Genomic DNA, 576,716 nt, shown 5'->3' on the forward strand with positions numbered 1-576,716 from the left:
CGAGTCCGTTCCACTGCGGTGAAGAAGTCTGTGACCAAATAAACTACTTGTGCAAACATGAACCATTGAGCACTCTCAGTTATTGATCTCCACTCTTTAGCCCGAAGACTTAGCGGGAGTCAAATAAGACGGCGAAGCAGTTCTCTCCTGGCACAGTCAATTCCAACTCAGATATTCAATGTATTGTGGAAAGCTATGAACATGACACATGGTAGAGACAATATGAATGGACAACATAGTGGCAAATTAGGAGTCAAGGTTAGGCTGCTGTAAATGAGAACTCAAACAAAAATACTTGTAATTGTGAGATGTAGCCTTTTATTAGAGTGAGAAAAGGGCTTTGCAAACTGGGCAGTAGCTCTGTGCTGCCTGTGTTCTGTGTTCAGCAGAGTGTTAACAATCAACCCTGTCACTGGTCCATGCCTACCCAGCCACCAGAACACCCCCAACATTGTTATCTCACAGTCATTTCATGGCTCATGACAATATGACAACAGCTAAATATGTGGGTACGGACTTCAAATGTGATGTTGCCAAATTGTTTATAGTGTCGCACATTAGATAAGAGGGTAACAGCATGATGGAACCTGGATGTTTGGTTTCATCCAGAACTCTCCTGTAACCTCTGAGGTGAGACAGACACTTGCGGTACATCTACATTTTTCACACTTCCCCCAAAACTTGCACACTCCCTGTCGTGGATTTATAAACATTGGATTGGTGTAAGCATTGGCTGGAGGGAGTTTCGCCCATTGTTAAATCCATGACGGCAGTGTGCAACACGCTTGGGAAGAAGGAGGTCAAGGGCTCCTTCCTGGCCCGTACAGAAAGAGGATGATTCTCTATCCAAATGAGATCTAAGAGGTTACAACTGTGTTAGTTGCATCAATTATTAATGAATATGAGTGCATGTTGTTTGTGTATTGACCTCGCTTGATGTGAGAGAGAGAGAGAGCACAAATACCATGTATACATTCCATATTCATAATGATGATCTGAATGTCATAAACAAATGACACCATTTTTATATATCATATTACATTATGAACGCACTACTGCAACTATCAGTGGAAGAGATGACACGAGCAAGCACAAACTGGCACGCCTAAGGGAGCGCGGTGTACTTAGTGTGTGTGAAGGTGGCCGAGATTCTGCCTGCAGGGATGAAAAACCAACAGGTTGAACACACACACACACACACACACACACACACACACACACACACACTACAAAAAAACCCGCGAGGAATACAAAATCTGTGAGAAACCTTTTTTTCATCCCTCCTACAACAGAAATAGGGGATGTCTATTCTGTTGCACAACTGAGCTGAATGCATTAAACCGAAATGTGCCTTCCACAAATAACCCAAACCCCTCTGAATCAGAGAAGTGGGGGGTCTGCCTTAATCATCATCATAGCAGTTGGCGGTTAACTCCCTTGCTTAAGGGCAGCACATCAGGTTTCTCCACCTTGCCAGCTCAGGGAAGGCTACCTGCTGCAAGGGTACCATGGGAAAAAAATACTACCCACAGCCCGCAGCTAGCTTCATGCTTCCATTTGGCCTGATTCAGACTTAGGAAGTGTATGCCTTTCCTATGCGTTTTGAATTAAGCACTTTTCAGTTTTTGGTATTCAGACCGAACTTACACCGGTGAGCAACGAGCTCTTTGGGAGTTGTTCCCTTACGTGTACTGAAAAGGGTGAGTTCCAGACCCACCAGGTAAGGCCCCTCCCTTGCATGCTGCCTGCCTGAAGTGGGACAACTTGAGATCCCTGTTTTTCTACAATCAGAAGACTACAATGGCCAAAAGGCTGTTGACAATCAAAGTAACCATTACTGCAGTTGTTTAACATAGCAGTGACCCTTTCACCTGTAGTCTCAAAATTATTCAACATTTTGTTTCATGTAATAAGGTTTATTTTCTACTTCAAATGGAGCACATGTAACAGAGAAGAAGACTGGTCTCAGCACCAGTGTAACAAACGTGATTGTACTTAGTAACACTCTTGTGTTGTGTTTTTAAAGAAAGGACTGTACAGCCAGCGATCCCAGCAGATTGGTGATTATTCTGACGATAGACACATGGAAGCACATTAGATATGCAGGATGTATGTTTATGGCTGTAGATTTGGGATTCTTTGCTTGCGTGTCAATATCAGACTGGGTACAATGACAAAAATATACTGAACTAAAATATAAACGCAACATACAACAATTTCAGAGATTATACAGAGTTACAGTTCATATAAGGGAATCAGTCAATCAAAATATAGTCATTAGGCCCTGCTCTATGGATTTCAAATGACTGGGCAGGGATGCAAAACAGAAAGGAAAACGCCACACATTGCTGTTCATGCTCCCAGGTGATTTTAATGATACAATGTTTTCGACCCTTAGGTCTTCATCAGGCATTAAGGCCAAGAGGAGACAGTGTTCAGCCTGTGGATCTAGAAAGATCCCCTTTGAAGAAGTTTCCTCTCACTGTCCCCTCCCCTGCGTGACATCTTGACCATTTCTATTCCAATGTATCTCAGAGAACTAATAGGATGTCCAGCTTGTACAAAATGAACAGCAACCAGATTGCTTGTCTCACCTGTCCGTATGTTGCTGCGGTGCTCACTGATCAGGGTCTTAAGGCTTTTCCCTATGTAAGACAGACCATGAGACCATATATGAGTTGCACTTGTACGTGAAGCTGCATTGAGCACATTGGCCACCGGAACCTAATTACCCGACGGAACCTTGTCCAAGAAGGTTTTTCTCTGGTGGGTAATCAGATTTAACCACAAAGTCTCTCACATTTGGTGACCATAACGTGGGGGATATTTAAAATGGGTTTCAATTGTGGGACAGTATCAATAACGAACCAGTGCTTCCTGGTAATGTCCTGATAATGTCCTCAAATTTGATTTGTCACATACACGTGTTTAGCAGATTTTATTGCGGGTGTAGAGAAATGCTTGTGTTTCTAGCTTTAACAGTGCAGTAATATTTAACAGTCATATCTAACAATTTCACAACAATACACTCACATCAAAAGTAAAGGAATGGAATTAAGAAATGCCTTCCCCAATGGTGAGTATTGGGTGAAGCATGATGGGACATGTTCTGCCTTTTCTTTAACTTTTGGTTGAAGGCTTTCCAACTGTGTCAGTCCTTCAAAACAATCATAGGCCCACCCACTGGGGAGCCAGTCCCAGCTAATCACAATGAGTTTTTCCCCACCAAAGGGCATTATGGTTACACCTGGCCTGCAGTTGTGAGGCCGGTTGGGCATACTACCAAATTCTCTAAAATGGCTTTGGAGGCGACTTATGGTAGAGAAGTGATAATTAAATTATCTGGCAAAAGCTATAGTGGTCATTCCTACAGTCAGCATGCCAAAGTGGCCTTTTATTGTACCCAGCACAAGGTGCACCTGTGTAACAATCATGCTGTTTAATAAGCTTCTTGTTATGTCAGGTGGATAGATTATCTTGGCAAAGGATAAATGCTCACTAACAGGGATGTAAACATATTTCTGTCCAACATTTGAGAGAAATAAACATTTTGTGCATATGGGACATTTCTGGTATTTTTTATTTTAGCTCATGAAACATGGGACCAACACTTTACATGTTGCGTTAACATTTTGTTCAGTGTAGTACAATATACAGTAAATGTAAGTAACTGATGATTGACACAAGGAATCACATTAGATGTGCATTACAAGAGTATGTTGATGGTTGTAGATTCGTGATTTGTCTGTTAGAATAGAAATAACTGTAAATTAGCAGGGAGTTAATGCAACCATTACAATAACAGCATGCTGGCTAACTCACTCATCCCAGGAAGCCCCAAATATCTAACAGGTACAATACTGTATATACATCAGGATATGTACAGTATTCAATCATATGAGATGTCATTCAAATAAGTTGACTCACCCACATAAGTATACCTGGATCAGTGGAGGCTGGTGGGAGGAGCTATAGGAGGATGGGCTCATTGTAATGGCTGGAATGGAATCAATGGAACGGTATCAAACACACCACAGATATGGAAACCACATGTTTGACTCATTCAGATTTCCATTCCAGCCATTACAATGAGCCCATCCTCTTCCAGCTCCCCCCACCAGCCTCCACTGACCAGATGCACATGTATCATGCTTAGGCTAATGGCTAGGCTAATGTGGTCCTTTGTAGCTCAGTTGGTAGAGCACGGAGTGTGTAATGTCAGGGTATTGGGTTTGCTTCCAGGGACTACCCATACGTAAAATGTATGCATGACTGTTAGTCGCTTTGGATAAAATCATCCGCTAAATGGCATTCATTATTATTATTCTACAGATGGCGACAATTAGCATAACTCTCCGTTTTGGCCCCTTTGCCACCAAACATTCCCTTGTTCATAGAGCAGGTTTGCTGCATGAGCTCGGCGGTGGAGACCAACTGCAGCCAGAGAGGAAGAGGTAAAGAAATCGGCCCAACTCGGTGGAAAAATCTGGCGCCAGGCTCCAGGTTTGAACTGCCATGCTTATTCTGCGATCCATTATGATTCCATGATGATTCCATGAAGTGAGCTACATGTCCCAAATTATGAAATAACTTGTAGTGCGTTAAATATGATGCATTATTGCTAGGAACCCACAGGATCAACCACACCAACATGACAGAGGAAAAGGAAAACCAATGATGTTATGGAATGATGCCAAATGTAGGCTAAATATTGAGAGAAAACAAAAACAAAATAAGCCCATTCATGTGACAGTTTATAACGTGTGTGTGTGTGTGTGTGTATTACGGATGGCTAATATCTAACATTATACAAATTGTAAAAAAGAAAATATTACAAAAAATGAAGAAAAGTCCAGGCTGAAATTAAAACATTCTAGAGCACATAGAGGATACATTTGGCCCGAATGGCACTGCACGAATTTGGCTTGTCATCTCACTTGGCTTGTCATCTCATTTGGCTTGCGTCAAAGAGTCATCCCTGCAAGTTATTTAAAAGGCCATACAATTTCAATTCTGCGTAACCGCACAGCATTTCATATACTTCACTGTAGGAAGCGGCACACCAGTCATGTTGATTTGATTCAGTTTGCTGTCATATGACTGGTTTCACATTTGTCTCCTGCGAGAATGGTCTTATTTCTATCGGGCAAAAAATACATGTGATGTTTTTCCACTTGCAACCGACAGTTTGGTCGACCTTATTCATCGTTTCCTCGCACGTAAACCTGGCGAAACTATGAGAGAATTAAGTCAAGGTCAGAACATGGCGTATCTGTAGACACACACCCGCTACACCTCCAACTCTTTGATCTCCACCCCAAACGCGTACTTTGCTGGCACTGAATTTCCCCCATGCATAAATTCAAGGTCAGAATATGTAGAGAGGAAAGTGCATTAAAAGGGAAGGAAGTTATTTTTATGGACGCGTAGGGGAGAGTAGGGTAAATTAAGCAAAGCCTTAGTTGAGCCACCGCTTGTTTTTAGGAAACCATATACAAAATTAATAATTTGATCAAATATTTAGGAAGATTCCATTTCATGGAGTCTGTGAAGGAAGAAACAACATGGAAAAAGTCGTAAGCAAGTTAGGTTTTCACCAAGACAAATTTTATTTGTTGTGTTAGAGGTTTCATGATGCTTCGATCTAAACCAAAGTAGATAATTTAAAGATTGTTCTATGCATCAGTTGAGGTCTCTATAAGCTTCAATTTGAGGTCCTGAACCTAGCATGAAAGTGCATCCTTGTAGCAGTGTTGGCTAATATAGTAAAACTATTTGCCATGGGGCAAGTTGAGCAAATGTAATGTTCTCTTCCCAGGCATAATGCAAGGCATTGTCGCAGGGATATGTGGTAACACCAGGGCCCGATCTATGTTAAAAGTGCTTTAAAAAAGTGCAAAGTGTTTGTTAGGTGTTAAGCCTGTGTTAAAATAAGTTTAAAATGATTAAGACAAAAATGTGATTGTGTTGAATTGTGTTTGGGGTATAAAGATAGACATGGTTTTTAAAAGGTAGTGGTAACATTTCATTCAGTACAGAAATTAATAGTTGGCTCAACTTACCCTGTCCCGAATCTCAACGTACCCTGTCCCGAGGCTCAACCTATCCCCATACCCAGGGTAAGTTGCGCCAAGAGACTGTAATGTTTACATTCATTCTAATTATTTCCAGGGATACAAAACATCCTGAACTATATGTCGATATCTTTGTTAGAAATCATTTTATATTTCCCTTGACTGAGTGATACTGAATGTAAACATGGCTCAACTTACCCCACTCTGCACTAACTCATGTCTGAATTCCCCCTTCATGAATAATTGACCAAATCCATTCCCTTCACTCAAGTAGAAGCAGCTTTAGCTTATTAAAGGCAATGGTGAAGTGTGCTACAGGAGCAGTACTTACTGTAACTGATGTAGCACATTTACCTGTGTCTGTGCTCTGTCTGTGCCTTAGAGAGAGAGAGAGAGAGATGGAGAGAGAGAAAGCAAGGGATGGAGTGAGAGAAAGTAAGGGATGGAGAGAGAGAAAGCAAGGGATGGAGTGAGAGAAAGTAAGGGATGGAGTGAGAGAAAGCAAGGGATGGAGTGAGCGGCGGAGAGGATGCCCCTGAACTGCGGAATGTCCACCTTGCTTGGATGAGTTGAACAATAAGGAAGGAGAGTGATGATAGCCATGACATTGCATTGTGCTCTGTAGGTTAACTGCCTTCATAAAAATAAATGGATGAATACATTGATGGATGGATGGCCAGACAGACGGATGGACAAAACAATGAACCAAGGAATGAATGAAACCCTAAGTGAATAACTAGGCATCAAAACAATTATTGTCGTTCAGTTCTACATTTATAGATTGCCTGTCCCACTCCTCAAAGGAAAAGTTTCAAGTTTCAGGTTTTTATTGTCACGTGCATTAGTACAGTGAAATGCCTTTCTTGCTGGCTCTTTCCCAAAAATGCAGTAGTTTATATCAGTACTACTATACGTCAAGTAGAATAAAAACACACAAGAAATAGAAATAAGAAGAACAGGAGAAAGTAAGTGGCCTATACACAAGGTCAGTTCCAGGGTCAGTGCCAGTACCATATTTACAATGTGCAGGGATAGTGGCGTGGTAGGGTTAGATATGTATAGGGGTAGGGTGACTAGGCATCAGCATACACACTGAGTGTACAAAACATTATGAACACCTGCACATTCCATTACATAAACTGAACAGGTGGATCCAGGTGAAATCTATGATCCCTTACGGATGTCACTTGTGAAATCCACTTCAATCAATGTAGATGAAGGGGAGGAGACAGGTTAAAGAAGGATTTTTTAAGCCTTGAGACAATTGAGATATGAATCGTGTATGTGGGCCATTCAGAGGGTGAAAGGGCAAGACAAAATAGTTAAGTGCCTTTGAACAGGGTATGGTAGTATGTGCCAGGTGCACCGCTTTGTGTCAAGAACTCCAACGCTGGTGGGTTTTTCCACAATCAACAGTTTCCCGTGTGTATCAAGAATGGTCCACCACCCAAAGGACATTCAGCCAACTTGACACAACTGTGGGAAGCATTGGAGTCATGGGCCAGCATCCCTGTGGAATTCTATCAACACCTTGTAGAGTCCATACTCCGACAAATTGAGGCTGTTCTGAGGGCAAAAGAGGAAGTGCAACTCAAAATTAGGAAGGTGTTCTAAATGTTTTTTCTGTGTTCACGTCTAACCACATTGCATTTTGAAGTATAGGAAATACCACCCATTTTCAAGTCCATTCTCTCATTTTCCATGCCTCTGACATGTGGTAATGGTATAAAGTGGTGTAGTAGCCTACACTTTTCTTGGCATTTACTTTCACCCCGGCCTATATATCATGGTGACAAGGCATATGAACTAACAGGTTATAGGGTAAACAACACAATTATCACAACAAATAGGTTGTAATATGGCTTTTTTCCCCCGGCTTGGCTTCCCCAGTGATTTTGCCCACACACCGCTACTGTTGTACACTCAGTGTATGATAAACAGAGTAGTAGCAGTGTACATGATGATTTTACGTGAGTGAGTGTGCGTGTGTGTAGAGTAAGTATGAATGTGTGTGCATGTTATGTATGTGTGAGCAAATTAAGTGCTTGTGTGTGTGCATACATGGACCTGTGTGTCAAGATTTTGATTGTATGATTTCATTTGCCCTTTTTTATTTAACAATTATTATTATTATTAAGTCATACAATCAAAATCTTGACACACAGGTCCATGTATGCACACACACACACACAGACACACACACTTCATTTGCTCACACACACATTCCATACACATACATTCATACTGACTCTGCACACACGCACACTAAGTAGTATTACTGTGCTTGTAGCTCTTCAGGCTATTAGTCCTCAATAAAAGCCTTGGGAAACTACTGTAGCTACTGTAGCCATAAAGAATATGTATAAATAAGGATATTTCAACTATTGCTAATTGGGCCAGATCTGTAAGCCTCCCTCAAGGGACCACCTAGAGTACTACTTCAGCTACACTGTAACGGCATAGAAGTGATCATTGTGCATTAATGAACGGTTAAGAAGATACCCATTAGTTATGAACAGAGCATCATACTCAAAATTATCTTCTGCAACAAAGTATCAAAGAACAGACTGAGATGAGTGAAAGTTTTATTGTTGGTTGGTTTTCCAATGTGTGTGTGTGTGAGAGAATATATTCTTCACATTCCCCCATCTCAAAGACATTTAGTCACAAAGGAAGCCCAGAGAATAGCATAGGCCTTCATTGTAAATGATAGTAACAACATTGTCTACCTAATAGGCTGGTTCTAACTAACAAACACACACAAGGCCTTGCGCCAACAGGGTCTCTTGTGAAGCTCGGCAGAGAGGCTCTCTTATGGCCATACTGATTAGAAGAGCTTGAGTCCCAAGCCAAGTGATTACACTCACAAATAATAATTGATTAAAAGGAGACCTTGTTGCCGCTCTGACAGAATCATGCTATCCTACTAGTTCACTAAATGAATTCCTCTACTATCAGAGGAGCTGGGAGATAATTATGTCATTAAAAATGAATTGAAAAGATCATCGGTACTAGACGGCTCTCTCAGATATCTCAGATATTGTATTTATCTGAGAGAGATGGTAGATGTGGGAATTAGATAATGATGTACTATTCAGATTAAAAAGAATTGATGCGTATACAAACAGATGAAATACTTTCCAGAATGTCCCATTCATCATACGAAGGTGAGATCATTAGAATATGTTCTATTGTATAATTCTATTGTATAATTCATTCTCTGGATGAAGGTGGGGGGAAACGGAACTAATATTTTTTACTACATTTGTTAAGCCGTATAGGAAAATAGATGGCCAAGTTTCGGAATGTCCACCATCCACGCTTGTCGCTCCAGATGTCCTCTTCTTGTGGCTTTAAAATCTCGCCCACTCGGCCAAGCTTCAAAAAGCAGGTGAAAGGTGTCTGGCGCCACCTTCAGTCCAGTCAACATATCGCAGCCTCTCTAATTATTATTAAGTGCTCAATCTCATAGTGTCCTGTCAGGGAGAGCCCATCTGTATTGGCTATTTCAAATGTCAAGAGTTGTATATTTTTTTATGTGGTGATGGTTTGTAGTAGAGCAATCTTGTGAGTAGCATCAAAATGTATCTCATGTTCAAACATGCATGACTGCTACCTGTTTACCTGTGAAGTTAAACACATGCACCACCTGACAAGAGACTGCTCTCTAGTTGTAAGAAATTACAGCTCAAGAGAAACAACTTGATCCTATCATAGATCCTATCATAGATCCTATCAAAATGGCCAACTTGATCTCAGCGCATTTCTTATCATTCTATATGTAGAGCCGAGACACTCTAATGAGCATGATATGTTACAATTTGTATGCTATGGATGTCCATCATCCATTTCGGATGATATGTTATGAATTATAATTTTTATGTTATGTTAAGAATTGTTCTAAATATACCACATGTTACTAATTTACAAAACATATTCAGTACCAGTCAAAAGTTTGGACACACCTACACATTCAAGTATTTAAAAAATAAAAAAATATATTTTCTACATATTTTCTAATAGTGAAGACATCACAACTATGAAATAACACATATGGAATCATGTAGTAATCAAAAAAGTGTTAAACAAATCCAAATATTTTTTATATTTGAGATTCTTCAAAGTAGCCACTCTTTGACTTGATGACAGCTTTGTACACTCTTGGCATTCTCTCAACCAGCTTCACGGGGAATGATTTTCCAACAGTTTTGAAGGAGTTCCCACATGTGCTGAGCACTTGTCGGCTGCTTTCTTTCACTCTGCTGTCCAACTCATCCCATACCATGTGAATTGGTTTGAGGTCTGGTGATTGTGGAGGCCAGGTCATCTGATGCAGAACTCCGTCACTCTCCTTCTTGGTCAAATAGCCCTTACACAGCCTGGAGGTGTGTTTTGGGTCATTGTCCTGTTGAAAACAAATGATAGTCCCACTAAGCGCAAACCAGATGGGATGGCATATCGCTGCAGAATGCTGTGGTAGCCATGTTGGTTAAGTGTGTCTTGAATTCTAAATAAATCACAGACAGTGTCACCAGCAAAGCACCCCCACACCATCACACCTCCTAATCCTCCATCCTTCATGGTGGGAACCACACATTCGGAGATCATCCGTTTACCTACTCTGCGTCTCACAAATACACGGCAGTTGGAACAGAAAATCTCAAATTTGGACTCATCAGACTAAAGGACACATTTCCACTGGTCTAATGTCCATTTCTTGTGTTTCTTTGCCCAAGCAAGTCTTTTCTTCTTATTGGTGTCCTTTAGTAGTGGTTTATTTGCATAAATTCAACCCTGAAGGCCTGATTCACGCAGTCTTGCCTGAACAGTTTATGTTGAGATGTGTCTGTTACTTAAACTCTGTGAAGCATTTATTTGGCCTGCAATATCTGAGGCTGGTATTCTAATGAATTTATCCTCTGCAGCATAGGTAATTCTGGGTCTTCCTTCCTGTGGCAGTCCGTATGAGAGGCAGTTTCATCATAGCTCTTGATGGTTTTTGCGACTGCACTTGAAGAAACTTTAAACGTTCTTGAAATGTTCCGCATTGACTGACCTTCCTGTCTTCAAGAAAAGCTGTTCTTGCCATAATATGGACTTGGTATTTTACCAAATAGGGCTATCTTCTGTATACCACCCCTACCTTGTCACAACACAACTGATTGGCTCAAACGCATTAAGAAGGAAAGAAAATCCACAAATGTACTTTTAACAAGGTACACCTGTTAATTGAAATGCATTCCAGGTGACTGCCTCGTGAACCTGGTTGAGAGAATGCCAAGAGTGTGCAAAGCTGTCATCAAGGCAAAGAAAAATCTCAAATATAATATATATTTTGATTTGTTTAACACTTTTTTGGTTAGTACATGATTCTATATGTGTTATTTCATAGTTTTTATGTCTTCACTATTATACTACAATGTAGAAAATTGTAAAAATAAAGAAAAACCCTTGAATGAGTAGGTGTGTCCAAACTTTGGACTGGTACTGTATGTTACGAATTCCAATTTGGTGTGGCTAACGTTAACTACGTGGCTAACACTAACTTAGCTTGCTGGCTAACGTTAGCTAAGCTAGGGGTTAGGAGTCATGGTTAAGGTTAGGAGTTAGGTTAAAGGGTCAAGGTTAGGGTTAGCTAAAATGGTTAAGGTTAGGGTTAGTGGAAGGGTTAGCTAACATGCTAAGTAGCTACAAAGTAGCTAAAACGTAGTAAGTAGTTGAAAAGTTGCTTATTAGCTCAAATGCTAAAGTTGTCTCTGATAAGTTTCGGACATGCAACTTTTATGAATGTCCCAGATTTACATTTAGTGTGTTATGCCTAGTCTATGAAACCAGGCTGAAATGGCTCTTACTCCACCTGTCCTGATAACCATGTGCTCTTTTCACCCTTTGCTCCTTCATCTAAACTACTACATAGCCTAATAACAATACCATAAGGAAACTATACTTGCTTGGATTTTCAATTAGCATATAGGATGTCATAAAAACTGTAAAACCTCAATCCATTTTTGTGCATCATATAAAATCTCACAGACTCAAAATAAAGGGCAACATCCCTCTACAGGAAAAGGTTGGTTTAATTGCAGAATAAATTGATAGTACAGTACAGCAATAAAAACACTGCCACATCGCTCCTATTTTACATGACTTTTACATTTCTCCGATATGTAACATACATTGGTGTTCAGCTTATGATACAAATGGCAATACATACATCAGTATAATAATACACAACATAACATACACACAGGCTCACAGAGCAACTTAGCCCCATCACTTTCAGAGAACAGATGGCTGTGTTAGTACACACACAATAAGACACAGCATTCAACTGCCATTTTGAAATTACCTCCTGGGCCCATATTCATATAGCATTTAAGAGTAGGAGTGCTGATCTAGGATAAAATCATCCTTGTCCATTAGTGCTGAGTGATTAACTGACATTTCAGTTATTTTTCCGTATTTTAACAACTGAACTGACAGACATTGGTTCAAATATTTGAAGCCCATGTTCAGTTTTCTGTAAGCTCAATGCACACATTATGCAGTTTCTCTAAAGAACAATCAGATCAAGCCCGAACTCTGTGATGTTGTAGTAGTTTCCAACAGGCCAATATTCTACATTGTTAAGCTCAGAAAACATGAACTACAATGACCATAATCTATTGAGCGCCTACTGGTCCGGTTTGTTTCTTTTACGCCAACTACGTAAAAGAGACAGATTAATGTGCGATCGAGAGAGAGCTCTCGCTTTATGAGGTATTTTTTCTTGAAAATACATAATTTAAGTGTTTGATAGTTTGGTATTTAGCAGTCATAAAAGTATGCCTTATTTACTTTGAAGAACTACTAAAATAGTGATTTAGTCAGGCAGCAGCTCTGTGGAGATGGGATGATGACTTGGAATTAAATAATAAAGTAATAAAATAAAACATGTTTATATACACAGCAACTGAAATATTTTATTAAAGTAAAATAATTGTGAATAAACAACGGTTAATATAAGCAGTAATGGGCAGTCACTACCATCATGGGACTTTCATGAATTGTTTTTATTCTGAGTTGTTACAGCATTCAACCCAAATAATGCATTTAATGTTAAAAATAATATATATACAGTACCAGTCGAAAGTTTGGACACAACTACGCATTCAAGGGTTATTCTTTATTTTTATTTTTTTCTACATTGTAGAAATATAATCACCTAGATGTCCCACCCTAGTCACACCCCGACCTAACCAACATAGAGAATAAAAAGCTTTCTATGGTCAAGGCGTGACAGACATCACAACTATGAAATAACACATATGGAATGATGTAGTAACCAAAAAAGTGTTAAACAAATCAATATACTGTATATTTCAGATTCTTCAAAGTAGCCACCCTTTGCCTTGATGACAACTTTGCACACTCTTGGCATTCTCTCAACCAGTTTCATGAGGAATGATTTTCCAACAGTTTTGAAAGAGTTCTCACATATGCTGAGCACTTGTTGGCTTCTTTTTCACACCCTGCGGTCTAACTCATCCCAAACTATCTCAATTGGGTTGAAGTTGAGTGATTGTGGAGGACAGGTCATCTGATGCAGCACTCCATCACGCTCCTTCTTGGTCAAATAGCCCTTACACAGCCTGGAGGTGTGATGGGTCATTGTCCTGTTGAAAAACAAATGATAGTCCCACTAAGCGCAAACCAGATGGGACAGCGTACGTTGCAGAATGCTGTAGTAGCCATGCTGGTTAAGTGTGTCTAGAATTCTAAATAACTCATAGAGTGTCACCAGCAAAGCACCCACACACCATCAGAATGCCTCCATGCTTCACGGTGAGAACCACACATGCAGAGATAATCCGTTCACCTATTCTGCGTCTAATAAAGACACGGTGGTAGGAACCAAAAATCTCAAATTTGGACTCAAATGACTGATTTCTAACAGTCTAATGTCCATTGCTCGTGTTTCTTGGCCCAAGCAAGTCTCTTCTTCTTATTGGTGTTGTTTAGTAGTGGTTTCTTTGCAACAATTCAACCATGAAGGCCTGATTCTTTGAACAGTTTATGTTGAGATGTGTCTGTTACTTGAACTCTGTGAAGCATTTATTTGGGCTGCAATCTGAGGTGCAGTTAACTCTCATGAACTTATCCTCGACAGCAGAGGTAACTCTGGGTCTTCCTTTCCAGTGGCGGTCCTCAGGAGAGCCAGTTTCATCATGGCGCTTTCTGTTTTTTGCAACTGCATTTGAAGAAACTTTTAAAGTTCTTGAAATTTTCTGGATTGACTGACCTTCATGCTCTTTGCTTATTTGAGTTGTTCTGGACATAATATGGACTTGGTCTTTTACCAAATAGGGCTATCTTCTGTATACCACCTCTGCCTTGTCACAACACAACTGATTGGCTCAAACACATTAAGAAGGAAAGAAATTCCACAACTGTACTTTTAACAAGGGGCATCTGTTCATTGAAATGCATTCCAGGTGACTACTCTACCTCATGAAGCTGGTTGAGAGAATGCCAAGAGTGTGCAAAGCTGTCATCAAGGCAAAGGTTGGCTACTTTGAAGAATATAAAATTTAAAATCTTTATTGATTTGTTTAACACCTTTTTGGTTACTACATGATTCCATATGTGTTATTTCCTAGTGTTGATGTCTGTCACGCCCTGACCATAGAGAGCTTTTTATTCTCTATGTTGGTTAGGTCGGGGTGTGACTAGGGTGGGACATCTAGGTGATTATATTTCTATATTGGCCTGGTATGGTTCCCAATCAGAGGCAGCTGTTTATCGTTGTCAATAACTGGGGATCATATTTAGGGAGCCTTTTTCCATTTGTGCTTTGTGGGATCTTGACTATGTATAGTTGCCTGCATTTCGGTTTGCATTTATTGTTTTCTTTGAGTTTCACTTCAAAATAAAGAGGATGGAACTATACCACGCTGCATCTTGGTCTATTTATAACAAACGATGTGACAATGTCATTAAAAAGCTGTCATCAAGGGCCTCCCGGGTGGGGCAGTGGTTAAGGGGCACTGTACTGCAGCGCCAGCTGTGCCACCAGAGACTCTGGGTTCGCGCCCAGGCTCTGTCGTAACAGACCAGGAGGTCCGTGGGGCGACGCGCAATTGGCCTAGCATCAGCCGGGTAAGGGAGGGGTTGGTAGGGATATCCTTGTCTCATCGCGCACCAGCAACTCCTGTGGCGGACCGGGCGCAGTGCACGCTAACCAAGGTTGCCAGGTGCACGGTGTTTCCTCCGACACATTGGTGCGGCTGGCTTCCGGGTTGGATGTGCGCTGTGTTAAGAAGCAGTGCGGCTTGGTTGGGTTGTGTTTAGGAGGATGCATGACTTTCAACCTTTGTCTCTCCCGAGCCCCGTACGGGAGTTGTAGCTACTAAACATGGATACCATGAAATTGGGGAGAAAAAAAAAAGAAAAAAAAGCTGTCATCAAGGCAATTGTTATTTCATAGTTTTTATGTCTTCACTATTATACTACAATGTAAAAATAAAGAAAAACCCTTGAATGAGTAGGTGTGTCCAAACTTTTGACTCGTACTGTATATATAATCGAACCGAAACCAAACAGACCTCAAAAAGCACTAATCACTCAGCACCATTGTCCATATACTTGTATTATAGATTCATTATACACGAATCAGCACGGCTACTCTGAGACACTTTGTGAATACAGGCCCTGATCACTGAGTTTAAAGGAAAGGTGCCTGGGCTGATTCATTAGGAGACAGAGGGAATAGACAACCACAGCCACTAAGCCCACAGACAACATGGGAAATAGGAATACGACATAAAAATACATTTGTACGCAATTCATGACATGAAATTTGTCCATTGGCCACCCATGGCCATTCATTGAATCTTTACACATTGACACTCGTTTTCCCTTTCATTTCATGCAGTCTTTACCTGTCGAAGATGAGTGTTCATTCATTTCACTACTAGAGCTTGCAGTGGCACCACAGTTCTGTGGTCAGTCCCAGTAGATACTACCGCAGAATCCTGGATGCTGCTGCAGTATCCTGCAGTATCCTGGGGGCTGATCTGTCGTTGGAGACCGCCTTGCGGAGCCTCACACCTCTCCGTATGGACACCAGCATGTCCACGCCCTCCTGGGGCCTGTGTGGTGGTTGTTGTGGGTGTTGGGTTACAGAGTTGGTACCCATTGGGTCTGCTGGCAGAGGGTCCAGAGAGGAGAAGGGGAACTGACCCTCGCCCAGGGCGTGGGCGCTGGCCGCAAGCTCTCCGATCTTCTCCACCAGGCTGTGGCGGTTGGCTGCCAGCTGGGGGTCCTCCTCTAGGCTGAGGCCTGTCATGCCAGGGGGCTGCTGGGCATAGACACTTTGATCCAGCCCCCTCCGGAGCTCCAGGCGGTGGTGTCAGGTAGGCTCAGCCGCTTGGGGGAGGCTTTCATGTACTCTAAGGCACTGGATGGAGTCTCGTCCCCATACAGGTACTCTTCGCTGCCCATGCTCTGGATAAGGCTGGGAGAGTAGCTGGGGGAGTAACAGGGGGAGTAGACAGGAGAGTCTGGCACAGTGGGGGTCTTGACTGGAACGATGGGGGGGCGGATGGCGATGGGGCCTGAGGTGGACGGTGTGCGTCTCACCCCCGTTTTGGAGGAGGGGGTCCGGCGGATGGTGGCTGTTCCAGAGGTGATGGCTCCGTGCCTCCCATCATGCCCTCCATCACCCCCATAAATCACTCCATGCATACCACCAGGAGGGCTCACTCCGGCGGGTAACCCGGCGGTGCTGGCCGGCCTCTTGGTCTGGATCATGCGGCGGTAGTTCTGGGCGATGTTGCTGTGGCGGGGGATGGTGGAGGACTTGTCAAAGTCAGCCTCCCTGCTGGTATCAGCGTCCCCGTTCAGAGAGTAGCACTCATAGTCAGACCCTGAGAACAGCAGAGAGAATGAGACAGCCGGATCCTATTGGATTTTCTATACAATTTCAGGTACTACTGTTAGAAGGGATACGTGTTGTTATCTGGTGTTGATCAGAGTATGTTACCCTGTGAGGGGATGGTGTCCTCTGAGCAGCAGGGTGTGTTGGTCTGGGTGCTGTAGCCACTGGAGTACTGCAGAGATTCCCTGCTATTCTTCTGCTGCTCTATACTGAGACCACGGGTCAGCACCATGGCTAGTGTACTGGCTGCTGGGGACATGGCCTCACTGCCGTGCTGTGCGCGCACACACACACACACACACACACACACACACACACACACACACACACGCACGCACACACACACACACGCACATACACACACGCAGAGAGAGAGAGCGAAAAAACAGAATGAGAAAGAAAGAAAAAGAGAGAGAGATGAGACTCACATTACCATACAACAGTAGTAGTGGCAAACATTAAAATCTACTGTAGTACTGTTACTGCATCCAATGTGTGCTCATCATTACCTTGGCTGCTATAGTAGCTTGGGCCATCCTGGACCTATGAGTGTCTGGGTGCATCCCAGAGAACACTTTAGGACTGGAAGGAACCTCCTGCTCCCTCATCCTGTCCAATGACTCTCTCCTTTGCTGCAGAGTGGTAGCCAATGAGGGCTCATAGGTACTGGTTGTAGACCAATCCTGTGGCAGTATTATTGAGGCAATGAGGAAATAAACTAAACAATGTACCCTTGCATTGGACATGTCTATCATTCAGCAGTTCAGAAGTATTTTCCATTGTGGTACAATGGAAGCAGTATGAGGGTCCATGAAGAGGTTAAATTCTAACAGCATGGTACCAAATCTGCTTGTGCTGTCTACACAAATAGATCTCAGCCCTAAGCATGAGTCCTTTATTACAATGAGTTTAGCAAAGTCCGCTCAGCTTAGCAAATCTTTGGCATGAGAGATTTGAAAGAGGAATTCGACAACAGAATGGATCCTGAAGATATTATGCATCATGAGTTATGCAAATGAGTTGTTAAAGCCAAGGAAAAAGCAGTTAAGCAAATTAAAACGATTAAAACGGAAAAGCAGCAAATTAAAACAAACCTTCCAGCTAGGAACCTTTGAGATGGGTGAGGGGGTTTTGGATCCAGGAGAGCGGTTAAATGTGGGGGACCCAGGAAGTATGACAGAGAGAGGCCTGATGGAGCCAGTGTGTGAGAGAGCGGGGCGGAAGGTACCGAAGGATGAGCCCGAGCCAAACTGCGGAATGGACAGACATGTCTGAGTCATCGTGTTCATCACATACTGTACTATGGCAAGATCCCTCTGGGCCTCTTAAGCCATAGATATGTCACACAGCTTCTTTCTTTCTTTCTTTCTTTCTTTCTGTCTGTCTGTCTGTCTGTCTGTCTGTCTGTCTGTCTGTCTGTCTGTCTGTCTGTCTGTCTGTGTACTAACCGCTGTGGGAGAGTTGGATTCACTGACAGATTGGCAGGTTTCTGATGCCTCAGAGGAGGCTGAGCTGGTGGACTTCTGTAGATGGAATCAGAGAGATGGGGAGAGAAGAGTAGTGGGAGAGATGGAGAAAGGGTGAAATAGATTAAAAGAGTGACAAGAAGTGAGTGAGGTTGAGAAAAGAGGAGGAGAGTGAGTGAGAGGGAGGGAAAATAAGGGGAAAGAACATGACTCAAGGAACTATTTACTCTTCTACAACAAACCATCACACAATATTGCTCTTTTGCTATGAAAGATTGCATCAGATTCCCTCCCTGATTCCCATTCTATTTACAGAGACATTTTAACAGCCATCTGCCACAATAATTCATAGTATATCAAGGAGGAAAACTCTAGCATCATCTAACAGGCTTGATGGTATAAGTAAAAACACATACCAGCCAGAAAGAGGATAAAAAGAGGATTCTCACGTTACCAAACCTGGGTTCAAATACTATTTAGGATATTTCAATTACTTTTAAAGACATATGGAAGTTACATATTTTTTACTTGGAAAGACAAGTAGTTGAATATTGTAATGCATTTGGAAATGCACATGAAAGTATTTGAAAATACACTGATTAAAATACACTCCCAGCCTGTCACATCCTGACCATAGTTTGCTTTGTATGTTTCTATGTTTTGTTTGGTCAGGGTGTGATCTGAGTGGGCATTCTATGTTGGATGTCTAGTTTGTCTATTTCTATGTCTGGCCTGATATGGTTCTCAATCAGAGGCAGGTGTTAGTCATTGTCTTTGATTGGGAACCATATTTAGGTAGCCTGTTTGGTGTTGGGTTTTGTGGGTGATTGTTCCTGTCTCTGTGTTTGCGGGTTTTTTCACATTTCTTGTTTTGTTAGTTTATTCATGTATAGTGTCTTTATAAATTAAACACGAATAACCACCACGCTGCGTTTTGGTCTGCCTCTCCTTCAAGTAAAGAAAACCGTTACACATGCATTTGAAAATAGTATTTTAAATGCATGCCCAATTTTTCAGTTTTTGATTTGTTAAAAAAAGTTTAAAATATCCAATAAATGTCGTTCCACTTCATGATTGTGTCCCACTTGTTGTTGATTCTTCACAAAAAAATACAGTTTTATATCTTTATGTTTGAAGCCTGAAATGTGGCAAAAGGTCGCAAAGTTCAAGGGGGCCGAATACTTTCGCAAGGCACTGTATCCACATAATTTTCCATCCTCATGATGCCATCTATTTTGTGAAATGCACCAGTCCCTCCTGCAGCAAAGCACCCCCACAACATGATGCTGTCAACCCTGTGCTTCACGGTTGGGATGGTGTTCTTCGGCTTGCAAGCCTCCCCCTTTTTCCTCCAAACACAACGATGGTCATTATGGCCAAACAGTTATATTTTTGTTTCATCAGACCAGAGGACATTTCTCCAAAAAGTATGATCTTTGTCCCCATGTGCAGTTGCAAACCGTAGTCTGGCTTTTTTATGGCAGTTTTGGAGCAATGACCTTACTACTTGCTGAGCGGCCTTTCAGGTTATGTCGTTTTACTGTGGATATAGATACTTTTGTGCCCGTTTCCTCCAGCATCTTCACAATGTCCTTTGCTGTTGTTCTGGGATTGATTTGAACTTTTCGCACCATAGTGCATTCATCTCTAGGAGACAGAATGCGTCTTCTTCCTGAGCGGAATGACGGCTGCATGGTCCAATGGTGTTTATACTTGCGTACTATTGTTTGTACAGATGAACGTGGTATCTTCAGAAGTTTGGAAATTGCTCCCAAGGATGAACTAGACTTGTGGAGGTCTACAATTTGGCTGATTTCTTTTGATTTCCCAATGATGTCAAGCAAAGAGGCACTGAATTTGACGGTAGGCCTTGAAATGCATCCACAGGTACACCTCCAATTGACTCAAATGGTGTCAATTAGCCTATCAGAAGCTTCTAAAGCCATGATATCATTTTCTGGAATTTTCCAAGCTGTTTAAAGGCACAGTCAACTTAGTGTATGTAAACTTCTGACCCACTGGAATTGTGATACAGTGAATTATAAGTGAAATAATCTGTCTGTAAACAATTGTTGGAAAAATTACTTGTGTCATGCACAAAGTAGATGTCCTAACCGACTTTCTTAAAAAACTATAGCTTGTTAACAAGAAATTTGTGGAGTGGTTGAAAAACAAGTTTTAATGACTCCAACCTAAGTATGTAAACTTCCGACTTCAACTGTAAGTATTTAGGAAATTATTTGAAAATAAATACTAATAAATAAAAGTATTAGACTTGGGACATATTATTTGAATACTGAAATAAACAGAACATAAGTATTTAAATAACAAATAATCAAATACACATGTATTTCAACTCAGGTCTGTGCATTATCATACTCCAAAGGTTTGATAATCAAGAACGTGACAAGAGAACCTGGAGTGGAGCCTAGAGACTGACTGACTCCGAAGAGTGTCTACCTGGCTGGTGATGTCAGAGGGCATGGGCGAGGGGGGCTTGGAGTGGGTGTTGGCATCCTGAGAGATGAACCCTGAATCGTGGGAGGAGACACTACTGAGACGATGGGCACCGACAGTTGGCATGTGGAGGATACTGCACATACTGCTCTTCCTGGAGGCAGCACTGCTGGGAGAGGAGGGAGGGGTCTGGTAGGACCAACTGTAGTCTGAACCCTTCAGGTCCCCGATCACCTAGCGAGAGAGAGGAGAGAGTTTACGCAAGCAATACCTACACTAAGTGCATTCACTGTTTGACATGTTGTGCTACTGGTTAAGCATGTTTGCTTGCAAGACTGATTTCTTGCATAAGGAAAGTCTTGTTCTTTTGTGTATATGTTGGAGATTACCTGCTCACTAGCCGGGGGCAGTTTGTGTGGGTCTTCAGTGAGCACAGTGAGGTCATCAACAATGGCCTGCAGGTGAGTGATCTCTCCCAGCATGGCTATCTCTCCATTCTGAAGAGGAGCAACAACAAGACCTTTCGCTCAGCAACACACAAAGACATAACATGTGCATTATTTAAGACTAACTGAAATAACTGAAAGACTAAATGAAATAACTGTGACAAAAAAACTACTTTAACATGAAAGTTAAGACCACCAAACAACTCCACTGTGGACAGAATGCAGTTGCACCTAGACTCTGATCTAAGTATGGTCTGTAAATCTTTTCCATATTATGGTTCAGATTTGGGTAGGATAATCAAGTTCTACATCTGTGCCTAAAGTACAGTCCTACATTGGGTCAGATACCCACAGTTCCCTGTGGTTGACCTGCAAAAAAAATCCGCTGGAGGGTGGAATGAAAACATTCTTTCAACCAGCGGTCGGCTGGCGGTTCAGAACAATTATATTGTGGGTTGGAAACATTTGAATTACATTAAGATAAAAAAAATGTACAAGCCCAGGAGCTTGTTGTGTTGAAATGTGTTGCGAATTCCATTATGTGAGCAGTGAGGCAGATATAGTCTAGGACTAGGCGACCATCCATGCAGCAAGAGACTGGAGCAGGGAACTGTCCATTATGTCTGTGGTGCTGAAACATTCATAATTTGTCCATGTGCAGATCTTGTGTTCCCGTCTGCCACACGACAATAAGTTGGGAAGTTTATTTTCCCTGACTCCTAGCTCACGCGAAAATGGCTAACGTAACAGGAGAAATAAAAAGAAAGGTTGAGATGGTGGAATACACCATCGTGGTAACAGGTACTGCGCGAGTGAAATCCCCAGTTTGGAGTCATTGTGGACAAGGAGGACAACAACCCGATAAAAGTGCAAGCAGCAGGTATTTGTTTATGATAATTCAGTTCATTATTACGCACTGTAAATTCATTCATTTAGACCATATGCAGGCCATATAAAGTTTAAACCTGTGTGGTCGGTAAAAGTTTGAGAAGCCAATTGCCTACTAAATAAATGTATTTTTGCAGCCTGTAGCCTATTCAATTCTGTGAATTGTTTATTTAAGTCTCAATTAAACTATTTGATTATCTAAACTTCAACCAAGATCTCAGCGATCACTGCCTCATTGCCTGCATCCGTAATGGGTCAGCGGTCAAACGACCTCCACTCATCACTGTCAAACGCTCCCTGAAACACTTCAGCGAGCAGGCCTTTCTAATCGACCTGGCCGGGGTATCCTGGAAGGATATTGATCTCATCCCGTCAGTAGAGGATACCTGGGTATTTTTTATAAATGCCTTCCTAGCCATCTTAAATAAGCATGCCCCATTCAAGAAATTTAGAACCAGGAACAGATATAGCCCTTGGTTCTCCTCAGACCTGACTGCCCTTAACCAACACAAAAACATCCTATGGCGTTCTGCATTAGCATCGAACAGCCCCCGTGATATGCAGCTGTTCAGGGAAGCTAGAAACCATTATACACAGGCAGTTAGAAAAGCCAAGGCTAGCTTTTTCAAGCAGAAATTTGCTTCCTGCAACACTAACTCAGAAAAGTTCTGGGACACTGTAAAGTCCATGGAGAATAAGAACACCTCCTCCCAGCTGCCCACTGCACTGAAGATAGGAAACACTGTCACCACTGATAAATCCACCATAATTGAGAATTTCAAAAAACATTTTTCTACTGCTGGCCATGCTTTCCACCTGGCTATTCCTACTCCGGTCAACAGCACTGCACCCCCTACAGCAACTCGCCCAAGCCTTCCCCATTTCTCCTTCTCCCAAATCCAGTCAGCTGATTTTCTGAAAGAGCTGCAAAATCTGGACCCCTACAAATCAGCCGGGCTAGACAATCTGGACCCTTTCTTTCTAAAATGATCTGCCAAAATTGTTGCCACCCCCACTAGCCTGTTCAACCTCTCTTTCGTGTCGTCTGAGATTCCCAAAGATTGGAAAGCAGCTGCGGTCATCCCCATCTTCAAAGGGGGGGACACTCTTGACCCAAACCGCTACAGACCTATATCTATCCTACCCTGCCTTTCTAAGGTCTTTGAAAGCCAAGTCAACAAACAAATTACAGACCATTTCGAATCTCACCATACCTTCTCTGCTATGCAATCTGGTTTCAGAGCTGGTTATGGGTGCAGCTCAGCCACGCTCAAGGTCCTAAACTATATATTAACCGGCATCGATAAGAAACATTACTGTGCAGCCGTATTCATTGATCTGGCCAAGGCTTTCGACTCTGTCAATCACCACATCCTCATCGGCAGACTCGAAAGCCTTGGTTTCTCAAATGATTGCCTCACCTGGTTCACCAACTATTTCTCTGATAGAGTTCAGTGTGTCACATCGGAGGGTCTGCTGTCCGGCCTATGGCAGTCTCTATGGGGGTGCCACAGGATTCAATTCTTGGACCGACTCTCTTCTCTGTATACATCAATGATATCGCTCTTGCTACTGGTGAGTGTCTGATCCACCTCTACGCAGATGACACCATTCTGTATACTTCTGGCCCTTCTTTGGACACTGTGTTAACACCCTCCAGGCAAGCTTCAATGCCATACAACTCTCCTTCCGTGGCCTCCAATTGCTCTTAAATACAAGTAAAACTAAATGCATGCTCTTCAACCGATCGCTGCCTACACCTGCCCGCCTGTCCAACATCACTACTCTGGACGGCTCTGACTTAGAATACATGGACAACTACAAATACCTAGGTGTCTGGTTAGACTGTAAACTCTCCTTCCAGACCCACATCAAACATCTCCAATCCAAAGTTAAATCTAGAATTGGCTTCCTATTTCGCATCCTTCACTCATGCTGCCAAACATACCCTTGTAAAACTGACCATCCTACCAATGCTCGACTTCGGCGATGTCATTTACAAAATAGTCTCCAATACCCTACTCAACAAATTGGATGCAGTCTATCACAGTGCAATCCGTTTTGTCACCAAAGCCCCATATACTACCCACCATTGCGACCTGTACTCTCGTTGGCTGGCCCTCGCTTCATACTCGTTGCCATACCCACTGGCTCCATGTCATCTACAAGACCCTGCCAGGTAAAGTCCCCCCTTATCTCAGCTCGCTGGTCACCATAGCATCTCCCACCTGTAGCACACGCTCCAGCAGGTATATCTCTCTAGTCACCCCAAAACCAATTCTTTCTTTGGCCGCCTCTCCTTCCAGTTCTCTGCTGCCAATGACTGGAACGAACTACAAAAATCTCTGAAACTGGAAACACTTATCTCCCTCACTAGCTTTAAGCACCAACTGTCAGAGCAGCTCACAGATTACTGCACCTATAATTTAGCCCAAACAACTACCTCTTTCCCTACTGTATTTATTTATTTTATTTATTTATTTGCTCCTTTGCACCCCATTATTTTGATTTCTACTTTGCACATTCTTCCACTGCAAATCTACCATTCCAGTGTTTTACTTGTAATATTGTATTTACTTTGCCACCATGGCCTTTTTTTGCCTTTACCTCCCTTATCTCACCTCATTTGCTCACATCGTATATAGACTTGTTTATACTGTATTATTGACTGCATGTTTGTTTTACTCCATGTGTAACTCTGTGTCGTTGTATGTGTCGAACTGCTTTGCTTTATCTTGGCCAGGTCGCAATTGTAAATGAGAACTTGTTCTCAACTTGCCCACCTGGTTAAACAAAGGTGAAATAAATAAAATAAAAAATATTGATTGTAAAAGTATTGTTTTGTTATATCAGTATAGGTTTTATTAGAAGAATGCTAATTATAGGGCTCTTTCTCAAAGCAATTTGAGATGTCAATGTGCCGCACAGCATTGTGAAAATAAGATTGGCCTATCCTTGAATATTATTCATTCATGGCATGGTTTCCTTTTATCCAAATGTAGACATGCAGACAAATTAATTAATTTAGGGATGGGGAATAGCCTACTGCTCTGGAGTCATAAAAAATATTAAGAAATTGATGTTAATTGGCGGGCAATTAATCGGCTCTCGGAACAATTCTATGGGGGTGGCTCAGGTTGCAGAGAATTATTATTTGGAATTTTTGGAGATAATATTGATTTGGGAATTGAATTCTTGGAATTTACCTAACATTGGAATTCAATTATCTCTGAATTCAAAGACTGACCTGGAATTTAAATTTAATTAAATGTAATTAACCAGGAGAGATAATAGAATTATAATGTAATTTGTGGAATTTACTTCAACCCTCAACTCTAGCCTAAAGCCAAGGCAACTTCTCCCGGGAGCCCACCCCGCCCTGGGATCTCAGCAATCCTCCTCTCTCACCACCATACGCTGATCTACAATCAGGCAGGTTTTTCCCACATACTGGTTAAGGTTAAGATTTAGGGAGTGTAATCTTATCCTAGATCTATGCCCCAGCACCCACCCCAGCCAACTCTATCATCATCCTCCCCTCTCACAACCACAGACTGATCTCAAGTGAGTGAAGTTTTCCCTATAATAGCTAAGGATTTGGATTTGGATAGGCTGATCCTAGATCTGTGCTCACCACCACAGGCTTCAGCAGGTTGATGAAGAAGCAGTAGCGCCCCCTCTCCTCTAGGAGGGCCCGGCGCACCGCCTGCTTCTCGGTCTCTCCCATCAGAAGGTAGAGGTCACTGACGTCCTGCATGGCACTGTCCAGCTGGGGACGCAGGTTACCCCGGCCTGGGGAGGAGGGGGGTAAAGAGAGAAGAGTACATAGAGGAGGGAAGATAAAAGAGGAAGACGAGAGAAAGGGTAAGGGGCAGGGGATAGCAGAGGGAGGGGTCAATAGTGAAAGAACAGGGTACCCGGGGATGAGGGGCATTGGATAAGATGGTTAGAGGATGAGGATGAAATGAGAGAGGAAGAGGAGAAGAAAAGAGTGGTGATTAGAACCCTCTGCCAGGTTTGGGCCTGCCGGTGTACCGTAGGACAGACCACCATTGACAAACAACACTGCACTGAAATGATACGCGTCAATGAGAATGGGACGAAACTACAGCACATATCTTAAATGAGACTAGCACCAACAACTCCACAGGTACCCTAGTGGGTTAGAGCGTTGGGCCAGTCAGGAAAAGGATGCTGGTTTGAATACCCGAGCAGACAAGGTGAAAAATCTGTTGGTGTCCTTGAGCAAGGCACAACCCTAATTTGCTCCATGGGTGCTATACTACTATGGCTGACGCTGTAAAATAACACATTTCACTGTACATATCTGGTGTATGTGACCAAAAAAGAAAGAAGATTATATGGATGGAGATCCTGAAATGAACATGGTTTACTAGCACAGGTAAATACAACACTGCTGTTCACAAATGCTCTCCATCCAACCTCACTGAGCTCGAGCTGTTTTGCAAGGAGGAATGGGAAAAATTTCAGTCTCTCGATGTGCAAAACTGATAGAGACATACCCCAAGTGACTTACAGCTGTAATAGCAGCAAAAGGTGGCGCTACAAAGTATTAACTTAAGGGGGCTGAATAATTTTGCACGCCCAATTTTTCAGTTTTTGATTTGATAAAAAAGTTTGAAATATCCAATAAATGTCGTTCCACTTCATGATTGTGTCCCACTTGTTGTTGATTCTTCACAAAAAAATACAGTTTTATATCTTTATGTTTGAAGCCTGAAATGTGGCAAAAGGTCGCAAAGTTCAAGGGGGCCGAATACTTTCGCAAGGCACTGTACTTCATCTACACAAAGAGATAAATCCCCCTTCTAGGTGGAGGCAAGCTAGGAAAATAGATAAGGGGTAATTGGCTCCACTTCCGGTTCTAACCAGTTCTCACAGCCTATATGTCTAAGATAGAGGAGTGCTCTTTAAAACCAGAGGAAATTAGATTTCCGCATTGCTTTTAGTGCCCTATAGATAATGAGATAATAGTAATAATTCACTCCTCTGTCCGGTGTGTAAAGAGGTTACTGAACAACTGTGGGAAATGACCAGTGACTGTGGAAAATGACCAGTGACTGTGGAAAATGACCAGTGACTGTGGAAAATGACCAGTGACTGTGGAAAATGACCAGTGACTGTGGAAAATGACCAGTGACTGTGGAAAATGACCAGTGACTGTGGAAAATGACCAGTGACTGTGGAAAATGACCAGTGACTGTGGAAAATGACCAGTGACTAGTACTGTTCAACTCAAGAGACTGTAACAAAAAAGTTTTGTACCCAAATTATGAAACATGGTGACATGATGACCAAGAGGGGTGTGTAGAGGAGGCAGTGTTGGGGAAGCTAAAATATAGTTTACCAAGCTACTAATTAAGTCAAGCTACACTACAGCTACCCTTAAGAGAAATATAGTTGACTTAACTAAAGTTACTTTGAAAAAGTAGTTCACTACATCCAAAGTACTCAGTGATTAATCATATGTAAATCTGAAACGTCATAGACTACAAATTGCTATAAACAGATCACTCTGGACTGGAGTCAGATGTTAACAGAATGTGTAATTTAGCCTATTAAAAACTCAACTTCAAGTGAGAATTTGGCAGATCTGATGACAAAAAAGAAAGGAATGTCTTGCCTACTTCTCCCATATTTCTATGTAGTGCGCAGTTCCTGTAGTTAGCTACAACGCTGCATGGCAAAACTAAGTAATTATCTACTGAAAACACTAGCTTGATTTGAATTTAGGTGAACTACCACCAAGCTACTGCCAAATGTAGTTCAATTACTAGTTGAACTACATATAGTTCACTACTCCCCATCACAGATGGGGGGTAGTGAACTATATACACACCAGTATCAGACAGACTACAACACTCCAGGTGAGATGGTCAGACACAATGATGTGATGATGCAGGACACACACACACACACACACACACACACACACAGAAACACACACATACCAGATAATAACTATAGCATTATCATGAAATGCCTCATGCAACGTGGAGAAATGTGGGGAAAGCATAACACACATACCTAGAAGCTCTACAGCAGGGAAATAGGCCAGTGAGGAGGTGGAGGAGGAGACAGACAGGTAGCATGGGTGGAAGAGGGGAGGGGGGGAGAAAGCATAACACACATACCTAGAAGCTCTACAGCAGGGAAATAGGCCAGTGAGGAGGTGGAGGAGGAGACAGACAGGTAGCATGGGTGGAAGAGGGGAGGGGGGGGAGAAAGCATAACACACATACCTAGAAGCTCTACAGCAGGGAAATAGGCCAGTGAGGAGGTGGAGGAGGAGACAGACAGGTAGCATGGGTGGAAGAGGGGAGGGGGGAGAAAGCATAACACACATACCTAGAAGCTCTACAGCAGGGAAATAGGCCAGTGAGGAGGTGGAGGAGGAGACAGACAGGTAGCATGGGTGGAAGAGGGGAGGGGGAGAAAGCATAACACACATACCTAGAAGCTCTACAGCAGGGAAATAGGCCAGTGAGGAGGCGGAGGAGGAGACAGACAGGTAGCATGGGTGGAAGAGGGGAGGGGGGGGAGAAAGCATAACACACATACCTAGAAGCTCTACAGCAGGGAAATAGGCCAGTGAGGAGGCGGAGGAGGAGACAGACAGGTAGCATGGGTGGAAGAGGGGAGGGGGAGAAAGCATAACACACATACCTAGAAGCTCTACAGCAGGGAAATAGGCCAGTGAGGAGGTGGAGGAGGAGACAGACAGGTAGCATGGGTGGAAGAGGGGAGGGGGAGAAAGCATAACACACATACATAGAAGCTCTACAGCAGGGAAATAGGCCAGTGAGGAGGTGGAGGAGGAGACAGACAGGTAGCATGGGTGGAAGAGGGGAGGGGGAGAAAGCATAACACACATACCTAGAAGCTCTACAGCAGGGAAATAGGCCAGTGAGGAGGTGGAGGAGGAGACAGACAGGTAGCATGGGTGGAAGAGGGGAGGGGGGGGAGAAAGCATAACACACATACCTAGAAGCTCTACAGCAGGGAAATAGGCCAGTGAGGAGGTGGAGGAGGAGACAGACAGGTAGCATGGGTGGAAGAGGGGAGGGGGGGAGAAAGCATAACACACATACCTAGAAGCTCTACAGCAGGGAAATAGGCCAGTGAGGAGGCGGAGGAGGAGACAGACAGGTAGCATGGGTGGAAGAGGGGAGGGGGGGAGAAAGCATAACACACATACCTAGAAGCTCTACAGCAGGGAAATAGGCCAGTGAGGAGGCGGAGGAGGAGACAGATAGGTAGCATGGGTGGAAGAGGGGAGGGGGAGAGAAAGCATAGACAGAAAGCCCAATATTAGAGTTGGCACAGTCATCGTTAGACACATTGAAATAGATCAAAGTTGTTCACATAAACCTCTTATTTTTTTACATCCAAACTCTCCAAACCTTTTGGATGATAGCCTTCATTTCTGATTTATCCCTCATTGGAAACCCATGACAATGTATTTCTCATTCAGGACACTAGGTAGTGTCATTTCCCAGTTATGTGCTGGTAACTAGCCTACAGCAGTACAACACATTTTCTATCTAGTCTACATCCTGTTTTGGACAGAGTTTTTAACAGTAGCCAATCAGTAACCAGTCGTTTTTAGCAGTAGCCAATCAGATCATGTCAAAGGGTGCGGTTCGATGTTACCTTTCCTGGCCTTCTTCTGGAGCTTCATGGTGTCTGAGGACTTCCTCTTGATCTCCTGGCGAGACCGCTTGTATTCTGATGAGGAGAGAAGGAGCGGTCAACCTGGAGTTAAGCGTCATTTGATTTGATTTGATCAATCAATCAAATTCAATATATATAGCCCTTTTAACATAAACCCTCACCTTTGGCGTGGTCTTTGTCCAGCAGGTTAGCTGTCTTCTTCCATTCCTCTATCCTGTCCTGGAGAGGAGTGACTAGGCCTTCCATAAGAGCACTGGGGAGAAGAGGAAAGAAGAGGGAGGGTAAGGACAGGACTTGTAGCACCATTAGCAATGCACAGAGATGTAGGGAGAGGAATCAGGCAGGGTTGAAGGTGGACCACTTACTTGGTGAAGTGGCGTAGTTTAGTCTCAATGCTGCGGTGTCTCATGCACATCCTGGTCAGAGCTGAACCTATGTCCCTGGTGCCTCCTGGAGAGAGAGTGAGAGATTGGTTCTTGTAGTGTGGGTTTACACAACCACTGGGGGGCGGCATTGCATATCACAACAAGGTGACATCAGTCAGCTCAGCTGGCACAGTTATTTTCTCCAAAAAAATCTTACAGGAAAATGTCAAAAGTAATCAATCCAACACAACTTCTATAGGCTGCAGCCCATTCATCCTGCACATTATCTTGCATCTACTACCCTGGTCTGGACACCAACTACACCAATGAAATGTAATTGCATTCAGTGATTTACCCACCCCACCCCACAGCCCAGAAAATCACAGCGTGTCTGAGTTGCTGTACTACTTCTCCTCTCTAGTCAAGCGTAATTAAAATGGGGTGTTAAGCCTTAAAGCCCAGGCTGGTCCCAAGCTACATGCTCTGCCGGCTACAGGCCGCATCTAGGGCCCATTCTTAGGGGGCCGCAGAAATATCGTCCAGGATGGTTCCTGCTCTAATCCACTGGGCCAACGCAGCCTAATCGGGGGATGGTCGGGAGGGTCTCACACCAACATACACATTCGCAGGCAGACACACACATGTGCATGAGCGCACGCATGCGCTCGCACGTGTGTGTGTTAGTCCGTGTGTGTAGACAGGTGGTGTGATTTACATACCCCCTCTTCCCAACTCTATCCTGAAGGAAAAAGGTGGGTACCCTGTAAGGGGATATCCCTCTATTCTTCCCTGGCCTGCTCTGCCTTTCCTGTTCTCTGGGTTTCCTAAACACCATTCTTGCAGTGGTGTGAGGAAAGACCGGCTTGAACCTGTCTGTCCACGAGTAAGGCTCAATCTACCAAGCCCGGGCCTGCACACAGTTAAGCCCTTTCCACACTATTGTGCCAACCCAAACTGTGCTGGCTTCAGCAACTATGGTGGAAGTGTAGCCACGCCAGTGCAGGATAGCTCAGCTCAGTAGAGTGAAAAAGATATTAGAGGGAGAAGAGAGAGAGAAAGCTGCTGATCTAAATTGATCAAATCAAACATTGTCTGACTGTAGAATACTGAAGATTAGGGTTGTTATGATTGACCGATATGCATCGGTCCCTGGTTCAAATGTTTAAGATATGAGCGCATCGACTCCAAACTCGATTCAAATGTAGCATCCACCGGCCAGGCAATAGATTCAAACGTTACAAGTTTTTTTTTTCTCAAATTACTTTCTTTTTACCTTCTAAAAATACCTCATCTTGTGTGACAATTGCGTCCTCTCCTTCAGTGTCGAACTAAGCATGTAATTGTGTTGACAATCATTGATATACGGGGTGACGGGTAGCCTAGTGGTTATAGCGTTGGACTAGTAACCAAAAGGGTTCTAGATCAATTCCCCAAGCTGACAAGGTAAAAAGTCTGTCGTTCTGGCCCTGAACAAGGAAGGCCGTCATTGTAAATAAGAATTTGTTCTTAACTGACTTGCCTAGTTAAATAAAGGTACATTTTTTAAAATATATATACAAGTTATTTTTCATGCCGAACGGCACGTCTGCGGGTCACCTTCAGCATTCAAATGTTTGTCAAATGGATTGCGCAATATTACATTTTATGTTAAACAATGTCATTTGCTAGGCTATTTTTATCAAATGTGCTGTTGAATAAAAGTAGCCTAAGCTACCACCAGAGACACCACTCTCATCTGTCTATAGGTAGGCTACGTGCTGATCAGGGATTAGGTTTTAATTTGATTGTTCAGGTTCATCATCAGCAATCGTTTTGGTAGTTTTGCTTGAAACAATCAGTATGGTCAGTTATAGATATTCAGGGTAAAGTTGCTAATTTCATAATGAGGACAGCAATCGTTTTTGCTACCCACACTGCATGGTTGAAGCAGAGAAGAAGAGAAGCTCACTCCAACTCTGTCAAAATGTTCAAGCGTTCTAAACCATTTGATTAGGAGACGGGGTTGAAATCCAAATTTTGTAACACTTTTGGGTCAATGTACAGATGTTTTGTGAATGTAGTAGTAGTAAAATAGTGGTGTGAATACAATTATGTACATTGATGTTTTGCTGTGTCATAGCACATTTTTAACATGCATATGGATACATTATTAGCTCTAACACTTTTAATCTGCAAAATTAACAAATTCATCTGTGGGTGATGTTTTTTTTTGTTGATCAAAAGTGGGGAGGAACAAAAAGAAAACAATGCCTCCCCAAACTGACAGTGGGGTGGTAGATGCCCAGCTTCCCTTATGGTTTAGCTCCGGGGCCTACATTCACACAGTCAGCTCAGACAGATCCGGCTCAGAGACCCAGTGCATCGAATAGTATCGCATCGAACCGGATCGCATTGATTCAATCTCTAATCGAAGTGAATCGTTTCAAACTGAAACTTATCGATCCTGTATCATATCGGAGCCAATGTATCTACAGTGGTGCAAAAAGCCACCAATTGTGCAAGTTCTCCCACTTAAAAAGATGAGAGAGGCCTGTAATTTTCATCATAGGTACACTTCAACTATGACAGACAAAATTAGAAAAGAAATCCAGAAAATCACATTGTAGGATTTTTAAAGAATTTAATTGCAAATTATGCTAATTATTAAATTACAGGCTTCTCTCATCTTTTTAAGTGGGAGAACTTGCACAATTGGTGGCTGACTAAATACTTTTTTGCCCCACTGTAGATATGTATCGAATCATCTTGAAAGGAAAATATGCACTTCCCTACTGAAGATGGATGCATACAATGAAGAGTAATCTATTTCATTTATATACCTAGAGAGTAAACTAATTCCCTGGTGAAACTCATCATAAGACAAAGCACCTTTCACAACACATACAGTAGCTCGTATTCCCTTCATTGGCTTCAATGCTCTGTGGATTACGTCAAAAGCATTCCACCTCACATAACTCCATCTCCCAGAGGCATCAGGGGCTTCCCGCCAGATGCTGGATGGATTTGGGGGATGGATGAATCCACTGACAACCATGTGGGGATGGGATGATGTGTGGTGGAAGTTTAGTCATGTTGTCATACAGCTGTATTTCCTTTCCAAGTGACTGAAATGTGTACAGGTAAGAGGTCAGAGGTTACCCAGCTGAATCCCACCCACTATGATAACGCAGGAAGTGATATAGGGAACAGAGACCATGGGAAGATCTCTTGCATCCTCTCTCTCCTCATCTCTTTCTCAAAACCCATTGAATGAGAAAGCCAGAGGTCCCTCCCCTCTGACCTCCTCCAAAGGGTTTTGAGAAGGAGTCGAGGAGAGAGGATCAATGTTCCCTCTCATTTTTTGCATCACAGAGCAAATTTCAGGTCTGACGAGTGCAAACTTGAACGTTGTGAAAATTCTGTGCAACTCCGGGGGCGTTTATTGTGAACATTGAGGCTGTGCCCGCTTTAATTTCAGTGGTCAAGTAGGCTACTGTGGCTATTTGACCATAGTGTAGGCCTATCAGTGTGGTCTAACATCAAAAACAATGGAGAAAATGCATCCCATTACATTTTAACATGGAAATAGCTGTTCTATCGTTAAGCCTACAGTAGCAGCCAATGTGTAGTCTTCAATGTAGGCCTACATTCCAGACTTTTGAAAAAAACATGTAGGGCTTGACATTAACCTGTTGATCCACATGTCCTTCAGACAAGGAGGTGACCAAAAATGTTGTTGTGTTGTTTGATGCAAGAAACCACTTTACAAAATAAAATGCATAATTATTCCCATACCATTATTACAGAGAGTTAGACAAATTATGCTACCCTCTGCCTATCTACCTCTCCACTGTCAGAAATCACTCCCCCATTGCTGCTACAAATGATCTTTAACTGGGTTAATAACTCACTAACTAGCAAAGGATATAAACAAATGTGCACATGTGGCTACATGTAGCTTTCGCTTTGATTTCAAAACAAGCGCATCTACTCATGACCGCTCATGCTGTGAACACAGTCCAGGTCAAAGTGAATGGCACAGCTCCATATATGGCAATGGTCTATTTGCATACAGGCCTACTGCAGCTCTGATTGGTTATGTCGCACAGGTCTGTGTAGAGTACGGGCCTGAGTCTTGCCAGTCAATGCAATAGAATCCTACTCTGATGAGTTCTGCCTACAACAAAATCTCTTGCATAGTTCATTTAGCATACTAAGTCTTTCATAGTTTGTTTTGTTACGGTATGTTACATTGAAAGTGGCTATTATTACATTGATTCGATCCCAATTCCCACAGTAAAGGAAAACGTTGAAAGTGTTAACTAACAGGGGAAACTCTAGAAAGTTGAGTGAAGTTCAATCTCGTGCTTCTCTGCGGGGGCTGATATTTCTTCTGCACGGCAGTCCCAGGGGAGCACGCCCGCGCACAACCACAGCTTAGAGGGAACATTGGAAAGGACACGAGGAGTATGCAATTGAGATTCTCTCCATGTGGAGCCCTTAACCCCCCTTCCGTCTTTCTTTCCCGGGAAAGAAGTCCTCTGTCACCCACAGTGTGTTTGTGATGTGATTTGTAACACAACGGTCCTTTCTCTCTGTATGATATTCATTTTGCGTAAAAATGTCACTGAAACTATGGATTGGAGACTCCTCTCCACTCAGTCTGTTCTCTTCACAACTCCTGATCAATTGAGTAGGTAATTGAAGGCCATTGAAGGCTTGTATAACATATATACATATACAAAATGCACTCACAGAATTACACATGGAAACACTCTTTATCCTCTTATTGCTTCACTCCAACACACATAACAGACTGGGTCTCCTCTCCTCAGATCACCAGGGCCATAGCTTTAACGCTCACACACTCAGATGTCCTGCAGATCACTCTGTGATGGGAGGTGTGTGTACGTGAAGACACTGTAGGTGCTCTGTATGCTAGATCTTACTCACGTAGTTTCAAGTTTTATTCGTCTTATGTACAGGATACAAATGGTTTACACCGTCCAATGAAATCCTTCTCGACAATGCAATACATAGACACTCACACTCACAGACACTTTCCAAGATGTTCAAGCCCCTCTCTCTCTCTCTCTCTCTCTCTCTCTCTGAGTGTTCCTATTTCCCAGTGGTGGTCCGTCAGGGCCAGCAAGGCCTTCTCTGCTGGCCTAAACATCATCAGAATATATATTTTTTTAAATATATTTTCCCACAAATATGTATTAAATTATTCCCCAGAGTAAGAGTTACACTCTTCATTTCATAGCGTTCCTCTTGGTTGCACTGCTTCCAGCCCCAGGTTGAGATTTGGAGGGCTGGTCTTTATGTTAGATATTTTATCCAATCATATTCAGCCATCATGTGTTGCCAGGGGTCTAAAATCTGCCCTCAGGCCTTCAGAATCAACAGTGCAGGCGCTTGTAGCTTAAAGTGAATGGAAATTAAAATTTAGTGTCAACCAATCAGCTTTAGAGTTGGCTATTGTACGCCTGCTGGCTGGCTCCAGTGTTACACAGGAGCCAGCTAGCAGGCGTAGTGCCTGCACGTCTTTTGATTGGATTACCAATATTGAGAGGCAAGTCCTATATGGGCAGGTCTCAGAACTAGGAAACTGAAATTGATCAACGCGTACTACTAAGCTGTTTTTTCAACCCACAATGGCGGAAGAAGAAGATATCGATTTGGTCGAGAATATAATTATAACGCCATTCTCAAGACAAACTTTTCAAGAAAAGTTAGACATTGTCAGGAGAGGTAGACGCCGACGCTACAAAGCCTGTCACAGGCGGGAAAGGGGTTTGTTCGCCACTTTCAATTATGGGCGCTATCAATGACTCACAGGCTCCGAGAAGCACTGCAAACTGTACTGCTGGGAATGCCTATTATTTGCAAGTGATCGATTTGGTGTTTGGAGCCACACTGGCTTTGCAAGCCTGAGTTGTCTAACCAAGGCAGCAACGAGACACCAAAGTACGGCTGGGCACTTACAAACAATGGTGCTTTTGAAAACTTTTGGGGACACCCGAGTGGATCTACAGCTCAATGAACAAGCGCGCAGGGCAACGAAGCTGCACAATGAAAAGGTATTGTACTCTTCCCCTGCAATTCTCTGAATACAAATGTCAATTTCAAGGTGATGCAACGCCTGGTTATACTGCGTTTCTGTCTAAATGTATAGTATCTAGAGCCATGGCATCATAATGATGGTAATAAGAGGTGGATTAATTTGGGTGGGACTGTGTAGGACTTCACTGAAGGCCCAGGCCCCAGAACCACAGCACGCTACTGCTATTTCCACTACAGGAGGCGTCCACAGCTGCAGATCAACTCTAAGGGGGCTGGCTTGGCAGGAAGAGGGAAGAAGAGGAGGATGGAGGGGAGTAATAGGCCTTTTATCTCTATAACAGACCTTCCCAATGTCACATTCAGCCAGCCTCTCTCCACACACACACTACCCCCATATCCTTTCCACCTTGCCCCCATTCCCATCCACACCTGCCAGGTTTCCCCTTACTTCCCCTCCGAAGGATTGGCTGAAAGTGACATCCTGGAGACGTCCTGACCAGCAGGCTTTCTACATCCAAGAGCCCTGGCCTCTGAACCTGACCGGACACGCTCCACAGCCTGGAGTCCCACAGCCCACAGGCTAGCCCACACCACAGGCCTGGCTGGAGCAGATGCTGGGATAGCCTCAAACTCTCCATTCAATATAGCCTGTCTGACTGGGATAGCCTCAAACGCTCCATTCACTATAGCCTGCGGGACTGGGATAGCTTCAAACACTCCATTCACTGTAGCCTGCTGGACTGGGATAGCTTCAAACACTCCATTCACTGTAGCCTGCTGGACTGGGATAGCTTCAAACACTCCATTCACTGTAGCCTGCTGGACTGGGATAGCTTCAAACGCTCCATTCACTGTAGCCTGCTGGACTGGGATAGCCTCAAACGCTCCATTCACTGTAGCCTATCTGACGGGGATAGCCTCAAACGCTCCATTCACTGTAGCCTATCTGACTGGGAAAGCCTCCAACGCTCCATTCGCTCACTGGAATCCAGAGGGATCCATCTAGTACATACGGATGCAGGCATATCCACATTGACAGTAGTTGCCTTGATGCATGTTCTCAACAAGTGTGAAGCTGTGTATTATAAAATAAGAATAATAAAAGATGGGCAGGGCAATGCAGCCATATTATATTCATTCAGGCTGAGGTAAATGTCCCACAATGTTATTGTAGATATATATATGACTACATATGGTACACAGTCACAAGTCAGAGGTGGATGACTGTATGTGCTAGATACTGACACTTCCCAGGTAGCTACATAGATCTATACGACCAAGTCTGCTCATGGTTAAAGTTGTTGTGTACAGTATTTTTGAGCAGACCAGGCCCATTGACTGGTGAGTGGTTCCAGACCTCTGGTCCTGATTATCCCCATTCTCCAGTGATCCTCGGGGAGGAATTTAACAAGCTGGCTTTATAGAGGCCGCACTGGTCCCGCCATCCGCCCGCCAGTAGCTCCAGGACTAGAGCCTGGGGCCTCCCTCCCTGATGCCTTCAACATGGTGTGTGTGGGGGGTGGGGGTGGGGTGGAGTCTGAATGGATTTAGCTTCCCATTGGAACACCTTCAAACTGTTCTACCTGCCAGAGATGCTAAAACTAAGTTGGAAGCTAGTTAGAACAGCTTGAGTGTTTTTGAGAGTGCTGACTGTGCTATGTCCTTCCTGTGTCAAACTTCAATATGTTTATAGAGGCTGGTCCGAGGCAGCTAAAGAACAGAACATCCTCACTTTTATGTTTCCAGGAATGTCACGAAATTGGAATCTTATCCAGCTGGTTAGCTAGAGAAATCTCTTAGTCCTAAGGACAACAGTGAACCAAACTCCAAAGGATTACATCATACACCTCACGTTGGCACCATAACCATGCAGTGACGCTGACGCTGATCAGCCTGATCTTAACACAAGCTCTTCCCTTCACCCTCTCTCACCCCTTTTAAGAGGTTCAGAGAGCAAGCCGGTGGAGGCCAATGATAGATGAACGAAGAGGGGGATGGAGAAGAAGAGAGGATGAAAAAAGGGATAAGACTGAGGTGGGACTGATGAGTGAGGGGATCAGTGGACAACGGAACTGGTTGACCACTGCAGGTGCAGCCGTGGAAGCTAGGTTTTTGTGTGGGTGAGCGAACGTCTGTCTGTCTGTCTGTCTGTCTGTCTGTCTGTCTGTCTGTCTGTCTGTCTGTCTGTCTGTCTGTCTGTGTGAGACTCAGGCCTCCGTATGACCCAGAAGATACAGTATTTCTTCCCTTTCCCTTTTAAGGGGTCTCCAATGGTATCTCCAATGGGTCCTGCTAAACCATCTGGGAAACACTGTCTTAGCTCCATGGAAAACTCCACTTTTCCTCAACCTACCTCGTTGCATGATCCCAACCGTCTTAGCTCCATGGAAAACTCCACTTTTCCTCAACCTACCTCGTTGCATGATCCCAACCGTCTTAGCTCCATGGAAAACTCCACTTTTCCTCAACCTACCTCGTTGCATGATCCCAACCGTCTTAGCTCCATGGAAAACTCCACTTTCTCTCAACCTACCTCGTTGCATGATCCCAACCGTCTTAGCTCCATGGAAAACTCCACTTTCTCTCAACCTACCTCGTTGCATGATCCCAACCGTATCTTTATTCTGTCACTCACTCCCTTCCCACATCGCCTTAGTTTGCATTCCTTCATCTCAGTCCCTCTTCCTCTCTCCTTCTGTTTTCCCCTCCTCGTATCCCTTGCTCCCCTCCACCCGGGTCCTTACAGGATATAGCTGAACACAGTGTTCTCCTCAACTCTAATGTTTGTCTTCTTAGCTTGGTATTTGCCTGCAGAGTGTTCCTTACACAGAGCCAAGAGAGACTTGTTTTTCTCTAATTCTCTCGTATTATTCTCTCCTTCCCTCCATTCCTCAAGATTCAAGGAATTTTGCTCATTTTTACGAGCAGGGTTGAAGGAAGCAAAGTGAAGCCCGTATGTCTGATAGTTTAGTTCATTTTATTTTATGAGCAGAATGGGGTGAAGGATGTTAACCTTTTACTGCAGTGGTCAAAATCATGGTCACACAGAGTGTTTCTTGGTAGTCTTAAACAAGTCTACTTTTAAACAGTAGTATCCACCTCACACAATATGGTTATGGGCTTAAAAAAGAAGACACCTGTACCATGTCAGATAAAGAGTTCAAATGTATTCAGTTTGCATCCCAATATTACACTTTATATACATCACAGAAGACTGAAATATAACAAAACCGTTTGGCAAAGAAACACCGGATTATCGGCGGGTTTTTGGAGAAAAAAAATCTTAATTAATGAATTATTAAACATTCCACCCATGAGGCCAAAGATGGCGCTTTTGGTCATTGGCTGCAGGAAAGGGCTACAGGGTACTTCGGCTGTCCCCATAGGAGACAACCCTTTGAAGAACTGTTTTTGGTTGCAGGTAGAACCCTGTTGGATTTAGTAATTATGAAAAAGAATAACAACATTCCTCCCATGAAGGCATGAGGTAATTTGACTGCAGGAAAGGGCTACGGGAAGCACTTTATGATAAAAGTTCTGTTCATTCTATGAATGAAGTGAAGGACTTAAGTTGACCTCCATCTGAAACACTGTCCTGGTTATTTGCATGCTCATGATTGTTGCATTTTCCCTAATGAAACCCAGTAGCGGGTGGTAACTGCAACAAAAGGCCTACAAGTTTAAGAGATTGCATGTTACCCCAGGAAATAGATCGCAGGTGGTAACTGTAAAATGTCTATACTTTGCCCCAGGAAAACCATTACGGGCAGTAAAGAAACCAGGCGGCTTTATTCACATCACAGAAATTTAGCAAAAAAGTGTCCGCCTATTTGCAACGTACTTCCTTGTTATTGCCCTTTTCGTTTTTCGTGTGTTGCATTTGCATCCAGTAGCGATTAGGAATCACATGATTATGAAGGCATAAATGTATGAAAGTGTTTAAGTAGTTGTGTCCTTGCGATGTACTTATCTATTCATGTTGTGTATTATGTCATGCTTTACGTTCTGCGTGGATGCCAGCAAGAGTATATGCTGCTTTAGCAGTAGCTTATAGGAGTCCTAATAAAACACTAAGTACATCCCGTTCTCCGTAGTAATAATCATTATTGGAAAGGTTCATTTGGGTGTTTAGGGAGTGACCGCAGGCCCTGATCTTAATGCTCCTGAAAAGCACATGGGAACTCAGAGCCACCACAGCCACCACAGCCACCACAGCCACCACAGCCACGACAGCCACCACAGCCACCACAACCACTACAGCCACCACAACCACTACAGCCACCACAGCCACCACAGCCACCACAGCCACCACAGCCATGACAGCCACCACAGCCACCACAGCCACCACAGCCACCACAGCCACCACAGCCACTACAGCCACCACAGCCACCACAGCCATGACAGCCACCACAGCCACCACAACCACTACAGCCACCACAGCCACCACAGCCATGACAGCCACCACAGCCACCACAGCCACCACAGCCACCACAGCCACGACAGCCACCACAGCCACCACAGCCACGACAGCCACCACAGCCACCACAGCCATGACAGCCACCACAGCCACCACAGCCACCACAGCCACCACAGCCACCACAGCCACTACAGCCACCACAGCCATGACAGGCACCACAGCCACCACAGCCACCACAGCCACCACAGCCACCACAGCCATGACAGGCACCACAGCCACCACAGCCACCACCACAGCCACCACAGCCACCACAGCCACCACAGCCACGACAGGCACCACAGCCACCACAGCCACCACAGCCACGACAGCCACCACAGCCACCACAGCCACCACAGCCACCACAGCCATGACAGGCACCACAGCCACCACAGCCACCACAGCCACCACAGCCACCACAGCCATGACAGGCACCACAGCCACCACAGCCACCACAGCCACCACAGCCACGACAGCCACCACAGCCATGACAGGCACCACAGCCACCACAGCCATGACAGCCACCACAGCCACCACAACCACTACAGCCACTACAGCCACCACAGCCACCACAGCCACCACAGCCATGACAGCCACCACAGCCACCACAGCCACCACAGCCACCACAGCCACGACAGCCACCACAGCCACCACAGCCACCACAGCCACCACAGCCATGACAGGCACCACAGCCACCACAGTCACCACAGCCACGACAGCCACCACAGCCATGACAGGCACCACAGCCACCACAGCCACCACAGCCACGACAGCCACCACAGCCACCACAGCCACGACAGCCACCACAGCCACCACAGCCACCACAGCCACCACAGCCATGACAGGCACCACAGCCACCACAGCCACCACAGCCACGACAGCCACCACAGCCACCACAGCCATGACAGGCACCACAGCCACCACAGCCACCACAGCCACCACAGCCACCACAGCCATGACAGCCACCACAGTCACCACAGCCACCACAGCCACCACAGCCATGACAGGCAAGCAGGCGGACAGGCGGACGGACAGACTGCTGTAATGATGGTGGTCATTCAAGACTCACTCCAGAATTACAATGTAATAAAACACAAAACAACCGGTAGGAATAGCATGTCATGGTGAAAAAAGCATCACGCAACAACTACGTATTCAATAACAAATACTCGACACACAATCATGTCCACATCTAAATAATCCTGGCCCATACATATTCTAATCCACACGTACATCATATAGCATCTAGTCTATACACAATTCAGCCCATATACAGCACACCCATAGCCTGGTCCCAGATCTGTTTGTGCTCTCTTGTCAACAATGACCATAGGAGACAAGACAGCACAAACAGATCTGGGATCTGGGTTAGTACACACTCCTATATCTCCCCAAATAAAACTAGGCCTGTATCACCATATTACATGGGCCCACTCTGTTTTTGTGGCATGTTCATATAAATAGCTCTGCTGTTATGATGGTGGAGCTGACAGTCATCTCCAGGGCTGTACTGTGTAGCGTGGGGCAGGGCTGTACTGTGTAGCGTGGGGCAGGGCTGTACTGAGTAGTGTGGGGCAGGGCTGTACTGTGTAGCGTGGGGCAGGGCTGTACTGTGTAGCGTGGGGCAGGGCTGTACTGAGTAGTGTGGGGCAGGGCTGTACTGTGTAGCGTGGGGCAGGGCTGTACTGTGTAGCGTGGGGCAGGGCTGTACTGTGTAGCGTGGGGCAGGGCTGTACTGTGTAGCGTGGGGCAGGTCTGTACTGTGTAGCGTGGGGCAGGGCTGTACTGTGTAGCGAGGGGCAGGGCTGTACTGTGTAGCGAGGGGCAGGGCTGTACTGTGTAGCGTGGGGCAGGGCTGTACTGTGTAGCGTAGGGCAGGGCTGTATCTCGCTGTATCTGCCAGGCTGTCCAGATGGCCGACAGAGATATCCGTGCCATCTGCCAACCCAGAGAAGCACAGCGGCCAGGCAGGATTACTGCCTCACTGGCACACTGATATAGTACAACATCCCCCCCCCCTCCCAGTGTGTGGGTGTGAATGTGTGTGAGAGAGAGGAAGAGAGTGAGGGGGAGAGAGAGAGAGAGAGAGAGAGAGAGAGAGAGAGAGAGAGAGAGAGAGAGAGAGAGAGAGAGAGCTGGAGGGTTGAACATCTTGGAAAGTGTCTGTGAGTGTCTATGTATTGCATTGTCGAGAAGGATTTCATTGGACGGTGTAAACCATGTGTATCCTGTACATACGACGAATAAAACTTGAAACTACGTGAGTAAGATCTAGCATACAGAACACCTACAGTGTCTTCATGTACACACACCTCCCATCACAGAGTGATCTGCAGGACATCTGAGTGTGTGAGCGTTAAAGCTATGGCCCTGGTGATCTGAGGAGAGGAGACCCAGTCTGTTATGTGTGTTGGAGTGAAGCATTAAGAGGATTAACTCTATGCCTCTCTCTCTCTGTCTCTCTCCTGGCTACAGAGAGCTGTGAAAATCCCAACACATCCCCCATTCCATCCAACCTCATCCACTGCCACTTACTGCCACTGCCACCTCCTCCCTCACTTACCTAAATATGGAGAACTTACCCTCTCTTATCCAAATATGGAGAACTTACCCTCTCTTATCCAAATATGGAGAACTTACCCTCTCTTATCCAAATATGGAGAACTTACCCTCTCTTATCCAAATATGGAGAACTTACCCTCTCTTATCCAAATATGGAGAACTTACCCTCTCTTATCCAAATATGGAGAACTTACCCTCTCTTATCCAAATATGGAGAACTTACCCTCTCTTATCCAAATATGGAGAACTTACCCTCTCTTATCCAAATAATATTAACCAACACACACTTCCACATCCTTGTCAGAAGTCCCAACCAGCCATCCAGAGACCTCCACTGAAGACACACACACAGTAGGACTTCAAGCATAAACCGAGTCAAACAGCAAAAAGATTGAGGAAACATTTTACATTTACAAGATATTACATTTGCCTCTTTAAGAGAAAACAACTCTTTAACTCAAATATATATATATACTATATACTTATATAAATATACTGTGCAGTTAAGGACGAACTTATTGAAGACAGATGCTAGGCTGAGTTCGACCATTCCCCATTAATACCCAGTGTCCATTTCCGCAGCAGTACTTCCTATCCTCATGCGTTGCTCTCCTCTCATTCCCTCTCTCAGCTTTTGAGTGGGAGAACAGTGACAGGACAGGTGGATGTTTGGTTGAGTGCAGAAGGAGAGAGAGAAGACAGGATGAGTTAATTGGGTGATGGGGTGAGTGTGAGAGATGGGTGGTGAGTTAGAGGGGTGAGTGTATGCGAAGGGTGGTGAGTTAATGGGGTGATGGCGTGAGGCTTTGAGATGGGTGGTGAGTTAGTGGGGTGATGGGGTGAGTGTGTGAGATGGGTGGTGAGTTAGTGGGGTGATGGGGTGAGTGTGAGAGATGGGTGGTGAGTTAGTGGGATGATGGGGTGAGTGTGAGAGATGGGTGGTGAGATAATGGGGTGATGGGGTGAGTGTGTGAGATGGGTGGTGAGTTAGTGGGATGATGGGGTGAGTGTGAGAGATGGGTGGTGTGTTAGTGGGGTGATGGGGTAAGTGTTGGAGATGGGTGGTGAATTAATGGGGTGATGGAGCGAGTGTGTGAGATGGGTGGTGAGTTAATGGGGTGAGTGTGAGAGATGAGTGGTGAGTTCATGGGGTGAGTATGTGAGATGGGTGGTGAGTTAATGGGGTGATGGGGTGAGTGTGAGAGATGAGTGGTGAGTTGATGGGGTGAGTGTGTGAGATGGGTGGTGAGTTAAGTGGGTAAGTGTGTCGGGGCTAGATTAAAGGGAAATAACGTGATGACATTTCCAGCTGTTCCAGCAGTCCATCCCCTGATGCTGAAAGAGAATCAGGGCACAGAGCAGACCCCTGTAGCGCAATAACCCTTACACGGACACACACACAGACTAATAAACGCACACACAGACACATAAAGACACACACACACACAGACTCATTAACGCACACACACAGACTAATTGACATACACACACTCTTTCTCTTTGTCTCTCTCTACAACACCGTGTTATAACACTATTGCTACTCTAGCTTATCTCCCTGACTTGAACCAGCTATTTAAACACTTGTAGAGATCCCAGCGAACCCTGCTGTACCACAAATCAGGGAGGTGAAATGGCCCAAACCACTTCCCACTACCCAGCCTGCAGTGAGAGTTCAGGGGTCATCGTTCTCCAGCACCAGCCGGTTACCATAAATATTGACATTCCTCCAGCAAAAAGAATGGCTGCGGTTGTAGAGTCCACTGACTGGCACTGAGCACCAAAGTGCTCCCAGAGGACAAACGGAATGGAATTGGTGTCACTGACAAATCGCTAATGATTCAGAGCAGAACATTCAGAATCTCCATCTTCTTTACATAGACACAGGGATCAGTTATTACGGTTTACGGTTTATAACCTGGGATGCTGTGTGTCTTCCACAGACCTGGGTTCAAATACCACTTGAAATCAATTTAAATATTTGATCTGGGCTTGAAGGCGCTTGCCTGGTGCAATGGAGGCAATTCTTCTTTAATCATTTGCTTTAGAACATCTCTCTCCATACTGTGTGCATATGCATCCTTCTGATGCTGCAGCCCTGGATGCAATGATGTCTGTCTTTAATCCTAAAGCTAATGTCACTGGGAGAGTGATGGGGTGGGGGTGTGAGCGGGCGTATGAGTGACAGAGATTTACATCATGTCCTCTCTAAGCATTTCAAATACTTCTGCTCTTCTTTCTCCTGCCTCTCTCTCTGTCTCTCTGTCTCTCTTTCTCTCTCCCCCCTTCCCTCCTTGCTCTCACTCCATCCACAAACTCCTTTGAAGAGTTGCCCTGGCATAGTCATAACATTACTAGTGAGAATAGGTTCAGGTTGCCAGATGTTGCCAGGATCCAGCCCCCTCTGAGAGCTCCCATGCTGTGAGGATGACTGACATATTGGACCTTCTTATGTCTAGGCCATCGGACAGCCTCATCACACCTGGCGGCCCACTGTTACAGCATCTGACCTCACTTTAGGTTACGTGACGCAGCCTCATCCGTGATGCAGTCTCGTTTGGCAATTAGCTGGTGTATCCCTATTCATGGTAACACTTTATTTGGAATGCCCTATCTGTAGATGCTTAGTAAACTATCATTAGACAATGCTGTTGACATGTTACTGAGAAACCACAGACGTTTTGTAGAGCATCGACAAATGGACTCTCCAAATAACATGCTACCCTATTCATCAGTCTACCTTTGTAACGAATGGGCGACTATAGAACAGCTGTTGCAGACTATACAGACTCAGAGGTGGTTATGTGGAGGTATAGATTATTCTCTATAGGACGGTACACATGTAAAGTATACATAGCACACTACTAGATTCTTCAGACTGCTTCGTGTTTGTCAGCATGAGGTCTAAGGTCAGGTGGCTGAGCATCAGCTGTTGTGTGTGTGTATGTGTCTGTGTGTGCGTGCGTGCATGACTGTGCGTGTGGGTTTTTGACCTAAAAACTGCTCTCGATGATCAACTAGGTGGAAATCTGTTTTAATCATTGTCCTACATCGGATCTGTCTGCCGCTCCATACAGTGAGTGACAAAGCAAGATCAAAACACGACCTCATCACCAGCCCTACATACAATAAGCTCAGCTTTACACTTTAGTGGATTGTTTCCATGCAGATCCCTCCTTTCAGATCTTACATTACGATACAGTACTGAATCTGGACATGAGTCCTGTTCAAATACTCTTCAAATGCATCCTTCCTTCAATCAAGTTATCTCATTGACTACCTCTACCAAGGAAGGCTGCATTTTCAGAGTTTTTGAACAGGACCATAGAGCCCGTATACTGCTAATAGCAGACACTGTGCGCTTCCCAGTAGTCTTAAAGATGCGTTATACAGGTTTTGTATAATTTCAGCCAGTATTCTTAAAAGTATTTGTGGATTTGTGTTTCCCGAAGGCAGTAATGTAATTTATTGGCACATAGACCAGATAAATGCAGTGAAATGTGTTGTTTTACAGGGTCAGCCATTGTGGTACAGTGTCCCTGAAGCAAATTAGGGTTAAGTGCCTTGCTCACGGGCACATCGACAGATTTCTCACCTTGTCGGCTCAGGTATTTGAACCAGTGACCTTTTGGTTACCGGCCCAGTCCACAGACAGACATTATTGGAAAATTGTGCCCGATTGTGTAGAACATCGTACATTTCGAAATAGGTTGACAAATTTGATGACAAATTTCCTGCAATTCGGATGATATGTTACGAATTCCAATTCATACGATATGTTTTGAATTTGTAAGTGCGTAAGATCCCATTCAATCTGTTTAAGTGGCTTTTTCCTGAGCCACACTGATGTGAAAAATACTAGATAAGTGAAAGCAATAACAAAATCACTGTAAGATAAGTGTTTCACCTATACAATTTTTTCAGATTGGTTGTGTCAAGGATGAGGAATCTAGAAAGTGATATTAGAAAGTTTCCTTACCTCTTGAGTTGGTCGCCATGTCTGCCACCTTCTGAAAGGCATCTAGAAATGCCACTGTTGCCAGAACTGTGGTCCTACATGTGGACAGGAGGAGGAAACATTCAGCAGTCAGCATTCAACATCTACATTGACTAGAAACCATCAACAGTCCAGAATGTCAACACAGGACAGTTGGAGTTACCAGTCTACTGAAGAGGGATTGGATAGGATATTCAATTATAGTCAGTCATAAACATAGACATAAATACTAAAGAAATAAAGGTCTCACCTGAGTTGGGAGTGCAGTTTAGTAGCCTTGGCACTGAAGTCTTCCCACACTGGATATGAACTCTGGATGAAAAAGGAAGCAAATGTTAGTTAACACCTTTTGCACCATGCGCACGCACGCACACACACACACACACACACACACACACACGCTTTGTTCCAGTTGGCCAGCACTTTGGAGCACTTTCTGTGCTCAGCATTTTGATATGACTCATTTGTATGACTCAGAACAACATAATGCATTATCGTCCTATCAAGCTTGCATATTCTCTCTTACCTAACAAAGCTGAAGACACAGTTAGTTGACTGTGAAAATGAAACATGTGCCCAACATGGATGCATAACTCTGAAAGTTAGCTTCTCCCCCAAGGGTAAGTCTTGAAGTCAACACAGCATGCCTTAAGAACAAACTCCTGCTGATACATGTATTTTAAAAGGCCATTTAACTACGTTGCTACAACGTTCCCAGACTGTGTGACTATCTAATTGCGTCTCTGCTCCTGTGGGGTGCTGCAGGGCGGGCTGGGGTGTATGTGGGAAAGGGGGAAATTGGGGGGGACAGAACAGGTTGCATGCCGGCTCTTTAAAGGCCCAATGCAGTCAAAAATGTGATTTGTCTGTGTTTTATATACATTTCCAAATTATGGGGTTGGAATAATACTGTGAAATTGTGATAATGCCCTTTTAGCGTAAGAGTTGTTTGGTGGGATGGGGTTTTGGCCTGCCTGGCAGGCAGTAAATTAGTTAATAGACCAATAGGAAAGACAGTTCCAAACCTCTCTGCCAATAACAGATAGTTTTCAGTTTTCCCCAGAGAGAGGGGGACACAGCCTGACTGCATATTCACAATCTGCCCTTGCAGAGAAGTTAGAAGACAGCAGAGAAAGGAGAAAATAGGCAAAAAAACACCCCAGATCATTCACTCTCATCCTATTTCTCTCCTCATATCCTCCCAAGAAATAAAGGTTCAACAAAAATAAAAAAGAAGAGATTCCATGTTTTCCAGATCTTTCTATGAGACATTTAACTCCTCACAAAGTGATCTGGTTTCACTATAAAGGCTATCACATTCACTGTTAAAATGTTTTCCCCGTGCTTCACCATTCTCCCTGTCTGTCTTCACTGGGCTGCAACAGGTGGCTAATCAGCTTTCAGCCCTGCACCTCCCGGCGACAACAGAGGAGGCTGAGAAGAGGCTGAGGGGAGGTTGAGCCAGGACAGCTGAGGGAGCAGGGGGAATGCAGGGTTAAGGGAGCCACGCAGTGCAGCGAAGGAAGACACACACACACATATGCGTGAACGCATCAACACGCATACAGAGCTCCTAATATCCAGGCAGACCCTTCCTTCCTCAGTTAATGAATTCATCTGAAGAGAGCAGGGATGGCTGTTATATAACTGCATCAGATGCTGGCTGGTCTGTGTTGCGCTGTTAGATATAGAGGAGTTAGTGATACACGCTGAACTCTCAGCAGGCTGCAACACTGACAGTGTGTGCCTAGCCTAAATAGCTGGGTTAGTCATAGAGACATGGGGCTAATTCTCTCCTTGGCTTGCCAGGACGGAGGCCAAGCACTAGGCACCTGGGTAATATCCGTTGGGTACCAAATGGAAGAAAACTGACTGAAACCGGGAGGGATTACTTGGACTTTTTCAATAAGAAAGGCTAATTTCCATTTTTCCATTGCAGCGCTTGAAAACGTTTTTCATTGCATGCCCTAGCGCAGGGGTATTCAAATCTTACCCTACGAGGTCCGGATTACTGCTGGTTTTCTGTTCTACCTGATAATTAATTGCACCCACCTGGTGTCCAAGGTTTAAATCAGTCCCTGATAAGAAGGAAGGAATGAAAAAATACAGTGGAACTGGCTTCAAGGTCCAGACTTGATTTTGAAGGCCCTAGTGAATAAGACCCAGTTGTGCTGACTGCTGAGTGAAGTTTTATGAATCTTGACCCACCGCTGTGGTTAGACAAAAATCGCATCTTATCCCTTGAGGCACTAAACGTTTTCATACACTATGGTTTAGGACCTTTGAAAGAACTGGGAAACATCCACGGTGGGCATTGTCAGCTTGCTTCATAACTTTTGAGCTTACGAAGCACGAGCGCCACCACCAATCAGCCTACACCACCGTGCACACACCCGTCGTTACTATGACAAATGACCGACTGTCCGAACACACACAAATCTGATTTGGTCACTTGAAACTTACTGATTGGACATTCAGTATTCAAAAAATGATATGAGCATTAAGGCCTGAAGTTTGAACAAGACTTTATAGAAGCAGAGCTCCAAGCCTAGAGAGAGGAAGGACATAATCATTCTATATATCCTCCCACTTTGTATATATACATTTTAGATCTAGTTTATAACTAGGGCCCAGAGTTCTTCCTGGTCAGATCATATGACACTTTCTATATATATATATATATATATATATATATATATATATATATATATATATATATATATATATATATATATATATATATATATATATATATATATATATAGTTATATAGTTTATAACTAGGGCCCAGAGTTTATCAGATTATATGGTCAGGAAACTCCTAGTCCTATTTATGGCGAGTAGGGCAGAGCCGGGACGAATGTAACACGGGGTGAAAGTAACACGCCCGTTTTCTCAGATAACACAGAAGCTAGAATGACGTAGTGAAGTCAGCACATTCCTAATGTGGAGGATGACCCTCCCTGCAACAAAAAAAACCCATCCCAGTCTGACCATGCTTTGCCGAGTAATCAACAAAAAGTGGTTTTGAGCGACGTAAGTATATAAAGAAAACAGACCCGGAAATATTTGTTGGTTGTAGAGTTGTGTTAAGTTGTTAAGGTTCCGAACATATGTCATTTTCTGAACCCATCGAGTGACTAAATGACAGCATAGGTTCCAAGTACCATGCTAGCTAGTCTTGTTGTTAGCCTGGGAGAAGTGACAGGAGAGATGGGTGGGATGAAAGTAACAATGTAAATTGATGACATGGAATAAAATAAAACATTTAAGCACAGGCCATTGTCTCTTCTAGTTCATATTGCTTTTATAGTGTCATCAAAATATCAACAAGTGACTGAATGTTTGAAAATGATATGACATAATTAGAATTACGCCTTAATCAATTGACTTGATGGATCAGCTCACATAAGGTTTTATCGACAGGTTAATAGTTAAATATACACTATATATACAAATGTATGTGGACAGCCCTTACAATGTGTGGATTTGGCTATTTCAGCTACAGCCCTTGCTGACAGGTTTATAAAATCAAGAACACAGCCATGCAATCTCCATATAGGTAAGCATTGGCAGTAGAATGGCCTTACTTAAGAGCTCAGTGACTTTCAACATGGCACAGTCATAGCTTACCATCTTTCCAACAAGTCAGTTCGTCAAATGTATGCCCTGCTGGAGCTGTCCCGGTAAGCTGTAAGTGCTGTTATTGTGAAGTGGAAACGTCTAGGAGGAACAACGGCTGTTTTTCATGTTTTGGGCTAAGCCCCTTATTTCCAGTGAGGAAATGTTAGCGCTACAGTATACAATGACATTCTAGACAATTCTGTGCTTCCAAATTTGTGGCAACGGTTTGGGGAATTCCCTTTCCTGTTTAAGCATGACAATGCCCCCATGCACAAAGCGAGGGGGCATACAGAAATGGTTTGTTGAGATCAGTGTGTAAGAACTTGACTGACCTGAACAGAGCCCTGACCTTAACTCCATTTAACACCTCTGGGATGAATTGGAACGCCGACTGCTAGCCAGGCCTAATTGTCCAATATCAGTGCCCACCTCAAAAATGCTCTTGTTGCGGAATGGAAGCAAGTTCCCACAGTAATGTTCCAACTTCTAGTGGAAATCCTTCCCAGAAGAGTGGAGGCTGTTATAGCAGCAAAGGCAGGACCAACTCCATATTAATGCCCATGATTTGGGAATGAGATGTTCGATAAGCAGGTGTCCACATACTTTTGGTTATCAACCCCGCCATGTGCAATTGGGTCCTTGACTTCCTGATGGGCCATCCCCAAGATGGTGAAGGTAGGAAACAACATCTCTACTTCGCTGGCCCTCAACACTGGGGCCCAACAAGGGTGCGTGCTCAGCCCCCTCCTGTACTCCCTGTTCACCCATGACGGCGTGGCAATGCACACCTACCACTCAATCATCAAGTTTATAGAGGACACAGCAGTAGTGGGCTTGATTACCAACAACAACGAGACGGGCGGTGTCAGGAAAACAACCTCTCACTCAACGTCACAAAACAAAGGAGATGATCGTGGACTTCAGGAAACAGCAGAGGGAGCACCCCCTATCCACATCGAAGGGACAGTAGAGGAGAAGGTGGAAAGTTTTAAGTTCCTCTGTGTACACATCACAGACAAACTGAAATGGCCCACCCACACAGACAGTGTGGTGAAGAAGGCGCAACAGCACCTCTTCAACCTCAGGAGGCTGAAGAAATTTGGCTTGTCACCTAAAACCCTCACAGACTTTTACAGATGCACAATTGCGAGCCTCCTGTCAGGCTGTATCCCAGCCTAGCACGGCAACTGCACAGCCCTCAACCCGCAGGGCTCTCCAGAGGGTGGTGCAGTCTGCACAATGCATCACCGGGGGCAAATCTGCTAACCATGTGTATGTGACCATTAACATCTGCTAACCATGTGTATGTGCCCATTAACATCTGCTAACCATGTTTATGTGACAAATCACATGTTGATTTGATTAGTATATCTTCATGATTCTGGTGGTTAATTACATGGAAATGTGATGAGCATGATGAGTTTGCCCTTTGTGAAGGGCATACAGACATTTATTCTATCACGTATGACAAGAACAGCTGGAGCGCACCTGATTGGAAGGGCTAAGCATGAATAGTCAGTGAAAATTGTGAAAAACACCTCCTACTACATCCCCATTCAGGTAAGATGAGAAAATGATGGTTAATAAAGCTATTATGTCATCCATTTTAGTCTAATATTGTATGGCAAAATATTGTGGTGGCACAACATTGTGATGTTGACACATGGTTAATTTTCATAAATTATAAACCTATATCATAAATTATTCAAATCGACACAAACATGAAATTATGGCCGATAGTACATTTGTTGAATGTAATAAGCATTACAAACCAGAAACATGGAGATAAGACTTTTGTGCACTCGCCCGCTGTTACTCCCGCACTACCAACAGGTAAATAAATAACAGAGCTGTAGTTATGTTCTCTGTCTATTTCATTTGCAACTAGTTTATCTTAGAAATGATATGACAGTTGCTAATGATAGAGGATATATATATGTGTTTTGTCATAAAATATGGAGTCTCTAGCTCTAACAATCTCTGAGTAATTAGGGAAAAAGCTACAAATGTTACCTTCGTCCTGGTTTTCCCCTAGCCTATCCTCGTAGAACAATGTCACCCGACAATTCTTGGCAGCGACCCAACTTGTCTTCCTCCACGGCTGATGACCATGCCTGTTCATACTTTCCATCTTTTGTACAACAGACCAAACCAGGCCACGGCCTCAACCGATATGCACTTGTCCAGCTTGGCTGCCCATTCCCCCAAACCCCCATCGGCTAAATATAAAGAGAGACATCACAATCTTTGGTGGTGGACACTGGCCAGTGGCCATATGGTGTCCGTGAGCCAGACCACAGCCAACAGGGACCAGGGCCTAGTGGCCATAATGGTCAAGTGATTTGACACATGATGTCTTTGTCAAAGAGGTGCCTTCCTTGGATGAGAAGGGGTCGCCAAAATTGATCAATCAACCCCTCTCTCCATCATTGGCCTGACGTTAGACACAGGAAAATGTGTAGGCACACAGGCACACACTAAAAACATGTAATGGGTTATGTGATCAATGTATGCATCATGCTTTATATGTCCACATCCCAGCTGTTGAGGCGATGTAAAGGTTGTTTGTCATGTTTGTGAGATTAGGTTAGTGAGCTGTCATACATCCATCAAGACATCCATAATAACTGTGGTTATAACAGTGACTGATTAGGAGGTGGGTCAATGGGAACCCAGGTTTTTTTTATTCAGACATTATTCTGGTATTATTTAGTTAAAGATAACAATAGTATAACATACATTTTGCATAACAAAGTATAGCCTATATAGCCTACAAATATAAACAGCCTGATTCTATTCAAGGACATACATGTTGGTCGTCAGCAGAATAGCTGCCCCCCTACAAACCTGCCCACTCTAGGCAAATAACACAAAGGAAAAATATGTATCACAATTTATGCTATTGCATAGCCAGTGAGGGGGTAGGGAATAGGAGAGGAAACAAAGGCAGTAAATTGCGTCTGATCATCAATGCAATAGCTCGGTAAAACCTGTCGACATTAATCGAGCTCTGGTACCTTCATGTCGTTGACGATAGCTTGGAATAATCCACCCAACGCTCCGCACTCCTTTTCTACCGACTCCATAATCACAGTAGTCTCTCAACGATGACTGAATACGATCAATTAAATGTCCAGAAGCACAAAATATTCAAACATCAGAACCCCGATATTTTCACTCGCCCTTCGTTTTCCTTTCCCATCCAAGCCAGACGCTGAGGATGCGAAACCCCGGCTCGAGGGCAGACAAAAAGAAATCGGCTACTCAATGGCACCGGACTTTTGACGCTCGGTGGTGACTCTCTCTGCTCGGACGAGAGTGATGGAGAGCAGGCGAAATCCTTGTTCCAATTCCCTCCAGTCTACAAACTGCGAAAATAAGAGCAGGGTGAGTTTGAGTCAACGTCGATCTTCATCTTTGGTTGATTTCACGGGCAAATGTGGAAATCACCAGTCCGGGGACCACGAGAGTCAGTCGTTCAGTCACAGCTCTGGAAACGGGGGCGCGCTCTGTTAGAAAGGAACAGATGTCTTGAAGCGGAGGTTCTGTAGTTCGATCCATAGGAATTGAAGGGGGCCGGTCAGTGTTTTTGTCATATGCAGCGTGGAGGGAGGGACACCCCCGATTCAAACAAAAGTGAGTCCGTATTCTCATTCAAGCATACTCTGAAGAGAAAAACAAAGGATATCCCCAGCTCCAAATGTGCTTTCAGCATGCACGCGCCTGTTCATCATTGACTGTATCAATCCCGAGTTTTTGTTGCAAAGCAACAATGGATTCAACACAACATCTAGACCCCACCTTGCACATATGCTGCTGAATATGTTATTTTAAGCAAACATGTCATTTCAAGTTAAAGGAACCTTAATGTTTGTCTTTAGTACATACACTAGCGGTATTAATTACATTGCATAGCAACAAAATTGACCGTTGTTGTTTGAAATATGAACTGTTCTTTATTCCCCATGTGTGACAACAATAAAAGGTATCTGAAATCCCAACATTTTTTTGTAAATTGTCTACTGTGCAGAAGATTATTTTTTTTCAGTTGCATGTAACTTTTTATTTAGACATTTTTTGGAAGTCCATACCGGCCATTACGGCAGTAAATGATGATAGTTGCTAATTGGTGTGTAATGAAAGTATTTTGACCTGATTAAACTTGAAAAGCTAGTAAATGGCAGGTTGAATGACTGCTTCTTGAGTTTAAAGGAGAATCGCCATATCACCGTCTTCTGTAAAGCCAGATTCTGGTTCAGTGTTTCCCCAACCACGTGGGCAGCCATGATGAGTCTGTCAGAGGCCTGTATGTGGGCCTGCAGCCCAGTCAGTCTGAACCACAGACCTCGCTCAGCCTCTTGGCATCCTCAGCAAAAAAAAAGAAAATATCCCGACACTGAAACCACCTCCCTCCCTCCTCCACCACCAACCCACAAATGCATGTGTGTCTGCACGATTTTCCCTTATTACCTAATTCAGTGAATGATGGCTTTAGTAAGGGGGGAAAACGCCAACTCTTCTGTTTATACTCACTTTCCGTAAGAATGTAAAGGCTGTATGACGGAAATCAATTATCCACTCTCAATGTGTCAAGCTTGAGACTTTGAAGATCTTGAAAGCTTACGTAACTTAAGTGTAGCCCTTTAACTTCTACCCGTATACGAGTTAAACATTGGAGACTGATAAGCGGCTAAATTGGAACGCAGTGGTTGGACAGTACCACGCGATACATGACGTCAGAGCACTGTCTCTGTGCTTCACAGCACTGTATGGGTTTTGACTGACAGCCGTTCTAAACTTGAACACCGTGCGGAAAAAAATTGCCTCCATCCCTCCCGCTAATTGGCCAACTTTTGCAAATGTTTTGTTGTCCGAGTGAGGGAAATTCTGGAAATTACGAGAACTCAATGTATTGTAAAAGACGAGACGTTGATGATTATAATAAATATAATGTTAATGTCATACAAGCAAGCCGAACACCCTTGAGTCCAAATGTGCACTTCACATTTCCATATCATAAAACTCATATAATATACAATGTCAACGTTTATGATCACTATGCTTGATGTACAGTTACAAGATGACATGGCGCGGTACTTTGGGTTGTCCAGAACAGAATGAGCCTATGTTTATTGTATTGTGAAGAAAATTTGGCACAGACCACGCATCTGAATGCACTCATTACTCCATTCTATGCACAGCAAAATAATGTCTGGCTCGGCTATTTACACCTTTCTAACAGCAGTGCGCTTGCGCTGCGGTCGGAGGGTTGGCAGTATTTGAGGTGTCTTTAATAAAAACAAGCGCAAAAGTGACAATTTCATGCAGCGCTAATGGGAAGTTTTAAGACCCACAAAAAGCAATGATACCATTTACAGAAGTCTAGCATTTGTATAGGCGCGCAAATGTTATTCGTAAATACATTTAGGCCTAAGTGTGCATACAGTGCCATGGAACGAGAGAAGCGATTTATGATATCATGTTTCTGACCCCAAACAGATTGTTTTCCATTTATATCAAGCCCTCCATAGGCTACCCTTACCCCTACCTACACTGCCTTCAGAAAGTATTCACACCCATTGACTTTTTCCACATTTTGTTGTGTTACAGCCTGAATTTAACATGGATTAAATTGAGATTGTTTTGTTACTGGCCTACACACAATACCATATAATGTAAAAGTGGAGTTATGCTTTTCAAAATGTTTACAAATTAATACAAAAATGAAAAGCTGAACATTTGTCTTGGAACAATAAGTATTCAACCCATTGTTATGGCATGCCTAAATAAGTTCAGGAGTAAAAATGATCTAACAAGTCACATAATAAGTTGCATGGACTCACTCTGTGTTCAATAATAGTGTTTAACATTATTTTTGAATGACTACCTCCTCTCTGTACCCCACACATACAATGATCTGTAAAGTCCCTCAGTCAAGCAGTGAATTTCAAACAGATTCAACCACAAAGACCAGAGAGGTTTTCCAATGCCTCGTAAAGGGCATTTATTGGTAGATGGGTAAAAATAAAAAAGATGACATTGAATATCCCTTTGAGAATGGGGAAGTTATTAATTACTCTTTGGATGGTGTATCAATACACCCATTCACTACAAAGATACAGGCGTCCTTCCTAACTCAGTTGCACGAGAGGAAGGAAACCAACATGAGGCCAATGGTGACTTTAAAACAGTGAATGTTCCTGAGTTGCCGAGTTACCGTTTTGACTTAAATCTACTTGAAAATCTATGGTAATACCTTAAAATGGTTGTCTAGCAATGATCAACAACCAATTTGACAGAGCTTGAAGAATTTTGAAAATAATCATGTGCAAATGTTGCACAATTCTGGTGTGGAAAGCTCTTCGAGACTTGCCCAGAAAGACTGACAGCTGTAATCACTGCCAAAGGTACTTCTGTATTTGCGATCATTTCTAAAACCATGTTTTCACTTTGTCATTATGGGGTATTGTGTGTAGACAAAGAATAGATTAAATCAATTTTTGAATTCAGGCCGTAACACAACAAAATGTGGAATAAGTCATGGGATATGAATACTTTCTGAAGGGGCTGTATACAGTCTGGTTCAACAGTAATGTGCTGTGTCTTTTTTATTCTGGCCTTGCAAAGTAGCCTATCGAATAAAGGTGTTTAAATGGTCTATTCGCCATAGTGCCTTGAATTGAAAGTATACTGCACATCCTAAAACATACACACACATATGCCTACCTGCATACCTTCATTTCACTTGTTCAAGTATCCATCCCCATCTCCAAAGAGCGCATCTCATCCGGTTACCAAAGCTGCGCTCCTCTAAACGTATTTAAATGATTCAGTTCTATAATATAGTATTAATGGTAGGCCTAGGCTATATTTTGCTTATTGCGAATGTGCATCACACATATAATACAATTTACGGGGGTCTAGTGTTTTTTTTTTAGGAGAAGTGAAATGCGTAAAGATAGGTAGGCTCGGCTCGTTGAAGCCAATTACAACAATGTTGACTGCTAACACTCCAAGCATAGGCTATTGCGCAAACACTTGATGTTGTTTTACTGTTGCTATCGCACGTTACTGTGTCCTACGCTATTTAATAAACTGTATTAGGCTATCAATACCAGGATGAGAATATTCTGTGCCCTCAGCCAAATTGGAGTTGATGACAATGCAAAGACCTTTAATATCCTTCAGAACTTGAGACACATGCATGTAGTCATGGAACGTGTTCATTGGCCAAGACCTCCTCAAACTTGTGTATTCATTAAAACCCAGCCTTTTCACGCCACCACCAGCTATTGCGCTCATTATTCTAGCTGTGAAAATAGCTGAAAGATTTCAGACACATCCCTGGACCTTTGCACTGTGGCCAGTGCGTGGATATACCATTGCATTAGGTGTGGGAGTGAAAGAACAGTTTATCTTTCCAAATAGGCAAAAAAAACGATATAAACCATGTGATGTTCATTTTAAAATGTGATAACTGCATAAAATCATCATAGCATTTAAATCTAAGTCAAGCTGTTGTCTTAGCATTCCATTAACAGAGCATGAACCTGGCTGGCCTGGTACCAGAAACAGTCCTAGCTACTCCTAACAGACTACTCCATCTGGAACATGCAGTTCTGTCAACCTTGACCTGATCACATGAGAGAGCCCCTCTCCACAGCCGATCTAAAAAGAGAAAGATGCCCACCATGATTGACTGTGACCTTTGACCCCCTAGCAAGGCCTTACCCATGATCCCTTGGGCCCCCCTGCCTCTTGGGTTTATCACCCTTTCTGTACCCTCTGCCAAGTCCCAAACAGCCGGATGTTCCCGTTTTCAGGGAAATGGAAAGAGAGCCTGTGACTCGACTTTTGGACGTTAACAATGTTACATTCCATCTTAACTTCTCCTCCACATTTACTGGGTTGATTGAATAGCGCAGAAGAGAACCTCCCCAGACAGTTTTTTGTTTCCTCTCGTCAAGTCCAGTATGTAGGGGATCTAGTTTCAGGCATTTCGTTTACGCCTGCTGCATTAGGTTACCCTTGGTGAGGGATAACATAGTGACGGCTAGGGTCTACTCCGGGGTCAGCTGGCCATATGTCCACTTGACCATAAAATCAATAATGATTTACTATTGTTCCTCCAAATACTAGGCACGGCTGTTACGTAAGTAATCCCTGTATGTCGTCCCAAGTTAAGTAAATATGTTCACTAAATACGTTTTAAAGTATGCAAATCCAGTAACATGCAGGTGCAGGGTTCAAGAAGTAAACTGATGATACTTTTGGCGCTTACTGTAACTCTAACTTTCCCCCCTTACTAGCTCTGACTTTGCTGATAGCTACTTTGAGAACATTTTTACTTACTATGATTGTGATATGTGGTTGTCCCACCTAGCTAGCTTAAGATGAATGCACTAACTTTAAGTCGCTCTGAATTAGAGCGTCTGCTAAATGAATACAATGTAAATGCCTGCACACTGTTGATTGCTCCCAACGTTTCGACACGAATGGCTTCGCCAGGCTGTAAATAAGATGAACCCACAAGGGTTGGGGGGTCTCATCTAGGCAGATGATTGGACTCAGCTAGGCTGAACTATTGGTGTCCATAATGTGCAATTACACAAAAGTTGGATTGTGTGTTAATACCTTGTAATCCAATTTCACACCATCTAATATTTGGCAGTATACAATAAAGCAAAAGGTTCCAATGTGTTTGGTGGATCTGATATTGCATAAGCTGATGAATTGAGGCAGGAGGCATTGCCCTGTGATAGTCTGAATCAAATTGTGTACCATAACGATTGGGCCACACACATACAGGTAACTGCCACAATAAAGGAAATGCCAACATAAAGCTTCCTAATAGGTGTGGGCCACCATGAGCCATAACAGCATCAATGTACCTTGGCATAGATTCTACAAGTGTCTGGAACTCTATTGGAAAGATGTGACACCGTTCTTCCACAACTATTCCATAATTGAGTGTTTTGTTGATGATGGTGGAGGAAAACGCTGTCTCAGGTGCTGCTCCAGAATCTCCCATAAGTGTTCAATTGGGTTGAGTTTTGATGACTGAGACGGCCTTGGCATTTGGTTTACATTGTTTTCATGCTCATCAAACCATTCAGTGACCACTCGTGCCCTGTGGATGGGTGAATTGCCATCCTACTGCGTCTTAGCCTTGGTATCCAAAATAAATGGCATGCCCAGCATTTATATGCATGACCCTAAGCATGATGGGATGTTGATTGCTTAATTAACTCAGGAACCACACCTGTGTGGAAGCACCTGCTTTCAATATACTTTTTATCCCTCATTTACTCAAGTGTTTCCATTATTTTGTCGGTTACCTGTGTATCTCAACATCTTACACTTACATTCTAAACTATAGTAGGAACTGAGTGAATATAATATCATCCAGTAAAACCGCAAAAACCAAAGGAAATGCCCTCCACAATAGCTGAAAAAACGCCATAGTTGCTTGATTGAGTTAGACGAATATTCTGCTCTTGCTGACAGCTGTATTCAATGCTCTCAGTGAGAAACAGATGCAGGATATCCAAAATCCTCACCTCACACCAGGACAAAAAGAAGCAGGCCCAACATTTGACCTTCTCTGTGGCAAGCCAGCTGCAATATGAGACTCGGCGTTGACCTTGACTTTAAATGTGATCTTTGGCTAAAAGTGGAACTTACAAGACCCACTCCATAAACTGAAGGCCTCATGAAAGTGACCTCTCTGTGGGGTGCGTGGGGGTGGGGTTTGAGTGCTCTTCACCAGCACATACTGTACCTCCATCATGGATGCGTCCCAAATGGCACCCTGTTCCATATGTAGGGCACTACTTTTGGTCTATATAGAGAATAGAGTGCCATTTGGGACACATACATCAACAACATCTAGCAGATACTTCTATGTCCATAGAGCTTCTTCCTAAGTAATGGTTCCATGTGAACACAATCAGACACAGTGGCATGCTGCACTATTGAGTGTTTGACAGAAGCCTTCAAACAGAGGGAGACCAGCTAATGAATGAGCTGATGTAAATGAAACAACTCCCTGTAGAGTGGAGGTACCAAAGGCCCTCCCTGGAGCCTTGTCCTGGGGCCGCAGGGCCTTCTCTTTGACCTCCCTCTCTCGGTCTCTCCATACTTCCCTTCCCCCCATCTTTTCCCTCTTCCCCATATTTCCTCCTCTTCCCCTATATTTCCCTGCACTTTCCCTTCTCGCTTGTCTCTACTTCCCCCACCATTCCCTTCTCTCCCACCCCTTCTTACCCCATCTTCCTCCATTGGTACCCCTATAGTACCCCCTCTACGCAACCCTGACACCTCCACTAAGGTCAGGGGAGCTGGAGAAGATCCCCAGAGCCAAACTGGTGGGTTAGGTTGACATGGAACATGTGAGCCTGTGGAATCCCCCCGTTCCGCCTGCCTGGCTAGCCCAGTGATTCGTTCAAAGGAGCCACAGACAAGTGTGCTTCCCCCGGTACATCTCAGAGAGAGAGAGAGAATGAGAGAGAGAGAGAGAGAATGAGAGAGAGAGAGAGAGAGAGAGAGAGAGAGAGAGAGAGAGAGAGAGAGAGAGAATGAGAGAGAGAGAGAATGAGAGAGAGAGAGAGAGAGAGAGAGAGAGCCAGGCCACATTACACCAGGGGAATTTCAGAGTGAGATTTACTTGACAAAGACGCACACAGTTATACACACACGCACGCACAAATGCACAGTGATACTGCAAATTTGAAAATAAACCCTCACGGACAATAAACACAGGCATATTCACTCCCAAACAAATACCCAGAAAACACAAATACAGTCCTGGGAAATGGTTACGCGATATTGGAACATTGTGCATTCCTGGGCTCTGTTGGACAGATAATTCTGAACTGTGCATCACAGCACGCTTAGAAAAAACGTGCTATCTAGAACCTAAAAGGGTTCTTCAGCTGTCCCCATAGGAGAACCATAAAGAACTCTTTTGGTTCCATGTCCAAAAAAATCAAATACATATTTATTTGTCACATGCGCTGAATACAACCTTGAAATGTTTACTTACAAGCCCTTAAACAACAATGCAGTTCAAGAAATAGAATTAAGAAAATATTTACTAAATAAACAAAGTAAAAAAAGTAACACAAGAAAATTACAAAACAATAACGAGGCCATATACAGGGGGTACCGGTACTGAGTCAATGTGCGGGGGAACAGGTTAGTTGAGGTCATATGATTAATTGTTCAACAGTCTTATGGCTTGGGGTTAGAAAGGTGTTAAGGAGTCTTTTGGTCCTAGACTTGGCGTTCCGGTACCACTTGCTGTGCGGTAGCAGAGAGAACAGTCTATGACATGGGCGACTGGAGTCTTTTTGAAAAAAATTTGGGCCTTCCTCTGACACCGCCTAGTATATAAGTCCTGGATGTCAGGAAGCTTGGCCCCAGTGATGTACTGGGCCATCCACACTACCCTCTGTAGCGCCTTACAGTCAGATGTCGAGCAATTGCCATACCAGGCGGTGATGCAACAGGTCAGGATGCTCTCGATGGTGCAGCTGTAGAACGTTTTGAGAATCTGGGAACCCATGCCAAATCTTTTCATTCTCCAGAGGGGGAAAAGGTGTTGTCGTGCCCTCTTCATAAGTGTCTTGGTGTGTTTGGACCATGATATTTCGTTGGTGATGTGGACACCAAGAAACTCTCGACCCGCTCCTCCTCACCCCTGTTGATGTTAATGGGGGCCTGTTCGGCCTTCCTCTTCCTATAGTCCACGATCAGTGCCTTTGTCTTGCTCACAATGAGGGAGAGGTTGTTGTCCTGGCACCACACTGCCAGGCCTCTGACCTCCTCCCTATAGGCTGTCTCATAGTTGTCGGTGATCAGGCCTACCACTGTTGTGTTGTCAGCAAACTTAATGATGGTGTTGGAGTTGTGTGTGGCCACGCAGTCATGTGTGAACAGGGAGTACAGGAGGAGACTAAGCATGCACCTAAGGGGCCCCAGTGTTGAAGATCAGCATGGCAGATGTGTTGTTACCTACCCTTACCACCTGGGGGTGGCCTGTCAGGAAGTCCAGGATCCAGTTGCAGAGGGAGGTGTTTAGTCCCAGGGTCCTTAGCTTAGTGATGAGATTTGAGGGCACTGTGGTGTTGAACGCTGAGCTGTAGTCAATCACCAGCGTTCTCACATAGGTGTTCCTTTTGTCCAGGTGGGAAAGGGCAGTGTGGAGTGCGATTGAGATTGTGTCATCTGTGGATCTGTTGGGGCGGTATGCGAATTGGAGTGGGTCTATAGTTTCCGGCATGATGGTGTTGATGTGAGCCATGACCAGTCTTTCCACTGGCTGTTATTGAAGTGAGCCATGTTAAACCATTTCCTGGAACCCAAAAGGGTTCTACCCCGAACCAAAAAGGGTTCTCCTATGGGGACAGTGAAGAACACTTTTGGAACTTTCTTTTACTAAGAGTGTAGCAACCCCAATATTTCATATTTACAGAGCACCACTACAGTAAATGTCCAGTTTGTGTACATGGCAATGCTGCTTATGACTTTACTCTGTCATTTCAGTATACATCTCCTTACAGACACCAATCACTCTGCCTTTATATTACAGTACTGTACACAACACATGTCATGTATGAGGAAATGCAGGCTGCTGTAAACTAGCCATAGAACACCTTGCTCTGGATCCCAGATTGGCTCAAACATCTGAAACCAAGCACATAGTCACATGGTGTAATTGAAATATACAAATAACAGGCTGTTTGTTGCTCCTGTGAGACATTAAATATACATTAAAAGAGTTACAGTACACACATATACAGATAGAGTCAGGCATACATAGTGTAGGGCAGCCATCCAAACTAATAACACTAATCAGTTCTGGATATTTATTTTACAGATGAGAGAACACGCTATTTTAAGAGCAGTGTCATCAACTTTAAAAGCACTGTTGACATTTTTGGATACTTGGGACCCTATTTAATCAGAGAGGAGGGGTGGTCGGTGGTGGGGTGGGGTGGTTGGTGGGGCAGTTGGAGTGAGTCCAGGGTGCCTGGGATGATCGTGTTGATGTGTGTCATGACTAGCCTTTCAAAGAACTTGATAATCACAGGGTGCTACAGGGCGATAGTCATTTACCTTGGAGTTTTTGGGAAGAGGGACAATAATAGTCACCTTGAAAGATGTTGGGATTACAGACTGGGACAAGGAGAGATGAAAATGTCCGTGAAGACACTTGCCAGCTGGTCTGCGAATGCTCTGAGAACGCGCCCTGGTATTCCGTCTGGCCTGGCAGCTTTGCGAGTATTAACCGTTTAAAAAGTTTTACTCACATCGGCCACGGAGAGCGAGATCACACAGTCATCCGGAACAATGGAAGCTTTCACGCAAGACTCAGTGTCGTATTACTCAAAGCAAGCATAAAAGGCATTTAGTTCATTTTGGAGTTCTGCATCACTGGGCATCTCACGGGTTTCCCTTTGTAATCCATCTGCAAGCCCTGCCACATACGACGAGCGTTGGAGCCGGTGTAATAGGATTCCACCTTCCTCCTGTATTGTCCTTTTGCATGTTTGATGTCTCGGCGGAGGTCATAGCGGGCTTCTTGTATGTGTCGCATGTCCCGTTCCTTGTAAGAAGTAGTTCCAGCCTTGAGCCCTTCCGTAACCACGGGAAGTGCGTCAGCCATTCCAATGCATAAATGGTAGACCTATTAGTCATCATACAATTCACACAATTACACTGCACGAATAAAATCCCATGATTTTATTAGTGCCAGTGAGAGTTTTTTTAGGACATTAAACAAGTAACAAGATCATATGTGGAGTCTGCGATCTAGCTAATGATTAGCCCATTGTGGTAAACGATGCAGAGGAGCAACCCCATGTTCAGCCATGTAGTCACGATGCTGCATCAGACAGGTGATAAGGCTTATTGCTAAAATAGCACACCTGCCTGATTAATATGGACTATGTACCTAAAGATATTGCTTTTCATCAATTTGTTATTGAGCTCATTTCTGGGTAATATTACATCTTAAACGGTTTAATATAGGCTATATGTCATCATTGCGGGGGGGGGGGGGGGGGTTTTATATTTTTTCTCTTCAAACAAACAGTGTAAATATCAGAATTTATGGTTGGCTATAATATAAGATACTTGCCCAGACTGCAAATGAAACATGAAATCACCCACAATTGAATATAACTTGCTTTCCAGTGATCTTGGCCCGGTGTGCCACTGGCAAATTTACCTGAATGTCAAGCCCTGGCCTGGTACCCAGGCTAACTGCCTTCCCTGTTTGGAGACATTCATTTTCATTGTTAGAGCGGCCACTTGAGTATCTGGTCAATAATAATGGATCATTTGTGGGTACACGCAATATTGCAATTGGGGGTGCGCTGCATAATTCATGGGGGACGACATGTTTACTGTTGCCTTGTTTTATTACAGGCAGAGCATTCACTGCATGTTCCCATCATAAAACATTTGTTTGTTTTTTTACATACATCTAAAAAAAAAAAAAAAAGTTATATTGATTACATATTCGGGTAAGTAGCCTAATGGCATGATATTTGCATAGTGGCAGATCTGGGATTTATTTTTTTGAACAACTGGGTTTAATAAAAAATACAACCAGTGTAAGGAAAAATAAACAAATAGATTATTTTGCGCAACATTTTACAAGCTACCAATGATTTTTATGTGTGTGCATTCCTTGGCAGAAAACTGCTTCTGTGCTTACACTTTAGTAAATGGTTTTCAGATGTTGTTTGGCTGTATGCTATTGTTCTTTCATTAAGGCAATAAGAGGGAATTACAAGGTTTAGGAAAGATCAGTAGTGGTTACAGACAAATGTTTAGATTACACAGCTACACACACACACAAGGAAACATCCTAGAATTTCAGTTGAATATGGGCTTTATATACGGAGGCAACAACACATTGGTGTGAAAATGGCTGAAAAACTACACACAAGAGGAGGACCCCCTCCCCCCACACACACACACACAATGGACTGAGAATGATGATTGAACAGAGGATGACACACTTGTAAAAATGGTGGGGGGGGGGTTGTTTTCCCTTGTGTGATGCTTCATCTTACAGTGCGGTTTCCCTGGACTCTACCACTATGGGCTGGAAAGACAGGATCTCTGTGAACGTGTGACCTGTAAACAAACAGAAGGAGAAAGAGAAGACAGATACATAACATAACCTTCTCTATGTAAACACTGTTTTCATTGAAATTCATGGAAGAGAATGAAATTGTGAAAATACGCATATTGAGTTAGCTCATTGTAAAATCCATCAGCAACACATCAAAAGTAAGTCCCTATTCCAGAGAGGCCTGACTCTGTCATACCACCCCAGAACTTGTCTGGATATCTTTAAAAAATGCCTTAAATAGTAGTTTTATGTTGTAATGTTAACCAATGAAAACAAACAGGTCCCTATTGACACCTCCTCACCTCTGTCCTTCATTAGGACACACAGTAGCAAAACGTTTTGCAACAGAAAACGAGCGCTTCGAATGGACAAGTCCGGGTAACCCTCCCTGTTTCAGTACATAATCTTCCATTTGGAGCCTAATGAATACACCCTGGGTTCTGTCCCAGCCTTCCCCTCCTCCTTACGTTTCCACTGCTCCAGAGGCAGGTCAGAGTTGTCTACAGAGTGGTCGTATGGCTGGGCCTCGGTCTCCTCTTCTGGCTCCCTGAACTCTGAGAAGTATGGCAGGGCGAGGGCTGCTGCTGCCGTCACCCTGCTCTCTGGGTCCAGCAGCAGCATGCGCTCTATAACTGTCACCGCTGGAGATGACGGGAAGGGAGATATAGAATCAAGTCAAATTTCATTTAAAGTACATCATCAGTCTCAATACACCTAAGAGGAGGGAATGGACACATCTAAACAGAGGGATACAGACAGGAGACATAGGAACAGTAGTCATGACGACGAGATACTGCAGATCCACTATACATGACATGGTGATGGTCTTACCCTGTGGGTTGACTGTGGAAAAGAGTGCCTGAAGGTCTTTCTTTTGCACTTTGGGAAGGCTTTTGACATAGTTTTTAGCCTGAGAAAGAGAACGTCAACCTATTTAATCAAGGCCTGTGTGCATGTAGACCTATAGTATGTGTTTGGCATGTAAGTACATGACTCACATCCTGAGACTGCAGTTTGGTGATGAACTCCTGAGTGGGTGTCCCTGTGACCTTCATGATCTCAGTCAGCTGATCCAGGTCTGTGCTCCACAGGTCAAGGTTCAAAGGTCAAACTACATACTGAACACATCCTCATCGGGAAATACATTGCGTCTAGTGTGAAAGTGAAACAAATCCACCTGGCCATGATAAGGTTATAATCTAGTTCTAGTCAGTCAAACCGAAAAGTAAGAATGGAAGCAAGTATGATTCCAACATAAACAACATTAACCACAGTAATAGAGTTTCATATGTGTATTGTGCAACAGTGGATAGGAGGGTTCATGGGCAGGTCAGATCAGGATACGGTCATTGCCTTTGAACAGTGGTTTCCCTGACAGCATCTCTGCCATGATGCAGCCCACAGACCAGATGTCCACTGAAAAGAGAGGAAAGGGAGAGAATTATGTTAATTGATAGAAAGGACCTCCATTAACATGGTTGGTGTTTAAATCTGGTAGAACCATGTTAAAGGGCATTCATCACTAGGCAGAAAATACAGGCTTGAGCACTACCTTGTGGACAATCTACCAGTCTCCATAGGCTTTAACGCATTCAGTTGACTCTGTCATCTATGTAGACCACTCAGATGAATTTACAGCCTTGTTAAAAGCTGATCCAGGATCTGTTGTCTGTATTCCAGTATTAGCCTAAACTATCAGCGACTTAACAACACATCTGATCCTGGACCAGTTAAGAGGAGTGTTAGGGTGGTGTGCTGCTGACCAGTCTGGGTGTAGTGCATCCAGCTGAGGATAACCTCAGGGGCTCTGTACCAGCGGGTCACCACGTAGCCTGTCATCTCACTGTCCGCCTGCCGCGCCAACCCAAAGTCCAGGATCTGATACAGACACAACACACTCTTATTATTACTGGATATTACATTAGCATTTTAGTCATTCTGCTGATGCTCTCTGCATTCAACCAATGTAGGTAAAACAACCACATACAGTTGAAGTCAGAAGTATACATACACTTTGGTTGGAGTCATTAAAACTCATTTTTCAACCACTCCACAAATTTCTTGTTAACAAACTAGAGTTTTGGCAAGTCGGTTAGGACATCTACTTTGTGCATGACACAAGTCATTTTTCCAACAATTGTTTACAGACAGATTATTTCACTTATAATTCACTGTATCACAATTCCAGTGGGTCAGAAGTTTACATCCACTATGTTGACTGTGCCTTTAAACTGCTTGGAAAATTCCAGAAAATTATGTCATGGCTTTAGAAGCTTCTGATAGGCTAATTGACACCGTTTGAGTCAATTGGAGGTGTACCTGTGGATGTATTTCAAGTCCTACCTTCAAACTCAGTGCCTCTTTGCTTGACACATGGGAAAATCAAAAGAAATCAGCCAAGACCTCAGAAAAACAAACTGGAAACCTCCACAAGTGTGGTTCATCCTTGGGAGCAATTTCCAAACAACTGAAGGTACCACATTCATCTGTACAAACAATAGTACACAAGTATAAACACCATGGGACCACGCAGCCGTCATACCGCTCAGGAAGGAGACACATTCTGTTTCCTAGAGATGAACATACTTTGGTGCGAAAAGTGCAAATCAATCCCAGAACAACAGCAAAGGACCTTGTGAAGATGCTGGAGGAAACAGGCACAAAAGTATCTATATCCACAGTAAAACAAGTCCTATATCGACATAACCTGAAAGGCCGCTCAGCAAGGAAGAAGCCACTGCTCCAAAACTGCCATAAAAAAGCCAGACTACGGTTTGCAACTGCACTTTGGGACAAAGATCATACTTTTTGGAGAAATGTCCTCTGGTCTGATGATACAAAAAAATAGAACTGTTTGGCCATAATGACCAACGTTATGTTTGGAGGAAAAAGGGGAGGCTTGCAAGCCGAAGAACACCATCCCAACCGTGAAGCACGGGGGTGGCAGCATCATGTTGTGGGGGTGCTTTGCTGCAGGAGGGACTGGTGCACTTCACAAAATAGATGGCATCATGAGGATGGAAAATGATGTGCATATATTGAAGCAACATCTCAAGACATCAGTCAGGAAGTTAAAGCTTGGTCGCAAATGGGTCTTCCAAATGGACAATGACCCCAAGCATACTTCCAAAGTTGTGGCAAAATGGCTTAAGGAAAACAAAGTCAAGGTATTGGAGTGGCCATCACAAAGTCCTGACCTCAATCCTATGGAATATTTGTGGGCAGAACTGAAAAAGCATGTGCGAGCAAGGAGGCCTACAAACTGGACTCAGTTACACCAGCTCGGTCAGGAGGAATGGACCCAAGTTAAACAATTTAAAGCCAATACTACCAAATACTAATTGAGTGTATGTAAACTTCTGACCCACTGGGAATGTGATGAAAGAAATGAAAGCTGAAATAAATTACTTTCTCTACTATTATTCTGATATTTCACATTCTTAAAATCAAGTGGTGATCCTAACTGACCTAAGACAAGGAATTTTTTCCTAGGATTAAATGGAAGGAATTGTGAAAAACTGAGTTTAAATGTATTTGACTTAGGTGTATGTAAACTTCCGACTTCAAATGTATCACAATCACAAGTAAAACATCCTTCAAAATAGCAGTTCATGACTGCACCATACCGTTGTATCTACATCATAACAGCTATAACACTACAAAATACTATGGAAGTCATTATTGCTGCAAAACTGTGCTCAGGCATCAAACCATTACAACAAAGTCAACGGAGAGAAATGTTGTCTGTTGGCCTGTGCAAAGGCTATTAAAGATGCCCTCTTTCAGTCAGTAGTTTTGAAAGTGGTGCTCACGAGCCAAAAGTTGTCCCTGTTTTTTTGTGTGCAATTCGTATGATATGTTACGAATCCAATTCGTATGATATGTTACGACTCCAATTCGTATGATATGTTACGACTCCAATTCGTATGATATGTTACGACTCCAATTCGTATGATATGTTACGACTCCAATTCGTATGATATGTTACGACTCCAATTCGTATGATATGTTACGACTCCAATTCGTATGATATGTTACGAATCCAATTCGTATGATATGTTACGACTCCAATTCGTATGATATGTTACGACTCCAATTTGTATGATATGTTACAACTCCAATTCGTATGATATGTTACGACTCCAATTCGTATGATATGTTACGACTCCAATTCGTATGATATGTTACGACTCCAATTCGTATGATATGTTACGAATCCAATTCGTATGATATGTTACGAATCCAATTCGTATGATATGTTACGAATCCAATTCGTATGATATGTTACGAATCCAATTCGTATGATATGTTACGAATCCAATTCGTATGATATGTTACGAATCCAATTCGTATGATATGTTACGAATCCAATTCATATGATATGTTACGAATCCAATTCATATGATATGTTACGAATCCAATTCATATGATATGTTATAGGATATCAGAGCAGTGGGTGTGTGACTGGGTACCTTGAGCTCACATTCCTGATTAACGGCCAGATTCCCTGGTTTGAGGTCCTGCAGATACAAACATTCAGTGGGTCATTTTGAGGAGCCACACACACAAACACACACAGGAAAAAGGAGATTCACTTACCCTATGAATTATGCCAGCAGAATGGATATACTGTAATAAAAGAATACAACAGGCATTTCCATCAATAACATACAATATCAGGGTGTACACATATTTATATACATGCATGTACTGTATAGAAGTATTTACGAGATTGTGTGTGACTGAGACACACCTTGAGTCCTTTCAGCATCTGATAGACCAGGAACTGTACTTTGTCCTCTGAGAGCTGCTGTAACTTCATCAACTTCCCCAGATCGGTTCCCATGAAAGGCATCACCAGATAGCTGAGCGAGAGCAAGAGAGAGCGCGAGAGAGACAGTGAGAGTCAGAGAGAGACTAAATGTCTATATATCTTCGCAATGACCAACCAACATGGAGAGGAAAGATGGAACTTTGACTTTGCTAAACATCCAGTGGTATGGAATGTGGATATTGTGTCTCCAACTTCCATTTTTGTTTACTTGAAGTTCGTGACCAAATATATATAAAAAAAAAGTGTACTCACAAATCATGGAATCTGTCTAAGGAGAGGTCAGCAGTGAATACATCCACAAGGCCAATCACCTAACCCCAGAGAGAGAACGAGGAAAAATAAACAACTTATATTAGGTTTTGATCAGGTTGTTACATAGTAAGAAACAAACACCCTATAGGCCTAGCTTACAGTATATTGCTAATAAGCCTAGTGTTTTTAGGGCAGGTTTGCATAACTCTGGTCTTCGGGAGCCTCTGGTTTTCATCTTGCCATTTAATCAGAGACTGTTTGTGGAGTGGATTACCCAAGGCAATCACTCAGGCTACTTGCTTGCAATTTCTAAGTGTCACTCAGGGTGCAAAAAAACCTTGAGGACTGCAACCCTTAAGGACTAAAGTAGTGCAATTAAATGGGATAAGGGTTGATCTCGGACTTTTGGCTTGCAAGTCTTACATTTTCATGTTTCATGTGTTTGAGCAGCCTCAGCTCCCGATAGGCCCTCTTAGCAAAGAGCTCAGACTGGAAGGGCCTGTGGAGCTTCTTAATGGCCACCTTGGTGCCTGTCCTGAAGTCCAACGCAGAGCTAGAGATGGACATGGAGATGAGGGTGAGATGGAAGGAGAGAGGAAGAGTGGTACAAGGTCCTCTGGTTCTCAAAAAGTTATTTAAAACATACATTTTAGCTTTGAGTCCTATACAAACGCGGAATCAGGTTATTTCTGTTTCAACTCCATTGGTCCCAGGCCTCTCACAGTGAAAAAGCTGGAATTCTCTACTTTCTGTTTTATCATTTTCTTTTGCGGACAATCAGGGTTACAAGTAGAACACAAAACTATTTGACATAAACATTTATATTCATGGATTTGATTGAAAAATGTCAATAAACAAAAAAAGGTATTGTAGCGTGTATGCTAGCAGTCGGGAAGCAAGTACTGGGAGTGAATTTAATAATAACTGAAACACGAGTAGCGTACCAACATAAAACACAGGAACAGAATCAATAATGCCTGGGGAAAGAACCAAAGGGAATGACAGATATAGGGGAGGAAATCAGGAAGGTAATGGAGTCCAGGTGAGTCTCATGAAGCGCAGGTGCTCGTAACAATGGTGGCAGGTGTGCGTAATGATGAGTAAACTGGTGACAACGAGCGCCAGAGAGGAGGAGCGGGAGTAGACGTGACAGGTCTGCCAAGCAAAAGCCTGAAATAGTTTTCTTAGTGGGAAATTAATATCCAACTAGTCAGAGACAATTGTGTGGAGTTTGGAGTTTGTGACAGAAACGACGGTGAGCTTATTACAGTATTATAGACACTATGTCCTGTGATTTCCTATGATCTTCTATGTAGAATAACTTCTTACCTTCTAACGACTCGTGTGGCTTGTGAGCGTCATAGAGAAAAACAGTGCATGTCCGTAAGAGTTTCAGCTTTTCATAGATGGGTCATAATAGTTTGTAGCTCAAACCATTCGGACTTTGCAGATGTTTTTGTGAGAAGAACCATTTTCGGGATCCGCCCTTGACTCACAAACACTGCTTTAGCTCAGCCCTAACCTCGATTTGGATGAAGATTTCTACCTCAACGAGTCGGCAGCACAGGACATACTGTTAGCCCCGGACCAGGCCCTAATCCCAGACAACCTGAAGAGAAAGATACAGAGATATAGAGGCCGAAGTGCGGGTACCCTGATGAAACTATGGAGGGGAGTAAATAATCCACCACTACCCTCTGTTCTATTGGTCAATGTACACGAGCTCTGTTCGAGACTGTCCTGTCAACGGGATCTGAAGAACTGTAATATCCTATATTTCTCTGAAACTTGGCTGAACAAGGACATCGATAATATTCTAGCTGCTTTTTCTATGCATCGGCAGGACAGAACCGCAGCATCAGGTAAGCTCAAGGGGAGTGGTGTGTGTCTCTTTGTTAGCATCAGCTGGTGTGCAAGCTCTAATATTAAGGAAGTCTTGAGGTTCTGCTCGCCTGAGTTAGAATACCTCATGATAAGCTGTAGACCATACTATTTACGAAGAATTTTCATCCATTATATTTTATTTACCATCACAAACTGATGCTGGCACTAAGACCGCACTCAAGGAACTGTATAGGGCCATAAGCAAACAAGAAAATGCTCATTCAGAGGCAAAGGTCGTAGTGGCCGGTGATTTTAATGCAGGGAAACTAAAAACCGTTTTACTTCATTTCTACCAGCATGTCACCTTTGCAACTAGAGGTGAATAAAACTCTACAACACCTTTAGGCTACACAAAGAGACACATACAAAGGTCTCCCTCGTCCTCCACTGACCATAACTCGATCCTCCTGATTCCTGTTTACAAGCAAACACTCAAACAAGAAGTCAAAGCTGAATACGGAAATGGTCAGATGAAGCAGATGATACGCTACAGCACATTTTCGCTAACACAGACTGGAATATGTTCCGGGACTCATCTGATGGCATTGAGGAGTTTACCACATCAGTCACCAGATTCATTAATAAGTGCATTGACAACATCGTCCACACAGTGACTATACGTACATATGCCAACCAGAAGCCATTGATTACAGGCAACATCCGCACTGAGTTAGAGCTGCCGCTTTCAAGGAGCGAGACACTAACCTGTACGTGTATAAGAAATCCTGCTAGGCCATCCGACGAACCTTCAAACAGGCAAAGCTTCATAACAGGAATAATATCGAATTCTACTACACTGATTGATGCTCGTTGGATGTGGCAGGGCTTGCAAACTATCACAGGTTACAAAGGGAACCCCAGCCATGAGCAGCCCAGTGACACAAGCCTAAGAGACTAGCTAAATGCCTTCTATGCTCGTGTCGAGCCAAGCAACACTGAATTATGTGTGAGAGAACCAGCTGTTCTGGATGACTGTGTGATCACACTCTCTGTAACCAATGTGAGTATGACCTTTAAACAGGTTACCATTCACAAGACCGCAGGGCCAGACAGATTACCAGGATGCATACTCAGAGCATGCGTCGACAAGCTGGCAAGTGTCTTACGTGTTTCAAACAGACCACCATAGTCCCTGTATCCAAGAACGCCATAGTAACTTGTTTAAATGTCTATGGCACTGTAGTACTCGCATCTGTAGCCATGAAATGTTTTGAAAGGCTGGTCATGGCTCACATCAACACCATCATCCCATAAAGCCTGGACCCACTCCAATTCGCATACCGCCCCAACAGATCCAGAGATGAAGCAATCTCTATTGCACTCCACCCTGCCCTTTCCCACTTGGACAAAAGGAACACCTACGTGAGAATGCTGTTCAATGACTACAGCACAGTTTCCATAAACATCACTAAGCTAAGGATCCTGGGACTGAACATCTCCCTCTGCAACTTGATCCTGGACTTCTTGATGGGATGCCCACAGGTGGTGAGGGTAGGCAACAACACATCCACTAGGCTGACCCTTAACAGGGTGGCCTAGTGGTTAGAGCGTTGGACTAGTAACCGGAAGGTTGCAAGTTCAAACCCCCGAGCTGACAAAGGTACAAATCTGTCGTTCTGCACCTGAACAGGCAGTTAACCCACTGTTCCGTCATTGAAAATAAGAATTTGTTCTTAACTGACTTGCCTAGTTAAATAAAGGTAAATTAAATAAATAAAAAACACTGGGGCCCCACACGGGTGTGTGCTTAGTCCACTCCTGTACTTTCTGTTCACCCACGAAAGCGTGGCCGCAGATCACACACAGGTGGTAGGCCCGATTCCGGACAGCCTATAGGAAGGTCAGAGACCTGGCAGTATGGTGCCAGGACAACAACATCTCCCTCAATATCAGCAAGACAAAGGAGCTGATTGTGGACTACAGGAAATGGAAGGCCGAGCACCCCCCCATTTACATCAACAGGACTGTAGTGGAGCGGGTTGCGGGCTTCAAGTTCCTCAGTGTGCACATTCACTCGGGATCTATCATGGTCCAAACACACCAACACAGTCGTAAAGAGGGGACAACAATGCCTCTTCCCCCTCAGGAGGTTGAAAAAAATTTGGCAGGCTCACAGATCCTCAAAAAGTTATACAGCTGTACCATTGAGAGCATCCGACCACGAGGTGCTACAGAGAGTAGTGTGGACAGCCCAGTACATCACTGGGGCCGAGCTCTCTGCCATCCAGGACCTCTGTAGAAGGCGGTGTCAGAGGACTTCCGCCACTTAAGTCAGACTGTTCTCTCAGCTACCGCACGGCAAGCGGTAACATGAACAGCTTCTAACTCCAAGCCATAAGGCTGATAAATAGCTAACCAAATAGCTACCAGGATTATCTGCATTTACCCTTTTTGCACTAACTTTGACTCATTACAGTGAATACGCTGCTGCTACTGTTTACCATCTTTCACTTTAATCATAGTTATCAAATCATTGTATTGGTCACATACACATATTTAGCAGATGTTATTGCAGGTGTGGCGAAATTATTGTGTTCCTAACTCCAACAGTGCAGTAGTATCTAACAACTCACATGTATGGCAGTGTAGCCTAGTGGTTAGAGCATTGGACTAGTAACCGCAAGTTCAAATCCCCAAGCTGACAAGGTACAAAATCTGTCGTTCTGCCCCTGAACAGGCAGTTAACCCACTGTTCCTAGGCCGTCATTGAAAATAAGAATTTGTTCTTAACTGACTTGCCTAGTAAAATAAAGGTAAATTTTTTTTTTTTTACATGTATGCATTTGTACATACCTACTTCAATTACCTCGTAACCCTGCTATACGACTTGGTATTAATACTCCTTGTATATAGGAAAGTTATTGTTACTCACTATGCATCTATTATTACTTTTTATAATTATTATGGGTTTTACTTTTCTATTATTTCTCTATATTCTTTCTCTCTGCTTTGTTGGGAAGGGCATGTAAGTAAGCATTTCCCTGTTAGTCCACATCTGTTGTTTACGCATGTGATGAATAAAATGTGATTTGATTTTTAAATAGACTAACACAATATAACAACCCATTAGTCTATAGTCCTTAGGTCTTTTCTCATTTTGAAATTGACAAAAATTACAAAAGATGTAAAGAATAATAACTCCATCTGGCGGTAGCAGGGCTACAATACACTATTTCTCACTCAAACCTAGAAAGCAATGCTAAATTCGACTTTGCACTCCTAAACAACGCGATTTTTAAAACTTGTGTCCACTTTGTTCATAATAGATTCTGGTTTTGGGAACAGAAAACTGCATTGAGATCAAATGTTTAATCGATGAGAAAATGTGCAGAATGTTGGCCAAAATCCATCGTGTTCCATTCCACTCACTACCATATTTGGTAGTGAGTGGAAACGCCAAACGGATGCTTCATATTTATACATCCAGTGGAATATGTCTCATTGTACTATCTCATTGTTCTATGCTTCTTTGTATTAGAACATGTTACTGTATACATGAAAGACAACGCAATCGATCATGTGACACCATTCATTCCTATGTGAATACTCTTTTGAAGCCAAATTAATGCGCAGTTTGAGCTACTCCAAGAAGTGACGTTGCAGGCTAACTCCAGTTGAAGGACAACCTGGGTACTGCAGGCTGCTATTATCAACTAAATTATCCTACTTATGTGTGCGATTTTTAAAAAGTTATAATTGGCTCAATGACTTACATCTGGTGTATTAGAAGCAATTATTGGTACTATGATTGTCTTCGGGAAAACAATTACTTACATGAAGATTGCCAATTTTCAATTCACTATAATGAGAAATTCTGTTTTCTGCAAACAATACATGCAGGACTGTGGTTAGCCTTGAACTTCCGTGGCTTCAATTATGCGGTGGGTCGACGCAGAAAACAGTGAAGTTCATCGATCTACGTCGAGGGAGGAGCGTGTTTTTTAAATGTTATATATGACAACATTTGTTGGCACCTTTAATTCTTACACATTTTTTTTTAGAGAAATAGTATATTTCAAATTTGGGAACTTCTACACTTGAAACCAATCAGAACTTCCGTACATACCCCTCGTGATGAAGGCAGCCAATGGCCTGCTTCTAAGATGTAAACAGCCTCACATGAAATCGTGATCTGCTGTCAACTCCCAAAGACTGAAAAAATATAAATATCTGTTTTCGAGTACACTTTAAATATGTAGCATGCAATAGGAATGGTCTTGATCATATGAAGAGGTAACGCCGTTGACCGTTTAGCTAATTTATTGAAAGCTAGCATATGTTACTAGCTTTGCCAGCTGTAAACACACAGTTCTAAACATCTTTGCTGTTAACGTCAATGTGCCTGTTCAGGAAGCAAGTTTTTCATTAGTCTAATTTCAAGTAACTAGCTGAAGGCTTAAAGAAACATTCAATCATTTAATTTGCATAGAAACCCAAATAAAAACATGCAGATAAAGATGTGTGTCATATAAGTTACTGTATGCTAGAATGGAGGTTTAAAAACGACATATGCATATTAGCCAATACATGTGGAATAGCATACACATACAGCATACCTTGCAATACAATCTTCTCTAAAAAAACAGGTGTACAATGTGCTCTGCAATAAGATCAGTTTGATTTCTAAACCTGATGAGTTCTCAAATAGCAGCTGCCCAACACCATGGTGGGCATGCATAATATCGAATGCATTGGAGTATAAAGTATGGAGAATGAGAAAGAGACTGTAGGATTATAGAAAAAGCAGTAGGGAAATGAATGTTTGTGTTTCAAATACTAAATGTTCAGTAAATGTGAGTACATTTAGGTGATATAATTGATTGTAACTACTAACATTCTGAAGGTTGACAGTGCCAAAATCTTGCCAATCCATTCATTATTCTATAACTATGACTTAGTGCGAGATGTATTCCATAACGTATGTTTCATGAGGAACAAACAGGGTTGGTTACGTTTCCAATAGACACTGCAGAAATATGTATTTCATGTTTATGTATTCTAATTGGTTGGTTCAAGTCAGATGTCAATAAAGTGTTATGCCATTGGTCATGCTTGCAGATAGGGGGAAATTGCACCTTCTGAAATACTGTATTCTATTTTCATATTTACTATGTACATGTCCTAATGTGCGTATGTATCTACAGTGTTTGGAAAGTATTCAGACCCCTTGACTTTTTCCACATTTTGTTACAACCTTATTCTAAAATTGATTAAAAATATGTATTCCCTTATCAATCTACACACAATACCCCATAATGACAAGGCAAAAACAGACCCTTTACTCAGTACTTTGTTTAAGCACCTTTGGCAGTGATTACAGTGATTACAGCCTCAAGTCTTCTTGGGTGTGAAGCTACAAGCTTGGCACATCTTTATTTGGGGAGTTTCTCTTATTCCTCTCTGCAGATAATCTCAAGCTCTGTCAGGTTGAATGGGGAGTGTTGCTGTACAGCTATTTTCAGGTCTCTCCAGAGATGTTTGATCAGGTTGAAGTCCGGGCCTTGGCTGGGCCACACAAGGACATTCAGAGACGTGTCCCGAAGCCACTCCTGCGTTGTCTTGACTGTGTGCTTTGAAGGTGAACCTTCGCCCCCAGTCTGAGATCCTGAGCACTTTGGAGCAGGTTTTCATCAAGGATCTTTCTGTACTTTGCTCAGATCCTGACTAGTCTCCCAATCCCTGCAGCTGAAAAACATCCCCACAGCATGACGCTACCACCACCATGCTTCACTGGAGGAATGGTGCCAGGTTTCCTCTAGATGTGACACTTGGCATTAAGGCCAAAGACTTCAATCTTGGTTTAATCAGAACAGAGAATCTTGTTTCTCATGGTGTCAGTCTTTAGGTGGCTTTTGTCAAACTCCAAGCAGGCTGTCATGTGCCTTTTACTGAGGAGTGGCTTCAGTCTGGCTACTATACCATAAAGACCTCATTGGTGGAGTGCTTCAGATGGTTGTCCTTCTGGAAGGTTCTCCCATCTCCACAGAGGAACTCTAGAATTCTGTCAAGAGTGACCATCGGGTTCTTGGTCACCTCCCTGACCAAGTCTCTTCTCCCCTGATTGCTCAGTTTGGCCGTGCAGCCAGCACTTGGAAGAGTCTTGGTGGTTCCAAACTTGGTGGTTCCAAAAGAATGATTGAGGCCACTGTGTTCTTGGGGACCTTCAATGCTGCAGACATATTTTGGTACCCTTTCCCAGATCTGTGCCTCGACACAATCCTGTCTCTGAGCTCTATGGACAATTCCTTCAATCTCATGGCTTGGTTTTTGCTCTGACCTGCACTGTCAACTGTGGGACCTTTATATAAACAGGTGTGTGTCTTTCCAAATCATGTCCAATCAATTAAATTTACCATAGGTGGACTCAAATCAAGTTGTAGAAACATTTCAAGGATAATCAATGGAAACAGAATGGACCTGAGCTCAATTTCGAGTCTCATAGCAAAGGGTCTGAATACTTATGTAAATATGGTATTTCTAAAAACCTGTTTTCGCTTTGTTATTATTGGCTATTGTGTATAGATTGCTGAAGGTATATATATATTTTAACACATTTTAGAATAAGGCTGTAACGTAACAAAATGTGGAAAAAGTCAAGGGGTCTGAGTACTTTCCGAATGCACTGTACACACATATATTTTTTATTTTTTACCTTTATTTAACCAGGTAGGCCAGTTGAGAACAAGTTCTCATTTACAACTGCAACCTGGCCAAGATAAAGAAAAGCAGTGCGACAAAAACAACAACACAGAGTTACACATGGGATAAAGAAACGTACAGTCAAAAACACAATAGAAAAATCTATGTACAATGTATGCAAATGTAGTAAGGTTAGGGAGGAAAGGCATTAACTAGGCCATAGTGGCGAAATAATTACAATTTAGCATTAACACTGGAGTGATGGATGTGCAGGAGATGATGTGCAAGTAGAGATACTTGGGTGCAAAAGAGCCAAAATAAATAAATAACAATATGGGGATGAGGTAGTTGGCTGTGCTATTTACAAATGAGCTGTGTACAGGTACAGTGATCGGTAAGCTGCTCTGACAGCTGATGCTTAAAGTTAGTGAGGGAGATATAAGTCTCCAGCTTCAGTGATTTTTGCAATTCGTTCCAGTCATTGGCAGCAGAGAACAGGAAGTAAAGGCGGCCAAAGAGGTGTTGGCTTTCGGGATGCCCAGTGGAATATACCTGCTGGAGCGTGTGCTACGGGTGGGTGTTGCTATGGTGACCAGTGAGCTGAGATAAGGCGGGGATTTACCTAGCAAAGACTTATGATGACCTGGAGCCAGTGGGTTTAGCAACGAATATGTAGCGAGGGCCAGCCAACGAGAGCACACAGGTCGCAGTGGTGGGTAGTATATGGGGCTTTGGTGACAAAACAGACAGCACTGTGATATACTGCATCCAATTAGAGTGTTGGTGGTGTTGGAGGATATTTTGAAAATTACATCGCTGAAGTCAAGGTAGGATAGTCCGTTTTACGGGGGTGTGTTTGGCACCATGAGAGAAGGAGGCTTTGTTGCGAAATAGGAAGCCGATTCTAGATTTCATTTTGGATTGAAGATGCTTAAATGTGAGAATGGAAAGAGAGTTTATAGTCTAACCAGACACCTAGGTATTTGTAGTTGTCCACATATTCTAAGTCAGAACCGTCCAGAGTAGTGATGCTTGGCGGGCGGGCAGGTGCTGGCGGCAATCGGTTGAAGAGCATACATTTAGTTTTACTAGCATTTAAGAGCAGTTGGAGGCCACGGAAGGAGTGTCGTATGGCATTGAAGCTCGTTTGGAGGTTTGTTAACACAGTGTCCAAGGAAGGGCCAGATGTATACAGAATGGTGTCATCTGCGTAGAGGTGGATCAGAGAATCACCAGCAGCAAGAGCGATATCATTGATATATACAGAGAAAAGAGTAGGCCCGAGAATTGAACCCTGTGGCACCCCCATAGAGACTGCCAGAGGTCCGGACAACAGGCCCTCCAATTTTATACACTGAACTCTATCTGAGAAGTAGTTGGTGAACCAGGCGAGGCAGTCATTTGGTGGTAATGAAATTGTTTAGGACCTTGAGCGTGGCTGAGGTGCACCCATGACCAGCTCGGAAACCAGATTGCATAGTGGATAAGGATTCGAAATGGTCGGTGATCTGTTTGTTAACTTAGCTTTCGAAGACTTTAGAAAGGCAGGGCAGGAAGGATATAGGTCTGTAAAAGTTTGGGTCTAGAGTGTCTCCCCCTTTGAAGAGGGGGATGACCGAGGCAGCTTTCCAATCTTTAGGGATCTCAGGCGATACGAAGGAGAGATTGAACAGGCTAGTATTAGGGGTTGCAACAATTTCGGCAGATCATTTTAGAAAGAGAGGGTCCAGATTATCTAGTCCAGCTGATTTGTAGGGGTCCAGATTTTGCCGCTCTTTCAGAACATCAGCTATCTAGATTTGGGTGAAGGATAAGCGAGTTGGGAGGGCTTGGGCAAGTTGCTGCAGGGGGTGCTGAGCTGTTAGCCGGGGTAGGGTCAGCCATGTGGAAAGCATGGACAGCCATAGAAAAATGCTTATTGAAATTCTCGATTATCGTAGACTTATCGGTGGTGACAGTACTTCTTAGCCTCAGTGCAGTGGGCAGCTGGGAGGAGGTGCTCTAATTCTCCATGGACTTTACAGTGACCCAAAACGTTTTGTAATTAGTGCTACAGGATGCAAATTTCTGTTTGAAAAAGCTAGCCTCAGCTTTCCTAAATGACTGTGTATATTGGTTCCTGACTTCCCTGTAAAGTTGCATATCGCGGGGGCTATTCGATGCTAATGCAGTACGCCACGTTTTTGTGCTGGTCAAGGGCAGTCAAGTCTGGAGTGAACCAAGGGCTATATCTGTTCCTGGTTCTACATTTTTTGAATGGGTCATGCTTATTTAAGATGGTGAGGAAAGCACTTTTAAAGAACAACAGCAGAGGTGTATTTAGAGGGCAAGTTGGTCAAGATGATATCCATGAGGGTGTCCATGTTTACTGATTTAGGGTTGTGCCTGTTAGGTTCCTTGATAATTTGTGTGAGATTGAGGGCATCTAGCTTAGATTGTAGGATGGCCGAGGTTCTAAACATATCCCAGTTTAGGTCACCTAACAGTACGAACTCTGAAGATGTAGATGGGCAATCAATTCACATATGGTGTCCAGGGCACAGCTGGGGGCTGAGGGGGGTCTATAACAAGCATCAACAGTGAGAGACTTATTTCTGGGAAGGTGGATTTTTAAAAGTAGAAGCTCGAATTGTTTGGGCACAGACCTGGATAGTATGAGAGAACTCTACAGGCTATCTATGCAGTAGATTGCAACTCCGCCCCCTAGTTCTATCTTGACGGAAAATGTTTTAGTTAGGGATGGAAATTTCAGAATTTTTGGTGGCCTTCCTAAGCCAGGATTCAGACATGGCTAGGACATCAGGGTTGGCAGAGTGTGCTAAAGCAGTGAATAAAACAAATTTAGGGAGGAGGCTTCTGATGTTAACATGAATGAAACCAAGGTTTTTACAGTTACAGAAGTCAACAAATGAGAGCACATGTGGAATAGGTGTGATGCTGGGGGCTACAGGGCCAGGGTTAATCTCTACATCACCAGAGGAACAGAGGAGGAGTAGAATAAGGGTAGGGCTAAAGGCTATAAGAGCTGGTTGTCTAGTGCGTTGGGAACAGAGAGTAAAAGGGGCAGATTTTGGGGCGTGGTAGGATAGATTCAGGGCATAATGTACAGACAAGGTATGGTAGGATGTGAGTACAGTGGGGGTAAACCTAGGCATCGAGTGACGATGAGAGAGCTTGCATATCTGGAGGCGCCAACTAAGCCAGGTGAGGACTCCCCATGTGTGGGGTGTGTGACAAAAGAGCTATCTGCGGCATGTTGAGCTGGACAAGGGGCACTACAGTGAAATAAAACGATAACTAAACAAAACAGCAGAAGACAAGGCATATTGACATTAGAGGCATGTGTGGCCGAGTGATCATAGGGTCCAATGAGCAGAAATAGGTTAGTCCAGGAGCTGTTCGGTAGTCGTTACTATGCTAGGCGAGTGGGAGGCACGGCGTTCAGAAAGCTAGCGGGCCGGCGCTAGCAGTTGGGTCTTCGGTGACAACGCAACGGAAAAGCCTGTTGAGACCACAGACGATTACCTTGGCAGACCAGTCGTGATGGATCGGCGGGGTTCCGTGTCGGCAATAAAGGGTCCAGACCAATTGGCAAAAGAGGTATTGTAGCCCACGAATTAGCAGGCATACCTCTTCGGCTAGCCGGAAATGGGCCTAGCTCGAGGCTAGCTCAAGTCTAACTAGTGCTTGCTTCGGGACAGAGACGTTAAGTCAGTTGTAGCCACTCGATTGCAGCTAGCTAGCTACGATGATCCGGTGTAATGGCCCAGAGCTTGCAGCAAGATTACGGTGATGTGGTGGAGAAAAGCAGTCCAATATTGCGCTGTGCAGACTGGCAGGTATTGACCGAGCTAAAGGTGAAGACCGCTAGCCGTGGCTAACAGTGACTACTAGCTAGTAGCTAGTTAGCACCTGATGGAGGTGCCAGTTATAACATAAAAATAGCAGATCCATACCAAATTGTGTGGGGCGGGTTGCAGGAAAGTATATTTAGATCATAGGTGGAAAGTGAGATTAAAATATATATGAAAAACGATGACACCGACTATTTACATGGGACAAGATTGGACAAGACAAACACGGCTGACTGCTACGCCATCTTGGATCATATACAGTGGGGAGAACAAGTATTTGATACACTGCCGATTTTGCGGGTTTTCCTACTTACAAAGCATGTAGAGGTCTGTCATTTTTATCATAGGTAGTACACTTTAACTGTGAGAGACAGAATCTAAAACAAAAATTCAGAAAATCACATTGTAGGATTTTTAAGTAATTCATTTGCATTTTATTGCATGACATAAGTATTTGATATATCAGAAAAGCAGAACTTAATATTTGGTACAGAAACCTTTGTTTGCAATTACAGAGATCATATGTTTCCTGTAGTTCTTGACCAGGTTTGCACACACTGCAGCAGGGATTTTGGCCCACTCCTCCATACAGACCTTCTCCAGATCCTTCAGGTTTCGGGGCTGTCGCTGGGCAATACGGACTTTCAACTCCCTCCAAAGATTTTCTATTGGGTTCAGGTCTGGAGACTGGCTAGGCCACTCCAGGACCTTGAGATGTTTCTTACGGAGCCACTCCTTAGTTGCCCTGGCTGTGTGTTTCAGGTCGTTGTCATGCTGGAAGACCCAGCCACGACCCATCTTCAATGCTCTTACTGAGGGAAGGAGGTTGTTGGCCAAGATCTCGTGATACATGGCCCCATCCATGCTCCCCTCAATACAGTGCAGTCGTCCTGTCCCCTTAGCAGGAAAGCATCCCCAAAGAATGATGTTTACACCTCCATGCTTCACGGTTGGGATGGTGTTCTTGTGGTTTTACTCATCCTTCTTCTTCCACCAAACACAGCGAGTGGAGTTTAGACCAAAAAGCTCTATTATTGTCTCATCGGACCACATGACCTTCTCCCATTCCTCCTCTGGATCATCCAGATGGCCATTGGCAAACTTCAGACAGGCCTGGACATGCGCTGGCTTGAGCAGGGGGACCTTGCGTGCGCTGCAGGATTTTAATCCATGACGGTGTAGTGTGTTTCTAATGGTTTTCTTTGAGACTGTGGTTCCAGCTCTCTTCAGGTCATTGACCAGGTCCTGCCGTGTAGTTCTGGGCTGATCCCTCACCTTCCTCATGATCATTGATGCCCCACGAGGTGAGATCTTACATGGAGCCCCAGACCGAGGGTGATTGACCGTCATCTTGAACTTCTTCCATTTTCTAATAATTGCGCCAACAGTTGTTGCCTTCTCACCAAGCTGCTTGCCTATTGTCCTGTAGCTCATACCAGCGTTGTACAGGTCTACAATTTTATCCCTGATGTCCTTACACAGCTCCCTGGTCTTGGCCATTGTGGATAAGTTGGAGTCTGTTTGATTGAGTGTGTGGACAGGTGTCTTTTATACAGGTAACGAGTTCAAACAGGCGCAGTTAATAAAGGTAATGAGTGGAGAACAGGAGGGCTTCTTAAAGAAAAACTAACAGGTCTGTGAGAGCCGGAATTCTTACTGGTTGGTAGGTGATCAAATACTTATGTCATGCAATAAAATGCAAATTAATTACTTAAAAGTTATACATTGTGATTTTCTGGATTATTGTTTTAGATTCCGTCTCTCACAGTTGAAGTGTACCTATGATAAAAATTACAGACCTCTACATGCTTTGTAAATTGGAAAACCTGCAAAATCGGTAGTGTATCAAATACTTGTTCTCCCCACTGTATGTGTGTGGTACCTGTGCGCAATCTGGGAAGTGCTTGTGCATGTTATTGCTGTAAGAGTGAGTTAGCATGCTCTAATTGTAATGGTCGCATTAGCTCCCTGCTAATTTATAGTTATTTCCATGCTAACAGGCGAATCATGAATCTACAGCCATCAATATACTGTTGTCCTGCACATCTAATGTGCTTCCTTGTGTCTATCATCAGGTACTTACATTTATTCTATTTTGTACTATTTTTGTCCTTTGACATGCTTAAATAAAGAACACCATAACAAATTGTGTTTCACCATTTATTGAGTATGGAGAAAACTAGCAAAGGTGTATCAGGCAGTAATTTTAAGTATCTAAATATAGTGTAACCTACCAATCAATGTATATCAAGTCCCATGGATGGCACAATCTTACAATGTTACAGTCCAGAAATAAGAGCTTTTACCATCTATGCAAAAAGCCTGGGCCTCTGATGGAGACTGTAGAACTGTCATCAATGCATGCTTCAGTATTCTCCCTTCTCTCTATGAGCATGTGTGTGCCCATACCCCATAAGTGTATCGAAAGGATCCCATCCTGGACACAAACGTAGCTGACCAATGTAGAGAGAGACAAGTGCCTTAAGCAGAATGCAATCCAATCCAACTCTACCATCAATGGCAAAAGCCTGGGCTCCTGACTGGGACACTATATTATCCCCACTGCATGCTAATAGTAAAATAATATGTCTGTCACCTGTCAAACTGATTCTACATTTTATTTAGTATTTTCTGATGCACAAAAACAAGCATGTGTATCTGCAGTTGGTGTTCTTCAACTCTAAAATGCACTAGGCTGTGTAAGATCAAATGTGCAAGAAAAGTGCAACCTCTCAGTTATGGTATCAATAACATGATACAATGAGCTGAAACAAGCCACCTACAATTCCCCACATAGAAGCTTGTCATTTTTGATAGCTATCTTACCTTTCCGAATCATGAAACCAAATTATTTTAAAAAGGTCTCAATTCATACAAGCACATTTTTGTTCACTTTCCATCTCCTCCCCGCCTCTCCTCGATTAACTTTGACCTTTTTCAAAAGTAGGAAAGAGGATGGATATCTTCTTTTCTAATTTGTCTTTGACCAATCAGATCAGATCTGAAAAATATCTGACGTGAGAAGTTCTGACGTCATTGGTCCAAATAACAATTAGTGGATAAAAATAACAGAATTGCCTGTGTAAAAGCAACCTTTGGAACACTGAGTTGATCATGTGTTACAAATTGGCATTCACACAGAACTAGTACTATCTGGGATCCTTGGGAAGTCCATACCCTACACAATACTTATTTTCCACCATAATTTGCAAATAAATTCATAAAAAATCCTACAATGTGATTTTCTGGATTTTTTTCCTTCTCATTTTGTGTGTCATAGTTGAAGTGTACCTATGATGAAAATTACAGGCCTCTCTCATCTTTTTAAGTGGGAGAACTTGCACAATTGTTGTCTGACTAAATACTTTTTTGCCCCACTGTATGTGGCATCTGCAAAGGACGAACCAAACGTAGCTAATCGAAGTTAGCTAGTCAATCAAGCAACTCTAGCCCAGACGTTAGAGATGCTTTGCAGCTTCCGGTTTCATTTCCAAAATAAAAGTATTGAGCTTGTTTTCGAACTGCATTAAATAACAACGTTATACCGGTAGATGGCGTAGTATATGCTTGGACCTTCAGCAAATGACTTGTCTGAGAATGAAAGACACAGAAGAGCCTTGTCTAGAATAACTGCCTGAGCTGCAAAATAGAAAATATTAATGTTGTAGGCTAGGCTTATTGTGTCAAGCTGTTGTGTCTTATTTAATAGCACAATTAATTTTTATAGCCGTGTGTGGCTACTGTGGTGATCATGTAACCTAATGAATCACACTTTTTCTAGTATTTGGGAGCACGAACTGTAGGCCTTATATTAGGCATTTTGACTGTTGTATTGTGAATTCCACTCTGTGTGTAGGCTTGTTATAGCCATTTGCATTGCACAACCCCATCACACAGAGGCTATAACCATATCAATAAATGAGACAAAACAAAATATTGATTAAGTGTTGGCTATAACCTGTCCTGAGCGAAATAACCAAGGGGCCCCAAATGGTCAAAACTATCCATGGCCTATTCTTATTGCCAGATCTATTGTCCCTATCAGCAACTGCATGTGCGTTTTCAAGTATTTTGTTAAAAATATATTAGGAGGCTATAATTAGAGGCCTGTGAGCTAATGTCTCTATTTAAGCGGAGCCCTGTAATAAAAACAGTTATAAAACACAAATAGAGTTCTAAAATGATTCTGCAAGACACCAGTACCCAAAATAATAGCCTGAATGGCAATGCCTCCAAGTTGATGGCCTATTTTGTATTTGGATATGCCTAAATTAAATATTTACTTGAAGTGATAACAAACAAATGGATAAGACTGTTCTATTCTCTTTGATTTAGTTCCTATTGCAACTCAGACAAATGACTGAATGGATGACATACTGAAATGAAGGATGAATTAAATGTTCAAATATGTTGGAATGATGAGTTGCACGCATTACGCATGCCCTGCACTTTACTTGGCTAGTAGGCAAATTGACTCTATGGCTGAATGCCTCCAGAAGGGCATCTTCTTAGGCTGAGGGGTGCTTTTCTGAAGGCGAATGGTGCTGTGGTGCTGCATGGAGATCATAAGTTCTTCAACATTCTTCCAAGATGGCGCAGCAGTTCAGACGTCTTTGTCTTCGTCTTGTCGTGTCCTGTGTATATATTTTTTTATATTTTTAACCTCAGTTTCAACATACACTCCTGCGACCCGCCTCACCCAATGTGGTATGGATCTGCTATTTTCTATACTTTAGAACCGGAACCCCCAACAGAAGCTAGCCAGCTAACTAGCTACTAGTCAGTTAGCCACTGCTAGCGGTCATCAGCTAACCTTAGTCTGTCCTGCCAGCCTGCACAGCACGTTTCAACCCAGAGCATACCGGACGGCTCTTTCTCCACATCTCCAGTTTCCTACCGCAAGCTCTGAACCTTTTCATCTGGATCATCGCAACTAGATAGCTGCTATACGAGTGGCAACCCCCTGGCTAACGTCTCTGTCCCAAAGCAAGCACCAGTGAGCCTGGAACTAGCCTCGTGCTAGGCCCATCTCCCGGGTAGCTGAAGAGGTCCATCAGCCACTCCTTGGGCTACAATACATATTTTGCCAATTGGCCTGGACCCCTTTTACTGCCGACACGGAGCCCCGCCGATTCCACCATGACTGGTCTACCGACGTAATCCACCCGAGGGGTTTCAACAGGCTCCTCCGTCGCAACGTCCCCTGAAGACCCATCCGCTAGCCTGCTAGCTATCTAGAGCATATCGGACTATTAGCTGAAGAGGACCATCACCCAATTTCTTGAGCTACAATACCTAATTGTGCCAATTGGCCTGGACCCTTTTACTGCCTACACGGAGCCCTGCCAACGTAATCGTCTGAGGGGGCTACAACAGACTACTCCCATCGCGACGTCCCCCAAAGGCCCTTCTGCTAGCCCCGGCCTGCTAGCTGGCTGAATCGCCTTGTCTCCAGCTCGCCTAGCCTCCCACTGGTCCCTTTCATCACTCGGCTACGCATGCCTCTCACTAATGTCAATATGTCTTGTCCATTGCTGTTTTGGTTAGAGATTATTGTCTTATTTCACTGTATAGACTCCATACCTGCTCAATATGCCTAAGCTAACCCTTTTGTTTCACCTCCCACACATGCGGTGACCTCACCTGCTCTAAATGATGTCTCCAGAGACAAAACCTCTGTCATCGTCACTCAATGCCTAGGTTTACCTCCACTGTATTCACATCCTACCATACCCTTGTCTGCACATTATGCCCTGAATATATTCATCCGTGCCCAGAAACCTGTTCCTTTTCATCTCTGTTCCCAACGCATTAGACAACCAGCTCTTATAGCCTTTAGCCGTACCCTTACCCTACTCCTCTTCTGTTCCTCTGGTGATGTAGAGGTTAATCCAGGCCCTGCAGCGCCTAGCTCCACTCACATTCCCCAGGCACTCTCATTTGTTGACTTCTGTAACCGTAAAAGCCTTGGTTTCATGCATATTAACATTAGAAGCCTCCTCCCTAAGTATGTTTTACTCACTGCTTTAGCACACTCTGACAACCCGGATGTCCTAGCCGTGTCTGAATCCTGGCATAGGAAGGCCACCAAAAATCCTGTAATTTCCATCCCTAACTATAACATTTTCCGACAAGATAGAACTGCCAAAGGGGGCGGAGATGCAATCTACTGCAGAGACAGCCTGCAGAGTTCTGTCATACTATCCAGGTCTGTGCCCAAACAATTCGAGCTTCTACTTCTAAAAATCCACCTTCCCAGAAACAAGTCTCTCACCGTTGCCGCTTGTTATAGGCCACCTTCTGCCCCCAGTTGTGCCCTGGACACCATATGTGAATTGATTGCCCATCTATATCTTCAGAGTTCGTACTGTTAGGTGACCTAAACTGGGATATGTTTAGAACCTCGGCCATCCTACAATCTAAGCTAGATGCCCTCAATCTCACACAAATTATCAAGGAACCTAACAGGCACAACCCTAAATCAGTAAACATGGACACCCTCATGGATATCATCTTGACCAACTTGCCCTCTAAATACACCTCTGCTGTTGTTCTTTAAAAGTGCTTTCCTCACCATCTTAAATAAGCATGACCCATTCAAAAAATGTAGAACCAGGAACAGATATAGCCCTTGGTTCACTCCAGACTTGACTGCCCTTGACCAGCACAAAAACGTGGCGTACTGCATTAGCATCGAATAGCCCCCGCGATATGCAACTTTACAGGGAAGTCAGGAACCAATATACACAGGCAGTATGGAAAGCAAAGGCTAGCTTTTTCAAACAGAAATTTGCATAATGTAGCACAAATTCCCAAAAGTTCTGGGACACTGTAAAGTCCATGGAGAATTAGAGCACCTCATCCAGCTGCCCACTGCACTGAGGCTAGGAACCACTGTCACCACCGATAAATCTACGATAGTTGAGAATTTCAATAAGCATTTTTCTATGGCTGGCCATGCTTTCCACCTGGCTACCACCTACCCTGGTCAACAGCCCTGCACCCCCCACAGCAACTTGCCCAAACCGCCCCCATTTCTCCTTCACCCAAATCCAGATAGCTGATGTTCTGAAAGAGTTGCAAAATCTGGACCCCTACAAATCAGCTCGGAAAGACAATCTGGACCCTCTCTTTCTAAAATTATCTGCTGAAATTGTTGCACCCTTATTACTAGCCTGTTCAATCTCTCTTTCGTATCGTCTGAGATCCCCAAAGACTGGAAAGCTGCCGCGGTCATCCCGCTCTTTAAAGGGGGAGACACTCTAGACCCAAACTGTTATAGATCTATATCTATCCTACCTTGCCTTTCTAAGGTCTCCGAAAGCCAAGTTAACAAACAGATCACCAACCATTTCGAATCCCATCGTACCTTCTCCGCTATGCAATCTGGTTTCCGAGCTGGTCATGGGTGCACCTCAGCCATGCTCAAGGTCCTAAACGATATCATAACGCCATCGATAAAAGGCAATAATGTGCAGCCGTATTCATCAACCTGGCCAAAGCTTTCGACTCTATCAATCACCACATTCTTATTGGCAGACTCAACAGCCTTGATTTCTCAAATGACTGCCTCACCTGGTTCACCAACTACTTCTCAGACAGAGTTCAGTGTGTCGGAGGGCATGTTGTCCGGAACTCTAGCAGTCTATGGGGGTGCCACAGGGTTCAATTCTTGGGCTGACTCTTTTCTCTGTATACATCAATGATGTTGCTCTTGCTGCTGGTGATTCGCTGATCCACCTCTACGCAGACAACACTATTCTGTATACTTCTAGCCCTTCTTTGGACACTGTGTTAGCTAACCTCCAGACGAGATTCAATGCCATACAACTCTCCTTCCGTGGCCTCCAACTGCTCTTAAATGCAAGTAAAACTAAACGCATGCTCTTCAACAGATCGCTGCCCACAAATGCCCACCTGTCAAGCATCCCTACTCTGGACGGTTCTGACTTAGAATATGTGGACAATTACAAATACCTAGGTGTCTGGTTTGACTATAAACTCTCCTTCCAGACTCACATTAAGCATCTCCAATCCAAAATGAAATCTAGAATCGGCTTCCTATTTCGCAACAAAGAATCCTTCACTCATGCTGCCAAACATACCCTCGTAAAACTGACTATCCTACTGATCCTTGACTTCAGCGATGTCATTTATAAAATAGCCTCCAATACTCTACTCAGCCAATTGGATGCAGTATATCACAGTGCCATCTGTTTTGTCACCAAAGCCCCATATACTACCCACCACTGCGACCTGTATGCTCTTGTTGGCTGGCCCTCACTTCATATTCGTCACCAAACCCACTGGCTTCAGGCCATCTATAAGCCTTTGCTAGGTAAAGCCCCTCAGCTCACTGGCCACCATAGCAGCACCCACCCATACATAGCACGGGCTCCAGCAAGTATATTTCACTGGTCACCCCCAAAGCCTATTCCTCCTTTCTCAACTGGCCTACCTGGGCAGCAGTGTCGCAATGGCGGTAAGAGCCTATATATGGAGACTAAGACCACTGCAACAGTTATTGTAAAGTGTGGAATAAGCTTGTCAGACTTAGCCTACGTTTAACCTCTCGCTTGTTCATTTCAAAGTCCATATGTTCATGACCCGATTCATATAAATCGTGTCAAATTATTTACAATTCATATTAACCCCTCCTACAAAACATGCTTTGGCAAGATGTTGAGAGAATAAATAAATATCAAAATATTTTATTAAAAATGTTTGTTTCACGCATGGCTTTTCTTACGACCCCAACCATACGTATGTTCAACCATTTGGCAGGCATCTCGCGCCATAGTGTTGCTCCGCAATTACATGATTGGTTGATGTAGGTGAGGGCGGGAGTGTACAAACACAAACTCACCATCATGACAACCTTCTTCACAACAGCTCTGTGCTGCTCGAGAGAAGCGCAAGAAGTGTGAATGCCCTGACTTCTGCAGAGGCCATATCACCGTAAATGCAGACGTCGGAATTACCATGCAGCGCATTTTACCCTTACAATTTTAAATATAAACTTCAATGGGGGTAACTCAGGGCGTCCCAAGGATCCCAAATTGCGTAAACCATTCAGCCAGCCAACACAACTCTGAATACGCCCACAGAGTTAATCATTGATAACAACAATGTAACGACCTCATGCTGTGAGCCACACAAAGGTATTGTGTCTAGAGTACAACGGCAATGCGCAAATTATTTAAAGCACATATGTTTCTCTTCGTTTTTGATTATGTACACTTTTGAAGTATGTAATAATAATACACGCTTTATTTGGGATGTATCATACAGATTGTCATTCTACAGACATACATTACACGTGTAGGTCTATTGCAAAGACCAGGGAGGCTAGTCAGAAATCCAAAGGCTGTGAAATTTCAAAATGGGTTGATATGATAGAAATGAAATGTGTCCCTTAAACAAGGAAGTGGCCCTGTTTTGTGTAAAACTCGAGAGAAGCTATAGCTTTTCTCTCGTTTTGTTCTACTGCGAAAAACTAAACATTGAGTAAATCAGGTGCGCTAGATTAGGGTTAGAGTGAAAAACAACAGGACTGTAGCTCTCCAGGAACAGTGTTGGAGAGCCCTGTACCTTGTCAAAGTGCAACAAAGCACGTAACGTTAGCCTGACATCTCTTCCCACCCCAGTTGCCACGACACTTACCAGACTGTACCGTACGCCCCTGTCCCCACCTGTTTTAGATCCCTGTACCGCTCCGGTACCTCCCAGGTGGTTTTGTTCACCTCCTGGCGACAGTAGCCAGGTCTGGTCCGGCTCGACATCTTATTTGACCCGATCTAACAAATCTAGTACGTGTTCCAAGAAGTGATTCCCCAGTTTCGTTTACACACCCATTGTCCTACCTATGTGTTCTTGAATTCATCCTCGTCACCGAATGCGCAGCGCGTCGAACGCGCAGCTTGCGCAGCTATAAGATGTCGCCTGGGGTCAACCGCAGCACAGCCACTCCCGAGTCTCATGAAGTGTAGTGTGACAAGACAGCCACGAACTAAAAAGGGACATGCATATGTAGACCCATGCTGGGTGCACAATACAAGTGCTGATTAGTGTTGTATGAGTTCTATTTCGATAACTCTGCACCGTAGAATAGATTGTCAAGAAAGCACCCTAATCAATTCCTATTATTAGATCACCTGGAAGATGATCCAATGGTATACAACAAGGATCGAATACAAGTATGACTGTGTGTAAGATGAATTGTTACAGGCCTGCTTGTTGTTGCTACTAGTCCCTATGTGGCTTTCTGCCTTGGGCATGTTGAGATGTAGAGTACCAACTGTGTTCAGGGCTTGCTGGGACCTGTACACTAAGGAGGCACAGTACAGTACAGACATTCCTCCCACTGCTCTGAGGTTGGTTTGAGAGAATTGCAATGCTGAGTGTAGGCCAGTTAGTGCCTGAGGAAGAGACAGATACACAATACCCTTGCACAAACATGGCAACAAAATTCTTAACACTGTCAAATAAAATGGCCTCCAGTCTATTTTCAGAATATTTTATGGTAGGTTTGGTAGGCTCTAGTATTTACTATTTAACATGAGCAACATTAATCCTTCAGATGAAAGGTTACTGAAACCAGGCATGAAGAGACAGGCTGGAATGTAATGTCAATGAAGGCTATACTGTTGTGCATGTTTAGGCCTATGCATTGGAGTGCACACAAAAAAAAAGAAAAAAACAGCCAACATATTTTTGTACAAGTTTACCAACTACAGTTCGCATATAGAGGAAGCTCTCAGAAGATAATACATTTCATATGTACATTAATAATCAATCAATAAAGACACCACAGGTTATAATTTAGGATAGTCTAGTCTATTCTATTATAAGCAATATTTTGCTGATCAATATGAACAGAATTATTGCTCATCCATCACCTGACAGAGGTCCCTCTATTCCTCATGGTATGACAGGTTTTGAAGGGGGTAATGACAAAGATATATGGTGGTGGTCACAGTGGTTGAAACGTTAATTTATGAGTTTGATTCATATGTACCTCAGAATTTACCTGGAGCCCAAGAGAAGCCATTTGAGTAGTGCATATTGTTTCCCTATACAAAAATTGCCATAACTAAAATCTTCCAACTTACAAAAAAAAGAATATTGAACAGTCCATTACATTTAAGTTACAAATAGCTCAACTTTGGGCCACAATATTAACGTTTCAAAGAAATTCAAGTTACCAAGGAACACCCTATAAAAGCCATTTCTTCAGCATCATGACATATAAATTCCATATCAATTCATAAAAAAGAATTAATCCCAAGAAATTAAACAAAATCATTGCTCATGATTTCCTTGGCAAATATTTAGTTGACAATGGCAGTTTTGAAGCTTTCTGGAAAATGTATGCAATACATAGAATGTTATCATGACCGACACAATGCAATGTGGTGTAGTAGTATTTGTGCAATGAAGCACAAATACTACAACCAGCCAACTCGGTTGCTCCAGACCCGGCTGGGTGGAGAAAGTTTTTTCCAGATCCTTCAAGAGCCGCTGGACCTATGGCACAGAGAGATGGGAGAAAGATCAAACTATGAGATGGAAATCCAGAGAAGCAAGTTAAGGGAAAGAGAGCATGTTTTTTTCCTTGTGAGAATGCTTCTGTAATGGTGACGACATTGCTTGGATTAACACAAATGAAAGTCAAGAGGGAAGCGGTATTGAAAGTTTGGTCCCTATTACAGAATAATGAAGAAAACATGGATCGGCGCCTGACCTCAGAAGTCTCTGTTCTCGGTGGCCTCTATTGTATTCTGGGCGATGTAGTTCCTGAGGACGTATTGTGGGTTGGTGCCGTTCATCACTTTCACCCTCTCCTCCTGCAGTGCCTGGACGGCCCTTTGGCCCTCAACTTCCTCAGCCAGACGCTTGCTGCACCAGTCACAACACAGAGCTGGATGACTCAGACAAAAATATCTATGACTAAAAACACCTCCAGTGCAAACACATTTACATTTACATTTAAGTCATTTAGCAGACGCTCTTATCCAGAGCGACTTAAACACTAGACCAAACCTGCTCTTTTCCATGCCTTTAATTCCTCATGCTATATTTCTAGAGCAGGTGAGTGCTAGGGATATACACACTGGTGGTGGAGGGGTGAGTAAGTCACCTAGGTGTCAAACACTGAGTATGAGAAAGAGGTAAGTATGTAACTAAGATTACATTACTTATTTCTGACCTGTAGGAGGTGACCCAGTTATCTCTGTGCATGGCCTTGACCTTCAGCAGCTCCTTCTGGCCACACCCAGCTACATGGTCACCGTCCTCCGTTCCGAGACCATCTGGAACAGGGATGGGTTGCTCTGGGCCAAATGCAGTACCATGGTCAACTCACTGAACGGCGAGTGGTGTCTCTTAATGCAAAAAGTCAATAAAATTTGATTGCAAAACATTTTCTTTTAGAAGGGAGAAGCAGAGAGAAAGGAAAAATATTTTTTTTAAAGAGGAAGAGGCAGAGAGTAAAGAGATACAATGCATTTGGAAAGTATTCAGACTGACTTTTTCCACATTTTGTTACTTTAAACTAATTCTAAAATGGATTAAATGAATAAATATCAAATCTAGACACAATACCCCCATAATGACAAAGTGAAACAGGTTTTTGGAATTCTTTGCAAAATTATAAAAAAATACAAAACAGAAATACCGTATTTACATAAGTACTCAAACCCTTTGCTATGAGACTCAAAATTGAGCTTGTGTGTATCCTGTTTCCATTGATCATCCTTGAGGTGTTTCTACAACTTGATTTGAGTCCACCTGTGGTAAATTCAATTGATTGGACATGATTTGGAAAGGCACACACCTGTCTATATAAGGTCCAACAGTTGACAGCGCATGTCAGAGCAAAAACCAAGCCATGAGTGTTTGTGGTACCAAACTTGGCTTAACTCTAACCATTAGGCTACCTGCTGACCATTACCTGGATTTCTACAGAAATTGGTCAAAACATGTGATCTGATCTTCCTCTAAGTCATAACAATAGACATACAATGTGCTTAAACTAATAACACACAAATTGTATTTTTGTCTATTTTGAATACATAATTTAAACATTCCCAGTGTACGTTGGGAAACGTACGCGAACCCCTAAGCTAATGACTTCTCCAAAAGCTAATTGGAGTCAGGGGTCAGCTAACCTGGAGTCCAACCAATGAGACGAGTTTGGAGATGTTGGTTAGAAATGCCCTGCAATATAAAAAAAAAAACACAACGTGAGTTTGCTACTCACATGAAGCATTGCCTGATGTGAACCATGCCTCAAACAAAAGATATCTCCGAAGACCTAAGAATTGTTGACTTGCATAAAGCAGGAAAGGTTTACAAAAGTATCTCTAAAAGCCTTGATGTTCATCAGTCCACAGTAAGACAAATTGTCTATAAATTGAGAAAGTTCAGCATTGTTGCTACTCTCCCTAGCAGTGTCCGTCATGCAAAGATAACTGCAAGAGCACAGCGCAGAATGCTCAATGAGGTTAAGAATAATCCTAGTGTCAGCTAAAGACTTGGAAATCTCTGGAACATGCTAACATCTCTGTTGACGAGTCTACGATACATAAAACACTAAACAAGAATGTTGTTCATGGGAGGACACCACGGAAGAAGCCACTGCTGTCCAAAAAAAAACATTGCTGCACGTCTGAAGGCGGAGATCTTTGTGGGCTATACTCGGCCTTGTCTCAGCCTTGCCAACCCCTCTTTTTACGCTACCACTACTCTATGTTCATCATATATGTATAGTCACTTTTACCATACCCACATGTACATACTACCCCAATAAGCCTGACTAACCGGTGTCTGTATATAGCCTTCCTACTATTATTTTCAAATGTCTTTTTAATGTTGTTTTATTTCTTTACTTACCTACAAACACTTTTTATTCCTCAGCACTATTGGTTAGAGCCTGTAAGTAAGCATTTCACTGTAAGGTCTACACCTGTTGTATTCGGCGCATGTGACAAATAAACTTTGATTTGAGTTGGTGGTTGAAGATATCCCTCTAGTGGTGTGGGGGCTGCGCTATGGCAAAGTGGGTGGGGTTATATCCTGCCTGTTTGGGCCTGTCTGGGGGTATCATCAGATGGGGCCACATTGTCTCCTGACCCCTCCTGTCTCAGCCTCCAGTGTTTATGCTGCAGTAGTTTGTGTGTCGGGGGGCTAGAGTCAGTCTGTTATATCTGGAGTATTTCTCCTGTCTTATCCGGTGTCCTGTGTGAATTTAAGTATTCTCTGAGGACCTGAGCCCTAGGACCATGCCTCAGGACTACCTGGCATGATGACTCCTTGCTGTCCCCAGTCCACCTGGCTGTGCTGCTGCTCCAGTTTCAACTGTTCTGCCTGCGGCTATGGAACCCTGACCTGTTCACCGGACGTGCTACCTGTCCCAGACCTGCTGTTTTCAACTCTCTCGAGACAGCACGAGCAGTAGAGATACTCTCAATGATCAGCTATGAAAAGCCAACTGACATTTACTCCTGAGGTGCTGACCTGTTGCACCCTCGACAACTACTGTGATTATTATTATTATTATTATTTGACCATGCTGGTCATTTATGAACATTTGAACATCTTGGCCATGTTCTGTTATAATCTCCACCCGGCACAGCCAGAAGAGGACTGGCCACCCCTCATAGCCTGGTTCCTCTAGGTTTCTTCCTAGGTTCTGGCCTTTCTAGGGAGCTTTTCCTAGCCACTGTGCGTATACACCTGCATTGCTTGCTGTTTGGGGGTTTAGGCTGAGTTTCTGTACAGCACTTTGAGATATCAGCTGATGTAAGAAGGGCTATATAAATAAATTGTATTTATTTAATTTTACCTTTATTTAACCAGGCAAGTCAGTTAAGAACAAATTCTTATTTTCAATGACGGCCTGGGAACAGTGGGTTAACTGCCTGTTCAGGGGCAGAACGACAGATTTGTACCTTGTCAGCTCGGGGGTTTGAACTCGCAACCTTCCGGTTACTAGTCCAACGCTCTAACCACTAGGCTACCCTGCCGCCCCAAAGAACTCTAGGCCTACATTGGAGCTCTCGATTGAGATGCTGTGGCATGACATCCGAGAGTGGTTCACACCAGACATCCAAAGAATATTGCTGAACTGAAACAGTTTGTAAAGAGGAATGGTCCAAAATTCCTCCCGACTGTTGTGCAGGTCTGATCCGCAACTACAGAAGACATTGAGGTTATTGCTGCCAAAGGAGAGTCAACCAGTTATTAAATCCAAGGGTTCACATACTTTTCCCACCCTGCACTGTGAATGTTTACACGGTGTGTTCAATAAAGACATGGAAACATACAGTGCCTTGCGAAAGTATTCGGCCCCCTTGAACTTTGCAACCTTTTGCCACATTTCAGGCTTCAAACATAAAGATATAAAACTGTATTTTTTTGTGAAGAATCATCAACAAGTGGGACACAATCATGAAGTGGAACGACATTTATTGGATATTTCAAACTTTTTTAACAAATCAAAAACTGAAAAATTGGGCGTGCAAAATTATTCAGCCCCTTTACTTTCAGTGCAGCAAACTCTCTTCAGAAGTTCAGTGAGGATCTCTGAATGATCCAATGTTGACCTAAATGACTAATGATGATAAATACAATCCACCTGTGTGTAATCAAGTCTCCGTATAAATGCACCTGCACTGTGATAGTCTCAGAGGTCCGTTAAAAGCGCAGAGAGCATCATGAAGAACAAGGAACACACCAGGCAGGTCCGAGATACTGTTGTGAAGAAGTTTAAAGCCGGATTTGGATACAAAAAGATTTCCCAAGCTTTAAACATCCCAAGGAGCACTGTGCAAGCGATAATATTGAAATGGAAGGAGTATCAGACCACTGCAAATCTACCAAGACCTGGCCGTCCCTCTAAACTTTCAGCTCATACAAGAAGACTGATCAGAGATGCAGCCAAGAGGCCCATGATCACTCTGGATGAACTGCAGAGATCTACAGCTGAGGTGGGAGACTCTGTCCATAGGACAATAATCAGTCGTATATTGCACAAATCTGGCCTTTATGGAAGAGTGGCAAAAAGAAAGCCATTTCTTAAAGATATCCATAAAAAGTGTTGTTTAAAGTTTGCCACAAGCCACCTGGGAGACACACCAAACATGTGGAAGAAGGTGCTCTAGTCAGATGAAACCAAAATGGAACTCTTTGGCAACAATGCAAAACGTTATGTTTGGCGTAAAAGCAACACAGATCATCACCCTGAACACACCATATCCACTGTCAAACATGGTGGTGGCAGCATCATGGTTTGGGCCTGCTTTTCTTCAGCAGGGACAGGGAAGATGGTTAAAATTGATGGGAAGATAGATGGAGCCAAATACAGGACCATTCTGGAAGAAAACCTGATGGAGTCTGCAAAAGACCTGAGACTGGGACGGAGATTTGTCTTCCAACAAGACAATGATCCAAAACATAAAGCAAAATCTACAATGGAATGGTTCAAAAATAAACATATACAGGTGTTAGAATGGCCAAGTCAAAGTCCAGACCTGAATCCAATCGAGAATCTGTGGAAAGAACTGAAATCTGCTGTTCACAAATGCTCTCCATCCAACCTCAATGAGCTCGAGCTGTTTTGCAAGGAGAAATGGGAAAAAATTTCAGTCTCTCGATGTGCAAAACTGATAGAGACATACCCCAAGCGACTTACAGCTGTAATCACAGCAAAAGATGGCGCTACAAAGTATTAACTTAAGGGGGCTGAATAATTTTGCACGCCCAATTTTTCAGTTTTTGATTTGTTAAAATAGTTTGAAATATCCAATAAATGTCATTCCACTTCATGATTGTGTCCCATTTGTTGTTGATTCTTCACAAAAAAATACAATTTTATATCTTTATGTTTGAAGCCTGAAATGTGGCAAAAGGGCGCAAAGTTTAAGGGGGCCGAATACTTTCGCAAGGCACTGTATAATTGTTTGTGTTATTAGTTTAAGCAGACTGTGTTTGTCTATTGTTGTGACTTAGAAGATCAGATCAAATTTTATGATCAATTTCTGCAGAAACCCAGGTAATTCCAAAGGGTTCACAAACTTTTTCTTGCCACTGTATATACTGTATTCTATCCTATATTTATATATTAATATCTTTACTTTAGATTTGTATTTTGTTATGAAATTGTTAGATATTACTGCACTGTTGGAGCCAGAAACACAAGCATTTTGCTACACCCGCAACAACATCTGCTAAACACCTGTATGTGACAAATTTGATTTGAGTATGTTGTGAGTCTCTCTCCCTACCTGTGTTGTGCATGGTCTGCAGGAGCTCAGTGATCAACATCTCATCCTTTGGCACTTCCTCCCTCAGCAGGCCCAGCTTCCTCTTCATGTTGCCTAGGTAGAAGGTGTTGTAGAGGGGCAGGTACTCATCCAGGACAGCCTCTGCCCGGCCTGGGGGCAGCTCTGGGTCCAAGGCCTCGGCCAGACGAGCCAGGTTCCAGCGGCAGGCTGGGCCTGATAAGTGTAGCAGCCTGAGTTGACTGAGGCATTGCAGATGAAGTCAGGATCAAACCTGCAGACAAATGAGAGGAAGAAATAGACAGCGTAAAGCCAGATCCTTGTTGAAATAATGTGGATCTAAGATGATATTGTAGACAGTATGTCAGGTACTGTAAATTACTGTACCTGTCCATGAAGCTGTAGTCTAGTGTGAGCCCCAGGATGCTCATGTTGTCTGTGCTGAGGACTCCATTGCAGAAGCCCACAACACTGCCACTGGGCCACCAGTACGCAGTATCACCTACCACCAAAACATGGACGCACACAGAGATGGGTCAGACGGGACGAGAAGAGTAGATTTGGGTCTACTGATTTCAGTCATATCATGCGTAGGCGCTGGGTTAGGCAAGAATATTTGGGGATCGTATGCTGTGATTTTGGTCATCTTCATGAGGGATGTGAATGTGCATAACAATGCATAGTTAATCGCTAAACAATAGCACCTTACATGTTATTAATTTGTTAATACCATTTAGCATTAAAGAAGATAATGAATTAATAGCAGTGTGTGTGCGCTAAGGATGTCACACTCTCACTGTATTAAGACTTCCTGTGACAGCAGGGATGAACAGGATAAGAGGATAGATAGCAGTGTCCTTGGCTCCACAACAAAAAGGTAAAGGATAGAGAGAGCTCCAATGTAGGCCTAGAGTCTGCTTTGATACAAAGTAGTTTCACTGTCAAAAAGGATAGCCATATTCCTTCAAAAGTCATATCAGAGCATTATTGTACTCCATATGAATGATTGATGCTTCACTGAATCTAGTGTCCATGATTACCTCTCTGAAGAATGACACATTCCTCTCCACTCTGTCTGTGTGGTTCTGCTGGATCTCTGGGTAGAAGCTCAAGATGACATAATCCATCATCTGACCTCTGGTCTCATCGTGGCCGTAGCTGGGGCCCTGTCAGCTTGTGTTCTCATCAGCTACCTTAAAGATCTCAAAGGACCCGAACATGCACACGCACGCAATGATCAGAGTGACACATTTCCATATTGTTCATGTAATTTTGCCAAAACTGGGAATCTCTCTACCAACACTTTGTTTTTAAACCTAATGCAGTGGCCAAGGGATAGGATGTATTGGTAACCTGATAAAGGTGGGTGCGATGCGGAGGGCAACAGAGCGCCTCTCTTTAGTGGGGTACCTTCTGTAGTACACGTCTCGTACCACATTGCTGTCACCAGTGCTCCTGGTAGTGGGCACCCCCAGAGTGAACACTGCACAGAAACTCTGATGCTGGAGCGCTGCGCCTTATGGCCGTCAGCTTGTCTGGGAATGAGAGAATTAATTATACAAATGTGTATTCATAATTCCATAGTCTGTGCTTCCAGAATGTGCACTGCATATGAAAAAACAAACAATATATAGGCCAAAAGACACAATGCTAGCCAAAAACTGAGAAAACCGATTTCATTAGGTAAATAGTAAACAACAACAAAAAAATCTGCCTAGTCATGCAATACTGTGTAAACTTCCCGACCAGGAGTAGGGAGTCAGACCAGCTCCCTTGACCTGAATCTCCCACCGGACACTGGGGTTCTCCCAGAGCAGCACTGGCCTCTAGTCAGCTGGAGCTTTAACTTCACCCAGATAGCAGGCTGCCCCGTCCCTCAGCTGTCCGGCGAACGAGCCGAATTGGTGACTGCAGTAGCAGGGCGCGGCAGGCTCGGACCCTGGCATTACTTTGGAGCCGCTCAGTTACTCTGGACCAAGCGGGCCGTTCAGAACCTTCGCGGCGTTCATTAGAGACTGCCACGAACCGATGCTTGACCACTGGCTTCGGATTTACTCGGGAGAAACAGGCTCCTTCCAGCCTTCGCGGACCAGGCTCTTCTGATGTATCCAACAGAAGTTTCTCGAGTGCGACATTGTCAAACTCGAGGCGCTCGAGCGATGAACGACTGACCGCCAGACCCATGCCGTCCATCCTGACAGTGGATAAGTATAACAACGAAGACAATACCAGAGCGAAGAAAACTACACTGTGTCAGACGAAGTTTACAAGCAGCCATCAAACTAAAGGCCATATATCTGTTTGTTTAAAGTCACCAGAGACGTCATTCACCATTTCATATCGACACGTCGCTGTCCGAGTCAGTTGTCGCAACACTGCACTACGGATATTTGTCTAAAATATTGTGCTACTCTAGTATTGGTCCTACGGGAAACTAAGACGGAACTACATTGGTCATGGCACCCAAGGATGGCAGCAAAGAAATCTAATACAAAAATAGATGGAATACTTTTTATTTATATACATTTTTATTTAAAAGTTGTATATTTCCATACAGAATGTAGGCTTCAATATTTGGCTTGTTTACAATGATAGAGTGAGGGTAGGAATACAGATTGTCATTCATACACACCGTTTTCTCTTGTCAACATACAAACACAAAACAAACTACACCAATACTGACAGAATGGTGCAGGTGATGTAGGACAGCTGCATGCCCCTATTCCACCTTACACATCAGAAACTACAGTAGGTTGGGAAACATATAGATATCAAGTTATCGTTGTAAATGACCCTACTATTTTCTGACAGTGGTTTCCTTATTGGCTCAGAGTAAACTCAAACTGTAGTCCTAAATACACCCGCTGAGATGATCGATTGAGCTACAGCGGTAGGCAAATTTTCCAATATATTTTCATTACAAATTCTAAATACATTTTATGGGGCAATGACTGAGATATGTAAATGCAACATGGCATTATCTCCCAAAAGTACATCTATCAGATAAACATTTCATTTTGAGGGAAACAGAATCTACAACTATTTATCTGAGGGTGTCACCCAACCTGGTCCTATCCAGCAGACCCAGACATACAGTATGAACAGACTGAGATAGGGAGACAAAACAATAAGAGGACAGTGAGAAATGAACAAGCCACAGCTGCAGCAGAGACAGGCAATCTACAGGTCCAAGGCAGAATAAGGCAATAGCAGAGTAAGGCGTTAACCCCAACCAACCCTTCCCAGCTCCCATCGAAAATAATCCCCAACATTCCCCATTCATTCCTAGGGATTAGGGAACAATCTGGCAATTGGCTGTACTAAAATCATGCATGTCGTAGAAGCATGTAGTCTGAAATGTCAGATGTTCCCGTACAAAGAGAGAGTTCATTGATGGCTTGTCGTACAAAGTGCATATTTTCTGATCATGTCCAGTATCTACCACAATCACGCAGAAAGTGGCAGTTTGTTTTACAACATACATGTTGAAGGTGCCTCATTGCAAGTACAGTAAAATATACAAAATGCCCCCATTTAAAATACATTGTTTGCTTTGATTCAATTTTACTCCACCCTCCTCTGCTTTGATTCAATTTTACTCCACCCTCCTCTGCATATTTAAAGTTTTTTTTTTATTATTTTTTATCCCACATTAGCCCTCTGTTAAATTAAGTGTTATAAGTGTGGTGGTCATGGTATTTTACCCTTCCAACTCCAACCAATACAAAACAGACAACTGATCTTCCAGCATGTAGCATTCTTTGAAAAAACAAATATGCAATTCAAAATACCAGTACATATTTGAGATGGGCATTGCCGTATACAGTACAGGTATTTATAACACATGTCGAAGCATTAGGTTGTACCGTCTATCAATCAGTATGGTTGGTTGTGTGTAACAACAACCAGCACAGATCAGTTTGCCTTGAGAAACAGTATATTGTGTGACCAGGAGAAGTAGTCACTATAACACCAGACATAGCCTAGTCCCTGGGCTGACTTTCCTCATGAGCAATGGAGGAACATAGGTGTCCATGTTGGGATAGCGCAACTACAATAATGTTACTAAAACCTTCAGTTTCTTGGCTGGGGAGAGAACTTTCCCCAAAACCCCCACTGTGGTGGTAAACTACAGTGTAGTCAGTTACATACATTATTTGGTAATATTTGTACTTTTTGACTTTAAAAATGGAGTTAATTTGTTAAATTCCTTACTAACCATGAGTGGGAATCTGTACCCAAAAATATAATAAAGTGCTAGATTTAAACATGGTCATTGTTAAAGCCTAGATGGTCCCATGGAGGTCCTGGATCCAGGATTAAAGAGGCTGTACGAGAATGAAAAGTCATTAGTGGGGCGGTAGCTCTATGCTTCAACTATTGGTGTCCATTACAGCGCATTCAGAAAGAGTTCAGACCCTTTGACCTTTTCCACATTTTGTTACGTTACAGCCTTATTCTAAAATGGATTACATTTTTAAAAAATGTCCTCAATCTACACACAATACCCCATAATGACAAAGCAAAAACAAGTTTAGACATTTTTGCAAATGTATTAAAATTGTAAAACTAAAGTACATTATTTAGTATTCAGACCCTTTGCTATGAGACTCGAAATTCAGCTCAGGTGCATTCTGTTTTCATGAAGCATCCTTGAGCTGTTTCTACAACTTGATTGGAGTGCACCGGTGTTAAATTCAATTGATTGGACATGATTTGGAAAGGCACACACCTGTTGATAAGGTCCCACAGTTAACAATGCATGTCAGAACAAAACCCAAGCCATGAGGTCAAAAGGAATTGTCTAGAGCTTCGAGACAGGATTGTGTCAAGGCACAGATCTGGGGAAGGGTACCAAAACATTTATGCAGCATCGACAGGGTAGCCTAGTGGTTAGTGTTGGACTAGTAACCGAAAGGTTGCAAGTTCAAATCCCCAAGCTGACAAGGTACAAATCTGTTGTTCTGCCCCCGAACAGGCCGTCACTGACTTGCCTAGTTAAATAAAAGGTAAAATAAAAATTGAAGGACCCCAAGAACACAGTGGCCATCATTCTTAAAATGGAAGAAATTAGGAACCACCAAGACTCTTCCTAGAGCTGGCCGCCGGGCCAAACTGAGCAATCGGGGAGGTGACCATGGCCCTTCCTCTACCAAACAGGCCTGTATGGTAGAGTGGCCAGACGGAAGTCAATTATTAGTAAAAAGGCACATGACAGAGACGCTTGGGAGTTTGCCAAAAGGCACCTAAAGTCTCTCAGACCATGAGAAACAAGATGCTCTGGTCTGATTAAACCAAGAATGAAGTATTTGGCCTGAATGCAAGTGTCACATCTGGAAGAAACCTGGCACCATCCCTACGGTGAAGCATGGGGGTGGCAGCATCATGTGGTGGGGATTGTTTTCCAGTGGCAATCGAACATCTCTGGAGAGACCTGAAAATAGCTGAGCAGCAACGCTCCCCAACCAACATGACAGAGCTTGAGAGGATCTGCAGAGAATGGGAGAAACTCCCAAAATACAGGTGTGTCAAGCTTGTAGTGTCATACTCAAGACTCAAGGCTGTAATCACTGCTTCAACAAAGTACTGAGTAAAGGGTCTGAATAATTAAATAAATGTGATAATGTCAAAACTGTTTTTGCTTTGTCATTATGGGGTATTGTGTGTAGATTGAGGGGGAAAACAATTTAATACACTTTAGAATAACGCTGTAACGTAACAGAATGTGTGTGTGTGTGGGGGGGGGGGAATCAAGGGGTCTGAATATTTTCCGAACGTACTGTATGTATGTACAGTTGAAGTCGGAAGTTTACACACTTAGGTTGGAGTTATTAAAACTGTTTTTTCAACTCAACAAATTTCTTGTTAAACAAACTATAGATTTGGCAAGTCGGTTAGGACATCTACTTTGTGCATGACAAGAAATGTTTCCAACAATTGTTTCCAGATTATTTCACTGTCACAATTCCAGTGGGTGAGAAGTTTACATACACTAAGTTGACTGTGCCTTAAAACAGCTAGGAAAATTCGAGGAAATGATGCCATGGCTTTAGAAGCTTCTGATAGGCTGATTGACACCATTTGAGTCAATTGGAGGAGTACCTGTGGATGTATTTCAAGGCCTACCTTCAAACTCAGTGCCTCTTTGCTTGACATGGGAAAATCAAATTAAATCAGCCAAGACCTCAGAAAACAAAATTGTAGACCTCCACAAGTCTGGTTCATTCTTGGGAGCAATTTCCAGACACCTGAAGGTACCACATTCATCTGTACAAACAATAGTACGTATAAACACCATGGGACCAAGCAGCCGTCAGACCGCTCAGGAAGGAGACGCATTCTGTCTCCTAGAGATGAACGTACTTTGGTGCGAAAAGCGCAAATCAATCCCAGAACAACAGCAAAGGACCTTGTGAAGATGCTGGAGGAAACAGGCACAAAAGTATCTATAGCCACAGTAAAACGAGTCCTATATTGACATATCCTGAAAGGCCGCTCAGCATGGAGAAACCACTGCTCCAAAACCGCCATAAAAAAGCCAGACTACGGTTTTCAACTGCACGTGGGGACAAAGATTGTACTTTTTGGAGAAATGTCTCTGGTCTGATGAAACAAAAATATAACTGTTTGGCCATAATGACCATCGTCATGTTTGGAGGAAAAAGGGGGAGGCTTGCAAGCCAACGAACACCATCCCAACCGTGAAGCACGGGGGTGACAGTATCATGTTGTGGGGGTGCTTTGCTGCAGGAGGGACTGGTGCACTTCACAAAATAGATGGCATCATGAGGATGGAAAATGATGTGGGTATATTGAAGCAACATCTCAAGACATCAGTCCGGAAGTTAAAGCTTGGTCGCAAATGGGTCTTCCAAATGGACAATGACTCCAAGCATACTTCCAAAGTTGTGGCAAAATGGCTTAAGGACAACAAAGTCAAGGTATTGGAGTGGCCATCACAAAGCCTTGACCTTAATCCTATAGAAAATGTGTGGTCAAAACTGAAAAAGGATGCGTGAGCAAGGAGGCCTACAAACCTGACTCAGTTGCACCTGCTGTCAGGAGGAATGGGCCAAAAGTCAACCCAATTTATTTTGGGAAGCTTGTGGAAGTCTACCTGAAACATTTGACCCAAGTTAAACAATTTAAAGGCAATGCTACCAAATACTAATTGAGTGTATGTAAACTTCTGACCCACTGGAAATGTGATGAAATAAATAAAAGCAGAAATAAATCTCTCAACTATTATTCTGACACTTCACATTCTTAAAATAAAGTGGTGATCTAACTGACCTAAGACAGGGTACTTTTACTAGGATTAAATGTCAGGAATTGTGAAAAACTTATTTTAAATGTATTTGGCTAACGTGTATGCCAACATCCGACGTGTGTATATATATATATATACACATACACATATACTTAAGCAATAAGGCCTGAGGATGTGTGGTACATGGCCAATACACCACGGCTAAGGGCTGTTAAGTGCAACGAGGCGGCCATATACCACAAACCCGAGGTGCCTTACTGCTATTATAAAACTGGTTATCAATGTAATTAGAGAAGTAAAAACAGATGTTTTTTTAATACCCATGGTATACGATCTGATATACCACAGCTGTCAGCCAATCAGCATTCAGGGCTCGGACCACCCAGTTTATTTTGATATATAATGACTTGGGCCAATAATATCAACTTCAAAGACCATATGCACCAAAATCTCAAATTTCAATGTAACATTAATTGGAATGTGGGGGATAGCAGATGTAATATGAATGGAAAAACATTTGTAAATCTTACAAAAATCCTTCTTTTGCCATTTCTTTTTTTAAATATACAAAAATAAAATAAGGGTACTGTCATGGTTTCTTAGGCAGTACTGTTCTGTGTTCCACAGGGACATGGAGGAGAGGAAGGAAGGAAACGAGGGAGGGCGGCTCAAGCTCTCGGACCCCTTATGTCCATGTCAGTTCATAGGGTAGGTGGTGAATCTTGACCTCTAACCCCTCCTATCAATAAGGCCATTGGTGGTAGATGCATTGTTTTCGTATTAGAGGGGACCGTTCATGTCACAGGTATAGTAGAGGGGTCACGCCGCTGCTGGGGGCAGTGGTCGTAGGTTGTCCAGTAGTGATTGGACAGCGGGTAGGGAAAGAAGAGCCCTCCCCATGCCCCCTCCTGCACGGTAGCAGGCGTATCCCAGTACTCCTATCACCCCAGCCTTCAGCACCGTGCGCAACATCCAGCCAAAACGAGATGGGGGCGCAACACTGACAGTCACACAGAAAAGCAAAAGAAAGAGGGTCAATATTAACTCATAAAAGTTAGAAGATGCAGAAATACAATGATCCTATTGCTCTATAATATAAGTAGTAATAACTTGGTCTAGACTGCTAAGAAAGATACACACACCTCATGATCTCCTGAATGTTGAGATCCTTCTCCCAGTTCCTTTCGATGCCAGGGACATGGCCCATCCCCACCACTCCCACCACCACAGCAGGCACTTCTGTTACAAGAAACAAAGCGAATTTATCCAGCTGAAATGGCATCCATGTTCCCAAAAAACATTGGTCTGTAACAGTCCATCTATTATGCATAGATACATTAGGAGTTGAGGATAAACTTAATTGGCATCTTAGGCAGTATGCAAAACACAGACACAATAACCCAGCTCGTCCATCTTTCAGAGTAAGGGTCCAATCAAACTGCTGACGGAAAACTATGCCAGAAAGTAAGCCTTTTCATTGATTTAAATGCAATCTTGCAGAGACTACTACAACCAATGATATGGTAGTGTTTTTCCCACGAGCAGTGTGAACAGACTAATGGAGAAACTTGTCTGTGGACTTCCTCAGGTGAAAAGTGAAACAGGCAGATGCTGCGATACTCACTCTGGGCATTGGGGGGCGCCTCCACACAGCGTGCGGCCTGGCGGAGCGTGTGTGTGAGGTAGATGTCTCGCTCAGCTACAATGGTCTGGTGGAGAGCGGGGAACTCGCCGATCATCTCTAGCATTGTCTGCTCCAGCAGGTCCTTTTGTTTGCACTTCTCCACGTCCTCCTTACTGACACACAACAACAACAAACATATTGCAATAACAAAAGCATTGCACCAACTGGGTTTAACCAAGTCCCCAAATTAATTCCCAATAGCTTGCCATCATTTGTATTCAGGTAAATAAATTAAGCCCTATATAAATTAAATCTATTATTAAATTGGATATTACTAAATACAGTACCACCCTAATAATATTTCTGCTCTAATCTTTCTACATACTAACCAAAGGAAATACTGAGAGGAAGTGTATAGCGGAGTAAGCTGTGGACTTAACCTAGACTAGAGAGGAGTAACTGTCAGGTTATTGTACCTGATGGGGTCTGACAGGAAGCACAGGCCCCAGGCCAGTCTGGCTTTCTGCCACAGACTGAGAGCAGCGATGGCCCGTTTGAATGTCACCGGGATAGGCCGGTCCCCCAGGTGGAACTTGCAGAGGGGCACTCGGCCCGCCTGGGTGGAGAGAAGAGAGAGGGAGGGTCTTTACATACAACTTTACTAATACTGTACCTAGTGGGTAACAGGTAAGAGGGTGTTAAGTTCAGTATATTATGTGAGATAAGAACATCAGTGTGTATTTGAAAGTATTTGTGACCTTGACCTGACACCTTGTGCGAGAACAAACCTGTGACCCTTATCAAGATGAACTATTTTTAGTGAGTGTGTGAATGTCTCACCTGTTTGAAGGCCTCCCTAAACTCCCCTCCAGGAGCCATGCCCAGCTGCTCTGTGATGTGAGCCGACACTTTGAGTAGCAGGATCTGCATCAGGCCAGACATCACTCCATTCTGTGAGGACATAATAAAGAGGGGGAAGGACAGATAGGAGAAAGCTGTATGTAGTTCTGTCTTTGAGCTGTTCTTGTTTAATGATGTTCTATATTATGTCATTCTGTATTATATTTCATGTTTTGTGTGGACCCCAGGAAGAGTAGCTGCTCCTTTTACAACAGCTAATAGGGGATCCTAATAAAATACCAAATACCAAAGAGACAAAACGGTGAACTGTAAGTTAACATTCTATATACTTCCGGCCCGTCCTTGGACACTGTGCTATCTAACCTCCAAACGAGCTTCAATGCCATACAACACTCCTTCCGTGGCCTCCAACTGCTCTTAAACGCTAGTAAAACCAAATGCATGCTTTTCAACCGATCGCTGCCTGCACCCGCATGCCCGACTAGCATCACCACCCTGGATGGTTCCGACCTTGAATATGTGGACATCTATAAGTACCTAGGTGTCTGGCTAGACTGTAAACTCTCCTTCCAGACTCATATCAAACATCTCCAATCGAAAATCAAATCAAGAGTCGGCTTTCTATTCCGCAACAAAGCCTCCTTCACTCACGCCGCCAAACTTACCCTAGTAAAACTGACTATCCTACCGATCCTCGACTTCGGCGATGTCATCTACAAAATTGCTTCCAACACTCTACTCAGCAAACTGGATGCAGTTTATCACAGTGCCATCCGTTTTGTCACTAAAGCACCTTACACCACCCACCACTGCGACTTGTATGCTCTAGTCGGCTGGCCCTCGCTACATATTCGTCGCCAGACCCACTGGCTCCAGGTCATCTACAAGTCCATGCTAGGTAAAGCTCCGCCTTATCTCAGTTCACTGGTCACGATGGCAACACCCATCCGTAGCACGCGCTCCAGCAGGTGTATCTCACTGATCATCCCTAAAGCCAACACCTCATTCGGCCGCCTTTCGTTCCAGTACTCTGCTGCCTGTGACTGGAACGAATTGCAAAAATCCCTGAAGTTGGAGACTTTTATCTCCCTCACCAACTTCAAACATGTGCTATCCGAGCAGCTAACCGATCGCTGCAGCTGTACATAGTCTATTGGTAAATATCCCACCCTTTTTCACCTACCTCGTCCCCATACTGTTTTTATTTATTTACTTTTCTGCTCTTTTGCACACCAGTATCTCTACCTGTACATGACCATCTGATCATTTATCACTCCAGTGTTAATCTGCAAAATTGTAATTATTCGCCTACCTCCTCATGCCTTTTGCACACAATGTATATAGACTCGCCTTTTTTCTACTGTGTTATTGACTTGTTAATTGTTTACTCCATGTGTAACTCTGTGTTGTCTGTTCACACTGCTATGCTTTATCTTGGCCAGGTCGCAGTTGCAAATGAGAACTTGTTCTCAACTAGCCTACCTGTTAAATAAAGGTGAAATTATTTTATTTTTTTTAAACATCCAATCTATCCTCTCTTCTAGCAGAGCAATTAAAACACAAACAAGCTCAGATCTCAATATATTGTTCTATGCTAACAGTCCAGATAATTAGAACTGAGCATGGAAAGGGGTCCTTTCATTACTCATCCCACTGGTCTTGGAATTCCCTCCAAGCCAACCTAAAAGTCTAGGACCTGGTGTTCATGGATGAGTTCAAAGGACAAATAGATGAACAGGTTGTTGAGACAAGTAGTTGTTTCCATTTGTCACCCGATGTCACTAGTTTGCGTTGCCTCATGTAAGGAAGCATGCTGTGTTACTTCACAATACGCATGCCTGCACGTACGCACACACACCCACTGTTTGTTTGCTGTTGTATTTGTGCTGTTGCCAGTGTCTTCTGTCTGCGTTGTCCATTTTGTCTCACATTGAGGTGTGTTTTTTTAAAAAAAATCCTAGCCCCCCCCATAGGAGGCATTTCACTTCTTGTCAGGCCATAATTGTAAATAAGAATGTGTTCTTAATTGACTTGCCTGGTTAAATACAATATCACTGCCGTTTTGTTATTTCAACAAAACTGATTCTATAGGGCACATACTGTTAACATGTTCAATATTTATTTTATTTAACCAGGTAGGCCAGTTGAGAACAAGTTCTCATTTACAACTGCGACCTCGCCAAATTAAAGCAAAGCACTGCGCACAGAGTTACACATGGGATAAAACAAACGCACAGTCACAATAACACAATAGAAAAATCTATATACAGTGTGTGCAAATGTAGTAAGATTGGGGAGGTAAGGCTATAAATAGGCCATAGTGGCAAAATAATTACAATTTAGCAATTAAACACTGGAGTGAGAGCGCAGAAGATGAATGTGCAAGTATCAATAAATGGGGTGCAAAAGGATCAAACAAATAAATAACAATATGGGGATGAGGTAGTTGGGTGGGCTATTTATGTATGGGCTGCGTACAGGTGCAATGATCGGTAAGCTGCTCTGACAGCTGATGCTTAAAGTTAGTGAGGGAGATAGAGGTCTCCAGCTTCAGTGATGTTTGCAATTCGTTCCAGTCATTGGCAGCAGAAAACTGAAAGAAAATGCGGCCAAAGGAGGAGTTGGCTTTCGGGATGACCAGTGAAATATACCTGCTGGAGCGTGTGCTACGGGTGGGTGCTGCTATGGTGACCAGTGACCTGAGATAAGGCAGGGATTTACCTAGCAAAGACTTATAGATGACCTGGAGCCAGTGGGTTTGGCAACTAATTTGTAGCGAGGGCCAGCCAACGAGAGCATACAGGTCGCTGTGTTGGGTAGTATATGGAGCTTTGGTGACAAAACGGACAGCACAGTGATAGCAAATTGGATGCAGTTTAAGTAGAGTGTTGGAGGCTATTTTGTAAGTGACATCGCCGAAGTCAAGGTTCGGTAGGATAGTCAGTTTTACGAGGGTGTTTGGCAGCATGAGTGAAGGAGGCTTTGTTGCGAAATAGGAACCTGATACTATATTTAAACTATATTTATAGAAACCAAGGCTGTTGCGTCTGCCGATAAGAATGTGGTGATTGACAGAGTCGAAAGCGTTGGCCAGGTCGATGAAGACGGCTGCACAGAATAGACTTTTGTGGATGCGTTTATATCGCTTAGGACCTTGAGCGTGGCTGAGGTGCACCCATGACCCGCTCGGAAACCAGATTGCATAGCGGAGAAGGTGCGGTGGGATTTTAAATGGTCGGTGATCTGTTTGTTAACTTGGCTTTTGAAGACTTTAGAAAGGCAGGGTAGGATAGATATACGTCTGTAACAGTTTGGGTCCACTAGCAAGCGTTAGAAAAATGCTTCTTGAAATTCTCGATTATCGTAGATTTATTGGTGGTGATACATCTTTTTTTTTTACTCATTTCAGGGCCAAAAAAAAGCCAAACTGCCCCCCAATAGTCATACCTGTTTGATGGCCTGCTGGACCTTGTCCAGATTAATGTCTTTTGCCTCCTTCAGCAGTGTCTTTTCATCCATCTTCAGCATAGACACCCTGTACTGGCACAGCTCCACCACCACCACGTCTGGCTGCACTGCACGGATCGTCTGAGGGAGGGGAAGAGATGGGGGAGAAGGCAAACAAAGGGGGAGGAGAGAGTGGGAGGATAAGGAGAGGAGGAAAACAGGGAAAGGTGGGGGAAGGAGAGGATAGGAAGGGGAGAAAGGGGAGCAAGGGCGGTAAGAGAGAAAGCCAAAGGTAGAAGTACAAGACTGACAATAGCATGGATTTTGCCTGAGGGAACAAAACAAAACAGGAGTCTGGGAAACCAGGACATGTAAGGGGGATGTCATAGTAATTTGTTCTTAACTTACTTGACTGGTTGAAAAAAGGTTAAATAGATAGTTCTGATTGGCAGATTTCAAAATACTTTTTATTCAATCATCTCTGAAGGACAATCATTTAGAAAATGTATGAATCCCATGAATTTGAACGAACTTAACAGAGGCCATTCCAGGAGATACCCATCTCCGGTTCCGGGTTGGAGCGAGCGGTCGCATCTACACTTCGGTCCGCAGGTAGTATAACTTTTCATTACATTTTCATTACATTTCATTATAGTACAACGGTTTGATTTGTCTAATCTTAGCAATTTCTTCTTAGCTAGCTACATAGCCGTCTTTGTATCAAAGATAATTGCGTAATTATCGTATTTCGTCGTCCTAATGTAGTCTACACTGCTATCTGCCCAGCAGCTAGCTAACGTCCACCGAATACCAGCACTGTAGAAACTATTACACTCAACTGAACGACTCGATTAGTGTAGTGTTAGCTAGCTACATAGTTGTCTTTGCTGTCTTCGTATCCAAGATAATTGTGTAGTTTAGAGTGTGTAGACTTAGAGTGATTATCTTAATTTACCGAGGTTAGCTAGCCAGCTATTTGTCGTCCTTAACGTAGGAGATACTGCTAGCTAGCTAGCCAACAGCTAGCCAACGTCTACCGAATAGAACTTCAACAACCCGGTCAACATTCCGCTTCGCTCCACAGGTAGTATCACATTTTCATTTCACTTCATTACAGTACAACGGTTTGATTTGTTTGATCGTAGCTAGCTAGCTACATAGCCGTCTCTGTATCTAAGACAATTGTGTAGTCTAGAACGATTTTCTAGGTTAGCTAGCCAGCTATTGTCGTTCTTTTAACGTAACGTAATCAACACTGCTAGCTAGCCAGCTAGCCCCCGAATAGCAGCACTGTAGAAACTATTACACTCGACGGAACGACTTGATTAGTGTAGTGTCAACAACGCAGCCACTGCCAGCTAGCCTACAAAGTCAACAACGCAGCCACTGCCAGCTAGCCTACTCCAGCAGTACTGTATCATTTCAATCATTTTAGTCAATAAGATTCTTGCTACGTAAGCTTAACGTTCTGAACATTCGAGACGTGTAGTCCACTTGTCATTCCAATCTCCTTTGCATTAGCGTAGCCTCTTCTGTAGCCTGTCAACTATGTGTCTATCTATCCCTGTTCTCTCCTCTCTGCACAGACCATACAAACGCTCCACACTGCGTGGCCGCGGCCACCCTAATCTGGTGGTCCCAGCGCGCACGACCCACGTGGAGTTCCAGGTCTCCGGTAGCCTCTGGAACTGCCGATCTGCGGCCAACAAGGCAGAGTTCATCTCAGCCTATGCCTCCCTCCAGTCCCTCGACTTCTTGGCACTGACGGAAACATGGATCACCACAGACAACACTGCTACTCCTACTGCTCTCTCTTCGTCCGCCCACGTGTTCTCGCACACCCCGAGAGCTTCTGGTCAGCGGGGTGGTGGCACCGGGATCCTCATCTCTCCCAAGTGGTCATTCTCTCTTTCTCCCCTTACCCATCTGTTTATCGCCTCCTTTGAATTCCATGCTGTCACAGTTACCAGCCCTTTCAAGCTTAACATCCTTATCATTTATCGCCCTCCAGGTTCCCTCGGAGAGTTCATCAATGAGCTTGATGCCTTGATAAGCTCCTTTCCTGAGGACGGCTCACCTCTCACAGTCCTGGGCGACTTTAACCTCCCCACGTCTACCTTTGACTCATTCCTCTCTGCCTCCTTCTTTCCACTCCTCTCCTCTTTTGACCTCACCCTCTCACCTTCCCCCCCTACTCACAAGGCAGGCAATACGCTCGACCTCATCTTTACTATATGCTGTTCTTCCACTAACCTCATTGCAACTCCCCTCCAAGTCTCCGACCACTACCTTGTATCCTTTTCCCTCTCGCTCTCATCCAACACTTCCCACACTGCCCCTACTCGGATGGTATCGCGCCGTCCCAACCTTCGCTCTCTCTCCCCCGCTACTCTCTCCTCTTCCATCCTATCATCTCTTCCCTCTGCTCAAACCTTCTCCAACCTATCTCCTGATTCTGCCTCCTCAACCCTCCTCTCTTCCCTTTCTGCATCCTTTGACTCTCTATGTCCCCTATCCTCCAGGCCGGCTCGGTCCTCCCCTCCCGCTCCGTGGCTCGACGACTCATTGCGAGCTCACAGAACAGGGCTCCGGGCAGCCGAGAGGAAATGGAGGAAAACTCGCCTCCCTGCGGACCTGGCATCCTTTCACTCCCTCCTCTCTACATTTTCCTCCTCTGTCTCCGCTGCTAAAGCCACTTTCTACCACTCTAAATTCCAAGCATCTGCCTCTAACCCTAGGAAGCTCTTTGCCACCTTCTCCTCCCTCCTGAATCCTCCTCCCCCCCCCTCCTCCCTCTCTGCAGATGACTTCGTCAACCATTTTGAAAAGAAGGTCGACGACATCCGATCCTCGTTTGCTAAGTCAAACGACACCGCTGGTTCTGCTCACACTGCCCTACCCTGTGCTCTGACCTCTTTCTCCCCTCTCTCTCCAGATGAAATCTCGCTTCTTGTGACGGCCGGCCGCCCAACAACCTGCCCGCTTGACCCTATCCCATCCTCTCTTCTCCAGACCATTTCCGGAGACCTTCTCCCTTACCTCACCTCGCTCATCAACTCATCCCTGACCGCTGGCTACGTCCCTTCCGTCTTCAAGAGAGCGAGAGTTGCACCCCTTCTGAAAAAACCTACACTCGATCCCTCCGATGTCAACAACTACAGACCAGTATCCCTTCTTTCTTTTCTCTCCAAAACTCTTGAACGTGCCGTCCTTGGCCAGCTCTCCCGCTATCTCTCTCAGAATGACCTTCTTGATCCAAATCAGTCAGGTTTCAAGACTAGTCATTCAACTGAGACTGCTCTTCTCTGTATCACGGAGGCGCTCCGCACTGCTAAAGCTAACTCTCTCTCCTCTGCTCTCATCCTTCTAGACCTATCGGCTGCCTTCGATACTGTGAACCATCAGATCCTCCTCTCCACCCTCTCCGAGTTGGGCATCTCCGGCGCGGCCCACGCTTGGATTGCGTCCTACCTGACAGGTCGCTCCTACCAGGTGGCGTGGCGAGAATCTGTCTCCTCGCCACGCGCTCTCACCACTGGTGTCCCCCAGGGCTCTGTTCTAGGCCCTCTCCTATTCTCGCTATACACCAAGTCACTTGGCTCTGTCATAACCTCACATGGTCTCTCCTATCATTGCTATGCAGACGACACACAATTAATCTTCTCCTTTCCCCCTTCTGATGACCAGGTGGCGAATCGCATCTCTGCATGTCTGGCAGACATATCAGTGTGGATGACGGATCACCACCTCAAGCTGAACCTCGGCAAGACGGAGCTGCTCTTCCTCCCGGGGAAGGACTGCCCGTTCCATGATCTCGCCATCACGGTTGACAACTCCATTGTGTCCTCCTCCCAGAGCGCTAAGAACCTTGGCGTGATCCTGGACAACACCCTGTCGTTCTCAACTAACATCAAGGCGGTGGCCCGTTCCTGTAGGTTCATGCTCTACAACATCCGCAGAGTACGACCCTGCCTCACACAGGAAGCGGCGCAGGTCCTAATCCAGGCACTTGTCATCTCCCGTCTGGATTACTGCAACTCGCTGTTGGCTGGGCTCCCTGCCTGTGCCATTAAACCCCTACAACTCATCCAGAACGCCGCAGCCCGTCTGGTGTTCAACCTTCCCAAGTTCTCTCACGTCACCCCGCTCCTCCGCTCTCTCCACTGGCTTCCAGTTGAAGCTCGCATCCGCTACAAGACCATGGTGCTTGCCTACGGAGCTGTGAGGGGAACGGCACCGCAGTACCTCCAGGCTCTGATCAGGCCCTACACCCAAACAAGGGCACTGCGTTCATCCACCTCTGGCCTGCTCGCCTCCCTACCACTGAGGAAGTACAGTTCCCGCTCAGCCCAGTCAAACCTGTTCGCTGCTCTGGCCCCCCAATGGTGGAACAAACTCCCTCACGACGCCAGGACAGCGGAGTCAATCACCACCTTCCGGAGACACCTGAAACCCCACCTCTTTAAGGAATACCTAGGATAGGATAAAGTAATCCTTCTCACCCCCCCTTAAATGATTTAGATGCACTATTGTAAAGTGGCTGTTCCACTGGATGTCATAAGGTGAATTCACCAATTTGTAAGTCGCTCTGGATAAGAGCGTCTGCCAAATGACTTAAATGTAAATGTAAACCTATGACAATCATTTAAGGCCGGTTTCCCAGACACAGATTCTGTCGAGTTCAAAAATGTACTTGAATGGAGATAAGGCCAGACAAAATTTATTCACTATTTAACAGATCCCCCCCCAAAAAAGCGAGGCGAGCAATTAAAAAATATATAATTAGGTGGATAAGGAATAACAGTACTTTACCACATTGTCCTAGGCTATATGGACATGAACAATAGGATAAATATTGAATTTGACTGATTTTCAGATTATTAGTGAACATTATTCACATAGGATGTATAATAGAATGCAATATTCTATCATATTCAAAAATGATTTAAAAAAAAAAAATTGTATGAATGTATCAGTTCATTAATCATCTACTTAACTGTATAGCCTAACAAATTCAAGAAAGATTGACAATAAATAATTGTAATCCAATTAAAATGTTGATACATAATGAGTTAATTACCTGAATGCATCTCTATAGCCGAGGCGTTAACAAAATATTCATACAAATATGATTGGGCCTCTCATAGACTAGTAGGCCTTGTAGAAAGAGGGTCAGTCAAGTTAGGTCTATCAAATGAATGTAGCAATGGAAAAAATGTATAAATCCAGCCATAGAGTATAACCTATCATCATCAAAATATTTTTTTTTGTTTGTTTATAACATGCACAATTAGAAGCATAAATTTATATAGATCAAGCTTGACTAAATTCGAGCCCACTAACTTTGCTCACCGTATACTCCTTCGATTGTCTCATCTGGCTGCCACGAAATGCCCCACCTGGTGATCTGCACAAAGTGTGTGCGTGCCACTGGCAATGTACTTTGCTGGACATGCTAGCTGTTGTCAGCAGCGCATCATCACTTCAAACACATTCTGTTGTGGTGTTATCGGTTGGCCTACTACTACTGGTAGTACCGGTAAAATGTATGGTGATTTGCGATTCATGACTTACAGCTGATACTTCGATTTCATCAATCATTTTGACTTCAATTTTGTTGTCCAAAACACTATCAGCTTGCACTGCGTCTTTGCTGATGAATGCCCTGATCTCTGGCCATTCAATTAGTTAAGTTGCATTGTTGTTTCGTCTATTAAATCACTTCTTCATCTGAAAATGATGCAATAACCATGAATTTAACCGACTGTTTGTTTATAATGAGGGACGTCCCACGTTTAACCTGGACACATAAATAGTAGGAATTTATGCTGGCTTTAGCCTTGGCTGCGTGAGAGAGAAATTAAACATCTGCACGTCGCCTGCAGGTGCGAGTGTCAGTGTATTTCACTGTCCAATCAGAGGCTCGCGCATGATCTGAGGCCGTTTGGTCTCTTGGGCATCAACTTGGGAAAGCCTCAAGGGAGAGCGGACAGTGCATTATAAACAAAGAGACGCATAGATTGGCCAAAAAAATAACATAGGATATATTTATTTTTTTATTCAGTGTGGAGAAAAGTGAGGCGGGGCATCCATTAAACAGTAATTCAACTTTGTCCGGCCAAACTGGCTAGGATAATCTGTGTCAAGGAAAACAGCCCTTAATGCTTGCATGTCAGATTTGTTGTGCTCACCGTGGCCACGTCCTTCTTGCTGCTGTCACTGAAGTGGGCGGTGCCTACCAAGTAGAGCAGGCTGCCATCTGGGGCAGTCAGCCGGGTGACTGTTTCAGGGAGTTCTGGGGAAGACTGGCGCCGCTGGGCACGCACCTGCCATAGCAGCTCCACCGCCTCAGAGTCCGCTATAAAGGAACCAGCCAGGGAGAGGTGGAAGGGGAGAGAAATAGAGCAAGTAAGAGCGAAAGACAAAGGCAAGAACGGAAAGAACCTTTAGTTCCTACATCACTGAATTGGATGGCAGGAAAGACCACATACTTCGATATGCCAAAGGAATGTGATTGTCAGATATGGGTAGAGTGAACAGTGCATGTTGTAGCCTACTGAAATAAAGGTTACAAACAAGTTAGAACAAACATAACACCGCTGCGGGAGGACTTCACAGACATTAAGAGAACATGGATAGTAGTGTCAAAGCTTGGAAAGTAAAGGACGGTTTCCCTTTTTCTCACACATGGGCATTGTGAACAATATGAGCTTTTGGTGCCAAGCAGACGGAGAGAAAAGTAAATACATTTTACGTAAATAAGGGTACTCACAGAGTCCAGGGGGATGACTAGACAGTGACTCATCTTCAGACGCATCTTCAGAGGGACCTACCAAGTCATCCTAAAATAAAAGAAGTAAAAAAGCATATGTAGTCATTCTAAAAGTGTACATATCAATGAAAATATTGTGTCAATGTGCTCAAGGGCCAGATTTATTGTGACACTGATTCTTAGACAATTAACATCAAGGCTAGTACAGGAGTGGGACAAAATTCTAAGAATGTTTGTTTTGCTTAATGTATTATGATCAGCATAGAGCTGTGTTCTTCAAATAACACAGCTGTATGGGACATAACAGATGTGTGTGAAGCTGTACTCTGTGTGCCTTTTTAAAATGATCAAAATAACAGCTGTCAAAGCATTATGCAGTGACCCATGTTCAGCAGTCCCCAAACTTACCTCGGAGTTGTTGTCTTGGTCCATGATTCAACCTTTAAGAGCTGGGCAAAAACTAAAGCAATGTCCCACCTTCCTTACTGAAAAGGAAAGCAAAACAGGAGGAAAGAGTAAGATCAAATGTATGAATACATTTAGCCAAATTAATCAAGTAGGTTTGTTGAACAAAATTGCTTTTCTCTGCAATGCTATCAGCTGTGATGCTTACTTTGTGACTAAGCTAAGGCCCCAATTCAAGTTCCTCAATTGCTGACGTTTGCTAACTAGATATATGTGCAGTGTACCAAACCAGAAATAAACTACCCATTCTCACTAGTTAGCTACCATCAGCATATGGCGATAAAGTTAGTTGGAAAATAAAACCGTCTAGTTAACATTACCTGTCACAGTTAGCTAATTCTAGTAGGTAAGACAATTTGTGAGCCAGGTTTTACTGTGACAGGTACGTTATAGTGTATAGACAAATATAATGAGCAAATTGCCTAACGTTAGCTTAGTGGCCCCTTTTTAGAGCCCGGTCATGGCTAAACGCTCTCCTGCTGCTGCATGTAGCTGCGTACTTCAACACGATTACATCACCTTCACACAAAAGTGTTGACATAGCTAGCTATTTTGCTAGCTAACCACATGCTACAAAGTCAAGTTAGCTAGCTAAAGCCGTCAAACCTGCTGGTTAGAGACAAAACATTAACACCATTAGCTGATATTCCCCTCGTTTCCACATATTATATAGCTAGCTAGATAACAAACTAGCTAACATTATTCATTAAGTTAGCAAGTTGGCCAAAGCTAACTTCTTGCCGACTTGAAGCTAGCTTACTACTCGCCGAATAGCAGCTAGCTTACTACTAGCTAACAGCTGACATATCGGTTAACTGGCTAACTGCTGCTAACTACTTGGCAAACAATGTCATATCAATTTGTAATTAACATATAATAACTACAGCTTACAATGTTATACATTAATAAAATAAAACTTACAAGTTAGCTAACCTGTGCTCTCACCTGCGCTTCGACCAATGATGTGTTCGACTCGTTTGTTAACGTTGTCTTCTGGTACTTGTAGTTCAATTGAGATTTGAGTGCGTTGTGGTAATCAGTGGTGAAAAGCACCCTATTGTCATACTTGAGTAAAAGTAAAGATAACTTAATAGAAAATGACTAGTAAAAGTGAAAGTCGCCCAGAAAAATATTGCTTGAGTAAAAGTCTAAAAGTATTTGGTTTTAAATATACTTAAGTATCAAAAGAAAAAGTATACATTATTTCAAATTGCTTATAATTAGCACAATACATGTTTTTTACATATAGCCTGGTGCACACCACAACTCACAGACCTCATTTACAAACAAAGCATTTGTGTTAGTGAGTCCTCCAGATCAGAGGCAGTAGGGATAACACGCAGACGTGCTCAGTCCCCTACTGTAGTCATGGCCAAAAGTTTTGAGAAGGACACAAATATTCATTTTCACAAAGTCTGCTGCCACAGTTTGAATAATGGCAATTTGCATATACTCCAGAATGTTATGAAGAGTGATCAGATGAATTGCAATTAATTGCTCACTGACAATTTTGCCTAAGAACACAGCCATGAATAAAGAATGGTACCAACACATCCTCCGAGAGCAACTTCTCCCAACCATCCAGGAACAGTTTGGTGACGAACAATGCCTTTTCCAGCATACACCTTGCCATAAAGCAAAAGTGATCACTAAGTGGCTCGGGGAACAAAATATGAATATTTTGGGTCCATGGCCAGGAAACTCCCCAGACCTTAATCCCATTGAGAACTTGTGGTCAATCCTCAAGAGGCGGGTGGACAAACAAAAACGCACAAATTCTGACAAACTCCAAGCATTGATTATGCAAGAATGGGCTGCCATCAGCCAGGATGTGGCCCAGAAGTTAATTGACAGCATGCCAGGGCAGATTGCAGAGGTCTTGAAAAAGAAGGGTCAACACTGCAAATATGGACTCTTTGCATCAACTTCATGTAATTGTCAATAAAAGCCTTTGACACTTATGAAATGCATGTGATTATACTTCAGTATTCCATAGTAACATCTGACAAAAATATCTAAAGACATCAAAATTTGTGAAAATTAATATTTGTGTCATTCTCAACACTTTTGGCCACGACTGTACTTCCTGTTCACTCATGACTGCATGGCCAGGCACGACTCCAACACCATCAATAAGTTTGCCAATGACACAACAGTGGTAGGCCTGATCACCGACGACAAGACAGCCTATAGGGAGGTCAGAGACCTGGCCCGTGAGGTGCCAAGACAACAACCTCTCCCTCAACGTGATCAAGACAAAGGAGACGGCTGTGGACCTCAGGAAAAGGAGGACCGATCGCGCCCCCATTCTCATTGACGGGACTGTAGTTGAGTAGTTTGAGATCTTCAAGTTCCTTGGGAGTCCACATAACCAACAAACTATCGTGGTCCAACACACCAAGACAGTCGTGAAGAGGGTACGACAAAGCCTTGTCCCCCTCAGGACACCGAAAAGATTTGGCATGGGTCCTCAGATCCTCAAAAAGTTATACAGCTGCACCATCGAGAGCATCCTGACTGGTTGCATCACTGCCTGGTATGGCAACTGCTCAGCCTCCGACCACAAGGCATTAAAGAGTGTAGTGCGTACGGCCCAGTACATCACTGGGGCCAAGCTTCCTGCCATCCAAGACCTCTATACCAGGCAGTGTCAGAGGAAGGCCCAAAAAATTGTCAAAGACTCCAGCCACCCTAGTCATAGACTGTTCTCTCTGCTACCGCATGGCAAGCGGTACCAGAGCGCCAAGTCAAGGTCCAAAAGGTTTAACAACTTCTACCCCCAAACCATATGAGTCTTGAACACCTAATCAAGTGGCTACCTAGACTACTTGCATTGCCCCCCGCATCTTTTACGCTGCTGCTACTCTTTGTTCTGTTTATTATTTATGCATAGTCACTTTAATAACTCTACCTACATGTACATATTACCTCGACAAACCGCTGCCCCCACATATTGACTCTGTACCAGTACCCTCTGTATATAGCCTTGTTATTGTCACAAACGTCGTCAGGGTGGAACGACCGGACCAAGGTGCAGCATGGTGAACGTACATTTCTTTTTATTTATAAATGTCACCAACAAACCAAAGAATGTGCCGCTTACTTCGGCTAAACAGGCCACTAACAAAGTCAACTACCCACAACAAAGGTTGCAAAAGAGGCTGACTAAGTATGATTCCCAATCAGAGACAGCGATAGACAGCTGTCCCTGATTGAGAACCATACCCGGCCAAAACATAGACATAGAAAACATAGAAATAAAGAAACTAGAATCCCCACCCTAGTCACACCCTGGCCTAACCAAAATAGAGAATAAAAGCCTCTCTATGGCCAGGGCGTGATTTTACTGCTGCTCTTTAATTACTTGTTACTTTCTTTTTTTTGTTTTTACTTATCTATTTTTTACTTAACACTTATTTTTCTTAAAACTGCATTGTTGGTTAAGGGCTAGTAAAGTCTACACCTGTTGTATTCGGCGCATGTGACAAATACAATTTGATTTGACCAGGGATGTTCTCTTGATAAGTAAGTGAATTGGACCATTGTCCTGTCCTGCTAAGCATTGAACATGCAACAAGTACTTTTGGGTGTCAGGGAAAATGTATGGAGTAAAAAGTACATTATTTTCTTTAAGAATGTAGTGGAGTAAAAGTAAAAGTTGTCACAAATATAAATAGTAAAGTAAAGTTTCAGATACCTTAAAAAACTGCTTAAGTAGCACTTTAAAGTATTTTTACTTAAGTACTGTCATGTCTTGTTATGTCTGTTCCTGTCCTTTCTCTTCACTCTGTCTCTCTCTGCTGGTCTTTTTAGGTTACCTTCTCTGTCTCTCATTCTTCAGCTGTTCTACATCTCCCCTAACTAGCTCATTCACTCTTTCCCACCTGTTCTCTCTTCTCCCTCTGATTAGGTCTCTATTTCTCTCTCTGTTCCTGCTACTTTCAGTGTCTGATTCTTGTTTGTGTTTTTGATGCCAGAAGCAAGCTGTCGTCTCGTTTGCTTCCACCTTGTCCTATCCTGTCGGAGTCTGCCTGGCAGGTGCATCCTGCATTATACTAACGTTCTTTTTGTTCCATTGACTACGTTGGAAGAGGATTTATGCCATTCCTGTTTTTCATTAAAGAACTCTGTTTTCTGTTAAAACCGCTTTTGGGTCTTCACTCAAGTACATAACAGAAGAATCAGACCAAGAATGGACCCAGCGGCTCCGGACCCTTTTCACTCCGCCGTCGAGATCCAGGGAGCGATGCTAGGCAGACACGAGGAGGAATTGTCTGCTGCTCGACATGCCGTTGAGACCCTGGCCGTCCAAGTCTCCGACCTCACAAGACAGGTTCACCAACTCCACCTCGATCCACCGCCCACTTCCAGGGTTTCCGAGTCTCCGGAGCCCAGGATCAACAACCCGCCGTGTTACTCTGGGGAGCCCACTGAGTGCCGCTCATTCCTCACTCAGTGTGATGTGGTGTTCTCTCTCCAGCCCAACACTTACTCCAGGAGCGCAGCCCGCTCGCCTACGTCATTTCTCTCCTTACCGGACGGGCGCGTGAGTGGGGCACGGCAATCTGGGAGGCGAGGGCTGAGTGTATTAACCAGTATCAGGACTTTAAGGAGGAGATGATACGGGTTTTTGACCGTTCTGTTTTTGGGGAGGAGGCTTCCAGGGCCCTGTCTTCCCTATGTCAGGGGAATCGATCCATAACGGATTATTCTATTGAGTTTCGCACTCTCGCTGCCTCTAGTGACTGGAACAGCCGGCTTTGCTGTTTTCTGGAGGGTCTCCTCGTCGAGGTTAAGGATGAGATCCTCTCCCGGGAGGTTCCTTCCAGTCTGGACTCCTTAATAGCTCTCGCTATTTAGAGCGACGGTTTGATCTTCGTCGCCGAGCTCGTGGAAAGGAGCTCGCGTTCTCCGTTGCTCCCCTCTCCACATCACTGCCACCTGCCGCATCACTGCCACCCTCCTCCGCCGGCTCGGATGCTGAGCCTATGCAGCTGGGGGTATCCCATCTCGGCCAAGGAGAAGGAACGGAGAATCACCAATCGCCTCTGTCTCTACTGCGGCTCCGCTGGTCATTTTGTCACCTCATGTCCAGTAAAAGCCAGAGCTCATCAGTAAGAGGAACAGCGCAACTACTCGGGCCTCTCCTTCTGGATCACGCACTACCTTTCCGGTCCATCTCCGCTGGCCCGGTTCATCTGCTTCCTGCAGTGCCTTGATAGACTCTGGGGCGGAGGGCTGTTTTATGGACGAGACCTGGGCTCGGGAACATGACATTCCTCTCAGACAGTTAGGGAGCCCACGGCCTTGTTCGCTTTAGATGGTAGTTCTCTCCCCAAGATTCAGCGTGAGACGCTGCCTTTAACCCTCAAAAGCGAAACCATTTCTTTTTTAATTTTTCGTTCACCTTTTACACCTGTTGTTTTGGGTCATCCCTGGCTAGTGCGCCATAACCCTTCTATTAATTGGTCTAGTAATACTATCCTATCCTGGAATGTTTCTTGTCATGTGACCTGTTTAATGTCTGCTATCCCTCCTGTTTCCTCTGTCTCTTCTTCACAGGAGGAATTTGACAGGGGTGCCGGAGGAGTATCACGATCTGCGCACGGTGTTCAGTCGTTCCAAGGCCACTTCTCTCCCTCCACACCGGTCGTATGACTGTAGTATTGATCTCCTTCCGGGAACTACTCCCCCCGGGGTAGATTATACTCTCTGTCGGCTCCCGAACGTAAGGCTCTCGAGGATTATTTGTCTCGACGCCGGTACCATAGTCTCCTCCTCCTCTCCCGCCGGAGCGGGGGTTTTTTGTTCAGAAGAAGGACGGGTCCCTGCGCCCATGCGTGGATTATCGAGGGCTGAATGACATAACAGTTAAGAATCGTTATCCGCTTCCTCTTATGTCTTCAGCCTTCGAGATCCTGCAGGGAGCCAGGTTTTTCACCAAATTGGACCTTCGTAACGCCTACCATCTCGTGCGCATCAGGGAGGGGGGACGAGTGGAAGACGGCGTTTAACACTCCGTTAGGGCACTTTGAATACCGGGTTCTTCCTTTCGGCCTCGTTAACGCTCCAGCTGTCTTTCAGGCACTAGTTAACGACGTCCTGAGAGACATGCTGAACATTTTTGTTTTCGTTTACATGGACGATATCCTGATTTTTTTCACCGTCTCTCTCGATTCATGTTCAGCACGTGCGACGCGTCCTCCAGCGCCTTTTGGAGAACTGTCTTTATGTGAAGGCTGAGAAGTGCACTTTTCATGCCGCCTCTGTCCCTTTTCTCGGTTCCGTTATTTCCGCTGAGGGCATTAAGATGGATCCCGCTAAGGTCCAGGCTGTCATTGATTGGCCCGTTCCTAAGTCACGCGTCGAGCTGCAGCGCTTTCTGGGCTTCGCTAATTTCTATCGTCGTTTCATCCGTAATTTCGGTCAGGTGGCAGCTCCCCTCACAGCCCTTACTTCTGTTAAGACGTGCTTTAAGTGGTCCGTTTCCGCCCAGGGAGCTTTTGATCTTCTTAAGAATCGTTTTACATCCGCACCTATTCTTGTTACACCTGACATCTCTAGTCAGTTTGTTGTTGAGGTTGACGCGTCAGAGGTGGGCGTGGGAGCCATTCTTTCTCAGCGCTCTCTCTCTGACGGCAAGGTCCATCCTTGCGCGTTTTTCTCTCATCGCTTACACGTAACTATGATGTTGGTAATGCGAACTGCTCGCCATCCGCTTAGCCCTAGGCGAATGGCGACAGTGGTTGGAGGGGCTTTCACCGTTCCTTTTGTCGTTTGGACTGACCATAGGAACCTTGAGTACATCCGTTCAGCCAAACGATAATGCGCGTCAGGCTCGTTGGGCTCTGTTTTTCGCTCGTTTCGAGTTTGTTATTTCTTATCGTCCGGGCTCAAAAAACACCAAGCCTGATGCTTTATCTCGTCTCTTCAGTTCTTCTGAGGTCTCCACCGACCCCGAGGGGATTCTTCCTGACGGGCGTGTTGTCGGGTTGACTGTCTGGGGAATTGAGAGGCAGGTAAAGCAAGCACTCGCTCACACTCCGTCGCCAGGCGAGCTTGTCCTAAACGTTGTTCCTACTCGTCCGGCCGTTCTTCAGTGGGCCCACTCTGCCAAGTTACCTTCCATTCGCCAGCGTTTCTGGTGGCCCACTCGGGAACGTGACGCGCGTCGATTTGTCCCGGTCTGCGCGCAGACTAAATCTGGGAACTCTCCTCCTGCCGGCCGTCTCAGACCGCTTCCCATTCCCTCTCGACCGTGGTCTCACATCGCTTTAGATTTTATCACCGGACTGCCTTCATCAGCGGGGAAACAGTTATTCTTACGGTTGTCGATAGATTCTCTAAGGCGGCTCATTTCAAAGCTCCCTTCTGCTAAGGAGACGGCTCAGATCATTATCGAGAATGTTTTCCGAATTCATGGCCTTCCGTCTGACGTCGTTTCCGACAGAAGTTCACGTCTCAATTTTGGAGGGGAGTTTTGCCGTTTGATTGGGGCTTCCGTCAGTCTCTCGTCCGGCTTTCATCCCCAGTCTAACGGTCATAAATCAGACTGTTGGTCGCATTTTACGCAGTCTTTCTTAACCCTGCGTCTTGGTCAGAACAGCTCCCCTAGCCCACATACGTCTGCAGGTCTATCTCCTTTTCAGAGTAGCCTCGGGTACCAGCCTCCGCTGTTCTCAAAGTCCTGCGTCCCCTCCGCTCAGGCTTTTGTCCATGCGAGCGCACCTTAGGTCGGCACTTTGCCGTAATAGGGCGCAGACTGTGAGGGCCGCTAATAGCGTAGGACCAAGAGTCCTAGATATTGTTGCGGTCAGAGAGTATGGCTCTCCACTCTGAACCTTCCCCTTAAGACACAGTTGGTGTTCATTGGTCGTTCATTTCAGGTCATTAATCCTGTCGCAACTTTCCAGCTATTCACCCGGTCTTCCATGTCTCCTGTGTTAAGCCCGTTCTTCGCGCCCCCGCTCGTCCCTCCCCCCATCCTTGTCGAGGCGCACCCATCTACAGTAAATTTTGGACATGCGCCCTCGGGGCCGTGGTCATCAGTACCTAGTGGATTTACGGTCCTAAGTTGTTCCCTCTCGGGACGTGCTGGACCATTCGCTGATCGATGATTTCCTCCGTTGTCACATACCAGTGGGACTGTCATGTCTTGTTATGTCTGTTCCTGTCCTTTTCTTCACTCTGTCTCTCTCTGCTGGTCTTTTTAGGTTACCTTCTCTGTCTCTCATTCTTCAGCTGTTCTACATCTCCCCTAACTAGCTCATTCACTCTTTCCCACCTGTTCTCTCTTCTCCCTCTGATTAGGTCTCTATCTGTTCCTGCTACTTTCAGTGTCTGATTCTTGTTTGTGTTTTTGATGCCAGAAGCAAGCTGACTCGTTTGCTTCCACCTTGTCCTATCCTGTCGGAGTCTGCCTGGCAGGTGCATCCTGCATTATATGTTCTTTTTGTTCCATTGACTACGTTGGAAGAGGATTTATGCCATTTCTGTTTTTCATTAAAGAACTCTGTTTTCTGTTAAAACCGCTTTTGGGTCTTCACTCAAGTACATAACAAATACTTTACACTACTGGTGGTAATATAGATTTGTAGTTCTTATTATTTTGCTGTGCAAACCAATGGCCATATAATTATATTTATATGCATATGCTATTAATTGCAAAAACATTTATACAAGGAACTCTTGTTCAACTTTTATCTTAACAAAAAACTTTTATTACACAGACTACATCATACAGTCACAGACAACTTTTGACTCCGTCACCAGAAACACCACCCAACATTGCCTCAAGAAGTAGTTTTGTATCTTTCACCTGTTTTACTTGGACTAAGATTTTGGGTGGATAAACTGTTCATAGATCTGTGCCCAAGGAGATCTACCCAGACAGAGCCCCCAGGAACAAAACTGTTTCTTTACCCAATCTGAGGTCCCCAACCCATAAAAACGGTGAGGAGCACTGCTCTATCGACATGCTCACACTCATAAACTTGTGCTACATATTTAAAGTGCTTTTGAATGCATTAGTGTGCTAAGTACATCAAGGGGATAGTGTGCTAACCACTGGTCATAAATAATATCTTATTAGGTAGCATACCCAGGCAGGTAGTTTCCCAAACCATGTATTTAGTGCATGTTAGACTGTGAACATAACAACACATGTATCTCATTTGAAAGTGAACTTTGCATTGTCACAAACTGTGTAAGTAAAACATCTATATTATAAGTGTTCTAAGCCTTCTTCTTGTCACATACCAGTGAGATATTCTAAGGTTTCTAATATATTTTACATGCACATCATATGGCCCTTTTATACAGAGACATGTTTTATTGCCCAAGATGACAGATTCACAGCATTAAGGAATCCTCAGTGTGTTCATTCAGAATACATGCTTGTTGTAGATTGTTCTGCCATCACTGTTCAGTTTAGGTTACCAATTGCTCAGATATACGATTGATGGTGGTTGCTACACATCCCCCCCTTGTTAGCTGCATCATACCTGGTGAAAGGTGCTATTATATGCTAATAACAATTCTACTAACTACAGTACTCTACTTCTCATTCGTTAACTTCAGGGGGCATTGTTTTTGGTGAGTAATGAGCAACCACAATAACCAAGTCTTACTGACGCGGCATTGGACATGGGGTGCTGTTGTTGCTCTCAATGTGGTGACAAAGCATTCAGATGCTGTGCATTTTATTGTGTACAATGCTTTCTATATCTACGTATAACTTCCCTTGTTCTTCATAACTTCCACAAGAAGAGCTGGATATGACTGTAATGTCCAGCACTCTCCCTGAATGAGTCCAGGTTTCAGTTGAAAAGCAGTACTGGCCTAAAGACCACTGCACATTGAAAGGTCATGAAAACAGTCACTTCTACTGACGTTGAGAGGTGGCAGGTTTGGAATACCTTTCGTAGATCCATAGCATGGAGATTTTAACTTGAATGTTGGCAATAATGCATATGCTTGCCTATATTAATTAAAGTGAAGGTGTTTCTGAATTTGACATTTTTGTTAACACAAAAATCCATCCTATGACTTCCCTTGTGGATGGATCAGCGAACCTTACCTAATAAGTGCACTAGTGGTGTGAGAGGAACCCATTAAAAGGTGCAATCTGTAACTTTCATTCCCAGTCAAAAGTACTGCCCATGCACTTGTTTGTATGGGAACTTAAACGAATGCAACCATTTTTTATTTTTTTTTGCTTCCGGGCTAAATGTGCAAATGGTAAAACGTAAGTTGCACATTGCACCTTTAAGGAGCCCAGTCTTCTATAAGGTAGGTGCGTTCTCACTTTGCCTCCTCTCTCTGTCTTCTGTATGGTCAAATGACACTGATTAACTAATGGAATATGTATGTGTGAGCACACCACAACAACTGAGATAGGGCTACATACAGTCTATAGATTATTTATAGTATGTAAACATTTTTAAACTTGTGAGCGTAAACATTATTGCCACAAACAATATGATGTGATATTTTGCATATATTGCAGTGCAGATTTTTTTTAAGTATATTGCATTGGCTTTCAGTACACTTCGATAGAGGGACCATAAGCAATACATGTTTTCATAATGTGGCTGTTGGTGAAGCAGTCTTTATGGAATTCTATACTGAACAAAAATAAGCGCAACATGTTAAGTGTTGGTCCCATGTTTCATGAACTGAAATAAAAGATGGCAGAATTTTTCCATATGCACAAAAAGCTTTTTTCACTCAAATTATGTGCACCAATATACCAATATGTTTACATCCCTGTTAGTGAACATGCCTTCTTTGCCAAGATAATCCATCCATCTGACTTGTGTGGCATATCAAGAAGCTGATTAAAAAACATGATCATTACACAGGTGCACTTTGTGCTGGGGACAATAAAAGGCCACTCTAAAATATGCAGTTTTGTCACACAACACAATGCCACAGATGTTTCAAGTTTTGAGGGAGGGTGCAATTGGCATGCTGACTGCAAGAATGTCCACCAGAGCTGTTGCCAGAGAATTTAATGTTAATTTCTCTACCATAAGCCGCCTCCAACGCTGTTTAAAAAATATTGGCAGTACATCAAACCGGCCTCACAACTGCTGACTACGTGTAACCACGCCAGCCAGGGACATCTGGCATATCCAGACAGCTGATAAAACTGAGGAGTGTTTCTGTCTTTAAAAAAACGCTTTTGTGGGGAAAAACTCTTTCTGATTGGCTGGGCTTGGGCCTGACTCCCCAGTGGGTGGGCCTCGCTCCCAAGTAGGTGGGCTTATGGCTTCCCAGGCCAACGCATGGCTGCGCCCCTTCCCAATCATGTGAAATTCATAGATTAGGGCCTAATTTATTGAAATATACTGATTTCCTTATGAACTGTAACTCAGTAAAAAATTGAAATTGTTACATGTTGCATTCATATTTTTGTTCAGTATATACAGTACATCCTGAAACTATTCAGACCCCTTGACTTTTTCCACATTTTGTTACATTACAGTCTTATTCTAAACTGGATGAAACAATTTTTTATAGTCAATCTACACACAATACCCCATAATGAAAAAGCAAAAACAGTTATTTTTATAGATATTTTTTGCAAATTTATGAAAAATAAAACAGAAATACCGTATTTACATAAGTATTCAGACCCTTTGCTATGAGACTCAAAATTGAGCTCAGGTGCATCCTGTTTCCATTGATCATCCTTGAGATGTTTCTACAACTCGAATGGAGTCCACTTGTGGTAAATTCAATTGATTGGACATGATTTGGAAAGGCACACACCTGTTTATATAAGGTCCCACAGTTGACAGCGCATGTCATAGCAAAAACCAAGCCATTAGGGCATAGAAATTGTCCTCAGAGCTCAGAAACAGGATCGGGTCGAGGCACAAATCTGGGGAAGGGTACCGAAACATGTATGCAGCATTGAAGGTCCCCAAGAACACAGTGATCGCCATCATTCTTAAATTGAAGAATTTTGGAACCACCAAGACTCTTCTTAGACCTAGTCGCCCGGCCAAACTGAGCAATTGGGGGAGAAGGGAATTGGTCAGGCAGGTGACCAAGAACCCGGTGGTCACTCTGACAGAGCACCAGAGTTCCTTTGTGGAGATGGGAAAACCTTCCAGAAGGACAACAATCTCTGCAGCCAGACGGAAGCCACTCCTCAGTGAAAGGCAAATGACAGCCTGCTTGGAATTTGCCAAAAGGCACCTAAAGGATTCAGACCAGGAGAAACAGGATTCTCTGGTTTGATGAAACAAGATTGAACTCTTATGCCTGAATGCCAAGCGTCACATCTGGAGGAAACCTGGCACCATCCCTACGGTGAAGCAAGGTGGTGGTGGCAGCATCATGCATGGAAGCAAACCGGTTAAGGGCCCAAAAAAGTGACACTTTCTTTTTGGCACTGAAACATTTTTTTTTTAAATCCCTGGTAGGGGGAAATGCAGGTTTTAACTAATTAAACAACAAATAATATGATCTACATGATCAGTCTCTGTGTGTAAAATAAAAAGTGGTTAATGTGAACCTAACTCACAGATTTTCAAAAAAAGGAACAGAAAGCAGCCTCCCGAGTGGCGAAGTGGTCTAGAGATCCTGGTTCGGGTCCAGGCTCTGTTGCAGCCGGCCATGACCGAATAATCCCCCCTCACCTACACACAAGTGTTACTGTCAAGTTCAACACAACAAAAGCAATATCTTGGGCTACACTGTACATTACTACATTGTACACGTTCTGCCTGTGGACATCTGTTCTACAATGTGTCAGCAGAGCATGATACTCTTTGTTGGCAGAAGTGAGCTCTTTCAGGCAGAGAGTACTTACCACTTTTTATCCACTGTATTGAAAAAATGAGAAAGAAGGAAAGTGTGTGGTGTTCCTTTCACCTCTATAGTGGCATCCAGCTTAAGCCAGGCCCAGCTCCAGCTTCACTTGATCCCTGAATGCCTGAAGCAATGCCTAATTTTCACCTAATTCTCTCATTCTGAAAATTAACTACATACTGTAGAGAGAAAACATTAGTTCACAGATAGTAGTTAGTTCGTTAGCTAGTTAACTACTCACACAGATTACCAGGGTCCAGTGGGCAACTAACATGTTATAACTTGAGGAATGGCAAGAAGTTGTATAACGTTACCAGTTAATACTAGAGCGAATTGGTTAAGTCACTAAAGTTAGCTCATCTGATGTTGTAACATTAGCTACCGTTAACATTAGCTGTCTGACTTTATTAGCCAGCTAATTTTCACACCATAAACTCAATGATTTGATCAGTTAAGTTGGCTAATGTTGCTCACCATTTCTCTGGCAAGCTAACAGAGAATTCGATCCAGCTAATAAGATACTTAACAATGCTAACAATACTTGTTCTACCACACGTTCTCCCTCACCTCAAACTTTCGAAATGCCAGTTGTTTTTCGGTTACAGGTCATGAAGTACGCTTCATCACCTTCTCACCTACCTCTTCGTTATCGGTCAGGGGACGCGCTGCTGTAAAATAGCAGCCGTTCCGCTCTCCGTTGTCTTTCCAGATCGCGCGCTGATGCTGTAACTAGCAAATTGGTTCTCTCTTCAATCGCGTGCTGCAGTATGTTGTTATGTGAACGATTGGCTGAGCATTGGATACAGCCAGTGTTGCTCCAAACGTGCATCACCCCCGCTACAACGTTTCTCATTGGATCTACACAAATCACGAAGGCAAACTATTTTGTATTCAAAACGGCGAATTTAACCGAAATGTGACTGAATCCTTGATCATGCTGTGGGAATGTTTTTCAGCGGTAGGGACTGGGAGACTAGTCAGGATCGAGGGAAAGATGAACAGAGCAAAGTACAGTACGATCCTTGATGAAAACCTGCTCCAGAGTGCTCAGGACCTCAGACTAGGGCGAAGGATCACCTTCCAACAGGACAATGACCCTAAGCACAGAGCCAAGACAACGCGGGATTGGCTTTGGGATAATTCTCTGAATGTCCTTGAGTGGCCCAGCCAGAGCCCAGACTTGAACCAGATCAAACATCTCTGGAGAGACCTGAAAATAGCTGTGCAGCGACACTCCCCATCCGATCTGAAAGAGCTTGAGAGGATCTGCAGAGAAGAATGGGAGAAACTACCCAAATACAGGTGTGCCAAGCTTGCAGTGTCATCCCCGAGAAGACTCGAGGCTGTAACCTCTGCCAAAGGTGCTTCAAGAAAGTACTGAGTAAATGGTCTGAATACTTACACTACCGTTCAAGAGTTTGTGGTCACTTAGAAATGTCCTTGTTTTCCATGAGAACATGCATGAAATTAGTTGCAAAATGAATAGGAAATATAGTCAAGACGTTGACAAGGTTATAAATAATGATTTTTAATTAAAATAATAATTGTGTCCTTCAAACTTTGCTTTCGTCAAAGAATCCTCCATTTTCAGCTATTACAGCCTTGCAGACCTTTGGCATTCTAGTTGTCAATTTGTTGAGGTAATCTGAAGATATTTCACCCCATGCTTCCAGAAGCACCTCCCACAAATTGGATTGGATTGATGGGCACTTCTTACGTACCATACGGTCAAGCTTCTCCCACAACAGCTCAATAGGGTTGCGATCCGGTGACTTTGCTGGCCACTCCATTAGAGACAGAATACCCTAAATAGGTCTTGCAAAGTTTGGAGCTGTGCTTTGGGTCATTGTCCTGTTGTAGGAGGAAATTGGCTCCAATTAAGCGCCGTCCACAGGGTATGGCATGGCGTTGCAAAATGGAGTGATAGCCTTCCTTCTTCAAGATCCCTTTTACCCTGTACAAATCTCCCACTTTACCATCATCAAAGCACCCCCAGACCATCAAATTGCCTCCACCATGCTTGATAGTTGGCGTCAAGCACTCCTCCAGCATCTTTTCATATTTTTTTTGCGTCTCACGAATGTTCTTTGTGATCTGAACACCCCAAACACAGATTTGTCTGTCCATAACACTTTTTTCCAATCTACCTCTGTCCAGTGTCTGTGTTCTTTTGCCCATCTTAATCTTCTATTTTTATGGGCCAGTCTGAGAAATGGCTTTTTCTGCATTGAAGGCCAGCATCCCAGAGTCGCCTCTTCACCGTTGACGTTGAGACTGGTGTTTTGAAGGTACTATTTAATAAAGCTGCCAGGTGAGGACTTGAGGCGTCTGTCTCAAACTAGACACTCTACTGTACTTGTCCTCTTGCTCAGTTGTGCAGCGGGGCCTCCCACTCCTCTTTCTATTCTGATTAGAGACAGTTTGCGTTGATCTGTGATTGGAGTAGTACACAGCGTCGTACGAGATCTTCAGTTTCTTGGCAATTTCTCGCATGGAATAGTTTTAATTTCTTAGAACAAGAACAGACTGACAAGTTTCAGAAGAAAGGCCATTTTGAGCCTGTAATCGAACCCACAAATGCTGATGCTCCAGATATTCAACTAGTCTAAAAGCCAGATTTATTGCTTCTTTAATAAGGATAACAGTTTTCAGCTGTGCTAACATAATTGCAAAAGGGTTTTCTATACGCCTATGTACAGTTGAAGTCAGGAGTTTACATACACTTAGGTTGGTATCATTAAAACTCATTTTTCAATGACACACAAATTTCGTGTTAACAAACTATAGTTTTGGCAAGTCAGTTAGCACATCTCTGTCTGTAAATAATTTCTAACAATTATTTACAGTCAGATTATTTCACTGTATCACAATTCCAGTGGGCCAGACATTTACATACACTAAGTTGACTGTGCCTTTAAACAGCTTGGAAAATTCCAGAAAATTATGTCATGACTTTAGAAGCTTCTGATAGGCTAATTGACATCATTTGAGTCAATTGGAGGTGTACCTGTGGATGTATTTCAAGGCCTACCTTCAAACTCACTACCTCTTTGCTTGAGATCATGGGAAAATCAAAAGAAATCAGCCAAGACCTCAGAAAACAAAATTGTAGACCTCCACAAGTCTGGTTCATTCTTGGGAGAAATTTCCAAATGCCTGAAGGTACCACGTTCATCTGTACAAACAATAGTACGCAAGTATAAACACCATGGGACCACGAAGCCATCATACCACTTGGGAAGGAGACGCGTTCTGTCTCCTAGAGATTAATGTACTTTGGTGCAAAAAGTGCAAATCAATCCCAGAACAACAGCAAAGGATCTTGTGAAGATGCTGGAGGAAACGGGTACAAAAGTATCTATATCCACAGTAAAACAAGTCCTATATCGACATAACCTGAAAGGCCACTCAGCAAGGAAGAAGCCACTGCTCCAAAACTACCATAAAAAAGTCAGACTACGGTTTGCAACTGCACATGGGGACAAAGAACGTACTTTTTGGAGAAATGTCCTCTGGTCTGATGAAGCAAAAATAGAACTGTTTGGCCATAACGACCATCGTTATGTTTGGAGGAAAAAGGGGGAGGCTTGCAAGCCGAAGAACACCATCCCAACAGTGAAACATGGGGGTGGCAGCATCATGTGGTGGGGGTGCTTTACTGCAGGAGGAGCTGGTGCACTTCACAAAATAGATGGCATCATGAGAGAGGAAAAGTATATGAATATGTTGAAGCAACATCAGTCAGAAAGTTAAAGCTTGGTTGCAAATGGGTCTTCCAAATGGACAATGACCCCAAGCATACTTCTAAAGTTGTGGCAAAATGGCTTAAGGACAACAAAGTCAAGGTATTGGAGTGGCCATCACAAAGCCTTGACCTCAATCCTATAGAAAATTTGTGGGCAGAACTGAAAAAGCGTGTGTGAGCAAGGAGGCCTACAAACCTGACTCAGTTACACCAGCTCTGTCAGGAGGAATTGGACAAAATTCATCCAACTTATTGTGGGAAGCTTGTGGAAGGCTACCCGAAACCTTTGACCCAAGTTAAACAATTTAAAGGCATTTCTACCAAATACTAATTGAGTGTATGTAAACTTCTGACCCATTGGGAATGTGATGAAAGAAATAAAAGCTGAAATAAATCATTCTCAACTATTATTCTGACATTTCACATTCTTAAAATAAAGTGGTGATCCTAACTTACCTAAAACAGGGAATGTTTACCGGGATTAAATGTTAGGAATTGTGAAAAACTGAGTTTAAATGTATTTGGCTAAGGTGTATGTAAACTTCCGACTTCAACTGTAGATATTCCATTAAAAATCAGCCGTTTCCAGCTACAATAGTCATTAGCTACAATAGCTACAATAGTCAATAGTCAGGTGTGATTTACAACATTAACAATGTCTACACTGTATTTCTGATCAATGTGATCTTATTTTAATGGACAAAAAAATGTGCTTTTCTTTCAAAAACAATGACATTTCTAAGTGACCACAAACGTTTTTAGCGGTAGTGTACGTAAATGTGATATTTCATGATTATTTTTTTATACATTTGCAAAAATTAAAAAAAAAATGTTTTTGCTTAGTCATTATGTGGTATTGTGTGTTGATTGATGGGGAAAAAACTATTTAATCCATTTTAGAATAAGGCTGTAACGTAACAAAATGTGGAAAAAGTGAAGGGCCCTGATTACTTTCCGAATGGACTATAGATTGTGTGCTTTTCTAAAATGTGTTTAAAAAGCTTCAAACCGTATGTCTTCCCTATTCTCCTTCTTATCTTTTTCATGAAGAGCTGCTTCCTCTCCAAGTCAAGAACATGACCAACAAATGCTCCATTCAACTGTGCAGGATCTGCAAAGGTAATGCTCCTGTGTGCATTTCACCGAAGTCTTCATGTGTGGAGAGAGTAACAGCAGTCAGATGACTATGGGTAGATCAGAACACATTGAACCACTATCCTCTCTTATGCTCCTTCTTGTTAAATCTTCAACACTCCAGCTAAAAATTCTGGTTCAGCACCATCAGCACTCGCAATCAGTGCCTTCACCAGAGGAGTAGTGAGGTATGAGCACAGCATAACTAGGGGTTAGGGGGACAATGTGGTTTTTGGCTATAGGTGGGATGGGATGTGTGTGTCTCCTCCTCAACACTCCCCAGCAGAGATCAGTTCCCCCCCGGGTCTCTCAGACAGTCTGGCCCCCGGGCCTCTAGCCTCCTCTTCCTCCATACTGAGTAGCTGATGCATACTGAGCAGCTGGTGGGAAGGGATCCGAGTGAAGACTGCAGGCTGGGCATCTTCAGGCTCCTCTTGCTCGATCAGGGGTTCTATAAGGTGGCGGTCAGCGAGAAATGGTGGGTTAGGGCTGGGAGTGGCACCGTTCATATAGGTGCTGGTGGGGACGGTCATTGTAGAGAAGACTGTGTTGGTGGATTCTGGAGTGCGATCTTTCTTTTCTAAAGAGAGAGAGAGAGAGAAAACAGAACGGTACACAGGCCCAGAATTTTTCCAGACCACATGACCTAACCCGGAAAAACATTAGACCCTAGTTATAGCCTACTTGTGCACTCTTAGAAAAAAAGGTGTGATCTAGAACTTAAAAGGGTTCTTCAGCTGTCCCCATAGGAGAACACTTTGAGGAACCCCTTTGGTTCCAGGTTAAAAAAAAGTTTCAATCTGGAACCTAAAAGGGTTATCCTATGGGGGACAGCCAAAGAACCTTTTTGAACCATTTCTTCTAAGAGTGTAGCCCAGGGATCATCAACTACATTCAACCGTGGGCCAATTGACCGCAAGAAGCCCAAACAGATATGTTTGACTAACACATAACCAACTCAAACCTTGCTTACATTTGTATACAATCACTGATTTCACAGGTTTCTAAGATTAAAATCACTGATTTCCTGGTGTTTTTACAGTCTTATGTCCAACAATGAAAATTATGCACACCATTATTATTATTATTTATTGAAGTTTTTGCTCAGAAAACTTGAGGGGCCAAGTAAAATCACCCGTGGGTCGCCAGTTGGGCAATCTTGGTGTAGCTTATAAGGATGAATTGGTAATGAAAAACTCTGGGTTCTATATATTGCAAATAAACCTCACCATTCCATTAAGTGAAGTGTTCTGTTAGTGGGCTATTTTTCACCTTTTTTTCCTTGATCTAAAACGTCAACCAGAATCAGAGGACACAGGAGTATATATAGAATATGGTTTGGTTGCCTTGATGACAGATCCCTCCTGAGATTAGGCATGGCAATCTTACCTGTGATAGAAGCGGAGACATGGACAATGGTGTGTGTGCCCTCAATGAACACCGAGTCCAAGGTGTGGTCTGGGGGTAGAGGCTCTGCGCTGACTGTCTCGACTTTGGTGGGCTTACGGATGGTCAGCATGTACGGGTGGACATCCAGGGAAAAGTTGCGACTATGCTTTTTCTCCAGCGTGCTCATATCTGCAGTCGGCATTCAACAGATTCAACAGATATGGTCAGTGGAGATGGAACACAACAGTGGGACTGAATTGTGCACAAATTGCACAACTTTATGAACAGCATGTGACATTCCAGAAGCAAATGTTTTAGTCAAATATACAAAAACGTTACCTTCATTTACCCTAATTTTCTACAGTAATGTCACTGCTCTCAGTACAGTACCTTTAGCAGAGTACTGTGTGCTCTTGCTTAAAGGAGCGACGTAGCTCTCTGCCACTGTTTTCCTCCTCACCAGTTTGGGCTTCTCAGGCTTAACGCTGTTCTCCAAACGCGTCATTGTCAGAGGTTCCTTCACAATGGACATGGACAATTAGTACAATTATCCCAAGTAGGAATAGATTATTAAAGGGATAGTTCACTTTTTGTAGGTTTTCCTTACCTAAGGTTTTCCCCGACTTAGTAAGGGTTACCTCAGGTTTTAACCAAACTTAAAAACAATTTGGATGAAATGACATCACCCTAATAAATTTGCAAAAAAGCTCAAACTTAAAAAGTGAACAATCCCTTTAACAGATATAACATTGTTAGTTCTGATTGAAACCGATTAGGTTCTCTGCCTTTAGAGAGTTCTAATTGAGTACACATCTCTTGCTGAGAGCCTAATTTCTCTATGGGCCTTTCAATCAGAAAAGGCCCATGTCAAGTCTTCACAATAAACGCTGATAAGTATATCGCTGATATTGCTCTTACAACCCACTGTACAGTAAGTGGTACTTTGGTTTTTCAGCACAGTGGGTGAAGACTATTTTACTGCTTATATTAATTTACATTATTATCCTCCGGTATTAACCTGAAGGAAATCCACAGGTATCTTGAGGCCGGGCAAGTTACAAGATTAACAAGTTAATTTGGGTCTAAAATCTGGAATCTTCTCTTTTCTTTTGGTGGTAATTATTCATAAAATAAATAAACTCACTAGGTGTAATTTACCTTTAAACAAACATATAGTGTTTCCAGCCTATTATAAGTGGCCAAAATATGCAGACCTTTGACAGGCAACATTTAGGCCTAGTGTATGGGGTCCTACCTTAAAGGGCTGCGGGAGAGGGTTGGAGCTGGGGATCCACTTCATCTTCTTGCGTGGTCGTTTGATGACCAGTGGCTCCCCTCCCAGCTCCCCTACCCCCAGGAGAGAGGGGTCCATATTGGGATCTAGGGTCTGGATGCCTGAGTCCCTCACTGTGGGCGTGACATCTTGGTTAGACTGGGCCAGCGCGGCCAGCAGCTGCCTCACCACGTTGTCATACATGAGGTCGCTCTCATTGGTGATGAAGTCCAGACGGTTGAGTGACTTAATGTGGTCACGGTTCTCGTTACAGAACATGGCCAGAATGTTGATGTCGCAGAACTGGGACTTCTGCCAGCGCCTCCGCGTCTTGATGCCCACCTTGTGCAGTTTGTCGAACACAAAGTTGGACTTGCGCACCACAAACAGGTGCAGCAGGTTGACCAGGATGACGAGGTTCATGGTGCTCAGCAGGGCGATGTCCACGGCGGCCATGATCCTCTGCAGCTGCACGGCCGGCAGTTTGCAGTTGACGCTGAGCCTCAGCTCTGGGATGCTGCTGGTGTCTGGAGGCTCCCCCAGGGCACAGCTGAACTCATTCTGGCGCTGGCGGTGCCAGTAGGCGCTCAGGTAGGAGATGGGGATGGAGCTGAGGCAGATGATGGCCAGGTGGCGCCCCAGGTACAGCTTGGCCAGGAAGTTGCTCTGGCCTCGTCTCTCCAGGTACTTCTCAAACAGGTTCTGCTCGGGGCTCTTCTCCTTCTCCGCATTCTCAATGATCTCACGTCTCTCTTTCTCAGTGATACCCGGTCCTTTAGACTGGATCTGCTTCTCGATTTTAGGGGCCCGGCCCTCGGCCGCCCGGTGGTAGCAGTTGTCTATCTCGTGAAGCAGAAAGTTGAGCTCGGAGGTAAGTCTTGTGGAGGCCATGAACTCCCAGCCGAGAGCAGGGATGTACATGATGCCAGCAAAGGCCAGCAGAGCATAGGGCAGGAACTTGTGCTCGAACAGCGAAGGTCGAAGTTCAGGCTCCACCCCGGGCACGGCGTCATGCAGCTCTGTCCAACAGTAGCCTCGCGCGTACAGGGCCTGGTCACGGGTGAAGTTGTGAGGCGTGTAGCAGTAGATTGACTCCTCTGAGAGGGAAAAGATTGAGAGAATTAGTTGTCATAATGAGACATTACAACATGACTGATGTTTATGGACGTTTGTCATCTCTACAGTAAGTGAATGAAATGAATATACAATTAGTTCAATTGAATTGCCAAACTTTTTACTGTCAGTCCTTATAAGAATAATGTTAATTCTATAGATGTTTCTTATGTGGGGGGGAAATACCATTGATCGATTTCATCATACAGTACCAGTCAAAAGTTTGGACACATCTACTCATTCAAGGGTTCTTTATTTTTGCTATTTTCTACATTGTAGAAAAATAGGGAAGACATGAAAACTATGAAATAACACATATGGAATCATGTACTAACCAAAAACGTGTTAAACAAATCAAAATATTTGTTATATTTCAGATTCTTCAAAGTAGCCACCCTGTTACTTGATGACAGATTTGCACAATCTTGGCATTCTCTCAACCAGCTTCACCTGGAATGCTTTTCCAACGGTCTTGAAGGAGTTCCCACATATGCTGAGCACTTGTTGCCTGCTTTTCCTTCCCTCTGCGTTCCAACTCATCCCAAACCATCTCAATTGAGCTCAGGTGATTGTGGAGGCCAGGTCATCTGATGCAGCACTCCATCAATCTCCTTCTTGGTCAAATAGCCCTCACACAGCCTGGAGGTGTGTTGAGTCATTGTCCTGTTGAAAAACAAATAATAGTCCCACTAAGCGCATACCAGATGGGATGGCGTATCGCTGCAGAATGCTATGGTAACCATGCTAGTTGTGTGTTTTGAATTCTAAACAATGTCACCAGCAAAGCACCCCACACCATCACACCTCCTCTTCCATGCTTTACGGTGGGAACCACACATGCAGAGATCATCCGTTCACCTACTCTGCGTCTCACAAAGACACGGCAGTTGGAACCAAAAATCTCAAATTTGGACTCATCAGACCAAATGACAGATTTCTACCAGTCTAATGTCCATTGCTCATGTTTCTTGGACCAATCAAGTCTCTTCTTTTATTGGTGTCCTTTAGTAGTGGTTTCTTTGCAGCAATTTGATCATGAAGGCCTGATTCACACAGTCTCCTCTGAACAGTTTATGTTGAGATGTGTCTGTTACTTGAACTCTGTGAAGCATTTATTTGGGCTGCAATCTAAGGTGCAGTTAACTCTAATGAACGTATCCTCTACAGCAGAGGTAACTCTGGGTCTTCCTTTCCAGTGGCGGTCCTCATGACAGCCAGTTTCATCATAGTGCTTGGTGTTTGTGACTGCACTTGAATAACCTTTCAAAGTTCTTGCCATTTTCCCGGATTGACTGACCTTCCTGTCTTAAAGTAAAAATGGACTGTCATTTCTCTTTGCTTATTTGACCTGTTCTTGCAATAATATGGACTTGGTCTTTTACCAAATAAGACTATCTTCTATATATCACCCCTACCTTGTCACAACAAAACTGATTGGCTCAAATGCATTAAGAAGGAAAGAAATTCCACAAATGTACTTTTAGCAAGGCACACCTGTTAATTGAAATGCATTCCAGGTTACTACCTCATGAAGCTGGTTGAGAGAATGCCAAGAGTGTGCAAAGCTGTCATCAAGGCAAAGGAGAATCTCCAATATAAAATATATTTTGATTTGTGTATCACTTGTTTGGTTACTACATGATCCCATATGTGTTATTTCATAGTTTTGATTTCTTCACTATTATTGTACAATGGAGAAAACAGTAAAAATAAACCCTGGAATGAGTAAGTGTGTCCAAACGTTTGACTGGTACTGTATGTCTGAAGAGCTCTCAGGTTTCATTCATCTCTGGAAGACAAGGATTGCCTCGTCCATCTGATACAGACCACAGTACCCTCCAAGCTCCTCATTCAGCTCAGGGCCCTGGGTCTGAATCCGGTCCTGTCTAACTGGGTCCTGAACTTCCTGACGGGCCACCCCCAGGTGGTGAAGGTAGGAAACAACACCTCCACTTCACTGATCCTCAACACAGGGAACCCACAAGGGTGTGTACTCAGCCACCCCCTGTACTCCCTGTTCACCCATGACTGCGTGGCCACACACGTCTCCAACTCAATCATCAAGTTTGCAGACGACTCAACCATAGTAGGCCCGATAAGCAACAATGATGAGACAGTCTACAGAGAGGTGGTGAGGGACCTGGCCAGGAAAATAACCTCTCCCTCAATGTCAAGAATCGTGTACTTCAGGAAAAATCAGAGGAATCACACCCTTATCCACATTGACTGGACTGCAGTGGAGAAGGTGGAAAGCTTCAATTTCCTCACCATACAGATCACTGACGATCTGAAATGGTCCACCCACACAGACAGTGTGGTGAAGAAGACGCAACAGTGCCTCTTCAACCTCAGGAGGCGGAAGAAATTTGGCTTGGCCCCTAAGACCCTCACAAACTTTTACTGATACACAATTGAGAGCATCCTGTTGGGCTGTATCACCACCTGGCATGGCAACTGCACCGTCTGCAACAGCAGGGCTCTCCAGATGTCACAGGAAGGCCAAAAAGATCATCAAGGACATCAACCACCCGAGTCACAGCCTGTTCACCCCGCTATCATCCAGAAGGAGAGGTCAGTATAGGTGCATCAAAGCTGGGACCGAGAGACTGAAAATCAGCTAGTATCTCAAGGCCATCAGACTGTTAAATAGCCATCATTAGCCGGCTACCACCCGGTTACTCAACCCTGCACTTTAGAGGCTGCTGCCCTATATACATAGACATGGAATAACTGGTCACTTTAATAATAGAACACTACTCACTTAAAATAATGTTCACAAACAGCTTTACTCATTTCATATCATATACTGTATTCTATTCTACTGTATTTTAGTCAATGCCACTCCGACATTGCTCATCCTAATAGTTATATATTTCTTAATTCCATTATTTTACTTTTAGATTTGTGTGTAATTTTGTCAATTGTTAGATACTACTGCACTGTTGGAGCTAGGAACACAAGCATTTAGCTACACCCACAATAACATCTGCTAAATATGTGTATGTGACCAATACAATTTGATTTGATAGTGCTGATTCATGGTATAAAACCGAATGCAGAGGAGACTGAGGAGGAGGCATCACTTCAAGCCACACTTGTATTCCATCCACTCTTTCCCTGTTATGCTGAGCACGGTAGCAGCAAGGCCATTCGGCTGCCGGATGCCGGCTGCCAAGGTCTGGGTGGTTCAGGGGCAGATCTGTCCCTGAGGCGCACTTGTGACTTTCATTTAATGAGTGTTGGACCGAGCATGACAACATTGCACACTGAGTGCAGAGCGCTGAGTCAGGTGGCTGGGGGACGAATACTGTGTCTGTTTCGGGCTTGACAACTTTTATGTTATTGTTCTTTATTGTTCTTCCACCTATATTAGGAGAGTTAAATCCACCAGAATGTGCACAATTTGAGGGCACTAACCAAGTACATCAATACAAAAAGTGTGTACAATTTGAGGGCACTAACCAAAGACATCAATACAATAAGTATTGCATTGTACTTAAATGTAATATTGTGCACATTGCACTGCTGTCATCGGTTGCTGCCATGGCACTTCAGATGTGTGTGCGGCCTATCGAATGAGTCCTATGGGTGACCCATGTTTTCGAGTTTTGGGGAGGAGCAGTGCAGAAAATGCAGAAATGGGCTCCGCCCAACACTATGTGAAATGCTCAGTCACAGCTGGTTGGTGCTGCTATGCAGACAGCCTGACTCAGCATTAAGCTACGCCCCCACCTTCCTCTCCTCTCCCTCTCTGTTCACCAGAGTGGCCCAGCCTAATGTCTACACTGATCTTTCTCACATCAAACACCAAATACATTGCATACTAACCCTCAACTCCCCAGGTCTCTCTATGGTGTTCAATCATTCTGATAAAAATAACATAGAGCACCCTTGCATGTTAGACATTCTGAATGCCAATGTTGTTGGGGCTTTGTTTGTGAGAGCAACCTTTGTTGTTGTTTTTTCTATATACCAATGTCATAGCATGAATAACATGTAGCTACTACAGCTGACTACTACAGTATCTGTGCTCTGTTTCAGTGTTAAGTGAGAGGCTGATGTGATGAGTCAACAACAACACATTAGGACAGAACGTTCCCAGCCTGCTGTGTGTGTTTGGGGTTTGCAGCACAGCAGTCACAGCCCCCTCTATGGGCACTCTGCCAGACCTGGGTTCAAATACTACTCTAAATCTTAAATACTATTAGCGTTTGCTCTGGTCTGCCTGCTGTGCCAAATGGGTGGGGTTTGTACTGTTGCAACTATTCTACTGGTTCAATTACCACAGACAAGCTCAATCAAGCACAGTATTTCAAATGACTTCAAATAGTATTTGAACCCAGATCTGCCGTCTGGCCGACCCACTGACCTGCGAAATTCCTTGTGAAGACGAGTGTGACAAGCAGGATGGGGATAATGACGGTGCCGATGGTGACGACGCGGTCAAATGGTAGCTCTAGTTTGAGCTGGACCATGAGGCCGGCCAGCATGCCTCCCTTCTCATCCTGGGAAGAGCCAGGCAGAATCAGCTCCTTCAGCTTCTCCCCCGCCAGCAGAGCCGTGGCCATGTCTAAGTTCTGCTCGAGGATGTTCTGCATCCGGCCTGAGAAGACAACTGGCGCCCCCTCCTCCTAGATACCTCCACCCACACACACTGGGCTACTTCCACACACACAGGACTGGCTGTCTCCGGGCCAGACCTGGTTATGAGGCTATGTAAAGTCAGTAATGGCTGGGTCTTGATGGATAGTCTCTTGGGTGTCTTGGGATCTTCACTGACTGTGAGTGGGACCTCCCACCTCTTGCCCCGTCCTCCTAGCTACCTTTACTCACACAGGACAGTCTGGGGTATGTTCACTGAGAGTGAGTGGGACAAACAACGCTCTCTGACTGTCTCTTCCAACATTGAGGAAGAACATTAGGTTCAGTCAGTGGTTTTCAGTGTGTTCCAGTTGTGCTGTGTACATTCTGTGCTTTTGTCCACACACAGTGTGTCAGGTTGAAGAGAGGACATATGATCTTTCTCTTAGTTCTCAAAGAGTGTGGTTCCTCGCAGATGAGTTTGTAAGTTTGTACCGTGCCCAGAGCAACAGGGATACCTCCTGTCCTTCTTCCTGTGAAAGACAGATTGGCAATTAGTTTGATTTAAACATACAAAATGTTGGCCTTTTTTTTCCAAAAAGAGACTGAAAAGATAAAACACAAGCTTAGTGAACATTAAAAAGAGTTGAAGTAAGTTATCTGGTTAGGATAATCTCTATAATCAGAGAAGCACACAGGTACACCATTTGGCAATTGAACACATCCAGTGTTGATCCATATATATATTTTTTAATTTAACCAGCCAAGTTAGTTAAAGAACAAATTCTTATTGACAAAAACAGCCTACCCTGGACCAATTGTGCTCCTCCCAATGGGACTTCCAATCACAGCCAGATGTGAGACAGCCTGGATTTGAACCAGGGACTACAGTGACACCTCTTGTACTGAAATTCAGTACCTTAGCCTGCTGCGCCACTTGGGAGCCATATTATCTATATGATATAAATAATAGTATTACTATGTGTCACCTTGTGTGGCTATGCGCCTTAACTACCCACTTGGTAGTAGTGGGGGCTCAAGTACAGTGAAATGCCTTTCTCGCAAGCTCTAAACCCAACAATGCAGTCATCAATATCAATGTAGTACTAAACATAACATAAGGTAGAACAAAAAAACAGAAGAAATAAGTAAGCTATATACAGGGTCTGTTTCAAGATCATATTTACAATGTGCAGGGATACTGGAGTGATATACAGTGCCTTGCGAAAGTATTCGGCCCCCTTGAACTTTGCGACCTTTTGCCACATTTCAGGCTTCAAACATAAAGATATAAAACTGTATTTTTTGTGAAGAATCAACAACAAGTGGGACACAATCATGAAGTGGAACGACATTCATTGGATATTTCAAACTTTTGTAACAAATCAAAAACTGAAAAATTGGGCGTGCAAAATTATTCAGCCCCCTTAAGTTAATACTTTGTAGCGCCACCTTTTGCTGTGATTACAGCTGTAAGTCGCTTGGGGTATGTCTCTATCAGTTTTGCACATCGAGAGACTGAAATTTTTTCCCATTCCTCCTTGCAAAACAGCTCGAGCTCAGTGAGGTTGGATGGAGAGCATTTGTGAACAGCAGTTTTCAGTTCTTTCCACAGATTCTCGATTGGATTCAGGTTTGGACTTTGACTTGGCCATTCTAACACCTGGATATGTTTATTTTTGAACCATTCCATTGTAGATTTTGCTTTATGTTTTGGATCATTGTCTTGTTGGAAGACAAATCTCCGTCCCAGTCTCAGGTCTTTTGCAGACTCCATCAGGTTTTCTTCCAGAATGGTCCTGTATTTGGCTCCATCCATCTTCCCATCAATTTTAACCATCTTCCCTGTCCCTGCTGAAGAAAAGCAGGCCTAAACCATGATGCTGCCACAACCCTAACCCTAACCCTAACCCAATATACGATTGTTGTCCTATGGACAGAGTCTCCCACCTCAGCTGTAGATCTCTGCAGTTCCTCCAGAATGATCATGGGCCTCTTGGCTGCATCTCTGATCAGTCTTCTCCTTGTATGAGCTGAAAGTTTAGAGGGACGGCCAGGTCTTGCTAAATTTGCAGTGGTCTGATACTCCTTCCATTTCAATATTATCGCTTGCACAGTGCTCCTTGGGATGTTTAAAGCTTGGGAAATCTTTTTGTATCCAAATCCGGCTTTAAACTTCTTCACAACAGTATCTCGGACCTGCCTGGTGTGTTCCCTGTTCTTCATGATGCGCTCTGCGCTTTTAACGGACCTCTGAGACTATCACAGTGCAGGTGCATTTATACGGAGACTTGATTACACACAGGTGGATTGTATTTATCATCATTAGTCATTTAGGTCAACATTGGATCATTCAGAAATCCTCACTGAACTTCTGGAGAGAGTTTGCTGCACTGAAAGTAAAGGGGCTGAATAATTTTGCACGACCAATTTTTCAGTTTTTGATTTGTTAAAAAAGTTTGAAATATCCAATAAATGTCGTTCCACTTCATGATTGTGTCCCACTTGTTGTTGATTCTTCAAAAAAAAATACAGTTTTATATCTTTATGTTTGAAGCCTGAAATGTGGCAAAAGGTCGCAAAGTTCAAGGGGGCCAAATACTTTCGCAAGGCACTGTAGGTAGATACTGTATGTAGGCACTGTAGGTAGATACTGTAGGTAGATACTGTATGTATAGGGGGTAAGGTGAATAGGAATCAGGTATATGTGATAAACAGAGTAGCAGCAGCGTATATGATGATTGTAAGTGAGTGTGTGTGTGAATGTGTGCACTCAGTATAAATGTGTGTGCATGTTATGTGTGTGTGAGCAAAGGAAGTGTGTGTGTGTGTGTGTACAAGGGTCAACTCAGATAGTCAGAGAAGACATTTTGTTAGCTAGTTAGCAGTCTTATGGCTTGGGAGCCTGTTGGTGTCAGACTTCATACACCGCTACCGCTTGCCATGCAGTGGCAGAGAGAACAGTCTATGGTTTGGGTGGCTAGAGTCTTTAACAATATTCCGGGCCTTCCTTTCACACTGCCTGATATAGAGTTCCTGGATGGCAGGGAGCTTGGCCCCAATGATGTACTTGGCTGTGCGTACCACCCTCTGTAGCCCTATGCGATCAAGGGTGGTGCTGTTGCCACACCAAGCAGTGATGAAGCCAGTCAAGATGCTCTCAATGATGCAGCTGTAAACCTTTTAGAGAATTTGAAAGAAGTAGTCTGTAAGTAGCTCAGTAGTCTGAAGGGCAAAGTCACCATCTATGATGAGAAAGAGGATCTTGGAAAGCCTTACAAAACTTTTCTGCACCGCCGAGTACAAGGGCATATGTTTATTCCCAAACAAAAAAAGTATTATTTTTTTATAGATATATATATATATATGTCAATCAATATTATCAGACTGCGATTTATATCATGTTATTGTTTGTCATATGACATATGCTCATGTTCTGGTCATTCAGAGAGAGCAAACCCCCATGCACATCGAGGGGGCCACAGCGGATAGAGTCAAAAGCTTCAAGTTCCTCGGTGTGCACATCAATGACAACCTGAAATGGTACCTTTTCACACAGACAGCGTGGTGACGAAGGTGCAACAGCGCCTCTTCAACCACAGGAGGCTGAAAAAATTTGGCTTGGCCTCTTAGACCTACAATCTTTTACAGATGCACCACTGAGAACATCCTGTCGGGCTGGATCACCGCCTGGTACGGCGGTCATCAAGGACATCAGCAAGCCGAGCCACGGCCTGTTCACCCTGCTGCCACTCAGAAGGAGGAGACAGTGCAGATGCATCAAAGCTGGGACCGAGTGACTGAGAAACAGCTTCTATCTACGTCCAGTACCCTCCCCTGAACCTTAGTCACTATTCTAGCCGTCTACCAGCAGGTATTCTACCCTGCCCCTTAGAGACTGCTGCCCTATGTACATAGAGAACACTGGTCACTTTAATAATGTTTACATACTTTCTTCCACTTTATATGTATATGTGATATTCTAGTGGCTCATACTCCATAACTTATTTTTATGTGTGTTTTGTTAATTATTTATTGGTATGTATTTTTTAATTGCTAGGTATTACTGCACTGTTGGAGCCAGAAACACAAGCATTTCGCTGCACCTGCAATAACATCTGCAATTCTGTGTACATGACGAATAAACTTTGATTTGAAATTATTCCCCCTGGAGCTGTGAGGCATTATCTTTATTGAACACTATGTTCAACCTGTGGATGTCAAATGTCAGACTCCAGCACACCTGTTAGGGATGCCTCTTAATGCTCTGTGTGTGTGTGTGTGTGTGTGTGTGTGTGTGTGTGTGTGTGTGTGTGTGTGTGTGTGTGTGTGTGTGTGTGTGTGTGTGTGTGTGTGTGTGTGTGTGTGTGTGTGTGTGTGTGTGTGTGTGTGTGTGTGCAGGTGTATGTGCAGGTGTGCGTGTGTGTGTGTGTGCAGGTGTGCGTGTGTGCCCCATTGCCACTGCTGCACTCTGCAAGTGAGGAGGGGGTTGCTCCTGCTGCATGCACACTACAGGAAGGTTACGTGAATGTCCTTCGAGAGGATTGCGATCACATTGTCCCGGCTCACCCCACCCCAAACACCCCTCCCCTCTCTTTCTCTCCATCTTACTTTCTCTACCTCTCTTTCCACCTCTTTCTCTTTCTATCTCTTTCTCATCATTCACACAGAAGCTTGCCCATTCATTCTGCAGATAGAGGGGAAGAGAGAATGTAACGATTATATTGTGCAAGGACAGAGGGACGGGAAACATGTCTACTAACTGGATTGTTTGAATCATGACTTACTCCATAAAATGGCTTCCCGGACCCTCCCTTCCCTGCCCCGAGCTGAGACCAATCATTAATATTATAACAATTTGGTTTTCATAGAATTCTGCTCTATTATGCCCTCCAACAATAGCGTTTCTACTTTTTTACTGTTGAATGCTATGAAGCGTTACATTTTTCAGCATATGCATGATACAATTTATGATGACGAATGGAATGTATCGGAGCGTAACATACTGCAATATGTAGAATAGAATGAAGTTCATTTACTGTAAAAGTATCTGAAATAAATCACTGTGAGATAAACTGTCAACTTGTCAAGCCGCCAGTAATAAAACATTAGTCATGGGTAGCGACAGTGCTGACTTGTAAGGATGAATAGATAACACGCTTTTACTAATTTCGAAGATACAGGTGTAAGGTGAAGATGCCTCTAGACGCGGATCTGGGGTCAGTTTAGCATTTTCCCAACTAATAGTTAGGGTTAGGATTGGGGGACGGGGAGTTGATCTTAGATCTGTACCTACTAGAGGAAACTTCACCCCGGAGCGAAGATGCAGAGCAAAGGTCCATCTTTGTGGGACCCTTGGATCACGGAAGAGAAAGCCCTGAGACAGAGGTGAAAGGGCTGCTTCAATTTGGGCACAAAAAAATAAAACAGTATTTTCTTTAGGCTACTGGTGTAGGCCACATTTATGACCTGATGATTCTTGTAAATGTTTGTCCCACAAGTCCAAATATCTGGTTTACAACCAACAGTTGCCAATTGTAAATCAATGTAGTCTTGTCGGGGAAAATATCACATTTCAAACACTCAGCTTCTGGCAGTGGTGAGCCCTTGGCAAAAGTCCTACAACAGTTTATGCCCCACAGTTGAACATTTTTTTTAAAGGGATGCCCACATTCACTAGCTACTGTAAACCACATGTTTAGTTATGGCTGTCCCTGTTTTATAGACAGTCGCTGCTGGTGTAGACTCACTTTTGCTGAAGCAGTTAACACAATTCACTGTATGTTTTAAAGGAAAGTGAGTGGAACTGTGTGATCTTTCAAGTACTCTAACCGGTCCTCCTCATTTTGAGCATTAGTGAACATCCATTCCGAGTGTGATCCTCAATTTATAGATTGGCCTCCTTCCAAAAAGAACAAGCTACTCTTGTCAAAAAGTTGTCATAAAGTGAGCATGGGGAATGGTGTAATCTTAGGTCAACAATGTCTGCAGTATAACACCAATTCAATCTGTTATAGGCTAGCATTCTTCAAGTGCACAAATAACAGGTTGAGCCAACTTAAAAAGATAGTTATCCCTGCAAACAATAGCGATTAGGCTACCCCTACTACACCAAATGCAACCCCCTTGCTAAACGAAAGGCTCCAATAACATAAGAATGAAGCCATTGTGGTTAGAATTATATGCTACTTACTGGCTATAATATGATATTACAGGGTTTCCTCTACTAGTCTAGTGACATTTCCCAAGAGTCATTCTCAAACATGCCGCACTGTTGGTTTGACTAGTCCTCCACAGGCTATTGGCTACTTTACATCAAAGGAGCAGTACACGAAACACTGCTTGCTATAAATCACGCCGTTTCAGCGTGGAGCGGTGGACAGCTCCTGAAATGCTGAAGAGCTGAGTGTGAGTCTGAGAAGGGTGTAGTGAGGACTCGTACTCGACTTTCAGCTCTGTGAGATTCAATAGGCTACCTGTATTAGCTGCAGTCCACCTGTCCATATTGGTGACAGGCACAGGACATTCAGCGTCCATCTATAAGGAAAATATATCAGCTCGAGAATTTACTGTGGATTCAAATTCGCCCATTTACACAAAGAGATGAAATAATGTACTCACCGGTCCTGTGCATCCTCGGCCTGCTAAGAGTTAATCTGCAGTGCGGGCGAGCCGCTACAGCGTCTATCAGGGCACACCGGTTTGTTCCGCCTTTACCCCTCCTCACCCTCCCCTCCTGGTTTTGTCTCTCCTCTCTTCAGAACCAAAGACGCAATAATGCATTAGGATTCAACTAATTATTGCTTCCACGCCCCTTGCCCAAATTGAAACGACAAAAATACTGATTTAGATGTATATTTGACTGTGTTGTGAAAACCCGGATAACGGGTTGTGATGTTCAGATAGGGAAACAAGCGCGAAACCTTGGATGTACTCTAAACGGGATCCTTGGGACGTTCAAACTCTGACGTCACCACAGTGAAGTTTAAATGTAAAATAGTTCAGTTTAGTCTCATTTACTAGGGTCCCCATTAGCTACTGCACATGCAGCAGCTACTCTTCATGGGTTCCACATAAAACGTAGGCTATAAATATATGACAAAGTAAATTATAGACACGACAACATAAGATATTAAATTAAATTCAAAATATTTAAAACAAATAAGAGTTATATATTGGAAAGACACCAAGAAACAACAAAAATACTATTTACACACAATTCCTATATTCATATTCTTATATACAGTACAGTTAAATTCGATATTTAGAAAGAGGAGAGGCGCTGTGATACAATATGTTTTTATCTGTTTTTCTTAAGATACACTTGCTCTCTGCCCAAGTAACATCTGGTGGCAGAACTTTCCATGATAACATGGCGCTATACAGAATTTAGCGATGCATTGTCTTTTTTGTTTTGTTTTGGGTACAGTGAAGAAACCCATAGTGGCATGTCTGGTGGAGTATGTACAGTATGTCTGTTTGAAGTGCATGCAAATAGATTATACAAGTGGTTAGGAATTTTCAACACATACATGTTTCTTAAAAATAATAGAAGAGAAGTAGTCCATTTCTCCTCAACTCCCAACAATGGAAGACTGTCATGCATGTTGTTGATGTTAGTTCTGTATGTGTAGTTAAGGGCAAGGCTGCTGCTCTGTTTTGAGCCAGCTGCATCATTGCTAGGTCTTTCTTTGCTGTACCTGACCATATTGCTGGACACAGTATCAAGATGGGACAAGATTAGAGCCTGAAATCTAATACAGCTCCAACTATCGTCTTATTATCCATTTAGTTTAGCTATTTAATTTAGCCAACCGTTTAAGATCGGGGTTAAGGTTAGATAAGGGTTATGGTCAAGGTTATGGTAGGGGGTTAGGGTTTAGGGTAGGGACGTCCCAAGGATTCCGGATAGCACCAACCTTAAGGATTTCCTCATTCACCGGTAGGCTACGCTACTGTATGGAGCAGTCGCTGTCTGGCGTTTCAGGATGAGCGGAGCATTCAGTCAGTCAACCAATATTTCCTTGTTATGTAGGCATTATAACCCCCAGACTCATAATTTGAGCAGGTCTGTATGGACAGATCGCATAAGCGCGCCGGTGGGAGAACAGCCAGCAGCTAGACAGGGGACACTGCCATAACTCGCCTCAACCCCCCCAATCATGCCCCCCACCAGCAGCTGTGTTTTTGCTCAGGGGTGTACTGCGTCTGGATGTTATATGAAGGCAGTTTCTGGCAAGACAGGTCAGATCGATAGCAAGCCAGCAAGTGGCTCGCAAACGCGCAGCGAAGCCAAAGCGGGCCACTCCAGACTCCGTTCAGCGACATGTTAGATTACTAGCCGGTTTTCGCCGGTTCGGTGGCGCTCCTCACGACTGCTTCCAAATATAGGGTTTCCTCTCCGCCACTGCAGCGTCGCAATGGTGACCGAAGAAACAAATGTGTTGTCACAAGTGGCAGTGGCTTGAGGCAATGTTCTTCTTTTTTATGGGTTTGGCTTTACATAGAAAAGTTTCATCTATGTTTTGATCGATCTGCTGGTGAGATCTGCATGCACTTTTGATGAATAGGCCAGGCTATCTTTCACGCACCCTGTTTTTGGTGCTGAAACAACAAAGAGGACATCAAGTGGGAATAGGCTATGATTTATACTGAACAAAAATATAAATGCAACATTTCAAGTGTTGGACCCATGTTTCATGAGATGAAATAAAAAATCCCAGAAATGTTCCATACACACAAAAAGCTTATTTCTCTAACATTTTGTGACAAATTTGTTTGCATCCCTGTTAGTGAGTATTTCTCATTTGCCAAGATAATTCATCTACCTGACAGGTGTGGCATATCAAGAAGCTGATTAAACAGCATGATCATTACACAGGTGCACCTTGTGCTGGCGTGTAACCAAGAACACCAAGGTAACCTGCTTAAATGAATACTGACCCTTAGCACCAACCCAAAGCACTTCATGGTCTGTAGCCATTAAGCACTTTGAAAGGCTGGTCATCGCTCACATCAATACCATCATCCCAGAAACCCTAGACCCAGTCCAATTTGCATATCGCCCCAACAGATCCACAGATGATGCAATCTCTATTGCACACCACACTGCCCCCACCCACCTGGACAAAAGGAACACCTACATGATAATGCTGTTCATTGACTACAGCTCAGCATTCAACACGATAGTGCCCTCTAAGCTCATCACTAAGCTAAGGACCCTGAGACTAAACACCTCCCTCTGCAACTGGATCCTGGACTGCCTGACGGGCCGCCCCCAGGTTGTAAGGGTAGGCAACAACACATCTACCACACTTATCCTCAACACGCGGGCCCCTCAGGGGTGCGTGCTTAGTACCCTCCTGTAATCGCTGTTCACTCATGTCTGCGTGGCCAAGCATGACTCCAACACCATCATTAAGTTTGCTGACGATACAACGGTGGTAGGCCTGATCAATAATGAGACAGCCTATATGGAGGAAGTCAGAGACCTGGCTGTGTGGTACCAGGACAACAACCTCTCCCTCAACATGATCAAGACAAAGGAGATCATTGTGGATGTCAGGAAAAGGTGGGTAGAGCACGCCCTTATTCGACTAGGCTGTAGTGGAGCAGGTTGAGAGATTCATGTTCCTTGGTGTCCACATCACCAACAAACTATCATGGTCCAACACACCAAGACAGTAGTGAAGAGGGCATGACAACGACTATTCCCCCTCAGGAGACTGAAAATATTTGGCAAGGGTCCTCAGATCCTCAAAAAGTTCTACAGCTGCACCATTGAGAACTGGTTGCATCAAGCCTGTTATGGCAACTTCTCTGCCTCCGACCGCAAGGCACAACAGAGGGTAGCGCGTACGGCCCAGTACATACTTGGGGCCAAGCTTCCTGCCATCCAGAACCTCTATACCAGGCGGTGTCAGAGGAAGGCCCTAAAAATGGCCAAAGACTCCAGCCACCCTAGTCATAGACTGTTCGCTCTGCTATCACACAACAATTTATATTCCATAAGCTATCTCCAATGTCGTTTTAGAGAATTTGAAAGTCCGTCCAACCGGCTTCACAACCGCAGACCATGTGAAACCACTTGAGCCTAGGACCTCCACGTCTGGCTTCTTTACCTGCGGGATCGTCTAAGACCAGCCACCCGGACAGTTGATGAGTGTTTCTGTCTGTAATAAAGCCCTTTTTAGGGGAAAAAACCCATTCTGGTTGGCTGGGCCTGCTCTCCAGTGGGTGGGCCTGGCTCCCAAGTGGGTGGGCCTATGTCCTCCCAGGCCCACTCATGGCTGCGCCCCTGCCCAGTCATGTGAAATCCATAGATTAGGGCCTAATGAATTTATTTCAATTGACTGGTTTCCTTATATGAACTGTAACTCAGTAAAATCATTGAAATTGTTGCATGTTGCTTTTATATTTTTGCTCATTATAGATTACAACAAATGGTACAGTAATTCACAGCATTTCCAGACATTATCGAAGGAAGGAACTCAAGTGTTTAGCAATTCCCCACCAACAACCAAATTTGTTTTCTCAAAGTCACATATGACACCACTGTTTGCTGAACATTGTATCCCAACTTAGAAAGCTGAGTTGAGTATTTTGTGCCATTCGTATATTGTGACCGGAAAGACAAGTCAATAGCATAGTCTTCTTGGTGCTTCAGCACGTGCCAGACAGAAAAGGGGGATTGATAGATATGATCGTTCATAAAATGGTGAAGTGACATGATGCTGTATAAATTGTTTTATTTGTCGACATGACAGAAATACAATCACCAACTGTATCTAAAGAAGACAATAGTTTTACAGTAAAGAACTGAAGGTCTGTTGTATATGTAAATCTCCATGTAAATATCAATTAGACCTAAAGCTCTATATATAAAGATAACTACATACAGACAAAGACTGAAAGAATACTGTGCCGCAAATACAGTACAAGGAGACATGAGAGTACTCAATTGTCTACAGATTGTACACAGTAAGGAGATTGTTGTAGCATGTTTTAAAATGTAGACCTCAGAGATATGTGAATGCTTATGATGTCACACACTTCCTACTGTGTCCTTCCTCTCCATCCCCTCACTCTTTTGTCCTCCCCCTGTCCTTGCTCCTTTGATTTGATTTGATTTGCTCCTTTCCTTTTTCTTTTCTCTGACAGGGAAACTGACTGACGGTATTCATTATTTATTTTTTCTTCCTCTCCCTTGTCTGTCTTTTCTGTTTTGTCCTCCTTCTCCTCCTCCTCTGTTCACTGTGCCATTTGGACCACAACCGCCTTCCAGGCCTTGTCTTTGTCAAACTCCCGCAGTGTTCCATTGGATGCTTGTTGCTGAGTGAGCAAGATGGAGGGAGGGAAGAGGGAAGAGGGGATGGATAGGAAAGGAGAGGAGATCATTTAGAAAAGGAAATAGAGAGACAGAGCAGAGACAGTTATACAGTACTTTGTCACTGCAGTCTGCACACTGTCAATGCACAACATACTGTTTTTCCATGAATTACCAGCTTAGACATAGGCATCACTCCTCCTCACACATTACTGACATTTTCAGAGAGCTGGTGCATCTCTCACCTCAGTATGTCAAAGTATCAGTGACTCTTTGTCAGTGACTCTTCATCAGTGAATCTTCATCAGTGAGTCATAGAGCACAACATCTCATCTGCTAAAGATATGTGTGTGTGTGTGTGTGTGTGTGTGTCTGTGTGCATGCGTGCGTGTTTGAGAGAGAGACAGCATGAGGGAGAAAGAGAGAGAGAGAGAGACTGTATGCAATACGATAGAAGAGTGTTGGTCCTAGTTCATGTCTATGGGAGTCTGCATGACTGTGTGAACAGTATGTGTGTGTACCTCTGAGTGGAAGGCTGGGAGCTGCAGGCTGTCATCCCACTCTGGACCCCCCAAGCGGAGCTGGCTCTTGTAGGAGGCACAGTGCACCACGGTGGCCAGAGTCAGAACTGCCTGCACCAGCAGCAGCGCCATCAGAATCAGCAGCAGGATCTCATACGATTGCTAGGGACACACACATACATGTTGTATTGGTACATCATCTAAGTTACAACCACAGAATCATTCTTGAGCATGTTGCATGTCCCTTTGTCAAAACTTTGGGATTCACTCACTATCTGAGTTATAACCACCACATGAAATGCTCTGTATGATTTTATATTTCATTGAATTTCTCGATGGTCATTAGTTATATCTTGAGCATGTTTGTCAAAAACGGACAATGACTTTGAGCTGGATGCTTCCCCGAGGCAATCCTTCTGAGCTCATCCTATTTACACAGACTCTACCTACTGTGTCACAGAGCACTAGGCAGCTCACCTTGGCTGTAGGCACCTCATGCAGGAAGATGTCAATGAAACTGAGCACACTGCAGGAGAGGAAGCCTGAGGCTGAGAAGAGCAGTGGGGACGTCACACTGCTGATGGCAATCAGCATCTCCACCTGAGAGGTGGCGGGGGGATAAATAGTCTTCAGTGAGGTAGTGGTTGAGCGTGACACCTGTCCAGAATACATAACCTTTCAAAACTCACCAGACACTTGTTGGGGTATTCTGCCACGACATGGCTGGCAATGGCACTGGGGAAACACTGCAGAGACAGGGACCAAAATAGAGGCACAAGTGATTCGGTCTCTTACCCATTGCTGAGTCACAGACAGATTATTGGGTCATGAATGAAGACTGGGATGTGTCTGCATAACAATTAGCCTCTTTGGTGGGTACAACACTTTTTGGAACCACTGTTATATAGGCCCAATGTAACACAGGCAGCTTAACTCACAGCCACTAAGATCCAGAAGAAGGTGACAGACAGGTATGGACCAGGGAGCAAGACGTCCATGTTGAGAGCGATGATACCGCCAAACACAGCCGAGATTCCTACTATCACCTCAATCACCTTTCAGAAAATAGCAGTGACCATTGGGGTGCTGTATCAATGCTGGTGTACTGTGCTGAACAACAATGTAGCCGGCGTACGTGTGGTGTTTTAATGTACAAACATTAGAGCCACTGTTAAGAGTACATAGTAGAATGTGTAATAATGTATCTCATTCATGAACACAGAAACTCAGTGTCTATGTGCTCACAGAGTAGGCCTTTAGAAGTCGGGTGGGAAAGACGGCCGGTGTCAGAACCACAGGACCGTCATATGTCACGGGCTGAGGGAGAGAAAGGGAGGGAGAAGGAGGCGGTACAAAGTGGGGGAGAGGGAGAATCAGAGAGAGAGAGAATGGGAAGAGAGAGGACATACAGTGTGGAGGGGGAGAGAGAGGACATACAGTGCGGAGGGAGGGGAAGAGAGAGGACATACAGTGCGGACGGAGGGGGAGAGAGAGGACATACAGTGCGGAGGGAGGGGGAGAGAGAGGACATACAGTGCGGAGGGAGGGGGAGAGAGAGGACATACAGTGCGGACGGAGGGGGAGAGATAGGACATACAGTGCGGAGGGAGGGGGAGAGAGAGGACATACAGTGCGGAGGGAGGGGGAGAGAGAGGACATACAGTGCGGAGGGAGGGGGAGAGAGAGGACATACAGTGCGGAGGGAGGGGGAGAGAGAGGACATACAGTGCGGAGGGAGGGGGAGAGAGAGGACATTCAGTGTGGAGGGGGAGAGAGAGGACCCACAGTGTGGAGGGGGAGAGAGAGGACATACAGTGCAGAGGGAGGGGGAGAGAGAGGACATACAGTGTGGAGGGGGAGAGAGAGGACATACAGTGCAGAGGGAGGGGGAGAGAGAGGACATACAGTGCGGAGGAGGAGAGAGAGGACATACAGTGCGGAGGGAGGGGGAGAGAGAGGACATACAGTGTGGAGGGGGAGAGAGAGGACATACAGTGCAGAGGGAGGGGGAGAGAGAGGACATACAGTGCAGAGGGAGGGGGAGAGAGAGGACATACAGTGCGGAGGGAGGGGGAGAGAGAGGACATACAGTGCGGAGGGAGGGGGAGAGAGAGGACATACAGTGCGGAGGGAGGGGGAGAGAGAGGGATGGCATGTTATAATGACATGCAGACAAACAATCCTACACAGCACAGTATAAGAGAAATAAGAGTACAGCCAACGCATGCACATACTGTATATACTGTATACTGTTTCCCAGCTTTAACAATAACACACACACCTTCCTGTGGCTACAGCAGTCCTCTGCAGAGCGTGCAGACAGGATGACTGTACTGGCCATCAGCACCTCCAGCAGAATCAGCAGGATGAGGTTAAAGTTGATCTGAACAGCGGCGGGCCATGGGAGAGAAACAGAGGAGGGAAGAGAGATTGTCAGAGACAGGTAGAGAGATTCATTCAACATCTGTATCCTACAACGTGCATGTGTGTGTGATTGTAATGCAAGTCAGGTGTTAGCATATCATGCAAGCAAACAATTGAAGCCCCAAAAAGGCTTTGTCTTAGGGCAACTACATCCAGTAGTTGTGTAGACTCACATTGACAGCAGAGGGACTCAACACCAGCTTACAGCCAAACCACACCAGGCAAGTGGTCGTCACAGCGAAGGTGGACACAAATACCACCTGGAAATCTGACACCTGTCAATCACAGATGTAATATATATTATTAGCACCTACATCAGGGACATGTTGACAGTATTAAGGGGACATGTCAACAGTATTACGGGGACATGTTAACAGTATTAAGGGGACATGTTAACAGTATTATGGGGACATGTCAACAGTATTACGGGGACATGTTAACAGTATTAAGGGGACATGTTGACAGTATTACGGGGACATGTTAACAGTATTAAGGGGACATGTTAACATGTTGACAGTATTACGGGGGACATGTTAACAGTATTAAGGGGACATGTTAACAGTATTACGGGGACATGTTAACAGTATTAAGGGGACATGTTGACAGTATTAAGGGGACATGTTGACAGTATTAAGGGGACATGTTGACAGTATTAAGGGGACATGTTAACAGTATTAAGGGGACATGTTAACAGTATGTATTAATGGGGACATGTTGACAGTATTAAGGGGACATGTTGACAGTATTAAGGGGACATGTTGACAGTATTAAGGGGACATGTTGACAGTATTAAGGGGACATGTTGACAGTATTAAGGGGACATGTTAACAGTATTAAGGGGACATGTTAACAGTATTACGGGGACATGTTAACAGTATTAAGGGGACATGTTGACAGTATTAAGGGGACATGTTGACAGTATTAAGGGGACATGTTGACAGTATTAAGGTGACATGTTAACAGTATTATGCGGACATGTTGACAGTATTAAGGGGACATGTTGACAGTATTAAGGGGACATGTTGACAGTATTAAGGGGACATGTTGAGAGTATTAAGGGGACATGTTGAGAGTATTAAGGGGACATTTTGACAGTATTATGGGGACATTCTGACAGTATTAAGGGGACATGTTGACAGTATTAAGGGGACATGTTGGCAGTATTACGGGGACATTCTGACACTATTAAGGGGACATTCTGACAGTATTAAGGGGACATTCAGACAGTATTAAGGGGACATTCTTACAGTATTAAGGGGATATTCTGACAGTATTAAGGGAACATTCTGACATTATTACGGGGACATTCTTACAGTATTAAGGGAACATTCTGACATTATTACGGGGACATGTTTGCAGTATTAAGGGGACATTCTGACAGTATTAAGGGGACATTCTGATATTATTACGGGGACATGTTTACAGTATTAAGGGGACATTCTGATATTATTACGGGGACATGTTTACAGTATTAAGGGGACACGTTGACCGTATTATGGGGACATGTTTACAGTATTAAGGGTAAGGGGACACGTTGACATTATTATGGGGACACGTTGACATTATTACGGGGACATGTTTACAGTATTAAGAGGACATTCTGACAGCATTAGCTCAGTGGCCCCTGGATAACACTCATGCAACAAACGCACATTTGCTCATTGAGTAGCGTAAGCCTATTTGTTGTGTACTCACTGCAACATGATGGTTCTTGGCAATGGCAAAGCTAACAACTGCTGCCGGGACACTCTGAAACAAACACACACACAAATACTGATCTCACTCTGTAGCTCTCAAGCCTGGCACGCATGATTACACAAATATAGTACATACTCTCAATATTTGCTTGCCTGCAGTGCTATGCTGTTTCATAGGCACCAGGTGTTAAACGTTTTTGTAACTGAGCAGATTTGTCTTTATTTTAATGAACATGATTAGAAGCACATGTCTCTGCTCTTGTAAGGGTTCTATTTTGAAGGTACTGTACTATCAAGTAACGATACTTATCATAATAATAACAACGATCATGAGGATCAGCCTGTTTTCAGACTCTGGTCAGCTGAGAGCCACTCACCGAGCCTGCAGCACAGCGCAGATAGTCCATAGCAGCAGGGAACACATTGCCCAGGTAGAGAGAGAAGCCTGCTGTGACCAACAGACTGCTCTGTGAACCACACACACGCGCACACACACACACCGCACAATGGTTAGCATGTAAACTGCCAAGAGGAGAGGTCACTTACCAAAAAGTTGTCTCCCCCACCCCTGTTCTCTTTTCTCTCACCCCTGTGAGGAGGTTGTACATTCCCCCTTTGAGGGATGATTTTATGCTCGTGTTTTTCTGTCTTCAAACCCGAATGTGAATGGAATAACCAGATGTATGGGCTCTCTCTAACCAATCAAGGGCATTGAGTAATCAATTACAGCAGCACTGGGTTTTTGGAATACCACATTCGTCCATCCCTTTAACTCTTGACCTCCCGACCTCTCACCCCAATGAGGACGCTGTAGAGCCAGGTCCTGTAGCTGAGGCAGGGGTGCATGGGCTTCTCAGAGTGGGCAAGCTGCAGGTCACTGGCCCTCACGTCCACCGTGTAGCTCTCTGGCCGCTCCCTCTCCGCACACCCCCGCCGGCCCACCGTACCCCCGCCACCCCCCCTCTCCAGCGTGGGCATCTGGGTGTAGCTGAACTCCTCCATGGCAGACAGATCGTCCCGCTGCATCATAGTGAGAGATGAGTGACAGCGCCCCCAGATAGTCCAATGGGACGGTCACACTGGGTCTGAGGAACCTGTGTGTGTCTGGCAGAGCGGACATGAACCTGTTACTGCAGTGGGTTAAATCTTCCTGGGGTCCAAACACATTAAGGCACTTACATTACATATAAAACAAAATATAAAACAGTACATCATATAACATTATTACACCACTACACATCTACAATACAAAAATGGATAATACCACCATACAGCGCTATTTCAATGTAGGTGTGTGTAGAGTACTAGCGTTTGTCTGCATATGCACGTGGCTGTACCTGTGTATGTGTCTCTTCCCAGTCCCCGCTGTTCCATGAGGGGTATTTTTATCTATTTTTTAAATCTGATTCTACTGCTTGCATCAGTTACCCGATGAGGAATAGAGTTCCATGTAGTCATGTCTCTATGTAGTACTGTGCGCCTCCCATAGTCTATTCTGGATTTGGGGATTGTGAAGAGACCTCTGGTGGCATGTCTTGTGAGGTATGCATGGGTGTCTGAGCTGTGTGCTATTAGTTTATACAGACAGCTCGGTACATTCAGCTTGTCAACACTTCTTACAAAAACAAGTAGTGATGAAATCAATCTCTCCTCCACTTTGAGCCATGAGAGATTGACATGCATATCAATAATGTTAGCTCCTGCTGTACATTTAAGGGCCAGCTGTGCTAACCTGTTCTGAGCCAATTGTAATTTTCCTAAGTCACTCTTTGTGGCACCTGACCACACGACTGAACAGTAGTCCAAGTGTGACAAAACTAGGGCCTGTAGGACTCTCCCCATCTTAGCTACCGTTGTATCAACATGTTTTGACCATGCAGTTTATAATCCATTGTTACTCCAAGCAGTTTAGTCATCTCAATTTACTCAATTTCCACGTTATTCATTACAATATTTAGTTTAGGTTTAGGGATGAGTGAATGATTTGTCCCAAATACAATGCTTCTAGTTTTTTAAAATATATTTAAGACTAACTTATTCCTTGCCACCCATTCTAGTACAAACTGCAGCTCTTTGAAACGTCTTGAAGCTAGGGGACACTATTTTTATGTTTGGAAAAATAACGTTCCCAAAGTAAACAGCCTATTTCTCAGGACAAGATGCTAGAATATGCATATAATTGACAGATTAGGATAGAAAACACAAGTTTCCAAAACTGTCAAAATATGGTCTGTGAGTATAACAGAACTGATATTGCAAGCGAAACCCTGAGAAAAATCAAACCAGGAAGTGGCATCTATTTTGAAAACTCCATGTTCCATAGCCTCCCATTGCTCCATTTAAAGGGATATCAACCAGATTCCTTTTCCTATCGCTTCCTCAAGGTGTCAACAGTCTTCAGACATAGTTTCAGGCTTTTATTTTGAAAAATGAGTCAGAATGATAACATCACGTCGTGGTCACATGAGTTTTGCTCGCGCAACAGACTTTGGATAGGTATTGCTTTTCCCTCTCTACTGTGAAAGACATTTGCGGTTGATATATTATCGATTATATATTTTAAAAACAACCTGAGGATTGATTATAAAAACTGTTTGACATGTTTCTGTGGACATTACGGATATTATTTGGAATTTGTCTGTGTTGTCGTGACCGCTCTTTCCTGTGGATTTCTGAACATAACGCGCCAAACAAACTGAGGTATTTTAGATATAAAAATAATCTTTATGGAACAAAAGGAACATTTGTTGTGTAACTGGGAGTCTCGTAAGTGAAAACATCCGAAGATCATCAAAGGTAAATGATTCATTTGATTGCTTTTCTGATTTTTGTGACCAAGCTACCTGATGCTAAGTGTACTTAATGTTTTGTCATGCGATCGATAAACTTACACAAACGCTTGGATTGCTTTCGCTGTAAAGCATAATTTCAAAATCTGAGACGACAGGTGGATTAACAAAAGGCTAAGCTGTGTTTTGCAATATTGCACTTATGATTTCATGAATATAAATATTTTTAGTAATATTATTTGACTGAGACGCTATGCCATTCAGCGGTTGCTGATGACAATTATCCCACTTAAGGGATGGGTAGCGTCAAGAAGTTAAGTGTTGCAGTCATTTAAGTAGATGTAGACACATTGGCTTTACTCAAAGTCAGTGGCATGTCATTAGTAAAGTGCAAAAATTTGTAAGGGGCCTAGACAGCTGCCCTGGGGAATTCATGATTCTACCTGGATTATGTTGGAGATGCTTCCATTAAAGAACACACCCTCTGTGTTCTGTTAGACAGGTAACTCTTTATCCACAATATAGGGGGTGGTGGTGTAAAGCCATAACACATATGTTTTTCCAGCAGCAGACTATGATCGATAATGTCAAAAGTCACACTGAAGTCTAACAAAACAGCCCCCACAATCTTTTCATCATCAATTTCTCTCAACCAATCACCAGTCATTTGAGTAAGTGCTGTGCTTGTTGAATGTCCTTCCCTATAAGCGTGCTAAAAGTTCGTTGCCAATTTGTTTACTGTAAAATAGCATTGTATCTGGTCAAACACAATTTTTTCCAAAGTTTACTAAGGGTTGGTAACAGGTTGATTGGTCGGCTATTTGAGCCAGTAAAGGGGGCTTTACTATTCTTAGGTAGCGGAATGACTTTTACTTCCCTCCAGGCCCGAGGGCACACACTTTCTAGTAGGCTTAGATTGAAGATATGGCAAATAGGAGTGGCAATATCATGCGCTATTATTCTCAGTAATTTTCCATTCAAGTTGTCAGACCCTGGTGGCTTATCATTGTTGATAGAAACATTTACAAGGGTTCCAAAAGGGTTCTTCAGCTGTCCCCATAAGAGAACCCATTTTGGTACCCAAAGAATCCAAAAGGGTTCTAACCACAACCAAAAATGGTTATTCAAAGGGTTCTCCTATGGGGACAGCCAATGACGGACTGGCCATCTGGAGCACCGGGAGTTTTCCCAGTGGGCCGCTTGACAATTGGGGCCCATGCAACACAAAATATAAATTACCCCAGCCCCTGCTTAAATTCAAATAACCTACTAAGTGCTGTGTGTCTGACTGGCCCATGCGACTGACTGGCCTATCTGTCAGCCTCTCTCTGCCGTGCCAATTACTTTTGGTCCAGTCTATTCTATCTTTACCTGGGCACCGCCCCTTTTCCCATCTCTGTTAATTAGGGCACAAATCCCGATAACGGGATCGATTTGACAACAGCCAACAACAGAAATCCCATAATTCAAATTCCTCAAACATACAAGTATTATACACCATTTTAAAGATAAATCTGTTGTTAATCCAACCACAGTGTCTGATTTCAAAAAGGCTTTACAACGAAAGCATACCATGCGATTATGTTAGGTCAGCGCCTAGTCACAAAAAACATCAATTTTCCAGAGGAGAGGAGTCACAAAAAGCAGAATTAGAGATAAAATGAATCACTAACCTTTGATGATCTTCATCAGATGGCACCCATAGGACTTCATGTTACACAATGCATGTATGTTTTGTTCGATGAAGTTCATATTTATATCCAAAAATCTCAGTTTACATTGGCGCGTTGTGTTCAGTAATGTTTTGCCTCCAAAACATCCGGTGATTTTGCAGAGAGCCACATCAATTTACAGAAATACTCATCATAAATGATGATGAAAGATACAAGTGTTTTACATAGAATTAAAGATACACTTCTCCTTAATGCAACCGCTGTGTCAGATTTCAAAAAAGCTTTACAGCAAAAGCACACCATGCGATCAAAAAAGTTCCATTACAGTTCGTAGAAACATGTCAAACGATGTATATAATCAATCTTTAGGATGTTTTTATCTCAAATCTTCAATAATATTCCAACAGGACAATTCCTTTGTCATAATAAAGGAAAGGGACTGGAGCTCGTGCTCACGGCCGCGCGCGTGACTAAACTAAAGTCTTTCAGCCAGACCACTGGTTGAAACAGCTGTTATTCACTCCCCTTTCACAATAGAAGCCTGAAACAACGTTCTAAAGACTGTTGACATCTAGTGGAAGCCCTAGGAAGTGCAATCTGACCGCATTTACATTGGATATTGGATGGGCAATCACTTGAAAAACTACAAACCTTAGATTTCCCCCTTCCTGGTTGGATTTTTCTCAAGTTTTTGCCTGCCATATGAGTTCTGTTATACTGACAGACATTATTTTAACAGTTTTGGAAACTTTAGAGTGTTTTCTATCTAAATCTACTATGCATATTCTAGCTTCTGGGCCTGAGTAACAGGCAGTTTACTTAAGGCACGCTTTTCATCCGGACGTGAAAATACTGCCCCCTTGCATAAGAGGTTAAGTGGTGACATTTGGATAAATAGTGGAGTGGAGCAAAATGGACAAACTAAAAGAGAAAAACGTAAAAGGTGGTGCTGATAAGCAGAGGAAGAAGAGGTTGAAGTCCCTTGCGGCTGATGCAGCCAAATGTTTTAAAATAACAAATTATTAATTTGGCGCCGTTACCAGTCAATCATCTCAGCCTAGTGAGCCTGAAGGCACTGACAGCAGAGAGGAGAGAGAGAGCAGAGAGAGAGCAGCCCATTGAGCCCAGCAATAGTCAAGGTTTTGCAGCTGAAGCGGTAAGACAGAAGGCAATAGGGAGAAGATAAGCAATGTTTGGGTTTAGCTAGCTGGCTATTTAGCTATATCGGGTGCCTTTTGTTGAAACAAGCGCTCGTCAATGTCACTTTTTGTGAACAGACCAATCACAGCCTGGATGGGGCTGGACATTAAAACAAGTTTGACGTACTACAGCAATCTTTCGAAATGTTGAAGTCATTGTTATGCATGAATGGTTATGATTATTGACAAGTTAGTACTTAGAGACTAACCACCAATGTACAGTCGTGTCCAAAAAGTTTTGAGAATGACACAAATATTAATTTCCACAAAGTTTGCTGCTTCAGTGTCTTTAGATATTTTTGTCAGATGTTACTATGGAATACAACATTATAATTACAAGCATTTCATAAGTGTCAAAGGCTTTTATTGACAATTACATGAAGTTTATGCAAAGAGTCAATGTATGCAGTGTTGACCCTTCTGGCCATGGACCCAAAATATCGAAGTTTTGTTCCCCGAGCCACTTAGTTATCACTTTTGCCTTATGGCAAGGTGCTCCATCATGCTGGAAAAGGCATTGTTCATCACCAAACTGTTCCTGGATGGTTGGGAGAATTTGCTCTCGGAGGATGTGTTGGTACCACTCTTTATTCATGGCTGTGTTCTTAGGCAAAATTGTGAGTGAGCCCACTCCCTTGGCTGAGAAGCAACCCCATTCATGAATGGTCTCAGGATGCTTTACAGTTGGCATGACACAGGACTGATGGTAGCGCTCACCTTGTCTTCTCCGGACAAGCTTTTGTCCGGATGCCCCAAACAATCGGAAAGGGGATTCATCAGAGGAAATGACTTTACCCAAGTCCTCAGCAGTCCAAACCCTGTACCTTTTGCAGAATATCAGTCTGTCCCTGATGTTTTTCCTGGAGAGAAGTGGCTTCTTTGCTGCCATTCTTGACACCAGGCCTTCCTCCAAAAGTCTTCGCCTCACTGTGCATGCAGATGCACTCACACCTGCCTGCTGCCATTCTTGAGAAAGCTCTGTACTGGTGGTGCCACGATCCCGCAGCTGAATCAACTTTAGGAGACAGTCCTGGCACTTGCTGGACTTTCTTGGGCGCCATGAAGCCTTCTTCACAACAATTGAAGTTCTTGATGATCTGATAAATTGTTGATTTAGGTGCAATCCTACCTTCAGCAATATCCTTGCCTGTGAAACCCTTTTGTGCAAAGCAAAAATGACGACACGTGTTTCCTTGCAGCTAACTATGGTTGACAGAGGAAGAACAATGATTCCAAACACCACCCTCTTTTTGAAGCTTCCAGTCTGTTCTTCAAACTCAATCAGCATGACAGAATGATATCCAGCCTTGTCCTCGTCAACACTCACACCTATCTTAATGAGAGAATCACTGACATGATGTCAACTGGTCCTTTTGTGGAAGGGCTGAAATGCAGTGGAATTTTTGGGGGGGGATTCAGTTCATTTGCATGGCAAAGAGGGACTTTGCAATTAATTGCAATTCATCTGATCACTCTTCATAACATTCTGGAGTATATGCAAATTGCCATCATACATACTGAGGCAGCAGACTTTGTGAAAATGTATATTTGTGTCATTCTCAAAACTTTTGCCTTGACTGTAGACCATTTTTCTTGCAAAAGGATTTAACGATGGAACAAAACCTAAAAAAATTATAAACGTTGGTTATGTATTTCTTAACAACATAGCTGTGTTCTTCCGTGAATCCTACCAGAGGATGAACATTTGGGAGAAGGAGAGCAAGGACCAAAGACACAGACGTCTTGCTCCAATTGGAGAGACACGCTGGTGGGCTAAAGACAGTGCCTTAAAGAAGGTCTTTGGAACTTTTGGAAATCCAGATGAGGGTCTGTATGTTGATGTCCTTCTCACTCTTTCAACCATACAAGATCAGAAAAATATCAACATCATTGCATGGGTCAAGGCACAAGGATAGATTGAGGGGTTGCTGAAGTATGAAACAATACTTACAGCTCAGATATTCCTCAGAATTATTCAGGTCACCTCACCAGTCTCAAAATATCTTCAAACAAGTGGAATGGACATTCTGTCTGCGCATCGTATGGATGTGTCTACAGAGGAGCAGCTGAAAGGAACATCAAGAGATTTTGAAAAAGTCAAGGCTGCTGCAAACACATTTGTCCAGTGGGCCAACAGAAAGTTGCAGGAACGGGATGAGGAAACAGAGCTAGGAGTTAGAGACCACTTTGCCAACGAAAAGGGCTAGAAAGAAGGAAACCATGCCTGGAGAGATGGCACAAGATGAGACTTGGGCATACAGGATTGGTGTCCATAATCAAATTCTGGATACAATTATAGATAGCATCCATCAGCAATTTCTGAGTAATGGCACTTTGTATGCCGAAATGGCTCTTCTGGACCCTAAAAACTTTAGTCAGCTAACATCCAGTGCCAGTGGCCTTCCACAGACAACCCTTCAATAACTAAGACAATGTTTGATCAAATCTGACAGCAGAGCAACGGTGACCAATTTACATAGTGAGCTCATGAGTCTGGTAGAACAGTGGACGAGGTTAAAACTTCTTGGTGACAGGGGGCAGTATTGAGTAACTTGGATGAATAAGGTGCCCAGAGTAAACTGCCTGCTACTCTGTCCCAGATGCTAATATATGCATATTATTATTAGTATTGGATAGAAAACACTCTGAAGTTTCTAAAACTGTTTGAATGATGTCTGTGAGTATAACAGAACTCATATGGCAGGTGGAAACCTGAGACAAATCCAACCAGGAAGTGCGAAATCTGAGGTTTTGTAGTTTCATTTAAGTGATTGCCTATCCAATATGCTGTGTCTATGGGGCCAGCTTGCACTTCCCAAGGCTTCCAGCAGATGTCAATAGTCTTTAGAAAGTTAGAAAGGCTTCTATTGTGGAAGGGTGTCGAATAAGAGCTGTTTCAACAAGTGGACTAGGCTGTGGCCAATCAGTTGTTTACTGCGCGGTCACCCCGTTCCTTCTTTTTCCTCTGTAATGAATACGCTATTGTCCTGTTGGAATATTATTGAAGATTTATTATAAATAGACCCTAAGGATTGATTGTAAACATCGTTTGACATGTTTCTACAAACTGTAATGGAACTCTTTTGACTTTTCGTCTGGATTTTGCACTCGCGCACTGTGCCTTTGGAATAGTGAACTAAACGCGCGAACAAAACGGGGGTATTTGTTTTTAAATATGAACTTAATCGAACAAAACAAACATTTCTTGTGGAAGTGGGAGTCCTGGGACGACATTCCAACGAAGATCAGCAGGTAAGGTAAGTGAAGATTTTTAATGCTATTTATGACTTTTGTTGACTCCACAATTTGGCGGGTAGCTGTATGGCTTGCTTTTGTGGCTGAACGCTGTTCTCAGATTATTGAATATTGTGCTTTTGAAGTAAAGCTCTTTTGAAATCTGACATAGTGGTTGCATTAAGAACAAGTTTTTCTTTAATTCTATGTAAAACATGTATCTTTCATCAAAGTTTAGGATGAGTATTTCTGTTATTTGATGTGGCTCTCTGCAATTTCTCCAGGTGTTTTGGAGGCACTTCTGAACATGGCATCAATGTAAACTAAGGTTTTTGGATATAAATATGAACTTGATCGAACAAAACATACATGTATTGTGTAACATTGAGTCCTGAGAGTGTCATCTGATGAAGATCGTCAAAGGTTAGTGATTAATTTGATCTATATTTCTGCTTTTTGTGACACCTCTCTTTGGTTGGAAAATGGCTGAATGCTTTCTGTGACTAGTTGCTGACCTAACATAATGATATGTTCTGCTTTCGCCGAAAAGCCTTTTTGAAATCGGACGCCGTGGTTGGATTAATGAGAAGTGTATATTTAAAATGGTCTAAAATACTTGTATGGTTGAGGAATTTTAATTATGCGATTTTTGTTGTTTTGAATTTGGCGCCCTGCAATTTCACTGGCTGTTGGCGAGGTGGGACGCTACCGTCCCGAACGATCCCAGAGAGGTCAAAATAATCGTGATTTGAAGAATACACCACCAGGACTATGGAGGACTATGGACCTGAAGGAAATGAAGATGATGTAGAGATGGTGAACAAGAGCTGTTCATCTTGCAAGGACTGTCCAGTGTGTTGCTACCATATTCTTAGACAGTACAACCTATTGACCGACACATACCACATCCTGGGTCTTGCTTACAAGTTCCTACTTACCCTGTCAGTAACCCAGGTAGCTTGCGAGCGGAGCTTCTCTACTCTGAAATTCATCAACAGTAGGCAAAGGAGCACTCTATCTCAACAGCACCTGGAGGCTTTTATGGTCATGGCTACTGAGTGAGATGTTTTAACGGCCCTAGACCATGACCTGGTTATAGATGGCATTGCTGAGAGAAGTGAGCTGCTGCAGAAATGGCTAAATGGCTAAATGCTCTAGTCGGCTGGCCCTCGCTACATATTCGTCGCAAGACCCACTGGCTCCAGGTCGTCTACAAGGCCATGCTAGGTAAAGCTCCGCCTTATCTCAGTTCACTGGTCACGATGGCAACACCCATCCGTAGCACGCGCTCCAGCAGGTGTATCTCACTGATCATCCCTAAAGCCAACACCTCATTCGGCCGCCTTTCGTTCCAGTACTCTGCTGCCTGTGACTGGAACGAATTGCAAAAATCGCTGAAGTTGGAGACCTTTATCTCCCTCACCAACTTCAAACATCAGCTATCTGAGCAGCTAACCGATCGCTGCAGCTGTACATAATCTATTGGTAAATAGCCCACCCATTTTCACCTACCTCATCCCCACAGTTTTTATTTATTTACTTTTCTGCTCTTTTGCACACCAATAACTCTACCTGTACATGATCATTTATCAATCCAGTGTTAATCTGCAATTATTGTAATTATTCGCCTACCTCCTCATGCCTTTTGCACACATTGTATATAGACTCCCCTTTTTTTCTACTGTGTTATTGACTTGTTAATTGTTTACTCCATGTGTAACTGTGTTGTCTGTTCACACTGCTATGCTTTATCTTGGCCAGGTCGCAGTTGTAAATGAGAACTTGTTCTCAACTAGCCTACCTGGTTAAATAAAGGTGAAATAAAAAATAAATAAAAAAACAAGGTAGGAAATATGTTTATTTTAATTTTATTCTATGACTTGCCTACTCACCCGTCTTTTCACCCACAAATTTCTTCCTGTATTATTAATTTTACTGGTCAGATGGTTCCAGAGATTCTTGCCACCTAGCTGCCAGTGTCATTGTGCCAATATGTGCTCCTTCCAGCCAGCCTCCCCCTAAGAGCAACACATCCCCCTTGTTCTATTTTACATCTATTTTACTAAAGTCGTTATTATAAATATTGTTCAGTAATCTTGTTTTTCATAAAGTGTGGCGTGGGTTGTGTGGATGGTGGTGTATCGCTGGGGGGTTTTGGTGGGCCGGTCTGAGTCAAAAAGTCCAGGGCCATTTTTCATTCCCAGTTCGTCCCTGGGGACAGCCGAAGAACCCTTTAAGGTTCTAGATAGACCCTTTTTTCTAAGAGTGTAGAAACACGGGCTTTAGGCAGTTTTTTGTTGTTGAATAATGTTGATTAATTATGAAAATATGAAAAATATGAATAACATTCCACCCATGGTCATTTGACTGCAGGAAAGGGCTCCAACACTTTGTCAGAAGTACAGAATCAGTATCTGAATCAAATTATAATTTATTGTGTGACATTCAGGCACTTTGAGGAATCAGAATCGGGATCAAACAATAACATCAATATCTTTGGTTCTTTAGGGAGATAAAATGGCTGCACAAATTATCAGTTGATAAATACGGATTTTGCACAAAGTGTCATAAGACAAAATAGTTTTCTTTACCATTAATCTTGATTTCTTGAATCTTCTTTCCAATGAAAAATATAGAAGATCAACAAGATGTATTATGAGTTATATTCATCAAAGTAGTTCAGACTAAACAACATCTGAGAGCATTATGTACCTCTGGGTGAAAATAGTGTGTAGGAAAAATAGGTATAAGTTTAAGTGGATAGAAGATAAAAATGGGATATCAAGGAACAAGATCAATACAAATGGAAGTACACGCAAATAAATGTTCACACATCAATGAATCCTACAGAACTTCAAAAACAACACCCACTCCCCTCTCTCTTACAGGTCTCATCTGACTCAAACACCCCCCTTTTCACCCTCTCCTTCCCCTCCTCATCTCCCGTTCCCTTGTCTTCCTCTCCCACTCACCTGTTTAGTTGTCCGTCTTGTAGTATCTCCCCAACTTATCTACCCACAAGATCTCTCTCAAAGAACACACAGCAATTTTATAATCCCATATAGAAGACACTTGTTTTTGTCGTTCGGAAAGCAGTTTCTTCCCTCTCCCCCTCTCTCTCCCTCCCTCTCCCACTCTCACCCTCCCTCTCTCTCACACTCTTTAGAAGAGACAACAAAATTCTGGAGCTAGCTGTTTTCAAAGAGGGGAACAAAAACCCATGCCTCTCAGGCTGCCAGCGCGTTCAGTGCCAGAGGCATACAGCCTGTGAATGACAAAGAGGGGAGAGGAGAGGCGGAAAGGAGAGGAGGAGGGGAGAGAAACAAGGAGAGAAGGGGCTCGCGCTAGGGGCAGAGATAGATAGGGCAGACCACCTTTCCCTTCTGTCCTTCCACCCATCTACTCACACACCCAGAATATACAAACACATTTTAGCTAATACACAGTCAGGCCCAGATACTTGGTCAAACACACGGACACACACAAATTCCATAAGGTATGGACACACACACACACACACACACACACACACACACACACACACACACACACACACACACACACACACACACACACACACACACACACACACACACACACACACACACACACACACACACACACACACACACACAGCGAGAATAATCTCATTGTTTCAGTTAAATAACTCTGGGTTCTCCCCTCTAGAAGTTCCCCCTGCTCCTTGCCATTGCCTCACCAACAGTTGCTAGCTACACTTCACAGTCCAGTAAATCAAATTGTCCGGCAGTGCTTTAGAAAAGAGGAGACAGAGAGGCATTTGGTTCACGTGATTTCATGCCACATCTGCAACAGCTAATCTGATGGAAAGTTTCCCCATAATACTTTTCCCTGAATTACATCCTTTTGAATATAATTAGTGTGTGTTTAAAGTGTTTGTGTGTGTGTGTGTTTAAAGTGTGTGTGTGAGTGTGTGTGTGTGAGAGAGAGAGAGAGTGAGAGAGAGAGAGAGAGAGAGTGAGTGTTGGTTCCCGCAAGTGTTGATTCCATTCAGACTCTGAACAAAGCAGTATACTCTTGGTTTAAAATTGTTCCTGGACAGCCGTTTCCATGGATACTCTTCAACAACTCCTCCACCCCTCCACCTTCCTCCGTCCCCTCTACACACACAATTCAACAAACGTAAGACACAGAATGGCTGCTCAGTCTCAGTAAAGCATAGGCCTTTAGTTCAACACAGTACCATTCTGTGTCTATGGTCACAGCAGAGCAGAGTTGTCGATCTATCATGTCTGAGTTTTGAAGAAGTTTGAAGCCGTGGAAAGTAGAATAGAATATCATGTAATAGAATCCTTAAATGCCCCATAGGTGAATTTGCATGGCAACATAAGTAGGCCTACATACATCTTGTGGGAGAGGACAAGTTCCTCTTAAAAACCTATCTATCCTGCAAATAGAAAAACACAAAGAGGTAACTAACCTAGAGGGTCCTTATAGTCCTGCCATGTTGTACACATGAGGCGTAATGGTTTTATTTTTGATTCATTATGTTGTTTGGCAGGCCAGATACACTTGGCTGCTGCTACAGACAGACAGACAGACAGACAGACAGACAGACAGACAGACAGACAGACAGGCTGGCTGGCTGGCTGGCTGGCTGGCAGACTGGCAGACAGACTGGCAGCCAGCATGGTGGCCTCAATTTGATAATAAATAACATCCAACTGCACAATGAATCTAAACAATCTGTCACATAGACAGCCAAGGGAGAAAACACTGGAGATGGAAAAGAGTAGAGTTGGGAGTCCATTATGCAGCAGTTCATTGATGCTATAGCACTGTTCCGTAAAGTAGAACCACAGATTATTGACTAGAGAAGAGAAGAGCGGAGTACAATGACACGCCTGTTTTCTCTGCACTGCTTTTACAATGGCACTGATTCTCTCTTCTCCCTTTTAAACTCCATGTCTCTTCTTTGTCCGAGTGTCTCTCTCTTCTCTCTGACTGGCTGCCTCTCTCTCTCTTCTCTCTCTTTCTCGAATGCTGACTACTTATCTCTGACCATTTGTATTCTCTCCCTCTAGACACAGAGTTACTTTGCTAAGAATATCACAATCCTGTTTGTATACTGCCTTATTTACACAGTGCATTGTATGTGTTCCCAGCATTGAGTCCTGTCTATTGGGCTCCAGCAGTGCTCTGCAGACATTCTAGCCCAGGATCCAAACTGATATGCCCCCTTTCGAGGAGTGAGATGATAGTGAAAGGGATCATATCATGTTGGAGACCAGGCAAAAGGCATTCACATCTAATGATCACAGATGGGTTGAACAGTTGCACAAGACAACGTTGTCAGGATTGTATTCTAAGGCTACATCCTGATTTTCCAAACTTCTCCCAAAGTGTGCACTTGCGCACTCACTGTCATGGATTTAAACCCATTGGATTGGCATAAGCATTGGCTGGAGGCAGTTTCCACCACTTTTAAATCCATGACTGGAAGACTGCAAGTGCACACTGAGAGAAGGGTGGAGAATTGGAATGCAACCGAAAACTCACTCATTCTCTGTAGTACAGCTTGCTAAGTGTGTGGTTGTATCACAGAGCCAACTCCCTAGCTGGGATCGAAGACAACCATCCAAACCTTCCGCCATGGGGGATCTAGCTAATGACAGAACACCAGAGGGCAAATCCACAGGTTCCAACAACAACTGGAAAACATTTATTTAGGTTTGAAGTTTTCACAGGAAAAAGGAAAAATAGTTGAGATTGTTGTCGAGCCAAGAATTGTACCAGTTGAGAGAGGATTCATATAATTCTTTATATTAATCTTTATAGAGGAAGTCACACATTTACATGTGGTTTCACAATGTCTGGAAAACACAAAAGACGCTTCTCCGGTTTAAGATTTAAGACCCTGGTAATATTTTGAACCAGGCCCCTAACCATAAAATGTCTCAGAGTACATGTGCTGATCTAGGGCCTGTTTTAGCCTTTTAGATCATAATGAATAAGACGAAACAGACAGGAGGGCTTGATCCTAGATCAGCACTCCCACTCTGAGACACTTTTTGAATACAGATCCAGGCCCTTCGTCGTTCTCCCCTGAAATGAAGACACCAGTACACTTCTACACATTTAGAGATTCATGCTGACAGTATCACTCCTCTACCCCTCCCACTCCCTCCTGCAGTCTCATGCCACTCTTAAACCAAACGGAACACAAACAAAACAGTCATTCTCGTGACATGCAACTTGAAACATACAGAACGATAACACATTGAAAAGAAGAGCGTTTTTTTACAGCAATATTCAATGGTGAGACGCATGAGAAGAAACATCTGTAGGATATATACATTAACTTACAGGAAGAGCCAAAGCTCTGTGTTTTATTCACAATATTTACACAGTTCTAACAGCGGATGAAGGAAGGAAATGTGTTCCTGCGTTCTCCAGCTTTCCCAAACGTAGCTTGAAGAATTTCCCAATACCTCTCTCCTTTGCATGACTCCCTTGAAAGATATGAACACATTACAAACAGTATGTCCATATATCACGTTACATTTAACAGACCTAGGTTCAAATACTATTTGAAATCATTTTACATCCCTTTAAGAACTGGGCGATTGACCTTCCCTGTTGCAATGGAACCAATATATTAGTCGCAAAAGTGCAAACCCCACCCATCTGACACTCGAGGCAGACTAGATTTCAAAACGTATTTGAACCCAGGTCTGCTCTTATGTTTAGTTTGGCTAGGTCCAGTCATAAATAGACTATAAAGCTATGTAGGATTGCAGAACAATGCTAAGAAAAGTACCAACAACGATTCTGTCCAGAATACAAGTGGACAATGGCAGGTTTGACTGCAGTCTGGAGACTAATTTCAGGGAGCGAAGCAATGTTGACTGGAGCTTTACAAATGATCCCAGACACACACACTCTTCTCACTGGGTCTCAGTGATATAGTCCCACTATTGCTTTGATCAATCAGCTTTACTACAGCTCTACAGAAATGTCTGAGGTTCCAGCGCTGTCCACTTTGCCTAACTGCTCGGACCTATAGGCTCAGTAGGCTGCAGGGGAATGGCAATGACGTGAGTCAGCACAGCAAGTGATTCAATAGCATTACTGTCGATTGTGGTTCAGTACAGGTATGTATTGTACTGGGGACAATGGTGACAGATAGACAGTTCCAGTCCCAGTAGCAGCTCAATCAATCAATCAATCAACCAACCAATCAATCAACCAATCAGACGATGGAGCCCTTGGAGGAGGACAGGTGGATGGACTGGATGCGGATGCCCAGGGTCTTCTCCAAGTCCAGCAGTACGTTCGTGGCGGGGCTGCCTGGAGGCGTGTCGTACAGCAGCGTTTTGAAGGGCTCTAGCTCAATCAGCACCACCATGTTCTTCAGGAAGTAGCCCTCGATGTAGGCAGCCAACTCTGGGGAGTCCAGGAACTGATAGAGTGAAAGGTTTGAGAACAGATGAGTGTTGCCTAGTTTGAGATGTATGCCAAACCTATTCATTTTTGCTCACACACACACACATGCCTACAGTGCGTACTGCAGCAGCACAGACAAACACAGACACCGAGCAGGCAGGCAACCACAGGCAAAGATTTTTACACATGATCACACGCACACCTACGGCCTCACACACACACACACACACACACACACACACACACACACACACACACATGGATAGACAGTAGACATGCACATGGCAACCCCCAAACCCAACCATCCACATATACATCCATTCTCAACTCAACTCGATCCTCTCACCTTGGTGTGGCTGTAGATCTCCACACAGGTTTCTGTGTTGATGTTCTTAGAGCAGATGACCTCACAGTGCCTCTGCAGCGCCTCCAGCTGGAAGAACTTGGCCGCTGACAGCAGCTGCACACACCAGAAAAGAGGAGTTATAGCCTGGTAGCATCTATTTGTGGTGCCTTAACTCCTGACCTATGGTCACAACGACACAAATCTGGGTCCAGGCTAGGTAAAGTATTACATGTTGTTGGACATATATCGTATTACTGCTTCTCACGAACTGTGACAAATAGAACATTAATCTTCTCATATCAGGTATCTACATTGATGCATCCATATCAGTCTAGGATTCACTGCATCGTAGAGGTTATGACTCAGCACGGCTGACAATGTCCAGGAGTGAGCTACTGTACCAGTCTTACCTCCATAACCTCTGTGTTTCTGATGTGCAGATGCTCCGTCCCACCGCAGTACAGGTATTGCATCACCAGCTGTAACAGTAGTGAGAACTGACGTTTACACAACGTTCATAAAACCTAGACTCAGTCGACCTGGAAATGGATTTGTCATGGGAAATAATGTGGGTTCTTTTTTTTTTTGTATGAACAGTCCATTTTGAGAACGTATCACAACATTGTATGATCTATGCAGGGCCGTGCACAGACCTTTAAAGGGGTAGGTGCTCCAAAAAAAAAGGGCACACAAACTGTAAATTACACATATTTAACAATGACTTGCGGGCAGTGGGTTCAGCGCAACAATAAAAGGGCACTTTAGAAACTGGAAGGGGAAAGTGGCATGTGGTCTGCACAGATAGAGCCCGATCTGTGCATGTGTCCGGATCGTTTCTGGATCTATGTATCGATATGATCAGATTGTAAGAGGAAAACAGATATCTAAGTAAACAGAACGGTCGTTTTCTCTTTGAACATACCAGGAATATGTTGTATTTGACGTGGCTGATTTCAATACATGTGTTTTCAGCAGCTGGTCTGTTCGCCAGAAGAGACTTAAACCTTGAGGAGAGGAGCGAGAAAGACAGAGATAAATACAAACCAGATAGAGAAAATGAGGAATTAGAAACCTTATCTTGGTTGATATTACCGTCGTAAACCTTGATTCACAATCGTTTCAATCATGGTCTTTACACTTCACCAATGAAAACCGTAATCACTGTTGTGATCAAGTCATACACTGTATTCTATGGTACAGAGTAAAACACAATGACTGAAAAAAACGGTGTATTTACGGTATAGAGAATGTAATGGTTCCCATCCATTTAGATATGATCCAGGTTTTTACAAGGCCCTTCACACATACCACCACATCTCCAGAACACGTCAACAGAGCATTTGTCAAGGACATCCACCATCTTGTGACAAGTCCTCACTCACTGTATGACCTATCGGGTCAATCATCCTTAATGACATGTGACAGGATCTGAAGTGAGAGTATTCTTAGGGTCCCAAAGGCCGGAGAAAATGACATTATGGATCAACGCACTGACAATATAGACACAGTCTCTACACATATTTGCAGTCAGTCATATTGTTCATCATTGTGTAGCCAATGTGCAATCGCTGTGCGTGTGTGTGTGTGTGTGTCAATGGTGTAAGCAGAGTACAGATGGCGCAAGTATCCAGATCTATATGGTGAAACACAAGCACATTTGAAATATAGGGATCAAATGACCTCGGCATTAATGGTTTTGAGTTATGTATGGGTAGTTGGGGACAGGAGTGTTTAGTGACCTGATCAGAAAAGCTCTCACTTTCCCTCAGATAGATTGGGGGGAGTTTATACCTTTTCACTTACACTTATCCAATCATTTCAGATCTAGGGGCAAGGGGAAATGTAGGAATATGCCAGGATGCAGTTTAAGCCTATCCAAGATTAGAAATCATGATTGGAGAATCTCTGTTGAAAGTGTGTTTTAGTCCAGGACTAGGTTAATCTGTGTCCAGAAAACTTGCCCTGTGTGTCTGTGTCTGTCTGTGTGTGTGTGTGAGAGAGAGAGAGAGTGCAGTGCAGCGTTCTGACCTGCCGGAGGCGGTGAAGAGCAGGACTTTGTGGGCGTAGAAGGGCTTGCCCTCCACCAGGAAGGTCACATCTGACATATCCTTGTTGTTCAGGAAGTGAGGGTCTGGAAGGCACACAGATTCATCATGTATTCCAAGTCACTTCTGAATACCCAGTGTATTACTATCTTTAGCCACCAGATGGCACATGTCTATGTTCATGTGAATCTGTGCAGTGTGATACACTATATATACAAAAGTATGTGGACACACCGTCAAATTAGTGGATTTGGCTATTTCAGCCACACCCTTTGCTGACAGGAGTATAATATTGAGCACACCGCCATGCAATCTCCATAGACAAATATTGGCAGTAGAATGGCCTTACTGAAGAGCTCAGTGACTTTCAACGTGGTACCCTTTCCAACAAGTCAGTTCGTCAAATTTCTGCCCTGCTAGATCTGTCCCGTTCAACTGTAAGTGCTGTTATTGTGAAGTGGAAATGTCTAGGAGCAACAAAGGCTCAGCCGCAAAGTGGTAGGACAAGTTCACAGACAGGACCACCGAGTGCTGAAGCGCATAGTGTGTAAAAATGGTCTGTCCTCGGTTACAACGCTCACTACCGAGTTCCAAATTGCCTCTGGAAGCAACCTCAGCACACGAACTGTTCATCGAGAGCTTCATGAAATGTGTTTTCATGGCCGAGCAGCCTAAGATCACCATGCGCAATGCCAAGTGTCGCCTGGAGTAGTGTAAAGCTCACCACCATTGGACTCTGGAGCAGTGGAAACACCTTCTCTGGAGGGATGAATCACGCTTAACCATCTGGCAGTCCGATGGACGAATTCGGGTTTGGCGGATGCCAGGAGAATGCTACCTGCCCGAATGCATAGTGCCAACTGTAAAGTTTGCTGGAGGAGGAATAAGTGGCTGGGGCTATTTTCATGGTTCGGGCTTAGCCCCTTAACTCCAATGAAGGGAAATCTTAAAGCTACAGCATACAATTAATGACATTCTAGACGATTCTGTGCTTCCAATTTTGTGGCAGCATTTTGGGGAAGGCCCTTTCCTGTTTTAGCATGACAATGCCCCCGTGCACAAAGCGAGGTCCATACAGAAATAGTTTGTCGAGATCGGTGAGAGCACAGAGCCCTGACCTCAACACCATTGAACACCTTTGGGATGAATTGGAACGTCAACTACGAGGACAAATCGCACAACATCAGTGCCCAACCTCACTAATGCTCTTGTAGCTGAATGGAAGCAAGTCCCTGCAGCAATGTTCCAACATCTAGTGGAAAGCCTTACCAACAGAGTGGAGGCTGTTATAGCAGTGAAGAGGGGACCAACTCCATATTAATACCCAGGATTTTGGAATGAGATGTTCAATGAGCAGGTGTCCACATACTATTGGTCATGTAGTGTATATGTAGAAGTCTAGCTATTGCTGCAAAGTGTCAACGTCCTAATTATAGTGCTCACCCAGGCGTGAGGTCTGTTTCCTCTTGATCTCTGTGAGTTTGGGGATGGGGTATGGCCCGTAGCACTGGGTGAAGATCACTGACAGCTGCTGGCTGATTACCTCATTCTGGAACATAACAGACAGGAGGGGTTAGACATCAGACTGGTTTTATACACTCCTACCCACAATACATGGGTATTTAAATACAACACTCCATACCCAGTCTCTCCCAACACCCACAATCCATTAGCTGGTCGGAGGTCAGCGCTTATGCGAGAATTTAGTTCTGGCTTCCGAGATTACTCCATACCCATAATTTAAAAGGCATATTCATGTAGAGATATCCACTACCACATTCACTAACAAATCTTCAAATATCCCAAGTCACAAAGGCGACTAACTGATCAAGCACAGTAGCTCACAGTCAACCATTAGTAAAGGCCACTAGCAGACATCAGGTGACCCACACCCTTTATCTGTGGATGGGGTGAGTATCACACTGATGTACTGTAGCTATAATGCTATTGTATGTGCTGTATATCCATGTGACGATGATAAACATAATATGTCGGGCTTGAGTGTGAGACGTCTCCAGGGACAGAATGGGCTTCTCCTGTTGGGGGGTGTGTCTGAGTCACTGCGTTTTGTACTAGAGCCTATGGGAGAGAAGGTAGAGGGGTAGTAGCATGCACACACCCGTCTCGCACACTCGCATGCATACATACACGCACGCACACACACACACACGCATACACAATGGACCGGTGCGCTTTATAGAACAATTCCCCTATGTATTCAACTAATTTGCCTCCCTGCACCACGCTAGCATGACGCCTCCAACATCAATTACCAGCCACTTCACTCCACCAGGAGGTTCATGTGTTTTTTTAAACTTTCCAGGCAGAGGCTGAGCTCTCGTAGTTGTACAAACAAAAGCTATTAAAATGTGTCACATGGATACCTGATGTATACTCTCCTGAGAGACACAGAAGAAATACTGAAACATAACACAGGCAAAATCTCATATCACATCGTGAACAGAAAAACAAATGTACAAATGTTCTCTGTGTCACTCCCTCTCTGTTGTGTGTCAGCCTTCCCTTGTGTGTGTTAAACAAGGAGAACAAGGAGGTGTGAATAGACTGGCACACACTCAGTTTGGCTAGAGGAAGATGAATGTGTTCTACCTTGAAGTCACACATCATTAGCAGGGATATGACAGGACAAACAGTGACGGGGTCCCTGGGGTCTCAAAGAGATGGGGTCACTGCCTCTGCCATAGATCAACCCTGACAGGGACAAGGGTGGCTGCTGGAATGGGACAGGAGAGGGCAATGTGTGTCCATGTGTGTGTGTGTGTGTGTGAGTGAGTGAGTGAGTGAGTGAGTGAGTGAGTGAGTGAGTGAGTGAGTGAGTGAGAGCATAGGTGTGTGTGTGCTTAAGTGTGTCTGTGTGTATGTGTGTATTTGTGTGTGAGTGCCCATGTGCATGTGTGTATTCATCTGCTCTCTCTCTCAGCAATAATGCACACACCCTACTACATGACAGGCCAAAAGTTAGATTGGAAATGAAAGGCATTCTATTGTGAGACTCAAAATAGGAGATTCTAGTTCTAATATATTACAGAGATAATCTGTTGGATCTAATGCTGCAGTGAATCTTGAGGAGAAAAAGAGAGGAGGTGGGTTTTTCAAGAATGGGTACTAAGTTATAACCGGAGGGCATAAATCATAAATCAAGGCACTAATTGAAATGGATTGGGCCTCTGGGTGATTCTGTCAGTCACTGTGAAGCTACGGGCTGTATTACATAATCACAGGAAGACAAATAGGTTGAGTTCCAAATGGAACCCTATTCCGTATTTAGTGCACCACGTTTGACCAGGGCCCATAGAAGGAAATTAGAACAACTATAGGTTATCTCTTCAAGGTCTGGCTGTGAGGCAGAGAGAAGACATGATTATCTTCACTGTCAGGAGAGAAAATGAGACAAAGAGGGGCACATGGAGATGGAGACACGGGACAGAGAGTGATTGTGTGTTGGGATCTGATGACAACCTTCACATTGTGAATTGCCCTTTGAAATTCCTCTAATGTGTGTATTTTTGGTATGATCTTCCTGCAAAACTAATTTCCCTACGCAACAAATTAGGTTGAAAGTTGACAGAAAGTGGAATGTGGATATGGAGAAAAGCAGAAGGCAGACAGTGACATATGCGCCCGACTCAGAGTAAGGGTGCTGATCTAGAATCGGTTTTGCCTTTCAGATCATAATGAATAAGAGGTGGGACCTGATCCTAGATCAGCAATCGCCTGAGACACTTTTTGAATAGAGGCCTTGATATCCAGTCACCTTGCTGGCTCGTAGGATCTGAAACAAGAGTGGCAGGCCGTGGGTGATGAGCTCCTGTGTGTACTCCTCCTCCTCGATACAGCTGAACTCCTTGAGCAGGCCCTGGATCAGTGGTCTCCGGTGCTGCAGGAAACATGTCCGCAGAGACTCCAGCCAGGTGTGCAACGTCCAGGGGACTCCTGAGACACACCAAGAGGCATTATGTATTAAAAAAACGTTCCAAATGGGTTCTTCGGCTATCCCCATAGGAGAACTCTTTTTGGTTCCAGGAAGAACCCTTTTTGGGTTCCAGGTAGAAGCCGTTTGTAGAAAGAGTTCTACAGAACTCATTTGTAGGAAGGATTCTACATGGAAGGCAAAAGGGTTCTACCTGCAACCAAAAACAGTTCTTGAAATGGTTCTATGGGGACAGCCGAAGAACCCTGTAGCCCTTTCCTGCAGTCGATGACCAAAAGCGCCGTCTTTAGCCTCATGGGTGGAATGTTTAATAACTCAATAATAACGTCTTTTAAAATTTAAACTGGACGAATATCCGGTGTTTCTATGTCAAACAGTTTTGTTCTATTTCTGTCTTCTGTGAATTACAGTACCAATCAAAAGTACTCATTCAAGGGTTCTCTTTATTTTTACTATTTTCTGCATTTTAGAATAATAGTGAGGACATCAAAATTAGGAAATAACACATATGGATTCATGTAGTAACCAAAAAAGTGTTAAACAAATACAAATATTTTTTATATTTTCAGATTCTTTAAAGTAGCCACCCTGACATCTTTGCACATTCTTGGCATTCTCTCAAACAGTTTAACCTGGAATGCTGTTCCAAGAGTCTTGAAGGAGTTCCCACATATGCTAAGCACTTGTTGGCTGCTTTTCCTTCACTCTGCAGTCCAACTCATCCCAAACCATCTTGATTGGGTTGAGGTCGGATGATTGTGGAGGCCAGATTGACTCCATCAATCTCCTTCTTGGTGAAATATCCCTTACACAGCCTGGAGATGTGTTGGGTCATTGTCCTGTTGAAAAACAAATGATAGTGGGACTAAGCCCAAACCAGATGGGATGGCGTATCGCTGCAGAATGCTGTGGTAGCCATGCTGGTTAAGTGTGCCTTGAATTCTAAATAAATCACCATAAGTCACCAGCAAAGCACCCCCACACCATCACACCTCCTCTTCCATTCTTTACGGTGGGAACCACACAATGCGGAGATCCTCCATTCACCTACTCTGCTTCTCACAAAGACAGTGGTTGGAACCAAAAATCTCAAATTTGGACTCATCAGACCAAAGGACAGATTTACACCAGTCTAATGTCAATTGCTCATGTTTCTTGGCCCAATCAAGTCTCTTCTTATTATTGGTGTCCTTTACTAGTGGTTTAACTTTGCAGCAATTTGACCATGAAGTCCTGATTCACGCAGTCTCCCCTGAACAGTTGATGTTGAGATGTGTCTGTTACTTGAAATCTGTAAAGCATTTATTTGGGCTGCAATTTCAGAGGCTGGTAACTGTAATGATCTCATCCTCTGCAGCAGAGGTAACTCTGGGTCTTCCTTTCCTGTGGCGGTCCTCATGAGAGGCAGTTTCATCATAGCGCTTGATGGTTTTTGCGACTGAACTTGAAGAAACTTGAAAGGTTCTTGACATTTTCCGAGTTTTGACTGACCTTCATGTCTTAAAGTAATAATGGGCTGTCGTTTCTCTTTGCTTATTTGAGTAGTTCTTGCCATAATATGGACTTGGTCTTTTTCCAAATAGGGCTATCTTCTGTATACCACCCCTACCTTGTCACAACACAACTGATTGGCTCAAACGCATTAAGAAGGAAAGAAATTCCACAAATGAACTTATTTGCACACAAGTTAATTGAAATGCATTCCAGGTGACTACCTCATGAAGCTGGTTGAGAGAATGCCAAGAGTGTGCAAAGCTGTCATCAAGGCAAAGGGTGGGTACTTTGAAGAATCTCAATTATATTTTGATTTGTTTAACACCTTTCTGGTTACTACATGATTCCACATTGTTATTTAATAGTTTTGATGTCTTCACTATTATTCTACAATGTAGAAAATAGTAAAAATTAAGAAAAACCCTTGAATGGGTAGGTGTGTCCAAACTTTTGACTGGTACTGTATCTTGTCAATAAACTACAAGATCTTTGCTTAACATTATAGGCTTTAAGTGGCTGAAGTGTGAGTGATTGAAGTGAGAACACACTAAGAGCTCAGTGCAACTAGGAGACAAAAGGGAAACAAAACACAAGGTTGTTACACAAACAGCCAGGCCTTCATTCCAGTGGGAAAACGACAACAACACAGGCAGAAAATCTATAGCTAACCTCATGTGACTGGGATGCAATGACCCCAGATTATTAGATTTCTTAGATTACAATCTATAGGGTGTGAATGTATATCTAGTATACTGACAAAGGCTGCACGTATCTATACTGTAACTACTGGTGAAGGCCTACAGAATGTATATGTTGTTTAGAAATAATAATGGGTGAAAAGTCAAACATCTGTAGATCGTTTCCTGTTGCAAGGTCACAGACATGCAGTTGACAACTTGACATGTTACTGATCTGGTCTATTGATTGTTTGTTGAGCCTCTATACCAGAGGAGGCTGGTGAGGGGAGGATGGCTCATAATTATGATTTAAATGGAGTGAATGGAAATGAAACCATTTGTTTGATACCATTCGTTCCGTTCCAACCATTAGCCTGTCCTCCGACTTAAAGTGCCACCAGCCACCACTGATCTATCCTATATAGATGGACTATCCCAATAAAGTGTTACCAAGTTTGCACTCACCCAGGCTGCGTATGTCGATGGTGATATCCACGTGTCCGTGTTCAGAGCTGTGGTACATGGCCTCTCTCAGGGCCTTGAGCTTGGCCTTGCCTGTCCGGACCAGGTCCAGCTGGGAGGGGCTCCTCTCCTCCAGGCCCCTCTCCTCCTCTGTCCCCTCAGCCAGGATCTCCTCCAGGGACAGCACGTCCCCTTTTCCCTTCTCTGTCTGGGACAGCAACTTACGGAACACGTTCCTGTACGTGGAGGATAGCAGACAGAAATATTTGTTAGTAGTGACAGTTGTGATAATGTAGTGATAATGCAAGGTATGATGATGTCAACACAAAACGATGCAATGTGAGTGTGTGGGGGAGGGGGGTGTCTGGTGTGTGTGTGTGTGTGTGAGAGCGTGGTTTGAAAGATGTGTTTTCTCTGTAAAGTGTTTTGATCATACTATGGAAGTCTTACCTGTGTCCATGTGCTGCTGCTAGACTGTAGGAGTTCAAGTCTCCCTGAGGGGCTGTAGAGATGCCATTACGGTACATAGTTCCCACCATGGGGTCTGCTCCCCGCTCCAACAGCAGACTGACCAGCTCAAAGTTACCTAGGGGGAATAGAATGTTGCCTGTCAAGTTCCGGGTCAAGTTGAGCTGAAAATGTGTGTATGAGGGTGGTTTGTTGCAGATGTTATGTGAGTGTGTCAATCCATGCATGTGTACATGAGGCCGTAGGTGTGCTCTTGTGTGTGTGAACATTTTCGCTAGTGTGCCTACAGATGTCAAATCTTAATTTGACCACATTTTTGTTGCTGAGAAGTGTGCAGGAAATGCAAACTTGTAGTGTATTCAAGGTTAAAAAGGCTTCAAAATGTTGTAATTTCCACTTAAAAATATCCCAATTGACTTTCCCTAATGAAAAATGTATCAACCCCTACAAGAAATGTCCATTAATTCAAATCCACATAATAATTCACATTTCCTGTTGCTTCAGGATTATTCTCCTACTGTAGCAAAGTAACTCAAATTAAGATCCTACATCTGTATATCTGCAAGGTGTCTCTGTGTGTGTGTGTGTGTGTGCGCATGAGTATGCTAGATCTCCCAGAAAAAGAAAACTTATAACAGTGCTGAATTATTTCCCCAATGCGGGGCCCTGAGATTTCTCTAGGCAGGTGGTCAGCCCAAAATCCAGGACCTATTCATAACATCCCACTGCATATTGTGATTATTATCAGCAGGGCCATCATGATGTAGGCCACATTGGTTGTGCAAGGTCGGCTGCAGGCTGTCAGAGGCATGCTGTTCCAGTAGTGTACCTGCAGCGGAGGCCAGCTGTAGCGGGGTCTCTGTGTAGTTCTCCATGCCATCCTGTAGGGAGCCCTCTACGTTGGCCCGAGCATCCAGTAGCAGCTGTGGAGGGCAGTGGGTGAGGCAGGGTTAAGGCAAGGGGGAGAAACGAGGAGTCAGACTTATCCTCACTCTCTGAAGGGTTGGTATGAGCATCAGTGGCCCATCACCAAGATAGACTCAGACAGCACAACCTGAACCACATACTGGATAGTACAATTTTACAGCCTGGCAGAACAGATGGCTTGGGAAATGGAGTGTGAAATTATGGAACTGAAAAGCCCCCAACCAAATCTGACTGAACATTACAGGTGCTTAGGGAAAGTTCTACCCTAAAGAGCCTGAACACTAAATCTGCATTTATTCAACCACAAATCCTGTTTTTCTTCTTTCCGCCCATGTGATTTCCATGTACTTCCGAAACCCCTCGATGAGGATATGGAAAAAGTCCCGCTACACCTTTTCATTGAACAAGTAGAGCTAATTAGTTTTAGCAGTTCAGTGGAAAGATCGTTGCGATGTTGGTCCATTGTGTTTAATAACCATTAGCAATGTGGACAAACAGATTGTCCTGTTTCCATTAAGTTAATGCAGTGTGTGCTACGTGCACTTCAGCAGGAGGAAGTAGAGAATCACACAATCGTTCAAACTAGTACATTTCATTTCAACCAGTTTCCATTGGGTTTTCAAGCTCAGGTCACTCAGCATTCAATGACATTTAATAGAAATTACATACATAGGATTAGGAGAAAACACATTTTAGCTGTTATTATCACCATTTATGTCATGATAATAATAACCATGACACCAAGATTGGGGTCAGTTCCATTTATATTTAGTCAATTCAGGAAGTAAACCAAACCTCTAAATCCAATTTTTCTCAAAGCTTTTCAATTAAGATTTAAAAAAAAACATTTTATTCCTGAATTGTCTGAATTGAAATGGAATTTACCCCCACCCTGCATGACACTATATGATGCACAATGAGAGGTGAACAGACAGAAAACACAATGAGGTGAGAAAGGATGACATCACTACCTGCACAACAGGGACATGTCCGTGTAACACGGCGAAAGTGAGAGGTGTCCCCTGGCGCGTTTCGGGGTAGACTGAGGGGTGCTTGTGCACTGTGTTTGGCACCTGGGAAGTCATCAGGGAGGTTCAGGGAAGAGAGATATAAAGCCATTAAAATTCTAGTCTATGCAGCAAAGACAAGCAACTAAAGGAGGGTGTCTAAAGGAAGGAGAGCTGGGTCGTATTCATTAGGCACCAAACCGGGGGAGGGGGGTGATTGAAACAGGGAGGGTCCACTTGGACTTACAGACAATAAAAAAAGCTAACTTTTGTTTTCTGCTCGCTTTTAAAACTTTTTCCGTTGCATGCCCTAATGACTACGACCCTGAGGTAATTAGCTAGTTAGCCTGCGGCAAAAGCCGACATCCTGCAGATTTTGTTGCTAAACCAACTCAGTCGATTCTGTCTAATTCTGCTTAACAGTGTAGTACTCAGATACTTTCCACTTTTCAATCTTTTCCAGCCTTGGTCTGTCTGTCTGGAGTCCAAGGCTGACCTAAGTTGACCTAACCTCAGTAACTAGACCACATTTCCTCTCAGGCAGACAGTCAATCAGGGGTTGAGACAACAACTGGGAGCACATGAATGTGAGGCTGTGAGCAGAGACCCGTGAACGAAGCACACACAATTCCCTCAAGCAACTCTCAGAGTCACTGAAGCGGACACTCATTTTGAGCTTTTCTCTAATTGACTTTTCTCAAATTTGCTTTGCTTTAATTTACTTTTCCTGACCTTAATTACTCTGAGGATACACAGAGGCAGAAGTAACACATGTTTATTCTATTTGACCTGGTGTGTGCAGTTCTTCAGAAATACCGGAAGCAACAAACAGTGTCCTGTTGCCTAATCAATCAAAACAGTCACGTGCTCCATTTAACTTTATTTAGATGAATCATTATGACCTCATTGCGATGATAACGAGCGCTCAAAATAACCAATGACATAAACCATCCTCCGCCTACTGGAGTGTTGTGTTGAGTGCTTTGTTCTGGGGTTACCACTATCATGGCCGACATGAATTCTGACGTGATGGCTGGTGGGTTCCACAGTCATGAGGTGACTCAACAAGACTAGGACTAACAGGCATAGGCCACCATTACATGTAACTAGGCTAAACCAAAGATCCCCCAAAGCTTACCTGAGAAATGCCTCAAACATATAGTATTTAATGTTCTCTTTTCAGTCTTTGTACCAAAGGAATAGCTAAAAGGTGAGCTTACAGTTATGTCTGTGCAATTCAACTGTAAACAGTGTGTCATTAAATTGTGTACAGTAAACAGCATGGCGGCCCGTGCCTCATGATTATGACCGTACCCTCTTCTCACTATACATACAGCATGGCAACAGGAGAGGAGTGGGGACAGATGAGGGACAACACAATCTGGGTTTTCTCCCATCTCACAACACATAAATTGGAATGATCACGCCAAACAAGACAATGACCATAGGAGTTTGCAAGACAACACAAACAGATCTGGGAACATACATATCATTCTAGACAACATGGTGTTGTCATCATCACTGACCTCACTGTTGATGTCTGCTCCAGCGTCCAACAGCATCTGGACCATGGCCTCGTCTCCTCTCACACAGGCGTACATCAGAGGGGTCATTCCCTGATGTACATCAGAGGGGTCAGGGGTCGGAAGATACACTGGTCACATTACAGTTAGGGTTTTGTTTGACAGATAGTCCAGATGTTCAGGGTTATGTTAGTTGAATAAAGCAGATATGAAGCAGATGTCAAGGACATCATTTTTGTATGACAGTGGATGGCTGCTTTACACTGTGAGTTTGACCATCTGGGTTCGAATACGCAGAGTTTCTCCTGTGCCCCACAATACTGTGTTAGCTCGTGGAGCTAAAGCCTAGGCATTACCTCGATGAGCTAACACAATTCTTCAGGTCTTAGACAAGGCTACTACTCATCATGCGAGCGTGGTTCACCAAACTACCGCAGATACATGAGCACAAGTCAAAGCCATCAACACATGGCAACAATCCTCAGCTTGACCTGTATCTGACTTCTTGGATTTGCTTACAGCACACTTGGACTCCATGTTTGAAATTTCCCCCTCCAGCCACTTTGATTAACTACAGTAGCGTGTGGCGTTGATCATGGAAAACTCAGAGGAGTAATGTTCTGCAGCTCGCTAAGACACTGGGAACAGTGTGTTTCCAATGGGCTCCTCAGTCAGTCTAAACATCAAAGGCAGGAGGCAGTCTGGAGGGAATGAGTTGCGTTCTTCATCTCAGAACAGCCTCAAACTAAAAACTGAACATGGAATGTTGCTGGTTCACTAGCAACATTGTGTGTGTGTGTGTGCGTGTGTGTGTGTGTGTGTGTGCGTGTGTGTGTGTGTGTGTGTGTGTGTGTGTACACGTTTGACTAAATTTGTGAGTACCAGACATTTTTCCAGTCCTCACTAGTATAAAAAGGCTATTTTAGTCGTAGAAGTTGTGTTTAGGGTTAGAGTTAGAATCCTGGTTAGGGTTGGATTAGTTGTCTCATTTGCAATGGTGCCCTGAGGACAAAAAATCCATCAACACAACAACAAACATTTTAAAAATGATTGACAGATATACTGTCACAGCTGGTAATCGTTGTCTCAAATTGGGGATCATATTTAAGTAGCTGTTTTTCCCACCTGTGTTTGTGGGATATTGTTTATGTGTAGTTGCATGTTAGCACTCCGTTGTCGTCACGTTTCGTTTAGTCTTTATTGTTTTGTTGTGTGGTTCACTTATTTCTAATAAAAGATGTGGAACCCAGATCACGCATGCGTCAAACGATCATGACAGAATATCCCACCACAACAGGACCAAGCAGAGTGCCCAGGAGGAGAGGGTAACATGGACTTGGGAGGAGATTCTGGATGGGAAGGGACCCTGGACTTGGGAGGAATCCTGGCAGGACAGGATCGCCTTCCTTGGTGGGAGAGAAGGGGGACAGCAACAACGCCGGGGTTCGCGGCCACAGAGAAAGCCCAAAAGTCAGCCCAATTGTTTTTGGGGGGAGGCACATGGGGTGGTAGGCGGAACTGGGGAGTGAGCCAGAGCCTGTGTGTGGAGTCGATAGAAAGTAATGAGAAATACCGGAGAGAGGTTATGGAAAGGAGTATGCTGCAGCGCAGGCGCGTTGGAAAGCGCCTTCTCAGCCCGGCACCATCTGTGCCAGCTCTACGCACCAAGTCTCCACAGCCCATAACGTCCTGTGCCAACTCCTCGTACTCACTGTGCGAATTGTGTTAAAGTTCCGGTACAATTAATGCAGACTATACGCACCAGGTCTCCAGTGCGTCTTCACAGCCCAGTACGTTCTGTGCCAGCTCCACGCACCAGGCCTCCAGTGCGCCTCCCCAGTCCGGCACTTCCTGTGCCTGCTCCCCGCACTCGCCCTGAAGTGCATGTCACCAGTCTGGCGCCACCTGTGCCGGCTCCACGCACTAGGCCTCCAGTGCATCTTCCCAGTCAGGTGAGTCCTGTGCCGGCTCCACGCACTCGCCCTGAGGTGTGTGTCACCAGTCCGGTGCCACCTGTGCCGGCCCCATGCATCAGGCCTCCAGTGTGTCTCCCCAGTCCAGAGCTTCCGGCGACGGTTCCTAGTCCAGAGCTTCCGGCGACGGTTCCCAGTTCAGATCTTCAGGCGACGATTCCCAGTCCAGAACCTCCTGAGACGTCCACAGTCCGGAACCTCCTGAGACGGTCCACAGTCCGGAACCTCCTGAGACGGTCCACGGTCCAGAACCTCCTGCGATGGTCCACTATCCGGAACCTTCTTCGACGGTCCATGGTCCGAACCTCCAGCTCCAAGGCAGGAGCCCTCCTCTGCACCGATGCCCAGTCGAGACACGGCGTCCTGTCCCACTCCATGGCAGGAGTCTTCCTCTGCACCGATGTCCAGGCCAGGGCCGGTGTCCAGTCCGCTCCATGGCAGGAGTCTTCCTCGGTATCTAGGTCCAGTCCGCTCCATGGCAGGAGCCTTCCTCTGCACCAATGTCCAGGCCAGGGCCGGTGTCCAATCCTGCTCCATGGCAGGAGTCTTCCTCTGCACCGATGTCCAGGCCAGGGCCGGTGTCCAATCCCGCTCCATGGCAGGAGTCTTCCTCTGCACTGATGTCCAGGCCAGGGCCGGTGTCCAATCCCCCTCCATGGCAGGAGTCTTCCTCGTATCTAGGTCCAGTCCAGGCACAGTGTTCAGCCTGGGTCCATGGCTGGAGCCGCGGAATGAGCGGGTTCTTCGGCCCGCACCAGAGCCGCCCCCGATGCTGGCGGGATGAGCAGGTTCTTCGTCCTGCACCAGAGCCGCCACCAATACTAGACACCCCCCCTCACCCTCACTTTATGTTTCAGGTTTTGCGCCAGAGTCCGCAACTTGGGGGGGGGGGTTACTGTCACGTCCTGACCAGAGAGTCCTTATTTTCTGTGGTGGAGTAGGTCAGGGCTTGACTGGGGGTTAGTCTAGTTTATTATTTCTATGTGGGGTTTTGTTTTTCTATGTTGGTGATTTTGTATGATTCCCAATTAGAGGCAGCTGGTAATAGTTGTCTCTAATTGGGGATCATATTTAAGTAGCTGTATTTCCCACCTGTGTTTGTGGGATATTGTTTATGTGTAGTTGCATGTTAACACTCCATTGTTTTCACGTTTCGTTTAGTCTTTATTGTTTTGTTGTGTGGTTCACTTATTTCTAATAAAAGATGTGGAACACAGATCACACTGCACGTTGGTCCAAGTATGCTTCAAACGATCATGACATATACAGTTGAAGTCGGAAGTTGACATACACCTCAGCCAAATACATTTAAACTTAGTTTTTCACAATATCTGACATTTAATCCAAGTAAAAAAATCCCTGTTTTAGGTCAGTTAGGATCATTACTTTATTTTAGGAATGTCAAATGTCAGAATAATAGTAGAGATAATTATTTATTTAAACTTTTATTTCTTTCATCACATTCTCAGTGGGTCAGAAGTTTACATACACTCAATTAGTATTTGGTAGCATTGCCTTTAAATTGTTTAACTTGGGCCAAACGTTTTGGGTAGCCTTCCACAAGCTTCCCACAATAAGTTTTGGCCCATTCCTCCTGACAGTGCTGGTGTAACTGAGTCAGTTTTGTAGGCTTCCTTGTTCGCACACACTTTTTCAGTTCTGCCCACAGTTCTGTTCTGCCCAGTTGTGTCCTCATTATGCCATCTATTTTGTGAAGTGCACCAGTCCCTCCTGCAGCAAAGCACCACCACAACATGATGCTGCCACCCCCGTACTTCACAGTTGGGATGGTGATCTTCGTCTTGCAAACCTCCCTCTTTTTCCTCCAAACATAACGATGGTTATTATGGCCAAACAGTTTTATTTTTGTTTCATCAGACCAGAGGACATTTCTCCAAAAAGTACAATCTTTGTCCCCATGTGCAGTTGCAAACTGTAGTCTGGCTTTTTTATGGCAGTTTTGGAGCAGTGGATTCTTCCTTGCTGAGCGGATTCTTCCTTTCAGGTTATGTTGATATAGGACTTGTTTTACTGTGGATATAGATACTTTTGTGCCTGTTTCCTCCATCTTCACAAGGACCTTTGCTGTTGTTCTGGGATTGATTTGAACTTTTTGCACCAAACTACATTCATCTCTAGGAGACAGAACGCGTCTCCTTCCTGAGCAGTATGATGGCTGCGTGGTCCCATGGTGTTTATACTTGCATACTATTGTTTGTACAGATGAACGTGGCACCTTCAGGCGTTTGGAAATTGCTCCCCTGGATGATCCAGACTTGTGGAGGTTTACAATTTTTTTTCTGAGGTCTTGGCTGATCTCTTTTGATTTTCCCATGATGTCAAGCAAAGAGGCACTGAGTTTTAAGGTAGGCATTGAAATACATCCACAGGTACACCTCCAATTGACTCAAATGATGTCAATTAGCCTATCAGAAGCTTCTAAAGCCATGACATCATTTTCTGGAATTTTCAAAGCTGTTTAAAGGCACAGTCAACTTAGTGTATATAAACTTCTGACCCCCTGGAATTGTGATACAGTGAATTAGAAGTTAAATAATTTGTCTGTAAACAATTGTTGGAAAAATATATTGTGTCATGCACAAAGTAGATGTCCTAACCGACTTGCCAAAACTATAGTTTGTTAATAAGAAATTTGTGGAGTGGTTGAAAATCGAGTTGTAATGACTTCAACCTAAGTGTATGCAAACTTCCGACTTCAACTGTAAATATATTACATCAGGTTATTACAACAAGTAATAATAGTCAATTGAAACTATTGCATACTTCAATTAAATGTAACAACAGAGTTTAAAACTGCCCTATCGGCACCGGGAATCCCAGAGTAATTTGTTTTGTAAAGTATTCCCTAACTGTGGTGCCTTAAAACTAAAGGCGGATTGACCAACTTTGTGGAGACAAGCGAGATCTCAAGAGTTAATCCAGGGGGTCAGTTAACCAACCATGCAAACATATTTTTATATTTCAACAGTGAAGTGAGATACACTACAAAACCAAAAGTATGTGGGCACCTTCTCATCGAACATCTCATTCCAAAATTATGGGCATTAATATGGATTTGGTCTCCCCTTTGCTGCGAACAGCCTCCACTCTTCCGTGAAGGCTTTCCACTAGATGTTGGAACATTGCTGTGGGGACTTGCTGCCATTCAGCCACAAGAGCATTAGTGAGATTGGCACTGATGTTGGGCGCTTAGGCCTGGCTCGCAGTTGGTGTTCTAATTCATCCCAAAGTTATTTGATGGGGTTGAGGTCAAGGCTCTGTGCAGGCCAGGCAAATGCTTCCTCACCGATCTCGACAAACCATTTCTGTATGGACCTCGCTTTGTGCATGGGGGCATTGTCATGCTGAAACAGGAAAGGGCCTTCCCCAAACTGTTGCCACAAAGTTGCAAGCACAGATTTCTCTAAAATTTAATTCTTTGCTGTAGTGTTAAGATTTCCCTTCACGGGCCCCCCGAGTGGCGCAGTGGTCTAAAGCACTGCATCACAGTGCTAGAGGCGTCACTACAGATCCGGGTGCAATCCAGGGCTGTGTCACAGCAAAGCCATGACCGGGAGACCATTGGGGCGGTACACAATTGTCCTAGCGTCGTCCGGGTTAGGGGAGGGTTTGGCCGGCAGGGATGTTCCTGTCGGGCTGGGCGCAATGCACGCTGACACGGTCACCAGTTGGACGTTGTTTCCTCCGACACATTGGTGCGGCTGGCTTCCGGGTTAAGCGAGCAGTGTGTCAAGAAGAAGTGTGGGTGGCAGGGTTGTATTTCGGAAGATGCATGGCTCTCAACTTTGGCCTCTCCTGAGTCCGTACGAGGGTGGCAGCGATTGGACAAGAAAAAGGGGTTACAAAAAATAAATCAAAATATATAAATTCCCTTCACTGGAACTAAGGTGCCTCACATGAACCATGAAAAACAGTCCAAGAACATTATTCCTCCTCAACCAAACTTTACAGTTGGCACTACGCAGTTGGGCAGGTAGCGTTCTCCTGGCATCCCCCAAACCCAGATTGTGATGGTGAAGCGTGATTCATCACTCCAGAGAACGCGTTTCCACTTCTCCAGAATCCAATGGAACGCGAGCTTTACACCACTCCAGCCAATACTTAGCATTGTGTCTGGTAATCTTAGGCTTGTGTGCGGGTGCTCGGCCATGGAAACACATTTCACAAAGCTCCCGACAAACAGTTATTGTGCTGACATTGCTTCCAGAGGCAGTTTGGAACTCGACCGTGAGTGTTACAACCGAGGACAGACAATTTTTGCTCTCTACGCGCTTCAGCACTCAGCAGTCCCATTCTGTTAGCTTGGGTGGCCTACTTGGGTGGCCACTTCGCGGCTGAGTCGTTGTTGCTCCTAGACGTTTCCACTTCACAATAACAGCACTTATAGTTGACCAGGGCTGCTCAAGCAGGACATACATTTTACAAACTGACTTGTTGGAATGATGGTGCAAAGTTGAAAGTCACTGAGGTCTTCAGTAAAGCCATTCTACTGCCAATGTTTGTCTATGTAGATTGCGTGGCTGTGTGCTCAATTTTATACACCTGTCAGCAACAGCTGTGGCTAAAATAGCCGAATCCACTAATTTGAAGATGTGTCCACATACTTTTCTATAGATAGTTTATGTTGGAAGCTTGTAGAGCAGAGCTTTGTAAACAAGAATCGAGTAATGAAGTGTTCTACGGGACTTTAGTGAGGTCCAGCTCACCTTCTGATACAGGAAGCAGTGATATGTATTAAAACTTACCCTGCTGTTCATGGTGAGGCAAGATCTATTCTTAAAACAGAAGCCCACTTTATATCTTAGCTTTTTAATTCGCTCATGAGCATGTTTTTTAAATGATAAATCTTTATCAATCCAGACACCGATATATTTTTGGGCGGGAACCCACTCGTTGTGAGTGCCATGAATTAGAGAACAATATTTAGTTTTGCCCGCATTAAGTAGGGATTTCTGTAATGCAACAAAATCAGATTCCAGCTCTAACAATGCCTGGTCTACAGTTAGAACAATGGTATACATAAACCTACCGTCTGCATACAGATAAATATTACAGGATTTAATACATAGACCAAAATTATTTATATAAATAGTAAAGAGAACAGGTCTCAATACTGATCCCTGCGGTACACTTTTCGTAATATTGAGGAAATAGAATTGACCCCATCAGAAAGCACACTTTGTGTCCTGTCTGTTAGAATGCTCTTAAACCATTTGCACGATTCCTTGTCCAGGCCCATTTCAAAAAGTTTTTGAATGAGTAGGGAATTGTCAATGGTGTCGAATTCCTTGGAAAGGTCTATAAATAGGGCAGCACAATGTTTTTTTTATAATCTAGCCAATTCAACACGTCATCTAAAACCAGACTAGTGCATATTTAGAATAGAGTGAGAAGGTAAAACATTTCTTAGCTGGGTCAGGGATTCTAGTACCTTGGCTAAGCAAGATAACTTTCAGCAGTAATTATGTAAATCAGAAGGAACTCCGGCCTTTATTCAGGGGGAGGACATGTGCCCCTTTCCAAATCTTAGAGAAAACACCAGCAGCAAAAATACAGGTTAAAGGTTCAACAGTGAGGATTAGGGTTCAATTTAGAGTTAGGGATTAGGGAAAATAGGATTTTGAATGGGAATCAATTTTAGGTCCACAAAAAGTCCTCACAAGTATAGTAAGACGTAGCTGTGTGTGTGTGTGTTGTCCCAATGGACTGATGTGTGTAGGAGAGAGTGGGCAATACTGAGTTTCACACGTTTACCACAGAGCAGAAAAAAAGTGGCAGGTCAAATTGAGTTGAGAACATGGGTGGGTGGTTGTGGGTGTGGGCATCCATCCATGTGTATATGAGGCCGAAGGGTTGCGTGCGTTTGTGTGTGTAAGCATCTTTGCCAGTGCTTGCCTGCCTGCAAGGTGTCTGCTTGGTTTTGCGTTATGTCTGCTCTATGTTCTGTTCCCCAGGCAGTGTGCGTGTATGTGTGTGTGTGTGCCTGTGAATGTGTGTGTGTGTGTGTATGTGTGTGTGTGTGTCTAACTAACCTGTTCACTCATGCTGTTGATGCCGTCAGGCCCCAGCAGATTGACAGCCTGTTTCACCAGGTCGGTCCGGCCACAGTTGAGCATACGGAAGCCCAGGTCCTGGAGGAACTTAGCCTCTGTAGAGGCTGCATCCAGCTTGCGGGAAGCACAGAAACAGTCATCCGTCCTGGTAGGGAAATCACATGAAAGGAAATCAATGAGCTGAATTTAGAGTGTGACAATGATTCTGGACAGAAATTATTTGTGTGTTAAATGACTTGTGTCAATGTGAGGACAAATAACAACTGTATGAGAGGTGTGTGTGTGTTGGAATGCGTGTGTGTGTATGTGCATGTGTGTGTGTGAGCGTGCACATGGGTCCATCCGTGGTAGTGTGTGTGCATGTGTCTGTTTGAGTTCATATTGTTGAGTGTAGGTGTATCGAGCCTGCGTGCCATGTGTGTGTGTTTCCATGCCGTACTTGAGCTGGCGTGGTTCACAGTCCACCCCTGGCAGTAGCAGCCTGGCGGCCTGCCGGATGTCGTCACTGTCCACTGAGAAGCTGCGGCGGTGCTCAGCTTGAGCCACCGACACCCTGATCCACTCCATCAGGGGAGGCAGCACTAGGAAAGGCCTGCAGACACATTAACACACACACACGCACGCACACACACACACACACACACACACACACACACACACACACACACACACACACACACACACACACACACACACACACACACACACACACACACACACACACACACACACACACACACACACACACACACACACACACACACACAGGAGTCATCAATATCAACTATGGGCTGACTGGTACAGGTAAAAGTTGTCCTGGTTTAGATCTAGGATCTGCTTAGCTTACACAAATCTGACATTCTAACCATTGTCATTTAAAAGTGACTTTAGATCAGTGTCTTGGAGCACAGTTATGCTACTCCTTTATTCAGAGACCCTAACAGCTGGTTCCCATTTAACTGTATTTGTTCTTTAGAGGATGGAGAAACATATTAATATGTATGTGCACCTGTCAGTCATAGACATTATTACTATTAATATGAATATGAATATACATGTAATGTTAATATTGAACAATACAGATGTGACTCTAGATCACTGCATATTATCTCACACAAGATAGCTCAATGCCTTGAATATCCAGCACCAGCTTCGCTCCTACATGTACAGTGCCTTCGGGAAAGTATTCAGACACCTTGACTTTTTCCATATATTGGTAGGTTACAGCCTTATTTAAAATTGATTCAATTGTTGTTTTAATCTCCTCATAAATCTACCTACAATACCCTATAATGACAAAGCAACAACAGGATTTTAGAAATTTTAATGATCCAATTTTTAGTAATCAATAATCAATGGAAACAGGAAGCATCTGAGCTCAATTTTGAGTCTCATAGCAAAGGGTCTGAATACGTATGTAAATCAGGTATTTCTGTTTTTTATTTTTAACAAATTAGCAAAACATTCTAAAAACCTATGTTCGTGAAGTCATTATGGGGTATTGTGTGTAGATTGCTGAGGATTTTTATTTACTTAATCCATTTTAGGATAAGGCTGTGGAAAAAGTGAAGGGGTCTGAATACTTTCCGAATGGCACTGTACATCTGTCATATATTTGTCACTTATAATCAGTCTGTCATTCATCAGTAGTATTCTAGCCTGAGGGAGAATCCTGCTATTTAATTATTCAAATTTTCATCACTGCACACATGCAAATATAAATTACTCCCTTCAAAGTCCTGGGAAACATGTGACCTTGAGGCACTATGACACAATCTGTACCAGCGTTTCAAAAGGCACAACACCACATCATGAAGTAGTGTATATTTTATCGGCCAATATATTCCAGTACAAAACCAACAGAAAAGCTCAGACATAGTTCACGGGCTTTAAGACGTGTTTCCGACCATTCTCTTTGAAGATTTCCAATTAAGTGTAGACCTAGGCAAGGTTTTAAAACACGATTGGAATCACGCAGCTTTCCCAATTCTGCTCTACAAATCTGTTCATTAGGAACCTTTCTTTGTGGTGCTCAGAGCTGAAGCAGACTGGGGAAGGAGACCTGGAAGACACATTAGCAGTTAGTTCTCCATTACAGGGCTGTAAAGTGTAGAGCCCCGGAGGAGGCCTGCTCTGCATCAACTGTCAGCTTATTCGCCCATTTCCCCTTCCCCTGACAGAGGTTTCCTCATATCCTCAGGACATTCTGGTCCTGTGAGGTTATATAATGTATAGGAGCATTTCCTCACCAGGTGACCTGGCCAGGAAAAACTCCAAGCCAGTGTAAATATGAACAGTGTAGATAGACAGCTATAGATAGCTGTTTTGCCGTTTTAAGAGTACACCAAAGTCTAAGGTATAAGAGAGATCTCAGAATCGACATCATGGAAATGTTGGGTAACGCATAATACCATTCTAAAACATGGACTCCATACAGCCTATAACTTGTATTGAAATGTAATGACTATGTCAGTGAGAGCAATTTAGTAAAGCCATACGTGTTTCAATAATAATTTCCTGCTGATTCCCCCTACATGTGATTGTTAGGGCTTAATGTACATTAACAAGCTGTCAATTGACTCCATTTAAATATGTTTCCTCTATAGGAAAACATCTGGTTAAGGGACGTGGGAGACTTGAGGCTCACTGTGAAAGCTAAATGCAGGAGGTGTGTGTCGCGTACTTCAGAATGGCTTTGGTTCACGACAGAATGAAACCATGACATTTGTGTCTTCCCCGTCTGATGAATGGATGAATGTGAATCCTGTCTATCTACACCATCAACATAACAGCCCATGTACAGTGCATCCGGAAAGTATTCAGATCCCTTGACTTTTTCCACATATTGTCACGTTACAGCCTTATTCTAAAATGGATTAAATACCCCCCCCCCCTCACCCATCTACACACAATACTTCATAATGACAAAGCAAAAACAGGTTTTTAGAAATGTTTTCTAATTTATTAAAAATAAAAACGGAAATATCACATTTACATAAATATTCAGACCCTTTACTTAGTACTTTGGTTGAAGCACCTTTGGCAGTGATTACTGCCTCGAGTCTTCTTGGGTATGACGCTACAAGCTTGATACACCTGTGTTTGGGAAGTTTCTCCCATTCTTCTCTGCAGATCCTCTCAAGCTCTGTCAGGTTGGATGGGGAGCATTGTTGCACAGCTATTTTCAGGTCTCTCCAAAGATGTTCAATCGGGTTCAAGTCCGGGCTCTGGCTGAGCCACACAAGGACTTTCAGAGTCTTGTCCCGAAGCCACTCCTGCGTTGTCTTGGCTGTGTGCTTAGGGTCGTTGTCCTGTTGGAAGGTGAACCATCGCCCCAGTCTGAGATCCTGAGTGCTCTGGAGCAGGTTTTCATCAAGGATCGCTCTGTACTTTGCTCTGTTCATCTTTGTGTCGATCCTGACTAGTCTCCCAGTCCTTACCGCTGAAAAACAACCCCACAGCATGATGCTGCCACCACCATGCTTCACCGTAGGGATGGTGCCATGTTTCCTACAGACGTGATGCATAGCATTCAGGCCAAAGAGTAATCTTGCTTTCATTAGACCAGAGAATCTTGTTTCTCATGGTCTGAGAGTCTTTAGGTGGCTTTTGGCAAACTCCAAGTCATGTGCCTTTTACTGAGGAGTGGCTTCCGTCTGGCCACTCTACCATAAAGGCCTGATTGGTAGAGTGCTGTAGAGTGCTGTAGAGATGGTTGTCCTTCTGGAAGGTTCTCCAATCTCCACAGAGGAACTCTCAAGCTCTGTCAGAGTGACCATCGGGTTCTTGATCATCACCCTGACAAAGACCCTTCTGCCCCGATTGCTCAGTTTGGCCAGCTCTAGGAAGGGTATTGGTGGTTCCAAACTTCTTCCATTTAGGAATGATGGAGACCACTGTGTCCTTGGGGACCTTCAATGCTGCCGAATTGTTTTTGTACCCTTCTGCCTCGACACAATCCTGTCTGTGAGCTCTACGGACACTTCCTTCGACCTCATGACTTGATTTTTGCTGACATGCAGTGTCAACTGTGGGACCTTATATAGACTGATGTATGCATTTCCAAATAATGTCCAATCAATTGAATTTACCACAGGTGGACTCCAATCAAGTTGTAGAAACATCTCAAGGAGGATCAATGGGAACAGGATGCACCTGAGCTCAATTACGAGTATCATAGCAAAGGGTCTGAATAATACTGTAAATAAGGTATTTATGTTGTTTATGCATTTGCATAATTTGCCATTGTGGGGTATTCTGTGTAGGTTGCTGAAGACATTTTTATTTATTTAATCAATTTTAGAGTAAGGCTGTAACGTAAGAAAATGTGAATACTTTGAATACCCGTATATCAAATGAGGTGTGTGAGTGTGTCCGTCACTGTGTTCCTGCTGGTTTGTGTTTGTTTCTGTGTGTGCATGTTACCTCTCTGTCTGCAGGGTAACCTTGGAGGGTTCTACGTTGGGGTTCTCCCACTCCATCTGGGGACAGTGCATGAAGTAGCAGAGGGTATAGAGCGCCTCAGGCTCCCAGTGTACTGAGCTGCTCTTCTGGTGGATGGGCGTCCCGTTGCTGTGGTTCTTCACATGCAGCGGCTGGAGGTGGTGCATGGCCCGGGAGACCAGGTCACCTGCAGTGCACAATGAAAGGATGGGGGGTACGCACATCCATATTAATATCAGGAGCTGGACAAAAAGAAGGTCATCAAGAAATGGAGGGAATGTCCACCTGCACACACACACACACGCACACACTGTAAGGGGCGATAGCTAGACCCCATGGTGAAGAAACACCCTTAAAACAGACAGACAGACTGACTGACTGACTGACTGACTGACAGACAGACAGACAGACAGACAGACAGACAGACAGACAGACAGACAGACAGACAGACAGACAGACAGACATCAACTATCTTATCTAAAGGAGATTTCGTTGAGTAAAAACATAGCCACGAATGGTTTCTACGAAATATGAATATTTATATACATAATACTCTCCTTGCTATTTACTCATGCTCTGCATAATCCTCCTGTACTTTAAGGGCCTGCAGTGGCACTCAAACTCTCTGCTTAAAAAGATTTCCTCATAAAATTAGAATATTCTCCAGACGCTTAGTATGCAAACACTCTTTGCCAAAAACTGTTTCCCACAAACTTTTTACTGGGCTGAAGGGACACGACATATTGCCTTCTAATGCCACACAGACGTGGAAGCCAGACAATGAGACAGCTGGGCCCAGATACAATCCCACTGAGAATCAGTAAAACTGAACGTGGGTTTCAAAGGCTGCAGTATTTAACTCATTGACACAACAAGTATTAGTCCTCACCCTTTTGCTACTGTATAGGGCAGAAACACACATTTTATATATTACTCTGCATTAGAAACATACTGTAGGCTATATACTACTACATCTCTATCATGGCAGGAGATTCTGAAACACCTGGGCCCTATCACCCCGTACACTTCTGTTACTATATATATATATACAGTTCCAGTCAAAAGTTTGGACACACCTACTCATTCAAGGGTTTTTCTTCATTTTGTATTTCTACATTGTAGAATAATAGTGAAGACATGAAAACTATGAAATAACACATATGGAATCATGTAGTAACCAAAAAAGTGTTAAACAAATCAAAATATACTTTATATTTGAGATTCTTCAAATTAGCCACCTTTTTGCCTTGATGACAGATTTGCACACTCTTGGCATTCTCTCAACCAGCTTCATGAGGTAGTCTCCTGGAATGCATTTAAATTAACAGGTGTGCCTTGTTAAAAGTTAATTTGTGGAATTTCTTTCCTTCTTAACGTGTTTGAGCCAATCAGTTGTGTTGTGACAAGGTAGGGGTGGTATACAGAAGATATCCCTATTTACAGCTAAAATAAGCAAAGAGAAATTATAGTCCATCATTTCATGAAGTTCAGTCAATCCGGAAAATTTTGAGAACTTTGAAAGTTTCTTTGAGTGCAGTCACAAAAACCATCAAGTGGTATGATGAAACTGGCTCTCATGAGGACCGCCACATGAAAGGAACACCCAGAAGTACCTGCTGCATAAGATACATTCATTAGAGTTTACTGCATCTCAGATTGCAGCCCAAATAAATGCTTCACAGAGTTCAAGTAACAGACACATCTCAACATCAACTGTTCAGAGGAGACTGTGAATCAGGCCTTCATGGTCAAGAAACCACTGCTAAAGGACACCAATAAGAAGAAGAGACTTGCTTGGGCCAAGAAACACGAGCAATGGACATTAGACCGGTGGAAATCTGTCCTTTGGTCTGATGAGTCCAAATATTTAATTTTCGTTTCCAACCGTTGTGTCTTTGTGAGACGCAGAGTAGGTGAGTGGATGATCTCTGCATGTGTGGTTCCCTCCATGAAGCATAGAGGATATGTGATGGTGTGTGATTTATTTAGAATTCAAGGAACACTTAACCAGCATGGCTGCCACAGCATTATGCTGCGGTACGCCATCCCATCTGGTTTCCGCTTAGCGGGACTATCATTTGTTTTTTTTCAACAAGACAATTACCCAAAACACACCTCCAGGCTGTGTAAGGGCTATTCGGTCAAGAAGTAGAGTGATGGAGTACTGCATCAGATGACCTGGCCTCCACAATCACCCAACCCAACTGAGATGGTTTGGGATGAGTGGGACTACAGAGTGAAGGAAAAGCAGCCAAGAAGTGCTCAGCATATGTGGGAACTCCTTCAAGACTGTTGGAAAAGCATTCCAGGTGAAGCTGGCTGAGAGAATGCCAAGAGTGTGCAGAACTGTTATCAAGGCAAACGGTGGCTTCTTTGAAGAATCTCAAATATAAAATATATTTTGATATGTTTAACACTTTTTTGGTTACTACATGATTCCATATGTGTTATTTCATAGTTTTGATGTATTCACTGTTATTCTACAATGTAGAAAAAAAGAAGAAAAAAAGAAGAAAAACCCTTGAATGAGTAGGTGTGTCCAAACCTTTGACTGGTACTGTATACAATAGAAAAACACATCTTATGTATATAATATTATTATGCATCAGACAAACATACTGTATATTTTCCTGATATAGAATGACATTGTGCTCGTCTTTGACAACCAAGTAATACTGTAATGGCAAGTTCCATTGGTTTCACATTCACACATAAGGGTCTGTTCCCCAATCACAGCACATTGCATTCATTTAAAGACTAAAGAGTGTTCTTTCAGAAGGATCTATTTCTCACCAAACTCATTCAGTGGAAACAACAAGTAGCAGTTGTACAAATAAAGGGATGCTTCTATGGGGACAGTCATTCAAAGAGACAAACGGCTTGTTTAGCATCATAATTGTGCGGCTTGACTTCTGCCAAGATTCCATTTTGCCGTGACAATAAGAGATGTGGATGCATCACTAAAAGGGGGGAATTGGATGCTTGGAATCAACAGTCTATCTTCCAGCCAGCAGACCTGGAAGATGTCAGTGCTCGACTGATAAGAGAAACAGTGCAGCATTGTATGGAACAGTATGACATTGCACATGCATGCATAAAAGCTTGCACGCACGCACGCACACGCACACACACACACACACACACACACACACACACACACACACACACACACACACACACACACACACACACACACACACACACACACACACACACACACACACACACACACACACACACACACACACACACACTAATTGTACAAATGGGAATACAGTGTAATAGTGCCCTAGTCTTGGTTTTTAGCTAACATTTCACTCCTTGACAAATGACAGGAGTGGCAAGGAGTGGAATGTAATAGCTGAACAGAGATGGCAACCAGGCTAATAGTGCCCTCATGAGTAGTGGAAGGAGCGGGGACTGAGGTGGGCAGCTCAGGGCGATGGGGTAATAGCCATTCTCATCTCTTATTGACGCTGGCATGTGACATTTCCTGGAGTGGGGTGGCGGGCGGGCGAGCAGGCAGGCAGGCAGGCGTGGTGCTGAGGACTGAGATTACTAAACCCAACAACCCAACAGCAATACTGTCTGGCACAGCACAGTGCCATAGGCTTCACAGACAATGAGCTTCTTCTAGAAGTGCAGTAAAACAACCACCCATCTGCTACAGATGGCTGAAAGTGGAGGAGAGATTGACTTCATCACTACTTGTTTTTGTAAGAAGTGTTGACAAGCTGAATGCACCGAGCTGTCTGTTTAAACTACGGACACTCATGCATACCCCACAAAACATGCCCCCAGAGGTCTCTTCACAATCCCCAAGTCCAGAACAGACTATGGGAGGCACACAGTACTACATAGAGCCATACCTACATGGAACTCTATTCCACATAAGATAACTGATACAAGCAGTAGAATCAGATTTTTTTTTTTAAATACCCCTTATGGAACAGCAGGGACTGTGAAGAGACACATACAAAAGTACAGACACACGCATACGCATTCTATATACATGTACATTGTAATATTGTTGTATGGTGGTATTATACATTTTTGTATTGTAGATATGTAGTGGTGTAATAATGTTATATGATATACTGTTTTATCTTTTGTTTTATATGTAATGTAAGTGCCTTAATGTGTTTGGACCCCAGGAAGAGTAGCTACTGCCTTGGCGTTAGCGTTAGCTAATGAGGATCCCTACTAAATACAAATACAGATTCAGATGGAAATAATGAAACTAGGAGAATCTGCTAGCTTTGTCATGTCCTCTAATAAAAGAGCTACCATTTCACCATGAATACTAGACTGTCCTTTGTGTTAGCCTCAAGAGATACCAATTTCACCATGAACACTGGACTGTCCTTTGTGTTAGCCTCAAGAGCTACCATTTCACCATGAACACTGGACTGTCATTTGTGTTAGCCTCAAGAGCTACCATTTCACCATGAACACTGGACTGTCCTTTGTGTTAGCCTCAAGAGCTAGTCTACAATGCCATTAGTCTATTCATGGGATTCAAGCCACTGCTAGTAATCAATATCTCATCCAACCAAGCTCATTCTTTACATCAACAATGAGCACCGAAGTAGGAGACAGACAGGCTAGAGATAGTTCTTGTCTATTCATAATGCTTTTTTTCAAGTGTTCTACAGGGTACCATCCCCTTCATCGACAGGCTGAGGCTCTCTCATCAAAAGATAACTTTTCAGGAGTACAATCGCACTGCTTATATTTACAAGTGGGATTTATGAGTGTTGGCATCTGAGGGGTCAGTTACCAGCTATTCAGTGCCCACATAACAGCCAAGCCCTCATTCAAGCGTGATGTGTAATGACTATTTAATGGAGTAGAGGCTGAGAACGTCTCACTGGAGCCATGACTAAACTATTAATTTACCAGTACTAGCTAGATAAAAATTTGAAATGGCACTGGCTATAGTTTGTCTACAACTTCTCATCAGATCTGGTCTTTGCAGTTGGAGAATGTGTAGTGTAGTCTACAAATTTGCACAGGTGAAATCACAGCTATTTTGGAGGATTTGCTGTCAATCAGCCAAGATCGTGTTTAATTGTGAGTGGCCTGTGTAAGTCCAGGACGCTTCTCTCCAAGGCTCTGACAGAAGAACAGGAACAGAACAGGTTAAACTGTGGGTTTGATTTGCCAGAATCAAGAAAACATTGCAGTACAGTAAATCAGAGCTCATCATCATAAATGGTTTTAGTCATCATGGGCACCACTACATCACAGACGACAGTCCTTCCTTAAATGCTCTTGGGCTGAGGAGTTATACTGTAGGCTTTGAGAAGGGAACAGAGTGACCTAGCGCTGGGCCTGTCTGTGAATCCCTCAGAGACCTAAAATCACCATGCCACAGCGCTATAGATTATAGATGAACACATTTCCATTTCACACAAGCTTACAATTCACACTTGTGTGAAACAATGTCAAATATAAGCAGTTACCAAATGATTGTTATTATTTTATTAGTGCATGCAGTTGAATGCAGATACAGACACACCAACATGTTGTTGCAGGAGAGTTAATAGACGCACACACAGTGCAGTGAGTGCAAGCAGAGAGGGACCCAGGACATAAATTCCTACATGTGATTAACCAACAGATGGTTCTGCCTATTAGAGATTAAAAGAAAAGAGAGGAGTGATTGCTATCTTGACAGTACAGCTGACAAACATAATGATATTATCAAGATGAGAATGTTGCTGCTTATCTGTGCCTGTGTGTACAGTACAGGAAGAATGCCAGAACATTCTCAGTCAGAGCAACCTTCAGTGCTCAAGTGCACAGATGAAAAATCCTACAGTGCAATGACACTCTGCTGCCAAAATGATTTCCTTCAGGGATCTACGCATAGTAGTAAGGTCCACTGCTGACTGTTGAGGTCTTGGCTTTACATTCACATTCAGCACCCTACTGCAAGAAGATGACCAATGTCCTGGTATGAAACTCCCAACATAACACTTGCTCTCTCAATTCAATTTGATTCAAGGGGCTTTATTGGAATGGGAAACATATGTCAACATTGCCAAAGCAAGTGAAATAAATAACAAACAAAAGTGAAATAAATCATAACAAATGAACAGTAAACATTACACTCACAAAAGTTCCAAAATGCTAAACACATTTCAAATACAGTGGTGTAACGATGTGCACATATTTTAAGTACAAAAGGAAAAATAAAGAAATATGGGTTGTATTTACAATGGTGTTTGTTCTTCACTGGTTGCCCTTCTCGCTCTCTCTCTTCTCTCTCCCTCTGTGAAAGGCCATTAGCAGTGTGAACTGTGGACAACCTGCACTTAGGCAGAGCTCTGCTAAATCAATGCTTGGAAGACAGAGAGGACCAACATAATACTGATTTCATCAACTGTGACATCAGGACAAATAAAAATGATAGAAAAAGGCCTGGGATTGATATTGACGTATCTGTATGTCCTGTGATGAATTTTAAAATGCCAAACATGACAATTCCATAAGGTGTTAGCAAGAGAACAGAAACAGACTGGAACCCGGGCTAGGGCAGTACAGTATATTGATTGCAAACGCCACTGCCATGATGGTTCTGGGTGGCAAACATACAATAACATTTGGATTTGATGTCATTCCAATACAATCTAGTCACTGTACTCCATGGTCAATGTTTTTATTTATATGACAGCATGAAATTACAACTACATTAAGACATGATGACATCACACAATCAAACCAAACAATTAGGTAGAATGTTGGAATTAGAATGGTTGATAAGAGCCAGTGTTTATTGAAACCCATTGCCATGGTGATACGAAATGATAAAAACACATTTACTTTTGAATATGATGACATCAAAATTGAATACAGCATGTTTTGAATGTAGAATGCCTGGTTGGAACTCAGTTTTGGTGGCAACTTATAATATTTTGCCAGCCAGTAGTGCCTACAAGCCACTGATGCAGACCTTTGGAACATCTACATTTTAAAAAGTCTAATAAACCCGTGTAATATAGCCTGCACCTTCACAATAAATCCATTATTTATTTTAGACAGGTCTAAAGAAACATGATATGAAGAAAATGTAGTCTATTTCAGAAGAACAGAATAGCATCCTCTGAGTTGTCCTTATGTTAGGTCCTGATCTGACTATGCCGTATGGCTGTGGGCTACACTAGTTCATTTAGCAGACACGATTTGCTTAGAATTCCATGGCGTTATCTTATATTATTTTACAGTATGAAGAATACAATTGAACACAGCTGAATAAAATAGAAAGGATATTTTCTCCAAACAATTTGAGGGAGTGCGCACATGCGGCTATTTTGTGTTGAGTGTTTAACAAAGAAACAGGTCCTTCTATATGCTTAATTTAGAGGTATTTATGCAACTTTAGTTGTGATACAAACTTTGGGCTATATGTTTTGATTTTTAATACATTCTAAGGCTGCATGATGCGACTCCAATGATAATTTGAAAGGCATGAGCTCTACTTTGTTTTTTTTTGAGCAGGCTGCACACAATCAGTCTCTCATTCAACATTTGACAAGCACTTGATAATACCTCATATTTCCCAGCAGCATCCCCTTTGTGTGGCCGTAATTCCCCTTTAAAAAAATCCATGCCTTTTGCGGCCAGTGGCCGTTGTGCCCTTGGGCTGAATATACAAATTATAATTCCCTTCTCCAGGCTGCGTGCTCCGAAGCCAATCTCACACGCATGGCTCTCTCAGATAGCTACATTTTATTAGCCAATTCCCATCCCGTGATCAGGTCTTTCTCACAGGCTACGAGTGAAGACAGACACATTGGAGACGCAACTGCGCGCATTCTTATCCAATTCAGAGGTGCATTTTGAAGATACTGGAAGAACTGTCCACATTTACTTTTCATCAGCCAACAAGATGAGTGACTTAATGAACAGCAAAAGCACTAGTCTATGTGAATCTACTACCCCCCATAGTACAAAAGTTGACCTATTGTATTCTGTGCGAAAAATAAATATTCCAAACATAGTCTGGGACAGGTGTGGGATGCGATAGATCCCAAATGAATACAACCACCAGCATCAACAAAAACATTTTTTAAGCAATGAGGCTGACGCAACAAATCAAAACGTTTAGCTTGAAATGGTGATAAACTATTAGACTATTTCTTCACATTACAAGCGCAGCAATGCACACACGGCAGTAGGCTATAAGTGCCAATGTTCCAAAATGCAATCAATTAGCGGGAAAACACCATTCTCAAAAGTGATTGCAAATGCGATTATGCATGTAATGCTTTTATTATAAAGGTGTATTTTTTGGTGAAAATTATGTTCCCCAAACTTGAAACTCACATAATGCGTAGATTTGCAATCACATTTGCATTGATGTCAGAGTGATTAGAAGGCCAATAGAGTGCTGAGTACCAGGCAGGTTTTGTAGGCTACTAATGACCATCAAAAGCATCAGATCTTGGAGAAGCCTAATTACCGTGACTAAATGATCACATGGAATTTGACTGCCCTAGTCACAACAACCCTAAGACTAGCTGTGCTCTGCTATCCAAATAATCAATTTGAGAGAATCGACCGGTATGTACCATGCAGGGGACAGGGTCACCAGTACCTTCTTTGTGAGGAGGTCTCACCCCCACAGAAGCCCACCTCAACCCCACTGAGCCCACTCTCTCAGGCCTTTGCTACAGTTCATTACTCACACAGTAAGAGCCCCTTTCTACCTAACCAACTATACTACACTATTAAATCTGTCACTGTCTAAAAAACAAATATTTTCATGACTTAATGTTCTTCAGCCTGCTGCCTCTACCTGGCGTGATGCTTCACTGCAGGTGGCGGTCCAGTCACACTCTGAGGTCTCCAGTTGTGAGAAGTACTGGGAGTGCCAGTGCAGACAGCTAGCTGGGATTCAGTACTACTACATCCATCTCTTTTTTGGTGGTGGAAAAAGCAATCACTTGTGGTCATAATTTTGACATTTCTTCCTGAGGTACTTTTCACCTAGTGGTTGTATCTATATATTTCCATATGAAAATAGCTTGTGTGCTGAGTATAGGATATCCTCAGCTGTCTGCTATTGACATTTCCAAGAATAGGAGGCCATTGCTGTTTAATGTACAGATTTACATGATCAATTTCTCTTCAGAGGAGGATTTAGCTAACTTTACCTCATTTTATCAATGATTGACAGATGATTCTCTGTGTTATTGTTGAATCATGTCAGAGACGAAAGCCCGTTTTGTGGGCACTTTGACAGACTGCCATTTAAAATACACTAACGTGGATTTAATACAAAAGAAATAAGACAGTACTAAGAGAGAGGACAATCAATACCTCTTAAATGGACATTAAATACAGTTGGAAAAACACTGTACCTGGGATATGCAAATTGGCTTTGCTGCAGTTTTGCTACATTTAAACTAATCTGAGATGCATCTGATCTGAGATCTATGTTTCTTCTCTCCTCTCCCTTTCCCTCCCCCTCTCTCTCTCTGACAGTCTGATAGCTAGTCTGCTGACATTTCTGCTTTTCTCCATGATTCATTTGGCAGATTGAACTTTGCAAATACGGTATGATTTACAGTCATCCGGTCTATTTACAAGATAAACATCCTGCGCTAATATTATCTTTGGAAACAAGCTTGAGACGCATCGAGAGGCATCCTTAGCCGCCGCGGCTGCATCACTGTATTTGTAGTGTCAACAGAGCTGAATGAGTCCCGGAGTGAACCCATCAATACTCCATGTACAGAGCACTGCTGATGTGGCTTAGCGCTTTTTACGCTGGGGACTGGGACTCCATTCCGATCCAAAAAAGAATTGGATCAGTGTTAATTTTGATGATGTGTTGACGCTGGACACACAGGGTGCTTTGGGTCTCTCATTGTGTCATATGCAATAACAACGTTGGCAAAACGTCAACCGAACATCTGAAAGAGAATGCATTAGAGCCTTTCTGCATGTGTTCTTAGAATGACATGGCTCTATATATCTACACTGACGAGACTAGAGGCTGCCGCACTTCTGGACAGATCGTTTCTCGGTTAAGTCAGATGAAATTCGCTGAGGACAAGCATTCAGCATTCAGAAAGCATTCAGCATTCAGAGACACACCGTTCAGACTGAACGGTGTGTCTCTTCAAATTAAGGGCCCACTCACTCACCCCCCAAAAATGGCAGAATGACTACAGTATTTTGAAATGCCAGGGGAAGAGATACAGTACTGTGTATGAGCCTAAGATCATTATACATGAGCTCACTATTCTCAAGTGGAAAAGGTTTTTATAAAAACATATACAGTGCCTCCAGAAAGTATTCAGTCCCCTTGGTCTTTTCCACATTTTGTTACAGCCTTATTCTAAAATGGATTAAGTAAAAAAACAGAAATACCTTATTTACATAAGTATTCAGACCCTTTGCTATGACACTCGAAATTGAGCTCAGGTGCATCCTGTTTCCATTGATCATCCTTGAGATGTTTCTACAACTTGATTGGAGTCCAGCTGTGATAAATTCAATTGATTGGAAATTATTTGGAAAGGCACACACCTGTCTATATAAGGTCCCACAGTTGACAGTGCATGTCAGAGCAAAAACAAAGCCATGAGGTCGAAGGAATTGTCTGTAGAGCTCAGAGACAGGATTGTGTCGAGGCACAGATCTGGGGAAGGATACCAAAACATTTCTGCAGCATTGAAGGTCCCCAAGAACACAGTGGCTTCCATCATTCTTAAATGGAAGAAGTTTGGAACCACCAAGACTCTTCCTAGAGCTGTCTGCCCAGCCAGACTGAGCAATCGGGGGACAAGGGCCTTGGTCAGGGAGGTGACCAAGAACCCGATGGTCACTCTGACAGAGCTCGAGAGTTCCTCTGTGGAGATTGGAGAACCTTCCAGAAGGACAACCATCTCTGCAGCACTCCACTTTACAGTAGAATGGCCAGAAGGAAGCCACTCCTCAGTAAAAGGCATATGAAGGCCCACTTGGAGTTTGCCAAAATGCACCTAAAGACTCTCAGACCATGAGAAACAAGACTCTCTGGTCTGATGAAACCAAGATTAAACTCTTTGGTCTGAATGCCAAGCATCACGTCTGGAGGAAACCTGGCACCATCCCTACGGTAGGGACTGGGAGGCAAAGGTGAACGGATTGAGGCAAAGGTGAACGGTGCGATCCTTGATGAAAAACCACTCCAGAGCGCTCAGGACCTCAGACTGGGGCAACGGTTCACCTTCCAACAGGACAACGACCCTAAGCACACAGCCAATGCCTTGGGACAAGTCACTGAATATCCTTCAGTTTTATTACCTTTATTTAACTAGGCAAGTCAGTTAAAAACATGGTTATTTTCAATGACAGGCTAGGAACAGTGCCTGTTCAGTGCCTGAACTGCCTGTTCAGGGTACCTTGTCAGCTTGGGGATTTGAACTTGCAACTTTTCAATTACTAGTCCAACGCTCTAACCACTAGGATACCCTAATGCCCCAAGTGACTCAGCCAGAGCCCAAACTTGAACCCGATCAAACATCTCTGGAGAGACCTGAAAATAGCTCTGCAGTAATACTCCCCAACCAACCTGACAGAGCTTGAGAGGATCTGCAGAGAAGAATGGGAGAAACTCCCCAAATACAGGTGTGCTAAGCTTGTAGCGTAATACCCAAGAAGACTTGAGGCTGTCAAAGGTGCTTCAACAAAGTACTAAATAAAGGGTCTGAATACTTATGTAAATGTGATATTTATTTTTATTATTTTTTCCAAACATTTTTAAAAACCTGTTTTTGATTTGTCATTATAGGGTATTGTGTGTAGATTGACAAGGGATTTTTTAATTTTTTAAAATACATTTTAGAATAAGGTTGTAACGTAACAAAGTCTGAATATTTTCCGAAGGCACAAAAAAATATATAGAAAGGTAAAATGTCAAATGTTGGTCCCATGTTTCATGAGCTGAAATAAAAGATCCCAGAAAATGTACAAACGCACAAAAAGCTTATTGTTCTCAAATTTTGTTCACAAGTTTGTTTACATCCCTGTAGTGAGCATTTCTCCTTTTCCAAGATAATCCATCCACCTGACAGGTGTGGCATATCAAGAAACTGACTAAACAGCATGGTCATTACACAGGTGCACCTTGTGCTAGGGACAATAAAAGGCCACTAAAATGTGTAGTTTTGTCACACAACACAATGCCACAGATGTCTCATGTTTTGAGGGAGTGTGCAATTGTTATGCTGACTGCATGAATGTCCACTTGAGCGGTTTTTAGAGATTTGGCAGTGGAACCAGCCCAGAACCTCCACATCCGGCTTCTTCACCTCCGAGGTCGTCTGAGACCAGCCACCCGGACAGCCGATGAAACTGGGTTTGCACAGCTGAAAAATTTCTGCACAAATTGTCAAAAGCCATCTCAGGGAAACTCATCTGCGTGCTTGTCGACCTCACCAGGGTCTTGACCTGACTGCAGTTCAGCATCGTAACCGACTTCAGTGGGCAAATTGTCACCTTCGATGGCCACTGGCACACTGGAGAAGTGTGCTCTTCACGGATGAATCCCAGTTTCAGCTGTACCGGGCAGATGGCAGACAGCTTGTATGGTGTCGTGTGGGCGAGGGGTTTGCTGATGTCAACATTATGAACAGAGTGCACCATGGTGGAGGTGGGGTTATTGTATGAGCAGGCATAAGCTATGGACAACAAACACAACAGCATTTTATCAATGGCAATTTGAATACACATCACCTCATGTTTCAGCACGATAATGCCTGGCCCCATGTCGCAAGAATCTGTACACAATTCCTGGAAGCTGAAAATGTCCCAGTTCGTCATGTTCACCAGACATGTCAACCATTAAGCATGTTTGTGAAGCTCTGAATCGACGTGTACGACAGTGTGTTCCAGTTCCCGCCAATATCCAGCAACTTCGCACAGCCATTGAAAAGGAGTGGGACAATACTCCACAATTAACAGCCTGATCAACTCGAAGGAGATGTGTTTTCTGATCCACGCCTCTACTTTTTTATAAAAGGTATCTGTGACCAGCAGATGCATATCTGTATTCCTAGTCATGTGAAATACATAGATTTTTTCCTAATTAATTAGTTTAAATTGACAGGTCCTGTGTGGCTCAGTTGGTAGAGCATGGTGCTTGCAATGCCAGGGTTGTGGGTTCAACCATTGGAGACCAGTATGAAAATATATGCTCTGGAAGTTGCCCTGGAAAAGAGCATCTGCAAAATAAACATCTTTTCCTTATATGAACTGTAACTCAGTAAAATCTTTGAAAATTTTGCGATCACATGTTTGTTCAGTGTATTCATTTGATTTACATACTCTTTCACCCACTTTATACATATGCTCATACGTATACTTAGTGGTTAGTTTATTTATTAGGTACACCCATCTAGTACTGGGTACGACCCCCCTTTGCCTCCAGAACAGCTTGAATTCTTCAGGCCATGGAAACATTGCTCAATTGGTATCGAGGGTTCTAAAGTGTGCCAGGAAAACATTTCTCACACCATTATACCACCGCCACAAGCCTGTACCGTTGACACCAGGCAGGATGGGGCCATGGACTCATGCTTCTTACGCCAAATCCTGACTCTGCCAACAGGAACCTGGATTCAAGGCAAGGTTTTTTCAGAGTGGTCGTCTGCTGCAATAGCCCATCCGTGACAAGAACCGACGAGATGTGCATTCCGAGATGCCATTCTTCCCACTCCTGTTTGTAGCGCGCCTGTTAACTTGCATGATTCTTGCCATTCTCCTTCGATCTCTCATCAACGAGCTGTTTCTCGTCCACAGGACTACCGCTGACTGGATGTTTTTTGTTTGTTGCAAAAATCTCTAGACACTCTCATGCGTGAAAAGCCCAGGAGGCCAGATGTTTCTGAGATACTGGAACCGGCACCTGGCACCGACGATCATACGATGCTCAAAGTCGCTTAGGTCACTCATTTTGCCCATTTGAACGTTTATTTGAAAGGTAACTGAATGCCTCGATGCCTGTCTGCCTGCTTTATATAGCAAGCCAAGGCCATGTGAATCACTGTCTGTCGGAGCGAACCATTTTCGTGAACGAGGTGGCCAATGAGTTGGGAAAAAGTATTTGCCCTCTTTCTGATTTTCTCTATCTTTGCATATTTTCAGATCTTCAACCAAAACCTAATATTAGATAAAGGGAACCTGAGTTGACAAATTACAAGAAAATTATACTTATTTTATTTATTTAATTAAAAGTTATGCAACATCTAATTCCCCTGTGTGAAAAACTAATTGCCCCCATACACTCAATAACTGGTTGTGCCACCTTTAGCTGCAATGACTGTGACCAAATGCTTCCTGTAGTTGTTGGTCAGTCTATCACATCACTGTGGAAGAAATTAAGCCCACTCTTGCATGCAAAACTGTTTTAACTCAGCAACATTTGTCGATTTTTAAGCATGAAATGCTTGTTTCAAGTCCTGCCACAACATTTCAAATGGGATTAGGTCTGGACTTTCTCTAGGCCATTCCAAAACTTAAAATGTGATGCTTGTTTAGCCATTTTCATGTAGACTTGACTGTGTGTTTTGGATCATTGTCTTGCTGCATGACCCAGCCGCACTTCAGCTTCAGCTCACAGACGGATGGCCTGACATTCTCCTGTAGAATTCACTGATACAGAGCAGAATTCATGGTTCCTTCTATGCCTTAAGTCGTCCAGGTGCCGATTCAGCAAAGCATTGCAAACCATCACACTAGCACCACCATGCTTGACCGTTGGTTTAAGGTTCTTACTGTGGAATGCAGTGTTTGGGTTTTCGCCAGGCATAATGGGACCCATAAACACATATATTCCTAGGTATTACTCCACTGTTGGATCTAGAAACACAAGCATTTCTCTGCAAACTTGTGTAAGCGACCAATAAGCTTGGATTTGATACCTACATCTGATTTTATTTAAAAAAAAGAAAGATTTATTTTGACAGGGAAGACATATTGAGACCTAGGTCTCTTTTCCAAATGTGCCCTGAATAATACAATATAAAATACACATTAAACACAAAATGTAAACACATTAGAATTCAAAAACACTTACAGCAGATTTAAACATGGGGAAAGAAGACAGATGTTTCATAGTGACCCTGAAAACATATGTATATCTCCTTAAATTGTTTGAATAATGCATCGATTTTAAATACTCTGACATTGACTTCGTTATCAGGACTTCTGTTGGTACATCTTGAAAGGCAAATCAAATTTTCATGGATGCTTCATGTGTAATTTCTCTGCTTGGGTAAAGTGAGACCTGAGTGGGCTAACTCTAACATGCTAACTCTAACCCCCCCCACCACCACCACACACACACACACGCACATAAACACAACATATGTAAAAAGTAGTGTAAAAACCCAATCTAAGTCTGAGTGTACTCACTGAGTTCTGAGATGCTGCCTACGCGTGTGGCAAGCAGGCACTGCTCGATGGAGCGCAGCTCCGACTGACTGTAGGCATGGCCCTCCCCACTCTTCCCTGACCGCTGCTGGTCCCGATGCAGAGTCAGGCTCTCTGGTAGGCTTAGCACACCTTTGAGGAGGGAGAGAGAAAGGAAGGGGACAGAGAGCAAGAGAGAGAGAGAGAGAGAGAGAGAGAGAGAGAGAGAGAGAGAGAGAGAGAGAGAGAGAGAGAGAGAGAACAAGAGTAGGATGAAAGGGAAGAAGTGGAAGGAGGAAAGAGACAGGTGGTTAAGAACAGACAAATGCGTAAAAACAGTAGACAGTCTCATGATGGATCAATACTTATTGGATCACAAAATGGAAAATAAGCTAAAACTAGAAAAGTACAATAATCCTATGCAGGAAGAATAATACAGCACAAGTGGGTACTTTTTTATTGAGGAGAAGTGACTTTTCCATCGCAGGAAAGCCTAATGTTCATTAAATATGTCAGTTTGTACTGTACTGCAACAGGTGAACGGTTTGGCCCAAAGCTCATGGTCAGCCATCTTTGTAGAGGGGACATTGAGGAGTGTATTGTGTTTCTGTCTACGCTAGCAGTCACTGTGTGTGAGGAACAACACCTGGCAGTCTCTGTCGATGAGATAGGGTGTAATTGTTTGTTGTTTACAACTCGAGGCATTGGAGCAGGAATGTCACATTTGACTGCCTGTGCTTCATAAGAATATTATTGTGTAGAGATAAAAATAAATTTAAAAAAGGTTCTAAGATGATTTGTTACGATGCGGGATGGTGCCTGCTTTGATTTGACTGTCTACCAGGTAAATTCTACCTGTTGCTGAATTTAGGTTACCTCTGTGTTGTCTGTTCACACTGCTATGCTTTATCTTGGCCAGGTCGCAGTTGTAAATGAGAACTTGTTCTCAACTAGCCTACCTGGTTAAATAAAGGTGAAATAAAAAAATAAAAAAATTCTGTCCAAACATTTGCTATTATGCTTCGTACGTGCTGGATTGGGTGCAATTCATACCCAGTTTAAAGGCGCCAATTAGGACACAGGGGTTTACTTTCTTCCTATTTTGTTACTTTGATAATATGCTGTACATGTAAGAGCTCTGTTTTATTTTAAGTTGATTGATTGTACAGCAGTTGGATTTGGAATTCCATCGCATTTATTACGGCTACTGTGATGTATTTTAGAGAGATAATGTCTCCTCTCTAGTGAAGTGAGTTGGTATGACCCAATCCGGTTACCAACTGATATTTATGCATGTCTGTTTCAGGAAGGGGTAGACTGCTGGTGATAGTTATCTCCCTGTCTCCGTCCGCCATTTTCAATTCAAGATGCTTGTTGTGAGGCATTCTTAAGCGCAGCTCAGTGGTAAATAGATGTAATATAATGTATAGAGTGTTTGCTAAACAGTTTTAAAATCTAGCTTTTCTTGTTTTTGTGGATCCATTCTGGATATTCATGTCGACTTCCATCATGGCCGTGAGACAGCTTACTTTATCACGATTCCACACTTGCTTATTGTGTTCTTTATTAAGATTTGAACCATCAGGTGGCCATGTTAAATTATAGTTCCTCATTTAAAATACGTCTATTTAGCTCTGCAGATATCGGGGTATGTGCTTATTTCTATGTTGTAACTATCCCTCTTCAGTTTGGCTCAGATGGAGTGTTCTACCTAAACTAATATCGTGGAAGCAGTTTCATCATGGCTGCTGCCACAAAGCACATTAGTCATTCTCTCCTGCTCAGGGGATGATGAGGCAGATTGCTTTCCGTCCCATTTCAGACTTCCACATTTTATATTTTTCCACAGCAGCGCAGTGCTGCTACTGCTTCCCCCCTACTCACCACTCACACCTGCAGTGTGTCAAATTTAAAAAATGTCTGTAACCAATGGCTCTATTCTCCCCAGGCAGAGGGGAAAGTAGCTTTGGTTCAAACACTTCCTCATTCTCAATATGCAGCTAATTCAATTGACTTGCTGCCAAGCCCTGCAGTATACAGTACACTAGTCATCAGTCTCCAAGGAATAAACAGTCTTTAAGGGAATTTAGTAATCCTCCTCTGACCCATTGGACATGATTAGACTAATGTGTTAAACATATTACATTATCTGAGGCCTCTGTTTTGAGAGTCCAAACATTTCTTATTTTTTTGTTTTTCTCCTTCAGGGTCGCGATGGTCAGAATATTGAACTGATCAAACTCAGTCACCATGGAGATAGAGGGCCGTGATGCAGGTAGAACAGGTGTTGTGTGATGCAGAGCCACAGTGCACTATTCAGTATCCGTGACCCCTCCCATTGTACACCTCAGTCAGGTACACTACCTTGGACCACGTACAAACACAAGTCCCTCTAACAAAGGACACTAGACCCAGTCATCTGCTATATTAGGATAGGGTCAGATGTCTGATGCAGCACCAACCAAACCTAACTTTACAGTACCAACCAATGCCTTGGTTGGTACTACCCTTTACAGATAGTCTGGTCCCAGATCTGTTTGTGCAAATCATGACAATGACTGTAGGTGTTGGCAATAGAGCACAACCAGATCTGGGACCAGGCTACCTTACAGTAGACCAATGGCAAAGAAACAACCAATTTTCCTTCAACAACCACCTGGGCATATCATGGATGTCTCTGAAACACCTTTTTTAATATCGTTCTAGATGACAATGTGGCCCCTTTAACTGCAGCGTGTGCAAAGCGCCAGGTAATCCAGCTTTAAGCACTTAAAGCAGTGTGGGGCTGTCCTGGCATCTCCCCAGCCCGCGCCCGCGCCCTCGCCTGCCAGCACTTTCACACCATTATATACAGTACCTAGCTAAATGGGGATCTAAGGGAGAGCTGTTAGGTTACCACATGTTCCTCCAACTTTGACGTGCAGTGATTTATCAACACACCAATCATTTGTGTGGGGAGAGTAACAACAGCCGCATTTGTATGGGGGTAAGTGTCTAGTATCGTGCACTAAAACCTAGAAAAGGCAACCCCAAGAGGACTCAGGGGGATGCTATGAGTTCCAAAAACACTAAAGTATAGGGCCTTCTCGAGTGGGGCAGCAGTCTAAGGCACTGCATCGCAGTGTGAGATGTGTTACTACAGACCCAGGTTCAGTCCTGGGCTGTACCACAACCAGCCATGGTCGGGAGGTCCACAGGACAGTGCACAATTGGCCCAGTGTCATCTGTCTTAGGGGTGGGTTTGGCCATGGGGACTTTACTTGGCTCATCGTGCCCTAGCAATTCCTTGTGTTGGGCCAGGTGCTGGCAGGCTGTCACCAGTTGAATGGTCTTTCCTCTGACACCTTGGTTAGGTGGGTCATGCTTGAAATTGGGGAAAACATTTTTATTTAATTTTTTTCATCCAATAAATTACTGGGTGGTTATACATATGGAGTGTGCGACTCTCTTTGTTTTTAGAGAAAAAGGGGGGTAGGCAAGTCATAAGCTTGGCTGTGCTGGCTGGCACCCTCTTCCCAGAGGACCACAACATGCAGGACATGACCTGAACATCCACTTAGCCCATGGGTGTCCAGCCTGTGCCAGACCTGAGACTGGAGGGAAGAAGAGAAGGAGAAAAAAAAAGGCCTAACATACTGATGAGCGAGTTAAGACTCCTTCCTGTTCTCTCTCGGGTCCCTCTGTCTGTCTCTCCATCCCTTGGCCGTCCTTCAGTCAGACCAACACAGTTCTGCTGGAGCTGGACAGGCTTTACTCAGAAGATCATTGAAAAATCAGGATTACCAACGGGCTCTAGAGAGTTGTTTACTGTGAAACTTGGCCAAAGTAAAGACCTGTATCAATGTCCTGAAGCAAAAAACGTGGTTTCCTCAGTTTTTGAGCATGTAATTTTCCAATGTATTAATTGATTTATATGTAGGAGTGTTTGCTTGAAAAACACCTTGCAAATGTGCAAATTAGCTTTTGGCAGTAACTTCCCTGACGTTACTATGACGCAGGGTGCAGAATCATGCAGTGATGGTGCAGCACCAGCTGACAGTGAAGTGTAGGCTGCTCACAGGCTTGGCTGTGGCAAGGTGACTCACTGCATTCTAATGCAAACCAGTGAAGCAACAGCCCGCAGGGAAAAACTGCTCGAGTTCTTACACACACACCAGCCACAACCACAATACAGTACCCACTTTTTCTCTCTCTGTGCGTGACAAAAAGCCATGCCAGCACTCCTCTCCTGATGATGTCCCTGTCACTGTGCTGTGGATTAAACCTGGCAATATTCAGCCACCCATCGGAGAGCAGATAATTAACTTGTATTGTCTGAAGTTGTTGTTTTACAAATGACAGAGGATTCTGTTTTGCAATGACAGAGGTCCCTCTGACATTTGGTGGCAGCAGTGGGATCCAGTAACCGCAGGGTATCACCTATCCAACCATTGAGTGTTATTGGTTTGAAAAACCAGGCATTTGAAAAATACATTTCAGCCTTTGCATCTATTTGCCTTGAGGTAGAACCCTTTTGGGTTCCATGTAGAACCCTCTGTGGAAAGGAACCAAAAAGGTTGTTCTTCAAAGGGTTAAATAACCTTTATTTAACTAGACAAGTCAGTTAAGAACAAATTCTTATTTACAATGACGGCCTACCTGTGATACAGCCTGGAATTAAACCAGGGACTGTAGTGACACCTCTTGCACAGAGATGCAGTGCCTTAGATCGCTGCCCCACTTGGGAGCTACGGTGAAGCTGAAGAACCCTTTTAGGTACTAGATTAGAGGTCGACCGATTAATCGGAATGGCCGATTAATTTGGGCTGATTTCAAGTTTTCCTAACAATCTGAAATTGGTATTTTTGTGTGCCGATTTGCTGATTAAAAAATAAAAATAAATAAATGTATACCTTTATTTAACTAGTTAAGAACACATTCTTCATTTCAATGACGGCCTAGGAACGGTGGGTTAACTGCCTCGTTCAGGGGTAGAACGACAGGTTTTCACCTTGTCAGCTCGGGGGATCCAATCTTGCAACCTTACAGTTAACTAGTCCAATGCAATAATGACCTGCCTCTCTCTCGTTGCACTCCACAAGGAAAGTTGCTAGCTAGCATTAAACTTATCTTATAAAAAACAATCAATTATAATCACTAGTTAACTACACATGGCTGATGATATTACTAGATATTATCTAGCGTGTCCTGTGTAGCATATAATCTGACTGAGCATACAAGCATACAAGTATCTAAGTATCTGACTGAGCGGTGGTAGGCAGAAGCAGGCGCGTAAACATTCATTCAAACAGCACTTTCGTGTGTTTTGCCAGCAGCTCTTCATTGTGCATCAAGCATTGCGCTGTTTATGACTTCAAGCCTATCAACTCCCGAGATGAGGCTGGTGTAACCGAAGTGAAATGTTTCAAACGTCACTCGCTGAGCCTTCTCGTAGTTGTTCCCCTTGCTCTGCATGGGTAACGCTACTTCGATGGTGGCTGTTGTCGTTGTGTTGCTGGTTCAGGTCCAGGGAGGAGCGAGGAGAGGGACGGAAGCTATACTGTTACACTGGCAATACTAAAGTGCCTATAAGAACAGCCAATAGTCAAAGGTTAATGAAATACAAATGGTATAGAGGGAAATAGTCCTATAATTCCTATAATAACTACATCCTAAAACTTCTTACCTGGGAATATTGAAGACTCATGTTAAAAGGAACCACCAGCTTTCATATGTTCTCATGTTCTGAGCAAGGAACTGAAATGTTAGCTTTCTTACATAGCACATATTGCACTTTTACTTTCTTCTCCAACACTTTGTTTTTGCATTATTTAAACCAAATTGAACATGTTTAATTATTTACTTGAGGCTAAATTGATTTTATTGATGTATTATATTAAGTTAAAATAAGTGTTCATTCAGTATTGTTGTAATTGTCATTATTACAAAAAACAAAACAAAAAAACAATTGGCCGATTAATCGGTATCGGCTTTTTTGGACCTCCAATAATCGCCATTGAAAAATCATAATCGGTCAACCTCTATACTAGATAGCACAATTTTTTCTAACAGTGTGCCTGTGCCAAGTGACTGCTATTGCTATTCAAATAATCCACATGTGTGAGCAACTGAGTCATGAGGTTTAATGCATGAGAAAGAGAGAGAGAGAGAGAGAGAGAGAGAGAGAGAGAGAGAGAGATAGAGAGAGAGAGAACAAAAGAGGGGGGGAGAGAGAGAGATCCTCCAGGCAAGCCACTCTTTACTGAAGGATGAATACATTTATGTTTACAGGAGCCCCCCCATCTCTCTATGAATGCTTAGTACTCAATAATAGGGTTGTTTTAAAGTGGACAGTCTCATCCAGCCTCATAGAGAAGATCTGGTACATTAAAAGCAATGGTTTGGAACACTGAGTCTGTTCTACTGCAACTGGGAGTACATAGTAGCTACAGTAACTTTTAAATGTAAAAACAAAAAACGATTACTGTTTACTTTGTCGATGTCACTGAAACATTGACTATGAACTCATTGCTGAAGTAATCAATGTTATGAGCACACATCCATCTGAGCTACTATATAGGCTTAATAGAAGAAAAACAACAACCAAAATGTCGGGAGAAAAGCGGGAACAGAGCACGGTTACTACAGTAGGCTGAGGTGCACCATTGCAGTATGCAGTTTGACTTTCCCCATCATTTGAAGAAGTAATATCACATGCCAATGCAGTCATAACTGTCCTAGCTGTGTTGTCTATCTCTACCGCCCCCTGTCTGTAGGGATGAATGCCTAGCATGCAGGGGCAGGAACAGGCCCTGCCTCTCTGACTTTCCCAGACTTGACTTTTGGAGTTGTGACTTCGATGTGGCTTTACCCTGCACTTAAATCTATTTTAGAGGGATGCACGGAGCCTGGTTCTCCCCCAGAAAACTCTGCAGGTCCATGGGACTAGTTTCCCTAGGTTTCTCCACAGAGCAGGGACGACACTGAAATAGAGAACTTTCTGTCTGCTAAGTCACTCTGTGCTCTGTGTACTGTGCACAATGTTGCAGGGGATTTTGAAGATGAATAATGTAACTTGTAATAATGTGAATTGTTCATGTGACTTGAACAAAATAAAAAGAGATAGAGAGGGCGAGAGAGAGAAAGAGAGTGAGTGAAAAAGAAATGTCTATATGTAAAAACACATGAAAAAAGAAGAATAAGGTAGAGAGAGAGAAAGACAGAGAAAAGAGAGAAAGAGAGTATTTCCTATTCTACCTTTACATCTTTGCAGATTCAGGGCCCTATAAAATCCATGACGCTGAGAACGCGGACGAAATCACAGAATCCAGACATTAAAACATAATTTAACAATATTCCAAAATGTTTTGAACATAGTAGGAAATCTACTAAACATACTGAATTTAATATTCTAAAAAAATTATACTAATAATAATAATTTGCCCAAGATTATGATAAGACATTGACAAAATGGATAAGTGTATTCCTTAAACTTTCTGAAGAGGCAATGGCGCAGGAATGGCCCTGTCTGTTTATGCACGTTTGTCTACCACTTTCTGTAGACGTTAGCAATGATGCTTATGTGATGACTGGTAGAAGGAAAAGCATTCCCAAAAACAATGTTAACTAGCTACAAAGTACCCTATGCCTACCTGGCATAATGATATCATCATTATTTGCATCAATCCAGTGGTGATTTTTTTAGCCAATTTTGCAACCACGTGTGCTACAGAAACACCTCTAACCAAAGCAAGTCTCTTCAAGGGTATCTACACACAAAAATGTACATTTCGTAGAGTTTTTACCCAGACATCAAAAATAGTTTTTTGATGTGGTTTAATCATTGTTGTGGACATAGAACTTCCAATTTTGTTGTTTTTCTATTAGAAATGTGTGACTCAAACCGGGAAAAAAACCAAGAGAAAACTGAATTCAGGAAAAAATCGTAATCAGGTAAAAAATGTAACAGATTTTATATGGCCCAACGGATTGTACTGTATCAAGTATGTGGACACCTGCACGTTGACCAACTCATTCCAAAATCATGGGCATTAATATGGAGTTGGTCCCCCCTTTGCTGCTATAACAGCCTCCACTCTACTGGGAAGGCTTTGCACTAGATGTTGGAACATTGCAGCGGGGATTTGCTTCCATTCACCCACGAGCATTAGTGAGGTCAGGCACTGATGTTGGGCGATTAGGCCAGGCTCGCAGTTGGTGTTCCAATTCATCCCAAAGGTGTTCGATGGGGTTGAGGTCAGGGCTCTGTTCAGGCCAGTCAAGTTCTTTCACACCGATCTTGACAAACCATTTCTGTATGGACCTCGCTTTGTGCACGGAGGCATTGTTGTGCTGAAACAGGAAAGGGCAGCCCCAGACCATTATTCCTCCTCCAGTTGGCACTATGCATTCATCTGTTGGACTGCCAGATGGTGAAGTGTGATACATCACTCCAGAGAACGAGTTTCCACTGCTTCAGAGTCCAATGGCGGCGAGCTTCACACCACTCCAGCCGACACATGGCATTGCGTATGGTGACCTTAGGTTTGTGACGTTACTTCCAGAGGCAGTTTGGAACTCTGTAGTGAATGTTGCAACCGAGGACAGAAATTTCTACGCGCTACGTGCTCCTAGACGTTTCCACTTTACAATAACAGCACTTACAGTTGACCGAGGCAGCTCGAGCAGGGCAGAAATTTGACGAACTGACTGGTTGGAAAGGTGGCATCCTATGACGGTGCCACGTTGAAAGTCCTTGAGCTCTTCAGTAAGACCATTCTTACTGCCAATGTTTGTCTATGGAGATCTCATGGCTGTGTGCCTGATTTAATACACCTGTCAGCAACGGGTGTGGCTGAAATAGCCAAATCCACTAATTTGAAGGGGCTTCCACATACATGTATATACATATATAGTGTATGTCTGTAAGGGGTTAACCCTGATACTGCACGTGGTCTCCAGTGGGATACTGGCCCACTCTGGGCTCCGACATCGCCCTGCCAGAACAGATGGTGGCCATATGTATACAGAGAGGGATCAGACATGATGGAGCAAGCCTGAGAAACAGTGATGTAGAAATTAAGAGAGAAGGGAAAACAGAACATACAGTGCAGTAGATGACAGCTTTAGTCTCTCTCATGCGTTGATATTTGTAGTGGTAGAAATACAGCTGTGAGTGAAATGTCTAGGGTTGGATCTGAGTTAGAGGAGAGGAGAGGGACAGATGCCTGGGATGATTGTACAAGTGCTGGAGTATGGTCTTCGCCTGGGATACCCAGCAACCACAGTACGGTCTATGACGGCCACCGACCACAAATCTTTAATGGGTTAGTACTGTACCAGCCCCAGGAATGTGTTTGGAGTTGGAGGTTACAACCACTCTGACGGAGATAGATCACACATGCCCTGGGAGAAAAGATCTCTACACATCTCTACACACTCTGCACGTGTCTGCTTGGATAAGTAATAGAACACGGTCTAGGGAGAGAGCTTTTCAACACGCTATCAGTCACACACACATATTGTAAACACGCACATACTGTACATACACACGTGCACAAGCGCACACACATTCACACGCAAGCACACGCACATATGTATGCACACACAAATGCATGCACATCACACGCGCATGCATGCCAGCACACGCACAAAGAAATTTAGACTACGACACAGAAAGAATTATGCATCAAACTGTGCATAGTAGTAGTCTATAAATCCCAGTAAGGAGAAGAATGTATAGTTTTTGCTTACAATAACGCGTTCATTTGAAACTTCCATTTAAATTTCAACCAACAAGGATCTCACACAGACACACACAAAGGGACTACCTGCACATGCACAAACACGCATCAACAAAACTCATGAATTCCACCTGTCGAGGATTCAAAGCTTTCTGCCTCTTTCAACCTTGCTGCACTGGAGGAGTGGGCTGCCACCTGGAGAGAGCCATGCGAATGAAGAATACATTCAGTCCTTTGTAACCGTTTGCAAGCCAGTACAATTTCCATTACATCTGAAAACTTCCCTACTGCTCAGTGTATAAAGGGCTAGGAAAGAAACAGAATTTGGGGGAATTGTTTAGCACTGAAAAAAGGAACTTCCAATATGCCCTTATGCCGACATAAATGGCAAAAGGAAATGAGAGTGCATACATGTGTAACAATTTATATTCCTAAGGAATATATAGACAGTCATTTGACAATACACCAGCCATTTGATTCCAATAGTTATGGCGTCACGAACAATTGACTTAGATGGAAAGCCTCTCTATACTTCCATACTGTCTGATCCTAGAACACCATTCACCCAAAGCATGTTCATCTAGTCTCCTCTCTCATCTTGACTAGCCTGTTTCCACATCTGGTTGTGCTTTCTTGCCAACTCCCATGGTCATTGTCACACCAAACAACGGCCATCGCAGTTGGCAAGACGGAGTAAACAGATATGGGGGGCCAGACTACCTCTTGACAGCATGTTGATGAGATATCCTGTCTGTTGCAATGAACAACATTCTGCGAGAAGGTTATCTAATGACTTTTCTGCGAGAAATCAATACGTCATTGCATCTCCTGTAACTAGCTATTCATCTTCAAAATGAGAACACAAAACAAACGAGTTGTATCTATATTAAATGACTGGGCCTGGGTGTGTGTGTGCATGCGTAAGTAACTGTGCCTGACTGAAGGATAACTGACGGGTAGAGCGATAGAGAGGCTGACAGATAGAATGAACAGAGCAATCCCAGGCCCCTGAGCAGATTGTCCACAGCCCCGGGTGGATGGCATCACACAGAGACAGCTGACAGCCTGAGATAAACCATGAGCGTCATGATACTGACACACACACACACACACACACAAAATAAGGATGAGGTCTGATTGACACACAACAGGGACACAACCCCAACCTGCATTACGCAATTCCCTCCAATATAAGAAAAAAAAAACGTTTTCTGTAAGCCCTGTTATTTTATCCTGAGGTAATAGCTAAATTGCTTTCTGTTATTCACCTCTTTTTATACAATTTCTTCTGTCAAGGGTAATACCCCTGCGTGTAATATACATGAGTCACATGCTCCCTGCAGGATGCTTTCCAGACAATGCCAGCAATCACAGGCAGCAGAGAGAGAACAAGAAGGAAGACACTGAGCAGGTACTATGCTCCGATCATTCGCCTGTGACTGTATCTATCCCAAAGCATGCAGATACAGCTAGACCTGTCCTGGCTATTCCTTCACTTGACATCAACCCCATCTCTTTTATCAGAGTGGACAAAGGGCAGGATGTGTGTGTGTCCGTGCCTGTGTGTGTGTGGTGTTGAAGGCATTGTTATATAAAATCACAGTCCTGATGACTAGAACATATGTCTTTGAGAGGACAAATGAATCGTTGACAAATGCACTTTGCAACACATTTTACGATATATAACACAACACTGTGCTATAGTAATTGCTCATATTGCTCCAGAGGCTCTGGTGCAATTAAAAATATGACTAATTTCATAAAATGAGATTTGCTGCAGGGGGATATTTTCCTCTGGGTCATTGTACACGGAAGACATCATATCCAGACGCTTGTTAACATTGGGACCATTCAAGTCCCACTTGAATCCATGCTGTATATGAGAATAAAATACGAATGCGAAACAATTGTATTTTTTTTAATTCAATTTTAACGAACAATGGAAATAGAATCCTTGTGGCGGTGGAGCTTGAGTGCTAAAGTCTAAAATGACACTCAGTAGGTCTACTCATCCAACCCAGCATGAAAAGAAACCAGGGCAGTAACTACAGCATGATACTAAAATATGAATGTGAACGATCCTGCTGGATTTTCTCCTAGGACCTAAAGGAGAAACTCCTAAAGGAACAGTATAATTTCAAATCAAATCTAATTTTCTTGGTCGCATACACATATTTAGCAGATGTTATTGAGGGTGTAGTGAAATGCTTGTGTTCCCAGCTCCAACAGTGCAGTAATATCTAACAGTACACACATCTCAAAGTAAAGAATTGAATGAAGAAATATAGAAATATTAGGATGAGCAATGTCGGAGTCAGGAGTACATATACATATATGTGATGGGATGGGATGTGTAGACATTATGGACATTATTTGGATAGAATATGTAGTATATCTGAAGAATACATAGGATAGAATATGTAGTATATCTGAAGAATACATAGGATAGAATATGTAGTATATCTGAAGAATACATAGGATAGAATATGTAGTATATCTGAAGAATACATAGGATAGAATATGTAGTATATCTGAAGAATACATAGGATAGAATATGTAGCATATCTGAAGAATATATAGGATAGAATATGTAGTATATCTGAAGAATACATAGGATAGAATATGTAGTATATCTGAAGAATACATAGGATAGAATATGTAGTATATCTGAAGAATACATAGGATAGAATAGTGTATGTACATCAATAGTTGAATAGGATGGCTTTGACTAGAATACTGTATTATACATTTGTAATGAGTAAAACAGTATGTAAACATTACTACAGTGACCAGTGTTCCATCATTAAAGTGACCAGTATTCCATTATTAAAGTTACCAGTGTTCCATGTCTATGTACATAGGGCAGCAGTCTCTAAGGTGCAGGGTTAAGTCGGTTAGTGACAGTGACTACATTCAGGGCAGGGTACTGGGCGGAGGCCAGCTAGTGATGGCTATTTAACAGTCTGATATCATGACAGATGTCCAACCTCTTGATTATTCCTCTTCTATGTTGTGTTGCTATTGACTAAATGTCAGAGCAGATAGCTCAGGGTCGACAATGGAGAGGAATCCCGCCAGGAGGAGATAGCAATCAGAGGGGATGGTCCGGTGACTCGCTAGAAAGACCACCATGTGCTGAAATGTGAGATTGGGACGAGCACAACAGGAAGAGATTCATTTGTTTGGTGTCAGATGCTCCTCTGTGATAGTGTCAGAAAATGGGCAGTATGGTGTTCTCTCCCTCCCTCCCTCCCTCCCTCCCTCCCTCCCTCCCTCCCTCTCCCTCCCTCCCTCCCTCCCTCCCTCCCTCCCTCCCTCCCTCCCTCCCTCCCTCCCTCCCTCCCTCCCTCCCTCCCTCTCTCTCCTCTTCTCATGTCTCTTTTCATCTCCTTCTCTCTACCTCTCCCCTCTATCATACGCAGGCGTCAAAGGTTAATGGTGTTAGAAATGAGAACTGGATAGAGGCACAATAAAAAAGTAATTCCCTCACAGTTTCTTTATATTCTAGGCATATCCCTCTACCTCTCATGTATATGGTAAGAGAACATATAAACCCTATTCACACACTGCAATCTACATAAATCTACATCAGAAGAAGCCCTCATCCTCCTGCATTTATTTTGTATTCTCTCTCACACACACATCCTGCCCCTCTCTTTTTTCTCATAGACACACACACACACACACACACACACACACACACAAACAAGCTCATACCATGCTCCATAACATAACACCTTGCTGTGCAAGCAATATCGATAGGGTTGGAACAATTACTATATAACCACGTAAGAAACGTTTTTTGGATGAAAATGTCATGAAAATAAAATAAACGTTATGACCATACAAAAAAAACTGCCAGGTATTGGTGCGGTTGAGGTCATTTCTGCGATAACGTGGACTTTTAACAACGTGATGACGGGGTTATGTGTTTGTGAAGCTAGCCACAATAGTTGAATTTGCGGTTCACCTTCAAAATAAAGGTCCCCCTTTGAAAGTGATGCAGAAGGTTTGAATTGGCGGAATCATGTTATTAAACAAGTTTGGAGTGTTGGAATGTGAGGCAATGACATGGGTTATCAGTCTACTCAGTGACACCCACAGAAAACAACTGTAAATAGCTTATGCAAATATTAGCGTCACAGCTCTTATTGCGGGAAATCACCTCCCCAGTCAGCCTATTGTGCATATTGACATTCATATTGCACTGTACATCCTTAGCTAAGGATTGGGGATCGATGAAATGGGGTATCAGTATACTCAGTACCCAAGTACTTTTTCCCCAAAGTCCTCCTCAAGAGTTATCAGGCTCCAAAACATCCATGCAGTATTGTTTTTCCTCTGGAATAGTTTTTAATACACATAGCAGGTTGACTGGTACAATAAATGTGGTTCAATTCACAGTGGTTTCATAGTGGGTGTCACTGTGTAGTCTGATATCCCATGTCATTGATCCACAATCCATAGCTAAGGCTGTATAGTGAAATACGTATGCTTCCAATGCAATTCTAAAGTCTAATATGTCCAGTGTGATTTCAACAGATTTTTGTCAAATTGACAAATTATTGTCTTTTGTTAAATTTATAGAATAACGTTCCAAACTCGTTTAGCACGATCTATTCAATTATGGCATGATTCCACTATTTGTATTCATTGATAGACTTTTATTTTTAAGGTAAACCGTAAATTCCGCTATTGTGGCTAATCCTTATTGTGGCTAGCTTCACATAGGTGGGTCCGACCACAATTATTCAAATAAGAACTGTTTTATAAATTAGGGGTATTTTAGATGATGACAGTTAGCTAGATAGTTAGCTAGCTAACTATAGCTATAGAAACAGATTATGTTGTTTTGCTTTTTTGGGGGGGAAGATCATTGTTTGCATCAAGTGGTGCAGCGGTCTAAGGCACTGCATCTCAGGGCAAGAGGCATCACTACAGTCCCTGGTTTGAACCCAGGCTGTGTCACATCCGGCCGTGATTAGGAGTCCCATAGGGTGACGCACAATTGGCCCAGCATCATCTGGGTTTGGCTGGGGTAGGTCGTCATTGTAAATAAGAATTTGTTCTCAACTGGCTTGCCTAGTTAAATAAAAAAAATCCATCAGCTAGCTAGCTTTTTTATGACCAGCACTGTCCAGAGTTTGGGGAAATTTGTCTGCACTTGTGTGGCAGCGGCAGGTGCACGAGACAAAACATTACCAGCATCATAGCATCGTTGTGACATATGAAATACAAGTGACAAGTGTGATCAATGTGTAATAACTACGTAAAACATTTATGAACGTGTTAAACTATTATGTGACGTGCAGTCATATTCAGGTCCTGATTGGTCAACAAGCTTATTTGACACATCAAGTGTATCTTTTTCCCCCGCAAAAACCCTAATGGTGTTCCATAATTGATGGGTACATTTCCTGCTTTTACTTCCTACTTTGCTCGTATGGGTCAGAGATATCGAAAGCTGGGGAGATTTTAGCATGTAAATCTTGGTGGGGCAAACTCCCCCAATTTTTTTTAGATGAATGCCAGCAAAGCCACAAAACAACACACCACTAAACAATACATTAATTGCACTATAATGGTGACAAACGGTGCCCACAAACTGTTAGGGCCTACATAAAGCTGTCCGAACAGCAGAGCCCTTCTTTTCAGCACCAAGGAGTGGGCGGAGCCTTGTCTGGCAGCCAAACAGTTAATTCAGCCTCATTTACTGCCTTTAAAAAAACATAGCTGATATGGCTGACTTGCTTAAACAAATGTGGTTTATACTGACAATTGAGATGTACAAACTGTGGCATAAGGGGGTGACAAGCGGATAAGAGGCAATCCGTAAATTTCTATTAAGACATTAATGAACGAGCTAGGATGGATGTAGTCAATATAACTATTGGTTCAGCACCTTTGAAATGTACAGTGATAGAATTCAGAACATGGGCCGTTCTTACAGTGTTCTCCCTGTACACCAAGTCAAAACCATAGTATAAATAAAGGGGGCATATAAGCAGACAATGAAACCTCTTACCATATTCAATGATTTCTCTAAAACAGTCTATAGGCTACATGTGCACCACCAAGTCAGAACAGTAGGCTAAGTTATAAGGTGGAAATGCTTATCCTTTTAACCCTTAAACACAGACTTGGACCACACACCCAGTCCACTGAACAGCAGGCTAGTGATTGCTTTGCAACGCTTGCAGTTAGCCACTGATTCCTTCCAAACCACTCATTGTTGAATATGCGATTTCCAACTTGTAGTATATTGTTTATGTCTAATAGCCAATGAGCAACGATATGTTTTATCTATAATTTATCTTCATAATTTATTTTCATATGACCATGATTGAAAAGGATTTGCTAGTAGATTGTCAACTTTATTCATGATGATGACTGCTTGTCTATCTTGTAAGCTAAGCTTTTGAAAGAATGATGTTGACATGATCAGTCCAATCAAAGCTACGGTATATATAACATGATTTAATGTCATTTTATCTGTGGCCAATTAACTTGAGCCTTCTTGGATGAGCACTTCTAATGTAACTCTATGGCAGCATCCAAGGGGCTTGAATATTTGTGCTCTCTTTGTGGTAACGTAGTGTCCCCATGAGTGACAGAACACTGAGCCAGTCACGGTGCATCTATAGAACATTACCAACCCCTAAGCTCCGTATTTCTGCTGGCTGCCCCACCACCACAGAAAGCACTGAGCTAGGCTGAAGCACCTGCATTTTGGAGCTGCCTTACTCAAGAAATTAAAAAAGAGACCATGTTTGTATGCGGCTTTATTAACTCAATGATTAGATTTTTTGACATTGTTTGCAAACTGATATGTGACATTTATTCATAACAAAATAACATGCAAAACAGGCAACCATTTTTTATGTTTTTTTCTTTTTAGCTAAACAGGTGGGGTCGCCACTGATCATAGGTTAAATAGGGGGTGCGTATATTTGTACTGTTTCACTTCATGTATAAGTGGGTAACCTGTATGAGTGTGAGGCGTGGAAATGTGTTTTTTGATTATTCACCCTCGGAGAGTGGGGTCACGGCCAGGGATCAGCAATTATTGACAGTGACCCTGGAGCAATTAGGGTTAAATGCCTTGCTCAAGGGCAGATTGACAGATTTTTCACCTTGTAGGTGCCGTGATTCAAACTAGCAACCTTTTGGTTACTGGCCCAACATTCTAACCATGAGGCTAACTGCCACCCATATGGATAATGATGAGATACTTATGGATTCTCTCTAACAATTCGTTGTCAACAGAGCGGAACGTCTCTCGCCTATTCCTCTCTTAGATTAATGGATACATCATGTTATTTTAATATTTTTTTCAATATTCAATGAGGGGTGTTGACGTCAACGGCCAATGGAGAATGAGATGCAATGCTAGCCTCATGAATATGCATACACCGTCTCGAATTTCAACAGGGATAACTCTGATGTAAAGTGTTTTTCTCAAAGTTGCCAGGATGTCACGTGCATCACACTTATACTGAACAAAAGTATGAATGCAACATGTAGGTCCCATGTTTAATGAGCTGAAATAAAAGATCCCAGAAATGTTCCACATGCACAAAAAGCTTATTTCGCTCAACTTTTGTGCACACATTTTTTACATCCCTGTTAATCAGCATTTCTCCTTCCACCTGACAGGTGTGGCATATTAAAAAGCTGATTAAACAGCATGATCATTACACAGGTGCACCTTGGGGACAATAAAAGGCCACTCTAAAATGTGCAGTTTTGTCACACAACACAATGCCACACATTTTGAGGGAGAGTGCAATTGGTATTCAGACTGCAGAATGTCCACCAGAGCTGTTGCCAGAGTTGTCTACCAATGTCGTTTTAGAGAATTTGGCAGTACATCCAACCACACCAGCCCAGGACCTCCACATCCAGCTTCTTCACCTGCAGGATCGCCTGAGACCAGTGACCCGGACAGCTGATGAAACAGAGGAGTATTTATGTCTGTAATAAAGCCCTTTTATGGAGAAAAACTTCCCAGATTTCCTGGGCCTGTCTCCCCAAGTGGGTGGGCCTGGCTCCCCAAGTGGGTGGGCCTGCTCCCCAAGTGGGTGGGCCTGCTCCCCAAGTGGGTGGGCCTGGCTCCCCAAGTGGCTGGGCCTGGCTCCCCAAGTGGGTGGGCATGGCTCCCCAAGTGGGTGGGCCTGGCTCCCCATGTGGCTGGGCCTGTGCCCTCCCAGGCCCACCCATGGCTGCGCCCTTGCCCAGTCATGTGAAATTCATAGATTAGGGCCTAGTTAATGTATTTCAATTGACTGATTTCCTTCTATGAACTGTAATTGTTGCATTCGTTTTTGTTAGTATATATCAGTATACTTATAACAACCTAAGCATTACGAAACTTCTATTAGATAAAATAAGCCTCATGCATCAAAATAGCAATTCATGTTTATCTTGGCTAAATTTGTCACTTTCATTGCTCCCCATACAAAAACTCCTTATCTGATTAATAATTAAGGGTCTGCTTAACGTAGACAGATTTTGGGCAGAGATAGGGCTCTCGCTTCGCCTCCCTCTCTCTGTATGGGTACACTCACAATAGCCGCCAGTCCACCCATTATGCCATCATTGACTTGCATGAGGATGCCCGTTCTATTCATTCTATTTCTATATTTTTGCTATTCCAACAGTTATTACAGAAACAGCGGTCATTTGGCTGCCCAATTACCATTATCCGCAATTCCATGACCATCACAGCCCTAGATATTGAGGAACATATCTGCTTCTTCCTTTGGGGGAAATAATCACTGATAGCTGCAGCCATGCCAACAGAGCCCAACAGAGCACAGTCAGTCCCCCACTGTTTCCTGTGTCACTACAGAAAGGAGCACGCTAGCACAATACACCTGCACAAACACACACACATGCTCACACACACAGACATGCTTTCATTCCTGAATAACCTCCTGACAGAGACATGCACAATGCTGTCTTTCTCGTCCTCTCCTCCTGCTCTTTATGGAAGAAAAGGTCATTCAAAGCTGTGTGTGTGCGGTTTGAAAAGAGACACTCCATCTATCGTCAACCAGGGAAATAACAGAGCTCAACTGACTGACAGAACATCTAGAGGAGAGAGTGTCTTACCTGAAAGCATTATTATCATCGAGTATTATCTTTAAAGATCATTTTTTCTTTCCCTCTTAAACGTGTGGAATCATTAGTCTTCTCCGAGTTGTTTCGGGAACTGAGAGGTAATTTGTGAGAGAACGAGATCCAAATTGGTCGGTAATTGTTTAACTCACCTAGGGTAATCTATCATTTTGATTGTGTAAAATAGCTGGGTGTAATATTGTGAACAGTGGAAGTGGGCCACATTGGCAGAGAGTGATGAGATGGGGGCCTTGTGTTGCCGTTCCGTACCGCAGTCGACTTCTCCAGGGAACGACCCTGACTGTTAGGGACCATTTCCCGCCCAATTCTCGGTCACTTTCATAATGGGAGAACACCATGTGAAGGTGAAAGGGTCATCTAGATTCAACACGTCTACATGGCAGAGAATTTAGGAGTCATTTCAGAGGAAGAGCCCAGGTCAACGTCACTCTTTTGACAAATAAATGTGGAAAATGTTTCCACATAGAGGAACAATGTTGTTTTCGGGGTGACTGAATGATTGTGGCGGATGTTAAGATGATGATACACATCAGCTCATAGTTTTAAGAGTGCAGTTTGAAGTTTGGCAGCTAGTTACAGTATTGACCTCACTGTCCTTCCAACAAGTATTTCACACTGACACATTCAACTGTACAGTACACACACAAAGTAAAGAGGGCTGGGGATGCATAGCACCAAGAGCACAGCATTAAACGTCAAACAATGACCCACACCAGCTTCTTTTTCTACAAAGGACTACTTAGTCTAATATATACAACCAAACCAGGATTATTATTAAAGGTTAAAACCATCCTCCCCAACTGGAGCCTATTTCCTTAAACGAATCGCCCCGATAATGCCAAACCAAATATTGAAAGTATCACATTTTGGAAGCCTGCCCTGCCTTGACTACAGTCAGCTGTAGCAGTAGGTAGGTAGGGTATTTCCCCCCCAGATGTTTTCCCAACCTCTCCGCCAGGGCATACTGGCTCTGCTATGGGAACCAGGTACACTGGCACAGTGAAGGCAACTGGATGGGAAGGGCCCAGGCATACCCAAGCACACACTCATGCGGCGCACACACACACACACACATGCGCACATACATACATGCATGAACGCACAAACACACACACACACACACACCCTCTTCCTTAGCCCTGTTATTGCTTCACTTTACACAGTGCACAGTTCTACTTGGACCAGAATACACACACCCAAGGAATATGAATGTCAAAAGGGAGCCATTGTTGAACTGACTGTATAGGCCCAGTGTTGGACTAGTTCATTAGGAGTGGAGCTCCTTTTAAATACTGGACTCTTTGAGACTTGTAACACTTCTGGAGTTGCTCTCTATAGCCCAGTGACTGGATATCAACAGCAACGCGTCCATTTTTCATTAAATACATTGGCTCTCTAGTGACAAAAACTTGCTTGAAAAGGATTCTGTAGTTGTACTTCAGGCCAAAAGCCACTGAACTTTCCCATGGCTACAGCTTGTACACTACTAAAGTACCACTGAAGTCACACGTCTATCAACTACTTTCATCATCGTCTTCTTCATCTTCACGGATGTACATGTGTAACCGGTTTGAAATGGCTAGCTAGCTAGCGGGGTGCGCGCTAATAGCGTTTCAATCGGTGACATCACTCGCTCTAAGACCTTGAAGTAGTTGTTCCCCTTGCTCTGCAAGGGCCATGGTTTTTGTGGCGCGATGGGTAACGGTGCTTCGAGGGTGACTGTTGTAGAAGTGTGCAGAGGGTTCCAGGTTCGAGCCCGGGTAGGGGCAAGGAGAGGGAAGGAAGCAACACTGTTATACATGTATAGTCCATCGTTACCATCATCATCAGGCTAAGGGTCAGTTATAAGATGTAATTAACAGTGGTCCAGACCCCAGGCTGCTCTAGGCATTGCTGGGCCATTGTGGCCTTATAGCCCTGCATGAGCAGAGACTGGGATCTGCCAGCTCAACAGAGTTAAGCATTAAAACCTGACCTTTCAAAATGAGGCAGAGCCGTTTCGAATGCATGAGGCTACAGCTAAATAGTTTTTCTGTGGGTTTGAGAAGTTGGGAACAGTCTTGGGTATTTGGCAAAGTCTTTTATTTCTTCTCCAAAACATCAAGGCAGTACTACGGTATGTAGGCTATGATACTGAAGCCCTTTTGAAATAGGAAAGGTTTGGTACAGTCAAAAGTAATGTTACAACAGTGCCATTGTTACTCTTACCAATAGTTCTAGCATAAATTAAAGTTGACATCATATTTGTCGTTTTGCAGGGACTATAAAGCACTTGTATCCTCTCCAGGGTCCGGAGAGTCAGAGCTGCTTTGCCACAGCTCCCTGTAGTAGAAAAGTGCTTAAAACCATTGGACACAAATAGATGAAGCGTTAACTTGTTTTCCAAATGTTCAGCTTGCCTCATTCCACTGCTCTCGGCCAACTACCCACATAGTACGAAACTGGGTGAGGTTTATATAAGCTATAAGGATTGGAAGTTTCTAGTAGTGGCCAAGGACGGGCGTCATTCAATGCTTGGCTGCTATTATACAAATGCTTTACGATGAGCTAAAGTATGATTTGACATTGATTTATTGTGAAATTAATGAGCGTTAGATACTGGTCCTTGTACGAGTAAATGACTGTGAAAAGTGGAAATGAGGAGGATATTAACTGGCACATGATCGACAGACAGACAGGCAGACAGACAGACACTGAGCAAGGTGAGTCATTCTGAAGATCACTGACATTTGGAGGCCTTGAGTGGTGCAGTAACACCTGGCCTTTGATCTATCAGAATATACAAGCACCATCACAACTCGTCTTTTAGATAAAAAGTAAAGGACTTGTGACTTTGACCAAACCGCCCTTCCTTTTTAATTGAAGGGCTTGTTGTTCTGCTTGGTCATAATGTAATTGATTTTCTTGTTTGTGTTATTCATTACCCTTAACCCATTACAGCAGTCTCTTGCCTTTTTCACAATAGACACACAGATGCATTATATAATGCTGAGTCGGCTGCCAGAGAAATTACAGCCAAGCTCTTGATGGAGGCTTTGCTTATGAATAGAGGGCCTCCGCCTCAAAGCCAAAGGCAGCCAGCCTTCAAGAAGGGTTTTCCAAAACACTTAGCTGCCCAATCCAATCAGAAATGCATACGTGACTGCTTGTGTGCATGTGTGTCTACATAATAATCTGAGTGTGTTTCCATTCCAATTTACAGATGCCCCCCTTGTCCATGTCCAAGGTTGCAAAATGTTGTTCACTCTCCTCATGTAGATTGATACTCACTGCCCTATATGCACCATTTGTTAAGTCTCTAACTACTTTTTACTTTTTTATGAACTTGTTCACACACACATACTGTAGTCCTTTCAGTTCTCACAGCCATGTCTTCTTAGTGAATAGACGATGACACAGCCTGTACAACTGTCACGGCCCATCAATATGGTATCTTCTCTCTCACCGACAAATCAACCAAGACAGACAGGATGACAAGGCTTCCTGAACTCCACAATTTGAAGCAGCAAAGTTCTCTGGTGTTTTGTCTAATACACTGTCCCATTTTGGAGCTACCATACACGGCTTCAGACAAAAATAAAAACCACTTCAGACAAGCAGTCAATGTGATCTGAAGGACACAGTAAAGCGGAGATGGAGGTATTGAGTAACACAGACACCTGCGCGATGGAGCTAGCTGCTAACTACAAATAAAAGCTCTAGCTGTGACCTGCTGCACTCAGTCCTCAAGGTTAAGTAGACATTCCAACAAGACCATGTGTAACAGTATAACATGTTTGAATTGTTTGAAGTATTTTTAGCATTTTTCTGGCTTACTCTGTGACACAGGTTTGATTGTCTCACTTGAGGACACAGCTCTTCTTATTCTGTCCACATATATTCAAAAGCATCTGATCAAATCTATGTTCTTGAAGATCACACACATGATCCCCATTTCAGTCAATTCAACCCACTTGCGCAGGAAGGAACAGATTGTCAGTGTTTGAAAGTCGGAATATTACCTAGCGACTTTAGAATTTATCGAGCAGCTCTTTTTTCCATGTCTCTCCTCCCAATGTGTTTTATGACCATTTAGTTCAGTCTTTTGTGAGGCCATGAAGATTGAAACTCAGCAGAAACCTTCCTACACAACGGAGGATCAATCATATATCTCACATATTGTTTGCACATGTCATTTTATACCAATACATGTTATCTTACTATCAAAATACAACATTCTTAAGAACGATATTCCTGGTCAATTGCCAGGAACCTCACAATGAGTTATTACCATGATACTTAGATGCCGATTCTATATGTACTGCGATTCGATACTGCGATTTTATTGCGATTCGATTTTGCAAACATATTGCTCACCGTATGTCTGCTGTTAAGCGACAAGAGAGAGCCATGAGAAAATGAGTTATGATCAATCATGGAAATAAAAGTGCTGAAAACAAATTGGCTGCCTATTTAATAAGAAGTTGGAGAACAAGCTATGAGGGAAAAATACTGGAGTTTTGGTGCAGGTACAGCCAAGGAGCACAGAATTAATTTTGCAACATTGCAATATTGTCAAAACGATATGATATATCGTCCTTCGACGAACCATCAAACGGGCAAAGTGTCAATACAGGACTAAGATCGAATCATACTACACCGACTCTGACGCTTGTCGGATGTAGCAGGGTTTGTAAACTATCAGAGATTACAAAGGGAAACCCAGCCACGAGCTGCCCAGTGATGCGAGCCTACCAGACAAGCTAAATGCCCTCTATGCTCTCTTCGTGGCAAGCAACACTGCATGAGAGCACCAGCTGTTCTGGACAACTGTGTGATCACGCTCTCCGTAGCCGATGTGAGTAAGATCTTTAAACAGGTTAACATTCACAAGGTCGCAGGACCAGATGGATTACCAGGACGTGTACTCAGAGCATGTGCTGACCAGTTGATAAGTGTCTTCACTGACATTTTCAACCTATCCCTGACCCAGTCTGTAATACCCACATTTTTCAAGCAGACTACCGTAGTCCTTGTGCCCAAGAAAGCCAAGGTAACCCGCCTCAATGTCTATCGCACCATAGCACTCAAATCTGTAGCCATGAAACACTTTGAAAGGCTGGTCATGACACACATCAACACCATCATCCCAGACACCATGGACCCTCTCCAATTCGCATACCGCCACAACAGATCCACAGATGATGCGATCTCTATTGCACTCCACACTGCCCTTTCCTACCTGGACAAGAGGAACACCTATGTGAGAATGCTGTTTATTAACTGCAGCTCAGCGTTCAACACCATAGTGCCCTCCAAGCTCATCACTAAGGTAAGGATCCTGGGACTGAACACCTCCCTCTGCAACTGGATCCTGGTGGGGAGGGTAGGCAACAACACATCCAACACACTGACCCTCACCACGGGGGCCCCTTAGGGGTGCGTGCTCAGTCCCCTCCTGTACTCCCTTGTTCACCCACGACTGTGTGGCAGTGCACGACTCCAGCATCATTAAGTTTGCAGACAACACAACAGTCATAGGCCTGATCACAGACAGCGATGAGACAGCCTATAGGGAGGAGGTCAGAGACCTGGCAGTGTGGTGCCAGGACAACAACCTTTCCCTCAATGTCAGCAAGAAAAAGGAAATCATCGTGGACTATAGGAAATGGAGGGCCAGGCACGGCCCCGTTCAAATCGACAGGGCTGTAGTGGAGCGGGTCGAGAGCTTCAAGTTCACTAAGGACAACGCCTCTTCCCCCTCAGAAGGCTGAAAAGACTTGGCATGGGCCCTGAGATTCTCAAAAAGATGTACAGCTGCACCATTGAGAGCATCTTGGCGGGCTGCAACACCGCTTGGTATGGCAACTGCTTGGCATCCAACCGCAAGGCACTACAGAGGGTAGTGGCTCATTCTTTATCTGTGGTATTACAGTTAGCCAAATACTCCATTTCCTTACTCTCCTGACACTCAGACGGGCAGATAGGCATGTTGAGATGAAGAGATCAACAGGAGAAAATGCAGAGAGACATGTATTGATCACCTTCCTCACGGTTGGCAGTCCTCTCCACCCACTCCTAATAAAATACAGGATTACCCTGTCAGACAGACAGAGCCAGAAGACAGCCCAGATCCCTCAGAGACAATTAATGAAAACCCATGAGGCACAGGTTGATTTAAAGCACGCCATGGTGAGAAACATGTTCTGCCTTCTTTGCTATCTGTGGATACATGTTATAGTGTGTGTGTGTGTGTGTGTGTGTGTGTGTGTGTGTGTGTGTGTGTGTGTGTGTGTGTGTGTGTGTGTGTGTGTGTGTGTGTGTGTGTGTGTGTGTGTGTGTGTGTGTGTGTGTGTGTGTGTGTGCGTGTGTATATATATATAAATATATATATATGTGTTGTGTGCACCTCGACTGATCTAGCTGACAGGGCCTAAAATCCCACTCTGCCTCTCTGCAGAACAATGCTCATACAGAAACTGGTGCTAGTTCACCAAACCATTCAGGATTAATCCATTATGGCCCACCACAAACACTCTGTTAATGGGTTTTCATTTGACTGATGAAGAAAACAACCACAGAGGGAGCAGAGAGTGAGGCGTTACTAGGCCCTCCAAGACAATTTACTCTTGATTATGTTTTGATTATGATTGAGAAGGTCTGCTTTCCAGAATGAAATAAGACTACGCACACACTGCAATGCACTGCTCTTACTGAGGAGGATACATTATCATAATGACATTCCTGCACAGTGGAGAAAAAAAATGTGTGGCTCAGTTGGTAGAGTATGACGCTTGCACCGCCAGGGTTGTGGGTTTGATTCCCGGGCCACCTACACATAAAAATGTATGCATACATGACTGTAAGTTGCTTTGGATAAAAGTGTCTGCTAAATGACGTATATTATTACCCTAGTTGTTTATTGTTTAGATAGTATATGCAGGCAACATGCGGTAATGGAGAAAAGCAAGAGCAGTTATGGGGACCAGTCCCTGGTCCTTTCTCTAGTGATCAATAACATTCATTTAGAGATACTGACTCTCTAAGCTGCCTCTGTTCATCCATATCCTGAAGCAGAAGGGGAGATGGAGGTCGGCTAATATCTGTACCAGTGGTTCAGTGGGTCATGCAAAGAAGACTCTCTACAATGGCTCGTTTCATAGCCTACAGAACGTATTCACACTCCTTGAATTTTTCCACGTTTTGTTGTGTTACAAAGTGGGATTAAAATTGATTTAATTGTCATTTCTTGTCAACGATCTACACAAAATCCTGTCAAAGTGGAAGAAAAATTCTAACGTTTGTAAAAAAATAAATATGAAAAATAAAACACTAATATATGTTAATTAGATAAGTATTCAACTCTCCGAGTCAATTCATGTTAGTATCACCTTTGGCAGCAATTACAGCTGTATTTCTGGATTTTTCCCTGTCCTTAGCTCCACTCTGTTTCTATTTTATCCTGAAAACCTCTTCAGTCCTTAACAATGACAAACATAGCCATAACATGATGCAGCCACCACTATGCTGGAAATATGGAGAGTGGTACTCAGTAATGTGTAGTATTGGATTTGCCCCCAAAACATAACACTTTGAATTCAGGATGAAATGTTAATTGATTTGCCACATGTTTTGCAGTTTTACTTTAGTGCCTTGTTGCAAACAGGATGCATGATTTGGAATATTTGTATTATGTACAGGCTTCCTTCTTTTTACTCCATCAGTTGTGGAGTAACTACAATGTTGTTGTCCTATCACAACCATTAATGCTCTGTAACACCTGATAGTTGATAGATAGCAATAATAGTGTTTAACATAGGCCTTTAACATAGGCCTAAGACATGAGGTTTTACAAGATATTCAATGCTGCAGGACTGCTTCAAGAATACTGATTGGAATATGTTCAAAGATTCATCCACCCAGGACTCATTCATCAACATTGAGGAATATACATCATCAGTCTCAGGCTTCATTAGGAAATGTGTTGATGATTGTGAGAGGAGAAGACTCTCTCCTTTATCCCATTACTCAACAATATGAAAGCAGACCTAATTAAATGGAACAATCTTCCCATAAATCTAACAGGTAGAATAAACCTATTCAGAATGGCACAGCTCCAAATGTTTTTATACCTGTTCTCTGTACTATTAATTACCCCACCAAAGCATTCTTTAAAAAAGTATACTCGGACACAATATACTTTATATGGGGAAATAAAACTCATAGAATAAAAAGTTAATCACATCTTCCCAAGTTTTAGGGTGGTTTTAACCTTCCAGACTTGGAATTGTATCAACTTGGCACTTAAGACTTTTACTTGCTACATACAGTGCCTTCGGAAACTATTCAGACCCCTTGACTTTTTCCATATTTTGTTAAGTTACAGACTTATTCTAAAATTGAATAAATATATTTTTGTCTTCTTAGCAATCTACACACAATACCCCATAATGTCAAAGCAAAAACAGGTTTTCAGAATTTTTGCAAATGTATTAAAAATAAAAAACAGCAATACCTTATTTACATAAGTATTCAGACCCTTTGTTATGAGACTCAAAATTCAGCTCAGGTGCATCCTGTTTCCATGGATCATCCTTCAGATGTTTCCACAACTTGACTGGAGACCACCAGTGGTAAATTCAATTGATTGGACAAGATTTGGAAAGGCACACACCTGTCTATATAAGTTCCCAAATGTGACAGTGCATGTCAGAGCAAAAACCAAACCATGAGGTCGAAGGAATTGTCCATAGAGCACCGAGACCGGATTGTGTCAAGGCGCAAATCTGGGAAAGGGTACAAAACATTTCTGTAGCATTGAAGGTTCACAAGAACACAGTGGCCTCCATGAATCTTAAATGGAAGAAGTTTGGAACCACCAATACTCTTCCTAGAGCTGGTCACCCGGCCAAACTGAGCCCTCGGAGCTTTGGTCAGGGAGGTGACCATGAACCCGATTGTCACTCTGACAGAGCTCTAGAGTTCCTCTGTGGAGATGGAAGAAGCTTCCAGGAGGACAACCATCTCAGCAGCACTCCACCAATCAGGCCTTTATGGTACAGAGGCCAGACGAAAGCCACTCCTCAGTAGAATGACCTTAAGCACACAGCAAAGACAACGCAGGAGTGGCTTCGGGACAAGTCTCTGAATGTCTTTGAGTGGCCCAGCCAAAGCTCAGACTGCAACCAGATCGGACATCTCTGGAGAGACCTGAAAATAGCTGTGCAACAATGCTCCCCATCCAACCTGTCAGAGCTGGCCACTTCCATTCCTCTGCAGAGAAGAATGGAAGAAACTCCCCAAATACAGGTGTGCCAAGCTTGCAGCATCATACCCAAGAAGACTCAAGTCTGTAATCGCTGCCAAAGGTGCTTCAACAAAGAACAGAGTAAATGTTCTGAATACCGTATTTTTTAAATTAAATTTTTAAACATTTCAAAAATCAGTTTTTTGCGTTGTCATTATGGGATATTGTGTGTCGATTGATGAGAAAAATAATAATTTAATCAATATTAGAATAAGGCTGTAATGTGACAAAATGTGGAAAAAGTCAAGGGGTCTACATACTTTCCGAATGCAGTGTATAGTTAAATGCGCTAAAGAGAAACAATGGTTCATATTGATGTTGCGCATTGCTCATGCCCAGAATATTTTCATGTGTCTATTTTCAAAGGATAAAGCGAAGAACATTAACAACTTCATAGTTAACAACATGGAAGAAAATAAAACGTATTCTACAAGAACCAATACCACTCCCTAAAAACACAACCCTATGGAACAATCCTTGGGTAGCTTTTCAGAATTCACCGATAAATTGGTTCACGTGGAAAACTGAAGGCATAGAAACCGTAAATGACTTGGTGAAGGAATAGAAACTGTAAATGACTTGGTGAAGGTATAGAAACCGTAAATGACTTGGTAAAGATATAGAAACCGTAAATGACTTGGTAAAGGTATAGAAACCGTAAATGACTTGGTAAAGGTATAGAATCCGTAAATGACTTGGTAAAGGTATAGAAACCGTAAATGACTTGGTAAAGGTATAGAAACCGTAAATGACTTGGTAAAAGTATAGAAACCGTAAATGACTTGGTAAAGGTATAGAAACTGTAAATGACTTGGTGAAGGTATAGAAACCGTAAATGACTTGGTAAAGGTATAGAAACCGTAAATGACTTGGTGAAGGTATAGAAACCGTAAATGACTTGGTAAAGGTATAGAAACCGTAAATGACTTGGTAAAGATATAGAAACCGTAAATGACTTGGTAAAGGTATAGAAACCGTAAATGACTTGGTAAAGGTATAGAAACCGTAAATGACCTGGTAAAGATATAGAAACCGTAAATGACTTGGTGAAGGTATAGAAACCGTAAATGACTTGGTAAAGGTATAGAAACCGCAGATGACTTGGTAATAGGAATAGGACATTTATTTCCATGAGCACATTAAAAAGCAATTTTCCAATGACCAATGTAGACATTTTACATGCAACTTAAAGGTTTTATATCACAAAATTAGAGCAATCTGGAGGGAATCCAATTTGAGTTCGGAAATGATTTTCATATGATAGGTAAGTTATACAAAACCTTGCGGAGAGCCTATCCAGCTGACAATGTACGTTAAATCCAGGATCAACTAATGTATAGAATTTATTATACAAGAGACAAAATTCACAAATGATATAGCACAATGGCAGAATAATGTCTTAAGTGTAAAACTAACAATGACTCAATAATCCAAGCTTTCTGGGAATGTTATGAAGTCCAACAGTTATGGGTGCAGTTGGAAAGTTGTCTGTCAGAATTATTACAATGTAAATGAACTTTTAATCAGTCTGTCTGTATATTTCAAGACATGGCATATGAGGGTGCAGTGAGATACCCGGTGGGTTGGACGATACTTTTCTCATCAATCATCTTGAAAAAATTGATACAAAAAAATGCAAATCAACCAATCCTCCATCATTAGCACATTGGAAAGGTCAAATACTTTATTATCTAAATGTTGAAAGTGTGTGGGCGACAGAGAGAAACAAAATGGTGCAGTTTGAGGCCATTTGGCGGAGAGTGATGCGGGCGCTGGAGATGGGTGTGTGAGCATGTGGGTCTGGGCAGCTGTGATGTAGTTGATGTTTGTGTAATGATGTCGTTTCTATGTTTTGTATTGTTAAAAATAAATGTACAAAAAAAAACGTATTGATGATGGTGTACCTACAATAACAAATCGGGACATACCTCAATCAAAACCCCAGACGAACATATATTCATACGATTCATCCCTTACTGCAGCATTCAATGTCAGCCCGAATGAACCCTGATGACTCTATGGCGCGCTACGCATACAAGGTAAGCAGGTACGAGCTCCACAAACACATCAGGGATGCAAAAAGACAATACAGACTCAAACTTGAATTGTTGTTCAACAACTCAGACTCGCAAGGTATGTGGCAAGGACTACGGACTATCACGGACTACAAAGTCAACACCAGCTGTGTGGTGCCCACAGAAGCCTCCCATCCAGCCGAGCTTAACGCATTCAGTGCTCCCTTTGAGGCAGACAATACAGAGCCATCCAGGAAGACTCTCGCTGTTCCAGATGACAAAGTGCTTTCGCTCTCCGAGGCTGACGTGAGGAAAACTCTCAAAAGAGTGAATTCTCATTAAGTATCCACAGAGTGTATGCTGACCAGCTGGCGGGCGTCTTCTCTGACATCTTCAATCTGTCCCTGTCCAGGCTGTGGTCCCCACCTGCTTCAAGGAGACGTCCACCATCCCAGTGCCGAAGAAAAACAAGGTGACATACACAAATTACTATCGCCCCGTCGCAATTAACCTAGTTATCATGAAGTGCTTCGTGAGGCTGGTCATGGCCTAGATCAAGGCCAGCATGCCAGGCACAATGGACCCACTCCAATTTGCCTGCCGCTCCAACAGATCCATGGAAGACGCCATTTCCATCGCTATTCACACGGCCGTAACACATCTGGACAAGAGGAACACCTATGTGAGAATGCTTGTTCATTGACTACAGTTAAGAATTCAATACTATTGTTCTATTGTAAGTGAACTGGTATTGTGGTGTCAGGACAACAACAACCTCTCCTTCAATGTCAGCAAAACAAAGAAGTTGATTGTTGACTTCAGGAAGCAGAGGAGGGAACATGCCTCGATCCACATCAACAGGACTGCAGTAGAGAGTCGGCAGTTGTAAGTTCCTTAGCGTCCACATCACAGAGGACTTGATATTGTCCAACAACACCACCACTCTTATCAGAGCAACAGCGTCTCTACGTCCTAAGGTGGCTGAAGAAATGTGTGTCCTCTTCAAATACTACCGCTACACCACCTGAACGGTTGCATCATGGCCTGATACGGGAACCCAACACACACCAGCCACAAGCTGTTCACTGCCTTACCTTATGGTATCTGAGCATTAGATCTGATACCAACAGACTCAGAGACAGTTTCTGTCTACAAGCTATCAGACTGCTGAACACTTGAACTTGACTGACCACCTGCACTGACTCTCCTCACATTAGCTCACATGCACTCACTCACATAGATATACACTCATCCACTCATCCACACACACACACACACACACACACACACACACACACACACACACACACACACACACACACACACACACACACACACACACACACACACACACACACACACACACACACACACACACACACACACACACACACACACACACATCACAACTGCTGCTACCAGACTCTTGTTATGATTGCAAAATACGTGTAGATATTGGACTATCATTTGGAACTTCCTGTATTTTACTTACGCTAAAATGTTTATTCTATTCTACTGTGCCATTACTTTATGTTCATATTCTTATCTTTTAATAAACTCAGCAAAAAAAAGAAAAGTCCCTTTTTCAGGACCCTGTCTTTCAAAGATAATTCATTAAAATCCAAATAACTTCACAGATCTTCATTGTAAAGGGTTTAAACAAGGTTTCCCATGCTTGTTCAATGAACCATAAACAATTAAGGAACATGCACCTGTGGAACGGTCGTTAAGACACTAACAGCTTACAGACGGTAGGCAATTAAGGTCACAGTTATGAAAACCTAGGACACTAAAAAGAGGCCTTTCTACAGACTCTGAAAAACACCAAAAGAAAGATGCCCAGGGTCCCTGCTCATCTGCGTGAACGTGCCTTAGGCATGCTGCAAGGAGGCATGAGGACTGCAGATGTGGCCAGGGCAATAAATTACAATGTCCGTACTGTGAGATGCCGAAGACAGCGCTACAGGGAGACAGGACGGACAGCTGATCGTCCTCGCAGTGGCAGACCACGTGTAACAACACCTGCACAGGACCGGTACATCTGAATTATCACACCTGCGGGACAGGTACAGGAAGGCAATCAACAATCCCTCCATCAGTGCTTAGACTCTCCACAATAGACTGAGAGGGGCTGGACTGAGGGCTTGTAGGCCTGTTGTAAGGCAGGTCCTCACCAGACATCACCGGCAACAACGTCGCCTATGGGCACAAACCCACCATCACTGGACCAGACGGGACTGGCAATAAATGATCTTCACTGACGAGTCGCGGTCTTGTCCTGCAAGACAGGAATGTCAGTGTTCTGCCACGGCCAGCGAAGAGCCTGGATCTCAATCCCATTGAGCACGTCTGGGACCTGTTGGATCAGAGGGTGAGGGCTAGGGCCATTCCCCCCAGAAATGTCTGTGAACTTGCAGGTGCCTTGGTGGAAGAGCGGGGTAACATCTCACAGCAAGAACTGGCAAATCTGGTGCAGTACATGAGGAGGAGATGCACTGCAGTGCCTAATGCAGCTAGTGGCCACACCAGATACTGAATGTTACTTTGACCCCCCCTTGTTCAGGGACACATTATTCCATTTCTGTTAGTCACATGTCTGTAGAACTTGTTCAGTTTATGTCTCAGTTGTTGAGTCTTGTTATGTTGACACAAATATTTGCACATGTTAAGTTTGCTGAAAATAAACGCAGTTGACAGTGAGAGGACGTTTCTTTTTTTGCTGAGCTTATTTCTTATTGTTTGGGACCCTGAGATCTGACCACAAGACCTGACCATGAAAAACTGTGTGCCCTAGTAATACTCTATATAAAGCAAAAAACAAATGTACTAATAAAACCGGAGAACTTCATGATCAGTCTATAATATTTATGGTCTATTTATATAATCCACTTGTATTTTCATGAGTAGCAACAACAGTAGAAATCTCTCAAGGGTTAAAACCGACAGACAGACTTCATTGGCACACAATTGCAACAGGATTCTAAGTCTCCACCTGTGTCATCAGAGACTACTATATCATGAATGACAGATGATCATAAGCCGACACCTCGGAGGAAAACGGTTCTCCACCAGAAGGCAACCACATCACTCGGGGCAGATGTTAGTTTGTGTTTGTACATGCGTGTGTGTTTCTACTCCTGTTCCTATCTTCTGATAGAAGGCCCTCCCAAAGCTCTGAAAGATTCACTTAGGGATGAAACTACTCTCTCTCCCCCTCTCTGAAATGTATCTTCTCTTATTCTCAAGCAAACATCATATTCAGCAGTTTGCTTTATCCGAATCATAATTTATGCCGAACACATATGGTTGCAAAATTTCAGGAACTTTCAACAAATTCCCTGGTTTTCCAGAAATCCTGGCTGGAGGATTCTGGATTTCCTATTTATTCCCTCCTGATTCCGTGAATCCTCTAACTAGGATTTTGTAAAAAACAGGGAATTTATTGAACGTTCACAGAATTTTGCAAACCTAAATAGATATACAGTGCCTTCAGAAAGTATTCTCACCCTTTACTTTTTCCAAATGTTGTTGTGTTACAGCCTGCATTTAAAATGGATTCAATTGGGATGTTGTGTCACTGACCTAAACAACATTCCCCATAATGTCAAAGTGGAATTATGTTTTAGAAATGTTTACAAATTAATAAAAACTGAAAAGCTGTAATGTCTGTAAGTATTCAACCCCTTTGTTATGGCAAGCCTAAATAAGTTCAGGAGTAAAAATGTGATTAACAAGTCACATAATAAGTTGAATGGACTCACTCTGTGTGCAATAATAGTGTTTAACATGATTTTTGAATAACTACCTCATGTCTGTACCCCACACATACAATTACAGTGCCTTCAGAAAGTATTCATACCCCTTGACTCATTCCACATTTTGTTACAGCCTGAATTCAAAATATATTAAATATCTTTTTTTCTCTCACCAATCTACACACCATACCCCATAATGACAATCTGAAAACATGTTTTAGAAATGTTAGCAAATGTATTGAAAATGAAATACAGAAATATCACATTTACATAAGTATTCACACCCTTGAGTCAATACATATTAGAACTACCTTTGGCAGCACACCTGGATTGTACTATTGTTCTTGTTCTTCAAGGTCTGTCAAGCTGGTTGTTGATCATTGCTAGACAGCCATTTTCAAGTCTTGCCATAGATTTGCAAGCCAAATTAAGTCAAAACTGTAACTAGGCCACTCAGGAACATTCAATGTCATCTTGGTAAGCAATTTCAGTGTATATTTGGCCTTGTATTTTATATTATTGTCCTACTGAAAGGTGCATTTGTTTCCCAGTGTCTGTTGGAAAGCAGACAGAACCAGGTTGTCCTCTAGGATTTTGCCTCTGCTTAGCTCTATTGTGTTTATTTTTATCCAGAAAAACTCCCTAGTCCTTGCCGATGTCAAGCATGCCCATAACATGATGCAGCCACCACCATGCTTGAAAATTTGAAAAGTGGTTGAGTGTTGGATTTGCCCCAAACATAACACTTTGTATTCAGGACATAAAGTTAATTTCTTTGTCAAAATGTTTTGCAGTTTTACTTTAGTGCCTTGTTGCAAACAGGATGCATGTTTTGGAATATCATTATTATGTACAGGCTTCCTTCTTTTCACTCTGTCATTTAGCTTAGTATTGTGGAGTAACTACAATGTTGTCGACCCAGCCTCAGTTATCTCCCATCACAGCCATTAAACTCTGTAACTGTTTTAAAGTTACCATTGTATTCATGATGCAATTCTTGAGCGGTTTCCTTCCTCTTCGGCAACTGAGGAATGACGCCTGTATCTTTGTAATTGATACACCATCCAAAGTGTAATTAATAACTTCACCATGCTCAAAAGGATATTCATTGTCTGCTTTTTGTTTATTACCATCTATCCAATAGGTGCCCTTTTTTGCTAGGCATTGGAAAATCGCCATGGTCTTTGTAGTTGAATCATTATTTGAAAATAACTGCTCGGCTGAGAGAAGGGGAGAGAGCGAGAGAGAGAGAGAGAGAGAGAGAGAGTGTGTGAGAGAGAGAGAAAGAGAGAGTGAGAGAGAGAGTGTGTGTGTGAGAGAGAGAGAGAGAGAGAGAGAGGAGAGAGGGAAAGAGAGAGAGAGAGTGTGAGAGAGAGAGAGAGAGAGAGAGAGAGAGAGAGAGGAGATAGAGAAAGAGAAAGAGAGAACGGGTGAATGAGGAGTGGTGAAGTGCCAACGGAGGAAAGAGTGAGTTGAGAGCAAAAGGGAAAATCAATGAGGTGAGGGAGAGATTGATGCCAGTTATCAAGCATATACAGTAGAGTGAGCCAACACTGGCATAGATTTGATAGAGTCACTTTCCCTGACATTATACTGTAATATAGGGAGATCTAAAATGACAGGCAACATGATTGTTAATCAGTCCCAGATCTCAGTCGACGTCTCAACTCCCTCTACAAAGCGTCTCCTCTAATGACCTTGGCAAGAAACAGGCAACTGAAGAAAAGACAAACCGATACGATCTGCAGCTTGGAACTGTGTGTCCGCAGCCCAATGCCTGATGCCCTTTGGTGGAAAATGTGATAGTCTGCCCATAAGAAACGAGGCCAGAGGCTGGTTGCAGGAGCATATGAAATATAATCAGACCTTTGTCAGCTCCCAGCTCCATGCTACTCACTATCAGCAGGTTTTACAGCCGCACAACTCAAAAAAAGGCATGGGAGCAATTCCACGGAAACAGAGTGACGCCGAAACACACTTTTTTTATTTTAAAAAGTGAAAAAGTAAGTATTGGCGAACAGTATAGTACAACACAGAACAGTACCGTAGAGCTCAGTAGAGTACAGTAAAGTAAAGAAAAGTAGAACAGAGTATAGTTCAGTAGAGTAGAGTAGAGAACAGTCCAGCATTGCAAACACAGTTTGTGATAACTTGTTTTGGTTAGCGTAAAACAAGCTAGCCCTAGGACGGTTTGAATATAGGTTTAACTATTTAAACTGAATATTTTACTAAAAGCCGAAGAACATCATCCCAACCGTGAAGCATGGGATGGCAGCATCATGTTGTGGGGGTGCTTTGCTGTTGGAGGGACTGGTGCACTTCACAAAATAGATGGCATCGTGAAAAAGGAAAACAATGTGCATATATTGAAGCAACATCTTAAGACATTAGTCAGAAAGTTAAAGTTTGGTCGCAAATGGGTCTTCCAAATGGACAATGACTCCAAGCATACTTCCAAAGTTGTGGCAAAATGGCTTAAGGACATCAAAGTCAAGATATTGGAGTGGCCATCACAAAGCCCTGACCTCAATCCTATAGAACATTTGTGGGCAGAACTGAAAAAGCGAGTGCAAGCAAGGAGGCCTACAAACCTGACTCAGTTACACCAGCACTTTCAGGGGGAATGGGCCAAAATTCACCAAACGTATTGTGAGAAACTTGTGAAAGGCTACCCAAAACGTTTGACCCAAGTTAAAAAATATAAAGGCAATGCTACCAAATACTAATTGAGTGTGTAAACTTCTGACCCACTGGGAATGTGATGGAAGAAATAATAGCTGAAATAAATCATTCTCTCTACTATTATTCTGACATTTCCCATTCTTAAAATAAAGTGGTGATCCTAACTGACCTAAGACAAGGAATCTTTACTAGGATTAAATGTCAGGAATTGTGAAAAACTGAGTTTAAATGTATTTGGCTAATGTGCATGTAAACTTTCGACTTCAACTGTACATCGAATTAAGATGCAAAGATGTCTGCAGAAAGAAAAGGGTATCAGATATGACAACTTGGGTTTGAAAACATCTCTTTTGGTTATTGAACTACAGTAAATGAAGTGGATCAACACCCAGTAACAGAATGACGTTAACAGAATGATATCATGGGAGACAACTTCTGCGTTGTCTCCGTGCTGCTGTTCGTTGCTACTTGGCTACATGCCAAACTTTCTCGATTTTTACTTTTCATAACCGGCTTCTGGAAAGAAACGCTGTCGGCATGCTCAACCTGTGTCGCTCATTCAGCCGATAGAAATGTTCAACTGGTTTTCCCCACAATGAAAATGAGTCTGAATCAAAGCCCGAGCCTTCCCAGGTCTCTCCACCCGTTTCGGGGTCTGAGCCGCCAAAGCCTCCCACCATTAATCTGACAAATTGAAAAGCCTAGTCATTGGCAACTCCATTACCCGTAATATTAGACATAAAAATAATCAGCGCGATCATACATTATTTACCAGGCAGGGCTACTGAACTAAAGGCTAATCTGAAGATGTGCTGGCTGAAGCTAAAACTGTCACTCTTTCTGGGACTCACCCATATGCAGGACCAAGCCTGGCCTGCTGAGGAGTGACGTGCTCCATCCTTGCTGGAGGGGTGCTCTCATCTTATCTATCAACAGAGACAGGGCTCTATCTCCTCTAGCTCCACAATGAGATAGGGTGCAGGCCAGGCAGCAGGATGTTTGCTTGGTGGAGTCTGACCCTACCACAGTCAGTGTAGTCAGCTCAGTTTTGCCCATTGAGACGTGTCTGTGCCTCGATCTAAGTGTGGCAAAATTAAACATGGTAGTGTTTGCCTTAGCAATCTCATCCTTATCCATTCCTGTCATTAATGAAAGAGATTGTGATAATACCTCACATCTCAAAATAGGACTACTTAATGTTAGATCCCTCACTTCCAAGACAGTCATAGTCAATGATCTAATTGCTGATTATAAACTTGATGTGATTGGCCTGACTGAAACATAGTTCAAGCCTGATGAATTTACTGTGTTACATGAGGCCTCTCCTCCTGGTTACACTAGTGACCATATCCCCTGTGCATCCCACAAAGGCAGAGGTGTTGCTAACATTTATGATTAATTTATGATTCATTTATGAATTTACGAGAAAAAAAGACTGCGTTTTCGTCTTTTGGGGTCTAGTCATGAAATCACATTTTTGGTGACTATAATATTCACATGGAGAGGTCCATAGACCCACTCCAAAAGGCTTTAGGAGCCATCATTGACTCAGTGGATTTTGTCCAACATGTCTCGGAACCTACACATTTCCACAATCATACCCTGGAACTAGTTTTGTCCCATGGAATAAATATTGTGGATCTAAATTTATTCTTTATAATCAGACCACCATTTTATTATGTTTGCAATTGAAACACCATAGTGCTGCTTTTGAAACCATCAATCACCACATTCTTTTGGAGAGATTGGAAAATCTAAATTGGTCTATGTGGATAAGTTCTTGCCTGGTTTAGCTCTTATCCATTGGAAAGATACAGTATCAGTTCGTCTCTGTGGATGTTTTATCCTCTGACAAATCAATTGTAAGTTTTGGTATTCCTCATGGCTCTGATTTATGACCAATTGAAAACAATTGTTTTCACTATACAAGGCCAAAAGTATGTGGATACCAGCTTGTCAAACACCTCATTCCAAAATTATGGACATTAATATAGAGTTGGTCCCCCCTTTGCTGCTATAACAGCCTACATCTGGGAAGGCTTTACACTAGATGTTGGAACAATGCTGTGGGGACATGCTTCCATTCAGCCACAAGAGCATTAGTTAGTTCGGGCACTGATGTTGGGCAATTAGGCCTGGCTCGCAGTCGGCGTTCCAATTCAACCCAAAGGTGTTCGATGGGGTTGAGGCCAGGGCTCTGTGCAGTCCAGTCAAGTTCTTCCACACCAATCTTGACAAACCATTATGGACCTCGCTTTGTGCACGGGGGAATTGTCATGCTGAAACAGGAAAGGGCCTTCCCCAAACTGTTGCCACAAAGTTGGAAGCACAGAATGTAATTGTATGCTGTAGCGTTAAGATTTCCCTTCACTTGAAGGGGCCTTGCCCAAACCATGAAAAGCATCCACTAAACTTTACAGTTGGCACTATGCATTCGGACAGGTAGCGTTCTCCTGGCATCCGCCAAACTCAGATTAGTCCGTCGGCCTGCCTGACGGTCATCACTCCAGAGAACGCATTCCACTGCTCCAGAATCCAATGGCGGCGAGCTTTACACCACTCCAGCCGACGCTTGGCATTGCACATGGTGATCTTAGGCTTGTGTGCGGCTGCTCGGCCATAGAAACCCATTTCTTGAAGCTCTCGACGAACAGTTATTGTGCTAACGTTGCTTCCAGAGGCAGTTTGGATCTCGGTAGTGAGTACTGCAACCACTTCGAGGCTGAGCCTTTGTTGCTCCTAGAGGTTTCCACTTCACAATAACAGCACTTACAGTTGACCGGGGCAGCTCCAGCAGGGCAGAAACTTTAGTTACTGACTTGTTGGAAAGGTGTCGTCCTATGACGGTGCCACATTGAAAGTTAATGAGCACTTCAGTACGGGCTATTCTACTGCCAATGTTTGTCTATGTCACCAAAGGGTGTGGCTGAAGTAGCCAAATCCACTAATTTGAAGTAGTGTCCACATACATTTGGCCATGTAGTGTTTATTCAGAAATACAATGTCAACTTTTAGTGCTATGCAGATGACACACAGCTGTACATTTCGATGAAACATGGTAAGGCCCCAAAATTGCCTACCCTGGTAGCCTGTGCTTCAGACATAAGGAAGTGAATTACTTTTAAACTCGGACAAAACAGAGATTCTAGTTCTAGGTCCCAAGAAACAAAGAGATCTGTTGTTGATCTAACAATTAATCTCGATGGTTGTACAGTCATCTCAAATAAAACTGTGAAGGACCTCGGTGTTACTCTGGACCCTAATCTCTCTTTTGACGAGCATATCAAAAATATTTAAAAAGCAGCTTTTAGCCCATCTTCGTAACATTGCAAAATATGAAACATTTTGTCTTAAAATTATGCAGAAAAGTTAATACATGCTTTTGTCACCTCAAGATTAGACTACTGCAATATTCCACTCTCCGGATACCTGGATAAACAACTAAATAAACTTTAGCTAGTGCTAAATACAGCTTCTAGAATCTTGACTAGAACCCAAAAATGTGATCATATTACTCCAGTGCTAGCCTCTCTACACTGGCTTCCTGTTAAGGCTAGGGCTGATTTCAAAGTTTTACTGCTAACCTACAAAGCATTACATGGACTTTTTCCTGCCTATTTCTCAGATTTCATCCAGTCGTACATACCAACACGTACGCTAGGGACACAAGACACAGACCTGCTTATTGTTCCTACAATTTCTTCGCAAACAGCTGGAGGCAGGGCTTTCTCCTATAGACGTCAATTTTTTATGGAATGGTCTGCCAATTCATGTGAGTGACACAGACTTGGTCTCAACCTTTAAGTCTTTACTGAAGACTCATCTCTTCAGTAGGTCATATGATTGAGTGTAGTCTGTCCCAAGGGGAACGGAGGTGAACGTCAAGGCACTGGCGTGACGAACCACCCTTGATGTCTTTGCCTGGCCGGTCCCCTCTCTCCACTGTGATTCTCTGCTTGTGACCCTATTACGGGGGCTGAGTCACTGGCTTGCTAGTGCTCTCCTATGCCATCCCTAGCAGGAGTGCATCACGTCTTGCCAGGCTTATTTTGCTATACTCGACTTGAGTGGTTTGAGTCACTGATGTTAACTTCCTGTGCGGTCTTGCGCCCACTTGGACTCGTGTGGTGGGGGAGAGCTTCATGGGCTATACTCCACCTTGTCTCAGGATAGTAAGTTGGTGGTCTGTTGATATCCCTCTGGTGGTGTCGGGCTGTGCTCTGGCAAAGTGGATGGTGTTATATCCTGCATATCCGAACGTCAGGACTACCTGGCCTGATGACTCCTTGCTGTCCCCAGTCCACCTGGTCGTGCTGCTGCTCCAGTTTCTGCTGTTCTGCCTGCGGCTATGTAACCCTGACCTGTTCACCGGATGTGCTACCTTGTCGTGCTGCTGCTCCAGTTTCTGCTGTTCACCGGATCTGCTACCTTATCCCGGACCTGCTGTTTCGACTCTCTCTCTCTCTCTCTCTCTCTTTCTCTGCTGATGTAAAAAGAGCTTTATAAATACATTTGATTGATAGATTTTGTTCTGTACTATACAGAAATTCAAATTATGAATGTAATTCTCTTCTTTAACCTGAATAGGTACACAAAGGTAGGCAAATGTAATATCCTCCTTTGCATGTTTTGGTATTATTCTAATGAGCTCCTCCCCCAATCAAAACCAAATTGGAACCTATCATAGACGTCTATGTTTCACAAGTTTGGACATCACACTACAGCACAGTAGATTACAGTACAGCACAGCACAGAACAGTTGAGTTCAGTACAGTAGATCACAGTAAAGTACAGTACAGTACAGTAAAGAAATTAGAGTATAGTACAGTACAGCACAGCACAGAACAGTTGAGCTCAGTACAATACAGTAGATCACAGTACAGTAAAGTACAGTACAGTACAGTAGAGTACAGAAAATAACAGCACAGAACAGCACAGTAGAGCAAAGTAGACTACAGTACAGTAAGGAAGATTAGAGTCTACTACAGTAGAGTAGAGTACAGTCCAGTCCGGTAGAGTAAATTATATTATATTACATGATACTGTGCTCTACTGTACTGTACTGAACTGTACAGAACTATAATCTATTTTCTTTACTGTACTGTACCCTACTGTGCACTACTGTACTGTACTGTACACTAATCTACTTCGCTCTACTGTACTGTGCTCTACTGCAACTGTGGTTTGTGACTAGTATGATTTCCCATTGTAGCCAATTCAATTGCAGTCATTCTGTTCCTGATTTTTTGGTCACTCTTACCGATTTGGTAACAGAGTGACGCCTTTTAATCACTTAATAACTCACCTCTGTGTGTCTAAGTAAATGGTGCAATGGGGGATAGTTTGGGGTATAATACAAGCTTTTCACACAGTGTTTGGCTTAGCCCAGAGCTAAGGGAACTCTAAGCCCAGGGCTAAGCGATGTATCACACAAATTTGAAAGGATAACACCAACCTTAGCCCAGGGCATAGCTAACTGTTAACATAAACTCTTTGGGCTAGCGAAACACACAGTGTGTGATACCTTTTTGGGGTTAGTGTAAAATAAGCTATACCTAGGACAGTTTAAACCTAGTTTAAGGATTGCCCAGGACAAAAAAAGTATTTAGGAACTACTATTGCTAAAGTTTTGTACTTATTCTCTGCAAAACTGGTGAATATTACAAAATGTTTAACACATTACGTAATCAGAATACTTTTATGAGTAAAGGAGTAAAGTAATGCCTTACTTTAAAAAAAATGGGTAATATTATTCCAGTTATTAACATGTGTAGTACTTTCAGAATCATCTCTACCGGACCCAAACATGTATAGAGGTCACACCTCTGATCTTTTCCATTGATCGCTTCTGTGACAGGAAAGCCCACAGAGGCAAGTGTGCCTTTTAAACATCTCTATTGGTCCGTGTAGCCTATGTGCAGTCTATAACCAGAACTGGTGGCCCGAGAGAAAGATTTTGAAAGAAAAGATATGACAGTGCAGCACTTGTAGACTAGCACAGGAAAGCATAGCCACAGATGAAAGGAGAAACTAGTGAACAAACCTGAGTTAGTAAGCAGCCTATCTTTGGCTCGAGTGGCTCGCCTTGCTCCCTCTTGACTGTCAAAAAAATGGTGAGATGTTTTTCTTTTTCTTAAATGTAACGGAAAGTAATATAGCGGGTTACTTTCCACACAAAGTAATATTGCAAAGTAACTGTAATGAGAAATATGTACTAATCCCAACACTGACTATGGCTACAAAATAACATTAGTGACACCACTAAAGACACTATGACCTCACTAGCTGGAGGCCTTCCCAAGGGTTGGCCCACAGCTGTCCATTTAGAGTTAACGATTGCTCTCCACCACTTCAACCAACGCCTTGATGAACTGAAGGGATGACCTCATCACAAAGCTGACTGACACACCAACTCGCCTGGTCTCAGATCCGTATGCGCTTTAGCCAACTTCTCTATCAGAAAAGCTGGCTAAAACACCTATCGATCTGGGACCAGGCTACTGTTTGAGCAGTCGTAGACATAACAACAAGGCGTGGAGCTGGCAGGGCAAAGAGCAGTTGGAGAACAACATGTTGGACGGACACGAGCGTAGGCCAGAAATCTCATCACACAGCTGATAGGTAGAGTTTGGGATTGGACAATAAAGCCCTTTATCTATTTCCCAGAGTCAGATAAACTCTCTGATACCTTTTTTATGAAGTTGAGTCCCTCATCAGGGAAGTTGGAGATAGTGTCACAAGCCACTGATAACTAGGATTAGCGCATTAACTGGATTCCTACAGGAACAGCTAGCTGTTCCCATAGACTTCCAGTCATTGCACAAACGCTAGTTAACAATTGCGCTAACGCAAATGACGCAGCGACATAAAATATTGTATCCATGAGCAATGTTCCTCTAAGCTGAAGTGCGGGCTGATATTTCTTCTGCACGGGAGTCCCAGGGAGCTGTGCTTCCGCGTACCAGTGCAGAAGAAATATCAGCTCGCACAGCGAAGCACAAGATTGAATTTCAGTCAACAAACTTATTTAACAATATCAACATTTCCCTTTACTGTGGGAATTGTGATCGAATCATCGCGATATTAGCCACTTTCAATGCAACATTTCGAAACAAAACAAAGTATGCAAGAGATTTTGCTATTGCCAGAACGCATTGGAGTAGGATTCTATTGCATTGACAAGCACAGCTCAGCCCATACTTTACAGAGCTGTGGTAGGCCTACAGTGCATTCGGAAAGTTTTCAGACCACTTGACTTGTTTGTTACGTTACAGCCTTATTTTAAATTGATTAAATAAAAATGTTTCCTCATCAATCTACACACAATACCCCATAATAACAAAGCAAAAACAGGTTTTTAGACATTTTTTACAAATGTATTAACAATAAAAAACAGAAATACCTTATTTAAATAACTATTCAGACCCTTTGCTATGAGACTTGAAATTGAGCTCAGGTGCATCCTGTTTCCATTGATCATCCTTCAGATGTTTCTACAACTTGATTGGAGTCCATCTGTGGTATAATCAATTGATTGGACATGATTTGGAAATGCACACACCTATAAGGTCAAACAGTTGACAGTGCATGTCAGAGCAAAAACCAAGCCATGAGGTTGAAAACATTTCTCCAGCATTGAAGGTCCCCAAGAACACAGTGGCCTTCATCATTCTTAAATTGAAGAAGTTTGGAACCATCAAGACTCTTCCTAGAGCTGGCTGCCCAGCCAAACTGAACAGTCAGGGGAGAAGGGCCTTGGTCAGGGAGGTGACAAAGAACCAGATGGTCACTGACAGAGCTCTAACAGGACAACGACCCTAAGCACACAACCTTGAACCCAATCGAACATCTCTGGAGAGACCTGAAAATAGCTGTGCAGCGACACTCCCAATCCAACCTGATTTGAGAGGATCTGCAGAGAAGAATGGGAGAAACTTCCTAAATACAGGTGTGCCAAGCTTGTAGTGTCATACTCAAGAAGACTCGAGGCTGTAATCGCTGCTAAAGCTGCTTCAACAAAGTACTGAGTAAAAGGTCTGAATATGTAAATGTGATATCTCAGTTTGTTTTTAATACATTTGCAAAAATGTTTAAAAAAAACTGTTTTGCTTTGTCATTATGGAGAATTGTGTGTAGATTGATGAGGGAAAACAACTATTTAATCCATTTTAGAATAAGGCTGTAATGTAACAAAATGTGGAAAAAGTCAAGGGGTCTGAATACATTCAGAATGCACTGTATTTGCAAATAGACCATTGCCATACATGGATCTGTGCCATACACTTTGAACTGGACTGTGTTTACAGCATGAGTGTTTGTGAATAGATGTGCTTGTTTTGAAATCAAAGCAAGACCTACAATTGCACATTTGTTCATATTCTTTGCTATTTAGTGAGTTATTAACCCAGTTATTAACCCAGTCTGTAGTAATTGAATGGGAATATTAATGCTTTTTATTTTGTAAAGTGGTTTCTTGCATCAAACAGCACAACAACATTTTAAGTCACTTCATTGTCTGAAGGACAAGTGGATCAACAGGTTAATGTCAAGCCCTGCATGTTGTTTTCAAAAGTCTCATGGAATGTAGGCAAACATTGAACACCGCACGTTGGCTGGTACTGTAGGCTGAATGATAGAACAGCTATTTCCATGTTAATATGTTATTTGACACATTTTGGGTTTTTGATGATTTGCCTACATTATGATCAAACAGCCAAAGCAGCCTACTTGACCACTGTCTAAAACTGTGACTTAAAGCGGGTACAGTCTCAGTGTTTACAGTGAATGCACGCTGGAAGTTGCACAGAATGTTCTCAAAGTTCAGGTTTGTGCTCATCAGACCTGAAATTTACTCATTGCCAAAATAAATTTAGAGGGAAAATGGTCCACGAGTTTGTCTGAATATGGGGAAGTAGATAAAAGGCCTCATTGCCAAAATCCCGAACCATCCCTTTAACGGGTACAGCATGCAGACTGTGTGGTGTAGGGGGCTATCTGATCAGGGAAAATCAGGCACTGTATAATACAGGAATCTCTGCTGCCTGCGCTCACACTGCAAACAGAGAAATCTTTGAAAAGCAGATACGTTTCAGTTGTAGGCCAATCTATTTGAGAATACTTTAGAATACTTTAGAATAAATACTTTAGAATAAATCTGATCTCCCCTTTTAGCTAGCAAGCTCAATTTAAGCTAGCCAGCTAGTTGGTTTTGGGTTCCGAGTTAAGAATAAATGAAAGAAAATCATGCAAATGCAGAGAGAATAGTTACTGTGGCTGATGGGTGACCTTTCAGACAGATTCTCAACTGTGAAATTGAGCATTGCAACAACAAAAAAGTCCCCCGGAAAGGAACATGATATTTGATCCTGGTCATTATAGCTACCTGTCTGGGGTAGCTACAGTGCTCACACTGAGCCAGCTAAAAGGTAAGAATGTTCTCTCAAAAAAAAAACGACCAGGGAAAATAGGGCAGTTCAAAGGGTTACACACTGACTCTTTCGTCCACTTTGTAGAAGGGAACGGTTTCTGACCTCGAGGTATCCAGGGCCATAAAACCCAAACTCTGTGCATAAATCACATTTAGAAGGGAAAGCTGCCTGTTAAAAGTCTGGCATCAGGAAGGGTGCATCAGGTCGTTAACACAGGTGGGAGGTAGTAGTATAGTGTACTTTCATCTGGTCAAATTAAAAACATACCACAATTACAAGTACAAACGTACAGAAAGTACCCCATTCACTGCCATGAATATGATTTTGTCACATGAGGGTCCCTTCACACTACTTGTGGTAAAAGTCAATGCCAAAAAGTAAACCAATGAATCGCAACCTTGCACAGACACACCCCATATTCTGCTGGCTAGAACCAATTCAAATGGCTTCTTTCCTGGCGTCGTTTTTTCTGCAAGCAGTGTGAAAAGACCATAAACGATAAAGCGTGTTCCTCTTTTTATATGAGTAATGGTAGCTCACCCTCTGCATCAGTAGAAGTCAAATTCAACATTGTGGGTGGGCTGGGATCCTCTATTATAGTCTCCATGATTATCTACTCTGCTCTGTTATTGTTGTTATGTACCTCACTCTGTGCCATTGTCCTGAACAGAAAGTGTTGAATGGCCACTGTCTGCCAATGCCATATTAGGCCATTAAAGTGGCATGTGGCCTGCCTGTATCGCACATGTCCCCACGTGTGACTTCACATTGATCAGCCACACTGCAATACACATGGACTGCATCTGAAGGCCCTTCGCCCTCTGGATATAGTAGCCATTTGAGTGGTTAGATATCCAAATAAAAGTAGAATCATTGACGGTGGATCAATCTTTTCTATTGGGTTTTTGAGGTATGTAGTTGGCATGGCTGTGACTGTGTGAGAGTTTAAATGGAGACATTTAGATGAAGAGAAGCAACGAGAGCCATTAACCCAGCTGGCTGGTGTGGTATGATGCAGCCAGCAGTTGAACTCATGGCTCTGTTTGAATCCACTCCAAAGGCTCAGAGAGCGGCTCTCCGGCGTGAATTTAAAGTTAAACAAATTAAATTTTTTATTGATTCTAAAAGTACTCCCAGGTGCCACAGTAAAATGAGTCCCTCATGGCAGAGCAGGAGAGAGAGAGAGAGAGAGAGAGAGAGAGAGAGTGCGAGAGAAAGAGAGAGATGATAGCACTTGCAACAGTGCAAGATTTCATTAGCTCCAGGAGGCTACCACCATTTCAGTAGTGTGTTGTTCTGTACTAGGTCTAGGTCAAATCTAGTTCAGGCTATTAATGTGAGGACTATACTGCTGAACCCATAAAGAAAAAACTGCATTGATCTCTATGGCTGAACCAGCAATGAGTGAGCACAGGATTAAGGATCATAGAGGCAGTGTGTCACATTAATCTCCTTCCCCACAGGGAACACTAAGCTACAGGTGAGAGAGGATATGAAGGCTGTGGCTCTATTCACAAGGACAGATGGAAACTCTTTGATTACATCTGAAGCTCTCTTCCTTCCTCTCTCCTTTACACTATCTCTCTTGCCATCTCTCGCTCTCTCTATCATCTCTCACTCACTTCCTTTCTCTCTCCTTTACACTATCTCTCTTGCCATCTCTCGCTCTCTCTATCATCTCTCACTCACTTTCTTTCTTTCATTCATTCTCTCTCCATCTCTGCAAGCTTTTATTTCCACATTGGCATAAAATGTAACGTGATAAAAGGTCATTTTCAAATATGTTTGTGTCTGTATATAGCCTAAATGTTTATTGTTTACATATAGGAAGGCCATTAACCAACACATCACTATAATGTCACAATCACACACAAATATTTTCATTTTTTAATACTCGCTGTATGTGTTATTTCAAAATGTGCCCATTTATTGTTGGACTGTTTTAATACCGGCCATGAAACTCAAGTCTTTTTATTATCTGGACCTATAAAGAACAAAAACAGCCTGTTTGAACAATTCGAGTCAAACTCAATAAATACACAGCTCTGTTGTTTCTTCTAACAGTTCACATCCAAAATTACAGTGCATAAGTCTGGCATCTGCAAATTGACTGCTGTCATCACGCATGTTGCCCTTTGCCTTACGTGGCTCAGTGCCATCTTTCATTCAATATACCAAGGGCCTGAGAACACACAATGTCAACAAGTACACAAACCAAGCCACCAAGGGACCCCTCTGTTGTCCCCTCCCAGATCCCAATAGGTCCAGGGGCCACTGTGCATTAGTGACGGGCTATTTTATCCATAGCACAGCATATTCATCTGGAAGCTATCCATCTTGTCAATTATAGCAAGTTATCAACTTATCATGCACAAAGTCATACCCTAAGAGCACTGTAATCATTAGCAGTACTGAACACATAAATAAACTGGTGCTTTGGAATACTGCTCTGTTTTCAGAGCAGTCAAAGAATGGGGAAGAGTTTAGCAAAAGAGCAATCTAATTATTTGACATCACTGAGCTACCATCCCTGTGAATGCCAAATATCCCTCCCTCTTGGATAGCATTCATTATGACATCACTGTGGTTTCGTGTCTTCTCAGACTTCCCAATCCCAGAGATGGGCTGTAATACTCTTTTAAAGACCCATCATTACGAGCAATGGAGCCATTCACTTCAGAATCAAAAGCCTATTTAATGATACTATAAATATGTGTGGGGTTTGCTGAGCATGGCTAACAAGGATAAAAAAAAACATCCAAATGAGTCAAAACACTGAGGCATGCAAAACACAGTAGGATGGTCTGGAGTGAGCTACCCAACTGTGTTTGTTTTGAATGTGGCGAGAGGTGATGATGTCATTTTGTTGGGATTCCTGGAATAGATTACATTGACTGTGTGGTACTCAAAGCATGGGTTGGGCATTACCAGTGTTTACCCACTGGTTGAATCAACATTGTCTCCACATCAGTTAAACCAAAAACATCTATGTGATGACGTTGAATTAACATGGAAAACTGATTGGATTAGCAAAAAGTCATCAACATATGGGGATTTCAGCATTTTTTTGAAACATGCCGATATGTTTTGCTGATTTCATGTTGGATTCAAGTTAGTTGACATCTCAACCAAATGTAAATCAAAACTAGACATTAAACTGACATCTGTGCCCAGTGGGTACATCTTAGAAGGTGATTGACTGGGCATGTTCCATATGGCAATATAGCCATGCTGTTAAACCACTTATGCCTTCTGAGACTTCTGTAACAAAACACATTTCTTTCAAGGAACTAGCGTACTCATAGCTTGCTTCATATATTGTCAATAGCTTTGTTGCTAAGTGTGGCAGTATCGAAAATAAGGCAAAACACTAGAACCAGAGAAGTTAGTGGTATACTTTCCCTTCGAAGGCAAATGAAGTGGATTGAATTTTCAAATAAAGCATTTCTTAATGGCTCCTTAATGGCGCTTGAACTCCATTGAGGCTCTGCCAGTGGCACAGAGTGAATTCAGTGGAAAGTAAAGAGCTTAATGGGCCTACTGGGCATATCTTGAGTCATTCTCCCATGATGCCTTACGATGCCTTACACTTGGCTGAGGAGATACAATATGTGATCAAAGAGAGCAGCCCATATGAGACATGATTTCAGAGAGGTATTCTATATCATTAATCCTCATATGCATGCATAATCATTCAAATTGCAATGTAGGTGAACCCCTTGCCTCTCAGAGGCAATAAAAGCTTTAGAGTGGTTTATTTTGGGATGGAGAGAGACAGGGCAGCGCAGGGAAATAAAGATCAATGTAATGTAATGCACAGCAGTCCCAACGTAATGGATGGAAATAGAAAAAGACAGTCGTCTCATATTTCTCATGTTCTCTACAATGTTTCCAGGAAAGAGATTCCAGTCAGACAAGTCAAGCTGTAAAACATTGTGCAGCAGTCCTGAAAAAAAAGAATATACTGTATACCAACCAGATTACAGAGGTCTTTGACAAGACTGTATTGATTCAGTTCATATAGGTATACTGTAGCAGTCTCTCTTATCTCTGTACTGCAGACAGACGAACAGACAGGAAAGCTACAACTGAAAAACACCCTATGATCGTTACATACCCCAAAGACAAAAAAATATGAAAAAACAACTTGTACAGTATTTTCATAGAAAGCCCAACTTCCGTTTTTATTTTCTATTTTTGTTTTGACCCCTTTTTCTCCCAATTTGGTGGCGTCCAATTGGTAGTTACAGTCTTGTCTCATCACTGCAACTCCCGAAAGGACTCGGGAGAGACGTGCATCCTCCGAAACACAACCCAACCAAGCCGCACTGCTTCTTGACACAATGCCCACTTAACCCGGAAGCCAGCCGCACCAATGTGTCGGAGGAAACACCGTGCACCTGGCGACCGTGTCAGCGTGCACTGAGCCCGGCCTGCCACAGGATTTGCTAGTGCGCAATGGGACAAGGACATCCCTGCCGGCCAAACCTTCGCCTAACCAGGACGAAGCTGGGCCAATTGTGTGGCGCCCCATGGGTCTCCTGGTCACGGCCGCCTGCTACAGAGCCTGGGCTCAAACCCAGAATCTCTAGCGGCACAGCTAGCACTGCGATGCAGTGCCTTAGACCACTGCGCCACTCGGGAAGCCCCAGAAAGGCCAACTTCCAGTGTGACTCTACCACATGTGGAGATCTGTGCTGCAGCGATAAGTATGTACCTGCTTACGTACCTCTGAATGAACTTTTAGCTTGTGAGGTTTTTCTCTTACTAGACACGGTTGAGCATAGTGCTGGGTGAGTGCACCAGAAGTGAACTGAGCTTGGCCGAGTGTCCCAGGACACGGTGGCTGCCACTCTGATTAATTTTCACTTCATCAAACCCTATCATCTGGGACTGTATGGCTGAGCTGGGGAGGGTTTTATGAAGGCCTCTAACCACAAAATGTACTCCTGGGATTCTGAGGTGCCAGAAGAAATGTATAATAACTACCCTCCACACCACGAAGCGTAGCTACTTCAGAGGAAATGTGTTGACAATATCTCACTATGACACCCAGAAGGAAAATAATTACTGAGAAAGCTTGACCGCTATCTTATGCCGTAATGGTTATGACTGCCTATGACAGATGTTATAATGTCTTATGTAGTTGTTATGGAGGCTTTATAAATCCACACTTAAGCAGCGCTTTACGTGTTACCCTACCACTTGGACTTCTGAACCCCTTATTTAGGAGTTTAACTTTGAGTCTTTTGTAGATCCTGTCTGAGTTGATTTTCAACGGTCACTTTTCTGATGAGAATAGATGGTGGATGGGACTTTGCCAGCTGGAGGGGCTGTGACGTAGAGTGATGTATCTGTATCTGAGGTCCCTGAACATGTAAAAATCACAAATTGTACAGCTCATGGTCTACGCAGTATGATTATATACACAATTACCTTCTCTGGGGGGCATATAAATCTTCCTCAACACCCTCTCAGCCTTCACGGCTGCCTTAAACAATGTCTGGAGAACAGGCAATTCAGTTATTCCTCACATCAAGAATTCAATACACACTGTGATGCTAACAGACAGGACAGTAGGCTATGCTTTCATATTTCTTCAGCCTGCCCAGGACTGACATGCAAATTATCTTATTGCACGTTGAATTGCAAACACTAACCCTCCTCCTTTGAAAAAACATGTTACAGCAACATCAGACAAACTAATTTCACACCTCCTGGGTATTGGGACTATGCTACTGATAGTTACAATGTACTTTATTTCATTGTGGCTCTCACAATGAAATTCCTATAAATTATTGGATGAGAAGCAAATAACGCCTTGATATAAACAACATGACAGTTTGGTGAGGAAGTACAGTGGGTATCATAACTATTCACCCACCATTGGATTTCTTCACGTTAAATTGTGCTACAAAGTGGGATTAAAATGGAATATATTTTCATTTTTTTGTCAATGATCTACCCAAAGATTTATCAGAAACATAACACTAATATACCTTAAATTGGATAACTATTCACCCCTCTGAGTCAATACATGTTAGAAACACCTTTGGCAGTGATTACAGCTGCGTGTCTTCTTGGGAAAGAGCTTTGCATACCTGGATTGTGCAATATTTGCCAATTATTCTCTTCAAAATTATTCAAGCTCTATCAAGGTGTTGGGAATCATGGCTAGACAGCAATTTTCAAGTCTTGCCATAGATTTTCAAACAGATTTTTAAGTCAAAACTGTAACTTGGCCACTTAGCAACATTCACTGTCTTCTTGGTAAGTAAACTCCACTGTAGATTTGGCCTTGTGTTGCAGGTTATTGTCCGGCTGAAAGGTGAATTCCTTTTTCAGTGTCTGGTGTAAAGCAGATTTTGCCTGTGCTTAGCTTCATCCTGTTTCTTTTTATCCTGAAAAACTCCCCAGTCTTTGCCGATGTCAAGCAAACCCATACCGGGATGCAGCCACCACCATGCTTGAAAATAAGGAGGCAGTTACTCAGTGATGTGTCGTCTTAGATTTGACCCAATCATGAAGCTTTGTGTTTTGGCCAAAAACTGTATTCCTGCCCCATGTTTTTTTGTAGTATTATTCTGTATATTTTTTATTCTTACTTTCAGTAGGTCATTTAGGTCATTATTGTGGAGTCACTACAATGTTGTTGATTCATCCTCAGTCCCCCCCATCACAGCCATCTGTAGCTGTTTTTAATTCACTAATGGCGTCATGGTGACATCTGAGTAGTTTCCTTCCTGTCCTGCAGCTCAGTTCAGGAGGACACCTATATCAGAAGGGCGCCTGTATCTTTGATGTGTCTGGGTGATTCAACCACAGCATTATTATTAACTTAACCATACTTAAAGAGATATTCAATGTCTCATTTGTTATGCTTACCCATCTACCAATCACTGCCCTTCTTTATGAGCCTTGCGAAAAGCACCCTGGTCTATGTAGTTGAATCTGCGCTTGAAATTCAATTTTCAATACTAAACTGAGGAACCTTACAGATGTTGTATGTATAGGGGACAGAGGAATGAGTAGTCAACCCCTACTATTTCACACAGAGTGGGTCCATGTATTGTAATTTATGTGATTTGTTAAGACACATTTTACTCCTGAACTAATTTAGGCTTGCCTAAACAAAAGGGGTGAATACTTATGCAATAACTGTATTTTAGTTATAACATTTTTATTTATTTGTAAACATTTGTAGAATTTCTTTTCCCTTTGCCATTATGGAGAATTGTGTGTAGATCAATGACAAAAACAAATCACTATTAAATATGTTTCAATCCCACTTTGTAAAGCAACAGAATAAAAAAATGAAAGGGAGGTAAATACTTATATATTACACCCACTATCTCAGTTTTCCTCCCTTGTGGCTGGGCAAGGAGGGGGTAGTTGGAACAGCCACCTTAACCAATCCCCCTGGGATTGTCTTTCTTTAGAGGTTTGTCTTTCTCTAGTTTTCTCCAGTGTCTAGCTTTGCTTCTGGTTGTTGGCCTATCAATATTGAATATGGCCAGAGGGCCTGACAGGCACACATCACAGCGAAACTGTGCCCATTGTTCTCTCCGTTAGAGCAGGAACTGGTCTGAACATCTATTGGACCGTTCTATTCTGAGGGGTGGCAGGGGGTTACGGAACAACAAGAGAGAGTTCTCTGAATCTAATGCTGTGGAATGTTAAACCATTGAAACGAGTAAGGATCCGTTCACTTCCTGGGGGCACGCGGTTGGTTACTCAACACCCCCCACAGCCCCTCAACATGTGGTAGCCTCCGTGGGTTTAATGGACACAGTGAGGTCCACCTGACAACTCGGGACCCCCAGGAGAGAGAGCACAGGAGTCAACATCAATCGTCCGCCCTAAGGACCCTCCGCCTTTGTTTTGGTTTTCACACAGCTGGAGGTGCTGAGAGAGGACAGACAGGCTGAGGGTCTATCACAATGCCCTCACACCCCATTAACACAGGAAACTGCCCTGTGGCTATGACTGTGCACATCCATATACAGGGTGTCACAATCCATCACCATCCACCCATCCTATAGGACAATGTGACGACAAGATTACATAAGAAAATAAGCATAAGACTACATGGTGCTAGTATTAGCCTACAGCCATACATTTCCAATGGACGTTTTTGCTCTCTTCTCAAGCCGTTGTTGTTGTAGAACACAACCAGTTTAGTAGCTACCGCAAGCATAAAACACCAGAACACACAACTTAGAATGGTTTAACAGTCTGGGCTGGTTGGCTGTAGTACCCTAATAATAGTACTGCAATCCATGTCTCATTTTTACCTAAGGACCTCCTCTTCTCAGTCGCAGCCCTGTGTCCTGCCCTTCCTGCTAGACCTCTTGTTCTCCTCCTTGTCAATTGCAGGCCTGAGCTTGTGCAGTCATCTCCGCTTTTAGGCATAGGTTGGCCTACTTTTAGCCACAGATTGCAGCGCAAATAGACCAAATGGGATAGATACAGATTCCCCCCGCCAGCACGTTGCAGACAACCCCAGGAGATCACTCCAGGGTGCAGGGCTTGGTGCTCTTCTTTCTGTCTCTCATTGTTTCTCTCTTTCCTTCTATCTCAATCATCCTTTCTTTCTCTCTCTCCTTCCCTCCCCCTTCTCTCTCTGTTTCTGTCTGCCTCCCCCTATTTATCCCTCAGCTATGGATCTAGTAGCAATGCGATTCATGCACCAACCAGTCAAAGTCTGTTGCTCTTAGACTAATGTTCTGAATGAGATTACCAACTAGGAGGTGTGCAAAAGGTTATGGGGGCAGAGAAAACTATTTCACCATCTATCATAGTCTTCTGAGGACTAATAAAATAAAATAGAATGGAATAGGGAACTTCAATATAGAGGAGTATTGATCCGGCGCCTTCAGATCTGAATGTGACATTTACTAGAATGCTATGGGATAGAAGTACGGCGGTTCTGACATTTCAACACAGTCCCTATTCCCTTATCCCTGGGCCCCCTGCCGTCCTGCAAGGAATAATATTACCATAAGACATTAGGAGGAACGTTCCGGAATCACTGGAGTTCTACTGGACGAGCTAAGCGCCTTCCTTCAAACCTCATAAAAGTAAGAGACACAATTGTTAGCATTCATCACCGTAATTAGCTTGCCGCTCTTCGAATGCTTCCAACACATTGTCTTTTGTCTTCACAGATGAGCCAGACAGAGACGGCAGTCAGCTCCAAGGCCCTCAGTCAGGGACTCCATGAGAGAGAGCTTCATTAGTTTAATCGTGTGACTCGAGAGTTTTCTTCCCAGTGACTGAGCTTCACTCGCATGGGGCCACAGACAGACACAGGAACAGGAAATCTGATGAAGGTGTTCATTCATTTGGGGGACGTGAGTTAGAAAGGCTTTAACAGAGGAGTTTGTGTGTCTAATTATTCAGCTGATAATTAAAACAGCTGCACATATTATGGCTGATAACACCATGGTAGCAAATACTGTATAAGTACAAACGACACAAAGTCACTGACTGCTCCTTTTTCACTGGTTTCCAAATATTATTTTTTGCCTCTCAAGAATACCCTATATATCATGTCACCACTGTTACTCCAGCCTGGTCTCTAGATGTGTGATCCTGTCGGTAACTTGTTCTTACTGAACTCCCTTCCTGTAACTCTTTTGAAGAGGACACTTCAACAGTGCAGGAAGTGAGGCAGACTTTCTCACCCACACACCCACACACCCACACACACACACACACACCTGTCTGGCTCTTCTGGCTTAAACAGAGCGACATGCTGAGACAAGACCTGACACACCTGTCACAACCTAACCTGTCACCTGCTCTCCCAGTCCTGGTGAATCACTGTACATATTTAGTTTCTGCGTCTGTCTGACGAGTGATACTGAGAAGTCATGACAATTGACACATCATCTCATCTACAGCACAGTGGTGTGTGTCCAATAATCAGAAATATCTAGGGAGCTTTGGTCGCTCTCAGTCTCTTTCTCTCTTTCGCTTATTCTTTCTCTCTTTATCTAGCCTACCTGTGTGCCAGAAATCTGGCTTTGCATGAATACCCCTTTGCAGTCTCTCTTGAGTCCAATTATTGAAATTTCTGGACTCTGAATAGATTAAGTTACTACATACAACTGCACTATATTTACTTTCCTTATTGAACATGTCCATGTAAAGCACTGAGATTCTCAAATACTCTTCATTAAATGGATCCCCCGACGCGGTTAGCCTCAGTTGCTGGGACAGCTATACTGTATCTGTTCAGGGATCCTGCCAACCATCCTGCCAAAAATTGAAGACCTGCTTGGCTTAGCAGCTAGCTTAGCTGCTAACTAGCAATCAAGCTAGCAAGATTTCCTTGACAGCTTGAACACACCCCGCGACGTGGTTAGCCCTTGTGGCTGGGTTAACCCTTTGGCATCCAAAGTCAAAGGTGGGAGTCATGGAGAGGACAGTGTTTCTCTATTTGTATTTGTATTTATTATGGATCTCCATTAGCTGTTGCCAAAGCAGCAGCTACTCTTCCTGAGGTCCAGCAAAATTAAGGCAGTTTATACCATTTTAAAAACATTCGCAGATTTCATAACACACTGTGTGCCCTCAGGCCCCTACTCCACCACTATCACATATCTACAGTAATAAATCCATGTGTAGTTATAGTGCGTGTGTTATCGTGTGTATATGTGTGAGTGAAAATGAGTGAGTGTGTATTATAGTTACAGTTGGGTTATTTCACTATACAGTATAAAGTGTGTGTGTGTGTGTGTGTGTGTGTGTGTGTGTGTGTGTGTGTGTGTGTGTGTGTGTGTGTGTGTGTGTGTGTGTGTGTGTGTGTGTGTGTGTGTGTGTGTGTGTGTGTGTGTGAGAGAGATGAGGAGAGGGGTGCCATTAATTATAGTGCAATAGAGAGAATAGATGCCTGAAGGTACTGAACTAGAGCTATGTGGTGCCAACAATGGGATGTTCCATACACATGTATACAATAAATATAAACCCGTAGACCTTCTGAATTGTTTAATTACCACTCTAAAATGTCAGACTTGATTTGCCATAACAAAACAATGCATCCTTACTATGAAAGCTGCCAGAAAGCACGGGAACATGGGAGCCTCAGGGTCAGTAGCTTCAGCCCCACATCACACACACACATATTTATCTATCTCAGATAAACTACAGAGGAAAGGGCTAAAAATAGTCCATATTAATATATGAAGCCTTAGAAATAAGGCTAAAGAAATCAATAACTTGCTAACATTCATATATACTAGCCATCTCTGAAACTCAGATAATTCCTTTGATGATACAGCAGTAGCAATACAGGGCTATGGATATGGGGGAGGTGTTGCTGTATATGTTCGGCGCCATATGTGACTCATTTCAGGGAACTAGGTGTATGTCGCACGTCACTACTTCACAGGAGAGGCATTTGAACATAAACATTTTGTTTTAATCAAAATGTATTTTTGGGGAGAAATGCCTTCTGGAACATGTGAACTTTCATGTGCCTTAATAACAAATGTGTATTTAATCTGTAAATACAAAAAAAATTGTTAAATTACCAGCCTAGTTGGTTTAGATGCTGAAAAAGACAAGATGTGCTGGACATGCAGCAAAAGGAGTTCGGATTGGTCTGCCATGTAGCACGCTTCTGTCTATAACATGAGCTGCTCAGTATATGTAGGTATGTGTAGCTTTTTTTAAAGATATCACGAAGAACTGCAAAAAACACCTGTCTCCGGATTATATCTTCAAACAAAGGACAACCATGGCATCCGTGACAGAGAGGGAGAAGTGATCATCCATGTATACAGGTAAGAGTCTAGCTATATTTTCAGATATCATATGTTTCTAATTTTGTCTGAAAGTTGTTTTCATTGCAAGTTAAAGTGTACTGCTAACGTTCACTGGCTGGCTGGTTTGCTAGTTAACGTTGTGTGTGATCTGTGTACTAATATTATTTGTATCTCAGAGCCATTTGCATTGCAAATTATAACCTAATGTTAGCTAGCTAGCTAACATTGAAACTAGTTGGTTAGCTTTAGCTATCTGTAGATTCATGTAGGGTAGTAACATTATGATTTGGGATTGTGGTTCATTGTTTAACTAGCTAGCTATGTTTAAACAAAAGACTCCACTGTGCAAGTAACCATTTCACTGTGCCATTTACACGTTCTGTATCCGGTGCATGTGATAAATAAACTTTGATTTGTGTTTACCAGAGACGGTAATATAAGGACCAACATGAACCTGTCACACCCTGATCTGTTTCACCTGTCTTTGTGCTTGTCTCCAGCCCCCTCCAGGTGTCGCCCATATTCCCCATTATCCCCTGTGTATTTGTACCTGTGGTCTCTGTTTGTCAGTTTCCAGTTCATTTTGTTCGTAAAACCTACCAGCGTTTGTTTCCCTGCTTCGACCTGTTACTTGCTTTTGTTTTCTAGTCCTTTCCGGTTTTGACCATTCTGCCTGCCCTGACCCTGAGACTGTCTGCCATTTTGTACCTTACCCCACCATCCTGGATTATTGACCCCTGCCTGCCCTGATCCTGAGACTGCCTGCTGTTCTGGACCCTTTACACCCTCTCTGGATTATTGACCCCTGCCTGCCTTGACCTGTCGTTTGCCTGACCCTGTTGTTGTAATAAACTCTTGTTACTTCAATACTGTCTGCATCTAGGTCTTACCTAAATGGGATAGAACCGCACCAAAGTCAAATGAGAATACAACATTAGGCCAACGAGACAGTGTCAAAGTTCTAAAATTCTCAGGTAGAATGCCCTTTAATTTCGTCACACTCACAACTGTAAGCTATTTTCTTTAATTAGCTCACCATTAACTTTTAAAATAATACAAATTTGTTGTGAGTTTATTTTCCTGTAATAATGACGTTGTCAGCTATATGATATGGTCATTACTTGAACTGGCTAGCCAGCTAACTAAAACATTCTTTAGAAAGTTGCTTTTAGTTGCCTGGTTTGCTAGATTGACATATACTAAATGACTTTTTAAATGGATGGGTTTATTGGTGTTAAAATACACCAGTTTTGCTATTTTGGACCACCTGGCTGCTGATGTCATGCAGCCTGTCGTTTTTGTGTTTAAACTTTTTCATAACGACAATGACAACTTTGATGTCAGATGACAATAGAATGTTCAAGATGTCACTGTAATAATTGTATACAGACATGATAGATGAAGTATAAACCGGCCTTTAGTCTTGAAATATTTGGTTGTTAAGTACCCTATCGTACTCACTCTGTTTAGCACATGCACTCACATGTGAATCCTTAAAGAGATGGATGGGGCTAAAGGGTTAAGAGGTTGTGAAACATGCTGAATGGGTGTAGACAAAGAAGAGCTCTCCAGTAGGTGTACCAAAACATTCAAGGGCCATTTTCTCAAAAGTGGGGTTACCATTTAATCAACTATCTAAGCTGAATTACTTTCCCATTGTTCCTCAACTGTAGTGTATGATATACCATTTTCTAACTCCGAGTCTCTCCTTTAATCCAATGTAAAAAACACAATTTCATATATTCATAAACACCGGTCACATTATTCATGTAAAGCTTAAAGAGGATCTCATTTCAAATGTTGAAGTGTTATGGTTGCAAGTTCACCTGACTCATCTAAAGTCTCTTGTTTTAGGGTGCTGCTATAGGGCACCATGTGCTAAAGTCAGTATTTGGATATGATAATGTTGTGACTAACCTTATGAAAACAAGAAGAAATGATATTACCAAACAAAGATAAATGACGTAAAACAAAATGCAAAAACACTTTAGAGTATCAAAACCTAATTCCTCTACATCATAACAAAACCTTCCGATATTGGCAATCATTTCAATTAATATTTTACTGGTTAAGTGGAAAAACTCATAAGTGAAATGACAACAATTAACAGTGAACCATCATATTCCTGTATAAAATATCTAATAATGAAAGAGAAGGATTGCTGTTTTGAATTTGGTCAAGTTAGTGTAGGAGAGGTGGAAAAACGATTGTTATCTATCAATAATGATAAGGCACCAGGTATAGACAACCTTGATTGGAAACTACTGAGAATGGTAGCAGACTGTATTGCCACCCCTGTTTGCTATATCTTTAAGCAAAGCCTAAAGGAGTGTGTGTGTCCAAAGGCAGGGAAGGAAGCTTGAGTAATTTCACTTCCTAAAAATAGTAAAGCACCCTTTGCTGGCTCTAACAGCCACACAATCAGTTTGCTGCCTGTTCTTAGTAAGCTGATAGAGAGGATTGTGTTTGACCAAATACAATCCTATTTTTCAGAGAACAAGTTAACTACTGACTTTCAGCATGCATATATAGAAGGGCACTCAACTTGTACTGCACTGACTTGAATGATTATTGTTTAAAATAAATGGATAATAAAATTATAGTTGGAGCTGTATTTTTAGATTTCAGGCAAGCTTTGATGTTATTGATCATACATTGTTATTGAAGAAACTCACTTGCTATGGCTTTACATCACCTTCCATCACATGGTTTATTCAATAGAATCCAGAGAGTGTTCTTCAATGGAAGCTTCTCTAACATCAGATAAAGTATGTACAGTGCGGTGTCCCTCAGGGTAGTTGCCTTGGGCCTTTACTCTCTTATTTTTACAAATGATTTCCCAATGGTCATACCTGAAGCTAGAATAATTATGTAGGCGGATGACTCCAAACTCACATGTCAGCACCCAAAGCCAGTGAGCTCACAAAAATTCTAAATAAGGAGTTACAGTCAGTATCAGAATGGGTGATTAATAATAAACTGGTCTTAAATACATCTAGGGTGTGACTATTGAGCAAGTTGAGGAAGTTAAACTCCTAGGTATAACATTGGATGGTCAATTGCCAAAGTTGATGTGAAGATTGGGAGCGGCATTTTTTATACAAAAATCAACTGTACTAGTTGTTCAGGCTCTGGTCTTGTCCCATCATGATTACTGTCTGGTAATATGGTCAAGTGCAGCAAAGAAAGATCTAACAAAGCTGCAGCTGACTCAAAACAGAGCATCACGCCTTGCCCTTAACTGCACAGACAGAACTAATATCAACAACATGCATGCAGTCTTTCCTGGTTGAGGGTTTATGAGAGATGAACTGCTTCCCGTCTCGTTTTTATGGAGAATATTACTGTGACAAAAATTACAGATTGTCTGCATAATCAAATAACATTCAGGTCAGACAAACATACGTACCCCACAATACATGCCACCAGGGGTCTCTTCACAGTCTCCAAAATGAATTCACGGCAATGCACAGTTTTAAACAGAGCCATGATTGCATGGAACTCCCATCCATCTCCAATTACTTAAGCAAACAGCAAAATTACCATTAAAAAAAACGGATTAAAAAACAACCCAGGGCACGGCGGGGACTGAGAGGACACACAAAAACATAGACACAGTAACTCACACATCATTTTTGATGTATTCTTTGTCATTTTTTTGTTGCATTGCTTGTATATCATTGTATTTTAAATTTGTGTGACTTTCCTTGTCTATCAGTGTTTTGTTACTTTTTGTGGACCCCAGGAAGAGTAGTTGCTGCAAAAGCTAAACAAACAAATAAAGTCTATGTTAATGACTAAGCCATAAGGCAAAACATACAGTAAGCTGAGCGGCATTATTTAGGTTATTTAAGACAATTATAAATATAATCATAAGTGTCCTTCCCTCTCCCCTTGGGAGACACATGGATGTACTCAGCTTAAATTTAAAGCTTTTGAGTTGGTTGAGGAATGCAGTGAAGGGCAGGAGAAGCGCTACCGACTCCTATAGAACTACATGAAGGGCTGTGCTGTACCTGCTCTCCATCCGTTTCCTCACAATGAGCCTTTTATTCTGTCTCTCACCGATTCTCAGCAAGGGTGAAATAAGAGTCACGCAGGAACGAGCATGTGTTTGCAATAAAAAAATATCATGAAGAAAAGACATACCTTCGAGGAGTAATGCGTGCCATATGTCGTCGGTACTCTAAGCTACTAGAGTGAGCGGCACAAGAGCTGCCTGAATGAATAGGGTGTCTGACCGGCTTTCCCTTTTCTTATTTTGTGTGTTTGTGTAAAAATGATATTCTTTTGCCTGTCAAAGGGACAATCCACACACACAGACCCACATGCATGCTGACTCACACGCATGTACACAGACCCACAGTAACGCAAGTTTTTTTTCTCTCACTCACTCACACACATACACACACACACACACACACTAAACCTGGAGATTGACGCTGAATAAGGGGATATCTGCCAAGGCCTATGTGTCTCAGTGTGCAGACTGCAGGGTTGAAGGGAGGAATGGGTTCCCAGCAAAGTCCTCCATGTCTGGACTGACAGTAATAATAGACCTCTGCCAGACATCCAGAACAGGACAAGGTCATCCAAACTCAGGGTTCTATTCATTGGGGAACACAATAGCAAAACATTTTCCAATAGGAAATAAGTAATACATTTATTATTGGACAGGTTCAGGTAGTTTCTCCCTGTTTCAGTCCATTTTCTTCAGTTGGGTGCCTAATTTAATTAAACTCAATAGATCTTTAAATAATATTACCCATCTTTAATTAATACTCTCAATCAAAGCAATGATACAAAGGTGCCTCATCATGAATGCACTGAGAAAGGAGTCGGAGAGATATCCTCTCTTTTCAGGAGTAATCTTATGGAAGTCATCCGACTTGAGTGGAGGGAGGTTACAGAGTTTTCTGACTAAAGCAAGGACCAGAGCTGTTATAGTCAGTTATAGCTACTGGACTCTAGGAAGTGACCCAGCAAAAAAAAGTAGAATTATGTGATTTATGTTTTCTCTCTCAAACAAACACACACACACACACACACACACACACACACACACACACACACACACACACACACACACACACACACACACACACACACACAGACAGAGCATGTCTACAGTGACATCGTTGTTCCCCGTGCCCTGAACCATCTCTACCTACGATAACACTATAAATCAGAAATCACATGGGAATGTTTATATCTCTGAGATGGTGACATGCCTGGAGCGGAGATGTTTATCTTCCATATGAACCACATCAGGCCCTATGTTGTACAGCTGATGAGTAATTCATTTCCCCTCTGCGAGGGATACACACATAAAGTGATTTACACAGGCTAGAATAATAGTGTCCTTATACCTATTTCACAAAGCCACAAGATAGAGCCCAAGTGCCATAGCCAAGGATTACTGGATGGATAAAACATTAAGAACACCCTCTCAAAAATCCTTCTTTAACTTGTCTCCTCCCCTTCACTTACACCGATTGAAGTGGATTTAACAAGTGACATCAATAAGGGATCATAGCTTTCATGAAGTAAATTATCCTAAACCTATCAGTGGTGTCAATTAGGTATCTCGCCATCGTTATTTCAGTCAATTGGTTTCAACCATCTCTGTTGTTATTGGTCTGTTTATAAACTCTCTCAACCAGTCTTGAGCTCCCAAATTCATGAAGTATAAATACAAGGCTGCAAACAGCTGCATCCTTTTAGAAGTGACTGGATGATGGAACATAGATTAGCTAGCATTGCAAATCATCCCAGCAATCTTTGGATAACACATGGGTGTTCTGTATGTGTTCTGCAGCGGTGTTCTGTATGTGTTCTGCAACGGTGGTCCGGGTTGAATGGAGTCTGCTAAGCCAGCATGTTCCACTTTAGGATTAGCACATGCTCTGAAGATTAACCTGCTCTCTACCCACTCAAACACAAACCATCTCATAACTATTGATGGGTTTGATGGGTCTCTGATTATCATTGTGTCCACTGACACTAAGGAGACAGTGAATCGGGTCTAATTGTATGGAACTGAACCTATGGTGTATTATGTAGTAATGGGTATTGGGGTGGATTTGCAGGTCCTCACTGTTTCTTTCAATGGTTAGAAATAGGGTGGTGAATTTGTTGTAATCAAGACGATCGGTTGGTATCCCGGAAGCAGAGGTGGGACCAACTCACTATTATTCGAGTCACGAGCAAGTCTCAAGTCACAAGGTCAGAGTCTCAAGTCGAGTCCCAAGTAAAACAAGTCGAATCTTGAGTCAAGTGTTACAGGCGAAACCCAGATAAAAATCCAATCAGGAAGTGCCGCATTTTTTTGAAACCGCCTCATGCCAATGACTCCTTATATGGCTGTGAATGGGCCACCAATGAGCTTAGGCTTTCTGTCGCTTCCCCAAGGTGTCGACAGCATTGTGACGTATTTGTAGGCATATCATTGGAAGATTGACCATAAGAGACTACATCTACCAGGTGGTCGCTTGGTGTCCTCCGTTGCAATTATTGCGTAATCTCCAGCTGCAGTATTTTTCTGTTTGCTTCTGATGAGAAACCAACTGTCATGACTGATATATTATCGAATAGATATGTGAAAAACACCTTGAGGATTGATTCCAAACAACGTTTGCCATGTTTCTGTAGATATTAAGGAGCTAATTTGGAAAAAAGTTTGGCGTTGTAGTGACTGCATTTTCCGGTCTTTTTCTTAGCCAAACGTGATGAACAAAACGGAGCTATTTCGCCAACACAAATAATATAATAATAATATATCCCATTTAGCAGACGCTTTTGTCCAAAGCGACTTACAAGTCGGCTGGGGCCACTACTTTTACATATGGGTGGCCCCAGCGGGCATCGAACCCACGACGCTTGGCGTTGCAAGCGCCATGCTCTACCGACTGAGCCACACAGGACAAATAATCTTTTTGGAAAAATTAAAATTTGCTATCTAACTGAGAGTCTTGTCATTGAAATCATCCGAAGTTCTTCAAAGGTAAATGACTTTATTTGAATGCTTTTCTTGTTTTCGTGAAAATGTTGCCTGCTGCCAGCACAGCCTAGCATAGCATTATGCCATGATAAACTTACACAAATGCTTGTCTAGCGTTGGCTGTAACGCATATTTTGAAAATCTGAGATGACAGTGTTGTTAACAAAAGGCTAAGCTTGTGTTTGAATATATTTATTTCATTTCATTTGCGATTTTCATGAATAGGAAACGTTGCGTTATGGTAATGTACTTGAGGCTATGATTACGCTCCCATATACGGGATTGCTCGTCGCTAGAGGTTAATGCAACCGCTGTGTCAGATTTCAAAAAAACTTTACGGAAAAAGCAATGCAATAATCTGAGACGGCGCTCAGAAAATAAATAAAATTATCCGCCATGTTGGAGTCAACAGAAATCAGAAATCACATTATAAATATTCCCTTACCTTCGATGATCTTCATCAGAATGCACTCCCAGGAATCCTAGTTCCACAATAAATGCTTGATTTGTTCGATAATGTCCATTATTTATGTCCAAATAGCTACTTTTGTTAGGGCGTTTAGTACAAAAATCCAGACGCTCGTGCAGGTCCATCCGAACGTCGGGCGAAAACTTTAAAAAGTTATATTACAGGTCGAAGAAACTTGTCAAACTAAGTATAGAATCAATCTTTAGGGTGTTGTTATCATAAATCTTCAATAAAGTTCCAACCGGAGAATTCCTTTGTGTGTACAGAAGCCATGAAACGCAGGTCGCTATCATGTGAATTGCACATGACCAGCCCTTGGCTCTTTGCCAGACCCCTGGCTCATTCAGCTCCCATTCAGCCCCACAACACAGTAGAAGCCTCATTCATTCATTCAAAGACGGTTGACATCTAGCGGAAGCCATAGGAAGTACAATTTCATCCATATCCCACTGTGAATTCAATAGGGGCTGGGTTGAATACCGACCAACCTCAGATTTCTCACTTCCTGCTTGGATTTCTTCTCAGGTTTTTGCCTGCCATATGAGTTCTGTTATACTCACAAACATCATTCAAGCTGTTTTAGAAACTTCAGAGTGTCTATCCAATACTAATTATAATATGCATATATTAGCAACTGGGACTGAGGAGCAGGCCATTTACTCTGGGCACCTCTGGGCACCTTTCATCCAAGCTACTCAATACTGCCCCTGCAGCCATAAGAAGTTTTAACAACCTGTTATCAATGTGCTCTGTGATAAAAAAAAGTGATAGTGTTTCCTCTAAACTAGAGGTCGACCGATTATGATTTTTCAATGTCGATACCAATACCGATTATTGTAGGACTATAAAAGCCGATACCGATTAATTGGCCAATTAGTTTATTTGTAATAATGACAATTACAACAATACTGAATGAACACTTATTTTAACTCAATATAATACATCAATAAAATCAATTTAGCCTCAAGTAAATAATGAAACACGATCAATGTGGTTTAAATAATGTGAAAACAATGTGTTGTAGAAGACAGTAAACGTGCAATATGTTCCATATAAAATATGTGCCATGTAAGAAAGCTAACGTTTCAGTTCCTTGCTCAGAACATGAGAACATATGAAAGTTGGTGGTTCCTTTTAACATGAGTCTTCAATATTCCCAGGTAAGAAGTTTTAGGTTGTAGTTATTATAAGAATTATAGGACTATTTCCCTCTATACCATTTGTATTTCATTAACCTTTGACAATTGGATGTTCTTATAGGCACTTTAGTATTGCCAGTGTAACAGTATAGCTTCCTCTCCTCGCTCCTCCCTGGGCTCGAACCAGCAACACAACGACAATTAGCGCACGCTAACTAGCTAGCCATTTCACTTCGGGTACACGAGCCTCATCTCCGGAGTTGAAGTCATAAACAGCGCAATGCTTGATGCACAACAAAGAGCTGCTGGCAAAATGCACGAAAGTGCTGTTTGAATGAATGTTTACATGCCTGCTTCTGCCTACCACCGCTCAGTCAGATACTTGTATGCTCAGTCAGATTGTATGCAAGGCAGGACACGCTAGATAATATCTAGTAATATCATCAACCATGTGTAGTTAACTAGTGATTATGATTGATTGTTTTTTATGTTTTTATTGTTTTTAATGCAAGCTAGCAACTTACCTTGGCTTACTGTATTTGCGTAACAGGCAGTCTCCTTGTGGAGTGTAACGAGAGAGAGGCAGGTCGTTAGTGCATTGGACTAGTTAACTGTAAGGTTGCAAGATTGGAATCTCCGAGCTGACAAGGTGAAAATCTGTCGTTCTGCCCCTAAACGAGGCAGTTAACCCACTGTTCCTAGGCCGTCATTGAAAATAAGAATGTGTTCTTAACTGACTTGCCTAGTTAAATAAAGATTAAATAAAGGTGTAAAAAAAACAACAACAGCAAATCGGTGCCCAAAAATACCGATTTCCGATTGCTATGAAAACTTGAAATCGGCCCTAATTAATCGGCCATTCCGATTAAAACTCGTAAACACAGTAGCTCTTTGCTGTATTCATTGACAGTCTAGTCTCTCTAATTATGGTTTTAAACATTTTGAAATCTCACAGTATCAACTTTGCTGTAGCTTTCTTTTATGCCTGCTGCATTATTTGAGCCATCCGATTCGCCAGTGGTAGACCTATAGTTAGGTCTACTGTTGCCATTTTGAACCATTTCTTGCTGTCTGAAGGTACAAACTTTGCCTTCCCAGCAAATCAAGTGAACTATAGGTCTACCACTGGCGAATCGGATGGCTCAAATAATGTAGCAGGCATAAAAGAAAGCTACAGCAAAGTTGATACTGTGAGATTTCAAAATGTTTAAAACCATAATTAGAGAAACTAGACTCTCAATGAATACAGCAAAGAGCTACTGTTTTTACGAGTGAGTTCTTACTCAGCACTGTCACCACTTTGTATTCAACACTTTTATAAGCCATAAAATGTGCATTCTTCCTATTTCCACCCAGCGCTACAACAAGCACTGCAGCAGTAATGAATGAGTAGGAAAGTGTATCGATAGGCTTGAAATGTTGCAATTGTTATCGGCTTGGGTCTTTTTTAATATCGAGGAATATTTCACTTTCTCTGTTCATAGGAGTAACAACATTAACTTGTGCATGAGGCAGAGGTGTGACTCAAGTTGAGGGCTGTTGAGAGGTGGACCCTCAGTCTGCTGCTCTCTCCCACCGCTGAGACTGACCATCAGATGCAGGCACAAAAGAATAAATACAACATGCAACAATTTAATTGATTTTACTGATTTGAGGGAATGAGAATTTGAATAAATAAATTAGGCCCTAATCTATAGATTTCACATGACTGGGAATACTGATATGCATCTGGTGGTCACAGATACCTTAAAAGAAAATGGGCGTCACAATGGGCCTCAGGATATCGTCAAAGTATGTTTGTGCATTCAAATTGACATCAATAAAATGCAATTGTGTTCGTTGTCCGTAGTTTATGTCTGCTCATAGCATAAACCCACCGCCACCATGGGAAACTCTGTTTACAAACCGCTGGGCCCACATGACACCATACACATGGTCTGCGGTTGTGAGGCTGGTTGGCTTATGGTAGAGAAATGAACATTCAATTCTCTGGTAACAGCTTGGGTTGGCATTCCTAGAGTCAGCATGCCAATCGCACGCTCCTTCAAAATTTGACACATCTGTGGCTTTGTGTTGTGTGACAAAACTGCACATTTTAGAGTGTCCTTTTACTGTCCACAGCACAAGGTGTACCTGTATAATGATAATGCTGTTTAATCAGCTTCTTTATATGCCACACCTGTCAGGTGGATGGATTATCTTGGCAAAGGATATAAAGAAATGTGTGTACAAAATGTGAGAGAAATAAGCTTTTCGTACGTATGGAACATTTCTGGGATCTTTTATTTCAGTTCATGAAACATGGTTCCAACACTTTACCTGTTGCGTTTATATTTTTGTTCAGTGTATTTCAATGTATGCTCACTCAGCTGTACCTCACAAGTAATACAACAACGGATATTTTACCAGTATCTCAAATTTTTAAATATAATTTTTTTAAATAGCACGAAATACAATGCATTGGTGGGGCAATTCAAGCAAAGCCAATATGCAGTGATGATGTATTGGGCCTATAGCTTACTGTACAAACCTCATTGCTACAGTGCTGTTTTTAATTGGTTAATGGTGCATATGTTTACCTTTTTTTAAGTCAAGCTGACTAAGAACAGGTTGGTGACCACTCTTCTAAAGTTTTCCCTGATTACACGATTAACGTTTCCCTTTACTTGTGATTGTGATCAAAATAAAGCAATATTAGCCACTTTCAATGCAACATAGCAAAACAAAACGAACTATGCAAGAGATTTTGTTGTAGGCAGAACACATCGAAGTAGGATTATATTGCATTGACAAGCACTACTCAGCCCATACTCAACACAGACCAGTGCGGAATAAACAATCAGAGCTGCAAATAGGCCTATATATAAATAGACCATTGCTATATATATATATCTGTGCCATTTACTTTGAAATGGACAGTGCTTACAGTATGAGCAGTCGTGAGTAGATGCGCTTGTTTTGAGATTAAAGCGAAAGATGCATGTAGCCACGTGTGCACATTTTGTTCTTATACTTTGCTAGTTAGTGAGTTATTAACCCAGTTATAGATTATTTGTAGTCAACAATGGGGGAGTGATTACTTTCTACAAGAGCACCAAAGTGTACATTTCTAGACATCTTGAAAAGCGGGTCAGGTAAAAAGCTTTTTTTGACTTAAAGTGGCAGTGTTGTATTTTGAGACAGGCTTGAATAAGCTAAGTAGCCAATAGGCAGAGGGTAGCTTAATTTATCTGATTCTCTGTAATAATGCTATGGGAATATTAATGCATTATAATTTGTAAAGTGGTTTCTTGCATCAAACAACACAACAACATTTCCAGTCACCGTCTTGTCTGAAGGACAAGTGGATCAACAGGTTAATGTCAAGCTCTGCATGTTTTTGTCAAAAGTCTCATGGAATGTAGGCAAACATTGAACACCACACATTGGCTGGTACTGTAGGCTGAATGATACAGCTATTTCCATGTTAATATGCTATTTGACACATTTTTTGTTTTTGATGATTTGCCTACATTATGATCAAACAGCCAAAGCAGCCTACTTGACCACTGTCTAAAACTGTAACTTAAAGCGGGTACAGTCTCAGTGTTTACAGTGAATGCACGCTGGATGTTGCACAGAATGTTCTCAAAGTTCAGGTTTGTGCTCATCAGACCTGAAATTTACTCATTGCCAAAATAAATTTAGAGGGAAAATGGTCCACGAGTTTGTCTGAATATGGGGAAGTAGATAAAAGGCCTCATTGCCAAAATCCCGAACCATCCCTTTAACGGGTACAGCATGCAGACAAAAGAAAAAGGCAAAAGTCTCATGGAATGTAGGCAAACATTGAACAACTCACATTGGCTGCTTCTGTAGGCTGAATGATAGAACAGCTATTTCCATGTTAAAATGTTATGGGATGCATTTTCTCCATTGTTTTTGATGGTAGGCCTACATTATGATCTAATAGCCACAGTATCCTACATGTTCACTATTAAAACTAACTTAAAGCGGGTACAGACTCAATGTTCACAGTAAACACGTGCTGGAAGTTGCACAGAATTTTCACAATGATCAAGTTTGCACTCAGCAAAATGTGCTCAGTGATGAGGAAAATTAGAGCGAATGTTGCTCGAGTCCACAACTCTGCCTGGAAGCCTTTCTGTTGATGTTGATCTTTAACCAGATTAGAGGTCTTATCTGACTAAATCTGGTATTTGTTGAGAGAAACAAATATAGCCGAGAAAAGACGAGAGAGTGTTTGTGTGTGTGTGTGTGTGTGCGTGCGTGCGTGCGTGCGTGTGTGTGTGTGTACGAACATTACTGAGAACCATTGTTCATGGTTCACTTATCATGAATCAAGGAGCAGAAACCTAGAGTCTTGCTCCAACATGCCACAATATCTGAGTGAATTTGAGCTCCTCTCTTTCCTACAGGCCTCAGTAAGATGAAATACACATGGTCACTGACAATAAGCCTAAAGCAGCATTGTAGTAAAAGTAACTGATATCATAAAAAATTATATTGTTGGCTATATTCCATTTAAAAGATATAATATAAGTAAGTTAATGTAATTTATTTTTATGCAGAACACATTTTCAACCAAAATACTTGTCTGCATGCAGAACTAGACTGTGCCTCCAAGCTACAGGAGTAATCGCTAGCAGCAAGTCTATAGAGAATGAGTGTGTGTGACAGCACAGCTTTGTCTGACTAATCGGCATTGCCACTTGTGGACCCTGACTCCCACGAGCTATATTCAGAAGTACCGATCGGTTGTTTACTTCATCACGCCAAAGCCTCTCTAAAAAAAAGATTTTCCACACACCATGAGCCATTCACTATGGGTCGAATCCTAAAGTCAGTACAGTTAGTCAATGGGTATCAATGCGATATTAATGGGAGGCTACGTCAGAATTTTACTAGGATGCACTCAGATGTTTCAAATCCCTGGAGGATAACTAATGTGGTCTCCCTATTGCATTTACTTGCTTGCTGGTATAGCACTGCAGACTGCTGTTTTTTCATAGGATTATACACTGAATGTAAAAAGCATTAAGAACACCTTCCTAATATTGAGATGCAACTCCCGCTTTTGCCCTTAGAACAGCCTCAATTTGCCAGGGCATGGACTCTACAATGTGTTGAAAGCTTTCCACAGGGATGCTGACCCATGTTGACTCCAGCGCTTTCCACAGTTGTGTCAAGTTGGCGGGATGTCCTTTAGATGGTGGACCATTCTTGATACACACGGGAAACTGTTGAGCGTGAAAAACCCAGCAGCATTGCAGTTCTTGACACAAACCAGTGCCCCTGGCACCTACTACCATACCCCGTTCAAAGGCAGTTAAATATTTTGTCCTGCCCATTCACCTTCTGAATGGCACATGTCATGTCTTTGGCTATGCCGGATTAAGTTATATGACATGCTATTCTATAAAATAATTTCTCCGTAATTAATATTACCTGATTGAGCTAATCATGTAAATGTGATTAACTAGAGAGTCGGGCACCACAAAATTATATTTATAGAGCTGTCTTCTTCCGAATAAACTCTTAAAGACCTAGTAATATTTTACATCAATAGCAGTCAATATTAATCGTCATCTTAATTCAGTCTCATCTGAAAGTTGCAAATTCTTGGTTATCTGCACGAACCCTGGCTCGCAAGTTGAATCAGCAATACAAAATTGGGTTTAATTATTTATTTACTAAATACCTAACTAATCACACAGAATTACACATACACATAATTAAATCATAACTTGATTACAAATTACGTCATAAAGGAAAACGTCCCTAGCAGGCCGAATAGATATGACAGCTTGTTACACAAAAGAAAAGGGGCGGGGTTTGAGTGAAAGAGCGGGAAGACTGAGGAACAAAGGGAAGAAGCTGTGCTACCGTAAATACAGTATCTTATGCATTCTAAATTACCGCCCATTTGGAAAACGAAAAGGCAATAAATATTTACTCTGAGCTGCGCTTCGGTAGGTTGGTGGTAGATGGAAGGCCGTGTGGCCCAACCGAGTCCTTTGAAGAATGTCTCTGGTTGTCAATTGGATAAGTTGTAGTAATGTCGTTGGGTGATAGACGGGATACTCTGTCTGTTCCTTCCTAACCCTCGTTTGCATCTGCTGTTGCTAACTCAACGGCTAGGAGGTATCACTTCTGTAGTGAATAAGAGTTCAAAGTTCATACCATTCGCAACCAAAGCTCACACAGATGTTGGCTTCGTTCTGTAGTTATTATCTGAACCATTCTGACATAGGACCGTCATCCTCACGTTCTCGGAACAGAAGGTTATATTGTCGTCAAGGGCTTATATAGGAAGAGAGAGGAGGGCGTGTTTGAAAAGTTTTATAGCCCATGTCACTTCACAGGGGCGGCCACTGATTGAGCAGAGCCCTATCTTATGAAAACCCAAATCTCACATTTTAGAAGCTAAAATCACATTTCATCCATTCACAAATAATTTCATATTCAAACATTTAAATTGAACAACAGTTCCATGTGAATCCGATAACTCTGATGTGTAGACTTTCCACTGTAGAATTTATCTTATCTTATCATTGATGAGAATGTCTCAGATGACAACCAAACTGACATCATATTCATTAAGTACCACCATTGGTCGGATTACCAGAATATTGTTCATTTCCCCCTACCTTCTGATGTTCCCAGAATCTCTATGTTAACCAAGGATTTGCAAATGTAACATTAGTAGGGTAGAGAGAGGCAAAAGGGGGAAAGAGGTATTTATCACTGTCATAAACCTACCCACAGGCCAACGTCATGACACACACATACACAATCCATGTCCCAAATGTCTCAAGGCTTAAAAATCCTTAACCTGTCTCCTCCCTTTCCTCTATACTGATGTGAATTTATCAAGTGACATCAATATGGGATCATAGCGTTCAAATCAAATCAAATTGTATTAGTCACATGCGCCAAATACAACAATTTGATTACATATGCTTTCTTAAGAGCCCCTAACCAAAAATGCAGTTTTACAAAATATGGATAAGAATAAGAAATACAAGTAACAACTAATTAAAGAGCAGCAGTAAAATAACAATAGCAAGACTACATACAGGGGGGTACTGGTATAGAGTCAATGTGCGGGGGAACCGGTTAGTTGAGGTAATATGTACATGCATGTAGAGTTATTAAAGTGACTATGCATAGATGATAACAACAGAGAGTAGCAGCGGTGTAAAAAGGGGGGTGGGGGGGATCAATGCAAATAGTCTGGGTAGTCATTTGATTAGGTGTTCAGGAGTCTTATGGCTTGGGGGTAGAAGCTGTTTAGAAGCCTCTTGGACATAACCTTGGTGCTCCTGTACCGCTTGCCATGCGGTAGCAGAGAGAACAGTCTATGACTAGGTTGGCTGGAGTCTTTGACAATTTTAAGGGCCTTCCTCTGACACCGCAAGGTATAGAGGTCCTGGAGGGCAGGAAGCTTGGATCCAGTGATGTACTGGGTCATTCACACTACCCTCTGTAGCGCCTTGCGGTTGGAGGCCGAGCAGTTGCCATACCAGGCAGTGATGCAACCAATCAGGATGCTCTCGATAGTGCAGCTGTAGAACCTTTTGAGGATCTGAGGACCCATGCCAAATCTTTTCAGTCTCCTGAGGGGGAATAGGTTTCGTTGTGCCCTCTTCACGACTTGGTGTGTTTGGACCTTGTTAGTTTGTTGGTGATGTGGACACCAAGGAACTTGAAACTCTCAACCTGCTCTCAACCTGCTCTCAACCTGCTCCACTATGGCTCCGTCGATGAGAATGGGGGTGTGCTCGGTTCTCTTTTTCCTGTAGTCCACAATCATCTCCGTCGTCTTGATCACGTTGAGGGAGAGGAGGCTGTCCTGGCACCACACGCCCAGGTCTCTGACCTCCTCCCTATAGGCTGTCTCGTCGTTGTCAGTGATCAGGCCTACCACTGTTGTGTCATCGGAAAACTTAATGATGGTGTTAAGAGTCGTGCCTGGCCCTGCAGTCGTGAGTGAATAAGGACTACAGGTGGGGAATGAGCACGCACCCATAATGGGCCCCTGTGTTGAGGATCAGCGTGGCAGACGTGTTGTTACCTACCCTTACCACCTGGGGGTGGCCCATCAGGAAGTCCAGGATCCAGTTGCAGAGGGAGGTGTTTAGTCTCAGGTTCCTTAGCTTATTGATGAGCTTTGAGGGCACTATGGTGTTGAACGCAGAGCTGTAGTCAATGAATATCACTCTCACATAGGTGTTCCTTTGTCCAGGTGGGAAAGGGCAGTGTGGAGTGCAATAGAGATTGCATCATCTGTGGATCTGTTGGCGCGGTATGCAAATTGGAGTGGGTCTAGCATTACTGGGATAATGGTGTTGATGTGAGCCATGACCAGACTTTCAAAGCTATGGGTTGGTAGTCATTTAGGCAGGTTACCTTTGTGTTCTTGGGCACAGGCACTATGGTGGTCTGCTTAAAACATGTTGGTATTACAAACTTTGACAAGGAGAGGCTGAAAATGTCAGTGAAGACACTTGCCAGTTGGTCAGTGCATGCTTGCAGTACACGTCCTGGTAATCCATCTGGCCCTGCGGCCTTGTGAATGTTGACCTGTTTAAAGGTCTTACTCACATCGGCTGCGGAGAGCGTGATCACAGTCTTCCGGAACAGCTGGTGCTCTCACGCATGTTTCAGTGTTATTTGCCTCAAAGCGAGCATAGAAGTAGTTTAGTTCGTCTGATAGGCTTGTGTCACTGGGCAACTCTTCGCTGTGCTTCCCTTTGTAGTCTGTAATGGTTTGCAAGCCCTGCCACATCCGATGAGTGTCAGAGCCGGTGTAGTACGACTCGATCTTAGTTCTGCATTGACGCTCTGCCTGTTTGATGGTTCGTTGGAGGGCATACCGGGATTTCTTATAAGCTTGCGGGTTAGAGTCCCGCTCCTTGAAAGTGGCAGCTCTAGCCTTTAGCTCAGTGCTGATGTTGCCTGTAATCCATGGCTTCTGGTTGGGCTATGGTCACTGTGCACTTATTGACGAAGCCAGTGACTGATGTGGTGTACTCCTCAATGCCACCGGAGGATTCCCAGAACATATTCCAGTCTGTGCTAGCAAAACAATCCTGTAGCTTAGCATCTATTTCATCTGACCACTTTTTCTATTGATCTCATCACTAGTGCGTCCTTCTTTAATTTTAGCCTGTAAGCAGGAATCAGGAGGATAGAATTATGGTCAGATTTGCCAAATGGAGGACGAGGGAGAGCTTTGTATGTGTCTCTGTGTGTGGAGTAAAGGTGGTCCAGAGTTGTTTTTCTTCTGGTTGCACATTTAACATGCTGATAGAAATTTGGTAAAACGGATTTAAGTTTCCCTGCATTAAAGTCCCTGGCTACTAGGAGTGCCGCCTCTGGGTGAGCGTTATTCTTGTTTTCTCGCAGTCCTGATGTCCAGAAATAATTTTTGGTCATAAGAGACGGTAGCGGCAACATTACATACAAAATAATTTACAAACAAAGCAAATAAACAAACAAAAAACACACAATCGGTTGGGGGCACGTAAAACGTCTTCCTTCTTATTCGGCGGCATTTTCACCTGGATTCAACTGGTTAGTCTATGTCATGGAAAGAGCAGGTGTTCTTAATGTTTTGTACACTCAGTGTATATCCAAGGGCTTCTTGGATACAATGCTGCTGATGCTCAGTTTCTATCTATCTGGTGCACAGTGACTCCGCAGTTGCACTGGCTCCCATAGACTCTGACTGAGACAGAGTGCAATGTGCTTAATGTCAGTCTGCCAGCTGCATGTGTCATCACGCAGTGTATGAAAAAGGGAGACGGCTAAATGTTTTTCAGAAATCCTCCATGGCCTATGAATAATGTCAAAGATAAACCTTAGACACTAAATCCATCTCCAACTTGGGTTCTGGGTTGGCTGGTTTTTGATCACGTCTTAGTGCTTGATCATCTGAAATAAAGTTGGCAAAAATCCCTCCTCACCTCGAATGTCTGTGAAACCACAGTACCACACACCATGTAGCATTAACATTGCCTACACTCATTATTAAACCCATTGCTGCTCTCTAAGCAAGGGGCTTGTGTGTGTGTGTGTGTGTGTGTGTGTGTGTGTGTGTGTGTGTGTGTGTGTGTGTGTGTGTGTGTGTGTGTGTGTGTGTGTGTGTGTGTGTGTGTGTGTGCGTGTGCGTGTGCGTGTGTGTGTGCGTGTCAAAGTCCCCACAAGAATAGCAAACAAACAAACATTTGATCAAGGTTTAAGGTTAGAATTAGTGTTAGAATTATGTTGAGGGTTAGTTTTAGGGTTAGATTTAGGGTTAAGGTTAGGTTTTAAGGTTTAGGGGAAATAGGATTTTGAATGGGACTGAATTGTGTCCCCACAAGATTAGTTATACAAGACTCTGTGTGTGTGTGGGTATGTGTGTGTTTTTCTATGCCGCAGATATCCCAGCCCCAGACATTACAGGGTCTGCTACAGTCGGGTACCATAGCAAACCCCTCTCATTCCTGTTGGACCACAATGCTTACCACAGCACATGTCACACTGTGTACAACAGGCACCAATCTCACAGGGAAATACTGGATAAGGCACAAAGCAGCCCTGAATGGAACTTCAACCTACACATTCTCTCACAGCTGCAGTCTCCATAGACTATAGAGAAACACACCCAGACATAGCATACTAAACTGACATAAAACATCTTATTTACTTGTGTCTAAAATTAAATAAGCCCCATGTGTCTAACTTGCACTGTAGAGAAATCCCAGCTAGTACATTTGGTTCTTTGGAAGTTGTCGGAACGTATGTTTTTGACATTGGTTCACATTGGTTGTGGAAAGGAAGCTATATGTTTCCTGACAGGCAACACTGAACGTTTTTTAAACGTTCTGAGAACAGAAGTAAAGATTTTGCCTGTTCTGGAAAAGTTTATTTTTAGGTTGCAAGTATTTGGAATTTTTGGTATTTTATTAGGATCCCCATTAGCTGTTGAAAAAGCAGCAGCTACTCTTCCTGGGGTCCACACCAAACATGAAACAAAATACAGAATGACATAATACAGAACATCAATAGACAAGAAGCGCTCAAGGACAGAACTACATACATACCAGGGAGGTTCTGAGAACGTTTTACTCTGGTTCCTTGAATGTTTTCCTGGGAGGTTTTATTAACGATATGAGAATAGAAATTTTAGGTCAGGTTTTTGAATAACTTCCTTAAAGCTTTCTATGAATGTTTTAATAACTTTTAATAACACTGCTAGTTTATTTTTGGTTTATTTATTTTTTTACTCCCAGCACAGATAGGGCATATGGAAATTAACTTCCTTAGCTTAGACATTAATCATGCAGACACATTTTTTTTAATGTGACAGTAACATTCAAACCTAGAATATTCTATTCTCAATCCGTGGAATTAGTCCACTGTGCCACCAGCATGGAGCTAGCCTGTCCTGTTTTATGCAGACAAAGCTCTTCATTTTAGTATTTTTAAACAGACCTCATTTCAAAGGAAACAAGCACTCATTAAGATCAGGTGTGGTTAATTAGTGGGCGCGGCAAACACACCTGAACACACTTAACAAGATAGAGAGAGTTTTGTTGATGCTGAGAATGTAATATACACTGAACAAAAATATAAACGCAACTTGCAACAGTTTCAAACGTTTTACTGAGTTACAGTTCATATAACGAAATCTGTCAATTGAAATAAATACATGAGGCCCTAATCTATGGTTTTCACATGACTGGGAATACAGATATGCATTTGTTGGTCACAGATGACTTTAAAAAAGGGAAGGGCTTGGATCAGAAAACCAGTCAGTATCTGGTGTGACTACCATGCTATGCAACACATCTCCTTTGCATAGAGGTGATCAGGCTGTTGAATGTTGTCCCCCTGCTCTATGGCTATGCGAAGTTGCTGGATATTGGCGGGAACTGGAACACGCTGTCGTACATGTCGATCCAGAGCATCCCAAATATGCTCAATGGGTGATATGTCTGGTGAGTATGCAGGCCATGGAAGAACTGAGAAATGTTCAGCTTCTAGGAATTGTTTACAGATCCTTGCGACACGGGGCCATGCGTTATCATGCTGAAACATGAGGTTATGGCGGCGGATGAATGGCACGACAATGGGCCTCAGCATCTGTGTGCATTCAAATTGCTATCAATAAAATACAATTGCGTTCTTTGTCCGTAGCTTATGCCTGCCCATACCATAACCGCTTGCCCACATGACACCCTACACGCCATCTGCCCAGTACAGTTGAAACTGGGATTCATCCATGAAGAGCACACTTCCCAAGCGTGCCAGTGGCATCGAACGTGAGCATTTGCTCACTGAATTTGGTTACGACGATAAACTGCAGTCAGGTGAAAAAGATGGATGTGGAGGTCCTGGGCTGGTGTGGTTACACGTGGTCTGTGGTTGTGAGGCTGGTTAGATGTAAAGACAAATTCTCTAAAACAACGTTGTAGGCGGCTTATGGTAAATAAATTAACATTCATTTTCTGGCAACAGCTCTGGTGGACATTTCTGCAGTCAGCATGCCAATTGCACGCTCCCTCAAATCTTGAGACATCTGTGGCATTGTGTTGTTTGACAAAACTGCACATTTTAGAGAACTTATCAAGAGGACATGTCTGGTCATCCCTACTGCCTCTGATCTGGCGGACTCATTCTTAGTTTGTAAATGATGCGTGAGTGTTGGAGTGTGCCGCTCACTATCCGTAAATTTAAAAAACTATTTTTGTTGAAAACTACCTCTGAACTATCGTCTGTGCCCAGTGGGTAGTAGCTCAGTAAAAGTGAGAACAGGGGGAAGGAATAGGATAGTTAGGATAGTAGGATAGCAGTTGTGTAAGTAGAAGTAGTGTGTGGTAGGGGTAATGGTCCCTGTGGTGATGGTGATGGTAGGGTTAATGGTCCCTGTGGTGGTGGTGGTGGTAGGGGTAATGGTCCCTGTGGTGGTGGTGATGGTCCCTGTGGTGGTGGTGGTGATGGTAGGGGTAATGGTCCCTGTGGTGGTGGTGATGGTAGGGGTAAGGGTCCCTGTGGTGTTCCAATGGCTCCCATGACATGAAATGCTTACCACATACACTTCATCAATACGACTTTATTTCACACTGGAAAGTGGGAAATGCAGAGGATTATAAAATAATATATCTTTATAATAGCTCTTTCCAATGAATGGCAGCTGTTTTTCTTTTGATATAACATGCTGCTATCTTGATCTTGGACATTTTAATAGTAAGATGTTAATTAAAACTCGGTTCTAGTAGTATTTACTGACCACATGACCTGACAAGGGCCTCTGAGACAGCCTATAAGGCCAAGAGTTTTCCCTGATCAGATTGCATGGTCAGGAAGAACTCTGGTCCCTATAACAAATACACTCTAACTTGCAGGACAAATACCCTCTCTCTGACCAAGGAGCCCACTCTGCCAGCACAGGGGACCACTCTATGGCTTTAGAGAGAAGGGGAGGAGGGCATGGATGAAGAGGGGAACGGTGGGCGGGGACAGGGAGGGGAGTCATACTAAATGCAAAAGAAACAGGGAGATTTAATCACCACAATGGATTTGGAGTTTTGTTTATGAAAATCACCAGCGAAGGAAAATAGTTCTGGTAGCAGTAGAGATGCTATAAAGATATGCATACTGAGTCTAAAAGAGAGGCCAACATTACCATAATACTGGAATAATCACCTCAATTACTCCTACTAGGCAGAGAGAGAATGGCTGGAACAATATGAGGGGTTCCGGTTAGCATTCGGTTAAAAGGTCAACCATCACTCAGATATGTTAAATATCATTACACATTGGAAATGAGAATGCTGTGAGGTAGGCTACATAACCTTCTACAGTTAGGCACAGTGCATTTGAGGTCTCCACGTGTCGCAATTGCAATGTGTGTGATGATGTGCTAAGGACCATTGGCAGTACATGGAGCCATTTGAACTTTGCTCTTTCTCCTACCCCTTAGCTCTCTTTAAAACAGCATCAGTAGGGTCCTCTCCTCTGTCTTCAACTCAGTCCCATTCACATCACTCAGAATAACCCATGATAACACTTGCCCTGGGGCTCTGTATTACATAACCTTGTTGAAGTATGGAGCCACAGAAGCACATTGAATGCATATATCACAGATGTAATAAAGCCTGTTATTACATTAGGTTATTATTACATTAGATTACAACTGATGAAATATATTGCAGCATGGAAGACCAATGGAGAAGTCTGAAGGCAAGGGCTTATGTTGAAAATAGATTTTTTGTTGTTGTTGTTGAGAAACAGCCATTGCGAAAGCATGTAACGTCAGTGTCTGTTGGGGCCCCTCTATGCTTGTACGTCAGCATAGAACATTTGAATACAGTTACTCAACAATGAGGTTACCCAGGATGATCCTGACACGTCAGACAGACACGGGAACAAATACATAATTCATATGTGAGGTCATGTTATCCCTCCACCCCTGTCCAACGCAAATGTTGTATGCGAGAGTGAACTGCTAACTTGATCATGACTATATTACAGCCGGTGATATCACTTCACTGTTTTTGGCACAATAACAAATACTACGTTAAAATTACGCGCAAGGTTGATGCGTCACAGAACTTAATTAACAGGTACACAACTTACCACTCGCATTCTTCCCACAAATGAGGTGTTGATATTGCTGCAGGAACCCCCATAACTCCGAATCGTTGTTGATGGCCTGTTCGAGGGACTCGACTGTGAACTTAGGGATCCCGTTATCTTTTTCCACGAGTGCGCTGCGCAGTGCCCGCGCGTACACCTCTCGGAAAAGACTCTCCATGCACCCTGTCAGGTAGATGGCCGCGTGCTCGTGGATCCTCACCGCAACCCGGCTGTCCACCATCCACCTGAAGAACTTCCCCACGTTAAAAATTAGTCCGCACCGGAGCGACTTTCCGCGGCTGAACTTGTCCTCAGTGCTCATGTTGTACATGGACAATGCACTGAGTGCCGCTGTGATGCAGTTCACAGACACAGACCAAGACATGACAACCTTAACGGCACTTTGAATCTCATATTTGGTGCATTTGGCATAGCGCAAACTCAGGCGCTGCGCTTCCTTCGCGACCCTCACGAGCGCACGGCTGATGAGGACCGAGAGCCTAGCCAGGATCTCCTGTGACACGACCCCCAGTCTTAACTCTTCGTCCTTGTTTAGTGCGCTCTCTACTTCCCCGAGGCTCCATGGCACGTCCTCTAGCTCGGGTAGTTTAGCGCACTGTCCGAAGCACTCCAGGTTCTCGGCGTCTTCGACCAGGACGGTGTTGACAGTGTCTAGGCTGTTGTGGCGACTGTGCATGGAGTCGGTTAAATGCCAGAAATTCGCCCCATGCGCATACGGTATATGTGCCTCGGAACAGCACAGTGAAGCACTGGAAGACCTGAAGGAGTCCGCTGCTCCACCATAACCCGAATCAAGCGTCAAATCCTCCAGGGTCCTCGTAACTGACTTATTACTACTCCTTGCCATAACTGCACCTCATACTGTAAAGAGGGCTTTGGAATTAATGGCACAAAACGTCGCCTAATAAAATTAAATGAATGCAATTAAAGCCCTAGTGCAATGTATTCTGAAGATTAAACCTTTTATCCTGTTGTCTTCATTGAAAAAACATCAACTTGCTATTCCCCAGTCCAAACTAAAACTTCAAAGTCGTTGCATCGTAGCACATCGTGCAGCTACAGTGGTCTGTATTTTACGCAGTAAGAGCCTGATAGATGGAGGCGGGGCTATGGAGAATAGAGCGCTTTAAACGGCCAATAACCTCTCGGGAAAACTGAGTTTTTGAATTAGGACCGCCTCCATCTATTAATTTAGATTAGGCTACTCAGTTCAATGTACAGCCCATAGGAGAAGTGAATATTAAATACCTATATAATTATTTTTAATGTAATATTCTTAATTTAATTGTTAGCTTATATTGGAAAATATAACTTCATAAGGTAAGCTATGGTCGAGTTCCCCTGCATTAACCAATGGATGCACGCTACTTCATCGATTGTGTCATTGACTGACAGATTGCTACAATATATGATGTGGGTATCTTATACCTAAATACCTATCCAAGCGTTGTAAGATCTGGCATGCATCAGCAAAGCCTGGGCAGAGGAACACCACAGTCCTTTTATTTGCTGTAATTTGAACATGTCAAACATCATTGCTAATGGTCTGATTCTAATTGACTGGATAAACTGGATAATGTGGTTATCCACATAGTGCAGCAAATGTGTCATGCTATGGATAGTAAAGTTCCTTACACATTTTTTTTCTGCGAGTAATGATGGTAACATGACTCAAGACTATTAATAATGGATGACATGCATAATGTATCCCCTCTCTGTGGTCTGCGTCCCTTACACGGAGATAGCTAGAGCTCATTGATAGGAAGACATCTGCATTCTTTGTCAAGGTCGCACGTTATACTGCATCAAATGCTAAAGATGCATCATTTGATTGACTGTGTGTGTGTGTGCGTGTGTGTATGCGCACGCGCATGTGTGTGGATAGAGCCTTTGACAGGCTGAAAATGATAATTTTACAGGCACACACAAACTGCATGTATGAGAGAGGGAGAAAGAGAGAGAGAGGTTGGTTACACTGTACATAACATATTGTGAATGTCAACATGTGTAACAACAGAAAATGTCCCTGAGCTGATTGATAGCCCTATGCCATAGATAGCTTTGGGTGCATCTTAATATCACCTATCTCCTGAAGTCTAAATTCCCACAAATGTAAAAGCATTGGATTGGTTGATGCATGGGCTAGTGGGATGTTCCACTTGTCCGATGACTCACCCTGAATTTAACTCTGCTGCTCTATCGATTGCTACATACATTCAGTCTGAAACTGCCATATTAGAAGTCATTTGTGGGACTTCCAAATGAGGGGCGTTGTACAAAACAAATTAATCAGCGATTGGATCATCTCTAACAAATCTAACCAATCAGAGTGTCAAAGTTGACAACATCATCACAGAGTTTCTAAATCCAGAGGCCCAAGATTGTGAGAATTCCAGGAACGCTTGCGAAACCAAACAGACCAGCCCGGGGTTTGAGAAGTCAATGAGAGAAGTGAAAAATGTTTCCTTATTTGTTCATTTTTTCTAAATTTAAAGGCACAACCTAGACTCCAGCCAATGTCTTAAGTAGTTGAAGTTGTTATTACTCCAACCTCATGAGTGACAAACTGACACATTTTCATTTTTGTAAAAAATAACTTTATATCAAAGGAGAGCATTTGATTTGATGGCCTGCACATGCGCAGTTCGACGCGAGGCAACCGTTAGACACGATGATGTGTTTCTACTCATGAGCTTAGCTAGCCAACGTTACCATGACATCACCTACAAGTGTGATCAGGGATTTCTATTGGAGAAGCAGTTTTAGCCTATCTTCATACTGTACTGTCTTTGACGCTATCAGGTTTCTTGGACCAATAAGAACGGGCAGAATGCCTTTGCATTCTAAAAATCGTCGGGGAGGGAGGCAAATCCAGACTTATCGTGGAGAAGAAGCGTCACTTGGCCGTAGCGATGTGGAAGCGTAGCCAGGCAAATGTTCCACCATATTTCTTATACCAGTCATTTCCTTTCAAATCAGCGAGGGGAAGTAAACAAGTGCACATTTTGGGAGGAAAGCGACATAATTGGGACATAGACTATTTCTCATCTAACTTTAATTGGTCCTGATATGGGGCACTGTTGACATCTGTGGGATTGAACACACACACACACACACACACACACACACACACACACACACACACACACACACACACACACACACACACACACACACACACACACACACACACACACACACACACACACACACACTCAGACACACACAACAACCAACTCTGCTGTTCTATTATATACTATTTATTCTACTGCGCGACCAAGACACTACTACCCACTTTATATTTCTATACAGTCTATTATTACAACGCTTCTATTATTTGTCATTTTTTACTTGACTCTTTTTATTGTTATTATTGACTGATGTACCGCATTGTTGAAGATCTAGCACATAAGCATTTCACTGCACCTTTCCCACCTGCTGTAAACTGTGTATGTGACAAATTACATTGATTTGATTTTAACTTGATTGAGGAGAGTATTGTTGGTACATTTTGTGATGAAGTTGTGTGCTGCTTATCCCTGGAGCAACACTGAACCCTGGTGCTCAGTTTGCAAACCTCTATCATTATGTCAAAGTTCTAGTCTCACCATACATTTCCAGACTAGTAAGACTTAGGCTACGATAAAGAAATTCCCTTATTATTTTATTCAAAGTTCACATTCAAAGTTCACACAGTCAGGTTGTCATTGAACTTTTCCTTCATCAAATGATTATCAACTATACTATACGCAGCGTAATGTATGCTACTAAACATGGTTATTGCATATTACAATCTAGTGTCTAGCTATTCAAACTGCATGTTTCATCATCCAACTACCCACCCATCCCTTGTCTCATGAATAAAAACTCCTACAGTTTGTAATTGTTTCACACAATCATCATCCACATGATGTTTTCACACCTCATGCTTCAGGACAATGTAATTAAAGTGTAGGGCCTACTAATGCAATACTGTGTGACAGTTGGTTGCTTCTTTTAAGGTGTTGAGGCTACCTTATGATCTTTGCTGATACGTTTTTGATTGAAATCTGATCACATCTGAAATTCTTCATTGGTAGGCATGCATAATATCTAGGCAAGAATAGTTAATTGGTTTGAATCCATTTTGAAATGATGGCATTTTAACGTAAATACATACTGGTACATAGTCTCATGAGATAGTATTTGACATTCATCACATGCTTAGACGTGTGATGGTGATGGGTTGCCCACTAGGCCTATAGATACACTTGCATAATCATTTTTTTCTAGTACATGTGTTCATCCGGGTCCTGCGTAAATAATCATGACGCGAGCAGGCGGCACACATTTTTGTCAACAACATCCAAAATAAGATCGATATTCAGACTATGGTGTTTAAAGTAATCTGTAAATAACTAATTAAACATCAAATAGTGTGTTGTGTGGATATTTATCGTGTATAAGTGATGCCTGTGGAAAAACACAAGATAGGAGTAAGCACACTACCGAAACGTGAGCGAGCAAATGTTACATAACTGGTGACATTGACCAATCAGATTCGTTCATTCTTATCCGCGTACCTCTTGGGTGGAGCCGTTGTCAAAGAAAGTTCATTTCAACAGGGAACATTTTCTTAGAATATGGAAATACATTCGAGTGATACTGGAAGACAGTTTCATTTCTCATCAAAACGCTCTACCTACTGTACTTTAGTTCACTCGCTCTTCTTCCGTACCTGGAAAATAGCAAGATACGACAACGCAATTATACATTTTTCGAGCTGCTAGGCTAGCCATCAGGTCGAACATAGTTTATAACAGGTTAATAAAAAAAATAAAAAATAGTATAACATTACATTATAAAACCATCTAGGCGACAGAACCGAAACTTAGTTTGGGCATGCAAGGGCTATTGTTTTAGCTCCTACGCGTTTTGTTTTGACATCAGCGCTATAACCAACGACTCGAGTCGTGGACATAACTAGAATAGACAGCAGGTGAAATGGTCGGCAACACGATCCACTGGTTCAGGAAGGGACTGCGGCTCCACGACAACCCCTCTCTAAAGGAGTCGATCCGGGGAGCGGACACCCTTCGCTATGTTTACATCCTAGACCCCTGGTTTGCAGGGTCCTCCAACGTGGGCATCAGCAGGTGGAGGTAGGGGTCATAATAGGAGAATGCACAAGCTGCAATTTCTAAATTGGGTAGTGCATCATCAGTTCCTCTTGTCATGTTAGTCATTCCAGACCTTAGAGATATTTATAACGTGTCAGAAATGTCCAGATCAACTCGCCCATGTCAGCTAATGTTTTTTAAATTTAATTTAGTATTTTTGTTTAACTGCAACATTTTATTTGCACCCCATGACAACATTTATAGAATTGCAGGAAATAAGCTTTAAGCTTGCAAAATTCTCTCCACCAATGAGGGGAGTGAGCAGTTTCCCATAGAAAGCGTTTGGGAACCACTGTATTAGAGGACGTGTTTTAATTGAGTGGCTCGTATTGCACTCACCCAACACGGATGTGTTTACTGCAGATGTAGGTCACACAGGTCCCTGCTTTTTGCATTGCCACGTTTGTGAATTTGCCTAGAGGCTCTGATGGATCCATCATGGTTTCCTTTTCCATAGATTATGACCTTGTGGCCATGCCAGATGCCACTTATGCACATTTGGTCAATAGGTTAAGGAAAACCCAGATTTGGTTATCATAACACCAGAAGGAGAAATCCCAGTGCTGTAGGTGGTTATGAATGACATTAGTGTGTGGGTGTGGTGTACCGCTTAGGCAGGAAAGTAGGGCTCTCCTAGCACCACACTTATGCACACAGTTATAGTAAATATTGACTGTCAATTATTGCATTACAAGTACATCTGTGTGCCACACAGGAAACAAGGGCATTCCAGGGCACCAAGGACTGTTGATTACTGATTTACCTTGGATTCCCTCCCTTTCATTTAGCCCACATACTATGCTGCTTTAGTTTGGCCACTTATAAGAATGTTCATGTAAGGCATAACCTCCTGTTTTAGAGCAGGAGAAGGGGAGAATGACCTGACTGCATTACCCATGTCGAAAACATCCCTGTACGCAGGGTATTCTCAGTAGTTTCTATTACCACCGGGAGAGTAGGCCTACATTTCAGCAGGGTTTAAGAACATGCATAGCAGTAAGGATTATGTAAGTCCCCCTCCCCATCCTGGCTGAGTGCAGGCAGGCATTGGAAATGGGGCACTGTGTCATTGGGGTGGTTATGACATTCTCCTCTCCAGTCCTCGCAGCTTTGACCTACATTCAACCCACCGCTCAACCCCACTTCCTCCTGAGATCTAGACTTCTCTTATAGTAGCTGCCCTAATAGCCGGTGATTGAGCCAGGCAGCTCACATACAGTGGGGCAAAAAAGTATTTAGTCAGCCACCAATTGTGCAAGTTCTCCCACGTAAAAAGATGAGAGAGGCCTGTCATTTTCATCATAGGTACACTTCAACTATGACAGACAAAATGAGGGAAAAAAATCCAGAAAATCATATTGTAGGATTTTTAATGAATTTGCAAATTATGGTGGAAAATAAGTATTTGCTCACCTACAAACAAGCAAGATTTCTGTCTCTCACAGACCTGTAACTTCTTCTTTAAGAGGCTCCTCTGTCCTCCACTCGTTACCTGTATTAATGGCACCTGTTTGAACTAGTTATCAGTATAAAAGACACCTGTCCACAACCTCAAACAGTCACACTCCAAACTCCACTATGGCCAAGGACACCAGAAACAAAATTGTAGACCTGCACCAGGCTGGGAAGACTGAATCTGCAATAGGTAAGCAGCTTGTAGCTTTACCAGCCAGAACAGAATGGCATAGGCTGTCCTAGCTATAAGAAAGAACAATTCTCCTCTGGGACCAGCACCAGCCTGCTAGAATATATTTAGGCCTCGTCAATATAAAGTTCCCAGTGTGTGTAGTCTGCTCCAGGTGAGTGGAACAACTGAGTCTCAGATGGGATTTAGCATACCCAGCAATGTTCACTTTGTGGTCACCGTGCATTACCCTGCTGTTCAAGTGTATGCATGATGATGACATTGCTTGCAGGGCCGCTAGTCGTCATATGTTGCATAATAGGTTATATTACCTTTTCAGAGATCATATTGTAAACCCTGCTGCTTGTGATAAACGCTCTACCAAACCTGTTTCATTCGAGTTCCAAGTACAGCATTCACTGTGTGAATGGAGGACCGCAACACAAAACGAGGACACCATTCTCAGATAAGGGTCTGGATGAATTGATGCCTCCTTAAAGGCACAGTCCAGTCACCCAACACAGAACACAACGTTCAGACAGTCGCCCTCTCTTGACTTGCTTGATATCCAAGTTGTCATAACAAATTAGGCCTAGTTAAAGGAGTAATTTATTGGCTACATGCTACAATGATGACTCATGTCATGCTTGCTTCAGCAGGAGTCAATATTATTTTGTGGTCAACACTTCCCATGTAGGATCATATGACAGCAGAATGAGAAGGTCTAAGGTAGGGCTGTTTGTAGAGGATCAATCAAGCAGTCCTTCCCCATTGGCCCAGGCTTGTCACTTATGCTAGTGTACCCACTACCTCGGAATTACCTCGGAATTACAGTTTAAAATCTCCACATTCTAATGAGGGCTTGTAGTTCCACTAGCCATGCTTTGCCAGTTGATGGAGCCGTCTATCGTTTTGTTAAACTGTGGACTTTGCTGTGAGCCGAGAGCGCCCTCCTGTTGTCATGTGAATACTACAAGGCTGGGATGGTACAGAGACCTTATTGTTCTACATGACTTACTCATAGCGTAGTATGTTCCATTCAGTCAGACAGATCTTCCACTCAATGTTTCCACTAGGTGTTTTAAATGATAGGCTACCAGCAGAGGATTTGGCCTATGTAAAATTTAGAGTGCTTTTATAATCTGGTGGTGAATGACATGTTTTCTCAATAGAATCTCCCTGCATAAAGCTCTCTGCACTGAGAGAAGCAGCTGACATTCCCATGATTGTGATTCCTTTCCACTAGCCTTCTTTTTGATTCAATCACCACTTTACATTCACTTCAAAGGCTTTGTTGCAATTACGTAAAGCCCTTTGATATGGTGCAACTCTACTTACCACATGTATTTGAGCCACGGCTCACATGATGGATGTATGGATCATATGTTCACTTGTGCCTAATGAGAGCTGGAACATCCATCATGTGACCTTGGGATAACGACTAAACTAAATACCATAAAACATAATAAAAATAGGCGACAGGTTTTTTGTGAATCCTGAGCAGGAGGCCTTGTTACACCTGTAGCCTATTTCCCCTCTGATTATATGATCAGATCATTGATCATCTTCTCTGTTTGATTCCAGATTCTTACTCCAGTGTCTGGAGGACCTAGACGCCAGCCTCCGCAAGCTCCACTCCCGTCTGTTTGTCATCCGGGGCCAGCCTACTGATGTCTTTCCCAGGCTGTTCAAGGTACAATTAACACTGTCACACTTGTACTGTAGTAGTAAACCATCACACTACCGTATCAGAGTTAACCCATCACACTTACAGTACTGCCCAGCCACTGTGTACTGTACACGTATGCCTCATAAAAGTACAGTATGCCCCATAGAAATACAGTCTCGTGGGATTAAACTAGTCAATTACTGTACTATACTTCCACTGTGTCATATCATCTCAAATGTCTTGATATACAGTGCCTTCGGAAAGTGTTCAGACCCCTTGACTTTTTCCAAATTTTGTTACGTTACAGCCTTATTTTAAAATGGATTAAAAATAGTTTTCCCCCCTCATCAATCTACACACAATACCCCATAAGGACAAAGCAAAAACAGGTCTTTATACATTTTTGCAAAAAAAGAAGAAAAAAAAAGAACTGAAATATCAAATTTACATAAGTATTAAGACCCTTTACTCAGTACTTTGTTGAAGCACCTTTGGCAGCGACTTCAGCCTCAAGTCTTGGGTATGATGCTATAAGCATGGCACACCTGTATTTGGGGAGTTTCTCCCATTCTTCTCTGCAGATCCTCTCAAGCTCTGTCAGGTTGGATGGGGAGCATCACTGCACAGCTATTTTCAGGTCTCTCCAGAGATGTTCGATCGGGTTCAAGTCTGGGCTCTGGCTGGACCACTCAAGGACATTCCGAGACTAGTCCCTAAGCCAGTCCCATGTTGTCTTGGTTGTTTGCTTACGGTCGTTGTCCTGTTGGGGCGGCAGGGTAGCCTAGTGGTTACAGCGTTGGACTAGTAACCAAAAGGTTGCAAGTTCAAATCCCCGAGCTGATAAAGTACAAATCTGTCGTTCTGCTCCTAAACAGGCAGTTAACAGCCATCATTGAAAATAAGAATTTGTTCTTAACTGACTTGCCTAGTTAAATAAAGGTCAAATATAAATAGAAGGGTGAACCTCCACCCCAGTCTGTGGTCCTGGGCACTCTGGAGCAGGTTTTCATCAAGGATCGCTCTGTTCATCTTCCCTTGATCCTTACTAGTCTCCCTGCCACTGCAATGGATAGAATGGTATTGGCCAGGTGGTTCCTGGTTTCCTCCAGATGTGAAGCTTGGCATTCAGGCCAAGCATCACATTCAATCTTGTTTCTGAGAGTCCTTGAGGTGCCTTTTACGGAGGAGTGGCTTTCACTTTCGGAGGAGTGGTATTCAGTCTTCACTTGATCTGTATGTGAACATTAGTACTATTTGAATTCCATGGTATTTTCTATGCACTTCCAACATGTTCTTGATCTTTACCAAAGTAAAGGTTCCCTATTTACCATGGCGTCTTACTGTGGTGTGTCTGACCTTGTCTCTCTCTCTCAACTTCCCAGGAATGGCAGATTAGCCGTCTGTCTTACGAGTACGACTCTGAGCCCTTCGGCAAGGAGCGTGATGCCGCCATCCAAAAGCTGGCCAGCGAGGCCGGGGTGGAAGTCACGGTCAAAGTCTCCCACACGCTCTACGACCTAGACAAGTGAGTGAATCTTACAGATACACGTACACACACACCGTCAAGGAGATCTAGCTACTGTAGTTCATGGCTGACATATATTAGATCTTGTGAGAACACAACCCATGTCAAAGCAATGAGAATGTTATTACCTTGTTGTTATTAAGTCATCAAGTTGCGCAAATAAGCAAACCTGATGTATTAGCAACATATTCATAACACTAACATTATAGTTTAATTTATGTGATGCACTAAATTCCACTATTTCTGTCCATGTGTCTCTGTAGGATCATCGAGCTGAACGGAGGCCAGTCCCCTCTCACCTACAAGCGTTTCCAGGTGCTCATAAGTCACATGGATGCCGTGGAGATGCCCGCCGAGACCATCACCGCTGAGGTCATGCTTAAGTGTGCCACGCCCATCAGTGATGACCACGACGACAAGTTTGGCGTGCCGTCCTTGGAGGAGCTTGGCTTTGAGACAGAAGGCCTGGCTACAGCAGTATGGCCGGGGGGGGAGACGGAGGCCCTCACTCGCCTGGAGAGGCACCTGGAGAGGAAGGTGGGAAGGAGTCCCTTCTTTATATTCCACCACTACTGAACCAGTGTGGTGGACACATACAGTACCTGTGTTGGAATAAGTTTTCTTCCTGAAAATGTGACTGTGTTTTAGAACTTAGTGTGTCATGTGCCTGTGAGATAGACGGTTTCCACTGGGGTCCTGACTCAAACCCTAACCCTCTATGTTCCAGGCGTGGGTGGCCAACTTTGAGCGTCCCCGGATGAACGCCAACTCCCTGCTGGCCAGCCCCACGGGCCTAAGCCCCTACCTCCGCTTCGGCTGCCTCTCCTGTCGCCTCTTCTACTTCAAACTCACTGACCTCTACAGGAAGGTGAAGAAAAACAGCTCTCCGCCCCTCTCACTTTATGGCCAGCTGTTGTGGCGCGAGTTCTTCTACACCACGGCCACCAACAACCCCTGCTTCGACAAGATGGAAGGCAACCCTGTGTGCGTGCAGATTCCCTGGGACCGCAACCCAGAGGCGCTGGCCAAGTGGGCCGAGGGGAGGACAGGGTTCCCCTGGATCGACGCCATCATGACCCAGCTGAGGCAGGAGGGCTGGATCCACCACCTGGCCAGACACGCCGTGGCCTGCTTCCTGACCCGGGGAGACCTGTGGATCAGCTGGGAGGAGGGCATGAAGGTAGATACTGGGGCAGGGGGAGAGAGGAGATGACAGGGGGAAATCTGATGTATGTATGACTGTTTATCGTTCTGTTTGTATCTCAGCGTGTGTGTTTCTGTACCTGTCAGGTATTTGAGGAGCTGCTGCTGGATGCAGACTGGAGTGTGAACGCAGGCAGCTGGATGTGGCTCTCCTGCAGCTCCTTCTTCCAGCAGTTCTTCCACTGTTACTGCCCCGTGGGCTTCGGCAGGAGGACAGACCCCAACGGAGACTACATACGGTAAGATCTTCCCTGCACTTAGTTGTCCACTGCTAATTTTAACCAGTGTGGTACACTGTACTAGACCTTAGTGTTTTATTTCACCATGCCTGTGACAAGGCATGTAGAACATGCAGAAAACCATGACAAACAATTTTGTGTACGACCTGCTAGACTATGTCTCATTATACACTCCATAGAGTCTTAATGAAATTTCCATGCTGTACCAACTAGAAATGTCATGGGAAATTTGTTTCATTATTGTTCATTTCAGAAGTCACCATGGTCCTTTTTTTTAAACTGTCTTTTCTCCATTTGTTTTTTCCAGGCGCTATCTTCCCATACTGAAGGGCTTCCCGGCCAAGTACATCTACGACCCCTGGAACGCACCCGAGAGCGTGCAGAAGGCGGCCAAGTGCGTGATCGGTGTGCACTACCCCAAACCCATGGTGCACCACGCTGAGGCCAGCCGCCTCAACGTGGAGAGGATGAAGCAGATCTACCAACAGCTCTCCTGCTACCGCGGCCTGGGTGAGCACAGAGTGCATGACCTGCGTAATGTACAGCTAATCGCTTTGAAGTCCGCTGCAAATCAGCTATTTTCAGACACTAACAATTTCCATGATAAGCTATTCACAAAGTGTCACGGAGTAGAAGTTTTGACTTTTAAATATAATGAATAGAAGTGGGGGGGATCAGCACTCCTACTTTGAAATTGATTGTGAATACAGTGACTTTATTTTCTTTTATACCTGTATTGTTACCATTATCAATGATTGTCTAGGGGGCTGTGGTGTGGTAGAGACTGACTGTCCAACTCTGTCTCCATTTCACAGGGCTGCTCGCGACAGTGCATGCCAATCCTAATGACAGTGGACACGGTGCAGGGGTCATGACGGGTCCAATGCCAGGGCCCTCCCATGAAGAAATCCAGAATGAGGGAGCCGCTCAAGCAGGTAACAATCCTCCTTAGTTCCTTCCTTGACTGCAACAGAGAAACTGGGATTTTTCCAAAGATCAGTGTTAACCTTAATCTTATCTACACTGAGATTGACTGTGACTTCATCCATCTCTGATGTGGGCTGTGGCATGGGTGGGAAAGGTGTGTCATGTGATAGTACTTGTCAGGCTTGATGTTACTAAGGATGACAAGTGGTTGCAGATTGGATTAGGCTTTTCATTGACCTCCCTGATTGAACAAAGGGTAGATCAGAATAGTAATACCGATCAGAAATGGAAAGTATTAGTCAAAGCAGATGCGTACCAGAAATGTTTGCATTTTTCCATAACCAATTTCATAGGGAAATAATCAGATTACAGTTGAAGTCAGAAGTGTACATACACCTTAGCCAAATACATTTAAACTCAGTTTTTCACAATTCCTGACATTAAATCCTAGTAAAAAGTCTCTGTTTTAGGTCAGTTAGGATCCCCACTTTATTTTAAGAATGTGAAATGTCAGAATAATAGTAGAGAGAAATTATTTATTTCAGCTTTTATTTCATCATCACATTCCCAGTGTGTCAGAAGTTTACAACCTCAATTAGTATTTGGTTGCATTTCCTTTAAATTGTTTAACTTGGGTCAAATGTTTCGAGTAGCCGTCCACAGGCTTCCCACAATAACTTGGGTGAATTTTGGCACATTCCTCCTGACAGAGCTGGTGTAACTGAGTCAGGTTTATAGGCATCCTTCCTTGCACATGCTTTTTCAGTTCTGCCCACAAATATTCTATGGGATTGAGGTCAGGGCTTTGTGATGATGGCCACTCCAATACCTTGACTTTGTTGTCCTTAAGCCATTTTGCCACAACTTTGGAAGTATGCTTGAGGTCATTGTCCATTTGGAAGACCCATTTGGGACCAAGCTTTAACTTCCTGACTGATGTCTTGAGATGTTGCTTCAATATATCCACATAAATTTCCTTCCTCTTGATGCCATCTATTTTGTGAAGTGCAGCAGTCCCTCCTGCAGCAAAGCATCCCCATAACATGATGCTGCCACCCCATGCTTCATGGTTGGGATGGTGTTCTTCGGCTTGCAAACCTCCCCCTTTTCCTCCAAACATAATGATGGACATTATGGCCAAACAGTTCTATTTTTGTTTCATCAAACCAGAGGACATTTCTCCAAAAAGTATGATCTTTGTCCCCATATGCAGTTGCAAACCGTAGTCTGGCTTTTTTATGGTGGTTTTGGAGCAGTGGCTTCTTCCTTGCTGAGCGGCCTTTCAGGTTATGTCAATATAGGACTTGTTTTGCTGTGGATATAGATATTTTTGTACCTGTTTCCTCCAGAATGTTCACAAGGTCCTTTACTGTTGTTCTGGGATTGATTTGCACTTTCGCACCAAAGTACGTTCCTCTCTAGGAGACAGAACGTGTCTCCTTCCTGAGCGGTATGACAGCTGTGTGGTCCCATGGTGTTTATACTTGTGTACTATTGTTTGTACAGATGAACGTGGTACCTTCAGGCGTTTGGAAATTGCTCCCAAGGATGAACCAGACTTGTGGAGGTCCATTTTTTTCTGAGGTTCTTGGCTGATTTCTTTAGATTTTAACATGATGTCAAGCAAAGAGGCACTGAGTTTGAAGGTAGGCCTTGAAATACATCCACAGGTACACCTCCAATTGACTCAAATTATGTCAATTAGCCTATCAGAAGCTTCTAAAGCCATGACATTTCCTGGAATTTTCCAAGCTGTTTGAAGGCACAGTGAACTTGGTGTATGTAAACTTCTGACCCACTGGAATTGTGATACAGTGACATAATCTGTCTGTAAACAATTGTTGGAAAAATTACTTGTCATGCACAAAGTAGATGTCCTAACCAACTTGCCAAAACTATAGTTTGTTAACAAGACATTTGTGGAGCGGTTGAAAAACGAGTTTTAATGACTCCAACCTAAGTGTATGTAAACTTCCAGCTTCAACTGTATATGATGTAAAAATTTCTAATATCATTGATTTTGATTCAGGCAGAGGACAGGTCGTTGTGAAGCGTCGCAATGAGGACCTCACACCGGGCTGTAGCAACAAGGCCCGGAGGCAGACCAGCAACTAGTGCCTGAAGAGGAGAAGAAAGAGGTCGATTCCAGCCACTCTGCTCTCCAGCAGAATTGACCAGCGCCTCAACGTTGCGTTCTCCTTCCCTGACTCTGTCAACTCTACAGGAGCACATCTACCTCAGTTATGTGAGCAGCAGCAGGAATGGAGGAGGAGAGAAGGCTGCAAGCATTCCACAAACTCTGCCAGCTTTCTGTGAAGTCAGCTGGCTAAATGGAACATCCGACCACATGATGCCCAGAGAACTAATGGTCTGTGACCTTCTGTCTCTGTGGAGAATCTCAAACCCACAGCTCAAATCACAAGTCCACAGTGACACTGTCCCCAGTGTTACTAGAGGGAGGTAATGCTGTCTCACAAGATGACTCTTTAACATGCACACCACCAAACTGTCTTGAATAGAAATGTTGGCATCACTATAATTAATACAAAGAACATGGATGCACAAGTTATATTTGCTGAAAGAACACTGGGTGGTGGCTGTGTTTGAGCCTGAGGGCATGCTATGTGCAGTATAATATACAGTCTTAGCCTTTGGGAATGGCATCAGCCTCAAGCTAATAACACGATTACCCAACCTGGAATTGTCAGGTCAAATGCCCCTAGTTATTCTATAGGGTATAATGTCGCCTTCAAGTGCTGTTGGATATTCAGAAATTAAAGGTTTTGAGGAGCATTTAAAGGCAGCAGAAGTGCATAATACATTTTATAAACACATTTCCTTCTTATTACCATTTGTAAATGTTTTAAGGGAAGTATATAACCCTTTCTGTATATAAGTGTGTGTGTGATTCAACTCACAATTTGTACATTAATAATTTGATATAGCATGATTTTGTTTTCTTGTAACCCAATTGTTATTTGTGTGTGAAGACTGACAAATTGACTGTTTTTTATGTATCTGTAGTAAAAGGTTAAAAAATGAACACTGGCTCAAAGTAACATTTATTTTAGTGTAATGGTTTGCTTATGACATGCACATGCAAATATTGGTTGTCTTAAGTTCAATGACCAACTCAGTGGCATTGTGGTTAGTGTCAACCCTGACATTGGAAGGTTGTGAGTTTGATACCTGGCCATGGTCATACCAAAAATGTGACCTGATGTGACTGCTTGGCACTCAGCATTGAGATAAATTGGGGGTAAGGCCCTGCAATAGACTAGCGTCCTGTACATGTACATCATGCTGCCTCACGCTACAGAAATAGGACCCTGGCTCCGGCTCGCACAAGGATACTTACTTTACAACTTAAGTTCAATAATACAAATAGTACAAAGTAAATGCAAAATACAATGAATCTAAAGGATTAGTGGTGTAACAGCTTTGCTGGGCCCCTGCAAGGTTTGAGCAAGGGATATTTTGGGGGGTGACTTCCTACAATGATACACATTTTACCATAGGCTAAAGAAAATGTTATATCTAAATGTTCTATTTTACACATATTTCCATAGAGCAGAGAGAAAATGTTGCTGTTTCAAAGCTAATTTCATGCTATTCTACACATTTTGCAATGAGGCTGAGAGGATAGGTTTGCAAAATTCCGGAAAGTTTTACAGCTTATTTCCTGTAATTAAACATTTTTGCCATGTTTTGTGACCTATTTATATGCTACAATATAAACTCAGCAAAAAAAGAAATGTCCCTTTTTCAGGACCTTGTCATTCAAAGATGATTCGTAAATATCAGAGTTAAACCAGAAACGCACAATCCCTCTATCAGTGCTACAACTGTCCACAATAGGCTGAGAGAGGCTGGACTGAGGGCTTTTAGGCCTGTTGTAAGGCAGGTCCTCACCAGACATCACCGGCAACAACGTTGCCTATGAGCACAAACCCACCGTCGCTGGACCAGACAGGACTGGCAAAAAGTGCTCTTCACTGACGAGTCGCGGTTTTGTCTCACCAGGAGTGATGGCCAGATTCGTGTTTATCGTCGAAGGAATGAGCGTTACACCAAAGCCTGTACTCTGGAGCGGGATCGATTTGGAGGTGGGGGGTCCGTCATGGTCTGGGGCGGTGTATTACAGCAGCATCGGACTGAGCTTGTCATGGCAGGTATTCTCAACTCTGTGCGTTACAGGGAAGACATCCTCCTCCCTCATGTGATACCCTTCCTGCAGGCTCATCCTGACATGACCCTCCAGCATGACAATGCCAGCAGCCATACTGCTCGTTCTGTGCGTGATTTCCTGCAAGACAGGAATGTCAGTGTTCTGCCACGGCCAGCGAAGAGCCCGGATCTCAATCCCATTGAGCACGTCTGGGACCTGTTGGATCGGAGGGTTGAGGACTAGGGACATTCCCCCTAGAAATGTCCAGGAACTTGCAGGTGCCTTGGTGGAAGAATGGGGTAACATCTCACAGCAAGAACTCACAAATCTGGTGCAGTCCATGAGGAGAAGATGCACTGCAGTACTTAATGCAGCTGGTGGCCACACCAGATACTGACTGTTACTTTTGATTTTGACCCCCCCCCCCCTTGATTCAGGGACACATTATTACATTTCTGTTAGTCACATGTCTGTGGAACTTGTTCAGTTTATGTCTCAGTAGTTGAATCTGGTTATGTTCATACAAATATTTACACATGTTAAGTTTGCTGAAAATAAACGCAATTGACAGTGAGAGGTTGTTTCTTTTTTTTGCTGAGTTTATATACAAAAGTATATACCTATTGCTGACAGGTTTATAAAATCGAACACACAGCCATGCAATCTCCATAGTCAAACATTGACAGTAGAATGGGCTTGCTGACGATCTCAGTGACTTTCAACTTGGCACTGTCATAGGATGCCACCTTGCCCCAGACAACTGTAAATGCTGTTATTGTGAAGTGGAAACATCTAGAAGCAACAACCGCTCTGCCGCGAAGTGGTAGGCCACACAAGCTCACAGAACAAGACCATCGAACACATTTGGGATGAATTGGAACGCCGAGTGCGAACCAGGCCTAATCGCCCAACATCAGTGCCCAACCTCACTAATGCGCTTGTGGCTGGATGGAAATCCCCGCAGCAATGTTTCAACATCTCGTGGAAAGCCTTCCCAGAAGAGTGGAGACTGTTATATCAGCACAGGGGAACCAACTTCATATTCATGGCCATGAATTTGGAATGATGTTCGACAAGCAGGTGTTCACATACTTTTAGTCATCTAGTGTATCTGGGGAGGGAGGGGGTGCGACCCGCAGTGCCTCTGGTTGTTTCATAATCAGTGGTAAACATGGACAGTCACGTAGAAACCGGAGAGAGCGGTTCCAGATGTGGCCGCAAATTCCAGAAACTCATTCTCCACACACAAAAACGTTGGAATCAACAAGCAAAATACTTACCCTCGCCCCCCTGTCTACAGTTTCCTTTGGCTTTGGTCATACTCGGTAGAACAATTCAGTGGTTGTTATGCACTGAAATTATCCTCATCCAATGCGTTATTAAGCCTGCTTGCGTATCTGAGCGAGTTATATAAACACTTGTAAACTCGTTAAACCAGCCTGTTCACACTGTACCATCTACTAACGTATCGACGATGTGCGCGGCCAAAGTACAGAAGAAACCGTTGCGGCTCATCGCCGCTGCATGCAACGACATGGGAATAGGAAAAGATGGACACTTGCCATGGGATTTACCGTAAGAGAGAAATTATTATTTATTTTCCCTTATGGATTTTGATTTGATGTATGTCTTACGGTTTTATGTTTGGACTATTTAAAAGCCAACATTACACGTTACATACTTGTGTGATTGTAGTATATTCAATGATAACAATTCATTTTTTCGTTTTCATAGATTTAGGCTACTAGATCTTTCTAAACATCTATACTTGGACCATTAATTGATGCGTATACTACGTTTAATTATGTCCTAAATGCGTGGCGTACTAAGGGTAACTACCCCCCTAAGAACAATGTCTTATCGCTGACACAAAAAAAATGTTTTGGAAAATAATTGGTATGTGGATGAAGGCAATGCTTAGGCGAATAAACTATAAAGGATATAAATGGCTATTTGATGTAAAGTTCCTCTTTGTGTGATTGTAGGCTAGTTACCCTAATTACATTTTGACCAGTTGTAAACAGGTGGCATGGAAAGTCAGATCCCATTATGCTTTTTGGGATGGACACAGTTACTTGATAACATTTAATGACAGGTATAACACTTGTCTACATGTATTTCAATATGAAAATTTAAAAATCAAGTTTCTGGTTCTTGAACTGGCTTAGGTCCACACATAGGAATATTTGGCAAGAGTTGAAAGTATTGGCCCGAATGTAATCAATGTATAAACATATTGCGTTCACAGGACAGAATTCAAATTCTTTTTGGAAACTACAACAAATGTCTCCCTACCAGGTAATTTTGATTGATTTCCTTTCTGACTTAAAGGCTTTTAACAGTGCTCCAACTCAATGATGGGAAAGTGTAGAGCACAGAGAAATGCAGACAAAGAAGCTGTTGTTGAAATGCAATAGAAAAGGTATAATAGATACTACAACCGGAGTTATTCAGCTACTGATAGTTTGACAGCATTGTTCACTTTAAGTAATGAAGTAGTTACTTCTTCCAAATGGTCTTTACAATGTAAGGTGAACTTGATAATCCCTTTCACAGGAAATTTTAACATGATGGTGTGGGGCAGGGGCTGCTGGTTCTCCAACCCAGACAGTCTGTTCTCTATGCTGCCCAATGTCCTTCATGTGGTCCTGAGTACCACCCTGAGGTAAGCCTAAAGTTACACTACTACCAATCACACACACAGTCCACAACCTAAAAACATGTTTCATATACAGTCGAAGTCTGAAGTTTACATACACCTTAGCCAAATACATTTAAGTCAGTCAGTTTTTCACAATTCCTGACATTTAATCCAAGTAAATATTCCCTGTTTTAGGTCAGTTAGGATCACCACTTTATTTTAAGAATGTCAAATGTCAGAATAATAGAGAGTTATTTATTTAAGCTTTTATTTCTTTCATCACATTCCCAGTGGGTCAGAAGTTTACATACACTCAATTAGTATTTGGTAGCACTGCCTTTAAATAGTTTAACTTGTGTCAAACGTTTCGGGTAGCCTTGCACAAGCTTCCCACAATAAATTGGGTGAATTTTGGCCCATTCCTCCTGACAGAGCTGGTGTAACTGAGTCAGGTTTGTAGGTCTTGCTTGCACACGCTTTTTCAGTTCTGCCTACATATTTTCTATAGAATTGAGGTCATGGCTTTGTGATGGCCACTCCAATATCTTGACTTTGTTGTCCTTCAGCCATTTTGCCACAACTTTGGAAGTATGCTTGGGGTCATTGTCCACATGGAAGACTCATTTGCAACCAAGCTTTAACTTCCTGACTGATGTCTTGAGATGTTGCTTCAATATATCCACATAATTTTCCTTCCTCATGATACCATCCATTTTGTGAAGTACAGCAGTCCCTCCTGCAGCAAAGCATCCCCATAACATGATGCTGCCACCCATGTTCTTCACTTGTGGGATGGTGTTCTTCGGCTTGCAAGCCTTCCAATTTTTCCTCCAAACAAAACAATGGTCATTATGGTCAAACAGTTCTATTTTTGTTTCCTCAGACCAGAGGACATTTCTCCAAAAAGTACGCTCTTTGTCCCCATGTGCAGTTGCAAACCATAGTCTGGCTTTTTTTTATGCCGGTTTTGGAGCAGTGGCTTCTTCCTTGATGAGCAGCCTTTCAGGTTATGTCGATATAGGACTTGTTTTACTGTGGATATAGATACTTTTGTACCTGTTTCCTCCAGCATCTTCACAAGGTCCTTTGCTGTTGTTCTGGGTTTGATTTGCACTTTTCGCACCAAAGTACGTTCATCTCTAGGAGACAGAACCCATCTCATTCCTGAGCGGTAGGACGGCTGCGTGGTCTCATGGTGTTTATACTTGCGTACTATTGTTTGTACAGATGAACGTGGTACCTTCAGGCATTTGAAAATTGCTCCCCTGGATGAACCAGACTTGTGGAGGTCTACAATTTCCAGAGGTCTTGGCTGATTTCTTTTGATTTTCCTATGATGTCAAGCAAAGAGGCACTGAGTTTGAAGGTAGGCCTTGAAATACATCCACAGGTACACCTCCAATTGACTCAAATGGTGTCAATCAGCCTATCAGAAGCTTCTAAAGCCATGGCATCATTTTCTGGAATTTTCCAAGCTGTTTGAAGGCACAATCAACTTAGTGTATGTAAACTTCTGACCCACTGGAATTGTGATACAGTGACATAATCTGTCTGTAAACAATTGTTGGAAAAATTACTTGTGTCATGCACAAAGTAGTTGTCCTAACCGACTTGCCAAAACTATACTTTGTTAACAGGAATATTGTGGAATGGTTGAAAAACAAGTTTTAGTGACTCCAACCTAAGTCTATGTAAACTTCCGACTTCAACTGTACCTCAATGAGTCTTGTATTCAAAGTTGGCCATGTTAATATTTTGACTTATCATTTAAACTTGAGTAATTTAAACAGTGTCAAATTTTGTCCGTTTACACTACCGTTCAAAAGTTTGGGGTCACTTAGAAATGTCCTTGTTTTTGAAAGAAAAGCTCAGATGACACGTTGAAATGTTCCAATGACACGTTGTGTTAGCTAATCCAAGTTTATAATTTTAAAAGGCTAATTGATCATTAGAAAACCCTTTTGCAATTATGTTAATACAGCTGAAAACTGTTGTTCTGATTAAAGAAGCAATAAAACTGGCCTTCTTTAGACTCATTGAGTATCTGGAGCATCCGCATTTGTGGGTTCGATTACAGGCTTAAAATGGACAGAAACAAAGAACTTTCTTCCAAAACCCGTCAGTCTATTCTTGTTCGAGGAAGTGAAGGCTATTCCATGTGAAAAAATGCCAAGAAACTGAAGATCTCATACAACGCTGTGCACTACTCCCTACACAGAACAGGGCAAACTGTCTCTAACCAGAATAGAAAGAGGAGTGGGAGGCCCCGGTGCACAACTGAGCAAGAAGACAATTACATTAGAGTGTCTAGGTTGAGAAACAGACACCTCACAAGTCCTCTACTGGCAGCTTCATTAAATAGTACCCAGTCTCAACGTCAACAGTGAAGAGGCGACTCCGGGTTGCTGGCCTTCTAGGCAGAGTTGCAAAGAAAAAGCCATATCTCATACTGGCCAATAAAAATAAAAGATTAAGATGGGCAAAAGAACACATACACTGGACAGAGGAACTCTGCCTAGAAGGCAGGCATCCCTGAGTCGCCTCTTCACTGTTGACATTGAGAATAGTGTTTTAAGGGTACTATTTTATGCATATAGAAAAGTTGGGTTTTAGAAATGATTACTTATTTTGGGTGTCACTCACTCCTCACAGTACTCTCCCGGAGCATGCCCACTTCCTGTGTCAAGATTTCGACAGCATGATCAGCTTAGCCTTGCTGCAACCCCTATGTGACCTGGTGGAGACCATCTGGGTTGTGGGTGGTCCACGGGTCTATCAGGTGACTTGTGTGTCTCTGTGGGTAGTGGGAAGTTTGTGGTGCAGTTTGACCTGGGCCCATATTTATAAAACATCTCAGAGTAGGAGTCCTGATCAAGGATCCGTTTTGACTTTTAGATCATAATGAATGAGATTACATGGAAAGGGGGAACTGATACTAGATCAGCATTACTCTGAGATGCTTTATTCAAATTGGCCCAGGACTTTAAATACAATATATTGGTTAGGAATAAATAAGTGGATAAACATAGATTATTATAGGACAGTCCATCCATCCAGTTCATCTATACCGTAGCTCATTACAGTACCTTTCCATTGTCATCAGGAGGCTCTGATGCATCCCTGGTGTGAACTCGTCTTCCTCACTGACATCATGGCTGACTTCGACTGTGACGTCTTCTTTCCGCAGTTTGACCGAAGCGTTTTTAAAAAACAACAGAGGTACGGAAGCATATTTTATTCTCTGCTGTCCTGACCCTAGGCTGCAGCACTGTTTGCTTAATCTTTGGACTGTTTTGATGAGTGGATCTATACTCTGTTCTGATTGACCAGGTCCGCACGTCAGGCCAAGTGTTTGAAAGCTTTTTGTATCTTCGTCAATCTGTCTAAGTTGTCCCTTTGTTTCCCTTAACTTCAAACTAGGTTTCCTGGAGTACCACATGAGATTCAGGAGGAGAATGGGGTTACATTTAAGTATGAAGTTTTCAAGAGGGAGATCTGTAGCGCGGAGGTGATTTAAAACGGTAACTTACTGCATGAATGCAAACACGGACTGTTCTTTGTCAGACGTCGGGTGCCTTTTTTAACTATTCAGTTCTCCAGTGCAATTCTAATAGTAATCATTATCCAGTTGTACATTACACATGTCCCACTCACTCTGCTTCATCTCATCTGCCAGTGACTCAATCTGCACAGTGCCATAACACTAATGAATCAGATAAGTCAATGTGTCCATCCCATTCAGATTTGTCTTACTGTAGGTCATGTGTTGTCAGATACAGAAGGCTTTTCATATTTGGTACAAATGATGGATCCACTGCTGTCCCAGATAATATCCTTCCATGTCTGATGTATCATCCTTGCTATCCTCTCCCCTCATCTGTAATTTTCTGCTAGGACCAAACCAATATGGCTTTGTCTGAGTCAGAGATTATGTCAGGCGAGTGGTCTGGGGTTACTCATAACAACATGGGCACTAAGGATGGGGGGGGTTGTTCCTGATAGTGCTTATGTATTAGAGGGCGATATTTATGTCTGAAGATTTCATAACATATTGCCATTTACAGCATGAAGTCGCCAACCAAAGGCTGGAAATCAGCCTTGAATGGTTTTACATGTATAATTATGATTCTATCAAAAGAGTATAAGATGATATGAGCCAGGAAATACATGTTTTATTCCAGATAAACAAAAAATGTCTTGCTTATTCTGAATGATGTTTCTTGAAAGGTGTAGGAGAGCTGTTATTAAATTTATTGCAACTGTTTACAATTGAGGAATCTCTGCAATGTAGTGATATACGTTGTAATGATACTTACATACAGTTCCTTTGGGGAAAACATGCATCTTCTATTGTAAATTCTTCAACTTGGCATGATATTGTATTTGTCATCATGGCTAATTGAATCACTTGTCAATCAGTAAATATTCATACAACTCCATCTTTCAGTACACAATGTTGGAGTAAATGATCCACTAGATGGAGACACAAGACAAGACAGAGAACAAAGTGCCCCCTGAAAACAATTTCTTTCCCTTTCTACAAAAATAAAAACATGATCGAATGTCATGGATGTGGGTGAATGTGATGTGTGAATCAGTTTCTTAGAAAAAACAGTAAGACCGATTACTGTCAGACAGAAAGCCAGATTACTGTAAAACAGATTATGACCTGATGTCCTCTATATAATTGTGTATCAAAGTACTTAAGAACATCCAATCAGACAACCTTTTTATAAACACAAAGAAAGTGACTATGGGGAAATTGCTCAAGATATGAGACCCAAGAGTGTTTAGTCCGTGCCATATGATTGAAAGCTACAGCTCCTGTCAGAGTCTTGTCAAATCTTCTTCCCATAAGAAACAGTGTAACCTTTACTGAGGGAAACTATCGGTGCGTCCCAAATGACACCCCATTCTCTAGCTTATGTAGTGCACTATTTTTCGTGGCGCACTACATAGGGAATAGGGTACCATTTGGGAAGCCCATTATGCCTGGGAGATCCTGGTATGATAACAGCTGAGGAGAAAGATTCTTAGCCGTGGTCACAGCCCACATGAATTCTCCAAGCCCTACTGACCCCAGACATGGAATATTTACCACCTTAATACTCTGCTATGCTGTCGCCGCAGCTGGTAATCATACATTTTAATTGCAGGTGTCATCTATTTTCATATTTTCCCTGAGTTATTCCCCATAAAAGCCATGTGTAACCTGGGCTAATAATAACCGGTGTCACGTTTGAAATGGAAAATAACAATTTATACTCCCTCTTATTAACCTCTCCTGCTTTGGGATATAATTCAGACTGACATAGTCACCGTAGAGCAGCACACAGGGATCATCATTGAGAGGGAACAAGGACAGAGAGAGGGAGAGAGGGAGGTGAAGACATCATTTGCATTTATACACCTAGCAGGGTCTAGTTCATTTCACTCAAATGGAAGCAAATCTTTTAACAGAGAACATACTGTCAGGGGTGGAAAGACTACTGAAATATCCTTCTCCAGTAGAAGTACTGTTACTTTAATGACATTTTACTCAAGTAAAATTGACATGACTGGTGAAAAAAAATACTAAAGTAAAAGTTTAATAACGTAGCTAATTTAAAAAGTACTCAGCGTAAAAGCAATTTAGTTACTTTTAAAATAAAAACATTGACCTTGATAATTAGCTACTTTCGCTATGGGCACTTGAACGTTGTTTCACATGATATTTTCCATGCATTAAATTCAGAAAGAATGAGAGGAAATGTAAAGTAGGAACTAAGGTCGTTTATTTTGAGTTGCAACAAGGCACATCTTTATAAAAAACTAAGAATGTCAAAAATATACTATTAACATTTGAAAATAAATGAATCATTCAAAGCAAATATTTTTACAAAAATCTGTACAAATGCATCAACAGAGCTGCCACACTTCTAAATAAACATTTATAATTATTTCAACCATTCAATCCCTCATATCCCAATCTGTTACTTTTTTTCATGAAAAGTTCAGGTAGTACCAATAGAGGTCAGTAGATGGTACTCTGTTTTTAAAGATTGCAGCAATTTGGAGATTACTGAATGCATCTTGGTGTGACAATTTATGAGGGTGAAGTTACTGACATTGAAACTGACTGTAGAAAATGAAGTGTACCTTTGGGACTCCAATGTCTCCAAACATACCCTTATAGCTGTCTTGTTTTGAAATTGTACATGACTCAGAAGTAGACACACCTAATATCAATTCAATTAAAACCCAAATTCATTAACATGTACTTATCATTTGGCTATTGCCATGACTACAGGCCGATGCTGTTAATGATATAGGATATGGGGGAATGATGAAGTGGTCTTGTAATAGTATTTTTTTCTCGCTTTGGTGCAATTTTCACAAGTATGTGGTACATTTTCACAACTCTCAGTACAAAACTCAAAACATAATCAAAACGGCAGTTGTTACAAAAACTCTATGTGCATTTTCAATTGACTAAGTACAACACACAAAATCATGCAGTCACTTTTTTCCACCAAACTTAGTCAGTGTTTCATGGAGAACTGCAATTGTTTCACAATTGCAATACATGCTCACATAAAGTAATTGCCTTCTACAATGCAAAGCTCACACTCCTTTTGATATGATTATTTTATCTTTTGTTAAAAGACATTGTGCTATTACTTAATCCGAATGCTCTCAATTGATGATCACTTAAACGTTCGGCAAACCTGTACATGTAAACTGGGTTTGTCTGCTGCAGATTGAGGACTACATCATGAAAATGTATGTTTGTAAAGTAGAAACATAAAAAGTAGGGTATATACTCAAATTTACTACTAAGATGATGACTATTATGCTTTTACTTCACAGTAAGTTTTTAAAAATCTGATATTGACAATATCAGATGTGTGCTATGTAACACTGCTTTACTAAAATTGCATTGGCCTGCACAGTTCCCTTATACTGTGATATATGCCATTTACATAGCAGACACTTTTATCCAAAGTGACAAGAGTCCACAGATTTTGGTATGCGACCCCAGTGGGAATCAAACCCACAACTCTGGTGTTGCTAGTGCCATGCTCTTACTAACTGAGCCACATACATGATCACTACAATGCAAACATACAATGTAATACTGTAAAATACAATACACGAATACAATACAGGTGGAAGATGTATGACTGCCATCCACATAAGCATACCACTCTCCTTCGGGTCGTGGATGAGGTATGCAATGATTTCAATCCAAACCAACGTCAGGCTTGTATTCGCCATGCCAAAAGGGTTTTCCCAAGTGCATGAACAATGAGGATATTTACTGCGATTTCCATGAGAACCTATAGCCAAATGCTCAAGACAGGCTTAATTCAAACTAGTGCCTGCTAAACATAGTTTCTTTCATTTCTTTTATTTGATTACATTGTGAAAGATGTCTTCAATGATCACACCTAGAATGATCACACCTAGAGATTATGGACATTTGACCGAAAGTCTAAATTTAGTGTACATTATAGCCGAATGTGAAAACTAGCATAGTACATTCAAAGTGAATAGGGTGCCATTTCAGATGCTGCCATAGTCTGACCATAGAGGGGAGAGATACAGTTTACTGTTTTTTTATCACGTTGGTACTATTTTCACACGTACGAAACTCCAAACTGGTAACACTTGTAACGCAGCCAGTCTAACATTCAAAACATTTCATTGTGCATTCATTTTGTTTGTAGACATCTTTCACCACACAACCATTGATCCAAATATAAGTTTAATTTGAAATATAGTGAGTGCATTGGTTTAGTCACCAAAACAAAATTATATCTTCTCAATGTATTTATTTTAACAACAGTTAATCCAATAGAAAAACATAGAAGATACTGTACATGTTTCAAAATTGCTCTTTATAGTACACTACTTCTAAACAAGGCACATAGTGCTCTCGTCAAAAGTAGTGCACTCTATAGGGAATAGGGTGCCATTTCAAACACAGGCTTAACCCAGTCTGTTGGTTTGGCAGTGACCCCATCATCTACATTTTATCTGAGCTGTGGACCTTGAGGCATAAAGTCATGACTTCATTAGCTGTGCTGCTCACTCCCCATTAAAATGCACTCTGAGCATGTTTCAAGGGCTCCGGCAGGCTTTAGCACATTAAGAAAGGCCTTTGAAAGAAGCTTACATGTGGTGTTGCAGTTGCAGTGTTTGCCTATTACACTGAAGATGACAGTGTGATAGACCTATAAACACAGGTAAAACAAGCATTCCCAATGAACTGATACTTGATTTCAGCACTTAAAATACTGGTAATCCTATCTGCAAAGAAACAAAAACTCTGTTCAAAACACATGCCTCCTAAGGGGACGGAAGCAATACCACCATCATTGAGCCACTGAGATCAAATCAAATTGTGTTTGTCACATGCTTCATAAACAACAGGTGTAGACTAACAGCGAGACGCTTACTTATGCGCCCTTCCCAACAATGTAGAGAGAAAAATATAGAAATAATAGAAAAATAATAACACAAGGAATAAATACACAATGAGTAATGATAACTTGGCTATATACACAGGGTACCAGCACTGAGTCGATGTGCAGCGGTATGAGGTAATTGAGGTAGATATGTACACATAGCACAGGAGGTTAGTGGCACCTTAATTGGGGAGAATGGGCTCGTGGGTAATGACTGGAGTGGAATTGTTGATATGTATCAAAAACATCAAACACCTGATTTCCAGGTGTTTGATGCCAATCCATTTGCACCGTTCCGGCCATTATTATGAGCCATTCTCCCCTCAGCAGCCTCCTGTGACATACATAGTGCATTCGGAAAGAATTCAGACCCCTTGACTTTTTCCACATTTTGTTACATGTTCTAAAATTGATGTTTTTAAATTATCCTCATCAATCTACACACAAAACCCCAGAATGACAAAGCAAAAACATGTTTTTAGAAATGTTTGCAAATGTATTAAAATAAATATCCCACTTACATACGTATTCAGACCCCTAACTCTTCTTGGGTATGACACTACAAGCTTGGCACACCTGTATTTGGGTAGTTTCTCCCATTCTTCTCTGCAGATCCTCTCAAGCTCTGTCAGGTTGGATGGGGAGCATCGCTGCACAGCTATTTTCAGGTCTCTCCAGAGATGTTCGATCGTGTTGAAGTCCGGACTCTGGCTGGGCTACTCACAGAGACTTGTCCCAAAGCCACTCCTGCGTTTTCTTGGCTGTGCACTTAAGGTCTTTGTCCTGTTGGAAGGTGAACCTTCACCCCAGTCTGCGGTCCTGAGCGTTCTGGAGCAAATTTTCATCAAGGCATCTCTCTGTACTTTGTTCAGTTCATCTTTCCCTCGATCCCAGTGTGTGCTGCTGAAAAACAACCCCACAGCATGATGCTGCCACCACCATGCGTCACTCTAGGGATGGTGCCAGGTTTCCTCCAGACGTAATGCTTGGCATTCAGGCCAAAAAGTTAAATCGTGGTTTCATCAGACCAGAGAATCTTGTTTCTCGTGGTCTGTGAGTCTTTAAGTGCCTTTTAGCAAACTGCTAGCTGTCATGTGCCTTTTACTGAGGAGTGGCTTCCATCTGGTCACTCTACCATAGGCCTGATTGGTGGAGTGCTGCAGAGATGGTTGTCCTTCTGGAAGGTTCTCCCATCTCCACAGAGGAACTCTGAAGCTCTGTCAGAGTGACCATCGGGTTCTTGGTCACCTCCCTGTCCAAGGCCCTCCTCCCTCGATTGCTCAGTTTGGCCCGGCGGCCAGCTCTAGGAAGAGTCTTGGTGGTTCAAAACTTCTTTCATTTAAGAATGATGGAGGCCACTGTGTTCTTGGTAACCTTCAATGCTGCAGAAAGGTTTTGGTACCCTTCCCCATATCTGTCCTTAGACACAATCCTGTCTCTGAGCTCTACGAAGAATTCCTTTGACTTCATGGCTTGGTTTTTGCTCTGACATGCACTGTCATCTTTGGGACCTTATATAGACAGGTTTCCATAGCCTTTCCAAAGCATGTCCAATCAATTGAATTTACCACAGGTGGGACTCCAATCAAGTTGTAGAAACATCTCAAGGATGATCATTGGAAACAGGATGCACCTGAGCTCAATTTCGAGTCTCATAGCAAAGGGTCTGAATACTTATGTAAATAAGGTATTTCTGTTTTTTATTGTTAATACATTTGCAAACATTTCTAAAAACCTGTGTTTGCTTTGTCATTATCAGGTATTGTATGTAGATTGATGAGGATTTAAATAAAAATCCATTTTAGAATAAGGCTGTAAAGTAACAAAATATCAAAAAAGTCAAGGGGTCTGAATACTTTCCGAATGCACTGTAGGTAGGGATAAAGTGACTAGGCAACAAGAGTGTGTGATTAGTCAAAAGAGTTTGTGCAAAAAGGGTCAATGCGGATAGTTAAATAGTTAAACAATAACTACCCGAACTATCATAGATCATGTTATCCACAGTGATTCTGGCTGGTTTTAATTCATAGGTAATTCCTCACACACATTCAATTGACATTCCATTGTATTCAACGTTGCATCATATAATATCAAAATATTATTATTAAAATAGTATTTAAATACAGGGATAAGCTCAAGTGTTGCCTCTTTCAAGGTAACCTCATCCCCAGGCTAAATGCACTTAGGGAGGAGATGTCTGCTGCATGAGACTACTTTCAAGGCAAGCTTTTCTCCTGACCTTAATAATACCATTCAGCATAAAGCCAAACTCCGATTCAAGTCTCCTTCCTCTTGTGATATGAGAATGTTCACTATGACATCATCACATGGATCTGCGTTTTAGACCATGAAATCAAGGTCAATCAACCCCCATTTAACAGGGCAACAGGGCAGAATAGTGGTCTCTCCTCTTCCACAACTGCAGTTTACCTGAACTAATCTCAAAGTCCTTCTTAGTGCCTGTCCGTACATCATAACCTCTTAAATGTAATGGAAAAATGTAGATTTCCGCCTAAAAAGACATACCCAAAAGTAACTGCTATTCATGTGTAATTACCTGATTCTGACATGCAAAAACGTGGTATATTTGGAAAGAAAACATCTGGGTGAATATGAGGAAATGATCAGAAGATATATAGGAGTTACATAGTTCAGAACACACAAGATCAAGCACACACAAAATGACCGTCTTTTTATTTTTTTTATTTTGAAAGTCATCTTTCATTGACAAGCTATAAGTGAATTATTAATGCCAACAGCTGGAAACACATCAGATGGCTCCCACAACATGTGAACAATATCAGGAAAAAATGGGATTGATAGACCTAACAACTATAAATGGCCAGGTGTGGTCGTCAGGTGTGGTCACCAAAGTGGCATATGTCTGTAAATTAGATAATTACAGTGCTATATCAACCTCACTATAACATTGTGGTGGTGTTATGGGGTATTCAGGGTCCATTCAAGTGTCCTTTCAACCTCTCTAAAGTGTCAAAATGTGGTAATTGCACAGTTTTTGCACACTGGATGTGCCTAAAAGTTATTGTTCACTATAAAATCTCAATTTCTATAATATCAACCTCTCGAAAACATTGTGGTGGTCTCGGGAACATACAGGGGATATGGATGCCTACAGTGCGTAAGCAGGCAACACCATTTTCTTATGCGCAAAGATATAGTCACTCGGGGGACATTCGATGTTGCCATTAAGTCATACATCATCAGATAACATTGGCAATAGGCTAGATTTGTTTCTACCAACCTAAGGATTCATTTGATATCCCCATGTAGCTATAGCTCAAACACAGACCAAAACTAAGCTTACCTTGTAAGAGGTTTGGTGAAAACGTGTAATATAAACATTTTGACGCTCGGGCCTGGAGGTCAATAATGGTAGGTCACAGGCAGAGAAATAAGATATCCTCGTGATCTGCGGAGTCCCGGCTTTCGGTGTGTATCAACATATTGCGTCTTTATGTTGTTTATGCTTCACAACGCTAACCGGAATGTAGGTAGCAGCCATCTTGAAATTTGGTTATGGCTCGGCCTACCCTTATAAATGTGTACATGCCCATATGTGGTAGTAAGTCATACCAAAGATTTGAAGACACCGATCAATAGTCAAAATACTCAGCTTTCCGCAAACACACTACTTTGCTGATAGGGGCTCCCATTCTCATACCAGCAAGAATTGAATAAAAACAATCTAATAGGGTTCCCAAATATGAGAACTTTGCATACAGTAACTATATTTGTGTGGTCAGCTCCAGAACGGTTGGCCAGCTCTGAGGAGGCCTTCAAAGCATTCAGCCAGGATGGCCTCGGGGTAGTAGAGCAAGGCTGGACAGTTGGCTTCTGAGCAGTCCAGTCTCTTTCGAGTAAGCCAAGTTGAGAAGCATGCTGTCCCGGTTGAGCTTGGTGACAAAGCCCCTGAGCTTGGAGAGGAGGTGGAGGAGGAGCAATTCAGCGGTGGTGAAGTCCCTTGTCTCGAGGAACAGCAGGTTGTCGCTCAGGACCTCTGAGGGCTTGAGGAGCACAAAGGGGTTCTGACTGAGCAGCTTCTGCAGCCAGATCTTCATGTTGGTCACATCGCCCCTTAGCTCCAGGTGGATAATTCCCTCGCTCTGCCCCACAGGGCATCTGAAACTCTGGGGGTGCTGGCCATCAGCTTTGTGACAATGCACATGTTCAGGTGCAAACTGGAAGTAGTCGATGTTGGCCCTCTGGTTGGTATGATGGCTGGAGCAGGTGAAGAAGGAGGCAAGTAACTTCTCAATGATCCAAGTCAGATGAGTCAGATGGATCTCCACAGCTCTCTCTGGGCGTGTTGCTGCTCCGGGCCGCAGAGGACCGCCTCGGGGTAGAGCTCAAGGACCCAGGCGTTCACGAGGCCCTCTGCCCCAATGTCTCGCAGCATGCTGGCCATCTCACTCATGTAGGCAGGGCTCTGGTGCAGGACCCAACCCTTGAGCTGGTGGATCTTCTGGATGTCCACTGAGAGGTCATAGAGGGCTTCCACGGTCACCTGGTTCTCTGCTGTGCTCAAGCCCCCGGGGTTGATAAGGGCCTGAGAGGGGGAAGATGTTGAACCCGCTGACAGTGAACTCATAGGGACGTTGCAACTAATCGCAACATGGGTGCACAGTCACAGACCATTGCAGGTCTGACCTAGGTGTGATATAACAGACATTTTCAAGATAGCTAGCTAGCTAGTTAGCTACAGATCCTTGACCATACAAAATACACTAAAATGATTTGTTGTGATTCAACACAAAGTGAACATAAACTCAGCACTAAATAGCTTAGTAATAATGAAGAATTGTACAAATATCACATCAGTCATAACAACATTGGTTTGTCAGTGTGTGATAGCAGTTGACCAGCTAGCTGCCTTGACAGCTATGATAGGCTGCTAAAGCAGGATGAATTGGGATGATACTTTGAAGATGTTTGGAGGACAAAACTGTTCTTTAAATTCAACCTCATGTTCTTTCACATCCCTTGCACTTTCCAAATAGAAACAACAAATAAGTACATAACGGTATATAAGCTAGTTAGCCAACAGTAGTACCTGAGGGTTATTTAAGCAATACGGCCCGAGTAGGTGTGGTATATGGCCAATATACCATGGCTAAGACTATTCTTATGTACGACACAATGCGGAGTGGCGGGATACAGCCCTTAGCTATGGCCATATACCACAAACTCCAGAGTAATTTTTTGTCATACCATTGCTATATATGGTCTGATATACCATGGCTTTTAGCCAATCAGGTACGAACCACCCTGCTTATAATTATAAATATCTTAGCCAGTGGATGTGACGTTTTGTTATGAAATTGGAACTTTGCTTCTTTGGTGGACTGGCTGTGTGGTACTATCTGTAACTGCACCACAGCGCAACCAAGTGTACATCAACGGTAATGCACAGTTGAAGAGAGATACTGCAAACATCAAAACTCATCTCTTAGGGACTCAAACTAAAAGGCAGACTAAAATGATTCAAGCTGAAAATGCACATTAAAATAATAAAGAAGGAAAATATAATTTTCTCCCTCAGAGCTTCAGTCTTGCACCATACACTTCCAGTAATTAGGGTGTTTTGGCAAATGTACATTTCAAATCAAATAGCAGTCGATGCATCTCAGAGGCAGCAGAAAACAGAACAGACACTGATCACTGTAATCAGCACAGAGCTGAATTGGAGTGAACCGAGAGAGGCAGAGTTTCTCACAGTTGGGGCTTAATCACACCGCTTGATCACCAGCTCCACAAGCTGTTCTAGCCTAGCTCAGGAAATGTCTGCAGATTCCCTTCCCAATCTAGTGACTGAGAGGAAATTGGGACTCATTATTGTAAGTCTGCATCAACATAAAAGGCACCTGAGGATAATGGCTTATATACAGGCAGCCAGACAGGTACTATAGAATATAAATTAGATCTATCAAATCAGCAGTACCTATTGTATATTGTATTTAGCTCATGTAATCATGGTTTTTGTAGTGAGGTCAGGGATGAAGATGGTGGCTGGACCATTTTTGGGGACCGGTGCCCATTGACATCATTGTAAAAATCACTTCAATTACCTCTTTGATCGCACCACTTTTTTTTCTATTGTAATTACAGATTGATGCTTGAACTCAATGTTATCCGTCTATAAAATGTCCTTGCTTGTATTAAGAACAAAAGCATTAATCAATAACATTATGATCAGCCTAAATTTGAATGCTTCTAAATTGCTAGAGAAAATCACATGCTTCAGTGTCACAACTGAAGAAATTACAAAAATGAGATATGAGAAAATGCCTTGTGTAAAAATAGCGAAGTGCACAATGCGCCCAGTGTGTAATGAAATCAACCTAAAATTAACAACTGTACAATGTAGCCACATGTAGCATGTTGTGCGGCAGAATGACATCCCTGCATGCCTTTCTGCCCATCCATAACCTTGCCCTAGGATATACAGTTGGCCTCCCCAAGTACTTGGCCTTGGATTTGCCTTTGGTTCCATTAAACCATGCACACTAAATGACTACCATCAAACAACAGAAGTGATCAGCTTGAACTAGATACAGAGCAAGTTATAACCTCCAACACTTTGAACAATGGGAGGAACATAACCATGCATGTATGCACTTGCATACATGCATTCATGCAAGAAGACAAACAAACACGCACACACACACATACACGTCTCTCTTACAGCTGCCCTCAGAGGCCCTTGGCATGGTGATAAACTGCTCCCAATGACTGAGTCAAACCAGTCCAACCATCAGCACTAGAAAGTGACAGCAGGGAACAACTTTTCTTTCCTCACACTTATTGTTTTGTCTTCATAATGCCCTTCTCACTCACACTTTTGATGACTTTCCACCTACACCTGGTACTTTTCCCATGCTCAGGTCCACCCTAGCAAGATAATGAAAGAAACAGTGTGTGTGTGTGTGTGTGTGTGTGTGTGTGTGTGTGTGTGTGTGTGTGTGTGTGTGTGTGTGTGTGTGTGTGTGTGTGTGTGTGTGTGTGTGTGCGTGTGTGTGTTTTCGTGTGTGTGTGAGTGTGTTGTGTGTGTTTGCGTGTGTGTGTGTGTGTGTGTCTGTGAGTGTGTGTGTTTTGAGTGTGTTTGTTTGTGTGTGTGTGTGTGCGCACACGTGCATGTGTGTGTATGTGTGGGGGAAGGGGGGGCAGCTGAGATATGAGCTAAAGGGGAGGATCTCAGTGACAATCCAGAACAGGTTACTCTGAGCTGGCATAGTTGAAAGGCACATCCCGAGTGTGTGACAAACACATGGACAAGGAATACAATACGGCATAGAATGAACAATTTTAGGGAAATAGGATTTCTGCTGTTCCTTCTAGTTGGCACAGCCTACTCTGAGGTGCCAGAGGTACCAGAGTCCATCTTCAGACTAGAGGGAGGTGAAATAGAAATGGGCTACTGCTTTGGAGTCGACTATATCACTGTTTTAAGATCAGCTCCAGAGGGAGAACAGCTGATTGGTAATTCCTCAGACGAAGTGGCATCCCCTTCGCCTCCTGCAGACTTAGTGGGCCGCGTCAGACTCACCAACCAGCTCCAGCTCATGGGCCTCCAGATCAGTCAGCTCCGACAGTCTGACTCGGGCGTGTACAGGAGGGAATGCTGGAAGGACAAGGCACTGGCCAACAAACATGAACACAAGCTGTCTGTGTGCGACGAGGAAATCAGCTCTGTGGAGATCTCTGTGCGGTCCGACGGAGGGGCTGAACTGAAGTGTAACATCACTGCCACAAGCCTGGAGGGGAAGACCATTCAATGGTACCATGAGGTGTTCCCCAACTATAAGGCTACCTGCTTCCTGGACACCAGTGTGTCTTCGGTACCCCTACAGGAGGAGCTACGGGAGGTCATTGCAGTGAAAAAAGGAGGCATCTCACTCAATGTTTCTGGTAGTGTGCTGAAGGACAGCCATCACTTCTACTGCCTGGTCATGGGTGGACAGAGATGCCTCAGCTTCCAGAAAATCTACAACCCCAACAATGATGAGATCGACCCCAAGACTGTTTTCACGTCTGTGGGAGAGAAAGTGGTTCTCACCTGTCCTTCTGAGGAGAAGAACCATGATCAGAGATGGGAGGCACCAATGGGCAATGTTAACTCAAAGTCAGTAAAGTCGGCCATCTTGGTCAGTGATGATAATGATGATGATGATGATGATGATGATGATGATGATGATAACTTCTCATTGATCGTTCATGTACTTTCTGCCAACTACTCTGGTGAATACAAATGTTTCTCTGCCTCACTACTTGTTGCTGAGTACGCCTTGGTTCTTTGCCCCAGTGGAGAGCCCACTGAGAGACAGTTTTCAGATGGAGAGGATGTTGTTCTAGAATGTGCCCAAGGCAGAGAGGAGTCTCACAGGGGTGCAATGGTGGAGTGGTATCGCAGAAAACCTCTGGAAGAAGAACACCTGATTCTGGACTCAAAGAATAAAACTATCATCATTCCTGCGGACCTGAGGGGCCGGGTGGTTTTCTCTGAGCAGGATTCCTCTCTCCAACTGTCTGACCTTATCGAGGGGGACAGGGGGGAGTACTGGTGCGTGGTTCTGGGGAGCCCAGACTATATTGACGATGACAACTACATAGTCAATGATGATGAAGATGATGATGATAATGATTATGATGAATACCCTGATGGCAATGATGACGATGGCAACAAGGACAGCATCTGGCAAGACTACAAGGACTACATGGAAACATGCATTTCTAAACAGGTGACGTCTCTGACTCCAAAAGAGAAACCAGAGGATAAAGACAGAGGCATAAACACTGACTTTACCCCACCAAAGAAAAGGGACCCAGACACTGACACACCTGTGGAACAAGAGGCAGACAACACCATTTTTATTGCTGTGTGTGGAGCGCTGGCTGGGCTTCTAATCGTGGCAGTGATAGCAGCTGTGGTGGTTGTACGTCGGAGAAGAGCCGCCAATACAGAGAGAGGTGCAGCCATGGGGTCTGGACTGAAAACGATGGGCACTGGGCTGAGTGAAGAAGAGAAACTGGACCCAGATGGACAAGGTCCATAACAGTCCGTCTCATCTTTCCTCTATTCTGAACCAGTGGAGAGTGCCTCATGCACTCAAGCTTTTTCCTGGGGATCAATTGCATAAAGCAGTGCCTTAATGCTTAGTTCAAAAAAATGATTTACTGATTTGACTGACAGGTGGATGGATCAATGGTTGATCCTGTGTTATGATTCTGTTTTCATTGAAAAGCTTCACTTACAAATCAAAAGAGTTTTGTCAGGAACGTATGACCTGAAAGTGGGGTGGCAGAAAAGCCTAGTGGTTAGAGAGTTGGACTAGTAACCGAAAGTTTGCAAGTTCAAATCCCCGAGCTGACAAGGTACAAATCTGTTGTTCTGCCCCTGAACAGGCAGTTAACCCACTGTCATTGAAAATTAGAATTTGTTCTTAACTGACTTGCCTAGTTAAATAAAGGTAACATTTTTTTTTTTATATAATTATGTGGGTTCAAATGGACACTGTTTCCTGCTAGTCTGTAACTCGCTGTCTTGCTGCTTTTTTCCAAATCACAAATGTGTTTTCATGGAATGCAGTGTTTTACTGTAACAAGTGATTTACAGTAGGAGAGTTACACACACTCCACACAAAATATATGTATTTGAATGAGAGACAACATGGCAATAACTGTAAATATTGAAAACAGATAAGCAATAACAACGCTATGTTCTAATCTAAAGAATTTGAACATATTTTTTTTACAGCCAGGAAAAAACATCTTTGGCACAGATATATAACTGAAATGAGGCATGTCTGTAATATGAAAATGCTTTGGACCATTTAAGACATGACGTGATGATTGAACCAGTCGGGTTGCTCCCCTGTCAAGTACAGTATGTACATAATGGCATCGGTATGCGAAAAATAAACAGACCTTGAAAACCTTTCCATGGTGGATGAGAGGTATTTTTCTTACCTATTATACAGTCATTTATGTTCAAATTGCCATTAAGTGTTAAGCTAGTGGTATGCATGAACACCATTGTGGTTGAGGGATATATTTTATTTTACTACATTTATTTTGAAGTCTTTGTTGTTTCTCAATGTTTTAGAACAGAGGAATTAAATGGGTGGGGTTAGGTTTTAGTCATGTATCTGATATGAGTATTTGATTTTACAGTGGGTTGATATTGATACACTCACTATCAAACTTGATTATTTTCTGATTGTTATGTCTACAAGACTATTCATACAAATATGCATAGCATTACTAACTTAAACAACTTTACAGTTTTGCCACATATCTGGAATGAAAAAGAACGTCATCAACTTAAAAAAGTGCAGCTCATTCTAAAAGATTTCTGCTGAAGTGATACGTGTATCGTTTTAATCAGGATATATGTTTAGTCCTATTTTTTTGCAAGGTGACCCTCAGGTTTCATAAAGGATACTATAATACATTACATTAGGACATTAAAAAACTACCAGTCATAAATACTCAGGGGACAAGCTGTACAACTCACCTTCACTAGAACAAAGGGCAGTCGCAGTGCATAATCAGGAGTATAATTCACTGCTAGATACACTGGTTGGACTATGACGTTAGGACATTCACACTGTATGAGTTACAATGTTTCAGAATTATGTTGATAATGGTTTTGAGGGTATGCAAGGGGAATTCTTATTTTTCAGCCAAATTGTACAAGCGTGCAAGAGAGAGAGAGAGAGACAGAGAGACAGAGAGATACAGAGAGAGAGACAGATAGAGACAGAGAGAAAGAGAGGGGGGGCAGCGAGAGAGAGAGAGACAGTGAGGGAGAGAGAGAGAGAGAGAGAGAAAAAGAAAGTGGGAGCAAGAGAGAGAGAGAGAGAGAGTGAGATATTCTATATCACTGTACTAGTGGGGCGGCAAGTAGCTTGGCGGAAAGGAGCGTTGGGCCAGTAACCAAAAGGTTGCAGGATCGAATCCCCAAGCTGACAAGTTAAAAATATGTTGTTCTGCCCCTGAGCAAGGAAGTTAACTCACTGTTCCCTGGGCACCATTGATTAAGGCAGCCCTCGGCACCTCTCTGATTCAGAGGGGTCGGGTTAAATGTGGAAGACACATTTTGGTTGAATGCATTCAGATGTACAACTGACTAGGTATTCCCCTTTCCCTAGTGCATACAATGAATATGTGGTTGGAGAAAAAACACTTAATACAGAGCAACAAATGTGTAATTGAGTTTAACACAGGCATGCGGATCCATATACCAGTTTTATCTGTTGGTCTGCCATCACTGTTGTGTGTTGGTCTCTCAGGGGCTGATATGTATGTATGAGTGAGTCCATTATTAATTAGGCATGAGAACCAGAAGAAGCTGCTGGTCTCTAACATCTCTGCAGTTATCGACCCACGTTCTATGCAGGCCTCCCTGTGAAGATTTGGGTGTATAACGGGAAAGAAACGCTTTATGTGCCCTCTGATGTGTTGCCATTGCAATGTGTGTTTGTATGTGTGTTTGGGTTTGTGCATCTCTCTGTCTGTCTGTGTGTATGTGTGCATGTGTGTATACAGTATGCAATAATGGGGATCTTAACAGAGGGCGATATTAAAACAACACATGGAACAGAGTAAGAGAATGATAAAAAGTGCAAAAATCTACAGTTGGAAGTGGGAAGTTTACATACATTTAGGTTGGAGTCATTGAAACTCGTTTTTCAACCACTCTACAAATTTCTTATTAACAAACTATAATTTTGGCAAGTCAGTTAGGACATCTACCTTATGCATGACACAAGTAATTCTTCCAACACTTATTTACAGACAGATTGTTTCACTTATAATTCACTGTATCACAATTCCAGTGGGTCAGAAGTTTACATACACTAAGTTGACTGTGCCTTCAAACAGCTCGGAAAATTTCAGAAAATTATGTCATGGCTTTAGAAGCTTCTGATAGGCTAATTGACATAATTTGAACCAATTTGAGGTGTCCTTGTGGATGTGTTTCAAGGCCTACCTTCAAATTCAGTGCCACTTCGCTTGACATCATGGGAAAATCAAAAGAAATCAGCCAAGACCACAGAAAAAAAGGTACCACGTTCATCTGTAGAAACAACAGTACGCAATTATAAACACCATGGGACCACGCAAATTACGTGGATATATGGAAGCAACATCTCAAGACATCAGTCAGGAAGTTAAAGCTTGATGACAAATGGGTCTTCCAAATGGACAATGACCCCAAGCATACTTCCAAAGTTGTGGCAAAATGGCTGAAGGACAACAAAGTCAAGGTACTGGAGTGGCCATCACAAAGCCCTGACCTCAATCCTATAGAAAATGTGTGGGCAGAACTGAAAAAGTGTGTGCAAGCAAGGAGGCCTACAAACCTGACTCAGTTTCACCAGCTCTCTCAGGAGGAATGGGCCAAAATTCACCCAACTTATTGTGGGAAGCTTGTGGAAGGCTACCCGAAACGTTTAACCCAAGTTAAACAATTCAAAGGCAATGCTACCAAATAGTAATTGTGTATATGCAAACTTCTGACCCACTGGGAATGTGATGAAAGAAATAAAAGCTGAAATAAATAATTCTCTCTACTATTATTCTGACATTTCACATTCTTAAAATAAAGTGGTGATCCTAACTGACCTACGACAGGGAAGTTTTACTAGGATTAAATGTCAGGAATTGAGAAAAACTGAGTTGAAATGTATTTGGCTAAGGTGTATGTAAACTTCCGACTTCAACTGTACGTAACTAAATACTCCACAAACTCGTCAATACAGAGAAATTAAGCTTGCCCAGCTGTTAACCCAAACCCTTCTTTTGTTTTACTTGGGCCTGTACTTCCTCTCCAGAAAACATTTGAGAAACTTAATACAACGATTTTCTCCCCTACATCTCTCGCATCACAATCAACAACAGATAAAGGTGTCCGTGCTGCTTGGTGTCCCTGGTGAGTCCCTGGCAGCTGACTTGCTGGCTGAGCCTGTGGTGCTGCTAGCAGCGCTCGGTTGTAATTTGCCAGGTCCATTACTCCTGCCTGTGAATGTAATGGCTGCAAGCCCTGTGAGTGTGAAATAGTTGGTGAGAGAGAGGAGAATAGTTTGGCTGGGCTGTTGGTGTCTGGAGAGCGATGTGCTGTGTTAATGTACCCAATTATGCACCAGAAGCCAGCGCTGATGGGTCCATGGGGACAGAGAGAAAGAGGGAGGAGGTGAGGGACCGACGGGAGGAAATAACCCAAACAATATGAGCCAGGCTGGGATCTGAACACACACACACGCTAACCATTTCTATTACTGTTCTGGTCTCTCCCGTCAGGTGTCTCGTCTGTCCCGGGGAGACAGAGATTTATGTTTGTTTTTCAATGAGAACAGAGCCTCTAAATACAGTATACTCACAATCACTTTAAATTGGCTTCTCTATAGCTTTGTTTTTTAGTATACAGTATATCAACTAGAGATGGGGGAAATGGTTAGAAAGGCTTATATTCATTCTCATCATCAGACATCAGAAATAAACCGTACCTCAGTCGACACAACCATTAGAAAAGGAAAAGCAAGTCGCATGTAATAATTTGGTTTATAACCCATTGCCTGATTGTTATCACTGTATTGATGTTCATGGGGTATGGCTCAGGCTGCCTCTGTACCAGAAATGTTGCTGCCTCTGTGCCAGAAACTTTTTTGTTTGATTTGATGTGTCATTATGAAACACTCGCACGAGAATCCCCAGCCGAGCGACGAGAGACGCAGGGACCGGTTAGACAGGGAATGTCTTAGTCAGGTAATTGTCTCTTTTGACATGTCAGAAGTACTAGCATCTTCTTTAACTGTCACGATGGGTGCCAAGAGGAAATTTCATTGCTAGAACATTTCTGATCCCACGCATTGACATAAAGTTACCCACATATAGTGGATTCACTGTAATTGCTATTCTTTACTCTCAAGCTGCAGGCTTGCATTACCAAAGAAAAGGTCTGAGTTTGGTTCTCAACAGTATTCAAATGTAGACTTGAAAGATAAAATCATTCAAAGATATGAAGTATCATGCAAACAACCCACATTCCATTATGGTCAATCTATGCCTTACGTTTTATCCGGATGAGGAGTGGCTAATGTTCCTGAACACAAAGAGAGTCAAAATTGGATCATGTATATTCCAGTGAGCTCCTACTCAAAAAACTATTTTAGTCATGTTTAAATGCATCCCACATAAATAAGCACATGCCAGAAGAGAGACATTTAATGCACACAGACACATGAATACACGTATGCATGCACACACACCATCATCATCACCTAAATTGCACCAAGTCCAGCCAAGCTCAAATGAATAGACGAGACATCCAAAAATTGCAGAGAGCTGGGAGCAAATGCATGCCACTGTGTATCAGTCAGATGATTGGCTAATGCAGTCATCACTTATTATTTGGGATTTTCACAGATAGAAGCCAGTGAATGGATCAGCCTAGGGGACAGATATGTTTATGGGTACGTCCCAAATGGAACTGTATTCCCTAAATAATGCCCTATAGGCCCTGGTCAAAAGTAGTGCGCTATAAAGGGAATATGGTGCCATTTGGAATGCAGTGCCTCCCTCAGTTGACAGTGGAGAGGCCAGGAGGGAGACAATGAGATGGGTGGGGTCAGGGGCTCTGCGGACACCAGAGGACAGCACAGGGCCAGATATGAAACAGGCTGTGATTATAATTCTGATTGAGGTAAGCATTATTCCATAGAATCATGACTCCCATTTGTGACCTGAAATTTGACATACTGTAACAGTACACAATCTCTACACAAACTTTGAAGACACTCAGAACTTAGATAATAAGCTGAGACTAAGAGACTGGCCAATTAAATGAATGTCACATTATATAAAGTTTAACTATATTAATAAACAATATATATTTCAAACTATTAAATATATTTGTAGGCTATAAACTATATTTGTTTCTATATTACGACAATAGTACTGTATAATGCTGGAAACGAAGCACCAATAACATTGCTCAGGTTTTCTAATACGTTCCTAGAACAGTTTAGGAGCACATTACATTAGAGGAAAGTCTGCCTGTGTGCCCTTGTGGTTGTTTGCTCAATCAAATTTTGCCTCCTCTGTTGGCATACTGGTAGGTTGAAATGAGATTTCCTTTCACCTGCTTATTATGTGGCAGCAGAGCCTGCTCCGAGGGGTGCTTTTTACTCACTCAACTCAGACAAAGCATAGAGGGAACTCAGGGAAGTTAACTTTCCTTCACAGATCAAATCCCTCCTCAGAAAATGTCGGAGAGCTGTACTTTCCCCTGTCACATTCTGACTGACAGCTTATCTGATTGACAAAAAAACATTGCAGATAGTTACTGAGCCCCGATCTCATGAGAAAGGTGATCCAGACCTGAGAGCAATCAATTGGTGGGGAAATTTAAAAGATCCTGATAGTTATGTGTGTGTGCGTGTTTGTGTTTGTGCATGTGAGTAGTGAGCTGGCACAAGTATTGTGGGGGTGCAAGCTCGAGAGTGGGCATGAGGCAACATGCTGACCCAGGGGAGTCTTACATCACACACAGAAATAAAATCCCTCTTCTCTTATTGATGGTCTGAACCCCCACTATAATGAAAGATTAAGAGGTGTGGGCGTTATGCTGTTTAGAGTTGAGGATGGATGGTACGATAGTAGGTATGCGGGAATGGAGGACCAGAGAGATACAGTTGAGTGCAAGGCTCCCTCTCAGTGTTCTTGGCAGCTAAAACCCCTTTCTGTATGTTTGCTTGCCTTGTACTGTACAATATAGCTTTGGCTGGGAATCTGCCTTGGCCTATCTTTGTGTTTGTGATGTTGTAGCAGGGCCCCAAAGCCCTGCTCTGGGATCACTTTTGTTTGGCTTTGTTTTGCTCTGTTTTCTGGAGACGTTTAAAGGTTAAAACAAAGGTCGGAAAAGGGCACACAAACTCTGGTGGTCATAAAGAGCACTGTCAGAGGGACAAACGTTTCTAAGATGAAAGGGCAGCTCCAAAAACAAATCCTGTACGGCAATATAAATAGGACATATTTATAGGACACGATAACAAAATCGACCACCTGGGAGTAACTGAGCTGCCAAAGGTGAGCTCGAACCCCAAAATAACCCCCTGGGGGCAAGAGGAGCTAGAGGACCCTTTCCCCCACAGGCACAGAGTTAACTGAGCAAGCCTGCTTGACTGCTATCAGGGCAACATAGGTTATGATAGCATGTATCATCCACAGAAAATGAAGAAGAATAGGGGTCATAGTGTCACGGTAATATCGTGGGGAGGCTGTGTGTGTCCTGCCATTACCGCTCCATTTGAGGGGTAAGTAGGCTAGTGGGTCCAGGGTAAATCCCTGTGGAGGTTCCGGCAGTGATGTATTGTAAACTGCCTCTGATGATCTGGATATGCGGAGGCATCCCTCCTGGCTGCATTGATGAAAATAGATGTTGGAGATATTCTGCACACTGCAGAATTACAATATACTGTATACGTTCACATAACGCTAAACAAAATGGACACAGGCACTAAATACAGAATAGTTCCAATAGTTATCAATAGCCCATCAGGTTGTTTTGCTTACCATATGCACCTGTTTCCACAAATCTAGTATAGATTTACAGTTATTATAAAATGTGTGATGATTCAAAGGCTATTATATAAATACATCGAAATAAATTAACTTTGGAGTCAGCCTTGGGCATAAAATGACACTGGGGTGGCTTGCCTACTGCTTTTCGTACTCACGCTCTCTCTTGCTGCTCCATCCCTTCGCGCCTTTCCACAAGCCGCTCGCTGCCTGCTCTGACACTCAGTTCCCATTCCTCTCATCCCACACTCCGCTGCTGGACACACAGTCGAGAACAAGAAGATGCTGACGGAGCTTCTGTAACAAGGGTGCCACCAATGCATTTGACGTTACCGAGCTGATTTGACAGAGAGTTTATATGGTAAGATGAAGCAGGGTTTTTATTTTATTGTTGTTTTGTGCTTTGCTCGCTATTCGTATTCTTTCATACGTCATTATTTGTGTGACTTTGAAGTGTGAGAAATTATTATCTATACTGTCAGATATCGATCGTAGCCTATCTGCCGGACCGGTGATAAATAACGATGGACTTTGCTTGAACTCACTCTTACCTGGACTACACAGGTACCGAACGGTGCACCGTAGACTCCCTCCGGTTATGTTGGAGGATGTTGGCTCCGAGTCCGCGCCACTGATAGTTTACATAGTTGTGTGATTTCTTATATCTTGAAGAAGTAGTAGGCCTATGTAGACAACATGTCATAACATTGTATATTTATTTACTGTGCACATTCCTTGGAACGCAGGTGCACAACGCTTTCCACCCTGTTGCTCTGATAGAGAATACATATATAACGTTTTTATTTGAATAACACTGCATTTAGACATCACTTTTTTGTTTAAAATGCACCTTTTATAATGTCATGTTTTTTTTTTTTTTTTTTTTACCTTGTAGTCTATCTATTGTCTAACAAATTGATATTGCACTTGGCTAGGGCAAATGCAGGCTATGTGAATGTGTGTATGTGTTCATGCACACACCTGCCTCTTTTTGCATGTTGCATGATGCATTCATATCCTATTGAATCATAATCATGTCTATGCAGTCAGTGTAAATACAGGTGCTGTAAGTACACACAAGAGAAGATCCACAATTGACCTCTCCACATCTAAAAGTGCCAGTGTGCACTTATTTTTCCTTTGAGCTCGAGGAGGCATGTAGGACTAGATTCATCTTCTCTCATATTGCGGGGGTTCATCTGTAGCCTCTGGTTAGTGGAGCTCCCCTCTATCTGAGAGTGCTCTCTTCTCTCTTAGCTGCTTTGCCGGTGGCTGTGCTGTGCTGTGCAAGTTTACGCTGTTCCAGATGGTACATGGCATGCTCCCTGTGTTAGGGAGAGAGAGAGAGGCTGTTTCGAGAGAGAGAGAGAGAGAGAGAGAGGCTGTTTCAAGTGTGACTGGACAGGAATATGTGTGAGAATGTGTTGTGAAATATTTGTATGATGTTGAATGTGTTGTCCAAACCTTGGTGTGTTGCATGTATGCTGCCTGCCCTCTAGGAAATTTACAGCACTCTGTGTCAAAGGAAGGCCAAGAAGATCATAAGGACCACCCGAGTCACAGTCTGTTCACTCTGCTACCATCTAGCAGTAAGCCAGGACCTTAAGTCTGATAAACAGCTTCTATCTCCAGACTGTTGAACAGCTACCGAGCCCACCACCTCCTGTAGTAAGAGGTAACGATAGACTCACTCACACAAAACAAACACACACCAGGTCACACACACACACACACACCTCATACACTAGTGGACTCCTGTACTCACATATACAGTACCAGTCAAAAGTTTGGACACCTACTCATTCAAGGGTTTTTCTTTATTTTTACTATTTTGTACATTGTGGAATAGTAGTGAAGACATCAAAACTATGAAATAACGCATATGGAATCATATAGTATTAGTATATAGTATAAATATATTTTATATTCTTCAAAGTAGCCACCCATATTCTTCAAAGTAGCCACCCAAAACTTCAAAGTTTTGCACACTTTTGGGATTCTCACAACCAGCTTCACATGGAATGCTTTTCCAACAGTTCCCACATATGCTAAGCACTTGTTGGCTGCTTCTCCTTCACTCTGCTGTCCAACTCATCCAAAACCATCTCAATTGGGTTGAGGTCGGGTGATTGTGGAGGCCAGGTCATCTGAAATCAGCACTCCATCACTCTCCTTCTTGGTCAAATAGCCCTTACACAGCCTGGCGGTGTGTTGGGTCATTGTCTTTTTGAAAAACAAATGATACTCCCACTAAGCGCAAACCAAAGGACAGATTTCCAACGGTCTAATGTCCATTGCTCTTGTTTCTTGGCCCAAGCAAGTCTCTTCTTCTTATTGGTGTCCTTTAGTAGTTGTTTCTTTGCAGCAATTAGACAATGAAGGCCTGATTCACGCAGTGTCCTCTGAAAAGTTGATGTTGAGATGTGTTTGTCACTTGAACTCTGTGAAGCATTTATTTGGGCTGCGATTTCTGAGGCTGGTAACTCTGTTGAACTTATCCTCTGCAGCAGAGTTAGCTCTGGGTCTTCCTTTCTGGTGGCGGTCCTATTGAGAGCCAGTTTCATCATAGTGCTTGATGTTTTTTGCGACTGCACTTGAAGAAACTAGAAATGTTCCGGATTGACTGGCCTTCATGTCTTAAAGTAATGATGGACTGTCATTTCTCATTGGGTATTTGAGCTGTTCTTGCCATAATATGGATTTGGTATTTTACCAAATAGGGCTATCTTCTGTATACCACCCCTACCTTGTCACAACACAACTGATTGGCTCAAAAACATTAAGAAGGAAAGACATTCCACAAATTAACTTTTAAGAAGGTACACCTTTTAATTGTAATGCATTCCAGGTGACTACCTCATGAAGCTGGTTAAGAGAATGCCAAGAGTGTGCAAAGTTGTCATCAAGGCGAAGGGAGGCTACTTTGAAGAATCTCAAATATAAAATATATGTTGATTTGTTTAACATTTTTTTGGTTACTACAAGATTCCATATGTGTTATTTCATAGTTTTGATGTCTTCACTATTATTCTACAATGTAGAAAATAGTAAATATAAAGAAACACCTTTGAATGGGTAGGTGTGTCCAATCTTTTGACTGGTCCTGTACACTCAAACATGCATACACCCATCAGTGTTGTAGTGTTATTTTTTTTTAAATGACATCATCATTTTGTCAATCAAAGTTGGTACCGACAGCCAATCGAATGGCCTATCATTATAGAATATACATAGAACACATACTTCAATTGCACTATGCCCACACATATTGTCTAAAGAAAATGTTATTTTTTAATACCCTCAAACACCAAGTTAGGTATAGGTTACCTACTTTCAAAATAGGCCATCATCACTGTCAATCGTGAATGATAATTCTTCACATTTTACTGGTCCATGACAATCATTTGATTGATCTCAATCAGTTTCATGGGAAGATGCATTAAGATCTTCTTGAATAACTGTTTGGTGAGTGAATTAGAGCAGATGGTCTTAAACCTCTTGAAGCTCGGGGGCACTATTTTTATGTTTGGAAAAATAATGTTCCCAAAGTAAACGGCCAATTTCTCAGGACCAGAGGCTAGAATATGCATATAATTGACAGATTAGGATGGAAAACACTCTAATGTTTCCAAAACGGTCAAAATATTGTCAGTGAGTAAATCAGAACTGATATTGCAGGCGAAACCCTGAGGAAAATCAAACCAGGAAGTGGCTTCTATTTTGAAAACTCCATGTTCCGTAGCCTGCCTTTGCTCCATTTAAAGGGATATCAACCAGATTCCTTTCCTATCGCTTCCTCAAGGTGTCAACAGTCATTAGACATAGTTTCAGGCTTTTATTTTGAAAAATTAGTGAGAACAATAAGATTACGTCATTGTATGGCTGGGTGCCAGCAGCATTTTGCTCGCGCAACAGAGTTTGGGCAGCCATTGTCTGTCCCTCTCCTACTGAAAAAGACAGCTGCGGTTGATATATTATCAATTATATATTTTAAAACAACCTGAGGATTGATTAGAAAAAACGTTTGACATGTTTCTGTGGACAAAAAGGATAATATTTGGAATTTTCGTCTGCGTTGTCGTGATCGCTCTTTCCTGTGGATTTCTGAACATAACGTGACAAACAGAGGTATTTTGGTTATAAAAATAATCTTTATGGAACAAAAGGAACATTTATTGTGTAACTGGGAGTCTCGTGAGTGAAAACGTCCGAAGATCATCAAAGGTAAACGATTAATTGGATTGCTTTTCTGATTTTCATGACCAAGTTACTTGATGCTAGGGGTTCATAATGTTTTGTCCAGCGATCAATAAACTTACACAAACACTTGGATTGCTTTCACTGTAAAGCATATTTTCAAAACCTGACACGACAGGTGGATTAACAAAAGGCTAAGCTGTGTTTCACTATATTGCACTTGTGATTTCATGAATATAAATATTTTTAGTAATATTATTTGAATGTGGCGCTCTACAATTTAGCGGTTGTTGATGACAATTATCTCGCTAAAGGGATGGGTAGCTTCAAGAAGTTTTAATTAATTAACAAACTATTAGACTTCCTGTATTTTGTTTCAATCAAAGCGTATAACCTACCTAGTGGCACGCTCTGTTGAGTTTTGGAGCATGATATATATTTTTTGGACTAACCATCCTAAAATCTCATTAGAAATGAGGTGTTTTTGGTATAGCAGTAACGTTATAGGTCTACTATGCTATGGTATTATACTCGGTTCTGTTATTTAAAAGTCAAATTAATCATTACGTGATCTTGTGAGACATGGATTCAGCTCTGTTCTAACTTTACAAAACAAGCACCATTGTGAGAAGTGATCATCTTCTATTTGTAATAACAATTATACGTGACGAGTAGGACTATAGGGAGTAGGCAACTGATCTAGATGAAATGCCGTTTTAAGCGATTGAAGCACAATGATGTTAAAGAAGTTGAACCAACTTGTGGTGCTGAGGATAGCACAAAATCCGGTTTTAGTCCTGGACATAACACCGTTTCAGCTGTTACGCTTGTATTACATGATGTGTTAAATTGCTTAGATTATAAAAATGATTGTGCTTCCTTATTGATAGACCTTTCCAAAGCCTTTGACACTGTTGACCATCACACTCTCATTCAAATGTTCACTGAAATGGGCCTGGATCAGACTTCATGCAAGTGGTTTGAGAATTATTTATCAGATAGGACACAATGTGTGATTTCTGATGGTGTTAAGTCTATGTTCCGGGATATTCCCAAAGGTGTACCACAGGGGTCGGTATTGGGACCTGTTCTATTTACTATTTATATAAATGATATTGGTCTCTGTTAAAACTCATAATATTCCTCGTTATGCAGGCGATACAGTTATGTATGCCATTGCCCCAAATGTAGACCAGGCGTTGCTTGAGCGGCAACCTGACTTTGTTGCTTTACAAAAAATGCTCTGGTTAGTTTTGAACTTGTACTTAATATGCGCAAGACTATATATACAGTGCATTCGGAAAGTATTCAGACCCCTTGACTTTTCCCACATTTAGCTACGTTACAATGGATTTACCCTCATCAATCTACATACAATACCCCATAATGACAAAGCGAAAGCAGGTTTTTAGACATTTTTGCAAATATATTAAAAAACATAAATACCTTATTTACATACATATTCAAACCCTTTGCTATGAGACTCGAAATTGAGCTCATCCTGTTTCCATTGATCATCCTTGAGATGTTTCTACAACTTGATTGGAGTGTAACGGTCGTCGTATGAAGGTGTGGACCAAAGCGCAGCGTGGTAAGTGTTCATGTTATTTTTATTTAAACTGAACACAAAACAAAATAACAAAGAGAATGAACGAAAACAAAAACAGTCCTGTCAGGTGCAGAAACACAAAACAGAAAACAACTACCCACAAAACACAGGTGGGAAAAGGCTACCTAAGTATGGTTCTCAATTAGAGACAACAATAGACAGCTGCCTCTGATTGAACACCACACCCGGACAAACACACAGAAATAGAAAACATAGAACACAAAACATAGAATGCCCACCCCAACCCACGCCCTGACCAAACCAAAATAGAGACATGAAAAGGATCTCTATGGTCAGGGGCCCCCCCCCCCAAAAAGTGCGGACTCCGGCCGCAAAACCTAAACCTATAGGGGAGGGTCTGGGTGGGCATCTATCCGCGGTGGAGGATCTGGTGCGGGACATGGACCCCGCTACACCTTATGCGGCGCCTCTGGAGCGGGGACCCTCGCCGCTGGCCCCGGACTGGCTTCTCTGGCAGCTCCGGACAAGAGGGCGACTCTGGCAGCTCCGGACAGGAGGGCGACTCTGGCAGCTCCGGACAGGAGACAGGCACAGGACTCACCAGGCTGGGGAGACACATAGGAGACCTGGTTCTGGGAACAGGCACGGGACTCACCAGGCTGGGGAGACATACAGACGGCCTCCTCCTTGGCCGAGGCACCGGACACACTGGCCGTGGAGGCGCACTGGCGCTCTCGAGCGCAGAGCTGGCCCCACCCAGCTTCCACCCGGCAAATGCGGGACGCTGGCACTGAGTACACCGGCCTGTGAATGCTCGGCCGAGACACAGTGCACATCACCCCATAGCACTGGGCCTGACCAGTCACATGCTCGCCAGTCACATGCTCGGGGATTGGGCTCAGGTCTTCAACCTGACTCCCTGTGTACCCCCCAACATTTTTTGGGGGGGGCTTCCTCTCGGGCTTCCTTGCCAGCCGTGTTCCCTCATACCGCTGGTTCCTTTCTCCTGCTGCCTCTGCTCTCCTGGCTGCCTTCACCTGTTCCCATGGGAGGCGATCCCTTCCAGCCAGGATCTCCTCCCATGTGTAGGATCCCTTGCCGTCCAGAATGTCCTCCCATGTCCAGTCCTCTCTTCCACGCTGCTTGATCCATTGGTGGTGGGTAGTTCTGTAACGGCTGTTTGAAGAAGAGGACCAAAGCGCAGCGTGGGAAGGGTTCATGATTTATTAATTGAACTGAACACGAAATAAAAAACAACAAAGAGAACGAACGAAACTGAAACAGTTCTGTCTCGTGCTGACACAAAACAGGAAACAACTACCCACAAAACACAGGTGGGAAAAGGCTACCTAACTATGGTTCTCAATCAGAGACAGCGATAGACAGCTGCCTCTGATTAAGAACACAAAATAGAGACATAAAAATAATCTCTAAGGTCAGGGCGTGACATGGAGTCCACCTGTGGTAAATTCCTGTCTATATAAGGCACACACCTGTCTATATAAAGTTCCACAGTTGACAGTGCATGTCAGAGCAAAAACCAAGCCATGAAGTCAAAGGAATTGTCTGTAGAGCTCCGAGACAGGATTGTGTTGAGGCTCAGATCTGGGGAAGGATACCAAAACATGTACAGTATGTAGCATTGAAGGCCCCCAAGAACACAGTGGCCTCCATCATTCTTCAATGAAAGAAGTTTGGAACCACCAAGACTCTTCCTAGTGCTGGCCGTCAGGCCAAACTGAGCAATCGGGAGAGATGGGCCTTCGTCAAGGAGGTGACCAAGAACCTGATGGTCACTCTGACAGAGCTTCAGAGTTCCTCTGTGGAGATGGGAGAACCTTCCAGAAGGACAACCATCTCTGCAGCACTCCACCAATCAGGCCTTTATGGTAGAGTGGCCAGATGGAAGCCACTCCGTGGTAAAAGGCACATGACAGCCCACTTGGACTTTGCCAAAAGGCACCTAAAGACTCACAGACCATGATAAACAAGATTCTATGGTCTGATGAAACCAATATTGAACTCTTTGGCCTGAATGCCAAGCGTCATGTCTGGAGGATACATGGCACCATCTCGATGGTGATGCATGTTGGTGGCAGCATCATACTGTGGGGATCTTTTTCAGCTGCAGGGACTGGGAGACTAGACAGGATTGAGGGAAAGATGAACGGAGCAAAGTACAGAGCGACCTTTGATGAAAACGCGCTCCAGTGTCCTCAGGACCTCAAACTAGGGTGAAGGTTCACCTTCCAACAGGAAAATGACCCTAAGCACACAGCCATGGCAACGCAGGAGTGGCTTTGGGACAAGTCGCTGAATGTCCTTAAGTGGCCCAGCCAGAGCCTGGACTTCAACCCAATCGAACATCTCTTGGAGAGACCTGAAAATAGCTGTGCAGCGATGCTCCCTATCCAACCTGACAGAGCTTTAGAGGATCTGCAGAGAAGAATGGGAGAAACTCCCCAAATACAGGTGTGCCATGCTTATTGCATCAGACCTGAAAATATCTGTGCAGCAACGCTCCCCATCCAACCTGACAGAGCCGGCGTGCCAAGCTTGTCATACCCAAGAAGACTCAGATCTGTAAACGCTGCCAAAGGTGCATCAACAAAGTACTGAGTAAAGGTTCTGAATACTTATGTAAATGTAATTTTTCATATATTTTTTTATACATTTGCACATTTTCTAAAAACCTGTTTTGCTTTGTCATCATAGGGTATTGTGTGTAGATTCAGGTGTGTCCAATTTATTAATTTTGATTTCCCTGTTAAAAGAGGTGTGTTTTCTGTTGTCCTTTGCAGAAGCTTGAATTGTTTACCATGTGTGGTCATTTCCTGAGTGACTTTTCGAGACTTAGTGTTTGGTGTTTTTTTAAGTGTACGGTGATCCTGAGGCTACCGTTTCTCAATAAAATATTATGTTTATCCTTAACCACTGATTCCTCGTCTGGTCTCTTCTCTGCACCTGACCGTGACAGTTTTAATACTCATCACTACATCCTATATTAAAAGGTTGCCAGCTCCTCATTAATGTCCCATAGATCACTTAACTTTTTGGTTTACGAAGCTCTTCTCCGACTTACCTAACTTTGTAGTTGAAGTATAAAAACATGAGTTATCAAACCCGTTCACGTGGTTGGTTAACTCTTAAGGTTCCTCGGGTCTCCACCAAATTAGGTAAATCCGCCAGTTTTAATGCGCCTCACTGCTGGAACAATTTGCAGAACTCTGAGGCTGAGGGGCAGGGGCTCTGCGCTGAGGGGCTCTGGCGCCTCTGGGCTGAGGGGCTCTGGCGCCTCTGGGCTGAAAGGCTCTGGCGCCTCTGGGCTGAGGGTCTCTGGCGCCTCTGGGCTGAGGGGCACTGGCGGCCCCTGGCTGACTGGCAGCACTGGCGGCCCCTGGCTGACTGGTGGCCCCTGGCTGACTGGCGGCACCGGCGGCCCCTAGCTGACTGGCGGCACTGGTGGCCCCTGGCTGATTGGCGGCACTAGCGGCCCCTGGCTGACTGGCGGCCCCTTGCAGACTGGCTGCTCCTTGCAGACTGGCGGCACTGGCGGCTCCTTGCAGACTGCCGGCACTGGCGGCTCCTGGCAGACTGGTGGCACTGGCGGCGCTGGGCAGACTGGCGGCACTGGCGGTGCTGTGCAGACGGGTGGCTTAGGCGGCGATGGGCAGAAGGGTGGCTCAGGCGGCGCTGGGCAGACGGGTAGCTCAGATGGCGCTGGGCAGACGGGAAGCTCCGGCAACGCTGGAGAGGAAGGCTCTGGCAGCGCTGGACTAAGGAGCTCTGGCGCCTCTGGAATGAGGGGCTCTGGTGCCTCTGGACTGAGGGGTGTGAGCTCTGGCAGCGCCGAACAGGCAGGAGACTCCGGCTGCGCTGGAGAGGAGGAAGGCTCTCGCAGCGCCGGAGAGGCGGGAGACTCCGGCAGCGCTGGAGAGGAGGAAGGCTCCGGCAGCGCTGGACAGGCGGGAGCACCTGTAAGGATGAGACGGAGAGACAGCCTGGTGCGGGGGGCTGCCACCGGAGGGCTGGTGTGTGGAGGTGGTACCGGAATAGACCAGACCGTGCAGGCGCACTGGAACTCTTGAGCACCGAGCCTGCCCAACCTTACCCGGTTGAATGGTCCCGGTCGCCCTGCCAGTGCTGTGAGGTGGAATAGCCCGCACTGGGCTATGCAGGCGAACCGGGGACACCGTGCGCAAGGCTGGTGCCATGTAAGCCGGCCCAAGGAGACGCACTGGAGACCAGATGCATAGAGCCGGCTTCATGGCACTTGGCTCGATGCCCACTCTAGCCCGGCCGATACGCGGAGCTGGTATGTACCGCACCGGGCTATGCACCCGCACTGGGGACACCGTGCGCTAAACAGCATAACACGGTGCCTGCCCGGTCTTTCTTGCCCCCCGGTAAGCACAGGAAGTTGGCTCAGGTCTCCTACCTGGCATCGCCATACTTCCTGTGTGCCCCCACCCAAGAAATGTTTTGGGCTGCCTCTCGGGCTTCCTTGCCAGCCGTGTTCCCTCATATCGCCGGCTCCTCTCTCCGGCTGCCTCTGCTCTCCTAGCTGCCTCCACCTGTTCCCATGGAAGGCGATCCTTTCCCGCCAGGATCTCCTCCCATGTGTAGCAACCCTTGCCGTCCAATACATCGTCCCATGTCCATTCCTCTTTGCGCCGCTGTTGCTGTTGCCCGTTACCACGCCGCTTGGTCCTGTGTGGTGGGTGATTCTGTAACGGTTCTCTTGAGTTGAAGGAGAGGCGGACCAAAATGCAGCGTGGTTTCTATTCATGGTTCTTTAATAAAGAAAACTATACATGAATAGACTAACAAAAACAATAAACGTGAGAAAACCTAAACAGCCCTATCTGGTGCAAACACAGAGACAGGAACAATCACCCACAAACACACAGTGAAACCCAGGCTACCTAAGTATGATTTTCAATCAGAGACAACTAATGACACCTGCCTCTGATTGAGAACCATACTAGGCCGAAACATAGAAATACCCAAATCATAGAAAAACAAACATAGACTGCCCACCCCAACTCACGCCCTGACCATACTAAATAATGACAAAACAAAGGAAATAAAGGCCAGAACGTGACAGGGCAGTTGAGGGTGTTAATTGAGGACCTAGTAGATGAGGACTGTAACTTTTCATAAATGTTGTGTTTTGTATTGATTGCTGTTTTGTTTTACAATGTATTGTTTGTTGTGATTAGGGCACCCTTGGGAATGAGACCATGGTCTCAATGGGTTTTCCCTCAATAAAGAATAATAAGGACAGAGATGCCATTCGGCCAGTTCAGAAACAATCAACAATAATTTGCAGTAGGCCTACGACTACATGTTATAGCTATTTGTAGGCTATAGCCTAATGTCAATACAAATATAGATATAGCTTAACATCATTGCACTGTTTGCGAGAACAGCTTTATTTGAGAGTAGGCATTTTATTGTATTGCATAGTTTACACGCTGTTTCATAAATAAAATTGGATTGAACACGTAGTTACAACATGACCTATTACAGAACTATTAATTTATTTGCATAGATTATACATGATATCAAATCAATTGACAAAGTTGTCACGCACTGATCTGTTTCACCTGTCCTTGTGATTGCCTCCACCCCCTCCAGGTGTTGCTGATTTTCCCCAATGTATTTATCTCTGTGTTTCCTGTCTCTGTGAGCCAGTTCGTCTTGTATGTTTCCAAGTCAACCAGCAGTTTTCCCTTTCTCCTGCTTTTTGCATTCTCCTTTTTCTAGTCCTCCAGGTTTTGACCCTTGGCTGTTTCTGGACTTTGTACCCGCCTGCCTGACCATTCTGCCTGCATTGACCACGAGCCTGTCTGTCACTCTGTACCTCCTGGACTCTGATCTGGTTTTGACCTTTTTGAATGTCCACGACCATTCTCTTGCCTACCCCTTTGAATTAATAAACATTGTAAGACTCCAACCATCTGCCTCCTGAATCTGCATCTGGGTCTCGCCTTGTGCCTTGTTACAAGTAGTGAAAATAAATCATTACTATGTACAATTGCAGGAAGTAGTTTTTTAAAACAGCCATAAAATCAAGCCTTTGTTGTGGTGTATTCATTCATCTCAATATACGGTAACCTACAGTAAATGCATTATTACCTCCAACTTGGCCCAATTCACATTTCCAATTACCAATCCTGACATACAAAGCTAGAACGGGTCCTGCATCTCAACCAATAGCCAATGTAGGCTAAATATCCTGAGGAAGGGCTACAGCAACTTCCAGAGAGGGTCAGGCTCCTTGGTCTTTGCGGTGGCCACTCTGGCTTGGGTGTCGCCATAACCAAGTGGTCACATATCCTTCTGGGTTCCACTTCGCAAGAGTGGTCCGTGGAGTTTTATGAACATCAAGGCAGACACACAGTGAATTTAGATTTTTTTTTCAACATTCTGATTGGCCAATGTGGTCAAGCCTCCGACGGGCCTCCGCAGTGCAAACAAGTAGCAGAATAGTTCATCATTCTCTCCACCGCCAGAGGGAAGACGAGGAAGAAAACACTATTTACCTACCTCTAGGCTGCTACGTATACACATTTATTTGGTTTCTCATGCTATCGTTTTTCATTGAATTTTTATGGTAATTAAATATAATTTATTTAGAATTTCTCAGAATGAATTTTCCAGAAACAGTTTTACCAGCTCAATGTATTCTCAAATTGAAAGAAGTGAGGGAGCGCCGCTCGTCCACGCTCTGACAGCACTACACTGGATTCTCAACATAGCTCACTGTAATCTATCTACTGCTGTACACATCACACTGACTATATATTTGTGTATATATGCATATATTGCATTTGAATTACTGATACAGTGTTATTTAATTTGTTCATTGGATTCGTCCTTACATTCTTCATTCTTCATTTCTTGTTTCTAGTTTTAATTGAATATTTTGGGTGTACTTGTTTGACATTTTACTACACTGTTAGGAGCTAGTAACATAAGCATTTTGCTGCACCCACTATGACATCTGCTAAACTGTGTACGGAACCAATAATTAAATGAATTCAGACTTTTAGTTGTCACTATTGTCCATTGTCACCGCTTTCACCTGCTTCCCAAAAGCCTCTCTTTCCCCCCATATGCCTCACTTCAAAGACCACCTCCCCTTCTCTGGACTTTAAAGCACAAAAGCCATTATCTCCTGTTGTCCCTTTTATTTAGACTAGAAAAACACCTGCTCAGGTCCCACTGTAATTCTTCAAAAACAACACCCAGCATGAGACACACTGTGTCTTCTAAAACCTATCATCCCCCGAGGCATTTATCCTCTGTAATGCTGTTATGCTATGAAAAATAGATGAGGCCAACAGACAATTCAAAATACAAAGTCCGTTTTCGAGCTGTTGATGGAATATATGGGAGGAATCCCATAGCGGCAAAATGCCAGATCTTGAGAGGGAAGACAAGTCCCTTACAAATCAAATTGCTTTAATCCGTACACTTGGCATCTGCTTCTGTTGTCTCGGGAGGACAAGGAGCGGAGGGTCTGTGAGCTCTGATTATGAATGGCAATGAAAACCAAACTAGTCACTGAGGATTCACATGATCTCCAATATGCATACAGGCTGTACGGGCTGTACATGTGCTGTCATAACGACTGATTGCCTGTTCTTTTCTTTCAGTGAGAATCAATGGTATTAAGTAGCCTGGTCAAAGTTACTCATTATTTGATCTCATTCAATCATTCATGCTCAGATATACATTTTTCATGGAAATCATTGACACTTCTGTTACGGCGTTCTATGTGTGAAGGAGAGTCAGACCAAAATGCGGCGTGTAGATTACGATCCATGTTTAATAAACTGAAGAAACACGAATCAAAATACAAACACTACAAAAACAATGAACGCAACGAAAACCGAAACAGCCTAATACTGGTGCAAACTAATACACGACAGACAAAACGACACTAAGGACAATCACCCACGAAACACTCAAAGAATATGGCTGCCTAAATATGGTTCCCAATCAGAGACAACGATAAACACCTGCCTCTGATTGAGAACCACTTCAGACAGCCATAGATTCACCTAGAACACCCCACTAAGCTCCAATCCCAATACCTATGAAAAAACCCCAAGACAAAACACACCACATACAAAAACCCATGCCACACCCTGGCCTGACCAAATAAATGAAGAAAAACACAAAATACTTAGACCAGGGCGTGACAACTTCAGACAGACAGATCAGTCTTACAAATCACTATCTTTTATTTTCCTAGAGTTAAAATAATCAAATAATATGTTATTGTGCTAGTTTATTGCTCTTGTGCTAGATTATGTCTACTATGATGTGGGCAATTTTTGATCCCATTCTTTACAGTGAATGTCTATGGCAGGGAGGGATGCTGCCTGTTTGTGATGAATGGAACGTCAAAAGCTTATCTCTGGGCTGTAAGATATGTTCCTGGGGACATTAACCTGCCACAAAGACATAAACATCATCAATGAACATGAGGAATTAAAAGGGAGAAGGGATGGTGGAGGGATGGAGAGAGAGAGAGAGAGAGAAAGAGGAGGCATTTCCAATTTCTCCTTCTATTTATACATTTAGTACTATCAAGGTATGGCTTTGATGATATTTGCTCATGTGTGGAGCTATTTGGATCTATTTCACTAAGTGCTAAGAGAGCAATTTGGAGTGTTTGTGGAAGCATGGCTGGAAGGGGTTTTAATAATCTGGATCGGCAGGTGCTATTACCTACCATTAACCTGAAGGTGGGAAAATAGAGGCTTTTTGCTCTAATGCCTTTTATTGCTTCGGTATTTTAACCCAGGTCTCTCTTTCCCAATGGTAAACAAACTATGATTTCATGGCAGAGACTTTGGGTTTAGATGAAGACAGCCATCAGTTATCAGTGTACATATGCTATATGCTGTACGGTTGAAATATTAAGGTTGAGTTATTCTGGTAATATGTGTTTAAATGGTCATATGTTATTGTAGCTCCCTTGTATGTACTGATAATAAGCTATGGTACAAAACTAATCTGGTCAGAATGTCTGCAGAAAGATGAAAGTCAAAATGTCAAATCCCAAATGCCTACTCTTCTGCACCACGTTTACCTGAGTAGAGTGTGACCTCTCTATGTTTCCCCCGGTGGCTGCAGCATGTAGGATGTAGGGGTGGAGGAGGCGGCAGGATGGAGTGCTCCTGGAAGACAGTGCTGTTGCTGGTGTGTGCCTCTCTGGGGGTCCAGTACACAGCCATCCGCACCCTGAGGGACTCCCTGTCTGGGCCCTGCCACGGTGGCGTCTACCACTGCCAGAGCCGACAGCCCAAAGGTAGGACAAAACTCCAGCATGTAGCCACTAATGCACAACAAAAAGCACAAGTGGCTGTACTCTAAATGGCAAAGGGAGCACACATTCCACTGTTTCTACTTTGTGTGTCTACTAAGGAGTCCACTATTTCCAGAGCCCACAGTGCAAAGGTAGTGTCAAAACTATGCCAAGCACACACAGAGAAAAACAAGCACAAAGTGGCTGTGCTTTATATGGCTTAGGAAGCACATGTTCTACTGTATGTTGTCGCCTACTTTGTGTGTGTCTACCACAGCCGCATGTCCAAAGGTATAGACATGACTCTGCCAAGCATGTAACCACTAATACAGAACAAAGTGGCTGGACCGTATATATAGCACATAACAAACACATAACAACACAGAGTAACAAACAGAAGTAGCTATATGTTCTACTGTAGAGAAGAACTGTAGAAATATGTTCTACTGTAGAGAAGAACTGTAGATATATGTTCTACTGTAGAGAAGAACTGTAGATATACGTTCTACTGTGGAGAAGAACTGTAGATATACGTTCTACTGTAGAGAAGAACTGTAGATATACGTTCTACTGTAGAGAAGAACTGTAGCTATATGTTCTACTGTAGAGAAGAACTGTAGCTATATGTTCTACTGTACAGAAGAACTGTAGCTATATGTTCTACTGTACAGAAGTACTGTAGCTATCTGTTCTACTGTACAGAAGTAGCTATCTGTTCTACTGTACAGAAGTAGCTACATGTTCTACTGTACAGAAGTAGCTATCTGTTCTACTGTACAGAAGTAGCTATCTGTTCGACTGTACAGAAGTACTGTAGCTATATGTTCTACTGTACAGAAGTACTGTAGCTGTATGTTCTACTGTACCGAAGTAGCTATCTGTTCTACTGTACAGAAGTACTGTAGCTGTATGTTCTACTGTACAGAAGTACTGTAGCTATCTTTTCTACTTTACAGAAGTAGCTATCTGTTCTACTGTAGAGAAGTAGCTATCTGTTCTACTGTAGCTATCTGTTCTACTGTACAGAAGTAGCTATCTGTTCTACTGTACAGAAGTAGCGTAGCTATCTGTTCTACTGTACAGAAGTAGCGTAGCTTTCTGTTCTACTGTACAGAAGTAGCGTAGCTATCTGTTCTACTGTACAGAAGTACTGTAGCTATCTGTTCTACTGTACAGAAGTACTGTAGCTATCTGTTCTACTGTACAGAAGTAGCTATCTGTTCTATTGTACAGAAGTAGCCATCTGTTCTACTGTACAGAAGTAGCTATTTGTTCTACTGTACAGAAGTAATGTAGCTATCTGTTCTACTGTCCAGAAGAAGCTCTCTGTTCTACTGTACAGAAGTAGCTATCTGTTCTACTGTACCGATGTAGCTACATGTTCTACTGTACAGAAGTAGCTATCTGTTCTACCATACAGAAGTTCTGTAGCTGTATGTTCTACTGTACAAAAGTAGATATATGTTCTAATGTGCAGAACTGGAGCTATATGTTCCATTGTACAGCAGTAGCTCTATGTTCTACTGTACAGAAGAACTGTAGCGATATGTTCTACTGTACAGAAGTAGCTATCTGTTCTACTGTACAGAAGTAGCTATCTGTTCTACTGTACAGAAGTAGCTATATGTTCTACTGTATATATTTTGTTATCCAGTTAATTAAAGTACAATATTCCTTGAAAATTACTATTATGTATCTAGACATTCTAATTTGTGTTCTTCTTTACGTGACAATTTCAACTGATGGCCAGCAGTCACTCTAAATGTGACCAGTAGAGAGAATACATAGATGTTCCTATTTTATAATTGATTGATAATATATTTCATATAACTCATTATTGAGTATATACAATACCAGTTGAAAGTTTGGACACACCTACTCATTCAAAGATTTTTCTTTGTTTTGACTATTTTCTACATTGTAGAATACTAGTGAAGACATCAAAACTATGAAATAACACATATGGAATCAGGTAGTAACCAGTAACCATTCTCTCAACCAGCTTCATGAGGTAGTCACTGGGAATACATTTCAAGTAACAGGTGTGCCTGTTAAAAGTCAATTCGTGGAATTTCTTTCCTTCTTAATGAGTTTGAGCCAATCAGTTATGTTGTGACAAGGTAGGGGTGGTATACAGAAGATAGCCCTATTTGGTAAAAGACCAAGTCCATATTATTGCAAGAACAGCTCAAATAAGCAAAGAGAATCGACATGAAGGTCAGTCAATCCGGAAAATGTCAAGAATTTTGAACGTTTCTTCAAGTGCAGTAACAAAAACCATTCAGCGCAATGATGAAACTGGCTCTCATGAGGACCGTCCCAGGAAAGGAAGACCCAGAATTACCTCTGCTACAGAGGCTAAGTTCATTAGAGTTACCAGCCTCAGAAATTTCAGCCCAAATAAATGCTTCACAGAGTTTAAGTAACAGACACATCTCAACATCAACTGTTCAGAGGAGAATGTGTGAATCAGGTCTTCATGGTTGAATTGCTGCAAAAAAAACACTACTAAAGGACACCAATAATAACAAGAGATTTTCTTGGGCCAAGAAACACGATCAATGGACATTAGACCTGTGGAAATCTGTCCTTTGGTCTGATGAGTCCAAATTTGCGATTTTTGGCTCCAACCACCGTGTCTTTGTGAGATGCAGAATAGGTGAACTTATGATCTCTGCATGTGTGATTCCCACTGTGAAGCATGGAGGAGGAAGTGTGATGGTGTGGGGGTGCTTTGCTGGTGACACTGTCAGTGATTTATTTAGAATTCAAGGCACACTTAATCAGCATGGCTACCACAGCATTCTGCAGCGATATTCCACCTGATCTGGTTTGCGCTTAGTGGGACTATCATTTGTTTTTGTTTTTAATAGGACAATGACCCAACCCACCTCCAGGCTGTGTAAGGGCTATTTGACCAAGAAGGAGAGTGATGGAGTGCTGCATCAGATGACCTGGCCTCCACAATCACACGACCGCAACCCAATTGAGATGGTTTTGGATAAGTTGGACCGCAGAGTGAAGGAAAAGCAGCCAACAAGAGCTCAGCATATGTGGGAAGTCCTTCAAGACTGTTTGAAAAGCAGTCCAGGTGAAGCTGGTTGAGAGAATGCCACGAGTGTGCAAGGCTGTCATCAAGGCAATGGGTAGCTACTTTAAATAATCTATTTTGATTTGTTTAACACTTTTTCGGTTACTACATGACTCCATATGTGTTATTTCATAGTTTCGATGTCTTCACTATTATTCTACAATGTAGAAAATAGTACAAAAAAAGAAAACCCCCAAACTTCTGACTGGTACTGTACATTTAAGGTTCACAAGTTTGATTTTGTCAATGTTTTTCCCACATAAAAGCCACATTTGTTTGTGTGGGGGCATTAGTCAGTGACACTCGAGAGAGAAAATGGTAGGCTAATCCTTCACCAAGGGAATTCCACTTTTTCATGGAGGAGAGGATGAGAGATATGTAATATCTGTGATTCATTTTGATTCATTTGACAATTATCTTCCAATTTATCTTAATTAATCAGCTTTCGTGCGGTGGCTGTATGCACCTTTCGTCAAGCTCGTCTCCGCATAAAAGTAACGTCCCATTTGCAATCAACTCCTCATCAGCAGTAATTACACATGGTAGCAATCTGCTCTATATTTAGAGGAACCATTTCACTGGTCCCTGGGTAAACATCGGCAGACAAGCATCTTACTCATGCATGTTTACCTTCTGAATTATTAAGGAAATTGGCTTGATAGAATCTTCACTTGGTTTTTCTCAGTCCTCTGTTATGATGATGAAACCAGATTCTATTTTATTTTATAAGTTTCTTTCTTTCCATGTGTCTATGTGTTAAGAACTTAGGGTTGATTGCAGAACATCTTTGTCTGAAGGTGTTCTCCTTAAAGGAATAATTTAACGAATAATCTCCTTAAAGGAAAAATACCAAAACTATCTTTTTCATTTTTTAAAATGAATCCACTCTTGATACAGTCCCACAATGTTTTGCATGTCGGCTGTCAAGTTTTCAAGATTTAGGATTTTCGAGAAGAAAATATGATATGGCAAGTTACACAAAAATAACAAAATATAGTTTTTGAGTGGATTAGTCTAACAATTAATATTCAAAGTTGTATTCATAAAGTAGTGGAATAAAGAATAATAGTCAACCAAGACCATTAATATTGTACAGTGCATTCGAGAAAAGTATTCAGACCCCTTGACTATTTCCATATTTTGTTACGTTACAGCCTTATTCTAAAATGTATTAAATGTTTTTTTTGTATTTCTTCGGTTTTGGTCCCTTTAATCTACACACAATACCTCATCATGACAAAGCAGGTTTTTAGAAATGTTTGCAAATGTATTACAAATAACAAAAACAAAATACCTTATATAAGTATTCAGAATCGAAATTGAGCTCAGGTGCATCCTGTTTTCATTGATCATCCTTGAGATGTTTCTACAACTTGATTAGAGTCCACCTGTGGTAAATTCAATTGATTAGACATGATTTGGAAAGGCACACACTTGTCTATATAAAGTCCCACAGTTGACAGTGCATGTCAGAGCAAAAAACAAAAACCAGGACAAGTCGAAGGAATTGTCTGTAGAGCTCAGAGACAGAATTGTGTCGAGGCATAGATCTGGGGAAGGGTACCAAAAAATGTCTGCAGCATTGAAGGTCCCAAAGAACACAGTGGCCTCCATCATTCTTAAATGGCAGAAGTTTGGAACCACCAAGACTCTTCCTCGAGCTGGCCGCCCGGCCAAACTGAGCAATTGGGGGAAAAGGGCCTTGGTCAGGGAGGTGACCAAGAACCCGATGGTCACTCTGACAGAGCTCCAGAGTTCCTCTGTGGAAATGGGGGAACATTCCAGATAGACAACCATCTTTGCAGCGCTCCACCATTCAGGCTTTTATGGTATAATAGCCAGATGGAAGCCACTCCTCAGTAAAAGGTCCATGACAGCTTGCTTGGAGTTTGCCAAAAGGCACTCTCAGGCCATGACAAACAAGATTATCTGGTCCGATTAAACCAAGATTGAACACTTTGGCCTGAATACAAGCTTCACGTCTGGAGGAAACAAGGCACCATCCCTACGGGGAAGCATGGTGGTGGCAGCAACATGCTGTGGGAGATGTTTTTCAGTGGCAGGGACTGGTAGACTTGTCAGGATCGAGGGAAAGATGAATGGAGAGAAGTACAGAGAGATCCTTGGTGAAAACGTGCTCCAGAAAGCTCAGGACCTCAGACTGGGGTGAAGGTTCACCTTCCAACAGGACTACGACTCTAAGCACACAGTCGGGACAAGTCTCTTAATGTCCTTGATTGGAGTGCCAGAGCCAGGATTTGAACCCAATCGAAGATCTCTGGAGAGACCTGAAAATAGCTGTGCAGGACCCTCCCCATCCAACCTGACAGAGCTTGAGATGATCTGCAGAGAAGAATGGGAGAAACTCCCAAATACAGGTGTGCCAAGCTTGTAGCGTCATACCCAAAAAGACTCAAGGCTGTAATCGCTGCCATAGGTCTTTCAACAAAGTACTGAGTATAGAGTATGAATAGTTATGTAAATGTGATATTTCAGTTGTTTTTTTATACATTTTGCAGAAACAATTAAAAACCTGTTTTTACTTTGTCTTTATGGGGCATTGTGTGCAGATTGATGAGAAAATGTAAAACAATATTATGGGCCTTGGTTGACTATCATTTTTTATTCTACTATTAATACTTTAATACTTAATCAACTGTATACTGTAGTTTATGAAATTCTTCACAGTACAATAGGATTCTATGTGTATTACATGGGGTACAGATCCTTTCCTTGTCCCTTTGTACATCTAGACTCCAGGTGGAGAGCTCTGTGTGACGACAGCATGTTGCCCATGGAGATGTCGGCCGCGGCCTCCCGGCGCCACATCCTCCTGTTCACCACCACACGCAGCGGCTCCTCCTTCACTGGCCAGCTCTTCAACCAGCACCCTGGAATCTTCTATGTGTTCGAGCCCCTTTATCACGTCCAACAGGCCTTCACCAACTCCAGCAGTAGGCTGCGTCGAGCCCTGGACCGCCGGGCCCTGCTGGGGGCCTACCGGGACCTCCTCCTTAACCTCTACACCTGCGACCTGCGCTTCCTGGAGAACTACATCCGCCCCGAGCCCCAGGAACACATCACTGGGTCCTTCTTTCGCCGTAGCTCCAGCCGAGCACTCTGCTCCAACCCTGTGTGCCCTGAGGGTGGGGAGGGGGCCTCTGGGGGACAGCCTGATGAGACCTGGTGCCCCAAGAAGTGCGGTGCGCTGAACCTCACCCTGGCCTCCATGGCATGTCTGTCGCGGGGTCATGTGGCTATCAAGACAGTTCGTGTTCCGGAGGTGGGGGACCTGCGTACCCTGACCGAGGACCCACGGCTGGACTTGAGGATCGTACACTTGGTGCGTGATCCCAGAGCCATCCTGGCCTCACGGATGATGGCCTTCTCTGAGCAGTTCCGCGCCTGGAAGATCTGGAATGCTACAGGCAGGAAGCCACGCTACGTGGACCTATCGCAGATCACCAGCACCTGTAGGGACATGGCGGAGTCGGCAGAGACGGGGCTGCAGAGACCGGCATGGCTGCGTGGACGCTATCTCCTGGTCCGCTACGAGGACCTGGCCCTCAACCCAGCGGAGAAGGCCCGGGAGCTATACAAGTTTGTGGGACTGGAGATGGATGAGAACGTGCGCTCGTGGATCGCACAGAACACCAACAACAGCGTGCCTTCTACATCCGAGTGGAACTATAAGTATTCCACCACCAGAGACTCCAAAGCCACAGCGGAGAGCTGGAGGCTAAAACTAGGGTTTGATATAGTGAGGACTTTGCAGACGCTCTGCAATGATACACTCTCTCTTCTAGGCTACAGGGTGGTCCACTCTGTGGCTGATCTCAGAAACATGTCGAATAGTTTGGTGGAGCCCAGGACATTTCAGACTCTCCTATAACTGTGACCATGCAGGTGGTTGGATGTAATGCTACACGAGCTTCATAGTGTAACTGTTTTCACACAGGCAGTCCAATTTGGATCTTTTTCTACTAATTGGTCTTTACAAATCCTCTTCCCTGTAACTATTCCCCAGGTCGTTGCTGTAAATGAGAATGTGTTCTCAGTCAACTTACCTGGTAAAATAAGGGTTAAATCAAATAAATACATTTTGACCAATCAGATCAGCTATTTTGCCTATAATTGGGTGAAAGATCAGAATTGGACTGTCTGTGTAGACCTAGCCAATGATACGAAGTTGTACATCACCAAAGATTATATATTACATTGACAAGACAGTCGAGTGACCGCTCTAACAATGGAAATACATGTTCTCAAAGATGAAAGGCAGGCGGGAGGAGACGAGATCAGGTAGAACCATTCTAGCCAATGAGAGTCCAGATACTCGTGCTGACAACATACACAACTCCAATACAAAGTTTTTTGTTTTTTTTCAAATGGCACGTGTGTCCACTTATATCTGTGCATTTGTAACAACCTAACCATTACAAAACTTTTATTAGATCAAATAAGCCTCATGAAGCAAATCAGCAGTTTTTTTCAACCAAATTCAACACTGCCCTCTCATTGGCTAGAACGGTCCCACTGGCTGATCTTGCCTCCTCCAACCTGCATTCCATCTTTTAGGACATGTATTTCCATTGTTAAAGCGGTCACTTGACTATCTTGTAAATATAATAGATCATCTTTGTCTGTGTAAACGCAGCCTCGTTGACTTCATCGCATTTAATATCTCCAAGCATGTTTTGTTTATGCCCAGTTGTTTAAGATATTTCAGAAAATGTTTCAGTGGAATTGAAATGTATTTCCTTTACAGTTTGCATGTGGTTTGAAAATTGTACTCCAAAAACTGATAGAACTCAACTGCTAGGTCAGTATGTTACATGACAGTACAGAGGAGAATCTCAGGTTTTTTGAGTGGTCTTAGATAAAGCTGCTTAATGTACAGTATGTTTAAGCTCTGCTTCATTCAAAGATCCTGGCTCTGCTCTTATTTATTTACCCTTATTGTATCAGGTAAGTTGACTGTGAACATATTGTATTTTGCAGCAATGACCTGGGGAAGCTACATATTTACTGAACAAAAATATAAACATGCAGCAATTTCATTGACTTTATTCAGTTACAGTTCATATGAGGAAATCAGTCAATTTAAATTCATTAGGCCTTAATCTATGGATTTCACATGACTGGGCATGGGTGCAGCCATGGGTGGGACTGGGATGGCATAGGCCAACCTGTTGGGGAGCCAGTCCCAGCCAATCTGAATGAGTTTTTCCCCACAAAGGGGCTTTATTACAGACATAAATACTCCTCTGTTTCATTGGTTGTCCGGGTGAAGCAGGTGAAGAAGCCGGATGTGGAGGTCCTGGGCTGGCGTGGTTACACATGGTCTGTGGTTCCGAGGCTGGTTGGAAGTCCTGTTAAATTCTCTAAAATTATGTTGGAAGTGGCAGAGAAATGGTAGAGAAATTAAATTAAATTATCGGGCAACAGCTCAGGTGGACATTCCTGCAGTCAGCATGTCAATTGCACATTCTCTCAAAACTTGAGACATCTGTGGCATTGTGTTGTGTGACCAAACTGAACATTTTAGCCTTTATTGTACCCAGCACAATTTGCACTTGTGTAATGATCATGCTGTTTAATCAGCTTCTTGATATGCCACACCTGTTAGGTGGATGAATTATCTTGACAAAGAAGAAAAGCTCAATAACAGTGATGTAAACAAATTTGTGCACAACATTTGAGAGAATCTTTTTGTGCATATGGAACATTTCTAGGATTTTTTATTTCAGCTCATGAAACACTTTACCTTTTTCATTTATATTGTTGTTCAGTATGCATACTCAATGACAGATTTATACTTCACCTTATAATGTTATGTTTTTATTCCTGTAAATATTGTTTTTATGTTATTTTTCCTGTAAATTCAATGCGTCTATGCCCAACATTTTGTATCCATGTATTATTTCCTAGAAAATAACTGCTAAATCTAGCCTCAAGTAAGACTAATGGTGTTCCGTTTCCTGAGAATGGTGCTGTTGCCTAGATGCAGGTCATCCATTTACGCTCACCTAAAGGGATGGAGGGGATTATTTGTGAATTTAAAATTATAGTGCTTGCCTGATGAAGCATCTTTGGAAATGCTCTGAATTATGCTTGGAAACTGCTTAAAGTAACTGTCCAGTGAAAAGCAACATTTTAAAAATGCATATTCTGTTAACTCATACCAAGATGTACTCAAATTTTTGGCCAAAGCATACATTGAAGAAAAAAACACTTCAAAATCCCTCAAACTGGGGGCTCAATCACCTCAAACTGGGGCTCCCGAGTGGCACAGCTGTCTAAGGCACTGCATCTCAGTGTTAGAGGCATCACTACAGACACCCTGGTTTGAATCCAGGGTGTATCACAACCGGCTGTGATTGGGAGTCCCATAGGGTGGCGCACAATTGGCCCAGTGCTGTCTGGGTTTGGCTGGTGCAGGCCGTCATTGTAAATAAGAATTTGTTCTTAACTGACTTGCCCAGTTAAATAAAGTATCTCAAACAGATTGTTTAAAATCATCATGATGTCATCCTGAGGAGGATGAGCTGGCCAATCAGCAATCTACTTGCATGAACATTTTTAATGACTGGTGTACAGTATGTGACCGAACGCCTTGATTCGGTCTTATGTAGCAAAATGTGATATTATGTTTTTTATATTTGATAAAAGTAGAGACTCAGAGCTAGAAAATGGTATATCATACACTGCAGTTGAGGACTTGTAACCCCACTTTTGAAAAAATGGCTCTTGATTGTTTTGATACACCTACTGGAGAGCTTTTCTTTTCCTACACCCATTCAGCAACGTTTACACCCTCTTAAGCCTTAGCTCCATCCATCTCTTTAAGGATTCACATGTGAGGTCATGTGGTAAATACACGCTATATAGAATAAAATCTAAGTTTGTCACATGCACAGGATACAGAAGGTGTAAAAGGTACAGTGACGGTACTTGCATACTTGCATAGTAGCAATATCAAAAAACAGAAAGTGTCCAGATACAAATATTTTTTAAATATTTTATCTTTATTAGATGATGATTATAATGCTACAGTATAATCACCCCTCACCCACATCAGGCTAAGTGGATGGGTCACTATTGTCTAGACATGTTCATGAAATACAATTGATGGCTGTAATCACTCCCAGACACACCTGCTAATTTGATGGGTCATGTAATAATCAGGCCTAAGTGGAGTTTTTTGTTTAGACATGTAGCTAGCTAGCTAAACAATGAACCGGCTTAGCCCCAACTCATACTACTACCAATACAAACATTGTCATAGCTGTAGTATGAAACTGCAGATAGCTAAAGCTAACAAACTATGTTCAATGTTAACTAGCTAACATAACTAGCAATGCAAATTTGTTTCTGATTCAAATAATATTATTACACAAATCATACACATGACGTCAGCTACCGAGGCATCAAGTTAATGTTTGCTAGCTAACTAACAGTATGCTTTAGCTTGCAATAAAAATAACTTTCTGACAAAATTAAAAACATATATCTGGAAAATGTTGCTAGACTCTTACCCATGTACATGGTTGAACGCTTCACGGAAGACTGGAACCATTAACTCCGTTTGGCCAGCTTTGTGTCAAGTTACTCCAGTTCACACTGACCATGGCGTGTGCAGAAAGTAGCCCATCACTTTTTCCTACAGATCTGTCAATAGCTCCTGCTAAATTCAGGGCATCAATGTTATTGAGAAAAGTACCAAAACTTTTTCACATACTGAACAGCTCACCTTATAGACAGAAGCGTGCTACATTGCAGACCAATCCACACTCATCTCCCGGCATGTCCAGCCCATACATTATCTCAGCCAATCATGGCTAGCGGGAAGGTTCCTGACTTTTTCCATGGCTAAATCAACTAGGCTCGTAATTTAACATTTTTATTATATTTATGGATGGAATACAAGTTTGTCAATAAGGCACATGAAAGTTCACATGTTCCAGAAAATACATTTTTACGTTCAAATGCTGCTCCTGAGAAGTAGTGACCTGTGACATACAGTACGCTTAGTTTCCTGAAACGAGTCACATATGCCTACACCATTCTGTTGCTGGGTACACCCACACCATTCCAACACAGAAAAGCTGCTTTTTAACATAATTTAAAAAGTGGAAGGAAAACCATTTCACCCATATTGTAATTAATTATAGGTCATATTTCATAGAAATCTGGAAACACTGGACAGTTACTTTAAAATGTCACAGGTAACCACACCATGAAGATCAGAGCCTCTAGTCTACTTTGTATTGCAACCTCATTTCAAATGTGAGTTAGAACACTTCAGACAGAGGCCGTTGTGGTTGATATATACTATTAGTGGTGTATATACTATAAGTGTTGAAATAGGTTATTTAAAGAAAAGGTTGAAGTGCTTTGTCTTAAATTTGTAAACATTAAATCAGTTTTGTCCAAAATCATAACGTGCTGTTTATAGATTTAATATTTTCTAAATAAATTGCTTTAACATAAACAAGTTGTGTTTATTTGATCAAGTTAGGCTGATTGGGCTGAAGTCAGTCAAATAATAGTCCTTCAATAAAAAATGTTTTAAAAATATATATACACTACCGTTCAAAAGTTTGGGGTCATTGTTTTTGAAAGAAAAGCCATTTTTCTGTCCATTAAAATAACATCAAATTGATCGGAAATATAATGTAGACATTGTTAATGTTGTAAATGACTATTGTAGCTGGAAAAGGCAGATTTGTTATGGAATATTTAAATAAGCGTACAGAGGCCCATTATCAACAACTATCACTCCAAACAAGATGAAGATCTCTTTGCAGGTAGTATTTATTGAAGCTGCCAGTTGAAGACTTATGAGGCGTCTGTTTCTCAAACTAGACACTCTAACGTGCTTGTCCTCTTGCTCAGTTGCGCACCGGGGCCTCCCACTCCTCTTTCTATTCTGGTTAGAGCCAGTTTGTGCTGATCTGTGAAAGGAGTAGTACACGGGGTTGTACAAGATCTTCAGTTTCTTGGCAATTTCTTGCATGGAATAGCCTTTTTTTCTCAGAACAAGAATAGACTTACGAGTTTCAGAAGAAAGTTATTTGTTTCTGGCCATTTTGAGCTTGACAATCAAACCCACAAATGCTGATGTTCTAGATACTCAACTAGTCTAAAGAAGGACCGTTTTATTGCTTTTTTAATCAGGACTACAGTTTTCAGTTGTGCTAACATCATTGCAAAAGGGTTTTCTAATGATCAATTAGCCTTTAAAAATGATAAACTTGGATTAGCTAACACAACGTGCCATTGGAACACAGGAGTGATGGTTGCTGATAATGGGCCTCTGTATACCTATGTAGATATTCCATAAAAAAATCAGCCGTTTCCAGCTACAATAGTCATTTTCAACATTAACCATGTCTGCACTGTATTTCTGATCAATTTGATGTTATTTTAATCGACAAAAAATGTGCTTTTCTTTCAAAAACAAGGATATTTCTCAGTGACCCCAAACATTTGGAACGGTAGTATATATATATATATAAAAACTACAGACAGGACATTGTAGTAGAATAATTTGTACCTGAGCCTGGTGCTAATCCAACATCTATCACTTTATTTCCTATTGAATCTGAGAGAATCCAGGTGTACAGAATTGATGTGCAATGCTAAAATGTTGATAACAATACAGCCTATGATCCAATTAGTTTAACTAACAGCCTCTCTATGGCAGGCTTCATCTCACATGCAGGAGAGAAGACAGATGTGGGTCCTGCCATTCATCCCATTAGTAATTGGCCTAAATGCCCAAAACAGTGAGAGGGAACGTGCCATCTTCAGACACCAGCCCATTTATTTCACTGGAGATTCATTCTGTGAGTAGTTTCTGAAGGAACGTCAACGCCAGTAAGACTAAGGAGCTGATTGTGGACTACAGGAAATGAGGGGCAAGCACGCCCCCATCCACATCGACGGGGCTGTAGTGGAGAAGATCGGTCCAAATCACTAAGAACTTCAAATGGTCCATACACATGCACACAGTCATGAAGAAGGCGTAACAGAGCTGTAAAGATTTGGCATGGGACCTCATCCTCAAAAAGTTATACAGCTGCATTATTGAGAGCATCTTGATTGGCTGCATCACTGCTTGGTATGGCAACTTCATAAGTGGTACTGGAGCAACAAGTATGATACCAACAGACTCCTAAACCTTTTCCATCCCCAAGCCATAAGACTGCTAAATAGCTAACAAAATGGCTACACGGACTATCTGCATTGACTCTTCTATTTTATTAATATTTTTACACTGACTATGGACACTCACGAGACTCTACACACACACACACACACCACATATTTTATTGGCTCACACTCACACATAAAACGCACACACATTCATACTGACTCTACACACATGCACACTCAAACACATACAATCATCATATATGCTGCTGCTATGCCGTTTCTCATATATCCCGATGCCTTGTCACCTTACCCCTATACATACAGTACAGTATCTACCCCTACCACTCCAGTATCCCCGCACATTGTAAATATGGTATTGGCACTGACCTTATATACAGCTTACTTACTTTCTCGTGTTCTTCATATTTCTATTTCTCGTGTGTTTTGTTCTACTTTACAGTACTACGTATAAAGACTACACCATTTTTGAGAAAGAGTTTGTAAGAAAGACATTTCACTCTTGAAACTCAATCACTGTAGCTCGCACTACTGATTGGTTTGTGATTTCCTACCCTTTCAAGTGCAGACATTGCAGCTTTCCCTATTCTTAGCTGCCTCAGTCACTATAAATGCCAAAACGAGAGGTCTTGTGGTAATGTAACAGCTGTTGGAAGGAGTGGAGGACCAAGGTGCAGTGTGGTATATGTTCATCTTCATTATCAGTGAACTGAACACTGATTAACAAAAACGAAGAGAACAAAACCTAAACAGTTCTGTCTGGTGCAGAAAGACACAAAACAGAAAACAACTACCCACAAGACACAGGTGGGAAAAGGCTACCTAAGTATGGTTCTCAATCAGAGACAACGATAGACAGCTGCCTCTGATTGAGAACCACACCCGGCCAAACACACAGAAATAGAAAACAGAGAACACAAAAACATAGAATGCCCACCCTGACAGGTAACTTCGTCCCCAGGTTCAATTGCTACCGAGCCTGATAACACTGTGCAACAAAGTGGGACTTGAAAGGGCCGTGGCTTAAAACCGAGGTTGGAGCAAGACCGATGTATTAGATGAGACTCTAATCGCTAAACAAAATAAATGTTCCAATCACTTTGACCATATTATTTTTGGGAAGCCCAATTGATTCTGAGTTCGGGTATTTATTTTTATTTTTATTTATTTTTATTTCACCTTTATTTAACAAGGTAGGCAAGTTGAGAACAAGTTCTCATTTACAATTGCGACCTGGCCAAGATAAAGCAAAGCAGTTCGACACAAACAACGACACAGTTACACTTGGAGTAAAACAAACATACAGTCAATAATACAGTATAAAGAAGTCTATATATGATGTGAGTGAATGAAGTGAGATAAGGGAGGTAAAGGCAAAAAAAGGCCATGATGGCAAAGTAAATACAAAATAGCAAGTAAAATACTCGAATGGTAGATTTACAGTGGAAGAATGTGCAAAGTAGAAATAAAAATAATGGGGTGCAAAGGAGATAAATAAATAAATACATTAAATACAGTAGGGAAAGAGGTAGTTGTTTGGGCTAAATTATAGGTGGGCTATGTACAGGTGCAGTAATCTTTGAGCTGCTCTGACAGTTGGTGCTTAATGATAGTGAAGGAGATAAGTGTTTCCAGTTTTAGAGATTTTTGTAGTTTGTTCCAGTCATTGGCAGCAGAGAACTGGAAGGAGAGGCGACCAAAGAAATAATTGGTTTTGGGGGTGAGAGATATACCTGCTGGAGCGTGTGCTACAGGTGGGAGATGCTATGGTGACCAGCGAGCTGAGATAAGGGGGGACTTTACCTAGCAGGGTCTTGTAGATGACATGGAGCCAGTGGGTTTGGAGACGAGTATGAAGCGAGGGCCAGCCAACGAGAGCGTACAGGTCGCAATGGTGGGTAGCATATGGCGCTTTGGTGACAAAACGGATTACACTGTGATAGACTGCATCCAATTTGTTGAGTAGGGTATTGGAGGCTATTTTGTAAATGACATCGCCAAAGTCGAGGATTGGTAGGATGGTCAGTTTTACAAGGGTATGTTTGGCAGCATGAGTGAAGGATGCTTTGTTGGGTATATCATATATTATATGTGAAAACTATTTCTAAGATACATTCCTCCCAATTTTCTTTTTTCAATCACTTGCGCTGCTCATGCCTTGAAGTCCAAAATGTAGGCAGGAGGTTTTAAGGGTTGCGCTAGATGGTGATTAAAATCCCCAAAATACTGCCATAGTCCCTTTCTGAGGTGCTGTGAAACCAGATGGTAGGACAGAGAGAGAGCTGGCTGGTGGACGAGATTAGCCCTGTGGTAGTGTATCTTCAGGCCGACCCCGTAGCTGTTCCATAGCTGCTGACTCCAGGGATATTTCACAGCCATCCTGAGAATTTATCTACAGAGGAAACTGAATAGAAACAGGATTTAAGATGCGTGGCGAGAAAGAGAGGAGTCGTCTTTCTTTGAACTTAATCTGCAAGGCTACACAAACCGGCCATAAAGCAGGGTTTATGATACCCTACATCCTACTCTGACACACAAAGCTGCAAGTGGCCTTACTCAGCCCGCCAGCTAATTGCCCATCTCTTCATACTCAACACCACGCCCCCTCTCTCTCTCTCTCTCTCACTCTCTCTCTCTAACCTACTGGAGACTGCGTCTAAGATGGTCAACCGTTGTTTTCAAGGTAATCTACTCATGTTTGCGTAAGCCAATTCATAGACTGTCTATATCTGGGTTGCGTCCGCTATATAGGACCAACATCCCATGTGTACTTGCACAGGGAGCAGCAGCGCAAGACATCATCAAGTCATCAGAAAACAAGGAAGACATTATTTATTTAACTAGGCAAGTCAGTTAAAAACAAAATCTTATTTTCTATGACAGCCTAGGAACTTCTTGCTCAGGGGTAGAACGACATATTTTTATCTTGTCGATTCGATATTGCAACCTTTCAGTTACAAGTCCAGCGCTCTAGCCACTAGGCTACCTGCCACCCCACATTGGATGAATATAAAATGTTATAATGTCTTCGGCTGTGAGTGATGGGCCTCTTATTTGAGTAAATCAATGGATGATTTGTGCACCCCAAAACAAATTGTGTTTCTGGGCTGCGCATCATTTAAACAGTACCGAAGAAAAACTGTAGGAGCAGTCGAAACTGTTTCTAGACCAGAACCCTTGCCCCTTGCCTTAACCCTGCCGACAAATTTGGAGCTAATGAGGCTGGCCACCAGAAATGGCTGTCATCAGATGCAGTGCTGACATTATAAAGTGCGAGTGCAGTGTGTGTGTGTGTGTGTGTGTGTGTGTGTGTGTGTGTGTGTGTGTGTGTGTGTGTGTGTGTGTGTGTGTGTATCAGTGTGGTACTGTAAAGAGGACACTTTACAGCCAACGGGGGGAGAGAAGAGAACAATCTCTGCTCTTCAGAGAAGGACACAAATTACCTCCTTCTTGAGAAACATTGATCAAACAAAGTTCACACGATGGTGAAAGAAGAATGCATATTGACTTTCCAGTTACAACAGCAGGGGAGACCAATGGTAAAATGCTACCAGAAAACAGAAATGAGTACCTTGCAAAGATCGGTCCACAGAAAAAAATATCCATTCTCATTGCTTTGATATACAGAAAATGCCTTTGTCACACCATCTGGATAAGGCATTTTTGTGCTGCACCAGAAACTCTAAATGGGGAGATGGGAAACTCTATTCGATTTCATTATTATATTCCTCTTTCATTTACAGATCTCATGATGTGATTATGAGTCTTGGCTATATCTAGGGGGATATTTATTTAGCTGAGCCTGCTAGTGAGCAAAATTTCAGCTTGCTAGTAATTGCTGTGAAGTCACAAAATGTTTTGAAATAATGATTGAGGTAGTTCCAGTATGTAATCTAACTAAACTATTACAAACTAATTTAAGCTACAATAAATAAAGGTTAAGTTACCTGGTTTTCGCTGTCCAGTGGTACCACAAGTGGGCATTTGATTTGCGAACTCATCACATGATCAGCGTCTCATTGGCCAATACATTTATGTTATGTACCCAGTAGGTCCATCATGTCTTATGGCACTGACCTTTTAACTATCCCAAACCTATGACCAAGAGGCATGGAAAGGCAGCCTTTAGTTATTATAACCCCCAGCCTCTGGATTAGCCTGGGAGAGAACCTGGGGGGGGCGAAACTGTGGACATATTTAAAAGAGATCTTAAAACAAAAAACGGTATCTTTGCTGTTCTTTAGGGTGCTTTTAAGTTGTTCAGTTTGTGTCATTCTTTGTTTTGTTTTTTTATCTTGTGTTTGCTGTGTAGTAAATATTTCAGCTTTTTATTTTCATTGTTTTTTATTCATTTTTTCCCCCTGTAAAGCACATTGTATTACATTCCATGTCTGAAATGTGCTATATAAATAAAGCTTGATGTTATTTGATAACCCATTCATTCATATGCCACTGTGATATACAGTACAATAAGGCTGCGACACCAAAACCAGACAACAGTCACACAGAGGCGGAATAAATTCAACTACACATACGTTTGTTTCATCACAAAACCAGAGAGCAACATCTGTCTGATGAAGAGCAAGAACTATTCTGGGTGTCGCAGTAAAAGTACGTAGAGAATACCCAGTAAGGTCTGTATAATATATATATGATGTCATTTCATGGGGCTCTGAATAATACGGAGAGTTGCTGGCCTTTACGCCACCCATTCCATTTGCGGCCAAAATGTTAATCACTGTATATGGAATACATAATCATCACGTGGCTTACTGGCTACAGAAAAACCGCTATCTCACTGAATTCATGGGAAACAACGCTCAAAAATGTCAGTTTCTTAGATTTTTCCCAGATCTCAAAAGTCGTCCCCTGATGTGGTTTAAGTATTGTTGTGAACACAGTTACCCCCAATGTTGTTGTTTTTCTATTTTAAAAAATTGGGGAAAATGAGAAACCTGAAAAGATTTGGGAAATCCCAAACCTTGACAAACTCAACTGGCAAATGGAATTTGGGGAAAAAAATGGGCAAAAAAATGAAAATGTACTTTAATAAAGGACCTACTAATGTTTTTTTGCTGTACATGACAGCACTTTAGAGTGTGTGTCATCCTGCAGCACAGCACAGCATTTTGGGGAAGGTTGAGGTCAGGTCCAATATAGACTATGCACCCAAGAGGGAAAGAGGTTGACCGATCCTATAAATGTTTTAGAGTAATATAGTATAATATATACATAGCGACTTAAAAGACATATACATAGTGACTTAAATGTATTTATGAATACATTTTAACATATGGGTGGTCCTGGGAATCGAGCCCACTATCCTGGCATTGCAAATGCTCTACCATGATGCATGACAGCGTTATAATTGCTATGTGAAACTTCAATTTAATATGATTATTAAATCAGTGCTTATATCACCCTTTATAAAGCACAGGTTTATGTAATATTTGACATAGTGGGTTATGTCACATTTGACATTGGTGGTTATGTCACATAGTTATGCCACATTTATGAACCCTTTATAAAGCAGGACATACAGTTATAGATGATTTGTAACACATTTATATAGTGTTTGTGAAGGCTGCACTTCATTTAAAGCGGAACCGCATTGGTCCAATGGCCTCTACAGGATTCGAGCATGTCATTTACTGAGGGATTAAGGAGCAGTTAAGAGAGTGATTTCACACAGAATGAAGCCACTCTGTGGCTCGGTATCTTTATTACAGAAGCCACACAGGCCCTGAGCAGACATCAGCTTCTGTCTTCCCCATCACTCACACCCTGTTATTTTCCCCTGCTCAGAGATGCACCCATCGTCCTGAGCCTGCCTCTGTCTCCTAACCTCTTCTTAGCCCACTCGTACTCCTACACCCCGACTCTACTTCATTCCTCACCTACTGCACTGAGTGAAATCCTCATGATGGATTTAAAGGGAAGTTAATGGGAAGATTCACACACTGAGAAGCCACACACACACGTCACACTCACTCACACACACACCAACATGCACTGAAAGACCTCACTATCAGATAATAGTTTCTAAAGTTTAATTTGTTTTATTCAATTGTCTTGTACTCTGGTCTATGTTCCATCACTGGCAGTTGTTGTATCTTCTTTGCGTTGACTCACACGAGCCAGGCTTTTCATAGTAAGCTTAACGCGAGCCGGCAATGTCAAATTTAGCACTGTCAGCGATAATACACCCTACAAAGCTCACAAAGGCAGCATGATATCTTAACAATGTACTCAAACACTTGCAACACTCTATACCACTGGATGCATTACAAGCTTTCTTTATACATAGAGGTCAACCACAGCAACCCATATAAATACTACAAACCCATCTTAAGAGTGTTGTGGCCCTCTCTAAACTGTCAGCAAGAGTTAAATCATAGGTCCACATCATTACAATAGTTAAAGGGCCAATTGGTCCCATCCCTTAGTGTCCCATTGAGTGGAACGATCGCTGCAAATAAGGGCATATGGTGATTGCTAAATTGCTGTGATAATGTGAAGCATAATTTGGCATATTACAATTTTAGGTAATATGCTTCATAAGGCTATTTTAAGTATTTTATATGTGCTATGAGGAATTCATACATTACAAAGCAAACAGGAGTGATGATAAGGACTTACAGTGCTTTCGAAAATAATTCAGACCCCTTGACTTTGTCCACATATAGTTACGTTACAGCCTTATTCTAAAATGTATTAATAGTTTTTCCCCCTCATCAATCTACACACAATACCCCATAATGACAAAGCAAAACGTTTTGCAAATGTTTATTTAAAAAAAAACTGAAATCTTACATTTACATAAGTATTCAGACCCTTTACGCAGTACTTTGTTGAAGCACCTTTGACAGCGATTACAGCCTCAAGTCTTCTTGGATATGAGGCTACAAGCTTGGCACAACCTGTATTTGGGGAGTTTCTCCCATTATTCTCTGCAGATCTTCTCAAGTTCTGGCAGGTTGAATGTGGAATGTCGCTGCACAGCTATTTTCAGGTCTCTCCAGAGATGTTAGATCGTGTTCAAGTTCGGGCACTGGCTGGGCTTCTCAAGGATACTCAGAGACTTGTCCTGAAGCCACTCCTGCATTGTCTTGGCTGTGTGCTTAGGGTTGTTGTCTTGTTGGAAGGTGAACTTTCACCCCAGTCTGAGGTCCTGGTCGCTCAGGAGCACGTTTTCATCAAAGATCTCACTGTACTTTGCTCCGTTTATCTTTCCCTTGATCCTGACTAGTCTTCCAGTCCCTGCTGCTGAAAAATATCCCCACAGCATGCTGCTGCCACCACCATGCTTCATCGTAGGGATAATGCCAGTTTTCCCCCACACGTGACACTTGGCATTCAGGCCAAAGCGTTTAATGTTGGTTTCATCAGACCAGAGAATCTGGTTTGTCATGGTCTGAGAGTCCTTTAGGTGCCTTTTGGCAGGCTGTCATCTGCCTTTTACTGAGGAGTGACTGGCCACTCTACCATAAAGGCCTGATTGGTGGAGTGCTGAAGACATGGTTGTCCTTCTGGAAAGTTCTCCCATCTCCACAGAGGCAACATCCGGTTCTTGGTCACCTCCCTGACCAAGGCCTTCTCCCCCGATTGCTCAGTTTTGCCGGATGGCCAGCTCTAGGAAGAGTCTTGGTGGTTCGAAACTTCTTCCATTTAAGAATGATGGAGTCCACTGTGTTCTTGCGGACCTTCAATGCTGCAGAAATGTTTTCGACTTCATGGCTTGGTTTTTGCTTTGACATGCAGTCAGCTGTGGGACCTTATATAGACAGGTGTGTGCCTTTCCAAATCATGTCCAATTCATTGAATTTACCTTTAGGTGGACTCCAATCAAGTTTTAGAAACATCTCAAGGATGATCAATGATAACAGGATGCACCTGAGGTCAATTTCGAGTCTCATTGCAAATGGGCTGAATACTTATGTAAATAAGGTATTTCATTTTTTGCCATTATGGTGTATTGTGTGTAGATTGATGAGGAAAACAAATGATTTAATCCATTTTAGAGTAAGGCTGTAATGTAACAAAATGTTGAAAAAAAAGGGAAGGGGTCTGAATACTTTCCCAATGCACTGTATATAGTGACTGTGATATAGAGAAGAGGTAAACAAAGTGACACATATTGCACATCCCTGTACAGATTGATGTAGCCTAGTTGCCAGGCTGTTTCTGCTCTCCTTACATGTTTGACAATTCCATAAGGAGATGGCAAGAGATAAGAAACAGACTGGCACCCAGGCAAGGATTGACGTTGTGAGTATTAAAATACTGTGGTTATTGAACATAACACTGGTCCACTGAACTGGGAAAAATACCCAGTGGAGGAAAAAGTACTCAGTTGTCATACTTCAGTTAAAGTGAAAAGTAAAAGTAAATGCCATACATCAAATTCCTTATATTAAGCCAACCAGACTGCACAGTTTGCTTGTTTAAAAAAATGTATGGACAGCCAAGGGCACACTGCAACACAGACATAATTTACAAATGCAGTATTTGTATTGAGTGAGTCCGCCAGATCAGAGGCAGCAGGGATGACAACGCGTTATATTGATTGGTCGGTGATGGTCCTGGGCCCCCATTCACAAAGCATCTGAGAGTAGGAGTGCTAATCTATAATCAGTTTTGAAATCATAAAGAATAAGAGGAGGGACCTGTACCCAGATCAGCACTCGTACTCTTAGATGCTTTATGAATACCGGCCCTGACCATTAGGAGAGGTAAGGAGGTAGCTTATGTCTGGCACCTGAGAGACTAGAAAGCTCAGACATACTGTATCTGAGATACTGTGAGAAGGTGTTTTACGATCCCAACCTAGGCCCTACGCCAGGATAAAGTGAATAAGGGGGCTGTTGAAATCAGGGACAGTGCAAAATATTTTGGGGCTCTTGCATTGGAATTGTATTGAATTATGCTTATATAGTCACGCTATACCCCAATATACATGGGTCAGCAGGTAGCCTAGTGTTTAGAATGTTGGGCCAGGAACCAAAAGGTTGCTGGATCGAATCCCAGAGCTGACAAGGTAAAAATCTGTTGTTCTGCCCCTGAACAAGGCAGTTAACCCACTGTTCCCTGGTTGGCTGTCATTGTAAATAAGATTTTGTTCTTAACTGACTTGCCAAGTTAAATACATAAAGTTAAAATGCCAAAACTCAGAGATCATTGAGTGCTTTTGATCTCTGATGCGCTGTGTGAGCACAATGGATAGTGCCTTACAGCTAGGCCGTTTTGGTAATAAATATAGGCTACAAGATAGATAGGCTGTTTGTAATAGGTGAATTGGCCTATGTGAATTAGAGGTCGACCGATGTATCGGCATGGCCGGTTTCAAGTTTTCATAACAATCGGTAAATCAGCATTTTTGGACGCCGATTATGGCCGTTTACATTGCAAACCACGAGGAGACTGGTTGGCAGGCTGACCACCTGTTACGCGAGTGCAGCAAGGAGCCAAGGTAAGTTGCTAGCTAGCGTTAACCTTATCTTATAAAAAACAATACATCTTAAGATAATCACTAGTTAACTACACATAGTTGATGATATTACTAGTTTAACTAGCTTGTCCTGCGTTGCATATAATGAATGCGGTGCCTGTTAATTTATCATCAAATCACAGCTTACTTCGCCAAACGGGTGATGATTTAACAAAAGCGCATTCGCGAAAAAAGCACAATCGTTGCACCAGTGAACCTAACCATAAACATCAATGCTTTAAAATCAATACAGAAGTATATATTTTTCAACCTGCATATTTAGTTAAAAGAAATTCATATTAGCAGGCAATACTAACTAGGGAAATATTGTCACTTCTCTTGCGTTCAATGCAAGCAGAGTCAGGGTATATGCAACAGCTTGGGCCGCCTGGCTCGTTACGAACTGTGTGAAGACCATTTCTTCCTAAAAAAGACCGTAATTAATTTGCCTGAATTTGACATAATTATGACATAACATTGAAGGTTGTGCAACGTAACAGCAATATTTAGACTTAGGGTTCCCACCCGTTCGATAAAATACGGAACAGTTCCGTATTTCACTGAAAGAATAAACGTTTTGTTTTCGAAATGATAGTCCCGGATTTTACCATATTATAAGGACCTACGGCTCATATTCTGTGTGTTTATTATATTATAATTAAGTCTATGATTTGACATTTGAAAGAGCCGTCTGACTGAGTGGTGGTAGACAGAAGCAGGCTCGCAAGCATTCATTCAAACAGCACTTTCCTGCGTTTGCCAGCAGCTCTTCGCAATGCTTGATGCACAGCGCTGTTTATAACTTCAAGCCTATCAACTCCCAAATTTGGCTGGCAATACTATAGTGCCTATAAGAACATCCAACAGTCAAATGTATATGAAATACAAATGGTATAGAGAGGAATAGTCATATAATTCCAATAATAACTACAACCTAAAACTTCTTAACTGGGAATATTGAAGACTCATGTTAAAATATGTTCTCATGTTCTGAGCAAGGAACTTAAGCATGAGCTTTTTTACATGGCACAATTGCACTTTAACTTTCTTCTCCAACACTGTTTTTGCATTATTTAAACCAACATGTTTCATTGTAATAAGTTAAAAATAAAAGTGTTCATTCTGTATTGTTGTAATTGTCATTATATATATATATATAAATATCGGCATTGGCTTTTTTTGCGTCAAGTCCATTGGTACCATAAATAGCATTCTTCTAGTTAGAATACTCAGCTTGGGTGAAGGCATCGTCTGTGTTAGCATTGAAACCAACACAGAACTTTTGACATGGGAAACAAAATGCAACATCTCAGTAATCGAGTATTCCAGCCACTCTCATTCAATTTACCAGCTGCTGTTAAATTGAAGTTTTTGGACAGAAAACAAGGTTCAAGGGTAGGATTCTAGGCTAACTTTGGCTGGCTCCTCTGTTTCAAGATCATCAGGAACAGTCGGAGATGGAGGCAGCTGTGGAGCCATTATCCGAGCAACATTTTTGGAAGGGTGTGTAGGCTCTGCACATCATTGCTGCTGAGCTTGGCAGGTGGCCTCGGTGGTTTGATGCTGCTGCTCATCACTCTCCTTCTCCCTTGTTTGGGTACTTTGGCGAAGCCAATTTCTGATATCCATTGTGGCAAATGACATGGTTGGAGTTAGCTAAATAGGCTAGGGCTAATAACATTAATACTTTTTACAGCTAGCGAGGTAAGGAAAAAAGCAGCTGCAACGGTACATTTGACCCCGCCCTAATAAATCAAAATCAAATATTACAGGTGGAGGCATATCACCCTATTCACTTAGCCTTCCACAGAGATAAGAGATGAGAAGAATTGTCCCCGCTTTTTATGGAAACCCAATGGAGTCATACATAACCGGCCAGTGGCTTTCCATAGACTCCCTACACACACTGCAGCACTCTGTCATTGTGCTGACACACCGCAGCGGAGATATAGATTTTTTTGAGCCAACCAGTCACGCAATCATTTTAACTTTTTTGCTCTTTTTATATAGGGACATAAAACTAAAACTGAAAGGGCTAAAGTTGGAATCTTAGCCCCTTTAGCCCCCTCGTCGAACCGGGCTCGTCACAACCACCTGAATCTCAACAGATCACACAAAGTCAGAGGTTTACGTACACCTTAGCTAAATACATTTAAACTCAGTTTTTCACATTTCATGACATTTAATCCGAGTAAAAATTCCCTGTCTTAGGTCAGTTAGGATCACCACTGTATTATAAGAATGTGAAATGTCAGAATAATAGTAGAGAGAATTGTTTATTTCAGCTTTTATTTCTTTTATCACATTCCCAGTGGGTCAGAAGTTTACATACACTCAATTAGTATTTGGTAGCATTGCCTTTAAATTGTTGAACTTGGGTCAAACGTTTTGGGTAGCCTTCCACAAGCTTCCCACAATAAGTTGGTTAAATTTTGGCCCATTGCTCCTGACAGAGCTGGTGTAACTGAGTCAAGGTTTGTAGGCCTCCTTGCTACCACACGTTTTTTTCAGTTTTGCCCACAAATTTACTATGGGATTGAGGTCAGGGCTTTGTGATGGCCACTCCAATATCTTGACTTTGTTTTTCTTGAGCCATTTTGCCACAACTTTGGAAGTATGATTGGGGTCATTGTTCATTTGGAAGACCCATTTGCGACCAAACTTCAACTTCCTGACTGATGTCTTGAGATGTTGCTTCAATATATCCACATAATTTTCCAGCCTCATGATGCCATCCATTTTGTGAAGTGCACCAGCCCCTCCTGCAACAAAGCCCCCCCACAACATGATGCTGCCACCCCCGTCGCCGTGCTTCACTGTTGGGTTGGTGTTCTTCGGCTTGCAAGCCTCCTAAAAGTGAAATAATCTGTCTGTAAACAATTGTTGGAAAAATGACTTGTGTCATGCACAAAGTAGATGTGCTAACCGACTTGCCTAAACTATAGTTTATTAACAAGAAATTTGTGGAGTGGTTGAAAAACGAGTTTTAATGACTCCAACCTACGTGTATGGAATCCTCTGACTTCAACTGTACCTCTGCCATGTAACCAGGAACTCCATGCCCCCTTGTAACACGTCCACGCTACGCCAGAAGGGGGAGGGGGGGGGATGCTGCAGCACTTTATCCCCTCTCTCCCTCTATGCTAATATTCCAACACGCTGAAGGGGATGGGCTCACTTTACATTGGACTCCTTTTCTTTTTTCTTTTTGTGTCTTTCCCCCCTCTGGAGAAAGGTGCACCAGAACTGTCAGCAGTTCCCATTGAATTCCACACTACTCTCATCTTCAGAGGGAAACTCATACATAATTCACGAAGGGCACAGAACGGAACTGAACCTAACTGGGTAAAATGCTTCATCAACTAGCTTTACCTCTTGGTCTCATTTCAATAGGCTGCTTGTGCATTTGAGACGCAGGTTATGGCTCATTTCAATAGGATGCTTTTGCATTAGAGAGGCAGGTTATGGCTCATTTCAATAGGCTGCTTGTACATTAGAGAGGCAGGGTATGGCTCATTTCATTAGGCTGCTTGTGCACTAGAGAGGCAGGGTACGATTCATTTCAATATGCTGCTTGTGCATTAGAGAGGCAGGGTACGGCTCATTTCAATAGGCTGCTTGAGCATTAGCGAGGCAGGGTACGGCTCATTTCAATAGGCTGCTTGAACATTAGCGAGGCAGGGTACGGCTCATTTCAATATGCTGCTTGTGCATTAGAGAGGCAGGGTATGGCTCATTTCAATAGGCTGCTTGTACATTAGCGAGGCAGGGTACGGCTCATTTCAATAGGCTGCTTGAACATTAGCGAGGCAGGGTACGGCTCATTTCAATAGGCTGCTTGAACATTAGCGAGGCAGGGTACGGCTCATTTCAATATGCTGCTTGTGCATTAGAGAGGCAGGGTATGGCTCATTTCAATAGGCTGCTTGTACATTAGAGAGGCAGGGTACGAAACATTTCAATATGCTGCTTGTGCATTAGAGAGGCAAGGTACGGCTCATTTCAATAGGCTGCTTGTGCATTAGAGAGGCAGGGTACGGCTCATTTCAATAGGCTGCTTGAACATTAGCGAGGCAGGGTACGGCTCATTTCAATAGGCTGCTTGAACATTAACGAAGCAGGGTACGGCTCAGTTCAATAGGCTGCTTGAACATTAGCGAGGCAGGGTACGGCTCAGTTCAATAGGCTGCTTGAACATTAGCGAGGCAGGGTACGGCTCATTTCAATAGGCTGCTGGAACATTAGCGAGGCAGGGGACGGCTCATGTCAATAGGCTGCTTGAACATTAGCGAGGCAGGGTACGGCTCATTTCAATAGGCTGCTTGAACATTAGCGAGGCAGGGTACGGCTCATTTCAATATGATGCTTGTGCATTAGAGAGGCAGGGTATGGCTCATTTCAATAGGCTGCTTGTACATTAACGAAGCAGGGTACGGCTCAGTTCAATAGGCTGCTTGAACATTAGCGAGGCAGGGTACGGCTCAGTTCAATAGGCTGCTTGAACATTAGCAAGGCAGGGTACGGCTCATTTCAATAGGCTGCTTGAACATTAGCGAGGCAGGGTACGGCTCATTTCAATAGGCTGCTTGAACATTAGCGAGGCAGGGTACGGCTCATTTCATTAGGCTGCTTGAACATTAGCAAGGCAGGGTACGGCTCATTTCTATAGGCTGCTGGAACAATAGCAAGGCAGGGTACGGCTCATTTCAATATGCGAAAGGGATAGAAAAAGTCAAAAAGAGGGAGATAAAACCAACAGTACAAGATATTGTAAGAAATAGCTGATGCTGACACAGACATGAAGCTGTCTTTTTGCATTCAAATTAGGTCTTTTAAGTATTGTTAATGCTGTTGATATTTTTTATGCATCTGATCCAAACTCAGTGGAAGTAGTAAGAGTACAGTTTCAATGGACCTGCGAGTACATTTTGCTTAAAAGGATGCCATACAGTCTAACCCTGGACTCTCAGCAACCAATGGAATATCTGCCTTGAATCTGAAAGACCAACCGCTCATCCTGCAGACCTGCTCTCTTCTCTCCTCACTCCTTTTCAATTGTCCCATCGGCACCCCTGGCAGGCACGTCGGCTGATGCTAACAAATGACGGGCCTCCCCCCTGACAGCGGCTCCATCTGCCTCTGTGTCAGAGTAATTGAATTTCATAAATATAATCAGAAGGTCTGTTATGATGGGGCCCAATATACTGCTGCTCTCTCCTCTCCTCTGTCCCCTGTTTTTCAGAGTACACATCACAGATATAGCAACCAGATTAACACCTGAACAGGGAACGGGACAGCAAACGCACGCTATTGATGTTCATCCATCAGACTCGATGTCATTTTGTGTCCCAAGAATAATGAACAGGAAACCAATTCAGCCAGCCCATTTGTCAGCCGATCTAATGGGAGGAGAAAGTAACAAGTGACAATGCCCTGGCTAGATTAATTGGTTAAATAGAATCATGATGGTTTGTTTTTGTGTATGAGACGGGGAATTGTGCTGCTTAAAACTCCACCTCCACCAGACAAATTGTCATTGATGAAGTGAATACATATACTGTACCACAACACGAGTGCCTACTGTTGGTTAAAACAAACACAAGTGATGAATGGAAAGTGAATTGGAAAACATTAGCATGGCTCATTCATAATTTGACCATAGTCAGCTATTATGCCCATTGTCCAATCTTCAGCACAAGGCTGTCATTGAATAGACTACAGTCTCAAACAACATGATCTGCTGAATCGGAGCCACTTTCAAAAGCATCCATGTGCAATAATAACAAACCTAATTCGCTGCAAACGAGTCCTGCCTTGGCCTCAAACGCACCCTGAGATTGGTAATCTAAATTTATGCTTGTTGACAATCATCATTGTTCCTGAGGCCCAGCTTTTGGTCCATGAGAATGTTAGCTATATTGACTAGGTTTCCACAGCTTCCATCTGTTGATTTAAAACCCATTGGGGTGCAAATAATCCAAACAAAGATACAATTGACGGGTTCTAGTGGTTCTCAAAGGCCGAGGGTCTACTCTAATTAGCACCGATAAAGGGAGCCAAAAGTCCTTTGAGAACGTCAGTATCCTGATAAGAGATAATCTTCCCTGCTCCTCACATTGTCCTCAGAAGTAGACAGATCTGGAGGTTCTTGATGCTAGCTAGTGTAAGCAGAGCGACCGTTGATCTTTCTTGCTGTTTCTGTAGGTGCCAACACCAACAAAGCACATCAGATCTCCTCTTATAGAAAATCAAAGGCTGAATTCTGAAACTTTTTTATATTATAAAAGACAGTTGAAAATGTTGTCTTTGCTCGATTTCATTACTACCAAAGAGCAGAATTGGAAAATGTGTTCTTGGACAGTGACAGGCACCTGTCAATGACTCCCAAACAGGAGAAACCGGGGTCCTTATTGCAATGTAATTATATATGTCATTAATTTTAATAATTCATAGTTACATTGTACTAACAACATTCAACTGGTCTAGCGTAATTGCAGTCTGTAATTACAGAGGTGTAACAACGAATGCTTGTTACAAATGTTCAAGTTTCCCATAGCATCTGACCACAGCATACTGAAAAGTGACCACCTCATTGACACGACTCTGCAACAAATGACTCTGGAGTCTGACACCTAGGCCCAAGTAAAGCTTTCTTTTCAAATTCATGGTAGTTTATGAGCGCTATGGCAAAAGTGGGTGGGTTCACATAAAAAAATAATTAATTGTTAAATAATTTAACAGTATCTTGACAATGGGTCAATTACTTTATTAATCATCAATTAATCATTCCGTGCTTGTCAAAATGCGTGACGCAGCAGGGCAACGTGAACGCGTTATACGTTTCCACATTAATTTCCTGCTGGGATTCGTATCACCTCCTTTTCTAATATCTCTGATAATGGTTTATAAATGCACTTAAAATAGCCATAAAACAAACCTTTAATCCATCATGTAACCTTGCAAGGTTCATGGTCTAAGAACATTCTTACTTTTTTGATGGGATGGATAGGTGCATTTATTTAACTCAGGAAGGAAGGCATCGTGTCAATATCTGCCCATCTCCTCAAAACACGCTCGAAATAACAACGGCCTTGAACGTGCCCCTTTCATGTGACAGTGCACAAAGACTCAGGATTGAGAAGATCAGTGTGCAAAATCCAGACATAAGAGATTGTCGCGAAAGAAGCAAAGTGTTGTAGATGAGACAAAAACATCAACACAGCTTGCTAGTTTTCTGACTTTGACTAGCTAGTCATAAAGCTGGAAAATAGCTATGCTATGGTCGCTATTCGCTAGCTAAGGAGCTAGCTAGCTACCTAACTGGGTTCGATGGTCTTATCTTCCCTGAACCTTGTGCTCAGGGTATCCGTACCCAAGCAACAACTAGCTATGTAGCTAGACTAAGCTATAGGCCTAAACTATAGAAAACATGATAATGATCCTAACTAGTATTAGTAGTGTAATGTAAAGTGACTATGCTAAATTGTCATACATTCTTCTTCTCTACCACAGATTCCCACAAGGTTTTGGACAAGGTTTAGGAAAAATGCTTACAAGAAAGAAACATGAAGACAGAGACATCGATTTTTGTTAAACAGACAATCCCATTTTTCTGAATTAGCTAGCTACTCTACTCACCATACTATAGGCTACAGATTTGAGTCACCACTAAAATAGTTATTTTATGTTATTGAGTAGACCTATATGTTTGCTTAATCTAAGTAATACAATTATTAATCTAACAATAAAAATCATTATTTTATGATAAATATTTTTTAAATGTTGCAATACAGTAAAATAAAGTAGAAGCTCATTTTGTTGATAGCTAGGTATTTTTTTCATTGGTAATTGAGTAATTCATATCGTAATTGCTCATTGTAACTTCACTTTAAATAGCTAAATCCTGTGTAATAACTAGCGATAGCATTGTACTTAAACTGATACTATAGATATGTACTCTATGGTGTATTAGTGTGTTTACCATACCAATGGATGGTGCTTTCAGAAGCTGATGATTAGATTGTCAGGATGGGTAAGACACTATGTAGGTGCACAATAATTACAGGTAAGTACCTCTCAAGATACACTTCACTTTAACCTCTCTAGGATAGAGGACGCTAGCGTCTCACTTGGCCAAAAGCCAGGGAAAATGCAACGCGGCAAATTCAAATAAAATTATATAAAAATCAAACTTTCATTAAATCACACATATAAGATACTAAATTAAAGCTACACTCGTTGTGAATCCAGCCAACATGTCAGATTTAAAAAATACTTTTCGGCGAAAGCATGAGAAGCTATTATCTGATGATAGCACAACAGTAAACAAAGAGAGTAGCATATTTCAACAGTTACTACACAAAACGCAGAAATAAAATATAAATCATGCCTTACATTGGACAAGCTTCTTTTGTTGGCACTTCAATATGTCCCATAAACATCACAATTGGTCCTTTAGTTCGATTAATTCCGTCCATATATATCCAAAATGTCCATTTATTTGGCGCGTTTGATCCCGAAAAAAACAGCTTCCAATTTGCGCAACGTCACTACAAAATATCTCAAAAGTTACCTGTAAAATTTGCCAAAACATTTCAAACTACTTTTGTAATACAACTTTAGGTATTTTTAAACGTTAATAATCGATCAAATTGAAGACAGGTCTATCTGTGGAAGACAACAAACCAACGCTACTTTTCAAGTCTTGCGCAACTCTCAACAGTGTTAACCAGTTCCTAGATGGCCGTACTTCTTCATTGCACAAAGGAATAACCTCAACCAAATTCCAAAGACTGGTGACATCCAGTGGAAGCGGTAGGAACTGCAAACAAGTGCCTAAGAAATATCGTTTCCCAATGAGAAACCACTGAACCGACAGAGACCTCAACATTTTTTATTCTGAATGGTTAGTCCTCGAGGTTTTGCCTGCTACATAAGTTCTGTTATACTCACAGACATTATTCAAACAGTTTTAGAAACTTCAGAGTGTTTTCTATCCAAATCTACTAATAATATGCATATCTTATATTCTTGGCATGAGTAGCAGGAAGTTGAAATTGAGGACGCTATTTATCCAAAAGTGAAAATGCTGCCCCCTATACCTTAATTAACGAGCTAAATCCTCTGTAGCAACTAGTAATTACATTGTCCTTAGGGAGATGTTACATATAAACTCTGTGTTGTACTAGTCTGTTTATCCTCCCACTTGGATGGCACGTCCAGAAGCTTTAAAATTGGGCCAGGCTGTTAGGATGGAAAATGTACTATATAATTCACATTCATTAAAAGTAAATACCCCTCAAGATACACTTCACTTCAACTAGCTAAATCGTCTGTAACATCTAGTAATTGCATTGTACTTATGTCGATACTACACATAATCTGTAGTGTACGATTCAGCCTCCAATCTTTACAAATTTGAGACAATTGTTACTGGATGCAGCTGAGAAGAAACAAAGCACAAAATGTGTGAATTTAGTGGAAACTTTCCCATTTGTAACAAGCATGTTAACAAGCATTCATTGTTAAACGTCTGAAATTACAGACTGCAATTACCACCAATTATATATTGTTATTACAGTGTAACTATTAGTTATTATAATTAACTACAATACTTGTTAGCGTAATTACACATGTAACTACACTGTATTAAGGACCCCTTAAAATGAAGTGCTGTTACCAAGAAACCATAGTGATGGCGCTTAGCTAACATATATGCCAGGACAGTCTAGATTTGAGCAGTCATCAGTGAGTGTTGAAGGTCTCTGCTGTCAACCTGATATATTTAATTTCCAAAACTATTTATAATTTGTCAGAGCATCTGCTGTGTTTGGGGAGAGTGGCAACATATGGCATGTTTAATTAGTGTAAACCATCTCATCACCTTCCCCATAGATGTGTTCGACCTGGTGGAGACCGTTCCTTGCAGAGCGGCTTCTAGGTGTGGGATACAAGGGAATTTCCAGCCCAATTAACATTGTTGAGTTCACCTTGCTATATTTATTATCATGCTTCCTGACCACCTGAGCCTTGGTATCTCACACAGGTGCACATACACACGCGCAGACACACATCCAAAGACGCAGACACACAAGCACAAACAAGTGCACATACACACGCAGACACACATCCAAAGACGCAGACACACAAGCACAAACAAGTGCACATACACACGCAGACACACATCCAAAGACGCAGACACACAAGCACAAACAAGTGCACATACACACGCAGACACACATCCAAAGACGCAGACACACAAGCACAAACAAGTGCACATACACACACGCAGACACACATCCAAAGACGCAGACACACAAGCACAAACAAGTGCACATACACACACGCAGACACACATCCAAAGACGCAGACACACAAGCACAAACAAGTGCACATACACACGCGCAGACACACATCCAAAGACGCAGACACACAAGCACAAACAAGTGCACACACATGCCATGTGCATGCATAAACACATGCACACACTTATCTATCCACATTTCCCCTAAAGGAAACATGTGATCAAGAATGACCCAGCCTGTCCCCAAAGTTTGGAAAAACACATTTACAGAATCTGTTTTGTATGAAAATCATATCTGTGAAGCAACATGTTACACCACAGATACCTTTCTGACACCAGGACTATTGTGTCTGTTTTTTTTTTAAATATTACTTAAGTAGTATTTTTCATAAGCATTTTTGGTAATTCTTCTAAAGAGAGTGGTCCCTCCAATGCAGGTATTCCCAAAATGGGATACAATGCCGACGGTGGTACGCCAAATAAAAATGTGATTCACATTTGAAAAAATAAAATACAAAAAAATGTGAATAAATGTAAAAAAGAAAAAGAATCTTCACATTTTCAAACAGTCCATTTATATTTTCCAAGAGGGCTATACATTTGGGTGAGGTTTTTTTCTCACCTGAGTAGCCTCGTTTCACTGCCAAAAATAAAATTAGTGTTCAGCGAAATAACAACACAACGTCAAATACAGTTAGCCTAGTCAAATAATTAACTTCCAATCACATTAAATGTTACTCTCTCGTGGGAGGCTCTTGCTGCCAAGGGAATGCCTGACAGGTTGAAAGACATGTTGGACACTACAATGAAAATGATTAACTTTGTTAAGGCAAGGACCCTGAACTCTCATGTATGTACCGCTTTTACAACATACATAAGTGTGTTGGTTATCAAGTGGCAAATTATAGACACTGTTTTTGAATTGAGAGACGAGCTTAAAGATTTCTTTACTGACCATAATCGCCTGAACGATCTGAATCTAGGATTACAGGGACTCTCCGCAAGTATATTCAATATGCGGGATAAAAATGAAGCTATTGTTAAGAAGTTAGGAGCTCTTCTCTGTCTGCATTTACAAGGACAACACACAGGTCTTTCCGTCATAGTATGATTTTTTGTGTGCAATTGAACTCAAGCTTATTTATGAACAATGTCAAATGTGATATAGCCAAGCACCTGAGTGGGTTTGGGGAGCTATTACGCAGGTACTTTCCTGAAACGGATGACACAAACAACTGAATTCGTTATCCCTTTCATGCCCTGCCTCCAGTCCATTTACCGATATCAGAACAAGAGAGCCTCATCGAAATTGCAAGCGGTTCTGTAAAAATGTAATTTAATCAGAAGCCATTGCCAGATTTGTGGATTGGGCTGCGCTCAGAGAATGCTGCCTTGGAAAATCACGCTGTTAAGACACAAAGATGCCCTTTGCAAACACATACCTATGTGAGAGTGGATTCTCGGGCCTTCACTAGCATGAAAACTAAATACAGGCACAGAATGTGTGTGGAAAATGATTTAAGACTGAGACTCTCTCCAATACAACCCAACATTGCAGAGTTTTATGCATCCTTTCAAGCACACCCATCTCAATAACCTGTGGTGAGTTATTCACAATTTTCGATGAACAAATAAGGTTTTATATGTAAGACGGCTAAATAAAGAGCAAAATTATTGATTATATTATTATTTGTGCCCTGGTCCTATAAGAGCTCTTTGTCACTTCCCACGAGCCGGGTTGTGACAAAAACACATTAATTCTTATGTTTAATAAATGTATCATATAGTATGTGTGTGGCAGGCTACCAATAATGGCAAAAACAACATTTGAGAGTGCGCTGACCCTGGTGCTGGAGGGGGTACACAGCTGGAGGTTGAATGTTTGAAGGGGTACGGGAGTATAAAAAGTTTGGGAACCACTGCTCTAATGGATTTAAACTAATGGATTTAAACATTAAACTGATGAAAGATAATTCATTTTGCTTACTGGGACACAAAGCAGGTTATTAAGCAAGCTTTTAAAATCTGAGTTCTTGTCAGTAGTAGGATTTTTTTTTAATGTTCTTGTTCTTGTCTCAAATTGTGATTGTGTATATCCTCCCGTGCCAATAATGTATATTAAAGAGAATACAGAGAAGCGTTGGCTCATGCTCATGCTCTTTTAAAAATCGGATTAAAATGATTGAACCTTGTGTCTGCTGCCAAGTCAGGTCCGTAGCTGTGTATGTTTTTCTTTTCTTGCCAGTTGCAAGCAGGCTTGAATGTTGAAACTAAATCATATTTCCAGCAGTAGGCTTACTTGACTATGTAATGTAGTAACATACTGTAGAGACTATAGTAGGCTGCCTATTTAATGGCCCAATACAGATGTTTTTATCTCAATATCAAATCATTTCCTTACTGTGATTGTTAAAAAAAACTCCTAAACTAAAAGGGCATTATCATCATTTTCACAGTAGTATTCCAACCATATAGTGTGGAAATATGTATAAAACACAGGAAAATCACATGTTTAATACAGCTAGACATAGCTTGATGTAGGCTACCTCACACCATAAGGAAATAGGCTAAATAAATAAGTATCTGTGCGTTTGTTTCAATCTCCAACAGTGAAGAAGATAGCTACTGTACTCTTGGAAGTCAAGAGTGGCTATGATATGTAAAAACAAACGGATTCTGTCATGACATACCCAATGTAGAAATTAGCCTAAATCTGCATAAACCATTCAAAGTAGAAAATATAAGCACAGAATAAATAACATCAGTCACCTCCTAAGGATGAGAGAGAAATATCCAACAACGTAATGTACAGTACAGTGCAACACATTCATCAAATTCTAACAAAATGCAACAAATTCTATCAAAACTCTACAGAAATGTCCAAAATGCATCATTATCGACTAACCACAATGTCAGGAAATAGCTGAACACACCCATTCATTAAAATGTTCACTCACTCAATGAAAGGAGAGATTAAACCAAGTGCAGATATAATTTGATTACTATTTTGTTGCTGAGAATTTTGCAAACTTGTATTGTATTTCCACATTAAAATGTCAGACTTGATTTGCCCTAATGAAAAATGTATGAACCCCTACAAAAAAAGGTTGAATTATAATCCACATAATAATACATTTTTCCTGTTGCTGCAGGATTATTTTCCTGCTGTAGCAAACTGCCGCAAACTAAGATCCTACATCTGTAATATAAACTGCCATTTACAAACTATAGGGCCAGGAGTTTTTCCTGACCATGTGACCCGGTCCAGAAAAACCCCTAGCCCTATTTATAAGATAGAGGGAATCTCAATAGGTCTATTTGTATAACGTATACACTGGAAGTAAGAAAAGCAAGTGCAGGTGGTGAGTTTAATAATAAACTGAACATAGAACAATATTACAAATAAGAGTAGCATATAGACATGAAACACATAACCAATACTGACTGGAGAAAGAACCTAAGGGAGTGCCAGATATAGGGGAGGTAATAAGTGAGATAATGGAGTCCAAGTGTGCCTGATGATTACGTGCAGGTGCATGTAATGATTGATGCCAGGTGTGCGTAATGATGAATTTTGTATATCAGCGACATCAAATACCAGATGGGAGGAGCAGGAGTAGACATCACTGGGAAGCTGTAAACTATACGTCACCTCGTTGACCCGCCGGAGAACCTTGAACGGCCCCACAAACCGGGGACTCAGCTTCTTGCAGGGCAGGCGGGGTGGGAGGGTCCTAGTAGAAAGCCAGACACGATCCCCAGTGTGGTACACGGGGCTCTCACTGTGATGGTCTGCCTGCCTGCTCCTTTCGACACTGGAGTCTCACGTGAGCATTGCTCCACACTTCTTCTGTGCCTGAACCACTCGTCAACCGCAGGAGCTTCGGTCTGGCCCGGGATCATTGGAGCTGAAAACCCAGAACACACTGGAAGGTGGTCAACCCAGTAGAGGAGTGACCTAGCGAGTTCTGGGCATACTCCTCCCATGGAAGGAATCGAGCGCACTCTCCCTGCCGGTCCTGACAGTGACTCCTTAGGAACCTCCCCAGCACCTGGTTCATCCTCTCCATCTGCCCGTTGGACTGTGGCCTAGATCCAGAAGTGAGGCTGACCGTGACCCCAAACTTCTCCATAAAGGCTGTCCATACCCGTGATATGAATTTGGGGCCATGGTCGGAGACAAAGGCCATAATTCCAGAAGACCTGCAGGAATAGTGCCTCAACAACCTGAAGAGCAGTAGGGAGACCAGAAGAAGGGATTAAACGACAGGATTTTGAACATCTATCTACAACCACCAGGGCCCACCTAGCTTGGCGTGGATTCAGCCTCCTCGCTGTCCTTACATACTCCATGTTCCGATAGTCGGTGAGGATGATGAATAGTTCCTTGGCACCTCCAGCCAGTGTTTCCACTCCTCTAATGCTTCACCGCCAGGAGCTCTCGATCACCGATGTCGTAATTCCTCTCTGCAGTGGACAGTTTCTTAGAGTAATATGCACACGGATACAAGTCCTGTAGATTACCCTGTCGTTGAGACAAAACTGCCCCCACACCCAGCTCTGAAGCGTCCACCTTCACCACAAAGAATATTGTGGGATCTGGGTGTTTGAGCAATGTGGCAGAGGTGAAACGTCCCTTGAGTAGACGGAAGGCCCCGTTGGCTGCTGGGCTCCACATGGGGACCACCCTTGAGGAGAGAGGTGAGAGGGTCGACGACAGAGCTGAAGTCCCTAATGAAACGGTAGAAGAAGTTGGCAAACCCCAAAAACTGTTGTAACCCCTTTATGGTGGTTGGGACAGGCCATGACCTGACCGCATCTACCTTCTTGTCGTCCATCCTCACTCCCTGTGGGCTGATTTGGTAGTCTAAGGAGACAGCCTTCTGATGAAATTAGCACTTCTCAGCCTTGACGAACAGATGGTTAGCCAGGAGGCGTTGGCTGCTGGCATCAACGGGAGAGGGTAACGGTACTTTGTGGTGATTTCATTGAGTCCTCTGTAATCTATACATGGATGTATTCTTCCATCCTTCTTGGGCATGAAGAAGAAACGCAGGAGAAGTGGACGTGCATATGAAACCTTGTTTGAGTGCGTCTTGGATGTAATCCTCCATGGCCTGGGTCTCAGCCACCAACAGAGGGTAAAAGTGTCTGGGCAGAGGCGCAGACCCTGCCAGCAGGTTGATGGCACAGTCCCAGGGGCGATGAGGAGGAAGACTGGTGGTGCGGGTCTTGGAGAATACCTCCCGCAGGTCCTGGTATACCTCCGGGATGTTAGGCTGAAGGGCAACCACAGGACTCTCAACCAACGTGGAACCACAGGGGATGGGGAAGAAGGTCCTCCGGCATTTGGGTGACCATTCTGTGATTCTCATCCTCGACCATGGGATGGTGGGGTTATGGCGTTGAAGCCAAGGTAGTTCTAGGATGATCTTGTGAACTGGTTCACTGGTGATTAAGAAGGGGATGTTCACCTGATGAATGGACTCCATGGTGAGGGTGAGTGGTTCCAGATCCTAATGGCCGACTATTGAAGGCTTGAACCAGGAAAGGAGAGGAGAGCGGGTATGAGATGATGTTAAGAGAAGAGGCAAGGGTCTGGTCAATAAAGTTCCTCACAGCACCGGAATAAACTAACGCTGTAGACACAGTATGTGACGGACAGTCAACTAGTGTGATGGACACCAAAGAGATCTTAGCAGAAAGTGATGAAGATGTAATACTCACTCCTTACCCAGGAGGTGGAAGATCATGTGGCCCCTCTGCTCTTGTGGATCCTGGATTGGGGAGTGCCGTACACCACTGGAGCTGTTGCGCTCCTTGACAACAATACAGACAGAGCCCTGTTTAACTTCTTATGGGCAGGTGGGACGGCAGCGACCCACCTGGCCAACATCCGGTGAAATTGCAAAGTGCGAAATTCAAACTACAGAAGTATAAATATTTAACTTTCATAAAATCACAAGTGTACTACATCAAAGTAAAGCTTAACTTCTTGGAATCCAGCCCGTGTCAGTATTCAAAAAGGTTTTACAGCGAAAGCACACCATGCGATTATCTGAGGACAGCGCCTCGCTTACAAAACCATGAAAAGCATATTTCAACCAGGCAGGTGCGACACAAACGTCAGAAATAGCGATATAATAAATGCCTTATTTTTGATGATCTTCTTCTGTTGGTACTCCAAAAGGTCCCAGTTACATCAGAAATGGTCCTTTTGTTCGATAATGTCCTTCTTTATATTCATAGAAACTCAGTTTAGGTGGCGCGCTTTAGTCAATAATGGGTGAAGAGCGGGGTGAAGAGCGGGAGCAGGCATGACAGTGCCACCCGATGTCCCACCTGGGCGAGCCTGACGAGCCTAACATGATGCAGCCACCACCATGCTTCAAAATCTGAAGAGTAGTACTCAGTGATTGTTGTGTTGGATTTTCCCCAAACATAACGCTTTGTATTCAGGACATGAAGTTAATTTCTTCGTCACACATTTTCTGCACTATTACTTTAGTGCCTTATTCCAAACAGGATTTATGTTTTTGAATATTTGTATTCTGTACAGGCTTCCTTCTTTTAATTTTGTCATTTAGGTTAGTATTGTGGAGTAACTACAATATTGTTGATCCATCCTCAATTATCTCCTATCACAGCCATTAAACTCGATCACTGTTTTAAAATCACCATTGGCCTCATGGTGAAATCCCTGAGTGGTTTCCTTCCTCTCCGGCAACTGAGTTAGGAAGAGTGACTATCTTTCTAGTGACTTGGTGTATTGATACACAATCCAAATGATTAATTAATTGAATAAATAATTATTGCATGCTCAAAGGGATGTTCAATGTCTGCTTTTCATTTTTTGACTACCAACATGTTTACACTATTATTGCACACAGCGTGAGTCCATGCAACTTATGTAACTTGTTAAGCACATTTTTACTCCAGAAATTATTTGGGCTTGCCATAACAAAAGGGTTGAATACTTATTGACTCAAGACATCTCAGCTTATCTTTTTTGATATATTTTTGTATAATTCTAAAAACACAAGTCCACTTTCAAACTATTGGTTATTGTGTGTAGATCAGTGACAACATCTCAATGTAATCCATTTTAAACTCAGGCAGTAACACAACAAAATGTGGAAAAAGTCAAAGGGTGTAAATACATTCTGAAGACACTGTAGGAGTATCATTCCCACAGGTATTGTGCCACATTCTATTTGTAGACAGAAGGAAATGGGTTTTCATATCACTGGGTTTGAGATCATTGTCTGAAAATGTCCATGTCTTTATATTCATCTAACATTTTCCTTCCACCTACCTAGGGTTGCAGGTAGCCTAGTGGTTAGAGTGTTGGGCCAGTAACCAAAAGGTTGTTAGATCAAATCACTGAGCAGACATGGTAAAATAATTTTAAAATCTCTCATTTTGCCCCTGAACAAGGCAATTAACCCACTGTTCCTAGGCCATCATTGTAAATAGGAATTTGTTCCTAACTGCCTTGTTAAATAAAAAAATTCACTATATGTACAACTTACACAAAGTAGTTGATTTGAGACTAAGTGTTGAACTTCTCTAGAGGCAGTCCAAAGTAGTTTGCTTTATTGGCATAAGAGCCTGGGGGAAAAACATATTTCTTACAGTTAAAGTGGCTGACTTTATTGATCAATACGAAAACTTTTCGACTAAAGTCAGAAACCCTAGACACCAGACATGCAGCATGGTTAGGCTCAGACTGCATCCAACCATTTCCTTAGTAGTGTGGCTACTGGTTCAGATCTTCAGTTTCAGGAGACATAAATATATTTTGCAGTCAGAGTTGTATAGAGATGAATATAGCTATAAAAAGGCTCTCATTCTACTGCTCCCAAAGATGAATACAGGCTATGTCAAGCATACAGAACATGAAAGGGCCCCCTTTATTCTGATGAACACAGAAAGCTACAGGAAATAGATTGCTCTGAAAACTACACTTTCACTGTTTTGAAAAGGCCTTTAAGTCATATGATGATAAGTGTGAAATCTCATACAACATTGGCCCTATTCCCACTACGAGAGATGAAGGAGAGTCTGAGGAGCAGATTGCCGAAAGAGATTTCTACTTTTCAATTCATATTACATCCCGGCCTTATTGAGCTCCCGAGTCGCGCAGTGGTCTAAGGCACTGTGTCTCAGTGCTAGAGGTGTCACTACAGACCCTGGTTCAATTCCAGGCTGTATCACAACTTGCTGTGAATGGGAGTCCCATCGGGACATTGTAAATAAGAATTAGTTCTTGCCTGGTTAAGTAAAATTACCTTTTGTTGTGGTGGGCAAGCTATCTGATTCAGTTTTTGAGGTGATCGATCTCTGTCGAGGGAGGAGCTGGTTTTTACATGTTGTGTATATTTTTTTCTCCTGAACACAATTCCGTTTGCAAGCAATGTCAATTCTTGCAATTTTTTTCAAATACTTGTTGTTTGCTAGCTGGACAGGCAAACACCGGCAAGTAATAAACTGTAACCCAATCAAAACCCGTGTACTATCCAGGTATGATCTCTGCTGATCACATCTGCCAATCAAGTTTTCAGTATCGAATGTACTAAACATAGCCGGTGACAGTTCAAAAGAGATCTTCATCCGACTAATCAGGTGAAGTCTTTTTTATTTATTTGCAATCTATTTAGTTATAGAAATGAGATACCATGAATGCAAGCTGTAAAATGACTCCCAATTTAGAACGCAGAGACCTTAGTAATGTAGCTTGCTTGTTAGTTAGCTAGCTAGTTACAATAAGAGGATCTGTTGCTAGCTATCAGGAGCAGATCGTTTTTCCTGGAGCGTTTTAGACATCAGTTTATTCCAAGTGATATTTTAAGACTAAAATCTATAGGGCAAGTAGTGTAAAGCTAATACAGTCATCAAGGCAGGACTCACTAATTGAATTCACACTGACAAAACAGAAATGCCACATTATTCCCTGTCAATAGTTGAAGTAGGATGATTGCAGAGCCCCTGCCTCAGACAGTCAGGTTGTTTATTTTATAGCTCACAAACTACATTCCTTTGCTGTGATGATTTATTTGATCAATTCTTGTCTCTCACTTTTATCTCACATTATATGTTTAACTCTCCTGTGTTCTGCTCCCAGAGATCAACCAAATGCTATTCACCAAGCATGAGCTGGTTCACTCACCTGTGAGGAGAACCATCCTGCTGCAGTTTAAACTAGCCCTGCAGTCACCATTTAAACATTGGGACCGCATATGCATTTGCCTATTGCGTTTCTTTGTGGATGTGATCTTACGGTCTAGTGTATTTTAGTGTTGCCGAACAACCACTTCAGATACGTGTGCTCATTTGAGCATCTATATTCAAGATTGTCTCTCACTTTACAGGTCTGTGAGAGCTAGAAATCTTGCTTGTTTGTAGGTGACCAAATACTTATTTTCCACCATAATTTGCAAATAAATTCATTAAAAATCCTACAATGTGATTTTCTGGATTTTTCTCTCATTTTGTCTGTCATAGTTGAAGTGTCCCTATGATGAAAATTACAGGCCTCTCTCCTCTTTTTAAGTGGGAGAACTTGCACAATTGGTGGCTGACTAAATACTTTTTTGCCCCACTGTATGTATTTGCCTGTTGTCTTTTCTTTGTGGGTTTTGTCTTACACAGTCTAGTGAGTTTTAGAGTTGAAGAACACCAACTACAGATACAAGTGCTTGTTTGAGCATATTGAATACTAAGTTCATTATAGAATCAGGTTTAACACTTGACAAACAGATTATTTCATTATTATAACATGCAGTGTTGAGAATTCTGTTGTCCCCGCCTGGAGCCCAGGCTTTTGGCATAGATGGTAAACATCTTATTTCTGGACTGCAACATTGTAAGATTGTGTCCTACACTGCACTTGATTGGGAGGTTACACTATATTTAGATACTTCAAATAAACTCAGCAAAAAAAGAAACGTCCCTTTTTCAGGACCCTAATTCGTAAAAATCCAAATAACTTCACAGATCTTCATTGTAATGGTTTTAAACACCGTTTCCCATGCTTGTTCAATGAACCGTAAACAATTAATGAACATGCTCCCGGGGAACGGTCATTAAGACACTAAGGTCACAGTTATGAAAACTCAGGACACTAAAAGAGGCCTTTCTACTGACTGAAAAACACCAAAAGAAAGATGCCCAGGGTCCCTGCTCATCTGCGTGAACTTGCCTTAGGCATGCTGCAAGGAGGCATGAGGACTGCAGATGTGGCAATGGCAATACATTTAAATGTCCGTACTGTGAGACATGATCCTGACACGACCCTCCAGCATGACAATGCCACCAGCCATACTGCTCGTTCTGTGCGTGATTTCCTGCAAGACAGAAATGTCAGTGTTCTGCCATAGCCAGCGAAGAGACTGGATCTAAATCCCATTGAGCACGTTTGGAACCTGTTGGATCGGAGGGTGAGGGCTTGGGCCATTCCCCCCAGAAATGTCCGGGAACTTGCAGGTGCCGTGGTGGAAGAGTGGGGTAACATCTCTTGGCTTTTGGCCCGTCAACTTTTAGAAGGTTACTCCAATTTTCATTACCGCCCCAACATATCCACAGATGATGCAATCTTTATTGCACTCCACACTGCTCTTTCCCACCTGGACAAAAGGAACACCTATGTGGGAATGCTATTCATTGATTACAGCTCAGCGTTCAACACCATAGCGCCCTCAAAGCTCATTACTATGCTAAGGACCCTGGGACTAAACACCTCCCTCTACAACTGGATCCTGGACTTCCTGACGGGCTGCCCCCCAGGTGGTAAAGATGTGTTGTTACCTATCTGTCACGCTGATCCTCAACACAGGGACCCCTCAGGGGTGAATGCTCAGTCCAATCCTGTTCTCCCTGTTCACTCATGACTGCATGGCCAGGCACGACTCCAACACCATCATTAAGTTTGCCAATGACACAACAGTGGTAGGCCTGATTACCGACAACGATGAGACAGCCTACAGCGAGGAGGACACAGACCTGGTCGTGTGGTGCCAGGATATCAACATCTCCCTCAATGTGATCAAGACAAAGAGATGATTGTGGATTACAGGAAAAGGAGGACCGAGCATACCCCCATTCTCATCGACAGAGCTGTAGTGGAGCAGGTTGAGAGTTTCAAGTTACTTGGTGTCCACATCACCAACAAACTAACATGGTCCAAGCACACAAAGATTGTCGTGAAGAGGGCACGACAAAGCCAATTCCCCCTCAGGAGACTGAAAAGATTTGGCATGGGTCCTCAGATCCTCAAAATGTTCTACAGCTGCAGCCTCGAGAGCATCCTGAATGGTTGCAACACTGCCTGGTATGGCAACTACTCGGCCTCAGACAGCAAGGCACTACAGAAGGTAGTGCGTACCACCCAGTACATCACTGGAGCCAAGCTTCCTGCCATCCAGGACCTCTATACCAGGCAGTGTCAGAGGAAGGCCTTAAACATGATCAGACTCCAGACACCCTAGTCATAGACTGTTGTCTCTGCAACCTCACGGCAAGTGGTAACGAAGCGCCAAGTCCAGGTCCAAGAGGCTTCTAAACAGCTTCTACCCCTAAGCCATAAGACTCCTGAACAGCTAATCAAATGGCTACCCAGACTATTTGCATTGCCCCTCCCATTTTACACTGCTGCAACTCTCTGTTTTTATCTATGCATAGTCACTTTAATAACATGTACATATTACATATTACCTAAATTACCTCGACTAACCTGTGCCAACGCACATTCCTTTTTACTTATCTATTTTTTACTTAACACTTAAATTTCTTAAACCTACATTGTTGGTTAAGGGCTTGTAAGTAAGTATTTCACTGTTGTATTCGGCGCATGTGACAAATACAATTTTATTTTATTTGATATGCTAGCTAACTGGATAACAGTCATTCAAGTTCTTGCTAGCTAACCAAATGACACCTGCATCTCTAGCTGTGTATAGTCACCAAAAAATAAAGTGAGGGGCAATGACATGACATCTCCCTAGTAGCTAGCTAGCTTACAATTTAGCTAATGTTAGGCTCTGTGTATTTAGCTTGATACATAAATAGATATATGCTAGCCTATTAGCCATGTTATGATTGACTAGTGATCATTGCCCTTGCTAGTCTGATTGTATTGACATTCCCAACCTTAGTTACATTAGTCCGTTTTTTTGTCCAAAATATTGAGTCTTTGAGTCCGAAAGGAGGCAGCAAACAATGGGCCAGGTCATGTGATTCATATCCTGATAGCATTATTTTTTGGACAGCAAAGTAATGGATTGGTGAATTATATATATCATGCATTGAACTGCATTCATCTATTCTGCCAATATATCCTCTAAATGCCGGCTTTGAAGGCATTATCACTCCCATTAACCAGGCGCTCTCATTTGTTGACTTCTGTAACCGTAAAAGCATTGGTAGCCTCCTCCCTAAGTTTGTTTTATTCACTGCTTTAGCAACCCGGATGTCCTAGCCGTGTCTGAATCCTGGCATAAGAAGGCCACCAAAAATCCTGAATTCCATCCCTAACTATAACATTTCCCGACAAGACAGAACTGCCAAAGGGGGCGGAGTTGCAATCTACTGCAGAGACAGCCTGCAGAGTTCTGTCATACTATCCAGGTCTGTGCCCAAACAATTAGAGATTCTACTTTTAAAAATCCACCTTTCCAGAAACAATTCTCTTACCATTGCCGCTTGTTATAGACCCTCCTCGGCCCCATTTGTGCACTGGACACCATCTGTGAATTGATTTCCCCCATCTATCTTCAGAGTTCTGTCATACTATCCAGGTCTGTGCCCAAACAATTAGAGATTATACTTTTAAAAATCTCCCCCATCTATCTTCAGAGTTCGTACTGTTAGGTGACCTAAACTGGGACATGCTTAACAACCCGGCCGTCCTACATTCTAAGCAAGATGCCCTCAATCTCACACAAATCATCAAGGAATCTACCAGGTACAACCCTAAATCTGTAACCATGGGCACCCTCTTAGATATCATCCTGACCAACCTGCCCTCTAAATACACCTCTGCTGTCTTCAACCAGGATTTCAGCGATCACTGCCTCATTGCCTACGTCCGTACTGAGTCCGCTGTCAAACGACCACCTCTCATCACTGTCAAACGCTCCCTAAAATACTTCAGCGAGCAGGCCTTTCTAATCGACCTGGCCTGTGTATCCTGGAAGGATATTGACCTCATCCCGTCAGTAGAGGATGCCTCGTTGCTCATCAAAAGTGCTTTCCTCTCCACTCCATCTTAAATAAGCATGCGGCATTCAAAAAATGTAGAACAAAGAACCCTTGGTTCACCCCAGACTTGACTGCCCTTGACCAGCACAAAAACATCCTGTTGCGTTTTGCATTAGCATCGAATAGCCTCCACGATATGCAAATTTACAGGGAAGTCAGGAACCAATATACTCAGTCAGTTAGGAAAGCTAAGGCTTGCTTTTTCAAATAAAAATTTGGGACACTGTAAAGTCCATGGAGAATAAGAGCACCTCCTCCCAGCTGCCCACTGCACTGAGGATAGGAAACACTGACATCACCGATAAATCTACGATGATCAATCATTTCAACAAGCATTTTTCCACGACTGGCCATGCTTTCCACCTGGCTACCCCTACCCTGGCCAACATGTCTGCACCCCCTGCAGCACACCCACCACGCCTCTCTTTCACCCAAATCCAGACAGCTGATGTTCTGAAAGAGCTGCAAAATCTGGATTCCTAAAAATCAGCTGGGCCAGACAATCTAGATCCTCTCTTAATAAAATTATCCGCCGAAATTGTTGCAACCTCTATTACTAGCCTATTCAACCTCTCTTTCATACCGTCTGAGAACCCTAAAGATTGGAAAGCTGCCGTGGTCATCCCCCTCTTCAAAGGGGGAGACACTCTAGACCCAAACTGTTATAGACCTATATCCATCCTGTACTGCCTTTCTAAAATCTTTGAAAGCCAAGTTAATAAACAGATCAGCGACCATTTCGAATCCCACCGTACATTCTTCACTATGCAATCTGGTTTCCGAGCTGGTCATGGGTGCACCTCAGCTACGTTCAAGGTCCTAAACAATATCATAACCGGCATTGATAAAAGACAGTACTGTGCATCAGTCTACATCGACCTGGCCAACTCTGTCAATCACCACATTCTTCTTGGGCAGACTCAATAGCCTTGGCTTCTCAAATGACTGCCTCGCCTGGTTCACCAACTACTTCTCAGATAGAGTTCAGTGTGTCAAATCGGAGGGCCTGTTGTCCGGATCTCTGGCCATCTCTATGGGGGTGCCACAGGGTTAAATTCTCGGGCCAACTCTTTTCTCTGTATATATCAATGATGTCGCTCTTGCTGCTGCTGATTCTCTGATCCACCTCTACGCAGATGACACCATTCTGTATACATCTGGCCCTTCTTAGGACACTGTGCTAACAAACCTCCAAATGACCTTCAACGCCATACAACACTCCTTCCGTGGCCTCCAACTGCTTTTAAATGCTAGTAAAACTAAATGCATGCTCTTCAACCGATTGCTGCCCACACCCTCCTGCCCGACTAGCATCACTACTCTGAAAGGTTCTGACCTAGAATATGTGGACAACTACAAATACCTAGGTGTCTGGTTAGACTGTAAACTCTCCTTTCAGACTCGCATCTCCAATCCAAAATTAAATCTAGAATCGGCTCCCTATTTCGCAACAAAGCCTCCTTCACTCATGCCGCCAAACATACCCTCGTAAAAATGATTATCCTACCGATCCTTGACTTCGGCGAAGTCATTTACAAAATAGCCCACAACACTCTACTCAGCAAACTGGATACCATCCCAGTGCCATCCATTTTATCACCAAAGCCCCATATACTACCCACCACTGCAACCTGTATGCTCTCATTGGCTGGCCCTCACTACACATCCGTCGCCAAACCCACTGGCTCCAGGTCATCTATAAGTCTTTGCTAGGTAAAGCCCCACCTTATCTCAGCTCACTGGTCACCATAGCAACACCCACCCGTAGCACTCCCTCCAGCAGGTATATTGTACTGGTCATCCCCAAAGCCAACACTTCCTTTGGCCGCCTTTATTTCCAGTTCTCTGCTGCCAATGACCAGAATGAATTGCAAAAATCACTGAAGCTGGAGACTTATATCTCCCTCTCTAACTTTAAGCATCAGCTGTCTGAGCAGCTTACCGATCACTGTACCTGTACACAGCCAATCTGTAAATAGTACACCCAACTACCTCATCCTCATATTATTACTTACCCTCTTGCACCCAAGTATCTCTACTTGCACATCCTCATCTGCACATCTATCACTCCAGTATTAGTGCTAAATTGTAATTATTTTTGCATCTAGGGCCTATTTACTGCCTACCTCCCTACACTTCTACATTTGCACACACTGTACATAGATTTTTCTATTTTTTATTTTCTTTTGTGTTATTGACTGTACATTTGTTTATGTGTAACTCTGGGTTGTTGTTTTTGTTGAACTGCTTTGCTTTATCTTGGCCAGGTCGCAGTTGTAAATAAGAACTTGTTCTCAACTGGCCTACCTGGTTAAATAAAGGTGAAAGAAAAAAAATTATACAACAATAGCGATTGGGAGTCCCATAGGGCGGCGCACAATTGGCCCAGCGTCGTCCATGTTTGGCCGGTGTAGGCCGCCATTATAAATAATAATTTGTTCTTAACTGACTTGCCTAGTTAAATAAAGGCTAGCAATAACAATTCAAATAATGACTGACATATTTTAATTAAAAACTTCATTTTATTGAATTTATTTTATACTATTTCATCCTTCCACAAGATATAGTCCCGACCCGGAGGTTTGTTCTAAATGTTCCATTGCCATACTGGCTGGCAATGTTCTTATCCCTTGATTGCTAGCTAGCCAACTACGGCTAACTTACAGTCACATAAAAAAGTGCCAGCAAAGTAATAACAGCAAAGTTGCTGCATTTGCATTTGTTGAAGCTGTTTTCTTGTGAAATGTATTTGGATACTACCAAAACAATGAGCTAATGAAGCACAATTTTTCTTGGCATCGAAAATGTGCTCACTCATCATGACACTGTTGTTCAGAGCAGCTAGCCAACAACACAGCTATTGATTGATATTGACACAATTTATATTTATTTCTATATATCCATAAAAATGATGCCAGCTGATTGTTGATTTCGACTGGCTGAGAAACCCTGCCTGTCTGTCCGTCTCATCTCGACAGTTCATTACTAAAGGACAGTTGGAGGTCAAATTTGAATATTGAAACAATGTTGCAAATCTCCTCTGTTGAAAAGTAAATGTTAGTCTAAAAGAAATGTGAGATAATGTCTAGATAATTTTTATAGTGGAGATCAAGTTTAGAAATTGCTTGGCTGGGCTGATGAGACAGTGGATTGCACAGTCAGATGGAACAGAGTAAATAGGCATTTTAACGTCATAGATTTAGCCGGTGGAAACTTCTGGAATAGACCCTGGCTGGAATGTGGTTTTAACCAATCAGCATTCAGGATTAGACCCACCAGTTGTATAATGTATGTCATGCAATGCTGGGTAAAATATAACCAATTTTAAAAACAGTTGGTTTTGTAGCATAAATTGGGAATCTGATATTTTTGACAGATATAATTGTCTGTTTCATATGTGCAAAGTAGTTAAAATGCTGTCAGATTGACTTTAAACCTCTATCCTAGCTTACATGACAAATACATCATTTCTCCTTTGCCAAAATAATCCAGCCACCTAATAGGTGGCATATAAAGAAGCTGATTAAACCGCATTACACAGGTGCACCTTGTACTAGGGACAATAAAAGGCTACTAAAATGTGCAGTTTTGTCACACAACACAACGCCACAGATACATCTTTTTAGAGAATTTGGTAGTTCTTCCAATCAGTCTCACAAATCGCAGACCACATGTAACCATGTCAGCTCAGGACCACCACACCCGGTTTCTTCACCTGGTCAGAGACGAGCCACCCAAACATCTGATAAAACTGTGGGTTTGCAAAACCGAATAATTTCTGCACAAATTGTCAGAATCCGTCTCAGGGAAGTTCATCTGCGTGCTCATTGTCCTCACCAGGGTCTTAACCTGACTGCAGTTTGGCGTCATGACCGACTTCAGTGGGCAAATCCTCACCTTCAATAGCCACTGCCACGTTGGAGAAGTGTGCTCTTCATGGATGAATCCCAGTTTTAACTGTACCAGACAGATTGCAGACCGCGTGTACGGCGTCTTGTGGGTGAGTGGTTTGCTGATGTCAATATTGTGAAGAGAGTGCCCCGTGGTGGCAGTCGGGTTATGTTATGGGCAGGCATAAGCTACAGACAAAGAACACAACTGCATTTTATCGATGGCAAGATTGAATGCACAGAGATATCTTGAGGCCCAATGTCGTGCAATTCATCCGCCTCCATCACCTCATGTTTCAGCATGATATTGCACGGTCCCATGTTGCAAGGATCTGTACACAATTATTGGATGCTGAAAATGTCTCAGTTCTTCCATGGCCTGCATACTCACCATGTCACGCATTGAGCATGTTTGGGATGCTCTGGATTGACGTGTATGACAGTGTGTTCCAGTTCCTGCCAATATCCAGCAACTTTGCACAGACATAGAAAAGGAGTGGGACAATATTCCACAGGCCATAATCAACAGCCTGATAAACTCTATGCGAAGGAGATGTGTCACGCTGCATGCTGCAAACAATGGTCACATCAGATACTGACTGATCCATGCCCCAAACCTTTTTATTAAGATATCTGTGACCAACAGATATATATATCTATATTCCCAGTCATGTGAAATCCATAGATTAGGGCCTAATGAATTCATTTCAATTGACTGATTTCCTTATATGAACTGTAACGCAGTAAAATCTTTGACATTGTTGCATGTTGTGTTGATATTTTTGTTCAGTGTAGATAGGAGCTATTAGTCTTACACTGTCATATTATTTGATCAATATCATGGAAGTCATTAGGCATATATGAGGTAAAAGTAAATTGTGAATGAAACGTTGATAATTCCCTGGGGAGTTGCTTCTTGTCTAGACATGAGATTTAAACACATTGAGATTTAAAGGTACGTTGACAATTTCAGAATGTAACAGGCTGTTACTACAATTTCAAGTAAAAACTAAATAAAACAAGTCTCATAAATAAGGAGAATGTCTGTTAATTCTAGCTGTTTCAAAAACATTGCTCTGCAACTACAATTTTTACTGTAAGAGTGTTGGCTCAACGAGACGATTCTGTTTAAACTGCCCTGCACAGGGGGGCGACTGTTGGTCGAGAATCGTGTGCTACCTCCGGACGTAGTGGTCAAGACATGACACATTCACCAGTTTACATTGCAGTAAAATGTGTGGCCGGGGGTATTTTTGCGAAAAGTCTAGTAAGTGTGAAGACCCTCATTATCTTAGAGATAATAAGGGTCTCGAAGATCAGAACTCGAAAAGGAAAAACTTAAGATAAAAACATTTGAATGGATGAATACTCTACCATACGCAGGGCTAATATGAGGAAGAGAGGATAGAGTTGGAGGGGGGGAGAAAAACTGTAGCCTACCCACCTATTGCGTTTTAGCTTGCATCTTTGATGTCATCAAGTGCACATTCATAATCATTTATACAATTACAAGCAGGCTTTTAACCTAACTACTGAATTCAGACAGGGCACCATGGTTAATGAATTCCTCAGATAAGTAACAGGCACAGGGTTATATTTTATGAATGGGATCTTCTTCGAGTCCCAGGACTTGCCCTTGGCATACGCATTTCAAGGAAACACATCAATGTTGGGCAAAAGCTTTCTCCTTGCTCATCTCTTCCGCAAACCTGCCTTTAACATCTGTAGTCCATACTTGAATTATCTTATATTCTCTTTAGCAAAGACCCCATACCGTGACTCTAATATCCCCTGCAAATAGCCTACATCTCTGAGCCGCTCCTCCTTCCACAGAGAGGGACATCATTTATATCTTGCCATACCCAAATGCCACACACATACACACAGCCTCTGGGCTTTCCACACAGACGTCGGCTCTTAATTTGATCATCCTGTAGCAGGAGAAATTTCCTGCAATGCAGGACATTTTAAACTTGTAGTGTATTTGAGATTGAAAAATGCTTCTGAAGTTTGTAATTTTCAAAAATGTTCCTTAACTCTTCATTCATTTTTTTTTATCAACCCCTACAATAATGTATAATAATGTATGTATCAACCCCTATTAATTATAATCCACACAATAATTCACATTTCCTAGATTGCAGGATTATTTTCCAAATTGGTTTAAATTAAGATTCTATATCTGTACAGACTGTGTTGAGCGGTGACAAAGGCTGTTGGTTGTTCCATCTTGCTCAGGACTTTATTCAGCATAATGACCGTGCTGTTGGAGCACGACCCACACCATTGGCAACACGAGTCGGGAGGGCAACCGTGACTTTGCTGGAGGAGAAGCCTGCTGCTCTCCCCCAATTAGGCCACCGAGCCAGCCCAGACACCCGCTGCTCTGGAGAGAAAAGGGACTTGAAGCGTGTTTTCCGCAGCCTCCCACTCATACAGTCCATTAAATGTTGAAGACGAGACAAGGGAGAAGACGAGATTGGAGGAACACGTCCTTCTGCATAACAAGTCTCCCTGTAACACTGACTGAGGGTTGGTTCTCCATTACTATTATGTGTGCTGTGTGTGCTAAAGTGAAGGCTGGAACAAATAGGGTCTCCAGGGATGTCTGCACAACATAAACTGTCAGCTCTGCTCTGTTTTTTCCAAGGGAATCTAAAACCGCACAGAGCGCAAATTGTATATTTGACAGATTATTCAATGAAACATTTGAGCAGCAGGTAGAATTAGGCTAGATATTAGATCATTATTGATAACATGAGTAAATGAGTTAGAGTCCATAAGTGAAATAAACTCAAAAGAGTGTAATCTATTGCTATAGTAGCTGTATTGTACTCTCTTTTTCTCCAGATTAATATTGTTTATAACATTCCTTATTTGCTGGGCTTGTCAAGTAGGCTAACAGAAACAGTAAGATCGTATCAATATCCTGAGAGCTGGACTGCATACAGCAGGGAAGGACCATGCATACATCAACATAGCAACAACAAATAAACTTTTCAGAACATAATTCAAGTACCAAACTTCTATGATGACGTCTATGATGACGTCTGACCTGTTGTGGAAATCAGGTTGTGTATCTCAAGCAATCAGAAAGCTAAAAGGCCTCTGGGAGCATCGCAATCTTGAAATGTTATCTGAAAGGTTGTCTGAGAGAGTGGGTGCTAAGGAAATGGAATGCTGTGTGGAGTCTATACAGGGGTGGAGTCAGGACACCTGAGTCAACATCTTCAGTTCTTTTCATTGTCTAATATCCAGATATTTAACAATTCTCATATTATTATATTCAGTTTGATTAGTATTTTACACACTTAACATGAAGGTGGATGTAGATCAAGCAAAGAGGGTAGAGACATTGGAGATACATTTTAGAATACTGTGTCACAATAGCTATAGACAGAAGACACAGTAAATGCACTCATTTGGTGGCAGGGTGGGAACTCTGTAACTGTTAGTTTTAATGACAGTGATACTTTGTCGCGGTCCTCTTTGACATAAATGCATCATCCAGCTGTAATGTGTCCCACTAACGAGGTTAACCCCTGAAACGAGCATAATGACGAGAGGATGGGGCCCCAGGTCCATTCTGATCTTTCAGAGGGCTCCTGACTCATTCTGTTCCAGAGTTAATGTGATTGAAGTCTGACAAACAAACACCATTCCCCCCCAGGGATACTAAAGGGTTGTGAGTTACACAATCCAACATCAACGACCTTGTCCCATTGGGGACTATGATACCTTGCAAAATGGACAGAGGAAGGCTACAGTTAAGGACACAGAAGCCAGTATTTGTACTTAGTTGGTACAAGGTGCTAAAAGTTACCTTTATAAATTGAGTAATGTTTGTGTACAGCAGAAGAAAGATGTAAGCTCAGATGTCATTCGTAGACCTGAAGGATGTCCTTTTAGTGGTTAAGACTTTGGGTTAACAAGCAGGATACCCAGGTTTGATTTCCACTGGTTACAAGTCCTAATGTCTCAAAGGTTTTATGTAAACTGTTATAATACTATTTCTGAATCTGTATTGGATACCAACTCCACCTGTCTTTGCGTGGAAGCCGTTCTACACATTAGCTAGGTTTCCATCAAATTTTTTGACAGATTTTTATGTGAATATGATCAAATTTGCATTTTTTTTTTTTAAATTGCATTTCCCCACCAGTGGTGTGTTGCCATCAGACTGACTAAGTTGCGGATAAAAGGCTGTGCGTGATTACATAGTGCAAATAAAAAGCACTTTTACATTTAAGTTTTCATGTACTAAATAAAATACATGAGTTTAATGTGTTTACATTGCATTTTCCATTTCACTGCTAGGGTTGTCACACAAACTACTATGATAAATGGCAAACTTGCCCAATCTGGTTTCCAAGCATGCTCCCTAAACAACTGTTTGCGGATAAAGGGGACGCTGGACAGGTAAGGTTATATGATGAGATGGATAACAGCAGGATCATTTTTATTTGTTAATTGGCAGCTAAGCACCGATCATCATACAAATTAAGACTCTTGATATTTACTGGAAAGGAGCATCAAGCTCATCACCTTGCACTTTCACCACCCAAGCCTAAACTGCGCATGCTTATCCAAGTTGCAGTCGGAGGGCCACACATAGCATTGCGTGACTGTACCTCGATATGATTATTCTATCAACAATTGCGAAGAAACTTGTGGATGGGAACATGGTTTGTGAGGACATTCATTCACTAGACTGAATTGCAATTTGTGCTTTGTAAAAATCTATAAACAATAAACAACTGTCCAGGTGAAATAAGAAGATACTGTATATTAGTACTTCAGGGTATCATCAAGATGTGGTAGCTGTTCCTGACAGTACAGTAATAATAGCTTTTAAAGCCCACAGGCAATGATTTTAATTAATATCATAACAGACAGAAAAACATTGCCACATTTTGTTCTGAATTCACTGATACAATTGGTCGACCGACCACTATGAATTTTGATTATCATCCCATTAATGATCCAAATGTTGTATCACTATGGGACCATGTCTTAGAATTAAACTAATGTGACCACAGTCTCAGTCTTATCATGCTTCACCATCATTCTGTGCTCAGAGTTTAACCTGCCAGTGGGAACCTAAGCAGTTTCCTTCTCTTTCCCTTCCAATACAAACAATCCCTTCAAATCAAGCAGTGCACCATTCAGCAGCACACTCTCACAAACCTTCCCCAGAGACAGTGAACACAGTCTCCCTGCTGCTGCGGGACTCAAAGCAGTCAACTGGTGGGGTGGAAATTGACATGGGGAATATTTAGGGAGGCAGGCGAGTCTGCTGCTGCTTGTACACTCCATCTTCCTTCATACCCTCTGTTGGTGCTATCCACTAGAGAGCCTGATGCCTCCTGCCGTTTGTCTCTCCACTGTCTATGGAACAGGAGTCATTTGATGGGGAAACAGCTTATTTCATTATATTGTTGTGGTGACATTTTTATGATTTAGAAAGTCTCCAGGGGACAGCAGCTTAAGCTCTTGGGTGTGTTGAGCCAAAACCTTCCAATAGAGAGGTAGTGTTTTAGTCCTGGACTCTCTTTTTCTTTTTCACCCTCCCTCCCTCCCTCCCTCCCTCCCTCCCTCCCTCCGATATCTGTGTATCACCCAAGCATAACAAAGTGCAGACTATGACCTGCTGTGATGGGACTGTGCTGTTGTTTCCTGATAGCTGTGGTGAGAAATCTCAGCTAATCACTGTCTGTGTGAATGTTTAAGTGAGTCCACAATCTATTTAACACCTCATTCAACCATGAAGATGCCATTAAGACAATATGAATAATGGAACTCTGACTCTGACCTTCTTGTTGACCTGTCCTGGAGGAATGGACCTGAAAAAAGGTGAACAGGGAGATTGAATTACCATAAGCCATCCAATCACAGAATTTACCAGAAAGAGATAATGGTGTAGGATCAATAAAGACCTGAGTTGTACTATTGAGTTGACCAATGAACTATTGATCTGTACAGTACACCACCACGGATGGAAAACAGTGGGACAACCATAAACAATCCAACCCCGTTGGAATGTCTAGTCCAGCTACCCTAGTGTCAATTAATGCATGTTGTTGTGTTTTATTTAATGAGACTTTAATGACTGTGTAAACACAGCACTGCACCTGGTTGCTGACGGCCAGGCACCAACACAAACAATGAGACCAACATCATTCAGCGTCCCCCCGCCCAGAGCCTAGTACGCATTACACTCTGAAATCAGGTTGAGAGAGAAATGTATTCAAAAGTGAACCTATTTTAGCAACGAATAAGGAGGAAAAACTGATTTTTACAGTTTTAGTTAACTAAAATATAAACGCAACATAGATTTTACTGAGTTCATACAAGGACATTTGTCAATTGAAATAAGTTAACTAGGACTTAATCTATGGATTTCACATGACTGGGAATGTAAATAAGCATCTGTTGGTCACAGATACCTTAACAAAAAGGGAGGCGCGTGGATCTGGTGTGACCACCATTTGCCCCATGCAGCACGACACATCTACTTCATATAGGGTTCATCAAGCTGTATGAAATGTTGTCCCACTCCTCTTCAATGGCTGTGCAAAGTTGCTGGTATTGATAAGAACAATAACACGCTGTCGCACACGTCGACCCAGAGCATCCCAAGCATGCTCAATGCGTGACATGTCTGATGAGTATGCAGGCCATGTAAGAACTGGGACATTTTCAGCTTCCAGGAATTGTGTACAGATCCATACGACATGGAGCGACATGATGTGATGGTGGCAGATAAATGGCACGACAATGGGCCTCAGGATCTCACCACGGTGTCTCTGTTTTTTTATTGTGTTTGTTGCCCGTAGCTTATGCCTGCCCATACCAAATCAAATCAAATTCTATTGGTCACATACACATGGTTAGCAGATGTTATTGCGAGTGTAGTGAAATGCTTGTGCTTTTAGTTCCGACAGTTCAGCAATATCTAACAAGTAACTGAACAATTTCACAACAACTACCTAATACACACAATCTAAGCAAAGGAATGGAATAAGAATATTTACATATAAATATACGGATGAGCAATGACCGAGCGGCGTAGGCAAGATACAATAGATATAAAATACAGTATATACATATGAGATGAGTAATGCAAGACATGTAAACATTATTAAAGTGGTATTACTAAAGTGACTAGTGATCCATTAATTAAAGTGGCCAATGATTTGAAGTCTGCATGTAGGCAGCAGCCTCACTGTGTTAGTGATGGCTGTTTAACCTTGAGATAGAAACTGTTTTTCAGACTCTCGGTTCCAGCTTTGATGCACCTTCACTGACCTTGCCTTCTGGATGATAGCCGGGTGAACAGGCAGTGGCTCAGGTGGTTGTTGCCATTGATTATCTTTTTGGCCTTCCTGTGACATCGGTTGCTGTAGCTGTCCTGGAGGGCAGGTAGTTTGCCCCTGGTGATGCGTTGTGCAGACCGCACAACCCTCTGGAGAGCCCTGCGGTTATGGGCGGTGCAGTTACCGTACCAGGCGGTGATGCAGCCCGACAGGATGCTCTCAATTGTGCATCTGTAAAAGTTTGTGAAGGTTTTAGGTTTTAGGCCACATTTCTTCAGCCTCCTGAGGTTGAAGAGACGCAGTTGTGCTTTCTTCACCACACTGTCTGTGTCGGTGAACCATTTCAGTTTGTCCGTAATGTGTACGCCAAGGAACTTAAATCTTTCCACCTTCTCCACTGCTGTCCCGTCGATGTGGATAGGGTGTTGCTCCCTCTGCTGTTTCCTGAAGTCCACAATCATCTCCTTTGTTTTGTTGACGTTGAGGGAGAGGTTGTTTTCCTGACATCACACTCCGAGTGCCCTCACCTCCTCCCTATAGGCTGTCTCGCCATTGTTGGTAATCAAGCCTACTATTGTTGTGTCATCTGCAAACTTGATGATTGAGTTGGAGGTGTGCATGGCCACGCAATCATGGGTGAACAGGGAGTACAGGACGGGGCTGAGCATGCAGCCTTGTGGGGGCCCTCAAAGCACTAGTCTCTCAAAGCACTTCATGATGACAGAAGTGAGTGCTATGGGGCGATAGTCATTTAGTTCAGTTACCTTTGCCTTCTTGGGTACAGGAACAATGGTGGCCATCTTGAAGCATGTGGGGACAGCAGACTGGGATAGGCAGAGATTGAATATGTCTGTAAACACACCAGCCAGCTGGTCTGCGCATGCATGAGGACGCGGCTAAGGATGCTGTCTGGGCCGGCAGCCTTGCGAGGGTTAACACATCATGGGGTACTCTGTTCACAACGTTGACATCAGCAAACCGCATGCCCACACGCCGCCATACACGTGGTCTGCGGTTGTGAGGCTGATTGGACGTACTGCCAAATTTTCGAAAACAATGTTGGAGGCAGCTTAAGGTAGAGAAATTAACATTAATTTCTCTGACAACAGATCTGGTGGATTATCCCCAAGCAATACGACTGATAAATAGCTAACAGAATAGCTACATGGAGTATCTGAGTTAACCTTGTATCTTTATTTACCTTTTTCCCCCAATGTTTGCACTGTCTCTATGCACACTCACAGGGCCCTGCACACTCACACACAGTCCCTCCAACACACACAAACACTCACTCCATATTTTGCTCTCCCACACATAATATGCACATACATTTATACTGACTCTACACCCACTCACATACAAGCTGCTGCTACTCTGTTTATCTTATCCTGTTGCCTCGTCACCTTACCCCTATACATATCTACCTCCATCAATCCAATATTCATGCACATGTAAATATGGTATTGGAACTGACTTTTTAAATATTTCTTGAATATAGTATGCTTGCTTGCTTACTTTGCGTATATTTCATATTTCATATTCTTATTTCTCGTGTTTTTTTCTAGTGAAACATTGTTATTAATCATTGCCTTATTGGGTTTCTGAAACTTTTAGTGGCCTTTATTGTCCCCAGCACAAGGTGAACCTGTGTAATGATCATGCATTTAATCAGCTTATTGATATTCCACACGTCAGGTGGATGGATTATCTTGGCAAAGGAGAAATGCTCACTGACAGGGATATAAACAAATTTGTGCACAACATTTGAGAGAAATAAGCTTTTTGTGCATAGGAAACATTTCTAGGATATTTTATTTCAGCTCATGAAACATGGGACCAACACTTTACATGTCGTGTTTATATTTTTGTTCAGTGTATTTTGCACACACACAAATGCACGGACACACACCTGCACGCACGCACACACACACCTGCACGCACACGCACAAACACACACACCTGCACTAACAAGGTTACCCAACCCTCTTTGGCTGGGTTGTATTTCCCAAAGGCACATCCGTGCAGTTACTATGACTCCACTCCATAAAGGAAATGACCAAGTCAGTCCTTCAGAGAAGTGTTTACTTGATTTCCTAGACTCTACCCCACAGTTTCTCTAATATGTATTTCACCATGCAAGAACTGTCTTTGTCTTTAGACCTGAGAATCAAAGTGGAGCTGCTGTTTTGCTGCTGTGCTGCATTAGTGGAAACCAGTTTTTTTTCTTTGAATTAGGGTCAGAGGAATAAGGAAGAGAGGTTACATTGAGAAAGCGTGTAGGGGTTCTTAGCTGTTCTTTACCTTGATATCATTGAGAACCTGGTGTCAATGTCTTTCTCCACAAAGAAGAACCCCGCACTGGAGGGGGAGGCAGAAGGATGGACGAACCCCGCAACTAGGGAGTCCTCAATGTAGGTCTCCATAGCCTTGGTCTCCGGACCCGACAGAAAGTACAGTCATCCCCGGGGCGGAGTGGTGCCTGGGAGAAGGTCAATCCCTGAACACCTCCCGGAGGTCCTAGTACTCCGTGGGAATGGAGGAAAGGTCCGGGGCAACTTCCGAGCCCCAGAAAGTCGGCCCGGGGCAGGCTGTGCTGACTTCAGGCAATGGGTGTGGCAAAACTGGCTGCAGCCCATGATTGCACCAGCAGACCAGTCAATGAGGGGATTGTGTCGCTGGAGCCAGGAGAATCCCAATACCACGGGAACCTGAAGAGACTTAATGAGTAGGAATTGGATCGTCTCGCTGTGGTTCCCTGACACACGTAGGTTGATGGGGGTGGTATTGTGGGTGACCCCGCCTATAGAGCACCTGTCCAGTGCTCTAACATCCATGGGAATGGAGAGGGGCTGAGTGGGGATGTCCAGCTCAGAAGCCAGGGTAGTGTCCATAAAGCTCTCATCGGCCCCAGAGTCGATGAGTACCCGGAGAGATTTTGACTAGTTCCCCCACAGCAAAATGGCATGGAAAGGGATGTGATTAAGGGGAGAGGAAAAGTTCTCAGTATAGCCCACCAGAGTACTTGCTCCTACCGGTGAGCCTGGTCATTTAATGGACAGGTGGCAACGAAATGACAAGTAGTCCTACAATACAGGCAACTCTTAGTGTGAAGCCTGTATATCCATTCAGCTCGAGACAGCCTAGCTCTGCCTAGTTGCATAGACTTGGGAAGAGGTGAGTCGGCAGTGTTCGGAGACTCTCAAAGCGTTCCGGGGGAGGAATTGCTCCAGCAATGTGTTCAATGCTTGGTCATGGCGTTCGGCCAAGGTCTGGAACCCTTCCATAACACCATGAATCATCTCCTTGTGCCTTCCAATGGTGGCTCCTTGGGAGGAGACGGCGTTGCAGAGCTGGTCCAAGTCTGCTGGGTCAGTCATGTCCAATTCGTACTATCATGTTTCAGGTAAGACACAGGTGCAGACAGTGTTGAATTAACAAACGTTTATTGCTAATACAGGGGCAGGAAAAATGACAAGTCGAGGGCAGGCAGAGGTCAGTAATCCAGATAGGGTGCAAAAGGTCCAGAACGGCAGGCAGGCTCGGGGTCAGAGCAGGCAGGGGTCAATAATCCAGGGTGGTGTGGCAAGGTACAGAACGGCAGGCAGGCTCAGGGCAGGCAGAATGGTCAAAACCAGAAACAGGAACTAGAACAGACAGGCGCAAGAGGGAAAACGCTGGTAGGTTTCACTAAAACAAAACAAACTGGCAACAGACAAACAGAGAACAAAGGTATAAATACACTGGGGATAATGGGGAAGATTGGCGACACCTGGAGGGGGGTGGAGACGAGCACAAAACAGGTGAAACAGATCAGGGTGTATCAGCGGCAATTACAGTTATGTCTTCTATGTTTCTAATGCTTAATATATGTTAATCACTTTATCATCTAGTGAGAATGCCAGTAAATTTCTACTTTGCTTTGGCTCTGAAGTGATTAACCCACATATTTGGAAGAATAAAATTAGAAATGAAATTTTCTTCTGACTCAACAAATCTTCTGACTCAACAAGTAATGCTTTTGTTTGTGGAATTTTGTTGCCAGGATAGGAATGTGACAGCATTTGAATAACACAATAATGTGTGTTTCTCTTATTTCCCCCTCATGTAAAATAGTAGAAAGACAAAATTGTCTTTGAGAGCTTTTGAAAGGTAGAATAAACATCTCAAACCATTTTGACTGCAAATGAAAAGCAACATTTCCTCCATGTACATGTATCTACTGACATACTGGCACTTCAATGGCCTTGAGAGGTAGGGTCAACTCAGTGGAAGACAGGTCAGGATGGTGAGCACACACCAGATTCAGCATCATTACACTCTTGCACTACACATTTTCTACATGCTTCAGTTTCAATTTATGGGAATGTATTATAACCTAAAAACAAACCTAAGCCACCGGGAAAGGGACCCGAGTCAGAATGTACTATAGCCAACCTTTGTGATTTGCTGAATCTAGAGGACTACGGTTCCCAGAGTACACCTGATGTTACCAAGCTATGTCTCCATCAAGACATGATTGTTGTGATTGTGTTGTGTTAAAACAGAAAATATCATACAACTGTCTCCTGAGTTGCACATATAGCGCAAGCTACATCACAGTCCCTTTAGTCTCGAATAACTTAACTTGTATACGCAACATTTACTTCATGTTTCCAGTGGTTATGTCAAGGTTTTGTGTGTGGTGGTGCTTCGTGCCTGCAGATTTCCCCTTCAACACTAATCAAGATCCATGACCCAGCTCTAGCTCACGCCACCGCTCCTGCACGGCTGGGCTCCACTGCTAGTGTGCATGTACTAATGGGTTCCTGAAACCCGAACGGGCAAAATGTTAACAAGCCTTAGAAAGTTGGTTGCAATTTCAGTTTAATCCACCTGAAAAGACAGAACAAATGATACAACAAATATTGTGGTTAAACTCAAATATACTAATTGATTAAAAAAATGTATTTTGTCGAAGAAATTTAAAAAAAAAAGGTATAATTTTAGTGAATGATATCATAAATAGGACTGGTGGAGTTATGTCACACATACAGCTAACACAGACATATGGAAATGTCTGCTCAACCCAAAATTACAACCTATTAATTGCAGCATTACCACAAAAATTGAAGAGGAAAGTAGAAGGGGAAAAGGTAAGGAACTTGTATGTTGGCCCTGTATTAAAGAACATATAAATGGTTAAAGAAAATTGCAAAATATTTGGGAAGAGATTTTCGATGTACCCATTCCATGGCACATGGTTTATAAATTGATACGCAAAACAACGCCAGATTCAAAACTTAGAATTTTTCAATTTAAATTACTATACAAAATTCTTGCAACCAATATAATGTTATATATATATGAGGGATACAATCTTCCCAGCTCTGCAGATTCTGCTGTGAGGAGGCAGAGTCATTAGATCAGTTATTTTGGTATTGTCCATATATAGCTCGTTTTGGTCACAAGTCCAGGAATGGCTGAAGAATTGCAACATTTGCCTAGAACTAACGCTGCAGATAGCAATACTGTGTGATTTGAAAATCCATAGTCAATCAATCAATAATATAATAATTATTTTAGCTTTGTTCATATTGATTTTACAATCTGTAGAAGCTATGAGAATAGAAAGGTTCAATACTTTTGTGAAGCATCACTGCACAGTCGAAAAATATATGGCAAATAGAAATCCAAAATGGATGGTGTTGAGCGATAGAGGGGAGGGGTTGAATGGAGCTGAAGGGTGGGACTAATTACAAAGCCAATGTAAAACATACGGGGTCTGTAAAATGTATATAGGTTCAGAACGTTTGTGAAATAGCACCATTACAAATAGAAATCAAACTGGATGGACATCAGAAATAGAGGAAGGACTAAAAACAAACAAAATATAACTATTGTAAAATAGATTGTGCCTGTAAAATGTGTATAAGATGTATAAACTGAAGGTAGAAGCCTAAGTGTTTATTACTTTACTCCAATGGTGGGAAAGGTGGTAGGGTTTGCAGGGAATAATAATGGTATATTCTAAAAAAAAAAAGTATGCATGTCTATATAGGTATGTGTATGTATATATGTGTATGGTATGCATGTGTGTATGCATATGGATATAAATATTTACCAAAAAATTTACCAAAAAAAGATTGGAAATGATGCAGACAAATACATTGATGGATATTAAGATGATCCATCCCTTACATTTTTTTAATACAAAAAAAAATACCCCAAAAAATTCAGCCCCCACAAATCGCCGTATGCGACCATGAGAAGATTACATTGAAAACAACGGTCGGCCATCTTGGAAGCTGTCTCTATTTCTTATTATAGCTCAGTGAAATATACTCTTGCCCTTAAAAACAAATGCAGCATGTCAGTCCAACAGGAAGACAAAAGGACATGATTGGACATCAAGAAGTATTTATATCTTCCTCCTTTATTGCTTTTTTAACCTTATTATGAGCTTTGGATAACAGTGGTGCTTTGAGGATTATCTCTTTGCCTAGTTCTCGCTCTCTCTTTGATAAAGACAGAAGGAGGAGTGTATCTTCAGGGGATGTTTTCCAGTTTACCATTGTGCAGTACTCCGTTCCTCAGAAGTATGTTTTAATTGGCATATTTGCATAGAGCCGATACAATAACACTGACGCTCAACTCAATGTTAGTGATACAGAGTAACCAGGGACACAATTGATGATTTGTCATCAATTTCCTGTGGGAAACGAAGTGTATCACTCTCAGAGTGATCCTTTGGCAAAAATCGTCATATGCCCATTCCAAGATCAAAGCCAAGTGCATCCTTTGATTGTTTTACAGTTCCCTCTATCGAATATAGCAATAATTAAAAAGGAAGGAAATCAATTCAGCGCAGCTCATTGTTTTGGAGTGCATTAATCAAAGTGTATGCACACTCTCTAAATAAATTATGCTCCCCCCCAATTTCCTGGCAAGTATTCCTCCCCGCTGTGTGATTTGTCTTATGAAACCAAACATGTTCAGATGCAAACTGAAATCTCTGATCTGGAACCCAGAGGGGGAATATGCCATTGTATATTCAGGGGTATTTTTTTCTTCATTTTATGCCTTCTTACTTTAAGCATTTCAAACGTTTTTTTCATCAAAAATTATTATAGCTTCATCAAGTGACTTTCTTCACTGGGTTCCTCTATCATTTCAAGTGATGGAGTTTAATCAAACCCACATTGTGCCATACCACAGCTATGTGCCATGACATTGATCCTACATTGTGAGGATGTAGGTAGGCCTGTTGTCTTCTCTACTGCACTAGGTCTACCTGTTCTCCAAAGTCATCTCAATGTCAGTATGATGCTCTCTGTCTCAGCCTGGAATACAACAAGTTTGTCATGTCTCTGTGAAGTAAAGTCACAGTCTGCCAGAGCAATTAGAATGAGCCATGTAACTCATGGCAGAGCGGCAGCAGGACACAGAGTGAGAGTCTGATGCTATTTGAGGTGATCTCATTATCATAGGCCTGTCAGTTAATCCCAGAGATGGAGAGGCACTTGGCACTTCACCTGTATGGTCAGGAGTATGAGTGCTGATCGAGGATCAGTTTCGCCTTTTAGACCATAATGAATAAGATCATATGGACAGATCCTAGATTAGGACTTATACTCTGAGATGCTATGTGGATACAGGCCCACGTTTCACTGAAGTTTCAGACTCATTGGTAAGTAGTGGGTTGACTTGGCTCTGTGAAATACTTATGACATTTAATGTCAAATACAAGTGCAGGATCCTCTGTCACTGACCATTTAATTCTGGCTTTACTGAACAACCACTTTGGAGAAGTGTTATTCCTTGAACCACATCTGTGTCTAGGGAATTGAATAGCCTTGTGGCATAGATCTCCCCTATTCTCTAGCTAGTTCTTTACTGAATTATATTCATGCAGTGGTATCTGTGGTAAAAGACAACTAAAGAATATAAAAAATATATATAAAAAAGACCACTTCATCATCTATTATTCTTGGGCCGAAACAAGCTTCCAAGTCTAGTCAATTAAAAATAATATGGCATTGTCTTGGACTCAGAGCATATCTGAATCACACATAAATAATCAACAGCTAGTTACAGTGATCCATATAGGCCTACTTAGATTCGGTTTCTATGATTGGCATCGCTAATACCTGTTGACCGTGTCAAGCTGAGCAGTGAAGTAAAAAGACCAAGTGATTTATCTCTGCTCCAATCTCTGGGTACAGTCACCTCAGCCTTGCTCTCAACAGCCAGGCTGCCCACTACTTAAAATTGGGTCTTTGAAGTGCAAAATCTCCAGCTCCTGGACTTGGCACCAATGGGCCTCATTATTGATTCCTCCAAAAGGTTGCCTGAATCACAACCTTGTTAGCAGCTGAGGAAAAGGCTGGGGCATTTCATCTCCTTTATCTGCCGAGTGTGAAAGGTTACACTCCCTGTGTGAAGCCGCCACACGTCAATTCCTTCCAGGCACTGATAGGCAGTAGACACACAGGCCATCTATAAGAAGAACAGCCCCCAGTCACACATTGATTGAGGTGGGTGAATTCTAGACTGTCTAGAGGGAGATCAACTCCGAGTTTCCACAACCTCTTTATAATCACTTATAATAAGTGAGAAACAGAGACAATCAATTTTAAGACATTAAAATGTTTGAGATTGAGAACATTAATTTGGAGATTCTATGAGAAATCTAGTGCTATTACACAGTTGTACTTTCCTACCATAATACATGTTTCGTCAATTTAAAAAAACAGCTCAACCTGAACAAAGTCTTTTGACTGTTCATTCTCCCGGAGTCATTTGTTTTTCTTTGAATGCCATATGATCAGGGTTGGGGAGTACATTTAAGGGATTACAAAAACCCGGTTGCTGTAATTTGTTACGCTACCATCTAAAATAGTGTAATCAGATACTTTTGAAAGACTAGATGATTACTTCGAGGATTACTTTTAAATTCAGAAATAATGTTTGTGAAAAATATATCGTTGACACTTCTGTTTTTCCAATGGGAGTAAAATTTAAAAAAAAAAAACCCAAAAGATCACATTTTTTTGTATTTTTGGTAGAATTTTACTCCCTTTTTCTCCCCAATTTCGTGGTATCCAATTGTTTTTAGTAGCTACTATCTTGTCTCATCGCTACAATTCTCGTACGGGCTCGGGAGAGACGAACGTCCTCCGAAACACAACCCAACCCAACCAAGCCACACTGCTTCTTAACACCTCCAACCCGGAAGCCAGCCGCACCAATGTGTCGGAGGAAACACTGTCCCTCTTATCGAGCACTGCGCCCGGCCTGCCACAGGAGTCGCTGGTGATGAGACAAGGATATCCCTACCGGCCAAACCCTCCCTAACCCGTGCGTCGCCCCACGGCCAGCTGTGACAGAGCCTGGGCGCGAACCCAGAGACTCTGGTGGCACAGCTAGCGCTGCGATGCAGTGCCCTAGACCACTGCGCCACCTGGGAGGCCCTCAAAAGGCGCAAATGTAAGTTTGTCCCACCTGAGTCCGACCACAAGTCAGAGACCACTATGATGACACACCAAATGTGTTTGATTGTTTGTGGGAAAAGAGCAGGGATAGGCTTTTGTAGGCTACAGTCCATGTCTTGCAATGGTGTGACTGCTGTCGGCATCCAAAGATTATCCAATTTTAATAAACGCTTGGAGGTAAGGATCACAGCAGTGGTGTAGTCTACGGCGATACGAATATCACTTATTATTGATAATTCAACCAATCAATTCAAGAAGTTTAAGCTGCCTATCAATCAATGTTTTTGAAACCAGTGGACAGCCAGTGAAAAATGTGCTCTTACAACAGCTGCATAGTGCGGATCCCAGCCTATGAAATAAAAGTGGGGCTTTTATTGCTCAATCTAATTCATGCTGACATGCTCAAACTTGCACACTTTTGATAGACTTAAAAGGAGCAATCTGTAGTTGATACATCCATTTTTTGACTTAAAGTATAAATTATATATATCCATTGATTCTTGAAGAATAGAACTTATAAATGACTCATGAGCTTAGTTCAACTGTCACACTCTATGAGAACCCAAAATATTAGCTTGTTTTACTCCAATGTTTGTAAACATTGTAAATGTAAACAAACATTGTATAGCCTCATAACATGGTTAAAACAATAATTTGTATATCATGGATGGTCAGCCCTTGCATCCATAGCTCTGTCTATAAAAACTTCTTATGGCTTAGATCCTGCTCACGGGGTCGATATGACAACAGCCAGTGAAAGTGCCGTGCGCCAAATTCAAAACAACAGAAATAATTAAAATTCCTCAAACATACAAGTATTTTACACCATTTTAATGATAAACTTGTTGTTAATCCCACCACATGGTCCGATTTCAAAAAGGCTTTACGACGAAAGCACACCAAACGATTATGGTAGGTCTGCACCTAGTCACAGAAAAACACTTTTTCTAGCCAAAGAGAGGAGTCACAAAAAGCAGAAATACAGATAAAATTCATCACTAACCTTTGATTATCTTTATCAGATGCCACTCATAGGACTTTATGTTACACAATACATGTATGTTTTGTTCGGTTAAGTTCATATTTGTATCCAAAAATCTCAGTTTACATTGGCGCGTTACGTTCAGTAATGTTTTGCTTCCAAAACATCCAGTGATTTTGCAGAGAGCCACATCAATTTACAGAAATACTCATCATAAATGTTGATGAAAAAACAAGTTTTATGCATGGACTTTAGATAAACTCCTCCTTAATGCAACCGCTGTGTCAGATTTAAAAAAAGTACACCATGCAATAATCTGAGTATAGCGCTCAGACAACAAAACAAGCCATACAGATATCCGCCATGTTGTGGAGTCAACAGAAGTCAGTAATAGCATTATAAATAGTCTCTTGCCTTTGATGATCTTCGTCAGAATGCACTCCCAGGAATCCCAGTTCCACAATAAATGTTTGATTTGTTCGACAAAGACCATCATTTATGTCCAAATACCTCCTTTTTCCCCACGCATTTAGTACACTCTACTGTTCGTAGAAACATGTCAAACGAAGTATAGAATCAATCTTTAGGGTGTTTTTATCATAAATCTTCAATAATGTTTCAACTGAAGAATTCCTTTGTCTGTCGATGCAATGGAACAGAGCTAACTCTCATGTGAGCACGTGTGATCAGCTCATGTCACTCTGCCAGACCACTGACTCAATCAGCTCTCATTCCCCCCTCCTTCACAGTAGAAACATCAAACAAGGTTCTACAGACTGTTGACATCTAGTGGAAGCCTTAGGACGTGCAATATGACCCCATAGACACTGTATATTCGATAGGCAATGACTTGAAAACTACAAACCTCAGATTTCCCACTTCATGGTTGGATTTTTTCTTAGGTTTTCACCTGCCATATGAGTTCTGTTATACTCAGACATCATTCAAACAGTTTTAGAAACTTCAGAGTGTTTTCTATCCAAATCTACTAATAACATGCATATATTAGCAACTGGCCTGAGTGGCAGGCAGTTTACTCTGGGCACCTTATTCATCCAAGCTTCTCAATACTGCCCCCAGCCATAATAAGTTCATCTGAGTGGTTACATTTCTCCAGGCCCACCCCTGAGCTTTTTACCAAAACCGTCAGGGCGACCGTTTTGTTTTTGTTTTGTCTGTGGATTTTCCCTTTATACAGCTGCATATTATCAAGACATCAAAGTGTCACCAACAAAAAGGTAAACAAATGCAGCATATGTCATTCATTTTTCACATGTAAATAGAACTTCTCAGTAGTGCTCAAGGCATGCCATTCCATGAGCACATTTCTTTTTCAACTCCAAATCAACGAGCCCAATCAGTACTACATGACAACAAAATCATAAAGAACAGAGTAGGGCTGGCTAATAAGTCCTTAGTTTTGGGGTCATTCTCATGTAAAACAATTTGGCTAATCTATACTTCCATATTTCCAAGTCCTATTCTTAAAGATCAAGGGGTATAACATTTATTGGAATGACTGGAATTCTGATAGACTTTGTTTTTTAATGTAAAGATAGAATTTAATTATATTATTATATGTAGTAGAAAGTGATGGGTTAGAAGAAGCCTACATAACCAACCCATAAAGTAAAATGTAACTTCCATATATGGCCAGCTATGTAAACTTTAACATTGATTTATCCTGCAATAGGTGTCGTTCAATTGGCAACATACATTTTTATCTTTTTCTAATGCCTCTTAAGGGGAAAGTAATCTAAACGTAACAGAGTGTAATCAGATTACGTTACCGAGTTAAGGTAATCCAAAAGTTACATGACTGATTAAACATTTTGGACAGGTAACTAGTAACTGTAACAGATTACATTTAGAAAGTAACTTACCCAACCATGCATATGATACAGTATATCAAACACTACAGTAAATACAACTGCTTTGGACAGGTGCAAAAGGTCTGTATTACCACAACTGTTTTCCTATGTCTATGTAGCGGGGTGACAAATTAGTTCATTCCAGAGTGTGACAGCCTGAGACACTGGCTTTGCCTCTTCCTGACAGTAGACTCTATCAGACAGTAGACTGATATTACAGCTGGCCTCGGGAACTGTGCTGCAAGTTAAGGAGTCAACACACTCATTTACTACTCTGTTGCTGAAACACCTCAAGATGAAACGCCTCACCAGTTTGTATCTGAAAGTACCAAATACTACTATCGGTCATTGTTATCATCATAGAACCAATGCCATTTCGGACCCTACCCACTGGGCAGACGCTGGTTGAATCAATGTTGTTTCAAAGTCATTTGTCAACCTATTGTGACGTGGAATTTATACTACCTGCCGGTCAAAAATTTTAGAACACCTACTCATTCAAGGGTGTTTGTTCATTTTTTATATTTTCTACATTGTAGAATAATAATGAATACATCAAACGATGAAATAACACATGGAATCAGGCAGTAACCAAAAAAGTGTTAAACAAATCAAAATATATTTTATATTTGAGATTCTTCAAATAGCCACCCTTCGCCTTGATGACAGCTTTGCACACTCTTGGCAATGTATGTACTGTAACAGTATTGCTTCCGTCCCTCTCCTTGCCCCAACTTGGTCTGGAACCAGGGACCCTCTGAACATATTGAAAATTGTCACTCACGAAGCATAATTACCTATCTCTCTGCAAAACTACTATTTCTAAGTTTCAGAGCGGGTGAAGCGGGTGAAGTCACTGATTGAACACGTGTCTTCGCTCGTGACAGTTTGTGAGTTTATTTGTGTGTAAAATGTAGATTCAGTCATTGTTGTGTGTGTGCGTGTGCCCGTGCATTGCTGTGTGTGTCCACCAGTGGAGGCTCCTTGTCCACCAGTGGAGGCTCCTCAAAGGAGGAAGGGGAAGGGGAAAACCATCCACACCAGTGAATTTTATAAAAATATACATTATAAATATATATTTTAAAACATTAAAAAAGTTATATTTGTTTAAATAAAACTATACTAAATATATTCACATCACCAAATAATTGATTAAACACACTATTTTGCAATGAAGGTCTACAGTAGCCTCAGCAGCACTCTGTAGGGTGGTGTAGCCGGAGGACAGCTAGCTTCCGTCCTCCTCTGGGTACAGATATGAAACCTAGGAGGCGCATGGTTCTCACCCCCTTCCATAGACTTACACAGTAATTATGACAACTTCAGGAGGACGTCCTACAACCCATCACAGGATGAACTGACAAGTTGTTCACCCAATCAAAGGATCAGCTAATTAATATAGCACTGAAAGCCTAAGATAAAGCTAGCGCATACATTTATTTATTTTTTATTAACCTTCATTTAATTGGGCAAGTCAGTTAAGAACAAATTCTTATTTACAATGACTGACTACATCGGCCAAACTCAGACGACACTGGGCCAATTGTGCACCGCCCTATGGGACACCCAATCACGGCCGGTTGTGATACAGCCTGGATTCAAACCAGGTTGTCTGTAGTGACACCTCTAGCACTGAGATGCAGTGTCTTAGACCACTGCGCCACTTGGGAGGCCAATAGTTGAACAGTTTAGAACAAAAATGTGAGGAGTAGTTGACTCAGAGAGAAAAACAATAGCTGAACATTTTATATATATATATATATATTTACTTTTCACCCCTTTTCATGATATCCAATTGGTAGTTACAGTCTTGCTTCATCACTGCAACTCCCGTACGGACTCAGTAGAGGCGAGGGTCAAGAGCCATGTGTCCTCTGAAACACGACCCTGCCAAGCCGCACTGCTTCTTGGCACACTGCTCGCTTAACCCGGAAGCCAGCAGAACCAATGTGTCGGAGAAAACAACATATCAACTGGTGACCGCGTGCATGTGCCCAGCCCGCCACAAGGAGTCGCTAGAGTGTGATGGGACAAGGAAATCCCGGCGGGCCAAACCCTCCCCTAACTTGATGACACTGGGCCAATTGTGTGCCGTCTCATGGGTCTGCCAGTCGTGGCCGGCTGCAACACAGCCTTGAATCAAACCCGGGTCTGTAGTGATGCCTCTAGCACTGTTATAAAGTGCTTAGATCACGGAGCCACTGGGAGAAAAAGAAGAGTTTTGAACAAATTAATTTATTCAGAAATGAAGGAGAAGCAGAGAGAGATTTCTTCATTTTTTTCACTTTCAGTTTCACTCACTAAGCTAGCAAATGCAGCTAGCTAGTTTAGCCTACTCAAACACCCTGCTCAACCGAGGGATGTCATGTTAGCAAGCTGGCTATGACTATCCAACACAACACTGGAACTCTTCCAAGTCATGGTAAGCTTTATTAATTTATTGCTGATGGCGGTGTAACTGCTAAACTGCTTACTGACTGACTGTACACTGTAACGTTACTGCATGATACATGTTTAGTTCTATTAGCTATATTGACTATGACATTACTTTAGCTAATATAGTGACAACGATATAGGCTGCGTGTAGCTGTTATGATATGGTTTGGCTTGGAAAGGTTTTTTAACCTGGTCTCCTACAGCTGATGTTTTGTGCATTTATGTCCACAAGTGAAGGAAGGGGTGAGAGGAGAAAAGCGCATAGATGTGAGAAGGAATACAACGGGGCTGCTCTGAAAGTGAATTGTGTTTACGCGTGGTCTGTGGTATATTTATACTGCCGATTCTGTTGAAATACATTTCTTAAATGGAATCAAATGGAACGAAACGGGGATAAACATATCTGTCCAATAGAAACCCTCACTTGGAACTGTTAGACTAAGGATTACACCCTAGCTCAGCTAGATGCAGGCAAGAGTGTGTGAGGCGGTATTGAATGTGTCACTGTCTGTCACCTCAATTTCTCTCAACCTGTGTGCACCTACGTTGTAAAGTTCAATACATAGATAGGTTTAGGCTTCTACAACCAATATATGTTATATTGAACTGGGTGAATGGAATTTGAATGACAATCATGCAATATGCTGTAATAGAAATAATCTTAAACGGCCCGACAGCCACGGATGTCCACAGTACAGCACAGCACAAACATGGTTCTCTCATTTATATACAGTGGGGAGAACAAGTATTTGATACACTGCCGATTTTGCAGGTTTTCCTACTTACAAAGCATGTAGAGGTCTTTAAGTAATTAATGCAAATTTTGTTTTGTTTCTCAAATTAGAGACACTCTAATGTACGTGTCCTCTTGCTCAGTTGTGCACTGGGGCCTCCCACACCTCTTTATATTCTGGTTAGAGCCAGTTTGAGCTGTTCTGTGAAGGGAGTAGTACATAGCGTTGTACGAGATCTTCAGTTTCTTGGTCATTTCTCGCATGGAATAGCCTCCACTTCTCAGAACAAGAATAGACTGACGGATTTCAGAAGAAAGCGCTTTGCTTCTGGCCAATTTGAGCTTGTAATCAAACCCACAAATGCTGATGCTACAGATACTCAACTAGTCTAAAGAAGGCCAGTTTTATTGCTTCTTTAATCAGAACTACAGTTTCCAGTTGTGCTAACATAATTGCAAAAGGCTTTTCTAATGATCAATTAACCTTTTAAAATGATAAACTTGGATTAGCTAACACAACGTGCCATTGGAACACAGGAGTGATGGTTGCTGATAATGGGCCTATTTACGCCTATATAGATATTCATTTTATATCAGCCGTTTCCAGCTACAATAGTAATTTCCAACATTAACAATGTCTACACTGTATTTCTGATCAATTTGATGTTATTTTAATGGACGAAAAAGGTGCTTTTCTTTTCAAAACAAGGAGGATAAGAGCTTCTGCTAAATGACTTAAATTTAAATGTAAATTTCTAAGTGGCCCCAAACTTGGAATAGTAGTGTATATCTGCTGTTTACTTATTTCACTCACCTCGACATCATTGCTCTTTCAAAGTGCAAGGACGTTGCCGAATACGTAGATGCAGCCTCTTTCACAGTGAAAAGTCATGCCCATTTCGTCTCTATCATTTTTAGTAATGATGCAAAAAGAAACGTTGAAAAGTCAAATGACAGCATACCCTGTTTCTGGATTCTGGTTGATGACAACAACCACGTGAATACGACAACAGGTTGTTAGTAAGTTCATTTTGCGATATTGACACAGATATTATTGTTAGAAAAACAAGGCCGTTCGCAGTCGCTATAGTAATTTAAAGAAAGGCCGTCGATGGCCGCTATGGGTACTAAAGGTTTAATGGAAAATAAAACACTAAGGAAATTAATGTTACATGGAGAGAATCAGACCTTGCTGAAATGAAAATGGATGGCACCCCCTTCATCAAAATATATTTTACATTAACCCTCCCTGAACATAAAAACAAGAAGTGACCCTCCCCTGTACCCAAAATAATAATTAAACATAAAGTGGATAGCAGAGAACATCCTTATCATTTGCTCTAACTTCTTGGACAGACCAAAGCTTTAGATATGCCATTTTAGAAATTAATCTTCGTTCTGTAATTATTACATGGCAATGCATACATTTAACATTTTGATAGCGCACAGGGCTGCAGGCCAAAATGTTGTGTGTTCACAGACCACTGTGGACAAGAGTAGGGGTGGAAAGATCTCCTTTATAGTAAAAGCATTGAATGAACCGACTGCATCATCATCATATTTGCAGGTCGGAGAAAAAAATGTTGTTTTATATTTCATGCAATTCTACTTCATTTGACATATTAGTGGAATATTCTTTAACACCACAAAAATTACCAAAATTACAGGCTAAGAATGAACAGAGAGATATGCCTGTGTTCATCTTATCACATTTCTCCAATGCCAAATCTGTGTGTCTTGTTCGCAAAGAAACTGTCCATTTTTGCAAATAATTAAATCTGAGACATCATTAGGAATCTGAGCATGGTACTTTCAAAGATTTGCCCTATTTTTCCACCCCAGATAGTAGGCCTACCCACGCAGAAAAATGTAAGCTTTAACTGCTGGCTACCCTTCCGCAGTGGCCACAAGTGTTTCCCTAAAAGCTGTCTGGGTTTAAACACCTTCTATTGTACAGAAAGTGAATAGCTTAATCAATTGATATTGACAGAATTAGATTACATGTTTTGTGTCCTTGGTATAGAAGGTTGTAGCTCAGCCTCTGAATGTCAAAGAAAGTAAACAATGATATCTCTATATGCATCAGTCAGATTTTCCCCGGGTGTTTCACAGCTTGCTTCTACCATAAAGCATCACGGACCAATCAGATGAGAGAAGGCATTGGGCACACATTGATATATAACCCAATAAGCAACTAATTCGAAAACACTGAGAAATATTGAAATGTCATCAATTACATGAACCCCCCCCCCCCACACACACACACACACACACACACACACACTTTCCTCCAGGTAAGCATTCTGTATATGTTGATCCATCCCTAATAACTTGATTAGATAAGTATTCACCCCCCTGAGAAACACCTTTGCAGTGATTACAGCTGTGAGTCTTCTTGGGTAAGTCTCATACGAGCTTTGCACAACTGTATTGTGCAACATTTGCCCATTCTTTTCAAAATTATTCAAGCTAGACAGCAATTTTAAAGTCTTGCCATAGATTTTCAAGCAGATTTACAGTAAGTCAAAACTGTAACTTGGCCACTCAGATACATTCACTGTTTTCAGGACTACCTGGCCTGATGACTCCTGGCTGTCCCCATCCCCATTCCACCTGGTCGTGCTGTTGATCAAGTACCTGCTGTTTTGCCTGTGGCTATGGAACCCTGACCAGTTCACCAGACATGCTACCTTGTAGTGCTGCTGATCCAGTTTCAACTGTTCTGCCTGTGGCTTTGGAACACTGACCTGTTCACCAGACATGCTACCTTGTCCCGGACCTGCAGTTTTCAATCCTCTCCCTCGACCTCTGAATGCTCGGCTATGAAAAGCCACCTGACATTTACTTCCGCGGTCCTGGCCTGTTGCACTGTCTACAACCAGTGATTATTATTTGACCCTGCTGGTCATCTATGAATGTTTGAACATCTTGAAGAACATTCAGGCCTTATTGGCCATGTAACCTTATAATCTCTACCTGGCACAGCCAGCAGAGGACTGGCCACCCCTCAGAGCCTGGTTCCTCTAGATTTTTTCCTAGGTTCCTGCCTTTCTAGGGAATTTTTCCTAGCCACCGTGCTTCTACTTCGCTTGCTGTTTGGGATTTTAAGCTGGGTTTCTGTATAGCACTTTGTGACATCTGCTGATGTAAAAAGGTCTTTATAAATACATTTGATTGATGCACCTGGCTTGCATCTCAATATTGTGTGCATTGTTTTCACAGCCCTTTAAGTAATGAGACTTAGACCGTGACGATACAATTAGGAGTAAAAGGACTATGCATGTGTGGGCTACTATGCTATCTGGACTAGAGGTTGACCGATTATGATTTTTCAACGCCGATACCGATTATTGGAGGACCAAAAGGCCTGATGCCGATTAAATCGGCCATTTTCTTTGTATATTTTCTTTTGTAATAATGACAATTACAACAATATTGAATTAACACTTATTTTAACTTAAATAAAATCAATTTAGCCTCAAATAAACAATGAAACATGTTCAATTTGGTTTAAATAATGCAGAAACAAAGTGTTGGCGAAGAAAGTAATATGTGCCATGTAAAAATGTGTGCCATGTAAAAAAGCTAACGTTTAAGTTCCTTGCTCAGAACATGAGAACATATGAAAGTTGGTGGTTCCTTTTAACATGAGACTTCAATATTCCAAGGTAAGAGGTTTTAGGTAGTAGTTAATATATTATTTATAGGACTATTTCTCTCTATACCATTTATATTTCATATACCTTTGACTATTGGATGCTCTTATAGGCACTATAGTATTACCAGTGTAACAGTATAGCTTCCGTCCCCCTCCTCGCCCCTACCTATGCTCGAACCAGGAACACATCGATAACAGCCACACTCAAAGCATCGTTACCCATCGCTCCACAAAAGCCACGGCCCTTGCAGTGCAAGGGGAATAATTACTCCAAATCTAAAAGTGAGTGACATTTGAAACAGTATTAGCACACACCCAGCTCACTAGCTAGCCATTTCACATTGGTAACACCAGCCATTAGGCTGATAAACTTGAAGTCATAAACAGCGCTGTGCTTGCGAAGAGCTGCTGGCAAAACACACAAAAGTGCTGTTTGAATGAATGATTACGGGCCTGCTTCTGCTCAGTCAGACTGCTCTATCAAATCAGACTTAATTATAACATAATAACACACAGAAATACGAGCCTTTGGTCATTAATATGATCGAACCCGGAAACTATAATTTCTAAAACAAAACGTTTATTATTTCAGTGAAATATGGAACCGTTCGGTATTTTATCTAACGGGTGGCATCCTTAAGTCTAAATATCCATGTTACATTGCACAACCTTCAATGTATATCATAATTACGTAAAATTCTGGCAAATTAGTTTGCAATGAGCCAGGCAGCCCAAACTGTTGCATATACCCTGACTCTGCGTGCAATGAACGCAAGAGAAATGAAACAATTTCACCTGGTTAATATTGCCTGCTAAACTGGATTAGTAGTTATAACTAGTGATTATGATTGATTGTTTTTTATAAGATAAGTTTAATGCTAGCTAGCAATTTACCTTAGCTTCTACTGCATTCGCGTAACAGGCCGGCTACTCGTGGAGTGCAATGGTTAGAGCGTTGGACTAGTTAACTGTGTGGTTGCAAGATAGGAACCCCTTAGCTGACAAGGTGAAAATCTGTCGTTCTGCCCCTGAACAAGGCAGTTAACCCACAGTTCCTAGGCAGTCATTGAAAATAAGAATGTGTTCTTAACTGACTTGCCTAGTTAAATAAAAGCTATAAAAAAAAAAATCGTAAATCGGTGCCCAAAAATACTGATTTCCGATTGTTATGAAAACTTGAAATCGGCCCTAATTAATCGGCCATTTTGATTAATCGGTCGACCTCTAATCTGGACTATGTATGCAAAGACAGACAGTTCTACACATGTGGCTCATTTGGTACAAGCAATACAAAGACTTACATGACAACAAAAGCATAATGGGTTCAAATGTTTTATTTGGAGTTACAGTACCAGTTTGAACACACCTACTCATTCATGGGTTTTTCTTTATTTTGACTATTTTATACATTGTAGAATAATAGTGAAGACCTCAAAACTATGAAATAACACTTATGGAATCATGAAGTAAACAAAACAAGTGTTAAACAAATCAAAATATATTTGATAGTTGAGATTCTTCAAAGTAGTCACCCTTTGCCTTGACAGCTTTGCACATTCTTGCCATTCTCTCAACCAGCTTCATGAGGTAGTCACCCTTCATGTTGGCCCATTCAACCCCTTGCCTTTTATAATGTCAGTGTGCTGCTGTAACTAAAATCTTAGGTTTTCTCCTACTGTGATTTCACCTTCAAACAAGTTGTTTGAGGGTAGCTGCTTAGCGAAACTGTTAACCAAAACACAGGGCCCTATACATGAGTCACCGAGAGCAGTACAGACATACTTTTGTAAGTATTAATTGAGGACCCAGTTGAGGGACAATACACTAATACAATGTCGCAGTACAGTCTTACATCAACTGCAATGCAAGCCAACAATAATAGTTCCCAACCAAGTGGCATGTAATGGGTGCAGCAGAACATACCTGAAAATATATTCTTCCAAGTTCTCCATGGCTGAGGTTAGCTGACTGTGTTGCATCCCAGCATATTTTACATTCTGCACGTTCAATGGTGTTGATGCCTTGCCTCCAGTCATTGCTGACTTCTGCCAGAGAGTTCTGGATGTCCTTCATGTCCCCCAGGACATTGTGGAGCTGACAGAGGCCTGAACAGACCCTGTCTAACTGGGAGTGGATTGCAGCCTGGAGAGTGGGGACAGCCAATTCTAAAAGGTTTAGATAGAGTTTACATTAAACAAAAGGGCAGTAGATACACATTCACAGAATGTCAAAGCCAACCAAATTATTTTCTACCTTCAGTCGTGGTTCGACTAAAACTCCAGTTCTAACTGGGTGAACAATAAATCATGGGATTTGTCAGTTGCTAGGTCTTAGCAGATGAATGATTACTTTTCTAATGATTACGCTAGCTAGCTGCTGTTGACTAACCCCATTCCGTACAAATTTTCGCAACCGCGGCATTCAAACGAGGCAGCAATGAAAACTAATGGGACTGTGTTGTCATCAAAAATGAACTACGCATATAGTCAAGTGTTGATTGACATGGTAAAGGCCCGATACTATTGGAGAAAAGTTTTAAAAACAGACCCCTCTGACGCTATACGTTACGTAACGTACAGCACGCATTATACAACTCATTCTGTGTCGTATAGACTCTCTCCACCAGGTGTAGGACTTTCTCTCACAGATTAATAAGAAAACGACAGGGTAAGGGGGATACCTAGTCAATTATTCAACTGAATGCATTCATTTTTTTTCATGACTCAAAAGCAGCGGTTTACTTTTGAAGATAACTTTAGCGTTGGGCTAGTATCGAATCCCCGAGCTGACAGAATAAAAGTATGTCGTTTTGCAAGGCAGTTTATAACCTGCTGTTCCCAGTGGATGTCGATTAAGGCAGCCCCGCACCTCTCTGATTTAGAGGGGTTGGGTTACAGGTGGAAGAGGCAATCCAGATGTACAACTGACTGATGACACATTATATAAACTCTTTATATTGTTTTATTTACATTTTAGAGATGGTAGGTTAGACAGGTCGGGTGAAAAAAGTAGTTTACCCACACGGCTTGTCTCCCCCTATCACAGTAGGTTTCGCTTTCCCACCCGCCATTTTTAAAAGACCCGATGGAGCTCATTGCCTTCTTCAATCATGCAGAGACGGGCAACAAGAAGGCCTCATTGCTGATTTTTCTGGAAAGGAGAGAAATTGTGCTTTACAATGGTTATCATATTACAGTTGACCTAGAAGTATTACGTTTTTTGAGAGCTAAAATAAGGTAAATTGTACGTTACAGCGCGATGTACAAAAGTGCGTTAGCTAGCTATGGCTCTATACCGACTGTATGGAAAATAACTTTACCAAATCGATTTTCATAGCTAGCATCAGACTAAAACATTATAGTTACAAACTGTTAATAACAATGACTTGGACAATAGCTTCCAAAAACGTATTACAAAGAAGAAAAAAGCTTGCCAGCCATAAAAGAAAGACATTTAAACTTACCCGCCATGACAACTAACAGGTGGACATCGCGCAAGTGGTAACCTGGTACGTTGTGATTGACAGGTGGTTGCGCCAGACAACATGTGAGCTGTCACCAACCAACCAGTGCAGAGTATACTGGTCTATGAAAACCTCATCTGATGTCCCACCTCGCGCTCTCTCTCATTAGTTAGCTTTATTCTATTACAGTCACCTTAATAAATACTTTACAATTATATTATGTGTGCTAAACAAAATAATAATAATAAAAAAGACATACAATCAATTGTTTTTATGTACCATTTTGGGACATTACTAATGTTACTGTCCCCACTACAACAAATACATTTTGTACTTGAAACATTTAACTGAAATACTGTAGAATACCATTGATTCCTATGAAGGATTGTTCTACTGGGAATTGGAGTCACATTTCAATGGCTCAGACATGAGCCATATGTGGCAAGGACTCCAGACAATCATTACAAAGGGAAAAGCCGTCACATTAAGGACATCAACGTCTTGCCATCGGACAAGCTAAACACCTTGTCCCCTTTTGAAGATAACAATGCCACCAACGCAGGCCGCTCCCGAGAACTGTGGGCTCGCATTCTCTGTGGCCAACCTAAAACATTTAAGCGTGTTAATGCTCGCTAGGCTGCCGGCCCAGACGGCATCCTTAGCCACATCCACAGAGCATGCGCAGACCAAAAGGAAGGAGCTGATCGTGGACTTCAGGAGACGAAAGAAGGAGCACAACCCCATCCACATCGACGGGCCTGCAGTGGAGAAAGTGAAAAGAGATTTTCTTGGCTCCAGCGACACAATCCCTATATTGACTGGGCTACTGGTGCCATTGTGGGCTGGAGCCTGTCCTGCCACACTCATTGCCTGAAGTCAGCTCTGCCTGCCCTGGGACGTCTTCCTGGGGGCTTGGAAATTGCCCCGGACCTTTCCGCCAGCCCTGTGGAGTACCAGGACCTCCGGGAGGTGTTCAGTAAGGCCCGGGCCACTTCGCTTCTGCAGCACTGACCGGTATCTAGATGCACTGGCTTGACCTGTCTTACAGCTCTTTTTCCAGAAGGTTCGACCTCGGGGCAGGGGATTCCAGGACCTGGTTGACTGGGAGGGTTGGGTCTTACCTTAAACGTGATAATACCAGGCAGTGTCAGAGGAAGGTCCTAAATTGTCAAAGACTCCAGCTACCCTAGTCATAGACCGTTCTCTCTGCTACCACACAGCAACCAGTACCGGAGCGCCAAGTCTAGGTCCAAGAGGCTTCTAAACAGCTTCTACCCCCAAGCCATGAGACTCCTGAACATCTAATCAAATGGCTACCCGGACTATTTGCATTGCCTCCCCACCTTTTACACTGCTGCTACTCTGTTATTATCTATGCATAGTCACTTTAATAACTCTACCTCAAATCAAACTTTATTTGCCACATGCGTTTATTACAAGTGTAGACTTTACTGTGAAATGCTTACTCACAAGCCCTTAACCAAAAGTGTAGTACAAGAAAAATAAAATATTTACAAAGTAGGCTAAATTTAAAAGTAATAATAAAAAGTAACACAATAAGAATAACAAGGCTATATACAGGGGGACTTGAGACTCTCAACCCGCTCCACTACAGCCCCGTCGATGTTAATGGGGGCCTGTTCGGCCTGCCTTTTCCTGTAGTCCACGATCAGCTCCTTTGTCTTGCTCACATTGAGCGAGAGGTTGTTGTCCTGGCACTACACTGCCAGTTCTCTGACCTCCCTATAGGCCGTCTCATCGTTGTCGGGGTACATATTACCTCGACTAACCGGAGCCCCCTCACATTGACTCTGTACCGGTACTCCCTGTATATAGCCTCACTATTGTTATTTTACTGTTGAATTATTTGTTACTTTTATTTCTTATTTTCTAGTTATTTTTCATAACTGCATTGTTGGTTTAGGGCTTGAAGTTAATCATTTCACTGTCAGGTTTACACCTATTGTATTCGGTGCATGTGACAAATCAAATTTGATGATACCAGTATGGTAGACCCCAGTCAGTGAGGTTGACCTATATCTGATATGTTTTTGTAAACTCAACCAAGTTAAGCCAGATGGTACACTTTTTGGGGAGGTAAGTGCTAGCAACAACATTGAGTGAAGATTTTGAAGAATGCCTATTAAGCCTTCAAGCTTTCTAATCTTGGACACCCAGTGGATCTGTCCACAAGAGATTACCGCCTTTTGTGACAGTTATTACTTAAATCGGATGTAGCTGAGAAGAAACTAAACACTAGATTGGTCATTTCAGTGGAGACTTTCCCATTTGAAACAAGCATGGTAACAAGCATTTGTTGTTACACCTCTGTAATTACAGACTGCAATTACCACCAGTTACATGTTATTACAGTGTAAATATGAGTTATTACAATTAACTCCAATACTTTACAATGTAATTACACAGTAATAAGGACCCCTTAAAAGGAAGTGTTACCCATTTTTATATGTCACCCTTTTATATCAATTGCAAAGTGTATTTGCAATTTGTTTTGAAGTTATAGCCAGTCACAGAGAGGCCCACGGGAGGGCAAAAGAGCATCCAACGATGCACTTAGCTGTTCTACGAGTGGTCTGAGGCAGGCGTTAGATTACGAGCATTTTCAAGTGCAACCTTAATAAATATGGTTTTGGGAAACAGCTCAGAGATTTAACGATGCTCCTACAAAGATCCTTTTGGGAAACTGGGCCCAGTACCGTTTTCATCTCATTTGATGAAACAACCTGTTAGTCAGGTTAAGTCATTGTATTTAAATTGAAGTTTTACACTCATTTCAATGTTTACAACACTGGTGGAAATGAGATTAAAAAAAAACAGTACTGATTGATATATCTTTGCAAATCCAAATGTGTTTTCCACATAGATTCCACATCACAATAAGTTGACAAATTACGTTGAAACAACGTTGATTCACTTAGCCTATACCCATTAGGTGTTTACAGATCAGAGAAGACTAGAATCTCACCAGATACAAAGTAAGTGATATATATGGTGGAGGGTGGTTCGCCTATTGTGATGCGGAAAACACATTTAGATTTGATAAAATGTATCAATCAGTACTGTTTCTCATTTCACTCTTACGAAAAAGATTGCATTCAGAGTGCAGTATAGCTGCAGTATGCTACAAATACTGCATCCAAAATACCATATTTTTACTGCAGTTTCAAAACGGCAATCTTTTTTTGTAAGTGCAACCAGTGTTGTAAACACTGAAATTAGCATAAAACTTAAAACTATTCCAATCGACCCTTGCCCCAACCCCCTAGGCATTTGTGTAGACCTGAAAGCGTAGACCAGAGTGAATTACACCCTGGCATTTGGGGGGAGGTCTCTATTGGGTGCATGCACTTGCACAAAAACCTTATATTGGCCTAATAAAAAATGTCATGTAAATGTGTAATATCCTTTTAATGTGCCATAAACACAAACAGTCATGTTTTCATCTGATTGTCATACAAATTACTTTAAGAAGTAGGCTACCTGTGCATGTTAGTCCACTCCAAAACAATTCCAGCATCCAAACAGTGCACTGCATGTATACTCGTGCCATTTGATGAATGGAAATAGACATCTGTTTACAAAACACCAAACAGTGTGCCTGTTTCAGTGATTGCCATTGATTAGGCCTAGATTAATTGACATCTTGTCTGACAAATGTACCTTTTTTTGCAGCATGAAAAGCCGGGACACGTGAAATGGGTCTGAAACTGTTGTGGGTAAAATGGGATGGTCAGCCTAACACACACAGTCAATTTACTAGACTAAGCTACAATGTGGTATTACCATGAACTTCCAATAGGCAGTGATGTGGTGGTAAAACAAACAAACAGGTAGGCTACATTCAATATAATAGGCCTGCATGAGTTTAATCAAGACACGTTTACACCCTAGTTCATGAGTTAAATACTTGGGAGTCTTCACAGATCATGTGACATAAAACACTACCTTTACTTACATTAATAACATGTATGACAGTGCATTGTCATTATAAAGTGTTTAACAATTGAATTTGAACATTGAACTTAAACCCTGTAGGAATCATGGATGTCTCTGGAAGTGTATTCATTATGTTTCGCTGTAGAGGTCAACACAGCCCCCAAAAGGACTATTCTTATCAACTGTATGCAAGTATTCCTTTGTGTTGTCTTCAGAATGCTTCATTATCTTGCCAAACCACATTGTCACATCTCTGAGAAGCAGAGGTTCTGTTGTGGTTGCATCAAATAGGTCTGATATCTGATTGGAGGTTAACTTTACAGTAATACTATTGGTCAACAAAGATGCTTATAAAAGTGTCTTAGATGCATTGTTTTTTTTCTCTCTATTGTTCCTCAACTGCTGTGGTGAGATTCTCTCTCCACCACATGGACATCTGGGGCATAGCCTTTCAGGCTATGATATCTCACTCTCTGAGTGGCGCAGCGGTGTAAGGCACTGCATCTCAGTGAAAGAGGCGTCACTACAGTCCCTGGTTTGAATCCAGGCTGTATCACATCTGGCCGTGATTTGGACTCCCATAGGGCGGCGCACAATTGGCCCAGCGTTGTCTGGGTTTGGCCACCATTGTAAATAAGAATTTATTCTTAACTGACTTGCCTAGTAAAATAAAGAATAATGCTCTGCCTTATGTGAATCCATACATTTAACAAAGTAATTAAATACACTTGTATTTGGAATTACATTATCAGATATTTCATCATTGCCTATTACTGTAATCTCCTGCATATTGCTATTTATCTTTTGGAATCAGATAAACATTTTAATACTCGAATTGCTTGGTCTTATTACTGTGAGGTATACTGTATATACACACACACGTCAAAAATTACTGCCCACTACATCGCTGTGAAAACTGTTCTCATGGGCACACAAATACAAAATAATGTTGGCCTATGCCATTGCAAAAACAAATTCTCACCGAGAGTGAACTATATGCTTACTGTTATTAATGTATACTTGGATCGTTTGGATGGGCATTGGTGACTAGCTGTAGGCTAGTGATAGTTGACCATCAGCTGATCCAGGAGAAAAAAAAAAAAAAAAACTACTTCTGGCCGCGGACGCAATGGAGAACAGCAATACACCTGAAAAAAAAATGATCACCCTCAACAGCTGATTGATTTATCATTGTTCGCTTCTGTCAATGGGATAAATCTAATGTATTGGAATATTAGGCAATTTTTTATCAAGATGCAAGGCCAACAAATTGTAAAAATGAGGAAGTTAAAAGGAAATTCAACAGTACCATTCGTGGACAGCGAGACTTTGTGCAGCCACATAGTTATTTTTCATATTTACCACTAAAACATATGTACCACTGCATTTTAAGCATAGAATGGTTCAATTAGCGTTATGTAGGAGAACCCCACCCAAAACGTTACTTTTGTTGCATGTTGGAGAGCTAATGTCTCATTCAAGGAAGTTGAGCACCCCCCCTGTAATTTGTAGCCTGCTTGAAAGGATTGGATAGCTGTATCAAGGAAAGTAGGCACTACTTCCGATTTAGGCATGATCTTATTTGCAGGCTAGGTGGGCCCACTGCTGTATTGGCTTAACACACACATTTTAGATTAGTGAATGGAGGGGTAGGAGCTAGAATTAATCTCTGCAGTGCCGACTAGCCAAACAATATAGGAACCACAATTGAGTAGCCTAGTTCTTATTCACGTCATCAAAATTGTAATGACAAACGAGCAAAACAATAGATCTGATAAAAAAGGCTGATTTATTTATTATAAAATGATATTGAAATACAAGTTCAATTCCACCTTCAGCACATTGACAGGAAACGCAAGAGGAAATCCCTTAAATTGTAGAAGGATCAGTCTGAAATCCCTCAGCCTTAACTCCTGTATCCAACAGTCAACGCATGGAATGAATGAAAGGTTCATGAAATATTGAGGTGAAACCTGGAAAGGCGATTTATGAAGGAGACAAATCCTGAACAAAATAAATATCCATGTGATGTTAAAGGTGTAGCCTTCACACCAATGTTTTGTAGCACAGTGCACTCCACTTTTAAAGAAGCCACTGATTAATAGTGAAATCCTTTGATAGAGCACTATATTAAAAATATGAATACATTGTATTTCTAATAGCTATAACATTAGGCAACGCCTACATGAATAATGCTAAAATAGCCTAGTTATTTTTTTTTGCCAGTAGTACAATACACTGTGTAGACAAAACATTGACACCTTCCTAATATTGAGTTGCGCACCCCCCCTTTGCCCTAAAAACAACCTTGTAGGGGTATGGACACTACAAGGTGTCGAAAGTGCTCTACAGGGATGCAGGCCCATGTTGACTCTAATGCTTCCCACAGGTGTGTCAAGTTGGCTGGATGTCCTTTGCATTTCTTGACAAACCGGTACACCTTGCACCTACCTACTACCATACCCTGTCCCCATTCACCCTCTGAGTGGCACCCATACACTACCCAAGTCTCAATTGTCTCAAGGCTTAAAAAAATACTTATTTAACCCGTCTCCTCTCCTTCCTCTACATTGATTGAAGTGGATTTAACAGGTGACATCAATAAGGGATCATAGCCTGACCAGGTGAAAGCTATGTCAAGGAAAGAGCAGGTGTCCTTAATGTATTGTACACGCAGTGTATGTGAACTACAATCTGGTAGGATCAAAAAGGAATATGTTACTGTAGTTCAGGCTATCGTGTTGGAATAAGGCACCTTGATCCTACCAGATTTTAGTCCACATACACTGCGTGTACAGTAGTGAAAGAACAAAAGAAAGCAACAGAAAGGGCAGTGACAGCGCAGCATCAGTGAAAACATGAATTCCATACCATCAAAGGGTAAACGCATCCTAAAACTACTGTCATTGAAAAACATGAGTACATTACTCGCACTAGAGAAAACTCTCAGAAGAAACATTTTAATGGAACATGTCCCCTTTAGAGAATTTCCCTGGTGGATGAAAAAAAATCCCTCCGGAATGAAAAAAAAATCCCCATCACATCAGGAACGGGGAGTTTGAGATTCAAATCATATACTTAACAGCAGAAGGGAAAAATGAAAACAATTTCCACAAGCATAAACATATAGCCAGGAACATTGACTTCCTGAGCAGAGTGTTTAGTCCCCCGTAGCCCTGGCAGGCAGCATTAAAATCCCAGAGTGCCACAGTAATTCTCAGGGAGCAGAGGGAGAGTGATGAGTGTTGTTGTGGGAGAGGGCACCAAAGCTGGGCTGCTGGGCCCCAGAAGCAGAGTCAGTAATCTCAGAAACAGAATCAATCAGAGAGATGGAGTGGAGCCATCAACTCCCCACCATTACCGATGCTTTTTGCAACAAGGCGCTGCCTCGGTTGTTGGAACAGCCCGGTGCTGGCTTCTTCAATCTGAACTCCGCCACAGCCCAGGGATCACAGTGGTAAACCCCCCTGTGCAGGCCCAGTACCAACCCCCCCATGAGATCCTCTTTATGTTCTGTCAGAGGTGCCGGGCTAGTCATTGATCACGGATTGTCTGACTGCCAGGTGACGTTCAAGTTTTCAACAAACACAGCAATGAACATGAACAGCGCCTAAACATGGTATATGTTCATGGCATGTTTCTTCAACGGTGGCCGAGAGATGGAACAAATATTACGCAATAAAATAGGCTTAATGTTTTCTTCGTTGGCTTCTATCTACAACAAATACAACATTCAGTCAGTCATTTCATATTTCAACAGTTTGAGGCACTGGTTTATATTACAGACAAAGATGGGTGTGGTGGCCCCTGCACTGCTGAACAGAAAACTCTTTATTTAATCTCGCCCTCAGTGGCCAGGTCATATAATATGGGAGTGGTCCATAGACACTCGCAAATCAGAGTGTCGAGCCCTCCATGAAAAGTGAATACACACGACATTGTTGGATTGCTCCGTAGCCCTCCAGACTGTAGGCGGATCAGACACGACATGCACAATACCCAAAATGCACCGTCTTCCGCCACTCAATCAGACTTGTCCTTTTTCTTGCCCCCTCCAATAGGAACTTTACTGGCTACTGCTGAGCCTACTGCAGAAACGCCTCCTGCTACAGCACACACCCCTCCTTTCACCAGCCCCACCCCGATGCCAGGTACAGCGGCCACCGAGGTCACAGCGGTCTTGGTCAAGTCGAAGCTCTTCCCTCCTATCCAGGCAACCCCACCCACAGTGGCTCCCACAGCACCTTTCGTGACACTGAAGAGGCCGCCGGTCACTCTGGAGAACATGCCTGGCTGGGGCGCTGGGTGATCCTTGTTGCTGTCTGATGAGAGACAATAGGATTTTAGTGTTGAGAGAAGTTAAGCAGAGGAACACCAAGTAACTTCCCAACTTATGGTAAATGTTCTCTGTTCCATACGGCACAGAATGATAAATAGGCTACTACATGAAAGTGTGTGTCAAACCATGACTTCTGCTTAGAATTGGCCATTATGACCACATTATACAGTAGTAGCCCCAGTAGAAAGGCAAAACTAAAAATAGTAATGGCGGCCCTCAATAGCCCTCATTGCTTTGAATGACAAAATAATCAGTGTGTGGTGGGCTAGACAGAAACTGTAGAACCAATAACAGTGTAGAAGATGGAACGGTAATGCCACCTAGTGGTACACAAATACAAACGCTTCAGACAGAGATCCTTTCAACTTCTAATTTGTGAGGAAATTAAAATCCAACGCTGATGATGTGGACGTCGATTAAGGCAGCCCCCGCACCTCTCTGATTCAGAGGGGTTAGGGTAAATGTGGAAGACACATTTTGGTTGAATGCAATCAGTTGTGCAGCTAAGTATCCCCTTTACGTTACTGAGTGTCAGTGTACATTTTTTTAAATCAATGTCCATTTAATGTTCATCAGCATGTGAGTGGCCACTAAGGAGACTGAACTGACCTGCTGGAGGCTCATCTTTGAGGTATGCTGGGACTTTATCCTGCTGCTCACGTTGACTCATCTTCCCTCTAGGCAGGAGGGAAAACAGGTAAAGTCAACCAATTCCCCAATATTATCTCTTCAGGAAAAAAAAAATCCTCTGGCAGTTAGTGGCTAGTTCTTGAAAAACAAGATGGAGAATGATTGCTCATAGGCCTAACCATCATCTGTTTTCCCCCTGGCTGTCTCAGCAATGTTCAACTCAACAAGATAAAAAAAATAAAGAACATTTAAATAAATTGATTTCACTCAAGCACTGCTGTTTTTTGCCTTTTTCTGACAAACTGCACCACCTGCAAAGTAGGCTCAACAAAAACCTTTCAAAACCAGAGCGGCAATGTAACATCCATAGCGTAGGAAAAGTTTTTGTAAAACATGCACCTTAGGCTACATCGGCTCAACTTTCTCTGTAATGCTAACTTTCATCAAGATTTTATATTGTTTATAATAGGTTTCTCTTTCCATTGTCAGTATCCTCTCACGTTTAGCGGCATGATATCCATAACGGTTGTGATGGATATTGGGGTGCATCATCTATTTCGGCAATATTTAGAAGTCCACTTTTTTGGGTATACTGTCTCCAAGGGGCACTACTATACACAGACAAAAAGGTGTGATTTTGATATGATACTAATGCAAAGACATGTCTGTCTTTATTCTTAGTAGAAAAGTCTTGAACAGTCAACATGGCCATTATATGCTTGCTGAGGGCCTTTGAACATTCTCATAAGCCTAATTACAATGTTGAAATGCATGTGCTGCGCAATAGCCCAGCTACGCACATGTAGCCTATTATAGGCCTATGTGGCAGTAAAAATGGCAAACTGAACTTCACACTACAGTAGCCAGTTGATCTGACCAGCTTGTCTACAGCTGCACTATGATCGGACAACCTTCGTGTAGATAAATAAAACAATGCAGAGCAGGTGTGAGACATGACTTGGAAAATGTACCTCAATCTAGTGATGGGAAATGGGGTGTACACAGAACTGTCCCATTATCCCAACTTTTACACGGAGAATACTGAACAACTGCTTGTTAAGTAAACTTCCTTTTTCATCTTCATGCTAGCTAGCAGTAGCCATTATGGAATGACATGTCACACTGAACAACAAAGGTGCTGATTGGCTGACAATGCCATTCCAAAACTGCTGCTGCAGCTTCTACTACCTAGCATGAGGAGGAAATTGCTAATTTCTGGAAAAAACTATCTTCTCGGCAGTGTAGCCTAGTGGTTAGAGCATTGGACTCGTAACCGAAAGGTAGCAAGTTCAAATCCCCGAGCTGACAAGGTACAAAATCTGTCGTTCTGCCCCTGAACAGGCAGTTAACCCACTGTTCCTAGGCCGTCATTGAAAATAAGAATTTGTTCTTAACCTCTTGATGCTATGGGGGCGCTATTTCATTTTTGGATAAAAAGACGTGCCCGTTTTAAGCGCAATATTTTGTCACAAAAAGATGCTCGACTATGCATATAATTGATAGCTTTGGAAAGAAAACACTCTGACGTTTCCAGAACTGCAAAGATATTCTCTGTGGGTGCCCTAGAACGGGAGCTACAGGCAAAACCAAGATGAAACGGCATCCAGGAAACCAGCAGGATTTTTGAGGCTCCGTTTCCATTGTCTCCTTATATGGCTGTGAATGCGAGAGGAATGAGCCTGCCCTTTCTGTCGTTTTCCCAAGGTGTCTGCAGCATTGTGACGTATTTGTAGGCATATCATTGGAAGATTGACCATAAGAGACTACATTTTCCAGGTGTCCGCCCGGTGTCCTCCATCGAAATTGGTGCGTCTTTTTCAGCTGCTGGTATTTTTCCATGCGATTCTGAGGGGAAAGCAGGCTTCCACGAACTGCATATCAATGAAGAGATATGTGAAAAAACACCTTGAGGATTGATTCTAAACAACGTTTGCCATGTTTCGGTCGATATTATGGAGTTAATTCGGAAAAAGTTTGACGTTTTGGTGACTGAATTTTCGATTCGGTAGCCAAATGTGATGTACAAAATGGAGCGATTTCTCCTACACAAAGATTCTTTCAGGAAAAACTGAACATTAGCTATGCAACTGAGAGTCTCCTCATTGAAAACATCCGAAGCTCTTCAAAGGTAAACGATTTTATTTATTTGGTTATCTGGTTTTTGTGAAAATGTTGCGTGCTAAATGCTACTCAAAATGCTAAGCTAGCTTAGCATACTCTTACACAAATTAGTGATTTGCTATGGTTCAAAAGCATATTTTGAAAATCTGAGGTGACAGTGTTAAGAAAAGGCTAAGCTTGAGAGCAGGTGCATTATTTTCATTTTATTTGCGATTTTCAGAAATCGTTAACGTTGCGTATGCTAATGAGCCTGAGGCTTTATTCACGATCCCGGATCCGGGGTGGGGAGTATCACGAGTTAACTGACTTGCCTTGTAAAATAAAGGTAAAATTAAAATTCTCTGTGTAACAGTTGAGATAATGGACCAATTCAGAGTACAACGCATTTCTCATCCGTGGATTAAGGTACGCTTTCCGAGCCATATCTCGTGCCGGCTCCACGTTGTCTTGGGGTGCTTTCGTAAATTCACCCTGGCTACTCCAATTTCAGAGCACTTTCATCTGAGTGTACCAGAGTGCAGAATAACTGACGAATTTACGAACCCTCAACACCCATTGAATATGGCCGGTGTCAGTAAACGTCAGCAAATAAAGCGCAATTAAATTGTTGCAAACAGCAGTTAGTCATCAACACTCTGGATAACATGAAAACAGCCTAACCAGCTCCGCTAAGGCGAGTAAAATGGTCAGAGTGAGGTGTTCTCTAATTTGAGTCAGGAAGTAGCTAGCCAATGTTAGCTTGGGTGCTTGATTGATGTAGGTTAGAGCGCTCAGATAGGCCAGAATTTACAAACAGTCTGACAACGCCCTGAATTAATAACGCCTCTCTGGCACTCCAGGTTAAATTTGAGAAGCACTGTAATACACCCGCAATAACATCTGGTAAATGTGTGTATGTGACCCATAAAATTGGATTTAATTTACAAACACTTTTAATCTACACAGGAAGGCTGTACTATCATAGTGCTTGCTTAGCTGTAAGCAAGTAGGTTGAATCTTCTGGTTAACACTAAAGTAAACTATGCTAGTCCACCTTCGTCTATAAGCAAACGTTGCACTCCATGTCCCCGCATTGCACACGGAGATACATCATTGTGTAAAAGCTTTCATTAGACTATCCTTAGTCAAAGTACTAGAATGGAAATTAGAAATGGACGTGCTGGCTAAAGTATATTCATTTCACAATAAAAGGGTTTGTCAATTGTATTTAGTAAGCGTCAATCGAAAACAGTTTATATGGCCACCCAGTAGGCATATAACGTCAGACAGCCATGCGGTCATTAATCTAGATTCAGTAGACCCAATTTGTGGAAAATCAATTGATATGGCTCTTGAAGTTGAAGGTGTGGAGCTGGAGTTAATTTAGTTATATTAGTTAAATGTCAAACTTGTAGTACTAACGTTAGTTAACTAGTTAAAATGGCCGTGCCCATGAATGAAAAACATACAAAATATGTTCAATTTTAAAGTTGTTCGAGTTATCTAACGTTTACCGAGTGACGACGTGGCAACAGGCTACCAGTCTAACTGAGTTGACGTTTGGCAACTAGCTGTGTAGCTAGGATAGCAACCACGAGCATAGACTATTAGCTAAATTATCTACATGTTTTAGCAAAATATGCTCCCTCTTCACTTCCATTTTAAACTCCACTTGCTACGCGAAACACTTTTCTTTATGAGTGCAAGAGCGAAAAACAACAACCAACTTTTAGCTAGCTAAATCACTCATCTTGACTGAAGCTGCATGGCTAGCTAACGTTAGCTAGTTACTAGATAATTAGAACACTAGTTAGCTAACTAACGTTAATTTGTTAGTTGGAGATGACTTAATGTAATGTAGAATTCCTTTCTATTTGAATTGTGCGATAACACAAAATAGTTGGAGTTTACATAAACAATTATATCGATTTTAGCTAAATAACATAGCTAGCGTTATGTTAGCCAATTTACAACGTACCTTGCTGTTTGTGTGTCTGTTATCTCTAACACCGCAGCTACCCAGCTTCCATCAGCAACTTTTCTTTTGAGAGTAACGTTAGCTACAGTAGCCAGGCATTAGCCAGTAAACTACAAGCTTTGTTTCCACCCCCAGCCAGAAAGGTCACAATACCTGCATGTATACTGAACAACAACACAAACGCAACATTTTCAAACATTTGAATGAGTTACAGTTCATAGAAGGAAATCGGTCAATTTAAAATTCATTATGCCCTAATCTATGGATTTCACATGACTGGACAGGGGAGCAGCCATACGCCCACCCACTGGGGAGCCAGGCCCGGCCAATCAGAATGCGTTTTTTTCCACAAAAAAAGGGCTCTATTCGAAACAAAAAATACTCTTCAGCACGCCTCAGATGATCCCGCAGGTAAAGAAGCCGGATGTGGAGGTCCTGGGGCTGGATTCACAAAACTTTCTTAAAATAATACATTTCTTCTTAACTGCCATTTTTCCTTAACTTTAGAAGTTATTAAGCAAAGTTGCTATTCCTCAATAATGTTATTGGAAATGTTTTTCCTAAGTTTCTTCCTAAAAAAAAAGTTAAGAAATGGGATTCTTGAAAATAATGCGTCAGGATTACTTATTGGAAATGTAGTTACCTTTAGAATAGTTTAACCCTTGTCTTGAGATGAATGGATACTTTTCTTGCGCCACATACATGTTGGCTACCGGATATTTAAATACAGCAAGAATACAAATTAAACACGCATTATCTAGCGAGCTAGTAATTAACAATAGTGTAATGAAACAACGGGGAGCAGGTCTCGAACCCTCAACCTTCTAGCCCGAGGTCCGGCGCCCTATCGACTGTGCTGCAAAAGCATGCTCGTGCGGCAGGGTCGATTTCCGCACTTATAGACCCAGGGTCGTTACAATATATTACAATATTCTAGAAGTGTTAAATAGCTAGCGCTATCACAATTTGCAAATAAGAACTTGGCTAATGTTAATGCCATTAGTTATTTTGGCTTTAATGTCTTTACGCGTTAGCTAGCTAACTAACTTACCGGTCGTGCAGTCCCTCTACCACCATCTTTATGATGGACAACACCTTCTCCTCCAACTGGTCCACATGGCCTCTCAGCACCCTTCTTCTTAGCAGCCTACTTGATGTCGGACCACTTATTTTTTTACGGCGTCACTGTCCCTTGCCATACTCCCGACGGCAGAGACAGACTCAGTGACCCCGCAGTTATCAATTCTCCCCAACAGCAACCTTTTCCAGGCTGCTATTTCCTCCACCATCACTTCAATCTCTTTTCTTGGTTATCCATTTTTTATTTTGATATAGCTAGTCTGATGGCTATAATGTGTGACAAATAATGAAATAACCAAAGCCGATCATCCCTGTCACATAGGCTTTTTTGTATTGGTTTCAAGCACGTCACTAATGTCAATGCCTAAGAGAACTACGAATACCTAAGAACATTGAGGAATTGCATTTACGAACTATCTTATGAACTTCCTATTTTTTTCCTTAAGAAACTTCTTGCGTTTTTTCGTAAATCAAGTTTCGTGAATTTGGCCCCTGGCCTGCGGTGGTGGTCTACGGTTGTGAAGCCTGTTGGATGTTCTGCCAAATCCGCTAAAATTACATTGGAGGCAGTTTATGGTAGAGAAATGAACAATCAGTTATCTGGCAACAGCTGTGTTGGACATTCCTGCAGTCAGTATGTCAATTGTACGCACACTTGAGACATCTGTGGCATTGTTTTGTGTGACAAAACTGCACATTGTAGAGTGGCCTTTTGCCCCCAGCACCTGTGTAATTATCATGCTGTTTAATCAGCTACTTGATATGCCACACCTGTCAGATGGAGGGATTATCTTGGCAAAGGAGAAATGCTCACCAACCCGCTCGCTACACCATCAAGAGCTGCGAAATGCATATGTGACAAAAATTTGACATGCTCAGTCTGGTGGCACAATTTTCCAGCATAGGCCTGTTAGTCATACATTTTATTGGTCTTTGAGAAAGGTTTGCTTATTTTTGTAGCTCTATAAAGAACTGGGAAATGTATCAGTTATATACTGACACTTCAGATGGCACATCTCAAATAATGTTAATCAGTCAAATATTGGACAATGTAACGCCTACTCCATGTACAGGTTGTTTTCCCATTGACAACAATGCTAGATTTACACTAGTCAGATATGAAGTTGATCCTCCCCATTTACAGTTTAGATCCACCATTGGTCTTAAATACAGTCAGGTGCAGTCTGAATGTTACTTGCAGATGTACCAACAATTCTTGTTGCCATGTCAATTGCTAATCTTCTTTGAGTATGTAAATTAGCCTACCACCCCCAAAGTTGAGACACCATGCTTGGGCCTTATTGCAATTATACACAGCCACACCTGCCAAGTTCCAAACCATCATATATGTATCAATAAAAAAAATCATGAATTCAAATGCTTGGAGTTATAATTACACAAGGGGCTGAACAAGTATAAAAATGAATTGGAGGCAAATTTAGTATTCATCTTCCTCCTCACAACCAATACCAGAGTCTGCCCCCACCTCCTCATAATCCTTCTCCAGAGCAGCCATGTCCTCTCTGGCCTCAGAGAACTCCCCTCCTCCATGCCTTCACCCACATACCAGTGCACAAAGGCCCACTTGGCATACATCAGGTCAAACTTGTGGTCCAGATGACTCCAAGCCTCTGCAATAGCTGTGGTGTTACTCAGCATGCACACAGCTCTCTGCACCTTGGCCAGATCACCCCCAGGCACAACAGTAGGCGGCTGGTAGTTGATGCCCACCTTGAATCCTGTGGGACACCAATCCACAAATTGAATGGATTTGCAGGTCTTGATGAGGGCGATGGATGCGTTGACATCTTTGGGCACCACATCACCACGGTACAGCAAGCAGCAAGCCATGTACTTTCCAAGCCTTCCTCCTCACAACCAATACCAGAGTCTGCCCCCACCTCCTCATAATCCTTCTCCAGAGCAGCCATGTCCTCTCTGGCCTCAGAGAACTCCCCTCCTCCATGCCTTCACCCACATACCAGTGCACAAAGGCCCACTTGGCATACATCAGGTCAAACTTGTGGTCCAGATGACTCCAAGCCTCTGCAATAGCTGTGGTGTTACTCAGCATGCACACAGCTCTCTGCACCTTGGCCAGATCACCCCCAGGCACAACAGTAGGCGGCTGGTAGTTGATGCCCACCTTGAATCCTGTGGGACACCAATCCACAAATTGAATGGATTTGCAGGTCTTGATGAGGGCGATGGATGCGTTGACATCTTTGGGCACCACATCACCACGGTTCAACAAGCAGCAAGCCATGTACTTTCCAAGCCTGGGCTCACACTTTACCATCTGGTTAGCCGGCTCAAAGAAGGCATTTGATCTCAGGAGTTGCTCGTGATAGGCCCTTTCTGCTGAGATAATGGGAGCATAAGTGACCCGGGGGAAGTGGATACAGGGGTAAGGTATCAGGTTGGTCTGAAACTCTGTCAGGTCCACATTGAGTGCACCATCAAAGCGCAGGGAGGCAGTGATTGAGGAGACAATCTGGGCAATGAGGCGATTCAGATAGGTATAAGATGGACGCTCCACACAAAGATTACACTTGCATGTCAAAGATGGCCTCATTATCCACCATGAAAGAGCAATCTGAGTGCTCCAGAGTGGTGTGTGTGTGTGGTCAGGATGGAGTTGTAGGTCTCCACAACTGCTGTAGACACCTGGGGCACAGGGTAGACAGAGAACTCCAGTTTGGACTTCTTGTCGTAATCTACAGACATACGCTCCATCAACAGCGAAGCCTGAGCCAGTCCCACTGCCAAAACTATGGAAGATTAGGAAGCCTTGTAGTCCAGTGCATTGGTCTGCCTGAGAAAATTCACACATTAAGCCATTTATCCAAATATCACCATACAGGGACTTGCAATTAGACATTCAGAGCCACTCATCATTTTACACATTATGTCCAGTATGGACTCCACAATCTCCTTTCCAAAAGTGTAATGGCCACGTGCATAGTTATTGGCAGCATCCTCTTTGCCACTGATGAGTTGTTCAGGGTGATACAACTGACGGTAGTGTCCGTTCCTTATCTCATCTAGAATAAATTATGTTGACACATGCAGAAAGGCACAAAATAAAACTACACAGCACAAAATTCAAGATATTACATGCCGATGAACACCATGACATTTGATGTTGTGGATCATGCTATTCAAATACATCTTCCATACCCCTAACTGTAGGCTCAAATCTATGAAGACAGCCCTGGGAACATGTTTCCCGCCTCCAGTCTCACTGAAGAAGGTACCAAATGAGGAGTCAGCCAGGGATGCAGTTCTGGACTCATGTATTCTTCCATCTGGATGGAAACCATGCTCCAGGGAATATAACTCCCAACATGCATTGCCCATCTGGATACCTGCTTGGCCGATGTGTACAGAAATGCACTCCATCTGTCAACAATAAATAATTGGATGCCATGTCCATATCAGTTACTATTTTCAAATTTGATATACTGCGTGTTGTAGCCCAAATATTGAGGTTCAATTACAGGGAAAGTAGGGCTCATAAAACATTTCAGGAGATTACTAAATACTAGTGCAAACATAACTCCAGAGAAAAGCTCAAGAGGTACCATTAGAGAAGGCCATTATATATTTATTTAGTTATGAAACACTTCAGCTTACCATTGTTCAGCAGCTACAAATGGAATGTGATTTCAAGATGGGACACTTGACCAAAAACTGAAACAGTTTAACAGAGTCAACATTTAAACTACAAGTGCAAACAAAACAAATAATACATTCTCATGTCAACCTGGTAGTACTACACACTTCAGTCTAAAGCATACCACAACAGTACACTCACCTTGCACATTGTTAATGGGCCTGGCTTATAAATTATTCAGCAATCAAGTGTGGGGGTGTGGCTTTCAATTGACATTGATTTAAAGAGGTCATTTTATTTTTAGCTACCAAATTATATCCAACAATAGAATGATATCAGGTTGTACCAAAGATGGTGGATAAATGAAGAAAGTTCACTCAGGCTGTTTACCATTGGAAAAAATGGTCAGTTCCTGTCTACTTAGGTGGGTGGCGCTCCCGTAGACATCAATGCAATAGCAGCTTGGTCTGGTCTACTTAGTTAATTGACTTCCATTGAAACAGAGAAATTAGTGAGTGGGATATCTCGCTTCCTCTTCTGTTTCTGGCTGTACTATAGGGTTTTGTCTAGAAGGGATACAGCTTTTGTCAAAATGGACTTTTCGTAACAGGTTTAGGAGAACTTACTTTTGTAACAGTATTTTTATTGGAATTTCACAATTTTCACCCATATTAAGAGATACAACAACAGAGACAAAGCACACAAAAAAAACACAAAAACAACCAGCACTCACTTACACATATCTACGCATAATATATATATATATATATATATATACATATACACATATATACGTGTACACTCACACATACATACATACCACACACACCCATACATACGTACACCATTTTCCTCTTCCCGCACGGTGCTTCTCTCACTCCATCCCCTTCATTGCGTCTCTCAATACATACATATTTAACAAACTTACGAACAGAAATTAAACAAAAAAGCTCAGTTTAAACCAAGAGGTTAGGTTCCACACATGGAACGTACAGTGTAGTTCTGAAATACATAGATCCCCACCATTCTAAGAGAATCCTTGCAGCATAATAGCTGATACCTCAGGTTCTAGGTAATTTAGATAAGGTTCCCATACTTTGTAGAACTGGTCTGTTTTAGAATGCAATGTACATGTCAGATGTTCCAGAGGCACCCATTCAAATAGTATCTTATGCCAATCTTTAATAGAAGGAACCTTATCACTAATCCACTGTAAAAGGATGTTTTTCCTCGCTGCGAAGGTAAGGATGTTGTAAAGCCTCCTTTTACCCACAGAAGTAACATGCCTACTAGGGAGACCTAACAGTAAAGAAACTGGGTCCAATTCTAGATCAACCCCTAGGATCTTTTCAATTTCTTGCAGAACACCAGACCAGTATCTTTGTATTTTGGTACATGACCATAAACAATGTGTTAGGGTGCCTGTATCAGTTTTGCATTTAAGACACTGAGGGGAAGAGGAAGTGGGGCTAAAAGCATGTCTGTGATTTGGGGATATATGCAATCTGTGTATTATTCTTAATTTGATTGCTCTAGTACGATTACATATAGATATTGTTTTTGCATATCTCCAAATGTCCTCCCACATCTCTTCGTCAATAGTAACAGACAATTCTTTCTCCCACACTTGTTTCATCCTCTGTGTGTTGACAGCATTTTCCTTTGTGGAAAAAAAAGCATTCTTTCAATGACAGACACATCAGGGTTACCAATTAAGGTGGTGCTCTTCAGAATATAATGTCTTACTTGTAGGAAGATGAAAAAGTCCTGCTTTGGGAGTCAATATTTCTCTACCATCTGCTCAAATGACAATAAAATCTTATCAGCAAATAAGTAATTTAGCCTGCGTATGCCCTTATTAAGCCAAAAGTTAAAGCCAGCATCCAGCAATCCTGGACTGAAATCTGGGTTGTTAAAAATTGGGGTAAGAGCAGAGGTTAGTTTGGACCTTCCCAGGAAGCGTTGAACTGACCTCCATACTTTGAGTGTGTTAAGTGTAACGGGATTATTGCAGTGATCTTCTACAGACTTGAAACTTCTGAAAAATAAGAGATCCTGTAAGGGGTATTTTTAAAGAGAAGTCTCAATGTCTAACCAAATAGAGGAGTCATCATTTGTGATCCAGTCAGAAATATAACAAAGGTGGGCACACCATTGATATAACCTGATATTGGGCAGGTCCAAGCCTCCCATAGAACTTGGCAGCTGCAATATTGCCATCTTAAGTCTTGGCTTGCGTTTACTCCATATAAAGGAACTTAGCCATCCATTTACATCCTTTATTACCTTATTGGAGAGTAATACTGGGATCATTTGGATTGGGTAAAGTAGTCTAGGTAAAATGTTCATTTTCAAGAGGGATATTCTACCCAACCAAGAAATTGGGAGAGAGTTCCAGCGCTCCAGATCCTGTCTTATTGTTTCAAACAAGGGAACAAAATTGGCTTTGTACATTTGCTGGAATTTAGGAGTTACAAATATACCCAGATACATGAAACCTGAGGGAGACAATTTAAAGGGAAGGTGGGAGAAGTATTAGGTACAGAGTGTAGGCTACCAAGTGGCATAGCCTCTGACTTAGTTCGGTTAATCTTGTAGCCTGAGAATTCGCTGAATAATTCAATAATATTAATAAGAGATGTAATTGAAGTCTCGGGACTAGAGATGAATATCAGGACATCATCAGCATACAAGCTTATTTTATGGTGAACATCACCAATGAGCAGCCCCTGTATAGCAGGCGTTACCCTGATGGCCTCGGCCAGTGGTTCCATAACGAGTGCAAAGAGGAGAGGGGATAAAGAACAGCCCTGTCTGGTACCTCTGTGTATAGAGAAGCTATTTGACCTTAGCCCATGAGTAAGGACAGCAGCCTGAGGATCATCATATTAAACTTTCACCCATTTTATAAAGTTGTCCCCTAGACCAAATTTCTTTAGAGCAAATAATAGGTAAGACCACTCCACACGATCAAATGATTTCTCAGCATCTAGCTAGAGCACAAGACCATCCATAGCACTTTATTGGTAGGCTTGAATTACATTAAGAAGTCGCCTGACATTGTTGCTGACTTACGGCCCTTAATGAAGCCAGTTTGGTCTCCTTTCACAATTAGTGGCAGTGAGTCCTCTAATCTTGTGGCTAGAATTTTAGAAAGCCATTTTCTATCCACATTCAGAAGGGAAATTGGTCTGTACGAGGAACAAGACTCTGGACATTTTCCATTTTTGAGAATAAGTGAAATGTTGGCTTCTCTCAGTGTTTGAGGGAGCTGGTCATTTGAAAATGAGTGGTTAAACATATCACGCAATGGCTCAAGGATCAGTCCATGGAACTCTTTATAGAACTCACTACAAAACCCGTCTGGTCCTGGGGCCTTACCATTTTGCAGATTCTTAATTGCGCACATTATCTCTTCCTTGGTAATAGGGGCATTAAGGAGAGACCTCTGTTCTTCGGAGATAGTAGGGAGCTCAATCTTACAAAATAAGTTATCCATTAATTTGGGTGCATCCTTTGGCAGTTCTGAGGCATAAAGGTTTGTATAAAATGTCTTAAATGAGTCACTTATCAATTTATTTTCATATAAATGATTACCATCAGAATCAGTAATAGTAGCAATTGACTGAGAGTCAGCTCTCTTTTTAGCTAGGTATGCCAAGTACTTTCCTGGCTTATCGCCATGTTCATATAACTTTTGCCTGACAAATCTAATTTTCTTTTCAGCGTCCTGTGTTAGGAGAAAGTCTAATGTTGATCTAATGACTGATATTTCCTTTAATAGGGCAGGAGTGGGAGTTTTAATGTAGTCCTTCTCTTTAGTTCCTAATTCTTAGGATAACTTACACAGCAGGTTAGGAGAATTAACCAAGCATGTTTGGATGATGAGCTAAAAGGTTAGGAAAGGGTTAGGACTAGCTAAAGATAAACTACTTTTGACATCAATTAGACAAAAGCTGTTTCCCATCCAGACATGGCTGTACTATAGCCCAGGGGTGTTTAAATCTTACCCTACGAGGTCTGGAGCCTGCTGGTTTTCTGTTCTACCTGATGTCCCAGGTCTAAATCAGTCCCTGATTTAGAGGGGAAGAATGAAAAAAGCAGTGTAAATGGCTTCAAGCGAGGTCTAGATTTGAATTTGTGTGATCTAGCCTATCTATTTAATGATTCATTAATGGAAATGCCCTTCTGATCACAGGAGGCTGCTGAGGGGAGAGCAGCTTATAGTAATGGCCCGAAATGGAGTTAATGGAATGTCACCAACACATGGAAACCATGTGTTTGATGTATACGAAACCATTTAACATATTCCGCTCCAGCCATTATTACAGCACCACCAACTTCCCGTGCTTCTAATTTTCTTAGGAGCCTCAAATCAAAGCCTAGTCATGGACTAAAAGGCACTTTCAATAGAGGGGTCATTCTACATATAGAGTGCCTTCTGGGTAGTGTATTTATTTCACTTTGAGCGCATGAAGAGCACATCTATAAAGAGCACATGTTTTACCATCTCAAGTGATTAAATAAAAAGAACTATAAAAGTGACAAGGTTGACTGTAACAGGGTTGACAATTTCATCTTAAATCAGCCAAACTCCCCTTGTAGCAAGGGGAATGGAAGATTGGGAAGGGACATTTAATGCAAGCTTAACAATGTTACTTTTTAACAAATGTTTAAACATGAACAGTTTTACCATATTAAAATAAGAGTTCAGTTCATGTTACAAGGTTGATCTTAAACCGCAGGGACAAGTAAAGTAATCACCAATCGCATAGAAACAAGTGGTTTAAAATGCCATTCATTGAGGACAACCCATTTAATTTAATGAAAACACACCAATGATGAACATTTTAATATGGTTGAGTTTAAACAGTAGATGTGCAGTATTTTATCCAACTGTTCAATTGAGTGTTTTTTCAACAATTGCACACATAAAATGCACTATATTGGTGGAAAAACCCTGTGATTCTCCACTGAAAATAATTTTTAGTTCAGGACAAGGTTTACTCATTGTCTGGGAAACCGGCCCATAATTTTACATAACAGGCCCTTACCTAACCTCCTGTCCATCTGCCAGTAATTCAAGTTGGAAATTCAAACATTGCAGATTGTCAAATTCATTTTCGGTATAACAGAATACTAAATCAGCTAACATTTGATTTTTTTTTTTTAAATATACAGCTGTCTTGTATAGGCTACCTAAACCTGGATGACAGGAGCCATCCTCCCGCTCTCTCCCAGCTTGGATAGAAAGTTGTTGATCGCAAAACTAGTCTATTAATGCCAAATAATACAGGCACTCTACCCTCAAACTACTAGGAATTGTTTTATTATGGAGTGTACTATCTATAGCTATACCGTCTTTAGCAGGGAGTTAGGTGTTACCTATAAACTTTTTATACAAATTTGACTACACATCAAATAACCTAACAATGAGGAAAAGGTAATTGGCTTGAAGATAAATTCAGCCTCTATTTATTGTTGAACTCAGCGGGTTTTGTCTGGCTAATCTGGTCTAGTCTGGGTTTTGTTAGGCCTAAATCAAATTAAGTCTAATTTGAGACACCCTTGGTGTACAAAAGGCTGTGAAGTATTTGTAGATAATCATATCAGTAATGTTAGTTCATCATATCAGAGCTGTAGCTCCGAACACCGGTGAAGTGGAGCAGAGCATGCTGGGCAATTTCCAGCTCAGAGATCAGCTCGAGAGAAGTAAAGCGAGAGAAAGTTCCAGCCAACCTTGTGCTTTCATTGTGTTGGCCAAGGCCAGTGTGCATCCATTGATATGTAAGTACATCTCAAACTGGCTCTAACCAGAATAGAAAGAGGAGTGGGAGTCCCCGGTGCACAACTGAGCAAGAGGACAAGTACATTAGTGTCTAGTTTGAAACAGACGCATCACAAGTCCTCAACTGGCAGCTTCATTAAATAGTACCTGCAAAACACCAGTCTCAACGTCAACAGTGAAGAGGTGATTCCGGGTTGCTGGCCTTCTAGGCAGAGTTACAAAAAAAAGCCATATCAGACTGGCCAATAAAAATAAAAGATTAAGATGGGCAAAAGAACACAGACACTGGACAGAGGAATATACATGGGCCTCCCGAGTGGCGCTGTAGTCTAAAGCACTGCACCGCAGTGCTACAGTATCTGTGCCACTTGAGATTCTGGGTTCGAGTCCAGGCTCTGTGGCAGCTGGCCACGACCAGGAGACCCATGGTGCGGCGCACAATTGGCCCAGCGTCATCCAAGTTAGGGGAGGGTTTGGCCGTCAGGGATGTCCTTGTCCCATCATGCACTAGCGACTCCTGTGGTGGGCCGGGCGCAGTGCACACTGACACGGTCGCCAAGTGCACTGTGTTTTCTCTGACACATTGGTGCGGCTGGCTTCCAGGTTAAGTGGGCACTGTGTCAAGAAGCAGTGCAGCTTGGTTGGGTTGTGTTTCGGAGGATGCACGGATCTCGACCTTCGCCTCTCCCAAGTCCGTACGGGAGTTGCAGCGATGAGACAAGACTGTAACCACCAATTGGATACCATGAAATTTGGGAGTAAAAGAGTAAAAATTAATTAATTCAAAAATGACAACAACAACAACAACAACAAATATATATATATATATATATATATATATGCAGTGCCTTTGAAAAATATTCAGACCCCTTGACTTTTTACACCTTTTGTTTGGTGAGGGTGGATTTGGTGCCTATGAGGAGTTCCGTTTTATCACTATTGAGCTTGAGGAAGCTTTGTTGCATCTATGTTTTTATTGCAGAGAGGCAGGATTCAATGTAGATCATAGGTGTTTTGAGGAGGGATTTGGTGCTGAGTTAGATCTGGGTGTCATCAGCATACCAGTAGATGTCGAAGTAATGGCGGATCTGACCAAGAGGGAGGATGTAGATGATACGGCAGTGGCAGGGTAGCCTAGTGGTTAGAGCGTTGGACTAGTAACCGGAAGTTCAAACCCCCTAGCTGACAAGGTACAAATCTGTCATTCTTTCCCTGAACAGGCAGTTAACCCACTGTTCCTAGGCCATCATTGAAAATAAGAATGTGTTCTTAACTGACTTGCCTAGTTAAATAAAAGCAAATAAAATAAAATAAAAATAAAGAATAAGGGGCCCATTACAGAGCGCTGGAGGACACCATGTATAACTACAGTTGAGTCTGAGGTGTGGCCATTGAGGGAGATGTAGTCAGTCCGGTTTTTGAGGTATAATTATGGCAAGGAGAGTGTGGTGCCCTTAACACACCCTCAAGCCTGGTGAGGAGGATCTGATGGCTCACTGTGTCAAAAGCGGCACTCAGGTCAAGGAGAATCAGAATGTTGAGGGCACCAGCATCAGCAGAGGTCAGGAGGTAATCAACAACTTTGAGGAGTTCAGTTTAAGTACTGTGGAGTGGAGTGGGTGGTAACCAGACTGGAGGGGCTCTAACAGGTATGTAATTGGGAGGTAACAGTACGTTCTATAAGCTTGGCAAGGAATGGGAGGTTGGAAATGGTTTGGAAGTTATTGAGGATGGTGGTGTCTAGTCCTGGCCTTTTTAAGATGGGGGTGACTGCAGCTGTTTTATAAAGGACAGTTCTGTGGGCGAGTGAGTGGTTGACGATGTATGGGATATAATGACAGAAAGGAGGAAGTTAGACTTTGACGAGAGCAGTGGAGAGAGGATCCAGGGAGAAAGTTGTAGTCTTGGATGACATGAGTTTTGAGATATATGGAGAGTCAATGGGGGCGATTTCAGAGAGCTGGGTTTCAGGGGTGACTATTGGGAAGTTGACAGGGGGAGGGGAGGCTGAGATATTGATTAGTCATGCTATCCCATGTTTTACTGCTTAAAGAATAGTATCTTGTTATATGCTAGTGTTTATTCTAACCAGATACAAACTTCTCTTGGTGTGACTTATTCATAAGACTGGGCTTACAGCTAAGGGATGATTGGGTGCAACCGCAGCATGTGGGTTTACTACCTAAGAAAGTCACATGTAAAGAACCTTGCAGAAAGGAGTACAATAGCGTTTGTTGTTTTGAATGCAGTTAGACGGTTGAGCCCTCAAGCTAGCAACCTCGTGCTATCTTAAAGTTTGCACAGACAACTAATGACCTTTTACACACTATCTGCTGACTGCCACGTATACAGAAAGGGGTTGTATTTTCTCTATAAATGCAGTTACCCGGCTACGTTTGTTAAGCTTCCAACGCTGAACAATTCTTGGTGATGTTGATTGCTTAATTTTTGCAAATCTTATAATAAAGCTGTTGTTGGAAGAATTTACAGTCTCTCTCTTCTTATAGAATTACCCTGACAAAATTGGTGACGAGGATGGGATGGCTAACTGCGCTTGCTGATTGCTCCCGAGGAGACCAAGGTTACCTACGCACAGGGCTGCGTTAGATGTGACTCGGGAGCCCACAGTCCGACTAAAACGGAGCAGAAATGGACCCGCCTCGGACTGACTGTCACGACCTAGCCATAGAGAGGCTTTTTATTCTCTATTTTGGTTAGGCCAGGGTGTGACTAGGGTGGGCATTCTATGTCCTTTTTTCTAAGTTTTGTATTTCTATGTCTTGGCCTGGTATGGTTCTCAATCAGGGACAGCTGTCTATCGTTGTCTCTGATTGAGAACCATACTTAGGTACCCTGTTCCCCCACCTGTTTTGTGGGAAGTTAACTTTGTAGTTGTTCAGGGCACATAGGCCAAAGCTTCACGGTTGGGTTTTTGTTCTTCGTTTTGTTCGGTGTCATTTTTAAATAAAGTAAAAATATACGCTTACCATGCTGCACCTTGGTCCAGTCCTTCAGCCAGCCGTGACACTGACTGGGAGTGTCAGTGAGTTGATACGCCATTCCAGACAGACGAAATAGATTAAGGGTGAGACTGATTTTCTTTTAAACACCATAGAAAATCCTGTTCTGGGACAGGTTGTGCACATGATGTCTTTGTTGTAGCAAAGACACCCATAGTTAGAATCTTTGTCGCAGAGTTATTTCTGAATGGGGGAAGTCCTGGAAGTAATTCTAGGGCAAACATCCTGTTGAAGCAGGGTGATGTCCAATTGGAATATTTTTGTTCAAGCATAAATAGAGACAGGAGTTGTGTTTCTCTGTTGAAGCAGAGTGACAGCCATGGGATGATATGACACGGTTACAAGTTATGTGATCCTAGGGCATAATCCTGAGATAGAAATCAAATCAAATGTATTTATATAGCCCTTCGTACATCAGCTGATATCTCAAAGTGCTGTACAGAAACCCAGCCTAAAACCCCAAAGCAATGCAGGTGTAGAAGCACGGTGGCTAGGAAAAACTCCCTAGAAAGGCCAAAACCTAGGAAGAAACGTAGAGAGGAACCAGGCTATGTGGGGTGGCCAGTCCTCTTCTGGCTGTGCCAGGTGGAGATTATAACAGAACATGGCCAAGATGTTCAAATGTTCATAAATGACCAGCATGGTCGAATAATAATAATAAGGCAGAACAGTTGAAACTGGAGCAGCAGCACGGTCAGGTGGACTGGGGACAGCAAGGAGTCATCATGTCAGGTAGTCCTGGGGCATGGTCCTAGGGCTCAGGTCAGTTGAAACTGGAGCAGCAGCACGGCCAGGTGGACTGGGGACAGCAAGGAGTCATCATGTCAGGTAGTCCTGGGGCATGGTCCTAGGGCTCAGGTCCTCCAAGAGAGAGAAAGAAAGAGAGAATGTGCATTGTAAATACATTTTGATAATTCAAATTAATTAGTGTACTGGTAAAACATTTGGTTATGATTGGGAAACCAGCTATACATTTGAAAACCTACATGGGAATTTGCATAGGAGGAACTGCCATGTGGGTATAACATTTTAAAATGACATAGAATAATTCTATTAAAAAAATGTAAAAGGAAGGAAGACGTTCCTAATTAAACACTGTTGTTTGTATGTTTGTGTTTGAGTGTGTGTGTATAGCGGAGTTTCACAATGGGAGCCATGAGCAGCAAGCGAGAACCTTGCCTGCCCGATCCAGTAGCCAGACCAGTGAAGGTCATGGCGGATAAATGGGGTAGGGATATTCTGGAACAGGCACCACTGTGGCACAAAGTAGAAGATTTCACATTGAGTGAAATTGTATTAGCAGAATATAGAAAGAAATTAGAAACGTTTGAGGAAACTAAGAAAGGCATGACATGTCTAATAGACTGAGAGTAAGTTTAGAAAGTGGGAGAGGGAAGCCAAAAGACAGTTAAAGGAATAATGGTGAAAGAAAGTTAGAAGGAGAAACAGGGATGATGATAATGACATTCCACTCCCCTATTATACCCCTGTATCCACTGTACAAGCACCAGCCCTGGTTGTCCGAGAGCAGCTCGCTCAGCCATCTCCCCTACCGCAGCTCTACTAGCAGACCCCTCGGTGGTGGCCCATGAGCAGTGGAAATCCGTTCCATGCACCGCCCAAAATTTCAGTCTCTCGATGTGCAAAACTGATAGACATACCCCAAGCGACTTACAGCTGTAATCGCAGCAAAAGGTGGCGCTACAAAGTATTAACTTAAGGGGGCTGAATAATTTTGCACGCCCAATTTTTCAGTTTTTGATTTGTTAAAAAAGTTTGAAATATCCAATAAATGTCGTTCCACTTCATGATTGTGTCCCACTTGTTGATTCTTCACAAAAAAATACAGTTTTATATCTTTATGTTTGAAGCCTGAAATGTGGCAAAAGGTCGCAAAGTTCAAGGGGGCCGAATACTTTCGCAAGGCACTGTATATTGTAGCTCACATAACACCAAATAATGACTGAACCCATCCAAACAGATTCCAATCGTTGTCTGGTTGGTGTTTGTTTGCGAGATCACCGCTGCGCTCTTTCAGATGTTCCACTACCATAGTCAAGTTACCCTCACCCCTGGGTATGAATGTACAGCAATGGTCACCTATCATTTTGCACGCTCCCCCCTCCCGTGCTAGCAACATGTCAAGCGCTACCCTAATCTGTATGGCCGTGCGGCTTGCTATTCTGTCTTATTATTGAAAATCCTCAAATTTACCAGTGATTCTAAATTATATCCTAATCGATCTAACCATGGGCATTTTCCGATGCTCCATACCAAGGAATTAATATGCGGGTATCTGGAAACCACAGTGAGTCAATTCAGCTCCTCATTAAGTCCTCCCACATACCTGATGTTTTGGGTTTTTCTTGGCTCCAAAAACACGACCCAGATATTGACTGGACTACGGGTTCCATTCTGGGTTGGAGCTCATTTTGCCATTCACACTGCCTAAAGGCGGCACAGCCATCTCCGAAACGTCTGTCTCCAGGATTAAGTATGGCCTCGGATCTCTCGGCCATGCCCGCAGAGTATCATGACCTCCTGGAGGTTTTCAGCAATACTCGTGCTACCTCCCTTCCTCCACACCGTCCTTACGATTGTGCTATTGATCTCCTTCCGGGCACCACACCGTCTGGAGGCCGGCTATATTCCCTGTCCGGTCCTGAGACCAAGGCCATGGATGAGTACATCGAGGACTCACTGGCTGTTGGGAGCATTCGCCCCTTTGCCTCTCCTGCCGGCGCAGGATTCTTCTTTGTGGGAAAGAAGGACAAGACCCTGCGTCCATGTATTTATTACCAGGTCCTCAATGATATTACAATTAAAAATCGGTACCCTCTACCACTCCTCTCCTCAGCTTTTGAACCTCTCCAGGGGGCTACTATCTTTTCAAAATTGGACCTTCGGAATGCCTACCACATTGTGCAGATACGTGAAGGAGACAAGTGGAAGACAGCTTTCAACACTGCCAGTGGACACAATGAGTACCTGGTTATGCCGTTTGGACTCACGCGCCTGCTGTCTTCCAGGCACTGGTTAACGATGTGCTCCGGGACATGTTGAATTGTTTTGTTTTTGTCTACCTCGACGACATTCTTAATTTTCTCTCGTTCTGCCCAGGAACACGTTCTCTATGTTCGACAGGTCATTCAGCACCTTTTGGAGAGGCTGCGAAGTGCGAGTTCCACCACTCAACTATCTCCTTTCTGGGATACATTATTGCTGAGGAGAATGTACAGATGAATTGGGAGAATGAGTGGTGGTGGATTGGCCCCAGCCCACGTCCAAGGTGCAGCTCCAATGGTTTCTGGGTTTTGCAAACTTCTACGGCTGTTTCATTCAGGGATCAGCACCCTGGCTTTTGGGGATCCAAAGCAGAGATTTACTACTGCTCCCATCCTAATCCATCCGGACCCAACTCGTCAGTTTGTGGTGGAGGTTGATGCTTCTGACGTGGGAGTAGGGTCCGTTCTTTCCCAGTGATCCGTCCAGGACCAAAAGCTTCATCCTTGTGCTTTCATGTCCCATCGTCTCAACTCTGCGGAGAGGAATTATGATGTTGGGAACTGGGAATTCCTAGCAGTTAAGATGGCTCTGGAGGAGCGGAGACACTGGCTGAAAGGGGCGGACATCCATTTCTGGTATGGACGGATCATAAGAATTTACAATACCTCCGCATTGCCAATTTCACCATCTCCTATGGCCCAGGGTCAAAAAAAGTGAAGCCAGACGCTCTATCCCGTCTGTACAGTTCCACTGCCACTACCTCTGAATCTGAGACCATCCTCCCTACCTCTTGTTTGGTGGCTTCTGTTGTTTGGGAAATTGAGGCTCTGGTCTGCAAGGCACAGCATTCCCAGTTGGACCATGAGGTGGGGCCGGCTAACCAGCTGTTCGTTCCTGATTCGGTCCGGCCTCAGGTCCTGGAATGGGCTCACTCTTCCAGGCTTACCTCTCGTCCTGGCACTCGTCGAACTCTCTGGCTTTCCTATCCCCCTTTGAATGCTCCATGGGGTATCAGCCCCCACACTTTCCAGAGCAAGAAGTTGAGGTCAACATACCTTCAGTCCAGATGTTTGTCCGCCGCTGTCGGCGTAACTGGAAAATAGCGCCTACTCTTTCTGACATTGTCCTACTAACGGTGCGTTGAACTGTATTCGACCCAGGATGCCCACGATGCTACACAGCTCTAACTGTGTCCTCACAGGGAAGATGGTCATGGAGTACTCCAAACCCAATGAGTACCCTCTGGACCCTGGTAGACAACCTAGCTGAACACCTTACATGGTGGCAACTCTGCTCCTGGAGGTCTGCCTGCAGTATGTGTTACCTGCAGGTAGGCTAGAACAAAAAACATGCACACACGGTGGCCCATCCCTAGTACCCTAGAACGACTGCAGTAATGCCTAGCATCAGAATGCATAGGAGTGTGTGTGTGTGTGTGTGTGTGTGTGTGTGTGTGTGTGTGTACTTGTGTCCTTCTCTCTACATCCACAAGGGTCCACTTCATTATCAAAGGTCAGAAGAAGGTCATTCTGGTCCAGGAGCAGCTATCAAAGAACCACATTATCATAGGGCAGGACAGGATGGGAGCAGTGGGAGCCTCACTCATACCTAGAATGACTTGACCAGATTGTGAGTCTCCCTAGTTAGACTCTAGCTGCAGTTTGGTGTAGATGCTTTGCTCCTATTGATATTTCCATACCTACTTTCTTTCATGATTGATTCATTATATGAATGTTTTCTGATTTCTTGCTTACTTTAGTGCTTTATTATTGTAAGACTGTATTGGCATGTCTGTTTATCAAAACGTTAGTTCACTTGCCACCACACTCAACTCAAACTGCTGTGTAATGTGGTTACACCTGAGTCCACATGAGGGCGCTGTCTGACTAAAATATGCCAACAGAATACAGAAAATGCCAAGCTCTTCCACTACCCTGTTCAGCCTTGCTGTTCAATGTGTTGGTAGTGGAACCCACTTGTGCTACTCATTAAGACCTAATTTGATTATGCAATATAAAAATGAGCTAATCTAATGTTTTAGCTAATTTCAGTATGTGAACATGCTGCATCTATTACCATTATATAACAATTGCTACTAATTTTTGAGCTGAAAATTTGATTGGATTCATTCAAGCAACAGCAGAACACATTTTTTTAAAAAATCCCTACTTTCAGTGAGTTGTCTTAGCTTTCAGTCATCCTCCTTCTGTTAAACATTTGGGCATCTTTATCACTCAATAAGGTTCATATCCGTGACACCTAGATTAAAATTGCTCTATTAACCTGTTGGCAGCAGTAGCATCGTTGATTTCCTCTTGGCCAGCCCTCTCCAAACATGTCCAATGTGGCTAGTAGAAAGAGGAGGAAGGGAAGCGCTACTAAGGTACACAATAGTACATTTTGGTAGATAAAAGGTGCTCTTTGGTAAAAGGGGTAAATTGGTCATCAAAAAGAAAGGAGGACCAAGGCACTCATATAATTAATTAAAATGCCTTTATTAGTATGGCATGTTCAATAGAAACAAAGTTGTTTTTTTTAAACCGACGCGTTTCGGCAGCATGGCCTTCGTCAGGGAGTACAAAAAAAGGAATACAATGTCGTCTTTTGAACAGCTTTTCCAATTAGCCCTAATTAGAAGAAGGAGTGGTTACAAAATTGATTGGACACACCTAGTAAGCAATACATATTTCACATTAAAAGGTGAAATAATGTAGATAAGTTATCATAAAAATACTTCTAACTTGGAGTTGTATCAGAAGACTAAAAGGTAGTTCTAACCTTAAATATGACTGGGAGAAGTGTCAAGAATAAGAAAGCAATATATTCCATAGTACACTAGAACACAGCAAAACATGAACAACAACAGTCTAACCATAGCCGAGGGCATATTAAGCAAAATGTCCACTGGATGACAGCAAATGGACCCATCACAACTCTACAGGAAGGGTGAGAAATCCATATCTTCATTTAAACCAGGGTATTTAGTGGCCTGTAGTTTGTAAATCCAAAAACTTTCCCTTTGGTTTAACTTTTTAAGATGGTCCCCTTTTCTAATAGAGGCCGGAATATGATCAATACCCATAGCTTGTAGGGAGGCAGGGTTGCCATGGTGTAAGGACTTGTAGTGCATTGCCATGGGGTAGTCTTCATTACCTACCCGTATGGCGTACTTGTGTTCCGCTAAGCTAAGTGCTTCTACACCTGCATTGCTTGCTGTTTGGGGTTTTAGGCTGGGTTTCTGTACAGCACTTTGAGATATCAGCTGATGTACGAAGGGCTATATAAATAAATTTGATTTGATTTAAGCGGTCTTGAAGGCGTCACTTTATCCATCCAATGTAGAACACCTTGCACTGTGGACATTCCAATCTATAGATGACATGAGTGGTTTTACAGTTAATGAAATGCTTGACGTAATACTCCATTTTGGAAGCTGTTTCAACAAAATACTTCTTCTGTGCAATATTACTGCAATAGTTGGAATGGTTACATTTAAAGGAGCCCTTGGGTTTGTGGTCATGCCAAGTTTTTTGAGAATCACCCGGAAGATAACTGTGTCCAATGTGGCCTTGTACCATTTAGAGTAATCACCAGTGTGGAGTGTTGGCCTGCCTGGTTTGTTTGCTCTGCCTTCATGCATCCTGGGTGAATTCCTCCTGGCCCTTGCCGCACACTGCAAAGCTGCCAAGCAGCACGGCCCCAGATGCATTGTGGGCCAGCCAGCCCTGTTCCCACAGCTTCGCAATAGCATAAGCAAATGTCAGAGTTCCTGCCTCACCTCTCCCTGACTTCTCTTGTCTGTACCTCTCCCTTTATCTTTTTTCTACCTTTCACTCCGTGTACACCCACATTGCGCCTTCCTCCACCCACTTCCTCACTTCTCCATCTCCTGCCAACCTCTCTTTTCTTCCTCCATCCACCTCTCCCATCCTCTTTGTCACATCACATCCTTTATACCTCTTTCTCCTCCACTTCATCATCATCCATTCACTTATACATCTCCACCATATGTCCTCACCCCTCCAAACTTCCCTGATACCTCCGTCATCCACCTCAATCCTTGCCCTTAAACCACCTCCTCCACGTTTCTCCTCTATTTTGCCCTTATACCTTCCCTCCATCCCTCCCACCCACGCGTAATCTCACTCATACCGCACCCTCTAATAATGTCTTCCTGAGGACTAGGACTGAAGAATAGAATGTATTCTAGCAAGAGGAGATGAGTCTTGCGTTTGGGACACAACCTTTGTCTTGCCTAGTAATTAAAGAATAATCCTCCTCAAGTCATTTCTCAATAGGCCAACATGTCCTTTTTTGATATGTGTTGATGAATGCAATGCCCCAATTTGTCTGGATAAAGACCCTTATTCAGTAGGAGGAACCAGCAATGCATTGACGAGGGCCATATTAGCATCCTAGCAACGGCCGTTGGATCAGATTTGAATGCATGTTGTTGATGCCTTTTCAGTGTTGTTCTCATTATACATTTGATGTTTGATACGTCAAACTATGCCTCAGTAGACATAAAGCCTTAAATAGATATTAGACCAGGGGTGGGCTCCTGGGTGGCGCAGCCGTCTATGGCACTGCATCTCAGTGCTAGAGGTGTCACTACAGACCCATAGAGAGTCGCACAATTGGCCCAGCGCCGTTAGGGTTTGGCCAGGGTAGACGTCATTGTAAATAAGAATGTGTTCTTAATTGACTTGTCTAGTTAAATAAAGGTTCAATTGAAAAAAAAAGTAAAAACTTGAGATTTAGAAATTCAACAGAGGGCGGAGGGCCGCACAGATTTTTTGGGGACTAATTTGTTGGGCCAGGAAAAGGGCATTTATTAAAACATATATAGGTCCATTAGAATTTGTACATAGTGCATTCAGAAAGTATTTACACCCCTTGACTTTTTCCACATTTGCTGTGAACAAAATAGGATTAAAATGTATTTAATTGTAATTTTCTTGTCTACGAGCTACACAAAATACTCTAATGTTGAAGTGGAAGATTTTTGTTGTTGTTTACATCCTTGTTAGTGAGCATTTCTGCTGTGCAAAGATAATCCATCCACCTGACAGGTGTGACATATCAAGAAACTGATTAAACAACATGGACATTACACAGGTGCACCTTGTGCTGGGGACGGTTAATGGCCATTGTGCAGTTTTGTCACACAACACTGCCACAGATGTCTCAAGTTTTGAGGGAGCATGCAATTGGCATGCTGAGTGCAGAAATGTCCACCAAAGCTGTTGCCAGAGAATTGAATGTTAATTTCTCTACCATAAGCTGCCTCATCGTTGTTTTAGAGAATTTGGCAGTACGTTCAACTGGCCTCACAACTGCAAACCACAGACCAACTGCAGCGTAAGCTACGAACAGCGAACACATATGCATTTTATCGATGGAAATTTGAATGCACAAAGATACTATGACAAGATCCTGAGGCCCATTGTCATGCCATTCATCCGCCTCCATCCGCCATCCATCATCTTTCAGCATGATAATGCCGCAAGGGTCTGTACACAATTCCTGGAAGCTGAAAATGTCCCAGTTCTTCAATGGCCTGCATACTCATCAGCCATGTCACCCATTGAGCCCGTTTGGAATGATCTGGATCCAGCAACTTCGCACAGAAATTCAAGAGGAGTGGGACAAGATTCCACAGGCCACAATCAACAGCCTGATCAACTCTATGCGACGGAAATGTGTCGTGCTGCACGAGGAAAATAATATGAAATCCATAGATTAGGGCCTAATGAATTTAGTTAAATTGTCTGATTTCCTTATGAACTATAACTCATTAAAATCTTAGGAATTGTTGCATGTTGCATTTTATATTTTTTGTTTAGTTTATGAAAAATAAAACACTATATCTTGATTAGATAAGTATTCAACCCGCTGAGTCAATACATGTTAGAATCATCTTTGGCAGCAATTCCAGCTGTGAGCTTTCAGGGTAGGTCTCTGGATTGTGCAACATTTGCCCATTATTCTTTAAAAAATTATTCAAGCTCTGTCAAATTGGTAGTTGATCATTGCTAGACAACTATTTTCAGGTCTTGCCATAGATATTCAAGCAGATATAATTCAAAACTGTAACCCAGCCACCACTTTCTTCTTGGTAATTTTTTTATTTAACCTTTATTTAACTAGGCAAGTCAGTTAAGAACAAATTCTTATTGACAATGACGGCCTACCGGGGAACAGTGGGCAAACTGCCTTTTTCCAGGGCAGAACAATAGATTTTTATCCTTGTAAGCTCAGGGATTCAATCCGGCGAACCTTTCGGTTACTGACCTAACGCTCTAACCACTACGCTACCTGCCGCCCCAAAGTAAGCAACTCCAGTGTAGATTTGGACTTGTATTTAAGGTTATTGTGCTGCTGAAAGGTAAATTAATCTTCCAGTCTCTGGTGGAAAGCAAGCTGAACCAGGTATTTTGCTTCCATTCAGTTTGTTTCTTTATCCTGGAAAAACTCCCCAGTCCTTAATGATTACAAGAATATCCATAACGTGATGCAGCCACCAGAATGCTTGAAAATACGGAGAGTGGTACTCCGTAATCAAACCAAATCCAGCTTTATTTATACAGCACATTTCAGACATGGAATGCAACGAAATGTGCTTCACAGGAGAAAACAAATAAACACAAAGAAAATAAAAGCTGAAATATTTACTACACAACAGACATACAACAAAAAAAACTAAAGAATGACAAAAACTTAACGACATAATAGATAAGTAATATGTTGTATTGGATTTGTCCCAAACATAACACCTTGTATTCAGGACAAAAAGTTAATTGCTTTGCCACATTTTTTGCAGTATTACTTTAGCGCCTTGTTGCAAACAGAATGCATGTTTTGGAATAGTGTTTATTCTGTTCAAGCTTACGTCTTTTTACTCTGTCAATTAGGTTTCTATTGTGGAGTAACAATATGCTTGTTGATCCATCCTCAGTTTTCTCCTATCACAGCCATTAAACTCTGTAACTGTTTAAAGTCACCATTGGCCTCATGGTGAAATCCCTGAGTGGTTTCCTTCCTCTACGGCAACTGAGTTAGGAAGGACGCCTGCATCTCTGTAGTGTCTGGGCGTATTGATACACCATCCAAAGGGTAATTAATAACTTGATATTCAATGTCTTTTTTGTTGTTGTTACCATCTACCAATAGGTGCCCTTCATTGCGAGGCATTGGAAAACTTCCCTGGTTTTTGTGGTTGAATCTGTGTTTGAAATACACTGCTCAACTGAGGGACCTTACAATTATCTATATGTGTCGTGGGGTACGGAGTTGAGAGAGTCATTGTAAAATCATGTAAAACACTATTATTGCACACAGAGTGAGTCCATACAACTTATTATGTGACTTGTTAAGCACATTTTTACTCCTGAACTTATTTGGACTTGCCATAATAAAAGGGTTGAATACTTATTGACTCTAGCTTTTCATCTTTTATTATTTTGTAAAAAAAACGTAATTCCACTTTGACATTACGGGATATTGTGTGTGACAAAACATCTCTCAATGCAATCATTTTAAATTCAGGCTGTAACAACAAAATGTGGAAAAAGTCGAGGCGTGTTAATACATTTTGAAGTATGAAGAACATTGACTATATAAAACATTAGGAACACCGGCTCTTTCCATGACAGACTGACCAGGTGAATCCAGTTGGAAGCTATGATCCCTTATTGATGTCACTTGTTAAATCCACTTCAATCAGTGTAGGTGAAGGGGAGGAGACAGGTGAAAGAAAGATTATTAAGCTTAGAGACAATTGAGACATGGATAGTATATGCGTGCCATTCAGAAGGTGAATGGGAAAGAGAAAAGATTTAACTGCCTTTGAACAGGGTATGGTAGTAGGTGCCAGGTGCAGCGGTTTATGTCAAGAACTGCAACGCTGCTGAGTTTTTCACACTCAACAGTTTCCCGTGTGTATCAAGAATGGTCCACCACCCAACGTACATTCAGCCAACTTGAAACAACGATGGGAAGCATTAGAGTCAACATGGGCCAGCATCCCTGTGGAACGCTTTTGACACCTTGTAGAGTCCATGCCCCGATGAGTTGAGACTGTTCAGAGGGCAAAAAAAGGGGGGTGCAACTCAATATTAGAAATGTGTTCCTAATGTTTGGTATACTCAGTGTATATCGAAGGCTACTCACATAACCATGGGTCTATGAACCAAGCGGCGCATTTAGTTAACTACAATTTGTTTTGATTAAACTGTTTATGCAAAATCCACTGCAGGCCGCTTTTCATCAGCCGTAGTCCCCCCCCCTACTATATACTGTAAGTATGTCTATTTAAATGGCAAATATGTTGTTTGTTGAAGCAAATAAGCTTTAGAAATGCCCATGTTCCATTGTACATGCATTTCATAAAGCTTACAAATGGACTTCACATTTACTGTTTTTACATTTGCCATTATTGTAGTGTAAAACACAGGACAGGACATAGTTGAATAGGCTGGCATGGTTGACTCTCCACTGGTCGTCCTCAAGAGCCAATGGTTATAGCCTGCAGGGTGGGTGGTCTAGGAGGACATGCTCAGTCTCACTGGCCATCTCTCTAGAGCTCGACACAGACTATTGCTGACTCAGTGTGACAGTGGTGTGTTTGTGTAGTGTGGGTGTCGGGGGTGGGGCATAAGGGCTGACACATCCCTGGTCGTGGCTTTTGTGAGTCACTTGACCTGCTGCAACTTTGATCCCTCAGAATGTTAACTTGTGTCCTCCTTTTCTTATCGTGATAGTAAACGTGCATCTCACATTTTCATTACTTTAGAATTACGCCTCCGGTTCTTTCTTTTAAAGTTTGTCACTTTGTGAGCTGAGATACGGCTTGCCTGTTTTATATTGCTGGGCAGTTTCAGAGTTTGTACTCATATCCCTCTGCATGTGTGTGTTACCTGGGCTCTGAAATACATTGGGAATAAAGTGCGGCGACAGCGCGTATGAGGAGGGCCCAAGAAGACCAAGATGGAGGACGCTAGAGAGCTTCCCTCATCCTCACTCATGTCCCTGTAAGTGCTATCAGATTGACCACATCAACAACAGTTTTATACACACCTGCCCTGCCCAGTGTGGCATGGGATTTACTATGGACTATCAGCAGTATCAATGAGATAGGTGTTGGTTAAAGCACTGTGCTCACCACACCATCAGATGATTTAGTTTTGTCACCTGTACCCTTACCTACCTACCTATTCTTGACTAATATAAGTGTGTTAACATAGAACCGATTCCATATCATTTAGCTAGCTGGATCAACCCTCTTTATTTTGTACATTGCAGTCAAAAACGTTCCTCATTGGTCCACTTAGGTTTGATCTAGTGACTTCCTACTACTACTGGGGTTGGGGTCAATTCCATGCTAATTCAGGAAGTAAACTGAAATATAAATTCCAATATCCCCCATTGCGTATCTGAGAAATTGTAATTTCAGTTTACTTGCTGAATAGAATTTGAAATGGAATTGACCCCCCTCCCCCCACTTCCACTTCCAGGTGAAGGAGTTTAAATTCCGGGCCAAGTATATTTAGCTGGCGGTGATGGTGTGCAGGGTGATCCTGGCCCAAGGAGAGAACAAGGTGGACGACAGAGACTACCATGGCAACAAGTGACAGTTGCCAACCCAGACATGAAGATCACGTCAGTGACTCAACCCACTCAAGTGACGCACCCCTCCTAGGGACGGCATGAAAGAGCACCAGTAAGCCAGTGACTCAGCCCCTGTAATAGGGTTAGAGGCAGAGAATCCCAGTGGAGAGAGGGGAACTGGCCAGGCAGAGACAGCAAGGGCAGTTCGTTGCTCCAGAGCCTTTCCGTTCACCTTCACACTCCTGGGCCAGACTACACTCAATCATATGACCCACTGAAGAGATGTGTCTTCAGTAAAGACTTAAAAGTTGAGACAGAGTCTGCGTCTCTCACATGGGTAGGCAGACCATTCCATAAAAATGGAGCTCTATAGGAGAAAGCCCTGCCTACAGCTGTTTGCTTAGAAATTCTAGGGACAATTAGGAGGCCTGCGTCTTGTGACCGTAGCGTACATGTAGGTATGTACGGCAGGACCAAATCAGAAAGATAGGTAGGAGCAAGCCCATGTAATGCTTTCTAGGTTAGCAGTAAAATCTTGAAATCAGCCCTTGCCTTAACAGGAAGCTAGTGTAGGGAGGCTAGCAGTAATATGATCAATTTTTTTTGGTTCTAGTCAGGATTCTAGCAGCCGTATTTAGCACTAACTGATGTTTATTTCGTGCTTTATCCGGGGAGCCGGAAAGTAAAGCATTGCAGTAGTCTAACCTAGAAGGGGCCACAGTGTCTCCTGACCCCTCCTGTCCCAGCCCCCAGTATTTATGCTGCAGTAGTTTGTGTCGGGGGGCTAGGGTCAGTTTGTTATATCTGGAGGACTTCTCCTGTCTTATCCGGTGTCCTGTGTGAATTTAAGTATGCTCTCTCTAATTTTCTCTTTCCTCTTTCTTTCTCTCTCTCGGAGGACCTGAGCCCTAGGACCATGCCTCAGGACAACCTGGCCCGATGACTCCTTGCTGTCCCCAGTCCACCTGGCCATACTGCTGCTCCAGTTTCAACTGTTCTGCCTGCGGCTATGGTACCCTGACTTGTTCACCGGACGTGCTACCTGTCCCAGACCTGCTGTTTTCAACTCTTTAGAGACAGCAGGAGTGGTAGAGATACTCTTAATGATCGGCTATGAAAAGCCAACTGACATTTACTCCTAAGGTGCTGACTTGCTGCACCCTCGATAACCACTGTGATTATTATTATTTGACCATTTATGAACATTTGAACATCTTGGCCATGTTCTGTTATAATCTCTACCTGGCACAGCCAGAAGATGACTGGCCACCCCTCATAGCCTGGTTGCTCTCTAGGTTTCTTCCTGGGTTTTGGCCTTTCTAGGGAGTTTTTCCTGGCCACCGTGCTTCTACACCTGCATTGCTTGCTGTTTGAGGTTTTAGGCTGGGTTTCTGTACAGCACTTTGAGATATCAGCTGATGTAAGAAGGGCGATATATACAGTGGGGCAAAAAAGCATTTAGTCAGCCACCAATTGTGCAAGCTCTCCCACTTAAAAAGATGAGAGAGGCCTGTAATTATCATCATAGGTACACTTCAACTATGACAGACAAAATGAGAAAAACAATACAGTAAATCACATTGTAGGATTTTTAATGAATTTATTAGCAAATTTATGGTGGAAAATAAGTATTTGGTCACCTACAAACAAGCAAGATTTCTGGCTCTCACAGACCTGTAACTTCTTATTTAAGAGGCTCCTCTGTCCTCCACTCGTTACCTGTATTAATGGCACCTGTTTGAACTTGTAATCAGTATAAAAGACACCTGTCCAGAACCTCAAACAGTCACACTCCAAACTCCACTATGGCCAAGACCAAAGAGCTGTCAAAGGACACCAGAAACAAAATTGTAGACCTGCACCAGGCTGGGAAGACAGAATCTGCAATAGGTAAGCAGCTTGGTTTGAAGAAATCAACTGTGGGAGCAATTATTAGGAAATGGAAGACATACAGGACCACTGATCTCCCTCGATCTGGGGCTCCACGCAAGATCTCACCCCGTGGGGTCAAAATGATCCCAAGAACGGTGAGCAAAAATCCCAGAACCACACCGGGGGACCTAGTGAATGACCTGCAGAGAGCTGGGACCAAAGTAACAAAGCCTACCATCAGTAACACACTACGCTGCCAGGGACTCAAATCCTGCAGTGCCAGACGTGTCCCCCTGCTTAAGTACATGTCCAGGCCCGACTGAAGTTTGCTAGAGAGCATTTACATTTACATTTACATTTAAGTCATTTAGCAGACGCTCTTATCCAGAGCGACTTACAAATTGGTGAATTCACCTTCTGACATCAGTGGAACAGCCACTTTACAATAGTGCAACTAAATAATTTAGGGGGGGTGAGAAGGATTGCTTTATCCTATCCTAGGTATTCCTTGAAGAGGTGGGGTTTCAGGTGTCTCCGGAAGGTGGTGATTGACTCCGCTGTCCTGGCGTCGTGAGGGAGTTTGTTCCACCATTGGGGGGCCAGAGCAGCAAACAGTTTTGACTGGGATGAGCGGGAACTGTACTTCCTCAGTGGTAGGGAGGCGAGCAGGCCAGAGGTGGATGAACGCAGTGCCCTTGTTTGGGTGTAGGGCCTGATCAGAGCCTGGAGGTACTGCGGTGCCGTTCCCCTCACAGCTCCGTAGGCAAGCACCATGGTCTTGTAGCGGATGCGAGCTTCAACTGGAAGCCAGTGGAGAGAGCGGAGGAGCGGGGTGACGTGAGAGAACTTGGGAAGGTTGAACACCAGACGGGCTGCGGCGTTCTGGATGAGTTGTAGGGGTTTAATGGCACAGGCAGGGAGCCCAGCCAACAGCGAGTTGCAGTAATCCAGACGGGAGATGACAAGTGCCTGGATTAGGACCTGCGCCGCTTCCTGTGTGAGGCAGGGGCGTACTCTGCGGATGTTGTAGAGCATGAACCTACAGGAACGGGCCACCGCCTTGATGTTAGTTGAGAACGACAGGGTGTTGTCCAGGATCACGCCAAGGTTCTTAGCGCTCTGGGAGGAGGAAACAATGGAGTTGTCAACCGTGATGGCGAGATCATGGAACGGGCAGTCCTTCCCGGGAGGAAGAGCAGCTCCGTCTTGCCGAGGTTCAGCTTGAGGTGGTGATCCGTCATCCACACTGATATGTCTGCCAGACATGCAGAGATGCGATTCGCCACCTGGTCATCAGAAGGGGGAAAGGAGAAGATTAATTGTGTGTCGTCTGCATAGCAATGATAGGAGAGACCATGTGAGGTTATGACAGAGCCAAGTGACTTGGTGTATAGCGAGAATAGGAGAGGGCCTAGAACAGAGCCCTGGGGGACACCAGTGGTGAGAGCGCGTGGCGAGGAGACAGATTCTTGCCACGCCACCTGGTAGGAGCGACCTGTCAGGTAGGACGCAATCCAAGCGTGGGCCGCGCCGGAGATGCCCAACTCGGAGAGGGTGGAGAGGAGGATCTGATGGTTCACAGTGTCGAAGGCAGCCGATAGGTCTAGAAGGATGAGAGCAGAGGAGAGAGAGTTAGCTTTAGCAGTGCGGAGCGCCTCCGTGATACAGAGAAGAGCAGTCTCAGTTGAATGACTAGTCTTGAAACCTGACTGATTTGGATCAAGAAGGTCATTCTGAGAGAGATAGCGGGAGAGCTGGCCAAGGACGGCACGTTCAAGAGTTTTGGAGAGAAAAGAAAGAAGGGATACTGGTCTGTAGTTGTTGACATCGGAGGGATCGAGTGTAGGTTTTTTCAGAAGGGGTGCAACTCTCGCTCTCTTGAAGACGGAAGGGACGTAGCCAGCGGTCAGGGATGAGTTGATGAGCGAGGTGAGGTAAGGGAGAAGGATGGATCATTTGGATGATCCAGAAGAAGATTGGGAGAATGTCATATGGTCAGATGAAACCAAAATATAACTTTTTGGTAAAAACTCAACTCGTCGTGTTTGGAGGACAAAGAATGCTGAGTTGCATCCAAAGAACACCATACCTACTGTGGAGCATGGGGGTGGAAACATCATGCTTTAGGGCTGTTTCTCTGCAAGGGGACCAGGACAACTGATCCGTGTAAAGGAAAAAATGAATGGGGCCATGTATCGTGAGATTTTCGAGTGAAAACCTCCTTCCATCAGCAAGGGTATTGAAGATGGAACGTGGCTGGGTCTTTCAGCATGGCAATGATCCCAAACACACCGCCCGGGCAACGAAGGAGTGGCTTCGTAAGAAGCATTTCAAGGTCCTGGAGTGGCCTAGCCAGTCTCCAGATCTCAACCCCATAGAAAATCTTTGGAGGGAGTTGAAAGTCTGTGTTGCCCAGCAACAGCCCCAAAACATCACTGCTCTAGAGGAGATGAGGAATGGGCCAAAATACCAGCAACAGTGTGTGAAACCCTTGTGAAGACTTACAGAAAACGTTTGACCTCTGTCACTGCCAAAAAAGGGTATATAACAAAGTATTGAGATACACTTTTGTTATTGACCAAATACTTATTTTCCACCATAATTTGCAAATAAATTCATTAAAAATCCTACAATGTGATTTTCTCGATTTTTTTTTCTTCTCATTTTGTCTGTCATAGTTGAAGTGTACCTATAATGAAAATTACAGGCCTCTCATCTTTTTAAGTGGGAGAACTTGCACAATTGGTGGCTGACTAAATACTTTTTTGCCCCACTGTATAAATACATTTGATTTGAAGTGTCTGGAGTTGGCTGGACAGGTAGCTCCATCTACGGAATCAGGGTCTGTTTTTCTCTATCCTAACATAACCTTTCTATCCTAATATAACTTCTCTATCCTAATAGTAAAATATTACTCTTGCAAACCTCCTCTGTGTGTGTTTAGTTTACCCCCTCAGTTAGTAGACTCCAGCACATTGTCTATGCAGACTGCACATTGGCCTATAGAGATGCACATTGGGATGTACAGACTTACACTATTTTTTTTATTTTACTAGGCAAGTCAGTTAAGAACATATTCTTATTTTCAATGATGGCCTCAGAACAGTGGGTTAACTGCCCGTTCAGGGGCAGAATGACAGATTTGTACCTTGTCAGCTCGGGGGTTTGAACTTGCAAACTTTCAGTTACTAGTCCAACGCTCTAACCACTAGGCTACCCTGCCGCCCCTATATATACACCCCTTCAAATGAGTGGATTTGGCTATTTCAGTCACTCCTGTTGCTGACAGGTGTATACAATCGAGCACACCACCATAAAATCTCCATAGACAAACATTAGCAGTAAAATGGCCTTACTGAAGAGTTCAGTGACATTCAACATGACACCCATCATAGGATGCCACCTTTCCAACAAGTCAGTTCATCAAATTTCTGCCCTGTCAACTTTAAGTGCTGTTATTGTGAAGTGGAAACAACTCGGAGCAACAACGGCTCAGTTCGAAGTGGTAGGCCACACAAGCTCACAGAATGGGACCTGCGAGTGCTGAAGTGCTCAGTGCGTAACAATCTTCTGTCAGTTGCAACACTCATTACCGAGTTCCAACCTGCCTCTGGAAGCAACGTCAGCACAATAACTGTTGGTCAGGAGCTTCATGAAATGGGTTTCCATGGCCAAGCAGCCACACACAAGCCTAAGATCACCATGTGCAATGCCAAGCGTCAGTTGTAAAACTTGCCGCCATTGGACTCTGGAGCAGTGGAAACGCGTTCTCTGTAGTGATGAATCAAACTTCACAATCTGGGTTTGGCAGATGCCAGGAGAACGCTACCTGCCCAAAAGCATAGTGCCAACTGTAAAGTTTGGTGGAGAAGGAATAATGGTTTGGGCTGTTTTTCATGGTTCAGGCAGGACCAATTAGTTCCAGTGAAGGGAAATCTTAATGCTATAGCATATAAATACATGCCCGACCTCCCTAATACCCTTGCGGCTGAATGGAAGCAAGTCCCCACAGCAAAGTTCCAACATCTAGTGGAAAGCCTTCCCAGAAGAGTGGAGTAGCAAAGGTGGGACCAGCTCCATATTAATGCGCATGATTTTGGAATGAGATGTTCGACTAGCAGGTGTCCACATACTTTTGGTCATGTAGTGTACCAGAGTACATTGGGCAGTGCAAACTTCCTTTTACACATTTCAATCAATCAATTAATCAAATGTATTTATAAAGCCCTTTTTATGTCAGTCCGATGTCACAAAGTCCAAAACAGAAACCCACCCTAAAACCTCAAAAAGCAAGCAATGCAGATGTAGAGCACGGTGCCTAGGAAAAACTCCCTAGAAAGGCAGGAACCTTGGAAGAAACCTAGAGAGGAACAAGGCTCTGAGGGGTGGCCAGTCCTCTTCTAACGGTGCATGTTGGAGATTATAACAGAACATGGCCAAGATGTTCAAACGTTCATAGATGACCAGCAGGGTCAAATAATAAAAATCACACTGGTTGTAGAGGGTGCAACAGGTCAGCACCTCAGGAGTAAATGTAAATGTCATGAGTAAATGTCAGGGTTAGAGACAGCAGGTGCGGTGGAAAGAGAGTTCTAAACAGCAGGTCTGGGACAGGTAGCACGTTTGGTGAACAGGTCAGGGTTCCATAGCAGCAGGCAGAACAGTTTAAGCAGGAGCAGCAGCACGACCAGGTGGACTGGGGACAGCAAGGAGTCATCAGGTCAGGTAGTCCTGAGGCATGGTCCCAGGGCTCAGGTCCTCCGGGAGGGGAGGGAGAGGGTGAGAAAAAGAATTAGAGATAGCATACTTAAATTTGCCTGTACAGACTTCCTTTAACACATTTTCCTGTACAGCCTTCCTCCAGCACAGTGGCCTATAGTGTGCTGCTCCACAGTGTAGATAAGCAGAGCCTGCATGCTCTGGGTCTATCTGCGCAGCACGACTCACTCACTCTGTAATTCAATTAAGATGACTGTCAGCATTTAATGCTAATATTTTAAAGGGGCTGGTTGTGTGACAGTGCTGTACAGGCTCACTGCTGGTGCCCATGGGATGAATGGGTTTTAAAGCTCCCAGGTAGAAGTTGCCTGTATTCACAGATCTTGGTTATTTTACCATCCTCTAATCCCAACCTTAATCTTTAGCGGTGAAACCCCAAATTGACTTTAGATCATGACTTTTAATCCGCTCCTCCTCCCCAGTCAAAACAATGGTCTCTATACACAGTGCTAAATCTCTACGTACTTTGTACTTATCTAAGAACTGATCCCAGGCCGCTGGTAGTTGAGACACTCTGCACCAGCCTCCCCATGCCCTGATCCCAGGCCTGCGCTAGTGGATACAGACTCTACACCAGCCTCCCCATACCCTGATCCCAGGCCTGCGCTAGTGGATACAGACTCTACACCAGCCTCCCCATGTCCTGATCCTAGGCCTGCGCTAGTGGATACAGACTCTACACCAGCCTCCCCATGCCCTGATCCCAGGTCTGTGCTAGTGGATACAGACTCTACACCAGCCTCCCCATGCCCTCACCTGCGTCTTTATTCTCTCCCTCCTTTATTAATACCTTCATTATTTTCCTCCCGCTTTGTTGTTGCTGTTTTGTTTTCCTCATCCTCCCCCCACCCTCATCCCTCCTTCCCCGCCTCGCTCTGTATTCCCGCCTTGACTGGCTTTGTCAGGGGGAGAGATACGCAGCAGCCGCACCAAAATCCCAGGGCCGGGAAGCGGAGGGATTTTTTCCACGCTATGACAAAAGAAAGGCCGCCTTGACTGGAGCGATTGAGCTAATCCTGCAGGCCCCAGGTCTGATAATGTAATTATGGCTGTCTTAAGGCCTTTAATTTCCCCCCATCCCGACCTGCTCTGGCTGAGGAGTGGGGGCGAGATGGGGGTGGAGGGGGGTACAGGGCCTCCTTTCAATAGGGGGCTTATGCACTTAGAACGCCCAGCAATCTCCTCTCTCTCCAATTATGATTCCCTGACATTCAACTAATTGGCCCGGCTGTGCAACGGAAGCTTAATTTCTTTATTATTAATTTTGCCGGTGCTGCTTGTTTGTTTTGATGTATGCAAATGTGTTGGGAGGGTTGGTGGGGGGTTGAGCGAAAGAGAAAGAGAAGAGAGAGGTTCCCCAGTGAAAGCCTTACTGGGTAGAGGAAAGGAGAGAAGAGAGACCTGGGAGAGAGGCCAGGTCAGGCTTATCTCAGGGTTGGCACACCTGGTTATTAAATCTGTCTCTTTGGTCATTTTCTCTGAGCTGATAACAGAGAGGAACAGAACAACTGGCAGCAGAAGCCAAGAGAACTGGGAGAACAGAAGGTTTGATATGACTATCTCTCGGAGTATTGTTGTTTCAGATCTCGTTCGTTGCATCAGATACTCGGTCTGTAACTTCCAGTATTGAGTTTTGATGTTTCCAATGTGTCAGTTTTGCCTTTTAGATCATAATTAATCGGATTGTTATGGACAGGGAGGACCTGATCCTAGATCAGCACTCTTTCTCGGAGACACTTAATAAATATGGGCCCATAGGTTCTGACTGTACTAAGAGCTCAGACACAACAATAGCTTTTGCTGGCCGAGAGTATATAGTAACTTTGAGTGTAATTTGCAAACCAAGCGTGCACCGATTTTACATGTAAAATCACATGACAAATGTTGTCAGTCAGACATCGACAGTGGGTGGTCCCTGAAACATTGTGCAGAATGATCGGCAGACAAACGCTTGATCTACATTTGGTGCAAGCCTTAACACTCTCTCTCCCCCTCTGTTCATTTCGGAGCTGAAGAAGATATCAGACCAGATCATCCACAGGCAGCCCAGTTCGACATAGTCAAATGCACGCGGAGGGACCAGATCACCAACGGCATGGTCAACGCCATCTCCGCCGTGAGTGCTGCCCCTGTATCAAGATCTGGCCCCTTATACCAGACAGAGGATGTGATATCCAAATGGTTTGACATAATGCAAAAGGGGATTTGACCTGTCCCTCTCTCTGTGCCCCCATGGGAACTGGTCCCTGAAGAGGTTTAAGATGGACCATCAGGGTGTGACACAGGTGTTGTCTAGTCTCTCCTTCATCTCGGCTCTGGGCATGATGACCAGGACCTCCTCCCAGTTTAGAGAAGATCAGGAAGGTCAGGGGACCCCACCACCTGCAGCCCTCCCAGTGGGGCATTCTGTGCCCCTCCGACACCCCTGAGGGAGAGGTCAGTCAGTCAGCGAGAGAGGGAGACACATGGACGGACAGATAGACAGGCACATATATACTGTATATATTGGCAAGCACGTACACATAAATGAGTGCCACAAAACCCCATTACATCCATGCTCACACACACTTATAAAATCACTCCTACTGTTTAAAACTAATAGTGGCTTACGAAAGTATTCACCCCCTTGGCATTTTTCCTATTTTGTTGATTTACAACCTAGGATTAAAATAGATTTAGCAGTATGCTTAGGGTCATTGTCCTGCTGGAAGGTGAACCTCCATCCCAGTCTCAAATCACTGAAAGACTGAAACAGGTTTCCCTCGAATTTCCCTGTATTTAGCGCTCCATCATTCCTTCAATTCTGACCAGTTTCCCAATCCCTGCCAATGAAAAACATCCCCACAGCATGATGCTGCCACCACCATGCTTCACTGTAGGGATGTTGTTCTCGGGGGGATGAGAGATGTTGGGTTTGCGCCAGACATAGCATTCTCCAAAAAGCTCAATTTTAGTCTGATCTGGCCAGAGTACCTTCTTCCATATATTTGGGGAGTCTCCCACATTCCTTTTGGCGAACACCAAACGTGTTTGCATATTTTTTTATTTTCTGGCTTTTTTCTGGCCACTCTTCCATAAAGCCCAGCTCGGTGGAGTGGACAGCTTAAAGTGGTCCTATGGACAGATACTCCAGTCTCTGCTGTGGAGTGTTGCAGCTCCTTCAAGGTTATCTTTGGTCTCTTTGTTGCCTCTCAGATTAATGCCCTCCTTGCCTGGTCTGTGACTTTTGGTGGTCAGCCCTCTCTTGGTAGGTTTGTTGTGGTGCCAAATTCTTTCAATTTTTTAATAATGAATTTAATGGTGCTCAGTGGGATGTTCAAAGTTTCTGGTATTTTTTTATAACCCAACCCTGATCTGTACTTCTCCACAACTTTGTCCCTGACCTGTTTGGGGAGCTCCTTGGTCTTCATGGTGCCGCTTGCTTGGTGGTGCCCCTTGTTTAGTGGTGTTGCAGACTCTGGGGCCTTTCAGAACAGGTGTATACAGTTGAAGTCGGAAGTTTACATACACCTTAGCCAAATACATTTAAATTCAATTTTTCACAATTACTGACATTTAATCCTAGTAAAAATGAATTGTCTTGGGTCAGTTAGAATCAAATCAAATCAAAGTTTATTTGTCACGTGCGCCGAATACAACAGGTGTAGACCTTACAGTGAAATGCTTACTTACAGGCTCTAACCAATAGTGCAAAAAAAAAGGTACGTGTGTGTGTGTGTCACCACAGTATTTTAAGAATGTGAAACGTCAGAATAATAGGAGATAATTATTTATTTCAGCTATTATTTCTTTCATCACATTCCCAGTGGGTCAGAAGTTTACATACTAATTGAGTGTATTTGGTAACATGGCCTTTAAATTGTTTAACTTCGGTCAAATGTTTCGGGTGGCTTCCCACAATAAGTCGGGTGAATTTTGGCCCATTCCTCCTGACAGAGCTGGTGTAACTGAGTCAGGTTTGTAGACCTTCTTGCTCGCACATGGTTTTTCAGTTCTGCCTACAAATTCTCTATAGGATTGAGGTCCGGGCGATGGCTACTCTAATACCTTGACTTAAGCCATTTTGCCACAACTTTGGAAGTATGCTTAGGGTCATTGTCCAGTTGGAAGACCCATTTGCGACCAAACTTTAACTTCCTGACTGATGTCTTGAGATGTTGCTTCAATATATCCACATAATTTTCCTACCTCATGATGCCTTCTATTTTGTGAAGTGCACCAGTCCCTCCTGCAGCAAAGCACCCCCACAACACGGTGCTGCCACCCCTGTGCTTCACGGTTGGGATGGTGTTCTTCGGCTTGCAAGCCTCCCCCTTTTTCCTCCAAACATAATGACGGTCATAATGGCCAAACAGTAATATTTTTGTTTCATTAGACCAGAGGACATTTCTCCAAAATGTACCATCTTTGTCCCCATGTGCAGTTGCAAACCGTAGTCTGGCTTTTTTTATGGCGGTTTTGGAGCAGTGGCTTCTTCCTTGCTGAGCGGCCTTTCAGGTTATGTCGATATAGGACTCGTTTTCCTGTGGATATAGATACTTTTGTACCTGTTTCTTCCAGCATCTTCACAAGGTCCTTTGCTGTTGTTCTGGGATTGATTTGCACTTTTCGCACCAAAGTACGTTCATCTCTAGGAGACAGAACGCGTCTCCTTCCTGAGTGGTATGATGGCTGCATGGTCCCATGGTGTTTATACTTGCGTACTATTGTTTGTACAGATGAACGTGGTACCTTCAGGCATTTGGAAATTGCTCCCAAGGATGAACCAGACTTGAGGAGGTCTACAATGTTTTGGGCTGATTTCTTTTGATTTTCCCATGATGTCAAGTAAATAGGCACTGAGTTTGAAGGTAGGCTTTGAAATACATCCACAGGTACACCTCTAATTGACTGAAATTATGTCAGTTATCCTATCAGAAGCTTCTTAAGCCATGACATCATTTTCTGGAATTTTCCAAGTTGTTTAAAGGCACACTCAACTTAGTGTCTGTAAACTTCTGACCCACTGGAATTGTGATACAATGAATTATAAGTGAAATAATCTGTCTGTAAACAATTGTTGGAAACATTGTGTCATGCACAAAGTAGACGTTCTAACCGACTTGCCAAAACTATAGTTTGTTAACAAGAAATTTGTGTAATGGTTGAAAATTGAGTTGTAATGACTCCAACCTAAGTGTATGTAAACTTCTGAATTCAACTGTATATACTGAGATAATGTGACAGATCATGTGACACTTTGATTGCACACAGGTGGACTTTATATAACAAATTAAGTGACTGAAAGTAATTGGTGGCACCAGATCTTATTTAGGGGATTCATAGCAAAGGGGTGAATACATATGCATGCACCACTTTTCTGTTTTTTATATTTCAGAATGTTTTGAAATTAGTTATTTTTCTCATTTCACTTCACCAATTTGGACTATTTTCTGTATGTCCATTGTACGAAATCCAAATAAAAATCAATTTAATTTACAGGTTGTAAGCAACAAAATAGGAAAAACGCCAACGGCGATGAATAATAAGGCACTGTATGTGTTAATATTGAACTGTTGCTCAAACAAGTGCTATTTGTTTTTTGTCCTGGATAACCTTAACCCTAATTCCAGTTCTAGATGGTGTTGTGTATATCAGCTTCTGATCAGTGGTTTTGTCCTGTCGTGTCCTAGACCTGTGGTCTGGTGAAGAACCTGGCCCTGATGACCCACATCACCACAGACATGGAGGATGGCCCCATCGTCAAGCTGGCCTTCAACCTGGGAGTGGTGACCAAACACAGGCACACAGGCACACACCCACACATGCACGCCCAGACATCCAGAGGCATACGCATAAGCACTTGATACACACAACCAGCAGTAGGCTCTCAAGCCAGGTTGCTGGTGGCTCTTCCCTTGTGTTTGATTACTTACAAACTGCTTCTCTTCTTAAAAGCCTTCCTCTGCTTTTCAATACAATGCCACGAAAACATGAAGGGAAAGAACATGGAATGTCCAGTTTACAGAAACAATATGTTGTGCTTCATACAGTGTGTCTGATAAGCTATTAATTTAGTTACTGCTACTAATGTGCCATGAAAAAGTCTGGACTGGGTTCATTAATTAGTCTATATTTTTCAAGCCACTGATAACTGTCAAATTATGTTGACTGTCTGCCACCAGGCTTAATTAATTAGTAACAGCAGGTGTCAAAGCGCCACAGAGAGCGTGCAAATCCTCCCACACACACAGAGCCATTTCACTGTGGCTCCTCCATTTCCTCAAGTTCAATATGCACAGAACCCCTGTTGGAGTCTGTGGCTATGCAAACTGTGTGATAGATACAGTAGCCAGTTGGCCGTTGGCCGTTATGTTCTATGCATTATTTCTATGCACGTTGATCAAACAACCCCTAATATAGTCACGACAGTAAGAATTGAGAGTAAGGAACTCTGCCTTATAGTCAGCCTCTCTGGGTGTGTCCATCCTGTCCACAGGTAACATCCTGGGTGTGATCTGGGACCACCAAAGGCTGGTGTACACCTTCAGACTGATGCGCAGGGCCGGCCTCATCAACATGTTTGTGTTCATCTCCACCTTCCTGACCGACTGCTGTGTCTACATTTCCTTATGACCCAGCCCGGGTTCTGCACCAAAACGGTTTGAACACATTTTTTTAATACTAGTTCACTCCTTCATCTCTCGCTAGCACCCACCTTTTTTAAAATGGTGCTATTTCTCCTGGCAGACTGTACATCATTGTGAAGGTAGAGCAGCCAATGGTCAAGAACAAGCACATCAAGGAGTTGACCCAGGTGGGCTCCAGATCATCAGCTCATACAGCTAACGTTATTCAACACAAAGAAACTAGCGTCATCTACCGCTAATGAATTTAGCTCTGATATGAGCTATGAACTCAGCCAAGTGTACTTTTTTAAAGGGGGTAAAATGTTAACATTAGTGGTGGAAGTTGTGGATTTTTTAAATGTTTACGTGATGATGATCTTTTATTTCATTGCTGTCAGAACCTTTGAGGAGCCTGGTGGAATACCTGGATGTGAACGAGGAGAACAACTGTCAGATCGCCCTTTATGAGCACATGATTAATATGTGAGTAAGCCATGGCTCTCTACCATGGCTCTCTACCATGGCTCTCTACCATGGCTCTCTACCATGGCTCTCTACCATGGCTCACTACCATGTCTACCATGGCTCTCTACCATGGCTCACTACCATGTCTACCATGGCTCTCTACCATGGCTCTCTACCATGGCTCACTACCATGTCTACCATGGCTCTCTACCATGGCTCTCTACCATGTCTACCATGGCTCTCTACCATGGCTCTCTACCATGTCTACCATGGCTCTCTACCATGGCTCTCTACCATGGCTCACTACCATGGCTCTCTACCATGTCTACCATGGCTCTCTACCATGGCTCTCTACCATGTCTACCATGGCTCTCTACCATGGCTCTCTACCATGGCTCACTACCATGGCTCTCTACCATGTCTACCATGGCTCTCTACCATGGCTCACTACTATGGCTCTCTACCATGGCTCTCTACCATGGCTCTCTACCATGACTCACTACCATGGCTCTCTACCATGGCTCTCTACCATGGTGCTCTACCATGGCTCACTACCATGTCTACCATGGCTCACTACCATGTCTACCATGGCTCTCTGCCATGACTCTCTGCCATGACTCTCTGCCATGACTCTCTGCCATGACTCTCTGCCATGACTCTCTGCCATGGCTCTCTACTCTCTGAAACGTTGGGCCTCTTTTGTCCTGCTGCATAGTTTTTTTCTGTACTCAATATTCTCTGCTGATGGATATGATTCTTATCAGTCCTAATGCTCTTGTTTACAAGCATTTCGGTACACTCGCATTAACATCTGCTAACCGTGTGTATGTGACCAATTGATTTTGTACTACTAGGAGTCTGTGCTGGCCTGATCCCCTACCCCCATCACAACCAGTCCCTCAGGAATACATACCTGTGTGCTATGGGCAAGCAGGCCATGGGTGATACACCTCTCCAGTCCTGTGCTACTGTCTGTAAAGGGTATCTGTTTTAAGTTGCACCTTTGAAGATCAGGCAACAGTACTCATCAAACATCCTCCACAGGAGCACTGTGTACCGCTGTGAACACACACACACATTTCTTGTCAGACTGCATTTTGTGTGTGTGTGTGATGGAGTGTTTGTGTGTGTGTCAGTGTGTGTACGCGCATGGACATCAAACATGGGGTGCTTGGGTAGGCCCTCCTTTGTGCCCTGTGTATGTGGAGGCCCTTTCCCTGCCAGTCACCCAGAGTGTCATTAGCAATTCATTGTGTCTGCTGGTCGCTGTGCTCAGGGGGTCAGTGTGCTCAGCTGCTAGGGAGAGACCAGAGTGCACACCCAGGAGCTCCCTGGTAACCAAAAGTTCTCCGAAAGACACCACTAACATTCGCAAAGACCTAGTCAACCCCATCCCCCTCCCTGTCTCCATCCACCCCCTCCTCCCTTCCCCCATCTTTACACAAAAACACTGCTAGTAGCACTATATTTGGCCCAATATCCTCTGCCGTGTCTGTTTTGTGTGGCCATGCCTATACATGTGCAAATGTGGCTCTATGGGCGGGGGCCTATTATCACAGGGCTCTGTTTCTTGTAGCCTGATTGTGAAGTAATAGCATTTTACAAATGTCAAGGCCTCCAGGGAGGGCAGTCATTATGCCATAACTTGCCCTGCCCAGCTCCTCTCCCCTGTCTGTAGCACAGAGCTGGCCCTGTTGGCCCTGGCTCAACCTCAGCCCATGGAGATGCAAGATTAAAACAACTGAGCCACCCTAGGATATTCTCTGAGACACTGCTTGGTTAAGTGGCTCAAACATTGACATTGAGAACATTTGGTGTTTCTCGGTGAAAATGTGTTCTTATTTTTGCTTTGTCTTTGCTCTGAACTGAATGAGTTTTGAAAGATTTCTCAGACAATTGATTAATTCAATTACTTTGGAAAGTTTTAAAGACTCGAATAGGTATGTCCATTCTAAATGTATTTCTATGGTTTCTCTTGTCAGGTACAATTGGCTACAACCAGAGGAAGCGTACAGACATTGATATACAGTTGAAGTCGGAAGTTTACATACACCTTAGCCAAATACATTTAAACTCAGTTTTCACAATTCCTGACATTTAATCTGAGTAAGAAATCCCTGTTTTAGGTCAGTTAGGATCACCACTTTATTTCTAAGAATGTGAAATGTCAGAATAATAGTAGAGAGAATTATTTATTTCAACTATTATTTCTTTCATTACATTCCCAGTGGGTCAGAATTTTACATACACTCAATTAGTATTTGGTAACATTGCCTTCAAATTGTTTAACTTGGGTCAAATGTTTCGGGTAGCCTTCCACAAGCTTCCCACAATAAATTGAGTGAATTTTGGCCCATTCCTCCTGACAGAGCTGGTGTAACTGAGTCAGGTTTGTAGGCCTCCTTGCTCACACGTTTTTTTCAGTTCTGCGCACAAGTTCTCTATAGGATTGAGGTCAGGGCTTTGTGATGGCCACTCCAATACCTTAACTTTGTTGTCCTTAAGCCATTTTGCCACGACATTGGAAGCATGCTTGGGGTCATTGTCCATTTGGAAGACCCATTTGCGACCAAGCTTTAACGTCCTGACTGATGTCTTGAGATGTTGCTTCAATATAACCACATCATTGTCCTTCCTCTTGATACCATCCATTTTGTGAAGTGCAGCAGTCCCTCCTGCAGCAAAGCATCCCCACAACATGATGCTGCCACCCCCGTGCTTCACGGTTGGGATGGTGTTCTTCAGCTTGCAAGCCTCCCCCTCTTTCCTCCAAACATAACAATGGTCATTATGGCCAAACAGTTCTATTTTTGTTTCATCAGACCAGAGGACATTTCTCCAAAAAGTACAATCTTTGTCCCCATGCGCAGTTGCAAACCGTAGTCTGGCTTTTTAATGGCGGTTCTTGAGTAGTGACTTCTTCCTTGCTGAGTGGCTTTTCAGGTTATGTCGATATAGGACTCGTTTTCCTGTGGAAATAGATACTTTTGTACCTGTTTCCTCCAGCATCTTCACAAGGTCCTTTGCTGTTGTTCTAGGATTGATTTGCACTTTTCGTACCAAAGTACGTTCATCTCTAGGAGACAGAATGCGTCTCCATTCTGAGCGAATTGACGGCTGCGTTGTCCCATGGTGTTTATACTTGCGTACTATTGTTTGTACAGATGAACGTGGTACCTTCAGGCATTTGGAAATTGCTCCCAAGGATGAACCAGAGTGGTTGAATATAGAGTTTTAATGACTCCAACCCAAGAGTATGTGAACTTCTGACTTCAACTGTATCTGCTGGGTTAACTCCTGAAACCCATGGTCAAGACTAAGACCATAAAGCTGATAGACTTTGAGAAGCTGCCTGCAGGACAGAACGCCACAGTGGCTGTGATGAGATACAGTGCTTATGACTTAGAGGATGCTCTTATCCTCAACAAGGCCTCTCTAGACAGAGGTGAATTACTGATCTACGTTAATGTATGTCTATGAGCTGAGCAGGCAAATTGTATTGTATTCCGCAGGGGTTAAAGCCTCAATTCTGTTTGTACACTTGTTTACATGGATATGCTTCTTAATAAAAACATATTTGAAACGAGCCATTACGTTTCGTTATTATCATGTAATTTCCTTATTATTATTCAGTTTATTACTTCTACATATTAATCAACAAATTAAGAAATGGCAGGTTGGAGAGGATCTGTCACATGTTTGATGACACAACATTAACAGAGTCAAAATAAAGATATGCCTAAATTGGCTTTGTCTGTTGGCTTTTCTGCATATAATTTTTCCTATTTCGACGCCAAAAACATTCAAACAAAGTTCAATGGGTTTTCTCCCCCTTTCCCCGAAATATATGCATATAGTCACAAACCCTGCTGTGGTCATTCGATCATTCTTCAAAGAGAGGACGCCGTAATGAGAGAAATAATGTAGCCTAAACTACAGAAAATTGGCCTTTTACAAGATGAAATCGTGACAGGAGTGTTCGATTCTTATTAAAGAGATGGCGTCCAGATAGGCTACTTTATGTCTCGATGGACATAATATAGGCCTACTGAGAGAATCAACAAACTCGCAAACGCACACCCCCATAATAGCACCTGCCAATCAAAACCATTAGCATATGTCGGACACAAGGAAATATTTCTCCTTTCCTTAAAACGTATGAAAAAACCTAACCTACCTTAGGCTTTGCGAAAGTAGGCTATAAAGATAGTGAATTGACAAGGAAAGTATGAAGGGGACAGCTATGCTATAGTTTGAAGATGAAATTGACAATCATTAAAATAGAAACAAATAAATAACCTATTTATCAGCAACGCTGATTATCGATGGGGAGAGTGTTGGAAAGATTTTTCAAATACTGTGACGAACTATTATAATTAGAATGATGTAAAAAAAACTGACTTCATTGACTTACTGTGTGAGGTGAAGAAAAGATGACTAAGAAACCCAGCTGGGCACTTTCCTACATTTGACATTTGCGAGAATCAAGCCAGGAGAGCGTGAATGATGGTATGAAACTATTTTCTTACTGAAGTGGCATAGCCTATAGCGCTCTACAGCCCGCACATATTCAGTTGGAAAGGGAAGAAGATGTAGAACCTTTAATAGACAGACTAAGTTAGCAAAACAATTCCTGATAATCATTAGTAAACACTCCCGCTAATAGGTGACGTTTATCTACGTGAAAACAAAATCATTTTGGATTTGTTTGATATCTTGAAAGGTTATTAGACAGTCATTTTATTTTCATGACCATCAGTTACATGGTTATTCAATTACGTCACTGTCCCAATCACCGACTTCTGAACATAATCACTCATTCATTTCAGATGTAGTGTTCTTGTTACTCTATTTAAATACAGAGTTAACTCTTCTGGTTCACTTTTTAGTGGCAGTCTAATGCCATCAGACGGATGCTTATTTGCAATACTGAACTCTGTCCCTCTTCTTCCATTCATTCCTCCCCAGGGTTCGGGAAGGTGCCTGATCTACAAAAAAAGCCAAGTGCACATTGAGGCTCTACACCAATCAGACCTTTGACAAGGTGATGTGTCCCGTGCTGGAAGCGGCCACACACAAGCCCATCTGGAGGCACAGTATCCTGGACACTGACAGCATCTTCTGCCCAGGTGAGTAACCAACAAACTCTATTACTAGAACCTCACTGTCTCCCATTTTATTGTTACAACCTGTTGGTTACATCCATCTCCCTATAGAAACACGTTGAAGGATGTATTTGTGTTTTATGCAACCTAAAATGTGTATAATATATCTGAGATTTGACATTCATACATAAAGAACTAGCAAATATGGAAATAATGGGAGAGATACGGAAGAAATTGTGTGTCCCATGTGAGAAGGTGGAGAACAAGCAGGTGCTGGTCCATGTCCACCGTCACCCAGACACCACTGGAGGGCAGTGCCCAGCCAGGACAGCCCCAGTACAGACACATGCCCATCAGGTGGGTCAGCCAGCCTCCTCCCCTCACCACTCATACACCCCTGCCTGCCTGCCCCCACACAGAACTATTATTATAAACTGGGTGGTACGAGCCCTGAATGCTGATTGGCTGACGGCCGTGGTATATTGGAAATATACCACACCTCCACTGGCCATATTGCTTAAATATAACGTTCGTTCCTCATCTACTATCTCTTCTGACCTTTGAGCAAAATACTTAGTGTCCACTATATGACGTCAAACAACCCAGTCCTTTCAGGTCTCTTTCAGCGATTCAGCCTTGTCAGATCAGGTCAGGTGTTTATCTCCTCCAACGCAGACGACGCTTTCCTCAAGATCCTGCTGAGACAGACCAGGAGACCAGAGATAGGAGAGTTCAGCAGTCGGCACTGAGAGAAAGGTACTACTGACCCTCCCTTATCTGCCCTCTCAGGGCCATATGATGCTTATGATCGGGAAAGCAACTGATCTGTCGCAGGCCTGAAGTGTCTGCATGAACTGCAGAGTCTCAGTGCCCCATGTCAACATTTAGTGACGGGAGAATATACAGATGTAATCTAGCACAGTGTTGACCAACTGAAATGGTAGATTCCTTTGCAAGACTTTGTGTGTGTGTGAGAGCGTGTGCGCGTATTAGTGTGTGTGCACGTGTGCATTTGTGTGTGTTGAGTCAGGCCCCAGTGTTGCCAGTAGTTCCAGTGAGGGCCTCTCTCCTCGTCTTTCGAGGGGCTCTGCTTTTCAATTAATTGGCTCTTTGTCCTGCGCCAGACTATGCAAATGTATTACACCCCAGCAGTACACTGCCGCTCCTGGGAAAAGTGTTTACAACCGCCATTGTTTTGCTGCTGCACCTCCCTCTAGAAGAGAGGGCCTGTATGATGTTTTAATCGGAAAGCTAACTGGCGCCATGCATAATTTACTCACTTCATTAAATGGGGTCGCTGCTGGGGCTGGCCGGTCAGTATAGTCATGGGACAATATCCTCTGTCTCTTACAGGAGTGAGGGGTCACCAAGGGGTTAGGCATAGCAGGAGAGGGGGAATGCTAGAACTGGGGAAAGGCCCGGGATGGAGCTACAAGTGACCAACCTGAGAGTGGTGATGTACTGTAGCAATGCTGGAGTGTGTTCTTGGGTTGTTTCATGTTGGTGCACTAAAGACTTATCTGGATTTTTGTCCCGCTGCCATCCTCACAAGGATTTTGTACGGAGTGACGGACTGTTAGTAAAGTTGAATATACTGTAGGAGTGGTATAAGTGTTGCAAATGACTTTCGTTTTTTGTGAAGCAGGCTATAGATTTGTTATATGAAATACAGAGAATCCACTTTCAAAAAGCAATTCTGTATTAGTTAAAGAAATGTGTTTAGCAGAGTCTTGGCAAATGTATTAAATTCTACGTCTAGATGATCATAAGTAGTCTCATACGTTATTGTAATCAGAGCAGAATAAGTTTGGGCAGTAGGTAGCCTAGTGGTTAGAGCATTGGGCCAGTATTTCGGTTACTGGCCCAAATCCCTGAGCTGACAAGGTAAAAATCTGTCGTTCTGCCCCTGAACAAGGCAGTTAACCCACTGTTCCCCGGTAGACCGTCATTGTAAATAAGAATTTTTTCTTAACTGACTTGCCTAGTAAAATAAATAAAAATAAGTAAATGATTTAGCGCATACGCACGCACGCACACACACACACACACACACACACACACACACACACACACACACACACACACACACACACACACACACACACACACACACACACAGCTGCAGGCCAGGGGTGGCGGCGGGGGTTGGTGTGTGTGGTTGTGAGGGCTGGGGGCCCATTGTCCTTGCCGTCAGTGTGGAGCTGTATAGGGCGTGATGGAGGGCTCTGAACCCTCGCTGTTGTCTTGGCTTTCTCTGCCGATTTCATGCCTCTTTTATCATGCACTTTCACACAAAACAAACAACACAGAGGACGCCTGCTATGGGAACTAGTGTCTCTCTCTCTCTCTCTCTCTCTCTTGCCTGCTCCTTCTCTCTCTCCATTTTCCCTCCATCATTTTATGCCTCTCTCTCCTTTGCCCTATGGTCTATTTTTTTCCTGTTGCTCTGCCCTTTCCCTCCCTCACACTTCCCTCCACTCCTGTTTTTCCCTCCAATATCCTCCCTTTCTCGGTCTCTCTCTCTTTCTCCCTCTGTATAGCCTATTAGACGTTTGCCCTTTCTTGGTTTTCGCTCTTCCTGTCCTCTCCTTCCTGCTGTTGGATGGGGCTCACTCTCAATCAGGCATGGACCTCCTTAGTCCTAAAAAGCAATGTTCTTGTTCCCAATCAAAACATTTTACATTTACATGTTAGTCATTTAGCAGACACTCTTATCCAGAGATAGCTAAGAGGTACAACCACATATCCCAGTCATAGTAAGTCAAGTCTTCCTCAATAAAGTAGCTATCAGCAAAGTCAGTGCTAGTAGAGGGGAATAGTCAAGTGCGAGTGTTAGTTCACGAAAGGCATGCTTTTTTTTGGAATAAAAGTGTACGTTTTTTTACCTTACTGATTTTTAGATAATTGATGTTATGTTGTACATTAGCTTAGACATTACATAATCTGACTTTTTTGTGTTGCGCTCGCCATCGGTTGAGACACACCATGCTCCACAGGGTGGGTGTCATTTCAATCATAGAAACACAATTTACAGAATGGATCTATCCCTTCAGACCACTGCAATGTAGCAAGCAGACCATTGAAATTCAAATTGAATTGAGAAATGTTTTCTTCTACTTACCACCACCAAGATGACTGCTGGTCCACCCACCATTGAATGTCAACTTAAATGGTCGTGTCTATTCTGTTATCTATATTTCTATGATTTCAATAGGTTTCCTATGGAGGATCGACATTATTATTTAGAACAGATATTCCCATTCAAGTCAACATTCTCTGATGTCTGGACCTCCAACCATCTTTGTGGTACCATTTGTAAGTTGACATTTTAAATTTGATTCCCATTTTGGACCATTTGATTTAGTACATTTATCAGCCAAAACATCCACCTTTTATTCAAGAGCATGTTGTGTCTCAGCCGATGGCGAGCACAACACAAAAACCTCAGATAGTGATGATATGGTGGGGTATGCAAGATAGGTCAACTTTGAGCACCTTTATCTCTTGAATGCTTTGTCATTCAGGTCTAAAAAGTTACTTTTTGAGCGCTTCCAATATGGACAAATATGAATGAAAGGTTCTGTTCAAATCAAAGGGGTGGTGTCAAAAAGTGTTTTGATTTACCTTGAAGGCATTTCTATTATGTCAAATTGTAACTTTATTTTATTATCCTCACATATAGTATACACAAAAATACAAGAACATTTGTTTGTGTGATGTTAGGCACAGCTTATTTAGGGTGTATCGTTTAGCGTTCCCCATCTAGTGGCCAACAGGTCCTACAGTTACAGTGTATTGTTAGACAGAATTTTCCCACATGCACTGATTTGATTTCCCCTCTCGAGTTGAGTTGATCCCCCTTCACTTCCTCTCTGGGCTGGACTGACTGGAAGTCATGTGTGTGTAATCCTGTTCTCACTGTCAGGCTAAGCACCTCTCTCCACTTCCTGCTCCCTTTCTTTTCACTTCTCTCCCTCTCTTTTTTGGTTTGCAAATGGGCCTACAATCTGTTTGCTCTAGCCAGGGATGGAAGAGTGCCTCAGCCCCTGGGCAAACATTTGCCCTCACACTTAAGGCCTCCAGTCCCAGGCAGCTACCGGAGGCCCGGGGCCCTTGCCTCTCACATCATGTGAATCTAAAGAGGGCCCCACCAGACAACAGCAGCATGGCAGTGTATGCTGCACTGGGGGTAACTTAGTGTGGAACATGCAAGCGTCACGTTTTCCTTCAGTTAGTGTTGTTTTTTAGCATGCTCCACAGGAAGCAGCAAACTGAGGCAGAAATCAAAAGCTCAAGCTACTATCAATTGATAACGCTTCAGAGAATAGAAACTCTTGAAATAAACTTGAAATGTATAAAGACTTCACTCACTCGCAGCTGTAGCATGGCTCATTGATTACAGTGGGTCCTTTTCATCCCCATGTCCAGTATATAATTTGTATCTGCACTTGGACCACTTTAACTCAATCTCCCTCTCTGTGGTGTGTGACAGGTGTGTGTGGCCTGATCGTTCCTCAGGAGGACATGCCTTTCTGTGACTCGGGCATCTGCCATGTTATCATCAAGAACCCTCACGACTACCACTACCAAAGTCCCACTCAAGGGAACTGGTAGCTAGCAGATTTTAACAGGCTAATGTGGAAGAAGATAGTGTCGGCAAGCTAAGGTTGGTCGAAGATTCTCTGCTACTCCATACAGTACCTATCCTGTAACGGCTAACGGAGCATCACATCCGCCAGTCACAATCTGCTAGCTAGGGAAGTGGATGTGGAAGATCAAACTTATCAAAGTATCCCAAGCTTCACGTGGCTTCTTCTAACTCATGGGGAAAATTAATTAACTTTTGTTTTGATACAGTTTGAAACCTAGCCCCCTGAACCACTTATGGAGAAAATTAATCAACTTTTGTTTTGTTTCGGGTTGATAATTTGATACCTACCCTCCAAATCCTTCGACAATTCTCCCTCACTTTCTCCATTTTGCTCTCTCTGATATCCAACAGAAGCAGAAGCCCAACAAGACTGCTGTGTTGACCCTCACTCTTCACAGGTTTGAATTAGCCCTTCTGAGACAAAGCGCTCATTATCCCCCCTACTCCATTGGTTGGGTTATCATGGGCTTCCAGAACACACGTCCATTGACAACACTAAGCAGTCAATGTTATTGTTCACGAACAGATATCTGTTGCTGTGGAAACCGCTGTTAAGGAAGTCGCTAGCTTCGTAGCTACTGGTATTCCCACTTTTTTCTTTCTGAGTTTAGAATGGAAAACTAGATTTTACAATGGACCTAAAATGCTGAATGACACACGATGAAACCTTTGTCATATGTTGCAATGGTATTTATTTGATATAAAGGTGTGGACTGTTCAGCAGCATTACACATGTCCCAGCCTTTGATCTGTCAGTGTACTTACAGTCTCTGTTACACATACGCTGTTTTAGATACAGTTCAATTTGATTCGTCTTTTTGAGAGAGTGGTTCCTTATTATTGGCTAGTGTTGTCTGAGGTTGTCATGGACAGGACACAGCAATGTTTGGCCAGAGAGGATGATCATGTGTGCTAAAGTCAGAGGTTAGAGGTCAGAGCTCTTCCTTCCTGTGACCTTAGTGATGGCTACTACTTTTCAGTGGAATGGTCTGGAGTAGTGGTTGCACCGTACATTACCTTCAACAGCAACACTCATGCTGAATTTCTTTTTCTCTCTGGCACTTAATTGATCAATCACTGTTATTGATTATCTTGAGAATGCACACTGGTTAGCCTGGTATAATTTTTTCTCATTAATACAAGGGCAAAAACCACTGAAACAGAAGGCCTGTTGACTGTTTAGCGAGTTGTGTTATAGAGCAGTTAACATTACCACCACTGATTGTAATTGCTGCTGTACTTTCATCTCATCTTAAACATCAAGGTTTAGTTCATTATCATCCCATTTTGTACACTGCATGTACAGTACCAGTCAAAAGTTTGGACAAACCTACTCATTTCAGGGGTTTTCTTTATTTTTACTATTTTCTACATTGTAGAATAGTAGTGAAGACATCAAAACTATGAAATAACACATATGGAATCATGTAGTAACCAACAAAGTGTTAAACAAATCAAAATATATTTTATATTTGAGATTCTTGCCTCGTTAAATAAAGGTAAAATAAAAAAATAAAAAGTAAAACAAATTCAAAGTAGCCACCCTTTGCCTTTATCTTCCTGTCCGGGTTAATGCCTCCCCCCTTGGGTTGTGCCGTGGCGGAGATCTTTGTAGGCTATACTCGGCCTTGGATGGTAAATTGGTGGTTGAAGATATCCCTTTAGTGGTTGGGTGCTGTGCTTTGGCAAAGTGAGTGGGGTTATATTCTGCCTGTTTGGCCCTTGCCGGTGGTATCGTCAAACGGGGCCATAGTGTCTCCCGACCCCTCCTGTCTCAGTCCCCAGTATTTATGCTGCAGTAGTTTATATGTCGGGGGGCTAGGGTCAGTTTGTTATATCTGTAGTATTTCTCCTGTCTTATCCGGTGTCCTGTGTGAATTTAAGTATGCTCTCTATTTCTCTCTCTCTTTCTCTTTCTCTCTCTCGGAGGACCTGAGCCCTAGGACCATGCCTCAGGACTACCTGGCCTGATGACTCCTTGCTGTCCCCAGTCCATCTGGCCAAGCTGCTGCTCCAGTTTAATCTGTTCTGCCTGTGGCTATGGAACCCTGACCTGTTCACCGGACGTGCTACCTGTGCCAGACCTGCTGTTTTCAACTCTCTAGAGACAGCAGGAGTGGTAGAGATACTCTTAATGATCGGCTATGAAAAGACAACTGACATTTACTCCTGAGGTGCTGACCTGTTGCACCCTCAACAACCACTGTGATTATTCGTATTTGACACTGCTGGTCATCTATGAACGTTTGAACATCTTGGCCATGTTCTGTTATAATCTCCACCCGGCACAGCCAGAAGAGGACTGGCCGCCCCTCATAGCCTGGTTCCTCTCTAGGTTTCTTACTAGATTTTGGCCTTTCTAGGGAGTTTTTCCTAGCCACCGTGCTTCTACAACTGCATTGCTTGCTGTTTGGGGTTTTAGGCTAGGTTTCTGTACAGCACTTTGTGACATCAGCTGACATAAGAAGGGCTTTATAAATAAATGTGATTTATTGATTAATGACAGCTTTGCACACTCTTGTTGTTCTCTCAACCAGCTTCATGAGCTAGTCACCTGGAATGCATTTCAATTAACAGGTATGCCTTGTTAAAAGTTCATTTGTGGAATTTCTTTCTTTCTTATTGCGTTCGAACCAATCAGTTGTGTTGTGACAAGATAGGGGTGGTACACAGAGGATAGCCCTATTTGGTAAAAGACCAAGTCCATATTATGGAAATAACAGCTCAAATAAGCAAAGAGAAACGACAATCCATCATTACTTTAAGACATGAAGGTCAGTCAATGCGGAACATTTCTTGAAGTGCAGTCGCAAAAACCATCAAACGCCATGATAAAACTGGCTCTCATGAGGACCGCCACAGGAAAGGCAGACGCAGAGTTACCTCTGCTGCAGAGGATAAGTTCAGTAGAGTTACCAGCCTCAGAAATTGCAGCCAAATAAATGTTTCACGGAGTTCAAGTAACAGACACATCTCAACATCAACTGTTCAGAAGAGACTGCGTGAATCAGGCCTTAATGGTCGAAATTGAAAGAAGAAGCCACTACTAAAGGACAACAATAAGAAGAAGAGATTTGCTTGGGCCAAGAAACACAAACAATGGACATCAGACCAGCAGAAATCTGTCTTTTGGTCTGATGAGTCCAAATATGAGATTTTTGTTTATGTGAGACGCAGAGTAGGTGATGAACTGATGATCTCTGCATGTGTGGTTTCAACTATGAAGCATGAAGGAGGAGGTGTGATGGTGTGGAGGTGTTTTGATGGTGACACTGTCAGTGATTTATTTGGAATTCAAGGCACACTTAACCAGCATGGCTACCACAGCATTCTGCAGCGTTACGCCATCCCATCTGGTTTGTGCATAGTGGGACTATCATTTGTTTTTCATCAGGACAATGACCCAACACACCTTCAGGCTGTGTAAGGGCTATTTGACTAAAGTTGTCATCAAGGCAAAGGGTGGCTACATTGAAGAAAAACCCTTGAATAAGTAGGTGTGTCAACTTTTGACTGTTTTTTTTATGTATGGTTTTGAAATGGATTGTGATGAGTTGAAGGATGGCGGGTCCTGTCTCCTGGGAGATATTCATTAGGGCACACTATTGCCAAACATTTTGCAAACAACAATTTATTGATGGATTTTATTCAGGTTGTCCCTCCCTATTTCAGTCAGTGTTTTGTCCAGTTTGGTGCCTATTGAATAGCATGTCTCCTCCACCAGGTGGGGAAGTTAATCAAGCTGCTGGCTGGGAAAGCAGGGGTGCTGGATGGAAGGTTCCACTACTGCACCGCCTTCGGTGGCAGCAAGGTGAAGGCTGTGTGTGAGGACCTGATCCGCTAAGGGGTACAACTACCAGGGCAAGGACTACATCACCTCGAGCATCACTGTGTAAACACATTTTGAATTAAAGACATGGAATGGAGGAGTGTTGTATGTCAGCCTGGTTAAACCAGACTGTTTGATAAGTGAAACATTGGTGAGCGCATTGTTCAGTCCGATTGAACCTGCTAGTTGTATTTAAGAATGTATATGTCACATATGAGCATTACACTATGGCTACGGACATGACTTCTGTGGCCACTAATTTAACAGTATTATACAGTATTATAGCCATTCTCTAGCTCAGTGTTTCTCAGTTCTGGTCCTACATTTTTGTTTTTGCCCCAGAACTAACACAGTTGATTCAAGTAATCAACTCAACATTAGGCCTTTAATTTGAATCAGGTGAGTTCTAGGGCAAAAAAATATATATATTTACCCCTTTGTGTCCCCAGTTCCAACATTGACAAACATTGATCTAGCTGTAAGCCCTAGAATGTGATGGTCTTGTGTTCTCTCCTTCAGAGAGCCAATTGAGGCCTATATTTGGACCAGTGTATTATCAGAAGTTGAAGCACATGCATGCCAGATGCATGCCAGAGCCCGCAGCCCCAGAGCTGTGATCACCAGGTCAGATAAACCCAGGAATGTTATGTGCAGAACCATATACAGAGTTTGGCCAACTTTTACACAGAACGCCATGTTAGCACCTTTTCTCAAGCTGTTGGTGATGTAACAATACTAGAGCTCCTTAAAGGTCTACATGGCTGTGGTTGTATGATACCTCTCCTTTTCAATATTACAGTATTGTACTCCATTGAGTCATATTGACACTTCAATTGAATATTTTTCCGTTAAGTACAGAAAGTCATCCTCAAGTCATACCTACCCTGACACCCCCCCCTCCATCTTATCTGCCTGCTGCTGTCCTGTTCAACCCACGGAGGGGCGCTCTAGAGACAGAGGCCTGCGTCTGGGGGAGATTGAGCGACTGTCTGATTGGCTACGAGGCCAGCATGCTGCCGCTGGAGCGCCTCATGATCTCCAGTGATGCCTTCGAGGTGGATGTGTGCGGCCAGTGTGGCCTGTTGGGATATTTGGGGTGGTGAGTGTCCTTTTTGGTCCATCTCTAATACCGGAGAATGGTAGTTAGAATCAAACTTGATACCCAAGGTTCAGTTTTCTTGTATTGCAGCTGCAGATTTTTACTGTGCTTACAACCAACAAAGTATGTGATGTGTGTGTGTCTGCTCTGAATGTGATTAGCATAACCAGTTGACTTAAATGGATACTTTGGGATTTTGGCAACATTTTTATGTATCTGTGTCTAGTATGAAGGAAGTTAGAGTTAGTTTTGTGAGCCAATGCTAACTAGCATTAGCGCAATGACTGGAAGTCTATGGGTATCTGCTAGCGTTCTAGTAGATACCCATAGACTTCCAGTCATTGTGCTAACGCTAGTTAGCATTGCCTCACAAAACTACCTTCATCCTGGACACAGAGACATAAAAATGGTATCCATGAGTACATCTGACTCTGGGGAAGTAGATAAAGGGCCTCAATGCCAAAATCTTGATGTTTCCCTTTAATCAGATGTAACGGTTGTTTATGCAAAGACCAGTAGACTGAACTAAGCACCTTTTCTATCCTCTGTTAAACAGTATTATAGAGGCCCCTCACTCCCCTGTCTCTCTCCCTCTCTCTATTCCAGGTGCCACTACTGTAAGTCCTCTTGTCACATGTCCTCGTTGCGGATCCCCTACGCCTGCAAACAGCCCAGGAGCTGCAGTCCATGAACATTGCCCCACGCCTTAAACTAGCATGCTACGTGTAACCTCATGCCCAGGCTAATCGCTACTACATATAGGGTTCAACTGAGAGGGAAGAGTATAAAAAGGGTGAGATGGAGATGAACTGACAGAGGGTGGAGCTAGTAATGTGAGTAGGACAACAAGCAACATTGAATACTCAAATTGACAACTGTCAATATAATGTTTTAGGAAATTCTATAGCACTGTTACAATAATGGAATGGCTATAGTTTATCAGAAAATTATACAAGGCTCCCAATTTCCAGACAGGTTTCTAATCACGCCTTCCTCTGCGAGAGAGTGGAATCATGAATGATTAATTCATGTGTGGTCGTTATGTTCGCCGGATTTGCCTTGTTAGCAGCGCATTCATTCACCACTCTGTCCAGCAGGAAACATGAAGGAGGAAGTTAGAAGCTAATGTTGAATGGAGCCTGACCTCAGCAGGAGCAGATGACTGAAATTAAGCTAGCCATAATCAAAAGATGGGCTTATAAATTCTCATAACAAAATACATTTTCTTTTTAGAGAGTAGTGAGACAGACAGTGATGAGTCAGGCTGCAATGAAGGAGGCAAAGGAGCAACACAGAGAGAGGAAGCATTGAAGCAAGCAGGGAGAGAGGGTAGTAGTACAGTGGTTCCCGAACTTGGGGTCCGGAACCCATGTGGGGTCCCCTAAAATTTTAATATGGTCCCCTGACAGAGCCAAATCTTTTCAAACACATTAATAATGTGTTGGGACAGTCTGTGGGACCTAAAATTTTGTGAAATGTAAAGACAATTTTAGGATAAAGACAATTTAATATTATGTAAACTGAACAAAACTATAAATGCAACATGCAACAATTTCAACGTTTTTACTTAGTTTCAGTTCATATATGTATTTATAGGTCATATATGGGACTCAGTCAACATCTGTCCTGACTTACCAGTCATGTATGTAGTAAATAAGTAGTGACACATGTATTATTGAGTAGAACTTGAATAGTAAGGTTTTTTTTCATGAGGTTGTGACTGCCATCTGTTGGCGACTAGAAACAATTGCATAATAGGAACTATTACCAATATATGGTCTTTGAAAATAGATATTAGTGCTGGAAAAGGTACTTGAAAGTCCTTGAATTTGACTTGCCACTCTATGTACGAACCCTGATGATAATGAGTTAAATACCAAAGCATACAAAAAGCAGTTGTTTGCAAAAATAGCCAAATGAAGGCTACTGCAAGTGGGATACTGGTATACAATTTTTAGTTGGCTTTTGTTAAAAAATATATATTTTTATATTTCTAAAACATTTCAAGAGTTTTGAATGTATGTTTAGCTACATTTGTGCTTTTCACCCTTTTTGTGTACATAATAAACAACACATATTATTTAATGTTTATTTATTTTTTCATTTTAAATTTTTGTTGTGGACCTGAGAACGACTTGTCAAATAGTTGATCAAGACATTGTTGAAAAATACATCAACCTAACTAATCTTGAATGTATATTGAAAATTACATTTGAAGTGTTTTTGTAATTTGGACACTAAAATATGGCCATGATTCATCAATAAAAGCTACAGTAGAAATGAGAATTGGATAATGTCATTTAGCAGTCTTTTTTTTACTCATGTTAACAGAACAGTGAAGACAAATCCATTTACATTTCAGAGACAAACGATGACCCAACATGTGTGGGTAGATAAGTTGGACACTTCACACTGAATACCAAACACTGCTGAAGACGTGTTCAGTGTATGAACGCTAAAGAACGGTATTATCCTTCTCTGATTGTGTTACCGCAACACAGTAATACATTGACAGCAGAAAAAAGGCTATTTTGTGTCATCCTCTTTCCCCTTTCATTCCAAAGCTTTAACACCACCATTACACAGCTCAAAGCATGCCCCCACCCACAAAGCTGAATTGGAGCTCTTTGATTGGACAAAAGCAGCGCACATCAGTAGGACTACGTGGAGGGTAGAGTGGGCTCTTTTGGGGCGGCTGCACCTGTCCTAGCTAATGAGGCTCTAATGAGCCAGTGACGGGCAGGATGGGAAAAGGATGTCTGCGGAGGGAGAGACAAGACCCCGCATCCTTGTTTCTTTTTTAAACTAAAATTAATTAGATCCTCATTTGGGGCCGTAGCTTCCCGCGACCCATTCTCTGGGCCCGTTTGATGTGGATGTGTTAGGCTGTCCTAGGATGTTCTGACAATGCTGCAGCCTTGTACGGGCTCTTGTAGACACCTTAATTAGGAGTTACTTATTGTTATTTACGATTTATTGGGGATCCAGTTCTTATTCTCACATCAGAACAGACTGCTGACCAAGCAGAAATTCACTCAATGGCTGTGATTGAATGCAGACTATAAGTACATACATTGATTAGACAATGGGTTTCTATAGTCCTTATACTGTCCTGTGGATTACTTGGAGATCTGTGATCCCATAGATTGTCTGTACATACATAGCGGTTTTGCTTCATATACTATTGTGTTGTAACTCACGTATAGAGTGTCTGGGATCTATACACATCCTGAGCTGTGTGTTCTGTAGAGCTATTTGTACAGTGCATTCGGAAAGTATTCAGACCCCTTGACTTTTTCCACATTTTGTGACGTTACAGCCTTATTCTAAAATGGATTGAAGAAAAAAATATCCTCATCAATCTGCAAACAATACCCCATAATGACAAAGCAAAAACAGGGTTTGAGGATTTTTTTACAAATGTACACAAAAATTAAAAACAGAAATAACTTATTTACATACATATTCAATCCCTTTGCTATGAGACTCGAAATTGAGCTCAGGATTCCATTGATCATCCTTGAGATGTTTCTACAACTTGATTGGAGTTCACCTGTGCTAAATTCAATTGATTGGACATGATTTGGAAAGGCAAACGCATGTCTACTGTATATAAGGTCTCACAGTTGACAGTGCATGTCAGAGCAAAAACCAAGCCATGAGGTTGAAGAAATTGTCCGTAGAGCTCCGAGATAGGATTGTGTCGAGACACAGATCTGGGGAAGGTACCAAAAAGATTATGCAGCATTGAAGGTCCCCAAGAACACAGTGTCCTCCATCATTCTTAAATGGAAGAAGTTTGGAACCACCGAGACTCTTCCTAGAGCTGGCCGCCCAACCAAACTGAGCAATTGGGGGAGAAGGGCCTTGGTCAGGGAGGTGATCAAGAACCCGATGGACACTCTGACAGAGCTCCAGAGTTCCACTGTGGAGATGGGGGAACCGTCCAGAAGGACAACCATCTCTGCAGCACTCCACCAATCAGGCCTTTCTGGTAGAGTGGCCAGACGGAAGCCACTCCTCTGTAAAAGGCACATAACAGAGTTTACCAAAAGGCAAGATTCTCTGGTCTGATGAAACCTAGATTAAACTCTTTGGCCTGAATACCAAGCGTCATGTCTGGAGGAAACCTGGCACCATCTCTACGGTGAAGCATGGTGGTGGCAGCATGTGGAGATGTTTAAACACATATAATATATTTAGTATATTTAGTATTTTCCAATAAAAAAAGAAGACAGAGATACAAACATTGACATTCATTGTAGTGTTGAATTGGATGGCAAATTTGGAGTACAAAACCATGTTTAACTCACACACAATAATAAACAAAATCCTATTAGGTGGTACATTTTATAAGAAGACAGCGTATAGTCATTATAAGCAGTGTAGTTAAACCACAAATAAGTGTTGAGTGGAGTACAGCACAGAGTAGCAGCAGATCATCAACCCAGTTATGAAGGGGGAATAGACCATTTATCCAGTATCGGCTGCCATATTTTGTAAAACATTGGACTTCTATTGGAGGTATTGTATCAAATCTGTTCCATATAAATGATATTCCCTAAATCCCGTAAAGCTAGTTGTAATAAGTAAGTCTTTTGGCTATTAGAGTACAAAGAGAGACAGCTGTCCTCCACTTCCTGATTATTCCCATCAAATGTACCAAACAGAGTGATCAATTGGTCTGGGGCTATAACTTTATCAAAGGCTTTAGATAAGTAATCAAAAATGAAAGCCCAGAAGGCATGTAATTTAGGACATGTCCAAAATAAGTGGTTCAAAAGTTCCCTCATCCTGCTTGTACCTCTGACACAGTGGTGAGGTGTCTGGGAATATTTTATGCAATTTAACTTTTGAGTAATGTAACCTGTGTATCACCTTAAACTGAACAAGGTTGTGTCTGGCATTCACTGAACTATGGTTTATATTCCTGAGAGCTTCTACCCAGTCCTCATCTAAGATTTCTGAACTAAGTTCCTGATCCCAAGCCCTTTTAATAGGGTCTGTGGATACCTCTATGTGGGCCTGTAGCACATCATACAGTCTAGGGACTGACCCTTTTGAATGGGTTTTGACAGGGATCAGGCTATCTAATGTAGGATTATTTGGCTTAATCCGATACTGTGGGATATGTGTCCTTAAGAAATTCCTGATTTTGAGGTATGTGTTGCTGCCATGTTAAACTTACCCTTACCTTTACCTTGAAATGAAGCTAAATGACCATCCATGCATAAATTACTGATTGTTGTGAGCCCCTCTCCCTCCACTGTGAAAACACCACATCATCCAATGCAGGGTGGAAAGCATGTTTCAGGCAAATTGGGCTGTCAATGTAAACAGTGGGTATGTTAAGAAAATACCGAATCTGTTTCCAGATCCTAATAATGTGACAAATTACTGGGTTAGAGTCATAAGTGTCTTTATTCGTGGGGATGTTTTCAGTGACAGGGACTGTGAGACTAGTCAGGATTGAGAGAAAGATGAATGGAGCAAAGTGCAGAGACCCTTGATGAAAACCTGCTCCAGACAGCTCAGGACCCACTTCCAACAGAACAATGACCCTAAGTACACAGCCAAGACAAACCAGGAGTGGCTTCGGGACAAGTCTCCTTGAGTGGCCCAGCCAGAGCCCGGACTTGAACCCGATTGAACATCTCTGGAGAGACCTGAAAGTAGCTGTCTAACGACGCTCCCCTTCCAAACGGACAGCGCTTGAGAGGATCTACAGAGAAGAATGGGAGAAACTCCCCAAATACAGGTGTGCCAAGCTTGTAGCGTCATACCCAAGAAGACTCAAGGCTGTAATTGCTGCCAAAGGTCCTTCAACAAAGTACTGAGTAAAGGGTCTGAATACTTATGTAAATGAGATATTTCCATAATTTGGTTGTTTGTAAATTAGCAAAACTTTCAAAAACTGTTTTTGCTTTGTCATTATGGGGTATTGTGTGCAGATTAATTGATTTTAGAATAAGGCTGTAATGTAACAAAGTGTGGAAAAAGTTGAGGGGTCTGAATACTTTCCGAATGCACTGTATAGTGTTGTGCTGCATGTCAGTCAGTGTCTCATGTATGACCTGTACTCTCATGGACACCACGTGTTCTTTCCCAACTGTCCTGGACGCATGGTAAGAGCACCAACATCGACAGTGTCCCCACGCCTGTGCACTGGCAACTCTGAAGAAGAGCAGTGTGGTGGGGAGTAATTCAGCCATAATCCCCCTTTCTCCTCACTCCCCCTCTCCCCCTTCTCCTGTGGTTCTATTCATATTCTAATCACAGCTTTCCCTTCTCCAGCTCACAGGCACTCCATCAGAGCCCTCCCAACTTCCTCCCTTTGTGGCCAGTGCTCTCCTCCGAGGCACACTAAAATAAGGTTGCCTCAAGGAGAGGGGGAGATGGGGGAAATTACCCCCCTACAAAGTTTGCACTTGTGCCATTTTAGACTAGGCAACATTGTGATTTTTTTATTATAAAGGCATCATAGTAAAGTGGGTGTTTTGAAATAAGAAAGTGATTGGATGTGTGGAGAAAAAAAAATATAGTAGCACTCTCTGTAAGCAGTTTCCTAAAAACTTGCTCCAATGGTCATGTTGCAGTTCCCATGGCCAATGGAGGAAGACAGACATCAAAAAAGTTCAGAAACAGGCCAACAAGTGTTCATGGGATCTCGGACTTTAAATAAGAGGGGTGGAGGAGGCGGTGGGTTTGTGTGTGTGTAGGACCGGGGTGGGGGGGTATAAAAACGTATTAAATGCTATAATGGAAGACGGGGAGGCCACAGTGCTAGGATTGCATAGATCTAAGCCTCTTTTTTTCTTGGGGAGGGAGCCTTTCTTATTCAAAGCAGCCCCACAAAAGACTTCCAGTGAGCCTTGCCACATCCCCATCTGACTCGAGGCCATTCATCAGCCTTCTGAGCCTATCAATGACATGTCCCCATCAGGGCTCCTATAAAATCAGACCCTTTCCCATGAAACATCAGCAAACATTTTGACGGGTCTGGCTTTCCCCCGCTGGATTTCTGGAGTCTCTACCCCCCCCCTCCCTCCCTCCCCCCCACCACTACCTCCCCTCACCACCAACACCACCCCTCTCTCGGCAGAGCCCAGAGCCTCACCATCTCCTGCCACGGATAGGCAGTGGTCACGGAGACACGGAGCTAGACAAGAGGAAACCTACTGAGGAGGGGGAGACGTGCACAGAGCCATTTTCTTGGAGGAGCCAGTGTGCCGTTGATGGGAAGAGGATGCATTGTGGGCTGCTGGAGGAGCCTGATATGGATTCCACAGGTTGGTCATCCTGTCCTGCAACACTGCAGACTTGCCTTGTCAGGATGCATGGGGAACCACTTTCTGTTGTGGATCACTATAGCCACTGGGCCCCTGGGAATTTGTGACTTTCTAAACAGCCAGTTTAGAGCCATGTGTTAGATTTTAGTTTCTTTAAGAAGTCAACAAAAGATAAATTGTGGTTTTGTGGCATTAACTCATGACAAATATATACCAACAAAAAGCAGGTTTTAGGGGTGGTTTGATTATGGAATGACATTAGGCCATTTATTTTGTGCCTAAACGTTGATTACTTAAGAAGCATGAATGAAATGTCAACTATTAGACTACATTCAGCAACTTACAGCAGGATTCCTAAAAGTTTTTAATTTCTTTGGGAAAAAAGTATCTTCCAAGCCTTCGAGGCGCTTGTAGCCTGTGATGCACCTGCTTCTTGTAAACAACTTCTGAAATAAGCGGCCAGTCGCCCGCAGCAGGATAAAGTCGCACCGCATGACCCAAGAAGCAGCCTAAAGTAAATTCGATGTAATATCAAAAACTAAATATTTATGGTAAACGTATTGTATCGCAAAAGTAATAGAAATAGCCTACTTCTGAAAAGTGGGCTCTTAAAATTTGAAAATAAGGCGATTATAAGTAACAGCCATAATATGCATATGTAGACTATAATTAGTTAGAATGAATGTTGCGGCTTTAGCTATGCGTTTTTCTAATTGTGCTCTTAATCTAATGTCATACTTAATTTTATTCGACTCGTTTATTTACTTTACTTTATAATCGTCGGGGAGTTTTTCCCCCTGCTGTTTATGGTAATTCGCTGTCTGGTGGGGAGTTGGTTAACATGAAAGAGTGTGCCTATAAAATTATCAGAGATCCGTTTAGCCCGTTGATCGAATTTAATCCAATTATTTAGAGCTCTACTTTATCTGTGCTCATGGCAAATGATTCAATTACAACCCAAGGATCAGTGCTACAATGGAGAATTATTTTCACCTCAGTGGACTAACTTCATCAATGATTGGGGAAACAGCCAGTCTAGTGCACAATACATGTAAATAAGTTACACGTCAGCCTAATAATGTACTGGTATTAATTGTAATGATGTAATGTAATGATGGTGATATTATTATAAATAATTATGATGATGACAATAATGATTATTTTTGTTTATTCATTTGATAATTCCTTTAAACTTGATGGACCTGATGACAGCACGTGTTCTCGTTGTAAACAATGTCAGGCAGCCTTATCATACTGTTCTGTTCTTACAATTAAAAACGAATGCCTGGCCTAAGGCTATAGAATATGCGGGCATTGCAAAGATCAAAGATAAATTAGGCATAGCCTACACGTTTGATTTTATTCATGAGATAAACCATTCTAGCTCATGTCTTAGGCTATTTATTGTAACAGCGCGTGCCACTCATCAACCAAATGTTCATTTATCCTTCTAGTTCGGAGTCTCTAACTTTTCTATTTCCATGACCTCTTCTCCAACCCCTTCTGATGGGATGGAACAGGTTGCCTTGCCAACAGTCAAACCTGGCAACTGCTACTATGGTGATTGTTGTCATGCGGGCAACAGGATCTACAGGACTACGAGAAATATTAGAAGTGTTTCTGTCCCAAGAAAGGACACCAGTTGAGCTATTTCTAAGTAGAAATTAGAATGGGACAAAGGCCTCTGTGTCGCGAGGCTGCTCTAGCAATGAGCGCGGACTCAATTGGGCAAGTGTGCGCACTTGTAGTCCCCGCAAGAACAATGAATGATTCCTGCAGTGTTGGTGAAAACATTTCAAATAGAAGCACAACTGCGCTAGGCCCCAACAATAGATTGTAGTCGAATTGCTCTGTCACATTAGGTTACCAAATGAGTGTGTGTAGGCAGTGATATGCAACTGGTTGTGCACTGTTGGCCATTTTTTGAATTTGGCAAAATGTGACTTAAAATTAAGGTATAAAAAGGCCACCTGTTGCAGCTGCAGCTTTAAGCAAAGTCAAAGTTGATAAACAAACCTGATTGTTAGATTGTGATTTATTAAGATAACTTTTTTTGTGAACCACATTTTGAAATAGGCCCGATATTGATTAGGGACAATAGAGTAGGCTAACAAAATATTGGACAAATCTGACCACCCAATTGTTGCCACATTTTGATGGGCCACAGCGCAAATTAATAAATAATTAATCCTCACGTGGGCTACTGAAAGAAACCTACAATTGTACATTTCTGTAGGCTTTCCCCTGATCTGTGGGCCATCTTGCATTTTTCCAGAGAGCTGGATTGAAAGATGCCTCAACGAGAACGAGAGCAAGCGGTGTTCCAGCCACACGTCCCTGGGGAATACGTCCAATGACGAAAGTAAGCAGTGACTGTATAACGCTTTAATGTTGTATTTATTACTCCAACTCATAAAGCAATGGATAAATATCTCTTGAAATAATATATTGTCATGGGACTAAAATAAGAGTGCTATTGATTAAATAGATATTTGCTATAAAAAGGTGCGCAATGATAAGATGCGCAAAATATGGCAAAGGTCAGTGCACTTGTAGGATTGGAATTTGTTCAAATAAAGCACACAAATTCATTCACAAAACGTGTCAATAACAAATGTCCGTGATAATCCACTGATTATCATAATCATAATATTGGTGATTGTTGCAGAGTAGAATAGTTGGATAAAGAGAGAAACTATCACTTTTTTAGTTGTGTACTGCATCAAGCATCAACCTTTTGTCTGGCCTTGATCAGTTTAGATTTAATTTGAAATGTTACCATTTTTATTCACAGCAACTGGTTATTTATAAAAAAATTATATTGCGCTGGCTAGGTACTTAATTGAAGAGGTGTGATGGTTGAAAATAGTTGACACATTCCTTTTTTGTCTGTGAAAGATGAGGAGAAAGAAAACAACAGGGCATCCAAACCACATTCAACACCAGCCACCCTACAATGGTAAGTGTTCGTATATTCACCTCTTTCCTGACCTGTTTATTTCATGATCTACTTTTTGGTGAAAGTATGGAACTTGGTCCAACAAAATCCAGTCAGATTTGCATAATGTTGTTTTGTCCTAAAGCTGTAATTCTAGAGATGTAATGTTAATTCAATGTTCTCCACGCATGAACTATTCTGCACATTTATTCTGTATTATTTGATGCATTTGCAATTTAGCTTTTTGTTTGTTGATCAAATTAACAAGTGCATTTCCCTATTTTGTTCTTATATTGTTTGCAAAAATATGTTTGAGGATATATACAGTATACAGTCTTCTCATGTAGTGGCCTATAAAATGTAATCATGTAAAGATGAAGGACATAATTGTAACATCAAACAGCACCTTTTAAGAAGCGAACTATCAATTTATCAGCTTTGGTGAGCATTGTAAGGGTGCTTACAGTTTACATTAACAATATGACATGGATGCCGCTGTTGGGCTGGAAGGATGGTTTAATTAATATAATGTCTTTTTCACAAAAATATAAATATTTTCATGCATTCATAGGACCACAGACCAGTGTAGTTGCACCTTTTATGATCAGAAGGGAATAGTATTCATGAGACACAATTAAAACAGTAAGCTGGCTATGTCAAAACATTCTCCTTCGTTTAATTATTTGTTGTCTGTACCTGATATGTCATTCCTTCTGGTGAAAACACAATGGTGAAAATACTTGATTGGTCTGTTTGTTGGAGATGTCATTTTTTGAAGGGTGGTGAATGTGTTTATCAGTCATTTTCAGGCCACTGTAGTTGAAGTGGATTGGTTTGTGTAGTGTTCAATCAATCAATCAATCAATTGTATTTATAAAGCCCTTTTTACATCAGCAAATGTCATAAGGTGCCATACAGAAACCTAGCCTAAAACCCCAAACAGCAAGCAATGCAGATGTAGAAGCACGGTGGCTAGGAAAAACTCCCTAGAAAGGCAGAACCCTAGGAAGAAACCTAGAGAGGGACCAGGCTCTGAGAGGTGGCCAGTCTTCTTCTTGCTGTGCCAGATGGAGATTATAAGAGTACATGGCCAATAAGGTCAGATTGTTCTTCAAGATGTTTTAACGTTCATAGTGTTGTTGTCATACACATAGATTCTGATTTAGGTAGATATACCTGGTCTATGGGAATATAGAGGAGCGTTGTAAATCCCCAGGGATTACACAGTCATTCACATTTCAACAGCAGTGAGGGAATTTCCCACTTTCATCTCACTCCTGAAATTGTCCTTTTTGTTTTGGTTTATCGCTTGAGGGAGGTGTTCATGAGTCATAATATTGAGTATTCCGGTGAAATGTTCTTATTTAACGCTGCTCTGTAATAGGACAGATAAAATAATAGTTGTTGCTTTATTTTGCACTTAAAATACAGGTGTACATAGCCTCTTGATACTTATGAGTAATAGCAGACATCACAGTTCATTTTATGTTCATGAGAAGTTCAAAATAACCTTTTTTATCATCCTGAATTGTATTACATGTATGCAACTCAGAGTGATTGATCACGGCCGATAAGTGTATTATAGCACTTTGAAGATCTTCACGCATGTTTTAATGCTTAGTTTTGTTTAGTATTTATGCTATACAGTAGAGATATTATGCTATACAGTAGAGATATTATGCTATACAGTAGAGTATTTATGCTATACAGTAGAGTATTTATGCTATACAGTGGATATATTATGCTATACAGTAGAATATTTATGCTATACAGTGGAGATATTATGCTATACAGTAGAGATATTATGCTATACAGTGGAGATATTATGCTATACAGTGGAGATATTATGATATACAGTAGATATATTATGCTATACAGTGGAGATATTATGTTATACAGTAGAGTATATATGCTATACAGTAGAGATCTTATGCTATATAGTAGAGATATTATGCTATACAGTGGAGATATTATGCTATACAGTAGAGTATATATGCTATACAGTAGAGATATTATGCTATACAGTGGAGATATTATGCTATACAGTAGAGATATTATGCTATACAGTAGAGATATTATGTTATACAGTAGATTATTTATGCTATTCAGTAGAGATGTTATGCTATAGAGTAGAGATATTATGCTATACAGTGGAGATATTATGCTATACAGTAGAGATAATATGCTATACAGTGGAGATATTATGCTATACAGTAGAGTATTTATCTGATACAGGAGAGATATTATGCTATACAGTAGAGATATTATGCTATACAGTGGAGATATTCTGCTAAACATTAGAGTATATATGCTATACAGTAGAGATATTATGCTATACAGTAGAGATATTATGTTATACAGTAGAGATATTATGCTATACAGTAGAGTATATATGCTATACAGTAGAGATATTATGCTATACAGTGGAGATATTATGCTATACAGTAGAGATATTATGCTATACAGTAGAGATATTATGCTATACAATGGAGATATTATGCTATACAGTAGAGTATATATGCTAAACAGTAGAGATATTATGCTATACAGTAGAGATATTATGTTATACAGTAGAGATATTATGCTATACAGTAGAGATATTATATACAGTATATTATGCTATACAGTAGAGATATTATGCTATACAGTAGAGATATTATGTTATACAGTAGAGTATTTATGCTATACAGTAGAGATTTATGCTATACAGTGGAGATATTATGCTATACAGTAGAGTATTTATGCTATACAGGAGAGATATTATGCTATACAGTAGAGATATTATGCTATACAGTAGAGATATTATGCTATACAGTAGAGATATTATGCTATACAGTAGAGATATTATGCTATACAGTGGAGATATTATGTTATACAGTAGAGATATTATGCTATACAGTGGAGATATTATGTGATACAGTAGAGTATTTATGCTATACAGTAGAGTAGATATTATGCTATACAGTAGAGATATTATGCTATACAGTAGAGATATATTATGTATATATATACAGTAGAGATATTATGCTATACAGTAGAGATATTATGCTATACAGTAGAGATATTATGCTATACAGTAGAGATATTATGCTATACAATGGAGATATTATGCTATACAGTAGAGTATATATGCTAAACAGTAGAGATATTATGCTATACAGTAGAGATATTATGTTATACAGTAGAGATATTATGCTATACAGTAGAGTATATATGCTATACAGTAGAGATATTATGCTATACAGTGGAGATATTATGCTATACAGTAGAGATATTATGCTATACAGTAGAGATATTATGTTATACAGTAGAGTATTTATGCTATTCAGTAGAGATATTATGCTATACAGTAGAGATATTATGCTATACAGTAGAGATATTATGCTATACAGTGGAGATATTATGTTATACAGTAGAGTATTTATGCTATACAGTGGAGATATTATGCTATACAGTAGAGTATTTATGCTATACAGGAGAGATATTATACTATATAGTTGAGATATTATGCTATACAGTGGAGATATTATGCTATACATTAGAGTATATATGCTATACAGTAGAGATATTATGCTATACAGTAGAGATATTATGTTATACAGTAGAGATATTATGCTATACAGTGGAGATATTATGTTATACAGTAGAGTATTTATGCTATACAGTAGAGTATTTATGCTATACAGTGGAGATATTATGCTATACAGTAGAGTATTTATGCTATACAGGAGAGATATTATGCTATATAGTTGAGATATTATGCTATACAGTGGAGATATTATGCTATACATTAGAGTATATATGCTATACAGTAGAGATATTATGCTATACAGTAGAGATATTATAGAGTATTTATGCTATACAGTAGAGTATTTATTATGATATATACAGTAGAGTATTTATGCTATACAGTGGAGATATTATGCTATACAGTAGAGATATTATGCTATACAGTGGAGATAGTAGAGTAGAGTATTTATGCTATAAAGGAGAGATATTATGCTATATAGTAGAGATATTATGCTATAAGGTGGAGATATTAGCTATACAGTGGAGATATTATGCTATACAGTAGAGATATTATGCTATACAGTAGAGTATTTATGCTATACAGGAGAGATATTATGCTATATAGTAGAGATATTATGTTATACAGTAGAGATATTATTCTATACAGTGGAGATATTATGCTATACAGTAGAGATATTATGCTATACAGTAGAGTATTTATGTTATACAGTAGAGATATTATGCTATACAGTGGAGATATTCTGCTAAACATTAGAGTATATTTGCTATACAGTAGAGATATTATGCTATACAGTAGATATATTATGTTATACAGTAGAGATATTATGCTATACAGTGGAGATATTATGTTATACAGTAGAGATATTATGCTATACAGTAGAGATATTATGCTATACAGTAGAGTATTTATACAGGAGAGATATTATGCTATACAGTAGAGATATTATGTTATACAGTAGATATTATTCTATAGTTATGCTATACAGTAGAGATATTATGCTATACTATACAGTAGAGATATTATGCTATACAGTAGAGATATTATGCTATACAGTAGAGTATTATGCTATACAGTAGAGATATTATGCTATACAGTAGAGATATTATGCTATACAGTAGAGATATTATGCTATACAGTAGAGATATTATGCTATACAGTAGAGTATATATGCTATACAGTAGAGATATTATGCTATACAGTAGAGATATTATGTTATACAGTAGAGATATTATGCTATACAGTAGAGATATTATGCTATACAGTAGAGATATTATGCTATACAGTGGAGATATTATGCTATACAGTAGAGATATTATGCTATACAGTAGAGATATTTTGTTATACAGTAGAGTATTTATGCTATTCAGTAGAGATATTATGCTATACAGTAGAGATATTATGCTATACAGTAGAGATATTATGTTATACAGTAGAGATATTATGCTATACAGTAGAGTATATATGCTATACAGTAGAGATATTATGCTATACAGTGGAGATATTATGCTATACAGTAGAGATATTATGCTATACAGTAGAGATATTATGTTATACAGTAGAGATATTATGCTATACAGTGGAGATATTATGTTATACAGTCGAGTATTTATGCTATACAGTGGAGATATTTTATACTATATTTAGTATATTATGCTATACAGTAGAGATATTATGCTATACAGAGAGATATTATGCTATATAGTACAGAGATATTATGCTATACAGTGGAGATATTATGCTATACAGTAGAGTATTTATGTTATACAGTAGAGATATTATGCTATACAGTAGAGATATTATGCTATACAGTAGAGTATATATGCTATACAGTAGAGATATTATGCTATACAGTAGAGATATTATGTTATACAGTAGAGATATATTATGCTATACAGTAGAGATATTATGCTATACAGTGGAGATATTATGCTATACAGTAGAGTATATATGCTAAACAGTAGAGATATTATGCTATACAGTAGAGATATTATGCTATACAGTAGAGATATTATGCTGTACAGTAGAGTATTTATGCTATACAGTAGATGTATTATGCTATACAGTGGAGATATTATGCTATACTATAGAGATATTATGCTATACAGTGGACATATTATGTTATACAGTAGAGTATTTATGTTATACAGTAGAGATATTATGCTATACAGTAGAGATATTATGCTATACAGTACAGTAGAGATATTATGCTATACAGTGGAGATATTATGTTATACAGTAGATATTTATGCTATACAGTAGAGTATTTATGCTATACAGTAGAGATATTATGCTATACAGTAGAGATATTATGCTATACAGTTAGAGATATTATGCTATACAGTAGAGATATTATGCTATACAGTAGAGATATTATGTTATACAGTAGAGATATTATGCTATACAGTGGAGATATTATGTTATACAGTAGAGTATTATGCTATACAGTAGAGATATTTATGCTATACAGTGGAGATATTTATACAGTAGAGATATTTATGCTATACAGTAGAGATATTATGCTATACAGTGGACATATTATGCTATACATTAGAGTATATATGCTATACAGAGATATTATGCTATACAGTAGAGTAGATATTTATGCTATAGTAGAGTATTTATGCTATACAGTAGAGATATTATGCTATACAGTAGAGATATTATGCTATACAGTAGAGATATTATGCTATACAGTAGAGTATTATGCTATACAGTAGAGATATTATGCTATATAGTAGAGATATTATTATACAGTGGAGATATTATGCTATACAGTAGAGTATTATGCTATACAGTGGAGATATTATGCTATACAGTAGAGAGTATATTTATGCTATACAGTAGAGATATTATGCTATACAGTGGAGATATTATGCTATACAGTAGATATATTATGTTATACAGTAGAGTATTTATGCTATACAGTAGAGATATTATGCTATACAGTGGAGATATTCTGCTAAACATTAGAGTATATTTTCTATACAGTAGAGATATTATGCTATACAGTAGATATATTATGTTATACAGTAGAGATATTATGCTATACAGTGGAGATATTATGTTATACAGTAGAGATATTATGCTATACAGTGGAGATATTATGCTATACAGTAGAGTATTTATGCTATACAGGAGAGATATTATGCTATATAGTAGAGATATTATGTTATACAGTAGAGATATTATTCTATACAGTGGAGATATTATGCTATACAGTAGAGATATTATGCTATACAGTAGAGATATTATGTTATACAGTAGAGATATTATGCTATACAGTAGAGATATTATGCTATACAGTAGAGTATATATGCTATACAGTAGAGATATTATGCTATACAGTAGAGATATTATGTTATAGTAGAGATTATGCTATACAGTAGAGATATTATGCTATACAGTAGAGATATTATGCTATACAGTAGAGTATTATGCTATACAGTAGAGATATTATGCTATACAGTGGAGATATTATGCTATACAGTAGAGATATATTATGCTATACAGTAGAGATATTATGTTATACAGTAGAGATATTATTCTATACAGTGGAGTATATATGCTATACAGTAGAGATATTATGCTATACAGTGGAGATATTATGCTATACAGTAGAGATATTATGCTATACAGTAGAGATATTTTGTTATACAGTAGATATTATGCTATACAGTAGAGATATTATGCTATACAGTAGAGATATTATGCTATACAGTAGAGATATTATGCTATACAGTAGAGATATTATGCTATACAGTAGATATTATGCTATACAGTAGAGATATTATGCTATACAGTAGAGATATTATGCTATACAGTAGAGATATTATGCTATACAGTAGAGATATTATGTTATATATTATGCTATACAGTGGAGATATTATGTTATACAGTAGAGTATTTATGCTATACAGTAGAGTATTTATGCTATACAGTGGAGATATTATGCTATACAGTAGAGTATTTATGCTATACAGGAGAGATATTATGCTATATAGTTGAGATATTATGCTATACAGTGGAGATATTATGCTATACATTAGAGTATATATGCTATACAGTAGAGATATTATGCTATACAGTAGAGATATTATGCTATACAGTAGAGTATTTATGCTATACAGTAGAGAATTTATGCTATACAGTGGATATATTATGCTATATAGTAGAGTATTTATGCTATACAGTGGAGATTATGCTATAGAGTAGAGATATTATGCTATTAGGTGGAGATATTATGCTATACAGTAGAGTATTTATGCTATACAGGAGAGATATTATGCTATATAGTAGAGATATTATGCTATACAGTGGAGATATTATGCTATACAGTAGAGTATATATGCTATACAGTAGAGATATTATGCTATACAGTGGAGATATTATGCTATACAGTAGATATATTATGTTATACAGTAGAGTATTTATGCTATACAGTAGAGATATTATGCTATACAGTGGAGATATTTTTCTATACAGTAGAGATATTATGCTATACAGTAGAGTATTTATGCTATACAGTAGAGAATTTATGCTATACAGTGGATATATTATGCTATATAGTAGAGTATTTATGCTATACAGTGGAGATTATGCTATAGAGTAGAGATATTATGCTATTAGGTGGAGATATTATGCTATACAGTAGAGTATTTATGCTATACAGTAGAGATATTATGCTATATAGTAGAGATATTATGCTATACAGTGGAGATATTATGCTATACAGTAGAGTATATATGCTATACAGTAGAGATATTATGCTATACAGTGGAGATATTATGCTATACAGTAGAGATATTATGTTATACAGTAGAGTATTTATGCTATACAGTAGAGATATTATGCTATACAGTGGAGATATTATGCTATACAGTAGAGTATATATGCTATACAGTAGAGATATTATGCTATACAGTAGATATATTATGTTTAGTAGAGATATTATGCTATACAGTGTATATATGAGATATTATGCTATACAGTGGAGATATTATGTTATACAGTAGAGATATTATGCTATACAGTGGAGATATTATGCTATACAGTAGAGTATTTATGCTATACAGGAGAGATATTATGCTATATAGTAGAGATATTATGCTATACAGTAGAGAGATATTATGTTATACAGTAGAGATATTAGAGTAGAGATATTATGCTATACAGTAGAGTATATATGCTATACAGTAGAGATATTATGCTATACAGTAGAGATATTATGTTATACAGTAGAGATATTATGCTATACAGTAGAGATATTATGCTATACAGTAGAGATATTATGCTATACAGTAGAGTATTTATGCTATACAGTAGAGATATTATGCTATACAGTAGAGTATATATGCTATACAGTAGAGATATTATGCTATACAGTAGAGATATTATGTTATACAGTAGAGATATTATTCTATGCAGTGGAGTATATATGCTATACAGTAGAGATATTATGCTATACAGTTGAGATATTTAGCTATACAGTGGAGATATTATGCTATACAGTGGAGATATTATGTTATACAGTAGAGATATTATGCTATACAGTGGAGATATTATGTTATACAGTAGAGTATTTATGCTATACAGTAGAGATATTATGCCATAGTAGAGATATTATGCTATACAGTGGAGATATTATACAGTAGAGATATTATGCTATACAGTAGAGATATTTATGCTATACAGTAGAGATATTATGCTATACAGTAGAGATATTATGCTATACAGTAGAGATATTATGCTATACAGTAGAGATATTATGCTATACAGTAGAGATATTATGCTATACAGTAGAGATATTATGCTATACATTATGCTATACAGTAGAGATATTATGCTATACAGTAGAGATATTATGCTATACAGTAGAGATATTATGCTATACAGTGGAGATATTATGCTATACAGTAGAGATATTATGCTATACAGTAGAGATATTATGCTATACAGTAGAGATTTATGCTATACAGTAGAGATATTATGCTATACAGTAGAGATATTATATACAGTAGAGATATTATGCTATACAGTAGAGATATTAGTTATACAGTAGAGTATTTATGCTATACAGTAGAGATATTAGTAGAGATATTATGCTATACAGTAGAGATATTATGCTATTACAGTGGAGATATTATGCTATACAGTAGAGATATTATGCTATACAGTAGAGATATTATGCTATACAGTAGAGTATTTATGCTATACTATAGAGATATTAGCTATATTATGCTATACAGTAGAGATATTATGCTATACAGTAGAGATATTATGCTATACAGTAGAGATATTATGCTATACAGGTATACAGAGATATTATGTTATACAGTAGAGTATTTATGCTATACAGTAGAGATATTATGCTATACAGTAGAGATATTATGCTATACAGTGGAGATATTATGTTATACAGTAGAGATATTATGCTATACAGTAGAGATATTATGCTATACAGTAGAGATATTATGCTATACAGTAGAGATATATTATGCTATACAGTAGAGATATATTATGTATTTATACAGTAGAGATATTATGCTATACAGTAGAGATATTATGCTATACAGTAGAGATATTATGCTATACAGTAGAGATATTATGCTATACTATACAGTAGAGAGTATTTATGCTATACAGTATGCTATACAGATATTTATGCTATACAGTAGAGATATTATGCTATACAGTAGAGATATTATGCTATACAGTAGAGATATTATGTTATACAGTAGAGATATTATGCTACACAGTAGAGTATATATGCTATACAGTAGAGATATTATGCTATACAGTGGAGATATTATGCTATACAGTAGAGATATTATGCTATACAGTAGAGATATTATGTTATACAGTAGAGTATTTATGCTATTCAGTAGAGATATTATGCTATACAGTAGAGATATTATGCTATACAGTGGAGATATTATGTTATACAGTAGAGATATTATGCTATACAGTGGAGATATTATGTTATACAGTAGAGTATTTATGCTATACAGTAGAGTATTTATGCTATACAGTGGAGATATTATGCTATACAGTAGAGTATTTATGCTATACAGGAGAGATATTATACTATATAGTTGAGATATTATGCTATACAGTGGAGATATTATGCTATACATTAGAGTATATATGCTATACAGTAGAGATATTATGCTATACAGTAGAGTATTTATGCTATACAGTAGAGTATTTATGCTATACAGTGGATATATTATGCTATATAGTAGAGTATTTATGCTATACAGTGGAGATATTATGCTATACAGTAGAGATATTATGCTATACAGTGGAGATAGTATGCTATACAGTAGAGTATTTATGCTATAAAGGAGAGATATTATGCTATATAGTAGAGATATTATGCTATAAGGTGGAGATATTATGCTATACAGTAGAGTATATATGCTATACAGTGGAGATATTATGCTATACAGTAGAGATATTATGCTATACAGTAGAGTATTTAGGCTATACAGGAGAGATATTATGCTATACAGGAGAGATATTATGCTATACAGTAGAGATATTATTCTATACAGTGGAGATATTATGCTATACAGTAGAGATATTATGCTATACAGTAGAGTATTTATGTTATACAGTAGAGATATTATGCTATACAGTGGAGATATTCTGCTAAACATTAGAGTATATTTGCTATACAGTAGAGATATTATGCTATACAGTAGATATATTATGTTATACAGTAGAGATATTATGCTATACAGTGGAGATATTATGTTATACAGTGGAGATATAATGCTATACAGTGGAGATATTATGCTATACAGTAGAGTATTTATGCTATACAGGAGAGATATTATGCTATATAGTAGAGATATTATGTTATACAGTAGAGATATTATTCTATACAGTGGAGATATTATGCTATACAGTAGAGATATTATGCTATACAGTAGAGTATTTATGTTATACAGTAGAGATATTATGCTATACAGTAGAGATATTATTATACAGTAGAGATATTATGTTATACATACAGTAGAGATATTATGCTATACAGTAGAGATATTATGCTATACAGTAGAGATATTATGCTATACAGTAGAGATATTATGCTATACAGTAGAGTATTTATGCTATACAGTAGAGATATTATGCTATACAGTGGAGATATTATGCTATACAGTAGAGTATATATGCTATACAGTAGAGATATTATGCTATACAGTAGAGATATTATGTTATACAGTAGAGATATTATTCTATACAGTGGAGTATATATGCTATACAGTAGAGATATTATGCTATACAGTGGAGATATTATGCTATACAGTAGAGATATTATGCTATACAGTAGAGATATTTTGTTATACAGTAGAGTATTTATGCTATTCAGTAGAGATATTATGCTATACAGTAGAGATATTATGCTATACAGTAGAGATATTATGTTATACAGTAGAGATATTATGCTATACAGTAGAGTATATATGCTATACAGTAGAGATATTATGCTATACAGTAGAGATATTATGCTATACAGTAGAGTATTTATGCTATACAGTAGAGAATTTATGCTATACAGTGGAGATATTATGCTATAGAGTAGAGATATTATGCTATACAGTATTATGCTATACAGTAGAGATATTATGCTATACAGTAGAGATATTATGTTATACAGTAGAGATATTATGCTATACAGTAGAGATATTATGCTATACAGTAGAGATATTATGCTATACAGTAGAGTATTTATGCTATACAGTAGAGATATTATGCTATACAGTAGAGATATTATGCTATACAGTAGAGATATTATGCTATACAGTAGAGATATTATGCTATACAGTAGAGATATTATGTTATACAGTAGAGATATTATGCTATACAGTAGAGATATTATGCTATACAGTAGAGATATTATGCTATATAGTAGAGATATTATGTTATACAGTAGAGATATTATGCTATACAGTATATTAGTAGAGATATTATGCTATACAGTAGAGATATTATGCTATACAGTAGAGATATTATGCTATACAGTAGAGATATTATGCTATACAGTAGAGATATTATGCTATACAGTAGAGATATTATGCTATTATGCTATACAGTAGAGATATTATGTTATACAGTAGAGATATTATGCTATACAGTAGAGATATTATGCTATACAGTAGAGATATTATGCTATACAGTGGAGATATTATGCTATACAGTAGAGATATTATGCTATACAGTAGAGATATTATGCTATACAGTAGAGATATTATGCTATACAGTAGAGATATTATGCTATACAGTAGAGATATTATGCTATATTTATGCTATACAGTAGAGATATTATGCTATACAGTAGAGATATTATGCTATACAGTGGAGATATTATGTTATACAGTAGATATTTATGCTATACAGTAGAGATATTATGCTATACAGTAGAGATATTATGCTATACAGTAGAGATATTATGCTATACAGTATTTTGAGTAGAGATATTATGCTATACAGTAGAGATATTATGCTATACAGTGGAGATATTATGCTATACAGTAGAGATATTATGCTATACAGTGGAGATATTATGCTATATGCTATACAGTAGAGTATATTATGCTATATTATGCTATAGAGATATTTATGCTATACAGTAGAGATATTATGCTATACAGTAGAGATATTATGCTATACAGTGGAGATATTATGTTATACAGTAGAGTATATTATGCTATACAGTAGAGATATTATGCTATACAGTAGAGTATTTATTATACTATTACTAGTAGAGATATTATGCTATACAGTAGAGATATTATGCTATACAGTAGAGATATTATGCTATACAGTAGAGATATTATGCTATACAGTAGAGATATTATGCTATACAGTAGAGATATTATGCTATACAGTAGAGATATTATGCTATACAGTAGAGTATATTATGCTATACAGTAGAGATATTATGCTATACAGTAGAGATATTATGCTATACAGTAGAGATATTATGCTATACAGTAGAGTATTTATGCTATACAGTGGAGATATTATGCTATAAAGTAGAGATATTATGCTATACAGTGGAGATATTATGCTATACAGTAGATATATTATGCTATACAGTGGAGATATTTTGCTGTACAGTAGAGTATTTATGCTATACAGTAGAGATATTTTGCTATACAGTAGAGATATTATGCTATACAGTAGAGTATTTATGCTATACAGTAGAGATATTATGCTATACAGTAGAGTATTTATGCTATACAGGAGAGATATTATGCTATATAGTTGAGATATTATGCTATACAGTGGAGATATTATGCTATACATTAGAGTATATATGCTATACAGTAGAGATTTTATGCTATACAGTAGAGATATTATGCTATACAGTAGAGTATTTATGCTATACAGTAGAGAATTTATGCTATACAGTGGAGATATTATGCTATAGAGTAGAGATATTATGCTATTAGGTGGAGATATTATGCTATACAGTAGAGTATATATGCTATACAGTAGAGATATTATGCTATACAGTGGAGATATTATGCTATACAGTAGAGATATTATGCTATACAGTAGATATATTATGTTATACAGTAGAGTATTTATGCTATACAGTAGAGATATTATGCTATACAGTAGAGATATTATGCTATACAGTTGAGTATATATGCTATACAGTACAGATATTATGCTATACAGTGGAGATATTATGCTATACAGTGGAGATATTATGCTATACAGTAGAGTATTTATGCTATACAGGAGAGATATTATGCTATATAGTAGAGATATTATGTTATACAGTAGAGATATTATGTTATACTGTAGAGATATTATGCTATACAGTAGAGATATTATGCTATACAGTAGAGTATATATGCTATACAGTAGAGATATTATGTTATACAGTAGAGATATTATGCTATACAGTAGAGATATTATGCTATACAGTAGAGATATTATGCTATACAGTAGAGATATTATGCTATACAGTGGAGATATTATGCTATACAGTAGAGTATATATGCTATACAGTAGAGATATTATGTTATACAGTAGAGATATTATTCTATACAGTGGAGTATATATGCTATACAGTAGAGATATTATGCTATACAGTTGAGATATTTAGCTATACAGTGGAGATATTATGCTATACAGTGGAGATATTATGTTATACAGTGGAGATATTATGCTATACAGTGGAGATATTATGTGATACAGTAGAGTATTTATGCTATAGAGTAGAGATATTATGCTATACAGTAGAGTATTTATGCTATACAGTAGAGATATTATGCCATACAGTAGAGATATTATGCTATACAGTGGAGATATTATGTTATACAGTAGAGTATTTATGCTATACAGTAGAGATATTATGCTATACAGTAGAGTATTTATGCTATACAGTAGAGATATTATGCTATACAGTAGAGATATTTTGTTATACAGTAGAGTATTTATGCTATTCAGTAGAGATATTATGCTATACAGTGGAGATATTATGTTATACAGTGGAGATATTATGCTATACAGTGGAGATATTATGTGATACAGTAGAGTATTTATGCTATACAGTAGAGATATTATGCTATACAGTAGAGTATTTATGCTATACAGTAGAGATATTATGCTATACAGTAGAGATATTATGCTATACAGTGGAGATATTATGTTATACAGTAGAGTATTTATGCTATACAGTAGAGATATTATGCTATACAGTAGAGTATTTATGCTATACAGTAGAGTATTTATGCTATACAGTAGAGATATTATGCTATACAGTGGAGATATTATGCTATACAGTAGAGATATTATGCTATACAGTGGAGATATTATGTTATTCAGTAGAGATATTATGCTATACAGTAGATATATTATGCTATACAGTAGAGATATTACGCTATACAGTAGAGTATTTATGCTAGACAGTAGAGATAGTATGCTATACAGTAGAGTATTTATGCTATACAGTAGAGATATTTTGTTATACAGTAGAGTATTTATGCTATACAGTTGCGATATTATGCTATAAAGTAGAGATATTATGCTATACAGTGGAGATATTATGCTATACAGTAGATATATTATGCTATACAGTGGAGATATTATGCTGTACAGTAGAGTATTTATGCTATACAGTAGAGATATTTTGCTATACAGTAGAGATATTATGCTATACAGTAGAGTATTTATGCTATACAGTAGAGATAATATGTTATACAGTAGAGATATTATATGTTATATAGAAGAGTATTTATGCTATACAGTGGAGATATTATGCTATACAGTAGAGATATTATGCTATACAGTGGAGATATTATGCTATACAGTAGATATATTATGCTCTACAGTGGCGATATTATGCTATACAGTTGGAGATATTATGCTATACAGTGGAGATATTATGCTATACAGTAGATATATTATGCTATACAGTGGAGATATTATACTATACAGTAGATATATTATGCTATACAGTAGAGATATTATGCTATACAGTGGAGATATTATTCTATACAGTAGATATATTATGCTATACAGTGGAGATATTATGCTATACAGTAGATATATTATGCTATACAGTGGAGATATTATGCTATACAGTAGAGATATTATGCTTTGAAATGATGGTTGTAGTTCCGTCTTTCCCAGATGTTAAAAATAAATCCATATGTAATTTCGCAAAATAGCTCCTAATTTAGGTTAGATTATTAATCTAATATGGTCCACTAGGAAATAACCTTCCCTTGACTGAAGAGTGAACTGGGTCACACTTTATTTGGATGCCGGTAAATAAGGTAGATGCTAGACTAAAGATGTCTTTGAGGTCGGTAAGAAGTCCAAGGTATGTACGGGGGGATTGACTGACAGGTCTGCTTTTCATCTACAGGCTGGAGGAGAACTATGAGATTGCAGAAGGGGTTTGTATCCCCCGCAGTGCTCTCTACATGCACTACCTGGACTTCTGTGAGAAGCACGACACACAGCCTGTCAACGCCGCCAGCTTTGGGAAGGTAGGACACAGCACTCTGACCCATCACTGACCAGTTTAACAATAAACTTAGGAGGGCCTGCTTGGTTTCGCCCAAACTAATGTTGTGAACATAATACAGAAAGAGAAAGTGAAATAGCCCCATTGGTGCAGTAGGCTATACCTGCGTAGGAAGGTTACCATCTTTCAGAATTATCTTCTTCATAGACAATAGTAAAACATGAAGGGGGAAATAAATAGCATTGAATAGCATGCTTACTGATTGTGTATGTAAATCAGTCTCATGGCTTGTAACGGTATATTTGCAAAGTAATATCGACATGTACAGTGCCTTCGGGAAGTATTCAGACCCCTAGACTTTTTCCACATTTTGTTACTTTACAGCCTTATTCTAAAATAGACTCAATAAATAAAAATCTACACACAATATCCCATAATGACAAAACAAAAACATTTTTTTTTAGACATTGTTGCTAATTTATTAAAAACTAAAAACTAAAATACCACATTTACATACATTTTCAGACCCTTTGCTATGAGACTGAAAATTGAGCTCAGATGTATCCTGTTTCCATTGGTTATCCTTGAGATGTTTCTACAACTTGAATGGAGTTCACCTGTGCTACATTCAATTGATTGGACATGATTTGGAAAGGCAAACACCTGTATATATAAGGTCCCACAGTTGACAGTGCATGTCAGAGCAAAAACCGAGCCATGAGGTCAAAGGAATTGTCCGTAGAGCTCAGAGATAGGATTGTGTCGAGGCACAGATCTGAGGAAGGGTACCAAAAAATGTCTGCAGCATTGAAGGTCCCCAAAAACACAGTGGCTTCCATCATTCTTAAATGGAAGAAGTTTGGAATTACCAAGACTCTTCCTAGAGCTGGCCACCTGGCCAAACGGAGCAATCGGGGGAGAAGGGCCTTGGTCAGGGAGGTGACCAAGAACCCGATGGTCACTCTGACAGAGATCCAGAGTTCCTCTGTGGAGATGGGAGAACATTCCAGAAGGACAGCCATCTCTGCAGCACTCCACCAATCAGGCCTTTATGGTATAGTGGCCAGATGGAAGCCACGCCTTAGTAAAAGGCACATGACAGCCCACTTGGAGTTTGCCAAAATTCACCTAAAGACTCTCAGAACATGTGAAACAAGATTATCTTGTCTGATGAAACCAAGATTGAACTCTTTGGCCTGCATGCCAAGCATCACATCTGGAGGAAACCTTCCAACAGGACAACGACCCTAAGCACACAGCCAAGACAACGCAGGAGTGGCTTCAGGACAAGTCTCTGAGTGGCCCTGCCAGAGCCCGGACTTAAACTCGATCAAACATCTCTGGAGAGATCTGAAAATAGCTGTGCAGCAACGCTCCCCATCCACCCTGACAGAGCTTGAGAGGATCTGCAGAGAAGAATGGGAGAAACTCCCCAAATACACACACATGTGCCAAGCTTGTAGCGTCATACCCAAGAAGACTTGAGGCTGTAATCGCTGCCAAAGGTGCTTCAACAAAGTACTGAGTAAAGGGTCTGAATACTTTTGTAAATGTAATATTTCAGTTTTTTTATATATATAATTTAGCAACAATTTCTTAAAACCTGTTTTTGCTTTGTTGTTATTAGGTATTGTGTGTAGATGTTGAGGGGGGAAAAAACAATTTAATGAATTTTATAATAACAACCTAACATAACAAAATGTGGAAAAAGTCAAGGGGTCTGAATACTTCCCGAAAGTACTATAGTTATTGAGAGCCAATGGAACAGCCCACTGATGGTTCCTCTGAAAACCACTGGACTGATTACACAGCTAGAGTAAACATGCTCGCCTCAGTTCCCCGAAACCCAGAGACGCCCGTTTACCCACCTACTCCCAGCCACCCCGAACACCCGGACCCTGACCCCCAGCCCCATCCTCATCCCACTCCCCCACCCCATCCCTCCCCAGCTCCTGTCGGAGGATATTGAAAAAGAGAAGGGGCCTGGATTAATGTGTAATTAAAGGAAATCTGGAAGGGTGAGATGTTGCGGAATGTTAGATCAGTGGCTGGAGCAGTGTGGGGTGTCCTTTAGGAAGGCTTCATTGAATCGGGACAAAAAAACGAGCAAGGGCCTGGGCTGCCTCCCTGTCTGCTCATTTATCAAGCGGGGCCTGACAGAAACTTCACAGCTTGGCCTCTTTTTTCACCCCACACAATGGAAAGCTCCACTGTTTGCTAAAGTTTCTGCACCAGGAGCTGAACCAAGGAGCCAATCTCATGGACAAAAAGAAAGAGGGGGAGGGGAGAGATTTTGTAGAGGTTTTTAATATATATAAAAAATAATACCCCTGAACATGTAAAAAAAAAAATATGGTTCCCAAAGCCTTTTTCTCCAATACAGACCTCCCTGGGGTTAAGGCTCTGGGAACTTCACAGCTCTTCACATCTAGAACAGACCTCATCAAACAGATACTAACCCAAAACATTTGAGATACTTTCACTTGATTCATTGATATGTTCAGTATGGATTTTCCTGTCATTCTTTGAGCTGTACAAGAATATTAATAATTCTGGATGGGGTTGTTACTTCAGCCGCTAGCTGAGGAAATTGTGGACTTTTTTCTTGAGTTGTCCTTTTAGTGTATCTCTTCCTTTACATCTACAGTGTGATATCCTGTCAAGAGTGATAATGCATTTTTAATAGATGCTTTACATGGAGGATATACACATCAAAAAGCATGAAGAATCTCACAGAGGAAAAATAATTGATACACTTCAAAATTCTCTGATTCTAACAGATTATTAGACAACAGTTTCCACAACTAACCACAAGAAGGCTGGGGACAAGGGGACAGTCAAAGTAAGTCAACGTTGTTTTCTACTTTTATGATCAAAATTCCTCAATGCATGAGCTGTCATGTCCTTCTTTGTGCACATTGGTTTTCATATTTTTTTTTCATTAATTCAAGAGAAACACCATTGTTTTGTATGATAAAAGTTAAAAGCTCAACCTTTCAATTAAAAAAATACTCAGTATCGGAGAATGATAGTTGGATGGAGATAGTGAAGAGTGAGAGCCTGCTTTTAAGGATTCTTCAAGCCAGTACTCTTCACTATTTGAGGATGCAACCCCTCAAAATCCTATGATGACCTGCCACACCCTCACACCCAGATTAAGGCTCTTTAGTGGAAATGTTGGTCAAATAAATCCACAGCAAGAAAAGATGACTGTGAAAACTTTATTTTCCATTTATACACATCTCTAACAACTATTCCCTAAAGGTACCACTACTATGGCATCGCTGTGAAGGAGAGTTCCCAGTACTACGATGTGATGTATTCCAAGAAGGGGGCGGCGTGGGTGAACGAGACTGGCAAGAAGGAGGTCACCAAGCAAACAGTGGCGTATTCACCACGCTCCAAACTGGGGACGCTCCTGCCAGACTTTCCAAATGTCAAAGACCTAAATCTGCCCGCCAGTCTGTCAGAAGAGAAGGTAAACAGGACTCTAAAACGTCCCACAACCCCCTCCTCTTTCGTCCCTCTCGCACCCTCTGGCTCTCTCCTTTTATCTGCCCCGGACCTTCACTGAGTCTGGGTTAAGAGAAGAAGGACCTTGAGGATTTATATGTTTCTGGCTTCTCACTAACTCTTAATCTTGTGGGGAGATAATAAGATCCAGTGCGGGACAAAGGACAAGCTCTAGCTGTCCTGCTTTTAAAAGAGGGGGTCATCATTTTCAATGGTTTGTGAGTTGCTGATCTCTAAAGCTGGTTTTATGTAACATAGTTTTGGCGTGGGACCTGTTGCAGGTATTTATTGCTGCTGAGGCTCTTGGAAGGGATTTATTGTCTTGTTTTTTGTATCAATCCCTTTGTGTATTATATCACTTGAAAACACTAGCTGCCGTATAAATATTGTAGTTGAATCCAGTTCCCCGATTAGAGTATATCCTAACTGAAGCAGCATCCTGGTAATTCACTAAGTCACTAAGAAACAGTATGTCCCTTTGATAAGTAGAAGTGTGTTACCGACTTGGACCACGTTATTGCCATGCATTTAGAGTATATTAAGAAAGCATTCAAGCCTCTTGACTTTTTCACATTTTATTACGTTACTGACTTATTCTAAAATTGATTAAATAATTTCCCCCCTCAATCTACACACAATACCTCACAATGACAAAGCAAAAACATTTAGACAACATTTTTAAAAGAAATACCTTATTTACATAAGTATTCAGACCCTTTGCTATGTGTCTCGAAATTGAGCTCAGGTGCATCCTGTATCTATTGATCATCCTTGAGATGCTTCTACAACTTGATTGGAGTCCTCCTGTGGTAAATTCAATTGATTGGACATGATTTGGAAAGGCACACACCTGTCTGTATATGGTCCCACAGTTGACAATGCATGTCAGAGCAAAAACCAAGCCATGAGATTCAAAGGAATTGTCCGTAGAGCTACGACACAGATCTGGGGAAGGGTATCAAAACATTTCTGTGGCATTGAAGGTCCCCAAGAACACAGTGGCCTCCATCATTCTTAAATGGAAGAAATTTGAAACCACCAAGACTCTTCTGAGAGCTGCCCCCCCGGCCAAACTGAGCAATCGGGGTAGAAAGGCCTTGGTCAGGGAGGTGACGAAGAACACGATGGTCACTCTAACAGAGCTGGGAGATGGGAGAACCTTCCAGAAAGACAACTATCTCGGCAGCACTCCACCAATCAGGCCTTTACGGTAGAGTGGCCAGACGGAAGGCACATGAAAGCCCGCTTAGAGTTTGCCAAAAGGCACCTAAAGCACTCTCAGACCATGAGAAACAAAACTCTCTGGAGTGACGAAACCAAGATTGAACTCTTTGGCCTGAATGCCAAATGTTATGTCTGGAGGAAACTTGGCACCATCCCTACGGTGAAGCATGGTGGTGGCAGCATCATGCTGTGGGGATGTGTTTCAGCGGCAGGGACTGGGATACTTGTCAGGATCAAGGGAAAGATGACTGGAGAAAAGTACAGAGAGAGATCCTTGATGAAAACCTGCTCCAGAGTGTTCAGAACCTCAGACTGAGGCGAAGGTTCACCTTCCAACAGGGCAACGACCCTAAGCACACAGCCAAGACAACACAGGAGTGGCTTCACGACAAGTCTCTGAATGTCCTTGAGTGGCCCTGCCTGAGCCCGGACTTGAATCTGATTGAACATCTCTGGATAAACCTGAAAATAGCTGTGCATTGATGCTCCCCATACAACTTGATAGAGCTTGAGAGAATCTGTAGAAAAGAATGGGGGAAACTCCCCAAATACAGGTGGGCCAAGCCTGTAGCATCATACCCAAGAAGACTCAAGGCTGTAATCGCTGCCAAAAGTGCTTCAACAAAGTACTGAGTAAAGGGTCTGAATACTTATGTATATGTAATTTCAGTTAAAAAATGTTTATACATTTGCAAACATGTCTAAAAACCTGTTTTTGCTTTGTCATTATGAGGTATTGTGTGTAGATTGATGAGGGAAAAAACAATATAATACATTTTTGAATAAGGTTGTTACGTAACAGAATGTGGAAAAAGTCAAGGGGTCTGAATACTTTCCGAATGCACTGTGTACTCAGTGTTCTCTGCATTTTCCTACAGGTGTCAACGTTCATCATGATGTACAGAACTCACTGCCAGAGGATACTGGATACAGTAATACGCGCAAACTTTGACGAGGCAAGCCACTTTTCATATCTGTCCATCTTAATATCTCTCTCATCGTCACTCAATGCATAGTTTACCTCAACAGTATTCACATCCTAGCATACCTTTGTCTGTACAATATGCCTTGAATCTATTCTATCATGCCCAGAAACCTGCTCCTTCTACTCTCTATTCCAAACGTACTAGACGGCCAGTTCTTATAACCGTACCCTTATCCTACTCCTCCTCTGTTCCTCTGTTCCCCTAGACAACATATGTGAATTGATTGCCCCCCATCTATCTTCAGAGCGCGTGCTGTTAGGTGACCTAAACTGGGACTTGCTTAACAACCTGGCCATCCTACAATCTAAGCTTGATGCTCTCAATTTCACACAAATTTTCAATGAACCTACCAGGTACAAACCCAAATCTGTAAACACGGGCAACCTTATAGATATCATCCTAACCAACCTGCCCTCCAAATAAACCTCTGCTGTCTTCAATGAGGACCTCAGCGATCACTGCCTCATTGCCTGTGTCCGTAATGCGTCTGCAGTCAAACGGCCCCCTCATCACTGTCATCACTGTCAAACGCTTATCCAGAGCCTAAAACACTTCAGCTAGCAGGCCTTTCTAATCAACCTGGCCCGGGAATCCTGGAAGGATATTGACCTCATTCCGTCAGTAGAGGATGCCTGGTTATTTGTTAAAAGTGCCTTCGTCACCATCTTAAATAAGCACGCCCCATTCAAAAAATGTAGAACCAGGAACAGATATACAGTGGGGCAAAAAAATATATAGTCAGCCACCAATTGTGCAAATTCTCCCACTTAAAAATAAGGCCTGTAATTTTCATCATAGGTACACTTCAACTATGACAGACGAAATTAGAGAATAGAAATCCAGAAAATCACATTGTAGGATGTTTAATGAATTTATTTGCAAATTATGGTGGAAAATAAGTATTTGGTCAATAACAAAAGTTTATCTCAATACTTTGTTACATACCCTTTGTTGGCAATGACAGAGGTCAAATGTTTTCTGTAAGTCTTCGAGGTTTTCACACACTGTTGCTGGTATTTTGGCCCATTCCTCCATGCAGATCTCCTCTAGAGCAGTGATGTTTTGGGGCTGTTGCTGGGCAACATGGACTTTCAACTCCCTCCAAAGATTTTCTATGGGGTTGAGATCTGGAGACTGGCTAGGCCACTCCAGGACCTTGAAATGCTTCTTACGAAGCCACTCCTTCGTTGCCCGGGCGGTGTGTTTGGGATCAATGTCATGCTGAAAGACCCAGCCACGTTTCATCTTCAATGCCCTTGCTGATGGAAGGAGGTTTTCACTCAAAATCTCACGATACATGGCCCCATTCATTCTTTCCTTTACACGGATCAGTCGTCCTGGTCCCCTTGCAGAGAAACAGCCCCAAAGCATGATGTTTCCACCCCCATGCTTCGCAGTAGGTATGGTGTTCTTTGGATGCAACTCAGCATTCTTTGTCCTCCAAACAGGACGAGTTGAGTTTTTACCAAAAAGTTCTATTTTGGTTTCATCTGACCATATGACATTCTCCCAATCTTCTTCTGGATCATCCAAATGCTCTCTAGCAAACTTCAGACGGGCCTGGACATGTACTGGCTTAAGCAGGGGGACACGTCTGGCACTGCAGGATTTGAGTCCCTGGCGGCGTAGTGTGTTACTGATTGTAGGCTTTGTTACTTTGGTCCCAGCTCTCTGCAGGTCATTCACTAGGTCCCCCGTGTGGTTCTGGGATTTTTGCTCACCGTTCTTGTGATCATTTTGACCCCACGGGGTGAGATCCTGCGTGGAGCCCCAGATCGAGGGAGATTATCAAATCAAATCAAATTTATTTATATAGCCCTTCGTACATCAGCTGATGTCTCAAATTGCTGTACAGAAACCCAGCCTAAAACCCCAAACAGCAAGCAATGCAGGTGAAGAAGCACGGTGGCTAGGAAAAACTCCCTAGAAAGGCCAAAACCTAGGAAGAAACCTAGAGAGGAACCAGGCTATGGGGTGGCCAATCCTCTTCTGGCTGTGCCGGGTGGAGATTATAACAGAAAGATGCCAAAACCAGCTAGGAAGCAAACCAGGTGGACTGGGGACAGAGGAGTCATCCAGGCTATGTCCTGGGCTCAGGTCCCAATCCTCTTCTGGCTGTGCCGGGTGGAGATTATAACAGAATATGGCCAAGATGTTCAAATGGTCATAAATGACCAGCATGGTCGAATAATAATAAGGCAGAGCAGTTGAAACTGGAGCAGCAGCACGGCCAGGTAGACTGGGGAAAGCAAGGAGTCATCATGTCAGGTAGTCCTGGGGCATGGTCCTAGGGCTCAGGTCCTCCGAGAGAGAGAAAGAGAGAGAGAAGGAGAGAATTAGAGAACGCACACTTAGATTCACACAGGACACCAAATAGGACAGGATAAGTACTCCAGATATAACAAACTGACCCTAGCCCCCCGACACATAAACTACTGCAGCATAAATACTGGAGGCTGAGACAGTGGTCTTGTATGTCTTCCATTTCCTAATAATTGCTCCCACAGTTGATTTCTTCAAACCAAGATGCTTACCTATTGCAGATTCTGTCTTCCCAGCCTGGTGCAGGTCTACAATTTTGTTTCTGGTGTCCTTTGACAGCTCTTTGGTCTTGGCCATAGTGGGTTTGGAGTGTGACTGTTTGAGGTTGTGAACAGGTGTCCTTTATACTGATAACAAGTTCAAACTGGTGCCATTAATACAGGTAACTAGTGGAGGACAGAGGAGCTTCTTAAAGAAGAAGTTACAGGTCTGTGAGAGCCAGAAATCTTAGTTGTTTGTAGGCGACCAAATAATATTTTCCACCATAATTTGCAAATAAATTAATAAAAAATCCTACAATGTGATTTTCTGGATGTTTTTTCTCATTTTTTCTGTCATAGTTGAAGTGTACGTACCTGTGTTGAAAATTACAGGCCTCTCTCATCTTTTTAAGTGGGAGAACTTGCACAATTGGTGGCTGACTAAATACTTTTTGCCCCACTGTAGCCCTTGGTTCACTCCAGACTTGACTGCCCTTGACCAGCACAAAAACATCTTGTGGCGTACTGCATTAGCATCAAATAGTCCCCGCGATATGCAACTTTTCAGGGAAGTTAGGAACCAATATACACAGGCAGTTAGGAAAGCAAAGGCTAGCTTTTTCAAACAGAAATGTGCATCCTGTAGCACAAACTCCAAAAGGTTCTGGGACACTGTAAAGTCCATGGAGAATAAGAGCACCTCCTCCCAGCTGCCTACTGCACTGAGGCTTGGAAACACTGTCACCACCAATAAATCTGCGCTAATTGAGAATTTCAATAAGCCTTTTTCTACGGCTGGCCATGCTTTTCAACTGGCTACCCCGACCCCGGTCAACAGCCATGCGAACCCCACAGCAACTTGCCCAAGCCTCCCCATTTCTCCTTCACCCAAATCCAGATAGCTGGTGTTCTGAAAGATCTGCAAAATCTGGACCCCTACAAATCAACCGGGCTAGACAATCGGGACCCTCTCTTTCTAAAATTATCCGTCGAAATTATTGCAACCCCTATTACTAGTCTGTTCAACCTCTCTTTCATATCGTCTGATATCCTCAAAGATTGGAAAGCTGCCATGGTCATCACCCTCTTCAAAGGGGGAGACATTCTAGACCCAAACTGCTACAGACCTATATCTATCATACCCTGCCTTTCTAAGGTCTTCGAAAGCCAAGTTAACACACAGATCACCGACCATTTCGAATCCCACCGTACCTTCTCCGCTATGCAAAATGGTTTCCGAGCTGGTCATGGGTGCACCTCAGCCACGCTCAAGGTCCTTAATGATATCATAACCGCCATTGATAAGAGACAATACTGTGCAGCTGTATTCATCGACCTTGCCAAGGCTTTCGACTCTGTCAATTACCACATTCTTATCGGCAGACTCAACAGCCTTGGTTTCTCAAATGACTGCCTCGCCTGGTTCACCAACTACTTCTCAGACAGAGTTCAGTGTGTCAAATCGGAGGGCCTGTTGTGCGGACCTCTGGCAGTCTCTATGACGGTGCCACTGGGTTCAATCCTCGGGCAGACTCTTTTCTCTGTATACATCAATGATGTCCCTCTTGCTGCTGGTGATTCTCTGATACACCTCTACGCAGATGACACCATTCTGTTTACTGCTGGCCATTCTTTGGACACTGTGTTAACTAACCTCCAGACGAGATTCAATGCTATACAACTCTCCTTCCTTGGCCTCCAACTGCTCTTAAATGCAAGTAAAACTAAATGCATGTTCTTCAACCGATCGCTGCCCACACGCCTAGCATCACTACTCTGGACGGTTCTGACTTAGAATATGTGGACAACTACAAATACCTAGGTGTCTGGTTAGACTGTAATCTCTCCTTCCAGACTCACATTAAACATCTCCAATCCAAAGTTAAATCTAGAATCGGCTTCCTATTTCACAACAAAGCCTCCTTCACTCATGCTGCCAAACATACCCTCGTAAAACTGACTATCCTACCGATCCTTGACTTCGGCGATGTCATTTACAAAATAGCCTCCAGCACTCTACTCAATAAATTGAATGCAGTCTATCACAGTGTCATCCGTTTTGTCACCAAAGCCCCATACTGTATACTACCCATCACTGCGATCTGTATGCTCTCGTTGGCTGGCCCTCGCTTCATATTCGTCGTCAAACCCACTGGCTCCAAGTCATCTATAAGTCTTTGCTAGGTAAAGCTCCGCCTTATCTCAGCTCACTGGTCACCATAGCAGCACCCACCCGTAGCACACGCTCCAGCAGGTATATTTCACTGGTCACCCCCAAAGCCAATTCCTCTTTCGGCTGCCTTTCCTTCCAGTTCTCTGCAGCCAATGACTGGAACGAACTGCAAAAATCACTGAAGCTGGAGACTCATATGTCCCTCACTAGCTTTAAGCACCAGCTGTCAGAGCAGCTCACAGATCACTGCACCTGTACATACCTCATCTGTAAATAGCCCATCCAACTTCCTTATCCCCATACTGTTATTTTCTGTTATCTCTACTTGCACACTCATCTTCTGCACATCTATCACTCCAGTGTTTAATTGCTATATTGTAATTATTTTGCCACTATGGCCTATTTATTGCCTTACCTCCCTTATCCTACCTCATTTGCACACACTGTATATAGATTTTTTCAATTGTATTATTGACTGTATGTTTGTTTACTCCATGTGTAACTCTGTGTTGTGTTTGTGTTGCACTGCTTTGCTTTATCTTGGCCAGGTCACAGTTGTAAATGAGAACTTGTTCTCAACTAGCCTACCTGGTTAAACAAAGGTGAAATAAATAAATAAAATAAATTATGCCCCTTTATTTACCAGTCCCACTAAATAGAACAGGCCTTTGTGGTTCTTTTTATGTGGACCTTTTTTATTCTCTTGTTGAAATTGGTCCAAAAAAAGAAAAGATTATGAGCTTCCAAATTAAAACCTCCCATTTACATGATCTAATCTCATAACCCTTAATCAAATGTTTATGCTACAAGTCTATCACAAGAAACTGCTTCTAACTTGAATTCACAATATTGTTCATCAATATTGTTTAAGTCTCTCTAGTCTCTTTAGTTGTATTGTATGTGATGTTAAGACAATAACCCTCCTATAACCCTCCTCTCTTGGGTGTCTCCAGGTCCAGAGCTTCCTGCTGCACTTTTGGCAGGGCATGCCCCCACACATGCTCCCTGTCCTGGGCTCCTCCACTGTGGTCAACATTGTGGGCGTCTGTGACTCCATCCTCTATAAGGCAATCTCTGGGGTTCTCATGCCCACAGTCCTTCAAGCACTGCCTGATAGGTGAATGAGTGTGCACTGTTGCTCCTATCCACTCCCCAGGGATGAGTAATACTACAATCCTGTGTTTCAGCCCAACATTTCAAATTCATAGACAGATCTATGAATGCAAAGACTGACAGTCCATGAGATCCACACAGTTTTAAACATACTTTGACCTGTATATTGTTTGTTTAAAAGACTGGCTTGGCAAACTTGCCATTTTGAGAGCTTCCCACTGGGCACACACTGGTTGAATCAATGTTGTTTCCACGTTATACAATTACGTTGACCCAATGTGGAATAGATGTTGAAATGACATCTGTGCCCAGTGGGTTGGGACTATAAGGTTCTATCTGCCTAAATGTGATTCTGAGACAATTGGCTTTAAAGTTCTGAACCCTCATTGGTTTGAATGGTGTCAGCAATTTTGATCTTCTTTTTAACTTAACAACATGAATTGGGGTATTTAGAGTATATGGGTAAAGAACATTGAACAGAACAAGGCTATGTCAATGACAATTTTTTGGGCAAAACTGCAGATAGAGCCTTATAGTCCCAAGCTCTCGTTTTGCCTCGTTATTTGTGATGTAATTTAGATGTACTCTATGTGTGTTGATCCAGTTTGACCCAGGTTATCCGGAAGTTTGCCAAACAGCTGGATGAGTGGCTTAAAGTAGCACTTCACGACCTGCCTGAAAACCTGAGGAATATCAAGTTCGAATGTAGGTGTCTGCATCGAAAAATAACATTGATACTCTTACTCCTATTATGACAACAATGATGATATACTGAGTCTTAGAATAAGAAGAAAGCGCCGATTTTAGAATACTGGTTCCGATAGCTAAATGGTATTCTGTATAAAGCACAACAGTTCATATTTCCTCTCCATTTCATCCACAGTATCTAGAAGATTTTCTCAGGTTCTCAAGCGGCAGACATCTTTGAACCATCTATGTCAGGTAGCTATATCCCTGTATCAATGTAATGAAATCCACATGATGATATGACTGATAAAGATATATGCAGTGTGTATCACTATCTAATAATGCACTATCTAATAATGTGTGTTTTGATGCGTCTCTGGGAAGGCGTCGCGGACGGTGATCCACAGTGCAGACATCACCTTTCAGATGATGGAGGACTGGAGGAACGTGGACCTGAACAGCATCACCAAGCAGACACTTTACACCATGGAGGACACACGGGAGGAGCAACGGCGGCTCATCATCCACTGTAAGGGCAAGACAAGCACACACGTAGGGACGCAGACACAGACTTATGTGCACAAACACACACACACACACACAATCCCTGTAACAGCATTCACATTAAGTTACGTTTAGTCCCAAAGTCTAGAAGCCACATTCTAAACAACCTTCTTAAGCTCCAATACACTTTACTTAAATTGCTTGCTCTCCTTCATGCATTGTAGGAGAGAAATGCACTTCATTCCCACACACCCACAACTGCCAATAACACACAGTAGATGTCACCCATTGGACAATCATTCCCACGGCCAGGAAAGTCAAGCCGTAATGATGGAGGCTGAAAGGTTAAGCAAGTTGACTCTGCTCTGAAATACCCCGTGGAGCATCTCAAATTCATTTCAGCAGTATCCCTCTGAAATGGCCGTGATAGGGTCACAGGTCACAGATTGGCTGGTGTCGCATAAAAAAACTCTCATTCTGTTCTATTAGACAGAGAGAAATTATGCACAATAGCAACAAATAAGATACATAGCCACATACAAGACATACTGTATATGCTGCTGGTTTTGGTAGTTTGATTGATTTAAGTAATGGTTATTTAGGTCCACACTACAATTTTTCCACTTCTTCATTTGATCCAAATTGTTATCTGTTGCTATGTGTTGACAAACTGTGGCTAGATGCAGCTCTCGTCTCCTTCCTCTCTCAGTGTACCAGGAGTTTGACCGTCTTTTGGAGGAGCAGTCTCCTATAGAGGGCTACATAGAGTGGCTGGACTCCATGGTGGACCGCTGTGTTGTCAAGGTCAGTTAAAGAACTCATGACTTCATATTTCCACAAAAACATATTTTTTTATGCCCTGTTAAGATCTAGGATATATCATCAGAAAACATCCAGACATCCTCTTGAGGCATGTGCTTTCTACTATTGCTACAGCATGGCGTATGCTGTTTGGAAGTGGAAAGTATAGAAATAACCTCTTCAATTGTCCCCCTAAAAATTTACACAGTGACGTATGTGTTACATTTACCAAGGCCATTCTGGACGACGATGTGTTATTTTATTGTTGAAGTATATTTATACAGCAAATCAGTAAGGATTATGGCCCTTTAAAAATAAACTATGCATTTGAATGACATCCGTTTCTCCATGCTGATGCAGAGCCACTCTCCTAGTTAATGATGTCTTCATGGCTCCCATTTGCGGCCATTATGCTCCAGATATGGGCTTGTAAAATGTTGTTGCCCTGGCAACGTCCTGGACTCCCCAGACAATGGTTCAATGGGAAGGCCTGTCCCCAGGGGCAAATTAAATAGTTAACTTGTTGACATGTTTTTCGTTCCTGAGGGTTAAGCCCCAATACGATCCCAGGGGTTAATTCTCTCCCTCCCCAACCCTTCCCCTTCTTTTCTCATGGAAATGTCCCCTTTAGGTGGCAGGGAAGAGGCCTGGGTGCCTGAAGAAGGTGGCCCAGCAGTTCCTGCTCATGTGGTCGTGCTTCGGGACACGAGTCATCCGGGATATGACCCTCCACAGTGCGCCTAGCTTTGGTGAGTGGTTGGATCTAGCATTGGACTGGGGCATGTATTAGCCAACACAGGAAAAAAGTTTGTTATAGGGGGGTTATGTAATGTTATTGGAGCATGTTGCTGGTGTCACTAGTGTCAGACAGTAGTTGACTAGAAAAGACTGAAGAACACAAACAGATTACCCAGGCCATTGTCCCTAAATGTGCTGAACTGAGATATGAATATGCTACTATGCACATAGGTCCAAAAAGTAGTTTAAGCCCCTCACCCCATTTTTGGGAAATGATAATAAGAACATTTGTGCACAGACTCAGAAGAGAATCCCCTTCGATTGTTCTCCCAATCCAAAACAGGGGAAAGCGTGGTCGTAAGATGGCTGCCTTGTTGGCATGGCACCCCTAGCCTTTACTTTACTAGCTAGCGGTGCATGACCAAGGCACTGAAATATATAGGAGCTGTAAAATGTTTCAAAAATGACTCCCCTTCCCTCTCCTCTCCCCTTCAGGCCTGTCTGTTAATATCAAAGCCACAGCTGGCTGCAGTGTTTTGATAAAACAGCTCTCTGTGCAAAAACAGTTAATTAACAATGGCTACCCCCACACCCCCCACCCCCCCAATGTGTTTGCCTATCTTTTCAATTTTATGACCAAGCAGTATTGCATTACTCCATTCCGTGTTTATTATGCGCACGATGGCTGGAGTGACCAGCACAATGTCACAATTGTGTCACGCTCCTTTCCTTCCCCAGCGACAGTCTCAGTCATTTCCCATACCAGACCCAGGGGTCAGCTGTCATATTTGGGGCAGTGACTTTGTACCAGGAAACAAGAAACAGCCCCCCGTCTCTTTTGATAACAATGACTGCCCAGTTGTTCTGCTCTCTCACATGCTATAATAATCAATGGTGTACCGCAGTTTTGCAAAGCCTGCCCGAAAGGTCAGAGCAAAGGTGTGTTCAGCAGTAGTTATATAGGATGAACCATGACTAGAATATAGTATATACATACAAAGTGGGTAAAACAGTATTCAAGTGACCAGTGTTCAAGGACTCTATATACAGTTGAAGTCGGGAAGTTTACATACACTTAGGTTGGAGTCATTAAAACTCGTTTTTCAACCACTCCACATATTTCTTGTTAACAAACTATAGTTTTGGCAAGTCGGTTAGGACATCTACTTTATGCATGACACAAGTCATTTTTTCCAACAATTGTTTACAGACAGATTATTTCACTTATAATTCTCTGTATCACAATTCCAGTGAGTCAGAAGTTCACATACGCGAGTTGACTGTACGAGTTGACTGTACCTTTAAACAGCTTGGAAAATTCCAGGAAAATTAAGCAGCCGTCATACCGCTCAGGAAGGAGATGAGTTCTGTCTCCTAGAGATGAACGTACTTTGGTGCAAAAAGTGCAAATCAATCCCAGAACAACAGCAAAGGACCTTGTGAAGATGCTGGAGGAAACCGGTACAAACGTATCTATATCCACAGTAAAATGAGTCCTATATCGACATAACCTGAAAGGCCAATCAGCAAGGAAGAAGCCACTGCTCCAAAACCGCCATAAAAAAAACAGACTGGTTTGCAACTGCACATGGGGACAAAGATCATACTTTTTGGAGAAATATCCTCTGGTCTGATGAAACAAAAATATAACTGTTTGGCCATAATGATCATTGATATGTTTGGAGGAAAAAGGGAGAGGCTTGCAAGCCAAAGAATACCATCCCAACCACGGGGGTGAAGCACGGGGGTGGCAGCATCATGTTGTGGGGGTGGTTTGTTGCAGAAGGGACTGGTGCACTTCACAAAATAGATGGAATCATTAGGTAGGAAAATTAGGTGGATATATTGAAGCAACATCTCAAGAAATCAGTCAGGAATTTAAAGCTTGGTCGCAAATGGGTCTTCCAAATGGACAATGACCCCGAGCATACTTCCAAAGTTGTGGCAAAATGGATTAAGGACAACAAAGTCAAAGCCCTGATCTCAATCCCATAGAGAATTTGTGGGCAGAACCAAAAACGTGTGTGTAAGCAAGGAGGCCTACAAACCTGACTCAGTTACACCAGCTCTGTCTGGAGGAATGGGCCAAAATTCACCCAACTTATTGAGGGAAGCTTGTGGAAGGCAACCCGAAATGTTTGACCCAAGTTAAACAATTTAAAGGCAATGATACCAAATACTAATTGAGTGTATGTAAACTTCTGACCCACTGGGAATGTAATGAAATAAATAAAAGCTGAAATAAATCATTCTCTACTATTATTCAGACATTTCACATTCTTAAAATAAAGTGGTGATCCTAACTGACCTAAGACAGGGAATTTTTACTTAAATATCAGGAATTGTGAAAAACTGAGATTAAATGTATTATGCTCAGGTGTATGTAAACCTCCATACTGTACATAGGGCAAAGCAGTCTCTAAGGTACAGGGTAGAGTACCAGGTGGTAGCTGGCTAATAACAGTAACGAAAGTTCACAATAGTGTACTTGGCGGAGGCTGGCCAGTGGCGACTGTTTAACAGCCTGATGGCCTGGAGATAGAAGCTGTTTATTAGTCTCTCGGTCCCAGCTTTGATGCATCTGTACTGTCTCCGCCTTCTAGATGATAAAAGCGAATAATTTAAATGTGCCCTTGAAACTAGCTTTGTTAAGGTGCGTATGTCAATATAAAGAAACTTTAATCTCACCTGTCTGTCTGTGTGTAGGCTCGTTCCACCTGATCCACCTGATGTTTGATGACTATGTGCTGTACCTACTGGAGTCCCTGCACTGCCAGGAGAGGGCTAACGAGCTCATGCGGTCCATGAAGGCAGAGGGCAACACAGGTCAGACCCCCACTCTGTCAACAACTACTAAGGGAACTGCTTCCAATACTACTACTACTACTACAGCACTGCATTGCCACTGCAACTATTAGTATTACTACAATCACAATTACTAGTACTACAATTTCTACTACTTTTACATTTTACTCCTACTATTACTACTAATAATAATATTACTAATACTTCTGTATCGGACTTTGGGAATGACCTGTCATACTATCATCAGTATTGCTGCTGCTACAAAAACAATGAGAAATGCATTTTAACAACAACAAAAAACGACATGTATTTTGACAGTACTGATATTGAATGCTGTATGAAGTACACTGACTCTTGAGGACATAAGAACCTGCTGTCTCTCGAATAGTTTATTGACCTCTGACCCCTTCTTATAGCTGAGCAAGAGGAAGAGATGATGCTGACGGAGACCACGCCCACATCCACGTCTCCAGGGCCTTTCTCCCCGGCCAAGTCTGTCACCTCAGTGGGGGTCCCAGCCGCCAGCTCCCCCACTGCTGCCCAGTCCCCAGAGTACACAGGGGCCACAGCCACCACAGGTGAGAGAGACAGACAGCAACACTGGGGTACTGGGGAGGGAATCTGTTAGTGGGGAGTGTTGCTTGGATATTGAGCTAATACTAGACTGGAGCTACAATACTATAGAAGCAATCCCACATGTCTGTGGTCATGTTCTGTAGGTAATGTTACGATTATGTCCAACAAAGTACATAATGTCAGATTAATTCATTAATGCATAGCAGTTGAATTAAATTATTTATTAGAATGGGCATATCCTGCCTGTGCTCATGCATTGGGTTGGTTTCTAAGGGTCACGGCAAGGTAGATTCCTCTGTGCCAATCCCTTTGTCTCTGTGTGTGTATGTGTTACGTGTGTGTGCCAGGAGCTGTTCAGTCATATACCTGGTCCCTTACGTACACAGTGACAACGTCAAGCGGCACCCCTTCTGAGGGCGGACAGCAGCAGCCTTGCATGCGCAGTGGTGCCCCAGTGCCCCCTCCCTCCTCCGCCCATCGACTGCCAGTCTACGCACACCGGGATGAGCACGGGTGAGCTGTCATAGAGGGATTATGAGCTCTCATAGATGGCTGTTATGAGCTGTCATAGAGGGGTTATGAGTTGTCATAGTGGGGTAGTGAGCTCTCATAGGGTGGTTATGAGCTCTCATAGAGGGGTTATAAGCTCTCATAGAGGGGTTATGAGCTCTCATAGAGGGGTTTTGTGCTCTCATAGAGGGGTTATCTGATTTCTTACAAACAAATGTATGGAAAACATTTAAAGTACTACAGTGAATACATGATGTTGACCTGTTTTAATGCGCACTCTCCAGGTTCACTGGGAGCTATAACTACGGAAGCTACTCCAACCAGCACCCCCACTCCATCCAGAGCCAGTACCCCAGTCTGGCCCATGAACCGGGCATTCCTGCCCCCCTCCATTATCCCGCCTACCACCGCACTTCTGCACAGGTCAGTACAAACTTGGACTCCCAAATTACAAATCAGACCATATCACCTACATTCACCTGAGAATCTGCTAACGGTGTATACTGGATGGAATCACAGTGGAGAAAATTCTGTAACTTTATACTGGACTACGCACATCCAGTCGAAAAGCATTAGCTTACATTAGCTTGATATTAGCCTCTCAGAGCACACACAACATTTGGTTCTGGTTGCCGAGATTGACTTTATATTTGCTTTTTTGTCATTGAACATATATGTTTCTGGCCTGCTTTATAATACTGAAATTTAGCCACAGAGTCAACAATTCCAACTTTTCACACAGTTCACCACACCTGCAAGACTTTGTTGGTGACAATAGTTGTTCTTGGCTTGGGTCCTGGAGTAGACTCCATTGTATTTCATTGACGTCAGAGCAGAGAGGGAAGAAAGCCAGTGAAACACTGTATCAAATTCATTACAAAGAGAAAAATTAGACAGTCTGCTGGGTTATTTGACAGAGAAAAGCTGTGACATCACCTAATAACCATAGTACATCATTACAGTGGCGCTAGACCCACTGACATATGTGACATTGAATCAGGCAGAATGACGCAGAAGGCATACTTGTTTATTTTTCTTCAACGTGCCACTAAAGACCTCCCTCTGATATCTATTCACATCCCTATGTAATATAGATGTGATATTCCTGGTTGGGTTGTAGACGAGGCGTCAATTCTATCCTAGCTTTTGTAAGGTTGAATTTTACACAAGGCGGTAAATCAGAGAGGAATGTTAATATGAACAGGATGTGTAAATGAGAACGGGGCTCGTTAGTATGCAAAACACACTCTATAGCATGGCATGCCGGGGGGTATACAAGAGTGAGTGTGAAAGGAGAGAGAGAGAAGAATCCAACAAGAACAAGAGCAGGCGAGAGGAGGAGGGTGCAGCAGCCTTGTGGTGGTGTCGGTGGAGCTCATTCACTGTTATGGCGTCCGCATGCTTCCCAGCTGAAACAGTTCGGAAGAGTTTGTGCATATATTATAATGACAGTTTGTGAGTTTTTGTGAGTTTTGGACTTCAGTGAGGGTTTTTTCGGATGTTCGGGCACACACATTTTTTTCTAGAAGTAAACCGAAATTGTCTACACCCCTTCATCGGTGATTGGTCAACAGTAGGGTTTCTTCAATAAAGTGTTTGTTGTCCTTCAATGAGAGACGACTCATTTTCATGCACATTGTTTCTTTGAGAAGTACTGCACCAAACCTCTTAGTTAGATGTAAAACTGTGTGACTAAGAACTCCTCTGCAAAAAAACGTATAAATGTTGGTCCATTTTCTTGAGTTATTTTAGATTAATTCTGACTATTTTGAGGAAGTGGTTATGGCATCTCAATATGGACAAACAGTACTATTGCCACTTTTTTCTCATATTTCCAGCGAATGTCTTTTAAGGGATTATGAGAGCACGCTTGTTCAGTTCTGCTCGCCGATTTCAGCTAGGCAACAGCCGAACTGAAGCATACTGATGCCTTTAGCCATAGCAGCAAGTGGTGTGAGTTGACCCTTCTGATGGTAATTTCCTGTCAAGGGTCCTTCAGCCTCCCCTGTCTTTGTAGTGGGAGGAGATCAGATGATCGTCAGTAGTCTGAATCCCCCTCTCCTCTCTTATCCAGAGAGACTTAAGGCGTCCGCATGCTTCTAAGCCCAAACAGTTCGGAAGAGTTCATGCATATATTATGAAAACATTTTGTGACATTTCTGTTAGTTTTGGACATAGGTAACGTTTTTTTTTGGCTGTTCAGGCACACAAGAAGTGGTAGCCGAAGTCTACGCCCCTTCGTCGGTGATTGGTCAACAATAAGGATTCTTCAATAAAGTCTTTGTTGTGTTTCAACAAGCGACGACTCGTTTTCATGCAATTTTTTCATTGAGAAATACTGCACCAAACATCTTACTTAGATGTAAAATTGCGTGACTAAGATCTCCTCTGCAGAAACGTCATAATTAATGACAGATTTATTGAGATATCTTAGATTAATTTGGACTATTTCAAAGAAGTGTATACTGGCTATGGTGTCTCAAAATAGACAAACAGTACTATTGCTGCTTTTTTTCTCGTTTTCCAATGGTCTTTTAAGAGATTATGCAAGCACACTTGTTTGGTTCGCCATGGCAAACTGAAGAATGCTGACACCTTTACAGAAGCAATTGGGGTTAAGTGCCTTGCTCGAAGGCACATCGACAGATTTTTCACCAAGTCGGCTTGGCGATTCGAACCTGCCGCCCCTGCCCTCTCCTCTACTCTACTCCACACCAGCGGAAGCAGCAGACAGTGAAAGGTGGTCTAGCCAGTGGCCCGGGTCCCTGTTCTCTGCCTCCCCCTCCCACCACTCAATAGTCTCTTCACCTCTCTGAGCCAGTGGCCATAGACCCCATAGACCAGGCCAGGGGGGTATTTATTAAAATATTGTTATTCAATGGTCTCTTTTCAGCATGAACAAGAGGTCGCTGAGCCACCCTGACCCGTGATGACAGCCTTTTTCCGTTCCACCATCCCTCATAATCAAACCGACTGTTGCCTGTGTGTTTATATTTAGTGGGATAAAGAGGAAAGACTTTTACTTCCACTTTTGTCCGCCCTGCTCTGAACTTAAATCGGGCACAATGTGTACGCTTTGTCTGAGTGTGTCTGAGAGGATCTCTCAAGAGGAAGGGAAGGAGAAGACACAAATGGGACACTTTGTTGGATTTCTTGACCAGTCCCAAATATTTTGTAAGAGGAGCTGATTCTGTCCGCGCTGTTAGTCGTCAGTCACCCTGGGCAACGAAAATACTACCGGCTGACCACTTATCCTAGTCCAACGCTCATGTCAGTTTCAGGAAGTGACTTATTTATGTCCATAATTTACAACGTTTTGGTGTGAATAGGGGTTCTACTGTTGATGTTCATTATGAATTATAAACCTCATAGTGTTACAGAGAAATCAAAGATTTGTGTTATGTTACATATCATTTATTACATAAGGGCCAGTAGTTTTGCCCAGTAATATTACGTGACCAGGAAAAACTCTGGAGTCCAGCTATAGCCTCATTAGGGGCAGGGGGTTTCTTCGGTCAGGTCATGTGTTCAGGGAAAAACCCAGCCCTAGATATGATACATACAGTGAGGGGAAAAATTATTTGATCCCCTGCTGATTTTGTACGTTTGCCCACTGACAAAGAAATTATCAGTCTATAATTTTAATGGTAGGTTTATTTGAATAGTGAGAGACAGAATAACAACAAAAACATCTAGAAAAACGCATGTCAAAAATGTTATAAATTGATTTGCATTTTAATGAGGGAAATAAGTATTTGACCCCTCTGCAAAACATGACTTAGTACTTGGTGGCAAAATCCTTGTTGGCAATCACAGAGGTCAGACGTTTCTTGTAGTTGGCCACCAGATTTGCACACATCTCAGGAGGGATTTTGTCCCTTTCCTCTTTGCAGATCTTCTCCAAGTCATTAAGCTTTCGAGGCTGACATTTGGCAACTCGAACCTTCAGCTCCCTCCACAGATTTTCTATGGGATTAAGGTCTGGAGACTGCCTAGGCCACTCCAGGACCTTAATGTGCTTCTTCTTGAGCCACTCCTTTGTTGCCTTGGCCGTGTGTTTTGGGTCATTGTCATGCTGGAATACCAATACACGACCCATTTTCAATGCCCTGGCTGAGGAAAGGAGGTTCTCACCCAAGATTTGACGGTACATGGCCCCGTCCATCGTCCCTTTGATGCGGTGAAGTTGTCCTGTCCCCTTAGCAGAAAAACACCCCCAAAGCATAATGTTTCCACCTCCATGTTTGACGGTGGGGATGGTGTTCTTGGGGTCATAGGCAGCATTCCTCCTCCTCCAAACACGGCGAGTTGAGTTGATGCCAAAGAGCTCCATTTTGGTCTCATCTGACCACAACACTTTCACCCAGTTGTCCTCTGAATCATTCAGATGTTCATTGGCAAACTTCAGACGGGCATGTATATGTGCTTTCTTGAGCAGGGGAACCTTGCGGGCGCTTCAGGATTTCAGTCCTTCATGGCGTAGTGTGATACCAATTGTTTTCTTGGTGACTATGGTCCCAGCTACCTTGCGATCATTGACAAGATCCTCCCGTGTAGTTCTGGGCTGATTCCTCACCGTTCTCATGATCATTGCAACTCCACAAGGTGAGATCTTGCATGGAGCTCCAGACCGAGGGAGATTGACAGTTATTTTTTGTTTCTTCCATTTGCAAATAATCGCACCAATTGTCACCATCTCACCAAGCTGCTTGGCGATGGTCTTGTAGCCCATTCCAGCCTTGTGTAGGTCTACAATCGTGTCCCTGACATCCTTGGAGAGCTCTTTGGTCTTGGCCATGGTGGAGAGTTTGGAATCTGATTGATTGCTTCTGTGGACAGGTGTATTTTATACAGGTAACAAACTGAGATTAGGAGCACTCCCTTTAAGAATGTGCTCCTAATCTCTGCTCGTTACCTGTATAAAAGACACCTGGGAGCCAGAAATCTTTATGATTAAGAGGGGGTCAAATCAAATTATAACATTTTTGACATGCGTTTTTCTGGTATTTTGTTTTGTTATTCTGTCTCTCACTGTTCAAATAAACCTACCATTAAAATGATAGACCGATCATTTCTTTGTCAGTGGGCAAACGTTCAAAATCAGCAGGGGATCAAATACTTTTTCCCCTCACTGTACATGTTACATACAGTATAATACCATAAACCTAACACCCAAGATTCTCTTCTGTTTGGCAGTACCCACTCAACAGCCAGATGTCACGGATGGAGCCCTGCTTGATGGGAGGTACTCCTCGGCTGCACCCTACGCCTGTGACCCCCCGGTGGGCTGATGTCTCACCGGCCAACAGCTGTTACACCAGTCCCCCTATACACTCCTCCCGCTACGCCACCTCTGGAGACATGTACTCCCCCCTGGCCCCTCGCAGGAACTCTGAGTATGAACACTCTCAACACTTTCCCGGTTTCGCCTACATCAACGGAGAGGCCACTACAGGCTGGGCCAAGTAGGCTTTCAATTCAGCCCTCAGAGAGAGGAGCTCCCCTGGGCACAGTCATCCCCATGCAGTCTGCCTGCCAAGCCTATGGATGCAAACGTCCCACTGCCTTTCCCCAACACGACCCAGAGGCACCTAATCAGGAGTATCAGTGTAATGGTAGGGGAGAGAGGCTGCAGAGTAGCAACACTGGGTTACCTGAGCCACAGGCCACAGCACAGAGAACCAAGCTAAGATTCAGGACTTCTTCTCACATTACACAATCAGAATATTGTGGTATAGGTTTAGTCTGTTCAGGGCAGCAATCATCTCAATGGTGGAGCTGTTTGCAGAAAATGGCAGCGCAAACGGAGGCAGTCGGAATAATCTCACATATGGAAGTGTGCAGTGTGGCCTACACAGCTGTGCCTTTGCAATCGATGAACACCCATCCTTACAGTCGACCAACAGATGTAGGATCTTAGTTTTATCACCCTGTTGTTGCAGGAAATATCCTGCACAGTAGTAAATGCAAATTTGTAGTGTATTAAAAGGTTTTAAAAGGCTTCTAGAATTTGTCATTTCCACTTCAAAATGATTTGCCTTGACAAAAAATGTTTCAAACCCTACAAAAATGCTGGAGGATTATTTTTCTGCAGTGAGAAATTTATCAAATTAAGATCTTACATCTGTACCAAGTCAAAAAACACTCATCACCCCTCCTTCCCTGTACTCAGCCACTAATGTACGCAACCAATGTAACTCTGTTAACGTTGTCCACTGTGGCTGACGTCAGTATAGCCTCTTAACGACGTACGCTGTTTTCACTTGGTCAGCACCACCGGATTGCCTGTGTGGGCTCAGAGCAGGCCTCTCAGATGCTGTTCAGAAGACAAGCTTCAGCCTGCTGCAGAACCAGGGTCGTATTCATTACGGCACAACAGAGCAATACATTTTGCAACGGAAAATTAATATAGTATTTCTTATTGGGTTCAGGTTGTCATTCCCTATTTCAGTCTGTTTTCTTCAGTTTGGTGACTAATGAATACAACCCAGGATGGATTGCCTTATTGTTTCACTGCTGGAGTGCTGTGCCTCAGCCAGATTATTTGTGTGCTTTGTCACAAGCTCTGTTGCTGTATTTGTGAGAGGAGGAGGAGATACTATAGATGTATTTTCTGTAACTTTGTAACATGGTGTTCTTTTTTTGTTTGGTTTTCTGTGTTACGGTTGGTATTTTGTTCATTTTTGTATGGATAGTGAAGGAAACATTAACCTAGGTTTGTGTGTTTCATAATGCACTCAAAGCTACTGTGGACCTATTACCCTATGGGTAGGAATAAAAAGGAACAAATATCAAAGTGTAACATATATGAACTCTAGTCACTTTTTTTCTGTAAATAAAAGCACTCGACAACTTCTGTGGTGACAACTGTTCCAGTTTAAACTGATATGTATGTGGAATTATTTGCTGCCACATAAATCATTTTGAAAACCCCAATCAAAATGTGGACCGTGTTCTTATTTCTTCATTTGTCTCTTCTCTCAAACACAAATACCTTTGGTAATAAACATGTCACTGTTCTGCAGTCTGTTTGTGTATAGCCTAGAAACATTGTTCAACCTCATAGTTTTGGCCAGGCTAGTTTCTTTCCACTGGAGTTTTCCAAACTAACTTGTCTTACTGACAAAAATGTTGCTATTATTTCTTGATATTGATGATACACTGATCGTGCTTTGGAAATTTTGATCAATAGATTTTCAGAGGAGTGTTCAGTATTACAATGCAATGACACCACACATCTTAATTTACTTGCAGTCTGGCTTGCGTGAAAGTATCACCACATAGTAGCTCTTGGTTCAATATTTGGTGTAGCATGTCATTGCACAACTGCCCCTGCCTTAAAGTGGAAATCAGCAGTTGAAACAATAACAAAGCGTTCTCCACGCCCATATTTCGGTAAAAAGCTGAGGGATGGGGCTGGAGAAATGTAACTACTCTCAAATTCATAACATATCTATGGATGCAAAGACTGACCATGCATGATATTACAATTATAGTTTTAACCATGTTTTGAGGCTATTTAGTGTTGGTTTATATTTACTTTAACTTTGGAGTAAAACAAGATTATATTTTGTGTTCTAATGATGCATGACAGTTAAACTGAGATAATGACACATTTATAAGTTATATTCTTCAAAAATCAAGGGGTACATATCATTAATTTATAAGTCCAAAATTGGATGTAGAATTTGCAGATTGCCCCTTTAAACCTCCATTTTGAGTTTGATGTCAACAAAGGAGCCCAAATCTTTTCAAATCCTCTGAGCTGATTTTTACTCCAATCACTTGCTAGCAGTGGGAAGACTGGGAACACAGTGGGGGCTGGGCGAGAAGTGAGAGGGACACTGTGGAAAGAATTACATTTCTATAGAGAGCAGATCCTGCTGGGGTCATCGCACCTCTGTCCCTTAACCTTTGACCTCTAACCCTTTCAAGGTTTCTTTTATTTATTTGAACGCAGATCCCCTGTGCTGTGAGCCCATTTTCCAGCACACCATAAAAGTCCACAACCAAGGCTTTGCATGCTGTAGGCTCGTTTGATACAAAGGATACAAATGCAAAGAACACGGGAAAACCACACAGTCCTGAAAGACTATAAGCCTGATCAAAAACACTTGATACCAGCTTAGACCATTTGGGAAGTGTCAGAATGCAGAGGAGCATCAGAAGTATAATATCATACCCCCTTGGCCTATGCCCACCATATCTAATATCCCTTCCCCTTTTGTCCCGTCAGGGATTAGTTCATTTTGAAAATTGTAATTCCAAATTCAAGATTTAATGTAGACATTAGAGCTGTGAGAATCTATATTTCCAGTTCCAGAATGGGGATTGAATTCAGTTTCCATGCTTGGAATGATTCATGGCTGACTATACATCTTGCCAATAGACCGCAAGGAAAGGATTAAGGCATCACTTAACTTGAGCCAGAGGTGGCACCACAGGTCCCAGAGTGGTGTGGCGAAAACAACATTCTGGGCCCTGTAGTTTTTCCTGATCTGGTAACCTAACCAGGTAAAACTCTGGAACTTATAGGGTTTGACGTGATTCATATTTTGTAAAAAGGTTTATTATGGGCTATGATGGGACCAGTGTTTTTCTAGTCAGGTCACATGGTTTTACAAAAACTCATAGAAAAACTCCTGGGCTTGGGGAGGTTGAAAACCCTGTCACACTGCACCAACCTTGTATTTGTTCATATGAATTATATTTTTAAGTACTAGGGGGGTTTCCTATACACAGACACAGAGAAAGCAACATGATTGGACAATAAAACACAGGGCTGAGCTTGCTTTATGCAGGTTTGCATTGTGTAGTCCACTCCTGCCCTATGCAACTGTAGGTCTAATGAAAAAATAACTCACAGTCTATGTATGCTATTTTGTTTATTGCTAAATTCCGGTTAATCACTTTGGATTGGAAAAGTCTAGGTACTCTAGTCAGCTCAAGTTTGAATATAAACCACATTGGATCACATTCACATTTTCTCACAAACAAATTGGCTACAAATTAGGGCTCTGAGTGGCGCAGCCAGACCCTGGTTCAAATCCAGGCTGTATCACATCCGGCCGTGATTGGGAGTCCCATAGGGCGCCGCACAATTGGTCCAATGTCATCCGGGTTTGGCTGGGGTAGACCGTCAATGTAAATAAGAACATGTTCTTAACTGACTTGCCTAGATAAATAAAGTTAAATAAATAAAAAAACACATTACTGAGAACCACTCGCCATGTTATCAAACTGCATCATGTTATGGGTGTTTTCATAATCATTAAGAACTGATTAGGTTTTCAGGATAAGAAAGAAATTGAACGTAGCTAAGCACAGGCAAAATCCTAGAGGAAAACCTGGTTCAGTATGCTTTCCACCAGACACTGGAAGACAAATTCATCTTTCAGCAGGACAATAACCTAAAACACAAGGCCAAATCTACACTCGAGTTGTTTACCAAGAAGACAGTGAATGTTTCCGAGTTAAAGTTTTGACATAAATCTGCTTTAAAATCTATGGCAAGACCTGAAAATGGTTGTCTAGCAATGATCAACAAGTAATTTGACAGAGCTTGAAGAATTTAGAAAATAATAAATGGGCAAATGTTGCACAATCCAGGTGTGGAAAGCTCTTAGAGACTTACCCAGAAAGACTCACAGCTGGAATCGCTGCCGAAGGTGATTCTAACATGTATTGACTCAGGGGGTTGAATACTTATGTAACCAATATATTAGGGGTTTATTTCCATGATTTATTTTTTTTTTTACAAATGTTAGAATTTGTCTTCCACTTTGACATTACAGAGTATTTTCTGTAGAAAACACAACAAAATGTGGAAAATGTCAAGGGGTGTGAATACTTTCTGAAGGCTCTGTAGCTAGCTAACTAGCTAATGTTGGACACTACCGTTAGCTAGCAGATGATCGTTAGCTTTGTTAATTCAGGAATTTGTCCATTTTGAAGAACCACTCAGTTTTAATATCCTGAATTGGTGATCTGGCTAGCCAGCTAATGAGAAATGTTGCAAATCATATTTTTCAATCTGTTTTCTTTCAGGGACTAAACAAAGCAATTGATGCTTTGGCAAGACAGAGCACTCTTTCACAACTGGTGTGGCGTAAGAAATTGTAACCTTATCTTATTGAAAATGTTAGAAATTCAGCTAGCTGTTTTCTGTTCCATTGCTAGCTAGTCAAGTAATTTGTTGTGAATCCTTAGCTACATTCGTTTCCTAGTCAATGCATGCATTCCGTGTATGATTACTGTCAGTTCCCTCCCTCTCTCTCTGTTGTGTTGCACCATTAGGTTGACGGGCTGGGCAATGTTACCAGTTAAAAAAAGGCAAAGTTATACTATAAAGATCATTAATCCGACTATAATAACATGAGGGTTTAATTGTGTAATAGTGCACAGGCCATGTTATGATGATGTTTCAAGATAATCTGATTATTATTATGAAGAAAATGTTTTAAAGTATGAAAGTAAACCTGTGACAACTTGATCAAGCTTATGAATATGTAAAACTGCATAAAGATGGGATATTGGTCAAACACTACATGCACTAATTCACACACATTGACACACTGTCATCCATTCGCACACACACAAGGAAGGCATTAACAAGTAATCAGGAACAAAAACCGTGTGCTATTAGCTTGGGTTCCAGCATGTAGTCATTTTGCCTCCTTTTACTGTGTGACTCCTGTTTATAAGCTTGATGAAATAGATTAACAGCATGCCATTTTAAATGTCTTGTGCTGTGTAACAAGTGGTTTGGGCAGCCCAGTTGACATCTAACTCAATATTGTTACTATATTCCTACTGTTCCCACAGAGTTGTCCATTCTGAGTCAATCTAAGACAACCCTGCATGTCCTGTTCTACCACTGACCAGCTGCTTTTGGACCCAACTGCAACTCCCCTCTAGTCAAGCACCTGTATCTTTCAGGACCTTCCTGAGTTGTTTGATTGGACTGCTGACTCGGCTAAGGACCTATAGCAGCGTTTCCCAAACTCGAACCTGGAGACCCCAAGTGGTGGACATGTTGGGGTTTTGCACAAGCACAACTACGTACCTGATTCAAATAATCAACTAATAATCAAGCTTTGATCATTTGAATCAGGTGTATAATCAGATCACTAATGTTTAGGTGTGTAGTTGGCTACATTTACATAAGGGTGAACGCTTGTGTCTGTCAGGTGATGTGTTATCATTCACGCTTGCTAAATAAAGACCGGAGGAAAGTGGAAAGAGTGCCTTGAGCTTTGTGCATTTTGCCACGTCTGCGCAACCTGTGATTTCTGTGAATCTGGTTGGTCAAGATTCCCAAAGAGCCTGCAGCAGCACTCTGACGTGAAGGACAGAGAAAGTGTGCACAAGTTGACAAATGGGTCATTCCTCCCACTATGCAGTGTCTTTCGGACATCAGATAAGTCCGTGGATCAGTATGTTTCTCCGCGATTGTATCGTTGGGCCAGCTGAACACAGGCTACTGCAATGACTCGTGGAAGAAGAACAGCTGCTCTATGAAAACTCCAAATAAAGTAAGCATTAGCACTACTAGCCACAGTAGCTTACTAGCTTCTTTTGAAAGATTCAGCATTGTGTGTGCAGCCTTAAATAGGTAAAAAAAGAAAAAAAAAGAAAACTTGAGCGTGCATAACTATTCACCCTCCCAAGGTCAATACTTTGTAGAAACACCTTTTGCAGCAATTACAGTAGCACGTTTCTTGGGGTATGTCTCTATAAGCTTGGTACATCTAGCCACCGGGATTTTTGCCCATTCTTTTGAAAACTCTGTTTATTAAGTTTTACACACACACACACACACACACACACACACACACACACACACACACACACACACACACACACACACACACACACACACACACACACACACACACATCTAAATAATATACTCAACTAGAAAAAATACAAATAATACATAAAAAATAGCTTTAAAGATACCATACTTTAGACAAGTTAAACACACCAGGCAGAAGGCTACAAAGGTTAAAGGGCAATCTATTTCGTACAGGGACAGAGCAAACACCTCACCATTGTTCCTGTAAACAGTCAAGAGATAGGGTTGGAGAAATGCAACCACTCACAGACCGACCACAGACCGACCTTCCACTGGACCAAAAATTACAATGCTTTACAATGCTTTAAAATGAAAAAAAAAATAATAATCATTTTATGTAGGCATGAACAAAAATAAAGAAAACTGGGCAAAACATGCTCACGTTTTAGTCTCTGACCGAGCTCCTTCAAGTTGGATAGGTTCCGTGGGGAAACAGCATTCTGTAAGTCACACCAAAAAATCTCAATTGGATTGATGCCTGGGCTTTGACTAGGCCACTCCAATACATTTAAATGTTTCTCCTTAAACCACTCAACTGTTGCTTTAGCAGTATGCTTAGAGGTCATTGTCCTGTTAGAAGGTGAATCTCAAATCTCTGGGAGACTGAAACAGGTTTCCCTCAAGAATTTCCCTCTATATAGCTTCATCCATTATTCCTTCAATTATGACCGGTTTCCCAGTCACTGCCAACATCCCCACAGCATGATGCAGCCATCACCATGCTTCACTGTGGGGATGGTGTTCTCGGGGTGATGAGAGGTGTTGGTTTTGCGCCAGACAGCATTTTCCTTGATGGCCAAAAAGCTCAAAGTACCTTCTTCCATTTGTTTGGGGAGTCTCCCACATGCCTTTTGGCGAACACCAAACATGTTGCTAATTTTTTTATATAGAATCAATGGCTTTTTGTCTGGCCACTCTTCCGTAAAGCCCAGCTGTGCGGAGTGTACGGCTTAAAGTGGTGTCCTATGGATAAATAATCCAATCTCTGCTGTGTAGCGTTGCAGCTCCTTCAGGGTTATATTTGGTCTTTTTGTTGCCTCTTTGATTAATGCCCTCCTTGCCTGATCTGTGAGTTTTGGTGGGCGGCCCTTTCTTGGCAGGTTTGTTGTGGTGCCAAATTCTTTAAATTTTTTAAAGGATTTAATGTTGCTCCGTGGGATGTTCAAAGTTTCAGATATTTTTTTATAACCCAACCCTGATCTTTACTTCTCCACAACTTTGTCCCTGGCCTGTTTGGAGAGATCCTTGGTCTTCATGGTGCAGCTTGCTTGGTGGTTCCCCTTGCTTAGTGCATTTCAGAACAGGTGTATATATACTGAGATCATGTGACAGATCATGTGACACTTGCACACAGGTGGACTTTATATAACTAATTATGTGACTTCTGAAGGTAATTGGTCAAACCAGATCTTATTTAGGGGCTTCATAGCTCAGGGGGTGAATACATATGCACGCACCACTTTTGTTTTTTATTTTTATGACATTTTTTAAACAAGCTTTTTTTATAATTCACTTCACCAATTTGGACCATTTTGTGGATGTCCATTACATGAAATCCACATTAAAAATCAATTTACATTACAGATTGTAATACAACAAAATAGGAAAAACACCAAGGGGGACAACCTTGTCAGGACCCGGTTACGAACCCGGGTCTCCGGTGTGAGAAACAGTCACTTAGCAAACTGAGCCAGGAATAGTCGACAGAACCCAGAAGATGAGGCAGACACAGCAGTACTTGAGACTGTGTTTTAAGTAAAAGGAAAGTTCTTCAGGCAAAAAATATAAATCCACAACGTCAAAAGTAATTCCAAGAGAACGAAGATAATCCTCCAAGTCAAAAAGGTAAATCCACAAGGGGGTAGGTACAGCAGAAAAAAGCCTGAGTGAGTTGAGTCACTGATGTGGTCATCCTGTCTGGGTTGGGTTGTGCCGTGGCGGAGATCTTTGTGGGCTATTCTCAGCCTTGTCTCAGGATGGTGAGTTGGTAGTTGAAGATATCCCTCGAGTGGTGTGGGGGCTGTGCTTTGGCAAAGTGGGTGGGGTTATATCCTTCCTGTTTGGCCCTGTCCGGGGGTGTCCTCGGATGGGGCCACAGTGTCTCCTGACCCCTCCTGTCTCAGCCTCCAGTATTTATGCTGCAGTAGTTTATGAGTCGGGGTGCTAGGGTCAGTTTGTTATATCTGGAGTACTTCTCCTGTCCTATTTGGTGTCCTGTGTGAATTTAAGTGTGCTCTCTCTAATTCTCTCTTTCTCTCTTTCTGAGCCCTAGGACCATGCCTCAGGACTACCTGACATGATGACTCCTTGCTGTCCCCAGTCCACCTGGCCGTGCTGTTGCTCCAGTTTCAACTGTTCTGCCTTATTATTATTGGACCATGCTGGTCATTTTTGAACATTTGAACATCTTGGCCATGTTCTGTTATAATCTCCACCCGGCACAGCCAGAAGAGGACTGGCCACCCCACATAGCCTGGTTCCTCTCTAGGTTTCTTCCTAGGTTTTTAGCCTTTCTAGGGAGTTTTTCCTAGCCACCGTGCTTCTACACCTGCATTGCTTGCTGTTTGGGGTTTTAGGCTGGGTTTCTATACAGCACTTTGAGATATCAGCTGATATACGAAGGGCTATATAAATAAATATGATTTGATTTGAAAAGATAATCAAAAATAAATAAAAAAGAACAAAAACAGAGTACCACAAGCACAACAAATGTTCACAGCATCACTGGGGCTGGGTGCCAACATTCAAACACAGAGCAAAGAACTGAGGAAAACTAAGGGTTTAAATACAATCAAGGGAAAAACGAGGCACAGGTGCAAATAATAACTGGGAACAAGGGAAAACAAAAGGGTCAAAAAGCACAATGGGGGCATCTAGTGACCAAAACCGGAACAACCCTGGCCAAATCCTGACAAACCTCAATAATACTGCTAATTGAAGCCCAACAATCAAATCAAATAAAGTGTTCAATCAAGCAAGCAAATTAATTTATAAAGCCCTTTTTACATCAGCAGCTGTCACAAAGTGTTATACAGAAACCCAGCCTAAAACCCCAAATAGTAAGCAATGCAGATGTAGAAGCATGTAGCAGCATCCTTAGCTATACGTGAAATGGGGCAACTAAGGCTTCCTCACCAAAAAAAAACATCAACATTATTGACATATGTATTTTTTTAGCGTAGATTAATTCGGACAGCTTTGGGGCAGAAATGAGGTTCAGCAGACAATGTCACCTAGGTTATATTTTCAGAATGCTATGGCAGCCCATTGTAGCCGGACTACTTTTGATCTCTCCCATTACTTTGCGAGACATGAGACAGATCAGGGCAGGCGGAATCAACACACTATCTGATGCAAGATAATGGGTGGAACCCATGGGGCCAGGGTTCCAGTCTGGAAGCACAGGTTTGACTGCACCTACAGTATTGATTCTGTACTGCAGTTTAACTGAATCACGTCCGAGAAAGACAAACCCCATAGAGAAGTCAAATTTGATCATTCCTCGTAACACTTTAGTCATCAACTTTGTGTACAAAGTTTAATTATTCAACTTATTGTCACCGAGGCCAATTTTCTTCTTCTTCTATCACTCACAGACGAAGATATTAACATTTTAAATTCATGAAGTCATGACCTCAGCTAGCCAGGGGAAGTGCTGGTTGGCTTGTTAATCTGTCCACATGTTCTGACAGAGTTCCCAGAGCACATTAGCAATATACTGCTGTCTGTCCAATGCGCACTGAGAGCTAGTGTGCAGGCAGATTAATCACAGTAAGAAAGATGGCAGCAACCACGAAACGGCGTATGCCAATTTATGTAAATTATGTCGAAAACAAAGGTCGGCCATCTTGGAGTCAGTCTCTAGTTCTTATTATACCTCAGTGGGGGAACCTAACAAAGTGGAAATGTGGAATTAAATTAGCCATAGCTCTGTTAGTGAGCAATATTGAGCTAGAATAAATTAAATTGTTTAGATTGTGTTAATTTTCTCTATAATTTAGCTCACGAGTGGGACATACAGACTAACAACATGAAATATGGACAAACAGATACAAATGGGGTGTTTATATTTATTTAGCTTTGCATCATTGTTTTCCCTCCAATAAAACAAAGACAGTTCCTGAATGTGGTGTCATTGCAGGAAGGTGTTGTTTTCTTAAATGGAGAATTACAACAAACTAAAAAAGGTGAAAAGTGATAATAGGGACTATTAATGACTACAATAATCATGAAAAAAACGGTATTTTTGCTTTTACAGTAAAAGACACCTGACCTTATATTTAAAGCCTTTTGGAAGTGTCCAGTGATTGGGTCTCAATACAATATATACAGTTGAAGTCGGAAGTTTACATATACCTTAGCCAAATACATTTAAACTCCGTTTTTCACAAATCCTGACATTTATTTCTAGTAAAAATTCGCTGTCTTCGGTCAGTTAGGTTCCCCACTTCATTTTATGTGAAGTGTCAGAATAATAGTAGAGAGAATGATTTACTTCAGCTTTTATTTTTTTTAATCACATTCCCAGTGTGTCAGAAGTTAACATACACTCAAATAGTATGATGCAATCTCTATTGCACTCCACACTGCCCTTTCCCACCTGGACAAAAGGAACACTTATGTGAGAATGCTATTCATTGACTACAGCTCAGCATTCAACACCATAGTACCCTCAAAGCTCATCACTAAGCTAAGGATCCTGGGACTAAACACCTCCCTCTGCAACTGGATCCTGGACTTCCTGACGTGCCGCCCGCAGGTGATGAGGGTAGGTAGCAACACATCTGCCACGCTGATCCTCAACACTGGAGCTCCACAGGGGTGTGTGCTCAGTCCCCCCCCTGTACTCCCTGTTCAACCACGGCTGCATGGCCAAGCACAACTCCAAAACCATCATTAAGTTTGCAGACGACACAACAGTGGTAGGCCTGATCACAGACAACGACGCGACAGCCTATAGGGAGGTCAGAGACCTGGCCTTGTGGTGCCAGAATAACAACCTATCCCTCAATGTAACCAAGACTAAGGAGATAATTGTGGATTACAGGAAAAGGAGGACCGAGCACGCCCCAATTCTCATCGACGGGGCTGTAGTGGAGCAGCGTGAGAGCTTCAAGTTCCTAGGTGTCCACATCAACAACAAACTAGAATGGTCCAAACACACCAAGACAGTCATGAAGAGGGCATGACAAAGCCTATTCCCTCTCAGGAAACTCAAAAGATTTGGCATGGGTCCTGAGATCCTCAAAAGGTTCTAAATCTGCAACATCGAGAGCATCCTGACTGGTTGCATCACTGCCGGGTACGGCAATTGCTCGGCCCAGTACATCACTGGGGCTAAGCAACCTGCCATCCAGGACCTCTACACCAGGCGGTGTCAGAGGAATGCCCTAAAAATTGTCAAAGACACCAGCCACCCCAGTCATAGACTGTTCTCTCTACTACCGCATTGCAAGCGGTACCGGAGTGCCAAGTCTAGGATAAAAAGGTTTCTCAACAGTTTTAACCCCCAAGCCATAAGACTCCTAAACAGGTCATCAATTGGCTACCCGGACAATTTGTGTGCCCCCCCAAACCTTCTTTTTACGCTGCTGCTACTCTCTGTTTATCATATATGCATAGTCACTTTAACTATACATTCATGTACATACTACCTCAATTGGGCCGACCAACCAGTGCTCCCGCACATTGGCTAACCGGGCTATCTGCATTGTGTCCCGCCACCCGCCAACCCCTCTTTTACGCTACTGCTACTCTTTCCATTCTATATGCATAGTCACTTTAACCATTTCTACATGTACAGTGGGGCAAAAAAGTATTTAGTCAGCCACCAATTGTGCAAGTTCTCCCACTTAAAAAGATGAGAGAGGCCTGTAATTTTCATCATAGGTACACTTAAACTATGACAGACAAAATGAGAAAAAAAATCCAGAAAATCACATTGTAGGATTTTTCTATTCCCTTATTATGTTCCTTATTTACCCTCTCGTCTACCTTTCTGTTTTGCCCGTGATTGTTTTGTGTTACCGTGTGTGTTGGAGGGTTTTCTCTATACGTTATGTTTCCTTGTTGGAGATATTTCGGTTTTGAATATTTTGAGTAAAGACTTTTGTGTTTTCTCAAACCTGTGTCCTGCGCCTGACTCAGACAACGAACCCAGCATTTTATCACACTTACATAGGTATTATTTTTGTCCAGATGGGATAGGGCAGTGTGTAGTGCGATGGCGATTGCGTCATCTGTGGACTTGTTGGGGCGGTATGCAAACTGAAGTGGGTCTAGGGTGGCCAGTAAGGGGGCAGTGATATGATCCTTGACTAGCCTCTCAAAGCACTTCATGATGACAGAGGTGAGTGCTATGAGGCGGTAGTCATTTAGTTCAGTTATCTTTGCCTTCTTGGGTACAGGAACAATGGTAGCCACCTTGAAGCATATGGGGACATCAGACTGGGATAGGGAGCGATTGACTATGTCCGTAAACACACCACCCAGCTGGTCTGTGCATGCTCTGAAGAGGTGGCTAGGGATGCCTTTAGAGCCAGCAGCCTTGCGAGGTTTAACATGTTTAAATGTTTTACTCACGTCAGCCACAGAGAAGGAGAGGGGGGCAGGGGGCACAGTCTTTGTTAGCGGGCCATGAAGATGGCACTGTATTATCCTCAAATTGGGCAAAGAAGGTGTTTAGTTTGTCTGGAAGAGTGACATCGGTATCCGTGACATGGATGTTTTTGTTTCTGTAGTCCGTGATTTCCTGTAGACCCTGCCACATATGTCTTGTGTCTGAGCCGTTGAATTGTGACTCCACCTTGTCCCTGTACTGGCATTTCGCTTTTTTGATTGCCTTGCGGAAGGAATAACTACAGTGTTTATATTCAGCCATATCACCAGACCTCTTTCCATTATTAAATGCGGTGGATTGCCCTTTCAGTTTTTAGCAGTGGTCGAGAGCATTAGCCCTGTGTGTCGTGCAATCAACATGCTGATCAAATTTAAGTAACATTGATCTCAAATTAGCTTTGTTTAAATCCCCAGCTACAATAAATGCATCCTCCGGGTGTATAGTTTCCAGCTTGCATAGAGTCCAGTGAAGTTCCTTGAGGGCAGTCTTGGTGTTTGCTTGAGGGGGGGGCAGAAGAACTTGAGTTCCTGTGTGTTGTTATGATCACACCATGAGTTGTTATTCATAAAGCATACACCCCTGCCCTTCCTCTTCCCAGAGAGGTATTTATCTCTGTCGGCGTGGAGAAACCCGGTGGCTGGACCGATTCCAACAACATATCCCGAGAGAACATTGTTTCCTTGAAACAGAAAATGTAACAATCTCTGATGTCTCTCTGGAAGACAACCATTGCTCAAATTTCATCTACCTTGTTGTTAACAGACTGGACATTGGCGAGTAGTATGCTCTGGAGTGGTGAGCGATGTGCCCGTTTACGAAGCCTGACCAGAAGACCTCTCCGCCTGCCCCTTCTGCGTCACCGTTGTTTCGGTCAGCTGCTGGGATTAGATCCATTGTCCTGGGTGGTGGTCCGAAGAGAAGATCTGCTTCGGGAAAGTCGTATTCCTGGTCGTAATGTTGGTAAATTGACGTTGCTCTTATATCCAATAGTTCTTCCCGGCTGTATGTGATAAGACTTAAGATTTCCTGGGGTAACAATGTAAGAAATAATAAATAAAAAAACACTGCATAGTTTCCTAAGAACCATCTCTGTTGAGGAAGCTAATCTCCTAGGTATAACATTAGATGGTCAATTATCATGGTCAAGTCATATTGACAAAGTTGTTGTGAAGATGGGGATGGGTATGTTTGTTATTAAAAGATGTTCTGCTATTTTGTGTGAGTTTTTTTGGCATTGCAGTGGATAGCGGCCATTTTACGTGCTCCTGACCAATTGTACATAATGTCTCCGACATCATTTCCTATGACTGGCTTCTGGACATCAGAACAGATATCACTAACCTCGATTTGGATGAATATTTCTACTTCAACAAGTCGTCAGCTCGCAGGTTCTCATGAAAATGAAAGAATGAGGGATTCCTCTGACCTATGATTTCAACACATATATTCCTCCAAATTTCAACTTGTTACCGGCTAAACACAATCCATTAAGATCCCAGGGACTCAAAAGAGGAAGCGGCTGCGAAGAAGAGGCAGGCAAGACGGCCTCCTAACAAGATTATGTCGGCGAACAAATAGACTGTCATTGCCCTCTGTTCTGTTGGCGAATGTGCAGTCACTGGAGAACAAACTGGATGTACTCCGTTCTAGACTATCCCATCAACGGGACATAAAGAATTGTAATATTCTATGTTTCTCTGAGTCTTGGCTGAACATGGGCAATATATACAGTTGAAGTTGTAAATTTACATACACTTAGGTTGTAGTCATTAATACTCATTTTTCAACCACTCCACAAATTTCTTGTTAACAGACTATAATTTTGGCAAGTCAGGTTAGGACATCTCCTTCGTGCATGACACAAGTCATTTTTACAACAATTGTTTACAGACAGATTATTTCACTTATAATCCACTGTATCACAATTCCAATGTGTCAGAAGTATACAAACACTAAATTGACTCTGCCTTTAAACAGCTTGGAAAATTCCAGGAAAATTATGAGGATCATGCGGATGGAAAATAATGTGGTTATATTGAAGCAACATCTCAAGACATCAGTCAGGAAGTTAAAGCTTAGTCGCAAATGGGTCTTCCAAATGGACAATGACCCCATTTTGCCAGATTTGTGGCAAAATGGCTTAAGGACAACAAAGTCAAGGTATTGGAGTGGCCATCACAAAGCACTGATCTCAATCCTATAGAGAATTTGTGGGCAGAACTGATAAAGCTGAAATAAATAATTCTCTCTACTATTATTCTGACATTTCACATTCTTAAAATAAAGTGGTGATCCTAACTGATCTAAGACAGGGAATTTTTACTAGGATTAAATGTCAGGAATTGTGAAAAACTGAGTTTAAATGTATTTGGCTAAGGTGTATGTAAACTTCCGACTTCAACTGTATCTTGAGGGTTTCTCAATGTATTGTCTAGTCCGGACAGCAGCCTTGGGTAAGACTAACGGAGGAGGGGTATGTCTCCTTGTTAACAGCAGCTGGTGTCCAATTTCTAATGTTAAGGAAGACTCAAGTTTTTGCTCGCCTGAGTTAGAATACCTTATGATAAGCTGCAGATCATACTATCTACCAAGAGAGTTTTCATGTATATATTTTCATAGCTGTCTATGTATCACTACAAACCGATGCTGGCACTAAGACAGCACCCAACGAGCTGTACACAGCCATAAGTAAACGACAAAAATACACATCCAGAAGCGGCACTTCTCGTGGTCGGTGATTTTAATGCAGGGACACTGAAATCTGTTAGTACCTAATTTTTTACAAGCATGTCCCCTGTGCAACTAGAGGTGACAAAACTCTTGATCACCTTTATTCCAAACACAGAAACGCATATAAGGGTCTACCTCGCCCTCCCTTTGGTAAATCTGACCATAACTCTATCCTTCTGATTCCTGTTTACAAGCAAAAACTCAAACAAGTAGTACCAGTGACGTGCTCGATACGGAAGTGGTCCAATGAAGCAAATGATAAGCTACAGGACTGTTTCGCAAGAAAAGACTGGAATATGTTCTGGGATTCATCCAATACATTTGAAGAGTTTACCACATCAGTCACCGGCTTCATTAATAAGTTGATTGACAAAGTTGTCCCCACAGTACAGTGTGTCACGGGATTCTTCTGTTGAAGGAGAGGCGGACCAAAACGCAGTGTGGTTATTTAGATACATCTTTAATAAAGATGAAATTAGAACAATATACAAAAACAAATAATGTGAAAAACCGAAAACAGCCCTATCTGGTGTAACAAACACAAAGACAGGAACAATCACCCACAAAACCCAACACAAAACAGGCACCCTAAATATGGCTCCCAATCAGAGACAATGACTAACACCTGCCTCTGAATGGGAACCATATCAGGCCCAAACACAGAAACAGACAAACAAGACATCCAACATAGAATGCCCACTCAGATCACACCCTGACCAAAAAATACAAAGAACATACAAAGCAAACTATGGTCAGGGTGTGACACAGTGGGGAGAACAAGTATTTGATACACTGCAGATTTTGCAGGTTTTCCTACTTACAAAGCATGTAATTCTTATCATAGATACATGTCATTTTTATCATAGGTACACTTCAACTGTGAGACACGGAATCTAAAACAAAAATCCAGAAAATCACATTGTATGAATTTTTAGTAATTAATTAATTAATTAATTAAATGCAAATTAATTACTTAAAAATCATACAATGTGATTTTCTGGATTTTTGTTTTAGATTCCGTCTCTCACAGTTGAAGTGTACCTATGATATAAATTACAGACCTTTACATGCTTTGTGAGTAGGAAAACCTGCAAAATAGGCAATGTATCAAATACTTGTTCTCCCCACTGTACATATCCCAACCAGAAGCCATGGATTACAGGCAACATCCTCACTGAGCTAAAGGCTAGAGCTGCCACTTTCAAGGAGCGAATCCAGCTGCTTAAAAGAAATCCCACTTTGACCTCGGACAGGCAAACAAACATAATACGATCGAATCCTACTATGCCAGCTCTGATGTATGCCGGATGTGGTAGTGCTTGCAAACTATCACGGATTACAAAGGGAAGCCCAGCCACGAGTTTCCCAGTGATGCGAGCCAACCAGAAGACATAAATGCCTTCTATACTCACGTCAAGGCAAGCAACACTGAAGCATGCATGAGAGCACCAGCTGTTCCGGATGACTTTGTGATCTCGCTGTCCATAGCCGATGAGTAAGACCTTTTAAAATAAGTTAACATTCACATTTTCAACCTCTCCCTGACCCTTTCTGTAATAATATCATGTTTCAAGCAGACCCCCATAGTCCCTGTGCCCAAGAACGTCAAGGTAACCTGTCTAAATGACTAGCACTCACATCTGTAGCCATGACATATTTTGAAAGGTTGGTCATGGCTCACAGCATGACCTAGATAGCTTGTGTGTATCTATTGATGTGTAGGCTACATGTGCCTTTAAAAAAATGTTATGTAGTTCTGTCCTTGTCTATTGATGTTCTGTATTATGTATCGTTTCATGTGGACCCCAGGAAGAGTAGCTGCTGCTTTTGCAACAGCAAGTGTTTTAATTTAAAATGTTATCTTTATTTAACTAGGCAAGTCAGTTAAGAACAAATTCTTATTTTCAATGACGGCCTAGGGACAGTGGGTTAACTGCCTTGTTCAGGGGCAGAACAACAGATTTATACCTTGTCAGCTCAGGGATTCGATCTTGCAACCTTTCGGTTACTAGTCCAACACTAACCACTAAGCTACCTGCCGCCCTAATGAGGATCCTAATAAAATACCAAAATTACCAAAACACCATAATCCCAGACACCCTGGACCCACTCCAATTCG

General features: G+C 42.3%; 12 protein-coding genes, 1 long non-coding RNA gene and 3 pseudogenes across 27 annotated transcripts; 5 read left to right on the forward strand and 11 right to left on the reverse strand.

The window, feature by feature from the left end:
- Positions 1-12,133: 12,133 nt before the first annotated feature.
- mtss1la (MTSS I-BAR domain containing 2a) lies at positions 12,134-54,827 on the reverse strand. Its single transcript, XM_064951569.1, is given in 14 exon segments — positions 12,134-16,431; positions 16,434-16,981; positions 17,098-17,266; positions 17,502-17,675; positions 18,441-18,515; positions 20,919-21,149; positions 21,305-21,412; positions 25,884-26,041; positions 29,924-29,998; positions 30,106-30,197; positions 30,310-30,394; positions 47,346-47,419; positions 47,614-47,675; positions 54,005-54,827. Coding segments are annotated over 14 exon segments (2,277 nt in total). The 5' UTR covers positions 54,074-54,827; the 3' UTR covers positions 12,134-16,074.
- A 10,720-nt stretch (positions 54,828-65,547) lies between these two features.
- Positions 65,548-93,603, reverse strand: mapk12a (mitogen-activated protein kinase 12a). Of its 2 annotated transcripts, none has more exons than XM_064951571.1 (12): positions 93,462-93,603; positions 71,645-71,774; positions 71,222-71,280; positions 70,889-71,000; positions 70,735-70,764; positions 70,608-70,655; positions 67,899-68,013; positions 67,480-67,551; positions 67,134-67,213; positions 66,967-67,045; positions 66,603-66,776; positions 65,548-66,137 (listed from the first exon to the last, which is right to left on the reverse strand). In XM_064951571.1, exons 1-12 carry the CDS (start codon positions 93,479-93,481, stop codon positions 66,070-66,072), a joined length of 987 nt encoding a protein of 328 aa, XP_064807643.1. In that variant the 5' UTR covers positions 93,482-93,603; the 3' UTR covers positions 65,548-66,069. The 2 variants fall into 2 exon arrangements, with proteins under 2 accessions (XP_064807643.1, XP_064807642.1); XM_064951570.1 differs by having other exon boundaries at positions 93,262-93,565.
- Positions 93,604-94,306: 703 nt separating this feature from the next.
- On the reverse strand, positions 94,307-108,425 carry LOC135524226 (protein adenylyltransferase SelO-1, mitochondrial-like; annotated as a pseudogene).
- Positions 108,426-108,523: 98 nt separating this feature from the next.
- On the reverse strand, positions 108,524-122,342 carry trabd (TraB domain containing). Of its 4 annotated transcripts, none has more exons than XM_064951574.1 (10): positions 122,265-122,342; positions 121,263-121,339; positions 120,855-120,924; positions 120,274-120,440; positions 114,083-114,223; positions 110,615-110,725; positions 110,251-110,390; positions 109,775-109,947; positions 109,293-109,389; positions 108,524-109,150 (listed from the first exon to the last, which is right to left on the reverse strand). In XM_064951574.1, the coding sequence occupies exons 2-10, from the start codon at positions 121,284-121,286 to the stop codon at positions 108,970-108,972; spliced, it is 1,104 nt and encodes a 367-aa protein (XP_064807646.1). In that variant the 5' UTR covers positions 121,287-121,339; positions 122,265-122,342; the 3' UTR covers positions 108,524-108,969. The 4 variants fall into 4 exon arrangements, with proteins under 4 accessions (XP_064807646.1, XP_064807647.1, XP_064807645.1 ...); XM_064951575.1 differs by having other exon boundaries at positions 122,253-122,335; XM_064951573.1 differs by having other exon boundaries at positions 122,241-122,315.
- Positions 122,343-131,726: 9,384 nt separating this feature from the next.
- panx2 (pannexin 2) lies at positions 131,727-154,085 on the reverse strand. Of its 4 annotated transcripts, XM_064951578.1 has the most exons (7): positions 153,998-154,058; positions 152,673-152,753; positions 147,165-147,909; positions 141,665-142,779; positions 140,800-140,926; positions 140,410-140,598; positions 131,727-139,666 (listed from the first exon to the last, which is right to left on the reverse strand). In XM_064951578.1, the coding sequence occupies exons 3-7, from the start codon at positions 147,391-147,393 to the stop codon at positions 139,290-139,292; spliced, it is 2,037 nt and encodes a 678-aa protein (XP_064807650.1). In that variant the 5' UTR covers positions 147,394-147,909; positions 152,673-152,753; positions 153,998-154,058; the 3' UTR covers positions 131,727-139,289. The 4 variants fall into 4 exon arrangements, with proteins under 4 accessions (XP_064807650.1, XP_064807651.1, XP_064807649.1 ...); XM_064951579.1 differs by lacking the exon at positions 152,673-152,753 and having other exon boundaries at positions 131,727-139,600; positions 153,998-154,085; XM_064951577.1 differs by lacking the exon at positions 152,673-152,753 and having other exon boundaries at positions 153,998-154,085.
- Positions 154,086-158,107: 4,022 nt separating this feature from the next.
- On the reverse strand, positions 158,108-175,365 carry mlc1 (modulator of VRAC current 1). Of its 4 annotated transcripts, none has more exons than XM_064952971.1 (13): positions 175,212-175,365; positions 170,957-171,071; positions 164,140-164,448; positions 163,722-163,811; positions 163,343-163,396; positions 161,821-161,922; positions 161,505-161,606; positions 160,469-160,540; positions 160,162-160,278; positions 159,913-159,969; positions 159,701-159,823; positions 159,224-159,385; positions 158,108-158,707 (listed from the first exon to the last, which is right to left on the reverse strand). In XM_064952971.1, exons 3-13 carry the CDS (start codon positions 164,371-164,373, stop codon positions 158,627-158,629), a joined length of 1,194 nt encoding a protein of 397 aa, XP_064809043.1. In that variant the 5' UTR covers positions 164,374-164,448; positions 170,957-171,071; positions 175,212-175,365; the 3' UTR covers positions 158,108-158,626. The 4 variants fall into 4 exon arrangements, with proteins under 4 accessions (XP_064809043.1, XP_064809040.1, XP_064809041.1 ...); XM_064952968.1 differs by lacking the exon at positions 170,957-171,071 and adding an exon at positions 174,831-174,852; XM_064952969.1 differs by lacking the exon at positions 170,957-171,071 and adding an exon at positions 174,831-174,855.
- Positions 175,366-177,913: 2,548 nt separating this feature from the next.
- On the reverse strand, positions 177,914-302,586 carry btbd11b (BTB (POZ) domain containing 11b). Of its 2 annotated transcripts, XM_064951581.1 has the most exons (17): positions 301,503-302,586; positions 220,467-220,616; positions 205,038-205,242; positions 201,052-201,204; positions 200,592-200,757; positions 192,569-192,658; positions 191,007-191,108; positions 189,938-190,031; positions 189,091-189,226; positions 188,644-188,876; positions 185,831-186,009; positions 183,499-183,604; positions 182,039-182,141; positions 180,933-181,014; positions 180,421-180,489; positions 180,011-180,124; positions 177,914-179,680 (listed from the first exon to the last, which is right to left on the reverse strand). In XM_064951581.1, the coding sequence occupies exons 1-17, from the start codon at positions 302,368-302,370 to the stop codon at positions 179,471-179,473; spliced, it is 3,060 nt and encodes a 1,019-aa protein (XP_064807653.1). In that variant the 5' UTR covers positions 302,371-302,586; the 3' UTR covers positions 177,914-179,470. The 2 variants fall into 2 exon arrangements, with proteins under 2 accessions (XP_064807653.1, XP_064807654.1); XM_064951582.1 differs by lacking the exon at positions 191,007-191,108.
- A 3,492-nt stretch (positions 302,587-306,078) lies between these two features.
- cry1b (cryptochrome circadian regulator 1b) lies at positions 306,079-316,912 on the forward strand. 2 transcript variants are annotated; one of them, XM_064951584.1, is made up of 9 exons: positions 306,079-306,664; positions 309,891-309,999; positions 311,358-311,500; positions 311,764-312,037; positions 312,228-312,680; positions 312,791-312,942; positions 313,250-313,452; positions 313,758-313,877; positions 315,376-315,867. In XM_064951584.1, exons 1-9 carry the CDS (start codon positions 306,507-306,509, stop codon positions 315,450-315,452), a joined length of 1,689 nt encoding a protein of 562 aa, XP_064807656.1. In that variant the 5' UTR covers positions 306,079-306,506; the 3' UTR covers positions 315,453-315,867. The 2 variants fall into 2 exon arrangements, with proteins under 2 accessions (XP_064807656.1, XP_064807655.1); XM_064951583.1 differs by lacking the exon at positions 315,376-315,867 and adding an exon at positions 315,899-316,912 and having other exon boundaries at positions 306,080-306,664.
- A 2,377-nt stretch (positions 316,913-319,289) lies between these two features.
- On the forward strand, positions 319,290-325,658 carry zgc:153031. Of its 2 annotated transcripts, XM_064952973.1 has the most exons (7): positions 319,290-319,612; positions 320,286-320,335; positions 320,594-320,702; positions 323,331-323,457; positions 323,782-323,897; positions 324,099-324,199; positions 325,126-325,658. In XM_064952973.1, the coding sequence occupies exons 1-6, from the start codon at positions 319,512-319,514 to the stop codon at positions 324,193-324,195; spliced, it is 600 nt and encodes a 199-aa protein (XP_064809045.1). In that variant the 5' UTR covers positions 319,290-319,511; the 3' UTR covers positions 324,196-324,199; positions 325,126-325,658. The 2 variants fall into 2 exon arrangements, with proteins under 2 accessions (XP_064809045.1, XP_064809044.1); XM_064952972.1 differs by having other exon boundaries at positions 319,291-319,612; positions 324,099-325,650.
- A 7,230-nt stretch (positions 325,659-332,888) lies between these two features.
- Positions 332,889-333,763, reverse strand: mterf2 (mitochondrial transcription termination factor 2). Its single transcript, XM_064952784.1, is given in 6 exon segments — positions 332,889-332,997; positions 332,999-333,284; positions 333,287-333,327; positions 333,329-333,425; positions 333,428-333,713; positions 333,716-333,763. Coding segments are annotated over 6 exon segments (867 nt in total).
- A 12,239-nt stretch (positions 333,764-346,002) lies between these two features.
- LOC135525252 (carbohydrate sulfotransferase 1-like) lies at positions 346,003-367,968 on the forward strand. Its single transcript, XM_064952974.1, has 3 exons — positions 346,003-346,088; positions 360,648-360,822; positions 366,664-367,968. The coding sequence occupies exons 1-3, from the start codon at positions 346,086-346,088 to the stop codon at positions 367,800-367,802; spliced, it is 1,317 nt and encodes a 438-aa protein (XP_064809046.1). The 5' UTR covers positions 346,003-346,085; the 3' UTR covers positions 367,803-367,968.
- Positions 367,969-438,824: 70,856 nt separating this feature from the next.
- On the reverse strand, positions 438,825-440,202 carry LOC135525253 (uncharacterized). The gene is made up of 3 exons (XR_010453101.1): positions 439,881-440,202; positions 439,416-439,657; positions 438,825-439,217 (listed from the first exon to the last, which is right to left on the reverse strand). It is a non-coding gene; the product is annotated as an uncharacterized LOC135525253 (long non-coding RNA).
- Positions 440,203-446,682: 6,480 nt separating this feature from the next.
- Positions 446,683-454,325, reverse strand: LOC135524231 (transmembrane protein 263). Its single transcript, XM_064951585.1, has 3 exons — positions 453,960-454,325; positions 449,861-449,928; positions 446,683-449,234 (listed from the first exon to the last, which is right to left on the reverse strand). Exons 2-3 carry the CDS (start codon positions 449,919-449,921, stop codon positions 448,936-448,938), a joined length of 360 nt encoding a protein of 119 aa, XP_064807657.1. The 5' UTR covers positions 449,922-449,928; positions 453,960-454,325; the 3' UTR covers positions 446,683-448,935.
- Positions 454,326-456,477: 2,152 nt separating this feature from the next.
- LOC135524978 (tubulin alpha-1C chain-like) lies at positions 456,478-458,441 on the reverse strand (annotated as a pseudogene).
- Positions 458,442-469,959: 11,518 nt separating this feature from the next.
- LOC135524979 (DNA-directed RNA polymerase III subunit RPC2-like) lies at positions 469,960-509,215 on the forward strand (annotated as a pseudogene).
- Positions 509,216-515,547: 6,332 nt separating this feature from the next.
- LOC135525254 (transcription factor RFX4) lies at positions 515,548-560,193 on the forward strand. 2 transcript variants are annotated; one of them, XM_064952976.1, is made up of 18 exons: positions 515,548-515,775; positions 518,051-518,137; positions 518,674-518,734; positions 535,138-535,261; positions 538,020-538,081; positions 538,504-538,717; positions 540,855-540,932; positions 546,611-546,774; positions 547,375-547,475; positions 547,654-547,712; positions 547,842-547,986; positions 548,671-548,765; positions 549,394-549,511; positions 552,207-552,326; positions 552,722-552,883; positions 553,229-553,394; positions 553,676-553,814; positions 558,588-560,193. In XM_064952976.1, exons 1-18 carry the CDS (start codon positions 515,733-515,735, stop codon positions 558,858-558,860), a joined length of 2,211 nt encoding a protein of 736 aa, XP_064809048.1. In that variant the 5' UTR covers positions 515,548-515,732; the 3' UTR covers positions 558,861-560,193. The 2 variants fall into 2 exon arrangements, with proteins under 2 accessions (XP_064809048.1, XP_064809049.1); XM_064952977.1 differs by having other exon boundaries at positions 553,268-553,394.
- The last annotated feature ends 16,523 nt before the right edge of the window (positions 560,194-576,716 follow it).

Source organism: Oncorhynchus masou, chromosome 31 (genome assembly GCF_036934945.1).
Source record: "Oncorhynchus masou masou isolate Uvic2021 chromosome 31, UVic_Omas_1.1, whole genome shotgun sequence".
NCBI lineage: Eukaryota > Metazoa > Chordata > Actinopteri > Salmoniformes > Salmonidae > Oncorhynchus > Oncorhynchus masou.

Bases quoted from the DNA above. Each gene is read 5' to 3' on its own strand.
- trabd (XM_064951574.1), bottom strand. From the start codon at position 121,286: ATGGACCAAGACAACAACTCCGAG. The intron at 109,948-110,250 runs GTACAATAACCT...GTTGTGTGTCAG, and splicing joins TTCCTGTCAGACCCCATCAG to TAAGGAGGACGTGGAGAAGT. The intron at 109,390-109,774 runs GTGAGTATCGCA...TTCTTGTAACAG, and splicing joins GGCGCCCCCCAATGCCCAGA to AAGTGCCTGCTGTGGTGGTG.
- LOC135525252 (XM_064952974.1), top strand. The intron at 360,823-366,663 runs GTAGGACAAAAC...TTGTACATCTAG, and splicing joins CCAGAGCCGACAGCCCAAAG to ACTCCAGGTGGAGAGCTCTG.
- LOC135524231 (XM_064951585.1), bottom strand. From the start codon at position 449,921: ATGAGTCAACGTGAGCAGCAGGATAAAGTCCCAGCATACCTCAAAGAT. The intron at 449,235-449,860 runs GTCAGTTCAGTC...GTCTCTCATCAG, and splicing joins CAAAGATGAGCCTCCAGCAG to ACAGCAACAAGGATCACCCA.
- panx2 (XM_064951577.1), bottom strand. From the start codon at position 147,393: ATGCAGAACATCCTCGAGCAGAACTTAGACATGGCCACGGCTCTGCTG. The intron at 140,927-141,664 runs GTAGGACCCCAT...TCCATTGTGAAG, and splicing joins CTCTCCCGCAGCCCTTTAAG to GAACCTCTGACAATGACGCG. The intron at 140,599-140,799 runs GTACTGTACTGA...TGCCGACTGCAG, and splicing joins CACACAGTACTCTGCTAAAG to ATATGAGCACGCTGGAGAAA.
- btbd11b (XM_064951581.1), bottom strand. From the start codon at position 302,370: ATGGCAAGGAGTAGTAATAAGTCAGTTACGAGGACCCTGGAGGATTTG. The intron at 201,205-205,037 runs GTAACATGCACA...ATGTGTCTGCAG, and splicing joins GTTACCCTGCAGACAGAGAG to GCCTTTCCTAGTGCTGCCTC. The intron at 180,490-180,932 runs GTATGTTCAAAG...CTACTGTTACAG, and splicing joins TCAAATACAACATATTCCTG to CTGGTGATGCAATACCTGTA.
- LOC135525254 (XM_064952976.1), top strand. From the start codon at position 515,733: ATGCATTGTGGGCTGCTGGAGGAGCCTGATATGGATTCCACAG. The intron at 515,776-518,050 runs GTTGGTCATCCT...GCATTTTTCCAG, and splicing joins GCCTGATATGGATTCCACAG to AGAGCTGGATTGAAAGATGC. The intron at 553,815-558,587 runs GTCAGTACAAAC...TCTGTTTGGCAG, and splicing joins ACCACCGCACTTCTGCACAG to TACCCACTCAACAGCCAGAT.
- zgc:153031 (XM_064952973.1), top strand. From the start codon at position 319,512: ATGTGCGCGGCCAAAGTACAGAAGAAACCGTTGCGGCTCATCGCCGCT. The intron at 319,613-320,285 runs GTAAGAGAGAAA...TTGCGTTCACAG, and splicing joins CACTTGCCATGGGATTTACC to GACAGAATTCAAATTCTTTT. The intron at 323,458-323,781 runs GTGACTTGTGTG...CATTGTCATCAG, and splicing joins GTGGTCCACGGGTCTATCAG to GAGGCTCTGATGCATCCCTG.
- cry1b (XM_064951583.1), top strand. From the start codon at position 306,507: ATGGTCGGCAACACGATCCACTGGTTCAGGAAGGGACTGCGGCTCCAC. The intron at 310,000-311,357 runs GTACAATTAACA...TCAACTTCCCAG, and splicing joins TCTTTCCCAGGCTGTTCAAG to GAATGGCAGATTAGCCGTCT. The intron at 313,878-315,898 runs GTAACAATCCTC...ATTTTGATTCAG, and splicing joins TGAGGGAGCCGCTCAAGCAG to GCAGAGGACAGGTCGTTGTG.
- mapk12a (XM_064951570.1), bottom strand. From the start codon at position 93,380: ATGTCGAGCCGGACCAGACCTGGCTACTGTCGCCAGGAGGTGAACAAA. The intron at 68,014-70,607 runs GTACCCAGTCAC...TGTCTGTATCAG, and splicing joins ATCAGGAATGTGAGCTCAAG to ATCCTGGACTTTGGGTTGGC. The intron at 66,777-66,966 runs GTAAGACCATCA...CGTCATCTCCAG, and splicing joins TTCCACAGTCAACCCACAGG to CGGTGACAGTTATAGAGCGC.
- mlc1 (XM_064952971.1), bottom strand. From the start codon at position 164,373: ATGATGCAGCGGGACGATCTGTCTGCCATGGAGGAGTTCAGCTACACC. The intron at 161,923-163,342 runs GTGAGTACACAA...TGTGATTGACAG, and splicing joins CCAAGAACCATCATGTTGCA to GTGTCAGATTTCCAGGTGGT. The intron at 159,386-159,700 runs GTGAGCTGCCTA...GTGTGTCCCTAG, and splicing joins ATGAGGTGCCTACAGCCAAG to CAATCGTATGAGATCCTGCT.